Source organism: Spermophilus citellus (assembly GCF_964194105.1).
Source record: "Spermophilus citellus genome assembly, chromosome: 11".
Lineage (NCBI taxonomy): Eukaryota > Metazoa > Chordata > Mammalia > Rodentia > Sciuridae > Spermophilus > Spermophilus citellus.
In genome coordinates this window covers 84,596,544-85,173,259 of record NC_138192.1, presented here as the reverse complement: position 1 = coordinate 85,173,259, position 576,716 = coordinate 84,596,544, and the positions used below count along the sequence as shown (strand labels likewise).

General features: G+C 35.1%; 3 protein-coding genes across 8 annotated transcripts; 1 reads left to right on the top strand and 2 right to left on the bottom strand.

The window, feature by feature from the left end:
* The first annotated feature begins 109,279 nt into the window (after positions 1–109,279).
* Positions 109,280–396,564, top strand: PDE1A (phosphodiesterase 1A). Of its 3 annotated transcripts, XM_081262264.1 has the most exons (15): positions 109,280–109,737; positions 255,481–255,594; positions 281,508–281,690; positions 287,023–287,089; positions 290,433–290,549; positions 291,447–291,587; positions 299,978–300,078; positions 308,535–308,660; positions 311,810–311,911; positions 312,017–312,137; positions 323,233–323,314; positions 325,328–325,448; positions 325,864–326,048; positions 354,290–354,406; positions 356,295–358,931. In XM_081262264.1, the coding sequence occupies exons 1-14, from the start codon at positions 109,685–109,687 to the stop codon at positions 354,361–354,363; spliced, it is 1,587 nt and encodes a 528-aa protein (XP_081118390.1). In that variant the 5' UTR covers positions 109,280–109,684; the 3' UTR covers positions 354,364–354,406; positions 356,295–358,931. The 3 variants fall into 3 exon arrangements, with proteins under 3 accessions (XP_081118390.1, XP_081118389.1, XP_081118391.1); XM_081262263.1 differs by lacking the exons at positions 354,290–354,406; positions 356,295–358,931 and adding an exon at positions 396,249–396,564; XM_081262265.1 differs by lacking the exon at positions 354,290–354,406 and having other exon boundaries at positions 356,295–358,934.
* Positions 378,560–502,554, bottom strand: PPP1R1C (protein phosphatase 1 regulatory inhibitor subunit 1C; the record flags this gene model as incomplete). Of its 2 annotated transcripts, none has more annotated exons than XM_081262267.1 (5): positions 378,560–378,926; positions 434,746–434,806; positions 437,654–437,694; positions 500,676–500,736; positions 502,419–502,554. In XM_081262267.1, the coding sequence occupies 5 exons, from the start codon at positions 502,497–502,499 to the stop codon at positions 378,838–378,840; spliced, it is 333 nt and encodes a 110-aa protein (XP_081118393.1). In that variant the 3' UTR covers positions 378,560–378,837. The 2 variants fall into 2 exon arrangements, with proteins under 2 accessions (XP_081118393.1, XP_081118392.1); XM_081262266.1 differs by having other exon boundaries at positions 500,676–500,757; positions 502,419–502,499.
* A 34,983-nt stretch (positions 502,555–537,537) lies between these two features.
* ITPRID2 (ITPR interacting domain containing 2) lies at positions 537,538–575,163 on the bottom strand. Of its 3 annotated transcripts, none has more exons than XM_081262462.1 (18): positions 574,518–575,163; positions 574,119–574,164; positions 570,786–570,835; positions 569,847–569,903; positions 567,712–567,751; positions 567,528–567,626; positions 566,123–566,331; positions 564,594–565,270; positions 557,867–557,939; positions 554,270–554,358; positions 551,706–552,866; positions 549,781–549,858; positions 549,574–549,701; positions 549,016–549,166; positions 547,643–547,708; positions 546,530–546,994; positions 539,476–539,593; positions 537,538–538,691 (listed from the first exon to the last, which is right to left on the bottom strand). In XM_081262462.1, the coding sequence occupies exons 1-17, from the start codon at positions 574,726–574,728 to the stop codon at positions 539,489–539,491; spliced, it is 3,705 nt and encodes a 1,234-aa protein (XP_081118588.1). In that variant the 5' UTR covers positions 574,729–575,163; the 3' UTR covers positions 537,538–538,691; positions 539,476–539,488. The 3 variants fall into 3 exon arrangements, with proteins under 3 accessions (XP_081118588.1, XP_081118589.1, XP_081118590.1); XM_081262463.1 differs by having other exon boundaries at positions 567,528–567,623; XM_081262464.1 differs by lacking the exons at positions 567,528–567,626; positions 567,712–567,751; positions 569,847–569,903; ... (1 more) ...; positions 574,119–574,164; positions 574,518–575,163 and adding an exon at positions 566,772–566,930.
* Positions 575,164–576,716: the final 1,553 nt, after the last annotated feature.

Below are 576,716 nucleotides of genomic sequence, written 5' to 3'. Positions count from 1 at the left end.
GCCATTTTGAATGTATGGCCTACCTATACTGTCTCTTTCCTCATCTGCAGAGAAGATCCCACAGAGAATTCTCATGCTGTCTGTGGGATATTGCAGCCACAAGATGGGTTCTTGAATCACCTCCTGATGGCTTTCTACCAAGCCCATTCATTGATCTTTCACCTGACACAGAAATAGACCCCTATTGTGTTAAGCTGTGGATGTTATTGGGTTGTCTGCTATAGTAGTTGACATATCCTGAATAATACAATGATACCTTCCAAGCACTAAAAACCGTGACTGCAGCATGGTGCTTGTTCCTTTTTTTCCCCTTCAACATAACAGAATTAAAGATCAGAAAATCACCAGTATCTTCTTCCCCAGTGCTTTAGAGCTAGTAATAGATTAGGCTAACAGAGGATCTGGCTTGGCTGGAATTGTCCTGGACTGTGGTAATCTATGCCAAGAAAGAAGGATTTGGAGCACATTTTCCCTGGAGAAAGAAGTCTTCCTCTAGGTATCCGAACAGATAGGAGAGTTTGGGAAGTACTGTGTGAATTACCAGATTAAGTTTTCAAATTAATTATTTCATGGTATTTAACACCTTTGTTTAGAATTTAAAGCATTTCCCCCCCATACTTAGTACACAAATTTAAAACTTGTGGTGAATCTCAAATTCACTTTCATTATGCTAAGAGTTCTGTAGTAGGTTCAACAGAGTTAAAATCCAGATTCTAATACTGATCTTATGATTATCTTAGGTATCTAGAATTAGGAATTTATTGCTGCTTTTCTAGGAATCTCTCAGATAAAATGTTCCTTTTCTTTCTTCAAAGATAGGTAAAAGAAAATGATAATTTTGAATGAATGAATGCACAAATAAAGTTTTTCTAAGGAAAAGATAAGATGTGGAGATAATAAATAAATTAAGAATAATCAGATTTGCACCTGATTTTATGTGTGTATCAACTTACTTCAACCAAATGTTACTATTGTACAGATGGAATTATATAATACAGATAGCATGAACTATTTTTTTTAACTGTGTATTGAAAAAACACATACAGATATGTCAAAAAACACTATATCATTGGAAGAATACTAATGACTCGGGGGAAGGAAAGAAAATAATATGTGCTAACAATAATATTGTTGTTTGTCTCCTCTATCTTATATATCTATTTACATTGGAATAGAGGTCCTAAGCTTTGCTTTTGCTTATAGTGAACTATTTGGAACAATAACATCTACACTGAAAAAGTGTGTTTGCTTTTTCTATATAAGTACACAATTTGATCACATTTGGAGACATTTTCCAGATATCTGCAGATTGTATTTTTATTTTCTAATTCATCTTTTTCTGCTATATGCTATAGCTTCTAAGAAGAATACAGTACCATGTTGTTGATTATATTGCCACTAATTCCTGATTCATGTGTAATTTGTAACTTTAAATCTCCTGTGCTCTTTTAAACTCTTTTGTGCTTTTCTACATCTTTAATAATACTTGTAGCTTGAAAGAGGCAAAATCTAAATTAATAGACATGTAGTGCTGGTTTATAATTCAAAATAGCAGACTATTTATGAAAAGATCCAACAGAAATTGATTGTATTTGGTGTTTGTTATAATGTTTTCAAGATATTCTTGAAAAGTTTATTCAAATATATTTCAAACATTTTTTGAAATATCTTCTCTATAAGAATAATTTTTATAGGAATCTGAAATATTGATAATTTAAGGATTCAAAACATAATACAAAGTATATTTGAGAACCTCAGGTAGTTTATAAATATTAATTTCTCTTAGGATGCTCATATGCTAGGATACCATTACCTTCACAATATATTATACACTGTTAAAATCTTAAATACATCTGTGCTTTCTGTTAGTCTTATAGATACTGATTATAGGAAATACTTATTCAGTTATCCACTCGGAACATTCTTTCGAAAGAGGTCTGCAAACATTTAGAGAACACACACTGGTCACTTTTTCCATTGTGGAATTGCTGTTTGACCTTAGAGTGACCTGTCTCAGAGAATGCATAACCACAAGTAGAATCTGGCTCCAGTGGGGAAATTACCCTAGTGCTGAATGAATAGGGAAGCACTAAGAGCCTAACCTACCCAAGGAAGCTCAGGCACTTCCAGGCAGAAACTCACCCACCAAGGAAGATGGGCATCCACAATTTGGGAAGGTTCTCCAGTACCCTTATTTTTAAAAACAACAGCAACAAAACCAATAAAACAGTCTCTAAAAATCTGAGGGAAGCAGCATCTGCCTCCTTGGTGTGTGTGTTTTTGAATAAATTCCCAAGTGTCCTTTGACCTCAGCACAATTTATTGAGAGCAGTTGGCAGGCACAGATTTGGGCTCACATCCCCTAATCTGCCTTCCAAATTCCTTCTTGCATTTTTCTTGTTCGGATTCTGTACATTTTGACTTGGCATTTCAGCATTTGTCACTGATCCTATTTTAAAAATCAAACTTGCTGTTGTTTTGGCTCAGGTACTTTAAAAACAGAAATTGAAAAGCAAGGAGCTCTTCAGCACATCTTGAGAACGAGGGCATAATCAACCATTTCCTGTCAATAAGAGTCGAATCTGGAACACAGGCTTCCTCAGGCTCTGGTTTGGTCTCCTCTCCATTCTTTCTCTGTTGGTGTCTGAGCAAATACTATATCCACTGATTTAAAATGAGAACAAAAGCAAATTCCCTTTCTAAATTTCAGTCCCTTGGGATAAATACAAGGTCATGACAGAAGACATTTATTTATTTATTTATTTTTTAAAAAGACTACTTATTTATTGTTATGGTTTAGATGTGAGTTGTCCCCCAGAAGCTCCTGGGTGAGACAATGAAAGACAATGCAAGACATTTAGAGAAAAAATGATTGAGTTATGAGAGCCTTAACCTAATCAATGTATTAATGCACTGATAGGGATTAATTTGGTGGTAACTCTAGGCAGGTAGAGTGTGGCTGGAGGAGGTGGGTCCCTGGTGGGGGCATGTCTTTGGGTTATACATTTTTTGTCTTATTTGCATACTTTTATTTATTTTTTTACAATTTATATATGACAGTAGAATATATTAAAATTCTTATTACATATATAGAGCACAATTTCTCATATCTCTGTTGTATACAAAGTATATTCACACCAATTCATGTCTTTATACCTGTACTTTGGATAATAATGATCATCACATTCCACCATCATTAATAACCCCATGCCCTTTCCCTTTCCCTCCAACACCTCTACCCTATCTAGAGTTTGTCTATTCCTCCCATGCTCCCTCTCCCTATCCTACTATAAATAAGCCTCCTTATATCAAAGAAAACATTTGGCAATTTTGTTTGGTATTCGCTAACTTCACTTAGCATTATCTTCTCTAACTCCATCCATTTACCTGCAAATGCCATGATTTTATTCTCTTTTATTGCTGAGTAATATTCCATTGTGTATATATGCCACATTTTTTTTATCCATTTATTTATTGAAGGGCATCTAGGTTGGTTCCACAGTTTAGCTATTGTGAATTGAGTGTTACAAACATTGGTATAACTGTGTCCCTATAGTGTACTGTTTTTAAGTCTTTTTGATATAGACTGAGGTGAGGGCTGACTTGGTCAAATGGTTCCATTCCTAGTTTTCCAAGAATTATCCATATTGCTTTCCATATTGGCTGTACCAATTTTCAGTCCCACCAGCAGTGAATGAGTGTACCGTTTTCCCCATATCCTCACCAACATTTATTGTTGTTTGTCTTCATAATAGTTGCCATTCAGACTGGAGTGAGATGAAATCTTAGAGTGGTTTTAATTTGCATTTCTTTGATTTCTAGTGATGATGAACATTTTTTCAGGTATTTGTTGATTGATTGTACATCATCTTCTAAGAAGTGTCTATTCAGGTCCCTGGCCCATTTATTGATTGGGTTATTTGTTTTTTTTTTTTTTTTTTTTTGGTATTTAGCTTTTTGAGTTCTTTATATACCCTAGAGATAGTGCTATATCTGATGTGTGAGAGGTAAAGATTTGCTCCCAAGATGCAGGCTCCTATTCACCTCATAGATTGTTTCTTTTGCTGAGAAGAAACTTTTTAGTTTGATTCCCATTTATTGATTCTTGATTGTAATTCTCGTACCACAGAAGTCTTATTAAGGAAGTTGGGGCCTAATCCCACATGATAGAGATTAGGGCCTATTTTTTCTTCTATTAGACATAGGGTCTCTGGTTGTATTCCTAGGTCCTTGATCCATTTTAAATTGAGTTGTGTGCATGGTGAGAGATAGGGGTTTAATTTCATTTTGTTGCATATGGATTTCCAGTTTTCCCAGCACCATTTGTTGAAGAGGCTATCTTTTCTCCAATGCATGTTTTTGGCACCTTTGACTAATATAAGATAATTTTAGTTTTGTGAGTTAGTCTCTGTGTCCTCTATTCTGTACCATTGGTCTACCAGTCTGTTTTGGTGCCAATACCATGCTGTTTTTACTACTATTGCTCTGTAGTATAGTTTGAGGTCTGGTATAGTGATGCCACCTGCTTCCATCTTCCTGCTAAGGATTGCTTTAGCTATTCTGAATATCTTATTTTTCTAGATGAATTTCATGACTATTTTTTTCTATTTCTATGAGGAATGTCATTGGAATTTTGATTGGAACTGCATTAAATCTGTATAGTGCTTTTGAAAGTATGGTCATTTTGATAATATTAAATCTGCCTATCCAAGAGCAAGGTAGATCTTTCTATCTTCTAAGGTCTTCTTTGATTTCTTTCTTTAGGGTTCTGTAGTTTTCATTGTATATATCTTTCACCTTTTTCATTAAGTTGATTCCCAAGTATCTTTTGTTTTGTTTGAGGTTATTGTAAACGGGGTAGTTTTCCTCATTTCCTTCTCAGAGGATTTGTAACTGATATACAGAAATGCCTTTGATTTATGAGTGTTAATTTTATATCCTGTTACTTTTCTGAATTAATTTACTAGTTCTAGAAGTGTTCTGGTGGAACTTTTAGGGTCTTCTAGGTATAGAGCAATTAGACTGAGGAAAGAAATTAAAGGGATATACACAGAAGACATTTATTTAAAGCTTGTGATAGGAATTAAATTGTATAGAAACCTGGTCCTAGGAAAAGTTATAATGTTTCATGTCAGGAAAACAGTTCCCATTTCTGCACCTTTATCTCAGAACCCACTTCTCTTACTCTCAGAGACCACTACAATAAACAGCACTGTTTAATTTCCTTCCTCAAAACCTATTTGCTCTATCAACTAAGCTTTCAGAGAATTGGGAAGCAATTAGTTGCTCAACAAATTCATGTGAAAATGTTGAAGAATAATAATTGAGAAATGTGCTAGCCTCTAATTCATTTTTTAAAATTTGTTCTAACTAGTTATAAATGAGAGTAGAACTCATTTTTACACATCATATATACATGGAGTATAACTTCTCATTCTTCTAGTTGTACATGGTATAGCATTACACCGGTCCTGTAATTATGTTTGCACATAGGGTAATAATGTCTGACTCATTCTACTTTCTTTCTACCTCCACACTTCTTCAGTATAGCCTCTAACTTAAAAAGGTACATTTGATTCTCTTTTTCTAGTCACAAAAATTTCTAGTCCACAGATCATTTCTAAGATTTTTTTTTCCAGAGTGGGCCTTCTAGTGGCTGCCAAATCACAAAATTACATTGTATGGGAAATGACTTTGTCTGCCTATATACAAATGAATTTAGACTTATTTCTTTTTCTCGATTTTTGCTTATGGACACCTCCTATGTAATATGAAAAGTATATCAAACGTCTGTTTAGAGGGTGTGTTTTAATTAACATATACTGGGTCCTGTTGGTTAACTGGACCAGATTAATAATAGCAACTTATAGGAAATAAAATTTGATTTTATTTGTGTAGTACTGAGGGTTAAGCCAAGAGGTATTTTACCACTGAACTACACCATAGCCCTTTTTATTTTTTATTTTGAGACAGGGACTTGCTAAATTGCTGAGGATCTTGCTAAATTGCTTAGGATCTTGCTAAATTGCTGAGGCTGGCTTTGAACTTGTGATCCTCCTGTCTCAGTCTCCCTAATCCTTGGGATTACAGGAATGTGTCACCATCTTGCCTGGAGTCTTTTTATTGAGAAAACATCCTATTCTCATCATCAAAGACAGGGAGGCATAAAATGGAAGTTTAAATCATATCAACCTCAGCTTCTTATTTTTATTTTGTCATCTATTTTGGAGGAAAGAGGATTCATTTTAGGAGATGATAGTTTTACTGGATAGATGTGGACAGCAAGAAACACATTGGGAAGGGCAGGCTGAACATTTAGGAAAGGAGTCCTATGATGAGATGGAAATCCAGCACTCAAAATATACAAATGCCTCTTTCTGTATTTGCGGTGAAATTATTAACCAGGGCTGTCTCTAAAAGCTTTTTGTTAAATCCTGTTTTTAAATCTACTTACTCATAATAATCTCTAATTTACTTTTTGTATTTTAAATCATAACAAAAAAAAACTTTATGATCATTTTGGAACCAGTATTTCATTAAAAGAGATACATTTTAAATAAGATTAATGAATAGATTATTGGATTGTTTGGTAGTTCAAGTTTTTCTTTTCTTTTATCATTGCATTATAATTACATGTAATAGAGGGATTTGTTTTTACATATTTTTAAATGTACATAGCATAATTTGGTCAATTTAATTCGCCTTTAACTCCACTCTCCCTTTCCTCCTCTTTCTCACTGGTCCCCTTCCTCTACTTTATGGGTTTTCATTTTATTTTCATGAGGATCTCCCCACTTTTTTCCCCTTTTTTCTCTCTAGCTTCCACATATGAGATAAAAACATTATTCTTGGCTTTCTGAGTCTGGTTTATTTTGCTTAACATAAAGTTCTCAAGTTTCAGCCATTTTTCTGCAAATAATTTAGTTATTCATGGCTAAACTCCATTGTGTATATATGCCACATTTTCTTTGTTTATTAATCTGTTGCTTATAGAACCAAATATAATTTGGCAATTGTGAATTGTGTTGCTATAAACATGAGTAGGCATGTATCAGTATAATATGCTGACTTCAATTCTTCTGGATAAATGCCAAGTGGCACAGCTGGGTCGTATGGTAATTTCAAGCCTAGACCTTTCAGGAACCTCCATACTGATTTCATAGTGTTTGCACTAATTTAAAATCCAACCAACAATGTAAATGTATTCCCTTTCCTCCACATCCTCATCAGAATTTATTATTATTTGTTATCTTGATGGCTGCTATACTAATTGGAGTGAGATGAAGTCTCAGTGTAGTTTTGATTTGCACATCTCTGTTGGCTAAGGATGTTGAACATTTTTTTAATTTATTGGTCATTTTTTTTCTTTTTGAGAACTGCCTGTTTAGTTCATTTGCCTGTGTATTGATTGGGTTGTTTTGTAGTGATAAGTTTTTTGATTTCTTTATATAATATTCTGGATATTAATCCTCTCAGAATAGTAGATGGCAAAGAGTTTCTCCCAATCTCTCATTTCCTTTGCTGTGCAGAAGCTTTTAAATTTGATGCCATCCTGTTTATTAATTCTTAGTATTATCTCCTGAGCTTGTGCAGAAGCTTTTAAACTTGATGCCATCCTGTTTATTAATTCTTAGTATTATCTCCTGAGCTTCAGGAGTCCTATTGAAGAAATTGTTGCTTGTGCCTATATGTTGGAGTGATGACCCTTTGTTTTCTTCTAGCAATTGCAAAGTTTCTGGTCTAATTTCTACATTGTTAATCCAGTTTGAGTTGACTTTTATGCAGGAGTATAGATAGGGATCTAGACTCATTCTTCTATGTATTAATGTCAGTTTTCCCAGCTTTTGTTAGAAAGACTATCTTCTCCAATGTATGTTTGATCCTATCAAGGATCAAAGACTGTGTTTCTGTAGATTTGTCTCTGTGTCTTCTCAATTATTATAAAAATAATAAGTATTGCTCAAATAGTAAAACCGATAAAATGAAAGATGCCCATTTTATTATTATTCCTTTTGATCTTCACCACACCTTTTACTGTATTTCCATTTATTTATTTTTTTCATCACAGAAAAAGGAGAAAAAATTAAGAGAGAGAAGAACCAAAGAAAGGAGATGAGGTCAAGGGGAAGACAAGGGAATCATCAGAGAAACAAATGGGGAGAGAATCAAGAAGACACAGGCAGAAGAGCAAGGATAGTATCTGCAATTTGGGGCTCAAATGTTGAAACAATACCATCTGTGCTGCATTTAAAAAGACATTTTCCTTATTTAAGTTGGAGGAAGTAGAAAGGTTTTGGAGGCTGAGTGGAAAAGACTATATCAAACAAATCCTACCACACTGCATCACTTTCTCTTAGACTGGTCTTGATTTCTTGCCACCAGATCAGGTGCCACAGATGTTTAGTCATCTGAGCTGGTGGTATGTCACCATTCCCATGCTTTTATAATATTTTATTTAAATTTTTTTTCCTTATGGCTTAAAGTCATCAGACTCAAGGGTCTAAGTTAGGACAGCAAGAGGGAGCATACATAGAAATCTTTCTCCAGAAGAGAAAATGCTTAAAATTTGACCAAAAACAGAGGAGAGAAACCAGACAGCTCTATTGTGCTTTAGTTATTTTTGTTTACTACTACCTGTCAGGGCTTGTGCTGCAGCAGCTCTGAGCAAGACAAGCCATTCTACTTTAATTTCATGATTGTCTGTTCATCACCCAGCCCTGGTCTCCAATTATGGTTAGGTAATTGTTTTGCCACCTCTTATCCCTATTTGTAACTTGAAACAGGTCACTGATTTTAATAAGGTTAGAGTTCTTTTAATTTTATGCCTCTCATTATTGAGAGATATTTATTGAAGAACACAGAGACCATGGTTTCAGTAATTTGTACCAAAAACACCCAATATGATGACAGATTCAGGATATGGTGGGAGACTGGCAGGTGGGGAAGGAGAGACAGAGAGGAATAGTTGGCAGGACCTGTGTGTATCATCTTCTCAGTTTAGAAGCCCATATGGTGCTTCATAATGCTCTGCTCAATTGCCATATAGTTTTAGTCTACATCCCATTAAAAATAAACTCTATTAAGAAGAGTGTTTCAGTTAAATTATGAATCTCATAACTCACAACAATTTTGCAGGAGGAGTATTTCAAGTTTTATATAGACCGACCTTGAAAGACAAATTGGAACATCTATTTTTTAATGAAAAGTATCTCTAAAAGAACCGTTTCCACTATTTGGTTTGCCAAGGACATAATGATTATATGTCTTTGATTAAAATAACTTTAAAATGCCTTTTAATATTGTAAACAAAATAAGATTAACCAAAATATAACAAATAAACACCCCCAACACTCTATTGCTCATAATTGAGGTATACTCTCTTCCTTTTGCAGCTTGATGTACAAAGGTCTAAATCCTAATTTCAAATGTTAGGAATAAAGTACACAGAATAAAACAGTTCCTGACTGTAAGAATTTATTATTATGGATTTTCTGAAGAGATATACCTACCATAATAAGTGGTAGTAGCCTACAACAATGGTCAGCGATCTATTAAGGTTTAATCTTAGAATTAGCACAGTATTGTGCTATATTGTTAACTATGCATACCAATCAGTAAGTTCTATTTAATTTTCACGGAAATTTTGGGAAAACAAAATAGATATAATTAAAAGGAACTGGACTTTATTTTCTATAATCTTATTGATATGTTTGTATTTGAGCTATTTGCACTATCAACAGTTATATATTGTTCAGCTTTTATGATTTGAATGGTCCCCAACATTCACACTGGCTATATAACAGGGCCACCCTCTCCTTTGATGGCTCTCCTTCCCACCACCTACTGTTTCCTGGATTTGTAATTTAAGGGAAATAGAGCAGCTGCCTTGAGCAGACTCACTCAGAGCATAATCATAAAAACACAAATTCCTACAAAAGCCAAAAGAAAAAAAGAGATACAAAAACAACATGCACCAAGGAGAACTCTCACAAATGTACCACCTCTTATTTCCTTTATCACTTCCCTGTGGGTTCTGGCTATTGGACCTGGAGACATGCTTATTTTCATTAACATGACCCCCCCCACACACTAAAGATAAATATATGACTTTGGCAGAGAAGTCAAAACAAATGTGAAAATTGAGAATCATCCAAGTTATTATCTTGACAATTGGCTTTTATACACCAGTTGGACATCTTCAAGAACCAAAGATTTATCATCCCATTGACGTAAACCCATAGTGTAGAAATTCTAAAGATATGCCATGAAACCTTGCAAGAGATTTCCATTCCCAAAATAGGTATTGTTATTTTATTGCCTGATACAATAGTACAATATGCTACAAATAATGAAATGAAATTCCCAAGAATCTTTTTTTTTTTTTTTGAGAGAGAGAGAGCGAGAGCGCGAGCGTGAGAGCGAGCGAACACGAGCGCATTTTAAATATTTATTTTTCAGTTTTCGGCGGACACAATGTCTTTATTTTTTTGTTTGTATGTGGTGCTGAGGATCGAACCCAGCGCCACACGCATGCCAGGAGAGTGCGCTACCACTTGAGCCACATCCCCAGCCCCCCAAGAATCTTAAATATAAAAAAGTATAATTCAAGATCTTTAAGTCTTGTAATGTATCAGATGTTTACATGTAATACAATTTATTTATCAACTTAAAGAGCAGTTTAATTTATGCAGAATGTTATGTATCTTCATGCATTTCCAGTAATTTGTTTTACCCAAATTTATTTGGAAAAATCTAATTGGCAGCAGTTCAAAAAATTTTGGCATTTTCTGTAATGCTAAAAAGTAATTTGGGGCCAGTAATTTGGCACATGTCTATAATCCCAGCAGCTTGGGAGGCAGAGGCAGGAGGATTGAGAGTTCAAAGCCAGCCTCAGCAAGTTAAGAAGGTGCTAAGCAACTCAGTGAGATCCTGTCTGTAATAAAATACAAAATAGGGCTGGGGATGTGGATCAGTGTTGAGTGCCCCTGAGTTCAATTTGTATCCCCCCCAAAATTAAAAAAAACAAGTAATTTGGCCTTAAAGCACATAAACAGATATATCTGTCAAATAAGTAAGCAAATGAATCTATTTTTTTTTGTTAAATTTAGCATAGTTTTAAAAATATTGCAGAGTATATAATATATTTTGGAATATTTAAAGTTGGATTTTTTTTACCTTAAATTATTTACTCTCCTGAAAATATGTATGTTTAGCTGTTATAAAATGATAAACTAATTTGAAAGTGCAATACCTGATTTAAAAATAATCTAATAAAAATATATTTTAACAATATAATTATAATATATTAAAAATATAATTACATAAAATGATTAAACTAAGTTAGTGAAGGGTATTTTCAGCAAACATTTCTAAATTTCAGACACAAAACTTCTAAATTGTTCTTAATTTTGGTGCTTTGGATTTGGAATTGGTAGGCTTATTAGTTGGAAAGGGAGTTAGTTATCCAGTTATAGCCTAGAGTTAGTCATTTCATGCTTAAGTTATATAAAACTTCATTTATTATAATTAATCTGAGATTATTAAACTTAATTAATATTTTCCTTTCTAACATGTGCAGGTAATTAAGTCAGGACCATATTTGTCTGTAAGCATTCATGACTAAATAACACAACACATTCATATTTTCTTCTATGTTCAAACCATTATCAGTTAAATTAGTTTAAGTATGAACAATTATAGACCTAATGGCAAGACTGGAATTGTTTTAAAAATAATTTACATTTATAACAATTTTTCACAAACATTATTAAAGGTTGAGCCTCACAAGCACACTCTAAGGTTGGCATGCAACTTTTCTCATTACTTCAGCATCTTACCGATAGCTTCTGTTTGCTGAATATTTCCTTCAACCAAGAACCATGGCAACCTCTCTGAATCATAATGGCCAGTCAGTGTAGTAAATTCTGTGATCAGTATTAAATTTAAGCAGTTTCTCCAAAGTTATTGAGATAGTCAGTGGTGAGACTGGGAATAGAACCAATCTAATCATCACCTTTTTGCATTTTTTATTTATGGGTGAAAAAACTGAAGCACAGATCCCTAGCAAGAAGTGGAGCCCAAATCTGAACTCAGTTACTCTGAATCCAAATCCAGCACTGATTCTATATAACTACCATAGTGTGCCAAATAATTTTAAAGTCTTTCTGGCTCTAATTTTTCCATGTAAATCATGTGAGGTTAGCGATGACTTTCAGGAGGTCTAGACTAGAAGTTATTAAATATATTTTGAACTATATATATACTCTTAGACGTAAGTACATTTTATTAGCAGTAGTTTCCAATATTATAGTCAAGTAATCTCCTTCCTTCTCTTCTCTTTCCCTCTTTCCCTTCTTGCATTCCATCCCTCCTTCCTTCCTTACTCCTTCCTTCCTCTCTCCTTCTCTTTCTCCCTCACTCCCTCCTTTCCTTTCCCTGTCTCTCTTTTTTCCTTCCTCCCTCCCTCCCTCCCTCCCTCCCTTCCTTCCTTCCTTCCTTCCTTCCTTCCTTCCTTCCTTCCTTCCTTCCTTCCTTCCTTCTTCTCTCACTCAGTGATAACTGCTGCAGTTATATTTGATGTTTTAGCTAATAGCCAAGGGGAAAGCAGTTGGATTTTCTTGTATGGAATAAAAATGAGCATACAGTGAGGTAATGAGTACTTGGTATTTCATGGAAATTGGGGTGAGAGGGAGGTCCTGTGGAAATACATTAACACCTTTAGAGTATTGCACATGTATTGTCATGTATTGTCAATTTAAATTTATAAGAACAAAGTAAATAAGTATATAATATTTATGTACATTGTATTTATTAAAACTCCTTAGATGGATGAAACTTCTTATACCAATCTTTGACGAGCTGTGTATATGTGAAAAAAACCCTAAAACTTATGAGTCAAGAACACATAAAATTATTTCTAAATATGAAAAGTATGGCTTTACTTAAATTGAAAAGATTCATTTTTATTTTAAAAATATAGAGTTTGATTAGCAGACACTATTTATTTTAAGAAGAATACATTGTGGCCAATTTAATAATTTGGCAAGATTGTGAAGTGGGAGAGATTAGTACCTTGAAAAATGATCTCCCTTCCCTGTCTCCCTGTCTCCCTCTTTATGTGCCACATCTCTCATGACCTCTTTGACTCACTGGCTTCTTTCAAAAATTAATTTGATGTCAATAATTTATGCCTTTGTGAAACTTTAGGTAAATTTCTTATTTTTCTAAGAGTTATTTGCATTTTAATATTTTTCAGTGATTCTCTAATAAACAACTTTCTCCTCAACAGAATTTTAGGCATTATCAAGCAAGAGGGGACATATTTGAAGAAAGGGAAATGAAATCTTGAGCATAGCTGAGTGACCTTTTACTCCACATTTGCATAACATGAACCATGAGACCAACAAATCATTTGTAGGTGTTTTTGCAAAAAGTGTTTATGGGAAAGGGAGGGAGAAGGAGAATAGCAAGGATGGTGGAAAGAGATGGTCATCATTATACAAAATACATGTATAAAGATGTGAATTTGATGTCAACATACCTTATATACAAACAGAGATATGATAGATTGTGTTATAAAGGTGTATTAAGAATCGTAATGCAAAAAAAGAGAGCTCATGTATAATGGCCTAATTTGGCGTGAACATACTTTATATGCAGAGTTACGAAAAATTGTGCTGTGAATGGATAATTATGAATGTAATGAATTCCACTATTGTCATGTATGTAATAAATAAATTAATTAAATTAAATCCTAAAAAAAAGAATACTTTTACTGTCACTGAATGACCATTGTTAAGAAACTGTAGTTGGGATATTCATGCTAAACTATATGATAGTTTGGCATGGTGTAGTCTACTGTAGTCTACCATGTGTTCAATGGTAACACAACTTTTTTTTTTTCCTGGCCAAATGAATACTATTAGAATGAACCATGATGTATGTAACAAAAGAAATTATAGATTTTCTAACAAACAAAGGTCAAATATTCTCACAGGTAACTTGTAAGTTAGGATGGGAATGTTATTTGCTTTTATTTTGTTGCTTTGAAAATGAGAAGAGTTAGATTCAAAAATGTTTCTTTTTGGGTTGAAATTCTCAGAACTTTGGTATGTGACCCCTGTACTGCCTGTGAAAGCTCACTGTTAAATCTGGGGACTCAAAATAAAACAAATGAAAGCCTGCTATTTGGCCTGGAAGCTTGGTTGGAATACAAAGAAAATCTTGAAATTTCCAAGTATTTGTGATGGCACCAGAGCCTCTTTTGCTTCTGTGTGATTTATATTTTATAGAATTTAAGTTTGATTCAGATAACTTAGGGATTCACTCTAAATAAGTCTCACAAAAATAGTATGTTTTATCTATATTTGGTGATCTTGCAAATGAGATCCTTTAAAGATTGTTAGGATGCTCTAGCCATTGTTAATGCTGTAGATTGATTTTGACATAATTCACGGTGGGGAATTGAGTTCCTGAAGGGTAGAGACATGAATGTTGGGTGTAGCCATAACTCATTACTATTATAGGCTCAACTCTTAGCTTGTATGGTAATGTTTGATTATGTCAAATAAGTACTTTTGCCACTTACCACCTAGTGTTCCAAAATATGATATTGTTTATATTTGATTCAACTAGTTTTAACAAGTGCTGTTAATAGAGGAGCACTAGTCTTAAAATACTTAAAGAGAATAATTAGGTTTAAAATGTTTGTTCATGTTATTGAAGCTGGTCTCTTCTCTAGGGTCTATTAAGATAAATTTGATAACTTTTGATATAAAAGCACAACACCTGGAAAAAGCCAAGTAACTGAAGACTTTTTAAAATATTTTTTGAAGTAGATTAAAAACATAGGGCCCAGGCTTCCTCTTTCACTTCGCTCCCGGCAGAGAAGCTGAATGTGTAATCAGCAGTGGATTGTAAGTACCTGAGGCAAAGAAAGCTCAGTGCGCCCACCTTTTTTTTTTTTTTAATATTTTCTATACAGGGAGAGTTAGTGGATTGGGATTGTTGGCTGGGCTGTGGTTTTGGGGCCGAAAATCCACTCCGCAGGAGCCGCCATTTGCTTTCTGCTTGCTGTCTTGATTGCTCTGTCTACATTGTACAGCAGCCGCATCTAGAGGCTGAAACTGGGCTACGTGCCGAGCCCTGTCCTCCGAAGGCTGGACCACGGCCTCGAGCACCTCGGTCGCCTGTTTGCTGCTGCACCTTTGGGCAGAGCCTGCTCTGGGAGCCGGGCACCGGGCTGAGGAGTGGCGGAGGCCGCGGCAGCGCTGCTAAGGTCGTGGCCCAGTGGTGGAGACGACGGTAGCAGGGTTTCATTTCTAGAAATCTGGACTGGAAACAGAAGCAGCAGTTTGTATAATTCCAAGATCTTGCTTATGCCAGGAAGCTGTAAGGGTAACATGAATATCATTGAGGAGGTTTAACATGACGGCAGGCACGGAGAGATCAAGTCTCTGACCTCTTGAACTGCACGGGCACAGGGAGCTGTAAATTATCTAAAGGCTGTTTGCTCAGGATCACTAGGCAATGCTGAGCTAATGTGGATCTGGGACGTACAGTCTGGGCCCCTCAGAAGACACACACTGAGCACAGATCAGCTGCATTCAAGCTCCGGTTCGCCTGCTTCTCATGACTCAGCACTAATGATCCTGCTGAAATAACTGGTCAGCCCTTCTGAACTTAGAGGTAAAAGCCAACTGAGCCTTCATAGGCAGTGGCCACAGGACTGAAACGGGGATTGGGAGAGACAGTCAGGACCCACCCATTGCATTGGTCACCCGGCATAGGGAACGAAGGGTCACCATTTGCATGGGATACCACCTTGGCAGAGAACTGACGTCACGGGCGGAGGAGATAACTGCATTGAAACCAGCGAGACAGGTGTGTAATCCCTTAGTCATCTCCACACAGCGGGGGTAAACTTAAGGGCCCCTCCCAGCTCTCCTGTGAGCGCGATAGCCAGACCGAGGGAATCAGGAGTGGTGCGGGACTCACGGCGCGAAACTCCCGGCTACCGCTCCCACCAGTGCTGACAGCTGAGGTCTCTTGCACCAGCTACTGGGGGCGTGGCTACCGGAGGGCAAGCAAATTCGCTGGGGGTTCTCAGCCCCAAGCTCTACAAACTTAGGGTCTGAGGGAGGCAAACAGGGAGAAGGATCCCAGGCGTTCATGAAAACAGGGCTCCCAGGAGCAGCAGACCCCGCGTGTAGCCAGTATTGTGGTGAGCGTCACAGGTGAGCACGGCCTAGCTTGAGGAACCACAAGAGAAAAAGCAAGGAGAAAAGCAAGGAAGAAAAGGACTACAAACAATGAAGGACAGCCTAAATATTCAGGAGGACCTAGAGTCAGCAGAAAAATGGTCACATAAAGAACTCAAGGAATACCTTAGACAGATGGAATGGAACCTTAAAGAGGATACGAGACAGCAAATCCAAACAGTGAAAGAACACATTGAAAATGAATTACATAAACAGATAAAAGAAGAAGTTAAGCATCTTTATCAGGAGATAGAGATTGTTAAAAAAAATCAAACAATAATTATAGAAATGAAAGAAATGATAAACCAAAATAAAAACTCAATTGAGAGTATCACTAACAGAGTGAAGCAAGTAGAAGCCAGAACGTCAGATAATGAAGACAAAATATATCATCTTGAAAAGAGCCTAGCCAACTCAGAAAGGCTGGTTAAAAATCATGAGAAAAACATCCAAGAGATATGGGATAACATAAAAAAGCCAAATCTACGAGTCATCGGGAGAGAGGAAGGTACAGAGATTCAAACCAGGGGAATGAGTAACCTGCTGAATGAAATAATTATAGAAAACTTTCCAGAAATAAAAAAGGAAACGGATATACAAATTGAAGATGCATATAGGACACTGAGCACACAAAATCACAGTAGACCAACGCCAAGACACATTATTATGAAGATATCCAATATACAGAACAAAGAGAAAATATTAAAAGCTACAAGAGAAAGGAGGCAGATCACATTCAGGGGTAAACCAATAAGGTTAACAAGAGATTTTTCATCACAGACGCTGAAAGTGAGAAGATCCTGGAACAACGTATTTCAAACACTGAAAGACAATGGATGCCAACCAAGAATTCTGTATCCAGCAAAATTAAGCTTCAGGTACGACAATGAAATAAAAATCTTTCATGATAAACAAAAGCTAAAAGAATTTGCAGCCAGAAAACCAGCATTGCAAAGCATCTAGAGCAAAACACTACACGAGGAAGAAATGAAAAACAATAATCAAAACCATCAGTGGGAAGTGCCTCTATAAAGTCGGAGGGTGGGGGGAAGCTAACCTTGGAGAAACAAACTAAAAGAAGATAAATAATCAAACATGGCTGGAAGTACAAACCATTCATCAATAGTAACTCTAAACGTTAATGGCTTAAACTCTCCAATAAAGCGACATAGGCTGGTAACATGGATTAAAAAAACAAATCCAACAATATGCTGCCTTCAGGAGACACATCTGGTTGGAAAAGACATACACAGGCTGAAGGTGAAAGGTTGGGAAAAAATATACCACACACACGGTCCTCGTAAGCAAGCAGGGGTGGCCATCCTCATATCGAATAAAATCGACTTCAAGACTAAATTAATCAAAAGGGAAAAGGAAGGACATTATATACTGTTAAAAGGAACCATTCACCAACAAGACATAACAATTATCAATATTTATGCACCAAATAATGGTGCTGCGATGTTCATAAAACAAATTCTCCTCAAGTTCAAGAATCAAATAGACCACAACATAATAATTATGGGTGACTTCAACACACCCCTCTCACCATTGGACAGATCTTCCAAACAAAAGTTGAATAAAGAAACTATAGAACTCAATATCACAATCAACAACCTTGACTTAACTGACATATATAGAATATATCAACCAACATCAAGTGGCTATACTTTTTTCTCAGCAGCACATGGATCCTTCTCAAAAATAGACCATATATTATGCCACAGGGCAACCTTCAGTAAATATACAGGGGTGGAGATAATACCATGCATTTTATCTGATCATAATGGAATGAAACTGGAAATCAATGATAAAAGAAGGAAGGAAAAATCCTACATCACATGGAAAATGAACAATATGTTACTGAATGATCAGTGGGTTACAGAAGACATAAAGGAGGAAATCAAAAAATTCTTAGAGATAAATGAAAATACAGACACAACATATCGGAATCTATGGGACACAATGAAAGCAGTTTTAAGAGGGAAATTCATCGCCTGGAGGTCATTCCTCAAAAAAAGAAAAAACCAACAAATAAATGAGCTCACACTTCATCTCAAAGCCCTAGAAAAGGAAGAGCAAACCAACAGCAAATGTAGCAGAAGGCAAGAAATAATTAAAATCAGAGCAGAAATCAACGAAATTGAAACAAAAGAAACTATTGAAAAAATTAACAAAACTAAAAGTTGGTTCTTTGAAAAAATAAATAAGATCAACAGACCCCTAGCCATACTAACGAAGAGAAGAAGAGAGAGAACTCAAATTACTAACATACGGGATGAAAAAGGCAATATTACAACAGACGCTACAGAAATACAGAAGACAATTAGAAATTATTTTGAAAACCTATATTCCAATAAAATAGAAGATAGTGAAGACATCGATATATTTCTTAAGTCATATGATTTGCCCAGACTGAGTCAGGAGGATACACACAATTTGAACAGACCAATATCAATGGATGAAATTGAAGATGCCATCAAAAGACTACCAACCAAGAAAAGCCCAGGACCGGATGGGTATACAGCGGAGTTTTACAAAACAATAAGAAAACAAATAACCCTATCAACAAATGGGGCAAGGACCTGAAGAGACACTTCTCAGAGGAGGACATACAATCAATCAACAAGTACATGAAAAAATGGTCACCATCTCTAGCAGTCAGAGAAATGCAAATCAAAACCACCCTAAGATACCATCTCACTCCAGTAAGTTTGGCAGCCATTATGAAGTCAAACAACAACAAGTGCTGGTGAGTATGTGGGGAAAAGGGTACTCTTGTACATTGCTGGTGGGACTGCAAACTGGTGTGGCCAATTTGGAAAGCAGTATGGAGATTCCTGGGAAAGCTGGGAATGGAACCACCATTTGACCCAGCTATTGCCCTTCTCGGACTATTCCCTGAAGATCTTAAAGGAGCGTACTACAGGGATACTGCCACATCGATGTTCATAGCAGCACAATTCACAATTGCTAGGCTGTGGAACCAACCCAGATGCCCTTAAATAGATGAATGGATAAAAAAAATGTGGCATTTATACACCATGGAATATATGCAGCACTAAAAAATGACAAAATCATGGAATTTGCAGGGAAATGGATGGCACTAGAGCAGATTATGCTTAGTGAAGCTAGCCAATCCCTAAAAAACAAATACCAAATGTCTTCCTTGATATAATGAGAACAACTAAGAACAGAGCAGGGAGGAAGAGCAGGAAGAAAAGATCAACATTAAACAGATACATTAGGTGGCAGGGAAAGGGAGAGAAAAGGGAAATTGCAAGGTAATGCAGGGAGACCCTCATTGTTATACAAAATTACACATAAGAGGTTGTGAGGGGAACGGGAAAATAAACAAGGAGAGAAATGAATTACAGTAGATGGGGTAGAGAGAGGAGATGGGAAGGGAGGGGAGGGGGGATAGTAGAGGATAGGAAAGGTAGCAGAATACAACAGTTACTAATAGGGCATTATGTAAAAATGTGGATGTGTAACTGATGTGATTCTGTAGTCTGTATATGGGGTAAAATTGGGAGTTCATAACCAACTTGAATCTAATGTATGAAATATGATATGTGAAGAGTTTTGTAATGTTTTGAACAACCAATAAAAAAACAAAAAAAAAAAACATAGGGTCCAATTTTAAAAAAATGTAAAAATATCAGAGTAAAATAAAATTTCACATTATCAGAATTAATAGTGCATGCTGATATCTTTTCATGTATTATACCTTACTCCTTACAATGATTATGGAAGATAAGGTTGTTAATGCAGTTAATTAAAAAATATTGGTGGAACACTATTATCCAAACGCTGTTCTAGGTGCTGTGACTATATCAGCAAGCAAGACAAATATAGTTCCTATTTTCTTGGAGCTCACACTTGAGAAGTAGTAACACATCACCATACCAATGCACCAGCTATGTAAACACAGGGCAACATGATTGGAAGGGCTACTTGATGTGGTCTGGTGTTTCAGTTTGAATGGACAGACCAAGGATTCTAGTAACAGCGTATATTTGAAGATAGAGGAGACAGGTGTTGTGAGAGAAAACAGTAGTTGCCATGGATGTTAAAACAATAGGGCGGGGGGAATGACCAGTGTGGCTGGAGTAAAATCATTGAGAAGAATAGCAGGGGAAGACGTTATCCAGAAAGATGCTTTTGATGTATAAACTATTTCTTGGCTATTATGAATAATTCTGCCATAAAAATGTGTGTGTCTTTATGTAGACATATGTTTTTACTTCTCTTGGTTAGATAACTATGAAGTTTTCTGTTTGCAAAATTGGTCTACTCAGGAAAATATTCCAACTATTAAAAACATCTGGAGCATTACATTAATTTCTTATTTTTGTTTACCTTTTTATAACCATGGCTTTTTTGTTCAGATTAAAAAACAATTCTAATTAAATTAGTTATCAATACAAATATAAGCATATTACCTGTATATTCATATCCCATTTAAGAAGTGAATGAAATACTTTCAAAACAGCTGAAGTACCTAATGTGCCTCCCCTCAATAGCTTCCTCTTCCTTTCCAGAGGTTATCCTTATATAGAGTTTGGTGTTGTCATTCCTTAAACTTTTACTAAGTACATATTCATTTCTTATTTTGTAAATAAGAAATGAATATGTACTTATATAATGAATAATAAATAAACATTACTATAGTATCTAAATACTTAGCAGGGTTTCATTTTTGCTCAATGTTATTTTCTTGAGATTTATTCATGTGTATAGTTTTCATTTTTAACGGTAGGTCATATATGTCATTGTCATATAATATCCTCTTTTATGACTATGTCCACATTTATTCATTTTTCAGGTAATGGGAAGTTAAAAAGGGTTTTGTTTCTCCCTTGTGGGAAAAAACACCACTATACGTATTCTGTATTAAGTTTCATTTCTATATGCAGGAAAATATTTTGGAGTATGTGTATGTGTTTTTAGATTTTGGTAAATTGCTTACTAATGCTCACAACAAGAAGAAATAAAGTTCCTTTTGCTCCACCTTTTTACCAGTTCTGTAACTTCCAGTTTTTTTTCCCCTCAAAATAATTGGGTATGCAAGACTTCTGAAGAAGAACTAGTAGCCAGTACTAATTCTCTTCAAATTCTCATATAAAATAGAAAGGTGAGGGACCTTTCCAAATTCATTCTACAAAGTTGGTATTACCTTACTACCAAAACCTAATAAGTATACAACAAAAAGAGAAAACCATAGGCCAGTGTCCTTGATGAACACAGAGACAAAAATCCTTTATTAAATACTTTCTAACCCCACTCAACATATCATTAAAACACTCAGGCACCATTGGGAAAATGGAAAGCATTTTCTCTAAATTAGGGAACAAATCAAGGACATCAACTCCTATCACTCTTATTTTGTATAGTACTGGAAACTTCAATTAGAGCAATGAGACAAGAGAAATAAAAGGGACACAAATAAGAAAGAAGTAAAAATTATCCTATTTTCAGGTAATATGATCCTATCCTTTGAAGACCCTAAAAATTCTAACAGAAGACTTTGAGATCTGATAAACCAATTCAATAAAATAGCAGGATTCAAAATCATTATATGGAAAAGCTACTGATATTCTATATATCAACAATGAGCTCAATTGAAAATGAAATCATGGAAGCAATCCCATTTATAAGAACCTCAAACAAACAAACAAAACTTAGGGTAAACCTAACCAAGGAAGCAAACAAACACCCCCCGACCCTCTGCAAAGAATATTACAAGCATGGAAGAAGACCCTAGAAGAAGGAAATATATTTCATGCTCATAGATTGATCAAAATAATATTGTCAAAATGGCCATATTACTGAAAGCAATCTACAATTCAACTCAATCCCACCAAAATACCAATGACATTCTTCACAGGACTAGAAAAAAATTCATATGGAAGCAGAAAAAATCCCAAAGCATAGCAATAATAGTAAAAAGAACAATACTGGAAGCATCACAATACCTTATTTCAAAATATACTACAGAGTCATTGTAATAAAAAAACAGCATGATATTGGCATGTGTATGTATATATATATATATATATATATATATATATATATATATATATATGCATGCCAGTGCAACAGTGCAAAGAATAGAGGACCCTGGTATACCACTTGGTATACACCTGAAGAAATAAAAATCAGGATATGATAGAGATACCTTACACATGTCTATTATGGAATTATTCAAAATAGCCAAATCATGGAATTAGCTTAGACATCCATCAATGGATGAATGAATAAAGAAATTGTTGTATATATACACAAAGGAGTATCATTCAGCCATAAAGAACAAAATCATGTCACTTGCAGAGAAATGGGTGAAACTGACCAGACTCAAAAAGACACATATAACATTTTTTTTTTCTTGTGCGGAATTTAGGGGGAATAAAAAGATGACATGAAATTAGAAGGAGGACCATTAACAAAGGGAAGGAGAACAGGGAGATGAAGGATAACAGAATGTAATAGGGAGGTGGATGAAATTGAAGTATAATGTATGCATATATGAAAATGTCACAAGAAACACATTGTATTGTACAGTTAATGTGCTAATAGTTATAATTTTTAAAAAAGAGAAGAAAAAAGTTATTTAGTATGGAAGGATATGTTTAGGTATCTGTAGTCACTTAAAAATTTCCCTGAATACTAGTAATCATGAACACCTTCTATTATGCATATTTTTCATTTTTACTTTTGCCTTAGTGACTTTGTTTTTCATATTTTATCTATGTTTTTGCTAAATTGCTTGTGTTTATGTTACAGATTTCTAGGAGTTATTTTAAATATGAAACCTTTATAGGTTATGTAATATGCATTGCAAATAATTCTCTGAATCCTATATTGGTGATGTTAACAACTCCCTGGAGTAAATGATAGACTTGTTTTACTATCTAGTGTAATAAAGATAACATTTCCCTCTGGAGCAAAGATCTGGCATGCTTGCAGCTCATTATACAGATCATGGTTTCCTAAGTTCAAGATTTCTCTCCTAAAGCACATAGCCCATTGTGTGTTTGTTATTGACTGTCTTGTGGGAATTGGGACTCAAAGACACTGTACAAAAATGTTGATACTTGACTGCTGCTTTGTTGCAAGTAATAAGTACAGTTCTTTACCTCCCAAAGGTGCCTTCTACTAGTATTCAGGAAAATGCAGCAGGCTAATGGGATAGTTTATAAAAATAGAACAATCTCAGAACCTTCACAGGTCTTGATTACTTATTATAATATCTATTAAGGAGACATTAATTTTATTGATTTTTTAAATCAATTATTTATTTCAGTGATTATCTTTAAAAGGATGTGTATTTTGTTGTTACCAGGTACAATATAATATTAGTGTCAAAGTTCAGTTCTATTCATAGTGTTGTTCAGATCTTTTATATCCTTACTAGTTTTCTCTATACTTGTTCTATAAATTATAAAATGAATACCACCAAATATCTGATTGAACTGTGAATTTGCTACTTTAGCTTGTAGTTGTATTAAAGCTCTATTTTATATACATGAAATATTTATGATTTTTATATCCTCTTACTGAATCAAAATTTCTCATAATTAGGACATACTCTTTTTCCTTTGAATATTTTTTTTGCTTTATAATCTTACATTTTCTCATATTACTATCATGATTTCATTTAATTAGTGTTATTGTGATATATTTTCCCCAATCCTTTGACTTTAAATCCACTTGTGTCTTTATATTGTATGTGCATTTCTTATAGGTAACCATGTAGTTGAGTCATGTTTGCTCATCTAAGTTGTCAATCTCTGTCCTTTAATTGATGTGTTTAGATCATTAACATTTAATATAACTACTAATATGTTATGGCATAAGACTATCATGTTAAATTGTGCTTTATATGTTTTCTCTCAGTATTTTGTTTCTTTGTTTTCTTTTATCTACCTTCCCATGGGTTATTGGAGCATTTTTTGAGAATTCCATTTTTAGTGTATATTCTTGAATAGTTTTTTAAGTAGTTGCTTTAGATATCATATCATCTATACATAACTTATCACGATCTGCTGATTTGTCATCATTTTTGCAGTTTGAGTGAAACACAGTAATCTTAGCCTTATTTATATCCCTTTACTCTCTCCTATTTACAATAGTCTTATATATTTCTTTATAGACACCTAGAACCATATTGGATGATATTATAATTTCTGCTTCATTTTCAAACTCAAGAGGATAAGAAAAGCCATGATATCTATTCATATTTTTGCTTACTGTGCTTTTTCTGAGATTTCAATTTTCCATTATTGCTTACTTTCTGTTTGGAGAATTTCTTCTAGCATTCTTTTAAATTAGATATTCTGGTGATAAATTCTTGTATTTTTTCTTCTTTATCTTAATTCACCTTTACTCTTGTTGTGGTGGTGGTAGTACTAGATAGAACTTAGGGCTTCCAGCTTGCTCTACCACTGAGACACACCAGCTTCACTCTTGAAGGGTATTTTCACTGAATATGGTTTCCTGGATTGACAGCCTGTCACTTCCCCCTGTCCTCTACCATTTCTGAAGAGAAATCCATTGTTGTTCTTGTTGTTTCTCTACTGTAGGTAAAATTTTGTTTCTCTTTCATTGTTTTTAAGATTGTCTTAAGCTTTCAGAATAGTGGCTACCATAGGTCATCTTTGTTGGCATTTCTTTGTTTACTCTGAGATTCACTCACCTTCCTGAATATTTAGATAAATGTCTCTTGCCACATTTGGGAAGATTTCATTCAGTATTTCTTTGAGCTCTCTCTCTCTTTCTGCTTTCTATCTGGATTCCCATTTCCTGCACTCCTGGTCTGGAAACTCTCTCAAAAATAGTAGGAGTAATTATACAGTTCACCTTAATTTGTTTCTCATTATTTTTTAAAATTTTTTAGATGTTGATGGACCTTTATTTGATTCATTTATTTATATGTAGTGCTGAGAATTGAACCCAGTGCCTCACACATGCTAGGAAAGCGCTCTACTACAACCCCAACCCATGTTTCCCATATTTTAAGGATAATGTCCTTTGTTGTCTGATATCAAATGGTTTAAAAACAATTAGTTCTGTCTGCTTTTCGGTTATTTCAGGTGATCACTGTTATTGTACAGGGGCAGTAGTCTAGATTTATTCTTACTAAGAGTTTATAATGTGCTTTGCTTCTTGAAACTGAATTTTCTTCTTTTCCAGCAATTCTGGAATATTTTTAATTATTGACAAAGATTAATTTCTCTGGAACTTTTTTCAACTGTTTAAATAATATGCTTTTATCAATAACATAATATTTCTAGTCTGTTAAGATTCTTGATGGATTTACTTCACTTTTTCTTGGGCCATCTTTTTGATACCTTGTGATTTCTTGTTCTAATTTGAAATGATTTCTTCTTAGTTCTTCATTGAAATTTTGTTTTTAATTTCTTCTGCTAGGCCATATTTCTGATTTTAATCACTAATTGCTTTTTCTATTATTAAGATATAATAACTCATGAAATTATTTTAAGGGTATGTGAGTTGATATGCTTTCTAAATATGATGCTTTTGAATATGTCATCATTGATCTTTTTCATTGATTGATGGTTTATAGGGAATGGAATTATAGGCTTAATATTCTTTATTTCACCATTCGTTACATAATGCCATGTAAAGCCTGTAAGAGTAAGGCCAGTGTAGCCTCACTATGAGACCAATGAAGTTAGTATCACAAACACTTAGAACAAACTCACTTACACATAAGGATGCAGTTCCTAAACAAACAACAGCAACAACAATAGCATTGCATAAAAATGATTAAGGTTTATAACAGATTATCTGGGAAATGGTTCATTATCAAAAAATCTATTGAATAAATAATTACATTAAAATGTAAAGGAGAAAAATCATGAAATAATATCACTAATAATTAAAACACAATTATAAAGCAACATGTGCCAGATACTGTTTAATATTCATTATATATATTCACTTATTTACTACAACAACCTGTGAGGAAGATGAGGTTATTATGCTGATTTTATACATAAAGAAACAGACATAGAATAGTAACTTGCTTAATTATTAATAGCAAATTGCTCACCCAATTCTTTCAGTGAAAGAACTGGGATTCAAACTCAGGTAGTGTGGATCCATACTGTATGCTGTTCTTTATATATCTCAGCATTGGTAGATATTAACATAATTCTACAGATTTTTGTCACCATTTCCAATTAATCATTAGGTAAACAAGAATGAAGGAACCAATTGTAACTGAATACAGAGTTAAAGCAAAGGGATGGAAAACAGAAGAGATAAGAGACATAATTAATTTTTACTATTTATTTAGGACGATTTTTCTAAACTTTTCTTTCCTACTCCAGAATGCTTTATTTTGAGATATATATTTTGATTTCTGACAATCCATTCTTGTTTTGTTTATCTTTTTTATGTCAGATTCTTTTGGGGGGATTTAACTTTGTGAATGCAACATCTCACATTTTTTTAAAAAAAAAGTTTTACATGAGTTCTATTATATTTTTTTCAATGTGATTTATTTTATATTTGTTATTATCACATTTTGTAGACATTAATTATAAACTAGAAAAGAAAAAATGCTTTGAATTCTCTACATTTACTGAAGTAACTTTTTGATATCCTGAGGCTGAAGATTGTCTTGGTAAAGGATTTAAATAATAAGCAGTTCTGTTTAGTATTTATCAGATTTTTGTTTTATGAAACATTTAATGAAATAATCAAGGCTTTTTTTTAATAGAAAATGACTCAATTATTATACCCACAGGTCTTGAATATCAATATACAGTAGAAGTGACAGTAAAGAAAGTAAAAACAAAGGGTAAATGCGTTGTAATGGTGGGGTTAGATTCGCCGAACATACTTGAGCAGAGTGGGCCTCATTCTTTACCTTATAATATTACTGGTAGGCCGGCCTGTGAAAAGGCTTGAAATTTCATGTCATATTTAGAAAATCATTTTGTGGGCTGAAAAGGATTATGATTTCAAGGACTTTGGTATCTTAGCTATATGATAATATAGGAGACTTGCTTTTTATGCAGATTTTTGGCTAATGATTTGTCATAGAGAGTAGAATTCAGATGTTTGTTAACTGTCTCAATAAAGAAAAATCAGGTAAGAGCTTATTAAATGAATGAAGCTAGGATTATAAATGAAGGCACAGTGAAGGTAAAATTGGTAGTTTCAGAGCAAAGATGAAGTTATTTCTGACAATTCTGTTAAATGCTCACAGAAGTGAGGTTTTGCCTGTATAAAGCTGTCTGCTAGCTAATTACATTAAATTCAGATTGCGTTCTGGAAGCATCTTGTCTGAGAAGAGAAAACTGAAGGTCCCTTGCTTTACTCTCCTCTAATTTTTAAATGAGAAGGCATTTTCTATAATATTTTCAAAGGTATTTTTATATACATATTATGATTCTGACTACTAGATGCCATCAATGTAATTTGAATGGACAAAAAATTTTATATTGGAAAACTCTTGATAATAAAGTAATATTGCCTACTTTAAGGGACTGGTTTTATATCTGGAGAATGTCTTTGTTTCTCAGTTTCCTCAACTGTTAAATGTGAATATTACTTACCTTAGGCCATTTTTGTAAGAATTAAAAAGGTAATGCATGTTACCTTTTTAATTCTTACAAAATTACTCAGAACAGTATGTGTCATAGAAATACCCAATAAATAATGAATATAATTACCTCTCTATGATCTTTGAACGCCTGTACCACAAATCTCAAGTTTACAAGCAAGTTTTCTTGCAGGGAGGAATAAAACTCTATCCATTCTCCTACAAACAAGAGGTAGGAGATTTATGTACATTTTTTCTCAGCAGCCTACAGATAGCAATAGCTATTGTGAAGCTCATACTCAAGGTCTGCGCTTGTTTCAAAGAAAGCTCGCCATGTGTTGGGAGCTTGGCAGACAACTCAGTTCTGATTCCTTTTATGTCCACTTGCTCTCATTTGTCTTCTAAAATTCACAAGCAGTACAGCATCAATTTCTCTCCTATCCTCTGCTTATACACACACACATGCAGGCACTCATACACATGCACATAAACACACCACTCCCTTTTCCTTTAACACACACTCACACACACCCATACACATATCACTGCCTTTTCCTTTAACACACACACACACACACACCCACCCACACACCCACACACACACATTCACACTCATTTCGTTTTATTTATTTTCTAATCCCCAAAGGATTCACAGAGCAGGCTGTGTGCAGCAGCCGTGTTTTCCCCTGGTTAAATTGGCAGTTACCTACTGTGTGGAGTTGCTAGGAGAAGGTGAATAGCGTGATTACAGCATCAGTTGATGTACATATTCTCTCAATAACAACCTGTGGAGCTCTGTGATCTGCTTTTGTATGGCTCTGTGTGCTATTTTTTCTTTGTTGTCCTTAATATTTGTTGTTGCATTTATTGTTTGAGCATGATATATTTCTGTCGGTTCTAGATCAATTAAAAGACAAAAACCTTGGCATTTAAGCAGGCACTTTTTTCTCAGGGTGGTGCTGCTGGTACTGGTTCCTACCATCTGTTTTCTTATTACATCGTGCCCTCCTTCAGCTGGTAGAGAGGAATTCAGCTTCTTCTGGAGTGGGAAAGTCATTCACGTTTCTTTCGTGCATAATAGAGCTCGTAAACTGTAGGAATTCTGATGTGCTTCAGTGCACAGAACAGGAACAGATGAGCTGCTTGTGGGGAGAGCTTGAGCACTAGTCGGTCAGTAGTACAGTAGCAGCTCACATGTGCGGATTGTTCCTGTGAGGTCAGAGCATCTGTTTATTCTGCTGTCTGCTTGAGGGGGGTGATGTGGTGAGCTGTGGATATGCCTGTCAAAGTCAATAGCAAATCTGGCAGAGGCTTCCCTCGGCTTTGTACCTCCGCACTTTCGTGATACATGAGAGATGCTACTGTATAACTGCTTGAGATTTGTAGTGGACTGAGGAATGCTTGTTCTAGCTGCTGAAACTGACTGTAACTGTATTGTCCTAGGAGCATCATCATGGGATCTACTGCTACAGAGATTGAAGAACTGGAAAACACCACTTATAAGTATCTCATAGGAGAACAGACTGAAAAAATGTGGCAACGCCTGAAAGGAATGTGAGTAAGCTCTTCGCTTGTTTCTGTATTATTTCCCCCACAACAGATTTGACCATTAATATGACTAATTGTGGGTGCTATCTGCCTTTGTGAATGTAATAGTGTTTCCTTTGGAAAGATTTTCTCTTGAATTCTAAACTCGGTGCATCTCACCTAACAACTTGTTGAGAGCGGGATAGACTTTTGCACCTGCACTAAATTTTGTGTAAAGTAAGGTAACTCCCAGATAAGTCCTTTCACTGTTCTACGTGGCTTCTTTTATGCTTTTTGCATGTGCTGTTTAAATATGTGGCTTAGGTTTGCAAACTAGTGACTAGGAAAGCTGCTTGCCAGGCACTTGCTAAAATAAAATTTCCTTCAGGTAAGTAGATAGAGAAATAAGACTGGTAATTAGGTTTTGAAAAAACAAGGTCAGGATTAATATGATAAAAATAATTTTACCCGTTGTGCTCATCCTTTATGCCTTAAATAATAATATTTCTATGAGAAAAAAAATGTTTATATGGTCAAAATGTTAGCAGTATACCAAACTTATTAGAGTATTGGCTGTAAATTAACCTCTTTGCTTCTTCTGACAGTAAAGAATAGCCAACAGTATATAAAAGCCCTTAATAAAATGGATTAAGAGTTTTACATTTATGTTAAATATGAAATGTAATGACCTGAGTCAAACTTTAATTGTAGTGCTATCATCTTGGTATTTACATCTTTAAGTTTTTTCAGTTGTGTATGCTAACTCCTGTTTAGTATTTTTGTACAGCATTATGTTTGTATGCTTTTTAAAAATAATGTCACAATTCAAAAATCAGATCTAATACTTGGATAAAAATGTGAAATATGAATATTTAAAGTCCACTGAAACAGCATAATATCTTTGCATATCCCAAAGGAAAATAGAGTATTTTCTATATTAACAGCTAAAGGAATACACACCATGTGAAGATGTCTGTCTTTAAAGATTTGTGTCTTTAATGCTATGTTTACATACTATTTTACAAAATGCATAAATTTGTTGTCACTATTTTCATATATACTTTTTGAAAAACAAAAATTATATCAAACTTTAGAAGAAAACAACCTTTCCACTTTTCTCCATTTGAATATTGTTTCTAAATTTAAATAATGCTCTCTATATTTTCTTGCTACTTCAAGTAATACATGGCATTACAATGCATGAGTATAAGAGCACACTAATAATGCAAACAACAAAGAATAACTTTTAAAAAAGGAAGCCATCTTCACAGCATTTGAATGAACTAATCTGTTTGTAAGAACTACTGAAGATATAGATGATACAGTTTTTCAGTGTGGTGATTCTCTAGAGAAACAAGAAATCCCGTTGAAGCAAATAACAGCTCACAAAATTAATTAGCATAGATGCAAATTAAACATTACCAGTCATCAGATGATTTGTGTTCTAACCTAATGAGTGGATGAACATCTGCACTGAAAAAGCTCTATCTCAGATTAGAACATGTTTTAGATTTTTTTTTTTTTCATTAGCAGGGCAGGATATTTTGTTTGTATTTGTTCTGCTTTTCTGTAGTTACCTGAAGGTATGAAGCTGTATGGTGGTAAATTTATGTATAGTCTATAAGAAATTTAAAAAGTGATTTTGTTTTGACCTAACACTTTAGAGCAAAGTTATCTTTCACTTATCAATTGATCTCAAAGATGAACCTGTCATTTTGTTTCAGAAGAGGCTGACAGAGTCATTCAACAGCAGACCTTCTGGAATTGATAGTGGAGTACATCAACATATGCATAGGCTAATTTAATTTTGGGCTGTGTCTAGATAGAGCTAGTAAATGACCATTAACTTTCTTTTCTCTAGTCTTTATTATTGAACTAAGTGAAATGACTGCTTTTATATTAAAGAAGGAAGAAATGTGCATTCTGGTACTATTTAACTTGTACTTTGACTTAAGACATTTTAAGTATTTCAGGTTAGGTATGTCAAAACAAGAAGCTCTAATCTAAAATCAGCATTACTAATGACTACCAAATTGTTTAATTATGGTCTTTTGTGTAATCTGCATTCAAAGCAGTGATGTGAGGGACTCCCCATTCCATTGCTGAAATGCCTTGCCTATTTAAAATGCAATATTGACTTAAACATAATTTTAGCTCATATAAATTGCTAGTCCTAAAATTCTACTTTTAAATATCAACAGTTAAAATCATATTACTCTTGAAAGCTATCAACAATTGTGCAATCATTTTTCTTATTTTTTTCTAAAATAGACCCAATGATGGACTTTACACATTTGTTTGGAAAATTAAAGTTTTAGTCTTCTACATCTTTGTTACATCTTTTACTACATCTATCTTTATAAATACATTCACTTATTTCAGCAAGATATTCTGTTTTTAACTGAGCTTACAATATGTGCATTTTGAGACTAAATAAAAATAGAAATGGAAATAAGATGTTTTTTTTTTTCAATTATACCTGAAGTATGGAAAACATGACTACTACAGGAAACTCTTTAGAGAAAATCTTTAACAAGGATTGTAATGTAACATTTTAGACTTTCTTTTGAGTCCATGAAAATAATTTAAAATTTTTGTGACATGTGGGAAACATTGTTAAACTAAATTAAATATCAATTCTTCTTCATCATTTAGTTGATTAAATTCCTTCTAAATCTCCTCATACAATATTTGAGCCATTATATAAAATGATGTTCCATTTCTTTGGGGAACAAAGGTGAAAGTTTCCTACTCTCATTCTGATAAAGACTTCTATGCTTTATTCTATTAATTTTCTTTTTATAGGTACAACTTTTTTTTCTTTTGCTATCTTCAATCCATCTGCTACCACTAATTTGTCACTCAGTATGACAGTTTGGATTCTACACTATGACTCATCATCCATGATGGGGGAAATATTAGCAAATAACTATGACATCAGGTCCTTCACAAAGTATACTTTGAAAAATCATATACTTGACCATAAGTTATCCATGGTATAGGGACTGAAAAATGCTCCCTACATCTCATGCTATCTCAACATTGGATGAAATTTCTTATTCAGAGTTTCTTGGGACTCTGCAATCTTTTTCATATGCTAAAGAAAGTAAACTATTGCTTGTCTTTGCAAAGATTGTTAATTTACTAATTCCCATGTGGAAAGTCAGCTTGAAAATTTTATTCAATTTTTATGGTGGTGAGGGTTGAACTGAGGGCTTTGTGTTCTCTAAACCAGCATTCTACCACTGCGCTACCTCCCCTTCCCCTATTTGATGATTTTATATTCTTTTATTCATGTGTAGTGTTTTTTTTTTTTAATTTTATGAATGATGCCTTTTTGTGTCATGGTATTGTTTTTTTCTTCTTTTAACATACAAAAGCTTAATAATTGTAGATTTAAAATTTGATCATATTTAATAACACTAGTACTGCTTTTTTTCCCAGTCAGTATCACTGTTCTAGGAATTTAATTTGAGACAGAATTTACAGAAAACTTGATCAAGTAGAAATTTCAGTGAAAATTACATGAAGTTGTAGGAACAACTAAATCAAAGACATTCAATAGAAGATAGGAAACTTTGAGCTGCTCAAAAGCATAATCTCTATACAAAAATGTAACATTTACTACTTCATAGTACTTGTTGTCAGTTCCTTCAGGTTTTTTTTTAAGAACTAGAACCAGTGGAATTTAAGTTAGGAATCAACTTACTATCTGATTTTTAATTTTACATGTGTAGATGCATACCACCTTGTCTCTCCTCTCCTGAAGAATGCCCAGATATTAACATCTGGAATTGTGAATTCCGCAGTTGAACAGCATTAAGTGGCCTTTCTTTTTCCTTATTCTCTCTTTGATTGGTGGTAAACACAATCATTAATAAAGAAGGGTAAAATGTAGCGAAGCAGAAAGTAAAGGAGAAAGAAAGAACAGTATAATAGCTTTTCAATTCCAATATTGTTAAAGAGCACAGTATGCTGTAAAATTCTTAGATGTAGTTACCTAGACCCTCATTACCAAGAATATGTAAGCACAAACACTTATTTAGAATAAAAATTGGCAAACATGTAAATGACACAGGTAAAAGCACGGTATTCCCGAACAAACTAGAATCAAATTTTAGGGTAAAGCAGCATTATAGATAATAAATAAACTTTATACTTTTAAATCTTCTGCTTAAAATTCTTAAAATTCTTAACTTCAAACTTTGGAGTCTCCTCATCTCCTCTCATGCCTTGCTTTTGTGGCCCCCTTCCCAACCAGTCTCCAGGTTTACCCACAGAAATGTTCTACGCCATCTTTGCTCATTTTATTTACATTTCTTTTCCTTAGTCAAGGTTATGCCTGCTCCCATGAGGCTTTTGTGTTGTGTGTTGTTGTGACTTTAAGGTGTTTCTGCATTTAGTGGGCAGTAAGTAGGGTTAAGGCAGGTCAAATGCCCTGGTAAAGGCTCAGGGCATGCCTTTATCAAGAAGAGCTGTCCTACTTAAATGTCAACAAGGGACCCTATTAAGAAATGCTCAAAATTTCTGCTTGAATTTCAGATGTAGAGAAAATCCTCCCTGATTCCTCATTTCCTTTTTTTTGGTTCATAAAATAACCCAAACTTCCCTTTCTTAATAAAATCTACCTTTCCAACTGGTCCACAGATTCTGAGTGCAAGAACCAACTTCCCCTCACTGTGTTTGGTCTTAGATCTTCACCACTGAGCACAGTACTTTGCACAGAGCTGATAATGTCACAAATATTTTAAGTCAATCAATCAATCAATACTGCAAATCATTAAAATCCTGAATCTTATATTGATGCTAACTAGAAACTTAGAAAGTCAACCAGGCTGCCAAATTGGGGCCTAAAGCTGCAACTGGAGAATTGGAGATAGATTCACAGCTAGAATAGGGATGAAGAAGATGGAAGAGAGTAATCTTTGCTTATCATCTACCAGTTGTCAGCACTATGAAGATATAAAATATTTGTATTCTTATTTAAACCTGTCAATTATCTTAAGACTAAGTATCCTAATTAAGTTACCCAGGTAGCAACTGATGAAACTTGGACTTAAATATAGATCTGTCTAGCTCTAAAGCTCTTACTCATCTTGCTTTCAAAACAAAAAAGAGGGCTAGGGTTGTGGCTCTGTGGCAGAGCACTTGCCCTGCACATGTGAGGCACTGTGTTTGATCCTTAGCACCATGTAAAAATTTTAAAAATGAAATAAAAATATTCTGTTCATGTTTAGCTAAAAACATTTTTAAAAATAACAACAAAAAGAGATGACATTTGCAGAATGATTACCCAGAAAGATCACCAGGAAAGGATTTAGAATGGTACTTCTAAAATGTAGTTCATGGGCCCTGTAGAATAGGTAGACTAGTTGACACCTCAGGGATGCCTATGTCCTAATGTCCAGGAAAAGAAGGATTATGGTAGGAGATGGGATTACAGTTGCTAATAAACTGACTTTATTTAATTAATTAATTAATTTATTTATTTTTAATTTTTTTATTGGTTGTTCAAAACATTACATAGTTCTTGATATATCATATTTCACACTTTGATTCAAGTGGGTTATGAACTCCCATTTTTACCGCATATTAAACTGACTTTAAAACAGGGAATTATTCTGGATTTCATATCAACCCAATGTAATTACAAAGGTTCTTAAAGTGGAAGAGGCAGAAGAGTGGTGCATGGTGAAAAGGATTTGACTTATCTTTGCTAACACTGAAGATGTGGAAAGTAGACTACAAGCCAAGGGACGCTGGTAGCCTCTAGAAGTAACAAAAGGCAAGAAAGGAGAGTCTCCTTCCAAAGTGTCCAGAAAGAATGCAGTCCTGCTGATCCTTGATTTTAGCTAAGCAAAACTTGCATCGGATTTCTGATCTACAGAATTGAAGATAATTTGTGGTTTTCTTCAAGTCACTAAGTTTGTGGTAAATGCTTTATAGCAGCAATAAGAAACTAAAACATACCTCTTCTGCCAGAGGATAGAAAGACCATTCCTGTCCTCCTGTATCACATACAAACACACACAGACACGCACACACACTCAGACATACACACCAATCCTCCAGGTAGAGAATACCCGAGATCACTCTATGACCCATATGATCACTCTGTGGTCTTTACCAGCATACCTCCATCTAACCTGGCTTGAATACCCAAACTGTCAGTTTCCTTACCGAGCTCTGACATTGAGGTTATATTGTGGATTTACTTCAAATGTTAGAGAAGAATGCTTATACTATCTTTCTTGGAAATTGTTGATAAATATCAATCTTAATCTCATTTCTTACATAGTTGAATATGTGACTCATCTGATGGAATAAGAAAGCTAATCAGTTTAAAAATCTATCCTTTACTCATAAATTAATTTGATTTGAAGAAAATCACCTCAACAAAACTTATTTTGGAGTGTGTGTGTGTATATGTATGTAGGTATATATATATATATATATATATATATATATATATATATATATATATATATAAATATATTTACTATAAATCTAAAACTTTAGATAACATTATATGATGGTTTATATAATGAAGAGGGTTGAGGTGGAATACCCTAGAGATTAAAAATTGAACTAAATTAAAATTGAATTAAAAAATTTTAGCTGGGCATGGTGACGCACACCTGTAATCTCAGTTATTTGGTAGGCAGAGGCAGAAATACAGTAAGTTTGAGGCCAGCCTAACGAAACTTAGTAAGACCGCATCTCAAAATAAAACAAGATAAAGGGAAATTAAACTTTGAAATCAATCAGATATTTTCTAATGCCACCTGTATTTTTAGCCAATGACCATGAAGAAATTATTAATTTTTCTAAACTACACTTTCCTTATCTGTAAAAATCCAATTATTTCATTCATTGTTATTTTACACATTAATAAATATTCACTGATTCTGTACTGTCAGGTACCATGTTAGACACAGGAGCTTATTTGTTTTTTTTCTTTTCCTTCTTTTTAATGATATTGAGGATTGAATCCAGGGCCTAGCACATACTAGGTAAGTGCTCTATCACTGAGCTATATCAGTGGCTCTTTTTATTTTATTTTGAGATAGGATTTTGCCAAGTTTCCTGGCTGATCTTGAACTTGAGAGCCTCTCGCATCAGCCTCTTTTGGGCAGATGAAACCTTCATTGGAAGATAATGGTTTAGTGTGCAGCTAAATAAGCTGGGACTCCTCGGAATTCAACTTACTACACAAACTGTAGACTCTTCAGCAGGGGGCCAAATCTTCCTCTTAAATCTACATCAGAGCCTAGAGCAGATGAGACTATACTTTCTACAAGCACAGAATCCCTTCCCTGCCCCTAGAGAAGAAAAACTTGTATCATCAGGCCCAATTCTTTCTCCACAACTCACCAGTCAAATGAGTTGCATGTACTCCAATGAAAGAATGTGAAAACAACCGAGACAGGCCCAGAAGTCTTCTCCAGTGGAAGGTTCTCCCACTAGAAAGCAGTAGAATCTGGGATTCCATACATTGTCCAGATCAAAATAATAAAAATAAATAAAATAAAGTGTGTCAGAAATACACTGTAGTACCCGGCAGACAATAAGCCTGCAAGCTATGGTAATTATTAATATTCCCATAACTTTACCCATTCTTGGAGATATTCCAACCACACTACTTACTAGCTATATGACCTCCTAGTTGCTTGATTTTTTTCAATGCCTCACTTATGTTACCTGTAAATGGAAATAATGACATTCTCTTTTTCACAGATATTTAGGGGATTAAACAAATTAATGTTTGTAAATTGGTTAACAGGGTGTTTAGAATCCAGTAAATTCTAGCTGTTATTATTATTATTAATACTACATGCAGCAGCAGAATCCTGTATTTTTCTCAGATGCTTTTCTTATTACAGTCAGTGGGCAGCTGCTAGATGAGGAAAGGAGGCTTTCTTAGGAAAGTAGCCTCACAAGGGCTCCCAGGTCTCACTTCACCAAAACTGTTAAAATTGAGGAATTATTTTCTCTGGGGCAGGGTCTAAGGCTAGTGGAGGAGAATGGGCTGGCTTTGAGAGTTTCCCTGGTAGAACTGCCTTGATGGCCTCTTTACTTCAACTTCCTGTGGCAGTCTTGGTATGGAGTTTGTGCATGACTTAAGACTAGACTGATTTCCCGAGTGACTCTGGCTTAAAAATCATTTCTTAAGTCTGTTGTTACCCAAATCTGAGTCTGATTTACAATGGAGTTGTCTTCTAGGTAATCGCTATCCTGTGTCATATCCATCCTTCAGCCTATTTTACAAAATGACATATTACCATTATGTTTTTAGATTTTGAGCTTTATTTTATTTCAATTCGCTAACCAAATTTAAGTATTTGAGCAAGCGTCATTGCCATACAGTGAAGGATTGTGCTACAGGCTTTTTGGATAGGAAAGAAGCTGTTCATTAATATCATTAAACGGATGGTAGTGCTACAGACTCTTGAGAACCACCTATTCCACATATCTGATCTGGGCATGAATAAGTACAGTTAAAGAATAAAAATGATATAAAAATGGCATAACAATGATAATGGGTCATCAGAGGCAAAGTAATAAAACATTCTATTTTGGTTTCTCCTTTCTTTTTTTAAATTTTTATTTTATTTGTTGATAGACCTTTACTTAGTTTATTTATATGCAGTGCTGAAAAACTAACCCAGGGCCTCACACATGCCAGGAAAGAGCACTACCACTGAGCCCCTGCGTCAACCCTTAAGCTATACTTTCCTGAAGATACTTAAAGATACATTTTATTTTATATTTTATAAAATAGTAAAAATATAAATTTTTACTAAATAGGATCCCCCAAATGCTCAAGGATGCATATAATTTTTGTTAGTTGAAATTTTGATATTAATAGTTTCTCAAACAAGTTTATAATGGATCATGAAAAAATTAGCAAAATCTCTAAGCACCCAATTCTTTAGAAGAAGAAAACAGAGGTCAACCTTAACTAAACTCTGCATCAGCACAGTGATCAAGGAGTTCTTTTGAAATAGGTCCTTGATAATTTAGAAGAAAATAAAAATAAACTCATTAGAAAAGCAACAGTGTGCTGATTTTGGTCCACTGAAAATTGGACTTTATAAGAGTTGGTTCAAAACCGTATTTGGAGTAAGATTTTAAAAAAACTATACAACTAAGGTATCAATTTGTGATTTGTCTAGATAATTTAAAAAAATCATCTGATGATTGAATCATGGTAATAATTATACCTCACACTTTATTTTGTGCCTACACTTTCTAGAAGATTTTTCTTTTGGTTCATGTCTCAGAACAATTATCCCCAGTTTTCTGATAAGAAAACGGAACCTCCAAGACACTAAATGACTTGGCCAATGTTTTACTGTTAGTAGAGAAAAGTCCAGATTCTTAGACTCCTACTTAGTTGTTCCACTTAACCTTGAGTTAGATAATTCTCCTTAACACTCAAGATTCACTATAAAACCTGACATTTCAGGAGGTAAAGACTATTCTCTTGTTTTGATTTTTCCACAGCCCTGCCATCTGTTTGCCTAGCTCTGCATACTCAAAGCTGAATACCAGAGGGAGTTATCACTCGGCATATGCTTTAGATGTTAGACACTCGCCAGTTGTGTTTTGCTCCTTTTCTAGGACATGTACTACCTCTTCAATTTGTTTACCTGAACAAAGATCCTAGCTAGTGTTGGAAAGAGAGTTTGAATTTTCCTGAAACATTTTGCCCTTCTCAAAGCCTGGACCTTTGCAAAATCTTTACTATTTATTTGTCCTTTGGTACCCCAAATCATAGAGGCAGAAAACCCTGCCCAGTAGTAAAGTCTAAGTGTCTATCCCTGAAAATTTTTCTTTGCCTATACAAATACAACCAGGAATTCTAGTGATTAAAATTAGGCATTTTATACTTGCTTATGCTACCATTTATGCTCTTACTATAAAAGATTTTAAGCATATAGGAAAGTTGTTCACTGAAGAAAAGTGAGCAGTGTTTACTCCTTCAGTTTTATTTCAGAAAAATCAACTTAGTGGACTTAATTCTATCATAATATTCCTGAAGAGAATATTGACCACATATGGAAAATGGCTAGTATATGGTTCAGGGCATGCCTTTCTAACTTTAGAACTTACAAAATTTCCAGTACCTCCTACTAGTTCCAGTATGAACAAGTGTCTGTATGTGTGGTCCTCTTTATACTTTATTCTTCAGCAGATCTCTTCTTTAATTTCTCTAGTTTTTCACAGATCAACCAGATAATCTATTACCATACTTATGAGTGAAGTCAGATTAGACCACCCAATTCCCTCTAAATTGTGAGGAAATAATAGATGTTTATTGTTTTATGAGCCGCTAAGTTGTGGTGTAGATTATTATATAACAAAGTTAACTGATATATACCCATAATCTGCTCTTAGCCTCTAAATTTTTTTTGTATAATTCTTCTTTAGTTTTAACAGTTTCCTCTACCTCTCACTCCTTCTTTTTTATCATTTAAATTTTTTCTTTGATCTAATCAAATATGAATAAATATTTTAGAGATTATAAAAATAAAAATGGAGGTCCTTCTTTTTAGAAAGTCAGTCCAATTAAATTTTTCTTCATATTATTTTCATTAGTTAAAAATATCAATGACATGTCTTTACTTATAGTATTTCTTCCCAAACCTGTTTTTTCAGTGGCTTGTACATTGAAGTTGTATTGCTCATAGATTTTGATAAACAAAAATAATTTCCCATAATATTGACGTGAAGTATAGAGTAAGGCAGGGAAGCTGCATAGTTGCATATAGGAAGATGGTTCATATCCTGTTACCCTAGCAACAGGCACTAGAAAGACCAGGGCTCTTCACACATCCTGTTGCCCTGACAACAGGTCACACAGGGCATGGGAAGGCCCAGTTCCCAGTCTTCTAAGCCTCTTCTCTGCAATCACAAAGAAAAAGGACAAAGTGGTGGTGTGCATCTTATTCCTCCCCACCTACATATTTCTTCCATTGTTCAAACCACTCCAATACAAGATTATCTTTCTAGATGTAGGAGAGGGTAAAAAACCAGTAACCTCAGGTTTTGTATTCAGGAACTCAAAAGCATTTACTGAGTTTCAATTGACCTAAAGAAGTAAATAGCAGGAAGAAAAGAGAGAGGGGATTTATAAAATTGTGGAAATCTGAGAAGTAGGACAGCAACAACTTCACAGCTCAGAGCTGATTTAGGGTATGTATCACTTTACCATATTGGTTAAGCTTGGTTAATTTTTAGAGAGTTAATTGGAAGGAGTCACATCTGTGAGACTGCAGCTTATTTGGTCAGCTGTATTCTGTGAGCAGTCAATGCATAGCCAACCATCAGTAAATGATGTTATGCTATAAAATATTTTTTAACAACTTAATCCAGGATTTTTTTTACAAATATTTTTCCATTTTTCAGTCATATCTAGCATTATTTTCCTTTATCATTCATTGTTTCTTATCATGTAGAGTTGATAAGAAAGCGATCTGATTACAATTTTTCCTTGCCTCTCTTTGTTCCTTATGCAATTGGTTTGATTGTATAAAAGAATTAGAACTTTTTATTTTTGGTTTTAAATATTGCTTTGTCTTTCTAATTTGTGATTTACATAAAATAGCTGTCTGTTCAAAACTGAACAAATACCATTAATTTTGCTGTTACTAAATTTCCCAATTTTCCTGTGAATTAAAATAAAATATGAGTTTATACCTCTGGTTTTAAAGTAGAGTAATAATTGTACATTCTCTACTAAACCAGAAGTCTTTTTGGTGAAGACAAAAGTGTTGAGGAAGTCTTCTTTAAAAAAAAAACAGGAAAAAGGGATTTGTGGTAAAAAGACTTTAATTAAATATGAAAGAAGTATAGACTGGTGAAGGGGAAGTGTCTGGGAGAATACAATCACACTAAAACTGAATTTCCAAAAGACCAAGTAGAAAAGTTGGGATTTAGTCAGAGTATATCATTGAAATAATATAAATACTTCTGATTATCTGAAACTAGACTAGGTGACCCTTGTAGGTTCTCTAACTGACTTTTATGTTTTATTGTTATCAGTTCATTTAATTTTTCTGCCTCTGGATAATCCTTTGTCCGTCTTTGGAGGTAACGAGAGGGAAGAAGTGGATTTCTTCTGCTCGTTGTATATTCAGTGCCTAAAACAGTATGTGGCTTAAAAATGGTTCAGTATTACAAAGGACAATAATATGGTAATGCCACCATTTTCCAATTGAGTGGTGTGGCTGATAAATGTTACAATTGTTCAGCATCAACATTAGTTCAGGCTGGATGTCAAGCAAGTTTTATGGAGAATCTTTCAGTTGCTTCTGGAAAAATAAAGAGAATAAAGGATGGGAAAAACCTTTCAGTAGAGATCATTGGGAATATTATTGTATCACAGACCAAACAGCAATAATATAAAGGAAAACAAAACCACTTTCAATGGAACTTAAATAGTCTTAGAAGGATTGTTGTAAGAGATAAAAATAATGTAATCAAGGTGCCCACATTTTGTGTCTGGCACAGAATAAGCATCTACACACAGCAGCTGTTATTGTGAACTACTTTTGTGATACAACTATGTACAAAACAATGTGTTTGCTTTTTCCTCATTCCTTTGCCAAATATAAGATTGAGGTAAAGCTGCCCCTACCTAACTCTATAGTTGGCAGAAATGCAAAGGACATTCATACATTGACTAAGTGACAAAAATTCTTATTCCAGATTCTAACTTCCTGAGTTCTCTATCATTCATATCCCAGGCAAACTCAGATTTCTCTTTTGTGATGTATCTGAATAATTGGGATTATGTTAGGAATATCTTTCTGTGATTAGTGATTAAAAAAATCTGACCTCATGTGGCCTTGAAGCCTGGGGAATTCTTGGTGAGTGCAGATCGCTGTGTTTTCTACCAAAGTCAATTGCCTGCTGAAGTTTCTAAACTGTGATGAGTCAGACAGCAGGAGATGACTTGGAGACCATCAGGCTAAATACTTCAGTATCAGTTTTCCAGCTGTAGTTCCCTGTCAACTACTGAGCAGAAGAGTGATTCTCTCCTTGCAAGTTTCTTATCAAAGAGAAACTTATAAAGCAAGGTAATCTGAAAATTTCCAAAGTAATTGAGCACTTTTAACAGTTCTTACATTTCATTTTTACCAGACATATAGTATATTCAGGGTATATGACAAAGCTTGAACTAAAGTTGCCATCTTCACACTGACATTTAAAATATTTTTGTTCTCTGACTTCATCCTGTCATACAAACATATTTCAATTACAGATAAATATTTTCAAAGAGTATATAAAACAATGCTTCCCTTTAAAAGATTACCCAAATCTAAACCAAACTGGAATCATGGATGAAGAAGATCATATGTCATGTGTGCTTAATGATTCAGAATGTTTCAAAATGAAAGTTACAGCCAAAATAATAATAAGATTCAGTTTAAGGATGTAATTTCCCTCTATTTTATGCAAGGAAATGCATTTTAAAATTCATTACTGTAAATTGTTTGCTGAATAAAACATGATAAAATAGTGCTAAAATTATGTCTTGATTACTTTTCTTTTTGTATTTCTTTACTGATTTATTTTATTTTTTTATGGTACTGGGTATTGAACCCAGGGCAAGACAGGCAACAGATGTCTTAGGAATTTAAGAAATGGCTATTTTAGAAGAGTAGTCAGGGAAGAGCTTTCTGTGACAGCAACTTGTGAAGAAGGACCTTAGAGAAGTGAGAAGGGAGCTATACAAGGACTGACACATTGGTGTCAATGCAGAAGGAAGCAAGGACAGAAACCCTGAGCCAGGCTGCATTTGATATGTTTGAGGAAAAACAATAAGGCCAATGGGGCTGGAGCCCAGGCAAGAGAGAGTGGCCTTTATAAGTAAAAGACAGGTAGTCAGATGGAAGGGGAAGAAGTGAATATATGTTTTAAAATAATGAATATGCACATGTGTTTAAAGTTCATAGCATTAGATGAGAGTTCCAGGGAGTTAAAAGTGGTATGAGAATCAAGGGCTAAGCTCTAAGACACTCCAACACTTACAGGAAAGCAAACTGAGGAATGGCCAGTTTGACATTGCATTCTGAAAGTAAAAATGGAGAATCTTTCAAGAAATGAAAATGTCAAATATTGAATGTTGCTGAGAGGTCAGGTAACATGGACAGAGCATTGTCTGTTGATTTTTACATTGTGGCCGTCTTTAGCAATCTTGAGGAGAGACTCTCAATGAAATGGTGGAAACAAAAAAACCCACCCAAGACTGGTAGAAGAGGATTGAATATGAAATAGGAAGAATGTACAGCTGACCTTTGAAAGCATTTTTCTTTAAAGACAATGACACAACTTGGGTGATAACTAGGGGAGAATGGGAGGTAAAGGAGTTTGTTAACTGTGGAAAATAGTAGTAGAGATTTCTGTGGGGAATTCTGATTGCTGGGATTCTGCAGGAAGTGAAAACTCAATGGGGAGGAGAGAGTCAGAAGGAAAGAGAGAGACAGAAAGGATAGAGGGAAGGCAGAATGTGAGCATTTGCTAACAGGTATGTGAGGAGTTGGTGATAAGGCCCTCTGATTACTTTTATATTCTCAGTGAAAAGAAATTGGCTATTTGTAGACCTTGAACAGAAGGGAAGGGGAGTGGCATTTGAGGTGCAAACAGTCCCCTGAGAGATGAGTGTGACCAAGGAAAAGTGGTGAAATGGCAGGCAGTGCAACTGTCATGTATTTAGGGTGGCCTCAGTCTCCCTGTGTGCCTCCTCTTGCTGCATTCAGTTTTGTTGCTTCCATGCAGCATCAGAGCAGATGCAGATGGGTTTATTGAGTCCTATTTTGCTAGAAAACACCAGGGCGATGAAGGAGGAGAGGGGAAAATAAGGTTTGAGGATCTCTTCCAAGGCATTAAGCCTGGATTGAATGTGAGACCCAAGTTGGGTATAGAGAGGAATGAGAACTTGGGGGGATGATGGACAGTAAAAGAATGGGTGAGGCCAATGGGTTGGAGGTAGAGAACGTGGGTGAACAGTTTTTGGAATGGGTCACTGGAATCACAGATCTTTTGTTCTTTTCAAAGACCCATGATTACATAATATACACATATTATGTGTAGACAACCTTACACAAGAAATACAACTTGTGAAAAGAATATATATAGGCAATTTCATTTTCCCCCCCTCTGTTGAAAACCTCTTGAGCTCCTTTGCATTTTGTTACTAGGTTTTCGCTTCAAAACAGAAGAGGCTGTTGGAAGCATGGCCATTCCTGCAAAGAAAACAAAGCTGGCAGATCTAATTTTAGGATGCTTTTCCTTGACAACAGTCTTTTAAACATTGCCTATGCAACAATAAAAATTGGCTTCAGAAATTAATGAGATCACATTTGGTCAAGAAAATTAAATTCTCTTTGACACTTGAACTTCTTGCAGTGTCTGTAAACACAAAAGGCTCTCACCTTTCTTCAATGACTAAAGTTTCACAGTTTGTGGCTTTGATGGTGGAGGATGGTAATTTTTAATTTATGGATAAGTAGCAACAGTGCACATAGGCAATGAAGGACCCTGTAAAATACCATTGGAACCAGAGATGTGAGGATTACTTCACTACCCAAGAATTTCTGTTTCTCTCTTTATAGTCATAGTAGCTCCAACTGACCTAAACCAGACTTTTAAAGTTTCTTCCTGAGAGACAAATTGCTTTGTAAACCTGCACACACTAAGCAAGCAATTACTATCCTATTCTCTGATGATTTTATTACCAAGAGGAAAGTTTACCTTGGGCTGAAGTTTTTTTTTTTAACAAATTATTTGCACACACACATACACACATACACACACAAACACTCACATGAAATATTGAACTATAACTATGTACCTTGGTGTAAATGCAACTGCCATTCAATAACTATACTTTTGTGTTGATGAACTTGAAGAAAGGTAAAAGTCATTGATTGTTTAAAATTTTTTTTTATCACAGTGTCATTATATGTGGAATTTAGTGGGCCATGGTACCAAAGAATTGTAAGACTTCAATGTAAAGGTCACTTATGGATAGATTTTTACATCTACTTTTGGTGTTTAGGAAACTGAATCTTCTATTTTATGAACTAGACTAATTTGGGGATAGCAATATGTCAACTAAGTTGGTATTTTAAAAATTAACCTTTTGGAATTTTTGCCGTTTTTCTTATTTGACATGGCAGGGTTGCTCTTAAAGTTTAGTTCCAGGTTGCTTACCTCCTATAGTAATTATTGTTATTTTTAATTGCAAAGAAATTTGTCTTTGTTTTTATTTAACAACTTAGGGTTTATGTGGGAACCAGGAAAGCTGGAAATAACCTTAATCTGAATTCTCTCTCTTTTTTTAATTGACACATTATCATTGCACATATTTATGGAGTACAGTGTGGTAATTCAATACATGTATATGGTATGTGATGATTAAATCAAGATAATAACATTTTCCTCACCTTAGACATTTTGTGTGTGTGTGTGTGTGTGTGTGTGTGTGTGTGTGTGTGTCAGGAAGTTTTAATTCACTCTCTTATAGTTCTTTATAAAAATACAATTAAGTAAACTATAGTCACCCTACTGTACGATAGAGCATTAGAACTTATTCCTCCTGATTAACTGTATTTTAGGAGTACCCATCATCTAACTCCGTATTCTTGCTTCCTTCTCCTCTCCTAGGCCTCTTGTGCCCACTCTCTACTTATAGGAAATACACTTGTTTAGCTTTTCATGTATGAGTGACAACATGTGGTATTTGTCTTTCTATGCCTGGCTTATTTTACTTAACAATGTTCTCTGGTTTTATCCATGTGGCAGCAAACGACAGAATTTTATTCTTTTTTTTTAATGTCCAAATAATACCCCATTGTATATATTCATTCATCTGTCCATGGACAACAATGTTGACTCCACATCTTGGCTATTGTGAACAGTGCTACAGTAAACATGTAAGTGCAGGCATCTCTTGGGTGTACCAGTGGCTTCCTGGGACTGAGGTGGTTGGGTATGGATACCCAACTGCTTCCTGTAGTCAAGTCACTGAAGGTGTCCAAAATAATTCTTGAAATTCTTGGATCCTTTATGGGAAGTCCCTTTTTGTAATACTGTTTATTTTATGGTTGACAAATTAATTTGTTTTCTCATTCCCTAAAGTTCCTCTCTCCTGCTTTTCTTCCTGTTGAGGATTGGACTGAATGTTATCTGGATCTGCATGACTCCTATTTACTCTGCTATTAAAGCTGAACTTGAATGTTCCAAACTGCCAGTCACACACTTTTTCTAGGTCTTTAAAGAAATATAAACAAATTTTACTTCTTTGATACCAATCCTTTACATTATGGAGCATCTCTGCTTTCAAATTTTAATTCTCATTCTTATTAAAAAATAAAATAATACTATAAAATTAAAAACAAAGAGTTTTCTTTCCCACCTTTTGGTGTTTCTCTGGTTCACTTACTGAGACATCAACTTTTATCTTTTGATTTTTCTTCCTAAATTTACACCCATATTTTAAAATGACAATTATATGTATGTGTCTCTTAGTTTATCTATTTTGAACATTTTTTTTTACTGAATTCAGATATCTGTGGAAGAAAATTTAGCATTTTAGACCAAGCTCTGGCCAACCCCCTCTTGTCTCAACTTCTCCTTATCATTTCAATACAGTTCTATTACCATTTTAGTGAATCAATATCTAATCCTTATAATATTATGACTTCACTTCTGAGCCAAGCTGTGATATGTGCATATGTTTCCTATAGAGTGCAGTTCCTTTTTTTTTTCTTGGAATTAATTTAATCGTTAGATTGTTGAATTAATTTAATCATTAGATTGTTAATCATTTAATCGTTAGGTTGTTGGCCTCAATGACTACAACCTATTACTCACTCGTTCCAAATTCTCCAAAAGAATTAAAAAATGCCCCTCAGTGTGTTTCCCACCCTTTCATACACATCATGTGCTCTTCCTATACCACTTCTTTTTTTCAAAATATCATTTTTTGAACTTTTTTCCTCCCAGTTCCTTCCAGGACTCTCCAAAGCCTGAGGCATGGCTGGGACAGCCCTTTGCTCTCCTGAGAAACCCCTTCAAGACACTCATGAGTCTTGTCTACTGTTTCCTGGACCCTGTTCTTTCTTGATTTACTCTCATTTAGTTAGAGTGTTTCTCCAATAGCTCCTAAGACAGGAACTTGGAAATTAAATTTTTACATGAAAAATATTTGTTTTACTTAGGTATCACTCACCTGACTTTAAAATAGTAAGTTAAAAGTAATTTTCTTTCAGAACTTTGTAGATAGTGATCCACTATCTTTTGCTTTCAGTATTGCTACCAAAATGTCAGATACCATTGATTCTCATCTCTTTATAGGATGTTCTTCCAACTCCCATGATCCAAGAATTTTCATCATTCCTTTTTTTTCTTTAATTTCATGATAATAGCCTTGGTGTGAAAACTTTTATACTGGGAAATTAGGTGGTTCTTTCAATCTGGAAATACATAGCTTTCTGGTTTGGGAAACTTCTATATGCTTTTAATTTGATAATTTTCTTTCTTCTGTTTTCTTTATTCCTTTTTTTTGGGGGGGGGGAGTTTTAATGTTGTGCTTCCAGGATTAAACTCTGAATCTTCTTGTATTTGTTCTCCTATTGTTAATTTTTGTGTAAAGTTTTTTTTTCTTTTCAAAAAACACACCCCCCCAAAAATACACCATACTTTTGTTATGCATAAAACAATTTTTATAGCCATGAAATTAATTTTGATTGTGTATCTTTTATATTAAAGGATTTCCCCTTGTAATCCCAGTGACTCAGGAGGCTGAGGCAGGAGGTTCATAAGATCAAGACCAGCCTGTACAGCATAATAAGACCTCATCAAAAAACAAACAAACAAAACCCCAAGGATTTCCTCAGAGGTCTGATAATTCCTGATTGCCTTGTCACATTTAAGAGAGATATTAGAGACAGTGAAAACGTGATTGATGTTCATTGTGAATTGACTGTATTTGATGAAGCCCTTAGTAGGGCTTGACCAATCAATTGGGTGGTCACCAATTGTATCCACAGGCCTTTCTTCAGAGCTATTTATTTCTCATGTAGGAAAATAATCGAATTTCCTTAAGGATGCTTCAGTCCTGATACATTCATTCTATAAATCAGTGAGGAAAGAAGTTGGGGTTCATACCATCCACTATATAGTCTTTACTTAATTTTAAAATATAAAATTTATATCTCTCTTACCTCTGTGGTTTAGTTTCACCAAAAAATAAACATCCAGTTTCCCATAATGATGTGGGAGCAGTAGTAGCTGGTCCTAGAGAGGGAGATAGTGCTTACCTCCTCTTTCTATGACTTTCAGCCAGACTCTCCTTCCAGTCCCACTCTGACTTGCTGCCTTCTATAACACCTGGTGCTTCTAATTCCTGCATCTTTTAGGGGGTTCTTTGGAGTGTGACTTTTGCTTCTAGTTGTTATCCTTAGCTAAGATTTCTACTCCTCCATCTACATTCCAAACTTCCAAAAATTGAATTGTTTCTTTTGAATCTTATTACCTTCTTTTCCTTGTAACCCACATGTTACAGCATATTAAAAATGGGATTCTTTCCATTTTGGCTTTGGCTGAGGCAAGGAAGTCCAAGACCAATGTAAAATGTGCCATAAAGCCAGTTCCTACATGCTGAACTGCCCATACAGGAAAACTAAGTGAGTGGAAAATGGATTCTCTGGCATTAAAGTCATCCCTCCTTTGGTCTCTATGAATGGAATATTGAAAGGGAGGATTTCAGAACCTATTTGGAGAGAGAAAAAAGAGAGAAAGAGAGACAGTTAGTTGTCCGTGTTTTGGTACCTTCAGCATCCTCAAAGAAAAGTGTAAAGATAAGAGACTATGAATGGAGGTTCCCTTTTTTTGTCAGCAAGGATAAAGAAGACATGAGACTTGACACCAAATCAGGGGCATGTGTTTTCTTGTAGACCAACCTGCACCAATTCAAAAAAGATTCTGCCTAAGATGACTGCCTATACCTGTAGGGCAACCCCACAGAGAGGACCACTGGATGAGGGAGGGAATCCTTAGCGGCCATTGCCTGCCTATGGACACTGTAGTCAAAGGACTGTAGAGGGAAGAGCTCCAAAAGTCCTGCAGGAAGGAAGGACCCCTACCAGAAAAGAAATGAAGGTCTATCAGGATTCAACCCAGGAAACCAATTCTCTTTTATAGAAAATGGTGTCATTTCCTTTAAAGAATTGGGGAGGAAAGAAATTCTAACCTGAAACAGATCTGAGCTTGGAAATGGGGAGGATAAGTCTGGAAAATACTCAGTTTGAAAGAATATGGAGTTCTGATCATTACACTGAATGCTGGTCATTTTGACTTCTGAGATGGGTCTTCTTCTTCTTTTTTTTTTTTTTTTTCGTACCAGGGATTAAACTCAGAGGCACTTAAACACTGAGCAACATCCTCAGCTCTCTTTATTTTGACATAGGGCCTCACTAAGTTGCTAAGGCTAACTGAATTTGTAATCCTCCTCCTGCCTCAGCCTCCTGAGCCACTGGGATCATAGGCATGAACCACCATGCCCAGCTAGGCCTGCTTTTATGATTGAAAAAGAAGGGAATATCTGTGGGAGTTGGATTTTATCTGCTGATAGAAACAATGAAATTCAGAGGTTAATGTGAAGGCACAATGGGGGAAAGAATAATAATAATAAAAAAACTCCTATGGCTCCATATTTTTTTTCTTAAACACTTACACATCTACTACACTTGCAATCTCTGGGTTAGGGGATGATGGTTAGGCAAAAGAGGTGAGGGCCAGGTGCACAAAGTATGATCAAAAGTAACAAAAGAGCCAAAGCTTTCTATATAAATAGTTTGTATTTTCTTTGGTCTTTAAAATTTTCCTTTTTAGATTCCAAATAACTTTGTAAGACCCTTACTGTACATTTTGGTGAATGAACAAAATTAATACTTCTAATGCCTTTAAATGTGTAGGTGATGAAGGGTCATGTCAGCTTAGGAGACAACCTAGTAAAAACCATTTGATTTTCTTTGAATGATAATACATGACTCTACTAATATTTTGTATCTTCCTTTAAAGCTTAATGCAACAGATTTTCTAAATGTACATTTTCCAAGGACTTAACCAAGTCACCAAATTAAGGAGCATTATTATTCTCTAAACTGCTAATGTGCCATAAACTGAAATTTGTTCAAATAACATTGTAAAATGTATTGCAAAAGTCAAACCAGAAAGTCCCTTCATGGATTAAAAATTCGTGTCAGTAAAGGGGGAATTTTTGTTAAGTACATCAAGAAATTTTTTAGTTAGTTGGTCACGTTTTTGTTGTGTTTAAATTTCTGTAATTATTTTGTTGACTGGAACTCTTGTAGGCTCCTGCTGCAATGTCCAGGAGGAGGTTATTGGAAAGTAGATGTTTTACGCAAGGAAGATGTTGGAAAAGCCTACTGGTTCTCTGTGCTTTGGGGTTCCCTCTGTTAGAGCTTGTGGGCATTGTTCTGTTTGATATCCATTCTAACTGGGAAATTTCATATTTCCATACATAATTCAGTGTGTGAGTAACAGACCATGCCAAAGATATTTTGGCATGTGACTATAACTTGTCACAGAATTTCTTGGAGAATCAGACTTTAAAACATACTTAACTGAATCAAAAAAAATTTGCATTGTTTTGAAAAATATCAATAAATAAAAGTTCATGGTTTGTAAAAGTACACGACAGAAGAATTGATTCTCCCCTAAATAAAATTCATTCCCAAGATATATATCGATCTTGATCCATGTCAATATTAATATCATATAGCCAAAAGTTCTCATTTAATAATAATTCTATTACCCTAAACATTTATATAAATGAAACAGTTTAACTCAGAACTTTAAAAGTTTGATAGAATCTTACTATTATTATAAACTTTATGTGAGGGTTAGATTTGGAAATCAAAAAGTTTAAACCAATCTTTGTCCATTTACTCATTCACAAATTCACTCATTGAATAAAATATACTAGATTCTACATGTAGAGCTTGATACTTGCTTTTTCTAGAGGAATAAAAAGGTAAATCATTGTAGATCTTGGGGGGAACTTTATAATTACATATTGTTGCAAATAATTATAAGATACGTATGATATAGTGGGGTGCAAGCAAAGCAGAGTAAAACTGAGGTTTTGTACAGTCAACCTTGGAAGTTTTCCTATTGGACAAAGGATCTATTACATGTGTAATGGGATTGGGAATGGACAGCCATATTGCTATTGATAAGACAAATCATTGCTAGGCAATGAGCAGACTGGACACAAAAACAATCATCATAAATGAGGCTGAGTACCAGGTCATGGTAATAATGGTAAAAATCAGAAAGCAGATCAGTTATTTCCAGAGAGGCATGGAGTTTAATGGGCTGAATACATGCTAGCTCTTAAGACATTAGGAATGCCATCTAACATTTGATTATCTGTGCAGAATGAGGTAAGTGGTAAGTTGTGTCTTCTGCAAGTGCACAGAAAAATGAACAACTTGTAGAAGTAGCATTCATCCTATTTCTTAAAGGATTTTTTTTAAGTAGCAGTAAGAAAATGATATTCTAGGAGAAACACTGAGAATATGTAAGGTGGTGGGGAAATGTAAGGTCATAGGTAAAAATAGCATTCTTTTTCATTAAACCAGAGTATTGACTATTCTAGTAGCCATGGGATATACAACATTAGAAAGGTATAAAAGGGAATGTTAATGACCAATATACATGCTGAAGTATAATGCCACATACCCTATGCATATTATTACATATGATAATAACAATCTTTGGTGTATGTGTGTGTGATGGTATACATTATTACCTTCATTTCAAAAATAAGGAAATTGAGGCTTACATAAATAAAAAATCATGACCATGATAAAGATTTGGGTCTACTTTTCGTTTTTTCTATTTAGGCGCAGAGTCTCTGGTCTAGTGCTTAAGTCTTTGATCCACTTTGAGTTGATTTTTGTGCAGGGTGAGATATACAGGTTTAGTTTAATTTTGCTACATATAGATTTCCAGTTTTCTCAGCACCATTTGTTGAATAGGCTATCTTTTCTCCAATGTATACTTTTGGCACTTTTGTCTAGTATGAGATAGCTGTATTTATGTTAGTTTTTCTCTATGTCTTCTATTCTGTTCCATTGGTCTATGTCTATTTTGGTGCCAATACCACGCTATTTTTGTTACTATTGCTTTGTAGTAAGGTGTGGTATTGTGATGCCTCCTGCTTCACTCTTCTTGTTAAGGATTGCTTTGGCTATTCTGGGTCTCTTATTTTTCCAAATGAATTCCATGATTGTTTTTTCTAGTAGCTCAACTCACAATAGCTAAACTATGGAACCAACCTAGATGCCCTTTAACAGATGAATGGATAAAGAAAATGTGGTGTATACACACAATGGAGTATTACTCAGCCTTAAAGAAGAATGAAATTATGGCATTTACAGGTAAATGGATGGAGTTGGAAAATATCATGCTAAGCTAAATAAGCCAAACCCAAAAAAACAGAGGCTGACTATTTTCTCTGATAAGAGGATGCTGAATCCATAATGGGGATGGGGGATAGGGAAGAATGAAGGAAATTTGGATTGGGCAGAGGAGAGTGAGGGAAAGGGAGCAGATGTGGGGGTGGGAAGGATGGAATGAGATGGACATTATTACCCTATATTCAGGTATGACTGTACTACCTGCTTGACTCTGCACCATGTACAGCCAGAGGAATGAGAAATTGTGCTCCATTTGTGTACAATGTGTCAAAATGCATTCTACTGTCATGTATAACTAACTAGAACACATTAAAAAATAAAATAAAATCTTGACTAAGGGAATGTAGAACAGATTTGTGTCACTACCTGGACTCTTAACCATCACACTAATTTGCCTCTTAAACATAGATGATCTTGAATGACATATCTAACTTCATTCTGTAAGAAAGTTCTGTGTTAAAAAAGTGTTGCACTAGTAATGTTTTAGTTAATTGAAATGGGATTAACTTCCCTGTTCACAATACATCCAAATCAAAGTTCATGGAATATGGGTTTTCCCATGTTCCTTTATATTCTTGTCCAGAAGTGATTGCAAATTTTGCATATGTTTAGGTAATCATGATTTTTTATTTTTATATAGCATTATACTGTTAAGATTTTCTTTGTTATCATACCCTTCTTAAAAATTTAAACATTCTGGGGGCTGGGGTTATACAGCACTTGCCTAGCATGTATGAGGCACTGGTTTTGATTCTCAGCACCACATATAAGTAAATGAATAAAATAAAGGTTCATCAATGTCTGAAAAATATTTTTTAATAAAGTAAAACATTCTGGCTCACAACTGGACATTCAGAAAATACAGGTTAAAAAAAAGCATACTAGGCATGGTGGTGCATACCTGTAATCCCAGCAGCTCAGGAGACTGAGGCAGGAAGATAACTAGTTCAAAGCCAGCCTCAGCAGCTTAGGGAGGCTGTAAGCAATTAATGAGATATTATTTCAGTAATATTTTTTGACATCTGACAAATTAATAAAACCTGGAATTACATTGCCATTTTCTTTCCTCGTTAGTGAGCTTGACTTTATTTTTGTAGGTTTACTTGTGAGTGATTCTTATTTAAGTATTGAGTTTATTGGTTATGGAATAATTTATTCAGTGCATGGTAAAACATTCATTTTATTTTATACTATCAGAAATTTTGTTTGTATTCTATTTTTATTGTTGTAAATAGTAGTATAAAATATCCATATCCTCCTTGCCCTCTTTTGATTATTTAAACATATTAGGATTATTTAATTAAAAGGTAGGAATATTTTAGCATTTTTGATAACTGTGCCAGTTGTTTTAGAAAACGAAGGACACAATACACACTGTCACCATTAGTCTATACAGCTACCAATTTTACTAGGATTTTTAAAAAAATGCATACATCTCAAAGTTTCATTTTTAGAAGAAATCTTCACATATTTTTGCCTGGCTGGTTTCCTGAGGCCCTGGGGTCTTCCTCTGCACATTTGCCCAGCCTGATGCAGGCATGTGCGCGACCCACACATTGGGCACCCCCAGCTTCCTTTAGTGTTCGACTCAGATGTCACCTCTCAGAAAGGCTTAAAATAGCCCCCCAAATATCACCCAATAGCTCTTTACGTTAGTTTTATTTGTAGCACTTCCCACCTTCTGACATCCTACTAATTTGCTTAATTGTCTGACTTCCATTAGATGCAAATGTCACGAAAGCAGGCATTTTATTTTTGTTCTGATCACATTCTGTGCAGGACCTGGATCATGCCTCAAGCCTTAGCTGATGTGTATTTTTATTGTACAGATGAATGAATAGCCCTTACACATTTGTGAAACAAATTAATAAGTTGTATATTATATAATTCCTGTGAAGGCTAGTTTCATTGCATGCTGTCAGGCATTACATGGTATTTTAAAATTTTGATGATGTAGAGGCAAAATACAGTTAAATGTTTGTATAGTCTACTTTTCATCTTCACATCTCATGTATTTATAATTTTCAAAAACTAATTTTGCTTGAATATACAGTAGATAGAAATGGAGTTTCATCATTTTTAGTAATTGTGTGATGTCAACCTATGTTTTAAATGAGTTAATCACCTAAGCAGAAACTAGCATAACAAAGCCCCCTTTTTTTGGAATAAAAAGTAGCAAATCACATTTGCCAAATAAGGTGGATGTCTGGACTTCTACTTGATTATTTTCTTTTCCATTTGTGTCTTAGATATCATTATCTCATTTATTTGTGACCAGCTCTTTGTTTTTCCCTGAGTCAGTGTAATCATCAGTGGTGATGAATTCAGAGTGGCCTTTGGTAAGTTCAAAGTATATACTATATACTTTATAATAATTCAATATATTGAATTATATATATTATAATTCAATATATTGAATTATATTCCAATACTGTAGTCTTCATAACTGAACCAAACTGATTCTTTATATTTTAATATTGATAGATTGATAAAGATGAATTATACCTTCATTTGAACTTTCTGATTTAGTAAAGTGGATGAATGTAATGAAACTGTTTTTGCAAATTTTTCAGAAAAAATAGGGTTAATAATAACAATGAAGCTACATACATGTAAATCCAAAATAATGTGCATTCTATTGAACATACACTTTTTTGTTTAATATTTTAAGCCACTCTGTTAAAATGTACTTGTGATAAAAGAAACTACAAATAGTAGTGTATTCAAATCTTGGCACATGAAATGAATAATTATTTGCTTTATTCTGACATTAATTTAATGAACTCCTTTTGAACATATGCATGAGTCTTTCTGCTGCAGGCTGTCTTTCATTATGAATTTTCTTAGGAAGCTAGCTCCAAATAAAGCCTTTTGGTTTAAAACTGACAGTTTCAAACAGCTTTATTAAGGTATAATTTACATATCATAAAATCCATTCATCTAAAATATATAATTTGATGATTTTCAATAAATTTATAGGCTTATGTAATCTGTACCATGAACTAGTTCTAACAAATTTTTATCACCTCCAAAAGTTCCTTTGTGTCACTTGACAATCATGGCCCACTCCAGCCCGCTCCCCACGACGGTCCCAAACCCAGACAAATGTTGATCTGCTTCCTGTCTCTATATAGGTTTCCCTTTTTTGTTTTTAATTTCACGTAAGTGGAATCACACAACATGCAGTCTTTAATTTTTTTTGTAATGCATGCTGGAAGTTCATTTCTTTTTATTGCTGAAGAGTATTCAATTTTGTGGATATGCCACATTATGATTATTACATTTCCTAGTTGATGGACAGACTTTGGCTGTTATGAATATTGCTGCTATGAACATCCTTGTACAGGACTTTGGTGAACAAGTTCTCAATTCTTCTGAGTAGATTCCTAGGAGTGGAATTGTTAGATCCAAGCTTAAGTCTATATTAATCCTTTAGTAAACTTCTAAGCTTCCAAAATGGCTGTCATCTTTACATCCTCATTGGTAGTGCATGAAGGTCCTAGTTTCTCCTCTTTCTCACAAGCACCCAGCCTGCCAGCTTTCAGAACTGGAATCATTCTGGTTCATGTGTAATTGTATTACATTGTGGATTTAATTTTTATTCTCCTAGTTACTGATGTTGATTAGCAACTTGTTAATGTAATTTTATGTATTTTCAGTTATTTATATAGCTTCTGTGACAGCATGTCTCCTGAAATAGTTTGTCCATTTTAAAAATCAGTTAACTTCTGGGGCTGGGCTTGTGGCTCAGTGGTAGAGCACTCACCTAGCAGGTGTGAGGTATTGGGTTCAATCCTCAGCACCACATAAAAACAAATAAATAAAGATATTGTGTCCATTTACAACTAAAATATATATATATTTTAAATAAGTTAGCTTCTTATTTTGAGTTTGTTTGTGTGTGTATGCGTGTGTGTGTTACTGAAGAACAAATCCAGAGCTTCACATACACTAAGCAAATGCTCCATCACTGAGTTCCATTTCCAGCTCAGTTTAAGTTTTTAGAGTTCTTTGTATAAATTAGTTATAAATCCTTTATCTAATGCATGATTTTACAAATATTTTCTCCAAGTCTACTACTTGTGTTTTGTTTTAATGACATCTTTGATGAGCAAGTTTTTAATTTTAATGAAGTTCAATTTGACATTTTTTCTCTTATATATTTTGTCTAATAGCTCTTAGTGTTTTAATCTTTGACTAATTCAAGATCAGGAATATTTTCATCTACTTGCCACTGTACTTTCTTATGATTTTAGTTGTTACATGTAGGTTTACAATACAGTTGAGTTACCTTTGGTGTATCGGTTGAAGTAAGGATCTAAGTTCCTATTTTTGCATATGGGCATCCAATTACCCTGGTAACATATGTCCAAAAAACCATCCATTTTCCACTGGTACTTTTCTTAAAAATCAACTGATAAAAAATGTAAGGATTTATTTCTGGCCTTTTAATTCTGTTCTATTTATTTATACATCAATATACACCAGAACCAATTGTCTTGATTACTGTAGTTTCATAATAAGTTTGAAAATACATAATGTAAATACTCCAACTTTGTTCTTTAAAAAATTTGTTTAGGCTAATTTAGATTCTTTCTAATCTTATGGCAAATTTAGAATCAGATTTCCAAAAGCTTCAAAAAATCCTGGTGGGCTTTTTATAAGGATATCATTTCTATAGATTTCTATAGATTCTGTCCAAGGGTTTGCCATGTTAACATTATCTAGTCTTCAGTCATTTATTTTTTGATGCTAAGTATTTTGATGCTAAGTATTTTGTTCTTTTTGATGATATTTTGAAGGGAATTTGATTTTAGATTATCATTTTTGAATTGTTAGCTGTTATAATCCAGAAATATGGTTGAATTTTTTTTATATTGATCATGTATTCTGTAAACTCGCTAAATTTATTAGCTTCTCATAGATTTTTCTTCTACAGATTTTTTTTGGAATTGTCTACATAGCAGATCATATAGTCTGGGAATAAAAAGACATTTATTTCTTCCTGCCCAACTTGTATGCCTCTAGATGTTCTTATTTGCCTACTAACTGGGTGAATCCTTCAGTATGATGACGAACAGGAATCATGTGGGCAGACACCCTTGCCTTGGTTCTATCTTGGGTAGAGAGCACTCAGTGCTTCTCTTAGATGCCCTTTAAGTTGATTAATTTCCTTTCTATTCCTTTTTTGTTGAATTTTTAAAACGATGAATATGTATTAGATTTTGTCAAATTCTTTTTTCTGCATTTATTGGGATGATAAATGCTTTTGTCCTTTGTTGTATTAATGTGCTGTATTATGTTAATTTCTATATTATAAACCAATCTTTCATTCTGGACATAAATCCCCCGGAGATATATTATATATTTTGTTAAGATTTTGTGTTGTATTCGTTCATGAGGAATACTGTTTTGTAGTTTCCTTTTTGTTTGGATTTGACTTTATAGAATGATTTAGGAAGTATCCCCCCTCTATTTGATGAAAGAGTTTTTATGAAATTAGTATCATTGACTTTAAAAAAATTCAATTAGAATTCACTAGGGAAGACATCAGGGCCTGAATTTTCCTTTATGGGAAGATTTTTTAACTATTGTTATAGATCGCACTTGTTATAGATTTACTCAGATTTTCCATTTCTTCATGAGTCAGTTACTATACATTTTCTTTTACAGTACTGCTTTAGAAGTGTTGACTATATTGATATGTTGTATTATCATTTTAAAGTCCATAATATATTACAATTTTCATTGTAATTATATCTATTCATGGATTATTTAGAATGTGTTATTTATTTTATTTATTTTTTGTATAGTCCTCCAATTTCTTTGGTTGTTGATTTCAACTTAATATTGTTGTGACTGGAAACAATTCTAGAATGATTTCAATCATTTTAAATATATTGATACTTAATCTATGTCTTCTCATATTGTCTATCATAGATAATTTTAAGTTTGTACTTGAAGTATTGTTGGGTGGAATGTTCTCCAAATGTCAAGTCTAATTGATTAATCACCCTGTTTATATCTTCTATACCTTTGTCTATTTTCTTTCTAGTTTTTCTTTAAATATTGCAAGTGTGGTATTGAAATTTACAAGTATAGTTGCTAGATTGCCTATTTATCCTTTGATTCAGTCAGTTTTTGCTTCGAGTTTTTTTACCCACTGTTGTTAGATATACATTTTAAATATATCTTCCTGACCTGTTGACTATTTTATCATTATGAATGAGTCTTTTTTATTTAGTTGCATTTCTTGTCACATAGTTTCTTTTGCATGATACCAATATAGTCACTTCAGCTCCTTTGGGTTTGCATGGCATATAGTTTCCTGCCTTTTTACTTTTAATTTATTTGTATCTTTGTGTATAAAGTGTGTCTTTTATAGACAGCAGATGATTGAATCTGATGTTTCCACACCCCCCCCCAACCCTGCTGAAAAATCTCTGCATTTGACTGCAGCATTTAGATCAATTATATTTAATAGAATTGTCAGTGTCTTTGGATTTATATGTGTCATTTTACTATGTATGTTCTCTATGTTACATGCCTTCTGCATTCCAAGATTTATTTCAAATCAAGTTAGCCACCCTCATCAATGAAGAGGCTGATTTTCTTTTCTTATTTCTTTCTTTCTTTCTTCTCCCCCCTTCACCCCCCCCCCCAAGTGTTGAGGATTGAATCCAGGATCTCACACATTCTAGGCAACTGCTTTACCACTGAGCTAAACCCCTAACCCCAAAGCTGCTGATTTTCAAGATCAGTTCTACTGTTATGGTTTGGATGTGAGGTGTCTCTTCAAAGCCCACGTGTGAGACAATGCAAGAAGGTTCTGAGGAGAAACAATTGAGTTATATTGAGTTATTAATCAGTGGACTAATTCCTGATGAGATTAACTGAGTGGTAATTGGAGGCAGGTGGGGTGTGACTGGAGAAAGTGATTCATTGGGGGCGAGGCTATGAGGTGTAAGTTTTATATCTGGAGATTAGAGTCTCTTTCTCTGTTTCTTGATCACCATGTGAGCTGCTTTCCTCAATCACACTCTTCCAATATGAGGCCCTGCCTTACCTCGAGCCCCCAATAATGGAGCCTGCTGTCTATGGATTGAGACCTCTGAAACTGTGAGCCCCCAAATAAACTTTTTCCTCCTCTATAAATAATTGTTCTGGTTGGGTCTTTAAGTCACAGCAGTGAAAAAACTGACTAAAATACTCTACCGAGTTGTGGGAAGCCATTCTCGCAAGTGATTGGGCACCTCCCTGATTGGGTGTGAGGCGTTCTGGCCAAACTGTTTCGGAGCTAATCCCCACCCTCTCCAGGTGCGAGAGCCTGTCCGTGTGGGGGTGTGACTGACCACTGACCCTGAGACCAATTACTGACCCTGACCATGGAATGCTGCCCCCCTCGACCTTCATTGGATGAAAATTTCCCCTAAATTTCTTGTTCCCCAATAAAAGGCCACTCCCTGGCATGCTCTCTCTCTCTCTCTCTCTCTCTCTCTCTCTCTCTCTCTCTCTCTCTCTCCTGTTAGTCCTGACTAAGCCTTGCTACCCCACCGGGTGGTTCGAGGTGAGAGCCAGAGGGTAGAGCCGTCTGGGACCTGGTCATAAAAAAAGGTAATTGAGTCTGTGTGTTTATTTCGATCTCACTAGTTAACTTCTATGCTAAGAACCTCTTTAATGAAACCAGCGTGCTGGTTGTGTGGTGGACCCAGTAAAAAGTCTGTGTTAATGGTGGTGTTATGGTGTAGAAGCGAATAGTTTTAGTCCAGAATGCCTCAATCTCTCACTGTTAACCATTTTTCAGCAATATTTGATAAATATGTTTCTCAGTTTGTTGTTTACCTTTGATTGATTTCTACAGCTCTGGATGAATCTTTTTAAGAATTTTGTCCAGTTGTATAGCTGCTTTTTATGAAGAGTATTTGTGCTCTTTTTAGTCCTCCATAGCCCAAAATCTCTAATATTTTGGATTTGATATAACATTTTGTTAACATTTAGGCTTTCTTTTTTTCCGGCAAATGAAAAAATGGTAACTTCAAAAGCTGCATTCATCCTTTTTTCCCTTTATACTTTGATAAATTGTGTGCGCACACACACCTATATACGTGTACATGCATGCATGTTCCTATGGTCTAGTATTTCCAGTTCTGCTAACAGGTCCTTTTCCAGAAAGCCCCAAAGAGGTGGCTATCACTAACAGTTGGAGCTCACAGAACTTTGAGTATGTTCTTTACACCTGGGGTTTTTGCTTCAGCTGTGGGCCTTAATTACCATTTGTAGATTCTAGCACTTAACACTGTTCTGTCTTAGCTATTAGAAAAAAAATAAGTTACTAGACCATATGCATGTTGGTAATAGATTTTTGTCATTAGGAAGGAATATGATATTGGATTCCCTTTGGTGAAAAAATTACTTTTTTCATAAGCAATGTTGTTATTGTGTTAGCTGTCATGATTAAGTGGGGAACACTTCTCATTTGTTTCATGGTTACTGTTCTTCAACATGATGGTGCTGAATATTTAGTAGTAGAAATTCCTTGTAGTTGAGAGGAGAAAATAATTTATACTATGATCACTTGAGAAGTTTTGTTTTCTAAATGAAATAGACAAAGGAGAGTTTTCAATAGCTCACTGGTGACAGCAGGACAGAATTGGTATTTAGTCAGTTCTGTTCATTTCCCACAGAAATTTATATTGTCTTTCTTCCCTATGTACATAAAGGAGTCAAATGATTCTTGTGGTAGAATCTTTAAAAAAGACCCCTGGTCATAAATGTGAACAAGAAATTATGGTACGAGATGCATGACAGATATCTGTATACAATACAATAATTACTATTTCTATCACATATTATTTATATTTTATTAGATACTCAATGAATATTTTAAGTTAATGCATTACATAACTGAAAAACCATGTGTATTTATCTCTGCTTTCAATTCTTTTACATTTTTTAGTGTTTTTCCAATCTGTACAAATGTTTTTTAATCCTTTTGAGACCAGAGCTAAACTGGTCATATGTCTAAAACCTACCTGTGTCCACCCATCTCTTCCTTCCCTCCTTCCTTCTCTTCCTTCCTTCCTTCTTTTACCTTCTTATGAAGAAGAGGGTAAAATTATATCTGAGAGAATAATACTAATGATTCTGTCAACTAGGGTTTGAATGAGAACTTTTATATTTTGTAAGTTATATAACTTGTAATGTTGAAATTTATGTAAAAATTATTGATTGTCAGCATTGTAAGCCATCAACACATCTACCTTTTGAATGAGTTTTCAAGTGGAAGTAAATATAATGACAGATACTTTGTTTTATGTATCCTTAAAATTGCAAAAAGGCTAATTTTTCAAATAGAAGTAAAATTCACTTTTCATGCCTTGAATTTGCCTAAGAAAATTGTAGATTGTCCTATAAATTTGATCTGAAAGAAGTATCCATTACTTGAACTAATACTGACAACTTTTTGTGTTTGGGGTATCTAAGGTTTTCATCCTTTTTCTTTGTTTCTAACTAAATGACATCAGTAGGAGGGAATATATATGTGTGGTTTCAGTAACTTCAAGTTCAAGGAAACATCATCAATCATATCTATTGTATTTTGTAGCAAGATGGCATGTATCTTCCATTATAAAATAATGCAACAGACCAGAAGTGATTTCTCAGAAATTATGACATTATAATTCTAGTGTAGAGAAGGAAATGTTATAATAGTCAAGTAACCTAAGGCCAGTTCAGAAGGGCTAGTAACCTTTCAAAAGTGATAAGCTAAATTCACAACCCCTTTGTTTCTTGCATGATGAAAAATAGGATGTGTTTATAGTGTTAGCCTCCAAAAGGGTGTTGAGTCACTAGAAATTATACAGGAAACAGCCTACTTTCCAGACTAAGAAGAGTTTCTGCTAGCCAAGGGCTTACACAAAAATTTCCAGGCAGCATGACAAATGCACTGTAAATAAGTCCAGAAGAATCAGTCCAGATACTAATTTGACTTTTAGTCCTAACTTGGTTTGGACACAGACATTTTGTAAGTGTAAGTGATAAAGGGATATACGAGATATTGAGTGGTACCTCTGAAAAGAGTGTAGTGTACATGTGGCGTGCATATTTAATTGTCCATCCTCTGTGTCATACATTGTTACTTTATCACACCATGTCCCCACTGAGGCTGTACACAATCCTCCCCTCAGCACTCCAGGAATCTACTGCCAATCTGTCAGAATTAGAAAGCACTTGGTTTGGGGGTAACAGGAATAACCAGCTCAGTGCTTGACACATAGAAATGCTTAATAGATCTTTTTTCATAGATGAATAAAATAAGATAGTCCAGAATTCATAGTTTTTAAAAGTTTTGAGAATTATAACCAATATAGAGAGTTATTTATTTTCAAAATTCGAGTCAAAACAAAACAAACTCTTATTAAAACAAAGGAGATTTAATAGTGGCTCATTTTTATGGTTGAGTTCATGTTGGCTGAGCAGCTTCTTTTTGAGATGTTTCACAAAGCTCACTGGGGCTCTGTCTGCTCTCCGCCATGTTGAAGTGAAACCATCCTTAGTCATGGCAAGTATACAAGGCAGGCTTCTGCAGCAAAACCTTACCTTTCTTCCTCTGCACCTGGTACCTAAAGAATTAAGATCCTCCAGTCCCTCACCAAGGAGACATACATCATCTGAATGGTGCTTTTTAAGTAAGCTCATAGCTCCAGTCAAAAGTATGGGAGGACTTTGAATTTTCAAGTCTGAGTTTGTCCAGTTTACAGACTATGCATCTTAGGCTTCTTTGGCCTCAGTTCTCTAATCTATAAAATGGATATCACTCTGAGAGTGCTCTCTACTTCTAAGATTTATTTTGTGATATGAAATTAAATATTTGAAAATGCTTATACAATTTCGAGCAAATGTCAGTCAGCTTTCAGCCCTGCATACCATGCTTTTAAGAGCATAGCTGTTATCAAAGATGGAGGCAAGATGACATGGGCCTTGAAAGCACTGTCTTTGAAGCCAAGTACATTAGGATTGACATGTCCATTTCCCCATTTACTGTATGACTCAGAGCACATCTCTTGACCTTTCTGAGTCCACTTCCTTTATCTGTCTAGGGCACAATGGACTGTTATGAGGATTAACTTGTCAAGCATTTAAAGCAACTGACATGGTCACCAGCACCCAGAAAACAGTTTATATGCAGCTATTGTGATCAACAAATACTGGTTGACTTAGTGAAAGTCATAATCTGAGACATGCTAACCACTGTACATCTTCTATTCCCCTCCACATGAGGAAGGGTGTTAGAAAGCTACATAAATGAAGTATTTTTCATTATCCTATAGTCCAATTACTGCTACAAAGGCTCAACATTCTAAATATTGACTTTTTATTGATGTTCTTTTGAAGGGCTGGAAATACATAAATGTCTCAGAATTATAAATTATTATGCTGTTCATTTGTTTCTTTATTCCATTTAGCATGAAATTTAACTCTTAATGACAAACTCCTAACAAAACTTAAGCATTAGAAAAATATTTCCTTTAATCTGATTTACTGATGTATCTCCTTTTAGGAAATAAAAAAGAGTTGTATATCAAGCATAGCATTTTTCTCATTATTTTGGCTGGCAGGAAGTACAGAGAAATTTTTTTTCCACAAAAGCTTTAGCTATATTAAGAATTGAAACTTCCTTACATAGTTATTGCTTCCTGATCAAACCTATTATTGGTCTTGTTAATATATTCCAGTTCTGTATTTTCAGTTCTTTGTAAGTTGGCCCAAGTTCCTTCTTAAATAGATGGTTAAATGAAAATTAGAAAACTAAGAAAAAAAAAGCTATTCAATTCTGATAGGCTTTAATTCTATCTTTGCTGTCCTGAAATGTTCTGAATTAATTTTATTAAATCAGAGTTAAATTTGAGACTCAATTAAATAAAATGTTCTAGTCAGGCAAAGCTGTGTGCTGTATATTAATCAAAATTATGTATGCATTATGAAATCAGACTTTAAAATGGTAACATTAATTTTCAAAAACATAATTTATGCTGTTAACCAACTTATGTATATAGAACATACATAATTATAATTGTGATATTTCACCTTTAAAAGAAAATTGGGCACAATGTTAAAGGAGTCCTTTCAATGTTATTATTCTGTTTCTTTTTGAGCTCATGGGGGAAATTTAACTCTTACTGTGTTCTTTTTGGTGGAGGCAAAATAGGAAAATGTGTTCTACTGTATCCTTAATGCATCAAGATGTTTCCTACATTTTTACTGGTAATTATAATTGGAGGTAATAATAGGATTCATTGTTACATATTAATATATGCACACATTTTTTTAAAATTAGCACCCTACCTCCTCAAAATTTGTGCTGTTATCTTAAGGGAAAACCAAATTAACAGAAGTATCACTGAATATAGCGTTTTTGTAAGCAAGCAGTTAAGGATTTAAAGAAAGGTTCCACTTCCATTCAGAGTACTTTCTATTGAGTGGCCTGAGGAAACTGATAAAGCAGTCTTAGTGATTGAAATAAAATGGAGTTGTTCCTTCATTAAAAGCAAGGGAATTGAAAAAAAGATCTGATGTGTCTGAGAAGTATTTTGTGTTGCTTAATGATGGAACAAAGTGTATAGAGCCAGTGTTTTTTGTCTAAGACATGTATATTTCAGTCACACACACAAAAATGTAACTCCAGCTTTTCCAGAATATATTAGTAATACAAAATATCAAGGTAATAATGAAAATTGAAAAGCTTTAAGTTCTGGTCTTTTAGAGATACTTGGATTATGAATTCCTCTCAGTCTGCACATCTGTTTTCCTCAGCCAGATCCACTGCATAGGATACCATGCCTGATTCCAATGGGGAGCAATGGGGAGGCTCAGCTCTCTATTCACCTCTCTTCCCTATCCTCCCTCTGGAGTGCTGCTTATCATGACTGTCACCTGATGGCCTCATCTGTTGCTGCCATCTCTGATGGCAATGATCTTTCTTGTGACCACCTGGAGACCTACCTTGACATTGCTGATGTGGAAGTCATCCTGCTCTTGCAGCCTATAGTGAGGGACAACACTATCTTCTTGTTTGGCTCCTCAAAGGGTCTAAGGTTTTGGTTTTCCTTCCTGAGAAGGTACAGACAAGTCCTCAAGGCTGGAGGAGTTACCTACAGGGAACCACTAAGTCACATATGTACAAGTGCTGTACCAAGAGGCACCCCAGAACAATAGGCAGCAGCCCTGACTCCTCCCAGAGACTCCCCATTTCCAGAGAGAGAGAGAGAGAGAGAGAGAGAGAGAGAGATTGATTGATTGATTATGGAGCTATTGGTCCTCTCCCTTGCGACAGTCTTAATTTCTGTATGTCTGAGCCCTTTCACAATATCTTATATTTTTATGTTGTCTTCATGTAAGTAGGACATTATATATCACCTTGGGCAATTGAGAGTTCCTCAAAGAATGATAAATTCTGGAGAGGATGTGGGGATAAGGAACACTTTTACACTGTTGGGAGGACTAAATTAGTACAATCCCAGTGGGAATCAGTATGAAGGTTTCCTCAAAAGAGCCAGCATATGACCCAGTTATACCATTCCTTGGGGTTTATCCTAAAGAAATAAAGTCACTGTCCTACAGTGATACAGACACACCCATGTTTATAGCAACACAATTTACAATAGCCAAATTATGAGATCAATTTAGGTGTTCATCAACAGATGAATGGATGAAGAAAATATGGCATATATACAACAATGGAGTTTTATTCAACCATGAAGAAGAAATTGTGTCATCTGCAGGAAAATGGATGTAACTTGAGACCATTATGAAACCAAACTCAGAAAGTCAAGGATCATGTGTGTTTTTTTTTTCTTCCCTCATATGTGAAAGGTAGAGAGGAAAAAAAAGAGGAAGGAGGGGAAGGAAAGGGGAACTACTGGGGAATGACATTGGCCAAATTATGCTATAATATCATGTGCATGTACAAAGAGGTAACAATGAATCCCACCATTCTGTGTAGTTATGATACACCAAAAAATATGGTGTAAAAAAGAGAAAAGTAGGAAGCCCATGAGTGTGCCTGTAAATAAAATTGTCCTTATATTCTACATTTTCCTTTTTCTAACTGAGGAGAATTAACAACTCTATAGAACCTCTTACTATCACCAAGAGAACTAATCTAATAAAGCACTTACCATGTGTTCTCACTAATCTCATTTCATTCTTATCCCTAAAATTAGGAAAGCACAAATGAAGAAACCAAGGTTCAAAGAGGTGAAGTAGCTTGCTGAAGATCAAATGGCTAGTTAGGAATGAAGTCAAGGTGTAATTCCAGCAGATCAGATTTTGGTTGTCCCAAAGTCCATGCTCTGAGCTTTGCTAGGGCAGCCTTTGTCTTCCTCCAACAAATTTACTCCTCATCCTTTTAGGAACTGAATAGCCTGTCTTGCTGCTGGAATCATGCCTGAGTCATTCACATGGGTCCTTTCTTTTGATAACTGTCTACTTCAAGGATATTTTCCTCACTCAGAACGTTCTTAGCTGAAATGAAAGTAAAACTTCCATCATCATAAAACAACCTAAACCCAAGTACATATTTACTCACTATGTTTATTATCAGGTAATACAAAATAGGTGTATAATATAAACACATTAAACAGATGTTGCTATCAAATTTATTTTTTATGGTTGTATTTTACTATTGGGGAAGCTTAGGGGTCTGGATACTAAAGATAGGCTTTTATATTTAAAGAAGTCCTTCTCAGTTCCTAAGTGGATTTTAAAAGAAAGTTTCAGAGGAAGAATGTCTCATGAAACTCTCTTTGCCACCATTGCTGAGCCGTTGACTTTCTTGTTGACATTCACTGAAGAGTTGGAACACTGAATAGTGTGATAATTTCTTTCTTGTTAGAAAAAGTTTTCAACATTTTTTTTAAAGAAGCAAATGACAACCTAAAATGTTCTCTTCTTGGGGTGCAGTATAATAACGTAGTGAGTAGTGCTCAGCACCTTAATGTACATGGGGAATTGTGCTGACATATTTTGGAGAAGAAACACTTAGTACACATTTGCCTTATTTTCCATCTTACATTCTAAAGCTTCTCATTTTAGTAAGGATTTGAGACATCATATGATAATTCAGAATAAAGGGAGCTCTTTGTTTTGCTTTATTAAAATTGGGTTTCCTGTGATAATAGTCGGTGATGGGACCTTGCATGGAAATGTCTCCAGGAATTATGACATTTGTGAGAACAATTCTGTGAAAGGCACAGGGAAAGCTTGTTGTTTGCATTCTTTCCTCTGCCTGACATGCATTACCTTTGTGATATGTTAGCTCTTTTGTTAAATAAGTGTTCTCAAAATGCATTTCTTGTTTATCGTTTTTTAAAAATGTTCTAAAGCCATGTGACTAAGGATTGTAGCTGTTGGTTTTGGAGAGTACTTTTGCTCTGGATGTAAATGTATTGGTCAGTAGGGCAAGATGTGTCCCATGTTACCACTTAGAAAATTTAGTTCACTAAATTGTGAAGATTGTCATTTGCCTACCCTCTGTTTTTTAGATAAGTGTATATAATTTTAACCATTTGAAATGTTATTCCACCTACCTGCAGCACTCAAGTACGAAAATCACTTAGAACACAGACAAGGTAACTCATGAAAAACAAATTACCGTATCAAAATAGTCTTAGTATCTGTAAAAAATGTGAAGTCAAATGCCATCTCCCACTGGATTGAGACTAATGTGCCATGTGAACAATTGTTTATTCTGAGTGTTGTATCACACAATAGAGAGTCTCTTCATTCTGCAAATAGATCCATTTACATTATCTACTTGTGGTTCCCTGAGCAGTCATACTGTCTCCTGCCTCTCCCCTCGATTGCTTCACCAGGCCAACTTCTTCCCATCCCTAGGTCTCACTTGATGGAAATCCACTTCTAAAGCTTTCTTGGATTAGAAGACTAGGTTAGGAGCCCTTTCACCATGACTTACAGACAGCACCTGGTGTTGACCAATAGCACGGCATTTATCATGCTTTCTTTGAAACTTTTTATTCCTCTCTTCAACTAAACTCTAAATTCCTAAAGAGCAGGGATTATCTTCTTGTTTATGGTAAAATACACATTCTTGAAATAATGCCTGGTAGAGAGTAGTTCCTCAGTTAACACCTGGAGAATTGAATTAAACTGAACATCTGATAGTGCTAGAAAGCACTGGACCTTATACCATTCAATTTCATGTAAGCTGTACTTTCTTTGAAGGAGCACAATTAGATTAAGTACAGTCCCTTTTAGTTTTAGTTTCTTGAGGGTTTGTTGTTTTTTTAAGTCATGAAATAGGGACCCATTTTGTTAAATTCTTTCACTGAATCTATTGGAATAATTTTTTGTTCCTCTCTGTTTTCAAGTAATACGGTGAATTGCATTTAATAACTTTCAGATTTTTAACTCAGCCTTGCATTCCTGGCATAAATACCTCTTTGTTTATGACATATTATTTTTTTACATAATGCTCAATTTGATTTCTAGTATTTTTAAAGAATTTTTATGTTTATGCTCACAAGGAATACTGGTCTATAGTTCTCTTGTATTTTTGCTTTGGTTTGGAATTGGGGTAATTCTGGATTAATTAAATAAATTGGGAAGTTTTCTTCTTTTTTTCTGAAAGAGTTTGTGAATTATAGTCATCATTTTTTTTCTTAAATATTTGATAGAATTCACCATTGAAACCATTCCAAGGCTTTCTTTTGGGGAAGATTTTTAATTACAAAATAAAAAAAATTTATATGAGGTATTTAGGTTTTTTTTAAATGTCCTCATTGTGATTCTAGGAATTTTTGCATTTCATTTAAGTTGCCAAATTTGTTGGCATGAAGTTATTTATAACATACCCTTATTATAAATCTTTTATTATCCTGTTAACATCCATAGACTCTGTAGTGAGGTAGTTTTTTCTTTCCAAAAATGGCAATGTGCTTTCCTTCCTTCCTTTCATCTTCTTTCTTTCCTTTTCCTGTTTTGCTTTCTTTTCCTTTGTTTCTCCTTCCACAAATATGAGGTATGCATGCACTTTAATTTCTGGTTGCTGTGTTAGTCTGGTGGCCTCATAGTTTAAAGTAACTGTTAGAAGTCTTTTAACTTTTGCAATATGACCATTTTTCTCTAGGCTTCTATCCATTAGAACTGTGCCCAGGTCCTTTTGGTGTTTTGGTAATTGGAGTTCCCATGAGCCGAAATTCTGAACTAGTTGGGAGGAAAAATAGAACTTTGATTTACTTCACAACTCTAATCAAAAGTTCACCTCTGTGTTACAATCCCACTGTGTGGGCTTTTTGGATAGTTTGTTCAAGAGCACCTTTCTGAAAACCAAGTGAAGCATATGAATAACATCTCTTCTGAAACCTTCAATGAATTCTACTTATTTATAGAACACAGTATACAGCTGTCAGCTCAGTAGTCTAGGCCCTCTTCTCTCTTGATCTTTCTGCTTTCCAACTTTGTATTTCATTACACTTTTATCCTCCTCTATCCCTCCAGGTGAGATGGTTTGCTGACTGTTTTGTTGACATACCCGGTGGATTTCTGCTCCTGTATAGAAACCTGTAAGACTGTCCTACTCTTTAATTTTCCCAAGTTCCATTGGAGAAACAAACCCAGAGAGGTGGCACAAATTGATCAATACCAAACACTTTAAAGGACAATGGGAATCAGAACCCGCATCTAGAGTTTTTCTTCCCCAAACTGAAATACTTATTGACTTTGATCTGGTGTGAGGTGGGGAGACCTACAGTTTTGTGGGAAGATGAATCTTGAGAAGAAAAATGTGGTTTGAGAAAGATAAACCTGAGATCTTTGAACAGATTGGAGAAGGTGAAACTTATCACTGGCAAGATGCTTGAGGTATCCCCGAGGATACCGGTCAGGTCAGAGGATGTGGAACAGGCAGAAAGGTATGGACACTGTGAAGAAAACACGTGGCCACACATTCCAGGTATTGTGAAGATATGGAAGGTTAAAAAAAAAGTTTGGGCAATTCCTTAAAATTATTTTCATATCAAATTATGTTTGTTATTATAAATGTCTTTTTTTATGTAAACATTAATGACTGTTGTTTCGGGGTCTGTTTGACACACTAGAAACATAGGCATAAGCCATTGATTTCATGAATGAACATGATCTCACCACTGAAATGCATAAGCTAAAATTCTGTTAAGGCTTTTAGAACAAAATGGATTCTACATAGTTTTTTTTTTAAGGGGAAATATTAATCCTGACTTTTAGAATATTTAGAAATGTCTTCAAGCTTATCAGTGGATAACTCCATTCAGCAGGTCTGGAGTCTGAATATATGTATTTATGTCAAATGGATAAAAAATATTATTTAAACCTATATCAAACAGGGTTTAAAACTAATAGTAATTTAGATGATGCTATTATATACATTATACTTGTTAATGAATAGAATGAAGAAAATGTTTTCTCAACTAAAGATCTACTTTTCCTCCTTAAAAAAAAAATGCTTGTAATTCCTGTGATTTGTTAGGAATTATATAATTTATTTACTTCCTTATTTCTTACTAGAGATTGAACCCAGGGGCACCTTGCCAATGAGCTAACTCCCAGCCTTGTTTATCTTTTATGTTGAAACAGGGGCTCGCTAAGTTTCTCAGACTAGTCTTGAACTTGAGATCCTCCTGCCTCAGCTTCCTGAGTAGTTGGGATTACAGGCTTGTGTCATGGTGTCCAACAGGAATCATAAAATTTCTAATGGAAAGCATAAATAAAAGCATTTAAAAATTTTTGTTATACTGACTATATTAAAATTTTTTTATTTTTACCAAAATACACTTAGGGACTCAAATTCCAATTCATTTATATGTATTGGAAGAAACATTAGAGTTCTTAGGTGTAGACATTTAGAGTATTATTGGATAAAGGCAAAACTACTCACTATGATTTGGCTAGTAAACTTTAGTTTGGATTTGAAATATTTGACAGTTCAATATTGTCTTCTGTTAAATTATTGTTGCTAGAGTCCTTGTGAACCAAGGACATTATCCCTTTCTCTAGCCACCACCACTTGTTCTTTTTCATTGTCATAAAACTAAGTCAAATAAAGAAACTGAAATAATGTCAACGTAACCAAGTAAGACAGAGATATGTATGTGTTTCTAATATTCTTGTGCAGTAGTCTTTCTCTCTCTTGGATATTTCTTTTCTTCCCTTGACCTATGTGTTAGTCTATGGCCCCGTCTGAGGTGGACAGAGACAAAGGGGAAGGGCCCATACATGAAGAGTACTCCAATTATTCTGGCCTGCCTTCAGCAAGAATCCTGTTTGGTCTATTTAGTCAGTGTCCCTCCTTACCCTTGATGTTTCCTCTCAGTAATTTTATGTCCACTGATCCCAACACTGGCTCCTGGGCTATCAGCCTGGTTCTACATTGAGATATCTTTTCTCCCTATTGCAATAGTCATAAAAATATCTGATTTTTTTTAGCATTTTTGCTACCATCTAGCTCTTGCTTTTCTTTGACAAAAGGAAATAAACAAGCTATGGAATAGGAAATAAGAAGCTGGTAAGTAGTCTACTTTAGGGTTGGTCAGAAAAGAGCTTACTGAGAGACATTATATGAGTTGAGTATTGAAGAATAATGATTTGATCAATTCGCAAAACTGCATGCAAAGGTTTAGCTTTATAGCTTCCACAAAACAAATCAACCCCTTATAAGAGGGTAAGAAATGAAATAGCTTTCCCTACACATCCAGGATGCCATTTCAGTTCTGACACTTCCCCTACATGTTTGACAGGCTTGCAAGTGACATTAACAAACTAGAAAAATGATGAAGGGCTTGTTATTTCTGGAGGTAATAATAAGTTTGGTCTTTACATAATTCTCCTCTCTGGTATCATTTTTACGGCTCAAAGCCTGTTATAATTTGGATTTGAAGGATGATTCTGAATGCTATCTTTTTAAAATAACTAAACTTTCTTAATCTTTATCTTTAAAACAATGGACTACTTTTGCTTCATATCCTACTTAGTTTTTCTGAGCATTGGTGCGTCTGATGTGGTTTAGGAAATACAACATCCCCAATACAACATCTGAGCACTTCAGAAAGCTGCAGAAGTAGAAGGGACTCTCTGACCTTCTCCTACCCCGTTCCTCTGAAGTAGACCATAAAATCTAGGAAACAATTTTCTTGCTGTCCCCAAAAGAAGGTCTTAAAATTCTCATGTAAATGGTATCTACCCTTTATTTAAGGGAAGGAACATCCTTATGTCCAAAGACACAGGGGCTCAGAGAAGGATCTGAACCAACAAAACTTGCTGTTTCCCTCTGTTTATTACCATTGATACTTCTGCAAAACTGTCCCCACTTCATCCAACCAAAGCATTAAAATCATATGTGTTCCCCTGTTTCTTTGTGAAGGCTACATGTCAAGTAGACCAAATTTATATTCAATACATTTATATTCCTTTCTCCCGTTAATCTATCATTTATTACAAGTGCCTCAGTCACAAACCTAGTGATGAGTAAAGAAAGATTTCTTTTGAACTGGGCGAAAATTGTTTCTATAACTGACTATGACAGGAAAGAAGTTCTATCACTGGTAGAGCTAAAGTGGCTTCGCAATAACGAAAGGATTTGTCATAATCCATCTGCTTCCCAAACTCATTCCCTCCCCTCCCCATCCTCTCCCCCTCCTCCTTTCTCAACTCTCCTCTCCAGAATCTCTTAGGTTCTCTCTGCTCAAAGAAGTGACTCTACGTTTTCCAATAAATGGCAGTCTTCAGTCATAGGTAAAATTGTTCTTAAATTGTTCCCAATAGGTGCTTATCATCTTTTATTTGAAAAAAAAATAAACTTAAGCATTTTAAGTTCTATGACTGATCACATCTGTCACTAGAGCCTTTCTCTAGAATCCTATATAATACTAGTAGTTTTGTATTGTTTACTAACAAAGATTGTTTGCTTAGCCAAGCAAGTCTCCTGGATATTCTCCTAGATCCATTTGTGTACTTACTTGTAAATCTAGTTTTAGCCAAGAATCCTACTAAATCAATTTAGCAAGAACTCCCCATGCTCATTGCCTGATCAGATTCCTCACCCAGTCATCCCCTAGTGACGTCTGATCGCCCTGGCACATCTTCAGCCTTCAGCAAGAATCTTATTAGGTCCTTTTAGTCAGAACTCTCCTGCCCCTGATGTCCCCCACCCCTGACAATTTTCCATCAATGGACCCCCACCCTGCTCTTTGACTGTAAATCCCTCTTGCATTCTTTCACGGGGATTGAGTCCCATCTCTCTACTACAAGACCTAGTTATAGTAATCCCTTAACCTATCATGATGATCCTGAATAAAGTCTTCCTTCTCATGTTTTTATAAGTATCACTGAATAATTTTTTTTCATTAACACTTCTCAAAATTTCAGAAGGTTAGCTTTTCTGTAATTTTCCATGATACTAGTACTCTGAGAAAAAAAAAAAACCACCAGAAGTTCAGGGAATGCTGGATCCTTATTGTTAAGTTGTAGAGGTGGGCAGATAAGGTTGGGAAAGAGAGCTTTGGCGGAGGCAGCCTAGCTGTCACTGAGGCTCTGAATTCCTGTTCAGTTATCAGATACATCGAGAGGTTGGGCTGGCAAAGAAGCAATTCTTTCCATGTCCCTCCTGGCTTACTCTCCATGGTCTCCTAAAAGTGTTCTTTGGCAGCCCTGAGTGAATCTAGAATGTGATTCCAAACTTAAACTTTTCTATAGCTATGTGTGTCTGTGATTTTGAAAACTGGCCCTGAATTTTTTTTAATAAATGGTACATATTTTGTATATTACTCTTAACGCTTTAGGGACTTGGGCATTAATTATCTTCTGTAAGTTTGCTCATCAATATTAACAAAAACATGGAATTTTTCACCATGTGGAATGTTCTTGCTTTTATAAAGCAGTATACATGAGTGGGAAGAATGTGAATTGTTCCTGCTTGCTTTGCCAGAAGAAAATAAAAGTGTTTCTATAACTCTATTCTTACGATAACCAGTGTTACTTGAGGCTATCAGAATGCTGGCAGGTGACTTCTTGTTGAAGTACAATGCAGCATCAAAATTCTCTTCTTTCAGATAAAGCAATTAAATCAGAGCAGCTTTGCATCCAGTATGTAAAGGTTAAAGACCAAGTGTGTTCTTTGTGCTGTGAATGCTGTGACATTCATGGGCATGAGAGAGAGGTTAGCTTTGTCATAGGTATTTATTTTAAATAACTAATATTTTTAAATACACTGGGACCCTTGGATTTTTGATCATTTTGTTAATTCCATGTAGAAATTTATATTTAATAGGAAAATATGTTTAATAGGAAAAATATGATTAATATCTGATTTTATGAAACTCATAATTATAAGACACAATGTATAAAATGTAATCCCTTGAAATATTTACTGTAAACTTCCAGAAAATGAAAGAAAAATGTTTCAAAGTGTTGACATTTTTATTCTTAATTTTGAAAAAATCGGTGGAGGAAAGTGATCCAAAATTTTTGGGAGGGGAGGGATGTGCCCCCTCTCCATTCTAATAGGGCCCCTATGAGCTACCTGCTGCTTCTTCTTTCCCCCTCCTTCACATCCCTGCCCGCTGTCAAAGGTACAGATACTGCTAATCTGACTAGTCAGTGTCTATGAAGTTTGGTCAGGATCATTACTTGCTGACTTGCAGATCCATGCCCTGCTCTTTCCTTTCCCCTTCATCATGCCCAGGTTAACCACGTTACACCTACAGTGAGCACAGTGTCTGGCAGTCTCCCCATCCAAAATCAAGACAATGCTTAATCCAACATTCAATACTAAGGGGTAGAGCAGCCTTTTTGCTGAAAAGAAGCTTCAGGAGGATGATGCTCATTCACAGGGAAAGCACAGCTGGTAAGAGAAAAAAACATTGTGGTGACTTTGAAACTCTAAATCAAACCACAGCTACAGGAAGCACCCACATGGAATGTCCATGTAAGCATCCTGCACATTTCCTGTTTTTCTTTAAAGCAGGTTGAGCATGGTTTCTGTCACTTGCAGCACACATGACTGGAAGTGTTTTTACCAGAGAGAGTGAGGGATTTAGACCATACATTCCACCAGAGGCCATGAGATGACTAGTGAGGGGGTCTTGGTTACTGGCTCAACTGATAATGATGTCATACTTTCTTTACCATTTGGCTGCTATTTCCAGTGCTTATATACTTCAGGTATTTAATATATGGGAGAGAGATGGGAGAGTCAAAGTAAATAGAAGGACAGATTCAGCATTCTTGGTTATAAAACTGTAGAAAAAGATCAAAAGCCTGTTCCTCAACCTGAACAGTTTATACAAGGTCTAATTTATTTTTAAAGTTTTTTGATAGGCCAAACTTACTTTATAATATTTAAATACTCACTTTTCATATTATATCATATAATGAAATCGTAGGTGTCAGGATAAGAGTGATTGATTTTAACCTTTTTTTTTTTTGTATTCTTTTCAGGCTGTTATAATTCTATGCCATAAAATAACACTGCCTAAACAGTAGACCTCAGAACTCCAGGTCCAAAAATCACTTAATGCCAAATAAATGTGTGAAATGCAGCATATGAAGTCACCTTCTGATGACTCATAGGGTGCTTTAGTATATTAAAATCTTCAACACATAGTAAAGGAACTTGTCTATCTTTGCTGAGTTTGTCTGACCATAAACACTCTTCTGGCTGGGACCCACCTTTTCTTTTCCCTGTAATACCAACTAGAATAGAGCAGATGAGGTAAGAATGACACCACAAGGACAGTGACATTCTCTTCTCATCTGTCATATATTATTCAGCAGATGGCTCTTTTTTTCCCCACACGAGTGGACACTGGGACTCTATTTTTTTTTAGTTATTTCTCTTTGTACATACTTAATCCAAATTTCTACTCTTCAATAATTCTCTGTTTCTATGTTTTTAAAAAGTCATCTTTCTGAAATGGAGCAATGGAAACAAGGCAAGTGCAATATTAAATTTACATGTAGACTTCAAAATGCTATGGAAACCAGGGCCTTTGCTGTTAGAATAGGAGATAGAAAGGGGATAGGAGGTGGCACTGGGGAAGGAAGGATGAAGTCAACAGATGTGTGTACACTGCTCTCAAGAGGCCTCTGGGGTTGGAGTTAAGACACACCAGGGTGCAAAATACTCTCTTTCCCTTGAGGAACACAGCCTCATACAGTAGTCAATAGATAATTACTTATGGACTTTTTAGGAAAACCACTCTGGGGTTAGGTGAGAAGATGGACTGGAACAAGAGGCAAGATGTAAAAGGAGACAGGATCAGTGAATGTGGTCACCAGGTAGGTTGCAGGAGTGAGAAAGAAAGGAACAAAAGATGAGTTTGTGTTTGTCAGTGAATGGTGAAGACGCAGACTCCTTGGCCTTACAGAGTTCAGAGTTGAGTAATGTGATGAGACTTAGTATTTATTGAACTATCTGTGCCAAGTATCGTGCTAAGCACAGTGGGGAGGATTACTATTTTCTGCAAATTCAGAGTTTTGAGAAAAATACATGCTACTGTGGATATTTGATAGGGTTTAAATTTTTTTTTCTTTGTAGAATTTCCCATTGAGAGTTGGTAATTACAGTTGTACCTCTTGTTATAGAAGCTTAAGTTGGCCAGATAGTCCCTCTTCTTTCTCGCTTCCTGGGTTGCTTTATGCACTCAGGCTCAGCCAACTGGATGCTCCTGACCAGACTTGGGATATGAAATTAGCGGTACAAAGGCATTGAGCAGTTGGAGATCAGCTGTGGCTGGGGGAACAGCCATCCAGTGTCCTTCCAGTAAACTTCTTTTCTGAGTATGTTTGAAAGGACAAGTATAAACACAGGTACTAGGATGTACATGATAGAACACAAAACATAACTGAGCAGAATAGGAAAAGGAGAGTCCTTTAAAGCATGATCTCAGTACTGAAGGAGACTTCTCAACATGCATTTGGAAGCACTTTCTCAAGAAGGATGATAATAATATTCCTTCCTCTAAGAACGTAGCTTATATAGGCCCCATGATGCTGAAGATGTTAAGGATTTAGTCTTGAAGGACTTCTATTTTGGTGTTGTACTTCAAACTTTCAGCACCTACCTAATTTACATAGGACTATTTACCTATTGAAATTCAATTAATAGGAAATAACAGATATGTGTATTGTTCATTTTAGGGATGAATAAAAATGATATGAAATATATTAAACTTATAAAAGATTTTATAAATTCAAAGAGTAGATTGCAAATGTGTTTATTGTGTTAATGAGAAGCATTTTTGCTCTATTGTATTAAATTGGACAAGGAAAAAGAGAGAGTATGTTATTAAGTATAAAGAGTAATCTTTATAGATGAAAAGTTGGAACACTAATGAATGGAAGAGTGGATTGGCACAGTTATTTGTACAATTATGAATAATATTCAACATGATTCTAATTAGTGATAATTTATGATGGCTTAAATTGATTTTGTTTTTGCTATCTAGCCTTTTTAAAAAGTAGTTGCCTACATATGTTTCTGGTTTCCCCACATTTTGCTTTGTTAAGAAAAACTCCTCAAACAAGCATAATTTCTCCAGATCAGAGGAGGTCATACAATAAAATGAGGACAAGTCTGAGTTGGAAATTCTGGGACTCAGTACTGGATCAACTACTTTCTGTACTCATCACTGAGCTTAAGTTCTCTCATTTTAAGAGAAGACTTAATAAATCCTATTTATTTGCTTCAGAGTATTGCTGTGAATATTAAATTAGCAGCAGCTATACAATGCCACCCCATCACTCTCTGTTTTCCCTACACAGCCTACTTATTCAGTGCTTTTAGTAACTGATAAATTTATTTACTCCCCTCTTGAGCTGGAAAGGAGACTCCATGAACACAAGAACTTTATATACTTTGTTCAGTGCTTCACTCTAAATAAAGCACAGAGCATTCATTACCTGACACAGAATAAGCACTGGATAAAATTCAATTAATTGAAAAAGCCTTTTTAGGAAGCTTATCTCTGATTGGGGATTAGGTCCAAAATCTTAGATCTAAAGAAGCCTCATCATATTTGATTAATTACCATTGTCTGCCTTCCTTTGTACCACCATTATTCTACATTATCTCAAAACAAGATCAATGGTACCCTCTTGAAATTTTTATGCAAGCTGTAAAAGTCACTGTTTCCAATACATGCATCTTGGGTTGTGTACATCTGCCAATATTGATCTCTCATATGCCAATATTCCTTTATCCGTAGAGAGCAGTGTGGATATTTTGGCTTGGGCCTAATTTTTACTTCATCTTCATATATCATAAATAATTTCTATTACTTCTCTTAAGTAGCTTCTATTACATATTTATTATTCCATGTTTCCCTCCTTCACTAAAACAAACCTATTATTTTTATAACCATGTTAAAATTCCTCCCATCTCATAGCTGTGTATTTATCCAATTGTTTTATGCAAAGAAAAGTTCATCTCCCAACACCAAAAACAACGTGTACAACCAAAGTACCTCCTAGAGCTTCTTCTGTTTAGTACTGCTTGCCCGTGCATGCTTTCATTTAAGACTATTTACTTATATAAGAATGAAGGCTGTATTTTAAGTTTGCCCAGTTGTCACACTATTACCACTGTTAACACCCAGCCATTCGTGACCCCTAATCTACTTTGGCATTTTATTATCCATAGGAGCTAAATCGTTCTATCCATAGAACTATAAACTTTCAGAGTTGGAAATCACCTTGAAAAACCTTCTTTTTAAAATATTTATTTATTAGCTGTGTGTGGTGGTGCATGCCCATAATTCCAGTGGCTTGGGAGGCCAAGTCAGGAGGATCAAAAGTTCAAAGCCAACTGAGTGAGGCTATAAACAACCTAGTGAGTCTCTGTCTCAAGATAAAAAATAAGAAGAGGTGGGGATGTGGCTCAGTGGTTAACTGCACTTGGATTCAATCTCTGGTGTGTGTGTGTGTGTGTTTGTGTGTGTGTGTACAGTTTTTAAATGGTTAGGGGTGTAACTCAGTGGTGGTGTACTTATTTGGCATACTTGAGTCCCTGAGTTTGATCTCCTGTACCATAGAAAATAGTAAATATAATAATTATTATTTTAGACTGATAGATAAAAATATAAAATTGTACATAATAATGGCTATCATATAGTGTTTAAGTACATATATATAGTATACAACGTTAAAATCAGGCTAAACATATTTATTTCCTCAAACAATTATCCCTCTCTTATGGTAAAAACTTTCAAAATTATTTCTCCTAGCTCTTTGAAATGTATGGTACATAATTATTATCTGTGGTCTCCTCGACTGTGTCATAGCATGAGAACTTCTTGCTCCTGAATGTAACTTAGAACCTACTTACTGATCAACCTTTCTCCATACTCTGGTAACCACAATTCTTATTCTCAACTTCTTAAGGCCAACTTTGTTTTTGATTCTACATATAAGCGAGATCATATGGTACTTGTCTTTCTGTGCCTGGTTTATTCCACTTAATATAGTGATCTTCAGTTCTAGACACATTGCTGTAAATGACGGGATTTCATTCTTTTTTATGGCTGAATAGTATTTCACTGTGCATCTGTACCATATTTTCTTTGTATATTCATCAACTGATGAATACTTACATTGTCTCCATTTCCTGACTATTGCCAATAGTTCTATAATTAACATGTGAGTGCAGATGTGTCTTTGACATACTGATTTCAATTCTTTTGGATATAGAACCAGTAGTGTTGAATCATATGGTAGTGGTTGTTTTAACCTGTTGGCGAATCATACTATTTCCCATAATGGCTGTGCTAATTCACCTTCCTACCAAGAGCATTCAACTGTTCCGTTTTCTCCATATTCTTACCAGCACTTGTTATCTTTAGTCTTTTTGATAGTGGTTTTCTTATTAGGGTGACAAAATATCTCATTGTGGTTTTGATTTTCATTTCCCTGATGATCAGTGTTGCTGAACCCTTTTTATGTATCTGTTGGCCATTTCTGTCTTATTTTGACAAATGTCTATTTATATCTATTGCCATTTTTAAATTGGATTAATTTGGGGGTCGTATCGTTGTTTTCTCCTCCTCCTCCTCCTCCTCTTTCTTCTTTTTTGCTATTAAGTATTTGAAATTGTTTATCTATTCTGAATATCAGTTCCTATCAGATTTAGAACTTGGCAATATTTTCTCCCATTCTGCAAGTTGTCTCCTTTATTGTGTCAAGACTCTTACTTTAGTATAATCCTATTTTTTTTGTTTTTGTTTTTGTTTTTGGTGCTGGGGATTGAACCCAGGGCCTTCTGCATTCAAGGCAGAAATTTTATGCCATTTTGACCTTCTCAAGTCCATCACAAACTCCAATGACCCCATTTTTTTTATACTGTCTCAAAGTTCCCATGAACTTTCTGTATTCATCTTCATTCCTTTATATTTTTCTCTTCCAACTGTATATTTTCAAATAGCTGCCTTTGAGCCCACTGATTCTTTCTGCTGATTGATTTATACTGCTATTGATGCCTTCTATCATGCTTTTCATTTTGCTGAGTGTTCAAGAATTTCTGTTTTATTTTTTCAAATTGCTTCCTTCTCTTTAAGTTCTTCTATTAGTGTATATTGAAACATTTCTGTATGTTTTCTTCAAATTCATCGAACTTCTTTAAAATAGCTGTGTTAAAGTCTCTGATATTTCTCTCTGCTGATTACTATCTGGTCAGTTTCTGGCACCTTGCTTTGACTATTGTATGAACTCATGTTCTCCTGAAAGCTTGTGATATTTGTTGGCATCTGACCTCATCTGGGCATTGAAGGATGAAGTATTAATATCTGTCTTCAATGTGGCTTTGTTTGTGCCTCCCTTTATAGAAATTCTAAGGAAGCTACTTATATTTTTCTGAACCTGTAGTCACTTCCACTACATTAGCACTGGATGGGGCTCAGGTTCAGACTTGTCAGGAGTCTGCTATTGGAGAGGTATCACAGTTTCAGTATTGGAGGGCAATTGAAGACCAGGTTTTTATTCAAAACACTGGTGCTGTGTTCAGAGACAGAGACAACTAGGAGAGTACCTAGAAAGAAAGAGCAGCCTGTCCCCACAAGCCTGTCTCTGGGGCTGGTGCAGGCACAGAGACCTCTTTCTCAGTTACTAGTCTAGGGTCAGGCACTGCAAGACTATGACCTGTGACCACCAGTGCTGTTGAGCTGTGTCATACCCTGAGCCCACAGCTTGCCAAATCCAGCACAACATTAGGGTTGGATCAAAGTCCATATGGGTATGGACTCCCTATTGCTAAAGTGGAGTCATGTGTGGCCCCAAATGGCTAAAACCAACCCCAGGTGATGATAGGTGGAACAGAAGTCCAGTCCACTAGAGGCACATGATTCCCTCTGTCCCTGACATGTACCGGGGACATCTGTCTATATACAGGCCTGGGGATGACAGCCCAGTGTTAGGTTTCACCAGCCCAGCAATAAGTTCCAAGGCAAAATCTTATACAGTATACCTTGTCCTCCCCAGTGAATAAAGTCTTGCACAATGCTTGCTGCCCAAGTTTGGTGGATGGTAGTATTAATGAAGGCACTCTCTTGGCCGCCAACATTGATGTTAAGCTGAGACACCTGAGTCTCGTAGCCATAAGGACCTGCACAGTCTCAGGGGTGCACTGAGGCCTGGGCCACTGTTTGCAGTTATGCAGGCAAAAGTATGAATCCATCACACTAAGGTGCAGGTCTGGTTCCCCATCTATGAGCCCTGGCCTGATGGATGCCTGAGGATGGGCACTGGTGATAGAGATAGTCTCTTGGTCACCACGGTTAAGGCTTAGGCTAAACTGGGTGTTATCTGATTCTCAGAGGTACAGGGGCCTGCTCCATCTCAGAAGGAGGACAGGTGGGCCCCAGGCCCACTCCAAGGCTAGAAATGGTACAGGTGCCTTCGGTTTCTATCAAGAATGTAGTCTTACCATGGGCAGACCTACCATTGAGCTGCAAGCCAAAGCCCTGAGCTAGTTTTCATTCCCTTCTCCCCAGCTGGTAGTCCTGCTTCCCACTCTACTGCTTTAGATTACTGCTGGGATGGTCAGTTCCAACAGCTCAGTCTGTAGGCATTGGCCTGACAGTAGGTATCAAGAGGCTTTTCCCAGCACTGGAACTCACCCTGGTGGGACTAGTGCTGGGTTTCAAGTCTGAGACCTGGACTTAATTCTTTTTCCCTCCCCCAAGTAATTGGCCTCTTTCTGTATGCTGGACTTCTTGGAGTTGAGGGAGGGGTCAGCTAGGTGTCTCCTTCCTTCCTGCCTTCTTCATATACTAAAAGCAGGCACTGTGGTCTCTCACCTATTTTCCTTACCTCTACTGAATTTAGTTTTGTGCATAAATAGCTGTTCAACTTGGTGCACCTGTGAGGAGAGCTCGCTAGATGAACTTACTCAGTTGCCATCTTACTCTGCCTTACATTTTTTTTGTTTTTGTTTTTTTAATACTATGCCCAATTAACATGTGCAAACAGTTTTTCCTGAGATATTTAGTCTTTTTTATACAAATGTAATCAGATTTAAATTATCGGCATGTTTATGACTGAAGAAAACCTTATTTCATTTTCCACCTGCCTAAGAGTTTAATATAAACATATGCTAATTGAGAACATTGGTTTGCAACATTGTCTGCAGGTAGATTAATAGAGACTCCCGGTTAGTATTTAGAAATATTTTAGAGTGTGATTTTTTTCCAAATTATTCAACATGGCAGAAAATTAATATTTATATTGTCTTAATCAATGAATTTCTCTACCTGAGAAAGTGGAATCACCACTTGATCTTGAGCTCATCTACTCTGGAAGTATGTATCCATATCTTAACAGGACAGGGAATATCTACCCAGTAAGTCCAGAGTGACTGATTGTCAGTGGTTCTCAAAGGCATTAACAACGACTGTTAGGAAGTGTTTGAAAATACTAGGGGATAATTTTTTTCTTGCCCCAATGATTAAAGGATGTCATAGGCGTTTAGTGTGTGAGGTGCTAGCAGTTCTGCAATATGAAACTGCCACGACACGAGACCAAGTCAGGGTCACTCCAGGTGAATTGAGCTGGCACTGAATAATCACATAGACACAGAAAGTACCTTGTTTTGGGGTTCAGTGACAACTCTTCAGCCCCAGCTTCCACAAGGGAGGCAAGAGAGGCATACAAGAGAGAGAGAGAGCGAGCGAGAGAGAGAAAGAGAAAAAAAGAGAGTGAGAGAGAGAGAACATGCCTGAAACCCTATTTATTGGGGGGGAAGACACTCTAGAAAGTTCCACCCAAATGAGGCAAGGGATTAGGTTTCAGGAGGGTGTAGTCCAGTCCCATTGGGTGATTATCACTCCCAGAGCTGTAATTCCTTGCCCAGTGAAGGTGAGGTCTGCCTGCTTTTTGCTGTGAGTGGAAGCCAGTTCCACATATTCATTGCTCAAGGCTAAGGGTATGTGCTCAGCTCCTGTTCATGGCGGTCCCCCAACATAAAACATTGTCTCTTGTCCTACAAAAGTTTCAAGTTATTTTTTGTTTGTTTGTTTTAAAATACTTTTTTTTTGAGTTGTAGATGGGCACATTATTTACATGGTGCTGAGGATAGAACCCAGTGCCTCATGCCTGCGAGACAAGTGCTATATCACTGAGCCACAACCCCAGCCCAGTTTCAAATTTTTCACCAGGCATTTGTGTAAGAAAAAAAAAAACTGTTTATATATATCAGAACCTAGAAACACATTCAGTTTTGCATATAAACACACACAGGAATGCACACACTCATGTATGTTTTTTGGCATAGTTGTAGTATATACTAAATTTTCTGGGAATACTATTCCTGTACAGATGGGCAGAAAATTTAAGATTATATCTTTGTTTTGTTTAGAATTTCCAAGAGTGTGTGAGGGTTATGTGTCAGATTTGTATTAGTACAAAAACATACTGTAGATAATTAACTTACAAAGACAAAAGGGTCATTTTGTTGCACAGCTTTGGAGGTTCCTGTCTGTGACCAATTGGCCCTGTTGCTTTGAGCCTGTGATGAGGCAACACATCATTATGGAGGGACAAAGTGTTAGAGCAAATCCCTTAGATCATGACCAAAGGAGAAAAAAGGGAGGAGGAAGATGGGTCTCACAGCCTCTTCAAGTGCACACCCTCAATAACTTAAGGAGATCCCATAAGACCCTACCTCTCAAAGGTTTTGCCACCTCTTACTAGCACCACACTAAGGACGAAGCACATGTGCCTTTGGGGACATTCAACATCCAAACTATTGCAAGGGTTCTTCATGGTCTACCTCAAGGTGAGGAATTGCAGTGAGTCTCCTCTGGCCATTTGCTGTTTGAGACACCCAGATGTCCTCCACCATCTGGCTTCTGAGGTCTTTCTGCACAACTAGAAGGCACTCCTTGGCAGAATCTAAGAAAATCCCAAAGCAGCTCATTCTTTTCCAGGGCTGGCTTTAGTCTATGAGGAACCTCCATAAATCTTTCCCCACCAACAACCCAGGGAAGATAGGCTGACTTTAATGCAGCAATCCCTCCATCCAGGTGACACCTATCACTCCAGGAGAGACCTTTTAATCTTTCCAAATGGTCCCAATAAAGCCCTTTTTTTCTAGATTACAGCAGAAGGAAAATCAAAGCTATCCCTTTTACCCATTGTGCTGAGGTGGATGTGGAGGACTCAATGCTTACCAAATATTTCTTCTAGTTATTTGCATTCCATGTGGCCTCTGGGGTCCTGGTAAGCAGAAGTAGAAGAATGGTTTAAGGTCACACACTGACCTTTAAACTCTTCCTTGGCAGGTTCTTGACAGGCATGCAACTCATTTGCAAACATGAGACAAGTTGTCACCTCTTTTGCTTGAGGTTTCAGCAGAATTTGAGATGGAAAATATCTTATTGTAACATGCTGTTCTAGTAAAATATAATGACTGGTTCACTCAGCAGAAAGAAAAAGGTTTTATTGTTGACTGTAGAATCAAGTTGCCAGAAGTTAAATTGAAGAATCATAGTTAAACAAAACAAAACAAAACCCTTCAAGAACATATACAAAAGAGGCAGAGAGTTAAAATTTGTCAGAGCAGAAGAAGATGTCTGTCTTGTTCATTGCTCTTTATCCAGTCTTCAGCAAAATTTTAGCTCACACTTGGCACAAAATGTTGAATGAAAAGGGAAAAAGTGGGGGAGGGGAGGAAAGCAGAGATGCTTGAAGAAAAGCAGCAGAGAGCAGAAGTAGTAAGAAAGGCAAAGCAATAAAGGGGGTAGAAGAGAGTAAACGTTGAGTTGGCAGAGGGGCAGCAGAACTGCACAACACTGAGCACTTCAGGCGACCCTCTCTTTTGGTGTTCTTAGTGCCATTAAGAGTTTAAGCATTCAGAATGCAGGCTGGGCACTGTGCAAGTGCACACTAACATGTGACCTCAGATTGTGACTTGAGATAAAAGCAAAAATCTCACCAATTAATTATTTATTATATAAGGTCAGGAGTATGTAATACATTTCAGGAAAATTTTTATTAAAAAATGATTAAAATTGTTTAAAAATGTCTTAAAAAGTCAAATCTCAGTTACTTAAATAAAATTAAGTAAATTTCAGTCTTCTCTGATGTTGCCAGTTAATACCAGAAATAAATTTTGAAGACAGTGTGTGCCTGTACCTTTTCACATACACACACACACACGCACACACACACACACACACACACACAGATTATCTATTTCTATGTCTTTTCACATTTTCCTATTATATATAATAGGAAAATTTTATATATATATATACATTTATATATATATATATATATATGGATTTTCTATCTATATACATGCTAATATACATATTTATATTTATATTTCTATAAAGAGGAAACTATCTTTAGAGCACATAGTTCTATAGACTTGGACATTCAAAAGTAATTCAGAACCCAACCTTCATTAACTTTGGTAGAAATTACAGAATTTAGGCTGAAATTATTTGTAAATTAGATTTGTCATAGGAAAAGACTTACATAGAGTTATTTATATGTCTTTGACATCCTCTATTGTTTTCAGAAACTGGTACACAGATATCTAATTTTTCTTCTTCCTAGTTGTGATATATGAACTTTTGCAAATGTAAACAATTCTTTTTGTGATTCGTATGTTTTTATACATAGTGAAAACCCAGTAGTTCATACACTGAAATAATAATATAACATTTCCCCAATGAAGAAATTATAATTTCCATAGCATGGCTCCTTAGAAAATAGAAAAAGCAATAGCATTAAAAGGAATGAGCCTGATTTGATCTTTTTTTTTTTTAAGAGAGAGTGAGAGAGAGAAAGAGAGAGAGAGAGAGAGAGAGAGAGAGAGAGAATTTTTTTTTAATATTTATTTTTTAGTTCTCGGCGGACACAACATCTTTGTTGGTATGTGGTGCTGAGGATCGAACCCGGGCCGCACGCATGCCAGGCGAGCGCACTACCACTTGAGCCACATCCCCAGCCCCTGATTTGATCTTAACCAGTCTTGATTTAATCAAACTGCGGGGGATTTTCATTTCCCTGGTAATGTTGTTTACTTTATTAAAAAAAAAAAACATTTTGAGAACTAGCTTGATGTCATTGGAATATTGTTTCCTGCTGTGAGCCAATAAATTTGCTTTCATGGGCAAATGCTTACGTTTGGGTCCCTAGGCTGACAGAGGTAGGTACATGAAGTGAGGTAAAATCATAAATTTGCCAGATCCTAAATTCCACTCAGGCAAGATTTTTACAGCTTATTTCTTCAGTTGGAAACTTTCTGACCCAACTGGGCACTTTATGTTCTCATTTTTTTTTTTTCTGTTCTTTCCTCTGTCAATTCCCTCATTCGCCCAGGGTTAGTAAAGTTTTGTAAAGATGCTCAGTGTTGCACAATACTGCTGCCCCTCATAGTTTTTTTGAAAATATGACATGTGCTTGAGTATGCTTTTTTTGTGTTGGGGGGGAAGGCAGTTGGCAGAGGAGGCATTAAAGATGATGACAATGATAAGGATGCTGACAATTGAAAAGGCAATATTTATTGAGTTCTCACTCTGTACTAGGTACTGTGCTCAGAATGTTTATTTTAACTTCTTTAATCTTGACAACAACCCTATGAGGTAAGAACAATTTTATCTAACATGTTTTATGTTGTAGTCAGTTCTACAAGTTCTAATTTACATAGGTTATCTACATTGGTTTAATTTGGTGTAGTATAATAGCTGAGGTCTAAATATTCTTTTTAAAAGCCATATACACTGTAGAGTTTCAAAATGTACTCTGGTTTTGTTTAGTTGTTTGGGCAGCCTTAGAAGGAGTTATTAATTTTCAAGCCTGTCTCTCAAATAAGGAAATTGACAGAGACATTAAGGAAGAGACATTAATGACTCCTCTGCCAACTCCCTTCTCCACACCCCTCACAAGAAAGCATCCTTAAGCACATGTCATATTTTCAAAAAACTAGAACCCACAAAACTTTACTAACATGGGCGAATAAGGGAATAGACAGGAGAGGTCACATAACTAGTAAGTAGAAGAACCAATCTTCAAACCCAGGTCTTTTTCACATCTGATTTAAGGAAAATTTGCATTTTATGCAAATAATAGGAATATAGTCAATAATAAAAATAGAGTTGAAAATGCAAAGAATGCATGCTTAGAGAATGTGGGAAACAAAACTGAATGGGATAAAAATCAGAAAGACACACTTTCTCCTTTCAGCTAGAAATGTTGTTGATGGTGTTAGAAACTTAAAGACCCTCTGTTGCTAAAAGGGTAGGATAGAGGCAATGAGGTGAGCAAGTTCCTCTCCCCATTCTTCTCACTACTAATGAAAAAGAAAGGATTTTCCACTGAGGTGTTAATTGTTGTTTTCTTTTTGGTAAAGCTCAGTTGATTATCTTTTCAATTTCTTTTTTTTTTTTTTTTTGGTGAGATTTTTCTGGCTCAGCCTATATATACTTAGGGTATATTATATTGTGTTTCATTCATAGACTTATTACAAAGTTAAACAAATCTAGAATCCTGAGAAGAGCCAAAAGCATTTTTTGATATGTGTGTATTGTACTCCTGTAGAGGGTACAATCCTATAAACCTCCAAAAATTAATATTTTAAGCTTCCAAACTTATATTTGAAAATATAGAGAAGAATTAACTTTGGATTTATGGAATAGAAGGAAAAGACACTGCTTTAGTATGTCTTGTAGCCTCTGTTTCCCCAGAGGAAAATACAGGGTCTAAACCAAGTGATCTCTATGGTACCTTTCCATGGCAATATCATAATTAATATTTGTACCTGCCATTTAATAAAGGAATCAGAGTAGATGATGATCACTTTAGGACATATAAGCTTTAGATAAAAAATCATTTTAGTCATTAAATCACACCAAAATAATTCAACTTAGAACTCATCTGAAAAGGACTGTAAGTGAATACATTTGCTGGTAGATGAAAATTGGCTGACATGCACAGTCATTAGCAGTGGGTGATAGTTTTGTTGGATGTGATGTGGAAAGAACAGAGAGCTGCCCTGGAATTCCTTTGAAGTTTTTTTCTTTCAGTTCTAAATATCTGAGATTCTTTAAAATTTTCAAAGCAGAATGGTCTGTAATTTCTGCTGGTTCCCAAAATGTCACCTATGCTTTACAATTGGGGAGTATCAGGGTACCTTAAATCAGACTTTAGCCAGGGAACTCAGAAATTGAGAATAATTTGAAGGTAGCTCTAAAATTGCCTTTCTTTAAAAATCTGCTTTCAACATGAGAAACAAAAGGAATCTAAATAATAATACTAAAAAAATGATGTGAATTTATTTATTTGAAATGTGCTTTGACATGGTTTAAAATAAGGAAGGAAGGAAATAAAGTTATTAAGCACACTTAGTGTGCTGAGAATGAAAGTTAGGGTCTTGAGACATTAGGAAAACCAAAGATCAGCATAATTAGAAGAAGGTTCACCAAGCTCATTATGTGCATTCAATTGCTTATAAATGCAGCTTATGGTTGTATGTCATGACTAGGGGCTGGGAAAGAGTGGTGACACTCAGGGATGTGGAGCAAGATCATATAGTTACACTCGTGTTCTAGCTCTACAATGGCAAAGAGTTGTCCAGTGTTTATGCATATCAGCAAACATCCACATAACAGATTATTGATGGAACTCTGAAAAACATGGTTGAGCAGTTCTGACACAGTTCCAAGGTTGACATTTGATGATTTTTCATCTACCACTTACCATCTATAATATACAAAAGTCTAAAGGGAAACATGTCATGGACATAAAAAACTATAATATATAGTTGAAAGTAAGAATGTGAGTGCCATAAGAAAGTCTGAATAAGGTTTATGTTGGGTCAGAGGGAGTAAGTAGGACACATAAGATAAAATATGGTTAAAGAGATTGCCTTTGAGCAAAGTATTAGAGGGTAGACAGGAGTACCTCATAGGAAGGATTCCTTGGTCTCCAGGTCTGCATGACCATCATCCTTACTGGGAAGTGTAGGGACATATATTTGGTGGTGGTTTCCAAAATGTTTCTTCTATTTTTTTTTTATGTGTGGCACATGCTGCCATTAGCAAATAGAGCTCTTTATGAACTGAACTGGTGGTGGAGGTGGGCAGGTGGGAGAGATCAGAATTTGGTGGGAATGAGAATAAGTAGGGATCATATGTATGTTTGCAGTCTGGAAACTTTCCCAACTGTTTCTAATATGAACTTATATGGCCAGGCCATTCTCCTCACCCTCTCAAAAATTATTGCTCATAGATGACATGAGAAATTCGGACATCAAAATAAAGTATGACATTATCTAAGGATAATGCAGACCACTAAAATGTATGCGGGGAAATGTCTCATAATAAAATATAAAGTGTGTGTGTGTGTGTGTGTGTGTGTGGTGTGTGTGTAAGTAAATGAAAAAAGTCCTCCAAGTGAATGTATTCCTAATGGTCATCCTTCTGAAAATAACCAAATTTAAGTTTAAGTCTGAAATTTTATGTATAGATTAAGATGGTGGTGGGGGAAGCATTCTGGCCAGATAGACTATGTATCAAGTGTTTGTATACAGCATCTACATATAGTATCTTATTTTAAAATCATATCCCATGAGGTCATGATTACTTCTTCTTCTTTGTACACAAGGAAACTGTGAAGCTTAGTTATTTTACTTTCCAAAAATCATGCACCTTGTTAGAGGAGGAATTGGGATTCTAGACCAAAACAGGCGACTCCAGAGATCACACTTTGTATTCTGTATTAGAGAAAGCTGTTCAATCTTTTAGAAGCAGAGAAAATTAGTAGTTAATAATTTGAACTGAACATTTCACCTCTGTGATATAGTTCATAATTTGTTCAAACAACAAATTAGCTACTTTGTTTTTTCCCCTCCTTACTTTCCCATTAACAAACAAATTGTCAATCTGAATAATTATTATTTGCTTTGAAATAAGTGAATATTTGTAATCAGTTCTTAAATCTGACATTTCAGATGGAGAGTTCTTAACCTCCAAGTCTCTTATAATAACCACTCCTTACCTAAAAAAGAGATTGGACTTAATTTTAAAAAGATTTAATAGCAGTAAAAATTCTTTCTTTTCTTTAACCTGATTTTACTTATGATAAACAACATGACTTTGCATAATCAATGGGTAAGATAAATTTATGTTCTATGTAAACAGAAACTTATGAAAGTCTTGATTTCACTGGTATGCTGCTCTAACAGACCTGAGTGGTCTACCTCTCAGCACTTAGACACTTGTTAACTGCACTTGTCTGTCATCTACTAAGATACTTTATAGGGCTGGGGGGTAGAGCTCAGTGGTAGCGTGCTGAGATTTAGCATAACTGAAGCCCTGGGTATGATCCCCAGCCCCACAAAAGAAAAAAGAAAACACTATAGCATATTCTTGGGAAACCATTTCTAAATATTTTACTTGTTAGTTAATTTATTCTGGTTACATTTAAAATAATAAAACTGATGATGATGGTGTAAACACAATGCCATTACCACAATTTAAGTTTAAATGAATTAAAACATTTTCTTGTACTTTTTATCTGACATATAAGAATTTTAAATAGTGATAAATACTGAATATTTATGGCTCAGCATGTTGCCTCATTTCTATCATAACTAATTGACTAATGAGGTTCTGGTAAAATTCTCTTTTGATGCTAAAGGCCCTTGACCATATTGAAAAAAAATTAAAATGTCAAATCTTGATAGAGGGTTAAAGAAAATGCTTTGAGGAGGCATGTGCAGTTTTGTGCCAACACACTAATCTTTAAAACAGTCCAAGTATTTTTAAGCTTCAATAATGGAAAAAACAATATTGGGCAGGAATGAAACAGGAAATGTTTAAATTGTTATTGCCTTAGGTAGAAACTGATTCAAGTAATGGTATTAAAAGTAATACAATATTTCAACTCTTAACATTGCCTAAATGTTTGAATTATATTCTTGTACTATGAATATTCCTCTTTAGTATAGCTTTCACACTGAAACTAATATGATTTTTATTGGCATAAAATATTTTCCTTTAAACTCTCAGATCAGCTCTCTACAATAATATTTATCAGTTTCAACTCTCCTAAAGGGAATCACCAGCATTCATTGGAGCCTAGGAAAAATAATCCTGTTTAGAGGCAAAACAATGTCATTTGATTTTATGTTTGATGGGAAAATGGAATGTTTATTTTGAGGAGATAGCTCAAGGCATAAACTACTTCAAGAAATTTGTTTTAGGTTGTTTTTAAATCCATTCACTGACTTTAGACTATTTAGTCGACCTTGTAAGACCTTAATATTTACATTTTATAGGAAGTTTCTTTATATTTCCTCATCGTCTTCTGGAAGTATTTATATTTCTCTATCTTTGGTAAATGGTACTAAAAAGTTAAAATACTTTGCTTAACTATACTAGCCTTAAATGCTGAGAAAAACAGTCAATCACTCTTCAGCAGACAGAAACTCAATCACATTGAACATTCAACCATCACATTATGCATTTCCAAACATAATTATAGTATGGCCTAACATAGTCTAAAATTCCATTTTCCACAGCCAATAAAAACAGTTTTCTGGCCCAAATCCAAAATATGCCAAGTTTAACTTGTGTATCTCAGGACTGTTTTAGCATACTAAACCCCAAAGGGTTAGCTATCTTTTCCACTCCTTTTCCTTTTTCTAGTCAAAAAGGAGAATAAAAGTCCTAAATTAAGCACTGAAGGTATTTTCTTAGAAAAATAGTTATATAATTACATATACAAACATGTACATGTGGATAGACTGATAGAAGTTCCTTCTACTTAGATAACAGGATATAGAAACTAAAGCCTTGGTGATTTGAGGAGGCACATGTAGAGAAGATAAATGCTAATTGCTGTGAAACTGTCATTGCTTCTAACCTTTCTTAGTGGATAGAGCAGGAAATACAGGTATATACAGGTATAGATATATAAATATATATAAGATTTCTTCCTAGACTCAAAATTCATAGGTAACATCTTGCTAAAGTATGATATAGATATGCATTTATTAATTGCCAGCCTATTTTATTTAAAGCAGTGTTAAAGAAATGTACAGAATATAAAAATGAGTTATTCCCTTATCTCTGCATAAAAATAGAGAGAAATGTTACAGTAAATAGTGAACCAAAGAAATAAAAGAGCTATTGCTACTGTACTATCAATGCCTTGGAAGTAGAAGTAAAGATTCTCAGCAGCTACAAAGAAGGGACATCCATCTCAGATCTGATTCTCAAAGAAGACTTCTAGAAGCAAAAGACAGCCACAATGAGAGTACACAACAAGCCAAAAGTGGCTGAGAGGAGAACTTTAGGAAGCATGTTCTAAGCATAGAACTTGAAACCTGATAAATTTGTGGAGGGAGAATATAATGATTTAGGTAAACTTAAAGTAATTCAGTATGGCCAAAGGCTGAAACTTGTGGGGTAGATGGATGGGTGGGGAGATTTTGAGAGATATAGTTAGATTCACATCCCCATCTCTTTTATTTTTAATTTTGAGACAGTATTTTACTAAGTTGCTTAGGGTCTCACTGAATTGCTGAAGCTGGCTTTGAACTTGTGGTCCTTCTGCCTCAGCCTCCTGAGTGGCAGGGATTACAGGTGTGCACTCCAGGCCCTGGCTATTTTGACCATCTTGATGGTATCAGGAAATGACTGAGAGATTTTAAGAAAATGGGAATTCTACCTTTAAGAGGTTTTATTTGACTATCAAAGATAATGTGTACACACATAATTATTATCCAAGATAGAAGTTTCGCATGTCCCAGGAAAATTAGAGGAAGAATGATATGTAAGTGAAAGTTTGGAAGATCCACTTGAAGAGGTTTGGTAAACTTCAGTAAAGGTGGGACATTTTGGTTTGGCTTAAAAGGATCAGATATTACTCTTTTTAAAAATTTACTGATTTTTTGTTAATCACTGTGAACATAAGCAATATATAGAAGTCAGTATCTCAAAGTTTTTAAACCTGCTTCTGAAGTATGGTAGTATTATAAAGTGTTGATGTAACAAAATTTATTATAAGATACAACATTTCAAGATAATTCTGATAGCTAGACTGTGGAACCAACCTAGATGCCCTTCAATAGATGAATGGATAAAAAAAATGTGGCATCTATACACAATGGAATATTATGCAGCACTAAGAAATGACAAATCATAGAATTTGCAGGGAAATGGATGGCATTAGAGCAGATTATGCTAATCGAAGCTAGCCAAGTCCTAAAAAACAAATGCCAAATGTCTTCTTTGATATAAAGAGAGCAACTAAGAACAGAACAGGAAGGAAGAGCATGTGGAAAAGACTACAGTAAACAAAGACGAATGGGGGGAGAGAAACGGAGAGAGAAGGGAAAGCATATGGAAATGGTAGGAGACCTTCAAGGATACATAAAATTATAAGAGGCTATGAGGGGCAAGGGGGAGGGAAAAAAAGGGAGAGAATTGAACAACAGCAGGGGAGATAGAGAGGGAAGATGGGAGGGGAGGGGAGGGGAGGGGGGATAGTAGGGGATAGGAAAGGTAGCAGAATACAACAGACACTAATATGGCATTATGTAAAAATGTGAATATGTAACAGATGTGATTCTGCAATCTATATTTGGGTTGAAAATGGGAGTTCAAAACACAATTTGAGTCTAATGTATGAAAGATGATATATCATGAGCTATGTAATGCTTTAAATAATCAATAAAAAATTAAAAAAAAAGATAATTCTGAATCATACATTTCCTTTGATTTATTTTTGAACTCTAAGAATTCAATATAATTTAAAATCCTTTTAAATCCATAATATCCTTATAGATATTTCATTCTTAGGGTCAAATCTAAAATAATATATTGCATTTAGTTGTCACATTTCTTTAGTCTTTAAATCTGGAACAGTTCTTCAACCTTCCTTGTGTTTTTTGACCTTGACATTTTCAGAATACAGGATAATTATTGGTAGACTCTTCTTCACCTTGGTTTTTTTCTGGTATTTCTAGGCATAAAATCTAAAAATTTTTTCCTACTGAATTGAGTAGTTTATTTTTATGTTTTGTCAAGAGGCACATAATATTGGTTGTCCTAATAGTGATGTAATAACAGTAATGTTCCACTTTTTAAAAACTCTGAATTAATTAGAAGTTCAAAGAAAGATACCTCGAGATTACAAATATCCTGTTTCTTCCCCATCAGATTTTCACCCCTGGTTTTAATATTTATGATTTTCTAACTCCATCATTCCTTTGGTATTTACTAGTTCATGTTTTCCTGTAAGGAAGTGCTTTCTTCCCACTGTAGTCATTCATTTATTTATATCAGTAATGACTCATGGATTCTTATTTTATTCAGAAGGCAATACATCACTCACCATCCATCTGTATGCCTGTTTATCTATCTATCTATGTATGTATCTATCTATCCATCCTACAGTTCATACTGTTACCCACAAATATATCTGTCCAATGCCATAAGGTATATTCTATTCTTCCTCCTTCCCATATAAGAACTTTCCTAACCCTGATCCCCTTTATCTTTTATACTTCTTTGCTCAAGAAATTTTATATAAAAATGATTATGTATAAATTTATGTATTTATAAATTTATGCATTCTTGAATCCATGGAAAATTTTCTGAGAAAAGGAAGAAAACTAAGGGAAAATTTGTATTAAAGCTATAGTAATTAAACCTCGGCAGTAATAGCACAGAAAATCAAAAGAGAGAGCCAAATAAACATGAAACTTAATGTAGGATGAAAGTAACATTTTAAACAGGGGAAGAAATTAAGGGTATTTTAAACTATTGGCATGATAGATAAACGATTTAGAAAAATGAAATTGTATCATAATATTAAAGTATGCCTTAAATTTTAGGTGTGGTAATTCATTTTTCAAGATAGAAATATTTTTAATTGGAATATACATATTTTTAAATGATATAGAAAATGTGTATTTATTTTTCATGAATAAGGTCACAAACAAATTTGCTATAATTGAGTGGAAATATATAACACCTGTGTATAGTTAGGAAATATAGACAACTATGTCATATAATATAAAGGGCACCTATGACTAAATAGTGTTCCATCAATCTGCCATAATTACTCAGCAGAAGGTTCTTGATAATAATGTCTGTGAATGGAACAGCAGGTATTTATTATCTGCAAATACATTGGCAGAATTGATTTCCTTATCAGGTCAGTTGCCTCACACCACCACTTTTAGCTAATGAAACACAGGGCAGTTAAGTTTTTATAGAAATCAGGATGGAAAGAAATTATGTCAAATATTGACTATACATGTTGCTGCAGTTTGGCACTTATTTCCTAGATATCAAAATGGGAACACTGGGATTCATTTTTGGAAAGGAATATGAAGGTTTGGGAGACAATCTCTTTATACTTGAGTTATATGCCCAGGGTCTGCACAGTGTCATTCTTTCCGTACATGGAATAACCACAAAAGAAGTTCATCCAAGTCAATGCCAAGCTGACAAAGACAAAATCAGTACAACTTTGTCATGCTCTTCTCTTGGATTCTCTCTCTGTTGAGTTCCTATACTCGTCCTCACAAAAGGAAACACTGCTCAAAAACTATAAATCAAAACATCAAAGTAGAAACAAAACAAAACTACCTTGAAGCTAAATGTTGTCATGTAAACAGTCATATTTCTTCTTTCTGTCACCTCAAATATTTGTACAGTTAGCCCATATCTTTCTTTTATTTCCTTTGGTGCAATTGACTGCAGTGTTTGTTTGGTAAACCTAGTAAAAATTTCTTCATGTTTTCTCTAAACAAGAACATTCATGTTTATAGTTTCATATGTAGGCAGCCTTCCCCCAACACCACATTTAATCTCCATAGCTGACTTTCCTTTTTCGTAACCACTCTCACCTAGCACCACTTCAACCGTCTACACTTGGACCTTCCTTTGGTACTTACTGCATATTTAATATGCTTCTCCAGTGAACTTTCCATCTTTTTTCTTCTTACTACCAATCTGGGTCGTTTTACATCATTCTCCAGATAAAAGCTAGAAACATCAGCATTATTTAGGAATCCTTTTCTTAGTACAACTAATTATTTACAAAGCCCTATGCTTTTGTCCCTTTTGATTTCTCCTGAATATGCAAATTAATGCCTTTGCCTTACTTCAAACCATAACTATCTCTTACCTAGATTACCCTAACACATTTTTTTTTTAATACTGATGTCCCTGCACCCACACTGGTAATCCTCAAATTATAGATCCTATATTTTTACAAGTGAGATCTTCCAAAACTGCAAAGCAGAAGGTGCCATTTCCCTGAGAGCAGCCCACCCGTGTCTCCTCATTTTCTATTGATATAGCCTTAGCTCCACAGTATGGCATATATACATTGGTCTGTAATTTTCCAGCTTCATCTACTGCCACTCTCCTCCACACTTATCCCCAACTCATACCAAGCAAGATACCTGCCTCTTCCTGAATAATGGTAATTGAAACTTCTGTGTTATTTTTTTTTTTACCTATTTTTGACAGAAATATCTTTCCACCACTTTGTGTTTCTAATAATCAGTCCTTCCCTGGTGAGTTTCTGATCACTGGCTGAAATTTGCTAAAATAGCATAATTTCCTCTATGAAACTTCTGTTCTTTCTAAGCTTTCTGTATAAATTATTTATTTTATGAATGCACTTACTGAATTATATTGAAATTCCTTTAAAAACAGATTATATAATTTTTAAACTTTATCCTTTTGAACACATGGCACATCATTGATCTCATTGGCAGAGGAGTTCACCATGTTACTTTCCAAGGTAGTAAATAAGACTAAAATTTATCTAAAAAAAATCACAGTTTACCTTTTAATATGCCTTAGATATGGCCCTGTTGGAGACCAAAATAGACTCCTCAGTAAGTCTCACACAGCCAGTTTTACTCTAATGTTGGGACAGTGTATTGTTTCTTTAGTTTTGGATGCAGAAGTTGATGCAAGATAAGTTTTATCTTTAAATACAAATAGTATTCAGTGAGATGAAATTCTTAAGGTTGGAGATCAGGAGAACAGAAGATTCATTTCTTCTACCTCAGAGGCAATTGAGGGTGAGCTGGCCTGAGAAAAAAAGCGAGAGGAATTCTGTTGTTGATGGGAGGGTGAATAACTGGATCTTGGAGGTCCCTTCAGATTCCAGGAATCAATTATTCCATTAATATCAACTCATTATCTCAAGGTCAAAAAGTAGATATCCAAGAGTTCTTATACTGAAACAATATATACTTTCAAAATAGCAGGAGTGTTCTGTATTTGCACAGCTGAGAATGTGTTTGGAATCCCCACAACCTTAAGAAAGATAGAATTGATCATTCTATTCTATTCAATTGAATCTAATCTGTTGACTTGAGCTTATCTTTGGAAAAAAGATCATTAATGAAACAGGAGTAAGAGAAGAAAGTGAGGATTAAATTACAAACTGATTGCAAGGAATTGAGAAAGGGAATCAAGGTAAAAACATGGGAGGCACTAGTTGGAAAAGTTCTGGGTTCAAACCTTCGCTTTGCCAGTCCTAGCTGTGCAATTTCAACTAACTCTAAAATAGAGATGCTAGATACTAATTTATAACCCAGACTGTCTTCAGAAAAATTCAGTATGATTGGGTTTGTGGAGCATTCAGCAGTGTTTGGTAGAGAGTTTATGTTCCATAAATGACAGTGATTCTTTTAGTAGAATGTAGGCTCTACATAATCTCAAGTAATTCTGAGCTCTATAAGTCTATGAATGGGGCCCATCTCATTTTAGTGAAGGTGAAATATCTTATGATGTGATTTTGAAAGAAGGTAGGGAATTTTAATCAATCAATTAATTTTCTAATGATTTGAGTTGTTTTGGACACACTTTTAAGAGAGAGAATTGTCTCACAAACACATGCTCTCGTACTGGAGAATCATTCCACAACCTCATTTTAAAGCTTATTCTGAACTTATTTTTTTCCTGGAATTTCTCAGTGCTGTTTTCACCAAAAGTTGTGTTTATCCACTTTTGTTTGGTGAAGATCAAACAGAGAGTAAATGATAAGATTTATACTATAAAGCCTTTAAATATTTAGTCTTCTGCTTTTCTTGGTCCACTGATTCATGTTTGTAAGAGGCTTATGTCATGAGAATAACCCAAATTAAACTAACATGTCTTTTTTTTTTTTTAAGAGAGAGTGCGAGTGAGGGAGAGAGAGAGAAAGAATTTTAATATTTATTTTTTGGTTATCGGCGGACACAACATCTTTGTATGTGGTGCTGAGGATCGAACCCGGTCCGCACACATGCCAGGCAAGCGCGCTACCGCTTGAGCCACATCCCAGCCCAAACTAACATGTCTTTGAAATCAAGACTGAATTGCCATTAGGGTTCAACCAAATTCAGATTATCCAAGAATCATATTCTTAAAAGGTATGGTTAGCTAAGATGCTTTTTTTCTTTAGGACTGCTATTAAAACTAAGAATATGCTCAAGGAGAGGCAGTGTAATATGTTAGCAAGAACAAAGCTGTTGGCAGCTGACAGAATTGGATTCAAGTCCTGTTGTGGTAACATACCAACTGCACAGCCTTTGGCAAATTATGGAATTTTCTCAACTCTGTAGTTTCCTAGTTTCCGTGAGTGTGAAATGAACATTTGTGAATCTACCTTTTAGGTGTATTCTGAGGAACTAACTGAAATAGCACATATATAGTGCCTGGCACACAGTAGACGACTGGTGAGCACACGTCAAACTCTCCTGCTTCCACACTTTCCGATGTGTTAGGTGGATAAAAGATCAGATAAGAGGAGATTGTTATTTTTCAGGAATACATAGAAAAATAAAGTTTCACAATGTTAAAAAAGATGCAGAATTTCTTAAACTTGATTTCTAGTATTCTTTTCTAGTATTGGGCCATGCATCAGATAAAGCAAGTAGCCAATGTGTCCAGTGTCAGGCTTGGGGAAAATGTGATTGATCAGTTTTAATCTTGCTTGGAATTTGAATTTAGACTTAATAAAATGAGGGGCTGGGATTGTGGTTCAGCAGTAGAGCGCTCGCCTAGCAGGTGGGAGACTCTGGGTTTGATCCTCAGCACCACATAAAATAAATAAGTAAAATAAAGATATTGTGTCCAGTTACAACCCCAAACTAAATATTAAAAAAGAATTTTAAAAAAGAATTAATAAAATGAATGTACAAATAAATTATGGCGACAGTTGGTCATAGAACAACTGATAGTAATGATAAATTGATATGAAAAATAAGATAATTTTAGAGGAGATTAGCAAGAATAAATCATTACAATAAAGCTGGAGTGTGGAGAATAGTCAATTGAAGCAAAGAGCAAAGCTAAGCTGGAATGAGTTTTCTTTTGTTTTGTTTTGTTTTGGTTTTTTTTTTTTTTTTTTTTTTGGTACTGGGGACTGAGCTCAGGGGCACTCGACCACTGAGCCACATCCCCAGCCCTATTTTATATTTTATTTAGTGGCAGGGTCTAACTCAGTTGCTTAGCACCTCACCATTGCTGAGGCTGGCTTTGAATTCACCATTCTCTGGTCTCAGCCTCCTGATCCACTGGGATTACAGGTGCGTGCCACCAAACCTGGTTCTGGAACGAATTTTTCGAGGCATGAATAGATATAAGGGTATAAAAATATATCATCTATACTTATGCTCCCTACTGATAACTCATTTTTGTTTTAGAAAGGCACAGGGATGGTGACCTACTTCTATACATCTGGGTTATTCACACAGATCCTATTATACAAACTACTGAAAGTTTGGCTAATTCAGTGACTGCTTCTATTCAAAGTCAGTGTGAGTCATTATTATCTCTATTGCTGTCTAATTCCTAAAGCCTGGAGAAGTCAATAGGTCAGCATTTAGGAATTTTCCATTTAGTGACATTGATTCAATTCATTTCTTGGTGGTAGTTCTGCACATTTGCTCATAGACCTTACTGGAAGCTCAAGAAAGATTAAAATAAAACACTACTAATTGAATTTAGGGTCAGTTTGAAAACAAAATTCAGAGGAAAGCTGTTAATGATGACTCAGTGCTGAAGCTACGTTGATGAACTAGCGATGGACTTAGGAGCTGAGCAGGAAACAAACAAACCTCAGTGTGCAGCTACTTTTGAACAACTTTCTGCTAACTGGAGAATCGCAGATAAGAATATATTCACCATAGTGGGAGAGTAAGCAAACCTCTGAATTGTATGCTTTTAAACTGTGGTATCACCTGGATTATTTCTCTGATGACAACCTTTCCTTTCAGGTGATGGTGGGTCCATTTTGAACTCTTTAGGGTAATGTGCCCTCCAGATCAGGGTGCTCAGGGCTTTTGAAACTCTGCCTGCCTGTCTTCTTGGTCTGCTTGCTGAATATCTTTAATTCTTTCAGGCCCCTGTGTACCTTCTCCTTCTGAATTTTTTCTGACTCAAAGGGAATTTTATATCAAGGAGGTTTCTTTTTGTAATGTTCCTTTAACTCCCAATATACCACAGTCATTTCCTTTTCCAGTAGATTTGTATATTGCTTGGTTCCACACTGAGTGGTGGGTGTTAGGCTATGAGAATCTGTTTTCCACTGTTGTTGTTGTTGTTGATGTGTTCACGGAATGTCACCCTACTCAAAGGAAGTTGTCTGCCTGCCAGCTCTACAGGCTGTCAGAACCTGTAGGAGTGCTAATTGGAGCCAATCAAATGTTAACTGACCTGCTTCCACATTCCACTGACAAAGGAATTTCTACTCTATGAAGTAGAAGGTTTACTTCTGCTGGATACAAATGGCTGGGAAGTTAGCCAATAGGGGAACAGCTTTTCCTTGTCACTAGAAGCTATAAATTGGACTTCCTGATTTATTTTAGAAAATAATAAAAAATGTATTTTGTTATTGAATATGTAGACAACAAACTTTAAAAAGTTGAAAGAATCTAGTTTAAAACTATGCACTGAGTAGACTCTGTACTTCCCCTCCCCATCCATTCAAAAAAGACAATGTTTTTGGTGAAATTGGGAACCATTATGAAAGTGATTCTCAGTTGTATCATCAATTTTAGTATTTCCATTTACTATGTGTATAATTTGTTACCTCCAAAATTCAGGGGTCACCAAGCTGCTGGAAAAAGATCCTCAGTAGGAGGGACTAAAGGCCCTCTAAATGTGGCTTTGTGCAGTATTGGGTTAGTTTGTTCTTTCTGCCTTCTGTCATGAGGGCACACAGCAAGAAGACCCTCAGTAGACCAGACACTGGCACCTTGATCTTGGACTTCCCAGCCTCCAGAACTGTGAAAAAATAAAATTCTCTTCTTTATAAATTACTGACTCTCAGGCCTTTTATGATAGCAGCATGAAGTAGATTAAGACACCATTGTATTTGTTCTCAGATATGTAAAGCTCCTGATCTGAAATAGTGTAATGACTAATATTTCAAGATGAAACACATAAAAGTATTTGAAGCATTGCCAGGGATCAGTAATAGTCTATTTTTAGGTTCTTACAGTCATAAATATGAGGAAAAATATATTTTAAGTACAACTCGAGTAGGTTTATTTTTATAGTGATCACGAAGAGTTAAATGTTCTAATCTTTTCCTCAGTACATTTTGTGGGATGAGTTTATTCATTGAAGTGAAGAATTTGTGAACAAATAATTACAAAGATTGTGATACACACAGATTATGAGGGAAACAAAGACATGCAATATCCTATGAACTTCTGATGGTGTTGTCAAATGAGATACCTGTTTGAAGAGGAAACACTGCCACTGAAATCCAAAGGAGTAGGACTAAGAGAGTTTCAAACAGGCAAGAGCATGTCCACAGGAGGCAGGAAATATATGGAGTGCTTGAGGGAAAAGAAGCCAATGCACTTGATAGGGAATGGGTCAAAAGATCAGAGTTTTGAGATGTAGTAGAGGGAGGTGAGGGCCAGATCAGGTAGCAGGTTGACATGACAGTATGGTCAGTATATTCACTGTGTGCCCACTAAAATGAACAAGTAAAAAAACTTCATAATATAATGGGGACATTGTTTTTCTTTTTTACATTTTGATTGCCATTACCTTTTTTTCTGTCATCAGAGGCCTCCATCTGCCTCATGCAGGGGTAGGGAGTGGAAATGATGTTAGCAAAGAAAGATAAGAAATTCAGCTTTGAGGGCTGGGGTTTTGGCTCTGTGGTAGAGTGCTCACCTAGCATGTGTGAGGCACTGGGTTTGATTCTCCATACCACATATAAATAAATTAATCAAATAAAGGTCCACTGACAAACCCCCCCGCCAAAAAAAAAGAAAAAAAGACAAAAAGAAATTCAGCTTTGAATACCTCACCATTTGGGTATTCACTAATGAGTTGTGTAACACAATAGTCCTGCAATCCAGGCTTTGTTCTCACTAAAGTTTACAGACTTGTACACTAGGTTTATTATATACAATGGACAATGGGTACTTAGGAGACAAATCCAGAGATTTTTCTGCCATAAAGCATAGGAAAGCTCATCTCTTCTGCCCTGGAAATGCACAGAAAAGAGAACTCAAAGAAAAAGTATTTTCTACAAGTGGTCATCTTACATCTTACCTGTAAGATGAAATCTTAACATAGGAACATATTCACTTGACAGTAAAAGCCTGAAGCAGAGAGGATGTTGCTGTGGCTTAGAGTTAGCTATGAATTATAATGTGGCCAATCCCAAACCTTCCTCAGTGCCTGTGTGGAATAGAGATCTAAGGAAACCCTTCCTGTCCTGTAGGGATCCCAGAGTTGAGATGGGACAATGTATCTGTCAAGATCTTGTAATGCTCACTGCAAGGGGTCAGAAGATCCTACACAGATGCCAAAGGGTTAATAGTTTCACTTGACATCCAGAGAGTGGATCTGGGTGAGATTTAGAGGAACTGGTAGCATTAGGGAAGACAGAGTGGCTCTGCCAGCAGGAAATGACTACTCTTCCCTGAATGAGTCAAATGAATAGAGCAGCCATGGATTTGGGCTGTAGACAGACAAGGAACACTGTGAAGACCAGGGAATGCAATGAGAGAAAGGACCTGCAGGTTTAGTCACAAGGCTACCTCATCTTCTTATAAACTCAGTTGTCTCCTTGGAAACAAACAAACAACAAACAACAACAACAACAACAACAAAACAGTGGATAAGAGGAAATACAAAAGACTGAACATTTTACCAGACATGACTGAATTTTTGAAAAATAATACTTATATAAGAAGATGACAACAAAATGGCATTATGATTACATTTTTTTATATGTTAACATATTTAAGAAATAACCACTAAGTGTCTCTTATATACCATGCACACAGAATAAAACAGACCCTAGCTGGGCATGGTGGCACATGCCTGTAATCCTAGCAGCTTGGGAAGCTAAGGCAAGAGTTCTAAGCAACTCAGGGAGACCATGTTTCTAAATAAAATACAAAATAATATTTCTGGGGATGTGGCTCAGTAGTTGAGTGCCACTGAGTTCAATCCCTGGTACTCCCCGCCAAAAAAAAAAAATAAATAAACAAACAGACCCTGGTCCCTGCCTCTGTGGAGCTTACCTTCTAGTGAAGGTAGTTCAAAGTTGAAGTCATAAAAAAGCAAAGAGTAAAATTAGAAAAAATAAAGATGCTGCAATTTATTTTCATATATGAATAATGTACTATATTTAAAATTCTACAGCAATGTGGATGAGAAGTATTCTGGTGGTTGGACATTAAATTTAAATAACTTGCATTTTGTCATAGAGTCAGTGAGGGAGTCTCAGAATTTCAGAGCAGGAAAGGACCTTGGAGTTCATCTGGCCCAACTTAGTTTGAGTAGTGAGGAAACTGACATCAGATAGGGAATTGCAGAGAAAATTGATGCTAGAGCTGGCATTTCAATATATGTTCTTTAATATGAGTCCAGGGTTCTTGATAATAGAATAGATCTTCTGTTGAGATCTTGGTAGAAAATATTCTGCAATTAACCTATTTCATTCACCTTGATATCAGAAGGCCCAGTTTCTAGAGATGGTTCTTATGAGCACTGAGAATGTAATGGGCAATTCTATGGTAGTTAAGTAGAGTAGGGGTTTGGGATAATAGACACTCCCTAGAGTGATTAGTTGATTCTCCTCTTTCTCCATGAAATTTGAAACATGGCCCAGAAAGAGCACAAGAAACTTCAGGAGCAGAGTGCCTGCTTACATGACAATATATGTAGTAGGAATATCTAGTTCATCGCTCTACCACGCACAGGTTAACTTCTTAATCAGTTGTGAAAGCTGTAGCAAGAAGTTCATTATAAAAAATGAATAAAATGCTGAAAGCTCTGAATGACTTACCTGGAAAGGATAAATCAAGTTTAAGTTCTCTCTGAAAGGTTGCCACTCTCACTTACTTGCTGCTATAACTTTTTGCCACTGGGGGAAGGCAGAGCTGAGTTGAGTATGCCAGGAATGATTCATGCACTGCCACTCACCTTATGGTTCAGTTGACCAAGTAATGTTTCCCTTTCCTGATACAATATTTATAGTCCAGGCAAATGAGAATTATGGTATTGCCTGAATTTAATGTACATGTATTTTAATTACATTGAGGTCTAGGTGCTTTTCTGGGGCAGTATCAAATGTACAGTATCACATGTACACTTATTTCATCCTTCATATGTGATATGTCAAAAAAAAATTTGGAATGACTGAAATGAAGTTCAATGTATATGATATTCTAATCATACTGAAGGCTAGCTTTAGCCGTGGTGCAAGATGAGAGGCAAAAGGGAAAGAAGCAGGTTTTTTTTCAAAAATGAAAATGATAATATTTATGTATATATTGATAAAACCTAAAATACCATCTAATCCTTTCTTTCTTGCATTGCCTTTACCCTATCCCACTTAATTTAAAATGCCTTTAAATGTGTAACTCGTGACATTGTGTTAAACTATGTTGAAAACAAGAAAAACACACACTTGGTCTCAGATTTGGCTAAACTTCTATGGTTAAAGAGACAACTTGCTGATATATTAATTTCCTGTCACTTGGGTGCATAATATCAACCCATCTTTCTGCCATTGCATGCTTTGTTACTTGAGTATTACAGAGCCAGAGAACAAGCAGTAATGATTAAGAGAAAGAAAAAACTCACCTGTTTACCATGATCATTGAGAGACACTTGTAGTATACTTTTGGTTTGAAAGTCATATGAATTGATCCATCTATTTTATCACACAAAATGTGGTAGTTAAGATGGGTATATTGGTTTCATCTGAGTGTTTAAATATTTGCTGAATTGCCTATTATGACTGTATTTAACAGTGCTGAGGGGATTTGGAATGTATGGGAGCGTGTTATATATGTTTGAGGTATATGTGTGTGTGTGTATGTGTGAGTGTGAATATGTGTGTGTGTGTGTGAGAGAGAGAGAGAGAGAGAGAGAGAGAGAGAGAGAGAGAGAGAGAGAGAGGGAGAGGGAGAGAGAGAGGGAGGAGAGAGAGGTGTTAAGAGAGTAGGACTGCATTTGTTTTACCATATCAGGAAAAATATAAACACCATTTCTGATGTCTGCCTCCAGAAAAACAAAACTTTTCATAATAAATTCCACTTAGTCCGCTTTATAACAGAGTTAGCCTGATTATTTATGCCATAAATTTTAGCATTTTGCACAGCACAGTTGTGTTAGTATAGGAAATTATTTTTGTAACTTAAGCAATAATAGTGAGATCTTTTTATCTTATTGAATATCATGTGAAAAACTGACTAAGTCAGCAAAGGAAACTTTCCTTCCCAATATCCAATTTAAGTACTCTTTGAGAAAAAGCTAATAAAAACATTTTTAAATAGATATTTTTTTCTTTGTGCTAAATGGATATTTGTAGGTATTTTTTAAAATTTTTTTTGGCATTGAGATTGGGGTTTAAATACGGCTTATTGCATATGTAACTTTAACTTATCTCTCTTAATCACTTAAGAGAAAATATATATATCCACCATAAGGAAGATCTTATGGATTTCCTATGATTAATTTATCAACTTTCAGGTTATTCAGTTGATAATCAAGTCTTTTAGCTTCATGTTAGCATACTTGGCTTGCTCTTCAAATTGCACCTTGGCTAGTTGTTTATAGGTATTTGTTTTGAGTTTCTTCTATCATATTTATGAAAAAAAAATCTTACATTTTTTAATTTAAAAGTAGACAAAATTAATTTTTAAAGTTTTTGAGATAATTCTCTTGCATTGTTCCTTAGGAGGAATTTTTATGTTAAAATAATAGTAAGATAGGTAAACCATGACCAACGAAATTAAATTCTATTCACAAATGCAAAAAAAACTTTCAAGAAAACTGCACAATGTTTTACTTGTGTACCTTCCTACATAACAAAGAAAGCCACAGCAGGTTTGAATGTAGGTGGTCTCCATAATTAACTGCTGCAAAGAACATATGTGATAATGGTGGAAACACTGATTTAGATGTCACTATATAAATAAATATCTATATGAATGCATGTAATATAAAATTAATTTATTTATAAGTCTACAGGTTATGTGTATAGATTTTGCAGTATCAGACATCAGAACTTCCATGTTAACTTATTTACAAGAAGCAAACTAATGATATTTGTAAATAAAATGATAGTACCATAACAGATAGAAAAGAATCATATAATTTAATTAATATGACAACTTCATTTTATGAACAAGTCAACAGGGCTCAGATAGGTCAAGAATTTTGCCAGTGATCCAGCATGTTCATGATAGAACTAGAACTAGAACCCATTCATTTTGTTATTAGTGTTCTCAGACTGACTACATTTCCTATTCTGAATTAGAACTTCTTGATAAAGACAATGATTTGTCATTCTCCTCTCCTTCCTTGTCTCTCCTCTGGGAAAAAAATCAAAAGGTATTCTTGCTCCTCCAGAAGTATTTGGATAGTGCAAAGGACTACAGGTCCTGTCCTTCTTTGTGACACTTGATTCTTGTTTTCATGGATCATTCAGCTAAAGGCATGTGTGTGGCTCATTTTCCTCCTTCATTAAATGTATATTTTTAAAATATTTTAACCGTGCTTTGAGATCATTGTTTTATCACATACCAAACCTCTGGCCTTGAACCTTATGACATTATTGATTGAGCAGGAACTTTGTTAGCCATCAGGAAAGTCTCCAAAACAGGATTTGTTGAAAAATGAGAATTCACATTATCTGGAACTAGAATAAGAGTTCCTGCAGTGCAAGACTAAGTTTTCTAAATAAAACAGTTTTTAATGTCATTTATTTTCAGCTGTTCACATACTATCTTTTATACCTTCTTGTCTTTCCTTTTATTTTTATAAATTCAAATTCCATCATATTATAAAACCTTGGACTCCCAGGCTGTTTGGGGGATTTGTGTGTGTGTGTGTGTGTGTGTGTGTGTGTGTGTGTGTATGCACGCATGTGTTTTCATTTCTTTTTCTGCAGTGCTTCCTCTTAGTTGGAAAGCCTCTTTTGGGTATAGACATCTAGGTACAATGTCACCAACAGAATTGAGCAATTTTTGTTTTTCTAACTTCTGTGCCTCTGGCAAGCCTCACATGGGCTTCTATCAGTGTAATGGCATCTTCAACTTGAGCCAAGTGCAGGTTATTAGGTTACAAGTGCCAAAAATCATGAGCCGTCTCCACACTTCATCCAGCATGAATAAAAGCAAGATTGTAAAATTATAATCTCTTGAAGCAGAGCCAGCCCTGCAACCCGAGCCCATCTTTCTTCATTAATTTGTATACAGTTCTTATTTTAACAGGACAAACGTTTTTTTTCAGAGGGTACTCACATGGGACTGCTGAACCAGCTGTACAACTTTTATTTTGAAGAAAAAAAGTTGAGCCTCAGAACAGGCTGTTTTAAAGACAGGGAGGGACTTATCCTTTCCGAGCTTGACCAGCATGTGGAAGGAGCGCTCTCATGGCTGCTGCAATAACTTAGGGAGCTCCTACCTGGGTGACACTTGGGGTAGGCAGTTTTCTGTTTGTTTTGTTCTGTTTCCGAGGGCCCGTGTGCTCCTCTGGCCCATATCAACGTGACTCTTGGTGGTTTTTGCACACCCTGCTCTGTGGGGGAGTGCCCCAACGTGCCTGTCTTATGTGGCCTCTATGGACACACTGCTCAGCTGGCAGAGAGCAGGGAAGTTTTCTCCCAGCACCCAAAAAGAGAAAGAGGAAACCACTTTTTCCTTCTGGCCTCCTTGCAGCACGATAGATCAGGATAAGCTTCCACATTCTCTCCCTGGATTTTCTGGAGTGGCTTCCAGGAAGAAGTTCAACTTTCACCTTTAAATGGATGACCACGTCACAATCAGGAAGAAACATCTCCAAAGACCCATCTTTAGGTGAGTAATGTTAGTCCCAGGTGGCTCAAGGGCTCTCAGGAACAATCCTTCCTCTCCTTCATCCTTAACTTGGGGATTTACACAGTAAGATACAGCAAAACAATGAAGAATGCCTGAAGTTAACTTTGTGCATGCTGAAGGAGTCCTTTTATTTTCTATTTTCTGAAACTCTGTACTCAAGCTCTTATCAACTCCTCAAAATATATTTTAAAAAAATCTTAACTATTCAAGCACATGAGTGACACTGCACTGGAAAAAAAACTTTTGAAACATTATGCAATCCCTCACTGTTTCTGAGGGCTGTGGCACAGCCCTCCGAATAGGAAATATTGTGCTTGGTTCTTTCAACTGATTACACTCAAGGGCAGTATTTTAGTGCTGCAAATGCTAGATCTTTCTGAAGTAATGGGTTGAGAGGTAAATTTGAACTTGAGAGCTACTGTTCTAGAGTTCCCATTTTATAGCTCATTCAGGAATATCAGACCAACAGTTCAGGAAATAATGGAGCAATAGGAAAAATTGTACACTGTGGGAAAAATCTGTGGCCAGGCAAAATGTGGGTAAAGATTAATTGAGCTAAGGTTTTATTTGGGAGGAAAGGACACTCTCTGTGGGAGAAGAAACTTCTCCATTGATTCTTTAACTCCTGATTCCTTAGCTTATGTACTTTTAGTAATTTTAAAGTAGCTAGAAAATGAACACAACAATTGCTTCCTCATAAAACAGACTTTTTTTAAAAAAAGAAAGAATTATATATCAATTTTAGGTTTTTCCAAAGGCAATATTCTAAACATGTAGAGATATTAAACATTATCAATAGAAAGTGTTAAAGTCAAGTTGCCACCGCTGGCTGTTGATCTAGAATTAAATACAGAATAATAAAGTATATGGATGGAATTCCTGGCATTCTGTGGTTGTTACATAATGAATAATAGTGGACTTTAAAGACTATAATTATGTTAAGTGTGACTATTTTTTGTGTATTAAAGATTTATACATTATTACTAATAAAAACAACATACTTTCATAATGCTTAAGACACAGGGCTAGTGCAAATTTGTTTTAAATACTTCTTTGACCCTAAATTATACTTAAGTTCATACATATGCTTTTTATGATTTTTTTTATTCAGTACTGAGGATTTAAACCAGGGCATCATGCTAACTTCATACAGTGTATTTAATATCACAATCTGTACCTACTTAAATATGTATTTGCAAATACTATGGAGCAACTGCAGTAAATAATAATAATAATAAATCCAGAATGGCTTCCCAAATGTGAATTCACCTGCCAAATTTCCTCAAAACTTCTCCTTATCCTAAGTAATTAATCTCTACTTTTTCCCAAGTGCACATGTGATTTCAAAAAGGCAGGATATTTGCACTGATGATTCCAAATTCAACTCCAATAAGATACCACTGAAACAGACCACCCATAGTAGTTTGGGAAGGCAAGGTACTGGAAAAAAAAAAAAAAAAAGGTCACCTAGCCATTATTGCTGATGTATTATCCCACTGGGGAGTGCTTGGGATTGAGGCAGGTGGTCTCCATGCCAAATCCGCACTCAGTCCTGATGAATTGTATACTTAGGTGCTACTTGCAGGTGTATTGCAATCTAACTACACTATATGTGGTGGTTGACTTTGATAGAAAGAACAGATCCTTTGTGAAAATTGATATTCTTTGCCCAGATAACTAGAATGAAATTTAGTGGATTAAAATGATGGCTTCTTGATACTGTTAATCTAAAAGATAAAAGGTAGCTACCAGAAAGGTTATATCAGAAAATTGTTTTAAAACAAAACTAATGAAAGAAGGTCAAGGATAGATGTGGGAATTGGGAATTTATTGATCAGCTGGCACCTTGACAATTGGCATTGCTTTGATTAGGGTTTGATGGGGATGAGGGAAAGAGAATTGGATTCAAATAATTAGGCACCATTCCTCAGAGAGAATTTTGGCTGATACTCAGTAAAATACAGCCTTGACATCCTGAGAGCTAGTTGTACTCTTTGGCAAGCTGGTAAGTGGATTAGGCTTGCCTTTGGCACATTTGCTTTCATCGAATGCCACATTTCATTTTCTTTGTTGGCTTTCTTGGACAGGTATCTTGTCCCCTTGGCTATCCTGAACTGCCTAGTGACTCACATTGAGACATCTTTCTCAGGCTTGACTTTTCTGGTCAGAGATCCATTTACCAGACCTTTCCTTCTTATTATGTCCTTGTCTGTGCTGTACTTCCTAAGGGACTTGCACATGGGTTATCATATCCACTTGATTAGCAAATGTTTCACTTGTGCTAGAGAAACCAGTTACAAAATTAAAAAAAATTTTCAAAAAACAAAACAAAACAAAAACAACAACCACAACTTGGTTGCTTATAGACAATTCATTTAAATGTCAATTATTGATACAGATCAGCTCAGGGATTTTTGTTTGGAAATATCTGAATTTTGACACCATTCCAAATTTCTCTATATAAGCTGCTTTCCCCCCCTGTAATTAAACACTTGCATTTAATTCAACTCATTTGGTATTCTTTGAGGGACTTTGAGCTCCCTAGACATATTATCTAGTACTTATGATGGTATAATCAGATGATGTGCCACAAAAGAGACAATAGTGTCCTGGGAAAGCAGATCTGAAGAATAATTAATTTGCATATCTAAATTACCTGAGAGAGAAGAGATCAAGAGGTTTACTTATTTCTTTAAAAAGTAATTAAAAATCAACCAACAGCATAATTTCCCTAAATTTCACAAAGTAGAACTCATCCCTCAAGTGGAAAAAGTAAGATGAGAGTTTTGGAGTAGATGGTGTTCATTTAAATTCCATGGCTGAATGAGATACCAAGAAGTCTGGGAGGAATATGACATTATTCAGATACAGTATATAAGAATGTCTAGGTCTCCTACAATAAAGATTCCCAGATCATCTCACATAGTTAGTTACCGATCTATTTTTAAAACATCTTCCTTGGACATTTTAGATTCATATTTTCATATCATGTCTGTAAGGCAAGGAGCAAAGGCATAGTTCCTTTAATCACTAATCAAGGAGCATCTATATCTATCATCTTGCTTTTGTATATCATGCAGAACTTTGGGATCAATGAGACTACTCAGCCCTGAGCATTTAAAATTGGTAACTCTTGAACACATTTTGTAGCTCTTTCTGCAAATGCTCTTATAGCTTAGGCTTGTCTAGATGAGTCTCCTTTTACTCAAGAGAAACACTTAAAGTTTTATCATTTCCTAGGAAGAAAACACATCACAAAAAGTATTTTCATATGTTTCAACCAATAACACTGAGTTCTGACCCTCAGCACTTACATAATCAAATTAAATAGATCCTTAAAATCCAAGGTGTAAACCAATACTTAGTATTAAATGTTTTTCACGGACACATGACTTCAGGCTTTTAAAAACTTCCTTTTCTATATTCCTAGAGAAGTTTATCTCTGGCAATTATAATAATTTATCTTTATGCAAACAAGTCATCAGTTTATGTTTTAATATTATATATAACACATTCAAGTGAAGAACCATAATGTAACTTCAGTAGAACTATAAATGACAACATTTCAATCTTACTGTATACTCATATTGTTTAGTAAGTTTTCAATATACACATGCTGTAAATCAACCTTAGATTGTGATATCAAGAAAAATCTATTTCTCCTCAAAAAAAATTGTACCTGTATAAAGACTTTTCATCTGAATTTTATTTCCATGAAGAGTTATTTGGGATTTTACTAGAATGATCTCCTCCAATTTGATTTGATATTGCATTTTTTTTTCAATTCTATTATGTGTACCTTTGCACTTGTTGTTTCAAATTCTTTCTAGAAGTAAAGAGTGGAAAAAAAAGAATTTGAAAAATAAATGGAAATGATTTTTACAGGCTAAACTTTATATAGTGTTCTTTGGAACCAACAACTTTTTGAACCTTTTTTAGTGTTCAAAGTTATCTTTGTGGTGATTTTTCATTAGAAGTAACACTAAAAAGTCACAAGTAATATCCAACTATGCAAATGGTTCTTCATCAGCCCTAGCATTGAGGACTGGTCTATTAATCTGGGATCTGAGACACTAAAGCGTTATGCTGCCAGAGCCCAAGACTAATGAAAATCACATTGGGATCTTAACATCATTTAGTACATGCCGTTTCTTTTCTTTATGTGTTTTCAAAAGTTTTATTTTTACAAGTATCTGTTAGTGGTGGAATTCTGAGAGTGTTTTTGGCAGACATATTCCTTTCACACTGAAATGTAGAAAGCAGTAGAATGGAATAAGAAAGACTAGAAAAAGACCTTAATTTTGTTTTGGGGCCTCCTGGGAGTGGTTAGTGGCCTGTTGTGGTATCTGAATTCTAATTTCAAGGTTCAAGATTTATTATTTATATAGGAATAGAATAAGCCATGTTATACATTTATCATAAATATCCATTATATATTTAAAATCATAAACGTTTCAGAGTGGAATCATTTTTGTCTATTCATTCACTAGCTCAATATAAAAGCTAAGCTGAAATTGCTAACATGAAAAGACAACACCATATTTCAGATTTTTATACATGAATAAGGAGGAACATCGGACTGACTGCCATAGTGCTTTGGGGATAATTTTTAAAAACCTGAACAAATAATATAAAACGTAAAATTCACTTCAAAATGTAAAGAAATCATGATACATTTTTGGATTTTTGTTTTGTATTTATGTTTTTATGATTCTCTTTGATTTAAGCCTCTCTCTAACACCTTTCTCTCATCAAAAGTACATGCTTTAGACAAAGAAAAAAATGGTACAAAGTCATCCAAGTGAAAAGAAAGTACATAGAAAAATAATTAATAATGTGCTGATGAAGTGGTATAATACATAAATATCCCCTCTTTTTATGCAATAAGTTTTCTCATAGGAAGCTCTGCCAATCAAATCTGAAATAAATGTAATTCTCTCTTTATAAAAATATTTTTACCAGTGTTTGGCTGTAAGATAAAATGGACTGGGAATTTGTTTAGTTAAAGAAAAGAGAGAGAGAAATAAGGAACATGAATTTACCTGTTAGGGTAACATGGTCATTGGAAATTCAGTTTTAGAGATTAAAAAATGTGAATGATGATTTTTATACAAGTGATGATTAATTGACAAAACAAAGCAATTATATTTGTTATTTTTCCTTGTTATTAGAGTGAAAAAATACACTTATAAAATGAACATAGGGTAATGAATATAAAGTTTATAACACTGTAGGGCATGATACTGATTAATAGAAGAACACATTTATTTTATAGCAGACATGTTTATTAAAAATTAATGTTTTTTGTTGAGCTCAGGGTGTTATAGTGCTGCGAGTTAAAGCTCCTTTAAGATTTATAGCACAAGAAGCAGACACAAATTGGTCTTTAAAATAAATTACAAAGACCAAAACAAAAACACAGTTGAATGTAAGGCAAGTAATGTTCAACATGAAAAAAATTATCAGACCTTACTATACCTATTTATTTTCTAGTTGCAAAAGTACCTTTAAGTGGTCATCATCAATTGATAAACTAATTTGTTATACATTTTAATGTAATGCAGTGAGTAATTTACTCACTCCAGTATTATTTCATCCGCAGTCAACACACATTTAAAATTTCTCCAATAAACTTACCATCATTAGCAGCAGCAGCAGCAGGTATTAATATTAATACTAAAAACTACCTTTCATTGAACCCTTATTGTATTTGTAGACAAGTCACATACATAGAATCTTCAGGGAAACTCCAGAAAGAGGTATGAAATTGACAATTCATGGTTTTGGGTGTAGGAGGAGCAGGGAGTAGTTTGAAGCATGGGAAACTATGCAAACCTCATTGTCTAAGTAGAGTAGGGATGCTGTGTTTATCTGGGGTGCTGGTGTGATTTAGAAATGACTTTTCATATAAAGATTTGGAATGTCTGAAATGAGGAAAATCAAAATATTCAGGTACAATGATTTAATAGTTTTATATCATCTGGAAATTTTTATATTTTGAGTAATCAGGTTTTTATACAAGGAAGGAAGGAAGGAAGGAAGGAAGGAAGGAAGGAAGGAAGGAAGGAAGGAAGGAAGGAAGGAAGGATCGATCAGTCATACTGTGGTACTTACTTGAAAGATGACTTTTAGGTCCAAAGGGAGAGAGTAGTTTTAAAGAAGTCTGAAGCATTTGTAAACTCAGACTCTTCATTTCTGTGACTGGACATACATAGTTTTGACAGTTTGTTCTCATGGGAAAGCTTCAGTTTATTTATGTATTTGATTACAGTCACTTGGACATGAACTCTAATTGAGGAAAATTCAACATTTCCTGAATCGGAGTTGCTGAAAGTGGATGGGCAAGTTAGTTCATTTGAAGGAAATGATGATAATACTTCATATTTGTTATCTGTGTGGCCTCCATGCCTGCTCTATCGAAGCCCTGCTTTTTGTTATGAAGAAGAAGCATTAATTCTGAGTCAAAGTGATGTTCACTTTTAGTGTTTTGATGACTCCAGACTTTGATGTTTTAGGATGTAATTTTTAGAAGAATTTACTAAACAGATATGCAATCATTAATTATATATTTATTAACCAACTGTTTTATAGACATTAAAAATTATGGGCTTTTACTATGGAAATCACTTCAGCTTTGAATATATCAATATTGACTTTTCAGGATCAAAAAGTTCAAAACTAATTGGTTAAAGATCAAAGGTAATGAAAAACAGTAGGGCTATGTCAGCAACACATGAAAGTGACAATCTCAGGATTCCTAATTGAGGAAGGAAAGGAAAATCCCACTAGGCCAAGTCACTCCTAAATTACATCATTTAATCATACTTTGGATGTGAGCAGGGATAGGGGGCCCACTTGTTTGTTAGAGAACTCCAATGAATATTATGTTGCAAATGCTTAGACCCAAAACAGTAGCTGTGTTAGAGCAATGTGAAACAACATTCAAAGAACAAAAGGGACCTGCTCATGTCTAGGCCCACATATTGTGCTTTTGCTGTCTAGTTTAGTGCCATCCAGTTGTTTCTGACTGTAAGATCCGGTGGCATTTTATCTATATCTTTTTATGGCACAGACCCCTTCATTTTATCATAATTTCTTGATAGTAGTAATTATACTCTCTCCAGACAACCTCTGACAATTCCTAAGGCTAAATCAACATTTAATTCATCTGTATTTCTCATAACTTTTAGGAGACATGTATTTCATAAGTAAGTACTAAGCCAAGTCTTTAAACTTAAATACCTAAAGGGCTCAGTTTGGTATTATAAATATGTGAAATAGGATTTGTGAAGAACAGTGGTGATCAGAATTAAAAAGTATTTACTTTATCTTTTTTTTTTAAAAAAAAAAAGAAAAACACTGAAAGACTAAACAAAATCCAGCTGCACACTGCTAGCTAGTGACCCTTGACATGAATGAATGATAGGATAAATAATTTATTTTGTTAGATCCACATAGTGGTCATCTCTCTGTTTCTAGGGTGAATGGCAGCTAGTAAAGATTTGCTGGGAATTCTGGCAGCTATGTCCAAAAGGATTATAGGGAGAATGTGTATTTGGTTCTTATTTTTAACATTTGTCCATAATGAAAAAGCAAATATTCTCCACCACATACATGTACTGATTACTTATATATAATTTTGTAGCATTAAAGGTAAAGATGATACATAGTTTTTGAATGAATAAATTGATGTGTATTAACCTTGACTTGATTTATTCTAGCATCATGAAAATTAGCTCATTTTACCTTCAAACAACTATGACTTGTTAGAGAATACTTCCTTAAATTGAAATTTGTCTTCCTACCAATACAACTTTTTTCTCCTTAGTAGAACTGGAACAAGGAGGATCCACAGTCTTTCAAAGGACAGCTTTTCAAACAATGAAGACAATTGTGTCAGCTTTGCTATTAATAAATATTCCCTAAATATCATGGCTTAAAAGTACCTTAGCAGGTGGGTGGGATGAGTGGTTCTGCTGGTCTGTGTAAAAGTCTTGGGTGATCTCAGTGGGGCTTTCTCATGCACCTGGGCCAGATGTGGGTTTGTTGTGGGCTGGGTGATAAGGGGGTTCCTTGGTTCCATGACAGCTTTCTTCCATTGTGTCTCTCGATGAGGCTATCCCATAGGCTAGCCTGGACAGGTCTCATTATAGTTGTGGGAAGTAGAAACACCTTTTTAAGATTCCAAGTCTGATTAAGTTGCTGCTGTCCCATTGGAAATGTGAAGTCAGAGGGCCCAACCCAAAGTGGGAGCAAAAAGACACTGTACAACATAATATCAGAAGATAGAGACACAGAGAAGCACATACGATTATGGCAGTTAATGCAGTAAATCTTCTCTGATGGTGTGTGTGCTTTTTCTGATTGTATTCTTTTCTTTAGTTCATCTATTGTTCATTCAGCCACTGAAGAGACAGCATATAAATTGAAACTTTCTTTCATGTTATAAACTGGTCAGGGTGACTAGTGAGGATAGGAAACAAATATTAACAGAGCAGAAGGTCCAGATGACTGTCACATGGGCTGTGGGTCAAATGTGGTTCAACTGACTTCAGGGTCACAGCATGCCTGAGATTCCTGGTTTAAAAAGTTTTAATAAGTTAAAAGTCTTACTTAATTGCCTAAAAAATGAGCTCTTACCCTGATAATGACTGCTCACATTTCCTGGTTCCTTTTGGATAATTGATTTTCACCAAGTGTCATGCTAGCACACTTGAAGAAATTCATTATTTTAATAGAAGCTGAATGTGATTTATTGCATAATTTTGGGCAATTCAATCCCATTTATAACTAATACTATGACACAGAAAGAAAGCTTTGTAAATAGTAATAATAAAATAAAGTCTCCTTGTACATTTGAATTTGAAATTTGATTCAAGTCACATCCATAATGTGTAATCTCTTGGGATTGAGGTTTATTATCTTTTAAAAAAATTATTTATGGGATAGATGTATGGTAATGTTTTCTGTTTTACTGAATCCTCCCAAAACCACTATAATAGGTAAATATTTTTGTAAAAAGCAACAAATTATATAGCCTCTCTTTTGAATCAGTGATTAACAAAATGAATCTGTTTGTTATTGACATTAGAATGGCAGCTTACAAAACACCAACAAAATCAAAATAAGCTTCTGCAGTTTTTGCCACAGAGATTCTGACTCACTAGGTCTGAGGTAGAAAGCTTTGGCGTATTTCTAGAAAATTTCCATTTTGTGCTGATCCAAACTGAGATTTGGTACCTACTTTCTTTAATGGTATAAATAATATATAATTAATCTTAGAAATGGAAGAACAGAGTAATCTGGAAAATCTTTTAATAACATCAGCATCATTGTTGGAAATTAAACTTTCTTTCCTTCCTTCCTTCTTTCTATTTTCCATTAAAAAACTCTGTTAGGTTCAGGGGATTTGTGAACATAAAGAGGGTTAAATTTTCTCCTTTAAAAAGTATCAAGCACCACTTTTAAATGATATAGGTCAATTAAGAACAGAAGCAAACTCCCATGAACTCCAAAGCAGTGATTCTCAACATTGGCTATGTCTTGTCATCACTGGGGGGTTTTTAAAATCCCAATGTTCAGGTGATATTTCTAACCTCTTATATTAAAATAGCTAGGTGAGATCCAGGAGTCAGTTTTTCTCAGACTCCCTCATCTTGTAGTACACAGACAAGTTTGACAGTTACAGCCTTAAAGAGAAGCACATAGAATATGCAGTGTAGAATACTTGAAGGTGACCTTCAAAGGGGAAATGGGATTTTGAGAGGGAAAAAGAAGGATAAGGACATCTGGAAGATGGTAGAACATGAATAAAGCTTGGGAATATGGAAGTGCCTGGAGTGTTTGGAAAAATTTTGGGAATAGAGAGACTCCTGACCAGCATAGAACCTTTCATCTCTGAGTGGAGAGATGTGTGACTGAAAGTTTTGTTAAAGAAAGACATTCAAGGGCTATGCTGTATGGATCTTGTAAATATGTGCTGTCACCCATGTGGTCTAATGTCAAAAATGATAAATCCAATGAGCTGAACTCCTGAGCTCAGCATTTATAAAATGCCCTTTTGTCATAGAACATCGTCCCCCTGAGATATCTGAACAAAAGCATCACATAAGTTTGGTTAATCTGCTTGTCCTGTTCATTCATCTCTTAGGGAATTACAAAGCATATTAGATGTTTTTCAGCAGAAGTTGAGTTTATCTACTTTAAAACATCTCAAAACTTTCCAATTATGCATAATCCTTATTAATATCCCTAGAAAGTAGTATTTCAAAGAAACACTAAGATTCCTTCCCTAAATTTTCCCCAAATATACCTCCTTAATTTTTCTGAAATTCATTTCCCTACAGCTCGTATTTTTTCTTCCTTTAATAATTTCTTATTTATATTATCTGAAGATAGTCTGCCCCCCCCCAAATTTTTCCACAGTTAACATATTTCATCTCCTCTCAGAGAAGTTAGCCAAACAAAGTTGCCTAGTTGAGAGAGTAATGTTTTATTACATAACTGTAATGGTGTGAGTTTAAAAAAAGGAAGAAGAAATATTTTGAAAAGATTGAGAAACAACGAACAATGTCACATTATTGAAACAGCTGAGGGTAAATTAAGAAATAACAGATGGAAGTTCTGTGTGGATTATCACACCCAGGTGTCATTGCACACAAGCTTGGCAGCGTATTACCTAGCTCTTGAGCCTTTCTCTACATTTCATCCTGAAGAGATTTTTTTTTCAAAGCTTTACCCTTAAATTTACAATTAGTGAAAAGTGTGCAATTCAAAATCTGCAAGTAATATGTTTTGAATAATGATAGTGTTGTTGTATAGAGCCTTAAGAACAAAGGATTGCCATTACAGATTTTATCTTTATAACAGACAATGTTAGGAAACTTTAATGCATATGCCAGACCAGCAGTATAAGTCTCTTTGGGGCCTGGTCCATTAGTTCTAGCCAAGGAAATGATTTAAATTTACCCAAATACAATTTTTTTTTCTATTTAGAATTGCTTAATACTTAATATTTTTCTTCTAGAGGTGGAGAAAGGGGAAAAACTGACCCAAAGTAAATTATCACTGTCATATGATTTACTGTGATGAGTACACAAACATTGATTTGTCACGTCACATATGATGCACATGCTAGGAATTTTAGGACATGAAGTACTGTCTCCAGAAAAAAATAAAGAAAGGAGGGAAAAGAAAGATCAAGTTCAGGCTTTTGCTTTGAAAGTGTTTCTAAACAGAAGAGATTTGTTGCTCTCAAAATATAAACAACATTTTCTTATGCAGCAGAAAGACCCTTGAGATAGTGAAGGATGTGGCGTCTAGGTTGTGCAAAACTAGAGCTAGATTTCATTATAATTTCATTAGTAGAAGTGATTAAAATAATAATCTGAGAGTAGCCATCCTATTAATCTATATTTTAGGCATTGCCTTTCATGAATTTTCCAATATCCAAAATGCTTAATATTCACTTTTTAAAATTTAGTGTAATTGTGGCCATTCTTGAAGGACATAAAATATTTTACTTCATTGGAATTTTTTTTTTCTGAACTATTATACTAAGAATTTATTTTCTGAGAAGAAAAATCCTAAGTCTGTTAGGCAAATCATATAATGCTCTTAGAAGTTCATTGTTTTCTTTTTAAAGAATCAAATATATAGAATATTTTATGTAGTAGATAGTTATAGAGACACAATTGGTTTAAAATTTCTCTTCTGTACTCATTAGTTCATGATGCTTGCTTTAATAATAACCTTCCAAAAATCAGTGCTAATTGAAAAAATGGAAATACATTCTGACCACATTCTGGGAGCTAAACAGTTATACTAAATTGATCTTTAAGTTAAATATTATATAAAAATTCTTACTGATTCATCTATATCAGCTTTTAGATAAATTGATTGTGGAAACTGAGCAGCTAAAGTTGAATAATTTTGATCAGTGCATATCACCTGGATAATTTGTTCTGCTTTATCTTTCTTCTATCTTGCAACACATTATTCCCCTCTATGCCAATTTAGCTCAGTGGGCAATTTAGCTTCCCTGCTCCATTCAATGGAAGCTATGTCAATGCAGAGCTGGTGAAGGGCCTTAACTTACATTTAATTACTTTTCTTCTCCTTTTCCTTCTCCTTCTATTTTTTTCTGATATAAATGTCTAGGTGACAATATGATGCTGCTCCTTTCCATTCCCTTCTGTTTTTTTTCCTTTATCCTTTCCTTTGCCATACATCAAAATATCTAGTGTTTCTTATGTGAGATTCATTTGTTATATACTCAAAAAACTAATGGTTATGCCAATTAGTTTGTTGTTCTACCTACATCTGTTAAATATTGGAGCACTTAAACAATGGGTCTAAATCTGAGCAGAGTAGCCTTAGAACTCCCAGGAGGAGTATTGCTTCTGGATTTTTCCCTTCAATAATAGGACTCTTAGGGAAGATCTGGAATTCCACATTGAAGACTCAGCGTACAACACTTAGGTGACGTTTCTGTAACTTCCTGAGTTACTCAGACATGTCCTTTCAAAATAATTTTCCCTTAGATTTTTGACTCCAAGTAACAGTTCAATCTCTTTTCTACTCATTAGTCTTTTAAATGTCGATTTTATTTCTTATTAACTTCTCTATTCCCTTACAGAAATGTCTCTGCTATAATCTCAGCTATCTTCTCTAAAGTGATCCCTAAATTAACATTTGAGGCTCAACTCTATCCTAAGTAACATTTTGCATTTCTTCCCATGTCTTAGACAGGACCAACTGATAACCTCCTGATATATGATACTATTCTATCCAAAGAGATTCATAACTAATACCTACTGTTCTGTAAGAATAAGTTCCAAATCATATGTGTGAATATTCCTGCAAACTTTGTCCCTTGAAATGCTAGTGCTCCCTGAGACTCAACAGTTCACACCCACAATGACACACTCAAACATAAACACACAAACCCATACATTCCCAGTAAAATGATGGGATTCCCCAGAACTGTATGTTTATGCTAAATGAAAATATCTGAGAGAAAGATATAATATTTAGTGTTCTCTTAATTATGAGGGAATTTCCTTTACACTAAATCTCTGCTAATATAGCAAATTCTTCAGTAAACTATTGTTTGAGAAATATTGCTTAGAGAAACAGCTTAACATGGCTGTTTTGAGCCTCTTTGTTGATGGCTATTGAAGAAAGCACAAAACATTTTCCTATACTTCTAATCCCCTTGTCATTCAGACTTGAAATCTCAGTTTTGATCCCTCGTCACTTCTTGTCTTCTGTAACAAAACAATTGTCCAGTTCTTTCAATTATATTCATATAAAATTTCTTGTTTCTCTGTTCTTCTCTTTGCCTCTTCACATCAAAGCCTTTTACCCTCTCATCTAAAATCTCACATTTTGCAAATTGTGCTTCTAATCCCCAGCCTCCTTTCCATGGATCCTTGGTTCTGGAATTAGCAAATAAGACACTAATGTTTTGCCATGGTTTTATCACTTCTGTAATTTGCACTCACCCTTCATTTCTACCAAGTAAAGCTGATTCTTCTGGCATTCCTAACCCTTTATATCTACTCTCCATCTTCCTTACCTCTTTTCTCCTTTCACAATTCCTGTGCTCAAGTCATTCTGGATGACTCGCTGTTCCCTAGGACCTGTTTGTGCTTCCCCTTGTCTACTTTGCTTTCTCTGCTTCCATGCTGCTCCTCAACTCCTGTCTGAACTATTTTCTATCTTTGTTGTACAAGTCTTAGTTCAAATGCTAATGTTCTGAAATTCTTCCAGCCAGATAAGCTTTTTTTTTTTCCTCCTTATTTTTGGACTTTAATAGCAATAGTACTTTATGTGTAGCTGTGTATTTCTGAGAATATTTGTCTAAAAAATTTGTGTTAATTGAATGTGTGCCCTATTTCCCCTTCTTACTATGAATGTATTGATGAATGATAACTTGTCATAATCACACAATAACAGAATAATCAAGTTATAAAGACCTTATTTCTCGTACAACTCTCTTATTTCACAGATAAGTGAAGAGCTCTAAAACATTGATTGCTTATCCAGTTCTCACAGCTTGTTAGTTCTAGATCAAGACTAGAACACAATCCTTTGGTCTTTCTAGCTTAATTTATTTGCATTTTTTGCTCTTCTATCCTGTAGAAGTAATAACCACTGAACATTCAGTATATGCCAGGATTTTACCTACATCACATCTAATTGAAAGAGCAATATGAGTGTGGGCAATAGTCTTCCCATATCACAGATGAAGAAACTGAAATGCAGGGAGGTTGAGTTACTTGGCTAGGTAGAGGAGTTTAGAATTAAAGCCAAGTCCACTTGCTTCCAGAATCAAAGACTATGAATAAAAAGAGCTATGCAGTTTACAGTGGGCATTTGGAACAGTCATCTTAGGATCCTGAAGATTTGCATAGCCATCCAAGAACCAAGTCTCAGGATTTAAAATGACTATATTTAGTTGTCGGGGAATTATACGTTATAACCACTGTGTAATATGACTTCTGGAATGGCTAATGCAAAAACTGGATATTTACCTAGCTCTGGTGAGATTGTAGAGCAAAATTTCTCAATCTCAACACCACTAACCTTTTCAAACAGATAATTCTTTATCATAGGGAATAACTTGTGAATTGTTAGACAGCTTCCTTGGTCTCTATTTCTAGAATTCCAGTAGCATCCCGTAGTTGTGTAGAAAAAAAAATGACTCCAGGCATTATCAAGTGTCCCTATATATTTACAAAATCATGCTTAATTAAGAACCACTGGTTTGGAGTAATTGAAACTCTAATGCATGTCTGGTGGAGCTAAAAATAAGCTCAACTTTGGAAAACTGGTTTGTATTGTTGGCCACAGTTAAATATATGTATGTCCAGAAATTCTACACCCAACAGAGAATACTATTACCATATAGTCCTCAGAGACCTGTATGTAAGCATAGTCTTAGAAAGTATTAGTCATAACAACTCAAAACATTAACAACAACAACAGCAGCAGCAGAAGGGATACAACTCAAGGAAGGATGAACAGAATACACATGCAGCTGATATCACAATGTATGCTAATATCACAAACATAATATTGAATGCAAGAAGCCAGACACATGACTTACATACTCTATGGTTCCATTTCTCTAAATTCTATAAAGAGCAATACTTACACAGGACAGTGGATAACCCTGGAACCATACTGGAAGTGACCCTGTGGTTTCTGGGTTTGAAAATATTCTGGTTTTGTTGTTTTGTTTTTGATCTGGATTCTGATGACCTAAGTATGTTTAATTTATGAAAACTCACCCAGCTGCCACTTATGGTTCATATACAATTTTCAGAATGAATATTGTACTTTAAAAGTTAGTAAAAAGTTAGAGGGAAAAATAATCTCCCTACAGCAACTTCAGTTTGAGGGAAGACACAAACATTTCAAACTGACCAACTGCAGATGAAGCTTCAGGGAACACCTGATGGTGGTGTTGTGTGCAGGGTGGGAGGGGTGTTGAGGGGGCTGTAAAGGTATGAAATCAATGTCATGGTTGTTTTCTGTGCCCTGTCACTGCAAACACATCAAAGGAATAATACATGTGGAAGACAGCTAGAAGTTGATGAGCATGTGTTGAATTTTTAAATCCTCTGTGTTTACTTACATATCCTGACAGTTTTATTATTCTACATTTTTAATAAAAGCGATTATACTATAATAATGAAGTAGAGCTTGAGAAATGGAAATGTTTTGCTTAGATTGACATAGGTCATGGGAGCTAGCTGAATTATTCTATTACACAGTCATCCATTTACTGTACTGAATTTTTATGTGTTCATTAAAGAGATACTCCCACATTCATATTTAGATTGCTTAGTTTTATTGGTATAGCTGGGAACAATTCATAAAATATACATGATTCTTTTAAAATAAATTATACCCTAGTAAGTATTTATTTATAGTTTCAAATTGTGAGTGCATTTTAAATTGTAAAATTAACTGAATTGCTCCTTATAGAACTTTTTCATAGATTCATTCTTACAGAGTAAAAATTTAGAAACAACTCCTTTAGATACATATTATGAAATAAACTGTTTTGAAATATCTATTCTGAGGCTGAAAGAAAGCAGGAAAACATGCCACTTTTTTTTCACCCTTCATCTACATTGAAAATTATTATTTTTACTATTGATTCTGATTTATCTATTTGATGATATGATTTAAATGTCTCTATTATAAAGGAAGAAACATAACATTTAATTTACATTGATATTTTTACCTGTTGACCATATGGAAAGTATAATTTTAATGTTTCTGACTACCACAGTTTAGTAAGATCAACAAGACCGAAGACAAGTCATTAACATGGACTTAGATTCTTACCCCTGGGGTACACCCAGTGATCCTTCCATCCAATCCATTGCTATGGGTGGGAGAGTAGGCAAAGGGTATCCACAGATCTATCTGACAATGAGAACATGACTATTTCACAGTCCATCATTTAATACTGTGTTTGAATTATTTATCATAGTTTACAGCTATGCATCTACTTCTTTATTTGTTTAGTATCTGTCTTTCCTCCATGATCTATCTTCTACATCCATGAAATGGTAATTGTTCATACACATTCTCTATTATGACTTGCACAGTGTCTCCTATGTAATAGGTGCTATATATGTCGTTATTGAATGAATGGATAACCTCAGTGAATTTTTTTAGAGGCTCAGGGCCTATTTAACTAGTTATCTAATTTGAACACAATAATTGAGGTTAATCATTGAATCCATCAGTCAATTCAAATAGAAATTTGCCAGTATGTTATTCACAAATCTAGGAGTGGAGCTGGAGTCAGATTTAGTAGACACTGTAAGACATTTGCTAATTTAAAAAGGGGGACAAAGATTAAATTTCAAAGACAAGAATAAAAGGAGAAGGGAAGTGTACCATAGAAAGTGTATTTAACTATGAAATGGGGCTTCATAAATCTCTGCCAAACTTATCTTTGAGACTTTTCCCATGTATTTTTATAACTATTGCTTCATGTGAAGAAAACATTTTTAAATTAAAATTAATAAAATATCTTGAACAACTCTCAGTGAAGACAAAGTGACAAATCTGCCTATACTGTCTTCTGAATGCAAAACTTGAAGATCAATTTTTGACAACTTTATTGAAAAATATGCAGAAATTAAGGCTCAAAAATAGAAATTGAAATATTTTAATTGTTATGACAGAACATAGTCCTGATATATGACCACTTTTCCTTTTTATAAATAAAATTCATTCACTTAGTTAAAAGACTAACCTATCAACTATATTTTCTATAACAGCACACTGGCATAAGTTAAACTAAAACTATTTTCTTTCTGCATTTTTTCTTTCTATTATTATTTTCTCATTTCCTGATTATTTCTGACAAATTTTCCATATATATCAGAGAATGTTAAAAAAAATGGTCTGCTCTTATGTTCAACATGCCAACCATGCAATGAACTGAAACTAAGGACTATTTTTAAAAATATTCCTGGATGACTGAAGGAAATAGCCTTCTTGGTGTCCAGAATTTTGAGCAAAGCCATTGATAATACATACTTGTTGAATGAAAGGACAAATGATGAATAATAAACAAATGCTTAAAATATGCCATGTTTGGTCTGCTAGAGTTACTGGAAATCTACATTTTTACTGTCAGCCTAAAAATCTAAAAATATTGACTGCTAATCAAAACTGTCCCCTCAGGTTTATGCTGAAGATGAAGCCTATGGAATAAATGCTATAAATTCAAAATATTTAAGGCTTGATCCCTGAGAAATACTCTGTAAAAGATTTTGGAATTTAGACCAGGTTTGAACTTTAATTTGTTCAACTTTAAAATAAAGAGAATACTAGTATACCATATAGGGCTGAAATGAGAACAAAATGAAATAAACATATAAAAAGAACACAATACCATGTTCAAAATATTCTAGGCACTTAAAAAAGAATAACTATCACACTAGGCATGGTGGCACTTGCCTGTAATCCCAGTGACTTAGGAGGCTGAGGCAGGAGGATCATGAGTTCAAAGTCAGCCTCAGCAATGGTGAGGTGCTAAGCAACTCAGTGAGACCGTCTCTAAATAAAATACAAAAATAGGGCTGGGGATGGGCTCATTGGTTGAGTACCCCTGAGTTCAATCCCCTGTACCAAAAAAAAAAATAGCTATCACTATAACATAGAAAGCTTGAACATTTTGGTAAAATTATTTTATGTAATAAATGGGTCCATAATTCTTCAACTTGAGAAAAAATATTTGAGTGCAATATTTTGTTGTTTAAAATCCGTAATACTTTTTATATTTTAAAACTTACTTTTTATTATTAATAATGAATTGTAAATGTAGATATTAATGGGATACAATGTGATGTTACATTATATAATATTGTAAAATTAAATCAAGCTTATTGCATATCTATCACCTCAAATGCTTTATGTGGAAAGTATATTTGAAACTTATTTTCAGAAATTTTGAAATGCATTATTATTAACTATAATTATATGCTGAACAATAGGTCTCAAGAAACTTATTCCTCCTGCCTAATTAAAATTTATATATTTTGATCAACATCTTTCCACCTCTTCTCCAGTATTTTACTCTTCAAAATTTTTTTAGGACACAAGATTTGATGTCATTTTGACAGAATAAATGAAAGCCAGATTAGTGAAAATTAGAAACAAATAAATACCATAGTGGCAGAAAAGAATTAAATTTTCTGTGAGAAGACATATTCAATAAGTTAAGTTTATGTCAGAACTACTTAGCAAAATCCTATCAAGAAGGTAGTTTCATGAAATGCAAGGTTTCACTGACACTGAGGTATTGTGCTACTAGGCAGCAATAAGCTTCCTTTCCAGCTCTGTTGTCTTGTTTTCCTCATATAAATGATAGTGGAAAAAGTAGAAGAGTAATATTTACTTGAATCTTTAGTTTCCTGTGTACTCATATTTTCCTGGGGAATTGCTTTTCCACGCAATCATACATGTGTGTCTTCTTAGTCACATTGATGCCGTTACTCAACATAGTTGTGTTGTGTGTGACTGCTGCTAAATTGTGCATGAATTTTATGATTCAGTCTGTTGTCATTTGGATATTGTTGACTCATAATAGACCTTTTTTTATTACCTACTTGTTTTAGCAAAAACAATGGTTCCTTCTCAGTTTTTCCTTATGAATCACTACAGAAATAACAAAACAAACTACCAATGTATTTCTATACTATAGCTAATAACATTCCTCATCTATTGTTATAATATCTAACAAGAATCCTGGGTGAGGGGAGGCAGCATTTTTATTACTCTTACCCATGTTGCAAATGGCTGGGTTGGAGATAGTACAGTATCACAGGTGCCACAGTAAATTACCTTTACATTGCTGTGAACAAAATACCTGACAAGAACACCTTAGAGATAGAAAAGTTTACTTTTGGTTCATGGTTTCAGAAGTTTGTTCAGTCTATGACTGACTGATTATAATGCCCTGGGACCAAGTGAGGTAGAACATCATGGTGGAAGAACATGAAAGGGGAAAGCTCTCAGCTCATGGGAGCCAAGAAGCAGAAGAGTAGGACTAGAAACCAGGGACAAAATTTAGTTCCCAAAGCATGCTCCCAATGATCTACTTCCTCCAGGCATGTCCCACCTTCCTACAATTGCCCTCCAGTAATCCATTCAAATTATTAATCCACAAACTGAATTAATCCTCTGTTAGGTTATAGCTCTCATAATCTAATCTTTTCACCTGTATATGTTCTGCATTACCACATGAGATTTTCAGGCGAGAGCTCATATTCAAACCGTAACAGTTATCAGTAAGGTTCTGACCTCTGCATTTGTAGTCTGGAACACATTCTGCTATTTGAGAAAACTTTCTGGCAAAAAAAAGCATTATATTGGCTAAAAAGCATTATACTGGCTAAAAAGCATTATGTTGAAAAATTAAAATATACAGTAGATAAAATTTGAGATTTTAAAGTGTTTTATTGTTATTGTGTTTTATTTTGAAACCAAGGCTAGATGATCATATTTACTTTTTGAATTTTCTATGAAACAAATAAAAAGAAGGAAGAGGTTTTATAGTTATTACAATAGTAATTATGTTTGTTTTCAAGTAAATCTGAAAGAACAATTTTGTGGTGTACAACTTTCATCACTGTGTTTCTAAAATTTGGGGGTTGAAGGAAAGGTTGCTCATCAGAAAAGCAGTAGTCAGTATTATTTGAGGCCAATCTAGATCTTGACAGCCTGTCTTCTGTTATTTCCACATATGAAAATGGTGGCACCATTTCATCTAAAGACTGGAACAATACAGGGGTGACTTCTTTTACCACTTGTATTCAACATAGTCCTAGAAACTCTAGCCAGAGCAATTAGAAGAAAGAAGTTAAAGGGATATGAATAGGAAAAGAACTCAAATTATTTCTATTTGCTGATGACATGATTCTATATTTAGAAGATCCAAAAAACTCTACCAGAAAACTTCCAGAACTATGAATGAATTCAGCAAAATAGCAGGATATAAAATTAATGCCTTTAAATCAATTATATTCCTAATATCAGTGATGAATTAACTGAAAGAGAAATTAGGAAAATTATCCCATTCACAGTAGACTCAAAAAAATTTGGAAATAAATATAACAAAAGAGGTGAAAAAACTCTACAATGAAAACCACAGAACACTAAAGAAAGAAATTGAAGAAGCCCTTGGAAGATGGAAAGGTCTCCATGCTCTTGGATAGGTAGGCAGAGTTAATATTGTCAAAATGGCCATCCTACCAAAGGTGCTGTACAGATTTAATGCAATTCCTATTATGGTTCCAATAATGTTCTTTATAGAAATAGAAAAAGCAGTCATAAAATTTATTTGGAAAAATAAGAGACCCAGAATAGCCAAAGCAATCCTCAGTGAGAAAAGTAAAGCAGGTGACATCACAATACTAGGCCTTAAGTTATAATACAGAGCTATAGTAACAAAAACAGTATGGTATTGGCACCAAAATAGGCATGAAGACTAATGGTGCAGAATAGAATACATAGACACAAACTCACATTAACACAGTTATCTCAAATTAGATCGTAAACATACTATACATTGGAGGCCATAAACATATGTTGGAGAAAAGATATCTGTCTTCAACAGTTGGTACTGGGAAAACTGAAAATCCATATGTAACAAAATGAAATTAGACCCATATCACCCTGCACAAAACTCAACTCTAAGTAGATCAAGGACCTAGGCATTAGACTAGAGACCCTATGCCTACTAGAAGAAAAAGTAGGCCCAAATCTCTATCATGTTGGTTTAGAATAAGAATTTCTCAACAAGACTCCTAAAGTACAAGAAATAACATCAAGAACCAATAAATGGGATGGACTCAAATAAAAAGCTTTTTCACAGAAAAGGAAGCACTCAAGATCATAAAGAGAGAGTCTACAGAATGGGAGGAAAATCTTTGCTGTCTGCGCCTCAGATAGAGCATTAATCTCCAGGATATATAAAGAACTCAAAAAGCGTACACACACACACACACACACACACACACACACACACACACACACACATCAATAAATGGGCAAAGGAACAGAACAGACTCTTCAAAGAAGAAATACAATTTGTCAACAAATATATGGAAAAATGTTCAACATCTCTAGCAATTAGAGAAATACAAATCAAAACCATACTGATTTCATCTCTCTCCAGATAGAATGGGTATTATCAAGAGTACAAGTAACAATAAATGTTGGTGATGATGTGGGAGAAAAGGTACACTCATATATTGCTGGTAGGACTGCAAATTGGTGCAACCACTTTGGAAAGCAGTATAGAAATTCCTCAAAAAACTAGGAATAGAACCACCATTTGACTTAGTTATCCCACTCCTCTGCATATACCCAAAGGATTTAAAATCAGCATGTCATACTGACACAGCCACATTAGTGTTCATACAGCTCGATTCACAATAGCTAAGCTATGTGGCCAACCTAGGTGCCCTTCAACAAATAAAAGGATAAAGAGAATGTGTTACATATACAAAATATAATATTACTCAGCCATAAAGAAGAATGAAATTATGGCATTTGCTGAAAAATTGATGGAACTATAGGCTATCATGCTAAGCAAAATAAGCCAATCCCAAAAAATTAAAGTCCAATGTTCTCTCTGATATGTGGATGCTGACTCTCAGTAGGCGATGGGGAGGGAGGAATGGAGGTTCATTGTATTGGACTGGGGTGCCAGAGTAGGGAGAAGGGAGGGGCAATGGGAAAGAGAAAGAAAATACAATCTATTGTCATATATAACTAAAAAGAACAAATAATTTTTAAAATAAAACATTCATTGAATTAAAAAACTGCAGTTTTTAAAAAAATGATTGTACCAATTAGTTTCCTCTTAATTGAATCCATCTATGTACACTAGCCTAAATTTCAAATAATTTAAACTTCCTTGATTTATGTGGTAAACAGAAATTCAGACTCCCCCATTTCTTGTCACTTATAGAACTTGGTTAATTTATATAAATAGAGCTCGAAACAGTGGCGTGATAGTAACTTAGCTCTACGAAAGAAAATTGAAAAGCCCCAATTTATTGCATTTACCAGTCTTTGTGTTGCATTTCCATCAGGGTTGATTTCAAGCTACAGTGTAGTGTCACCTGTCACTGGAATTGGAGTTGGGAAACAATAACAAGAAAGAACTGGTAGGAGCTGGCTTAGTTGTACCACTGGAAAGGTGACTAATGGTTAGCACCTATTATGGTGTAGATATTAGGCATCACCTAAAAAAACTCATGTGTAAAATATGCAAGAAAGTTTCGAGGTTAAATGATCTGATTATGAGAGTCTTAACATAATCAGTGCATTAATCCCATGATAGTACTTGCCAGGGTTGTAACTATAGGAAGGAAGGGTGTGGCAAGAAGTGAGTCCCAGGGGGTGTGCCTTGGAGTGTATATTTTTTCCTGGTTGAAAGAAGCTTGCTTTCTTCTTCCTGTTTCATGTCCTAAGCCACTGTCTTCCACACACTCTTGTACTCTGATGTTCTACCTTGCCTTAGGCACAGAGCAATGGAGCTGACCATCTGTGGACTGAGACTTCTGAAACCATGATCCCCCAAATAAACTTTTCCTCCTCTAAAGTTGTTCTTGTCATTTCTTTTGGTCACAGATGTGAAAACACTGATTAACAAACTACCCACACCCCTCAATCACAGGCCTGGAATCTGAAGCCAAAGCAAAAGCTAATACTCAATGGTTCTATTTATCCTCTAGCTATGGGTTAACTAATTTTGCAATTTACTAGAAACTACTTGATGGGAAATTCACCTTCCTAGAACACATGATGTTCAGGGAGAGGCTCTTTTGAGATCAGCCAAAATAGCTTTTTAAACATTATCCGGTTTCATTTTGTCTGCATTTTCTTACTTTCCATTCAAATTCAATCCTGTAATTTATAATAATTCTGTTAATTGATGTAGTTACATTTTTGGATTTGAATTGAATACAAGTCATTGATTTTTATCTCCTAAATTTAAATTCTCTAAATTAATTAGATTGACATTTTACATGTCAAGTTTTTGTCTGTGGAGAAACAAACATGAAATGAAAAATGCAAATAGTATTTTAATCATCCTATGTCTAAAAGTAAAACGAGAAGTTGAGTGACTGATTGGCATTTGAAACTGTCACATATAATTAGATTTATAATCTTAGATTTAGAAAATATAGTAGATATTTAAACATTTGCCCAAATACAATTCAAATCCTTAATTATATTAGTCTTAATTGAGTACTTTTTCATGGGGAAAGGGGACTCAAATAGAATCTAAACAAAGAATTGAAAAAGGCTGATTGAACAAAGCATTATTTTATAATGTATTTTAACATATGGTTGATTGCCAGCTTCAATTTATTATGTATATTGTGTTGATTTGCTGTAGCAAAAAAAAATTGTTGCCTGGGTCATTAGTATTAAGAATATTAAACCTAAAATGTTTAATTTTTCTAAAGATGTAGCAGAAGCTAGATTAAGATAAATTAGGTATCTTTAAGACCAAAATGGATGGACACCAAATGTCTCCAATTTCATGTTTCTAGCTACAAATCAATTGCACACAGAGCATAAATAAAATCATTTTTTAAGCTGAAAAAAATTTCTGTATTGACTACTCTTCATATATTAGGCTGTCTGGCTGGAACTGTACATGATTTCATATTTTGTAATACACACATGAATTGTGTTCTCAGACATAGATTTATATACTTCAGAAAGGCTTTAGTTCAATTTTATTTCTTAAATTAATTTAGTAAATGAATTACACAGACTCCTGACATTGGTTGAAAAAATGACTCTCTAGCAGCATTAATGTGCTATCTCCCAAAATTTGTCTGAAACATACCTGAACAGTGGTACAAGATGGCAGGACAGAAGTCGTCGCAAGTGAGCAGGCAGGTCTTTGCTAGGAAGTGATCCTAAAGGAATACTGTGAATTTACTGAGAGGAAAGGATCAAAGACTCTTGAGTGCAAGTGTGAAGGAAGACTTTGTAAGAAGTAGAAAAAAAAACTGTAGGAGGATGGGAGCTAAATATTGCAAGAAGAAAAATGTAGGTCTTTGCAGGTGGGAAGAACAGGCCGGGGGTATTCTTGGAGGACAGAGTAAGTACATCAGGGATGACAGTTGGCTGTTGTGACTGCAGTTAAAGGTTAGCTGAATTGGACCATATATAGTATGACTCAAATTGTCATGTACATGCATCTCACCTGGAGAGCTTGTTAAAATGCAGATCTTGAATTGGTAAGTATAGGGTGGGCCACATGATAAGCATTGCTCTTGTTCCTACTGTTCTGCCTGGACCATGTTTAACTAGCAAGGTATTAGTCTTTAACTCCTCACCTTGCATTTTAGCTTGGAAAAGTTACTTAGAATTTATGCATAGATGAGACATTAGAATTCATCGGTTCTTATTTATAATTACTGGACTATAGTGACTTTGAAGTAGTTCAAACTCTTTTTACAAGTTTCCTAAGCACCGTGTTTCCATGGTTTCAAGATGCTTAGGTCCTAGTTTCTGCTTGCTTGCCTCCTCATGCTGTCTCTGACATCTAAAGGATTTGACTTTGTCATCTCACTCCCCATTTCGTCCTCATCACTTTGTTGGATCACTCCTACAGAGCTAGTGTGACTCCTGTGGAATTCTTCTCCTTTTAGTGCTCAAATGCTGTCTTTGTGAAAACCCTCAAGGAGCGTCTACTTCTTGTCCATCATTTAGCACCTCACCTTGAACACCTCATCTGTGCCATAGTCTTGGTCTCCCCTATGTCCTTGGTCTAAAACTGTTGAATGACAGGCCAAAAATAGGGTGGGGTCTAGTTGTGGAGAAAGTCCATTTTAAGGGATTTTATTTTCACCCTATAAATAAAAGCATTGACTTTTTAAATATAGAATTTAATTAAGATTCTCAAAATACTAGTCATTTCCAGTAAAAAAAAAACACAAGGAAATTGATGCATTTTATTTTATATTCGAAATATTTTTATATGCAGGGGGCTTGAAAAATTTGCTATATTGTGTAGTGGGTTTTTTGTTTGTTTGTTTGTTTGCTTTTTAGATGTAGAAGGGTCTTCTGGTGATGTCTTTTGAAAGCCAAAGAATGACTTATCTCTCTTGGAACTTGGCCTATGGAAGCTAAAGAATTTTATATAGTTTATATCCTGATTGCCTCTCTGTTTCTCTCCTAGAACCTTAGGCAAAGGACACCTAGGAGAGGTTAAAGTAGAGCTGCCAGGTTGGGGCTTGGATAAATTTCTAGCCTATTCACGGCACGGAACCTCTTCTTGGCTTATTTCATACTTACCAAGGTCATTTTAAAAGCACTCCCTTCTTGTAGGATGTGACATTTAAAAAAAATTAGTCTATTAACATTTGATACCCGAAATTAAAATGGCCTTTTATTTTCTTCTGCGGAGAAATGCCTTGAAAAGTATTTAGTTTTCTTCACTTATAAGAACAAAACAAAACACCAATGGAATAATAACATCTAGGTTCTGAGAGAAGTCATTAATATTTTTCAATAAGACCTGAGGGTCAGAGATGCTCTCTCATTTTGACATTTTGACAAAGGTAGTATTCTCAACTTTGTGGGTTAGAGCAGGGCAACCAAGACAGTGCTGCCACACTATCCATTCCAGCAAGCATACTTCCTTTTGTCCTGCTCCTCTTTGCTCTCAAGTTCCTTATATTTCCCCCAACCTGTTCCTCTTTTCATTGAATTAAACCTGAAAGATAAAACTTCAATTTCTCTTCTTGCCTTAAGAGAGTGATTCTTTTGAATGAACATACTATTATTCTTGATCTTTTAGTTACTGAATTGCAAGACTCCCCTGAGGGTTGATCTTGAGAGCCCTCTGGAAGGATACTTAGGTTGAAGCATTTACAGGGACATTGCGTCCTTTGGGTAAAAATGTATGGAGATGGGATAGAGCAAACACATGTGTGCTGAAAGGTCTTTGCCATGTGCAAAGGCCCATCATTATAGAGATTTATCCATAAGGGGTTTGTCTTGAAATTGTAACACAGATGCAGCAAATGTTTCTCATTTCATAGACTAATAGGAAAATATGTTGTCACCATGTCAAAGAGAATTTGAACTTAAGTCAGTGCTTGAGAAAAAACTAAGGATAAATTTAATTTGGTTTGTTCATTATCCACTATGTGTTCTGATATCTGCTGTGAAGTGCATGTAATCTTAATATGTTCAATGATATGAACAAGGAATTTAAAAAAGAAAAAATTAAATGTTCAATAAACATGCAAAAATGTTAATCTTGGATAGTAGTCAGTGGGAGACAAAACAAAATTCAATTTTTTACTTATTAAACTAAGTAAAGCTAAAAAAGACTGATAACATTCATTGTGGGTTGATTAAACGTTATGGATTTTTGCTCTCTTTTAGAGAAATAATGTGATAATATGTATTTTTAATTTCAACAAATACTATCACACTAAAATTGTTCTAAAACAATCCTGTTTTAGAACTTCTTTATGCAGAATTAAAACACCAGGGCATAACACTGTATTTTGATTTCTGATTGTTTGTAACTGCCTAACTTTGAAATAAGTTTAATGTCTACCAATATAGGGAACTGGTTTAATAAATGCCATTGTAATCAAACTATGGAGCAGTAGGCATCCATTTCAGGGTGTGAAATGAATTTCTACAGTAATCTAAAAACAATCCCCAAATATGTTAGTATTGATAAAAGTGAACTGTAAAGTTCATTCTAGAATAGTTTAACTTAAAAAAGAATGGGACTCTCTGTACAAGTTTATTAAATTGGTAAAGCTTTTGTAAATTGATTATTAAGAAAACCGTAGAAGGATACATAACATACTATTAATGTTGATTAATGGATGCAATTGATAAGAGGAATTGGAATATAATAGCTTTTGATTTTATATTCAAATGTGTATTTTTAACTTTTGATGATAATCATGTATTAATTTTTTCATTAAAATGTATAAAATAGAGATCATATCAGTTGTTTCTAGAGATTAGGAGTTCAGAGAAGGATTTAGCTTAAATCAGCAGCACAAATTTTTTTTTTTTGGCTGATGGAGCCATATTCTATATCCTCAGTGTAATAATGAATGATGATACATAAGTCGATGCATATGTCAAATTCATAGAACTTTACACTAAGGAAAAGCATAACTTATCACATGTATGTTTAAATCAAAATATAAATACTAGTGAAGAAAAAACTGTGGAAAAGCACAGGACTGGATAGATTTACTGCTTACTTACTAGACCTTTAAGGAACTAATGCCAAAACTTCTCAGACTAGTTAATTAAATTAAAAGGAAGAGAATGATTTTGAACTTATTCTATGAAGCATTATCACCCTGATGCCAAAACTAGATAAGGTTACAAACAACAACAACAACAACAGAACATTATAGACTAATATCCTTGGTGAGCTTAGATGCAAAAATCCTCAATAAAATACTTGAAAACCCAATTCAACAGCAGATTAACAAGATATAACATGATCCAGTTGGTTTTATTCCAACAATGCAAGGTTGGTTCAACATATGCTAATCTATTGACGTAAAACACTGCATAAATGGAATCAAGGTAAAAATCACATGATCATCTCAACAGATACATGAAAAGCCTTTGACAAAAATTCAACATCCCTTCATGATATAAGAAACTAGTTATAGAAGGATCTTACCTCAACCTCACAAAGACTGTGTATAAAAAACCCCACAGCCTACATCATACTGAATAGGGAAAAACAAAGCATTTTCTCTAAAATCAGGGGTGAGACAATTGTGTTCACTATTACTACTATGTTTTCAATATAATACTTGAAATTTTAGCAAGAGTAATTAGGGAAGAAAAAGAAATACAAGAGATAAAAGTAGGAAAGGAAGAAATAAAATTATCTCTATTTGTAGATGATACTTAGAAGACCCTAAAGACTTTAAATCTGATAATCAAATTCAGCAAATTGCAGGATACAAAATCTACACAGAAAAATCAATAGCTTTCAATGCACTAATACCAAAACAATTGAGGAAAAAATCAGGGGGATAATTACATTTAAAATACCTTCAATAAAAAATAAAATACCTAGGGATAAACATAACCAAAGAGGTGAAAGACTTGTACGATAAAAATTATAAAGCACTGAAGAAAGAAATTGAAGAAGGCATTAGAAGATGGAAAGACCTCTCATGTTCACAAACTGACAGAATTAATATCTTAAAGTGGCGATATTACCAAAATCAATGTACAGGTTTAATGCAATTCCCATCAAAATGCCAATAAAATTTACAAAGAACTAGAAAAGAAATCCTAAAATTCAGATAGAACAACAACAGCAAAAAGACCCCAAATAGCCAAAACAATCCTGGGAAGGGGAAGCAATGATGGAATCATCAAAACACCTGATTTAAAAATATACTACAGAATCATAGTAACAAAAAAAATATGGTATTGACATGAAAACAGATGATCCATGGAATAAAATAGAGGTAAAAAATAGACAACTCTACACAGCTACAGCCATCTGATTCTTGACAAAGGTGCCAAAAACTTACATTCGAGAAAAGGCAGCCTCTTGAACTGCCTGGGAAAACTGGAAATCCATATGTAGAAGATTGAAGCTAGATTCCAATCTATCACCCTGTATAAACAACACAAAATGAATCAAAGGCTTAAATATAAGATCTGAAACTGGACCTGCTAGAATAAAACAGGGGAAACACTTCGAGACAAAGCCCCATGCAAGTCTTCCTAAATATGTCTCCAAAGTTAAGAAAGTAATCATAAAAAAATCAATAAATGGGATGATATCAAATTAAAAAGTTTGTATACTGCAAAGTATACACTTTATAGAGAGAAGAGACAACCTCCAGAGTGGGAGAAAATTTTTGCCATCTACTTTTCCAAAAAAACTTAACAAACAACTGAACTAGTAAATGGGAAAATGAACTGGACAAACTCTTCACACAAGAATTAAGAATAGCCAATACGTATCAGATAAAAATGTTCAGCAGCATTAGCCATCAGGAAAATGCAAATCAAAACTACATTGGGATACCATCTCACCCCAATCAGAATGGCTAGAATCAAAAATACAAGAAACAATAAATGCTGGTAAGGATGCAAGGGAAAAGGAACCCTCATACACTGTGAGTGGGAATGTGAATTAGTACAGTCATTGTGTATAAGCAAAAAAAATGAAAGTCAACATATGATAGATGTTATGGTTTGTATGTGAGGTGTTCCCCAAAAGCTCACATGGGAGACAATGCAAGATGGTTCAGAGGAGAAATGATTGAATTATAAGAGTCTTAACCCAATCAGTGAATTAATTCCCTGGTAGGGATTAACAGAGTGGTAACTGAATGGGTAGAGTATAGCTGGAGGTGCTGGGACTTGGGGCATGGCTAATATTTTCTATCTGGAGAGTAGAAACTCTCTCTCTCTGCTTGCTGATCACCATGTGAGCTGCTTCCCTCTGCCACACTCTTCTACTGTGATGTTCAGCCTCACCTTGAGCCCTGAGGAATGGAGCCAGCCTCCTATGGAGTAAGACCTCTGAAACCACAAGTCCTCAAATAAACTTTTCCTCCTCTACAGTTGTTCTGGTTGGGTCACAACAGTGAAAAAGCTGACTAAACAATAAAGATTCCTGCACACCCATGTTTATCACAGTACAATTCACAGCAGCCAAGTTGTGGAATCAGCCTAAGTGCCCATCAATGGATGAGTGGACAAAGAAACTATGGTGCATATATCATCACGAGATATTATTCAGCCATAAAGAAGAAAGAAATCATATTAATTGCAGAAAAATGAATGGTACCAGAGATCATGTTAAGCAAAATAACATTAAGAAGAACAAGTATTGTCTCTTTCTCCTTACATGTGGAATCTAAGGGAGAAAAAACATGGAAGTAACAGGGAGACAGAGAAGAAAGGTCTCATGATTGGGGAAGATGTGGGGAGGGTAACAAAGGGCAGTGCAGGGGAGGGCATGATCGGAATATGTCATTTCTATGTATGAATATGCTATAACCAAACTCGTTATTCTGTAAAATTAAAATGCACTATGAAAGGAACCGAATTTGCAACAAGTACTAAGGAATGAGTAGTATAAAACAGTCTTCTCAACTCTACTAATTATAGACTGAATTAAAAGACATTTTTTTCCAAGAGAAAACTCTGCCTAATTTTGAATACTTTAGGGATATTTTCCAATTTCAGCTAATTATTCATTGATAGTCTACAGAATAACTCAATCAGAGAGCAGGTTAAGTCAGTACGTATTATTATTCACCTTGGTTTATAGCAAAACTAAACTCTAGGAGAATTTAGTAATTTACTCACAATTAGACATCTAAGAGGGCTTTGCATTGAAATTCAAACTTTGGGTGAAAAAAAGCAAAATATATACAGGATACAAACCATTTGCATGAATTAACTATGATAAGGTGGTAACAACAACAATAACAACAAAACTGGTAAGATTTGAAATACCAATATGTTCCTGTAGAGTAAGGGTAATAAGGGTCCTAACTATAACTAGTTTCTTGTGCCTTACACCTATCCAGGAACTCAGTGGACAGAGTGATCCCAAATTATCATAATCATATCAGTGTATAGCTCAATCCAGGATGTTTTGGAAAAAGATAATGTTTTCATTAGGAATCTTAAATAAACTATGCAAAGTACTTGACCTTTTCACTTGTAAAGGAGCTTTTAATGCAATAATAGGGGATAAAGAGTCATGGCAAATGATTTAGCATGGCGACGTCATAGTAGAAAAAAGTATAATGAATTTGACGTCTGTTTAGTAGCACCATATCCACATCTTCTGAGAATGTTGCACTCTAGGTTTTCATGTCAGCATGAGACCAGAGTTACATCTTTAATTTTGACAGTATGCACTATAATTCATGCTTATAGCTATTTTTTAGTATGAATATTAAATGTTTGCTTTTTAAGTCATCATAATTCAAAACAACACATTTTAAATATAATTTATAAAAGAGGAGAATAGGAACAGTATAGGAATTTCCTCACCAACTTCATTCACCTTCAGCCACTAGTGCCGTCTTCTCCTTTTCATTCTCCTTCTCCTACTCCCCACCCCTCCTTTTTTCTTCTCTTTTTTTCTTTCTCTTCCTATTCCTTTCTTCCTCTTCCTCTTCTTATTCTTCCTCTCCTCTTCCTTTTCTGCTCCCCCTCCTCCTTCTTTCTCTTGTTCTTGTTCCTTGTTTTGGTGTCATATGCTGTCTTTCATTTCTGCTGCATCTGTCTAAACCATATCCATCCTTTCTGAACTTGGTTAGAATCCAATGTCTTTTAGGTAAATACCTCTGAAATAATGCTTTTAATTTGTTGGAATCTTATTGTACTTTGACTAATGTATGTTCTTAATTCTTAGATGCATTAATTTCATTTCTAATTTAATTGCCAGTATGTTAAATGCAGAGATTATATCATGTTCTATTCCCATTCTCCTAGATCCATCCATTTGGTCACAAAGCTGTTGTGCATTTTTTTCTCTTCAAGGCCCCATGCCAGCTGGTGAGGGAAACACAGCAATGACGTAAAACTGGTCCCTGATCTTAAAGAATTCACCATCCAATAAGAGAGAGAAATCTTGTCACATATTTGACTCTAATAGGAGACATGATGTGGTGGCAGTGATGAAAACAAGAAAATTACACCACACTGTTGTTGTAACAAGTCGAGGATGTTTCTTATAAGTGACCTTCAAAACATTCAATGAAACTGTTTTCTTATCCCAAAGACATTTCCTTACATCTGACATAAATACATGTACTTTAAAAAATTGTATAAAACATTTTCTTCAGGGAAGAGTTAATGGAAAAAAATAGCAATTGTTATTCTGATTTATACATTTGTTTTTCTCCTGAGGAGCAATGTCTCTGAAATCAGGTTGTGTTCAAATAAATGGTGTCTTAAATCACTTTGGGGAATAGGGCAACCATGATATGTTAGGTTCAACATATGGAATTGCCAATATTCAACTATTTTTGACCTATGGAACAGCAATCTCCTATGAGATGGTTGCCCCTTTGTAAATGTCATTTCTGTCTATCTTGTCAACACCTCAGTTGTGTTAGAGGAATTATTATTACTATACATGTTAAGCTCACTTCCCCTCAAAATGTCCTTTACAATGTGCTAGCTATACCATTGAAATGAAAGATAATAGTGCATGCAGAAGGGTGCAGACAGAGAATGAGAGCAGATATTAAGGATGGGTTAAATGAATTCAATTGTCTTATTTTGTTGAAGTAATAAGCAAGTACTTGAAGAGACCTCAAAAGAGAAATGCCCAGAAGTAGAGCTGAACTGTACCATTCCTGAGATGCATGTACACTCTTTTCACTCCTCAGCCAACACCACTAGATCTAAGAGCAGTTGCAGAATCACTTAAAACTGATAAAATAAACACCCAATTGATCAGATGCTATGTGACCATCAATATCATACAAGGACATTGGAAAAGCATTTCAATGCACTTTTTTTTGTCTCTTTCTTGGTGGTATAAAAGTAACACTGCATCTTCCAATGATATTGTCTTAGTTTCTATCCAATGAAGTGGTTTAGATGCTTGTTCTCTTCTTGAAAAAGCTTTAAAAGTCGTTCATCTAAATGATGCTATAAAGAAACACAGACTCTTTAGATCATTACAAACTTTTGGAGAACACTTGGTCAGCATCTTTTCTTTTCTATCTAGTTGAGGTTAATTATCATTTAATTTAATTTTCCTTTACATTTGCATTGTGTTCGATTTAAATTTTACCTTTGAAATTTTTTTCAGGTTTACAAAAATCCAAGTAACCTGTTATATACTAATTATTTTCTATGTGTATGTTATGATTTCTGTGGCCCAGAAAACGACAATCCATGTCCAGAGATAAGTAAATATTTGAGAACACAGAAACAGGGAACAATAGTCAACAAAGACAACAACAAAGTAACAGCACAGAAAAGAACTATTGAGGATTCAGAAAAAGATGAGATACTGAGGGCAGGAGAAGGTTGAAACAACTTCAGGAAGAACTTTATGTATGTTTTTAATTATGGGTGCCCACTAGATAGGAAGCAAGGAGGGAAAGTAAGCTCAGGCAGGGAGGAATAAGGCAGCAGGAAGACAGTGAGGGAAACTTCAAGCAATTTTCAGAGTATAAGGCAAGGCTGGAAGAGGATTTTGGAATCAAAATGAGGAAGTTCTTTTTTCTGGATTTTAGCATACTGGATTATGAGGAGTTATTAATCATTGCTTTGGGGAGGTTTAGTAAGTTAGCTATGAGAACTGAGTTATCCAATAACATCCTTCCATTTTAAATATTGTTTCATAAATATTTTGTACATCCTTTCATTGTAAATATTCTTTCATGAATATTTTCTGCAAAATATTAGTATTTTTCAGACTTTTAATCATTGACTTATAAAAAATGCATAAGTTCATAGTTTAGAAGATGTCTATTTAGGTCTGCTAGGAATGACTAAATAAGAGTGATAGAACATTTAGAGGTTGAATGAATAGTAATATGTTATTGGAATATTTTGCTGCCAAATAAAATAGTCCCCATGTTTAACTATTTTTGGGCTAAATAGTAAACCAAGAAGTATGTCTCTTGGTTTTAGATGCTATATTAGTTCTCTTTTTTTAACTAACAAATTACTGCAAAGTGATTTATAGTACCACTCATACATTTGCTCAAAATTCTGCAGGTCAGAAATCTGAGCACATGAAACTGTTTTATTTGTAGAGTTTCACAAAGGTGTTATCAAGATGTTGACCAGGCTAGATTCTTATCTGGTGGCTCTGAAAAAAAATTATTCTAAGCTCTGTTAAAGTCAGTAGAATTCAGTTTCTTGCATGACTGTGACACTGATATCCTGTTACCTTGCTGGTTATTGGCTAGGAACACGCTTCAGGTTCTTGGGTTGCTCATGGTCCTTGTACAGGATCCCCTTGTCTTCAAACTGCTCAGTGAATCTTCCTCTTGCTTTGAATCTCTCTGATTTTTTTTCTACCTTTCTCTTATGTTACTGTCCAAATCAAACTCTTCTGTTTTTAAAAGACTCATGATTAGATTTGGGCTAGTTATTCATGTTATCACCCCCTTTCAAAGTCAGTATTACTATAAAACCTAACATAATCACAACAGAGTGTGTTTCCTTATATCCAAAGGTCCTATTCATACTCAAAAGAGATGGGGTTACAAAAGGACAAAGGCCACTGAGGGTCATTCTAAGAACTCTGCCTATAAAAGTTGTGTAATTGATTATTATCAAAACTTCTTATGATGAAACTTATGTTATTTTCATCATCATGGTCACATTTACATGTATTCACAAGTATTCTGTGCATCTTAATCTTGCACCATATTTAGTTTAGTAAAAAATGATTCAGTAATAAATAATTATTAAGTAATTCTGATAGTTTTTCTTGAAAATTTCATATAATGGAGACTGGGGATATAGCTCAGTTGGTAGAGTGCTTGCCTTGCATGCACAAGACCCTGGGTTCAATCCCTAGCACCACTAAAATTTTTTTTTTAAAAAGTGAGTGCTTGTTATTTAAAAAAAAATTCATATAATGGTCACACTCCACTTTTTTACAGGAAAAAAACGTGACATAAAATCTGTGATGATTATGTGGTGAAATACAATGATTTTAATATTATACATAGTACATATAATACAAATCATGTTACAGAAATAGATGCCCAGAGACTAGTGGAAAACCATATTGTCCAGAAATAATGAATATTTGCCAGAAAGAGTAAAATAAAATTCTTAATTTTTATAAGTTAAAAATATATAAATGGTATTTCTTTGGGAGCATAACCTAATTAACACAGCTTTTACAAGCAACTCCTACTTCATGTACATGCATGTCCTTACCCCAGGCTCTTTAATAAGGCAGAGAGTGTCACCATCCCAGCAACCATATAAAGTGACCCTTCGATGACCTCTCTGGAAATCATTCTAATTACATTTTGGCCCGATCAGAATGTTGTAATAACAATTTCTCTGATGGAGAAAGTAGCCTCTCCTCCAAAATCCTAGATGAAAAACAACTTTTTGTGTCAAAAATCTGTTAGAACTCCTATAGGTTCTCTCTCATATATCAGAAAAAAAATATAACTATCACATCACAATAATATCAAGGTAATTATATAATTTGATTACTTACACTGTTGTCCTGGCTATCTCCAGATCCTAAGTGCTTGGAGCTCATTAGGGCTTCCTGATGAATATCCTTATTTGGACTTGACAATCACCATGACAACTGCCCCAGCCAGTGGCCTCCCGGTGTGGTCGAGAGGCCTTCTGCCAGTCATGTGGCACATGCCCTAGGATACTGGTGACCTGGAGTGCTCTGAGCACAATGACTGTTCATGGCCCCCTGATGTGTACTCAGAGTATGGGCATGGCTATAGTCAATGATTTTCAGTTCTGATTACCTATGAGGTAGATTTTATAAGCTCCCATTAATTTTTGAGCATGCCAAATAATTTTTGCAATTAATAAAGAAAGCATACATGGCTATTGAAAACAAAACTGAGAAGAAAAAAAAGGGTAAGTTTACTTGAAAAACAAATTTCAAATTCTTCCACAATAACCCTTTTAAAAGAGCCCATTTAAGATAATTTCTAAACATTTTTTATTTATTATAAAATTAGCACATAAAGCATTCTCAAAATGAACAAAATGCACTGGCATGCATGGGCAGAGGGTGGGGTCCTTTCCGCCTGGACAAGAAAAGAATAAGGCTGGGAAAGATTAAAGAGTTCAGTCTTCTAAAATGAATTTATGTTGGGGAGAAGTGTATGGAAGAGAACGGATAAAGGTAGAGAGGTATGATAGAGCAAAGAACTGTAACAAAGAGCATAAAGGATGATTGCAGAAGAAAACAAGGATAAGATTCTGGTGGTTCTTGACTGCCATAGTCGCAAGTATGTTTTAATGATGGTGGTGCAGAATATCCAGCTTTGTGAATTGCTGCAAAGTGAGGCACTCCTTCAAGTCCCTGGACCATCATGGATGAATAGGACAATAAAGAGATCTTCCTTACTGATTCCACTCCTTCCACTTTAGACCAAGAAAAATGATCCTGACAAATACCCATTTATGGAAAGAAAAGATATTTCATAAATGAATACACAACTGTCTTTGTTCTATGTAATATTGAACTAAGGACAATCCTTAGTTAATACTTTATGGTTCAATCCTTATTTTATATTGCACTACTATGCAGTTTGTTCTGCTTCAGCTTTATGAAATGATGCATTTTATTTCCTCCACTAGCAGGATTCTTTAGTCACACACAAGCCCTGCCTGTGAGTACTGCTTTATTCTTGTTTGTACCACTAAAGTTCAGCCAGATGGAACTCATCCAAGCCCTTATTTCTATCAGACATCTGAACAGCTGGGATTCTGCAGTTTCTGCGTCTGAAGCAAAAGATCTGCAGAGCTCATGTCAGCAAGGGCCACGAGATCTCATGATCTCTGTCAGTAGCTTTGTATTCACACAGTTTCACTTGGAAAAAAACAGCATCTGTAATTTGTGCTAGGATAGAAGAGAGGGTGAGAAGGAATTACAGTATTTGATGGCTTTTAACATTTGAGGACTTTTGAAACCACTTTACTAAATTCATTTTAGAAAATTGTAATTATGTCATTATTCCATCTTATGAAGTCATTTGGCATGAAGCACAGATTAAAGTAGTTCTAGGATGAAACTTTCTTTGGGAGGGAGTTAAGATTCATCATGTTTAACTTAGATTGCTAAGTAGAAGATAATTAAGACAAGTTGGTGCTGGTGTAGCATCTGAATTTTATAGCAAGGATTAAGTTTCAAAAGTTCTGAGTCATTTTTTACACTACTAATGAACAAATGAGAGTTGTTATTTTTAATTCTCAATGCAGGTATAAGTGGCATTTAAACAAAGCTATCTCTTTACTCTCATTTCTCAATGGCTTAAAATAATTTTCATGGAAACCAACTTTAAAAGTTTTGTCAAAATAAAATTCAACTTGTACATGTAGTCCTTGTTGGGCATGTTGAGAGTTTAAGCAAATGCTGTGTTCATTTTAAGACTGTCTAATTTTGGTACAGATAAAGTTATGTTAAAATCAGAATGACCTTTAAAAATCCCAAAATATGAAATAATAAAAGTATTTTTAGTAAAAATTGTAATAACAAAAATGTAGTAATGTTGTTCTGATTGAAGTTGAAGTCAGAAGGTTTAAATATTGACAGCCTTCAAATAATACAATGTAAGGTCTCTGAATCATGCATGATAGCATTTTTGTTTGGACAGTTCATTAGGTGAAAATTGAGACTCATTAAGGAGTTACATAATATTAAAATATAAAACAGTAATGACAGTGTTCCTCCAAGTTATTTTTATTGCAGCCAACAATTGGAAAATTATTGTTCTTGACACAATTATTAGAAAGAAGGGACTTTTGGAGACCATCCTGGTTCAATTTCAGTTCCTTTGTATTCATTGAGACACACTTTTTTTTACATGATAAAGCATAGATCATAAGTATTTAGTTCAATAAAAGTTTGACATTTGTTGATATAGCCTGTAGCCACAACTCCAATTAGAATATTGAGCATTTTATTCTTTCCAAAAGTTTCCACATAGCCCAGTTGACAATGACAGGTTGACCATCCAGAAGTAATTTTTCTAATCTCTGTGACCTAATCTTAGTTTTGCCTGCTTAAAAAATATAAATGCAATCACTCAGTATGTACACTTTTGTATATGGCTTGATTAGATCACTGTATTTTTCAGATTTATTCATGTTTATGTATCAGTACTTCATATTGTCAATTTATGGATAGTATTTCATTGTATGAATATACTAAAATTTGCTCATTTAATTTTCTAGTAGTGGATGTATTTTTCACATATTTCCATTCAGAAACTAGTGTGAATAAGAAGCTACTATGAATATTATTATAGGAAATTTTTTCTTTTTGTAGGTACATGCTTTCATTTCTCTTGGATAAGTACCAAAAAGTGAAATTTCTGGGTCATAAAGAGCATATGTAATTAATTTGATGAAAAACTATGAAACTAATTTTCAAAGTGTGAATTACATTTTTTCCCACTTTCATCGGTAAAGTAGAATTCTATTTGCTTCCTTTTGTGTGTCTGTGTGCTCCACACTAGAAAATGTGGCATTTTAAAAATGTCTTTCATTCATGTAAATTCAAAATGACAGTTCACTATTAAATTAGATTTAATTTGTATTCAACAGGTAAACATATTGACATTGAATGTCTTTTTATGTATTTATTGATGATTCACTTCTTTTGAGAAGTGTTGATCCCAGTGTTTTATTTTCTTTTTATTGGATCATTGTATGTTGATTACAGATTTGTGGAATTTCTCTATATATTCTATGTATTATTAGATTTATGACTGATCAGTATTTGCTTCTAGACTGTAACTTGCCTAATCATTTCCTTAATAGTATTTTTTTCATGGTCCCTTTTGAAGAATAGAAGTTTAATTCTGAATAAGTCAACTTCATCAATTTTTCATTTACAGTTAAATGAAAAAAATTTCTTTTGCGTAAGATAAGGTTACAGAGATATTTTTCCATGTTTTCTTCTATTAACTTTCTACTTTTGTCATCTATGGGTGTTATGGTTTGGATGTGAGGTGTCCCCCAAAAGCTCATGAGTGAGTTAATGCAAGAAAGTTCAGAGGAGAAATAATTGGGTTGTGAGAGTCTTAACCCAATCAGCTAATTAATCCCCTAACTGGGATTAATTGAGTAGTAACTGAAGTGTTAGGGCAAGGCTTAAGGAGGTGGGACATTGGGGGTATAATTTTAGAGTATATATATATTTGTATCTAGCAAGTGGAGTCTCTCTCTTTGCTTTCTGATCACTATGTGAGCTGCTTCCCTCCATTACACTCTCCCACCATGATGTTCAGCCTCATCTCAAGTCCCAAGAAATGGAGCTGGCCTTCTATGGACTAAGACCTCTGAAACCATGAGCCCTTAAATAAACTTTTCCTCCTCTATAATTGTTCTGGTCAGATCTTTTAGTCACAGCAGCAAAAAAGCTGACTAAAACAATGGGTAAATTGGGTAAATCTTTGATTCATCCTGAATTAACTTTTGTGTGTGATGTGAGGTAAAAGATAAAGTTGATCTTTTCCATATGGATATCCATGTGTTCATAATAATATTCATCTCTTAGGACGTACATATTAATTTTGAGAGCAGTCTATTTTGATTTGACATATGAATAAATGTACATAAAATTTTACACATCACTTATTAAATAATAATAAGTATATACTATAATGAATTGTTCACTAATCTTATACATGGATTATATAGATGTATCTACCTAAATTTAAAATATTTTGAAAACCAATACTCTAATATTCCTTTTCTACCATCACCAAATGCTCAGTCAATGCTTACTCATTTTTTATGATACTGGGGGTTTGAACTCAAGTGTGCTCCACCACTGAGCTACATCCCCAACCTCCATTTTTAAAAATTTATATTTTGAGAATTAGTGTTGCTAAGTTGCCAAGGTGCCCTCAAGCTTGCTATCCTCCTAATTCAACCTTCTGAGTCATTGGAATTACAATCATATGCCATTGCACCCAGCTTAATATTTGTTGATGAAATGATTAAGGTGAAGGTCCATTAACATTTACTGTTTTTTGTACTTTTCCATCTACACCTGTCTTTGAAGTCCCTTGACAAAAGTTGCAAGTCATTTGGTAATTCAGTGTAGTTATTAAGTGCAACTCTAATTTCTTCTCTATTAATTATATTGCCATATCTCTCCCTCAAATATGTCCTCTTAGATGTATTTTTAAACTATGTATCTTTCCTTTCTTTACTGCCTTCAAACAAGCTCAAATGTAAAGAAAAATTACCCAGTTTTCAAATTTGCTGCTTATTAAGTCCCATCATCTTTCTTCATTTGTTTAGTTTTCTTTCTCAAATGAGATGCTTTGATATCATTCTAGAAGATAGGTGAATTATCTTTTAGTATAAGACATTTGAGGTTTTACTTTAAGGAAAATCTGAGAAAGAGATTGTCTGTGTGGTCACCTTAAAACAAAATTTTACCAGTTTTAAATATGCCCTTTGAAGCTGGGTTTACAAGTTCACCATGACCAAAAGGTAAACTAGTGATTAAATTTACTAATTATACTGACTCCATCATTTTACAATGTACACATTTATTAAAATATCACATCATAAGCCATTAATTAGTATAATGATTATGTGTCATATAAAAATAAAACTTGAAAAATTGTTAAGGTTAAAAAACATAAGGAGTGTGGAAGAATAATTTACACTGCTGATTTCTTTGCCTTCTTTCCCCCTCCTTTCTGTACCAATTCCTTTCCACTTGGTTTTGCCTGTCATCATTTTGTTAAAAGTGGAAGTTCTTTTCTTGGCAGTACCATGTAGAGCTTATACTCAGTCTTAGATCCATCCCAAGAAAGGCAGATTGAGAGTAGTCAGCTTCCTTTCCATTTGTTATAATGCAATGTTTGATACCAAGCCTCCTTTTGTGTGCCTATATAAATTAGTGGGGCTCCTTTTCCCCCAAGTCTTTCTTAACAACTACAGGTGAGCACTGGCAATCCATGAGGTCACAAAGCTGTCAAACTTCAACAGTTTCTCCTGGTCACTACCTGGTCCCAGTCTACAGGGGCTGGCTCTGTCTTTGCTCCCTGTCTTTTAGTCATGTGGACCTGTGTGCTATTCACTCCCTCAATCCCTGCTTTTGCTATCTTGTTCTTTTCTCTGTCAAAGAAATGAAGCCTTGTCTTGTGGCTCAGTGTGGTGGTTGAGGTTTTTGCTCCTATGGGAAGGCTTTCTAGGTGGTGATCACTGGTGTGTCTTAGTCTTGAGCATTTAGCCGATTCTTGAATTTCCCTATGTTCTGCATTACCTGTCTGATTGGTTCTGTAGTATAAACAGCTTCCAGATGTGGACCCGAGACTCTGGCACCACACCCTCTTTCACACTATACCTTGTCACTCTGTAGAGCCAAAGCATGGGTGGAGAGTGTTTTATTGATCCCCAACCTTGCCTGGTCCTGAATTGCATAGTAATCCAAAAAGTTGTACATCTTTTGTACCCAAGGAACTCTATGATATTGGCACGTAATAGTGTTATCTGTTTAATTATTCATTGTCTTTATTTTCACATCCTGGTCTGGGACCTGTTCAAAGTTTTTGTTTAAAATGTCTTAAACAAAAAAAAAAAAAAAAAAGATGGTAATAGTGATACCCATTGCTGCTTAAATAGGGCCTTTAATAAAAGAAAATGATCACTATTATCTCATTCATCAAATGTTTATTGAATTTATGCTACATATTTCAATGTTAGTTAAGCCCTGAAGTGATTTTTCCATGTCTTTTACCAATACTTTTTTCCCTCCATAATACCAAACACAGTGCCTTTCCCATAACAATCTTGTAATAGATAAATTGTATAAACACAAGAGAGGTGTAAATAAAACACTCCGCTTTACTATATCCTCAAAAGAATGTATCTTCATTAGCCAGTCAAGATATGTACATCTGACAAAATTGATGAAGTTAACAGTAAGATAAATATTTGAAAATCAACTCACGTCATAGGCTACTTCTGCATTTACAACAAAAGTGATACTATCCATTGATTATACTAGGACAAGATATACTATTACGCACCAAGGCTATCTAAGTAAATTGCTATTGCTACTGTCACTTTTGAGAGAGGTCACTCTTTTCCTTATGAGCATCCATGACCTCCTGAATCCCTAGAATACAAAGCCTGAAGGGAAAATTGTGAATGTGTCTATTCCTGAGTTACCTGTTGAGACACTAGAGAGAGTCTGCTCATGCTTTTAAATTTTTTATTCTTTGTCTTCTTGGAGTTCTTTTTCTTTGTCAGCTCCTGCAGTTCTATTATTAACCTATTATGTCCCATCATCCTATATGGGATTGAAAACATTGGACTTAATGGGTTAATAAAGTTGTCTCACAATAAGTTTTCATCTCAGGAGACCTGATAGCCATTTTCTAAAAAATAATATTGCAAATAAAAGATTGCTTGGAGAAGTTTCTTCTAGCTTTCTTCTCTTAACAAAAGAGAACTCGGCAGGACCTTGATCTTAAATAGGAAATGATTCCTGTAGGTATCAAAAGAATAATTTAACATGGAAGAAATCTACATTTAAAAACATTTACAACACATACTTTATAACTGCTTTTTCCATAATCTTATTTTGGAACTGTTGTTCTAATGTTTCTCAATGACTTTGGAATTGAGTGACATCAAGTGCTGAGTCCACCCCAGCTGCTGCTTTGAATTGGCAAAGACTTTCTGTCTAGGTTGCCTCTGGGAAAACTTCTTTTCTTTGGTATTTTTCTGACTTGTTAATCATCCCATTGGAGTCATTGGAAGGTCCCATCTTTTTCTCTCTCTCCTGGTGAGCCTTACAAAGCCTCTATTTGAAGGTTTTTTGTTTTGTTTTCCTCTTGCCTGCTCCAGGTCTTTGTTGGAAGGTACCTGAAGTCTCCCAAGAGAATGTAATTTAAATGTCCCCAATGATAATCCATTTAACAAATTTGTAATAGCCCCTAATCCAGTAATGTCTCTATTGCAAGCAGCTGCTGACATGGTCCTGTCTTTGAGAGCTTCAATTTTGGAAGTCCCCTTTCTGCCCACAGTCTTCCTATCCTTCATGGTGCCCACGAGCTGACTGTAATCCCTTCCTTCCAGTTTAGCTCTCCTGAGGTTTTTTCTTCCTGGAACTTGCCAATGACCACTCTCTTGTTATATTCTTCCTGGAACTTGCCAATGACCACTCTCTTGTTATATTCTTCAGGCACTCTCTTGTTATATTCTTGTTATATGCTTGGTCTACCCTCAGCTCAATTATCTGCTTCCTGCTTGCCTGCTCCTGGCCTGAGTGATACTCAAAAAAGTTTACTTGACATTGCTGCCTGTCATCCTTAAATAACATTCCCAATCACAGATCTCTTGATTCTTCCCCAGTCTCTAACATTCTCACCAACTGCTCATAATCTTCGTAACTTTCGCTGAATATTTAAACAAGCCCTAACCAAGCTGGCCATTATCACACTTTCAAGAAGCTAGAATCTATCAAGCAAAGTCCCTATTAATTTCATCCTACCCCATATCAAAGTTTATGTAATCAACCAATAACCCTTTCCTCCTCCTTTCTTATCTTAAAGGAAAGCTAAAACTCCTTTCTTCATACTTAGCTTCATTTCAAATAATGAGTCTATTTCTAACTTTTCATTTGCCACCAAACTTTATTTTGATTCATTGTTTCTAATTCTTCATTTCCAGTTTATTGGTTATGCTACTGCAATTTAGCTTTAGTCTTTCCATATCAAAAGAACTGCTTCAAAGCCTTAAAAATATTTATTTCCTGATTCTCCTTTTTTTCATTTTCCTTGACCGCCGTGCAGGATATATCATTGCTGACAACTTCTCTGCAAATGTGCTGCATCTCTCATTCTAATAATATCCCAGGGACCTGAAATTCACTTTAGTTCATCTTGGTAAAGATACCGCTAGGATGGGGCTTCCTCCACATTTTAACAGATATTTTGTTGAACATGTTCTTACTATGATTACCTTTCAGCAGTTAAACCATTCTATTTTAAATGCACTAGATTCAATGTTATTTGACACCCTCCCAGTTTAAATAGATCATAATTAAATGTAACAATTACTAAAAGTGTGATAAGAAGTTATTGTATATAAACAGTGTATCAAAAGATTAGATTAATAGAGATGTATACTGTATTGATTTGTGAGAGGAGAAAATGGAGTCACTGAGGTAGGAACACATGCTAGGTGCTTTTTGAGGATGTACTGAGGGTAGAAACAGATACAATGAAGAGGTAGAGAGGAATACTAAATATCCTACCAAATAAGGCTTGCTGAGGTGTATCAAATGTAGGACACAAAGATGGGAGAAGAATGTCAATGATAATTGGTCTTGCTTCATGTGACATTCAAAAAGATTAGTGACTATTTTTAAATATCTTTATTTTTAATTGACAAACAATAATTGTTTATATGTCTGGAGCCAATCTGATGTTTTGATCTATGTATACATGAAAGAAAAATTCAGTTAAACTAATTTGTACACCTATTACCTCACCAACTTATCTTTCTTATGGTAAGAATGTATTCCTTCAGTTTGAGACATTTGTACCCTTTGAAGGGATGGAAGAAGATTCAGGAGAAACCAGAAGAGAGAATGAGAGAGAGAAGCTATCTTTTTTTTAAATGTATTTTTAGTTGTAGATGGACACAGTATCTTTATTTATTTATTTTTATGGGGTGCTGAGGTCAGAACCCAGGGCCTCACACATGTGAGGCTCACACTTTACTGCTGAGCTGCAACCCCTGTCTGCCATTTTATAGCAGAAAAAATACATTGTAAAATAATCAAGGGAAGTCATTAGATGATGATGAAAGTATCAGTTCATCAAGAAATTACAACAATTTTAAGTATATATGCACCCAACACCAGAGCACTTAAATATATAAGCAAATAATCTATCTGAAGAGAAAGATAGAACACAACACGTAGTAGCAGGAATGTCAGCCCCCACCCCCACCCTGCAATTACCCTCCCCCCCCACCCCCCCTGCCCTGGCTTCAAACATTGGAAAGATCATCTCGGCAGATAATTGGAGTTGAAATATACTTTGATGACAATTTAAGTAATTCATCGTTCAAGTCCGACTACCTATCATTAGGTCAGTTAAATAACCAAACTATTCAATTATTTTAGATGAACCAGCATATTATTTTCCCAAGAGACAAATACAGCTGCAATAATATAGAAGCAGCCACCTCTTAATGAGAGTCCATAATGGGCAAAAAGGGGATCTTCTTCACTTCACCTGTTAAGTCAGGCCCAACTTTGTAAGGCAGTTCTTATCATCCTCATTTTTCAGATGTGAAAAATGAATGTCAAAGGCTTAGATAATATTCCAATGGTTAGTCATCTGGAAAATGGAACAGGCTCCCAGCCTGAGTTGTCAAGTTTCAAACTTCTTGCTCTTCTCTTTCACCTTATAGTATAAGGCTCTAGATTCAACAGTATTTTGAAAAGCTGAGTTCCACCCTGTGATTCTGTGATTTAGTTAGGGGATAACAGATGAATCACGTAACCTCTCTCAGCCTCAATTTAGTGTTTTCTAAAAAAAAGAGGTAATGGGAAGGATAAGACGGAGAAAATCAGCTAATCTTGAAATGTTGGCATCCAGTAGGACAAATGACATGCTTTAACAAATAAATGGTACAGGGGAAAAAAAGGAATGGGGAGCAGGAGAGATATAATAGGTATAACAAAATACAATGTCTGGTCTTTTTGGTGGGGAGTGGGGTAATTCTGATTTAAATAACACCCTAAAAAATATGTGTGGGACAATATGTGTGGGATAAATCATAAAATTTGTACATGACCTAGGTATTTGATGATACCAAGGAATTACTGGTAATATTGTATTTACCAACTGTGATAATAGTATTTGAAAATGTTATGGGGGGAAAGTGTCATAGGTTAATGAAGCATATTGAAAGGTAAACTGGTGAAGTGATGTGAAGTGAGATTTGTTTTTAAATACTCCCTCTCATCTCTCTCCTATAGTGGAGAGAGATGAGAAAATGTTGGCACATTATTGATAATTGTTGAATCAGAGTAGTGGGTACATGGAAGTTCGTTATATTAACTTCCCTCCTTTTGTATATGTTTTAAATTTTTCATACTAAAGGTTAATAACAGTGCTGATAGTTTTATAGGTATTCAGTTATCTCCAGATTCAGCAGGTTGTATACATTGAATACATACACCATTTGTGTGTTAATCATACCCCCATAAAGTGGGGCAGCATAGAAAGAAAAGACAAAGGAAGACAAAGAGAAAAGACATTAAAAATGGTAAGTCAGATATTGCTAACCTCATGTTCATGAGGAACTAACAAAAAAAATCACATATTATGGCATTTGTGCCTTGCAAGGTACAATTTACTTTTTAGATTAAATTTTAAAATATTAAAGAATAACTGTATTTTTAAAAACTTGCCCCCACTAACCCATAAATCCTACTCATGCCGTCTACCACATGCAGTTTCATAGCTGAGTTGGCTTTGTCACGTCAATTTGTGAGGATATGTCTATCAAAATGTTAAGTACCCAGGATGTAGGGAAATTCTTTAGTTTCACTTCACTGGTTTCTAGAAAAAGACTTTAACATTACTAGAATTTAAAAGGTTATCAGTGGGTTTTTGTTTTTTCCTAATTTAGGTGTTAAATGCTTAACACTTATTTGAACTTGAAATACAGGAAAGGGATTGTAGAAATTGTGGTGAGCAGATTTGCTAATTTTATCATATACTCTTTACATTACAGTTTTGTGAACAAAACTAATTATTTTACTTCTGATTCTACTCTTAAGAGAAAAGTTACAAGGATTAAAACTAAGTCAATAAGTAATAGCTTTATGGAGTCTTAATATTTCTCCTTAGCTGGCATATATCCTTTTTAATCTTTGTGAGCTTTCTAAATCAAGGGAAGCAGTAATATAAGCTCGATTATTTTTTCTACCTTACAAAGTTATAAACCGTTAAATATTTTTGACCAAAAGAAGCAGACTACATTTTTGTCATAGTGACCAATGATAATTTAAAGAAAGATGGTCAATGAGTACTTGAAACTTGCTTTTATTGTTGGAAGTGCTTTGTCAGATTGATAACTATCTTGTCATAGTAACAAAGGCCATGATGATCTAACATGAGCTGTGACAATGATGCTTTATTTATTTCTGTATCACTCTGATTGCTCAAGGACCTGCTCTCTTCCTTTCACATTAACCACAGCTGCCAAGTCAACTAGTCAAAACATTTCACAATTGAACATTAATGGACTCAAGAACATTAGCAGGAGCAAATGCAAGCAGGCTACCATAGTAACCCAAGAAATCTGAGGAAATGATGTTCTATTCAAGGGGAAGACAATGTCCCAAAACAAAGCTTTGCATAAACAGGCTGGCTTCTCCTGTTTAAAATGTGTGAAGGTGAAATGAGCTTCTGGTTTCTCATTGTTCATATTCCTCACTATAATTAGAGTTAAGTTCTATCAATACTGAAGTCATTAAAATTTTGAAGCAATAGATTATTAAATTAATGGGGGTAAGGAATTAAGATTATTTTACATAGACATAGTCATTTTAGGATGTTTAAAATTATATGATAAAGTTCATAAAACACAACAGGCAAATTGTAGTTGATGGATCAGTAAGATTCTGGATTTGGCTATTCCAGAAATGTCATTCACCCACAAAGGTACATGGGAAATACATTCCTCATTATAATTTTGTTTTTTAAGTTATCCCTTAACTTGTATTAGACAATCAACAATCTGCCAAAAAAAACCCACAACCCATTTATTATTATTATAGTGGATTTCAATCTTTTCCTGTTTGAAGAAAGATCTTCAACACTTGAACTTTGGGAGTCACTTCTAAAGGGATTAAGAGAATCAAATAGTACTAAGCACATAAGGAATAATTAAATTTTCAAAAATGCTTTAGTAGAGGAACTTCTCATAGTCTTTCTATAAAATAATCACAACTTCTCACAATTCACGTCATCATCTTCCAACAGCGTATCACTAAATATAACTGTTTATTGCCAGATAGGAGTTCTCTTAGTACTGAGGAGGCAAATTCCTGCACACTGCAGTAACTTTTGCATCTTTCAACATTTGGCAGTACATCTAGGAAGGATACAATAAAGAACAGACATGAGAAGCACTGATTTATTGAATATCCACTGAGTACAGAGCCCTTTAGTAAGTTTTGTGCATCTTTTTCATAGTTTGATTTCATTTCCATGAAGGTCAATGGAAAATGAGGAAGACATTTCCAATTGAATTGCTAACAAATAGATACTTTATCATGTATTCAATTAAAATTATTCTGGAGTGGGTGAGCACATTTTTAACAATAAGAAGTAAAGGCAAGTCTAAACTCTACTAATAGTATTCTGATACAAGACACTGGTAGAAGAAAGGTGGAAGGATAATAAGAAGAATACAGACTGAAGAGAAAGGAGGAAAGATAAACTGGCAATTTGCAACCAAAAATTAACCTAGGGATGTGCATTGACACTAGTTTTATAATTTGTCCATTTTGTGATTAACAAGCTGACTTAGCTTAATTTGATTCTCCTTTCTTTGTAATACATACTTAACATATTTATACTAAGCTAAGTTACATGTTTAGAGTTCAAAGTAATGCCAGCACTGAGGAATGATCTTAGGAAATAAGTTAATTTCATGAAGACAGGAGAAAACAGCTACAGTATAAATGGTCGGTTATTTTAAATGTCAGTATGTAAAACAGCAATCATTTATATTCATTGTGATCCCTATGTAGGATGGCTGTTTCTGTTTATTTGTTTTCCATCATGTCAGTTAATACCTGCTGTCCCTCCACAATTGCTGAAATAGTGTCCTATTTCATTCTCAAATGTTATGGTTTGCATGTAAAGAATATAAAAACCTTAATCATAAACTGAAGCTGTGGGATACAGACTTTTGCTCAAAATTATGAAGAACTTTCCACAAGTTGGATTCATCTAGTAATGGAAGGTATGGCCATAAGAGCCAATGGAAATACCAGAAGTCCTCAAGCTGCTGAGGGAATGCTATTAGTCAGGGGGCTTTCAGGAGGCCCAATCCAGACAACAGCTAGAACAGCACATCTATGCATTCAAATTCTATGGAAGTGCCAATATTTGGCTGTTTCAGACTTATAGAAGTGTCAGTTTCATATGATTCAACTAATACAATATCGATCAACACTCTGGGAGTCTATAATGTTGTAAAAACATTTTATATCTGAAAAGTCAACTATGATTTTTTATACATAAAAATCTTAAAAGTTCTTTTTTTTTTTTTTTTTTTTTTTTTAAAGAGAGAGTGAGAGAGAGAATTTCTTAATATTTTATTTTTTAGTTCTCGGCGGACACAACATCTTTGTTTGTATGTGATGCTGAGGATTGAACCCGGGCCGCACGCATGCCAGACGAGCGCGCTACCGCTTGAGCCACATCCCCAGCCCTTAAAAGTTCTTAAATGAACTTAAAAGTTCTCCATTAAGAAGAATGAAAATTATTTGTTATGACTTTGGTTAAGATAGGAAAGCATATACAACAGAGGGGCAGCACTGAAAGCTGAGAGAAAGTTAGCTGTGTTTTCATGCCAAGCTATCCTAAAATGTCAGAGACTATGTACTAGCTTTCTGTAAGGAGTAAGACTCCTAAAAAAGAACTCAGAGAAAATATTTGAAAACAAAAACGAAAACAAAAATATCAAAGTGTTCTAATATAGTCTGGCAATGCTCAAAAAGCCATGTTAGATTAAACCATGATTGATAACATTTAAGATCAGTGAAAGGCATACATTATTTATTTGTAAGATTGTGTCCTAAGAATCTCAGGGGCCCTTGTCATGACACTAAGACAGCGATAGCTTCCAGGCATATTAACCAGTAGAAATTCTTGGAAATCTAGGACAAAAAGATTCACAGACCCCAAATAAAGTATTTAAATCACATGTTTTATTGAACCAAACAGAAACACAGGACCAAGAAGCAAAGGTGAAACAATGGGATAGGTTATGGTACAAGAGGGTAGAAGGACTGCATGTCCTGAATCCAGTATTGCACATGTCTGTTTATCCTTCCTCTCAGCCACATCAGACTTCTCTTGAAGGTGTGGGTGTTAGGGCTAAGGCTGTGTTGAAGAAGGGGACTCAGGGGAGAAGCTTCCTGGAACCAACATATCCTTGCACTATTAGAGATATTTCAAGACAGGACCTGGTGAATTACTGTAGTTTTTGTACCTCCTGCCCACTAGCCATACCTTTCTCTGCACATGTCAGCAGGTCACAAATGGATCCATGACACATATCATAAATTCATTATGTCTGACTTACTAGGTGGCACACTCTGCATCATGACTTGGTCTTTCCTAGTTTCTGTTTCCATCTGTAAGTGATGATCCATTCTTTTTAAAATCTTCATATCCCATAGGATGAATATCTGTATTTTGTAAGTAACTAATTTACTTTCTATCTATACTTATCACCTTATGAATTTTACTTGCAAGTCAATTGCTTGTGCTATCTAATCTTTTTTTTTCGGTATTGAGAATTGAACCCAGGGATGCTCTACCACTGAGCTCTTTTTATTTTTTATTTATTTTGAGACAGGGTCTCACTAAATTGCAGAGACTGGCCTCAAATTTGTAATCCTTCAGCCTCCTGAGTGCCTGGAATTACAGGTGGCTCAGTATCTCTTCTTAATATTTCTTCTGAGTTTTGTTCATTTCATTTCTTTTTCTTCCTTTCCATATGACAGCAGTGAATAGTCTTAAAGTAAATGGCAAATACATTGCACCTCCCACAGAAAGAAGGTCAGAGAGAAAACTAAAGGCAAAGACTGAGTGTCTTCCTTTCAGTTTCAACCTGCACAGCTATGACGACTAGTTTCACTGTTTTGTAGATTCTGTATGAGATCTTGTATGACAAAGATCTTCCAGTGGTGGTAATACAAGAATCTGAAAGCCAATGTTTCATGGGTTATTTACTTCATTATTTAACATTCAGGCTTGGCTAATAATTTCATAATTATAAACAACATTTAAAAATATATAAATGTAACACATAACACTTGATAATTGCTCTGGGTATTGTAGATAATACATCAATCTATTGTTTCAAACCATGTAACACAGGCACATGCCTCTGATGAAAATGCTAGTGGTAGAAATTTACTGGAAATCATATTTCCTTCTTACAGTGGATGATGGCAACATAAAAATATCTTCATAGGTCAGAAACCATGGTATAAGTAAACTGTTGCCCAATTTCATTCATTCATCAAACTAAATTCATGATCTAACTTTTTAACAAATATTACTTAAATGCTAGATACATTCCAAAAGCTAGTGACACAAAGTCTTAATGACACACAAGTCTTAGGGCTCATGCTCAGATAACTTAGTCTGGTAAGAAAGAGGAGCAAAGTTATCAGTTAAAATGCAGTGTTACTCCTTTAAAAGGGTGGGGTCTAGAGGTGAGAGGAAGAGTAGGTTAGGGAGGTCTCCTGAAGGAGATCTTCATAGGGAAGGTGAAGAATGAATAGGTTTGATGGAGATTAGGAAAGAATGGTAATGATACCTGCTTCCTCACATGTTGAAGGATAACATTAGAGAAGCACTCAGAGGTAAGCATATAAAGCATGGTTTATTTTAAAAGGGGGTAACAGACTTTTCCCACAAGGGAGAAGGGGGCCATAGCTGGTAGCCTGGTATCCCAAAAAGTGAGGGTGTTTTGCCTTTTTTAAATATGTCTTAGGTTTCCTTTGTTCTCCTGCTCTCTTCCCCTTATCTTTCTCCTTCTTGCATATATGAGTAGGCCCAGGACATGCCCAAGTGGGATGGTCAAAAGGTAAGAACAGATGGACGGGGGAAGGGCCAGGACTCATTAATTAACAACTTTTATAACTCCCTGTAGGGAGGGACAATTCCTGGGACAGGTTACCTTAGCAACAGGTTGGAGCAGGGGCAGGTTATCTTGATAAGGGTGGAGGAAGGGCTCTGAAGGCATTTCAATCTCTCAGGGGGCAGTCTCCAACTTCCCAGATTCAAATTGGCCTCCCTGATCTGACCTGATTTGATTTACCTATCTATGCTAACTGCCTGTGTAATTCTGGCTTCAGTAACAGTCCAGAACTGTTTGGTTAGGAGAGGAGAATAAGATCCCCAAGCTGTTTAGAGACCTATTGTAGTTTAGATCATCTGTTTCAACTTCTAAATAGTCCAGTATTTCTTGCTCTTTCTATTGCCACTGGCACAAATTACTGGTTAATACAATGCACATCTGCAAATTTTCTTTTGGTTTACCTTTTAATTCTAGAAGGCATGTATTGATATTTTATTCATTTCACTTGTTATGAAGATTGCTGCTAAGCTGAACCCCTGTTATAAAATTTCTGACTGAGGAAATTCACACATATTTGCAAAATGCAACCAGTATGTTTCATTCCTATCACTGAAATTAACAGCTCTGTTTCCTCTTCTTGATACAAATTATTAGCTAGTGTAAGATGTTGTTATTCATATTACACAGAATAGTTCTTTTCCAAAGTAATTTATCTGTGTTCACTTTTAAATGTAGTAGATACTCTATCTCTTCTTTTATATACAGAGTTCATGAGATGTGTGTGTGTGTGTGTGTGTGTGTGTGTGTGTGTATCATTAAAAAATTATACACGTTCATCTGAATTCTAGGCCTCTGCAGTCCTATCTCGGTAATGTCTAGTAAAGCTGCTCTTCACTTGAACTCTTTGCAAGCATTATTTCTACTGAGAATCTATTTTTCCCATATATCCATGTGGCTTACTCTTTCACCTCTTTGAAGTCTAAGTTCTAATCTTAACTTCTTAGGAAAGCTTTCACTAAACATTCTACTTAAAGTTGCTACCCTGAAACTATCCTTCTCTGTAATATCCTTTTCAGTGACACATGGAATTTTCCAGTGTATTATATGCTTCATCTATTGGTTTGTTTTATCTTCTCTCTCTCACTAGAACACAATGTTTTTGAGGTTGAGATTTCTGTCTTGTATACTTTTCTGTCTTATATAGGGAAAACATATATGCATGTATTCATGTAGTTTATTATCAACAACCACATTTTCTATAGAAAAATTTGAACATAAAAGAGAGATAAAAATATAAATTGATTTTAGGAATTTTTGAATTTTTCCTCTCATTTTTTATGATCCATTTATAATTTGAAAGAATATTATTTAATTATTGTGTTTTTGTGTGGTTTCTATAATATTTCTTGCTGTTGATTTCTAATTTCATTTTATTATGATGTGATAAGATGCAAGAAAGGATATTGATTTTTCTGTATTTGCTAACACTTGCATTGTGACCTAAAATCAGGTTTATTTTTGAAGAAGTTTTTATGAGCTGCTGAAAAGAAAGTGAATTCACCTACTTTTGGATGAAATATTCCATATTTGTCTCTTCCACAAATGGAGCTGGGAAAATTGTATATCCACATGAAGCAGAATGAAATTTAACCCTTACCTTTCACTTTTCACAAAACAAAACTCAAAGTAGATCAAGGACCTAGGCATTAGATCATAAACCCTGAACCTACTGGGAGAAAATGTAGGCCCAACATTCCATCAGGTCAGCTTAGGAACTGTGTTCTTTAACAAGAGCCTCGAGCTCAAGAAGTAAAATTAAAAAATCAATAAATGAGGTGGTACCAAACTAAAAAGTTTCTTCACAGCAAAGGAAAAAAATCAACAGTGCAAAAAGAGAGCCAACAAAGTGGGGGGAAATCTTTGCCACCTGCACTTCAGACAGAGTATTAATCTCAAGGATATAGAAAACCCCAAAAACTTAACACAAAAAAACCAACTAGTGCAATCAATAAATAGGGAACAATAAATGTTAGTAAGGATGTGGAAAAAAGATTAATTCACATATTGCTGGTAGGACTGCAAATTGGTGCAACAACTCTGGAAATCAGTATGGAGATTCCTCAAAAAAACTAGGAATGGAACCATCATTTAACCCATTTATCCTACTCCTTGCTAATATCCAAAGAATTTAAAATCAGCTTACTATAGTGTTGCAGCCACATCAATGTTTATAGCAGCTCAGTTCACAATAGCTATTGAATCAACCTAGGTGTCCTTCAATGAATGAATGGAAAAAGAATATGTGGTATATATACACAATAGAATATTACTCAGCTATAAAAAATAATGATTTTATGATTTCTACTGAAAGATAAATAGATCTGGAGACTATTATGCCAAGTGAAATAAGGCATTCTCAAAATGCAAAAGACCCAATGTTCTTATATGTGGATGCTAACACACCGCAAGTGGGTAGAGGAATAATAGAAGTTCAGTAGATTAGACAAAGGGAAATGAAGGGAAGGGAGTGGGGACAGTAATAGGAAAGAGAAATGAATCTGACTTAACTTTTCTATGTACGTATTTAAACACAGCACAGTCAATCAAGACATCATGTACAATCACAAGACTGGGATTCTAATTAGAATAAGAGGTATTCCATATAAGGATAATTATGTCAAAATATACCCTAATGTCATGTATAACTAAAGATAACAGATAAAAATAAGCATAGTACTGGCATTAAAACATACATAAAGACAAATGGAATAGAATAGAAAAATCCACATAGATCCAAACATCCAAACCTTGACAATAAGACCAAAAAAACATACAGTAAGCAAAGATAGAGTTTTTAACACATGGTGCTGAGAAAACTGGATATTCATAGGTAAAAGAATAAAATTAGGTCCCTATCTCTCACCCTGCACAGAAAGCAAGTGTACCAAAGACTTAGGAATTAGACCTGAAGTTTTGTTAGAAGAAATTATAAGGTCAACACTCCAACATATTGCTGCAGGCACCAACTATTTTTTAAAAAGACAAATAAAGTTCAAGAAATAACACCTAGAATCAATAATTGGGATGGCATCAAAGTTAAAAGTTTCTGCACAGAGAAGGAAGCAAGAGTGTTAAAGAAACCTTGCTGAATAGGAGAAAATCTTTGCTAGCTACTCTTCTGATAAGGGATGAATATCCAGAATATATAAAGAGCTCAAAAAACTAAACACAAAAAACCCAAAGAACCCAATCAAGAAATGATTAAAAGAGAGAAATGAATTTCTCAAAAGAAATATAAATGGCTAACAAATATATGAAAAAATATTCAATATCCTTAGCAATCAGGTAAATGCAAATCAAAACTATACTGGGATTTTATCTACCTTCAGACAGAATGGCAATCATCAAGAATACAAATAACAATAACTACTGGCAAGAATGTATGGGAAAAATTGCTTGGTGTTGTGGCACAGGCCTGTAATCCCAGAATCTCTGGAGGCTGAGGCAGGGAGGATTGCAGGTTCAAAGCCAGCCTCAGCAGTTTAGTGAGTCTATAAGCAGCCTTGTGAGACCCCGTCTCAAAGTACAAAGAATAAATAAATAAAAGAGGCTGGAGATGTTGCTCAGTGGTTAAGCACCATTGGATTCAGTCCCTGGTACCCAAAAAAGTGTGAAATGTGTGAGAAAAGTACATTTATACATTGGTGCAATTTGGTATATAACCACTTTGGAAAGCAGTATGGAGATTCCTCAAAAAACTAGGAATTGAACCACCATATGATCCAGATATCCCATTCCAGGGTGTTTATCCAGAAGAACTAAAATCAGCATTACTATTGTAATACATGCATACCAATATTTATAACAGTGCAATTCACAATAGCCAAGCTCTGGAACCAGCCTGGATGCCCGTCAACAGACTTACACACACACATATATTATACACATGTATATATATACACTAACCTATATATATATATAACACACACACACACAAAGTTCAATTCAGTCATAAGTAAGAATGAAATTATGTTATTTACTGATAAATGGATGGGACCAGAGAACATCATACTAAGTGAAATAAGCCAGACCCAGAAAGTCAAAGGAAGAATGTTTTCTCTCATGTTTGAAAACTAGAGAGAAAAAAGAAAAGGAATTTTTAAAAAAGGATTTCACAAAAACAGAAGGGAAACTACTGTAGAGGAAGGGGATCAAGAGAGAGGAAGCATGAGGAAGCAGAGGGAATGAAATCTACCACATGATGCTATGTTCATGAACAAATATGCCATGATGAATCCTGATTTTTTAATATACATGTACATTTATATAATATAAAATACACTAGTATATATATAATGCACTAATTAAGAATGATAGAATGAAGAGCTTATAGAGTCCCATGTCATTGCTTAATATTTTTTCACCTGTTTCTGTCTTGGTGCAAGATGTCCACTTTATATTTTCTTCTTTTCCCCTAAACTGTGGCATACACCACTATCATTTTCAATAATTCTTAATAACATTGCAAATGTTTACCCGAGTCAAGGATGGGGAGGGGGTTTCCTCCATTAACTGATAAGTCTCTAAACTGAGTCCTTTCTTTGGTTTTCTGGCGTGATTTGAAGAATGAATACATTATCTTCTCACTTATGTTTCTCACATTATTACAAGGGAAGTCCTAGACTAGCAAACAGAAGTGGACTCTAGTGCCAGTTCTGCATGGATCTACTCAAATCACATCACCAGCCTGACCATAGTTTTTGTTGTTGTTTTAATTAAATGAGAACAGAAATTAAACCAAGCCCTTTTCAACCAGTAACATTCTAGGATTTCTTCTGCTTGCAGTTGAAATTGTTCCTTTTGCTTGTGTGATGGCTTAGCAACTATTCTGCCCTCAACCAAAGAACTTTGCACCAGGGGCAGGAGGCTTCCTGGACCACAAGGGGTTGGTTCCTTCTTTCCTGTGTGTAGACTATTCTTGCCCTTTTTTAAACTAATATTTCCACGTGATGAAAAGGGTCATGTACTTCTTAAATATTTTCCTGCTAAAGTGGCTGTGTTCCCAGCTCAATTAATTTGTTTTTAAAGGAATCCAACTATCTTTTGAACAATTGAAATTTAATTTGAATTAAATAATTTACTAGCAATTTCTTTACAATACATACATATATCTGACAAAAATAATATATAGATATGAGCTCAACTGTGTGTGCGTGTGTGTGTGTGTATAAATTAAAGAAAACCTGACAGCTTGTATTTTTTTCTTATTCTCAAAATAGTTAGATTTATGTTACCTTTTCATGAGTTTGGTTAAAACCTGACAGAGAGATAACTTTATCTAAATGTAGCTCTTATTTTGGGGTCAAAAAATTTTTTGTATAAAGTATTATCAAAAGCACAAATTTGCAATTAAATATTTTATACTTGAATGATGATTTGGTGTTTAGAAATCATTTCCTTTATGTATTGATCCTTACAGTGACAATTAGTAAAAGAACATGTGTCCAAATCAGATTGAATTCAAATTTTTGTCCTATCAATAATTAGGGGAATCAGATCCTCAGCTTAGGGAGGTATGTAACGGTGATTGTAACAACTGACAAAGATAACACCTTTCCAAGTCATTGTAGAAGTAACTAAAATAATACCCATAATGTATCTAGGACAGTGTCAGACAAATAAGCTGCTATTATTATTATTTTTTTTCAGATAATCCTCCTTGGCCCTCAGTTTTTTAAAGTGATTTTTCAATTAACAAAACTCATAACTTGGGGACCTATGGTATTTTTACAAAGCCAAGGGTCTTTCTCTAAGAACCACAGTGATATTTTGAATATTACTTTTTCTGAGAACCACAGTAATATTCTGAATATTGTTTATCAAGAATCTATGCAGCAGATTAATTTAATTCAGTGCTGCATTGTGACTTTTTTTTTGAGTCATGAGCATGTTTGTTTTCATAGACTGGTCTGCTATAGGAAAACAATTAAAATGAATCCAGGTGAAATTCATCATAATATATGCATTACTATTTACTTTGTCTTCGTGGTTTCAACAAAATTAAAATTAAAACATTTTCATAGGTTTCTAAATGTGTTGTAGGCCATAGGCACCATGAGCATTGTGCCTAATGGTTAAATCAATCTTAAGTAAACAAACAAACAAACAAAAAACTGCTTCATAGGGTCACAGACTTCATAAAACTAAGGAATTGTTCCATCCCTATGTTTGGTCTTGCAATTCAGAGAGTTTTCTGGTGAGATCTTACAGCCACCCCCACAATGCCTCCCAAAGCGTACTATAGTTAGCTTCCAAACCAAGTTAGATAAAACTGGGACAACTGCCAAATCCTATTGCCTCACTCTGGGTGAGTGATGGATGGGATTATACAAATTTAAATATCCATGATTTTTTTTAAAGTGTATTTTAAAACACACAAAACCCAGCAATTCTTCCACATCAGATAATAAAATCTAAGATTAATCACAAACAAATGTGTACTAGGATATGTTGTAGTAATTTGTCTTAGTATCTATGTTAAATGTTCCCAAACAGTGTCAAAGTCAGTGTCTGGAATTGGTGTAATCAGAAAAGAAAAACAGTCCAGAGACACGCACTTGAAATGTATAGACGTCATGTTTGTAATCCTTGTGAGAAACAGAAGCACTCTATTGAAACTTCTGTAGCACTTCCCTTGTGGAATTTGGGCTCCATTTTGAGGGAAACATAGAATGCAGGAATTCAGGGCTTCAACTGCATGAAATCACAAAATCACTGGACCATCTTCAAGAAACAAAGCTAAATAAACATGCCATGGCTTGGCAATCTCAGGATCAGCCTGCCCTGTTCTGCTGGGTAATGTTTGGTGTGGTGTGAACAACCATCAGAGTCTCCTCAGACAGGAAGGTTTATGAATGCAGGGAATAGAAGCTCATGGGAAAATGCCTTCTGTAACCTTTTCCCTGTTACTTTTCTTGACTGCTGGGAGCTTTATTCTCAGCAGCATAAAGTGTGTCTGTGGTGTACAATCTCCTGCAGAGTTTAACTTCTCAATGACTATACTGACATGGACATAAAAAAAATAATAAAACTACTTCCTTAAGATGACATGGATAATCTTTTTTGATGCATGAAAAGGATGTTTCAAACTGAGAGAAAGGTTTTAGTACAGATAGAAACTTAGACATCTTAATCCTTAGACCCAGAAAACAATTTGAAACTGAAGTCATTTACATTAATCATTGATGTGTCAGCTGAAAGCTTGTAAATTTGTCATCTCTAAAAGCAGTTTTACATTATAAAGTCACTCAATAAAGCTCTTCAAGTATGGGACAGAGAGGTTTATTGCCATTATTTATTACAAGTTCCAACATGGTCATTTTGTGTTTGTTTTTTTTTTTTTTTTTTAAATCAATTTAAATGAGTAGTGAGTTCCAAAAGGGTATACTTAAATTTTTCTTCAACTGGATTCTGGTTATCAAACTAAGAAAACAAAACTGTTTATGTTCTGTTCAACTTAGATATATTAAACTTTTAAGAGTTTTCTTGGGAAGAAATTGTGCCGACCTTTTCCAAAGATCAACTCCTGTGTGTTCAAAAAAATTAATTAGTTAGTTCAAGAAACATGTTCAGATACATGTTGGGAAGTATAATAGGTACTAAAATCAGGAGAAAGTACGGAGGAAGGAAGAGAGAGGGAAGAAGGGAAAGAAGGGGAAAGGAAGAGAGAAATGAAAGAACAAGTTAGTATAGCCAATTGGTTAAGAACAAGAGTTCTGGAGTCAGATGGCCTGAGTTTGAATGTCATCTCTTAATAACAAGAAATAGAGCTGGGTGTGGTGGCACACACCTGTAATCCTAGGTACTCAGGAGGAGCCAAAGTTCAAGGATAAGCAGTACAACTTATCAAGACTCTTTCTAAGAAGAAGAAGGAGGAGGAGGAGGAGGAGGAGGAGGAGGAGGAGGAGGAGGAAGGGAGGAGGAGGAAGAGGAGGGAAAGAAATAAAGAGAGAGAAAGAAAGAAAGAAAACATTGTTGAGGTTATAATATAATTTTACTTTTCTTTCTCTCAGTTTCAGTTTTCTCATCTTCAGCATCATAGTAATGATAGTCTGATAGTCGAACTTCCCATGGTTATTATGAGCATCAGATGGGTTTATGCATGTAAACTGCTTAGAATTATGCCTGGCACTTAGTGAAGCCCTCAGTAAATCTAAGCTAGTATCTAAATATTATTGTTGCCAAGACAATCGTAGTGTAGTAGGAGAATAGCAAAATACCTATGCAAGTATAAAACAATGCAGTCAATACAATGATGTAAGCCTGAATAACGTTGAAGAGGAGGCACAGAGACAATACCAAAGAGGAAAAATAGAGTGGCTATTAGGAAAAGGAGACGGCAGGTAACATTGAACTTGCTGGCAGAGTAGCACAAAAGGAAGAGAGAGATGAATTCTGATCAGGTGGGTCAGACAAAATTCTAAGAAGAGGTTACCTGGGAGCATATAAAGATTTTTAAAGCATGTAGTCAAAAAGGCGTCAACAAAACATTGGTGACATGAAAACACAAGGCAAGTTTAAGAAACCGTAACTGGTTGGAAGATGCTTGAGAAAAAATGTCTGAGTTGAGAAAGATGAATCTCGAAGACAAAGTTAGAATAGGATTTTCTGTGGCTTCCCATGAATGCTGGCATATGTGCAGTAGGAGGCCACTAAAGGACTGGAATGAAAAGGTGACATCATTGGATTTGTCAGGAAAGATAACTCTGAGAGTTGAAGAGTGCAGTCTGATACACTTGAAAAAAGCCCAGGAGATTCAAGCAATTGTGAAGCAAAGGGAAGGTAGCTGAGAGATGGTCAAGAGGAAGTCAACAAATGCCCATGCTCTTGAGACAGGAAGTGACACACTGCTCATCACGAGGAAAAGGTGCCCACTACTCAAACCACCCCCACCCCATCTCCCTTCATCTAGAATTCTGGAGCCCAGGTATCAGAGGAGACATGTGCTGCCTTGGTACAACTTGCTTGGAAATCTAGCTCACATATTTCATGATGTACCGATAATAGCATATTTATTTGAGGCATGTGCCTTACTGTGAAGAAGCTATCTTTGAAATGTATATCTGAGACATTTAAATTAAAATCAAATTTGAAACCCAACATTACTCAGAATACAACAAATGGGCACAGTGGTGCATGCCTGTAATCCCAGCGGCTTGAGGGCTGAGACAGGAGGATCATAAGTTCAAAGCCAGCCATAGCAACTTAGCCAGGCCCTAAGCAACTTGGTGAGAACTTGTCTCAAAATAGAAAAATAATAACTAAAAAGGGGGGCTGAGATGTGGCTCGGTGGTTAGGAACCCCTGGGTTCAATCTCTGGTACCAATAAAACAGAACAAGATAAAACAAAACAAACAAACAAAAAACTGATTTCTTCCAGATTCCCAATGTGTATTGCTTGGATTTTGAGTAAAGTATCACTATGGGGCTCTGTGGAATATTGTAATCTGTGTGTTCTATTTAAGTATTATTTATCATCTCTTCAAATGCCAATTGTTTACAAAATATCATAGATCTACAGCAATATGTTAAAGGCTTCTTCAGCCTTTGTTGTTGTTGTTTAGAATTTTCTCCAATAGTCATTGGGTGTTTAATAGAAATTTAAATGTATTTTTCCATTTTGATATTACTTTGTGCCTTTCTTTTTTATATTTGAATTATTGTGAGTTTAGAAAACACTCAGAGGTATTTCACAGGAATATTTGAATTTCTCATAAGTATTTTCAACAGGGCATTATTAATGTTAATTATTCCTGCTGGGATTTGATATATATGAAGTAGTGATACTCTTATTTATATCCCAATGGTTCTTTATAGCCAAAGAAATACACACGTTTTGCAATTCTCAGAAAAACTGTAGGTAGCCTAACAATTCAGTGAAGCTTAGTCTTTCAATATTGTAGCTCAAATTTCTGTTCAAAAGAGGCCAGTGAATTTGTGCTGATCCACATATCGTTCTTTAAGCTTTTTCCTATAAACATTAAGATAATATAAAGCAATTTTGAATTGATTTCAGGGACTGAAAATATTGAAGTCGTGTGAGCATCTAGACCACTGGTTCTCCACTCTCTCCTTTTTGGTCTTCCTTTACTGGTTTTTATTCTTTTTTCCTCTCTCCCTGTCTCTTCCTGCCTCCTTCCCATTGAACCATCAATTTCTAAGAACCATTTATCATAAAATTATACCACAAGAAGTCAAAGAGATCTCATTTTAGTGTTAATAATTTATTACTATTATTAAAAATCCTTAATATATTAGATGCAAAATGGTATATAACATAGTATATATCCCTAAATCCATGTAATCTGTTTTTTTTCCCTATTATATCCTCAAAGTATTCCCTAGTTACTATTCAAGTTTTAGCTTTCATTTTTGTATGGTTCAATTGTTTCTTAATACCAACACTCAGCAGGGTAGTTTAAAAGCTTTTATAATGAAGCTGATCTTTAGCTCTCCATAAATTGGGTGATTCTTTTATTTTAGATATTATCCAAATAGAACTTTCCTATCCTGGAAGGGGATGAAGTTTTAGAAAATTGTTGGCAAACTAAAGTCAGTCAGTCACTTTCCAAGTCTCTATAACTCAGTGCAACTTGAAAATATTTCAAGTAACCATTGCAAGGGGGAAAGTCATTTGAAATCAAAAGACTCTGATTTGTTAAATGTGTTCTCAGTTACCATTGTTAACTTTGAATATTATATTGAAGGAACTACACTGAAATCATGTTACTATAGAAACGGCATTGCTGCCAAAACTCTACCTTAATTAAAAGCATTTTCAAAAAATTTCCATGAAATTATTTGTAGGGAAAAGATGCTTTAGAGAATTTTAATTTGATAGCAATGATTTTTGTTTTAGTGTATACTGTAAAATTCAGACGTGTGATGAGCCAGGTCAAGATCTATCTGTAATAACAGTGGTACAAAATGCAAGGAGATGAAACCCAGTGATTCATAAATAAAATTGAAATATCTCCTTCAATGTTACTTAATTTCACAATTTTATTTTCAAAGATTTATTTTGTAAAAACAATAACAATAAAAGTAAAAATTACTTTTTAAAACTGACAACCATTTTGGCCTAAAATTTCACAAATATTTATCATTTGAATACACACATATACACTCACACACACATATATATTTCCAGTTACTATCTTCCCTATACTGTAAGAAGGAAGATGATTTCAGAAATTAATTTGCTTTAACCATTGAGATATGTTTCTCTCTTAAAGCTCAGAATGTTTGTTTTAGTATAATACAGTAATTGATAAAACTACCACTAGTAAATTCCCTTATGCACATTTAATTTTGTATTTAGTTATATTTCTTATGTATATAAGAAGGATTTATTAATGTTAAACATTAATGTGAGTTAAAACAAAAATCCTCAACTCATCCCCCCTATTTTTCCCAATTTTATTTGAGTATTTATTTTATTAAACAAATTAGGAAATAAATAATCCATGAAGTGAAGTACATCAGCACTTAATGTGTGTTGGCTATGTTTGTTGTTATTAAGTATAGGTTAAAATTCTCTGAGGACCTTATTAACAACACATAATCCACCGTGATTTACTTTTGTAGGTTGGAAATGAGATCTAAGAATCTTTATTATTCAGAAATACACTTACCTTAAGTCACAATGACGAGTAATCTACAAACCTATGATTAGGAAACTCTGGTCTAAGATTTCAGTTTTTATTTAGAAATGGTTTTAGAAATATGTTAGATATTAATATTGAGTGTTTCCTAAAATACATTTCTTAAATTTTCTCTTCTATCCAGACATGATAGCACATGCTTATAATCCCAGAAACTCTACAAGCTGAGGCAGGAGGATCCCAAATTTGAGGTCAGCTTCAGCAACTTAGCAAGACCCTGTCTCAAAATAAAAAATAAAAAGGACTGGAAATATAGCTCAGTGGTAAAGAGCCCCTGATTTCAACCCTTAGTACCAAAATAATAGTAATGATAATAATAATAATAATTTTCTCCTTTAAATTTTTTTTTGTTTCAAAGCTATATTAACTTCCTTAATCTATCATAAATCTCAATACATTACTGATCCATAAATATGTGTTCTTTTCTCAAGGACCAGTTACCATAGATGTTTTTTACTTTGGATTTTCTCTTAACATGGAAATAGTAGCCTTAGTTCTCAATCTGTCATGACATCTACTTTTAAAAATGCATGAATATCTATAATAAACTTTTGATGACTGATTTGTATAATCCAGATGATTGCCACTAAATTCTGCCTTGAAATGCAACCTCTAGATAGAAAACATGATTTTTCTGTGAACACACTAGGCATCTTTTCCTTCTAAATTGAGGAGAAGTACATGCTTGATAGGACATACACTTGTTCTCGTTTTCAAATATTTTAAATGGATAGATTCTACAGTTGTGATATGTCTACTAGCAGTCACAGGATGACAATGTGTATAGTATAAAATAGTTGAGCATTTGTTTCTACTGGGAAATTGTAGTAGTTAGGACAGATTATGCTGCAGTGACAAATCACCCCCAAATCTTAGTAGACTAAAAAGATTTTTTTTCTTATTTACACTGTGTGCCAATTATCATTTAAGGATCAACAAGGAATTCTGCTCTGGGTCATCTTCACTCAGGGATACAAGTTGACTGAGGGCCCACTATCTGAGCTGTCACAGGTCACTACAGGAAGAAGGAATATTTGCAGCATGTCCTACTGGCTATTAAATTCAAACCCACATAAATGAGACACACCACTTTCATTCATATTTCATTGACCAAAGAAAGTTACATGATTATACATACGTTAAAGGGCAAGGAAATTCTCTGTGCCAGGAAAGAATAAAACTAGGAAATTGCTAAACTTTTCTCAAAACAACCAGAGAAGACATATGGTCTCTAAATACTTGGTAAGTTTTATTTTTTTCTCCTGTATATTTATTCTGTTTAGTTCAACTAATCTGAGACAATGTTAACTTTGTGTTTGTGGTAGCTCTTTCATAAAAATATGTTTTGATACTTTGATAATTAGACTAAAATCTTATGGTTGCAAAGTGATTTATTTGAAAAAGTTTGTGATGCATAGATCAACTAATGTAATCATAATCACTTAAGAATAGTTCTTAAAGTATAAGTTCTTACTATTCTTCTTGAAATTGTCACATAATTATATTCTTTAAAAACAAAAATCTTGGGGCAGGGGATGTGGCTCAAGCGGTAGCGCGCTCGCCTGGCATGCGTGCGACCCGGGTTCGATCCTCAGCACCACATACCAACAAAGATGTTGTGTCCGCCGAGAACTAAAAAATAAATATTAAAAATTCTCTCTCTCTCTCTCTCTCTCTCTCCTCTCTCACTCTCTCTAAAAAAATTTTAAAAAAATAAAAACAAAAATCTTATTTAAATCAGAGAATTTAGGTACTCAGAAATTCTAGTCCATCCATGCTGATTAACTGACATCTTAGTAGTGAACATCTGTATTCTATTCAATCTCCCAGAAATTAAAAACATGAATTTGTATCTGGTAAGTATGTAAGTGCAGTTTAGCTCCAATTATAATTAAATGAAAACAATTCATTATTCCCCTATTGTATGCACTCAGTAAGTGTCTTATTATGGGTTTTAAAACAAGAGGGGAACTTGGGAAATTATCTTAATAGTCCATTGGCCTTTTGTAGATAAGGCTATAAGAATATATTAAAATATATTGACCTAGCAAGTAAAGAAAAATCCCTAGCCAGTTAGCAAACTGTATTACTTATTTATAAGTCAGTTAGGAAAAGAAAAATTTAGAACCTATGTACTCTGATGAGCAATTAGTAAGTGAGCCTGCATTTGCATTCCATAACTGTATTTGATTTTCATAATAAGCATTTTACACCAAATAATTCTGGATTTAGCACATGTAATTACACTGCCACCACCAATAAATGCTGGTAATCTAAATAATTAATTAACTGAATAATTTTTAGAAACAGGTAAAATAGAAGCACAATTGAACTCACTGTGCCTGTCTGCTAGGACCATGAGCAAGTGTCTGATTTTTAGTTTTAAAAAGTAAAATATGCAGGTGACTTTTCCATATGTGGTTGTAATGGTAGTTGTCAAGATACATTTTTTCTTTTTCAGATGTTCATATTTAATGAGTACTACTTTAGCTATCTCACAGAAACTCTGAGGCCCATCCCAAATGAAATGTGCTGCACAAGGACTATCTTTTTATTTGTATCTCACATGTTTGAGATACACTAGGTTTAATCGCTGATATTTAAGAAATGATTTTTAAGTTCTTACTTTGGAAGCAGAATTGGCTAATGGTTTCCATGACTCAAGATGAAATGTATTCACTGCTTAACTGAATGTAGCAGCTGTGTTTTGTTTACAATATCTTGTCTAAAATAAATGCTTTCTGCCACATATCAAGTCAACTCCTGTAGGCAACTACTTTAGTCCAGCTGGCAGTTGGGCAGGACACCCACACAATTAAGAAGAAAATTCTTTTTTTTTTTTTAAACAAAAACTGAGTGTTATTTTTCCAGTAATTTGACTGTCTTTTTCATAATATTTGTAAAATTGTTTCTTTCTCTCTGAGTTTATTTCCTTTTTCTTTCATTTCTTCCTCTTTTCCTTGGAAATGAAATGTAAAATTAAACTATTTTGATATCCTACCTTTATTCTGTATCAGTATTTATGTTTCAGCACTTTCATCTCAGAATAGATTTAACCCTACTTACAGGACCATAAATTACTTCATTACTGTTTCTTGGACACTGGCAGAAGATATGAGACTCCTAGGTCAGAAACAAAAATCTTTCTTATACCCAGCACTGCACCCAGCATGAAAATCAACATATATATTGGTCCTTCTTACCCCCTATTGTCCCACAGGGGCAATACAGTACTTGGACTCAGGTGTACCCTGCCCATGCGATGGCTTTACATCACAGTTAAGCAGTACTAAGCTTAGGGAACCCACTTTTTCTTAGTAAATAACAGTCTGCTATTTATCGCAAAGGGGGATATTACCTCATCCTCAAGGTTGCTTGCAGTAAACACAACCTGAGAAATGGCTCGGGTAAAAAGGTCATTGTTCCACAGGCTTGGCACAGACAACAATATCCTCCAGAAACCCATGGAGAAAGACTTCACAATACCCTAATGTGTGGAAATTGTAAATTTTTGAGATGCATTGCCAACTATTAGGTGGGTGTATGTGCATATTATACTTGGCATATGACTAACTGAATATGTATATGATAACTTAAGTAGTAACCTGTTCATATTCTTTTTTATTTTTGGGGGTTGTAGATGGACACAATATCTTCATTTTATTTGTTTACTTATATGTTGTTCTGAGGATCGAACCCAGGGGCTCAGAGTACAAGGGAAGTGCTCTGCCACCGAGCCACAACCCCGGTTCCTTTATTTCATTTATATGTGGTACTGAAGATTGAATCCAGTGCCTACATGTGCTAGGCAAGTGCTCTACCACTGAGCCACAACCCCAGCCCTGTTCATATTCTTAATCCAGATTATTTCTTAAAATATTAGCATCAAGTGTATTATTAATATCAACTAATTATAGTTCAGATGAATTGCCTTAAAATAATTTTATATGGTTCAATGAAGTCTTATCTGTATGACCCAACAGAGGCTATAGTCTTGGCTGCAATTTTACATTCAGAAGTAGAACAAATTGCTATGATTGGTCACAAAATGCCAAGGTAAGGAAATAAGGCTGGGACTTAAAACATCTCAAATGAAATGATTCATTTGTGACATGCATGGGAAAGAGTTCCACATTTGTAATGAGGCATTACTTATTCTTTGATATCACCCTGTCGGAATATTTTCACCTCCTATTCAATATCTTTAGTATTTATACCCTAAACTAGTACTTATATCTTCCCCACTGCTAGTTTAATAGCCATGTCCTCAAAGATACCTACGGAGTGTGGCCATTCCAAGTCATTTTCTAAGAAATTGGATCTCATTAGTTTGAGACATTTGAATTTTTAAGAAAAAGCATATAGAAACAACCCTTATTGTGCTGTTAAAAGGTAGAGGCAGTAAACTCAGAGGCCAAAATCACCTGTAGTCCTCAAGCGCTGCTAGGAGATGTCAGAGTTTAATGAAATCATTTCCGGAGTTCCTAGGGGATGACATTTGCCTATTTTGTGTGCATTTTTCTCTTCGAATTCTCTCGAGAAGAATATGTCCTATTGCTCATTGTGCCTTCTGCTAACACTGCTGAGACAAGAAGTGGCCATGTTTCAACACGAGCCAACACTGAGTTTATCATAGCTCATAAAAATAAAAAGAAGCTATACCAATTGCAGAATTGTAGCAATCAGAGCCATTTCTTGGGATAAAGAAAATCATGGATCTGAATATTATGAAAAAGGAAGTGAAGACCGATAGGCAATCAAACTAGTGAGGACCATATTGGTAGTGGCGAGGCTAGTGGCAGGTGTTGTCCTTGTGGTTGGTACTGGGAGCCTCCACTCTGGTCACGGCTCTAGCCCCCTCTGTCCTTGCCCCACCTAACAGATTGAAGAGTCCATGGAGACAACTGGAAATGCCCTCTGAAACCTGTACACACCTCATAGTCTCTTCTCGACCATGAGAAAACCTGAGCCCAAGAATTCAATGCCCAAGTGAATTACAGTCTGTTTCTAGGTCCTGCATGAGCTTCCTCCCCAGGTCTGTCTCCGAAAGGGTAGACTGGTCCCATGATGGCAATTCTACCATTTACTTCCCCGTCTGTGTTCATCACATATACTTTACTTTAGCTGATATCCAGGTGATCTTAGAACTTCTCACGCAATGCAGGTTTCACTTAAATGTCTTAGAGCTCTGTAGCAATAGTTAATATCTGTGGGTCTAACTTCATCTACCTATAATCACCATATAGTCACTAAGTACCATGAGGAACCAGATTGCAAGTAGCCTCTTTCCTCAGCTCAGAACTCACCATACTTGCTTTTGGATATGGTCTTGTTGAATCTCTGACTTACGGAACATCAGTTCACAAACAGATGTTACATATTTTCTAAGGACATGCCTGACTTCCAAGAGGTCTGGAAGTTTCCTGCTATCTTATCTGAGCTTTCTGAACTTGATTCCTCTCTTGATTTTGCTATTTTTCAGCTCTCTCATTTTCAGTAAGGTTCCTGAACTGTTCTCTTTCTAGTCAAGCCAAGGTACTTCTCCCCCCCACACAGGTATCATTCAATTCTGTCTGCATACTGTCTTTTATAATACATTTCTCTTTCCTTTTCATCTTAAGGATGCTTTTGTTTTTCACTTTAGTATTTCAAATATGATTACAAATGTTGATGAAAGGTATCAAAATATATAGTGATCTACCGTAAGCATTTTTTTTTTTTTTTGCAGGGATCTCCTATTTTTAATGGCCCTATTCATATGTGCTTAGGGCTGATCTCATGGGTGTGCAACCTGTATAGTTACACAGAGCCCTGGGGTTAAAAGTCCTCACTGTTGATTTGAAACCATTCTGTGCTCTCTTGGTATATATCATTGGTATAAAATGTATCCTTGAATGCCTATAAGCAAAGCTCAGCAGGACAACGACACATGTACCAGGACATTAGTGCCTGGGGTCACCATTCCTCTGTTTTTAGGGGTCCAAATCCTACCCAGACTTCTCCTTTCCTCTCTCTGCCATGGCCAGTGACAAGTGTCACCTTCTTGGAGGTGGGAAAGACAAGCCCTTTTTTTCCATGGGGGAAAGGACAGGGGTGCCTGCGTTCACTGATTGCCTCCCACACTGACAGAGGGGTAAGGAGGACTGGGATCTGGCACAGGGATCTTGTGGTGAGATATAGTGGCAACTGTCCTGCTGATGGGCTGACAGCAACAGAGCCCATTTAGAAATACACTTAATGGTTGCCTGTTTGTCATAGGTTGAGGCTTGTGGAAGGGGAAGACTGTCTCCGCACCAGGGACTAGCTTGTTGCTCCAGGTGCTGGTGGGAGGAGGAACCCTGGAGCCATCAGACCTGAGCTTGCCCCAGAGCTAGCCATGGAGTAGGCCTCGGGCTGACCATCAGTTTTGCACTCAACGGGGCCACAGTGAGTGTTTCCTTAGCCAGCGCTGTGCCTCAGGCCACCTCTTCCTTCTAACTTCCATGGTTCTGGTTTCTGTTAGTTTGGCCAACTCAAGGCATCCTCTACAATAGGAATTATGCAATTTATCATTCCACATATGAGTAAAGTACTCTCGTGTATTTTCATTTATAATGGACATTGTACCACATAAGCATAAATTATAAAATTCGTATAACAACTGAAAATCTTTACTTTTTCTTTACTTAAAATATAATTCTATAGCAAATAAAAATCACCCTGACAGGTCAAGAGAAAGATCATGGAAGAAAAGGAAAAGCACACCTTAAAGTACCTCTTTCTTACTTTTTAGAAAGGGAGCCTGGCATTTTTATCTTGCACTGAACCTTACAAATTATGTGGCTGGCCCTAAATGGAGCCATTCTTTGGGAGAAACCACTTCTGTTCATTCTGAAACAAAAATAACTAGCAAACTAAAGCTGAACATAAATGTGCTCTATAACTCAACAGTTCCACTTCTATAGAGAAGTCTAACAAAAAGGTGTACATATTTTCATCTAAAAATGTGCTGGAACCATCATAGAAACACTAACTCTCAGTGTCCTAAGGAGAGAACTATTAAAATGCTGAATAAATGGTGGGGTCAGATCACATGTATAAGAAACAATAAATTAATCTCACAAAGATAATTCTGACTGAAATAAAGCAAACACAAAAGAATAAACATACAGAATAATTTTTTTATAAAAATTCAACATATAAGCAAAACTGATCTATGATGTTGTTTGCTATAGTGTTAGAAGTCAGGATAATGCTTCTTATTGTAGGAAGGAGCAGAGAGTAAAGAAGGCATAAATATAACTTTTGGAATCCTGATAATACTGTTATTTTTAAACTTCAGAGTGAGTGACAATAAAATGTTCATTGGTGAAAATCCATCAAGTCGTAATTGGAGATTTGTGTGTCTTCCACATTTATATTACATTCCAATTTAAAAGTTTAATATCATAAAAAATCTGTTATTTTTATTCACAGCTACTATAAATAAGACTGGCTTTTGTTAGTGTGAATTTCAGTGGATGAAATGATATAGGAAAATAAATTTATTTTCCTTTATGTTACCATTGTAGACTATGCAGACAAAGAAGAAAAAGAAACCCTTGTTTTTGATCAAAAATTTGTAAAAGTAGAAAGAGTAGCAGGAGGCAAAATATATGTACTAGTTCATTTTCTGTTGTTATAATGAAATATCTGAGACCGGATAACTTTACTAAGGGAAACAAAAACTTGATTTAGCTCACAGTTCTAGAGGTTGAAATTCTGTAATTGGGCAGCCCCTCTGGTTCAGTCTCTGGTGAGGGGGGATGACAGCATAGTTAGAGTATGTGTGAGAGCAGAGAGCAATTCAGTGGTCAGGCTTAGCTTTTATAACAACTCACTCCCATGAGAACTCACTTCTGTAGACCAGCATTCCCTTCCAAAGGCAGGGTCTCCAGTGACGGAAAGGACTCCCACTAGACCCTGCTTTTTAAAGGTTTCATCACCTTCAGCTTTATTACCCTATGGACCAAGTTGTAACAGATGAGCCCTTGGTGGGGGGCAATCACATTCAAGACATCTGTTACTATTATAAATGTTCCCCAGACAGTAGTTGATGGTCACTTGGATAAGGTGACCCTTTAAGAGATATTCTGTGGAATTGAGGTCAGGAATTTAAACCATCCTCAGGAAGGCTAAAGCAATAAGTTTTGGTAATTAAACTAGTGTAGAGTGTGCAAGAGAAATAGACTTCTATTTCATTAGTCCAATTATTATTTTCCATGTATCTTTTAATTGTCAACATTGAATCATGATCAATCAATCAAGATAGTTTTGAAATATTTTATGGGTTCTTTCTAGTTATGCATGAGAGTAGAATCCATTATGATATAATTATACAAGTATGGAATAAATCTTATTCTAATTAGGACTCCATTCTTCTGGGTGAACCTGATGGGATTTTCTTAGGTATTTTCATATATGTATATAGGAAAATTATGTTGGGTTCATTCCACTGTCTTTATTCTTTTTTGTTGTTGTTTATTTGCTTTGTTTGTTCTAATTACTTATAAATGACAGTTAGAATGCACTTTGACACCTCATATATAAATGGAGCATAGTTTCTCATTCTTCTGGTTGTACATGATGTAGAATCACACCTGTCATGTCGTCACATATGTATTAGGGTAATAATGTCTGATTCATTCTACGATACCCCCTCCCCTTCCTTTAACTCCCCTCTACCTAATCTAAAATAAGTATTTTTCCCTAGCTGTTCCCCCTTATTGTAAATTAGCATCTACATATTAGAGAAAACATTTAGCCTTTGTTCTTTGGAATTGGCTTATTTTGCTTAGCATGATATTCTCCAGTTCCATTCATTTACCATCAGATGTCATAATTTCATTCTTCTTTAAGGCTGAATAATATTCTATTGTGTATATATACTACATTTTCTTTATACATTCATCTGTTGAAGGGCATCTAGTTTGGTTTTATAGTTTAGCTATTATGAATTGAGCTGCTGTAAACATTGATGTGGCTGTATTACTGTAGTAGATGATTTTAAGTCCTTTGGTTACTATTTTCATTCTTAAACAGTTTTCTTCCTAGGAACAGTGAAAACTTTGTACAACCTTTGGTAAACTGGAGAGGGCTATCCAAATGCAATTTCTTACAAAATCCAATAATTATAAAATAGTTTCAATAACTGATATTTTCTACCTTCTCATTATCTGTTAAATAATTTCAAATCCATGAAGGATGATAAATAATAAAAAATGTCCAATGATAGAATACTTAATTTATTATTTTCTGTCCCTACTCTGTCAATAGCTTCTCATTTGGTTTCTCTGACAATAATTTCTTACACAAAATCAATTTCCTTTTAATCATAGTAGTAATTCTTTAAAACCAAATCTGAGCAACTCAGTGAGACCCTAAGCACCTCAGTGAGACCCTGTCTCAAAATTTAAAAATGGAAAGAACTAGGGATATGGCTCAGTGGTAAAGTACCCCTGGGTTTAATCTCTAGTACTGAAAAAAAAAAGAAAGAAAAGAAAAGAAAACTAAATCAGATAATATGAATTATCTAGCAATTGAACCCCCGCTCTGGCCTATAGAACAAGATCTGTTTTACTTACTTTGGTTTATAGTTCCCTTCACAATCTGATCCTAACCTGGACCCATGTGATCCTTTCACCTGTCTGCAGCAGTTTCTCTCCATCTTTCCTGAAGGCTAACCAGCATGGTGTCAGGTTTATGTCATGACCTCTCATGTGCCTATTTCTTTTTTCTTTTTTGCCTAGAATGCCTTTATTTCTCTGTCTTCCATCCCCAGTCAGGGTTAATAATGCCCCTTGGTCATCTTGTGAAATTTTGTTCAGACTTCTGTAATATCTCTTGCCTCAAAAGACTGTTGTATTTTTTACTGCATGTCACTAAACTGTGAGAAGCAAAGTAAATTTATCCCCATATCAGAAGGGATTAGGTCACTGCCTGGCTCATACAGTTGGTGCCCAACTCTGAAGCCAGATAGAATCTGATGAATTTTTACTGTACCTTGCTTTTAAAAAAATTAGTATGAGAAACAAAAATTATATTGTAGCTAACTCTAAATATTAGTTTGAGCATTTCCTCAGCATTTTGGATAGTGGAGGCAGTGCTGGGATGGAGAAATTATCTGTTTGAAAGCCCAAACTGGTTTTGTTCTATAATCAGGACATAATAAAATATTCCCCTACTGCTACCCTCGAGAGAATTTAAATACCTTTCCTTTTACATCTTTTGTATGTAAGTGTGTGTGTGTGTGTGTGTGTGTGTGTGTGTGTGTGGTGTAAATTTTCAGACAAGTACCACATCTTTAAGTCTGTGACTTTGGAAAAGAATGCAGTTTGACAAATCTTTATCTTCTTAATCAGAAGATTGATGGTTTACAGAAATTTCAAGTGCCTTTCAATGTCACAAACACTACTAAAAATTCCATCAACCTGGTCTCAGCCCAAGAACAACAAAAAACATGACAGAAAATCTAAACATAAATGCCTGTCACTGAAAGCTTTTCCATTCAATTTGTTTTTGCAGTTAAGTTACCAAGGACTCAATAGCCATATTATGTTTCTGACCTGTACTGCCTCAGTTGGAGGTCAGTGAGTGATTTTGGCAAAGAGAAATGGAAAGTGTCTCTTTTTCAGACAGATTCTTTGTTTATCCTATTTATTTATGATATTTTAAAAAATAAATTGTTTGCCCACAGAGGCTTTCCCTCTCCTCAGTGAACTCACTTTATAATCGTCAGAATGTTGAAATACCCCTCCTGGCATCCACAGCAAAGAGCTTTTTGACTAAACAAACTCAGCAGTCAAAGGTCTGGTCTGTACACTCACTTGGGTTATTTTCAATTCTCCCGAGACTGAAATCACCATAGCAATGACATTTTATTCTACCTAGATTCTTATTGGAGATGACTATTAATATAACATTTATCAGAACAGATTAGTTTATTTTGGTGCTACAATACACTTTTTACAAAATTCAAACTCTTCCACCTCCTTTGCACAGTCTTTTCTGTCTTAATTTCTTTCCTTCATCCACAGACTAAACTGTTTAGTTCAATCTGCTTTCAGTAGAGAAAAGTACAGAACAATTTGAGCTCAAAATTTAAAATAAGATTCAGTCAATCTTTCAGGCATATAGTAAGTGCAAGGTAAGATTTTTGAGATCCAGAGATACAACCAAGAGGCTAGCTAGACTCAGAGCATGGGCAAACTAAGAATTGCTTTCTGAACTAGAGAAGTGAAATGGAACAGACAGGTCAGGGTAGAACTTGAAGAGTCAGTTGGATAGCTGTATCTACACACCTTAGTAAGAGGTGCCAAATAGAACACAGAGCCAGGTGAAATTCCCTGAACCATGAAACACAGGAGACTTTTCTAAGGAATGTATGGCCCTCCTGTCAGAAGGTGTGAGTCAATTCACAAAGCAATTAACATATACCAGAAAAGTCAGAGACCACAGAATACTGAGGTGTTCATGTTCATTGCCACATTCACCTTTCCTATCTACTCTTCTCCTTTTGAGTCTGGTCACTTTCTGTTACCAGAAGAGTTTATGAATCTCCTTGAGTTCCTGAAGATTCCTAGCAACATACACAGAATGGAGAATTTTTTTTTTTTTTTTACCACTTTTTGCACTTTCCTTAGACTATACCAATTTCTTCAAGGCTATTTAACAGGAAGTGAGTCTTTAACATAACACCTACATTATTTCTCTTAAAGTTTGGAATTATAGCAAGTAGATGATCCCAAATAAATGTTGAACATACTCGTTGATTTTACATTTGTGTAGCACCAATGGGTTTGAGATCCATAATGTCCTCAAATCTGCAGGAATAGTAATCAGCTTAAATGTATCATTTCATTGCAATTTTGTTTCCATAAGAAGCATTTGCTACTTCCTTAAAAGATAACTAGGTCTCACCATTACTTGCTACCTTTTTCTTATACTTCACCTCAAATAGCATAACTATCTTTTAATTTGGGGGCTTTGCCCCTTCCTTCATGAAGCTATTTTTGATCCTCTGCTAAATCAATATTTTCTCTTTTGTGCTCTCACAGTGCTTTGTTTATATCTGTCCTATGGCTTTGCAGGGTAATTATTTATGTGCATCCTTGTCTTTTCCACCAGATGATAATTTCTTTGAAAAAGAAGACTATGCTCTATTCATTCTGTTGGATAGTACTTACTTCACATGATGCCTGTCTTAAATGAGGCATTTGATATATACTAGAGAAAGAACTTCACTACATGGATAAAAAAGCAATTTTCCAAGGGACAAATTCAATTAACAAAGATTTCAATCCATGATTGTACCACAGACAAAGAAAGGAATGTTATTAATGGAGATCATGAGTGGAGCACAATTTCAACAAAATGAAATGGATACCTAATTGCATTAATAGTGAAACTGAATATATGAGTTATGCTGAAACAGCACGGATTAGCTATTAGACTGCAGACTCCAAACATTTCTGGCTTCACAACTTTAAAATGGATTTGTAGTTGAAGTCAGGCAAATGGCTTTCTTTGCAGCAGTGTTTGTGTCTGCTCCTTTCCCTTAGGTTACCATTGGAGATATGATAGGTCCCAGTGTTACTAAGGGACCCCTAGAGGTACAAACAAATTAGTCTTTTAAAAATCCTAATCACAATTTACATCAAGCATTTGCTCACTAAATGGCTTTTATATTTAGGCTGGAGGGAAAAGCAAAACTCAGGTTCTTGATATCTTCTTTTCCTTCTCCATAAAGATGGAAACTCAGCCATTAGGCATCAGGCCTGCTATTATAAACCTTCATCTCAGATTTTGTTTCAAAATAATTCCTTTGAAAATAATACAGGGTTTTAATAGTCTGTTTCTTAACTAGCTGCCAAATAAAGAAAACAAGTAAATTTTTTCAGAGATCTTTGGTGAAATTCTTGAGATTTTTTTTTCTTTTGTGTGGGCTTTAGCTTCAGACAGAATGAGCTGAAGTCATAGCTCTGCCATTTATTCTTTGAAAAATCGTGAAGTTGTCATTTCAACTTTCTGAATTGGATTCCTCATTCTTGAAGCAGGAATCAACTGTAGTTTGTGCACAGATATGTCATAAGTAAATATGCATTCCTCTGTATGTACACAGATCATCTCTAGATGGTTATAGATCTTCCCTTCATGAAGAAGGTGCCTCCCAGGTGTCAGGGATGGGGCAGAGGTATGGTCATGGTGTACTGTTTTATACATGTAGAACATTGTATCATCACATTTATTACCTTCCCAAAGTAAATTGCTTGATTAATTGAAAATAGTCAAACATGAACTAGTGATAATATAATTCTGAATAGGTATTGCTGTCTGTATTATACTCTATAGTTAACCCTCTCTGATTTGGTCTCCATAGGCAAACATGCCCACCCTTTTATAGTAATTTTAGTTCAACTGTATTTTATCTTAGCTCATTCTCATGTTTTGTTAAAGGAAATTTGGGGTTGTGCTTTTACAATAGTTCGTGACCATAGAATAAATTAAAATTTAATGTCAATTTTTAAGTTTCAGGGTTTTTAAAAATTATTTGTATTTTTGTACTTCTTATTGATAGATCTAATATGTTTTAGAGAATTTACTAAGAATTAAAGTAGATAAACACTAATGATATTGATGATTTCAGAGAGTACAAACATTAATGACTCAGCTTGTCATTCTTTTAATAAAACATATAGATTAAAAGTATAATGATACACATTTCTTCCTATAAGTCTAGACTTTATTCTAGGCTCTTGGCTTACTTTATTTGAACAAGGCAGACAAATTTCCTTTTCTTTGAAAGAGGTTGCATTGTAGTTGAGAGACAATACACAATAAACACAATGAATATGCAAATTATTTAGTATGTTAGTGGTGAGATATCCTATGAAAATAAGAGAGAGAATGAGGATAAGGGAAATGAAAGTTTCAGGTGTTGGCATGGTTGGTGGCTTTCATTAAGGTAGTCACTGTGGCTACATCGAGAAAAAAACTTGAGCAAAGACTTGAAGTAGATGAGGGAATAACCACACAGGGAAGTGGTTCCAGGAAAGGGGAAAACCTTTGCAAATATCACCAGGGATCGGCAAGATATGTCCATGGTGACAGGTCCTTGACATGCATGACAGAAAAACATTTTAACACATGTCAGATATTAAGGCACAGAGATTTATTTATAAAAGCAAGGAGTATACTGTCAGGAGAGAATGTGGGCCATCTCAAGAATAGAAACATTTTTATGGTCTCAGAACTTCTTTCAAAGGAAACTTGGTGCTGGGTGGGCATGGGAAGGTATGTAGGGATGATATGTTTGGTGATCACAAGACAGTTTGTGATGGTCTGGAGTTCTTGGGATCCTGGGGTTGACTTCTTTTCCATTATCTGGTCAATAGAGAACATTGATAAGTACCCTATATATAATAGTCTTTGTATCACCTTTTGTTCAATCTATTTTAAAATTACATGTATTAGTGGTTAATCAATAGTGTACAAGGAAATTTTCAGAAGTGGGTGAGAATCCAGTAAACTTTAAGATTGTGAATGGAGACTTGCAATTTCCCACAAATTTGGTAATGACAGGTCTGGTAGGAGCATTAGCTTTGGAATTGAAGGAATGAAGAACATTAGCACAAGGCTCATCAAGTTGCATTTCCTGTTCTTCCCATTGTCTGCTTCCAACCCAGTCTTATCTCTTTTCTATCTTACCTCATAAAGACTCAACACAGAAGCATCCTGTGTATTCAAGTAACAGCCAGGGAGTGAGTCTGGCTGAGGTTAACATGAGAGAAAAGGAGGTGTGGTAGGAGAGAGGTAGCAATAACTGGGGTAAGTTCAGGCAGAGTGTCAAAAGCCATATGAAAAGCATCAGCTTTTACTTTGAGTTAATAGAGAAACATGGATGATTTTGTTATAGGAACAACAAGCTCTGGCTTTTTTAAAGGGATCCTTATGACCACTCTATTCAGAATAGGGGCAAGAGACGAAACAAGCATGCGCGCACGCACACACACACACACACACACACATACACACACACACATACACACACAAATCATTGTAGTACAGGCAAGAAATATTGTGTTCAGAGCAGTACCATTGTTGGTTTTGTATCTGGAATGTGAAAGAAAGACAAAGCAAGAGCTACTTCAGGGTGTGTGTGTTAGCATGTGTCACCATTAAATGAGATGAGGACAACTAACAGAGGATCACAAATGGAGGGGGAAGTACTGGAAGCTCATTTTTGGAATATTAAGTGTGAGATGCCTATTAGTTATCTAAGTGAGGATAGTGGTGGGAAAGTGAGATCCAGGGTAAAGATACAAATGTGGAAGTCATTTATAAATAAAACCTAAATAAATAACCAAATAAACTTCAATAAAGACTTTGAAAATAATCACCTCCTTTTAACCTAAAACTCAATCCAGGAAATACTGGCTGATCCTGAGAGCAGAGAATACAGACCTAGAAGAAGACCAAAGGGGAAAGCAATGGTCAATGAGTTGAGATGTGGAGGTGGTAGTTGTTTCTGAGGTCACTTTAGCATGAGATTCTGAAGATTCCAAGTTCTGTGCTTGAGACAAGCTGTTTTCTGCAGAGATTTCTGTCAGGGAGTGCAAATAAATGGCACTTTGAACCTGAATTCTGGATGAAATGCCTTCCTAAGATCTTTGAAATATTTTCAGGCTTGTGAGTGTGTGTGTGTGTGTGTGTGTGTGTGTGTGTGTGTGTGTGTATGTGTGTGAGGGAAGATGTGAGAAACAGCAAAGAAAGCTAACATGCACAAACACTATAAAGATGCAAGATGTTTTCTGCCTCTTGAAAGATTCGAATGAACCTTTAGTGCTAATATTATTTGTCCAGAAAACACAAACATACACACACATGAGTGGTAACATAATTTTAAATAGAGACCATGACCAAAAATTGGAGCATTTATGAAGCAAAGGCAGCAAGGAGCTAAATGCTCTGAATGATTTTATATAAAATGCTGTATATTTGAGGATATTTTTATCATTATCAATATAGACTGTTTCCTTTATGAAATAGACAATTAAAAGTTGCAGACTCTGCCATTAATTTGTTTCACCTAATTTTTTTTTAACCAAAGAATGATTTAAAAGTAAGGCCTGAAATAGTTGTGTTGTGGAATTATAAGGAAAAGTTTGATATCCATATCTTGGCCTTTAAGCCCACCAAATGAGCAAAACCAGGTGCCCAGCTGAATATCAGGATTCAGAACAACAGCAAGTGAATTGCAGTGAACAGCCTGATCAAAGCAATAGAGTAGGACTCAAGAGAACTGAGAAAGTAATGTATTTAGAGCTTGGTCTTCCAGATGCCCTAAGGATGGAGGAAATGACAAAAGGAGATATTGTGCTCCTCAATATGAGGCCAAAGATAGTAGAATCTTGTATACCTCTGACTGCATTTTCATTCATACACCCAGAGCAGTAAAGTTTGGAGCCAAATTTTGTTATACTTAATCTAAAAGAGCTAGGAAGATAAAAGCCAATATGCAATCATTGGTACAAACTGTAAAAGTCTGCATAACTAAATGTTTTGCCATTTAATCTCTGCTCCTTTTTTCTTTGTAGAATTATTGATATCTTATTACATTGTTTACAGCTTCTTCATACTCCTATTTTATAGCTCAATGCAAAACATAAGTAGTGTTTCCAATTAAATTTCAGTAATGACATCAAAAACATTGATAAAGAGACTACTAGGTCTTACATGTGGCAATAAAATTCAAGAGTGCTAAATATGGTCTTTGGAAATTCTTGCCAAAGATAATATATTTGATATTTTAATTGCTAAAAATAAGAAATTGTAAGTAGTAATATATTAATTCTGGCACTCTGATATCCAATTTAATCACAATGATTTTTATAAGTGTATTACAAAGACTTAGAGCTGTATAAAATGTCAACCTTGTCAATTAAGATGCAAAATTTTATTAAGAATAAGAATTTTTAAAGGTTGCAGCAATTTTAATGACATTTTTTTCTTAAAAGACACATGTTACACTAGTTTCTGTAAGAATAAACTTCATCTAGTTAGTTTTGCTGATTGTGGCATTCATATATATACTTTGAGATGGTTCATTATCATAGTGTTGCATATTTATTAAATTAAAATTACTGAATAACATGTGTTTACATAATAGATATGCAGATGTTTATTAAATTTAATTTATAAATCTCTCTGTATTTCCTGATTTTGTTTCTGATGTTACTGTCATATAAGGATATTTACTGTATTAAATTTTTCACTTAGAATACAAAGGCCATCTTTTAAAAAGCAATAATTTACTGTTTTTTAAATAGTTTCTTAAAATGAATACTTAGCTCTTTAATTGTTAACCTTTCTTTATCCCTATTAAATATACTTAAGTACACTATATACGCCAAATACACATTTTCCTGTTTTGTCTTATCTGCATCTAATATTTTCATACATTGTACCTCATCATTCAGTTGAAAATATCTCATATGTCCTCTTTGATTCATGAATTAATCACAAGACATTACCTAATTTCTAAGCATATGGGGAATTTTCTTTAATAGTTGCATTGTCTGTTTTCAAATGTTTGAAATGTTTTGAGATTTCCTTCATGATCCAGTATTTTGGCCATTTCATAACTGCTTCCCATGAACTTGGAAAGAATGTGTTCTGTACTTGTTAGTGTCAGATGAACTTGGGTACCATATCTATGTTAATTACGTCAAGTTTGTTCCTGGATTTGTTTAGGTCTTCAGTGAACTGAAGAATTCTCTGAGAGCAGAGAATACTGACCTAGAAGAAGACCAAAGGGAAAAGGCTTGGTCTTTCCTTTTCTTAATTACTAAGAGAGGTTTGTAAAAGTATTTCACTATGACTTTGGTTTTGTTGATTTCTCCTTATAGCCCTGTCATATTGTTTTATATATAATTAGGTTAAGCTATTAAGTACACACATTTTAAACAAAATTCTGAGCTGAATTTTCTATATTTATCAATGATTCTCCTGATCTCTATCATTTTTGGTTTAAAATGGATTTTATCTTATATTAATAAAGTGATTCAGTTTTCTTTCCTTTGTTTTATTTTTAATCATTCTATTTTCTTTCATTTTATATGTGTCTTTTTAAAGAGCATTTGATGTTTAGTCTACCTAGTCTGTGTATATTCAATGTAATTATTAATATATTTTGTTTAAAAAAGTAACCTACAATTTGCTTGCTTTTATGTTGTGTGTTATGTTTCTGTTTTTATTTTCTCTTCTTCTAAAGCGATGGAGTTTTTTTTTTCATTTAATTTTTTATACCTGCATTATTTTAAAATATATGTACTCATTTTGCAATGATTTTAGTGACTGGAAATTATAACATTTATATCTTTCCTAGAAATTATAACATGCATGCTTAACTTACCAAAATCAAATGGTCATATTTTTATCTTCTCAATAAATGCAAGACATTAAATTTATTGAACTCCATTTATTCTCTCTTTATTTTATAATTCTGTATATATTTTAAACCACAAGAGAAGTTATTATTACTGTTTTATACTATCAATTTCCACTTAGGTCTATCCATATATTTTCTACTGTGTGATCATCAATTCTCTAACTTACAGACATAGTCTTCTCATAAATTGTTCTTACTTCCATTCTCTTTTTTTCTTCTGGGACTCTAAACATCATATGTTAGATATTTACCCTGTTTTTCTCTGTGTCTCTTCTCTTTGTCTCTATTTCATTTCAGAAGGTCTTTTGACTTAACTTCCAATTTATTCATTTATCATTAGTAGCATCCAGTCTACATTTTTCAGTTCTTTCACATTTTACAGTTTCATTTCTTTCTTTTTCACATGAATTTCTATAGTATTTTAATTTTAATTTTTAAAATTATAATTAATATAATATATGTACATATGTATGGGGTAAAATATAGTTTGATAAAGTTTAAAATATGTAATGATCAAATTCATATAATTAACATTTCTGCTTCTTCAAATATTCATCATTTATTTGTAAGTCTCCTGTTTCTGGATGTTATTTTCAATTTGATATTATTTCCCTTTGTGCTTTGTCATATGTATTCGCTAATTTCAGTATCTGGAGTCTTCTGTGACTCTGTTCTGTGATTTATTGTGCTAGTTTTAATTCATGAGGGTTTTGTGTATTCACTGAACTTTGAATTTCAAAATTTATTTTTAGAAATAATTTGAGACTTAGGGTTACTCTTTCTTCCTCTAAAAGGGATTTTTCGATATTTATAAATCTCAAACAATTACCCCAACCCAAGATTATAATTTGGGATTTTGTAGGCCCCATTGACTCAAAGCTGGTACAATTCATTTAGTACTTCTAGAATGAAGCCTTTCAGAAACCCAGCATAAATCTGGTAGAAACAGTTATGGTGATCGACCAGATCCATGAACCTAGCAGACCCTAAATATAAGCTCTGTTTCATATCCATATGAAGTTCAACCTCTCAGCTACTTTTTTATATCAGCAAATACCTTTGGAGTAAAAACTATATTTTATAAAAATGAGTCCACCTCTCTGAATTCTCATCTTCTCCTGGATCTTGATCATTTATCTTTTACTATCTTGCTGCATTGTGCTAATTTTACGAAGGTTTTAGAATGTTTTTCCAACTTTTATGAAGTTTTCCAAAATTGTCTTCAGAAGCAGTATTAATCTGGACTACCTGGTCCTCATGCACAGAAAGTAGATGTGTTGCTATATTCACAGCTATGACTTCATTTGCTGCTATACTAAAGAGGAAATTTTAAGAACGTAAAGAAACTTCTTCTCTATTGTAATGCTAACATTTAATCTATTTATAGCAAAATGCTAGGTCATAGAGAGCATCCTATGTTTCCCTATCTGTTCTCCTCATGCCTCTACCATCCCGTATTATAATTTCTTCACCCTCCATCTTGCATTCATTAGACATAACTATTCACTCAGAAGTAAACCATGTGTCTTTAATGTGAATCACATTCTAATAAGTGCTGTGGAAAACAGACACTCAAATGTTTCAGTTTTTGTCCTTGAGTTTTAAAAACCTACTTGATAATTCAAAATATATTGTGTAATTTTATTTAAAGCTAAGAGTAATATCATATGCACCAATTGTTTAGTAGCTCCATAGTAGTTCAATACCACTTTGAGCACCAAAAGAAAGAACAGTGTTGCTGATTTGCTGATAATGAGTGAGTTGTATTGGATGCAAAGCTGAAAATTAAGAGTGAGAAGGATCATGATTTAAATAAATTGCTTATATCAGTCAGGGTGGGAAGTTAGCCAGGTAGGATAACAATTAACTCTAATTTATTGTGAATAGTTAGGAGTTAGTACCGCCTGTTTAATGTTCAATATCCACCAAAATGCCAAAACAAAATAACCTTGAGCTGTGATTGCACCTGAATTCACTGTGTCCTTGCAAGCAGTGACATTATAATTCAGAAAGACGTTTCAGTTGATAAACCAGTGAGTTTTATGGGCCTGTTTATATGTAAAATCAATCCCATAGTATAGTTATAAAAAATAAACATGATTTCATTTATTCTTCACATGTAATTAGAAAGTATACATGTACACAAACATATATTTATATGTACATACACTATAAAATAATTCCCTTTATCCTCTGCAGGAATTTTTTGTTTGTTTGTTTTATGGTTCCAACAATTAAACGCAGGGGCACTTAACCATTAAGCCACTTCCCCAGGGCTTTGTTTATGTTTTATTTCAAGACAGGGTCTTGCTAAATTGCTTAGGGCCTTACTAAGGTGCTGAGTCTGGCTTTGAACTTGGGATCCTCCTACTCCAGCCTCCCTAGCCATTGGAATTATAGGTATGTGCCATTGTACCTGGTGGCCTCCTGATTCTAAAGGACAAGAAAAGTGTTATTTTTCTGGAGCTCTCAATCCCTCCTTAATGCAACACAAAAAAATCTCTAGTTAGAGGTACAAAAACATATATTGATTTTATATTTTTTCAAAAGAAAAATTTTTCATAAGTACTTGTGAAATTATATAATTTAATTAATACAATATAATTATATCTCAATGGCTATTGTTTAAACACTTTATAGAAAACTCAGTTCAATGTAAGTTAACAGTGTTTAAGTGATAAACTTTACTTCTGCATCTTTGAAAATATTTCCTCATTTAGCTACTAAGTCTGGTCCAGGCATAATATAAAGACATGAAATATACTCAGACAAATTATAGAAGAAGACCATTTGATAGCCAGAAAGTAGACATTAAACACAGAGTTCCCAGCTGCAAGCAGGGGCAGATTTGGCTAATGTGATAGAAGACATCTAAAAATTACCAAACTTGCCAAAACAAAATAACCTTGAGCTGTGATTGCACCTGAATTCACTGTGTCCTTGTTTCTTCAAAGGATGTATCCTATATGAGCACAATAAAATACTACAATACAAATAGCTTTCTTTCTTTTAGTTGTTACTTCAATGATGTTACAAAGAAAAATTCACAAGCAAAGTTTATGCTGTTTTAGTGATGGTTGAGACAAAACTGCATTTCATACCTATATATTGAATTATCTGAACAGGCCAGATAATTAAAGTTTCTGGGGCCACTGAATCTTTAGAAAGAGGAGTTAGAAGGTAGATTGCAGAATTTTCAAATGAGTGCATCCTAGGAGTGAACAGTAATGATCAAAAATGGGGACATCTACAAAGATGTCATTAAAAGACACATTAAGAGTTACAAATATTGCTATTCTGCATAATTAGGAACTTAGAAAAACAATCTGTACACACAAGCATGACTTTATGAAATGACTTTATTAACAGGATGAACTGAATGAAGTATCAGAAAACTTGAGTTCTTGAGCCTCATTGGCTACTTCTTGGCTTTGCAATTTAGGTAGAACCTGAATCCCCTTGAAGTTTGGTTCTCAACTTAGTGAAATAGAGAAAATTATTCTTGCCCATGTTTCCCTCTATAGGTTTGAAAAACTGGAGGCTGAATGTGATGGTGTTTATAAAAGTGTTTTGGGAGTATAAAATACTACTGAAAGCATAAGTTTTATTATTAATGGGAATCAAGTGTCTCCATTCTCAACATGAATGCCAGAGGTGCAAGAGAAACATAAGATACAATCAATGACATAAAATATTTATACTCTGAAAGCTTCTAGGAGGAATTAGTGCTTTAAGTAAGAATCCAAAGAACCAGAAGAAAGCATAGAAACTAATTATATACCAAAACTCTATATTTTACAAATGAGTATTATGAGACCCATAAGATCCATTTGATTTCTCCTTGGTTCCACAAATAGCAACCCTGGCATAATCAGGCTTCATGATTCTAGATTGAAACTACCACCATTACCTAGGTTAGGAAGCAGAAAATACTCCATTTATAATTAATACACCTATTTCTTATGTGACATGTCTAAATATTCATGTTAAAGTTGTATTAACCAAAATTGGCTAATACATATGTATTAACCAAAATTCATAATAAAATTCTTGTTTAGAATTTGAAATATATGATGTAAAACTGAGTATGGGTCCATTATATAATGTTTATATTTCCAAAATTAATATTTTATATGACAGATGCTATGGAATAAGCCTGCTATTGTTGAAAACAGAGGTACCAAGCATACTTTGGAAGTCTGGTAACCTTTTGCATACCCTCTATCAACTTAACAGTATTTTAGGATATCAATAAGAAAAAAATAATCTCCCCCAAATCTCATTTTTCAACATCATTTTCCCTTGTGCTTTGTACAAAAATGCATGGAGCACATGAATATGCTTCTGCCCTTTCCTTAAGGGAACTTCATTGTCAGCATGTGCTATGCTTGCTTCAAGGAAACAAAATTTATATGCTATTCTAAAAGATTTCTAAAGTAGAAGTAAAAAAAAAAAACTCTACAATTAACCCATTTGACATGTCAAAATATTCATCATCATTAAATTATTTTCAACAACCAGATTTCATTTAATTTCCTTCTATTTTAATCCCAGGGCTCTAGAAAAGCTACCTATTGTATCTCACATTTTAGCTATTTTAATTATACGCAACATAATCATAAAATTTCAGGGAAAACTCTTCCTTACCCACATTTCCTCCTACTTGAAAATCTGAAGATGATAGATCTAGTTAAAGGCTATTTTTAATATTCTGTTTCTAATGTAAAATTTTTACTTTCTGCTGTTTTATAAGAGAGATTTTATGAAGTGATAAGGTGCCTTTGGACTAGTTGATGACCAAAAGTGGAAGGAAGAGAAGGACCAGTAAAGCCTTTAGAAGTTTTATTCTTTAGTATTCAGCAGCTCTCTGAAAGTTTGACAGCAAGTTAGTCTTCAATGGTGAGAGCAGGTATTTACCATGCAGGTATGGTTGCAGTAAGTTTTATTAGACAAGCTTTCTAAAGGATAGCATTTAAATTAAATGTAATTTATCTGAAAGCAAATATATATACATAAGACATATTTTTCAAATGGCCTTAAAATAGCCATTTGCTTATCTGGAACCCCCTCTTAAATTGTTCCTCAATAAAAGTTGCAATTTCCAGTATGATCTTGTGATCTATGACCAAACCACACAACAGGAGCTTGCTTTCTCGGGGTCACATTTTGATGATTTTTCCAGATTACATGTTATTAAAGAAAACATCTTTTTCAAATTAAATAAACTCAATTTTTATTGAATTTAGCTCCTTTAAAAAGTGATTTTCAAGGACTAGATTTTTCTTGCCATACTTTTTTTTTATTATTAAATGGAAATTGATGGGTAAGCATCTAGTTTATACTAAAAAGGTAGTATGAAATGAGGCAGGGTAAGATAAATGCATTTTTGAAAGATTTTATAATCTATTAAGCAAGTGAAAAACATTGTGTTTATTATGTCCCATTTAGTTCTACCAAAGAAGTCTCTTCACACACCTAGCAATACTTTCTTTTGTGCAATTGTATAAAGAAAACTCTATGCCTTTGAGGTTAGAACAAGATTATCCCTTCATAAACATCTAAGAAAAAAATAACATTTTTAGCACAAATCCATGAGAAAGACCTTCATTAAAAATTATGTTCATCAGAGAGGCACTAATAATCATGAAGTAAAAACAAGGTCAAGGGTTTTAAGCAGCTCATTAAATGCAGTCTAGTTATTAAAATATTGTTTACTGTCACTGGTATAGTTATACTAGAAAAAAAACAGATGACTTTATTGCCTGTCATCTCAGATCTTTCCCTCCTGGTTATAAAAACAAAAGCCAGAAAACTTTTTTTAGAAACTCATAGAAGAAAATGTGCTTATAGGGGTGGAATTGGTGGCAGAGAATGCTGTGACAGGTAAAGTGGTTTTGATAGCATTGGTGCTTACACAAGGTAACATTCCAAGTGCTAAGCCACCAAAAAAGGAACTCTCATATAAGTTTGAGCAAGTGAACTAACATTTATTAAAGGCATTTTACATATGCATTCCATGAATTCCTTGTCTGGTGGTACTATATCTATTTTACAAATGCTCGGGCCCAGAGATGGCCCAAGCAACCTCATATCAAAGAGTTAGTGGGTGGTGGAATCAAGGTTCAAGTGTGGGTGGTATTGGCTCCAGTATCTTCTTTTCTCCATTTAACCCCCTTCAAGGAAGAAAGGGAATGAACTCAATGGATCCAAAATGGCACACAAAGAAGCACAACTATCTCTTTACTTGCAGCCTTGCCCCTAAAATAATGATATTGTAGTACATGAGTATTGCTAAAGGACGTATTAAAATGGAGGCTGTAATAGGTATATAACCAAAGTCAGAGATGACATGCACCTGAAGGCTCTAGAGGACACGATGACAGGAAGCTTACTGAGGAAAAAATTGAAAGAAAGGCCATGGGTAGTATCTAATATTTTAACAGATATCACTTTATTTTCTATTAGGGAAAAAAATCCTGTATTTCTCTTTAGTGAACTGGAAAGGATCATCCAACCTTTTGTCCAAAAGGAAGCAATACATATTTAGTCCAGTTTGACAAAATTTTATTCTATAATAACTATTAGAATAGCTAATCCTTTTAGAGGAGTAAATGAAGCCATGTATGAGGAAAGGAAATCCCGCAGTTCTTTTGATGAGCTTCTGTCTGCTCCTAAGTGAGCTAAAAACTAAAAATATGAGACTAGTCCATTCTTGAATAAATGTGAAAGCAGTGGTTGAAAATCTAATTTCTGGACTCCAGTGGATATTTTATTATAGCTGAGGAGATAAAATGATTTGTTATTTATCCAAAGTTTTAGGTAATTAATTTTATTTTTAACTTTGGAAGTGACAGAATTATTCATTGTTCTGTCAAAGATTCCACACATATCCTCCCATTTTTAGATGGTAAGTTGAATGTAACTCAGTATTATGATGTGAACTAAATTTGTTTCACATACTGTTAAAATGAAATTAATTGTGAAACTCTAACCTGTAGAAGATTTTCTTTCCATTTAGTTTTCTACTGCTCTCTCACGCATTCATTGCATGTGAAAGTATAATCTTTTTGACTTTTCCTGCTAAAATCTCCTCCATGCATTCAAGGTCTTGCCCTAGACATCATAATATATACTTCAAAGATGTATTGTAATGGTATAAAGGTATATTAAAACTCAGGTAAGAGAAATAAAATCTAACATGTATTTACCATTTGCAGTGCATTAAGTATTTACCACTTCTTAAAGTTCTCTTCAAAGTATTTTAAATGTGTATTTCCTTTTAATTCTCACAGCCAACTTGTGACTAAGGCACAGAAAAGTTAAATCACTTACTCGGTGCCAATATTCACATCCTGAGCTATGATGCTTCTAATGAGCTCCTCCCTGTGCCAACTCAGTTAAGTTACTAAACTGTTCTATACCTATGTTTTCTCATCTATAAAGGAAGACAGTGAGGGTACACAATAAATAGATAAGCTTCAAAGAATTCACCTTCTTCCTGGTGGAGAATGAGCAGGTAAAATCCTGGCTGTGGAATTCAAGGGGCAAGGTGGAGCACAGAGTTGGGAAAACAGCCATTCTTGCAGCTCCCAGTGGAAGCCCTTAGAATGAATGAGGAAAGTGAGATTACCCCAAGGGCAGGGGGAGTGGGGAGTCTACTATGGTACTGAGGGATGAAAAGGAAAGTGTGGGAGAGAGTTTGAAAGAGCTGGAGCAGAACCAAGAGAGTGATGCTAGAGAAGCCATAAAGCTAGCCAGCAAGGCCAAGCACAACTTTTTATATTTTGAGGACTAAAACCACATCACTATGTTTGGCAATGAGGTCATCACTGACCTTTTGAGAGACCCTTTCTAGAACTGCAGCCATGCAAGTGGGATAGTAGTGGGTACAGGGGTGAGGAGGACAGGAGTGACCTGGCACAGAGTAAGGGCTGTAGTCAGGGTAAACAAAACTGTAAGAGGGCTCTCAACTAGGGACACTTAAATGAGTTTAACATTTAAGGGTCAAAAAACAAGGAGATTGAGAATGGGGAGAAAGAGAATAAGATAGAAGAGAAAGAAGTATGTCCCTAGCCCTTCTGAAAACATTTGCATTTTGATAAATTTGTCAGTGCTATTACCCAAAAAATAACTGATGACAATTTGAGATTCAATAAGAAACTAATGTTTTTTAAGCAGGCACTATATATCAGACTCGATTTTAAGTACCATGAAAACAAAGCAGAAAAAAAAAAAACAAACAGAAAAGAAAAAAGAAATAGAGAAAGAAAAGGAAATAGCAAAATCCCTCCTTTTATAGAAATTTCAGTGCAAGGTCTAGTAATTCTAAAAAAAAAAAAAAAGTTAAACAAGCAAATGAATAGAAAGACAAGATGCCCTGTGGGGATGAGTAGAATGAAGAAAAGTGACCTGGAGTAAGGGGGTGGGGGCCCTGAAGGAATAGAATTGCTAATACACTTAGGAAGCACTAAGTCCTGTTTGATAAGGAAGTTTTTTTTTTTTTATTGGTTGTTCAAAACATTACAAAGCTCATGACATATCATCTTTCATACATTTGATTCAAGTGAGTTATGAACTCCCATTTTTACCCCAAATACAAATTGCAGAATCACATCAGTTACACATTCACATTTGTACATAATGCCATATTAGTGACTGTTGTATTCTTTTTTTTAATTTTTTATTGGTTGTTCAAAACATTACATAGTTCTTGATATATCATATTTCACACTTTGATTCAAGTGGGTTATGAACTCCCATTTTTACCCCGTATACAGATTGCAGAGTCACATCAGTTACACTTCCACTGATTTACATATTGCCATACTAGTGTCTGTTGTATTCTGCTGCCTTTCCTATCCTCTACTATCCCCCCTCCCCTCCCCTCCCCTCCACTCTTCTCTCTCTACCCCCTCTACTGTAATGCATTTCTCCCCCTTGTATTATTTTTCCCTTTCCCCTCACTTCCTCTTGTATATAATTTTGTATAACCCTGAGGGTCTCCTTCCATTTCCAAGCAATTTCCCTTCTCTCTCCCTGTCCCTCCCACCTCTCATCCCTGTTTAATATTAGTCATCTTCTCATGCTCTTCTTCCCTACTCTGTTCTTAGTTACTCTCCTTATATCAAAGAGGACATTTGGCATTTGTTTTTTAGGGATTGTCTAGCTTCACTTAGCATAATCTGCTCTAATGCCATCCATTTCCCTCCAAATTCTATAATTTTGTCATTTTTTAATGCAGAGTAATACTCCATTGTGTATAAATGCCACATTTTTTTTATCCATTCGTCTATTGAAGGGCATCTAGGTTGCTTCCACAGTCTTGCTATTGTGAATTGTACTGCTATGAACATCGATGTAGCAGTGTCCCTGTAGCATGCTGTTTTTAGGTCTTTAGGGAATAGACCCAGAAGGGGAATAGCTGGGTCAAATGGTGGTTCCATTCCCAGCTTTCCAAGAAATCTCCATACTGCTTTCCAAATTGGTTGCACCAATTTGCAGTCCCACCAACAATGTACAAGTGTACCCTTTTCCCCACATCCTCGCCAGCACTTGTTGTTGTTTGACTTCTTAATGGCTGCCAATCTTACTGGAGTGAGATGATATCTTAGGGTGGTTTTGATTTGCATTTCTCTGACTGCTAGCGATGGTGAGCATTTTTTCATGTACTTGTTGATTGATTGTATGTCCTCCTCTGAGAAGTGTCTGTTTAGGTCCTTGGCCCATTTGTTGATTGGGTTATTTGTTATCTTATTGTCTAATTTTTTGAGTTCTTTGTATACTCTGGATATTAGGGCTCTATCTGAAGTGTGAGGAGTAAAAATTTGTTCCCATGTTGTTGGCTCCCTATTTACCTCTCTTATTGTTTCTTTTGCTGAGAAAAAACTTTTTAGTTTGAGCAAGTCCCATTTGTTGATTCTAGATATTAATTCTTGTGCTATGGGTGTCCTATTGAGGAATTTGGAGCCCGACCCCACAGTGTGTAGGTCGTAGCCAACTTTTTCTTCTATCAGATGCCTTGTCTCTGGTTTGATATCAAGCTCCTTGATCCATTTTGAGTTAACTTTTGTGCATGGCGAGAGAAAGGGATTCAGTTTCATTTTGTTGCATATGGATTTCCAGTTTTCCCAGCACCATTTGTTGAGGATGCTATCCTTCCTCCATTGCATGCTTTTAGCCCCTTTATCAAATATAAGAAAGTTGTAGTTTTGTGGGTTGGTTTCTGTGTCCTCTATTCTGTACCATTGGTCCACCCGCCTGTTTTGGTATCAGTACCATGCTGTTTTTGTTACTATTGCTCTGTAGTATCGTTTGAGGTCTGGTATCGCTATACCGCCTGATTCACACTTCCTGCTTAGCATTGTTTTTGCTATTCTGGGTCTTTTATTTTTCCATATGAATTTCATGATTGCTTTCTCTATTTCTACAAGAAATGCCATTGGGATTTTGATTGGCATTGCATTAAACCTATAGAGAACTTTAGGTAATATCGCCATTTTGATGATGTTAGTTCTGCCTATCCATGAATAGGGTATATTTTTCCATCTTCTAAGATCTTCTTCAATTTCTCTCTTTAGGGTTCTGTAGTTTTCATTGTATAAGTCTTTTACCTCTTTTGTTAGGTTGATTCCCAAGTAAAATTGTACACCATAATCAAGTAGGATTCATCCCTGGGATGCAAGGCTGGTTCAATATACGGAAATCAATAAATGTTATCCACCACATCAATTGACTTAAAAATAAGAACCATATGATCATCTCGATAGATGCGGAAAAAGCATTCAACAAAGTACAGCATCCCTTTTTGTTCAAAACTCTCGAAAAAATAGGGATAACAGGAACATACCTCAACATTGTAAAAGCAATCTACGCTAAGCCCCAGGCTAGCATCATTCTGAATGGAGAAAAATTGAAGGCATTCCCTCTAAATTCTGGAACAAGACAAGGATGCCCTCTCTCACCACTTCTGTTCAACATAGTTCTCGAAACACTGGCCAGAGCAATTAGACAAACGAAAGAAATTAAAGGCATAAAAATAGGAAAAGAAGAACTTAAATTATCACTATTTGCAGATGACATGATTCTATACCTAGCAGACCCAAAAGGGTCTACAAAGAAACTATTAGAGCTAATAAATGAATTCAGCAAAGTGGCAGGATATAAAATCAACACACATAAATCAAAGGCATTCCTGTATATCAGCGACAAAATTTCTGAAATGGAAATGAGGACAACCACTCCATTCACAATATCCTGACTGTTGTATTCTGCTGCCTTTCCTATCCCCGTACTAACCCCCCTCCCCTCTCCTCCCCTCCTGATAAGGAAGTTTTTCAACAGAAGGCTGAAGACATTGAGAGACTGGATAGAGGGCCAGAAAAACTTTCAGACAAAAGAACAGTAAATGCATTGATCTTCAAGAATCGAGATTTAGGCAGATTGAAACTATGGCTAAGAGGCCACTATGGTTGGAATGAGAGGGTGGGAAAAGGGAAAGTGACAGCCCTAGAAATGGGCTACATTTGAATTACTGTTTTAGTAAATATTGTTTTAGTTTTGCTATGTATAGTTTGTTTTGTTTAGTGGTAAAGTTTATGACCATTTTAGACCATTTTGAGAACTTGATGAAAGCTGTGGATTCATTCCCCAGGATAAAAGCCCATATTTACACAAAGAAAAGAAGTTGCTTACAATTTTAATAATTCTTGAGACTTCCGAAGTCTTTCCTAGATCCCAGGGTACCAGTTGGTGCTACGGATGATGAGCCACACCCAACTCAGTTATTCAGTGTTACTGTGATTCTGAAGGATTCAGTGATCCTTATGCACTTCTCTCTGCCTCTCTTTCTTTGTTCCACATTCTTCTTTATTGTTTATGGCAAAGTCCCAATGTGTTCTCTGCACATGTTTTCTCTATTTACTCTTCTCAAACCCACTGGAATCAGACTTTGCCCCCACATTTGCACTAAGCAGCTATTATCAGTCTTCTATAGCTTCATGCTGAGGTCATACCTCAGTCTGCATCTGGGAACATTTTGCAGCATTTAGGGGGTGACTACAACTCCTTTCTTGAAATAATTTCTTCACTTGGCTCTATCCTCCTCTCACTGGCCACTCCATTTCAATGAACTTTCTTGATTCTTCCTCATCTCTTTACTTTCAAAATTTGGAGTATTTAAAAAACAGACAAACAAACTTCTGCTCCAACCATACTGACCTCCAAATCTTGGATCAAAACCTAGCAACAATGTCCATGGCCCTGAGGAAGTCATTGAGCATTCTGAGCTGCAGGAGGGTTAGTACCTACCTCAGAGTTTGTTGTAATAACCTCTGTGAAAGCAACTGGCACATAATAAACATTTAAATATTTACTGAACCTGTTGCCCAAGACTGAACCACTGATTTTCTTTCTTTCTTTTTTTCTTTTCTCTGAATGACTAATCTCAACTGACTTTGTCTTATGTTGAAGGCTGTCAACCGTACACCAGGTAGAGGATGGATAGGGCAAAGTACTCCTCATTACCAAGTACCAAGAGATGTCACAAAGGAGTATGGATGTGGGGTGAGCATCTTGCTCCAACAGGCCTCCATAAATTAGTGATTCTGTTTTTTTTTTTTTAAATTTGGGGCAAAATATAAACTTAAAATGAGAAGCAATGACAATAACAAATTAGACTTCTAAAATAGAATATTCTTGGCCTTAGGTAGAAAGTATGAAATGGTTGGCATTGGATCAAAAGTCTAAATTTTTAAGATTACATGGGAGGTCTCTGATTTCCATCTGTTTTTAGTTTTCTCATATACAGGTAATTATGACAAGTAAGTTACTATATTTTGGAATCCCTTAAATTTCACCATGAAAATCATCTTATGCATTTCATTTTCATATTTAACATAATTAGAATTTTAAAATAAGCCTAAAGTTATATATATTGATTAACTTACATGTGTGATTTCAAAGCAGAAGCTTTAGTGGATTAATGTGATAGAGTCAAGATCCTGGTGGGGGAATTATGGTTGGAGAGATTCTACTCCCTGTTCCCTAACTTCTGAGTCATAGAACCTTTAATGTTATTTCTTAAATTCAATAAAACTGAAATGATATTTTTGTCCTATCTCCCTTACAATAATATATTGAGGATCAAATGAAATAAAGCATATAAAATTAATGAGTATTTTTTTCCCATCAGCAGCCTAGGAAATAGTAAAAGCTAATAGCACCACTGATGTTTATGGGTCTGTCTTCCGCTGTTCCACGGTGTCTTAAGAGCAATGTCTAACATAGCAGTTGTGCTCAGTCTCTGATTGATTCCCGGGCCGGGCCCACATTTGAAAATCTATGCTATAACTGAAAAGCCTGCTACCTGCTCCAGAAACCTGTGCAGTTATCACTGAACTGTTTGGTTGGTAGCTATGCCCAGGAGGGTGCTGCTGCATAAAGACAGTTGAACTGCTCTGCCAGGTTGGAGGGCTCCTGGGGGAAGCCCCTGGCAGTTGGCACAGCTTCACACTAATGGCAGAAGTTGGCACTGTAGAGGCCCACTCAGAGCTCCTGAGATGCTACACTTGCTTGTGGTCCACAGGGGATTCCTGCCCCTGTTCACTGGTGACAGTAGGACTCATCTTTCCAAAGACCCTGCGAGTAGTGTTCGTACTAGAGATGGGTTTTTCCAGTGCTCCTCTGACAGGTCCTTAAGTCTTTCAAAGAATTCTCTCATCCCTTCCCTGAGTGGAAAGAAATCTTTATATCTAGCTGCTAGACATTAAGGCAGGGGGTAGTGACGTTGTAGTCCACCTGTACAACTTTTATTTTGGCCTGGCTCTATCCTTAATAATATTAGTATTAGTAATTAGTATTAGTAATAATAGTATTTTATCTTCTCTCATAGAAAAAAAATGTTCATTATTTTACTTACTAAATTCTCTCCTAAAAGATGTCACTTTCCAACTTTTCTGAATGAATCTGTCTTTCTTACTGAGAGAAATAGCTAACCTCCTACTTGGGGAGGAAAAATGTGAATTTATTGGCTTTGTTTTTTGTTTCCATAAAATCTTTAGATACAGTAACCAGCACTGACAAAATGTGAGTATTTGAAATTAGGCACAAATAAGAGAGAAATCAAGTGCATCTGCCTGCCTTTTAATATACATTAAATCTCATATATCCTTGAAATGTGATCGTTTTCCTCTGCTTTAACTTGTTTATAAGTCTGAAGGCTTTTATATAGCCATTTGTTTTAGATTTATTTGTTAAAACTCACAAGGTTAAATAACATGTATTGTATTCTATAATAATCAGAAAAGATAACTTCCCATGAGTTTTAAAAAATATAGACTATATCACATAACTGCATATCACATCCCACTTGGGATATTGTGGGTTATTAAACTTTAGCAAGAACTGTTTTTGAAGAAGGTAAATATAATTTAAAAGTCTACTGAATTATATAGTTATGATATTATTTCCATAGAACAAAGTTTCTGATTTTATTTCTAAGACTATAGCCTAGTAAATTAATGATTTCTGAGAAGGCATTTAGTGTATCTCTTTTGTATTTCTGTTGTAAAATAAAGAAAATCTATTGTTTCGCTTGTGTACTAGTCTATTCCACAAACAATACACTGTACTTTGTAAAGTCTTCTGAGTTTCTGAAGTGAAAGGTCCATCAGGATAAAAAATTAGACCTGTTGGTGAATTATGTAATGTTGTATTTGGGTAACACATGTTCTTCCTGAGGAGAAATTAATTCAACTACTAATATTCAGGAACTGGAGAAGTCTGACATTGATTCCATGACTTTCTATGTGCCTAGCACCATACTAAGAAATTTGTATACAATTTTGAATTAAAAACTTGTAATTAAGATTCAGTTTTGTTTTCTTTAATTTAAAAAGAGAAGCCTTAGTTTTAATAAGAAAAGCTAATTTTCCCAAGTAAAAAAGCAGGAACTTAAAAGTACAATGTGACTTTGGAGCTTCATTCCAAAAATTAATGACAGCACTTTGGAGCTCCCATTCCAAAAATTAGTGACAGAAACCCAGACTTGTCTAAAGATAATTACCTTAAAATTACAAAGCCAGGGTAAAACATGATATTCTTCAATCCTTGAATGGTGAATCTGCAAGAGAACTTAAAATAATATCTAGCTTAGTCAAGGTTTATAATCGGTTCTTAGCTGTGAAACTCTCTTCAAATAAACTCTCTTACCTTGACGCTAGAAGAAATAAACTATATAAGTTTGGAGAAATCTATTGAAGATAGAAGGGACAATGGTAGGCTTATAGGATTTCCAGTTTCAGGTGCTTTCTGAGGGAAAATCAAAGAATCCTTCCAGAATCAATTCCTAGAGGAATAATTTGAAAATCCATTATTAAGTATAACATCTCATTTTATAAATTTTTAAAAAATAGATTTCCTATCAAGAGTTAAAATTTCTAAAAATCATTTTGCTTTTTATTGAAATAATAAAGTCTTCTTTCTTTATGGTTTCTTTCTCTCTTCTTACATCCATATAGTAGGGTATTGGCCACATTTTTCTTTTTGTTTCATTAATTATTAAAACTCATTTTTTCAGTGCTGGGAATTGAACCAAAGGCTTCACACATGCTGGGCAAATGCTCTACCAATGAGCTACATCCCCAGCCCTGAAACCCATTATTAATACAGTGCCTAGCATTTAGAAAGAACTAAGTATTGTGTATAAATTAATTAAAGCATAACATATAAGTTAGCTTTCTTAGAGAGATTATGTATATGTGTGCATGAAAGAGAGAGAAAAAATGCTTGGGAAAAATTATTTTTATAGCTACATGTTGATTTGTAACTAAAATCTTCAGGCATGCTCTAACATATTGCCTTGGGGAGAGTTTGTGAACCATTAAATGTGGGACACCATGTCCCTTCACAGAGAAATAAGCAAGAAGTGGAGAAGTATGCCAATTGGAACCAGAGGAAAGCTCAGAAATCCTGGCTGTGATTTCATGAACTGGAATTCAGTCAGAGGGCACTAGAAAATGTTCTTTCTGGGAAATGCCATTACTTCTGTTTTTAATGATTATCTTAGTTTTATATCTCATTCAAAATGCAAAACATCTACCTGCCATAAAATAAATGGTCATGCTCAAGACATTAGCAGTCATTTGGCCTAAACACAATTTTTTTTGCTTTTAATTAAAACTAGATTTATTTTCCTTAAGCACTTTATTAAAACCTCTTGCAAGAGATTAAATGTGGAAATATTAAGATAAATTGACAAATAACTTAATTAATGATTACAGATTGTATGCCTACTAGTGAAAGAGGGCAAAAAAATAGATTTGGAATAGTTAACATGTGGGATATTTTTGGAACAGGGTATGCCTTGAAGATTAGATCTCCTGGAGATAAGAGTTAAAGTCAGAAATAGCAAATTTGCTATTAAAAACTATGAAGATCTGCTGTCAAACAATATTTGACCTATAAAATGGGTCTTGAGTGAAATCACTGAGTATAGGCCATCCGAGAGCAACCAGCAGGTAAGTCTGCTGAGAAAAATGCAGACCACAGGCAGTTTATATGGTATTCTAAATAAGAAAGAAAATTGAAAGCAGAATACTGCTTAAGATCCTGTAGAGACTGAATCAATGCTCAGGATTTTATTGTTTAACATTAGAAAACAATCCCACTAGATGATAAACAATGTGCATCATTTTTATGTGCTTTTTCAGGCCAATTTTTAGAGGTGCACCTTTCTGTGCTCCCTGGTAAGTTACTGTGCTTGTCAGCAGGAGCTAAAGTCATTCTGTCAGCTTCTAAGGAACAGCTGTACAGATAAAGATGACTCAGCTAAGGGCTGGGGATGTGGCTCAAGCGGTAGCGCGCTCGCCTGGCGCTCGCCTGGCGTGCGTGCGGCCCGGGTTGGATCCTCAGCACCACATACAAACAAAGATGTTGTGTCTGCCGAGAACTAAGAAAAAATAAATAAATATTAAAATTCTCTCTCTCTCTCTCTCTCTCTCTCTCTCTCTCTCTCTCTCTCTCTCTCTGTCCCCCTCTCTCTCACTCTCTCTTAAAAAAAAAAAAAAAAGATGACTCAGCTAAGAGGAACAAAAAGGAGGTTCCAACATACTTCTCATCCTGCTGTCCCTTTGAGAATAAATTTGTTTGTGAAAATTATCCCTAAGGTTGTCATGGGAGTAAATGAAGTTTATACAATGGTATCACCTGTTTAGTGCATATTGTACTAATTATTTAAGCAAAGTAAGAATATAGGAATAAATAAAGATAAAATTATTGTTAAATATGTATAGATTCAAGATGTAAAATTAAGGGCTAGGCCATAGTGGACATTTTAATTTTGCTGCTTAACTTCATTCCAGAAAAAAAGAAGAAGAAAAAAAAAAGGATTTTGGCTTAATGCATTTTAGAATTTTTTTTAAAAAAAAATCTCCTTTGATCACTAGACCATTCACCATCAATGTCATAGTTAATAATGCTTATTTAATAATACCAATAAAGATCTGACAGAATATATTTAAAGCTTAGGTATTGTCAGTTTTTATTATAACTTCATATAATTCTGTTGCAATTTTGAGATTCAAGGAAACCGAAAAGAAACATTTTTGTCTTGATGTAATAAACATATCACATGATTTCACAAAACAAAAATTATCAAAGTAGGAAAATTAATATGTGATGGGAAAGAAACATTGCACTTTCAGGCCACAAAAGCATAAAGGGTAAAATAAGAGAGGGGGCAATGGAATGAAAAGAAAATATTCATTCTCAAAGGCAACTCTCAAAACATTAATATAAACATAGGAAGAATAACTAAGAAAATAATTAATGAGTAATTCATGCTGAGAATTCTAAGACATATTGAAATAATGTGGGCTGAGTAGAATCTTCTTAAAGGTGATTTTAAAAAAATAGGGGAATGTAGAAGATCCTGTATATTATAGAATAGAGTTGAGGCTGGCTCTGGAGAAACCAAGGACCACTAATGTCCTCCACAATTTTAGAAACCACAGAGCATCATTAAGTTGTACAAAGATTGTTTTCTCCCTGAGTCTCTCAGGTAGTGAGGCCTGGAGGCAGCCTGAGTCTGTGGGTGAATTTCTTTCATTCCACGGTTGTGACATGGACACTAAGGTGAAGTGCTGCAGGCAGAGTGTGAATCCAGCTGTTACCATTGCAGCCTTTCATTCCAAGGCAGGTTACTAACAGCATTTCCTGCCAGGGCTTTCTGTGAAAACTGCTTCTTGATTATACGGATTGATGGACATAACATCAGTCTTTTGAAACAGCAGACACAGAAAATGGCAAATGGCAGGGATCTTTTCTCCACATGAAACAGTATTAGGACAGACTTAGGCCAGAGAATAAAATGGTGGTTTTCAGTAGGGGACATGACGGGCCCCTTGGAGTATGAAGAGTTTAAATAACATCAGTGGGTATTGTAATTTTATATTTGGAAATAAAAACTATGATGTGATCTATAAGAAAACGTTACAAAGTTTGGAACTCTTGGCTAGGAAGAATACACAGATTATAGTGACCCATTCTGAAGGGATAGATCCGTTAGATCTGTTCGAACAGAGGAAGTATGATTCTAATATTTGTGAAAGGCAATAAAATGTACTAAAAATGTGAGAAACTTGTCTGATTTAAAAACAAAATGAGTGTGATAGCCCAAAAATATGGATCTCACTAGGTCTAATGGTGCATAGCTGTAATTGCAGCAGCTGGGGAGGCTGAGGCAGGAGGATCGTGAGTTCAAAGCCAGCGTCAGCAAAAGTGAGGTGCTGAGCAATTTAGGGAGACCCTGTCTCTAAATAAAATACAAAATAGGGCTGGTAATGAGGTTAATCATATTTTTACATTAAAATAGAACAAAATAAATATGACAGTATTTAAAGTGCCAGGCGTATATACTTGCCAAATAGTAACTCATTTTCTCCCTCTATTTCTGTCTCTCTCTCATTCTGCTCTTCTTATCTTTCTGTCTCCCCATCTATGTTTTTTTTCCTACCTTGAATCATATAAATATACTCAAAATCAATTTAAAACTAAAAGAAACCCACCCCCAGTGTTCTTAGGGCCCCATCTATTTCCCACACTGGCACTCTTAAAAGTAAGACTTCTCATTCACATTCCCTCCACTTCCCATGGCCCACTCAAACCTCCACCTTCTGCAACTGGCTTTGATTCCCATCTGTCCCACCACATTCTTCTCATCAAGGTCCCCAGTCCCCTTGATTGTCACATTTAATCAGTTTTCCAAGATGTTCTTGCTGGACCTAATCTTCAGGAGTGCCGGTGTTATATATTAATTCCAATGTGTCCTTGTTTGATGGTTTGTCCCTCAGCTTCCTTCTGCCCAATCCTTTTCAGATTCCCTCCTTACAGAGTTCATCTTCTCCTCTTTGCCTGTAATGTCAGTATTGTCAATTTAATGGTTCCCTCTTAATTCGCCATCCTTGTCTCTCTATAGAATCTCCTGGAGACATTTATTTACGTCAACAGTTTCAACTACTCTTCGTTAGTTTATGTGTGATTTGTGAACCTGCTTTGGAATCACTTATGAACAGTTAGCAGGAGTGCAGATTTCGGCTTGATTCCAGACCTCATCTATTCTATCTTCTGATGAATGCCAAGTCTCTGTCTCCATCTCAGTTCTCTTTCTTGAGTGACAGAACAAAGGGCCCTACTTTCTATTGGGCAATTTGCTTGGATGCTTTATAGGCACCACAATTTGGGGGTGCAGAGAATTGAACCTGCTATTTATTTCAGCTCAACTTGCCCCTCCCTTTCTCATGGCTGCTCTCTTCTAAGCCCAGGCACTTCCCTTTTTCCCTACCACAGTATCAGTCATTAAGTCCACGCTCACTGCTTTCTCATGTTCCTCACTTGAATAACAAAATAAGCCTCAAAGCCTCATTCCTTTTGGGTTTTCCTGCCACCATATTGTATGTTATGGTTTGGACATAAGGTTTCCTCTTAAAAGTTCCTGTTAATGCAGAAATATTCAGAGCTAAAATGATTAGATTATGAATGTTGTAACCTAGTCAGTCCATCCTAGTTTGAATAGACTTCATGTTAACTGTGGGCAGGGGTGGGCATGGCTAGAGAAGGTGGGTCACTTGAGGTATGCCCTGGAAGAATACATCTTGCTCATGGCCCCTTCTGCCCCCTCACCCATCACCCTGCTTACTGACACCACCATGAGCTAAGAAACTTTTCTATCACTGGGCATTTCCCCCAAGATTTGCTCCCTCACCTTAGGTCCAGAGCAAGAGCTAGCCATCTATAGACTGAGACCTCCAAAACGGAGCCCACATAAACTTTTCTTCTTTTCAGTTGTTTTTTGGGGGGGGGTTTTTATCATATCAATGCAAAACTGACTAAAACACTCCAATAGTTCAGGAGTAGCATTCCATGATTTAAACCAGTAGCTGGCTCCCTAGCAGTCCTCTGAATAAATTCCAAACTTCTCGATAGTGCATATGGCCTCTGCTTGCTTTCTACCATCATCAACTGCTACGTCTTCCACAGGGGGCATAAGAACTGTTTTTTTTTTTTTTTTTTTTGTAATGATTTGCAGTTTATTGAAGACTTCTTTCTCTTGCATGCCTCCAGGCCTTTGGACAAGCTCTGGATGCCTGCCTTTCCATTCCTCATTTGACTAACTCCTATATAACTTTAGTCCTTATTTTAAGAATAACTTCCAAAGACACCCTCAGGAAACTCACCACCTCATTTAGGAGGAAAGATCCATACTGTTTTTCTTTGTTTTTCCAAAGCAATCTGTGCTTTTCTTTGTTATCCCATATGGTGATTGTCAGAGCACCGGTCTGTGCGTGTACAGTCTGTGAGAATGAGAACCTTGAGAACCGTACCTTTTATTTTACAATCAGCCACAACAGGCACAGAACTTGGTGCCTAGTAAGCATTTAATATGTGTTTATTCAGGTAATGGCTTATGAATTAATAGTGTTTAAGGTGCATAAAGGTGGCATTGTGAGGGGAAAGAAAGAAACTTTTCACAAGGTCTTAGTTCAGTGAATGTGGTTTTATCAAACAATACTCTTACTGTACAAAAAAAACTTGTGAGAAATGTTCAAAGAACATCTGCTTTTTAAAAAATTTAGCATAAATATTTAAAACAACGCTGGAGCCACATATCGCTATGAGTGTCATAAGGTATAAATGCATGAGAGTACGAACATCTGGTTAGAATGGAAATATGTTGAATTGTGAGTATTAAGGTGCATTGCATAACTAAACTTGTCTAAATTCCAAACCAGAAATTTATTATTTGGAAGCAAGAAGAAACCAAAACATGAACCTTTCAAACCTAAACACAGGCTTGTCAAAGGAAGAACAATGAAAACATGTCCATCCTTAAAGTCTTGTAAAAGGATATAAGCAATTTTTCACTATTTTTAATGAGTGTTGAATTCTAGCAGCATTTTGTCAGATTTTTTAAACATAATTCTAAGCAGCATATGTCAAAAATGAGATAAATATCCCTGGTTTTGTCTTTGATTTTCAATAATTAATAGTATTCATTTAAGATCATTTTTAAATGTTTTACTATATTCTGAGTGTGTGGTCCATACAATACCCATTAGAAATAAAATTATAAAATAACAATAGGTTGTAATACAACTTAGAAAAATGATTAAAAAATTTAAATGGACTCTTTCCTCATTCTCTGAATATCTTTTCTTCAATTCTAAAATTGAAGACTTCACCAGTCTTTTTACAAATATTGTTAACTATTAATATAATAGGCTTAAAAATTGATTCTTAATGTGATGGACTTATTAGGATGGAAAGACCTTAAGTTTAGAAATCAAAGCACCTAGACTTATCTGAATGACGTACTAAACATGTGGTCTTAACCACACTCATCCCCTTTGAATCTCAGTCCTTCCTCTGTAAAATGGAAATAATATGTCCTGTTTGCTTATATAATATTCACTTAATGAAATGATAAAAATACATGAAACTTCTTTTTAATACTTTATAAATTCATCAGTATGAATAATGCACTATAATTTTATAATATATTATACTGTTTAAGTATTTAACCACATATTACCTCATTTTTATGTGATAGTTTTCTGTTATCCTATTGGGCATGTGGATGAATTAGGATAATTCAATGGCTGTTTATATTTGAGAACCTGTGAATAAAGTCCTGTACTCTTAGATGCACCTGCCTAGCATAGGTTCTCCACCTACACCCAGAGATGCACTAAGTTACTGCTGGAAAACACCCAGATTTCTTTGAGCTCAAAACTTTCAGATTCTTCATCTCTAAGTGCTTGAGCCAATTGTTACTGCTTTGAAGTTATTTGTGTGCACAGCTTTGCCAGGCTCCCCTTGCCAACATCCCCAGTGGGAATAATGATGTGTTTGCCAGGAAGTATTCTTTCGTGCTCCCAAGGCTGCCAACCCATGAAGTGTAAAATGTACACCAAACTTCCCAGATCTCTCCTGAAACCACATAGCAGTTCTTGAAACTTCTGTTGAAAACTCCTCTCCACTACCTTGCCATATTTAACACCTGAGCACTAAATCTTCCTGGTTGTGCCTTTGGGTCCCATAAAGTCCCTCATGAAAATAGATATCCCAGCTATGTGATCCTTCTCTCTAATACGATTAGAGACTAAAACTGGGCATGAGGACTCTAACCTGAGCCAGATGCAAGCTGCCCCACTTTTTATAAAATCTCCATTCCCCCACGTCCTGCTCCCAAGAAACCCATAGAGGCTCCCCCTTTTTAACCAAAACATGTTAGAAAATAAACTTTTGGTGTGGATTCTTGGAATGCATAATCAGACATTGCTTCTTTTCTCTTTTGCTATAGAATTTAACTAATATGCATTTTACTTTTAATTTATTGACTAATGTTTTTCTCTCAGTTTTCAAGAGGTAAATTCCAAGAAATAAGGTCTGTGTAGATCTTGCTACTATTGTAGCTCTAGTACTTGTCACAAAGTAGGGGATAAAAAAAAAATTCCTGAAGAATGAATACTGAAAAACATACTCATAGTAATAGTATTCTCAACATTATTAACAAAAATCTTTGACAGACCGCATGCATATAAAGGCCTTTTAATTTTGGCCTTTGTAAACTTTGGTGTTAATGTTTTAAAGGATACAATGCAATAGTGCCCATCAGTAAGAATCTCATACATGCAATGATATAAGAATTAAATATATATCTTAAATGACATAAGTGATAAAATTATATAAATGCATTTGACTTGGGGCTAGGGATATAGATCAGTTGGTAGAGTGCCTGCCTCACATGCACAAGACCCTGGGTTCAATTCCCAGCACCACACACACACACACACACACACACACACACACGCGTATGATTTAAATTATATGTATTAAATGCTCAGTGAAATAAGTCAGTCACAAAAGACTATAGATGATATGTTTCCATTTGCATGATATTTTATAAAAATAAAACTACAAGGACAGAAAACACATCATACAACAGAAGTAGGGAGGGAGCTGATGGAAAAGGACAATAATGCAACTTTAAGGGGTAATGGAAATGTTCTGTATTATTGTAGTGATGGTTTTGTGTCTTTGTCAAAACTTACTGATCTCTACATTTAAGAGTGAATATTTTTGCTATGTACATTATATAACAATAAACCTAACTTTTAAAGAATAGATTTGCACCCACTAAACAGGAAACAAACTGATAAATAATAGAGGAATCAAAGCTAAAGAGGTCACAGATGTTTTCTTGGAACAGGTTCACTTGAACTTGGTCAGAAAATAGAATTATTTTGTACCTCTGTGAAGAGAAGAGTGAAAGTAAAACTTAGGGAAATTTTAATGCTGTCCCGTAACCCCAAGTCTTAGTGACTTACTGTAGTAATGGTGTATTTCTTGCTCACATGGAAGTCTACTTCAATATTTAAGAGGTAATTTTTCCAGAGATAATAAGGATCCCAGGTCCCAGAGGCTGTGCTCCTCATGATCCTACACTGTCTCCTCTGTATCTGATCTAGAATAAAGAGGAAGAAAGAAAAGGAAGCAGTGCACTTGCAAGGAGATTTGGGAGGCCAGGTACAGAAATTGTGTGTATCATTTCCACCTGCACCTTGGCTGGAACATGGTCACATGCCCTCACTTACCTGTAAAACCACCTGAACACATAACTTAAAGCTAAGTTCTCAGTTTTAAAAAAAATGAGTTTGTGAGCACATAACAATGTCTCTGCCATAGGTGTGGAGGTGTAAAGTGATAGGTGCATCCATGGAGTAGTGAGCAATCTAGTTTGGCTATAGGAAGCTGATAAAATTTGCCAGAGAATGTAAAATAAAGTAAAGGCAGACATTGAATGCCAAGATTAAGGAGTTTATATTGTCTTTCTAGGGCAAAATTGGTCTTAACAAGGTCTGAGAGAGAGGATCACTTGCTACTCAAAGGTATTCTGAGGATAGAACAGGATAATTTATTAAAGCTGTCTTTCAAGGTTTATAAGATGAATATATGATGAATATATGATACCTTTTTAATAATTTGAAAATAATTTGAAATTTTTTTTAATAATTTAAATTTTTTTTCTATAATTGCAAAGCATTTTTTTTCCTTTTTGCTGACTTACCCTATAAAATTCATTTTTTTCATACCTCCTGAATGTTGCTGTCCCTCCGTACCTTCTAAAAAGGTGTCTTCCCCCTTGAAGGAGAAGATATGAATAAGTTATTAACTATAAAGAAAGGAAACAGCAGGATTTCTTAGAGAAATTCTCTGCAATTCTGTTTTGTTATAGCTAAGAATATGGAGTTACCATCTGTGCTAATAAAAAAAATAATAATGTGTACAAATAATATTGAAGTATAGAATGATAGACTATTATTTAAAAAAAATAAAATTAAGTCATGATTTGTTTCTCATTTCTGCAGATTTCATTTTTGCCTTATCCATATTTCCCTCTTATTAGTGTGTTGAATGTAGCCTGCCTCAGTTATTCAACTCTACCTCTTACCTTGGGGCTGTGTGTCACTCCCAAACCCAATTTTCTGTTCTTCATTACATTGGCATTCTTTCCCTCTGTTTTTAAATTACCTTCTCAGTGCCTTTGAATCCAATTTTAACTATTTTATTGAGTTCCAGGGCAACTTTTCCACCATTGTTGAGTTATTCACATCAATCACAAGCAGTTATTTCACTTCTCCATATCTTTATGTCAGAAACACTCTTAAAATTGTTGTTTTGATATACTCCTCCAATTGTATTTTTGTGCATATTTTTACCTATGCCTGTAAAATGACTTTTTCTTCATCAATTTACCCTCTTCTTCCTTCAAAGACCTGCTCATTTTTCCAGTGAGATTTTTGACTGAAATGACTTATTTGATATTCAAATTGAATAGACTTGTTCTTTCTCATCTTGGATATTTTCTGACTAGAGTCCATGCAACATAGATACAGTAAATGCTTTATAGTCTTAGAAGATAACTGATTTAATCACTGAGAAACCTGGCCCTCTAACTTTTTCCTAGTAGCTGGGGTATATACTTGTTTTAGAATTTTGTTGTTGTTGTTTGTTTGTTTGTTTGTTTTTTATCATTTTCCAGAGCCCATATTTAATTACTAGAAATGGAAATGTTTTAAAGTTTTGGTTAGGTAAAAGAGCAATAAATTATCTTTCATTGTGTTTACTCTTTATTTTGGAATTAGAGTACTAGTATGTTCAATGTTATTCTCTATTCTAGGGCAAACAAAGCTCAATATAAACATAGTGGACTGATTTTTCTATACTTAATTTTGTAACATTTGAAGTGAAATACATGATTATGTACAATAAGGGTAGTTAATAGAGGCCTCTCTCCTTTCAGAATTAACAGCAATTGTATCTCTTAAACACAGAAACTCACCTAACTTTTTAAATGAAAAGAGAACTTGAAGTTCTTGAAACTTTTATTAGGTTGATTGCAAACCCTCTGTTTTTGTCCTATGTGAACCACATTGTCACTAGTTTTTCTAAAAGCAAAGCTAATGACTACTTTATAAATTTACAAATAATTGTTTAGCTAGAAAATATGATAAATTATAAAAATTAGAAACAAAAATATAGGAAATACTATTTCAGTTTAAAAAGAAAAAACAAATATGGAAGCTTTCCTAGCATGTATGTATACATACTTTGTGGATAAGTTGTACCACTAATCTGAATTTTAATCAATGTTAGTAGAATTTTATGGATACACAGTACATTTTACAACTATGGGAAAAAACATACATTTTGCTTCCAATAAGTATAAGAAATTATTTATGTTGTTTCACACACCTTTAATACTTTATAATGTAAATGCTGCTGTGTTTGTAAAAAACAAAACCCACACATTGGATAAAAGTGCAAATTTTGGAGGGTTGGGACAATAATTCCAAATACCATGTTCTCCCACCTTCTCACCAGCAGTTAACCACATTTATATCATTATTATTATTTAAAATTTTTGAACAAATCTCACTTTTTATTATAATTTATTCATTTATTCTGTAGCCGTTTCTGTTAATTTCTAGATTTTTCTCTGTTTATTTTAACCCTTTAAAGAATCTGCCTATCTCAGAAAGGGGAGAAAAGATGATCCACATAGGGAGTGGGTTAATTTGCAGCTGCCTTTAATGAAGAGATACATGTTTAAAATTTCTCAATGACTTGAAATTACATTAAAATCTCCTTATTAGAGATTTCTATCAATGTATTTTATTTGGCACTTCAATATTTAGTATACTTTTAGCAATTTAAAAGCGATGATTTGCATAAACTACATCCATCTTTAATAAAGTAAAAGTAATTTCTCTTACATTGCTTACATAATTGACTTAATTTTAACAGTAGGCTTCAAAGAACAACCTTTTCATTCTTCTGAGTATTGTATATGTTACATGTGATATTTCCTCCTGAGTGCTCTAAGCTGGATGTAATTTTGTTCTCATTCAGTCTATAATTACTAAACTTGTACAGAATAGTATTGCCAACAAGGCCTGCCATGTGAAAAGAAGAATAAGTTCCCAACTGCAAATTATGTTTCAAATTGCATTTTCAATACAATTGTCAATGCCTTAATAACAAATGTTCAAAATAATTCAGTTCAGTTTTTTGAGGAATCTCTATACTGTTTTTCACAATCGCTATGCTAATTCCCATTCCCACCAACAGTACACATGTGTTTCCTTTTCTCCTTACCCTCATCAGTATTTGTTATCTTTTGTCCTTTCCATAGTAGCCATTCTAACGCATGTATAGTGTTATTGTTTTAATTTGAATTTCTCTAATGATTAGGATTTTTTAAACTTTTTTTCCCATTGATCTATTGTTATTTGTAGGTCTTTTCTTAAAAAAAAAAATGTTCATTCAGTCTATTTACCTACTTTTAAATTAGGTTATTTGTTTTCTTGCTTGCAGTGTTTTGATTTCCCTACGTATTTTGGATATTAACCATTTATCAGATGTATGGCTTGCAAATATTTTCTCTTTGCTCTCTAATATTCTTTGCTATATAGAACCTCTTTTAGTTTGATCAAGTCTCATTTATCTATTTTTATTTTTATTGTCTGAACTTTTAGAGTCATATTCAAAAAAATCATTGCCTGAGTCAATGTTGTATAGTTTTCCCCTATATCTTTAGAATGGATTAAGAGTTTCAGGTCTTGTGTTTAACTCTGAAATCCCTTTTGTATTGACTTTTCATGTGGTATAATGTAAGGGCCAAGTTTCATTCATGTGGATATACATTTGTCCCAGCACCATTTATTGAAAATACTGCCTTTTTCTACTATGTGTTCTTAGCACTTTTGTCAAAAATCAATTGACCATAAATGTATAGGTCATTTCTTAGCTCTTCATTCTTTTCCATTATCAATATATTTATTGCTATTGTAATATCATCCTGTTTATTTACTGTATCTTCACAATATATAGTTTGAAATCAGGTAGGATGACGCTTCCAGCTTTATTCTTTTTGCTTGGTTACCTCGATTACTTGGGGACTTTTGTGATTCTATGCCTCAGTCTGGCTGGGCACAGAATAACGAGTCACTCAAGCAGGAACAAAACTTTATTTTTGAAAAAGCCGCCAATACTCCGTACAGGCAGGCAAGCCAAAACCTGTCCACCCACGCGTGTCTATGGAACCGCCCCCCCCCACCTCCCCCGGAATTCCCTCCTACTATCCTTCCCCAACCAATGGGAACTCTCCAGGAGTCCCGTAACATGAGTCCCCGTAGCAGGCCAAGGTGAACAGCAGGAGTCCAATTTCCATATGAATGTAAATCTTAACATAATCATATCATCTCAATGGCTAGCTGGCATCACCTTACAACCGAAAGTGCCATGCATAATATTATTTGCTTGTGGCTCCTAGCAATTCTATATAATGAAATGGGTTTCTTTCTCTATTTCTTTAAAAAAATGGCATTGGAATTTTGGAAAACTGACTCAGGGAGTGTGGACTCTATGTATCCCGGGGTAAAGAGATTTGCGTGCTGGGTGTTGGAAATGGGGAAGATATGGACTAAAATGGTAAAGTCTGAATAGACAGAGGCAAGACATTGTTAGCATCTTTTGTAAGTAACTTGCCTAGCTTCACACAAGCTGTATGTGGGAGAATATACACAAGAGCACAGGTTTTCTGGCTCTTGTTGTAGTGGTACTATACTAGACTCTTACTTTCACATTTTTCCTTAAAGAATGTTAGTTTTTACTTAAAAGTGGTGTGCACAAAGTTTTTCATCACTGTGACCAAAATATCAGAAAAGAACAACTTAGTGGAGAAAATATTTATTTTGGCTTATATTTCAGAGAATTCAGTCCATGGTCAGCAGCTCCATTACTCTGTGTCCTAGAAAGACAAACATAATGCTGTAGGGTGTTGGGAAGAAAGCTGCTCAGCTTGTGGCAGCCAGTATGTGTGTGTGTGTGTGCGTGTGTGTGTGTGTGTGTGTGTGTGTATCCATGCATGCATCCATGCACACACGTGTGCACTATCTGCAAAGTAGATAAACCTTCCCAGGGCATATCTCCAGAGGCCTACTTTCTCCAACTATGTCCCACATCCCAGTAGTCCATCCAACTATCAATGGGTTAATTCATCCAATAGATTAATCCACTGATGATGTTCGAGCCCTCACGATGCAAAAATTGCCAAGAAGCCTCACCTCTGAACCATGATGAATTGGGGAAAATACTTTCAACACAAGAGCCTTTTGGAGGATATTCCAGATCCAAACCATAACAAGCATCATATTTTTAAAAAATGAATCCTAATCTAATTTAATGATTAAAACCTCTCTTTGTTGTTTGCCCAAAGATAAAGATATTTTTAAAATAGATTTTATCTTTTCTCTGTTGAACTCAGGAAATAGAGTTTAATAAGAAAAGACGATGGTCTCATGGATGGGAGGAAGGGAAAATAAGGAGAGTGAGTAGGATCGTTTTTTCCACTAATGCAAAAAATCAAAGGAAAGACAGTAGAAGCTTTGTGCAGTAACTAATAGATTTCATAACACTCAGACTGTAAAAAGTTACCTTGCAGTTAACCAATGCAGTAGGAAAATATAAATCATAACATACTGTATTAGGGTTCTCTGGATAAACATAACCAATAGAATATACATTTATAGATGAATATTTATTATGAGGAATTGGCTCAAATGATTAAGAAGTCTGAGAAGTCCCCAAATCTTCTGTCTGTACGATGGAGACTCACAAAAGCCAGAGGTGTGATTCTAGTCCTCAGAGCTGGTGGACTTGGTGTAAATTCCAGGCCAAGAGCCAGTGAAGACTGGTGTCGAACTCAAGCATAAGGCAGGAAACAAATTTCTGTTTCCTCTGCTTTTTTGTTCTACTCAGGCCCTTCATTAATCCATGAATCCACACATTGTGGCAGGCAATCTACTTTAATGAGTTCATGGATTCAAATGCTTTTCTCATCCAGAAACACCTTCACAGAAATACCCAGAAATAATGGTTAATATGGGTACCCATGTCAAGTTGACACACAAAAGTAACCATCACACACACCCATTGACTGTGAGGTTAGGCTTTAGATCTTCTAAAGACAGTTTTTCCTGCTGTTCCTTACTTGAAGATCAGTGTCCTCATCATCAATTGGTCTCATTTATCTTGGGCAAGAGGTCATGGACCATTCACTGCTATATCTGCAGGGAAAAGAGATCCACATCTACATCCATATATGATTCATCTACCTACATCTAGGGTTTCTCCAGAAAACAGAGAGAGAGAGAGAGAGAGAGAGAGAGAGAGAGAGAGAGAGAGAGAGAAGAGAGACTTAGACATCCAAATATTTGCAAAACTAAAATTTCTTTCTTTCTTCATTGAACCCTAATTGATAAGTGAGAACATATATGCCTCGATATTGCCCTCAATGCCCTATATGACCTTGCGGGGGTTTATGTTAGTGCTCTCCCAAAAACAGGACCATCCAATCATTTCCTAAAAACCTACCTCTGAACTCCACCTCTGAATATGAAATTATAAGAGGGTAATGTACTTATTAGATTGACTCACACCATCAGAGAGACTGAAAAGTTCTACAGAGGCTGGCTGCAGGATAGAAAAACAGGAGAGCCAGTAGATGATCTGTCCCAGAAACCAGAAGCCTCAGAAGCAGACATCAATGTTGCAGCATCAGAATGATGGCCAAAGGCATAATACTCCCCTACTGATCCACTGGTACAAGTTTGCATCTAAAAGTTGAAGAACCTTAAGTGTGAGGTCCAAAGACAACAGCAAGAACTGAAGATTTAATTTCCCTTTTCTCTGACTTTTTTCCAATACATAGCCCTCAGTCAGATGATGCCGCTCACATTCAGAGAGGGTCTTCCCTACTTATTTCACTGACATCCACATAAATTTCTCTAGAAACACCCTCACAAATGCAACCAGAAGTATGCTTCATTAACTCTCTAGGCATCTCTCAATCCAGTCAACCAAACACCCAAAATTAGCCCTTATAGAGATGTATCGAGACTAAATGGAAGACAATAGAACTCCATATCATGGAACTGGTGCAGAGTAGCCTAAAGGATCTAATCGTAAGCTTAAAAACAACATAAAAGCTCAAGTCAAGGCAATATACTTTTGCTTAATGGTTTATTTATTTATTTATTATTGGTATCATTTGGTTTCCAAAACAAACAAACAAACAAAAAATAAAACACAAAACAGACTGCAATTTACCTGCTGTTACCTGAAGGAAACTGGGATTGCTGTAGGTACTACCTTCTCTCTCATGGGCTAACAGTCTTCTTTGATTTGTCATGATTCTTATGACCATGATACTTCATGGCTCTTCTCTTAAAAGACCTGCTACTGTTAATTTCTTGCTTCTTGCTATTTCCCAGTTTGATGTGTTTAGGAGACAGAATCCATTGGTCTCAGGTGAACTTTTTGTGTCAGGTTATATCCTATAGTGCTTGATACTCTGTAAACCGCCTGCCCCTTGGATCAGTGCTTGCTTTTTGCCCAGTTAGTTGGTACTAAAGGAACAGTGTCATGTGATAATAAATATGACTTCCTAAAGAACATCCTATAGACAGGATTTTAGACTTTCCTGTGAAACAGAATTTTTGAGCAGCATTGTAAATATCCATCCAGCACACATATTCCTCAAGGGTATTTTCATACTTAATTGAGATAATACGTATGAAAGTACTTTTTGAATTATGAAATTTTATTCACATGACTTGTTAATGCTATTATGTTTAAAAGCATAACCACTTTATGAAAAAATTAGTGTTGCATTCTGATGAAAAGCTAAAATTAAACTAGAAACATTCTTTCTGTTAGCTGAAGTTATTTTGAAAAATTATTAATGGGCTTTGAAGAATAGCTCTCTAATTTTTGCTTATCTATCACATGTTTATTCATGTTGTACAATTCATACACTCATCATTTGTATACCACATTTATAGTATTATTCAGTAATACATATTCATTAGTGAGACTAGGCTCTGTATATACAATAAGAATGTACTTTAAGTATTGAATATTCTTGCTATTGTGGAATATATGTTTCAAAAAAGAAATCTTGTGATGCAGATAACCTAAGCAGAAATGAAGTTTAAAAATGTTTAAATGTTAGTATTATTAAAAATTTGGGGCTAGAAATGTAACTCAGTGATAAAGTGTTTGCCTAGCATATAGTAAGCCCTGGATTAAATCCTCAGAACCACAAAAAATAAATAATAAAATATAAGACAGGAAAAGTAGTAGAACAATTCTTTGTAAATATCACAAAGATTATTGGATCTATAGACACTAAGATCTCAGATGATTAAATTTTGACCATTTAAGCATGAAATATCAATCAACACAAATAACCAAAGAAAAATATCCCCCCAATATATACAATTTTATTTGATGGTAAGATTATTAAAGAAAGAGCTTCTAGTCTTTCAGAAGTTTAAAAGGATAACACTTGTGAAACTACTTATATACTTAAAGCACAGCCAATAATTTGACCATTTCAAAACCAAAAAAAAAAAAATCTTTTACCTTCACTGTGAATGCATTTGTTTCTAAATTAGTGATACATTGTGACAGATCATATGTACTACTCATCTTATTTTAAAAAAATCAAGAAATATGTCATTTCAGAAGCCATAAGGAGCAGTCATATTTCCCGAGCATCTGGTTCATCCAGCAGTGACTCCAAAAAATATTCAGGGGAAGAAGAACACAATAAATAAATTTGTACTTCAGATTGTTTTAAAAAATGTAATTGAAATTTTAAGAAAAATCTTTTGAATGTCAGAATTCAAATGCTATGAAGAGGCAAGTAATAGTTTTCTTGAAAACTCAGCAGTAGCTTTCTGCAGATCCCATCACTGTGTTTATAGGTCTCTGTCCTTCTGTGATTATACTATTGCAACTCACTTTCTGGTAACCATTTTCAACCCATTGCAATTTTTGCTCTGAATGGTTGTTGAATTATATTCCAAATTAAACAAATTCTATTATTACTCAGTGTTCCCAGAGGGAATTGGTATGTTTTGTTCTGTTTTTCTGCTGAAATCTTAAGACTGCTAACCACAGAGATAAATAGTTACAACCCGAGTCCTCAAAGAGCTCAAAAGGCCTGTACACATGTAGACACAGGATTGCAGCAAGTGTGATAAATACAAGAACAGAGATACACAGCACATTCAATACCTATAAGAGGAGGTGATTAACCATGCATCAGTAAGTCAGGAAGAAAGAACACAAAAGAGAAAATTCTTGAAGACTGATGTATTACTTAGATTCACTCTCCACCTCCAGCCACACCCTAACACTTCAGTTTTCACACAGATAATCCCTATCAGAGATTCATTCACTGATTGGGTTAAGACTATCACAACCCAATCATTTCTCTTCTAAACCTTCTTGTATTTCCTCACATGTGAGCTTTTAGGGACACCTCACATTTGAACTATAATATTCCATCCCTAGACCCCAAAAGCTCACAACCGTCTCACAATAAAAAAATACATTTTGCCCATTTCCAAGAGTCCCCATAATCTCAATAGTTCTGAGATTGCTCAAGGTTCAAGTCCAGAGTCTTCTCTGAGGCTCAAGGCAATATCACAATGTGAGCTCCTGTAAAATTAAAAGCAATTTACAAGTATCCCATATATATATAAAGGTACAGAGTAAACATTTCCATTCACAAAAATAGGGGAATAGAAAAAAAGGATGGGACCAAAGCAAGACCAAAATCTAGCTGGGCAAACAAGTTCTATAATTCTATGTTCGGCAACTGGCATGATGTCCTCTTCAAAGGGTTTGTGTAGCTCAACCCCTGTGGCCTAGTTGGTTGCAGCCCAAGTGGCCTTTCTGTTGGCTTGAATCTGCTCAATCCCTGCAGCTTTCCTACGATGATATCCCACTTTACTGGCATTTTTTAATCTCCAGATCTGCACTGCAGTTTCATCTTTCTTTTCAAATCCCCACAACTTCTCAGAGAGGACCCACAGGAACTCTGACCCTGTTACACTTTTCCTGGCCTCCAAGGCCTTCCCTTGAAATCTTGGTAGAAGCTTCCAAGACTCCTTAGCTACAGCATCCTGCATTTCTGCAGAACAGCACCACATGGTTGACACCAACCATGACACATGCTGCCTTCTCTAGCAGTAGCCAAACCTCCAGGGACCCAGCTACAGAAGCCTCTGAGTGTCTAGGTGTCTAAGCACATTTAAAAAATAAAAATAAAAAACGTCCTAGGCCCCCTTATGCAAGACGGGTGCCCCACTGGTCTCTTCTCAAGAGAATTTTTACTTTTACTCTCTTGAACCTGAGATGGGTATGGTTTTAGCAGCTCCTGAGATGCCCTCAAACAGTCTTTCTCAATGTCACTAAACAAAGTTTTTAGCATTTCTTTAGTGGTGGTAATGTCTTTAACAACTGCAACTTCCTTAGCCCCAGTTTTATTCCCACCTTTCAAGTCCAAGTTTTTCAAATCTTTCTGTCCTGCTTTCTGCTCCTGATGATCACAATACATTTGGCTAAAAGCTGCCAGCATTATCCATGCCATCTCCTGAATGCTATGCTGCCTAGACACTTCTTTCACCAGATTAAGAAGTTAGGCTGGGAATGTAGCGGAGTTGGTAGAGTGCTTGCCATGCATGCAAAAGGCTCTGGGTTCAATCCGCAGCCCCACATACACACAACAAAAAATGTACATTTCTTTTAAAATCAGCTTCACAGAAAGTCTCAGGACATGGGTAAACTACAGGCAACTTCTCAGCCAGAACATAACAGAAATGCCTCTAGTCCAAATTCCAATAGAGTCCTCCTCTGAACCCTCTTGAGCTCTTTCTTCATCCATGGTCCTATTGCCATTCTGATCTTAGCTGTTTCCAGAATCGGCCATTAAGTTCCACTCAAACAATTTAAAGCAGTTCCAGCTGGCACTGCTAAGCATCTCAAGAGTCCTCCCACCAAATCCAAAAAGCTCAAAAAGCTTCTGAATCACATGGTCAGGTTAGTCACAGCAACAACTCCACTTCACAGTACCAATTTCTGTATTAGCTCTTTTCCCTCACCTCCTCAAGCCATACTCTACCACTTCAGTTACCACTCAGTTAATCCCTATCACTATTAATTCACTAATTGGGTTAAGACTCTCATAACTCAATCATTTCTCTGAACCTTCTTGCATTGCCTCACCCATGAGCTTTTGGGGGATACCTCAATCCAAATCATAACAACTGACCAGTAGTTTTCTATAGTCCTCAAGTATAGGTATGCTTGGAGATTTTCTTGTATAATTTCAGAAAGCAATGGAAAGCCTGAAGAGTACCTGGGTTAAATATGTGATTTATTAAGATCACTTCAGTGGTAATGTAAACGTAGGATTACCTAGGCAGCACAAGAGAGTGGGAGGATTTGCAACAGAGAAAATAGTTGGTAGATGGAATTAATTGTCCAAGCAAGAGATGATCAGCATGAGGGCTAAAGTTGTGGCTGTAGGATAGAAGAGGAAATGTTAGACATGTAAGATGAGAATCAGTGGTACTTAATGACTGAGATAAGAAATAATGAACACACTTCTAGTTTGTAATGCTGAGTGGCTGGTGGTGCCATTACATACAATATAGTGTGAAAAGGAAAGAGCAGATTTAGGAGAAAGTTAGTGAGCGCTGTTTGGAGTGATAAAGGTTGAGGTCACTGGTTGATGTTCTGGAGAGGTTAGGTAAAAAGAGTTAAACACAGCTTGGAACCTCAGGGGTAGGGGCAGGAAACACAGATTCATGTCATCAGCATATAGATGGCAATATATTTGGGGGAAACACATAGGTTAAAATGAAAAGCAAGGATAGAACCTTAGGAAAGACTAACATTTCAGCAGCAGGATGAGAAAGAAAATAAGAAGAAGGGACCATGCTGGAGTGTCATAGAAGCCTTTGGGATATAGTTTCAAAGAGCAGAATGTGGAACATGGGGAGGCTCCTCAAGGCAGACAGAGGTGTTCTGGATTCTTTATATTCAGAACAGAGATTCATCTGTCATAGTTTGTTCATGTTTTAAGATTAACCAAAGTTACCACTAACCCTATCCTTGTTTCTTCCCTTTTATTCCTGGCTAGTTTTAGTAAACAACAGGCTTACATTTTGGAAAAATTAGTGAATATTTCAAAATTTTTCAGTCTTTCAACCAAAGGATTTTGAGATGATTCAACATTGTATTTTATTATTTTGAATGTTGAAAATGCTGAATACTCACTTTAAAAAAACTTGTCTATGAAATACACATATTAAGTTTGGGTATTAATAAATTTTATAATTCTTGACCTTTAGTGGATATAAAGATTAGAGAAAATACAAAATTTCTTCAGAGCTAATTTATTTATGGCCCTAATTACTAAACATATTGTTTTAGAGTAAAAGAATCTTTAATTTGTTATTTGATGGCACACATGAATTATTTAATTTTTATATTATAATAGTGTGTAATTTTTTTCTAGCAAAATTGGAAAAAAATAATCAGGATAACTAAATACAAATTCTAACAAATTTGTTTGGAAATATATATAAAACTGAACATAAGGTTTGTGTCAGTATGAGCCATGCCTTGTTCATAGCATGCATAAATGAGTCCAATTCAAGTCATATCATATTTCTAGATATTGTTCTTTGTTTCTATAAATAACTATTAAAGAGAATCACTAATTGTGTTTAGATTGATTTAACACATCAAAAGTTAATTTGTGGATTAAAGGTAAGGATTGAATCAAAATAGAAAATGAAAATTTTAGGACAAAGCACATACATTTGTTGTTATTAGACAAGAGCCAATGATAAAAACCTGGAATCCAGTAAAGAAGTTGAGCAAACTGCTATATTTGAAAAAGAATAACTATAGAAAATGCTTTCTTCTGTTAAATGTAAATTGACCCCTCATGAAACCTGCTTTTTTTTCAAACCAGAAGGGAAAGCTAAACAAAGAAGTGTTTGTGATTAAAGAGGAGGTACGATATTAAAACACAGGGAGTGATGTCTGTCCCTCGTTTAAATATTTATACACATGTTATTCCACTTGCTCTAGTTGTTATCACTGCTTCTCTTCCTCTGTGTCTTATGTGACACTGGCTCTATCTTCCAAGCAATTTGTGGACTCTGAGAAATACCTGCCCCAAATAACCTGCTTGAAATTATATTGCCCCAAACCCCACACATTAAAGGCTTGGAAGACATGTTTTTAAATAAACAAAACTTTTGCTAAGAGAAGGGAGAAAAAGAGGTCAGTCTGTAGCTTCCATTAAGAAAACTATTATGATTTATTTGTGAAATTTTCTAATGTCTAAGCAAACAGAGAGTACTGAGAATTAGAGTAATCAGATAGGTAAATATTGGCTTTGTAATGGGGTGGGAATACTTAGATTTGGATTATTTGGGGGTTTGGGGAGGGATTACTTGGATTCTAAAGATACACCGAATCCTAAGGAGTTTGGGACAACCAGGAGAAGTAAGGTGAGGAAGTGAACTATTGCAAATGAGTCCAAATCCAGGATCAGGAGGCTAGAGTTCTAGTCCTGACTGCCCCTCGTGGCAGGCATCTTTGAACTGATATGATTCATAGGCTGAAAGAAAGATCTTAAACCAAATTACTTTTAAAACAAAACTTCAAATCTGAAATTCTGAAAGCCATTGATTTTAGAACCACGAAAGCAGCATCTATCTATTGCACTTGAGTAGGAGTAGATGGAGGGGCAGACATAAAGTCAGAGAATGATGCAAGCACAGTGATCCATGGAAAGCAAATTAGCAGCTTCTTAAGCATCGTAGGTCTAGCAGTGGTACTAGATCAGTGCTGTTTTAAAGTTGAAGTTTCCTGCAAGCTACTTTTATTGTCTTTTCTATGTTTCCCACATGTTGAAACTAAGAATATGGGTAGTTTTCGGGACATGTATGGATTTGTTGGCCTTCAAGGTGATTCTGTTTAGATTTGTCAGAATCTACTATGATTGCTATATAACAAACATAGAAGCATATTTTCCTAAAATACTAGTATTCAATCTTAAGAGAATGATTGTTAATAGATAAAGCATATTGGTTACATTGTTTTTAAACCAACTTTCCAGGGCATAGTTATTAAATTGTGATTTGTGAATTGCATTTTCACTGTGTATGTGGTTACCCTTGATAGCGCTCTGATTTTGGAACTCAGCTTGACCTTTTTAGGCCCCTGCTTCCTAAGCTTCTCTGGTTCTTATAAAGCCTGCATGCAAAGTGACTAGCACAATGAAAGTTGTCAGCAACTACTAATGCTGATTTTATTACAACAAAAATGCTACTTGAAAGGAACAAAATAAAAGCTTTAGTTCCGCATTTGCAGATGAATCAAAGAAAAATTATATTTAAAATAAATAAATATTAAGAAATTATTTGTTTTAGATATCAAAAATTAAGCTTTCCTTCTAATATTGTGTTTTTTAAACTTTGTTCTTTTAAATACCATGTAACAAATTTATTTTATCTTTATAATAAAAATTTTCAATATAAACAAGAAGCATAATTTAATTCAAAAATTAAAAAAGATATTTTGTTCCTATCTGAAAAATTAAGTCTTTTCATTGTATGTAAATATAAAATTTCCTTGGCTGAGGGTAACCCAAGTTTCTGGTTAAGTAGAGGAAAAAATAGTATATTCTCTATCCCCAGACATTGCATTTAAATTTTCAGGCTTAGTAGAAATAGAAGAGCTTACAATTAAATTGGTCAGCTACATAGTTCTTTAGGCATAATATGGTCAATATTTTTAGTAAATCTGGCTTTCAGCCACAAATAGCTCTGGTAGTGTTAATGTAAAAGGCAAACATGTTTGTCTTTTTTAGCTCAGTAGAGTTGATGATGAAAGTGTGTTCAGCTTTGTGTATAGAAAAGTCAACAAATTTTATTAATGAACCATACCTCACTGAAGACCAGCCGTATGCCAAACAGTGCTAGTATTTTTAGTAATAAAGGCCTAAATGCAAGGTTCTCTCTCTTCTTGTGGAAGAATAAATAGGAGAATAGATAGATAGATAGATAGATAGATAGATAGATAGATAGAGATAGATAATAGAAATATATCAAATTTTCTTAAGTTTCACTAAACATTTTTTTCAATTTTTTATATCATTTTTATTTATATATGACAGCAGAATGCATTACAATTCTTATTACACATATAGAGCACAATTTTTCATATCTCTGGTTGTATACAAAGTATATTCACACCAATTCGTGTCTTTATACATGTACTTTGGATAATAATGTCCATTACATTCCACCATAATTTCTAACCCCATGCCCCCTGCCTTCCCTTCCCACCCCTCTGCTCTATCTAGAGTTCGTCTATTCCTCCCATTCTCCCCTTTCCTACCCTACCCAACTATTAATCAGTCTCCTTATATTAGAGAAAACATTTGGCATTTGGTTTTTTGGAATTGGCTAACTTCACTTAGCATTATCTTCTCTAACTCCATCCATTTATTTTTTTTATAGTTTAATGTTTATTTGTTAATTTTTTTTTAATTTTTTTATTGGTTGTTCAAAACATTACATAGTTCTTGATATATCATATTTCACACTTTGATTCAAAGTGGGTTATGAACTCCCATTTTTACCCCGTATACAGATTGCAGAGTCACATCAGTTACACTTCCACTGATTTACATATTGCCATACTAGTGTCTGTTGTATTCTGCTGCCTTTCCTATCCTCTACTATCCCCCCTCCCCTCCCCTCCCCTCCCCTCCGCTCTTCTCTCTCTACCCCCTCTACTGTAATTCATTTCTCCCCCTTGTATTATTTTTCCCTTTCCCCTCACTTCCTCTTGTATATAATTTTGTATAACCCTGAGGGTCTCCTTCCATTTCTAAGCAATTTCCCTTCTCTCTCCCTGTCCCTCCCACCTCTCATCCCTGTTTAATGTTAGTCATCTTCTCATGCTCTTCTTCCCTACTCTGTTCTTAGTTACTCTCCTTATATCAAAGAGGACATTTGGCATTTGTTTTTTAGGGATTGTCTAGCTTCACTTAGCATAATCTGCTCTAATGCCATCCATTTCCCTCCAAATTCTATAATTTTGTCATTTTTTAATGCAGAGTAATACTCCATTGTGTATAAATGCCACATTTTTTTATCCATTCGTCTATTGAAGGGCATCTAGGTTGCTTCCACAGTCTTGCTATTGTGAATTGTACTGCTATGAACATCGATGTAGCAGTGTCCCTGTAGCATGCTGTTTTTAGGTCTTTAGGGAATAGACCCAGAAGGGGAATAGCTGGGTCAAATGGTGGTTCCATTCCCAGCTTTCCAAGAAATCTCCATACTGCTTTCCAAATTGGTTGCACCAATTTGCAGTCCCACCAACAATGTACAAGTGTACCCTTTTCCCCACATCCTTGCCAGCACTTGTTGTTGTTTGACTTCTTAATGGCTGTCAATCTTACTGGAGTGAGATGATATCTTAGGGTGGTTTTGATTTGCATTTCTCTGACTGCTAGTGATGGTGAGCATTTTTTCATGTACTTGTTGATTGATTGTATGTCCTCCTCTGAGAAGTGTCTGTTTAGGTCCTTGGCCCATTTGTTGATTGGGTTATTTGTTATCTTATCGTCTAATTTTTTGAGTTCTTTGTATACTCTGGATATTAGGGCTCTATCTGAAGTGTGAGGAGTAAAAATTTGTTCCCATGATGTTGGCTCCCTATTTACCTCTCTTATTGTTTCTTTTGCTGAGAAAAAACTTTTTAGTTTGAGCAAGTCCCATTTGTTGATTCTAGATATTAATTCTTGTGCTATGGGTGTCCTATTGAGGAATTTGGAGCCCGACCCCACAGTGTGTAGGTCGTAGCCAACTTTTTCTTCTATCAGATGCCTTGTCTCTGGTTTGATATCAAGCTCCTTGATCCATTTTGAGTTAACTTTTGTGCATGGCGAGAGAAAGGGATTCAGTTTCATTTTGTTGCATATGGATTTCCAGTTTTCCCAGCACCATTTGTTGAAGATGCTATCATTCCTCCATTGCATGCTTTTAGCCCCTTTATCAAATATAAGAAAGTTGTAGTTTTGTGGGTTGGTTTCTGTGTCCTCTATTCTGTACCATTGGTCCACCTGCCTGTTTTGGTACCAATACCATGCTGTTTTTGTTACTATTGCTCTGTAGTATAGTTTGAAGTCTGGTATCGCTATACCACCTGATTCACACTTCCTGCTTAGCATTGTTTTTGCTATTCTGGGTCTTTTATTTTTCCATATGAATTTCATGATTGCTTTCTCTATTTCTACAAGAAATGCCATTGGGATTTTGATTGGCATTGCATTAAACCTATAGAGAATTTTTGGTAATATCGCCATTTTGATGATGTTAGTTCTGCCTATCCATGAACAGGGTATATTTTTCCATCTTCTAAGATCTTCTTCAATTTCTCTCTTTAGGGTTCTGTAGTTTTCATTGTATAAGTCTTTTACCTCTTTTGTTAGGTTGATTCCCAAGTATTTTATTGTTTTTGAGGATATTGTGAATGGAGTGGTTGTCCTCATTTCCATTTCAGAGGGTTTGTCGCTGATATACAGGAATGCCTTTGATTTATGCATGTTGATTTTATATCCTGCCACTTTGCTGAATTCATTTATTAGCTCTAATAGTTTCTTTGTAGACCCTTTTGGGTCTGCTAGGTATAGAATCATGTCTTAGATAGATGTGGTAGAAAAATCACTGCGTAACTATTTAAGACTGGGTTGTCAAAGAAAGATTTGCAGGAGAAGTTTTATTTAAACTAACGTCTCAGAGGGAGGAAGCTACCAGCCACATATATTGTGGAATAGTGTCCTAGGAAGACAGAAGAGCTGATAGAGAGGCCCTAGAGGAGGAATTTTTTCTAGATGGTCAAGGAATAGTAAGAAAGTCACTGTGAGTAGACCACAATGCATGATAAAGAAAACTGAATGAGACAAGTTCAGAAAGATAAAGCAGGGGTAAGATCATCAAGTCAAGGTGAGAGATTTGAGTTTTAGTTAATATTCTACTAGAAGACATTGGAGAATTTAAACAGGAGTGAAATGATGAAGTGTGTGATTAGAACACATTTGTACATGTACACATGCACACAAACCTCCGCCTCCTGCCAAGAATTAGATTATAGAAAAAGACTGAATGCATGGAGGCTAGTAAGGGAACTGAGGCAATATACAGCCAATTGCTCATAATACCTACTACTTCCAGTAGGATTGCTATTCACAACCCCCATGAAAATTCTAAGTGACCATTTGACTGATTTATCTTCAATGGAATATAAGTGGAAGTTATGAGCACCACTTTCAACTCCCAACCCTAAAGCCTTCCAACTATAACCTTCCACACTTGTTCCCACTCCATGGGCTTAATGTGAATAAACATGGTAGTCATGGAAGCTGTGTACCAAAAATAGCACTGTATGACAGAAGGAGTACAGGTCCTGAATCAGTCAATAACCAAAAACTCACACTTGGACTTCACAAGACTGAGAACTTAGTTAACCCATGTGTTAAGTTACTGAATTGGGGGTCTTATAGCAGCTGGCATTACTTCACCAACATAGGGAGTCATGAAGAAAACTAAGAAAATGAAGCTGTTAGTTCTAAGGACAGATGAATGGTGGTGGAAGGTGGGTGACATATTTTGGAGATAAAATTGAACATAAAAACATGATTGCAGTTGGTCACAGGGTGTAAGGAAGAAGTCAAAGAAGAGCCTTAATTTCCTCTTTTGTGAGCTGTGTGGAATGAGTTGTCATTTGCAATACTAGGTACCCTAGAAGGAGGAAATCTGATAACCTCACTTAGAGGTGTTGATTTTGAAATCTCTTAAGTGCCCTCCCAAAGCAGCTTTCTATAGCATACTTAAAATTAGAGATAAGGAAACTATCAATAGAAAGTGATAAATGGGTTTATACTACGTCATTGTACAAAGCACTTAGTATGAACTATTTAATTTTCTAATAGACCAAGTAGAGAAGATAACATTACTTCTCCAACATTACAAATGAAAACCCTCAGACAATGTAGGACACTTGCCAACATCAAAGTCTACTAATAGGTGGTGGTACTGAACCTGTAAGCTCCCAGTGCTTCACAACAGTGAATACTTGATGTTTTCTCATGATCTACAAGTTTGCTGTTTCTTTGCTGAACTCAGCTAAGATCAGCTGGGTATGTCTCTAAGCTGAAGTTTAGATCCAAAACTGCTCCAAATGTATCTTCATGGTCCTCATCCAGCTACTACTTGGGGGTATGTTTTTATCATTCTGGGTTATAGGAGCTCAAGAGGCCAAGTCAAACTATGTAAATACATCCTATGATGCTATTTATTTCAAGGTGCTAACTTTCCATTGGCCAACCCAACTCACACGGTCTTGGCTAACACTGAAGTAGGAAATGGTTTGGAATAGAGGATTATATTCCAGTAACCCTATTACACTACAAGGACATTTAACAGAGGGAAAGAAGGGGGATAAAACCACAGCAAAGATAAGATGATGCCAGAGAAAACAAGAAAGGAGAATATTTTGAAGAGTGTTCAGAAGTTGAATATGTTGTAGAGCTTTGAGAAACATGAGGACCAAGGAAGACACTTAGACGTCATGCTAGCACAGGCAAGCCTAGCTACAGGGGGTGGAGGGGCACACCCTGGGAAAAGTGAGATATAGATGTTTCCAGGGAAAATGCTGTGAATAGAAAGCAAAGAATTTCAAAATTGATAGTTAAGAGAGTAAGGATAGTTTGGTAACTAGTACAGTAGCTAATACTGCATGGCTACCAATCTAAGAAAACACTAGTTTTGTGACCTTGGACAAGTTTACTAAACCTTATGGAGTCATATTCCTCATCAAACAGCAAAGACGAAAATTACCATATAAGATCAATATAAGATTAAAGAAGTTACTATAGAGCATATGTAGAACAATTTCTCACACTCTGTGAATGTGTAGTGAATATTAGCTCTTATTATTTTATTTCCAGGATGGGAAAATATTCAATACATTTATATATTGATAACAAATGTTTTCTATAAAGAAAATATTAAGAATCTAGGAAAAAGGGAATTTCTCTATTTTAACAAAATCACCACCCACCTACACTTTCTTTTGACTTAGATAGATGGGAAAAATCTATTTCTTCTGCATCATTTTATCCAACATGTCCCCTTTAGGGAGCATCAATTTCTTATATATCTGTTCATTAATAACATTGTAATGAATTTCAGTTTATTTTCTTCCAAAATATATTTTATATGATTTGTAGCAAAGATAGTTAAAATATCGAATCAGCCAAGGCTTCTTAAAGTTTGTGCTTGCTCATTCGGCTTTATGTGCCAATTTTCGCTTTAATTATCAGCCATTTAATTAAACTCTTTGTGATGCATCAGTCCGTAAAATCCATGAATGTAGCTGTTTACTTATAACTCTAAACATTACTTTGTATTTAAGATTCTCTCTAGCTAAGAATTAAGCCAAGTCAATTTACCCAAAACTATTTTAATCATGGCTATTTCCTAAAATCTTTCATGTATGATTAAGGCCCTTATTTCTCCAACTAGAATTTAAATCACAAGGAGGCCTCAACCCTTCTTGCCAGCATTTTCCTTTGTTCTTCAGTATAAACCCTTTCCTTACCTCGCTGCCTCTTGTTCTCCCAAATTCATTCCTGAAATAGGCCAGGTTAGGGCTATCAGGACACTGGCTGCTTAAAACTTGACACTAAATTCACTTGAACCGAAGAAAAACAGGATATGTATGGTTTGGATGTGAAGCATCCCTCCAAAGCTCCTGTGTTAATGCAGAAATATTCAGAGGTGAAATGATTGTTAGAAGACCTGTAACCTAATCAGTTCATTCTAATTAGAATGAACTGACAGGGAGGTACCTGTAGACAGGTTAGCAAGGCTGGAGAAGGTTCATCTTCCCTGCAGCCATTTTCTCATTTTCTTTCTCCCTCTCCCTCTCCCACTCCCACTCCCTGCTTCATGATTACTGTGAATGGAGCAGTGCTCCTCAACAATGCTCTTCACCATAATATTCAGCCTCAACTTGGGCCCAGAGCAGTGGACTTTGTCTTCTATGGACTAGGACCTCTGAAACCATGAGTCTAAGTAAACTTTTCCTCCTCTAAGTTGTTCTTGTCAGATATTTTGATCACAGAAATGAAAAGCTGACACCGTACTTAATCATAGTAACTGTTACTGTGAGACATTCATCTCTTTGAAATTCTAATGCCCCCATCCTCCTAGTGGCTCTAGGTCTCAGGTGTCACTGAAGATTTGTACCACCCTTAGAACAAGATATTAAAATGGAGTTTGATAAAGTACAATCTTTTAAGAGCCATGGTGCTTTTCACAAATGTGGGTTTGTTGCTATGGCATCCTAGCTAACCACTAATTTAATCAAAAGCACTTTTCCTTGTCTGTGCTTTCACTTTATAATCTTTATATTTTTGTCAAAAAAATGTCAAGTTATAGCAATGGTTCTTTGTATCTTTTGATTTGGGATCAAGACCCAAGTTCCTAAGAATGATTTATTTTCTTCTAAATGAATATATCTTCTTTCCTTCCAGAAAAACTTTAGATTATGTCTTTCCCTGTTAAATTAATGATCATTCGTTATTTTTTTCTGAGTTTAGTTGAAAAGATTTAAAACATGTGCATGCATACACACACACACACACACACACACACACACACACATATACACACGCACTTTAAAAATAATAATAAAAGCCCAAGCATAGCCTCTAAGTGTTTTTCACTTTCAAATCTAAGAGTTTGTATTATATGGCATTTAATGGAGGCCACCACAGTTACAACACGTGTGCTATGTGTGTGTGTGTGTTTGTTGGGGTGTGTGTGAGAAACCCAAGTATCCTTCATATTACAACCATGTGCTCATATGGATAAAGTCGACTCCTCAAAGGGATAACAGTGAAAAAAGTCTGTTGCTATTCTTGGAAAGATTTGATGGTTGAAAAAAAATCCATTAGAGTTACTATAATCATACTATATAGGTGACCATTTACCAGGTAAGGGTAGAACTTACCTGGCTGTACATATGTGGACACTTGACATTTTTCAGTGTGTTATTTTTTTTTTATTTTGCTGTTAGATTTTCCAGTCTTTACAAATGATTTTGTCATTCCTAAGTTTAAAATTCAAGGATTTGGGAAAGAATTTTTTTTTCCTGTGGTGCTGAGGATTGAACCCAGTCTTTGCATATACTTTACCAGAGAGGTATATCCCCAACCTAGAAATATTTCTTCCCTATTACTTATTGACATTGATCAATATTTATAATGATCTTACTCTTATTTCCATCTTGATATAAAAGGAAAGAGCATGGAATTTTGTGATTCAAGTGTGTGGATGTAGACAGATTAGTGAAAACTATAAGCCTAAATGTCCACATTTCAAAATTGGTAATATTTCTTTGAGTTTTGTGACTATTAATTAACCTTTAATAGTTTGTTGAATGAGCTACACTTCCAATGATGTTTAGGACTAAAAGATTTCTTCTTCCACAAACATGCACATAGACTAAATGTTCATATATTGGATCAACTGTCTATAAACATCAAAAAGCTCAAATTAGACTTAAAGAATTACATGATGATCTCAAAAGATGCAAAAAAAAAAAAAGCATTTGCCAAAATATAGCTTCCTTTCGTGTTCAAAATAGTAGGAAAACTATTGATAATGGGAATGTATCTCAACACTGTAAAAGCTATCTATGTTAAGCCTAATGCCAACATCATTCTATATGGAAAAAAAAATGAAAGCATTCCCTCTAAAAACTGGAACAAAGGGATGCTCCTCTTTCAGCACTTCTATTCAACATAGTCCTGGATACTCTAGCCAGAGCAATAGACAGATGAAAGAAATTAAAGGGCTACACATAAGAAAAGAACTCAAATTGGCACTATTTGCTGATGACATGATTCTATACCTAGAAGACCCTAAAAGTTCCACCAGAAAACTTCTAGAACTAGTAAATGAATTCAGCAAAGTAGCAGGATATAAAATCAATACCCATAAATCAAATGCATTTTTGTACATCGATGATGAATCTTCTGAAAAAGAAATTAGGAAATCTACTCCATTTACAATAGCCAAAACCAAACAAACAAAGAAACAAAACAAAACAAAACAAACAAACAAAAAAACCTTCGGACTCAACCTAACAAAAGAGGCAAAAAAAAAAAAAAAAAAAAAACATAGGAAGAAAAACTACAGAATACTAGAGAAAGAAATTAAAGAAGACTTTACAAAATGGAAAGATTTCCCTTGCTCTTGGATAGGCAGAATTAATATTGTCAAAATGGCCATACTACCAAAAGATATAGATCTAATGCAATTAAAAAAAAATCTCAATGGCATTCCTCATAGAAATAGAAAAAGGAATCATGAAATTTATTTGGAAAAATAAGAGACCCAGAATAGCCAAAACAATCCTTAGCAAGAAGAGTGAAGCAGGAGGCATCACAATACCAGACCTTAAACTATACTACAGAGCTATTGTAACAAAATCAGCATAGCACTGGCACCAAAATAGACATGTAGACCAATTGTACAGAATAGAGGAGACTGAGACAAACCCACATAAATACAGTTATCTCATATTAGACAAAGATGCCAAAAATATACATTGGAGAAAGTATAACCTCTTCAACAAATGGTGCTAGGAAAACTGGGAATTCGTATGCAGCAAAATAAAATTAAACCTCTATCTTTTATTGTACACAAAATTCAACTCAAAGTGGATCAAGGACTTAAGAAATTAGGCCAGAGGTGTAGCACCTAATAGAAAAAAAAAGGCCCAAATCTTCATCATGTCACCTTAGGACCTGACATCCTTAACAAGATTGCTAAAACACAACAAGTAAAATCAATAATCAATAAACGGGACGGATTCAAACTAAAAAGCTTCTTCTCACTAAAAGAAACAATTAATGAAGAGAGAGCCTATAGAATGGGAGAAAAATTTTACCACATTCACATCAGATAGAGCACTAATCTCCAGGATATTTAAAGAACTCAAATAATTTAACACCAAAACAAACAAACAAACAAAACCCAAATAATTTAGTCAGTAAATGGGCTAAGGAGATGAGCAGACACTTCACAGAAGAATATATACAAGTGGTCAACAAATTTATGAAAAAAAATTTAACATTTCTAGCAATTAGAGAAATACAAATCAAAACCACTCTAAGATTTCATCTCACTCCAATCAGAATGGCAATTATCAAAAAATCAAGCAACAATAAGGGCTGGCGAGGGTGTGGGAAAAAGGTACACTGATTCATTGCTGGTGGGACTGCAAAATGTACAACCACTTTGGAAAACAGTATGGAGAAACCTTGGAATGGAAACACCATTTGACCCAGCTATCCCACTCCTAGATCTATACCCAAAGGACTTAAAAGCCACACAGCCACTTCAATGATTGTAGCAGTTCCATTCAAAATAGCTAAACTATGGAAACAGCCTAGATGCTGTTTAATAGATGAATGGAAGAAACTGTGATACATACACAGACACACACACACACACACACACACACACGCACATACACACACACACACACACACACACACACAATAGGATATTACTCAGGCTTAAAGAAGAATGAAATCATGGCGTTTACGGGTAAATGGACAGAGAGTATCATGCTAAGTGAAGTAAGCCAATCCCAGAAAAACCAAACACTGAATAGTTTCTCTGATGAATGGATGTTGATCCATAAGTGGGGAGAGCAAGGGAAGAATGGAGGAACTTTAAGATGATAAAAATTTTACTCTGATTGGATCATTACACATTGTATACATGTATTGAATTATCACACTATAACCCATAAATATGCACAATTTATGTGTCAACTTAAAAGAATTAAAAAAATCAATAATATTTTGGTTTCTTTTCTTTAGTATTTTAATCTTCTTTTTTGTCTAAAATTTCATATTAAGCTCAAAACTTATGGATGTAGTATTAAAAGCTGAATTTACCATTTGTTCATGGTATTAAAAAATATATTTTTCCCTTTCAATTTCCCAGTATTCAATTGTTAAATCAGACTGCATGTACACTGAGAGAGATAGTTATAAAAAATAATAACATTTTCACAACCTTATTTCTTTAGACAACTGATATTTGTCACACAACTGATTTCTTTAGTTCTCTCTGGCTCTAGAAACACATGGTGAGTATAATGGACAATGCATATGCATAGTTATTTTTCTCTTTCTTAGCAGCAGGATAAGCAGCATCTGCTCAACATCTGGTTCTTTCAGGGAGCAGCTGATTATTAGCATTCAAACTGAGTCTTCTAGTCCATGTGTTTAACTTCAGATAGGCTTCTTGAGATTACTTGGTTATTTTATTGGTATCATTTAAAGTTGCATGACCATTTGTTCCACAAGCTTGTTTTAAGTAGTTTTCTTTTTTAAAGCAATGCTCTTTTAAACACCACTAAGATAAAGCAGTGTGATTCTTTTACACGGGACATTTAAAAACAAATTACAGGAGAAAAATCAATATCTGTGTTATAGAACTTGAGAGAATTTCACACCTTTGAATAAACATGGTAAAGTAAATGATTGAAACAGAAAATTTAATGCTAAAATTAACAAATAAAAATGACTCAAGAATTTTAGAGTTCATGGACTCCCTTAGAATATATCTCCAAGTCTTTATAGTTATAGAGCCTTGGAGGTGAATGAAAATACTGAAGTCGAAAATGATAGAATTATATACAAATAAACTCAGAGTTTCTAGATCAAATGTAATTCTACCTACATAGACTTTCAGTTATGCTGTATAGTTCTTTATTTCTTATTTCTTCTATCATTCTCTCTACCACAGAAAAAACAAAGAGATTATCTTCTAATTGTGAAAAACACAATATTTTTAATACTAAATGGGTAATGTCCACTGTGCCAGCCTACTAAATTTCCTGCTTCATAATTGCTGTTTTGTTTAGTTACTTAGGTATGTTATTAAAAAGAAGTCTCACCTTTTTGGTACCCTGTTATCATCATTTTGTTCATTTAGTTGGGCAGCAAGAAATAAAAGCTTTTTTCTTTTGAAAAAAGCAGTGGATTATCTTATATTCCTATTTTTTTTCAACTTGAAACTCTCTATAATTACAGTAGAAGAACAAGAATTTATAAACCAAAAAAAAATCAAAGACAAAAAAGGTAATTCAATGGAGAATAGATTATTATAATAAAATTTAGAAATATGGTATGTAAAAGGAAGAATAGTGGTAACTCTAAGAGCAGAGGAACCAAGTGTAGGGTCATCCATAATAAAAGAAATGAAGCAAAGCTTTTAAAGTTTGAGAGAAAATGCTTCTCAATTTTTAAAAAATCTTTCAAAATTATTAATCAACTGGTAAGAAAAAAACCAAAGATTTTTAGCATTCAGAAACTTCAAGAATTATGTCACATGAACACTTTCTTAGAAACTACTGGAGAATTTGCTCTTTCCAGCAAGACAGGGAAGAATTCAGAAAGGAGGAAGTCAAAGGATCTAGAAACAGGGGATTCATAAAATTTGTTCAAGAGAGGCCTTGGGATGGCTACTGTGTAGCACGTCTGGAGAGCAATTCAATCAGAGTTGAGCCAGAAGATATAGAGTTCCAAGACAGAGCTCTCCAGAATGAAAGAGAAATTACTGATTGGTATTTGGTGGATGTAAATGGGATAGGGGGGTAGATTTCAATAGACACGGAAAAGAAAATGCCACAAAAAAGGAGGTAATTAATAACTTTGGCTAACAACCACCACTAACTTCAGAAATAGGATTGTAATCTTCATATACTATTCATCTATTTAATGAACATTCTATATGTAGCCATAAAAATGTAAAACTTGATTATTGGTAAATTCAGAGTATTACAGAACAGAATTGAGAATTGGAATATAATGGGACAGACATAAAAAACACCAAAATCCTTATCCACCAGAAGCTTTGGGGGGGTCAAAGAAAATGTAGAATCACCAGATCCCAGGAGCTTTGGGAGTTTCTGCAAAGAGACACCAGAGGGCCCATCCAGAGGCATCTGAAACCACAGAGGAAACAAAGCTTCCACATAGTGATTTCTGTGAGGAGTCCTTACTGTGTTCCTGGTTGTCTTATCATTCCATGATACAAGTCATCAATTTCAATAATTAAATTCTTAGTTTTACATATTCAGAGTTGTTTAGTTTTCCTAGTTAGTGTCTTGTTTATTTTTGTTTCCTAGTGTTGTTATACCAAGCTTATGACTCAGTAGTTTATATCTATGCAGTTGCCATTCTCAAAACTGCTTCCGTCAATGTAAAAAAAAAAGGTGAGGGGGGGGGACTTCTATAAAATGCAACCCAAGTATTTTGTCATTCAGTTTTAGTGGTTTCTTAAACATACATGTGTGTGATATGTGGTGGAGGGATCATCTAAATCAGAAGGTTAAAATACTTCTCTTAATATAAAAAACAGCCTTCCCAATAAATACTGTTCTCAGTCAATTCATTTGAACTCAGTTTGACTGCTTATTATGCCACAATTTGCATCCCCACAGCAGGACTGGGCATTCAAGACTCTCTTCTTTAATCAACTCAATTTTCCTCTCAATGAGTATCAAGAGTATCTGAAAAACTTCTCTGCTCTCTGATAGTATCTGTGGGGGAAATATTTCTCTTTATTACTTTTTTAAATGTTGTGTAATCTATCTTAATTGGAAAAATCCCATGTTGACTTTTCTTTCCATAGTTTTATTTTTTTTGTATGCGTAATTCTCTAAAAATCTATTTTTATATGATTTTCCATTTCTGCTAGTGTATTTTTGAAGCTCATTGGTACATGGTTCTGCATTAACTAAATGTCTCAAACCACTTGCTATGTTTGTCTCCCACTAAGATTTGGATGCTGAAATCCTAACTCCTTTTCCACTCCAGGGGATAGTATCTGGAGGTGGGGCCTTTGGGGTGTGAGTAGTTCTGAAATAAAAGGCCTGCTGAAGCTCATTTGTTCCTTCTGCCACAGGAGTTGACAGTGAGAAGATGAGGAAGTGGGCCCTTGCTGGTTCTGAATCTGCCAACACATTGATCAAGATTTTCCCAGTCTCTGAAACTTCAGAGCTGCGAGAAAGAAATTTCTTGTTTTTTTATAAGCTACCTATTAGATGGGATTTTGTTATAGCAGCTTGAATGGACAAAAGGCACCACTTTTAAACACCCCTTTTCATTTTGGTGGAACCGATGCTAAGATCTTCGTGCTCAGCCCTAACAGCAATAGACTGCAGTTTTTCAGCCCCTCATTATTTCAGGAGTTCCTATCTGCCTACCCAACCTCCTGCTCACTCACTTTCAGTCGTTCTAGATCATATTCATATTTGACTTTCCTAAAAGAACTCAAAATGCTATAATTTCCCCATTTTTTTTTAATTTTGCAAAAGAAAATGTGGTGATTTCAGCCATGGTAGTTCATGCCACTCTCATACTGTATAGGGTTTCCACCTATTTCCCTTTCTCTTTTTCACTTAAGATAGGTTTGCATTTTATGACTAACTCAAACTTCAAACATGTGCATGTTTTCAGTCATTTCAGTACATAAGCCTGGCATATACAATGAACAGGTTTGTATTTAATTATGTTAAATCTAATTTTCTTTTCTTGACTTCGTCGCCATGTGTCTAAAATACCCCGAGAACAGCTAGAGTTTAATGTTACCATTAACTCAAGATTGGAATGCTTTGAACCCTTTAGAAAATTTCTGTTCACTTCCAATTCAATATGTATTTTGAGGCCCTGTTATTTTTTAATCACTTAAATTTGTCATGGATAATGATTCCAAAACTACCCATTAAAGAACCTGACTTCTAAATTAAGTCACTTTTCTTGTGAGCAACATATGGGTATTTTAACTTAATAGAGAACTATGTCATTTGAAATACTTTTATTTTTATCAAAAATGCAGTCAGTTCTCTAGGAGTAAATACTCTTGATGGGTTTAGTTCTTTCAGTTCCTTCTTTGAAAGAGAGAACTCTATTTCTAAATAATATGCTTTTAGTAATATCTTGATTTATCAACTTCAGACTTTATTTACAAACACTCAAGAATGATAGTAGAACAAATAATTTGCCTATTAACTTCATCAACATTCTTACCTGAATCTTCTCAAGAGTTATATTACACCTATATTTTGTTGTTGTCATTAATGTTTATAATAGTACCACTTCATTAATATTAATCAATTGACAAATATTGTGCTTTGACTGTTTCCTATCTTGTACAACCATTTTTTTCTTCTGAAATTTCACAGTGGTGCTGAGGTTTGAACCCAGGGCCTCACACATGCTAGGTGAGTGCTCTATGGCTAAGCCACAACTCCAGCCCTTGTATTTTTAAAATATGTATATAAAACAAGTTTATGAATGTTCTAGTGATCGGTCCAAAGAAGAATCCCAAACATTCTATTAGTTCCATTGTTTATAGATTCCATTGTTTCCCTTGTAGGATCCAACCTACTTCCTTTCTTCTGTACTCCTGTGTCAATCTGGACTAACTAATTCCTAATGGGGACTATTTTTCTGGGACTTCCTTTTCCCATTTGTTTGTATTATATTTTCTCTTATGTCTCTGTTATATGTAAATGTATTTCCCTGTGGCTTCCTAAAAAATAAGAGTAAATGTTCCTCAACCTTGCTTGATAGTTTGAGAACAGAATGTGAGGCAGGCCCTGGGACTCTCTACATAATAATCAGGGCCCAGTGAACTCAATGTAAAATGAAAATATTCAGTGTCTTTTTATCAAAATTATTAAGTTCAAGATAGTGACAGCAAAGCACTAAATTAAGTGTGAGACCCTTATAAGTGCAAGACCCTGTGTAACTAACAAGGCACATGCTTATGAAGTAGGCCTTGACTGACTTTTCCCTTGTTAACATTCTCTATCTCTACTCCTTATTCCCTATATGTAGAACTCTAGTGAACTGGATATTAGATCCCCCAAATTAATTATCTACTTTTCTTATCTTTATTATCCTAGTATCCATTCTGCTATCTTATTGTTTACCTCCTGGCATGGTAACTAGACATTTTCTTCTACCACTTTGATTGATATTTTCGTGTAAATTATTAGGGTTAATTTTAAAGAGCTGTTTTATCACCATTTGTCCCCTTAACAACAACAAAAGTGGCCTATGTTCCTGCTTCATTGATGCAGCTCTTCTCTTTTCTCAGAGTTCTTTTGTTTCTCTCTTAATGTTTCTCTTTGGGCTCCATGTTGTTTCCATTCCATCCAAGTGTTTTTTTTTTAATGAATTTGTTTGTATTTGTATGTGACTTTCATGTTGGAGGTTACCATTAATGCCTGTTGACCACTGATAAGCCATTGAAGAGCAAAGCCAAGACACAGTGATGGACACCTATAATCACAGCTATTCAGGATGTTGAGGCAGGAATATGCTGAATTTGAAACCAGCCTGGGAAACTTAGCAAGACTATGGTTGATTGCCCCTGGGTTCAATTTCTAGTAGTACCAAAAAAAAAAAAAAAAAAACAACAAAACTATATCTACTTCCTATCTATCTATCTACCTATACACACACACACACACACACACACACACACACACACACAAACACAAACAAACATAGATATACATATATGTATATGTATGTACACACATATATTTGTGTATATATATGTGTGTGTGTGTGTGTGTGTGTGATATATGTACATGGAAAGTCAATATTTGAGAATGCCTTTATATTTTCATATATTCATATACACATATATATATATACATGTGCACAATATAAGTAAAAATATATATAATATATATCATATATATATATATATATATATATATATATATGTATATATATATATTTTTTAAGAGTGAGGCTTTGAAAAGTTCTTAGAATCTCTGGGTATGTGAGAGCTGCTTGTCCCCTGAGGGGTACACTGAAGGATGAGCAGGCAGTGCATAATTACTTTCTAGAAATTCACTTGCCTCAATCTCTCCAATCTTCAGCATTCTCACTCTTTGAATAGCTGGGAGAATGGAACCTGACTTACTGTCACTCAATATTGCTGACTTTCACAGAATCTGTTTTCAACTGGCTGTCACCCCTGCCTCACTTCTGGTTTCCTATGGGTTTGGTAAGGGTAATTTCTCCAGGGTAGGGAAAGAAATCCAAAATCTCTAAAAGATCTCTACCCAATCCTCCTGATTGGTGTCTGACTACTTTTTTTGCATTGTAAGATCACTGAACTCCCCACCTCCTGAGCTATTCTAGGTTCAGGAGGCATTAACTGTCTTGCTTCTCTCTATAATCACCCTTTGAAAGCACATGGATTTCTTCTTTTTTATACCTTCTAAGACATTTACCTCATCTCACTATATAGTTTTTCCAAAAATATGCTACAAACTTTTCTCTGTTGTCTTCTTCTTTCCTATTCTTTTTTTCCATACAGCTGTTTTACCTTTTCAATCTCTTTATGTCATTAATTTTCAGTGGTGAGCAATAATAAAGACGTTTGTAATCTGCCAAGTTTACATGCAAACCATAAATTTCAAACTGTAAAATCATACCACAAACTTTCTGGTTCAGTTCACATCAGCATCCCTTAACAAACAGCCCCTTCTAGAGTCAGGCTTCTCCAGTGTGAAAGTATGAATTTGGTCTCATGGATTTCCAGAATTTTCTATGTAGTAATGATAATGAAAACTTGGTCCTTTTTCTCAATGCTGATTCAATAATAAGAACAAAGTTTTGAGGAAAAGAAATTTTATTACTTTGCTAGCACAGGAGAAAGGCAATAGACTTATGCCCAGAGGCTGCCATTCTAACTACCAGGGGGAACAGAAGGCTGTAAACAGGAAGTACCAGGGCTGTTTTCAAAGTATCCTCACCAACGGATCTAATTAATGCTTAGCTAATATCCTTGGAAGTACTGTTGTTCCGGTTTCTAGATTCAGTGTTTCTTTATTGTGTGGACATTGAGCAGAGGTGCAGAAAACTCAGCCTACAACAGAAAGAATGTTGATTTTGCTTTCCACATAGATGAGGAGGGGAAGAGGGAAAAGAAGGGAAAAAATCGTATCAGTTTTAAAATAAGCTGCCATTGGTTGAGAAGCTAGTTTTATATTCAAAGCATGAAAGAGACTCCTGTTCCATGAAAGGGAACCTGTTACAGTAGGCGATCCATAGCATTTTGTGCAGCTTCCTATCTCCTTTGGCCATTGGCCAGATGCTGTTCACTACAGGAAACTCTGGGAAGCAGTTCCCTAGGGGCTAAATTGCTCCTTTCTATGAATACCAGAAAGAAAAAGAAACAAAAAATGGTGAATGTGAGTTGGGCAAGCCTTCAACAATTTTAAAGCCCTGCCTTTACTGTCTTTTTAACACATTCATAGATTTGCCTTTAAGATCTCCATAAGAGGAAATGGCATTATGGGATGGATGATAGAAGTTAGGCAAGAAAATGATAAAAGAGTCAAAACAGGTTCTTTGAGAAGCTATGAGACAACCGTCTTTGCATTACAAGAGTATCTGCAGTTGTACATGCAACTACAGAATTACATGACTCCTCTGAGCTAGTGACATAGGACTCCAGGAATGCATAATCAATAGACCTGTGTCATCAAGGCATGGCAGAGTTAGAAAATTCAGAGAGAAAGAGGGAGTAACAGAGACAGAAGGAGTGATATGGAGAGAAAGAAAAACAAAGATTTGAAAGGGAATTCTGTAGATTGCTGACAGATAAATAGCCTTTTGAGGAGGAAGAGGAAGAGGAGGAGGAGAAGGAGGAGGAACAGGAGGAGGAGGAGGAGGAACAGGAGGAGGAGGAAGAAGAACAGGAGGAGGAGGAACTGCCTCCAGGGAGAGCAGAAAAAATTGTGTATTTCACTCTTCTCCTTTCCCTTGTTTCCTCTGATTCTTCACATTTGTGAAATCCAACTGGACACCTGCTGTGAACCCTACAGGCCAGTCTCAGAGCAAGAAGAAGAATAGTAAAGCAAACCTGGGCAAATGAAAGATATTTAGCATAGAGTGTCTACCTGAGCTGAGTGCTAAATGAGTTTTGCAAGCTCTAAGAGAGTAACATAAGATGGTAAACTGTTCTTAAGTGGATCTACTACGTGTGCACTCTATTCCTAATCTGTCTTCTTTGCTTTAAATAACTAACTAGTAGGTAAAATTCACTAATTTTTCTTCATTAGAATAGGCATTTTTAAGTAAATGCATTATATTTTAATATATATTTATTTAAACATCTAACATTTTACAGAAAATCACTGAGTCTACAAAGACCATGGAATTTCAGAGGGGTAACTGTGACCAGGTACAAATGATTGGTTCCCTCTTAGAGTGAAGATGGTATTATGGGGTTGTTTTGTTTTGTTATTTTCCAAGGAGGAAGAAATGGGTCTTGAGAGCATTTCTAACTCTGAACATTTGTAAATCTGTACTTAAAAGGCATTTTTCAACATTCTGGAAATTATATAATGTTCATTTCTGTAAGAAAAAAAGTTAATACCTCTTGAAGAGATAATGATTTCTTGGAAAGAAGGAGTATAATTTTGGATTTCTTTTTGCTTAAAAAAAAACCTTTTCATCAAACACAGTTGGATATCTGTGTCTGTGGATTCCACATCCAAGGATTTAACTAACAGGATTGAAAATATTCATTAAAAAAACAAAATCACATCTGTACTGAACATGTGCAATCTTTTTTTCTTATCATTATTCCCTAAATAATACAGTATAACAACTTTTTACATACCATTTATTTTGTATTAGGTATATTAAGTAATCTAGAGATGGTTAAAGTATAGCAGTAAATGTGCATATTAAATAATACACAATTACATATAAATACTACATGTAAATACCACACAATTTTATGTAAAGGACTTTAGAATTCAGGGATTTTGGTATCTGCAGGGGTTCTAGCACCAATCCCCCATAGATACTAAGGGATGGTTATATTATCTGTCTCAAGATTGCTTCACTCCTTTAAGTGTAAACTATAGGCATGTGCAAACATGCTTCTATTTAAGGCTAATAATATTAGCCATATTATTTTTATTGTATATATTTAAGGTATTTTGGTATACATATACATAGTGAAATGATTATTGCAGTCAAACAAATTAATATATCCATCTTCTCACAGTTACATTTGATTGTGAAAGTGCCTAAAATTATGTTAGCAAATTTTCAGTATAAAACATTATTAACTACATTCCTCACATTCTACATTAAAACTTTGATCCCATTTTTTTTTCTCATTTTCTTCAATGATATAAATTGTGTTGGAATTGTAAATCTCATAAGATAAAGATATCATAGTGCTTTATAGTTATGTTTGCCAATATGGAGGAAGTGTCTGAAAAGTTTTAAATCTATAAACCCTGCTTCTTAGACTAAGATTAGGTTTTAATTTTTCTGAGCACTGACCTTCAGTGTACACAATTTCATTATTCAATGGATTCATCATTTCTTATTGTTTTAGACTCTGAGCTAGAAGGGCATACTGGAAATGACACAGTAGCGTTGCATTTTGACAGTTGCTATCTGTGTCATTTCATGCTCTCCTACTTTCAGTCATATTTTAATATTCATATCTACTACAGGTGTTCTTTTAACTTTATGTATTCTGATTCTTAGTGAAGGAAGGTTTGTTTTGTTGTTGTTGCTTTACATTACTGAGAGTCAAACCAGGACCTCATCCATGCTAGGCGAGTGTTTTACCAGTAAGCTATACTCCCAGCACTGATAGTAAAAGTTTCTAATAACAAATTCAATTTATCTATTTCTTCTTGAGATTTGATAGTTTGTGTCTTTTAAGGAATTTTTCATTTTGTCTGAGTTGTTAAATTTCTTCAACTAAGGCTATTCATTTTAATAGTAATTAACATCCTTGTTTACCAATTCTATTTGTCATATTTGGGTCAATTTCAACTAATTGATTTTTATCACCATTATGGGTCCATTTTACTATTTCTTTGCTTATCTAGTAATTTTTTATTTGATCAGAGACCAATGGGGGGAATCACAGATAAAAAAATGAAACTATAATGAAAGTTAAGAAAGTTTCAGTATGGAGTAATGAAGTATGGTTTAGTTTATAACTAGGGAGACACCACAATAAATGGTAATCTTCAAAGGACTTATGAGATGGATAACATCCTAGATATGCCTAGTAACTACAGCATTGTTCAGATAGTTAAAGATATGGGGGAACAGGATTTCAGTAAGAAAGAAGAGCTTATATATATGTGTGGATGTGTGTGTATATATACTTATGTATTCAATACTCACATGTATCCTTATGTATATATTCATATACATGCATATAAATGGGTGTGCATTCAGTAATAAATATTTGTTGCATGCAAGCAAAAGAGACAACAGGAGTTCTAATAACCCTGAAAATATATATTCCTTTTCAATATTTTTGAGTTGTCTGTATGAGTTGTGAGTTTGCTTTTAAACCACACTGAGAAGTCTCTGTGAGGGGCATGTTCATTGTGCAACAAGCACAGCCTCTTGTTCATTGTTGTGGTTGTTGATGGGCCATTCCCTTGGGAACAGCTGTTGGCTGTAGGACTTTTTTTAACATAAAGTTAAAAGAACACCTGTAGTAGATATGAATATTAAAATATGACTGAAAGTAGGAGAGCATGAAATGACACAGATAGCAACTGTCAAAATGCAACACTACTGTGTCATTTCCAGTATGCCCTTCTAGCTCAGAGCCTAAAACAATAAGAAATGATGAATCCATTGAATAATGAAATTGTGTACACTGAAGGTCAGTGCTCAGAAAAATTAAAACCTAATCTTAGTCTAAGAAGCAGGGTTTATAGATTTAAAACTTTTCAGACACTTCCTCCATGTTGGCAAACTTAACTATAAAGCACTATGATATCTGCACCTGCAGATAGTCTCTGAGAGAGGAGCACCTCTTAGTTTACATAAAGTTTCTTTCTGCCATTCTTGAGTTCTTTTGGATTTTTTTTATTCTTTTCATTTATCAGTTAGAATTGGGTTCAGTCACATAAAAAAATTCAAAATAGCAATGGCTATACCACAATCCTGTCTTTTCATATGAAACAAGTCCAGAGGTGGGTAGTATCACTCAGGTGATTAACAGCTTGATATCCTGGCCACTTCCATCTTTCATCTCAGCAATGTTCCTTGGGTACCTTCCTTTGTGATCCTGGATGGCAGTTAGATATTTGGATAGCTCCCCCTCATTCTAGACCTTAAGACATGGGCAAGGGATATGAGAGGACTCCTTTTAGCTGAGTACACCCTCTTCAAAATAATTGTTCAGAAAATTTTACACAAAAACCTCCATTCACATCTCACTGGCCAGAATTTAGTCACTTGGCCATACCTATCTCCAAGAGCTTGAACAGTGTTGTTTTTGTTTTTCTTCAAGTGGGAAAAAAACTGCTAATTCAAATTAAAATAGATTACAGCTACTCAGAAATAAAGCAGGTAATCATTTGAAGTTTCTGATTTTTCTATTTTTTTATTTAAATAATTTTAACTAATATATAAAAACATAAAAATATATATTTATGGTGTATCATGTGATATTTTGATGGACATACATTGTATAATATTAAAATTATAGCTATTTCCTCAAACATTCATCATATATTTACAGTGAAACACTCAAAATACTTTATTCTTATTTTTTAAAATATACAGTACATTATTATTATTTATTGTCAACCTTTATTATTTACTATAAGCAGCACACCAGAACTTCTTACTCCTACCTAACTGTAATTAACTACCCACTTATGGACAGTTCTTCTCTTCTTCTCATCCCCTCTACTCTAGGAACCATCACTCTACTCTCAACTGCTATGAGATCAAATTCCTGATATTCCCTTTAGGAGCAAGATCATGCAGTACTTGTCTTCCTGTGATGGCATAACACTGGCATAGCACTGGTATAAAGACAGATACATACACTAAGGGACCAGAACAGAGAGCCCAGAATTAAACTGATGCATCTACTGATGTTTGATTTTCAACAAAGGTGATAAAAACATACATTGGAGAAATGAGTCTTTCAATAAATATTGCTAGAAAATTGTATGTCCACATGCATAAGAATGGAACCAGACCTCTGTTTCTAACTGGTTATAAAAATAAACTTCAAATTTATTAAAGATATAGATGTAAGACCTTAAACTATGAAACTTCTAGAAGGAAACAGGTGAATCAGGACATTGGAAAAGAGCAAGGATTTTTTGGATAGATCCTAAAAGCACAGGAAACTAAGCAAAAATTGACAAATGCAATTCATAAAAATAAAAGGCTTCTGCACAGCACAGAAATAATCATCAGAGTGAAGAAACAACCTACAGAATTGGACAAAATATTTGTAAACTATGTGTCTGACAGTGGCTAATATGTGGAATAGATTAGGAACTCCCAAAACCCAGTAGTTTTAAAATGGGCAATATACCTAAATAAACAATTCTCAAAAGAAGACATACAGATAACCATACACACAAGTATATGAAAAAAAAATTGATCAACATCACTAACCATCAGGGAAATGAAAATTAAAACCTCACTCTATTAAGAATGGCTATTGTCAGCTGGGCATGGTGACATATTCCTGTAATCCCAGAAACTCAGGAAGCTGTGGTAGAAGGATAGCAAATTTGAAGACAGCCTGGATAGTTTAGCAAGACACTGCCTCTAAATAAATGTGTGTGTGTGTGTGTGTACATGTGTGTGTGTGTGTGTGTGTGTACACATGTGCACAAATAAATAAATAAAAGAATAAGTAAAAGGGCTTGGATGTAACTTAGTGATAGAGCACCAAAATGAATAAATAAATAAATAAATAAAGTACTGGTGAGAACAAGGAAAAGAGGAAAAGGGAACCTTTGCACACTGTTGGTAGGAATTTAAATTAATATAACTACCATGAAAATATTATGAAGTTTCCTCAAAGAATTAAAAATAGAATCACCATATGATCCCACACTCCCACTACTGGGTGTATATCCAAAGGAAATGAAATTAGCATGTGAAAGAGACATCTGTGTTCTATGTTTTTTGTAGCACTATTTACAATAACCAAGAAATGAGCATAACCTAAGCATCCATCAACTGATAAATGGAGAAAGAACATGTAGCACATAAACACAATCTAGTCAGCCATTAAAAGGATCGATATATTAAGTACTTACTGTTTTTAAAGCATATCATACAACCAAGTACAACCAAATGGTACTATTTCCTGGATAAGAAGTTTTAATCTGGCTGTGGCTTTTTCTCATGGAGAAATAAAGTGTCTTTTACAGGTGGAGGAATGTCAAATACCTGCTGAAATTACTAACTTGTCTTCATACCCTAGGCCTCAACATTGGAAATCATCCAAAGCATGTTGTCAGAAAATCTGTTATCTCTAAGCTAGTGCCTAAAAGTAGATATACTCTATTCTCTCTTTTGAAATACCTTAGAACAACAGTGGAATTAAGTTCCATTTGGCAGTTCAAGAAAGCAGATCAATTGGTTTCACATTGCTTATCAATGGCATATAGATAGTAAGGAATATAGGTTCCCTTTGTGCTTGGTGTAATGCAGTATTTTTGATTAACAATTTACTGCATAGAAGTTTTTTGCACAGTATTTTTGATTAACAATTTACTGCATAGAAGTTTCCAAAACATTATTCAAGTATTCTGTATTACCTCTCTATATTAAGTATCAATGGCTGCATAACAATATCTCAAAACTCAGTGGCTGAAAATAATAAACTTGATTATCTCACTGTCTGTCTCTGTAAATCAGGATTCTAGACATGAATTTGCTGAGTTCTATACTGTCAAACTCCTGTGAATTGGGCACATCATTGCATCTGCAAAAAATGAGAGAAAATGTGTTTGTTTTTTTTTTAGGTTTGCCTTAGGTTAAAAAAAAATCACAGTAAAACCACTGCATATACATATGTATTTTTTTGCTTGATTATATTTTCTGAACTTTTGCCTTTCATCTTGGTTTTCATTGCTGTATACAGTGAACAACAGTAACTGTGGCAGCCAGAAAAGCACTCTAAATAGTCCCTTAGGGCCAACTCCGAAGAAGTAGAGACTCCATACTCTAAAGTCTAGAGATAGGAATATACTTTCATGAGAGTGTTGAATAAGTCATCTTGAATTTTCAACTAGCTACCTAATATTACTTTATAAAAGCAAAAAAAAAACTAAAAATATTTCTATTGTATGACTTAGAAATAGGTGACTTAGAAAATAGAAAATATATAACTACTTTCCATAGTTATAGTACATGGCTCTAATTCTTTCTCTTTGGCTACTTTTTTGGAATAGACTAAGATGCCTAGTGAAGCAGCTGGAGAAAGGTGACGTGAACGTGGTGGACTTGAAGAAGAACATTGAATATGCAGCATCCGTGCTGGAAGCCGTTTATATCGATGAAACAAGGTGAGTCAGGTCCTCACCTCCTCTCTCTTTTGTCCTCATTCTTCTCTCCCTTCTTCATTTATCAGTCTTGACCCTGCTTCACTCAAACAGCAATTGAACATATCTTAATATAAAACCAAAATCAAAATCTTATTAAAAATGTAAAGGTTCCTTTTGATTTAGTTAATTAACTGGACTATGATTCTTTAAAAAAAAAAAAAAAACAACACATGTCCTTTGATCCAAATGCTTTAAGACAACAAAAATATCAAACAATAAATTTATAAAATGAAAGATAATTCATTCTCTTTTCATGCACCCCCACCTTCAATGTCTGTAGGTCTAGTCTTTAAACGTTAGAGACAGGTGTAGCCTTATATTGGTTTTCACTCAGGTATGAAATTTTCCTCTAATATCAGAGTTTCTTCTGAGAAATGGCTATGACATGCCCACATGCTCACGCTCAAATTTCCTGGAGGGCTTTGTGAAGCTCCATATATGTCACCACCCAAACCCAGCCTCATCGTTAGCAGACTGGTAAGGAGATTAGGAGAGGGAGATTCATTGGAAGAGGGTTGTTATCCCAGTGCTGTGGCTCTCAGCCAGGCCACTTACCCTCCAGGGGATGTTTGGCAGGCCCAAGAGACTTGCCCAGTGTCTCTTGGTGTTTACAGAGTGCTAAGACAGGGTCCTGACTCTCAGAAAAGATAAAGGTGACAGTCAACTGATGAGAGCCTCCCATGAATTTAGAGCTAAGAGGGAACCTGCAGCCGGAGAGAGATAATCTTCCAGAGTTTGACTCAGATAACTTTTCAAAGCCATGATGAAAATGGAATAGAGGTCTTTTGAAGTAATAATAAAGTAATAAAGAGTACCAACATCAAAGGATTCTAGGGTGTTTTTGGTAAAAGGATCAGGGTAGAAACTGAAAATTTCAGCCAAACTATCACAGAATATAAAATGTTTCAGGTGCCATGAACATGTTCAGGTGTTCAAGAGTACTGAGTTACCTCTGAAGGACCCACAAAAAGTCTCTAGGAGAGAAAATTAACCTACATTTGGGCATTTGTTACATAGAAGGCAGCAAAAGTACCAGTCTAGTAAGACCCTCTGCCCTGTTATTCTCTCTCTGTCCCACCACATTGTTGAACAACTAGAAGCAGTAGAGTAGGGGCAGGGAATGGAGAGTGAACACCCTCCAGGTCTCTTCCCTTCTGAAGGTATCCATGCTGAGCTTGGGAAGGTAAGAAATGTTAAACTAGAGGTGAGATTGAAGTTTTTATTTATCTTTGTGTACTGGACTTCACATAAACAATGGGTAATATTGTTTAATGGGTAATAAAGACCTGATTCAAAAATCAAAATAATACAAACGGTTTCATCAGTCTTGCCTCCACCTTAGTCCCCAGCTAATCTCTTATTATGTGATATATGACAAAATTTTATTTTGATATTTTCCCTCCTTCTTTCATGGAAGATAGCATAGAACATACATGATCTTTCATTTTGCTTTGTTTTTTTCCCCCACTAACTAAGGCAGCAGGGGGATCTTCCTGCATCATGTTTTGATCTTTTTTATACTCAACCATGAAGATTTTCACTAATAATGACAGAGATGGCCATAGAAAAGGCTGTGCTGCACAAGTGGTTCTGCTTTGGTCCCCAGAATGGAGTTCCTCTACCAGAGCATGGTTTAGAGTTACAAATTAAGGGGGGGGGTAATCAAAGGAACACTTTTAGATTATAAATTCTATCCAGAATTGTTTTCACTGTTGAATTTCACTGAATGAACACAAATATATATCTATATCTATATCTATCTATCTATCTATCTATCTATATATATATATATATATATGTTTATTCTAAGCAAACAGAGATTCAAAATGTGAATTTAAAATACCTGATATTGTTCCTTTAATTTCTTTGTTCCTTTATTTTCCTTTGTGGCCTTTATTGTTCACCAGTTGATTGGACTTAACAGGCTTGACATCTCTTTATTCTGTCCTTGGCTAGACATTTCATTTTATATTTATTTATAAAATTAAAGAATTTCTGGACTGAGGGTAAAAATCAGAGGTTGAGCACAAGGCCCTGTGTTCCAACCCCAGCACTGCAAAACAATAACTAGCCCCCCAGATCCCCCCCAAAAGACTTTTACCTTCAAGAATTTTATATATATTAATAAAATTATATACATATATAATAAAATTCATCTTATAATAGCAATGTTAACTATCTGGTTTTGCCTAAGAATCATGTCTTTCATTTGACAGATTATTACATGCTATGCTTATTCATTTTATGTTATATTTCCTTTCTCTGAAAATTACAACTCCATGAATATTTTGTTAATGTAATTTACCATGAACCCTAACTCATTTAAACATGAATTATGTTTAAAGTATAGTCCTTTCTCATTTGAAAATTTCTCTTTTGTAGGAAAAAAAAGGTTAAGCACAATATTTAACTGCTTCATGGTAGAAATTTAATTTGGAGGGGAAGATTGCTTCTTACCACAAAACATCCCGGTTCCTAATGCCAACCACATCATTCCCAAATTTCTACTTAAATGACAAGAAATGTTCCGCCCTTTCATTTTAATACTTCCATGACATCATTATTTTTAAACTGGATTAATAATAACAGCCCACATTTATGCCATCTTCAAAAGGCTCTTGTTTCATTACTTCATATAGTTTCACCCCAATCCTCAATATTATTTTCTACGTTTTACTAATGAGAAAACTAGAGATCATTTAAACATCACAACAGTTCTATGAGATAGAAATTCTACTATTACCATTTTGTATATGAGGAAATTAAATCACATAAAAGTTAAATAGCTTACTCAAGAGAATGAATTGAAGAGTGAGATTAGGACCAGGGCAATCCAACTCCAGAGCCTAGACTAAGCACAATTCTCATCCCCATCCCTTTTGCAACATTTAACCAAAAGTGAAAGACTGGAAGTTTGATGGACACTCATGTGCTCTCAAGATCTTGAGACTTGGTGGGTGCAGATAAAGTTGTATCTTATCTGTTCCCAATTGTGCCTTCAGTGATGACATACTGGTAGCTTGAAATTGGCTTTGGTGTAATATTAACACCATGGAAAATGTCAAATGCAACATGCAACGTCATTGGTTTTCCCTGGAGAGCCTGATAAACATTTACCATCATGCCACTGGCTAGACCTAAGATCCCCCCTTAAGAGTCTTCTAAGAGCCCAGATTTTATTGTCAAATATCAGTTTAGAAATTCTTAGAACACACATAGTTTGATTTCCTATACCTATAGTGAGACACATAGCATTAAACTGAGGATGTTTCTATTGAGATATACATAGAATTATTTAAGTGTCATTTGCCTTAGGAATATTACTAAAATTAGGATCGTTTAAAAGGAGTATGGCTTGAGAAGCATTTAGTTGATTTTATTTATATTTTTATATCCTATATGGCTTCTGAAACTTATTTAAAAATAATTCAGTGAATATTCCAGAAGTGTTGCTTGAAAGTTGACTGTATTGAAAAATAAAATATAAAAAAATAAAGGTCAGCATATAACAATACTGGGTAGAACATAAATTATTCGTTGGTTTAAAACATCCTTTTTTCTTTCTTTCTTTCTCTTCTTACTAAATACTAGTGACTACAGGTTTTCAGTTAGAAAACAAAACAAAAATTTCTCTTTAAAGATGATTTTGGTGAGAAAAATAAAAACAGTTTCTGACAAAAATTAAATTCTGACCTTTGCAGAGATTATAGCACAATTCCCTAGTGAATGTGAACATTTGTTGGTTTTTTAAAAAGACATTTTCATATGCAAATGCCAATATTTTATGAGTCTTCCTTTCAGATATGTCCCTAGAGGCTATTATTTTCAAAGTTGCACAGTTGTAATCCAGAAACATGTGGCCTAAAAAGAAAAAAAAAAAATCTATTCGTCCTTATTTGGATTGGGACACTGCCAAGCAAAGTAGCATCCTCGGCCTCCCAGGCAGCTGACTGGGAGATGTACTTCCAGAGATGGATACTGTGCTTACTGATATCTTACAAAAATAATTCATAACTTCATTTTGTTTAATGTGAACTAATCTGTTTTAGGATTACATGGTTAAGAGAGTACAGACTCTGGATTGAGAAAGAATAGGTTGTTCAACAATTGGATCCTCCCATCAATACTCTCTTTCTTGAAGGCAGTTAGGTTACTTAACATCTGTAATATCATACTTTATCATCTATAAAATAAGGACAGTGCCCACCTCCAGGGTTGGCATGAGGATGAATGTAGTACAGTGCCTGACAAAATAAAAGTTAGATCATAGCCATTATGTTTGTTGTACTAATAAAATGCAAATACACTTTGCATTTGGGGGATATATAACATCTTAAGGTATTAATTTATACCTCCTATTAAAGATATCAATTAATTTCCTGATAGTAGTTTTTTAAATTTGCTTATTTATTCTACTTTGTTATACACGACAGCAAAATGCATTTTAATTCATAGTACACATACACAGCACAATTTTTCATTTCTCTGGTTGTACACAAAGTAGAGCCACACCACTCGTGTCTTCATACATGTACTTAGGAGTAATGATGTCCATCTCATTCTACCATCTTTCCTACCCCCATACCCCCTCCTTTTCCCTCCCTCTCCTTTGTCCTATCCAAAGTTCCTCCATTCCTTCCATGCTCCTGCCTACCCCCACTATGGACCAGCATCCACATATCAGAGAAAACATGTGGCCTTTGTTTTGGGGGGATTGGCTTACTTAAATTAGTATTATATTATCCAACTCCATCCATTTACCTTCAAATGCCATGATTTTATTCTCTTTTATGCTGAATAATATTCCATTGTGTATAAATACCATAGTTTCTTTATCCATTCATTTATCGAAGGGCATCTAGGTTGGTTCCACAATTTAACTATTGTGAATTGTGCTGCTATAAACATTGATGTGGCTGTGTCACTGTAGTATGTTGTTTTTAAGTCCTCTGGGTATAAACCGAGGAGTAGGATAGCTTTTTGATCTTGAGAAAATGAATTCAGTTGGGCTCTAGTTGCCAGGGAGTGAAAGCAAAGCATAAAATGATGGAAAAGAACTTTAATGCAGAGATACACATTCTTATAAAACACCCTCAATCAACTAGTGTAACTTAGTAAATCTAAGGGTACTTAATCTGGGGATAGATTAACTCAAATGAGAATGAGTTGATGTTAATCACTACTGCAAAAAGTTAATTCTGATAGAAATTAACTGAGCTTCAGGGTATCTTGGAGGCTAAGAATCTTGGAATCATTGAGTTCAGGGACTTACCCAGGAACCTCCACTCATTCACCAAATATTTATTGAGTACCTGTGGCATAAGGGCCAATTATGCCAAAAAACAACAAGGGAGAGAGAGAGAGAGAGAGAGAGAGAGAGAGAGAGAGAGAGAGAGAGAGAGAGAGAAACAGACAGACAGAAGTACATTGACAAATTTTACATGAAAACACCCAGCAGAACAGAGGGAGAAACATGGAATAAGGATTTGGAGTCATGACTACACTTGCAGGTATTTATTAGTGTGAATGAATTTGCTCTCTGGCAAAGCTCTCCCTATCCATTCTTAAATATATGGCTTCTGACAAGAGGACTTTAGATGAAAAATGTCTGGAACATGCTAGATACATGGACACTGAAGCTCAGAAATATAATGCCAATGAGAGATATAAATTGGGAATTATAACCCAGGATTCTCACTTTTTTATTTTCAGGACCTTGTACATGTTAGGCAAGTGTTCTGCCACTGAGCTAAATTCCCAACCCCCTCAGATTTTTTTTTAATGTCTTTACTTTGTTACTAATCTTTCATGTTTGGAGCTCCTTTGCAATTCAGATATGTTGACATCATATCGTATCTCAAAATCCTAAAAATCTTGAGAATGTCTAGTGAAGGTTTACTTATTTCACCAATCTGTCCCATCACTTTCCTCTGCAGCCAGCTCTTGCTTCAGCTACTGAACTGTACCTGTGCAGGTCCCTTCTTTCCTTCCAAATTCCATCTATCTACAGACAGCTCCTAAAAATTAGCTGAAGCCTTTCCTCCAGTTTCCCAAATTGAAGCTAAAAGCAGTTGCAAGTTGTGTAACACCTACTGTAGAGGCTTTCAGAACCTACTACTCAAGCCCTTGCACATAGATTTTCTATCACCCATCCCTCAGCATTCACTAAAGTCCGATGCACCTCTCACCTCTCACAGAAACTAGTTTACTATTTCCTGTGGAAGTCCTTTCAACATGTTTTCCTATTCTAAATTCAGCTTCTCAATGTCCAAGTCCCATATAAAGAAAAGAAACAATCAAAATTAATGTCAAGTTGGATGTTCATCTCCCAGGATCAATAGTTGTGCTAATGGAATACACAATTTAAATTCATATTTAGAAAAACAATGACAATTTTCTAAAGGATACAGAATCTTCAGTGATCAACTGTGTTCACAGTATAGATGAGCTTGCATGTTACTGTTCAAGGATGTTTAGTTTTTGGAATCTTATTTTTTTCATATTATATATGCCAGAGCAAAACCTTTACTTTATCATAAAAAACAAGAGCAGTCTGCACAAAGGTAAAATATATCTCTGTAGAGTATGATGATTTTTTGACTTTTCAAATGTCATATTTTTTCTCTTAAAACCATTGAAATTTTAAAAAATTCTTTGAGTTCCTTATGGAAATGGGTTATAGTGTTACATTAGCAACTGAAGTCTAGGGTGAGATGCGGAGTAGGAGGGCATTCAAGGACAGGCAGAGGGTTCAGGAGGAGACAAGTACATAAGGACAGGCATGGAGCTATCAAAAGTGAGACTTAGAATGGATACAGAAACAGGTGGCATATCTAAAGAATGTAGAGTGGCAAGTTAGCAGAGAGCTGGGACACTAAAAAGGGTAAATCAAATGCCACAAAGAGAACCAGTGTATGTGTGAGGAAATTACTGATGCCTGTAAAGTGTAGTTTCAGTAAAGAGAAAAAGCTACATGCCATATTATGGTAGTTTAAGAAATAAGTGGGGAATGTCTTTGTGAAGTAATTAGTATTGATGAGTTTTTCAAGAATTTACTAGTAGACAAAAGAGCAGAAATAGAGCAATCTATTAATGGGGACAGATGCTCGAAGAAGCCTTTTCTTATTGTGCTTCATGTTGGTTGTAGAATGAAAAGCTGCAATCTGCAGCCTAGAAACAAAGTTAAAAAAAATCTAGAATAAAAAGGGGAAAAAAGTTTCATAGATTAGATAAAAGTATCCTTGGGAAGCTATTTAGGAAAATGAAAAATGGTCATAGGTAGGAAATACAGATGAAGATGGTGCTAACTAGTGCTCAGCCAAGGGTCTTTAAATAACAAACACAGGTAGCACCCAGAACAGGAAAGGTTATTTAGTGTTTCACTTCTCAGCATGTAAAAGTGCTACTGTAATTATGGCCTATGTATGAGCAATGGGTTGCAAAACTCAGAGATCCATGTGAAATGGAGAATGAACTCATTTTATGTAGTCACTACAACCTGCCCATCATGATGGCATTAACTCAGGCATGCTCCTTTGACATTTAGAGTCAGAGTATGAAAGAGAAAATGGAGAAGAACTGAATTAATGAACGGTCTTTTTGAATATTTCAATTTTAAATGATAGGAAACCGAACCAAGCCAGCTTCAACTGAATGATTAATTTAGTGGTTCTCACTGCTGCCTATAGACATTGGTTGATTCAGGGCACAGATGATGTCAACAGATCAACCTTTCTGTTTTGCTTGCTCTGGATGGTTGTCCTCTGATGCTTTGAATTATAGGAAGGTGGTGGCAATATTTCCAAGCTTCATATCCTCAACCTGTCAAATCCATCAGGAATAGAAAGGTTTTCTTTCCCACAGGATCCAACAAACATATTCTTAGGTTTCATTGCCTCTAGTTAGGTAATATGCTTATCCTTCAAACAATCATTGTGTCCTGGAGAATTGGATACACGAGTTCAGGAGTCAAGCATCCCATGAGACACGTATGAGGTCAGTTCTATTTAAATCACTTGCCTACACATTGAGAATGGAGGAGAGAGATTTCCTCAAAAACAACAACTATGTCCTCTTTACTGTGAAAATGCAAGCATTTATGTCAGTATAAACAAGGAGGCCTGGATCAGGGTTTGTGGGGCGTGTTGAGAAAAGCCCTTGACTGGCAGGTCAGCAGCTCCTGCCTGGCTTCATTCCTGATCCTAATTAGCCTCTAGGCAAAAGATTTTTTTCTTTTCTCTCTAGTCATTGCTTTTCTAACATGGAAGATGAAATCTCAGTCCCTTTCTGTTCTGCAGTCCTATAGTCTTTCCCGTGGTTGAAAGTCCCTTGCTCAGACTGAACTATCCTGGCCACCAGGAGGTTGGATAAGGGAAGCTGCTTAATATTTGCTTATTGGAGGGGCATTTAAAATATGGGCTCTTATATTTTTTAGATTGGTTTTTTCACTTGGAGAAGCCCCTGAGAAAATCAGTTTGAGAGAAATGTGCTAAGACATTGCTGGAACTCAGTGAATCCTTAAAAAAGCAAATTATAAATTTTACAAATTCTATGCTTGTGGTGTTAGTTGTGGGGAGGGACTGCTGTTTGGAGTGCTGTGTGTTTATAGGCTCTTCTCACCCTGTAGATGGAGTAGGAAACCAGGCTTAGGAAAAGTCATATTACTTTTGATTGGGTTTATACGTTCTGTCTATATGTGGTATGTTATTTCCTAAAAATTTCAGAAGTCTCATTAAGGACAAAAAAAATCCATGTATTAAATAAGATCTCACTATTGTGATATTTTTGAGTCAGTAAAATATAAATGAATGTTTTCTGGGTTTGAAAAATGTTATTTTAAATATTATTCTTTTCTATGGTGATATTAACAATGAAAATCGTTTGATAGTTATATTTAAGGCAACATATTATGCAATTTGCCAATATTACTGCATGTAATTCTCAAAAAAAGTCCATGAATGAGATACTCATATTTTTCCACTGTAAAGTTAATAAATGCAAGGCATAAAGAAAGTAAGTAACTTGCTTAGGATCATATGATTATTAAATGTCCAAGACAAGTTCAAATTCAAATGCAACATGCCCAACATTCATTTTTGTTTTCTTCATTGTCAACAAAACCTACTCTTTAAAAAAAATGAAAAAAAAATCTATCTTCTTTTGAGAGTCCAACCTCAGCACCAGACTCAGGATGGGTGAATACTAATTGATTTAAACCAGTTATTAGTCTTAAGTTTCCCAGCCAGTGAGTTTAGACATTCACATGTGATACAATTTTGGACAATTAGAATTGTCTCCAGGAAAGACTGATAGGGTCATTGCCAGAAGGTGTATTCTCCATAGAAAAGGCTGTTGTTTGTGAGAGTATGATGCTTGAAATTAATATAGCCATCTTGCTAAAAGCATAAAGCCAAACCTAATATTAAGCTTGATGATATAGAAAGATAAAGGAAACCCGAGTCCTTGAAAATGTTGTTGGACTGCTGATTTTAAAATTCTCTTACTGAAGTCAATCTACCTTTAGGTTTTTTAAAATAACAGAATTTCTCTGTTAAGCCACTTTGACTCAGGTTTGGTGTCATTTGTCATTGAGAGCATTCTTCTGGCCATGTAGGTCTGCCTTGTACCAAACCCTTCAAACCCATGTTCTTAATTTCTAATTGCTCCAGGGAGTCAGTTTATCCTAACAATAAATCAGGACACAAATGTTTGGTTTCTAAAATAGCCACTTAGAATTCATAATTTATTTTTTCATAAAACAAGGTAAGAAGTTGATTAGATTTCCAAAGTAGCCCACAAACCACATTGACCCCATGGCACAGCCAAATAACACCAATGGTACTTGAGCAAGTATCAAGTACTGGAAATCAGATACCTAAGGTTTGTTTCTCATTAGGTGAAAGAGAATTTCCTCATTCTCTTCTACATTCCATCAGCAAGCCTAGTTCCAAGATATGTGCTGCCTCTGTCAGCCCTCCATCTTTTCTCTCATCTCCCCATCAGTCTCATCTGAGTCAGCCCTATGTGTGAGGCTCTCTCCAGCCTCTGTCTAGACCACGAGTCAGTTTTTCACTGGCATCCTGCTATCCTACAGGTCCACCTAGGAGTGGGATAGGGCTCTCAGCTCCCTTCCTGGAAATTTATCTGGATGTGTTATTGCCCTCCTCATGGTTTTCTTGGTTTGGAGGTCAGACAGGATTCAGTGTCCCTTCCTCGATTTCTCCTGCTTCCCTTTCTGACTTCTTTTCATTAACCTAGGGAATCTCTGGATGATCACTAGGTTGGAAACTTTGCTTTGACTGATTCATAGTCTGACGTTTTCTTTGCCTGGGCCTTTCCTCTTTTAATTAGACCTAGATTTTGAAACTCAAAAGCAAGAGTAGGGCTCTTCTTATCCTTCAGGTAATGGTGTGTCGTATATAGTCATATATAACTTGAATTGGTGAATGAAATCCTGCTCAATATATAGACATAGGGGCCTAGGGTAACAGGAATATTTTAAAAAAATATTTTTTGATGTCATCTTTTCAGACATGAAGCAGAATCTGATGCAAAATGTTAACATATTTAACAGTTGCATCAAAAAAAAAAAAACAACAAACAAAAGTGGCATTATTCCTCATCTGGAATAAATACCTAGCTACTAGAATAATACCTAACTACTGCAAATATCTTAATATTTTAAAAATATGTAAAACTGGAGATTCTGCCTATTTTTATACTTTTATTCATTTATTCAATAAATATTTATGAAAGATTCTCCATATACACTGATACTTATTTTAGTATTCTCTTTAGCTACTGTTAACTCCTTGCCATTATCATCTCCACTAGTTTGGCCTCATGGGCCTAAAAAGAAAGATATTCCTTATCTTCCCTCGTGTTTCTGCCTTCGGAAGATATTCTACTGCTTTCTGGCATTCATTTTTCGCACCTGCACAGTTGAGAAATTGACTTTTGTATTTTGAAATCAAGTGTCATAAAGATAATTCCCATTTGTCAACATCAAAATAAAAGATTCTTCAATGAAGATGCCTTCACAGGGATTCTTCCACATGTCCCTTCCCATGTCTTTCACCAAAACTGTCCTCACTCACAGTAAAATAATGGACACATGCAAATAAGTAGTGCCCTATGTTCACATCATAGAAGAGAATTAAATCACATTTTCTGAGCAGAGAGATTTTATTAATTTTCAAGCTGTGAATGGAGAAAAAGGGCTGTTCTCAAATGTTAGTGTTCATCAGAATCACCTAGAAGGCTTGATAAAATAGTGTGCTGGGCTCCACTCCCAGAATTTCTGATTCAGTAGATCTTCATTAATGTCTTTGAATTTCCATTTCTAACAAGGTCCCAGGGACCACACTTGGAGAATACTCTTCTAGAAGATGTCACAATGAGGCTACAAAGGGGAGATACAGAGAGAACATTAGAACTTTGATGGTTACAAATTTAATGCGTTATCAAGAGTGTGGCTCAGTATTTCCCCAAGTAGTGTAAAAGATGATATTGGGCTGAAATGTCTTCCTTACCCTTCAGAAAATTCTATCATGAATAGGGATATTGACAAGGGCTACTATATTGGAGATTAGCTGTGCCTCACAGCAAGTTTTGGGGACAGGGGAGGCAGGTCCTATCCTTTGTTCTGCGGTACATTCACCTCTTACAGGACTGTGTGCAGTCTCCACAGTCTCTCTTATGCAATGGTGATCCACATTAAAAAAAAAAAAAAAAAAAAAAAAAAAAAAAAAACAGAGAAAACATTGATCAGATTTATCAAATTGACAGAAAAAGGAAAGAAACTTCTTTAAAAAATAAAGTTATTGAAATAAATTTGTGGATCCGCGCGGACCGCCCCGCGGCTACAGACGGCGGGGAGCCACCAAGAAGCAACCAGCAAGCAGGGAGATTGCTGCAGATTCTGTGGAATCCTGCCGCCTGAGCATTCACGGAGCCCCGGGCTGAGTTCGGGATTTCAGACGGGGAAGGAAACGGGACAGTCCTATCCCCCACAACGGAAACTCCACCAAGGAAACAAGCGGCCACCATCTTGGAGAGCTGAAGTAACCACCGCCACTCTCCGACAGATTGCAACAATAAAACAGGTGCGTGTTACTCAGCTCATCTCCCATACAGTGGGGAATTCGCATAAAATCTCTCCTAGGCTCTCCAGGTGAGGGATTATCAGAGCAAGCCTGCATAAAGATGTAGGGAAAACTAGAGACACCCGACCTTCAACTCCCCCTCGAAACGAAACCTGTATTGCCAGCGCAGGGGGAGGGGCAAGCGGAAAAAATCAAAACAATAGAGTGCAGGGGGGGGGGGTCTCAATAGCCACCCTCGGCAGGCCCAGAGTACAGTTTGAACTGCTGAGAGGCATCACTCAGGGGAAATCTGGTCTAGCAGGAGAAACCAGGACTAGCAGGAGAAACCAGGGGACTAGAGGCCAGGCCCTCGCGACTGGGCGGCTGGAGTCCACCCCCCCGCCGGCGACCGACCGCACGACTGACTGGACAGCTAGAGATTGCCCGCCCACCAGCAGCAGCCAGCCCATTGCCCCTGCGACTGGGTGGCTGGAGACCACATGCCCGCGGGTGACCTATTGTCCGCCGGCTGACCGCACGACTGGGCAGCTGGAGACCGCACGCCCACCGGCGACCAATCGCCCACCGGCTGCCAGAGCGACTGGGCGGCTGGAGACCGCCCGGCCGCTGGCGTCCGGGAGCTGAAACCAACCAGAGACAGTCCAGTCCCACCCCTCCATTCGGACACCCCAGTAAGGAGCCTGGGGCCCGCCATAGCAGAGAGGTGACGTCACTGGAGCTCCGCTGTCAGAATTCCTTCCCAGCAGAATCCACTTTAGCAAGCATAGTCTACCAACACAAAGGAGAGACAACAGAGATAGAAAAAACCAAAACAAATTTATAGAAGAGAGCAGAAACACAGCAATCAAATAGAGCTGGAAAGTAGCATGAACATCATGAAAAAACAAGGGAAAAAAGGAGTACAAACAATGCAGGAAAACTTAATTCTACAGGAGGACCTAGAAGCATCAGAAACAGGGATAGGGAAAGAACTCAAGGCATACCTAATTCAGATGGAAAGGAATATTAGAGAAGACATGAGACAGCAAATCCAAGCAATAAAAGTATATTTTGAAAATGAATTAAATAAACAAATTCAAATGGCAAAGAACGAGCTTTACCAGGAGATAGAGATCTTAAAAAAAAAATCAAACAGTAATCCTAGAAATGCAGGAAACTATAAACCAAATTAAGAACTCAAATGAGAATATTACAAATAGACTAGATCAAGTAGAAGTCAGAACATCAGATAATGAAGACAAAGTTTATCAACTTGAAAAGAATATAGTCAACAGAGAAAAGATGCTTAAATCCCACGAGCAATCTATTCAAGAAATATGGGATGTCATAAAAAAACCAAATTTGAGAGTCATCGGGATAGAAGAAGGCATAGAGAATCAAACCAAAGGAATGGACAACCTATTAAGTGAAATAATTCTAGAAAACTTCCCAGAATTGGTAAGGCCAATTTGGAAAGCAGTATGGAGATACCTGGGAAAGCTGGGAATGGATCCACCATTTGACCCAGCTATCGCCCTCCTCGGACTATTCCCTGAGGATCTTAAAAGAGCATACTATAGGGATACTGCCACATCAATGATCATAGCGGCACAATTCACAATAGCTAGACTGTGGAACCAACCTAGATGCCCTTCAATAGATGAATGGATAAAAAAAAAATGTGGCATCTATACACAATGGAGTACTACGCAGCAATAAAAAATGACAAAATCATAGAATTTGCAGGGAAATAGATGGCATTAGAGCAGATTATGCTAAGCGAAGCTAGCCAATCCTTAAAAAACAAATGCCAAATGTCTTCTTTGATATAAAGAGAGCAACTAAGAACAGAACAGGGAGGAAGAGCATGAGGAAAAGATTAACATTAAACAAAGATGAGTAGGGGGAGAGAAAGGGAGAGAGAAGGGAAAGCATATGGAAATGGTAGGAGACCTTCAATGTTACACAAAATTACATAGAAGAGGATGTGAGGGGAAAGGTGGGGGGGAACAAGGGAGAGAATTGAACAACAGCAGATGAGGTAGAGAGGGATGATGGGTGGGGAGGGGAGGGGGGATAGTAGGGGATAGGAAAGGTAGCAGAATACAACAGTCACTAATATGCCATTATGTAAAAATGTGAGTGCGTAACCGATGTGATTCTGCAATTTGTATTTGGGGTAAAAATGGGAGTTCATAACCCAATTGAGTCAAATGTATGAAAGATAAGATATCATGAGCTTTGTAATGTTTTGAACAACCAATAAAAAATATAAATAAATAAATATATAAATAAATAAATTTGTAAGTCTGCCATCTTAAACCGTTTTTGAAACAAGAAAGGGAATAAATGATAAATAAACATGCTTTGGAGTTGGCCTGGTAGAGTATATTTTAATGTGCTTCACACTCAGGAAGTACATTACTGATAACAGATATGGCATTTCAAATGTATTCTCTCTTTCATATATTAAATTTATTGTACTTCAAAGTACCCTGAAATTTTTGCCACCAGATATATTTCTCTGTGAGAATATGATTGAAATATCAGCTTTGGAAATAAATCTAAACTTCCCTCATCCAAAATTCCCTGTTGAACAAAACTCCACTATGATTTTTTTTATACATTTATTTTATTTGTTTATTTTTATGTGGTGCTGGGGATTGAACCCAGTGCCTCAAGCATGCTAGGCAAGAGGTCTACCACTGAGCCACAACCCCAGCCCCTCCACTATGATATTTAAAAATTAATTATTTACGACTCTGAATTTCCAGGCAGAGATGAGACAGAGAATAATAATTATTGGTATCATTATTGACTGAACATGAAGGTAGCCTGGATACTTTGTAGAGAAAACATGCATTTGAGGTGCAGAACACCTCAGTTACAGATACAGACTCCAAAATCACACAGACATCAGCTCAAAATCCAATATGGCTTCTCCTGTGAGCAAGTCATTTAAGTGGCTGAACCTCAAATATCTTATCAGTAAAATAGATTTAATGGTAATTAATATTTACATCTTCCTCATGGTGCTTATCAGATTAAATGAGTGAAAGTTTGCCTCCTTTCCAGCTTCATAGTACAAGCAATAAAGTTAGCTGGGGTCATTATCTGTATCTATCCTCAGATCATTCTGAAGCCTGGTTGAAGGGCTGGTATTATCGTAGGGTTTTTTTTTTTCTGTTTTTGGGTACAGAGTGGAGGATAGGGTGCAGACAGCTCAGAACACAGACACGTTAATAAAAGAAATAACAATGGATTCCCATACGAGGGAACCACTTTTGCAAAAAATCTTTCATACTGCAGACAGACAAACCTTTCAATTCCCCCAGCTATGTTGTAGAGGCTCCACAAGGAGCCTGCTTGCAGTATACAAGTTCAGTTTCAGCCTTAACCCTGGGCCAGTAGTGCTGCTTCCCTGAGCTGCACAACCCCACTCAGGATGCCCAACAATGACCCTGTTTTGGTGCATTCCTCCCAGAGGTAGATAGGGCTCCAAAACTAGCAACCTAAAACTGATGTCCTTCTCCCCTTACCAGTTAACAGGATCTTGAAATTTCCTGCCGTGTTCAAGGTGCTCCTCTACCATATTTTGTACACTGGGACCCTGGAATTCCCTATTTAAAGGTCTTTAAGCCAGGCTCCTAAGTCTACGCGAGCTTCCTTCTTAGGTCTTTGATTGAAGAGGTCCTGGGTACTACTGTTTGCATTTCAGCATCCCAAAGAGCGGTCAGAATGCAGCTACTTCGAAGACTAGGCAGATTGATGGAAAATGCACAAGGAGGCTGTGGTGGCCACCTGCTTCTGTGTGAGTGCTATAAAGTGAGGGCCTGAGAAGCAGACGGGTGCAGTAGGACAACCAAAACCAGCTGTCCTAACCCTATCATCCAAGGAGTTGAGAACTTCCAATTCAAACCCAATGTGTTAGCCTTTTATGAAACTTATTAAAAGGTAGGATAGGGTATGTAATAGCTTATTCACCTGATGACAACTTTAAAATATTAATTATGAAGTATTTGGAAGAAATATGCTCTACCCTGGGCCCATAAAATGGAACTGAATTAGCTTATTTAAATGTATCCTTTATATGAATAATATGAACGAAAAAGAAAATTTCGAAGCCAGTTTCTCCTAATCGTATCCAGCACTTGAAACTTAATAATAAGTAAAATCGTGGGCACTAATTGCCTGGAATTATTGTGTGGCTGCTTGGGTGTAACTATTTTCCAAGAGTCCACTGTGGACAGAAGTATTTTCACTGACACAGAATTGTAAGAGTCAAAATCCCATGACCTCTCCTTCCGTGGCCGCCTCCTCTTTTACTTCCCTTTCCCTGCAAGCTTTATAGTTCAAAATATAAGCCCTTTGGGAGATATGTCATCTGATTTCAAGAAAAATTTTGGAATATAAATAGCTCCTAAGGATCAGTTGATCACTGATCAGATGTGGAGCCAGTTTTCACAGTGCTTCAACACACAGCCTGCTCTAGGAACCCCTCAATTATGCTTTATTGACTCCATTGGGATTGAGAAAAATAGAGAAAGCATTTTTTTCAGAGATCAACAGTGATACATTTTATGTATATACTTTTTATCATGTCTTTCTATATCATGCACTATAAGAATTCCTAGGAAAATCTATCAATGATTCTGTTTTCATGTTTTCTTAAGCACAGTCTCCATTTCCTAGAGATAAAGAATTATGCTCACTCTGCCTTCTAACAATAGAAGGAAGAGCAATCAAACTATTGGATGTTTGAAAAGCAAAATTGATTATAACATTTTGAGGTCCCATTTTATCAACTTACTTACATAAATCCCAGAGATAAAATGAAGACAAAATAGTCTTAGATACTTCAGGGACACCATCTTATGTAAACATCCCAATATTTCAACTCATCTTAAACAATTGTACAGGAAAATTGCAGATGATAATTCTGTCTATAAAATGTCCACATTACATTCTAGTTCTCTTTCCTGCCCTGTGCAGCTTGATCAAAGGACACTTCAAAGGCCCGTGTGATGCTAAGAAATAGTAAGACAGAGTATAAGACAGGTGCCAGAGAAAGAGAGAACACAAAATAAGAGAAAGATGGAGGGGAGAAATGAGTGCCATTAAGTGTATCAATTTATTTTTTAAAACTTGTTTCAGTTTAGATGTTATCCATCTTTCAACCTTTCTTTTTTTTTAATCTCCAAACTGGAATAATGATCTTGAGTCTGCTACCACTTACTAATATGTTCATTAGGCATTTCTTAGCATACTGTATTTGATAAATGAGCATAAAAGTATTTGACAGAAATACTGGATTCCTTGACGAGCAGCACAAAAATAATGCAATTATTTTAAAATTCCTTAATGAAAAATATTGTAAAAAAAATTCTTTTCCACATAAAATGTATGGGAAGCAAATAAGCATTCAGTGGACTCTATGCTTCTAATCTTGAATTTTGATCTTCTCCTTGGCTAATGATGTGCAGCACATGAAGCCTGGGCAGCAGCAATAAGCTACAGCTCCCAGTCAGTCATATACTCACAAGAGTGAAAAACTGATACTCTGGCTAAGTTAGAATATTTGGTAGATCAAATGCATTTCCAACTTAGGATATTTTCAACTTACAATGAGTTGATGTTTACCCAACCATAAATCAATGAGCATCAACCTGCTGAGAGCCATTGCCAAATAGGAATGACACATGGCATGACACAGGTCATTTGCAGTGACATTGCATGTAAGGTGACCTTGCTCAAGGACCAGGGCGGATCCGGGTTTAGGGTGCTCCTTGGGTTTAGGGCGCTCCTTGGGTTTAGGGCAGTTCCAGGTTTAAGATGGACCCTGCTGGGAATAGGGTGTATCCTGCTGCTTCAGGCGCGCCCACTCCTTGAGTTCCCGTTGAGTTCTCGCGGGATTCAGAGAGTATTTTGGGATGTAGAGCCCAGTGGAAGCGTGGATTTCCCCAGAACGTGTGTGTAGAGTGCCGGTGTGAGTTTGGGAATAAAGAGTTGCTGTTTGAATCTACAAGGTGTGTGGTGGCTCGTGATTTTGTGCCCAGCCAGACTGCGGCATTTGGTGGCCAGTACGGGGAACGAACCCGCGACCTTGTCAACCTGTATGTATCTCCCTCTTCAATTTGTTTTTTTAAAAAAGATTATACAGTTACTATTCAAGGGGAAATTAACCTAGCAGCACTGAGAAAGATGACAACATAAATTTCTCCCTTTACTGCTTCTTGTAAATCAAATGACACAAGATTCCAGACTAAAATTTCTACCATTTCCATTCTCACGCCACTCCCCAAAGGGCAATCACCTATCATAGTTGAGGATAAATATTTCTAGATATTTTCTAGTTATTTGGTGGGAATATAACCATTGTGTGTTCTGTGCCTTGCACTATTTTGAATGTGGACAATATAACAGTGCACAAAAACAGACCAGCTCTCTGCTCCCAAGGTCTTTATAGTCTAGTCCACAGACTGTGATCACTAAATGAATAAACAAACCAGGACACATGTGGTGTGACATCAAGTAGTGAAGGTGCTGATAGCAGGACAAAGAGATGGAATTAAGGTGCTTACCATGGTGGGTTGATAGATGACCAGGGAAGCCCTCTCCACCCAAATCCAGTGAGGAAATGACTCACACCAGAATCTTGAGCAGAAAGAAAAAAGAGTGCAAAGACCCAGAAACAGAAGCAAACTTGGCAGCTTTGCCTACAGCAAGGAGGTCAGGGTTGATGGAAGAAAATGACCAACAGGGAACTTGTTACAAGATGAAATTGGAGACTTTACTTGAGATGACGTATGTAGGGCTTTAGAAGTAGACACTGACATGATCTATCTTAAACCTTTGATGTGGTAGCACACACCTGTAATTTCAGCAACTCGGGAAGCTGTGGCAAGAGAAGCTCAAGGTCAAATCCAGCCTTAACAATTTAGTAAGACTTCAAGCAACTTCAAGCAACTGTCTCAAAATAAAAATAAAAAGGGCTGGGTCTGTGGCTCAGTGGTTAGGTGCCCTTGGATTCAATCGCCAGTACCCAAAAAAGGAAAAAATAAAAATCCTTCTGACTGTGGAGGGAACATGAGACTGAACTATGGCAGAAGGAAGAGCTAGGAGGCCAGTTAGGAGACACTGCAGCAGGCCAGGCAAGAGATGCAGTTTGGTTTCACCACTGACTCTCGTTGCTGGTGGGGATGCCACATGGTACAGCCTCTTTGGAAGACAGATTTGGCAGAATTTTATAAAACTAAGCAAAGCTATTGTGTTCCTTTGTATTTATTCAAATGAAGTGAAAAATCTGCTGTGAATGTTTGTAGTTTTATTCACAGTTGCCAAAATTTGGAAGCAAGTAAGATGACCTTCAGTACTAGAAAACACTTTTTAAAATGTAATATATCCATATTACAAAAACTAGTTCTTGTGCAGCAATAAAAAGAAATGAATTATCAAGCCATAAAAAAACATGGAAAAACCTTGAATGCATATTATTAAGTTATAAACCAATTGACAAAGTTGTAGTTTTTAACCATATGATGATTCCAGGTATGAGATAAACTGAGAAAAGAAAAACTGTGTAGACAGTAAAAAGATCAGTGGTTTCCAGGGACATGGAAAAGGGGCTAGAAGGAGTAAGGAATACAGGGAACAGAGGGCATTTTTTAGGGCAGTGAAATTATCTTGTTTGATTTTATAATGGTAGATACTTCCTTATATATTTGTTGAAACCCACAGAATGTACAACACAGTGAGCCTTAATGGAAAGTACTGATTTTAATTGACAATCATATATCAATATTGGCTAATCAATTGAAACAAATGCACCACCAAAACACAATAGGCCCAAAATAGAGAAAATTGTGGAGGTGGGGGTGGACCTGAGATAGATGAGAACTCTGAATTTTCAATTCATTATTTTTTTGTGAACCCAAATCTGCTCTAAAAAAAAAATCTATGAATTTTTTTAATGAAGAAAGTGCCCAAGATTGTGGTTCTCAGAAAGAGCAGAGCACAACAGAGTTCTTTAGAGAATAACACTCATTCTGAAAGAAAAACAAAAACAAAAAAATAAATAAATAAGAAACTCCTTGTCCAGAATAAAAAGGTCACAGTTGGCTGGCTATAAAGACTTGCCCAATTTCACATACCAGAGTAGCAGAGATGGATGCATAAATGGTCAGAGATACTTAGAGGCCATTTTGCAACTGTGCTATAGAACAGAGAAGGATCTTTGAGGAGCACACTTGTGGCTACCCATTTTTTGCCAGCCAAAGAGAAAGAAAAAGACTTCTAGTACACCATGACCCACATCCTGACACACCCAGGTTTCCTTCTTGTCTGCTGTATGTGTTTTCCCAGTCCTTCCCTTCAGACTTTTGATTCAGTAAAAAATATTCAATAAAAAATATTGCTTACCCTAAGATAAGCAATAATAAATTTTAAAAATAAATTGAAAATGTACCAACAGAGAATCCATATAAAAATTCTATAAACTCAAAGTGAAAAAGAATGGGAAAACCATGAACAAAGAACCATGGCAGAAGAATAAAGGTATTTCCAAATGCTCACTGTAAATTTAAGAACAATGAAATGACCATTTCTGTACAAAAAAAAATAATAAAATTAATACCAAGAAATAAATAATGTAAGACAAGGAGGAAAAATAAAAAAAGGTGGGTATGCATAGCCCAGTAAGCAAGGGAAAAGGAAGACTCTTCAGCAGAGAAAGAAAGCCACTCTTAAAGCCACAAATTTAGGAAAGCAAAGTGCTTTACAAATGAAACACTTTAAATGTAAATGAGTATAAATTTTCAAAATAGTTCCTAATTGTCTTCTGTATTTCAATAGTGTCTGTCGTGATATTTTCTTTTTCATCATGAATTTTAGTAGTTTGAGTTTTCTTTCTCCTTCTTTTCCTTAGGGTGGCTAAGGGTTTGTCAATTTTATTCATTTTTTCATAAAACTAGCTTTTTGTTTTGTCGATTTTTTTGGATTGTTTCTTTTGTTTCAGTTTCATTGATTTCTGCCCTGATTTTAATTATTTTCTGTCTTCTACTACCTTCAGTGTTGATTTGTTCTTCTTTTTCTAGGGCTTTTTAGATGTAATGTCAGGTCGTTTATTGACTTTTTCTTCGTTTAATGAATGAGCTTAATGCAGTGAACTTTCCTCTTAGCACTGCTTCCTAGTGTCCCAGAGATTTTTGATAAGTTGTATCTGAGTCCTGATTTACCTCTAAGAATTTTTTTTTATCTTCTCCCTGGTGTCTTCTGTTATCTATGCATCATTCAACAGCTTATTATTTAGTCTCCAGGTGTTGGAGTAGCTTCTATTTTTTATTTTATTATTGATTTCTAATTTCCTTCCATTATGGACAGATATAATGTAGGGTAGTATCTCTATTTTTTTTGTATTTGCTAAGACTTGCTTTGTGACATAACATATGGTCTATTTTGAAGAAGGGTCCATGTGCTGCTGAGATGGAATATTCTATATATGTCTATTAAGTCTAAATAATTGATTGTTTTATTGAGTTCCATAATTTCTTTGTTTAGTTTTTGTTTGGAAGATCTATCCAGTAGGAAGAGAGGTAAAAAACAGGACAAGAGGAAAGACAACATTACTTTAAAAAACAAACAAAAAGGTATAGTGGGAAAATAATAGATATGGAAACTAGATGAAAGAGACCCCTGATAGATATAACCTATTTCCCTGAAGAAGAGAAACAAACAAATAGAACAGGAAAAAAATTGCAACAACAGTAATAAAATACCATTAGGACTTTGACTCATGTTGAAAAGGCATAATGAGTATAGGAAAAATGATGCCTAATATTCACTACCAATTAAGGCCTAGAAAGGTAATGAATTTAGAAAATGAAAGAGCACTTATGTATTGTGCTCAGTTAACTGTAACTCTTCCTGAGCTCAAAACATCATTCTTACAAGTCATTCTGTTTTCCCCACAGCATCCACAATGGCCTCTTAGAAACATAAATCACATCACAGCCTGTTTAAGGCAATACAGACGTTCCATTGCAAATCTGGCAAAAATTCTTCAAGGGCTTGACATTAGCTGATTTTATCTATGTTTGACCCCTGCCATGATCTCCCTTCTTCTGGCTTAATATACTCCAGTCACCTTTGGCCTCCTTTCTGTTCCTTAAGCAGCTCAGTACTGATTCTGACTGGGGCCTTTGCATTTTCTTCTCCTGGAATGTCCTTCTCTCAGACTATCTAACTTAGAATTCTTTCTCATTCCTCAGATCTTAACACCCTCCCTGACCATTTATCTGAAGTAGTGTTTCCTCTCATAATTATTTCACTCTGTTCTTTTTAATCTTTTTTTCTTTAAAATAAACATATGAAGGGGACCATTCTAAGTTTTCAATTTTTAATCAATGCATAGGTTGGCAATAATTTGTCAACCTAATCATTTAGATAATTTAGATAACGGTGTTTGAATTCATAATGACTAAAAAGGCATTGTAGTTTATTGCAAATAAGATTTTTATTGCATTTTAAAAATGGAAATAGGGCTGGATATGGTGGCTTCATGCCTATTATCCCACAGGCTCAGAGGGTTAAGGCAGGAGGATTGGAAGTTCAAAACCAGCCTCAGCAACTTAGCAAGGCCTAAGCAACTTAGCAAGACCCTGTCTCAAAATAAAAACTGTAAAAAATGTCTGAGGATATAAAACCTGGTACCAAAAAAAAAAAAAAAAAGAAAAAGAAAAAAAGTGGAAATAGGGTTGATATTCTCTCTTAAACAGATAGTAATGGAGATAAGCAATTGCTGTCTGATTTATAATTGACACTCATAGTTACTACACACTGTTCATGAGTGATGGAGAAAGAGAGATTGACTTGAGGAATTGGCTCATGTGATTATTGGGGCTTGAAATTTGCAAGATATCTCAGCAAACTGGAAATTTCAGCAGGAGTTAATGTTGCAGTATTGAATCCAAAGGCAGACTTGGAGGCAGAATTCCCTCCTATTCCAGGTACCTCTTCTATCTTAAGTCCTTCAACTATAGATGAAGTTCACCCACATTTCAAGGGTAATTAATCTGCTTTACTCAGTCCTGATTTAAATATCAATCACATCTTAAAAATATCTTCATAGCAACATCTAGATGAGAATTTGACCAAAGACTAGGTATCATAATCTATCCATGTTGACACATCAACTTAACCATCACAGAAGTGCCTATTAGTCTTCAATATTTGCTTTTTAGTTATACAATAGCATATTCTATGCTTCTCTCTTTGCACACTCACTACCTTTATTTCCATGCCCACTAGTTAATCCATACCACTTTCTTCTCCTGCAATCTCATATATACTCTTCTTCTCTAAATAAATAACCCAATGCGCTAGGACTGAGAGTTGCCAGACTTTTGAGTAACACACACTGTGAGGACTATTGTTCTCACACACTAATTTTCTCATGTTTGATGATCTGCCTTAGATAATTTATGAGTTTTAGGGCGTATATTTTTAAGGTCACTAACATCAAATTTGCTGTAGAGGAATTGGCAACAATTTCCTCATGTCTCTCATTCTACTCAGATCAGCTGACAAGAGAAGGCAGGAGCAGAATGCCTAGAGCATGGTGACATCACAGGGCTACACCACAATGGTTCCTATCCCATCTGCCCTGCTCTGAGCTTTATTTGGTCACCACATAAGAGACAATAGAAATGCAATGAATTTTAAAGTAATGAATATTTTAAGTCACACAGTAGAGTTTCTTCCTGAAATGGGCTGATGAATCTAGTTTCGAATGGGCAAAAAGGCAGAAAAAATAATTTACTTTGGATTACAATGTCGGCTTTTTAAGGGTAAATTAAAAACATTAAAACATAAGAACAGACAGAAAATTAAACATAATATAAAGTGAGTATTAATCAGTTTTAATACCAATTATATCTCTTTTATCTCCCCATGTGTACATGTAGTTTTGTAACTCCATCACTTAAGTTGTGCTTATTCTCTCATAAGGTATTTCATAAATGCATTCATGCTACTTAATACCACAAAAATAAATGTTGGCAGATGACTGTCTTTCATATGTGTATAGGGGACAGTGGCACATGGTCATTCAAAAGGACATAAAGATTTACTCTTTTGTATTATCTTCTGAACCTCTCTTTGGTCCATATTTGGCTGTGTTGGGTGGGCCTTGTCATTGTTGCCCTTTGTTTTGTCCCTGCCCTGTTGATATGGTGTGTGATGTGTCCTTGAGGCTTTGGCACATTCTGCCGTCTCTGGCTTCCTTCCCTCTATTAGCTCATAACCCTTAGCCCTCATTCTGTTGCAAAGAGATTCACCAAAGCAAATGGAACCCAAAGGTCAAAGCTAAAGTGTGCAAAAAAGAGCTCTAAGTTATTAAATTGGTACACTGACAAGAAAATAATCAGGTCAGATGACAGGCAGAGCTGGCCTGTGTTCTTCCTGGAGGCGAAGCTCTACTGCTCTGTAATGCCATTTTTGTGTTTTATGGGGAGTCCACATTCTTGCCAATTCAGATCTTTAGGAAGTTCTTGACTATTGAAGATGACAAGCCGAAATATAAGGATGATTCCTTAGTTCTTCCTTCCATGACAGTTCTCACTACCCAGGCCAGACAGCTTTATATAACTGGAGTTCATACGTGAGAGGGGTAGTGGTTTCAGCTACTGCTCACAGCCTCATGCACATAGTTCCCCATCAGATCTTTACTCAGTGTTGGCTCTTAACTGGAGATGCTTCTTCTACCTTGACTGGCTCAATCTCCTAAAATGAGCTTTGAAACTACAGTCAGTCCTCTGTTACTGTGAGTTCCACGTCTGAGGATTTTACCAACCATGCATCCAAAATACTCGGGGGAAAAAAAAATTGTGTCTGTACTGAACTTGTATAGTCTTTTTTTTTTTTTTTTTTTTTGCTTGTCATCACTCCCTAAGCAATACATGAAAATATAACTATTTAAATGGCATTTACATTGTATTTGGTATTGTAAGTAACAGAGATGATTCAAAGTATCTAGGAGGCTATACTTAGGTTATTTGAAAATACTTTGCCATTTTATATAAGGGACTTAAGGATAAGCAGATCAGGGTATATTGAGAGAGAAGTGGTATCCTCGAACCAGTTCTCCAAGAATACTGAGGGATAACCATAATCCATTGATTTTCTTTAGTTAACATTTTTTGAACTTTTAAAAAATCTGTGGTGTTGATATCAGAAATAACATTTTAGAATACCTGAGTTTAACATTTTCCTAAAAATTTGAAGAACTTACTGATGAGATGGCATCTATACCTGTGAATGAATTTTGGAAACATCAAAGCCTTATTTAAATAGCACATACTCTCTATACTATGTATATAAGATTGTTAATTATAAGACAACTTTTATGGTTTTGACCCCCCTCTTTTCTTTCCACCCAGTTGCTTCTTTTAATAGCAGACATCTGTTTATGAATTCTCTTCCCTATCTTTTCTTAGTTTTATTCATTATTGGAATGATATATTAACAGTCTAAGCCTCTTAATGGGTATCATTATACATCAATGTAAGGAGAGCTGCAATTGCTCACATGGATTAGTTCTTACCTTTAGAAGGTGATGAATTTGAGAAATTAAGAGCTTCCCCAATGTTAACCCACATTTTTTCTTTTTTTAAATAGTACATAATAAGTACTAATGATAATAATTTGCTATTACTAAGTCTCATTTCAATGCTTGTTTTCTTATTATTAGCTTTCCTTCATTTTTTTCTAACATTTACTGTGCATACATTTTTGCAGAAGGCTACTGGATACAGAAGATGAGCTCAGTGACATTCAGTCAGACTCAGTCCCATCGGAAGTTCGGGATTGGTTGGCTTCTACTTTTACAAGGAAAATGGGGATGATGAAAAAGAAACATGAGGAAAAACCAAGATTTCGAAGCATTGTGCATGCTGTTCAGGCTGGAATTTTTGTGGAAAGGTAAGCAAAACTATTGGTATCTCAAGAAAATAAAATCTAAAAGGCAGTGAATATGTTCACTGTATCAAAGTTATGAGAGACCTATATTGTATTCATTGAGGAAAACAGTAACCATGACTTGAATGAACAGGTTAGGAATTTTGTGATGAATTTGCCTGTAACTAAATATTTTTGCCTTGGATGTATTATTCTTATTTATACTAAATTGACATGAAGACTGAAAGCAAAGCCCTTTAAATGACCATTCTGAAATGATTTTTTGTGCTTAACTGTTAAAAACTAGTCTAACATATAGCACATTATACAATTGATTTTGTCTGAATAAAATGTAATAGCTCATTTTAAAAATTCTGTATTGGGTAACAACCTACTTACCTAAGTCAAGCAGGTCTTTTTCTGCCATAAAAAGAAAAGAACTTCCTCTTCCCATCTTTCCATCATGAGAAGAAAGTTCTCTCGTTTTCACTTTTGAGAAGTTTTTCAACACTCCTGTCACTGAAACAAGGTATTCAATGGCCCTTACACCATGGAGTCAAATCACCAAAGTTTTCATGTGAAACACAACATCATGTGACCCAGTTTTACATGCTTTTAACTTTTAAGAGCAAGATTTATTTTTCTAGGAAACAAGATGTTTCAGAAATAAAACTACAAATAGACCCAAAATAAAAATGTCCAACAAAATTGAAAAGTAGTTATCAAAAATCCCTTAGACTAACACATAAATAAATTATACATACAAAAAGATAATTTAATAGTTGAGAAACTAGTGAAGTTGAAGAACAAAGATTTTTTTGTCAATGTACTTTAAGGGAGAACAAAACATTTTTCTTTTGTTCCTTCTAGATCTCACCTCCAATAAACATTCTAAACTTTAACTTTTCTGTGTTAAAGGAACAATGGGAATGACATTTGAATTTTAAAAATGTAAATAAGGGTACATATAAGGAGAACACAGTGCAACTTAACCATGTATCATAACAACAGCTATGAAGCTTCTAATATCTCAGAATGTGAATATCACTCAAAATAGTATCCACTGAGTGATTATTCATTATTTTGCAAATTTTTTAACCATACATAATTAGCTCAGGTAAAGGATCCCTAAAAATATTCTGAATAGTTTGGTGATATAACAACACCCTCTTCGGTGCATAAACTTATTTTAGTTCTTCCAGGTTAGACCAGAAGTATGAGGAAAATAGGCAGGGATGAGGAAAAAGAATGTCTATAACCATATTCCTGTTTTTTTTCAAAACAACTTATGCATACATGTGAAGATTATTGATTTCCCAGAGCACCGAATTTAAAAAATCTAAATAGAATTTCAGGAAGTTAATAAGAGTGTCACAGATAAAAGAATATGTTTAATTTACTAAAGAAATATATTTTGTCTTCTTTGCTTAAGAAAAAATTGCAGAAGTTGGCAAACTGTAAATAAATGCCAACTGTGGATGAAAACCAACTGAATTTGCATTTCTATTCAAGACAAGATTAAGAAAAATTCAGTAAAATATATTGACATGCTAAATTTCCATTGTGTGTACTACTTAAAACAAATTTTATTTTATAGCATATAGAAATATCTAAATGTATATATAAGCTCACTAAATCAATAAGCAGCTTGGAAACTAATGAGGAGAGCATTTAGAAATGATATCTTTTAATCACTGCTGAATCCCCATTAGTAACATGTTTATCTTGAATTTTCAAAAATATTTCTCTTTAATCCTAAAAAAATTAGCCTCCTTCTTGAAGTTTTGTTGCTTTCTCCTCTAAGGCTTCCCTGCCAAGATTTAATACCTCAGCAAGTCCTGGTAATTAGTAAGCTAAATATGTCCTGATTTCACTACTCACTTCCTCATCTCTACTCCGGCATCTCCAATCCACGCCTCTATAACCTACCATCAGAAACAGGAAGTAGCTTTCTAACTGGGCTTCCCTCTTCCTCTCTTGGGCTCTCCAAACAACTCATCTCACAGTGATGTTATAAAATAAAAATTATCTCTGTCACTCTTAAGGTAGAAATCTTTGGATGATTTCCTATTTCACTTGGTAATCGGGCCTCACTTAACCAGATACCTCTTTCTTTCTAGCCTCATCTATTGCTGCCCTCATCCTTGTCCGAACATCTCTACCAGCTTTGATTTCAATTCCAAGCACATTCCTAAACTCTTTCCTTCCTTGGAACCATTGTCAATCCTGCTAAAAATGTTCCTCCCTGCTATCCTATGGGGCCCATTCTGTCTTTCCAGATTATTCTCTGATCCCTCTGAATTCTGGTCCTCCAGTACTACTCCAACCAGGAATTCACCTCATGGCACCTATTACTGTTTCTAATCATATATTGCTTCTTATTTTTTTGTCTTTCTTCATCACTTATATAAAACTCACAAAAGCAGCATGAATGTTTCCCTTATTTTCCACTAAATAGTCCACTGTTTAACACAGTGTTTGGCATAAGATAGGGTGGTTTTTTTTTTTAAGGTTTTGAATTATATTTTATAATTATAGTAAAAACTTCCAAAATCAATGCATCATATTTTCATTTGGACTTCACCACCTGCAGGATCCCAGGAAATTCATTATTCTTTTTCAGAAACTTGTGATCCCAGGAAATTCATTATCCTTTTTCAGAAACTTGTGATATATCACCTATCTACCAAAGCACAAGGAAACCAGATTAAGGTTCTTCCCACACTCATTCTGATTCCAGGAGAAATCATCTTAATTTCCATCTGATTTTCTTTTTCTCATTTTCTATCATAGAATTCTATTCCTGATTATAGAATTAGAAATGTATGATAAAGAGGAAGTTTGTCTCTTTAGAAGGACAATCTTTCTTTACATTCCATGTGGTAATAAAGTACATCGATAAGTCTTTTTTATAGTTCATGTGGTGATGAAGTATATTGATACTCATTTCTCAACCTCCTCCCAGTCTGAGAAACTCACTGGCACCAGAGTTCCCAATGAGCCAGGGAGCTCTGAGTAATGTAAAGGTTGGAACCAGACGGACTGGCAGCAGATTGATGAGAACAGCTATAGTAATAGTAATACAGGCTTTCTTGTGTGGAGTCTTTATTAGATTATGAAAGTCATTTATACCCTTTACCCCACACAAAAATCCTTTTGCAAATAAATGACATTAAATAGCATTCCAAAAGTCTTACCACCAGTCAGCAGCTAACTCCTGATTCAAAGCACATGTTCTCTTTGCGGGGATACTCCTTTCCCTGACATGATTTCACATCACTTAATGTCTTAAAATTTCTTATTCCTGATTGGTTTTTCTATTGAACTTTTCCCTGTTAACCACCTTTTCATTTCTCCAGCACCTGTTTTTTAGAAATACTGACTAGAAAAATAGATAGAAAAGACTGTTTCCCACAAAAACAAACAAACAAAACACCCACAACCAAGGATCCTTATTAGCAGTAATTATTTTCTAGATCTTTTGTGGTGTGGTTTGTACCTTCCTTGCTCTGGAGGATTAGAATAATTATAGCTATCTCAATGGAGTAATTAATATAAATATTTTTATTTTTAAACTGCTTTTAAATCTTCCAATAGATATAATGGGTAAGACTAATTATTATACCCACACCCAAAATAGTTTACAGCTTTTTAAAATAAACGTAAAATTGAAACACAAAAACAAAATAACGAGGTACCTCGTCTGAAATAAAGTGAGAAGATATTTTTATAAGAAAACAATCTAGGCTAAAGAGACAATTAAACAAAAATATTTTCATTCTGAGTTTCTAAGAAGTCAAGATTTAAAAGAAAAAGATGATAAATTACTTGGATTTTTTCATCTTTTAAAAAAGATGATTTATATATAGAAACTGAGTAACATGTCTTCCAGATTTTTAATATAAAGTTCATTGATTAAAAAGGTTAGTATCTTCCACAGTGGTTTTACAAAAATATGTATGATGTTTTCCTCAACAACTGTTTCTTAAATTCAGTGTATATGTCACTATATTTAATTGAATTATGGTGGTTGTTCAGGCATTTTTTGGGGAGTGGGGATTTGTAGAGAGCCATGTATCTTTCATGGTCCCAAATGAAAGTCAATTGCTATTTTGACACATTAGGGTATCTTCTTTTTTTGGTGCTGGTAATCGAACCCAGGACCTTGCACACATACATGCTAGGCAAATGCTCTGCCACTGAGCTATATACTTGCAGCTGTGGTTTATGTCATTTTGGTTGCTTATCAGAAAAGGAAAACTCAAACCAATTACTGGTTAATAAAAACATTCTTGTTTTTGATAATATTATGGAAATAGAAAGAATTGGGTTGTCTTTCTGAATCATCTTTCTTTAATGTTGGATTAAAAATTTGAACAAACTTAAGTAATTTTTGTCAATATAATCTCCTCCAGTGTATCCTTAAGAACAACAACAAAAAAATAATCCCTGTGTAAATTTTGATGATGAGACCGGGGCAAAGGACAGGTAGCTGATTATCAAAGAAAAGGAAATGGGTAGATAGCACTCCTCATCACCTGGTTGCTAACCATCTTGGGGGGAGAGAAAGGATCACATTTTCCAACATAAGTAACTGTTCCCTGGATGGCTCTCTTCCTGCCCTTTTGATCACCAGGTAGGCATAGGTGGGATGGGAGGAGGGAGCATGAGCAAAAAGGAAACCTAAAATCTATAAAAGGGGCAGGACACCCCCACTCCCTTGGGCACCAGCTCTGGACCCCTTTCTCTCCAGACAAGTTCCCACCCCCACTCATCTATCCTTTAGAAACAACTTGTTTTCTTGCCGCAGTGTTTCTTGGGTATTTAATCTTCAACACCAGGGGATCCGGGACCCAATCCTAATTTCAAGACTAGTTTCAATGATAGATATTTCCCCCCTTGCAATTTCTATATTGTAAGAAAATAAAAGCAAGAATATATAAAGGAAATATTTTCATGACATTCAGCTTCCATTCTAAAAATTTTGGAATATAAATGCACATAAAATAAGAACCTGTGCTGTTGTGAATGTGGCAGTATGTTAGAAAGCGTAGCTGCACATGCAAACAGTTCATCTTTTAATTACATGAAATTCAAGGGGAGCTATCTTTACATGAAAACTAAAATCACATGAACTTTTACAGGGTAGTTGTGAGTAGACAAAATGCTGTTGACTTCTATTATACTGTAGACAGATAAATGGTGCCTGTAGTTAACACTGTTGCCACAAAGGGAATATGCAACTAATGATAAAAGGTAAGCAAATTAGGAGTAATCATTTCCATTATATTTAAGGAAGAGATGAAAACTTGAAGCAAGTAAATTTTATACATACATTTATTTTTGTCTTTTTTAGGATGTACAGAAAATCCTATCATATGGTTGGTTTGGCATATCCAGCGGCTGTCATAGTAACATTAAAGGTGAAATAATTTCAATTATTTTCATTTATAAAATATTCATTTAAAAAAAGTCTTATTAAAATGGCTGAGAGAAAAAATGAGAGTAGGCCTTTGCTGCAGTCTGCATGTTGGAATGTAGAAATTATTTTAACCATTTACAAAAGGTAATGTGTTCCAGATCATGACTCCTTGTAGACTTACATGAGGAATGATTTGCATTAATGAACTGTATCAATGCACATATATGCATGTGTATGTGCATATGTGTGTGTGATTTTCTTTTCTTTATGTTTTATTTAATTGGATATTGAATTCCATTTTGAGATGGCACTAGTATTTGTCAGAATATACATATTTTTTGTTACATATATATATATATGGAAGCCTTAAATACATTACCAAAAAACCCCAAAAGATGTTTTAGTCAGCTGTGTTTAAAAGATACAGAAGAAAAGTATTTAAAATCTTGGGCCTGAGAAAATGCAAAGTATAAGAGAAAAATTGAGAAAACAAAAAAAAAAATTCTTTTTTCTTGTATCTGGCTTCTCCTGAGAATACCCTGTTCAGAGGTGTAATTGCGGTATTGTATGTGTTAGAAATAACTAGAGATGACACTCTGAAAGGAGAAGCTGGCGGCTCACTTGTCTGCGTTTCCTGTGTGTGGGCATGCGTGTGCACATTTGTCACAGATGTTATTTCTACAGAGACATTTTGTAGGATCCTCTGCTGAATTCTTTATTTCTTTCTGTCTCTTAATTTGGTTGGAGAAAGTAACTTTGTCTTCTAAAACTACTCCATGGTACTGTTAACCAAGAATTTATAGCATAATGGCAGCCAGTAAGACCTTGGACTGCTTCATTTCTCACCTATATACTCCTTTCCTATTTTAAATTTGTATTGCTTATATTTGTATTTTAATTTCCTTGTAAGCATCCTCTTTGTGTTTTCTTCTCTGCTGCATATTAGATTCAAATCTTATTAATTAAATAGGTATTCACTTTCCTTGGATGTTTTAAAATAGAATTATGTTCCTGAAACTATAATACAAATATATAACTAAAATGCCACAGAGTATACTAATTATTCCTATGTTCTGAAGAGATCTTGCTTTCCTGTTATTTTTTCTACCATGTTCAAAGAAATTCCTTATTTTTATTTTATTTCTTTTTAAAAATCTTTGCCTAAAAACCAACTGAAAGTATGTTGGCAGGAGAAGGTATCAGTTTTTCTGAAATGGGAATTTCGTAAAGACATATGCACTAAGAGGTTGAGGGAAGAACTCTCACCAAGTAAAGAATATTTTAGTTAAATAATTTATTATCGTAGAATCCTCCTTGTCTTGTTTGTTCTCAATGTGACAGTGCAGGAGGGAAGCATCTGCAATGGTTTACAAATGCAAATCATCATTGTTTATGAAACTCCTCAAGAAACAGAGCTAACTCTTTACGCAGCAGGAATCCCTGGTTGGAACTCTAATAGCTGCCTTGAAAGAGTCTGAGCTAACTCTTCCTTGTTAGCTTTGGAATTTGATAAAAGATTTCTTGGCCTCCTTTAAGCTTTACTGATGGTAAAAATCCTTCTAACAGAAACTTTAGAGATTTTTAATTTACAAAGAGATAAAGCAAGTGTTTGGGGATCAAACTAGAGCCAAATGGAAGATAAATAACAATGGCAGACAAGAAAACCAAAAGGTATTTCATGGGTGTTTGGTTCCAGGAGATTGAAAGTAACATTTGAGGCTGTTACTGTTATGTTTTCAAAGGAGACCTTTTTTAAAATAAGAAATACTTCTTATCAGATTTTCAGTTTAGTTTAAGCATGTTACAGCACCTACAGTTGGCTTCCTTAAGAATGTTAAAATGTTAAATCTATGAAATTCTAAAAGATGCCTACTCAAATGCAAAAATTAATGCATAGCTTAAAGGTTGCCCATTTTTTGTTCAGTACCAAATCTACTGCGTATGTGTATATAAACACTGTCCTTTGCTAATAGTTCCAGATCATCTTTTGAACTGAATTTTGTGCTTTAGTTTTTGTTTGTGTATTGGTTTTTAGAAAAATATGAGGTAGCTAAAGTGGTTGATTCTTCCCCCGCCCCCCACTGTCACTGTATTTTTCCCAGTGCACCTGCTTCCCTACAAGCTTGCCTGTTTCCCTACAAATTGCAAGAAATAACACCAATTACTATTCTCCTCCTCAATTAGAGGGCCCACTTCCTTTTCTTACCATCAGTCCCTGGAGAAAAGTATAACTGGGTCAGCTTAAGTCAGAAGGAGTATTAACAAGGTAGTGTACTGTCTACCTCCTGTGGTATTTGTATCCTGCAAGAGGAGAGAAGGCATCAAAGCTTCCAGCCTAATTACTGTTACAGGGTGGAGTCCTTCCATGAAACTGAGGCAGCGCAAATTACCCTCTTTAAGCCCCATTTCTTGTGATCAAGTCAGAAAGATTTCAGACATATTGCTCGGAGTTGGAAAAGAGGAAGGGGACATTCTCATGGGAGAGAGTAGGTCCTCTCCCAGATAAGAGTAACTGTGTGCCTATCCTGCACTCTAGTTTTATTGGGGATCCCAGAGAAGTTTCCAGAGAGTCATGCCGAGGTTCACCTCTTGAAATTTGACTGACCACAGGATGTCATCAGACCTTTAAGTCCCCACCATTATAAAAATTCTAGGTCACTTTGGCCCATGTTGACCAGATTCTAATTGGATTCTTAAGCACCAAATCTTCCAGATTTTATGGCTATGAGGAATTATCTTTATCTCCCTGAATTCTAGGATCTGGTCTGTGAAAAGGTCACAAAAGTAAGGGTAACTTAAATTCTTCTTATCAACATTATTTTATTATCTCAGGACTGCATTTCTTCTGTAGGTAACAGGTAGTTTGCTGAGGAATGTGACATATCTTGTCCTCTTAAGCCAGGCAGAGCTGTACATAAATTGCTTCTTGGAAAAGAAAGCATGTGGGGTGAGCACAGTGGACCCATTTTATAGAATTATTCCCTTAACCATTCACATCTGTCTGTCCTCTATCATTACTAACTATAATGCTGAAATTCCAAGCAAAGCAGCAGGTGGGTGGGAAGGGGAAAAATTGGGTCTATATTCCCTATATTCTTCAATTGACATCACCCATATCACTAGCAATTCTACTTCAGGACAGGACCCAATCTGGGAAGATGTTTTATGGCAGGCATTTTGGCCTCACATTTTGTGACCCTGTGAAATCATACTCTGGTAAAATGCAGTAAGACATGCTGAATTGAAATATGACCTGCTGCCTAATCTCTCAAATAATTTCCCATGCAAAACCACAAAACTATATGATACTGTCACCTAACATATTTACTCTTATTTTTTTATAGGATGTCGATAAATGGTCTTTTGATGTCTTTGCCCTAAATGAAGCAAGCGGAGAGCATAGCCTGAAGTTTATGATCTATGAACTGTTTACCAGATACGATCTTCTCAACCGCTTCAAGGTCAGAAGTGTGGAAGGAAAGTGAAATACCCTTAGAATCAGCTATTTGAATAATAATGAAAATGTAGCACACTGATTTATTAATTCACGTTAGAATGTTTCTAGTTAGCAGGTACAGATCTAAGGTTGAGTTCACCACATGATGAAACCATTCTCTGGCTCACCAACATATCTATATATCTATCTGGGGACCATGAGGCCAGGACTGCCTCTTTCCAATAAGATTTCTTGCTCCACTGATCACTCACAGAACACTCATATGTGGATTGGAAGTTACATCTTAAAGAACTAAGACAGATCTTCAGTGTTCCTAAAACATAGTAATCCTCTATTATTAGCTTTTCTTACACTGAAATGATGGGCCTTCTAATCCACTTCATTTGGAGCCATCTAAGCAACAGATTAGAGTTAGGACTTCTGAGCAGTCTGCTGCTGCCGTTAACTTTCCTGTAGAAGCATGGCATTGTTGGAGATAGAAAGTGCTGGGAAATTGTCTATTTTAATGCCTTTGTATTATAGATTGGAAAACTAGGCCTTACAGTTTATAATTGAAAATATTTTCCCTTTTAAAAACAAATTGTTTTCCTTGACTCAGGAAGATATAAAAATGCAAACATTATATAGTGTGGGTTAGACCATTTTTTCATCCATCTGCTTTAAGTACTTGGAGGTTACAATACTTCTCAGGATTGAAAACTAACATGTTAACTATGTGTGTGTGTGTGTGTGTGTGTGTGTGTGTGTGTGTGTGTGTGTGTGTTTTAATAATAATCCAGATTCAACTTAAAGAAATTACTGCCCACATCTGACTCACTGTGTTTATCCCAAACTCTGTGCTCAAGTTGATATAGTGCCACTCTTGAGGCCAAAATATAACCATATTTATCACTTTCGACAGATTCCTGTTTCTTGCCTAATTGCTTTTGCAGAAGCTTTAGAAGTTGGTTACAGCAAATACAAAAATCCTTATCACAATTTGGTACATGCAGCTGATGTCACTCAAACTGTGCATTACATAATGCTTCATACAGGTATCATGGTAAGAATGCTTTTATAATAACGTTGTTAGTTTGGAGACATTATATTCCACTACTGAGAATTTCTCTTGTTTCTTTAATGCCATAGAAGTTTTATTAAAAGTAATAATCTTTTAGAATTTTGAGGTTGAGTTATTTTTCAAAAAATATTTTAACTCAATGAAAACAAGACATCTAGAGGTAAATAAAAATAGAATGACTTTCCAAAATTTTAGAGAACATTTTTGTGAGAACATCTTCAGAGTAAAAGAGAACTTTTCCCACATTGTCTCATTTTCTCAGAAACTAACATTTGGAGTTTTTTTCTGTTACATTGCTAATCACAGTCAAATATTCAGAAGGATTTGGGGAAATTATTCATGTAAATTTTTCCAAATGCCCTTTCTTCTTTGCATTTTGATGAATCAATGGGATAAGTGAAGAAATGATTCAGCAATGCAAATCCTAGGATATCAATGAGTATAAGTCAGGAAGTCTGATACTGCTTAGAATTTCTGTAATGTCTTAGAGTTGAAGATGACTCCCAGAAAGTGAAAAGTGAGAAATAGGACTTCTGAAGGTGCCAAATTGAGATGAATTCAACAGGATGTGGGTCATGTGAGTATAATGGGGATTTAGAGATGCTGCTTTTGCTAAAAACACTGACTCTTCATTTGAGCCTGCTGATGCCCAGTGGGTCACTAAAAGCAGGATAAAACTTGGCATCTCTGCCTTTGTTATTACCTTAAATCTTGGTTCATATCCCTGCTGATTCTACACATAGGCATGTTAATTATTTAAGGAATACAATACAGGGTTTATTAGCCCTAAACTTACCTAATGTACCTTATGCCCCTTCAAGACTGAAGACATCAAAATAAGATAACTTGGATATTTTCAAGATTTTCAAGGACATTCAACTGCTTGGAGTGCTTCCTAGAAGTCTCTAGTCATTGCCCTAAATCTGCAGTCTCTTGGACTCCAGAAACAGCAAAACATCACAGATCACCCCACGATCAGATTGCCCCACTAAGTGGGATCAATTGCCCTATTATAGGAATTGAGGCTACCCCACTAAAATAGGAACAATTATCTCATGGAAACCAGATTGCCCCTTAAAAGAATAAAGCCTTCTCCAGAGCAACCACACAGAACTAATCTTGAGATAATGATCAATCAGACCATGGCCTGAACAAGATGATATACTCTGTCAGTTTTATAAAGCCTCAGCCATGCAAGCCCCCATTCCTTAGCTTTGTTCCCCTTTCCTATGAACTTCAAAGTTTCTGTCAGACCCTGGAACAGATATTTGATCATTGTATCTGTTCTTCCCATCGTGGCATGTTGATTAAAATGTTTTTCCTGTCCTTTACCTTTATCATCTGATTGGCATATTAGGATGAGTGACTGAGCTTAGTCTCATATTGGTATTACCAGAGCTGGGGCCTTTCCCCAAGGACTTTGTTAACATGAGGACACCAATCAATGCCTTCTTGATTTCTCATGAGCCAATACAGGCTAAAATGGTACCATAAAATTCCCACAAATAAATTATTTTACCAAATCCCATAATATGCATTACCTGTCTGTTTAGAAATCAGAAGTTAAACTATTTATATTATCAGCAACAGTAACTGGTATTTGGTTCTATGAGACTTGAGCTTTTGGGGGCCCAGAGAACCTCAATAACCTCATCACTCTGTATCATAGACTATATCCTAACTTGATCTCAAGCAAATTCTCTGGGGCTTTATCAGAGACTCCTAAAGAGCTTGAAAACTTATAACTTGTGCAGGATTCTCTAAGCTTTAGCATATGCAGAAAATTTACATCATTATGGCATTCCCCTGTCCCAAGAAACCAGCTATGATGTTTACTACACATAACAATCTATTTACTAGGATTCCTCCACAGTGTCTTATATGGTAATCAAAGAAATTGTTCCTCATTTTCTTTGCCTCTTAAATGGTGTAGATCCTTTAATGTCTTGGGCTGAGATCCCACTCCTGCCCCATGTTCCAATATATCTACTGCTAAAAACAAGCAAAAAAACACCAATAGCAGAAAAACCACTCCAAATCATAATGATTTAAAAAAATAATTTGTTATTGTCTCTTAAAGCTCTGTGGTTAAAAGATTTCCAACTAGGAGACTCTCACTGGGTGTCCTTCATGTGATTATGGCCAGCTAGCAACTGTGGCTAGAGACATCTGAAACCAACACTGGGCATGGTATCCAGGATGGCTCAGTTACAGGACGGGTAGTTTGTATGGCTATTGGCTGGGAGCTCAGCTGGGAATTAAAGGAATTTTTTGGAATTTTACCACAATTTCATTCAAATTTATATTCTGTGACAAATTTATCTTTTTAAAAGTAGTATATTTGAATTGCTTTATGTTTCTCTTTCTAGTGTGCATGCATGTGCATGCTAGAAATTCTTTTAAAACTTTTTGGCTTTGAAAAAGTTAACTGAAAAACGACTCATTAAATGTCACTCAAAAAATGTAAAATGAACTGATTGGATTTCCTCAGAACAAGATGGACTGAGAAAACAATGCCTACATCAGTAAATAAACTGTACGCTTAATTATAAAGTGAAATTAGAAAATGCATGCCATTTAGGGCTGGGAGGTAACTAGAATTTCATCATCTTAAAATATGTTTCTTCCCAAGAACATTTTGTTTTGTTTTGCTTGCCACAAGTGTGAAGGGAGCTAAATGAAAGTCTAATTTAACTTTAGAATCTCTGGTCTGAAAGTGACATTGGAAAGACAGGAGGAAGAGATGTCATATTAATTGATAAATAGAGAAATTTAAGTCCACAATGTGACTTCACCCTCAGATTTACAAGGAAGACTTGCTGCAGGACATAACAAGCCATTCCACCTTTTCTGGAAGGCTGAGAAATCCGGCCCAGTCCTGGCATCACACCAAGAGAGCTGCAGTCATTAGTATAGATCACATAGTCCCTTTCTGAGAAGGCCTCAGCTTATCAAACAGAAATGTAACTTCCCCTGCTTTAGCAGGATTAGCATAGAAACCTGTTCCTAATTTTATTCATCTTTTAGCAAAAAAGGATCAGTGGGCTTTTTACATGCCCATTAGTCTGCCCATTGCAGAAATAGTCTGCTGGTAGACCTTTAGTGTTTCCCAGGATCAGGAAAGTGCATTTAAACTACAAAGAATGATGAGAAATTTCACAATAGGTGGTGAAAGGGAAGGCAGAATGAATTCACAAATGTGTTGACTATTTTGTCAAAACCAGGTTTCACTGCCAGCTTGACAGTTTTGGGAAAGTTATTCTAGTAAGCTTTTCTCTAGATGAAAAGATGGTAGGTAGTCAGTGAATATTAATTTTCTTACATTTGAATGTGTTCGTTATTTGAAATGACAAAGCATTTCAGAAATATTCTTTTAACTAAAACTCTTCAGTCGTTTCTCACCACCTGAATTTGGTGAGGAGAAGACTGGGTCACTCTACTGTTTTAGTTGATGTCCTACTATTTCAGGACAGCCCTATCAGTGTAGCATATATGGAGCACTCCAGTAACAGCCTGACACTGTCAGTTGACTAATGCATATTGTCATCTGCAAGGTATTCCAAGGACTGAAGAATGGTGCCTGGAAAGGATTATGAGGAAGCCATTGTCTTCCTGGTTTGTTAAAAGCATAAGGACACCCTGGAGCCTAAGAGCTGACAGTACAGGGGAAGCTTGACATTAGTACAACCACTTTCCTCCTTTTCTCTCCTTTTGTCATATGAATAACTTGTAGCCCTGAGCCACAGTGACAGTGATGTGCAAAAACACAATCCATTTGCTAAAGAGCTAATGGTTTATGGAGTGCTGCCAAGCTACCTCTAGCTGTCTCTTTAAATATGAAATCATCCAAGGACCTTGGCCAGGGAACACTTGCATTTGAAGGCTCTTGGCACTTTGCTCTAATACTCAGAAGAAAGAGAGATGACTTGAAATCTATTTCTTTTAGAATGTGTATTCCATTGATTACGCCCCAAAGCAGTCTCCCATTCTTTGGAATGACTCAATTTTTCTCTGATCAGTCTACAGAAAATGTGGTGCTATGTCCCTACTGTGCAAAGTTTGTAGACATTCTCTCCTTCTACGTGGCTTCCCATATAACAGTTTGGTAGAGTGGAAAGGGTGTGGGCTTGGGAGGCAGCCAGACAGATTTGAAAGCATGCTCTGCCACTTCCTAACCAGCTAGCTCTCTACTTGGTTCTCTTATCACTAAAATGTAGTTTAAGATACTGATTACCATATAGGAAGAGTCACTACATCTTATTTGTAAAGCACTTAACCTAGAGTCAGAAACAAATAGCTATCAACACATACCCTTATATTATTATTTTAATATACTAGTTTGCTGGTAAATGACAATTAACTACCTTAGGCTAGTCAAAGGGATAGGAAAAAAGGTGTCTATCCCCATAACTTCAGGCCAAAAGAATTGCTATATTTTCTTTTAAGACATAGTAGAAACTAGGAAATCAATGTGATCCTCTGACCTGAAATTCTCCCCACCCTGTATAAACACAGGGATACTGTTCTATCACACACACATACAAAGTAATTCAGATAGGAAAATTATAAGTATTAAAGCCTAATTTGCTTTTGCCCATTAATTTATTGTTAAATTAGTTAAAAAATCTGCTTTTGAAACCTCAAAAGCATGTGTTCAGTATGCTGCCTCCTTCAGGAGTGCATGCTATTGTGATTGACAGAAGGAGCAGAAACACTGGAGTCAATGTTAGTTTGAACTTCTGTTCTTTCACTAAATGTCTACATGAGCTTTGGCTGCATGGATATTGATCCAGATCCAGTTCCTTAGGATTCAGTTTTGTGGAGTGCAATGTAAGGATAAAAATATTTACCTAGCAAATGGTAAATAGGAGGTTTACAAGAATTAAATTATAAAATCTTATGTATCTGTTAAGTTGGTTCCCACCTTTTCTGTCATCATTACTTACACATCTAGTGACAGTCAGTTCCTCCTTGTGATATAATTTGAGGATATAGGATTAGTCTATCTGAGCATTTCTCCAGCAAAATGCAACCTTGACACTGTAATAGGACAATGTCTCTCTCTATTACTCAAGGCTCATCATTTTGACCCCTTGTTTCTGTCCACTAGGAACCAAAAGAACCTGGGTTTTATACGGACCACTGTTCTAGATGGGAAGAGTGGTATGATTCACGCTTTCTAGACTGTGAATTATTTACAAAAATCTATGAATCTAACCATCTATTTTTTGAGTTACAATGTCATTGGACATCAGCATAAAATAAATGAACAGCTAAGGAGTTAATAATCAGTCCAAAATTCTACTTTTACTGAAACCTAAAAGATGTGATTCTCAATTAAGTGTGAAAGTTCAATGTTTATCTTCTTCCAAATTATTTTACACTATAAACTTAATTATCAAGGTCACAGTATATCAGTAAATAAATGGATTCAGGGAGGATGTTCTATTTTTGGAAGGCAGCAATTAATTAGAAAAAAACAGGAAATACATTTATAATCAATTTTGACAGCTAGAAAGATAATAATTTTAAATACTTATGAGATAATCTATAATTAAATTCCATCTCTGATTATCTAATTTCTTTACTTTTGCAACTTCACATTCAATATTATCTTAGTGAATAGTGGATGTTGCTTTCTTTTAAACCACAGTTTAATCTATAAATTCATAAATGTAACTAGTAAGACATACTTTAAGAAAATAGGTATTTTTTTTTCCAGGAAAAAATTTTCTTTAATAAAACAATAGGTTTTGGGGGTATAAAATCTGGTTTAATTCAATTTCTATTCATTTCATGGTGTTTAGTTCCACAGTCTCAATGGGAATATTGGAGGCTCAATCCCAGTTCAGCCTATAACACAGGCCATTAATAAGGTCACTTTCTTCCTCTTAATGACACAATTAAATGCATCTATAAACACAGAACAGTTAGTTATAAAAACTCCCTTTGGTTAAGAAAACCATTTCTGCTTCAGTCATCCAACTGTGAGGCATTTATACTTGAATTGCAATCAGTTAAGATATGTTAGCTGTTATTTTCTAGATTTAATGCCTTAAACAATTTACTTAAAGTAGCAAGTTTTGTAAAATGTCACCTATTCTGTATTTTACTACATGGCAAGGCTCATGATAGGCACACTGCATACATTAACTCTAAACTTCCCTCAAAAACCTCACAGAGAAATGATCACTAATCCCATTTTAATGGGAACTGTAGCTGAGAGGGTAAATAACTTATTTCCCTGAGGATCAACAGAAATTTGAAACCAGAATTTTCTGAATGCATAGTCTTTTTCTGCTACTCTTGACTACCTTCTTCTTATGCAAAACTAGTGACATTCTGTTTGACAAGCTGATATTGAGTTCCTGTTATGTACCAAATGCCATGAGAGGTCCTGTGAAGGAAAAAAAAAAAAAAAAAAGATTAGGAAGACCATGCCTTTGCCAACTCTGAAAACAGTTGTCACTTGGTTCATTTTTGACTCATGACCTTCAACATCTGCCTCTTGCCTTTTATACAAAATCCAAATCCATCAGTTCTAATCGAGGAGGCCATCCATTTTTTTCATAATTTCTATCCTCTTTTCCACCTCACTTTTTAATTGATTCTTAAGCACAATTGTACCATCGGTAATTGTACTTTAATACAGGGCTCTAAAGTATCATTCTACATTTGTGCTTTCCACGTAAAATCCCCCTTCCCCCAACCCTGCACTTAACTACCAACCTTTGTCCATCTTCTTCCCAAATCCTCCATTCCTGCCATCAAGTACCATCTCCTTGCAGCACTAATACAACTTTCTGTGACGGTGGAAATACTTTGTACCTATGGTGTTCTATTTGAAGGCAACCAACCGTCACATATGAGCAGTGAGCATGTGAAATGTGCCTACTACAACTAGGAGAATGAATTTAATTTTACTGTCTTTTATTTATTTTTAATTAAATTGTCACATGTGATTACCATGTTGGAAAGTAGAGTAAAAGTACTATGCAGAATGGGAGTGACAAATAAACTAATTGTTGCTAAATAAACTTTAATAGTACAGAAACTTTGTTTGGCTTTCCAGTCTGTAACAGAAAGATCAATCCTGGATTTTAAGTGAGAGCAATTTTCTTTCCTTTATTGCTATTAAGTTTTATTACACAGTCATGTATGTATTATGTATAGAAAATTTGGTAAATTCTTATAAACTCTTCTAAATCTTTAAATATAAAAATGAAGTTCAGTTTCTCTCATGAGCAAAGTAAATATCTTCAGCTTTTAGATGGACCTTTTTATTATAATGGAGTCTTTTAAAATAAACTTTAATTATGTATAAACTATATGGTAAAAATCACTAGTCTGATGGTGGTCTCTGAGGGCTCTTTTATAAACATACTAATTCTAATCATGAGGGCTTTATTCCTTTGACCTAAATTAGCTCTCAAAATCCCTACCGCCTACTAACATCTCACTGGGGGTTAGAATTTCAACATATGATTTTGGGATCAGTACACAAACATTTAGGGCATAATGTAGAGTTAAGAGAGAAATACAATATTTCTTTTATCCTGGTCTTTATACTTTCTTTCCTAACCAGATGTCCTTTAATCTTGTTAACTAGCTGCCTGATTCCCTGAATATCACTTGAACTTTGTTATCTGCTGTTTAGATCTTGCTGAAGCAAAGCTTGCTAGTTGTTGGCTTCATGTGTAAGTCTAGAAACATTGCTTCATGCTCCTCTAGTTTTGACTATATTCACACCTCCATTGTTCTTACGTGGCCATTCCAGTTTAATTAGTGGCCATAACCTTGGGTAGCAATATTTGAAATATGGTATCTCAGATGTCAGATGGTGTCTACTCAGGATCCTGTTTGTGCTTGTCAGCTCTATGAAGACTTTTGTTATAGAAGATGATGCTTGTACATGCACCTTTGTGGGCATTTTCTCTAGTGGTAAACAACGAAAAATCTGTTCCTCATATTTTTGTTTTATTTGTTTATTAGTTTGTTTTTAGTTAATGATTCCCAACTGGAATTAAAAAAAAAAATCACTAGTCTGTAATTGATTTCATAAATACCTAAACTGGTAAAGCTGTGAAATCAAAGTCCAGTCAGTCTTTTAAATCATAGAATACTATTTTTTTCCAGTTAGCAAAGACAATTATATTTTGAATTTTAAGGTTTGAACTTATAAGCCATGAAACAATCATTGATCTCATGAAGGGTTCATTATACACAGTAAATGGAGGAAAAATGGAAGAACAATTCATTTAAAAGAAATGTAATATAATTTTATATGATTCATGTACTGAAAATTGTTTTCACACAACGAAAATATGGCTTCTTCTTTATAAATATGATGAAACTTTTCTTTAACTTACTAGCACTGGCTCACTGAACTGGAAATTTTAGCGATGGTCTTTGCTGCTGCCATTCATGATTACGAGCATACAGGGACCACAAACAACTTTCATATTCAGACAAGGTAAGTTCGATAAAGTATTAACTTTTATAAGTTAAAATTTAAAATTCACTTTCTGCATATTATTGATTTTTAAAAGAATTTGTTAAAAATAAAGATTCTAAAAAGAATAGGTATAATGGAGTTTTACCAAAATTTCTTAAGCTATGGCCATTAAAATAAAACAAACTACTATTGTTCAAGAATCTCATGTATATTTTATGGCATATTTAACAACTTAAAATATGTAAGAAAATTTCTCTCTTCCCAAAACTTATACTGTAAACTGTTATACGTCTATTCACTGAGACAAATCTGTGACATATTGTTTAAGGTATTGGTTTGGTGTAATTATGTACTTGAAAGTAGTAATTTGCACTTCTGAAAACATTCAGAGAAAAAAGAAATTCCTTTTCCAGGCCAGTGTTGAGTCTAAATATAAAATAATTGAAAAAATTAAATTATTTAATAATAGTTACCATGGATGTTATTTGAATCAAAATACTAGAGATGAGTATAGATAGTCTGCTAGAGTTGCCATGACAAAATATGACAGACTGGATGGTTTAAACAATTTGGGTTTATTTCCTCACAGTTTTAGAGGCTGGGAGTCCAAGGACAAATGTCAACAGGTTTAGTTTCTTCTAAGTCCTATCTTTCAAAGGAAACAGAGGACTTGCAGACACCTACCTTCTTGCTGTGTCCTCATCTGATCTTTTTTTAATTAAAAGTATTCCTTGGTATCTCTTTCTTTTCTCATAAGGATATTAGTCATATTTTATTTTGTTAGCACCTTTATATTACCTACTCCTTTTAACTTGAATTACATCCTTGAAGGCTCAATCTCCAAATATAGTCCCATCCAGGTTTAGGACTTTAACATTCAAATGTAGAGGAAGACACAATTCAGTCTATAAGAAGAGATACCCTAAGCTCTTTTAAATTAGGCACCTTAGTGCCTACGAGTTAGAAAGTGGTCCAGGACCCATCAGGACCAATTCACTTTATATATGTGGTATTCTGATTCTTCCCAAATCTTCCACTAGTCAAAGATGCCTAACAAGGAAGTGTAAGCTAAGAAACTGATAAGTCTCTAGAGCCATCATAGAACTATGTTCTCATCAAGGGAAAACTAAATTTGGTTACTTTTTGTTTATTTGTTTCATTTTAATGACTTTATATCTTAGAGAAGTTATGGGTTTATATAAAAATTCAGCAGAAAGCAGAGTCCCCATATACTCCCCTACAGCTTCCCCCGTTATTAACATAGGGCATCAGTATGGTACATTTGTTACAATTGATGAACTGATATTGATACATTAGTATTACCTAAAGTCCATAGTTTGATTGGGGTTCTGATTTCCTTTTTATAGATTCTATGAGTTTTGAAAAATATGTAGCGCCATGTGGCTACCTTTGTAGTATCCTACTGGTTTCACTGCCCTAAAAGTCTCCTGTGCTTCAGTATTCATTCCTCCTTTGCTCACCTTTTGTCTCTGAAAGCCACTGATCTTTATAATGTTGTATTAGTTTTCTAGATAGTTTTCTGTACAGTATCTCTTTTTCCAATGTGTCATGTAGTTGAGGTTTCTTTCATTTAACAATATATGTTGAAAGTTCCTTCGTGTTGTCTAATGGCTTCATGACCCATTATTTTCATCATTGAATAATATTCCATTGTATGGATGTATCACAGTTTATCTATTCATCTATTGAAATAAATCTTGGTTATTTCCAAATTCTGAACCTCAGAATAAAGCTGCTTTAAGCATATATGTGCAAGTTTTTATGTGGTTGGTTCATTTGGGGTTTTAACAGAAATATTTTTAGCAACTGATTTTCTGGATATGAAGTGTTATTGTTTTGATGTGGAGAATATATATAGAAATAGCTCATTAAGATATTAGACATTTTAGAATTTAAAAGTACCTAAGGTGATTGAGATTCATGTTTTAGATCACCTAGTCTAAGCCTCACAATATAAGAAGAAAAGTCAAAGATTTCTAGTGGTACAGTATCCTATGCAAATGCACCCAGTCAGGGGACAACAGTGCCAGGATATGAAGCTGAGAAGAGTGACTCACTCTCAATCCAGTTACGGACACAATCTTCTCTCACAGCCAGAGAAAGATACATGGTAGATCTAATCTTTTATAGCCTGTAATGAGAGGTGTTTATATTTCATGGCCTATGGATGGAGACAGAGAAAGGACTGAAATTCAAACAGGGACGTATTGAGGAAGGCATTCTGTTGCACTCCTGGAATAGAGAAAATTCAAATTCCCCAGAATGACATAGAATGAAAGGAAAAGGAAAACTTTGGAATCTGGTTGTACAGTAGGAAAGTTACTGGTCTATGTATATTTGCAAAGTATAATGTTAATCATCAAAGAGAGAGAAGATTATACATATTGTTTTTGCTTATCCAAGTCTCTACATTCATGGAATCCTTAACAAGGAGAATTTCAAGTAAAGTAGATAGATCATTACTGAGCTCAGCTCTATACAGGACAATAGTTTTTAGGGTCTTGAGAAGGGATCAAGTGATTTTACCAATGAGTACTTCTTGTCTTCTATTTTGAAAAGTGAAGGCAATGGCTTTTCCTAGCCACAGTGCTAGGTCTCTCCAGGTAGCTGTAACTGGATGAAAAGTCCTGATTATCTCCTGCTTTGGACTGTGGAGGAAAAGAAAGGGGAGGAAAAGGAGAATGGAGGAAGATGAAGACAAGGAGGGGCAGGAGGAGGAAGGGAAGAAGAAGAATCAATCTTTTCCAATTTTATATTAAGAAACTGCATAAAATGGGGGGAGCCTTATATTTTACTTACTTTTTAAAATAAATTGTCTAACAGGGCCAATTTTTTAATAGATTATATATACTTGAAAATTTCATGAGTAAAAAATGTTGTAATGAACAAAATGCAGCAATATAATGTGCTTTTTCACTGTTGCTATTGCCTTCATACTTTGTCAAAGGATGTATAAGGTCATATGTTACTCTTAGCAAAAATTCTATTGTATTTTATATTATTCATTTTGCTTGGACTTAGAATGTTTTCCTAATATTGAAGTTCATTTACCATATAAGACAAGATAACTGAAAAGTAATTTAAAACATCAAGCCAGGTGAGATTTGAGTTCAATACAGATAGTATAATGCATGAAATCCTTGAAAGTGTAAATAAATGGAAATAATTTCCTCTTCATGAACAGAAAATGTGGAGCTACATGTTACCATGGATACTGAATGTTGCTTATAGTCTTGTTCTTTTCTTAGCAGCTAAAGACCATCTCAAATATTAAGACCATGTTGTATTCTCAGCATTCTTGTTGAATTTATGAGACAAAATCTTGCACACTTCTTACAATTAAATCTGGTTCAAAAACAGTATCTTTCCTTATTTCTGAATGGGAGAGACATGTGATGCTTTGAGCCATATTAAACCATAACCCTGACAAGGTTGCTATAGCTGCATTTGGGTCCATGAGACACAAATGAAATCATTGGAACATCACTTTTTCCTATGATCTCAGGAAATACTCATGGTATTTTACTGGAAATGCCCATGGTATTTTACTCAGTCAAGATCTACTTATTGACCTCTTCAACCAGGTTACATGTATGCTTTCCTAGTCGCTTGCTCTTTATTGTTATGATTATCAGTAAGGGATTTTTCAGCCTTAACTAAGATTACTAAAAGAAGTCTATGTTGAAGATATGTGCTATAAGCTCAATATATATGCGGCATCACCTTTATTATAGTGTTAGAAACAGAAAGAGAAATCATTCTATTGCCTGAGAGGACGCTTCTTTTATGTGGGATTAGTAATGAAGCTTTGTTTATATGGAAGACTGTTAGACACAGATCTTGAATAGATTGTTAGCAGCACATACTGAATTTATGTAGTTCTTTATTATTTAAAAAATAAATATTATTGTGTATATATAAGATATACAGCAATATTTATGTAATACATATGGATAGTGAAATAGTCACTATTATGAAGTAACTTAACATACATATCACCTTGCATAGCAACCCAACTTTTTGTTTTATTTTGCGGGTAATTTTAGATATTTTTTGATTTTGTCTTTTTAGGACAGTGGCAGGGGAAAGGTTAGACTATACCTAGGACTCCACCCACCAAAAAAGCCTGAAATGGTCTGTCTTGAGTAAGGCATTTTTCACTGGACAACAAGTGCTTCAAGCAGAAAGGAGAAGCATGCAAGGGACTGGGTGTTAGGGGAAATGGAAGCAAAGTTGCTATAGGGCTTAACTTGATTTTCTTCAAATATTTTTGCTGTCTACTTCCACTGTGTCAACTTAAATGAATGAGTTATCATTTTAAAATACTGAACATAGTCATTCTGTGTGCATTGCATACCTGTAGGTGATGTAGCAATCTAGGAGGGCAGAGGATAGAGAACCAAAGGCTATATTATATAGAACTGAGAATGCTTGGAATATTTTATGCTTTATGCTAGAACAACCAATTGATTAGTGTAACTTAAAGTAGTTATTTGATGATCAAGTTACATGGCAATATAGGCAGGCAAAAAAATTAAAAAACTTTCCTTGATGAATTCATCATTTTGAAAATAATATGTTTCTATTATGAATTGGTGGAGAAATATACACTTCAAGTGATTTTTCTTCTTAATTCAAAGTAAAAGAATCCATAATATTCAGATTTAATCACAACATAGTAAGGGAGAAAAAACTAGATTCACAAATAGACCAAATGATTTTCACACAGATCACCACTACCTACCCAAAGTACTTTTAGTTCAAAGAAATGAGGGTGATAATCATTCAGATACAAAGGACTTAACCACTCTCTGACTGAGAATGTGAGGTAATTTTTTTCTTGTGGCAGATTTAGATTATCTCATAGGTTATTGGATTATAAATTTAAAGGTTAAAGGTATAAATTTATTTAAACTATGGTAATTAAAAAGAAAATAAGAAACATGACCAAATGGGAATTAATCCAAGGTACTCAAGCCTGTCAACACTGAAAATTCAATTAATGTTTTCATTATATCAAGAACCAAAAAAGAAAAATCACATGATCACTTCAATAGATTCAGGAAAAGTATTTTCGACAAAATCCAACACTCATTTATGATTAAAACTCAGTAAACTAGGAATAGAGGGAAATTTCCTCAACTTGATAAAGAATATTTCCTAAAGTGGTTACCAAGGGATGAGTTGACCAGTTACATAGATGTTGTTAAAAGGATATAAAATTTAGTCAGAGAGGAGGAATATGCTCAAATGGTCTATTTTACATATTTACTTATTTATTAATTTATTTACTTAGTTATTGTGGTGCTAGAGATTGAACCCAGGGCCTGTGCATGCTAAGCAAGCGCTTTACCACGGAGCTACATCACCAGCCCCTCCAGAGATCTACTGTATAATGTATAACATTACAGTTATAGTTCATAACAATGTATTGTATTCTTGGAAATTTCTAAGAGAATAGATTTAGATTTTAAATATTTTCACCACAAAATTATATTTAAGGTAATGTAGAATGGTAATTAATTCAATCCACCCATTCCACAATGTATACTGACTTCAAAACATGATGTTCTAAATTATAAACATATACAATTTTTACTGGTCAACTTAAAATGTAAACAAATAAATTAGGAAAAAAGACCACCCGTGAAAAACCTACAGCTAACATCATACTTAATGATAAGAAACTTGAAACTATCCTACTAAGATCAGCATCAAGACAGACTGGATCCTTTTCATCACTGACTTTTAACATCATCCTGCAAGTCCTGACTAAATCAATAAGACAAGAAAAGGGGAAAAGGGTATACTGATTGGAAAGAAAGAAATAACTATCTCTGTTTGCTGATGATATGATTGGCTATGTAGAAAATCTGAAAGAACCACAATCACAAAATGACAACAACAAAAAACAACCCTGGAATTAAAAGTGATTATAGTGGGGTTTCAGGACACAATGTTAATAGATCATGATCCATTCTGAGTCAGTTGTTTACTTGTATGCCAGCAATGAACAAGTGGAATTTGAAATTGAAAAGCATAATAGCATCTGTATTAGCATCCGCAAATTGAAGTAGTAGTTTTAAATCTCTCAGAGTACATAGAAGTTCTACATAAAGAAAATTCTAAAACTCTGATGAAAAAAAAAATAAATGGAGAGATAATCAATGTTCATGGATGGAGAGACTTAAAGATATGCTTTCTTCCCAACTTGATCTATAGATTCAATGCAATCCCAATTAAAATCTCAGGAAGTTATTGTGTGGATATTTTCAAAGTGATACTGAAGTTTGTAAGGTAGAAGAAAAAGATTCCGAATATCCAACATAATAATAAAGGGGAACAAATCTGGAGGATTGGCACCACCTTATGTCAAGACTTTCTACAAAGCTGCAGTAATCAAGACAGTATGGTACTAGTGATAGAATAGACAAATAGACAAATGGATAGACAAATAGACAAATGGAATAGAATATAAAGCCCCAAAATGCACCCATGAAAATTTAATAAGGACAGTACAATGGAGCAGAGATAACTTTTCAATAAATGGTGTTAGGGAAACTAGACATTTGTGTGCAAATATATAGATTCAGATACAGATACATATGTAGACATAGACATAGACAAAGGCAGACATTGACTGTTATGGTCTAAATGTGTCCCGTAGAATTCATGTGTTGGAAACTTAATCCTCAGTGCAACCATCTGGGGATGTGAAGCCTAATGGGAAATATTAGGTCATAAGGTTTTTTATCTTTATGAAGATAAAAGACCTAAGGTTGCTGTCTGGGCTGTTTTGGTCTTCCACCATGTGATGCCTTCTACCATGTGATAATGCAGCAAGAACATATTCACCAGGTAACAACATCTTCATCTTGAACTTCTTGGCTATGAAAAATAAATTTATATTCTTTAATAATTACTCATTCTCAAGCATTCTCTTATTGTAACACAAAATGTACTAAGATACAGACTTGCTACCCTTTACAAAGGTTAACTTAGAAAGGATCATAGTCCTAAATGTAAACATAGAACAATAAAATTCCTGCAAGATAACGTAGCAGCAAATCTAGATGAACTTGGATTTAGTAATGACTTTAAATACAACACCAAAGGCACAATTCATGGGAGAACTAATAATGTTAGACTTCATTAAAAGTAAAAACTCATGGTCTGTCAGATACTGTTAAGAGAATAAAAAGACAAGCCAGAGGCTGGGAGAAAATATTTGCAAAAGATATATTTAATGAAGGACTATTATCCAAAATATACAAATATTTAAAACTCAACAATAAGAATATAAATAACTTGATTAAACATGAGCCAGAGATTTTATCAGACATCTTGGAAAAGATCAACAACAAATAAGCATTTAAAAGATGCTCCCCATCATATACCTTCAAGAAATGCAAATTGAAACAACAATGAGATACCACTATATACCTGTTAGACTGAGGCAAATCCAAAACACTGAAAACACCAAATGCTGGTGAAGTGGTGGAACCACAGGAACTTTTACTCATTGCTGGTGGGACACAAAATGGTGCAGCCATCTTGGAAGACAGTTTGACAGTTTCTTACAAAACTGAACCTACACTTGCCAAAGGATCCAGGAGTTAACACTCCTTGGAATTTATCTAAAAAGTTGAAAACTGAATTCCACACCAAACCCTGAACACAGATGTTTATAGAAATTTTATTCAAATTGCCAAATCTTGGATACAACCAAGTTTTCCCTCAGTAGGTGATTAGCTAAATAAATGTGGTATCTCAGGAAAATGAACATGATTTGAAGCTTAAAAGAGAAGAGCTTTCACCCTCTAAAAAGAAATGGAGGAAACATATACACATATTAGTAGTGAAAGGAAATAATCTAACCAGACAATGTACTATATGATTCAAACTTTATAACATTTTGGAAAAGGCAAACCTACAGAGACAATAAAGAAATGAGTGTTTTCCAGGGGTTGGGAGCAGAGAAGGATGATAGGTGGAATACAGATGGGTTTTAGGGCAATTGAACAACTCTATATGATACTAAAATGGTAGATATGAGTCATCATACCTTTCTTTAAACCAAAACAATTTAGGAAATTAGGAATGAATCACACACAAGATAAACTGTGATGATACTGATGATGTGGTGATGTGTCAGTGCAAGTTCCTCAATTGGGTGATATTGATATATGTGTGAAGGCAGAAAGTATGTGAGAAATCTTTGTAACTTCTGCAATTTTCCATGAACCTAAATCTGCTTTAAAAAATAAATATATAATTCATTTTTATATTTAATTTTAAAACAGTACAGTTTTAAAAAATGGAAACAATATTTCTATAATTTTATGTGTTCAATTATGTTTACTGGTGAGATGACTTGAAACTTGAGTATTTTTTATTAGACATCCATGAAGTATAAATAAATCCTTTCCTGGGCATTTTCTTTTTATCTTTAGGTCAGATGTTGCCATTTTATATAATGATCGGTCTGTCCTCGAGAATCACCATGTGAGTGCTGCTTATCGACTTATGCAAGAGGAGGAAATGAATATCTTGATAAACTTATCTAAAGATGACTGGAGGTGAGTTTCAAAGGAAACCTAAAGGGAATTTAATTTCAGAAAAAGGATAAATTATGTGGTTTAAAGTGAAAAAAAACTCTAAAAATCAATGCCTTCCTCATATTACAAACTCAGTTACTGTTGACTGGACGACTCTAAGAAGGATTTGTACCTGGAGGACTTTGTTCAGGAGTCAGGCTCTGTTTGATGTATCTGAAATATTTCCAGATCAATTATTTATCCATACACATATGTAAGACTACACATCACACAATAAATACTTTAAGATGCATAATTATGCATTTCAGTGGAGCTCTGCTCAATTTGTGCTAATAGCTGGTCTTACATAAATTAAACATGTTAGCATCATATTCATTCTTTCTATATATATGATATAGTGACACTAGATTCCACGCAGAGAAAAATAATAAATCCAACCCTACTACTCCACATAACCTTTCTATCTTTTTATCCTTTGGTTGTTATCTTCCCTTTGCTTGATTTTGGATTGTCAGATTTAGCCAATGAATTTTTAAAAGTTAAACAGAAATTTCAGATCAACATAAAATCTTTTTAATGTATGTTCCTCATTTTATATTATGTTTATATATTTTTAAAAGCCCATGTTTATCCATAATAAAGATCTTATTAAAAGATAATAAATGGATGGCAGAAGGCTCCCACTCAAATGTAAGTATCAAAGGATTTTGGTTTTTATTTTTGCTCTTATAACAAATTAAAGAAAAATGTAAAGAAAAAAAAAGGGTGTCATGCCTGCCATTAAGAATGGACTTTAAACAAAAGCAAATCAGAAAAGTTAAATTTAGGGTTTCAAATGAGCCCTAGTCTCCTAAAGCTACATTTTCAAATTTCCAAAGCTTTCTGTATATTCTAGGTCAATTCCAGAAACATGGGCTCCATTTGCAGTTGTAGAAAATTCCATAAGGTGGGAAAAGAGGAACAGTGTTTGGGCATCCCATTCGGGCTTTTCATTCTATTCTGTAAGAAACTAGCCTAAGAGGACTCCAGCCTAGGAAGGCCAGGATTTAACTGTACAAGAATTTTAAAGTGACTACAGCTGGGTTATGTGGAGAACAGCTGGGCAAAGAGAAGCAGGCAAACCAGTTTCCTAAGATCCGAGAGAGAGATTAATTACAGGTAGTGTGTTAGTTTTCCTCAGTGGTTTTCATTCTCAAAGGTAATATTGATAATAATTTTTATTCTTATTACCCCTTTGAGTTAATCTCCTTTCTCTCAAAGTTGACTCTTTTGTTCTTTCAGTGTGATTTTATTTTCTATATTTTGTTCTTTACCATCTTCAATAATTTATTCTGATAGTTTATTGTGATAATATCTGGTAAATTTCTTGTCAACAACTTCTCAGACTCTTGCTAATTAAATGTTTTACAAAATTATTGTTAACAAATAGTATGTGTATCATATGGACTATAGAATTTAATAGATTAAATACTTTCCAAAAAACCCCAAAGATTGATTTTTCTTCTATAACCTTGATAACATTTCCCTGAGAATTAAAATATGGATATCTTCTTAAAGACCTATAGATTTTTGCTCTAAATGTCTATTTATTTCTTAAGGTAATTTTAGTAAGGTACAATCACATTAATTTAAATTTTGGGCAAAAATTCATAAATTAAGAAATATTTCCCTGATGTATTCTTTTGCCTGGTTTATTGACATAATACTAGGCATTTACTGATCACTTATCTGCAAAGCACAATACATTATTAGGTTCTATACATTTCACAAAATTTTAGTCTTATTTTTCTTAGTGAATATAAATATTTTGTTCAGTTGCTATTCTAATATGATCTTGTCACAAAATCATATAAAAAAAATGTAACTGAGAATAGTTTTAGAATCTACCTTCAATAGCTTATTTTCCCTTCGTATTTCAGTATTCTAAGCAAGCTGTTCAATATTATAAATAATAGCAGAATATTTATTTCTACCTCTGAAAATCTGATTGAATGGAGTACGCATAATTTAAAACAAATCCAATATGTGGTTGCTTTTGAAAATACATCATCCAACAATAACATCTTTAGTTAAAATATCTCTGATGCAAGATCATAATTCAGATTTACTCCACACCTTGATTTAGCCTACTCTGCTGGCCACACCAAAGATTGCAAACAAAATATGGTTTTCTGTATAAGTGACTTTTTACCTAACTCTACAGAGCAAACAAAGAATTGTGGATTATGCAAGACTTTGCGGGAGTGGCTCATTCCCCACTTACTGTGAGAATGAGTTTTTCATGAACAGGCTTTGTGATATGGTCACTGTATTGGTCACCATCTTGGCTGAACATTTCAATAGTGCCGACTGCTCTACATAATGGAAAATCAGGTCCCAAAATCTTAAACAGAATTTTGACTTACTTTCACATCTTGACCTCTTTGGAGTTCTTCTGATGGGAAGTTGGCACAGTAGTCAGGCAGTGGTCCAGGTGCCAGCTTTGGAGTGAGAACCAGGTTGCATCCTTTATCAGCCATCTACTAAACAAATGGTTCAGGCTCTTCCAATGGAAAATATTGATACTCCCTCAAATGTATGAGGATTAAATGTCTTAATGTACCTACAAAGCAATTGCAACATGGACTGAATAAATATGGATAAATAATATTGCTTTTATTAATAGTACTAATTTTAAAAAGATGCAAAACAAGGAAGCAACAGAGAGTATCTTGAGAATCCATGCCCCTCTCTCCCCATCTCTTCCCTAACATATTGAACTATCAGTTTGGATTTAGAATGGTCTCAAGCCCCCCTGAGCTACATGTTTTACTTCTAAAGCATTCAAAAATTATATTTAAATTAGTGTCTCATTAAAATAGCCAGAGATTCTTTTGGATAGAAAAATAAGACTTTAGAAATTATAAGTTGTGAAGAAGCCCGTGAGGTGAGAAGGAGAGGCATATCACACTATTATTCATACATCATTCTGCCACTAACTTCTTAAATCCCTAAGAATCAATGGGCAAAAATAATGTCGAACCTTTGTGAGCACTTTTATATTTAAAGAGCAGCAACTTTTGTGCTCATATCCACTAGGCAAATATAAGAATAGTAATACTTATGGAAAGGTTCTATACAAGACCAATAAATGGCCAATTGAAACTATTATTCTTTTGATGCCTCTGCAGGGATCTTCGGAACTTAGTGATCGAAATGGTTTTATCCACCGACATGTCAGGTCACTTCCAGCAAATTAAAAATATAAGAAGCAGTTTGCAGCAGCCCGAAGGGTAGGTTATTTTCTTTTGTCACATTAAAGTACCATGAACTTGGACTCAGAAAAGATTAATTGGTTGGTTTGTTCTGATAATTTGAGCATGTCCTTTCTTTGACAGAATTGACAGAGCCAAAACCATGTCCCTGATTCTCCATGCAGCAGACATCAGTCACCCAGCCAAATCCTGGAAGCTGCATTACAAGTGGACCATGGCCCTAATGGAGGAATTTTTCCTGCAGGTGTCTCTTTCATACTCTTTGCAAATAATTTTGGAAATAGTGACTGTGCATTTTTTTCATACACCTTCTCTACAGAATCCAGAGCTTGTGACTAAGTATCATCAATTGGCATGACACATTCTTGTGGATATTCAAAGAATTTATTAATCTTTTAGATAAGTATGCTAAATAATCCTGTGTAGTATAATACATCTTTTAAAGAGCGTCAAGTCTTAGATCTCAGGTGCCAGGCTTGGGAAGGAAAGAAACAAACAGATTATAATTGGAATCTGCTGTTAAGAGAGAAGTGCCAGGACAGAGAGCAAACAGCTTTCTTAATGGAAGGGCAAAGGGAGGATATATGCCACTTCTTTATACATCTTGTTGGCTAGAATTTAGTCATATGTGCCTAGCTGCAGCAGAGGCAGAGAAATACAGTTTTTAGCTGTGTGAACACATGCCTAATTAAAACAACAAAAAATATTATTATGTGAGAAGGCTGGAGATAGAGGATGGCTGGTATTCTCTGCTACAAGTATTTACATTTTACATTTACATGTCTCTTTTCTGTCCATCATTCCTGTGTGCCCCCTTTAGCACATAAAATACAATGTGATGCTAACCACTCAAAGTCAACCTCAAATCCTACAAGTTAAAGGCTCAGTCTTCTACAAGACTGGTCTACTTCAGATGCTAGCCACAAGTGGGGCTGTAGGACACCAGCTCTTCTGACCAGCCAGTTCTAAGTTCAGTGTCTCTTGCAACCCATTTTATATTTGATAATTCGTTAGAATAGCTCATGGACTGAAGAAAAGAGCTAATCTTAAAATTACAGGATACAACTCAATAATAGTCAAATAAAGTAATGTTTAGGGAAAGGTCTGGGAGTGTCCCAGTCATGGAGCATACATGTAGTCGATAGATGGATTAAATTGTGCCATCCTCTTGTCTTATCAGTGTGTTCACTTATCAGGAAGCTCCACTGAGTTTCAGTAACCAGAATATTTATCAGGGTTTCATTATATAGCATGATTGATTAAATCATTGTCCATGTGCCCCTTCCCCCACCAGAAGGTCAGACTGACCCAAAGTTCCAACTCCTTAATCATTTGGTTGCTCTCTTTGGTGATCAGCCCCCATCCTGAAGCTAACGACAGGGTCCATCATGAGTTGTCTTCATGAACACAACAACCATAGGTTTTTGAAGCTCTGTTCCAGAAACCAGAAATGAAGACCAGTTGTTTCTTTATGATACCATAGCTCTGTTTAGAAAAGCTCTTTTATTTCTGTATTTTCAAATTATTTTATTCTCAGCATAGTTCTTTACTTAGAATGTTTATTCATCGATTGAATATTTATTCTGAAGATATAAACACCGAATATATTGCTATACTTGAATGAATGTTTTCTGTCTCCCATTGTTGATAGCTATGTTTTATTTGAAATAGCACTGAATAGTCCTAGATAAAATTACTGAGTGACCACACCAAATTCAAATATTTTTATATTAAAAACAACTTGAGAAAAATATTTTAATATTTTATGCATATAAAAAATAGAATAAATGTTAAAATATACCACATCCTAAAAGGCAATTGCCTGCTATGGTCAATTAAAAATTATAATTTTTGTACACTCAACCAATCAGTAATCAGAAAATGGTAAATCTAAAGAGACCTTAGAGAGCTTAAAACTATCTCTCTTATATTAGAGATGAAAAGATGAAAACATGAAGAGATAAAATGATTTTGGTCAGGTTGATAAGAAAATTTTAAATATTTAAAATTGAATGGTCATGAAAACGAAAAGGGAAAAGTTGTTGAATGAAACTAAAACAGTGAATAGAGGAAATTTTAAACCATTAAATGCTTTCCGTATTAGAAAAAAAGATACTTTGTGAAGCTAGAAAAACTTAAGAAAATTAAACCAAAATAAATTGATGGAAGGAGATAATAAATATAAAAGCAAAAATCAATAAAATAACCAAAGAAAAATAATAATAACAAGAATTATAAAGGTATGTGTTGATTTTTCTGAAATTAGTTGTAGGTTCAAAAAGAGAAAAAAATTTATAAAGGAAGAGGGAATATTACTATATATCTTACATATGTCAAAAAGATAAGAAATATTATGCACAATCTATGCCAATAAAATTGACAACATAGATAAAATTGTCAAATTCTTTGAAAGATATAAATTATTAAAACAGACATAAGAAAAATTATAATCTGAATATTCATTTATCTATTTTTAAAAATTGAATTTATAATGTAACTCTTCCCATGAATAAAACCTCAGGCTAAGATGACTTTAATTCTTAATTCTGATTTCCATTAGTAGTACTCAATTCAGGTAAAAGATGGTAAATTATCAAACACTTCAGGGAGAAATAAGGCCTGTCTTACACAATTTTTTTCATGACAGAGAAAAAAGGGAAAATTGGCAGCATAACCCCTAAGAAAACCTGAAAAAGTCTTCAAATAAAGAAAATTACACCACCAATCATGTCATGAAACTAGATAGAAAAGTCCTTAAAATATTAACAAATACAATTCAGCAACGTAGTAAGTGAGCACATATCATGACTTGAGTAAGTTGAATATTCAAAAATCAGTTAAAATGATTCACCATCTTAAAAGAAAAAAGGAAAAACAATTATATCATTCTTAAAGGCACAGGATGCCTTTGACAAAATTCAACAAACATTAATTATAAAAACTCTCAGCAAATAAGAAATAGGAAACCTTAATGTAACACTTCCTGGTGAGATATTGAACATTTTTATACTAAGATCAAGATATCTACTCCAAACACTTCTATTCAATATTGCATTTGAAGTTCTAGCTAGTGCGATAAGGTGCTAAAATAAAATAAATAGATTAGATTAAAAATAAGCAAAATTTGCAGAAACATGAGCATCTGCATGAAACACTTTAAGAAATTTACAAAAGCCCCTGGAATTAACAAATGAGTTTATCAGAATTGTAGGATCAGTTGTAGTAAATGAGAGTAGCAAGTTGAAAATGAAATTTAAAAAGCGATATTATGAGAGAATAAGATAATAAAATACTTGAGAATACATTTAATTAAATGCATGTAAAACCCCTATGAAGAAAACCACAAAATATTGTTGAGAGAAAAACTTTAAAGACCTATATAAATGGAGAGTGTTTCCACATTAATGGATTGAAAGTCTCAATATTGCTAAGATGTCAGTTCTTCCAGAATTGATTAATATATTTAGTATAATCCTTATTAAAAAAAATTGAAACAGGCTTCTTGGTAGAAACTGAAAAGTTGACCCTAAAATCTCGATGGAAATAACCAAAACAATTTTGAAAGAGACTAAGAAAGTTGGAGAACTCATGCTTCCTTATTACATAACTTAGTAAACAGCTACAGTGATCAAAACAGTGTATTATTGGCATAAGGATACAGAAATACGTCAATCAAATAGAAGAGTGATTCCAGAAGTAGAACCATATATATGTGATTTTCTACAAAGGCAGCAAAACAACTAGTGAGGAAAGGAAGTCTTTTCACAAATGGAAATGAAACAACAGTTATAAAAGTGTGGGATAGAAGGAAACTTGTCTTCTACCTACACTTTACACAAATAATAAATCAAGATGGACCATGTGTTAACACAGAACAGAACCCAGAACTATAAACTCTTGGAGAAAAATGCAGGAAAATATCTCTCTAATCTAGGGGGAAGGCCAATACTTTTTAGAAAAGCCACACAAAGTATTATCCAAAGAGAAAAATGGTCAAGCAGACCAAAGCAGAATTTAATATTTATGCTCTTCCAAAAATACCATTATGAAAAGATAGACCATAGAGAAAATATTTGAACTGTAAGCGTCTTTCCAGGAACTTGTGTTGAGTCTACATAAAAACTCTAACAAATCAATAATAAAAAGGAAAATCATGGCAATTTGAACAGACACTTCATACAAGAAAATATACTTGTGGATAAAATGTACAGACAAGTATGCTTATTGTCTTTACTTATTGGGGAATTGCAAATGAAAACCACAATGAGATATTACATCTACACCAGAACAACTGGAGTTTTATTTTATGTTATCAATAACGTGGTAAAAATGGAAGTGTCACATATCACTGGTGGGAGTATAAATCATTGCAGTCACCATGGAAAACTATTGATTTGTAACATCTACTAAAGTTAGACTTAACATTGCTTATGTCCCAGCATTTCCACCCCTTTTGTGTATAATCCAGATGAATTAGCATCCTTGTTCACTTTTATTACAGAGGAGTAATAAAAGCAGTGTTATTTATAAAAGCCCAATGCTAGAAACAATCCAAATGTCCATCAGAAATACAAATGAATTAAATAAATTATAGTATAGCCATACAATGGATTATCATGCAACAATAAAAAAGACTAATGATAACAAACAGTAATAAACCTTAATATCATTTATGTGAAGTTCAAAAATGGCAGTTAACCTATGGTTATAGAAATCAGAATAGTGGGTATCTACATGGGGTAGGATTCCCTGGGAGAGGTTAAGGGAACTTTCTGAGGGTAATGGAAATGCTCTGTATTTATACAATTATACAATTCAGATTTGCACATAGAGTTTTTCTCAATTTAAAAAAGTCTATCATAATAAAAGTTCCTCATCAATTACTTAATTTTTTAAAGTCCTAAAAAAAATCCAATAATACCATGACTGCATTATCCTTTGTTTTACTGATTGCCAAACAAAGAATACCTGACAGAGTAATCAGAGTAATGAATTCAATGAAATTGAGTTGAGATGTTTTTTAAGTTCACCACCCTGTTCTTGAATGTTACAGAAAGGTAACTAATAGCAATAATGAAGACTTCAGACAACAGTGATTATTGACATCTGAATTTAGGGGTAGAGAGAATTGCTCCATAGGGCTACTCAGCTCCTATGTCATTCTCTGTGCATAGTACCCTGTGACTCAGATGTCTATTAGAGATTAAGTCACACGCAACATAAAGGTTAAATCTTGGAATAGGTAGAGCATTGTGACACTTGGAATGCTATTTGTTATCTGCATTTTTCACATGGTGTTACTAGAGTAAGGAGGTGTCAATTTGGGGGGGGGGCTTGTTTTTTTAACAGGACATTGGTGGGCGATGACAGGCACTCATGAATCCCCAAAATGTTCAGAAATGGGCAGTCCTTGCCTGAATGACCTTAACACTTACGGTAAAACACCTATAACTCAACACTGAGTAACACATTCATGTTAATATGAACGATTATAACATCAAACCATCTCTACTAACATAGCCTTATCTCTTCCAAAATGAAAATCAACCAATTCATCATAACTGATTTAGGACTTGATCTTTAAAAAATGAAGTCTCCCCTCTCCCCCCGCCCCCCCCCCCCGCCATCTTCTTTTCTTCTTTATTGGGGATTCAACCCAGAGGCACTCTACCACTAAGTTACCCAAGCCTTTTTTATTTTTAATTTTGATACAAGATCTCACTAAATTGCCTAGGCTTGTCTTGAACTTGCCATCCTCTTGTCTCAGCCTTCCAAGAAGGTAGGATGACAAGCATGTGCTACTGCATCCAGCTGAATAGTGGAATCTTTTATTGAAATATCATTTCTCACTTTCTGCATTTTTGAAATTGAATGACTTTCAAATCCCCTTCAGAAATACATGCAGCAAAATAGGAAAATGTGGAGTTAAAGGTCAACATGAATTTGTAGTGTTAACAAATATGTTTTTCAAGCAAAACCAGTTTATCTCTAAGAGACTTACATTACCATATGATAATAACTCCAACAGGTAAAAAGTTTTCTTGCATTCAACCAAATAAATCTCATAGTGCCCTTACTTATTCTTAGCCATACTATGTACTTTAGCCCTTTGGAGTTGAGTATAGATATGGTTCCACTTCCTTGGCATTTGCATTTCTCTGAATGTATTTGACTTACACTATTAAGTTGAATTTGTGTTTCTATACTGATGGGCAGGACTGCAATGATTCTGGCATGCATTTTTTTTTTGCTCATTCTCACATAACCATCTGTGAAGCGACCACTTTGTCAAATCCACAGCATTGACAGACACCTTCTTGCTATGTGTCTAGTCAAGGTAACTAGGGTTTCTCATTTTGAACAGTGAAAAAAGCATTTTAATGATATTATTTTAAATGGTATTTCTTCATTCTTTCAAAATACACTAAGAATTTAAATACCATGTCTTCTGAGGCACTGGCTTTCCTAGAGTTTTGAGGCCCATCAAAGTACATCTGTTCAAAAATCATCACAATCCTTAGCTTCAGATTATAATATTTTGTATTTCTTGCTTTTTGCTTTGTTTTCATGGTGCTGAAAATTGAACCCAGAGCTTCAAGCATTCTAGGCCAGTACTGTACCACTGAATATATATGTATATATATATATATATATAGAGAGAGAGATAGATATAGATATAGATATAGATATATAGATATATATTGATATATATCCCTAGACCCTTGTTAAAGAAAATATTTTATATTTTTTGTGTGTATTAGTCAAACTAATAATGCAAAATAGAGAGATAATTGGAGAAAAGCTCAAGTGTAAGGTCTAGCTTTCCCTCTTTGCAGCAGTAATGTGGAGGAATCATCACCTTTTTACCCTTGTGTATCTCCTTACTTAAACCCATTCTGCCTCCAACTCAGGATGACTGTGAAAAGCACAGTGATAGAAGGCATCTAAGTGAGCATCATATACTAAAAACCACAACATGGATATGAAGAATTGGTAGTATTTGTTATTCTCTAACTCAGTTTTAAGTTTTACATTTTTCCAAGGTAAAGTTACTAGAAAACATCAATTATGAAGTATTTTTTTATTTGATAGTTACTTAAAGTTGAACTTTGAGGTATCCTTTGCCCAAATCCCTTAAAGCTCAGCTTTAGATAACTATCAAATAACAGAATTTTGATTTACAGCATAATCACAAGACTTAAAAAATAGCTAATAAGTATTTTCTTTCACTCTGCTGAATAAAGCATTAGACTTGGAATTCCTTCAGTAGATTTTGAACAAAATTAAACATGATCATGACGATCTACCCAGCTCATTTTTCTAAGTTGGGCTTCCGTAGACATGAAGAACTTTTAAAACCGTGTATTTCTGAAGGACAAGCCAGTGTAGACCAAGCTATTTACATCACCTCTATAAATCCCATCAATATTACCCCTATTCATGGTGCAACTTCTTCAGATTTTCCCTATAAAGTCAATGGAAATTAGCTAGAGGAAATCAGGATTGTTTTCAGAATTATAGACCTGAGAAACACTTATTTCTGATTCTTGATTAAGCAACTGGTAGTAAGGCAAAGAGGTCCTCATTGCCAAAGCATGTTCACAACAAGCCTGTGACATTCATAAATACAGAGCACCCCCTCTGAGTGTTCAACGGATCCACACAGTTGCCCCCACCCTCTGCTATAATGGTGCATTTGAACTAAGACCAACAAGAGGAAGGGAGGTGCCAAAGAATAACCCCCAGTGCAAGCAGATGGGTTTTGATCCTTTTTCTCTTTACACATCTAGATTGACATAATAAAAACACATTTAAAAAAATAGTCACTTCCATGAAATTTTGTTTGTATTTTATACTTAGTTCCACATAACTAAATGAAGTGTTCCATTCTTCAACTAGTTATTTTATGACACATGAGGGGAAATCTATATTAGTGCAAAAAAAATTATAAATAAATGCTTCCTTGTTAGACAAGGAGAAAAATGATGTGAAAATTATATTATTTGGAAGGAAAGGTCAAGACTGTGATTTACCCTAAATTACATACAGTTAAGCCCCTTAATTTTGTTCAATGTTTCTAGAATATGAAGTGTGTTATTTCAAAATAAATGGTATTTCCTAGTAATAAAAAAGTAATCAGTCCATTCTTGGCCAATGATCTGATTTTGTATAGAGACAACCTTCAGTATTGCATAAGTGTAAAGAACTGTAGCTATGAGCCAGGATAATAACTTAAAATGTAAAAATCAAATATGCTAGTTTCAAGAAGCATGAAAGTGCTATAAACATCAGTTATACAAGGAGTTATAATGTTCTATAAATATTTATAATACTCACAAAAATGCAGTTATTCCAAATCATAAATTTTACTGAAAGTGAGTATGTTTGTTGCTATAATCATTAAACATTTTAACAGTTTTGGTGGCTTTCTGAGAACTTAGAAGGATCCATTTTTAGAAGGAGTGAGGGAAGGTAATTAGATAAGCTCTTCAAAGGGGGCACCAGTTCATTACTTGAGTTTAGTGCTTCTGCAACCATGTGCACACCAGAAACATGTTAAGATATTAAAACGTGTATTTTTGGCTTTATGGAGGCATTACCCTTAAATGAAAACATAAACTCCAAGTAAAATATAAATTGTTGTTTGGTTTAATACCTATTTCTTTGACCCCCTGATTTTATCCCGATGAAAAGTATATATTCTTTATCAAGGGATGGAATAAAGAAAACTACAAAGTTGATCAAATATATACAAAGAATATAACTTTTCCTTTAAATATTTTTCACTTTACCCTTGGAAGTACCCACTTGTCCTATTGGGTTTCTAGTTCCTTCATAGTCTGGCTATAGGACCCCCTACTAACTTTGTATTCATGGCCTTTATTCATCCCAAAGAATAAATAACACTTTGAAATATTTATAAATAAATTGAATAATTAATGTACTTCAGCATTTAATGAGCTTTAGCAGTGGAAATTTGATATTCTAAATTAGCTGTAGGGTACTAGAAGAAAATAGGACACTAACTCTTCACTCCAGCTATCAGAATGTCCACCTGTATATATCTGTCAAATGCCTAAGTCACATATGTAAATGTTGTCACCCAATAATCTATAAAATTAGCTCATGAATTTGGGGACTACCAAAGAACCATGTAGTATTAAAATAAATCTATTAAATTTGTATTCTTAAAATACCAGATAGTAGCATTTTGACCAATAAAAAACAGTTAAATGAAACTTAACTGCATTTAATAGATAAAACCATATAATTAATCAATCAATAAAAGGCAATTAGATCTACATATGCCAAATAAATATCTTTAATACTAAGTTTCCTATGAAGTCTGTCAGTAGTCTTATTTACATTTAACAATATTATTATTATTTATATTTTAATATAAAGTATTAATGGTATTGTTATTCAACGATAAACTGTTTTCCTTATACCTTATTATTATCATGTTAAAAATAATTGCATATTAGTTTTCAAAATCTATACCTTATCCAGATTCTCTGGTTTCCTGTAGCAACACCAACAGATTCATTTTCATTTAGATTGGTGGACCAAGAGCTATCCTCTAATCATTCCAGGTCACCCCTCACACTGCTGACAAATTATTGTTTCAAAAGTTGAATTCTTTGTCATGTCAATTTCATGCTGGAAAAAAGGAGGGGAAAAGTCAATCCCTCTCCATTACATGCTAAATTCAGTACAATGGGTCCCCCCCTGTTTTAAAACAATCTAGGATATGCATTAGACATCATGGACATCTTTAATTGACATAGCTGCACATTGTTGCTATTATGAATTATGATTCTTTGCTAAATTTAATGACTATTCACTAAATGTTAGGCACTACCTTTGGGCTTCAAATAAAGTATCTTAGATAATCCTACTAGGCAGATCCTATGATCATTATATCTTAAAATGAGTAGAACAAGATGACAAAGTTAAGTCAGAGGTAAGAGTTTGTTCAGCACATGCTGGGACCTGTTTGTAGTGACAGAGCCCCTTGCACAGCAGTGATTCAGTGACCTCTCCTGACTCCAAGGGCAATGGCATTAATAATTCTCTTCTATGTATTCAGAAGATGGGTATAAATATTAATTCTAAATAAAATTGATGCCATAAATTGAGGGAGTTGCTGACAGAGATCACAGAACCCGTTATTTCATCTTCTCTAAGTCATGACGTAGTAAAATCTTCCCTTTTGTAGCTACTTTGCTGCGAATCGTATTTTGATTTTCCCAAATAATTCTGATTTCAAAATTCCTGCCAGTAATCAGAGTCATGGTGTAAAGGGAATGCACAGAAAACATTCTTAAAACCTTCAAAGCCATATACTGATATGGTATAAAGATCAGGCTTCACAAATGTTAGAGGAAATCACGGGCTGAAAGGAAACCATGGAGTCCTGAGCCAGGCATTACTTCCAAAGTTGTGGATTGATGCGAGACAGGTGCCAGCATTTTAGGAAGAATACAGACCTCAGAGTACTCCTTCAAATGGTGAGATATTTGAAATGAACAGGAACAGGGAAGCATCCTCTCTCGTTCATAAAACGATCCTCTTGAATACAAAGGAAAACAGCAATGTGTGATAGACCTTGTGAGAATAAATATTTGCACAGAGTAGCTAACTGGATTTTAGGAGTTGAAAACCCATGTTCTTAAACCCGAACATAAATGTTTAATTCTTTCACACACGTATGCAGTTAATCTAGTTTTGATAAAAGCAAATAGCAAAGAATCACTGAGATTTTGATTTTCTCGAAGAAGAATACATTAAAATTATGTCTGAAGAATGTAAGAATGGTGAAGGTATACCTCATTACTTCTTGTGGGAAATTTAATAAAGCTTAGTAAACACAAAGGTATTTCCAAATGTCCATACACATTTAAGTTGAAAAAAACTGTCCAATAACGAAACCTTGATTCTGAAGTTTTGCTGGTGTGTTTGACATTAAATAAAAAAGGATCAAAAAAGTCCATGAGTTGAATTGTTACTTAAATTCTAAATAATATGCTGAGATGATTAATTTATACCAACTTTTGAAAATTGCAAAAATCTCTTTACAATCAAGGGGTTGTAACACTAGGACAAAGTGTACGGGTGCTTAAAATGTTTCTGATTTTCCCCTGAAGAAGCTTCTCCCAAAGAAACCATCTAATAAAAATTTCAGGTACTTGATTTTATAGTTATATTTATATATAAATAGAAAAGTAGTGCTGGATTAAGAAATGAAAGACTCAGCTTTTCAGGAGTGCTACCTAGGCTGCTCATTATCTTAAGTTTGCCCCACCTAAGTCTTCACTCCTCTGCTTTTCTTTCCTCAGGGAGACAAAGAAGCGGAACTAGGGCTTCCATTTTCTCCACTTTGTGATCGAAATTCAACAATGGTGGCCCAATCCCAAATAGGTAATCTGAAGGATGGCAATTGGGCAAAGTGGATGTGTGTTTTCTATTTTCACATGTGTACACCATTCTGTTCAAAGTCCTCTAGGAAAAACTCACTCTATATTCATGACAAAGTTTGCCTTTAGGCTGATCTAGATGATGCTAAGTGATAAAAACTATTGAAATAATTTATAAAATGAATTCAATAAAGCAGAATTGGTAAACGTCATTGTTATTCTAGCTATAATCTTTTATACAAAATAAAGTGCTTTCTTCTTGGGAAGGGACTGTAATTTTCATTTGTTGTTGACTATTGTGTTCTATAATTTAATCTCTTAGGTATAAGGCAATTTGATGAAAATATTAGCATTCCTATTCTGTTAATGCTAAGTATCCATAGTATGCTTGATGTGCAATCTCATATTAGTTTTGGGGAAAAAGTTCCTGTGATATGACTAAATAAGCCAACTGCAAGAAACTTGCAAAATCATATTGCTTCCAACCTCATTCATTGTCATCTGTATTTTTGTTGGGAAATTCAACTCCAGTCCATTATTAAAACATGATTGCTATGCTGCATGGTTTGAATATTTGTAATAGTTCTTCCCTTAGCTAGCATATTTCTCACTGAATTACACAATCGATGAAAATGAAAATAGCCATCTTACCTCTGTATTTTGGCAGCTGTACCCCAAAGCAGCAGGGTGGTCAGAAAGCTGCTTACTCTGGCCTTCCTCCTTCCCAACCAAGTTCAACAGCTGTTTATCTAGAGATTATGAGGAAGGTGCTTATCCTCAATGTTGTGCAGTCTGAGGATTTCACCTAGCAAGCTGGGAAGGAGTGATGTTCTTGAGGCTCATTGCTGTCATATAAATTGCTACCATATTACCTCATTGGACAGTCTACCTGTACTGGTCATTTAAACCCATTCATGGAACTCAAAATCACACTCTGGGTAGGCAATTAACATTACTTTAATTTAAGATGTCAATTAAAATGTACATTTATAGGAATTTTTAAAATTATAAACATGCCTCAATATGTACTATAAATAATATAGTTACTTGAAATGTTAATTATTTTATCATATGTGGATATTTCCAGGGCATTGTCACTTAAAGACCCTCCTTCCCATTATTCCTTTATATTTAGGTAATAGTTCATTGCTCCCAAGTGGGTTTAAGGACACAAGCCCTTGATTTCAAGCACCAAATATTTCCTGGGATCTTAGGGATGTTGTCCCCTCCTCTACTTAAATACCGGGTAGTAAATGTTCCCAGAGGACAATGCCCCTTTCTCTGTGTGTCATTTTCTATCTTGATGAGTACTTTAAATGTGAAAGTCTTCATTCAATACTGACATCTAAAAAGCAGTCGGTTTAGTGCTGTCTCCCAGAGATGTTACTGTTCCTGGGCTGATTTGACAGCACACGCCTACATGCTGCGAACTAACACTTTACATCCAGGGAATAATAAACAGCAATTTGAAATGCGAACAAGTTGGCAGAAAGCTCTGACTGACATAGTAAGAAAAAATGTAAAAGGTGGTTGCCTTCCCATAGCCTGAGGGAAAAATGCCAATTATTTAATTCCTTTGGCGTTCAGATATTATTTCTTTCTGGTCAGTAATAAAATTCACAACAAAATGAAGACCTTTCCCAAAGAGTAATGACCCTTCTCATCGGGACAGAAAAACATATCCCCACTCATTTGATCTGCATCTATTGTTAGCAATAGCATATAAAGCTGAACATTAAATAGGAAAGCCAATATACTTAAGTTAGCGAGCCTAAATTGTAGCACTTATACTGCTTGGGAGATTATTTTGTAGAACAGTTAAGCTATTTTAAAGATTGTGCTACTGGATTAAAATAGTATCAAAGGGCAAGAAAACTGATATTATAGTTTATATTTGCTATCCCAGGAGTGTGCCAAAGAGAGGCTCTTCATTTTAATGATCTTAGAATTCTGGAAGTTGTAAAACTTTGATTTATCTTTTTTTAATTTTTTTTCTTTTTCTTTTTCTTTTTTTTAGGTTTCATTGATTTCATAGTAGAGCCAACATTTTCTCTTCTGACAGACTCAACAGAGAAAATTGTTATTCCTCTTATAGAGGAAGCCTCCAAAACTGAAACTTCTAACTGTGGGGCAGGCAGGTATGATGTTTTTCTTTTATATCATTTTTCATCTCTGTGGTTTTTAATAACCTTTTATTATTTAATGATTATCCTTATTTCTTAAAACCAGGCAGGGAGTTCTTGGAATAATTGTTAGGTAGTATTGCCACCTAGTGTCATGATGTTGTACTGCATCTTCCTTCAATACTGAGAACTGAGGTCCACAGTTCAAGAAAAATCCAAGTCCTCTAAGTACAGGAAGAGGAGTCCCTGGCTCTCTTAGTGGGAAAGGGAGGCAAACAGCTGCCACGTGCTCAGAGCTGGACCTGTCTGTCTGCTGTTCTGCTTCAACAGTCGGTTTCATAAACTTTTTCAGGCTTTGTTCTCTCATCCCATATCCTGACTGATCCTCTTCTCTTTTGTATCTTTTGGTTTCTTTGGTGATTACTGTTAGTTCAACCATTGTGGGGTTACATGTTGCTGAGGTGCTGAGACGATCAAATTCGAAAGGCTTGGTGAACGACGGGAGCTATTCTCCAGACTATTCCCTTACAGCAGTGGACCTGAAGAGCTTCAAGAACAACCTGGTGGACATCATTCAGCAGAACAAGGAGAGGTGGAAAGAGTTGGCTGCACAAGGTAGGGTTGTTCATCTCATCTCCGTGCCCCATCTCCATCTTAACTACTCCTTTAATAGTTTGGATTTTTCTTCCCTTCAGCTTTTTCTTTTATAAAATATGAAAGCTTTGGTATTTGGAATTTGGCTGCCATTTGATTATTCAAGAACAATTGGCTTCTTTGTTAAATGAAAAGGAATTCTGCCCTGGATATCCCATGTGGGCTGCGGATATGTGTCAGTGGTAGGCAACCTGGAAGTGGCACAACAAAATGGTGACAAAACATTGTGGCACAATCACCCCTATGCTTTTGTAGATGAGCTTTCTAACCTGTTTTAGCTCTGGGCTATTTGAATGTTAAGCAATGAATCTTCTCAAATTGTTGTGTTTCCCTCGATGAATTTCCAGTGTCATAGAATAGTTGTTTTTGTTAATGCTGTTCAGTTTTATATTTGTTTTCTATGGAGAGGAAAAAATTGACCTTTTTCACATTGCCAAAACAGAAAGTCCTTTCCCTCAACATTTTGAGGGAAATAAATAAGATTATTTATATCATCTGCTTTAGAAGTAGCTAGAGAATTAAGCCCTGTATGGGTTGACTATTATTATTATAGCTATTTTTTTTGTTGTACTTCTTTGATGTATTCTAGGAATCAGAGATATAATTTAAAAAAAAAGAGGCAAAAATTCCTACGCTCATGAAGGAATGAGAGGGAATCAGGAACGGGATTTAAATTTTAAACAAGTGGTCAGAAAAGCCTTCAAGCAGTGATAATTTAAATAAATACATGGAGAAGGTTAGAATGAGAGCCATGGGGAAGTCTAGGGTAGTGGGAAAGAAATTTTCTTACACAGGAAGTGGCCACCACATCATCTGGGAGGTAGAGCTTGCCTGACATACAAGGAAGCCAGTGAGGCAGGGAGAAACTGGGCAACTAGGAATGATGTAGGCAATGAGATAAAGGTGTAAAGTGGTGCCAGATCATTGGTTTGCATCCAAGAGAGATGGGAAAGCCAATTGCAGGGCTTTCAGAAGAAAAATTGAGAAATACGAACTGAGGTTTTAAAAGGAAAATATTCTTTTGTGTGGAAGGCAAAAAATGTAAACTAGGAGACCAGAAAGAAGGTGATTGATCATAATCCAGGAGAAAGATGGGAGCTTAAAGTAAATAGTAATGGTAGAGAGTGTGTCAGAATTCTGGATACATAAAGATGGTACCTGAAACTGTATGCATGCAAGAGTGATAAGCAAAAAGAGATTGGATTCTGGATATATTTTGAAATATTGGGTTCCCAGATTGGATGTAGAGTGAGTATGAAATAGTCAAGAATGGTGTCAGGCTTTTTGGTTTCCTTACACGTTGTATCTATGTAAATTTATATGATTATTTCACCACTTTCTCATGCTAGCAAAGGTGAAGATGCACATGATGTATTCCCCAGTAATTCCACTTCTGTATTTTTACTATATAGATAATTTTGCTCTTGTACATCAAAAGACATGTCCAAAATGTTTATAGCACAACCATTCATGAAGGCAAAACAAAGCAAAAAAAAAGGATTCATATATTGTACTTTGTATTATGTAATAGTATATAAATATTAAAATAAACTTCAGATATGAACATGAATAGGAATGAATGTCACAAACAGCATTGAGCAAAACACACGATCTGCTGAAATATTTTAAGATGCCATTTATAAAAAGTTAAAAAAAAAACTAAACACCAAGCAATAGGTTTTAGAACCAGATGAAGTGATACGTCCCTATAATTCCAGCAACTCAGGAACCTGAGGCAGGAGGTCTGCAGTTTTGAGGCCAGCCTAACAATAAAAAATAAAGAAGACTAAGGATGTTTTTAGTGCCCCTGGGTTCAATCCCTAGTACCAAAAGAAGAAAATATAGATGTTAGGGTACATATATGAAAAAAAAATGAGGAATTATAGGATAATTATAGAATAATTATTCAGAATTATTCTAGAAGGTAGGATGAGTTATTTAGAAATTAGTAATATTTTATTTCTTAGATTGGGTACTAGATAGATGTTCATATAATGATTACATATAAGATATATCCTTCATATGCACATAGAAACTCATTTGCATGAATAGACTCTTTCATAATAAAAATTTAAAAAAATGTGATCAGCTATAAAAATACAGCTTCTAAAATAGTCGATTTTAAAGTTGGTGAGTATCAATCAGATGTTATCATTTTAATTTCCTATTATCATTTTCAGTGTGTGTAAGATACACTGTTTATTATAACTTTATTACAATTATACCAAGATGAAAATGAACAGTTTGCATGATGCTTAGAGCTGCAGAGAATCAGTTAAACATCAAGGCTCTAAAGAAACTCACAGGTGCTTGGTCATCATCATGTTAGCCCTGGAACTATAGATCATAGATGTCTCAAAAACATACAGTGAAAGATTGCACATCCTTAGACTCCAAGGCATGAAGCTTCTGGGTCATCAGTAACACAAAAAAAATCATTTTAAAGAGTAATTTTCATTCAGTAAGCCTTCTATTAAGAGGCTGGACACATCTAAGTATGTTGTATTTGAAAAACAAGTGCTTTCCTTCATCTCCACGTGTTCATTTATGGTTAAATTTTATCATTTAGACCTTATGACGGGTTCAGCTCCTTAGCACGTTTTGTCTTTGCCAAGCCTCCACCCTCATCTCCAACAGGAGATTTTTAAGAGGGTTCATGGTGATTCTTCCAAAAGAGGGTGGGAGAAATAGTGGGAAGAGTTGCTCTTCCTTTCTTGTATCACATAGCCTTTCTAACCTCGACAAATGTGGTCATTGATATAACAGGGTCTGCCTGATCAAAGCTCACTCCTCGAGACAGCCCCCAGTGTCATAAATCTGTGACTGTCTCCAGCTGTGCTTAAGACCTATGAATCAGCTTTGTAAACAAGGCTTCTAAGGGAGTGATGGAAGAAAAGATCACGTGTGCCTGTACTGGAGACCAGTGAAATGATACGTGCCTCTTGTAAACAAGGAAAATCATATACCTAAACATTAAAGTGCCCTGATGCAGCTCATTTCCATCAGTGGCATTTGATCTTGTGGCAGGTGCAATGTCTGGGTCTGGAGCTGAGGTGGAGCCAATGAGGTTCCTATGGGGAACTGTTAGAGAAGCACTCCTCATTAAAGCAGTGCTTGAATGGCAAGTACTAATGGTAGTTCTCCTTTACCACAAAACAATGACTTTCATAAGCCACCTGGAAGTTTGTTCCATCTTAGACACACAGATTCCCAATTGAACCAGCTCCCCTGAAGCCACCTTGATCAGAACAAAGGCCGGGAATCAATCTCAGATCAGCATTCTGTCCCCCTGCCCAAGGAGAATGTGTATTTGAGAAAATAAGTTTTGCCCCAGAAGTCCCATACCCTTGAGGTCAATCCTGAATGAAATGTAATGCATTTCTTTCTGTACTGGGATTAGTAGGAGTAGGGGTGAAGAGATTCAGGACACATTTCCTATGACATGGGCTTTCTCGAGGTTCTGACATTCCCCTTTGAAGGTTTGCACTACATCTCCACCCAGGAGAAACAGTGTCATCTGAGATGTTATGAAGAGAGTGTTGCAAATAGTGGGAAGTAGGGAGCCTGGCATAGGTTGATAGCCACTAATGAAGTCATCACCAAAATAGTCACAGAGGCTCCCTATGTTCTAGTGCAAAACACATGCCTGTACATATTTTTGAGAGCAGAGTTCAGGGTCTGTTCATCTTGGGTCTCTGGCAATTCCTGCTCATGCCCAGGTAAGAGTTCAGTAACTATTGATTAGAGGAGAGTTGACTGTACTCTCTGGAAGTCTGATTTTAATGGTGAGTCCATCAAAATGAAATGATGTCACTCACAATGTTTGTACAGCTTTCATTGTTAGCTAAAAAATGGAAATTCCACTGATAAATGGCAAAAGAGAAAACTAAATACAGGGGACATTGTACAGAACTTCCTCTTCTCATTTGATATCTGCACTTGCTTGTGTTTTATGATACCAAAAACTTAGTAACTTGCTTTAATTTTACTTTTCAATATGAGTAATGACTGCAAGAGTTCACAGGAGTTTTGTGACCTCAGAAAACCATTAGGTAAGAGAAGTGACCAAGGAAATTTGGGGTGTAGATAGGTTAGAGGGTGGGAGGAAAAGAGTGGGAGATCAGATGCTGCACTGTTTAACAGGTGATGGGGGGTGGGTAGAGGTAGTGGGTAGAAATAGTTCTGAGGTAGTTGTCTCATTGATGTGCCCCTCATGTAGTTGGTGTTCAATGTAACCAAAGTTTGACAGGGTTACTTCACACTGCCCACAGAGAAGCCAGGTTCAAGACTTTGTTATATAACCTCAATAATTAACCAGTTCCAAGTACATTTGTTGGTTTCTTATCTTTTTTTTTCTTTTTTTTATTATTAGTTGTTCAAAACATTACAAAGCTCTTGACATATCATATTTCATACATTTGATTCAAGCAGATTATAAATATCTTTAGTTGTGCCCACACATCTCTGTTACTCTTCAAAACCTTTAGGCTTACATTCCTCTTGATTCTACATCTCTTTTTCTCTCCCACTTGGTGTATAATATCCCCTCAATTGCTCAGAGCAATTTAGTTCTGACCTCAGAAAATCCATTCAACAAAACAAAAACCTTATTCTTCACTTAAAATGCCATTATAGTTCTTCAAGCATGCCTTGAGATTGTCAGGGTTGATCATAGTTTTGTTATTATTTTCAACATCATTGGAATTCTCATAAAAGTTTAATTTACTCATTACCCTCAGGACATTTATCAAAAACCTCTATGACTATACCTATGACTTACCTCAGTACTCAGACAATCATCATAGAACTATCAATGAACTAGGTGTTTTCTTACTTTTTGACATTTTACTATTCATTTGATGTATTAAACATATAATCTTAAATAAACAAGTTTAAGATTATGCATATTGTTAGAAAAGCTAATAAATTTTCTCAATGAAACAAAAGATTCTAAAGAATACATTTTATCATTGCCTGAAAAATTAAAAAACAAGACTAGAAATCTTTCTCACTAAAAGAGAAGCATTTAAAAATTGATGGAAGAATATTAATATTTTCAAAAGATGAAATTTACATTATAGTTAGTATGCTATGTTAAGAGATTTTGATAGATTAATAATTAAACCTTAGGCATTATTACTTACACAGTGCTCCTCCTTATTCACAGGAAGTGTGTTTTAAGACTCTTAGTGGATCCCCGAAAGCACTCATAGAGTCCAATCCTATAAATACTATGCTTTTTCTTATAGATTCATACCTATGACAAATTTTAGTTAATGAATCAGGCACTGTAAGAGATTAACAACCATCATCAATAATAAAAAAGAACTATTATAATAATATACTGTCATAAAAGTCATGTGAATGTGATATCTCCCCTCTCAAAATATTTAGTATAATATACTCACCATTCTTCTTGTGATGTGAGGTAATACTTAAAGGAAACATTTTTTCTGATTCTCTTTGGTATATATGAATTGCCAGCATCACTATAGTCTTGCATTTGGGAAACATTATCAAGTAAAATAAAGGTTACTCAAACACAAACACTGAGATGCAGCAACAGGCCAATAACTGAGATGCTACTAAGTAACTAAAACACAGAGTGGCTACACCAGACAAAAGGATGATTCATGTTGCACAGGAGAAGAAGTGAGACATATTATATGAGATTTCATTCCTTTCTCAGGAAAGCACACAATTTAAAACTTAGGTTTATTTCTTTTACATTAAAATTGTTTGGATGACGGTTGACCTCTGGTAACTGAAACCTGGAAAAGTGAAGTCATGAATAAGGAAGAACTACTATATGTGGAATATCTTAAATTTTAATATTGTTTATTATGTATGGTAAGTGACTTTTGCATTTATGTAAATTCACGTTCTGCTAAGCATGTATTCATGTGCTCAACAATATATTGCTTCTATCACAGTCATTACACTGTTAATCAAACAGCACTGTGATTTAGGTATTATTAATTTAACAAGGAGAAACTGCAGTTTAAGGGAGCCAAGTAGGTCATATGCCACCACAGATTTGTATGTATATTACAAGTTATATACATATAACATAATACATATACATACTAATTTTATCATTCCTTTTCACAGTTTTCATGCAATACACAGGTAGGAATAATCACAGGAAAAGGAAACAGTTTCTTGTGAAACCTTACCCCAGAGACTAGCATGATTGCTTCAAGAAATCTTCTTCTGTCTAATCTTAGCACAGCGAATCCAACAAGCTTTCAATGTACTCAACAAGTCAGCTATGTCCCAGGGGCATTTTTATGTTAAAATATTAAAAATGTATTAATTTGGAAGTGAGATTTTATACCATTTATAGATTTATTCACTCATTCATTGATCATTTCTATAAAAATTTATTGTGGTCACTCTATAAGTAAAGAATCGTAATATGACAAAAATGAAACTCAGAAGTCTCAAGTTACTATCTAAATAATTGGTCTTCATAAAGTCTAGGCTCTGCATCCAGTTTGCTTAAGTTCAAAGTTACCTTCTAGATCATATCACAGAAGCAAATTGTGGAAGATGATTGGTAGAAGTTCATTTTCTAAGTTTTTCTATAGAGCAAGAGTACCATGCTATTTGCTAGAGGAGGATCTGTGATAGCAAGCAGTACTGAAGGGTGCTTCAAGTATTCTGTGTGTGTGTGTGTTCTGCACACCTGTATTTGCCTGAGCAATAAAAGTAGGAAGGGAGGTAGAGGGAGCGTATGTGTATCTCTTCCTGATTACTGGTTGACTCCATGATGATAAAATACGGCCCCCTCCAAGGTTTATAAGATAAGGGATGAAAAAGGTATGAAAAGATGAAAAGGGATCTGGGCTGGTAGAAGGTGAACTGTTGGGAGAGGTGCTTCCCCCTGAGTTTAGAAGAGCAACTTTAAGGTTTTATTGATAGTAGGAGCCTTTCAGGGTAGACTCTCATGGAAACAGTTTCTTATATCCTGACAGGCTCCTACTATCAATAAAGCCGTCTCCACACATGGTACACACTTTGTTCTTTCATTTAGTCAGAGAGAACCCTAACACATGGTCCTTATGGACTATGATAGATGATTTTTTAACTTTCTCTGAGAACCCTCATTATTATGATTAACAACTTCAGCTAATGCTGCTGATTTAATTTGATCATTCAGAACTTATGACAAAGACTATGTTCATATACAAAATATGTTCACAAATGAATAAATATAAATATTTTCTATAACTTTTATGTATTAGTATATTTCTCAGAGTATAATATTCTTTCCTTAAAACATATTTCTGTAACTATCCCAAACTAGAAATGGAGTCAATATAAAGTCTTGAAAATAGGAAAGAAATCTAATCTTCGATACATTCAGAAGTGTTCTAAAACCCAAATTCAGCCAAATTTGTCATTTTATAGTTTATCATAATGCTTATGTAACTACAAATTTATTATTTAAAATGCTTGTAATATTATTTATATTAAATTACAAAGAATGATATTGTCAGTCATGATTACAACTTGTAAGACAATAGCAATGTCTTAATGATTTTCTAGATGCTTTCTCAGGAGAATAAAGACTAGCATACCTGAAAATCATGTTGTAGTCTATATAAGCACATTCACTCATCTAGCTCTGTACTTCTGTAAGGAATGTGGTTGAAGTTAGATTATATAAGATCAATAGAAAAAAAGTCATTTTCTGGTGATAAAAAGGGTATATAATCTTATTTTTTTTATGTTTAAAAAGAAGTCAGATAGACTGCTATCTCCTTATAGAGTATAATTCTACATCCAGAAATCTGTATACTATTTGTAAGTAGACAATACTAATATCTTTCAAGATTTTCTTTTATTAGAATACTGAGCATCTCTATGCTAGTTGAGCTCCCTAGGAATCCAGGCAGCAATTCAAGTGAAGAGAAAAATTAATTGAATTACATATTTTTTTTAAAAAAAGAATCATGTCAAGATCACTACTGATGAGTGCGAGGATAACAAAAAATTTCAGTAGCAAAAGTTTCAAATTATATTTAAAATTAGAAAAATACATAATTTATATTTATAATTTTATCATAGTAACCCCTACAAACATAGCTGATTATAAAAGCTAATTAAAACATTTTTTTCACAACTTCCTGACAACATTTCTCTAGATTGTTAAGATGAGTACTTTTTTCTTTTTTCAGAAAAAAAATTCAATTCATGGAAGTGTAAGTTTTGCTATCCGTAAACACCTTTAAGTAAAATCTCGTGCATGATGGCAGCTCTGTTCTGACCAAAAGACTTGGCACTTTCAATACTCTTGCTGGAAATCTACCTGGCTGTGTGTGAGTAAGGGAACACATTTTTGCAGATTGCTCAGTTAACATCATGAACTACCAAAAACATCAGCTGCAAATTCCTCAATTGACCTGGCTCAACTGGTGTGGAACTGATTCATCTGATGTTTACATCAGCATCTTTATACTATTCAATATCAGTTTAAATAGTATTTTGTGGCATTTCTCTTTGCTGAGATGATATGGTGAGTGACAATACATTTTCCTTGAGCAGCCAATCAATAATTTGTTATTTCTGCAATAAAGCCACCCGCGTATTTTCACTCTGGCAGTCCCTTTTCTAAAATGTCTAAAACATAGTGTGAATTTCATAACATTCACTTATCTTTTTTATTAATTCTACTTTTTGTTCTTCTGAAAAATGCTTTAATGGTTCTCTACCGTTAAAAATGATTTATGGGGTTGGGGTAGTGGCTCACTGGTGGAGCACTTACCTAGCATGTGTGAGGCACTAGATTCAATCCTCAGCACCACATGAAAATAAATAAACAAAATGAAGGTATTGTGTCCATCTACAATTAAAAATATATATTTAAAAAATGATTCCTAAAACCTTTAAGGGACAGATATCTAATAAGTAATGCAGAGGCAGGGGTTGTGGATCAATGCTAGAGCACTCCTCTAGCATATGTAAGGCATTGGTTTTAAGCACCACATTAAAATAAATAAATAAATGTTTTTTTTAAAAAAAAAAAAACAAGTAATGTATATGTTATAGTGGGAGTGAATGGCAGGGATAAAGTGTTTTAATGTACTGTTTTCATTAGATTTGAAAATTTTTCCACTATATATATAATTCAGTTTAAGATTAGTCACATTATTTTCCTCCAGAAAAATCCTTTTAAATATTTTTAAGTGTTTTTTAATTCTTTTCCTTGGATTCCCTCAAAGCTGATTTAATGATTAATTATACTGGAGTAGGAGGAATGCTCCAAGAATTAATGAGCTAAGAAAGAATGGCTATGTCTAATATTGAAGAGTATATTTTCAAAAAGAATTACATTTATTCCCACTCTGTGACTCTGGAAAAAATTAGTTTTAATATATCATAAAATTTAATTCCAAAAAGACATATGCTCAGGAAAGACAAAAATCTAATAGGAATTAAATTACAACCAGGGAGGCAGCATAGTATTGAGTGAAGACATGGAATACTAGAACAATATTATCTTTTTAAATTCTGTATCATTGTTTATTAGTTATATAATTTTGAACAATTTATTTAATATGTTGTGTTTCAGTTGGCTCAGTTGTAAAGTGAGGAACATAAAAATAAGATATAAGAGTGTTATGAAGTTGAAATAGTCAATGTATGTCAAGTGTTTAGAACTTGGTACTTTCTACAGTAATTCTCCTAAGTTCACATTTGTCTTTAGACTATGTGGAGAGCTTAAAGAAGTGAACTACAAGAAAATATTCTTGCTCATAACAATTTTGATACGAAATTATGTTTAACTCATGACAAAATACATTTACAGGGACAATTCCATGAGTCAATTGAGGAAATTGCTTTATGGTCACTAGATCTTACTACAAGAGTGATTTCTATCACTTTCCTTTCTTAATCAATCAAGATTACCTTTTGAGGGTGTCTCCCCCAAAATCTCTAAACTCCAGCCAAGTGTCTGCATAAGGGAAGAAGAGATGGAATTGAGTTGTTGTGGATGGTTGATGCAGCTGCATACTTTGTAAAGCTGTAATTGAACTACATTATTCTAAACATATTCTGTGCCAAGGATTCTGCACTTAAGACACCAGCTGTTAATTGTGGTTCAGCACAAATACTAAGGGAAAGAAAATAATTCTAAAATAAGAGTGTTCTGTAGACCTCGAAAATTTAGCTAATCCAGCAGATTTGGTTTATGGCAATCCAGTTCTTCTCTGAAAAAAAATATTGCCATTTTAGTTGTAATCCTTTCAGGTATGCTTAGGTTTAGACTTTATATATACTACTAAAACTCTTCAGCTTTCTGAACTTTGCTATTTCTATAACTAAATATTGTTCATATCTGGCTAATGTAATGTTTCCTCATTAATTATAGGAATCTAGACAATTCTTAGAAATCATGCAAATAATTACCTTTAGCTGAAAGCTGGTATTTTTCTCATATATATTTAATTTCCATATTTTGTTTGTTCTTTAAAAGAAAGATTACAAAAACTGGAGGGGAAAGAAAAAGCAATGATGAAAGGTTTCAATGATCTAATGCTGCAACTTTATTACAAAGTCATCTTTGAAACAAGCTAGGCCCATCCTTTAACAAGACAGCAGCTAATAAGTGATTTTGGAAACCTTGCACTAATATTTATTCATATCCGGAAAACTTTGTGGAGGTAATGAGAGAAACACAATCTGAGGATCACTTAATGACACTAGCTTATCCCTCTGGTCATGGGGTTCATTCAGAAGGGCCCTGTGTTCCCACATCACCCTTCTATCTTAGGTTTGGTTGCTATAAAATATAATGAGTAAGTTCACCAATAAGGAAAGCCTATGGACAACAATGGGAAATAGAAGTCTCATAAAATAAATGCAGCACAACAACATTAAGATATAGCTATGTTGTTAGTTTGATACAGAGACAATAGAGTTCCCACAGCGTGTCCTCAACAACTTATGAGAGGTATCCCATTATACAAGTCTTCATAGATTACAAGTTCCACCACTCCCCATAATCCTGTCCAAAAGTTATAAAGTAAACTGTATCTGATTGCTGAAAGTGCTCTTATTTTAAAGCATAAATTTACAAGTATATTTCAACAGGAACAACTTACATATACATCCAAGATAAGCACTGTTATCAAAAACTATAAGATGCTTTACACATCCCTTCAGATAACCCCTCCTCATGCCAGCAAAGCCAGATAAGTACATGTTCATAGAAGAGCAATAAAAGGCACATAGGAATCTTGCAAAAACATATTCTTTCTCATCTGGGGTGAAAGAATGGTTAGATATGTGAGATTGATTCCTATCTTGGTTGCTTTACATGAGTGCTAACCCTCTAAACCCTCTAAAATTTGTTGACATAAAGTTGAGAACAATTGTTATAAAAATAAATACAACATTTTTGGCAATTGGTAACTCTAATTCACTGTAGAGCACAAATTTTTATGGAATATTAATAATATCATTAGGAATATGTACAGACTTATAGAATTTTGAATTATACTTAAGTCTAGCAGTTGCTAGATCTTTCTTCTATCAAAGATACTGGGTGAGAGTTACATATTCAGCTTTGTGAAGATTATAAATGGTTTTAGTTTCCACAAAAAAAGGAGGAGGAGAAAGAGAAGGCAAAGAAAAAGAAGAAGAAATAGGAACAAAATTATAAAAAGACAGACATGCTTTCCTCGCTTTCTTTTATCTTCCCTTGCAGAAAACACATGCAAAAAAATGCTCTCTTGCCTGAAAAATTTGTTGAATATTAAAAAAATGAGTCTACAAAGTATACAAAAAATTTGAGGTTTGCAGTATCTTTATTAGAAACCACTCATTGTTCTTGTTATGAGAAAGTTTTCAAGGATACTGTATGATTTGAGATCCCTAAGAATTACACTAGATGGTGGTGACAGTGTTTGCCTCACATCTTTAAATAAAAAAATCTAGGACAGAGACTTAGTCATGTATTTGTAGATTGTAATTTAATAACTTATTACTCCTGGAGTTACAAGTCTCTATTATTTCTCCTCCTTGGCATTAGCAGCCCTTTACTTTGAAATCCTCAAAGGCATATGAATGCGTGGACCTTGATATTGGGTCCTTCCAAGCTTATCTTCTACCACAGGCTTTGTAGCAGAGGGTAATGATAAAATGATTTGTTTCTTACAAAATGCTACCTCCACTTCTTACTATCAAACTATTTAATCATACAAAATAATTGAGTTTTAAATCCTAGTAGCTTTTCAGAGCACGAAGATGAAAAAATGTCATCTTCATGCCACATCTCCTGACTCAAAACGGTTGTGTTTTTTCATACAACTAGGAATGCTCTTGCTCTTATAGATCAATAGAAAGAAAACTTCCCTTTTGGGTCAGGGCATTAGCCCTGTGTGACCAAATTCTTTCGCTTAGGGTTACAGTACATGACTCTAGGGTTGAAAGCCAGCTCAGTCCTTCACATGGTATGTGACGTTGGACAAAATGATTATTTAGAAGAATAAATGATAGCATATTTATTGAAATGATAATGTATATTAAAACACTAAGCACAGTGTTTGAAACATATTAAACATTCTCTGAATATTTATTATTTCTACTGTTACTGCTACTATATCAAAAACTTAACTCACTCATTAATTTATTTTTATACTTTTTCTTACATCACACTTATGATTTAATAAGTAAAGATATACTAATAGATTTGTGTTAAAATACAAATCGATTTTAACAAGAATTTAAAATATGTAGGTGGTTTTAAAAAAAAAAAACTTTTAAAAGTTTTTATATCAAGGCCCAGAATTTAAAATTTGACCACATGTTCATTATATTCATCTTTGGGCCTCTTTTTTAAAATACAAGAGCTCAGGACTTTATGGAAAAAAATAGGCCAGAGATTGCAGATATGTGGTAAAATTTTCTAATGTGAGTACATAATTGGTTTTTCTTTCTGAGATTCTTTAAGTAGAACAATTTGAGAAATGATTCTGATAGTGACAGTGTTATGTTACAAACTCCTTTTTGAAAGTAAAATATTCAATTAATTTTATAACTTTTTATTAGTAGAAATAACAATAAACAGAAAAATTTAAGAATTGATTTTTAGATGATTCTGTAGTGTCATTTATGATAAAAGTGAATGATTCATATTTAATCCGCATATTTTAGTTTATTCTGCATGTATAAGAGAGTAAACTGATGGTTTATGTTGAAAATATTTTGTATTATTTTAGGATTGTCCATTATCAAAACAAGTTCAATTATATTCAGTCTTCATTCAGGCACAAAGTGGATTTATGCACAAACATACTTAAACATTTTTTACTGAAAGCAATTAAAGGTGTGTGTGTGTGTGTGTGTGTGTGTGTGTGTGTGTGTGTGTTTTTCTTGGAAATCCAACTTTATATAGCAAATCCAATTTACCAGAATATTCAGAATATTTAAAGCAAATCCAAAATGTTTCCATCATTAGACGAATTATTTTTTCCAAGTTTCAACTTTTTAAGCTGGTTTAGATGAATATACCTAAAATCAGTATTCTATATGTATTTTTTTCTACTTAGAAAAGATTTAAAAATAAATTTTTAGTATATCTATCAAAATCAATTTTTATCCCATCCTTTCACCCTGCTTGAAAAATTAGAGAAGTCCCATAGTATTAAATTGCTTCCACAAACCCAGTCTTACAATATCCATAACCAATTCCTGCCACTCTTCATAGGGCAAGAGAGGGGTTTCAATGATCTTCATCACACCAAGCTGTTCCTCCTGATCACTCTCTCCACTTCTCTGCCTTCAAAGATGATCAGCGTCTTACATGCTTACCATGTTACTGCAGCAGAGCTTCTTTTCTTTAAACAAAAAATAAATTTGTGATTCAAGGATAAATCTCCTCTAGGAATAATATTAAAACAATATTTCAGTAGGTGTTAGAGACTTCCTCTGGAAGAATGACCACTCTGAAGAAACTGTTGCTTCAACAACTAGTGGGGTTCATCTGCAAAATTTTCTTAAGAGAGCTACAATTTTTCTTTCCAAAGTCCTGCCTTTGTTCAGACTCTCCTTCCCCTTTCCCTCCTTACCCTTCTGATAAAGAAAATATTCCTATGTACCACCAAAACAAATGCATCCTGTGGATCCAGTTTTAAGCCAAACTCTTTCAAGGAGCCAGCTGAACTACTGCTAACATTGTTTAGATGCTTTTAGTTCCAGGGAAGTTAAACATTAAGATTTCTGGCTGTTTGACATATTATCTCCCCAACTTGAGTACAATTTTGCTGATTAACAGAAGAATATATGTAGAAATATTTCATTTTCCATAGATGACCTGTATTGAACTTAGAGTCTAACACATGTGCATTGGGTATATGGATTTATTCTAGTTTACTAATGTAGATTGATATGTATTCTTCAAAATTAGACATTTTTGTCTTGGTTTTGGGAACCACAGAATAATTTAGCCAGTTCTTCATTTGAATCTTATATAACACTTAATGACATAAGGTGTCACTTCGTGCAGCAAACAGGTCAAAGTTAACACATTTGGGAAGCAAGAGTTTTGTTTCAGCAGTTTGCTACTTTCTCCTTCTGCTTGGTGGTTGAAGTTTTCTTTTGCACATTACAAACCAAAAACAAAAACAAACAAACAAAACACAGAATTGTTACTTCTTCAATTGCACTTAAATTAATAGCAAATGAAGGGAAGAATATTTTTCCTAGTGTTAAAAGAGTTCCTATTCCTCATCTACAAGGCAAATTGTATCATGTGGATGCCAAAACACCAATGTAAATCCAAAGCTCTGATTTATCCTATGTTACATTTCTCCAGTGTCTTTGATAATCAACTCATTCTAGTTATACTCAACAGAAGCTATATAATGGACCCCAAATAAAATGGAAGGAACCTACTAATGTTCTAACTTGAGAAGATACTATTATACAAAGCAAAGGTAATATTTTTACCATGAAGAAATAAGAATGTAGTGTAACTCAGAACTTGTGTTTTCATCAAAGACTGCACAAACCAATTTCTGCCAAGTGTTTTTAAAGCACTATTTGCTGTTGTTGTTAAATATGGACAATTAATGGGAGTGTTTTTCTGAGGGATAATTTGGGGTCTGTCTCCCCAGCTCTCCTAGGCTATGATGGAGTAGTCAGCTCACATGTTCCTTATGTCTAAAACACAAATCAGACAATTTTTCTACTTATATTCAGGGACTGTTGGGTTAGACAAGTCAAAAATAGTGCAATATAAATCAATTATTGTTTTTTTATAGTAATGGAAGAAGTGATCTTTTGTTAATTATGGATTCTGTGTATTTTAAAAATGCAAAAATCATATCAATTTTACTTTTGGGGGTGACAAAAATCACTACTTAGGACAAAACTAATGTTTTAAAAGGTAGTAGATTTAAGGTCAATTTAGAAAATACTAGGTGAAAAGAGGACAGGTGACAGGTGGATATGCAGATATGGTGAAGATATGTGCTTAGTGTAGCTTGGCAAATGGAACAGGAAGTCAAAATTCTGAGTGACTTTGTCAGAGGCATCTAGACACGTATTATCTTTGAGATAATGGGCAGATGGCTCTACATGTCAGTTTCCACAGCTGTTAAATCCCACCTCACAGGTTTGCTTGAGGGAAGTAAGTAGTGAAGCCCTTAGCATAGTGCCTGCTATCTTGCAAGTGTTCACAAGGTATTGATTATTGTTGATATATTATCAATTGTATAATAATTTATTTTGATTATTTTTCAAATAGTTAGTCAATGATATCATGATTGCAGAACTGGAGTCTCCAATGTCTCTTGATAGTATGCCCTGATTTATTCCCTGCAAGTATTATTTATGCCACCTACAAATAACACCATGATTCTGAGATCACAAAAGTGAGCTAAGATTGCAATCTAAGAGCTTGATTAGCTAACGCTAGGGGATTTCTGTTGGTTTTGGTAGGTCTGTCTCTCCACCATCGTCTCACTACACCTGCTGAATTTAGGCTATTTATAAAGCAAAGCCATCATTTTATAAATTGTTTTTGTAAGTTCAAACTTTTTAAACTGGTTTAGATAAACAACTAAAAGTCTTTGAGATGAACCAAACCAATGGAGCGTTTTTACTTCACCACCTTTTTCCTGTCTGACAAACAAGCTTCTGTGCACTTGCTTTGAACAGTCCCCATGAATTCATTTCCAAGGAGTAACTTCCTATATATGTGAGCTTGTAAATCCCTTTGGTAAAATGAAATTCCATGGTTGTGTTACTGGTCTCGTTGAATTGAAGGCCAAGTGCTTTGACTTCAGGTTATCTATTTGTGGTCTACACTGAAAGAAATCACTTAATTGTTCTGAGTGTATTTCTTTCCTATAATCAAGTGAGACTAGAACAAAGTTTTAGCCCAGGTTTATGTAGATGGAGTTTATCATGTACTATCATGAAAAAAAAATGTTTTAGTATTATATGCCAAAATACATCCTACTATCATGTGTATCTAAAAAGAACAAATAAAAAAAATTTAAACAATTTTTTAAAATTAGTCTTTAACAGAAATTTAGTGCATCCATCATTTCTACACACCAGTACACATTAACATTTGTAGTACATAATAGGAATTTATGTCCTTTGTAGTCATAAGTAGGAATCATAGATATTTTCATAATATATTTAGTGGAGAGATTTTGAAATCGTTCTATTTCAAAATAGTATATATAATAGACCTGAAGTTAGACTTTGTTATTTAAAGAATCAACAAAGAAGCCCATTTATTACCAAAGTATATCACTAGGTTCACTAAAATATGTCAATAGTAATATTTTATTGTAAATAAAAACCTCTGTAGTCATATGTATATCATTTGTAAATACTATTTTTGAGCAGACCTAAAGAGGGAGCCATGATTCAAAAATGATTGAAACTTTGGACTATATACATGTTTCCCAAGGTTATTACATAGACGAGCTCTGGGCTATGAAGGTCATCTAAAATGGTCTTTAATAGACTGAAATAGGCAAATAATTTCTTCATTTTAAGAAGATTGATATTTCAAAAGGATGTGACTGATTTCTATGAAAGGCTAAGAATAACTTACAAGTCACATTACCCAAGTTATTATAAAGGCTTCTATGATTAAAAATTAATTTAAAGTAATGTAACATCTTTATATTAGAACATTATAGTTAAACACAGAAGTTGGATTCATTGTGATAAAATCATACATGCATGGAATTTGTTTTACGCCATTTCAGTCCCTGTTCTCCCTACTTTTCCTCCCGCCTCCCTCCCCTGTTCTCCTTCCTCTACTGATCTTTCTTTTGCTTGCTTACTTATTCATTTTGATTGGTGCTTTCTACATCTCATATACATAAAGATGAAACTTCCTGTGGTATATTTACATATGCACACGACATATGCACACGACATGATTTTGTTAAATTGTTTCCACATTTCCTCCCTTCCCATTTCTTCTCCCTCCCTCTTGATTTGCTTCTATTCCACTGATTTTTCTTTATGATATTCCCCACCCCACCTTCTTTCCCTTATTTTGCACTAGCTTCCACATTGACAGAAGACATTTAACCAATGATTTTCTTAGTCTGACTTATTTCACTTAGTATTATGTTCACCATTTACATCTCTTTGCCAGCAAATGCTGTAAGTTCGTTCTTCTTTATGGCTGAGTAAAACTCCATTGTGTATATATACCACATTTTCTTGACTATTCATCTACTGACAGGCATCTGGGTTATTCCATAATTTGGCTATTGTGAATTGGGCTTCTATAAACATTAAAGGGTCTGTATCACTAAAATGTGCTGATTTTAGTTCTTTTGGATAAATACCAAGGAGTGGGATAGCCAGATCATATGGTGGTTCCATTCCTAATTTTTTGAGGAATCTTCATCTTGCTTTCCAGAGTGGTTGCACTGATTTGCACTCCCACCAACTATGTATAGAGTGCACATTTTCCTCATATCTTCAGCAGAATTTGTTATTATTTGTATTCTTTTTTATCTTTTTTTATTTTTAAATTTTTTTGGTGCCAGAGATTGAACCCAGGAGTGCTTAACCACTGAGCAACATCCCTCACTTTTTATTTTTTAAATTTTGAGACAGGGTCTTTCTAAATTGGTTAGGACCTCACTAAATTCTTGAGATTGGCTTTGAACTTGCAATCCTCTTACCTCAGCCTCCTAAACCACTGAGATTATAGACAATCATCACCTTGCCTGGATATTATTTGTATTCTTGATAATTATCATTCTCATTGGAATGAGAATGATAATTCTCATTAGTTTTGATTTGCATTTCCCTTATTGCTAGAGATGTTGAAGTTGTATATATATATATATATGTGTGTGTGTGTGTGTGTGTGTGTGTGTGTGTGTGTATGTATTTATATATACATATATATGCATATTTGATCATTTGTGTTTCTTCTTTTGAGAATTTTTTTAGTTCTTTTGCCCATATATATATTTTTTCTTTGGGTGTTAACTTTTTTGAGTTCTTTATATATTCTGAATATTAGCCTTCTGTCAGAGGAGCCTGGGGAAAGATTTTCTACCATTCTGTAGCTTTCTTCACATTTGTACTCATTTCCTTTGCTGTGGCGTAGCTTTTTAATTTGATGGTATCCCACACATTGATTCTTGGTTTAATTTTTTTTCTTTAATTTTTAAATTTTTTGTTTGTTCTTTTTAGTTATGCATGACAGTAGAATATATTCTGACATATCATACATACATGGAATAACTTCCAATGCTTGTGGTTATACATGATGTGGAGTCAGACTAGTTGTGTATTCATATATGAACATAGGAAAGTTATGTCCAATTCATTCTACTGTCTTTCCCATGCCCAACCCCCATCCCTTCCCCACATTCCCTCCTGTGGCACCTGGTGAACTACCACTCCTCACTCCCCTTACCACACCCACTAAGAGTCAGCATTCATATTGTCAGAAAGAACATTTGGCCTTTGGTTTCTTGGGATTGGAGTTCCATCCATTTACCATCAAATGCCATAGTTTCATTCTTCTTTATGGCTGAGAAATATTCCATTGTGTATATGTACCACATTTTCTTTATCCATTCATCTATTTAAGGGCACCTAGGTTGGTCCCATAGCTTAGCTATTGTGAATTGAGCTGCTGTGACATTAATGTGGCCGTGTAAGTATGGTATGCTGATTTTAAGTTCTTTGGGTATATGTTGAGGAGTGGGATAGCTGAGTCAAATGGAGGTTCCATTCTAAATTTTCTGAGGAATCTCTGTAGTGTTTTCCAGAGTAGTTATACCAATTTGCAGACCCACTAACAATGTAAGAGTGTTCCTTTTCCCCCACATTCTCGCCATCATTTATTGTTGCTTGTGTTTTTGATAATTGCCATTTTTACTGGAGTGAGATGAAATCTTAGTTTTGATTCACATTTCTATAATTGTTAGAGATAGTGAACATTTTTTCCATATATTTGTTGACCATTCATATTTCTTCTTCTGTAAAGTGTTCAGTTATTTTGCCCATTTATTGATTGGGTTATTTGTTTATTTAGTGTTAAGTTTTTTTGAGTTCTGTATATATCCTGAGATTGATGTTCTATCTAAGGCGCAGGTGGCAGTTTTTTTAGTTCTGTGTATATCCTGAGATTGATGTTCTATCTGAGGCACAGGTGGCAAACATTTTCTCCCATTCTGTAGACTCTCTCTTTATGTTCTTGGTTGTTTTCTTTGCTGTGAAGAAACTTTTTAGTTTGATATAATACCATTTATTGATTTTTTAATTTTACTTCCTGCACTTTTGGAATCTTGTTGATCCATAAAACATAACTGGCTTCAAAAATGCTATAAATGAGAAAAAAATAAATATGAGTGTTATAAATGTCCATGTACCATTAAGGTCACAATTAAACAGAGGAAATGGCAGGGGGGAGGTGGGAAAAAAAACAAGAAGAGGAAATAAATTCTTGATGCAAAGTTAAAGAATTCTTTCTACTGGAGTTCAGAAGATTCTCAGCTTCTATTCTCAGAAATTTTAGGTGGGGTCATCTGGATTGTGATGTTCCCCCCCACCCCACCCCCCACTGGATTGCTGGAGTGAGAGAGGTAATCTGGTAGGCAGAGTTCCTGAAGACAGGGTATAGGTTTAAGTGGGCTCCAGGCTCTTTGCTGAATGCCAATTGGTCTGGAAATTTTAAATAGCACACCTCCAAGGCCAAGACATCTCTCCCAGCTGGTCCTCCATCCAAGCAGCCAGATTGGTGAAGCTAGGTGGGTTTCCATAACCAGTTGTCCCTTGTATAAAGCTCTCTCTGTGTTTAATTTTCTCCTAGTCACCTAAGCACACTCTTGTCATTGCAATGTGTGTTTTCTGGGTCTGTATTTCAGTCCAAACTCAGGTTTCTGGCTCCCTCAGCTGCCAGCCCCCAGCACCATGGCTGCAATATGGTTCCTTCCTCTGCCCTCCATAAGACATCTGGAGAGATGGCAGCTTCTTTCCTGGACAAGGATATTGTGCAGTGCCCCTTTCAGTTTAGTCAGGCAATGTTCTTGACCCCTGAATGTTCCACTCCCAGACAGGCCTCAGGTCTCCTAAAAGTGTGGGTCTCTTAAATTCCCTTATTCCTCTACTTTGCTAGAGGAGGGATCCTTCTGGCTGCTGCTTAGGGCCCATCCATGGCAACAGCTGTGCCACTGGGGATTTCTTATTATATCCAACCTCCTGAGTGCCTGATCTGCTTTAAATATCCAGTTTTAAATTCCAGCAAAGTCCTATCTTTTCTTTGTTCAGCCATCTTGCTGAGAAGCTGCCTGTCTGCTTTCTTGGCTTCACACCATGGAGCAGCCAGGGAAGAGACTTCCTCTATTCTACCATCTTGGGGAAAAAAAGAAAAAGAAAAACTGTTTTATTTCCTGAGCTTTAGGGATTTTGTAAGGAAGTCAGTGCCTACACCAATTTGATGGAGGGTTAACCCTATGCTTTTTTTCTAGGACTTGCAAGATTTCTACTCTAATTTCTAAGTTTGAGGTCCATATTTATTTGGCTTTTGTGCAGGGTGAGAGATGGTGACCTAGTTTCATTCTTCTACATATGGATATCCAGTTTTCTCAGCATCATTTGTTAAAAAGGCTATTTTCTCCAACATACATGTTTGGCACCATTGTTAATATCAGATGGCTATAATTTTGTGGGTTCATCCCTGTGTCTTATATTCTGTTCCATTGGTCTTCATGTCTATTTTGATGCCAATATCATGATATTTTTGTTGCTCTAGCACTGTAGTATAATTTCAGATCAGGTTTTGTGATGCCCCTTTATAATGTTGTGGCAAGTTCCTTCCACCCCTAGTTTCCCTACCACTTTTACCACAAAAAAGGTACTAAATTCCATCAAAGGTCTTTTCTGCATCTATTGAGATGATCATGATACATGTCCTTTTGGTGAATTACATTTATTGATTTGCATAGGCTGAACCAACCTTGTATCCTGGGATGAAACTCACTTGATCATAGTGTATTATCTTCTTGATGACTTTTTGAATGTAGTTTGTAAATATTTTTTTAAGGATGTTTACATCTATGTTCATCAAGGATATTGTTCTGTGGTTATATTTCCTTGATATGTCTTTGGTTTTGGTATCAGTGATGTACTGGCTTCATAGAATGTATTTGGGTATGTTCCCTCCATTTCAATTTCATGAAATAATTTGAGAAAAACTGGTATTAATTATTCTGTAAGGGTCTGTTAGTGTTTTATTTTTTGTTGGATTGTTCATATTACCAGGACATTGTAACCTTCTTTGTCTCTTCTGATTAATTTCTTGAAATCTGCTTTATCAGATATAAGAATAGCCATTCCTGCTATTTCTTGGATTCTATTTGCATGGCATATTTTTCCATCTTTTTACTTTCTGCCTGTGGGTATCTTTGCCTATGAGGTGTGTCTCTTGCAAATAGCATATAGTTGGATCTTGGTTTTTGGTCCACTCTGCTAATCTGTGTCTTCTAATTGGGGTGTTGAGATTTACATTCAGTGTTATTATGGACATGTTTTTGTAGTTCTCTGCCATTTGAGTTTGCTTATATTTAATTATGTATTAATTTTTATTTAGTTGGTTGATCTTTTAATGATCTTCAACTATTTGAGAGTTTGGAGATTTATTTTGGGGTACCTCTCTATGCCGTTTGAGTATTCTTTGTATTGCTGGTTTAGTAGTCATGAATACTTTTAGTTTATATTTGTTGTGAAAGGTTTTTGTATCCCCACTGATTTTCAATGAGAGCTTTGCTTGATATAGCACTCTTCATTGGCATTTTTTTTTTTTTAGAGCTTGGAATATCTCATTCTAGGCCCTCCTTGATTTTAAGGTCTGAGCTGAGAAATCAGAAGTGAGCCTTATTTATTTGCCACTAAATTTGTCCTCACAGATTTCTTTCATAGATTAAGTATTCTTTCCTTGTTTTGTCTGTTAGGCATTTTGATTATGATGCGTATTTGAGGGTTCTATTTTAATCTTGTCTATGTGGGGTCTTATATACCCCCTGTATGTGGATGTCTATCTTATTTCTGATATGGGGATTTTTTTCAGTTACCATCTCATTGAAGATGTTCTTAGTACCTTTAGTCTGTATCTCCATGTTTTCTTCTATCGCAGTGTCTCTCAGGTTTGTTCTCTTGGTGCTGTGCCAGAGTTCTTGTGTATTCTGATCTCCATCTTTCATTTTGTTTCTTTATTTCATGCTGAGTATTCAAGTTTATATACACTGTCTTCAAGGCCTGAAGATCTGTTGGTGATGCTTTCAAATAAATTTTTAATTTGATTCATTTTTTTCTTTCATTTCCAATTCTGATTGGTTTCTTTTCAATATCTCTATTTTCTTTATTACACTTTATAACATTTTCATCTCCTCTATTTGCTCTCTTAATTCATTCCTTAGATGATATTTTAGTTTGTTGAGTACTTTAACAATCAGCTTTTTGTGATCTTTTTTTTTTCCTGGAATTTCATCCATTTCCATATCTGTGAGATCATTTGTTGAGAATTGTAAATGTTATGGGGAGACCTATTTGCCTCTTTCCTCATGTTTTCAGAGATCTTGAACTTATACATCAATTGAGATGGATTCCCCTTCCCTTCTTATAGATGAGTTCTTTTATGAGTATTTTCCTTTTGTTGTTGTTGTTGTTCTTGGGCTTCCCTTATTTTGATGTATGAGAAGATATCCAGGGGTGAGTGCTAAGGTCCCTTTATGATTGTTTCTCCTTGGAGCCTAGTTGTTGGTTTGAGGTTTTTGTTCCCCAAAGTAATCTTGAAAGCTTATCTGGGGTTAGATTATGTGTTGTGTGAGATTTGCTGCTACTTAGCTGAGATGTGGTATTGCTTGGTAGCAGGCAGTACTTTCTCTACTATCTGAAAGTGAAGTGTCCCAATAACTTTCCAGCTCCTTTTTGGGGAAGGAGGATCCAGGAGTAGTGCTAGTTTTAGCAACAGAAGTAGACTTAAGATAAATATTTATTGTCTATTTTTACATCTATAACACTAATTGCCACCATTATAGGAATGGTGGGGTCATCAGTATTTAACATTAGTCCCAACAATTAAAAACAAAACTGTGAACTACATGTTTATTATGTTGTCTACTGTATTAATAATCACAACAACATGAATGGGGGGGAATTATATAAACTATTACTCTATTAAATAGTGGCATTATAATTTCTTAAGTGAAGAGCAAATAAGGTAGAAAGGCAAGAAAAAAAATTGAAATATTAAAAAAGTTGAACAGAGGAGAGTCAAGAGGTAGGTAGCAGATGTTGGCTGTGAGTAAGGGGTAATAAAAACTGAAATAAAAATAAATAAATTTTAAAAGAAAGAAAGGGGGTATTGGGGTTGTGGCTTAGTGGTAGAGCACTTGCCTTGCATATGTGGGGTACCAGGTTTGATCCTCAGCACCATATATAAATAAATAAAGTTATTGTGGCCATCTATAACTAAGAAAAATTAAAAAAAAAGGAAGAGGGAACAGGACAGTTTGGCTAATAGTGTGAGAAGAGAGTGAAGAGGAGCACTAAGAGGGACAAACACCAAGATACAAACATAACCAAATGTAAGATCAAAACAACCCAAACCTATGTATATTCATACCTTACCAAATTCAAATAAAGGTTAAAGAATAAACAGATGAATAAGAAACAAAGTAAAATTATATGAATATATACATATTTTTAATCTATGTAGTAAGTACACACATAAACACACACACAACCAAATTTTACAGAATGAAAAAAAGTAAAAAATAATAAAATACATTGAAATGATATTTGAAAAAAAAAGTTTTAGAAACAGGTAAAACTACATGGAGAGGATATGGAGGAAAAAATGTAAAAAGAGTTGAGAATTTTTTTAAAAATTTTAATGAGAAATTAAGTGCTTATTTACAATAAGAGGATCAAAACTATTTGCAGGGATGGATTTTCATTCTTTGTGTTTATTTTGGGCTCTGTAATCCTTGGGTCAAGGGCTGTGTGTTGTTAAATCCAGTGTCTTTGTGTTCCTCACCTGTCTTGGCTAGGAGAGGCTCTCACCTTCCAGTCTCCCAGTACAGGGTGGGGTAGACTAGAAAGGGCTGAAAAATTGTGTATTCTTATAGCAGGGGTGGTGCAGAGTTCTACACTGGAAGTTGCAGTAATTGGGGTTAGTTTTGGTTGACCTTTGGAATTCTGTTGGTGGGTATTTGAGATTTGATCCATGCCCTCTATTGCTGGAGAGAGGCTGTTCTCTACTGGACATGTGGATCTGGAAAGCTCTGATAAAATTCACTTTTAGGGGTAGGGACTAAACCTCTCCACAGGTTTCACTTTCACCACTATGAATATGAATTACCAGGTATTTGCCCTGGAGTGCAAAACCTCTGTGTGTCAGCTGAAGTCTTCTTCCCAATAGACATTTTGGGACATCAGTACCAAAGGGAGCTCTCTTTCCTTATCAATGGGAACTTGTGTGCTTCAGGCATAATTTTCTTTGTGCCTATTTTAGTCACTCTGGGGTCAAAATAGAAGACTTCTGAAAACATATCTCTCTTTAAATCTGAAAAATTTCAGATTTAAAAACTTCCTTCACAAGTTCCGATCTGTCTCTGTTTGCTAAGGTGCAGTGCTTATAGATGGTTCCTGTGCTGGCAACTGGCTTCATTCTGGCAGTTCCCTGATTCCTGCTGTTATTTGCCTGTGGACCAAGCAATTTTCGGTGGAATTTCACAGAATCACTGTCCATAGACTCTGGGTCCCCTTAAGATCAGTCTCCCCCTCTATTCCACAGGTTCCCCCAAGCCAATTTTTTATATATATATATATATATATATATATATATATATATATATATATATATATGCCATGCTCTCACTGCTTGTACTCTCCACTCCCTGCTCCCCTCAACAATCACCCGGTCATGGCCACTGCCTGCCCAGCTGGAACATATCTTACATTACTTCTTATATTATGTTCAAAGTTTCTGACTTTCTGTGTCTCTGTGGTTTCTTTTACAGTCCAGTAAGTTCCCTTAGTTATCAACCTCAATGAGTAGTGGTCTTCCAGCTTTGGAAGTCTGGTGCTGAGAAACTGCTGGGAAGTATGTCCTTCCTCTAATCCATCATCTTCCAATTGGACTTGGTTTTATGAAGAACACTAATTCAATATTTTCCAAAGTAATCTGATGTCATGAAATTGCTTGTCAATATTTTGTGTGTGTCTTTGAAAACAACTGGAATTTTTCAGTTTTAAAGAGAGATATGTTTTCAGTGCTGCAAAACTCTTATATTGAGTTGGTCATAATATTTAATTATTGATCTCTCTATTGTATGTGCAAAATTACTCTTGTCATGCTTGAATTCGGGACCCCCAAAAGACCACCAGAGACCAAGATCTAAGTAAACAGCAAAGAGGTGTTTATTGCTAGCTAGCTCGGTCCTCCGAGCACACACTACATGACCTCTGTGATTCTACATCATGGACAAGCAGAAGAATGAGAGGGTATAATCCATTTATGTATGATGTGTCAAAATACATTCTACTGTCATGTATAACTAATTAGAACAAATTTTTAAAAGGCAAAAAACAAAATAAACAAAAAAAAAGAAGAAATTCTTAGAGGAATTACCATTAAACCATGGATATAAATAGTCCCAAATAATTAGCCCTCTTGAGTCATTATATTTAATGTATCTGCTTTTCCTCTCTCATTAAAAAAGTTTTTTTTTTCAAATCAACCAGCAATTTCAAATACAGCAATTTAAAAAATAATAAAAAGACAACATTGGTAATAGAATTTGGTTCTTATCTAAGAGAACTGAAGAGTTCGATAGGTGACAGATGAGCACATGGAGAAGAGGCTGTGTAGGTTTCAGCCTTTCCTTAAGCAGTTCATGTGAATACATGCCTCCAGACAGTCTCATGTGAGCCGAATGAGCCCCATCGTGTTTGTGTGATGCAGCTTTAGCAGATAGAAACTGGAAGTGTACGGGCAAATTTCCAAGGGCAATGGACATTACAAGAAACCAGGAATTTCTGTGCTCTCAGGAAGCTGGGAGAAATTTCTAGCCATGGACCTTGGCAAGAAGTCTCTGAAGAAGAAATCATGAATGTTGTCAAAGGAAAAAGAAGTCAGCTCCAGGTACCTGCCAGTTCACACCTGCCAGATCTAAGAAATGATGCTGATCAAATGGAACTTGACTCTTCCTTTTGGCACAGGAGTCCAAAGTCATCAGCTGGAAAAGAAGATGCAAGATGTGAAAGAATCAAACTCTACCTGCTCCCAACATGCACAATTTCTGGGTTCTGCAATAAAACCCAGTTGGGAAAGAAGTATTGTCTTATTTGACTATTACAATGTATACATGTGACCAGACCTTCTAATGTCCAAGTTGGGACTTTGAAAACATAATGTGATCACAGGATGGTTTTTATTATCTAAGAATGATCAGAAAAATTATGAGACCACCTAATATTTTGATCCTGAAACAGAAGATAATTTCCTCTGCTGAGTATATTTGACATAAATCCACTAATAACTGATGTCTTTTACCACACATTGATCACTTGCTATACATTGGAAGTACATAAGAATAAGAGACTGGCATAGTCAATATAATCTGCAGAAACAAACTAATGAAATTCATGCTCTTAGAATCAGTCAGCTTCTATATAAACCTTGAGGAAAAAATAAATCATTAGTGTGGAAAACATCCCCAAACTTTTGGAAAAGTTATAGAGAATTTATCAGAAATAGAATTATAAAGCAAAATGTGCAGATAAAAGAGTACATACATTTGCTTTGTGATTTATTCCATCATATTACATTCTCTCTTCTTGTCTAACCTCAAGCAAACCCTGAGGCAGATGAGTCAACTTCTTACAATAAATGTTGGAAGAATTATTTCAAAATTAATTCTGCAAAGTTTAATTATTTAGACTACCTTCGTTCAAATTTTAGAAAAAGAATTCTATCATGCGTTAAAATTTCCTGAAATATCAAGATATTTTGAGTAATTGACTTAATATTTTAATTTCTTTTTTGTTTATTTTGTATTCTGCATAATCAGAATTTTTCATATATATATTTTCTTTTTTTTACATCTTCCTTTGTAACTCTATTTCTGATTAATGCTCCACAAATTTTCCAGAAGTTTTGAAATATTTTCTGTGCTAATGATTTTTTCCTCAAGTGTATATAGAAGCTGAATGAATCCAAGAATATAATTTCTATTAGTTTGTTTTTGGAGATTATTTTATATTAAATATGGCTTATCTCTTATTCTCATTTGTTTTAAATTCATAGCAACTAATCAGTATGTGGTAAAAAGACACTTGTAATTAGATGGTATATTTAAAAGAATTCATTTTGATTAAAAATATTGAGGAAAAACATATGTAGTTGATACACATGATTTAATAGATTTAAACATGTCTCCTCTGTTTCACTTCTGTATCCCCAGATTAGCTTCAAAAATTACATAATCACCAGAAGATGATTTGTTATGCTCTGTAGATACACAGGCTAAGAAGAAAACGTTTGATATCTTTGGAGGAATGTACTACCAAATCCATTGTAAAACTCGGTCTCAGCATTTTATAAATCTCTTCCATCTTCTGACCTTATTAAGTTTTTCCAAAGGCCAATTTTTGTTTTGTCTGTTTGTTTACTTAATTTTTTTTAGGTGAATCTGATCTTCGTAAGAACTCAGAAGACTTAATAAAGGCTGAAGAAAAACATGCTGATGCACATCCATAGGTCTGAAGCACCTGAAAGGCTTCTGTCACTTTAAATATGAGAGGTAACTTCACTTTTTAGTAGTAAACCTAATTTCTAAAATGAATAGGTTGTAGAATACCTTTAGAGACAAAGGTGTCTTGTATAAATGCTCCTCTTAGATTCATTTTTAAAACTCCTCGTTTCAGTCTTCAGTTTTTGAAAACTCCCCATTTCCAGTCTATCTTAACTTTTAAATTTTAAACTTCATAAATAAAAGATATATATAGAGAGAGACTCAACTTTTAGATTTTTGAAAATAATAAGCTATAGTCTATGGGAATATTAATTTCTAATTCATCTCAGAAATATAAATTTTTGTACTGATTTCTATTTTTATTTCAGGTAGGAAATATGAATGCTGATACCTGCTGATAAACACAAAGCAAAGACATGTTGTGAAATAAATATCATGTTCACTAAACTCAGAGGATGTATGCATTAGTGGTTTTCTTATAAAAAATTCATTTCCTAGGACCTGCCTTCAGTCTACCAAATTATTAACTCTGGGAGTGTGATGCCTTGGAAATCTGAATTTTTAATAAGTCCATCTGTTGATATTTCTGTCCACTAAAATGAGAATCCCTGTCTTGGGCCTTAGAAAAGAAAGGTTCATGCACAGTGGCCATGTCTGAATGTCTTGTAAATAATGGTAATAAACAAAACCCGGGTTCTATCATGAAGCTTGCTGTTGGGTGATGAAGGCAAGAGAAAAAGCCAAGGGCACCATACTAAGCCTCTGGGAGGTTATTATTAGTTCCTCATATATTTTGGATATAAAATAGTTAAAATGTGATTTGCTTTTCAGACAATTCCTTCCTTGTTCTTGAGTTACAAAGACATTAAGACTGTCACTGAGATGAACATCTTACATATATTATCTCAATTAGCCCTTTCAACAGTTCCACAGTTAGTGAATGTTATTTTATATATGCAGCTTGGAAAGAAATTAAGACACAAAGTGGCTCAGCAACTAAAACCAATCTCTATAATTAACAATTACAATATACTATCACATATTAGCTACAACATTCCTTTTTCATATCCTCCATCCAGATTATGCATTTATTACCTCTCAAGTCCATGGTCATTGCAGAAGAGTCCTTGGGTCCTGATATACATATATATGAGACAGAGTCTACTTCAGGAAAAACTAATGCAGTGGAGTACTACAGGTGTTTCAAACAACAGAGTTTTGTTGTCAAATGATTATCATTAGAAAACTGAGTGAAACAATATTAAACAAGATTCTTTCCTATAGGATATATCCAAGTCAGTGTACATTAATTATGTAGCTTCAAAAAAAAAAAAGGACTTTAGGATCAGCATTCCCTAAGCATTTTGGTATGTATGGAATATTTGTGAACAATTTTCCAGAAATTGTGTGTGAGGAATATACCCACACATTTGTACAGATAACCATTCATTGTATGAAAAAAAATTACAGAGAGAAGATAATAAAACCAGAAAGAATTCCAAAACAATTATCTATCATATGCTGATAAATCCCATATTTTTGACCAAATAAATAAAGTACAATGTAAAATTATTACATGGTAATTGATCATGACTGAATCACGATCTCTATTTTTTATTTACTTTTCATCAATGAATAAAAATTGTGCACATTTATCACATACAAGTTGTTGTTTTAAAATAATTCAAATGAATTAGTATATGTATAGCCTCATATTCTTATTTTTTGTGGCACAAAAACTTAAAATCTATTAGCAATTTTCAAGAATACATTACACTATTGTTATTCATATTGTTGTAACCATGGTATATAATATATCTCTTGAATTTACTTATCAGGTCTAACTGAAATTTTGTATCCTCTGATTAACATCTACCCAAATGCCTACCCAGCCCCTTCTCTTCTGATCTTAATTTTCATTTGATTTTTATTTCAGGATAATGAAATCAGCACTAAAACCATCCTAATCCTCAACTTTCCACAAAGCTACATTCTCTTCTTTCAACATATAATTAGATGAGGCCATTTTAATTCCTATAAAAGGAAAAAGAACATAAATTTCAAAGCTAGTAACTAGCCAAGTAAATACCCTCAAGTTGCTATCAAAGTTTTTGGCCTATGTTTCAGCTATTGTTTTTCCTCTGCATTTTGGCCTTCTTCAATCAAGCCAGAGAAATTTTAATTCAAGAATTGGACAGTTTTAAATGCTCATCACTTCTAGCCCAGACATAGTGACTGTGCAATATGCAAGAAGAAGACAAAGCATTAAAAAATGTTTCTTGCACTGTCTTATGCAGAATGCTATAACTACACATGTTTTCAAGATCTTAAGTTACAGAAAAGAAAAAAAGAAACAAAGCTATGGAAGAAAATTCTTTTGCAGTGTTGGGGAAACAGGCTCTTTAGATTGTCCTGCATATTTTAACTGCTTGGGAATCAAGTGAGAGTTGGAGTTTCCGGGGAAACTAGTGGAAGCCCTAAGGCAACAGTGGAACATCTAAGCTGAGCTTGATGGCCTGATGAGGAACACCTCACTGTAAATCTTTAGCAGGGAAATAGCAGTACAGCCTTCCCCTGAAACCAGTGGACCAGCCTGCATCCATCGCTGTGGTTTCCAAGTACCAATGCATCATCTACATGGGTATGGTCACATTGCAAGCCACATATTACCAACAGTTCCTGATAACAAGGAGCATCAGCCATTGTTTCCAACAGACACTCAAAGGGAGAATGGAGTTTGCCTGCTGTGGTGTTAATCCCATAAGGATTTAAAAAAAAATATTACAGGTCAAGGGATAAGAGATAAGAAGTGTGCGTGTTTGTGTGTGTGTGTGTGTGTGTTTAAAAATGTCTATGGAAATGGAAGTCCACACTTTTCTGTACAGATAATTATTTGATGTGACTTTTTAATTTTACTAAACAAAAACAAACTGCCACCCTTAGAAGTTCTGCTTCCTTGTCATGTTTTGCCTGAGCATGTGCAAAGCCTTTTGAGAACTACCTTTATTTGTTATTAGCTGACAAAAAAGGTCAAGCACAATTAGGTGATGTAACTTTTCACTGTATAAACATTTCAACGATTGTAAAGTCTAAGTGAATTTACTCTTGTGAAAGGTGGAGACTGGATGGAAAGAATCAAGAAGAGTCATCAATTAAATGGCACAAAGGAGGGTCCATCCATTCCATGAGTTGCCTCTTGCACCTGCTTCCTTCCTGGGTTCCACAATGCTAAGCAATACTTTAGAAATTGGTACAATCAGAAGCTTTTAAAACTAAGTAGTGAGATTTTATAACTCACAACTTAGATCTCTTTTAATGTGTAAGCCATACTCTATATGCATATTTAGTATGCATCATTGTAATTTAAGATATTTTTGTGTCTAAACTGTATAAAATGCTTTTAAATGTTCTGTGAATAGGTCTTTTAGTTTCATCTGAATCTTGTGCAGAGACACAGCTAAATAATGGAATTGTATCATAGGCATTACAATGCAATTGATATTTTAAATGTAAGTCGGTAAAGATTGATCTATAATAATGTGTTGGGGAAAATTTAGGGAAATGTAGATCATGGTGACTTTTTGTCCATTAAAAATGGACTTTTTATTTCTATTTATGGAGAAATTGTAACTACTGCTTTTAATGTCTTTTTTAAAAACAAGCTACTTACTTTCTGGAAAATATTCTGCATTTAAAATAGAATCTGGTTGTTTAGGAAGTGTAATTACTAATTATTCCTATTTGAGCCAGTTGTCTTTCAGTAAAGCTATAGAGTATCTTGAGGGAAGCGTAAATTGAAACCCTGCTTCTCCAATGGCATAGGAAATATAGCCACTCTGTTCCAATTAATATTTTTAAGATCTCTATATGTTGTTATTGTGAAAGAGAGGAATATAAAGGATTCATCAATGTCTCTGTATGGGCACTAGCTTCATTCCAGGTTATGTGGTCCGCCGAGCACTGTGACTGAGCTCGCAGAGGCAGTGGGGCAAGACTCTCCACTTCAGAAGTGTCCCAGTGCTCAATGAACTTTCTTTGCGGAATTTCCTCTCTATCTCCCACATTCCCTACTCCTCTCCCCTACTTTGCCATTTTATCTTCTGTGTTTCTTCCTTTCTTCTTTCTCTCTCTTTCTCTGTAAAACAGCTAATTTGGCACACTAATCAGCAGGAAGTCAGATTGGAGGTCACCTGTGCCCATCCTTCTTGCAGGCACCAGTGTTGAATTCATGCTGAAGAGACAGACTAATGGGTTAGGCTGCTGCACCTTGAATGTCCTGCTTTGCATTCTTATTCTCAGCTTCCCAACATATATATCTTGTAAGCCCATATGCCTTCTTATTTAACTAGGACTTTTTAATTTAATTTTCAACATGACAACCTAAAATTCTTGTGTTTTTAGTATGCTGTAATTCCCTGCATTCCTTATTATGTATGATTGCCAAATAAATCATGTTTGATGGAAAATGTCATGACATTTTGGTGCTTGGTGTATTTCAACTTGGTGGGGCATTGAAAAGCTGGAAAATCTGGGAAATCAGAGATAGACAAATAAAAAAATTGATGTATGAGTTTTTTTTTCAGACAGTGATTGCATTCCTATTAAATAAATATTTATTAAATGTTTAGTATTATACCATTTTTTGCAAACTCCTATCTAGAAACATGGTTCATATATGAATATGGAAACTTGAAATTTTCCTTCAGAAATTTCAAATCTTACAGAAGAGACGCTCTATTCAAAAATTGGTGTTAGTTTTGTCAGGAAGTGAATTTGCTCTCTAATGAAATATTTATTAAATACATTTTGGGAAGGGGGCGTATTCGGGACTGAACCAAGAGGTACTTAACCACTGAGCTACATCTCCAGCCCTTTTTATTTTGAGATAGAGTCTCACTAATTTGCTTAGGGCCTCCCTAAGTTGCTGAGGCTGGCTCAGCCTCAGGGAGCCATTGGGTTTATAGGCATGTGCCAGCACACCACGGGGCTTAAACACTTACTATTTGCAAACTCTTGTCTAGAAATATGGTGCATATACAAATATTAAAAGTTGAATTTTCCCCCTAAAATTTCAAGGCTTTTAGGGAAGATAGTCTATTCAGGCTGTAATTTATACATCATAACTAGAATGCCACATATAAAAATAACCAAATAACATATGTCTTTGGATATTAGAAGAGGTAAACTGTTCCTATCATGAGGGCTTCCAAAAGATTTAGACTAGGTGGTATACATGAGTCAACAAATAATAAGCAACAAAAAAATCATGTAATCATTTTCTATTTTCCATGTAAATACTTCTGAAATATTTTCTCTAATCTTCATAGTAATCCAACAAAGTGATATTGATACTCACAAAGGAAACCAAGTCCCAGAGAAAGACTCTTGTCTAAGGATACATAGTGGCAGAATCTACCCTGGATTTGATTCTAGGCGTCTCATGCATCAGAATCTTTTTTTCTTTCTACTACACCTTTGTGGGACAGGGCAGAAACACAGAGGCAAGGAAAGCTCTGTGAAAAAGAGCACTTGGGAATTTATGAAGAAGCAAAGGGTGTTGAGTCAAGGTGCAGGCCCGGTGAGTTTCAATTAAGTGAATACAGAGCAAATGGTGTGATGTGTGTCACCAGAGGCTGTCTCTCCATGATATTAGATGAAAACATAAAAACTTACCTAGTCATCAGATACAGGACACTTAATTGACTTTTTTATTTTAAATGTGATTTTGTGATAAATTTCCAGATAATGACAAAAAGCCCATTTTGATGTGGAAATACATCTTAGATATAAAATACTTATTTCCTAAATTAAGCCTTCCAGTTTTTTTTTTTATTGATTGTTCAAAACATTACAGAGCTCATGATATATCATCTTTCATACATTAGACCCAATTGGGTTTTGAACTCCCATTTTTACCCCAAATACAGATTGCAGAATCACATCTGTTACATGCTCACATTATTACATAATGGCATATTAGTGACTGTTGTATTCTGTTACCTTTCCTATCCCCTACTATCCCCCCTCCCCCCTCCCCTCCCATCTTCCCTCTCTACCTCCTCTGCTGTTGTTCAATTCTCTCCCCTTTTTCCCCCTCCCCCTTGCCCCTCATAACCTCTTATAATTTTGTGTATCATTGAAGGTCTCCTACAATTTCTATATGCTTTCCCTTCTCTCTCCCTTTCTCTCCCCCCATTCGTCTTTGTTTACTGTTAGTCTTTTCCTCATGCTCTTCCTTCCTGTTCTGTTCTTAGTTGCTCTCTTTATATCAAAGAAGACATTTGGCATTTGTTTTTTAGGGCTTGGCTAGCTTCACTTAGCATAATCTGCTCTAATGCCATCCATTTCCCTGCAAATTCTATGATATACAACATAGCTTGTTCATCATTTAATATAAACCTTAGACAAAGAAAATGTATGTTAGAGTAAAAAATTGAGCACCTACTAGTGTTTGGCATTAAATTATTATCATTTCTTTAAAGGAGATTCTAAATATTTAATATTAGAATCCTGGGGCAGAGTTGTGGCTCAGTGGTAAAGCACTTGCCTTCCATGCATGGGGCACTGAGTTCGATCCTTAGCACCACATAAATAAATAAAAGTATTGTGTCCATCTAAAAATTTTAAAAAATCCTGTGTATGGGTATATGTGTATATTTAAAATGCTATTTTGGGGGCTTTTTTCCCTTATTAACTTTAGAAATTTCTGGTGTTTGCTTAATATAGTGAAGGTTGGAGAACTTCCTTTTCATCTCAAACAGATACATGTTTATTTCAGATGAAGATTATAATTGTTTAGTTTTTCTAGTTCATTATAATGGCACTATGGCATGACATTGTTTTCTTAGATTTTTCTCTTTTACTCTCTGTAACTATTTCTTTAGGCATTACCATTCCCCTGTATGAAGGAGGAAGTACAGCAAAGAAAGCGGAACAATCTGTGTAAGTTCATACATGCAGTAAGTGGAAGAGCTCAGGTTTGAAGTCTAACCATTAGGCAACACTGCCCCTGTGCCGGAAAAGATCTGTCAGGTCTTCTCTGCACATTTTGTCCATCACCTCCCTTTTCTACTCTTTATTCCATTTTGCAGGCACTTCTAAAAACTTCCACTCTGAGAAGACAGAATTTCTAGTGACCGACAGTGGTGTGGCATGCACTTTGGTGATCAATTAAATCATATGTTACTGTACATGAGGTACCTCTGATTTTCTTAGGAGGAATATTTAATATGTCTCCATAAATGTGCCTTTTCAATAATTGTTGGTGCTCCAAAGATCCTTGATACTCAAACAACAGTCCACATTTGGAAACTCTTCAGAAATAAAAAAACCTCAGGCCTCATCCATACCTACAAACCAGAATTTGCATTTTAAGTCAATAACTGGGTGATTTTTATATACAATGCTGTTCTAAATGGTCATTAAATATTACACAGGTAATTCTAACCCCCTAATAAAGGTTGGGGGTGTATGTAGTTTAATGTTAGATTGCTTGCCTTGCATGAGTAAGGCCTTGGGGTGGGGGTCAATTGCCAGCACTCAAAAAAAAAAAAAAACCTAAAAAATAAATCCAACTGAGCATTTAAATACAAGATTGCTTTTCTTCTAACCAGAGGTGCTTACTAAGTGCTTTTGTCACCTCTGCAACCCCTTGAATCCATGAATACGCACCATGGAACCAGGCCACGTGCCCGGGCTCTTGTATCTTTCAATGCAGTGCATATATATGTATTAATGAAATGTGATTTCTTATATGAATAATTAGAGGAAGACCCATGAAGCCTCGCAGAAAAAAATATTGTGTCACCATCTGGTTTTCAAAGCAAAAAATCCTGGGGTGGGGGACTTGTAAAATGCCTCAAGACAATATGTCCTGTTTTATTGGTCTGTCAAGCAATATGATTGAATCATGCAGTGTGCAAGACCAACATTGTCATTCACAGGCAACAAGTACATTGCATGAGTATAAGCCTCAAAACACAGTTTGATTATTTCATTCTTATCCACAAGTTTTTTTTTTGTTTTCTTTTTTGTAAACCTTAAACTATTGAAGACTTTATGAATGTTTATAGCAGCACAATTTACAATAGCTAAACTGTGGAACCAACCTAGCTGCCCTTCAGTAGATGAATGGATAAAAAAAAATGTGGCATATATACACAATGGAATATTACTCAGCAATAAAAGAGAATAAAATCATGGCATTTGCAGGTAAATGGATGGCATTGGAAAAGATAATGCTAAATGAAGCTAGCCAATCCCCAAAAAACAAATGCTGAATGTTTTCTCTAATATAAGGAGGCTGATTCATAGTGGGGTAGGGAGTGAGAGCATGGGAGGAATAGACGAACTCTAGATAGGACAAAGGGGTGGGAGGAGAAGGGTGAGGGCAGGGGGTTGGAAATGATGGTGGAATGTGATGGACGTCATTATCCAAAGTACATGTATGAAGATACAAGTTGGTATAAATATAGTTTACATACAACCAGAGATATGAAAAAAAATGTGCTCTATATGTGTAATATGAATTGTAATGCATTCTGCTGTCATATATTAAGAAAAATTAATTTATAAAAAGCTTGGAGAAAAAAAAAGAAAAATAGGCTTGGAATGTACAGGGAAGACTAGGGAAGGTCATTAAGCAATAGAACTCATTGCCTTGCCTTGAGTGTTCAATTTGGAAATAGGAAGTGAAAATGTTAGGAAACACAAAATACAAAAACAGAAAAGAAAAGGAAACAAGGAGCTGAGATTGATGGAAGGAAAGGGAGCTGGGTGGATTTTCAGGTGCTAGAGCATAGAGTTGGCTAGGAGGCCTTATTCCACATTGTACTTCAGGGAGAGGCATGGTATAAGGCACAGATTAGTGTTAGCTGGTAAGGGCTTAGTGAGGCCTAAAGGGGTAAAAGGATGTATAAAGGAACCCTGTGTAAGACAACTCTGATTCTTTGGTTTACCAAAGCAACAATGGCTTTTGCATGACTGAGCAATTCTTCTGCATAGGGACCACCTTCCTTATCCCTACATTTGCTACAATTTTGAGTCTTTGAGTGTTGTGCTTATGTCCCATTATAAGCCAACCCAGACTGCAAATGCCTCTCACATAGGTGTGCTTTCTTTCATTTAGGATTTCCATGTTGAAAAGGATGAAGCAGGCATGGGGTTTGGAAGACCATCGCCTGACCTGAAAGACTTTTCAATTACTCTAGCTGAACGCAGAACTCATGGTGTTTAGTTTTCCTGTAGGTAAAGTCAGGCACACAAAGACTTACAAATGTGGCAGCATTGCCTCTTTAGGTGCTTCTTGCTTGCAAAACACAGAGTTCAACATGTATCAGTCTGTTTAGAAGTCAGGTGCTTGAAAGGAACCAAGTCTGAGAGGAGGCACAAAGCCAAGAGGTCATGGTATTGATCCATGGTATTAATTTTTAATTTTAAAATAATGAAGAGATACCAAAGATACATTCGATGAAACTTCTGATGGGTGAACGGAAACAGACACTAATTAATACTGTTTCTTGAAGTAAACACAGCTAAGAATATATATATATCAGAAAGAAAAATTTAATACCATGAAGATTCATAGCTTGTAAAAGTTTGTACAAAGAACCAGAATCTGTGGTTTTCAAGTCAAGCTTTATTCCTGGGGATAATGTTCTATAAATATTTTTAGAGAATACAGAAAGAAACTCCTTCACTTAAGAAAAAAATTAAACATTTTTATTATTGTTTTTGAAATGTTTGGATCTTGAAGGAAAGTTCATACTTGTTTCTTCAACTTTATCTGACAAACGATCTTATTCCTAAATTATGACCAATGTAAAAATAAAATGTTCATTTTATTATTTACTCATTCTGAAAGACAGTAAATCGCATTGGATTTCATTTTTAAAAATCTATTAAGAATAAAACTGTGCATGCTTATGAGCAAGTGAAAAATATATTTATTTTGAATAAGAATCTTCCTGTGCCTTAAACATGAATTAATTTTTCCCTAGTATGTTGACATATGCCCATGTGCTTGTGTGTGTGTGTATGTGTGTGACTGCATAAAACTTGATGGAAATTAGAGATTTTAAATTTCTAAACTCCTTATTTTCTAACTCCTATTCTACTAATTAAAGCCATAGTTTTCCTTCTGAAAGACAGAACCAAATGACAGCTATAGCACTTTCTTTTTTATCATCATTTTTATATTGGTCTCAGAATACAAACTAGTATGAATGTAATCCTTTGTTTTTAAACCAATTCCAATTCTTTGTTACAGAGAGTATCAAAATAGTATTCTTCACTTAGCCTTCCAGGTAGGCTAAGCATTCCAAGAACACAGATTCATGTTGTGTTACTTTCTTTTCCCATAGTGGAACACAGTATATCCTAACTCTTTTTTGGTTGGATTTGGTATATTGAAAATCAAATGAACATTTCTAAAAGCTTTCAGGATTTACATTTTAGGATTATTGTGAGATTTAAATATGTTGGTGCAGATAAGGAACTTGGAGCCTATTGACATATGTTTTATACTCAGAAAGTATTCTCCATGATTTATTCATACTTATTAGCATTGGCTCCTGGCTACGAGATATCAATGCATATGAGGATACAATAGCTAAAACCAAGTACATGCATAAGTCTGCTAAGTTTTCAGTTCCTTTCTTACATTAAAGCATAACAAACAGGGAAAAACGGAAAAGTAAAAGCAATGAGTTTAAGGCCTTCCATCCTGGAAGATACAGACTTGAGATTCTGGCTCCAGAATTTGTGCCGTCAATACCATTCTGCTCTCTCAAAACTAAATCAGAGCTAGGTCACTGCTCAACGGCAGAGTATGTGTTCAGCCCATGTGAGTGCCTGGGTATCATCCCCAGCACCAAAATGAAACAAAACCCTAAATAAAACCAAAACCTGAGACATTGCTGAACTGGACCTAGTCTATGGTTTCTTCCTTTGTTGAGAACCTTATTTTGGCCTAGCACTTGGGTCAACTTAAGTTAAATCATATCATTTTTACCAGGACCATGTACACATTTTTTTCTTGCCTTTTGAAGAGTGCTACCTTGTTTGTGTTTACCACCTTTGGTTAGCTATTGACTGCTCTGCTTCCAGCTCTTCCAGTTGTTTCTTCTCTGCACACTGTCCTGTGAAATCACTCTAAGGAATTCTTTGGACCTACTGTTCCTCTCCTTATTAAGAACAGTGCCTCTTGCCTACCTCAGAGGTCAGCAAGTTTTTCTGTAAAATGTCAGAGAGCAAATGCTTTAGGCCTTGAAGCCCACATGCCAATATCCTATCTCTCTTCCTCCACCTCCTTTTCAACATTTCCTCCTCCTCCTCCTCCTCCTCCTTTTTTTCTCTTTCTTTTTTTTTTTTTCTTTTTCCTCCACAAGCTTTTAGAAAGGCAGATTCATTTTTAGTGTGGTGGGGAAGGGCATACAAAGCCAGGACACATGGTAGATTTGACCCTTGGGCCTGCTTTATATAGAGTTGCTTCTTCAGGTCAAGAATCCTGGGCCCTGGGGTAAAAGCATGAGGCAGCTTATACCAGCAACAGACCTAGCTGCCCTGGGTGCTGCTGGCCACCCTGAACACTGGGAAAGGAGTGTCTCCACCACACCAACCACTCCTTCCCAGCACACAGGTGGATTTGAAAGGGCTGGCTACAGCATGGGAGCTCAGCCCTTAGCATGCATCACAATTACATCCCCTGGAGGGATGTTAAACCCCAGGTGGTTTGGCTCTGTTCCCAGGGGTTCTGATTCACTAGGCTGGGTGGGACTGAGTTAAAGCTGATGCTATTGGACTAGGGATCTCACTATGAGAACCACTGGACTATAAGTAAAGCTTAAACTCCTTAACATTACGTGCAAAACCCCTGTCTACCTCCAGTCTAGCTCTTTAGCCACAATCTTCATTACCATTCTGTATTTCTGTCAGGCATTTGCACGCAATGCCTCCCTTGCCTGGGTCTTCTATTTTTTTTTTTTTTTTTTTTTGCCACCATCTATCACTCTCCCTCCTTCCTGCAAGGGTCTACATATGCAGCTCTTCCACAAAGCCTTCTTCATTACCCAGTCAGACCCCTAATCCCTCTTTGTCATTCCTGCATGTAAGAAAACTAGTTTTCTGCATCATACACACAAGCTGCTAGATTTGAAGGAAAAGAAACAATGAGCCTTACACATTGTAGGTATTTGGTAAATATTTGTTGTATAAATGAATGTGAACAAATGAATGAAGGTAATTTATTCCTGTTTATCCTGAAGGTTTTATGATTGTTGATACTTTTCAGATAATATCACCAGTTCATTCAATCAAAACAAGACTCACTTTTGAAGCACTTTAGATCTACAGAATCCTAAAAAGCCACTTGTGTTTTTCTCAGACAAATGAGGAGTACATTAATCCATAATTAATTCTTAATAGCACACTAAAAGCAAACCTGAATTTTATGGGGGAAAAAAACATTACGGTCTCTCCATCTGTCTCTTATCTCTACCCTTGGGGAGCTGGGTCTGCTGTTGCAGATATATTCACTGCTGTGCATCCTATCAACTTTGCTAAAGGAAAAAGCTCACATTTCCTGGGTGATTTCCTGTACCCTCAATGATTATTAATGGGAACTGTCTGGAGCCACTCTGACAGGAGCTATGTACACACCTTTAAGTCCTGAGTAAAGAGGTACTGCAATGCAATTGGACCTTACCTCCGCTTGGATAAGAAAGGTGCAGCTCCAGGGGTGGGTGTCACCTGATAGGGTTGAATTACACCAACTTGTTTGTTGTAATCCTACCCTTCTGCCCTTTATTGTATAGAATGTTCCATGGATTAGCTCCCCCCATTAACAAAACCCAGGTGGCAGGCCTGCTCCTCCCTCTTTCTTGCCTGCCTTGCCCTGCTTGTGGGAGCTGTGGCTGAGGAGTGGTCACTGAACCCAAAGAAAAGGTACTTTCTGTGTCTGTGTCTTTATTTAGCCCCATTCATTGGAGTGACCCTGACTGAGTTAGTCTCATGTCCCTGCAGGGAACCATATGGGATTTGGAACAAGAAGGACTTTAATTCTTGGTGGTTGGTAGCTGTTGAAATTTTCTAACCTCTAATCATGAATCCATTAAAAGGTAAAATAATAATGAAGAATGTTTAAAGGGTCTAGACAGTTCCTGACACCTTGTTGCCCCTAACAAACACAAATTAATATTATATTTTTTTGCTGGGTGGGGTAAGGGATTGAACCCAGGAGGACTTAACCACTGAGCCACATCCCCAGCCCTTTTTGCTTATTATTTTGAGACAGGGTATTATCTTTTTGTATTTGTCCAGATGGCTGTTATTTATTGTTGAATTTTATATGAAAGAGCAGAAGCAGAAAACATCTTACCTAAGCACAGAATTGGACCCTCATTTCAATTCTGGACGTTATCATTTGCAAGCTCTGTAGTCTGGACAAGCCTTAATTTTCTCATCTATGGAATGGAGACAGTAAGTGCCTATCTTATAGGATTGTTGGGATAATTAAATAATATGTAGAAAAAAATAAATGATACAAGCTATAAAAACAAGAACCCAGCAGGAGTTCCAGCCCTTCATTTAAAATTAATTAATGTTTACGTTTTCAAGAATACAGTGCGGCTCTTTCTTTAGTAGCAATATTCTAGAAGTCCACTTGATGGGGAGCTTGCTCTATGCAAGGAATGGGCCAGACCTTCCATAGTGGAGATCTTATTGTCATTAACTTCAGCATTTATGCCCTTGCTTGAGAAGAAAAGCACAATTACCTATGTAAGTATACATACAGATGATAAAATGTTTGGGGATTGAGATATAGATTAATGTATATGTTTGATAAATAAGTAGATAAGACAAAATACATTTATCAGTTATTGGCTAATATGTCAAGTAGACAATCTAGAGAAAAATGTTAAGGCAAACATTCAAGAGAAAAATATCAGCATAAAGATAAAATAACAATAATTTTAGCCTTTCTGGATAGGTTATTAAATGCAGCCCACAACTGAACAATCAGCCACACTAACAGGAAACAAAAGCATTTTCTCAGAAAGGAAAGCTGCTTGCACACCCTCCAGTAAGATTCCCCCACGCCTGCAATTTCAGACTCTCCATTAGCTAGCAATAAAAGCATTCTTTGGAGGAAACCTAAAAAAGGAGAGGGCTTTTCTGAATGTGGAAATTGCCCTGTGAGAGGAATAGACACTTCCACTATGTGTGGTAACTCAGATGCAACCTAGAACCAATCTCCAAACCCACCAGAAAGAAAAGAGCTGCTAGAGATAGCCATGGTGCAAAGGATGCATTGGCATGGAGGCGACTTGGCAGCAGTGGGCCAGAATCCACTAAGAGCCAGTTGGTGGCAAGGGACAGCAAGGGACCTCAGCAGGCCTCACCTGCCCACACTCTGTTTCCCTTTACTTTCACCTGTTTAACAGAAGGGTGTATGGAAAAAACATTGGGGAGTATTTATGTGTTTAATGGCAAACAGGTTAATTTTTTTTTTACTTTAAAAGGTTTTTTTTTAAAATTTCAATGTAGTCAAACATTATACACACACACACACATATATATATGTATGTGTATACCCATGCATGCCAAATCACACACACATACACACACACACACACACACACACACACACACACACACATATATATATATATATATACTCTATCCACACATACAGACATACATGTATATTCCTCAATAGAAGAAATTATTAACTCCATATTACACATGAAAGAAAATAGGGCGATTGATTTTGGCAACTATATTTTCCCTGAACTACTACTTTAAATTAGTTTATACAGATGTGGTTTTGGTAGTTTAAAATGAAAATGTTTAATTTTTAATACTTTTTGCCAATACAGCAGACATTACTTTTAAATTTTAATTTGGATATTAACTAATTCCATAAACTCAGTTTATACCAAAAATGAAATTGTGTGGCTCAAGCTCAGTGTCATATACATATATTCATTTGGAAGCATAATTCCTATTTTACTCATAATCAAACTTCATGTCAAGTTTTAATTTTTAGATTGAATGTTCTCAAAAACAAAGGACTGAAAACACTTGAAATATGTAACAAAAAAGTGACAAATTCAAAATAAGAAATCTATGTCCCATTAGGGCAAAACAAGAAAGAAGAGAGCAACATATGGCAACATAATTAGTATGATTAGGGAAACACATCTACAGAATTTATCCTGCAGGGAAAATGTAATGGGAAACCCACTTAACTGGTACAATGCCTTGAAAAATGTTTCTTTAAATGATAAAGAAGAAAGAAAAGATATGCTCCCATAATGATTAAAGTGATGCTCAACCGTGTGTGTGTGAGCTACTCATTTAAAAAAAATTCTTATTATTCCGTATTTTTCATTCAAATTAAGCCATGTTGTAACTTTGCTACCTTTGAGAAAAAATGGTATTTTGAAACCCCCCAGAGAGGGGGAGCTTGGGTCCTTGACATATGTGATTGGAAAGAATTTCAGCATGTGTCAGATATTGATGCACAGAGATTTACATTGAAAAGCAAGAAATCCACATTCAAGGGAGAATGCAGGCTATGAGAGTGAGAACCTTTAGGATTCTCAGGCTCTTTTTTTTTTAATTATTATTTTTAAGGAAACTTGGTGAGGAATGGGCAAGGGAAAGGAGGTGAGAAGACATCAGTCTCTGATCATGAGATGGTTTTCCACGGTCTTGCAGTTCTCAGGATCCTTGGATTGAGGTCTTCTCCACTGTCTGATCAATAGACAATGTTGAAAAGTACCTTCTATTACAGGTTTTATATCTCCATTTGCTCAATCTATTCTAAAAATACATGCATTCATGGGTTAACCATGCATAGGGCCATTTTAACAAGTGGGTGAATTTCCAATAACTTTTAGATTATGAGTGAAGATTCATAGATTTCCTAGGAATTTCCGAGTGACAGGCCTGAAAGAGAGACCCCTGGCCAGGGAAGTGAGGGTCTGAGGAACTGCACAAAGTCTTTATTTAAAATAAAGTTCTAGTCTCCTTTTCCTCCCTTTGTTATCCTTTCTACCTATCTTTTCTATTTTTTTTTTTTTAAAGAGAGAGTGAGGAGAGAGAGAGAGAGAGAGAATTTTTAATAATTATTTTTTTTATTTTGGCGGACACAACATCTTTGTATGTGGTGCTGAGGATCGAACCCGGGCCGCACGCACGCCAGGCGAGCGCGCTACCGCTTGAGCCACATCCCCAGCCCCTCTATTTTTTTTTTATCCTACCTATGGAGCAGTGTATGGTTTGGATGTGAAATGTCCCCCAAAAGCTCCCGTGTGAGACAATGCAAAAAGGTTTAGAGGAGAAATCTTTGGGTTATGAGAGTCTTAACCCAATCAGTGAATTATTGTGGGATTAACTGAGTGGTAATAGAAGGCAAGTAGGATGTGGCTGTAGGAAGTGGGTTGTTGGGGGCATTCCTTTGGGGTATATATTTTGTATATGACAAGTGGAATCTTTCTCAGCTTTCTGACTATCATGTGAATTGCTTCCCTCCATCACACTCTTCCACCATAATGTTCTGCCTCACATTGAGTCCTGAGAAATGAAGCTGGCTATCTATGGACTGAGACCTCAGAAACCTGAGCCCCCAAATAAACGTTCTTCCTCTAAAATTGTTCTTATCAGGTCTTTTAGTCACAGCAGTGAAAAAGCTGACTAAAACAAGCTTTAAGTAGAACCTATCATTCCTTAAATCCTAGGACAATGCAGGAAAATGATACTAATTTTTTAAAAAAGCAATTCATAAAATTGTTCTCAATTTTATTTTGAATTCATGCCTTGTTCTTGTTATAAACTCATCAATTCTTTCCTTTATTTTAGCTACTAAAGGTTATTTAAAAATGAGATTTAAACATACAAAATATTTTAAAATGAGCCAAATACTTTAAAGAGAGTTTCAAATTTACTACTTTTATTTGTCTTGGATCATCTTGGTTTTAAAGTCAGTGTCAAAATTTAGATAGAACTCTAATTCTTCTTCCCACCTTAGTCTCACTAGCAAGATTATCTCTATATATGCTTTATGTCTGAAATGTAGGAGATTTTTTTTTCTAAGTCATTCTGTAAAACACTGTGGGGCACACAGAAGTCTGTGGCTACTAAGAAGGGTGATATATTTAATCCTAAAAACAATCACAACTTCACAAACAGGGCATGAGCTAGTGGAAAGATTTGTGGAATTATGGGTTCATGTAAGGACACTCATAGTCTTCGGATTTCAGTTTCTTTGTTTAGAAAATGAATCCTACCTGTCATACATAGTTAATGTGCTTATTAACTGAGAAACAGGTAAAACCACTTTATTGATTGTAAAAAAAAAAAATCACCAAATATTTTCTAGCAGAATAGCAACAACAACACTAGCCTTTTTAAAATAGTTTTTTATAACTTCAATGCTTAAATCAGTGCTTGGCAGGTAGACTACCAGAAAAGATCTGTGAAACTAAATTGAATCAAGACCAATGGAATTTGTAAAAGAAACAAAGGAATAAATAAACACAGTGGAATTTGAAAAAGAAACAAGGGAATTGTGTTTGAAAGCCTCCCCATTATAAGAGAAGGCTCAGATTCCAGAATAAGAAAAACTAAAAATGAATCACTTCCCCAAATTCAATGTCTCCCCGTTAAGTTGTTAGGAGAAATAGAAAGGGAGGAACTCTACAAATAGTGTTGTATAAATAATTAGAAAAATATAAAATAAGGGAACAGTTTCTGAAAAACATGCCAATATTTATGCATAAAATATCTAACGTGCTTCAGAAGGCAATCCAGTAAAAAGCCAATGGCACAATAGCACAGCATGCAGAGCTGGAGCTGGGGCTGATGGTGTTTGGTTTGCCTTAGTATTTTTCCAAGCTTAACTGGGAACACAGCACTGACAAGTCCACTTCTGGTTGTTATCAACTATTTTTTGCACCTGGAGGAAAAATAAAAGATAACTACCGCAGAACACAATGGAAATGTTCCAGAGAATTTAATTCTACATCACATAAATCTCTGTAAAGGGAAAAATCTGGTATGCTGTGCTAATAGCAAAACAGTTTGCATACTAGGGTAAATTGATGATTTGTAGGAGGAAATTTTTCCTGCAAGAACTTTTCAGTCTCGGAGGTGGGCAGGAAGCAAGCAAACAACAACAAAAAAAAAACCAATAATTACCATTTTAAGGTAATTTTCTAAGGGGGAGTTTTAAAAGAAAACAATTGGTTTCAATGCTTACTCTATTGCACACATATTCATACATATGTGTGCATTTATACCCTCTAACTCAACAATTTTTTCCATTGCCTGTCATAAAATGATGGATGTCCCTTTCTCCTCTGATTCCATCTTTCCCTAGTACTGTTGCTTTCTGTCTAGCCCCATCTCTTCTTTTCTCCATTGCTGCTTGCCTGCAGTTCCAGAAAGAGAGGTAAAGGTAAGAAATATGTGTCTTAGAGTCAAAAGGGCCCTCACATGAACATTTGGTCATCATTCTTTATTATACTAACCAGAAAATTAAGTTCCAGAGTTTCATATCACCTTGTTTTAATTTTTTCCAGGAATCTGTCATTGTCTGAAATGATGTCTTTTAATTATTAATTTATGTATGTATTAACTATCTTCAGAACACTAGAATATATACCTAGAGATTTAAGAAAACTACCTACCTAGATTATTAACCTGTATTCCCAGCACTCGATATCTAGAATGCCATAAATATTCACATACATTTACTGAATAATGAACTAGAATTTTTGTCTCTTGTTTATAAAATAGATTTTTGAAAACTATACAAAATAATTATATGAAAAATAGTAATACACTAATTAACAATAGGCTAATTAAGAAGTAATAGGCTAGGGATGGGCCTATAGCTCAGTGGCAGCCGAGCACTTGTCTTGCAAGTGTGAGGCACTAGGTTCAATCCTCAACACCACATAAAAAATAAAGATATTGTGTCCATCTACAACTAAAAAAATTTAAAAGAAGAAGAAGAAATAATAGGCTAAGTGGTACATGGTGGCACACAAGTATAATCCCAGTGACTAGGATCCTTCTGCCTCAGATCATAAGTTCAATGCCAGACACAACAACTTAGCAAGACCCTGTCTCAAAATAAAAAAATAAAAATGTCTGGGGATGTGACTCAGTGGTCAAACACCCCTGGGTTCAATCCATGGTACCAAAAGAAAAATTCCATTCATTTGCAAATTCATTACTGCTGGCTGTTCTACTGATATCCAAGCTAACTTTCATGGTGAAATGTGACAAAGTTGAGATATGGCAAAAATACTGGATTAAAACTATTTTCCAAGCTTCTTTGCATAAGGGTGTGGCCTTGTAATGGTTCTAGCCCATGACACATTAGTGAAGGGTTTGGACAAAATTTTGCTTCTTTGGTATAGATTATCTCTCTTTCTGTTCTGTTCTCTCCTCTTGGAACAGACTGATGGGATGCTCCATCTCTTGGGATGATGAGTTTACAACTCTGAGAGTGTTAAGGAAAATGAGAATTGCCAGTTGCACCACTGTTTCAGTCCTAGATATTTTATTGCATGGCAGAAACAAACCTTGGAGTCATTGTTTATTGATTTTTATATTATTTGCTGTGAATGCTTACCTGACACAATTTTGAACTTTCATGGTGTATATATCTATGGAAAATTTCTCTAGACCTCAATTTTTCCACCTTTAAAATATAGGACATATAGCAGGACTCAAGGATGTTTTCCAGTGTAGGAAACTCTAGTGATTCCAGATTGGTCTCATTTCTGAAAAACAAAGCAAGTTAATGTACTCTGTAAAACTTCTGTTTGTTTCAATAAACTTCAGGTGGCCTTTGTTAGCTGTCTGTCTTTATAAGTTAACACCTGAAAAGCCATTTGCTGAATATTCCCTACTATGCTGGTACTTTCAGAATTCTAATATGGCAATGCCATAGATTCCTGGGATTTGCTATGCTTGTTCCCTCAAACTAGCCTCATTGTCAACCAAAGTCAGAAAAGAGGTGGGTCAAGGGATATGAAGTAGCATTAGAACAGTAAGAAATAAAAATCAGGATGAGTTTAATATCATTTTTATCTACTAAATTCAGTTATTTTTTCTTGAAGTCTCCAAATTTCTGTTTGCTCCTCTGCCTACCTCTCTCTCATTCATGGTTTATAACCATCTAGATGGTTAAATATAATGGGAGAGGGGGCAGCTCCAGTGTCCACACAATAAAGATGAAAGCAAGATCTACAGTTAAATAGAGCATATACTCTTTTTTTTATTTTATTGTTGGTTGTTCAAAACATTACATAGTTCTTAATATACCATATTTCACAGATTGATTCAAGTGGGTTATGAACTCCCATTTTTACCCCGTATACAGATTGCTGTGTCACATCAGTTACAAAACCAAGTCAGACACTTTTGCCATCTGTAGATGATTTCATTAAATTTACACAAGTTTGCAAAGTAGGAACTTTACCCTCATTGCTCACTAAATTATGACAGTTGATTGCAAAGCTTATCACTTTAATTACTTAGAATGTCATTTAAAAAGAGGGGCTGGGGATGTGGCTCAAGCGGTAGCGCGCTCGCCTGGCATGCGTGCGGCCCGGGTTCGATCCTCAGCACCACATACCAACAAAGATGTTGTGTCCGCCGAGAACTAAAAAATAAATATTAAAAATTCTCTCTCTCTCTCTTCCCTCTCTCACTCTCTCTTTAAAAAATAAAAATAAAGCCCACCCCCTAGCATTTTCCTTTAGGATAAAGCTTTAGCTTTTTCTCTGATACATCGTTCTTCAGAATCTTATGATATTATGAAAGTAATTTAATTTCTTTAAAAGATTTCATATTTCAGCAACATATTTACTAATTAATGTGCCTGCTGAGGGTTTGAGGATTGTCCTTTTGGAGTTAATATATAAAGGCATTTTATCCCATATTCCCTTTATTCAGAGAAAGCAAATACTCAAAACTGCATATTGGCCTAAGCACTTCATGTAAGTAGACATGCTTCTTTTATTATGCATTCTGCTCTTAAACTGTTTGCTATTCATTGTTAATGAAAAACATATAAAGACTTTTTAAATTAATGCAATATGCATGGTTTATTTGTGAATTCATAAACCCACAATGCAATTAAATGAATTCTGTAATACTTAACAATTTAGTTGTTTGCTGTGATAACATACAAAACCAATGCTTCCATAAAGGTCATTTCATTGTATATTACATTTGTGATTTGGAGATACTTCCTCTACGATAGTAATTATATTTTTTAATGGTTTAAAATATATTCACACTTTAAACTTACCCCCATCCTAAACAATAATAGATACAAAATCATAGTTTTGACGTTGTTGGCTCTGTACTTTTATACATATATTAACAAAATGTATAATTACAAAAATAAAAATAATTTGCTCTTGTTTAACCTAAATCATCTTATTTTTCACAATGTAGAAATCAATAACATGTATTAAAATTAAAAGTGAATAGTAAAAATTTGCTTAAGAACAGAAATTTGTGTGAGATTTTTGTTTTTAATAAAGACCCTTATTTTGGACAACTCTCAGAAGAAAAACGGGTTACAACTTTATTGTCCAATAGAATAAACTTTGGCTGAAATTCCTGCCCTGCCCTGCCCTGCCCTGCCCTATCTTGTTCTTTGCCCCTTTCTCACGTTTAGGAGGATAAAAAAGAATAATCTGTAATATATGCATCTGACATAACCTCTCTTACATTCAGCATAACAATTGAAGAGAACCCAAAAGTAGGTGGCCAGGATGCTGAGAAAGTTTCGGAGAACATGATGAGATTTATGGAATAAATGAGACCATTTAGACAATGACATCAGAGCATTTCTCAATATCTGAAAAGTAGATATGTAGGAAAGGAGTTAACAGAATTCTGGTGTCTTCAGAGGTATGACGGTGGAGAAGGAAGAGATGAGGATGTAGGAGAAAGAGAGAGTTTAGCACAGAGAAGAATAACTAGAGCTCTTAGGTTGCAAAGAGTAAGTGCAGTGATCTCCATAATGCTGAGGAGGATCGGGCATTAGGCAGGATTGGACAGATGTTCTCCCAGGCCTTTCTAACTCTGATAATAACAATAGACGCCAATTATTAAATGCTCACTAAGCTGGGCTAGGCATCTTGTAATCTTCTCCCTTAAGTCTCCTAAGGACATGTAGGATAGGCATGACTGTACCTATTTTACAAATGAGGAAACTCAGTCAAAAATCTGATGAAGGATGAATTTTAATTCAAGTCAAAGTGACTCAAAGCCTACCTACTAACCATTTTATATTATAAATGCAGTCTTGGAAATACAAAACTTTCATTTTGTTTTCATCAGAAAATCCCTTCACCCATCAGCCAAACTGAAGCCACACGTTGTCTTCTTGAAAAACAAAAAGAGGTATTGTAAATTATAATTGTGTGGAAAGGAAACTAAAAACCCATTATGTGAGCTGTTTCCTTCCATTTCTGAGAAAATCAACATATTTCCCAAGGAAAACTTATGCTTTCAATTGTGATCCTTTTATGCTTTGAGAGTGGGGAACAGAATAGAAGAAACCAACATTTCCCAAGAAAAACTTATGCTCTTAATTTTTATTTCTTTATGTCCTGAGAATGGAGAACAGAATAGAAGGATCCAGAAGTCAAGCTGTTTATTTCTACAAATGGTGTTACAGAATCAGCAAAAGCTTTGGTTTCTTTTTATTTGCCTAAATTCTTTTGGGGAAAAAAAATTATTTATAAAAGTGTCTCTTCAAGGAAAGAAAGGGGTGTTTTTGTTTGGTTTTTGACTTCAGGGTGTCTCAAATACTTTCAAGGAGTGTCAGGATGTTTTCCAAATAATTCAAAATCACTTAAAGCAAATATAGACCTTAATCAGGTTTTAAGCAAAGACAAACTTGGGAAATCAGTCATAGCAGATGGGTTAGGAACCTCCAAAATGTTTTGGGAAAAACTGACTTAAAAAAAAGTGTGGGAGTGGGAGGGAGTGGAGAGAGAGAGAGAGAGAGAGAGAGAGAGAGAGAGAGAGGAAATAGAAGAGTGAGGGAAGAAGGGAAAGAGCAAGGGAGAGAGGGAGGAAAGAAAGAGTATTCACTCATAGTCATGCTATTACTTATCAGTGAGTTTGCATGTATTTTCAAGGAAAATGCCACTTTTGCTGTATTCTGTTATAGTTTCTCACAAGTCTCTTAATTATTATATTGCAAAGTTCCTATTCAAACTTAAAAACAAACATTTTACTTCTTGATATCAAGATTTCACATTTTTCTTCCTATCTTAATTTCCTCTTTCTTGATTTTTGAGATTTCTTTTCTTATCTTCCTTTCATGAAACATTTGAACTTTACTAATATCATCCCTAAAGGAACCAGACTGACATTCCTCTATTCCCACTAAATTGTACATTCCAATATTATGAATAATTGAAATTGTTCAAAAATCCAGAACTTTGAGTTACAAAAAGTTGTATTCATTAAGTACACATTTGTCTCATAAAACCTTACTTTATACAGATGCCAGTTCTACACAAGAGGGATTATCTTTTCTTTATTTTCCTAACTCCCAGCAGAGTACTTTCCTAGGGATAAGCTCATAAACAAACAATTGTTGAACTAATGAGTAAATGAGTGGATATATGGAAGAATTAATGGAATTTTATATTTTATGATACAGAAGATTTATAAAATGCTAATGATTTATTTAAATGCAATGGGAATTGGTGGTTGAAATTTCAAGTAATAGTCAAAAAGAGGATAAAGGAGACTTGACATATTTTATTATAGATTTAACATTTTTCTCTCTTATTACCCAGATGAAATGCTGGGAAATACATATCATACAGTTTAGAAAACAAAAAGAATTCTATGGTTCTTTAAGTAATGTGCTGTTGGAAAGGGAAATATTTAGTATCTGATATAGTATTTTGAATCAAGAAATCTGACATTTCTTAGTCTTTTTAAAGTAAACTGAGTTTTCTATTTACAGAAACATGATAAATGCAGATCTTAAAGATTCCATTAGACATTCTTCTTTAAGTTAATCCCCAAGACACTCATGTCTAAATGTATTTAATATTTATTTTTTACTCTTAAAGTGATGCTATTTACATTTCACTTTAGAATGCAAATCATGTCAGTAGGATATGAGGGATCAAGCTCTGGCAGTTTTAAAGTTAGAACAGTCACATGTTCACAAGTTCCTATGTAATTCAAAAGAAAAATCACTGTAAAATAAATGCTTATCATTTAATTGTGACATGGATCAACTTGTACTTGGTTCTAGAGTTCAGTTGTGGGGTCTTCTAGGTGGTGCATTTAATCATAAGATTTGCAGTGCAGAGCTGGAGGATGCTTCCGGAAGTCAAGCAGTGGGGTTCCATGGGATATCCAGAAAAGTTCCTAGTTTGGTTATTCCCAGGAAGCCTTCTTGCTGCAGACTGGTATTAATGGTCCCACTGCTCCCCTCTCTCATTTACGCCCTCTTCTTCTTCAGGGAAGGCTGATTCATTCTGGCCTTTCAGATGCTTAACCCCTGAAATTATAAAAATGGTGAAAAATGCAAGTGAAATTGATTTCTGGCAGATTCATGGCTTTGCTACAAGAGATGAAGAAAGTGAGTGGAAAGTTTTCATTGGGGCATATGTGTTTTTGTCCAAGAATCTCAACAATGTGCTTCTATATAAACCTTTTGATTCACTGAGCAATAAAAACACTCACAGCCAAATTTCCACTAGAGACAGACTATCTTTTATAATTAAATCTTTTCTGTTAGGGATTACATCACAGCCTATTAAAACCCTGTTAACTAAAAATCTGCTCACAGGCTCTTATTATAATTCTGATGTATCATTTAGTTCAAATATTGCTTTTGGCATCCCTGAACTCCATTACAAGGAGAACTAGTGAAACTCTTTAAGAACAAAAGGGTGTGTGTGTGCCATTTCTGTAACTTGTAAACAACAAAACAATCACAATATTGTTAGTTTTCTTTTGGAACCTGAACATTTCCATTTGATTATAGAACACCTGTATTCAAAACTCTTCAATAACTGAACATACAGAGTGGAAAAAAAAACATGGGCCTGCCATACAAGGCTCAGATGATCTGGCCTCTTCCTACATTTTGGGCCTCATTTTTCACCAGCTCTTCTTCCCACATTTATGATCATTTGTGCCCTAACAATGATAACCTACTCTTCCTCATTCCCGACCACTCAAGGCTCCCTCAGGCATCCCTGATTTGCTTATCCTGTTCTCACTGCCAAACATCTTCTTCCTCCTCATACACCTATTCATCTCTCACTCATCCTTCCAGTACCAGGGTGCCTCCTCTGAAGGCTACCCAGATTCCCCAGGCAGACTTGGTATCTCTTTTTCATATTCCCCCACTGATCCTAGATTCCTCCTGTTGCACCAGTTACCTTATAAAAACTCTGTCTGTTCAAATCTTTCTAATTAGAACAAACTCTTTGATGTCAAGGCACCTGGAGTTTCACTTAGGAGTCCCAGGCACGGTGCCTACCATACAGTAGGTGCTCGTTAATGTTTACTGCCTGAATGAGTGAATTAAGGAAGGAACAATTGGTATACACCTTTGTGAGGTCCACAATAATGATCTTTAGATAGGTTTCAAAATTAATTCAAACTTGTGAGTATAAATCAGTAGACCCGCTACACTCAATCTAAAAAATTACTCTTTCATTTTCCTTGTTTCCACACTCAATCTAAAAAATTGCTCTTTCATTTTCCTGGGTCTATTTCTGTTAACACATCACATTCTCTACACATATATTGATGTTTAATGTGGAAACTTCTGTACTTTTTTTTTATACTTTAGAAAATTGGTTTAGAAGATTTTTTTCTAAGTATTACTAAAATATACTCCAATTAGAGCTGATAAATGAAAGGAAGTTACTATTCATGCTTCCTATGAAACAACAGTTCAAGAAATGTGTGGATTTGCACGTACTGTAGACAGCAAGCCTCAGAGTACTATTTGGCAAAGAATGATGTACTTGGACTTCATGGATTATCTTGCAAAAATATTTGATCAGTTGTAATAATATTTAAATACTTTAATTTCATCCACAAGTACAGATCACTCAAAATTCCTCTTGACCCAAGACTGTGCAGATAAATTTGTTACTAAGAATTGAAAGTTATTTCATAGTACTATAAGATTCATGGAAAAGAGGTATAAAAACTAAGGAAAAGAAAAGGGAGCATCTGACCAGTCACTCTGGCTACTGGTTTTCCATGTACGAATCCCTACATCTCACAACAACTTAGGGAAGATATGATCGGTTCAAGGTCACAAGGGTAGTATGGTGCTAAGAGGAGCTCTGACATTGCAGTCCCTCCATGTTCACTGGATGAGTGGATGAATGAATGAGTCATGAGCTTCCAATATCAGGATATCTTCACTAATTTTTACTATTAGTTTTTGGGATGCTAACCCATCGTTCACTTGCAATCACTCAGAGTTATTATGGGTTTAGAGTATTAATACTGACCCTGATGCAGAGGATCTTAAGACTCCTTCTGAAATATTAATCACTCAGCCACCTGCCACTCTTTTTCCTGGGCTGAGGCTGACTGTGCTTCCCCACATTTGCAAAGGTTCTACAGACTCCAGAGCTCATCTCTTTTAACTGCAAGGTAACTACAGAGTAATAAAGTTGTATTTGAGACACATTCCTTTAAATGAGAGTTAATGGCCTAATGCCAGCATTGATTTGTCCAAAGGAGGAGAGCAAATGCAAAAAAAAAAAAAAAAAAAATCCACAAATAAAATGTTCAACTAATTTAACAAACATTAACCAACTAACCTACCACTGTTTACACTTGAGTATAGGTCTACTTGCTTATCCTGATCTACATCATTGATTTTTTAATTACAATGGTCACAAAGTCATATGAAAAAGTCATACAGTTTTTAGAGCAAAATGAATCACTTGGACATATTTTAGAAGTTTCCTTCCTTAGCCTTATTCAAATGTGAAATGAATTACTTCCAGGTGAAAGTTTTGATGAGACCCAAGCTGGTGACAAGTATCACAGAGATGTTATGCAGAACACCAGAAATTCTTTGTTTTCCAAAGTAGTTACCATAATGCCGTCTTTCAATTGGATAATAGAAAGTTGGTTAATTTGTGTTTTGAAATAGCCTTCAAACCAATGTTTTTCTTTTCCTATCATCAATATTTATTTGGTTATAAATGAAAGATGCTAAAAGGAAAATGTGAAGTCTGCTGAGGACTAATAATTTTTCTCCTCACCCTTCCCCCCCATCCCCAAACACATTTATTTTGCATTCAATTTTCTTTAAAATCCCCTTTGATGTTTGAGTAATTCTGGAGAGGGAGGAGAATAAATTGGTCTGGGGGTGTTGACAAAATTCTTGTAGAGTCCTCCTTTGCCAAATGCCAACAAGCATGAGGAGAACCCTTCAGTGCACAGGGGCTGTGGCTTGGCATATCGCCAAGATCCTCCCAGGGCAAGCGCAGACTCAGCCAGGACTGCACACAGGCAGGAGGCAAAAGGAATCCATTCTGAAAACACAATGGAAATTCTTTTCTCCATTCCAAATGAGCGCACAGGTAAACGGCCCAAATGTAAGACAGAAAATGTTGTATGAATATGCAAAGAAATGAGGAAAGTAAAAGTGAAGGAAAAGAAAGTAGACCAAGAAAGAAGAAAAGGAAAAGAAATAAATGCCCCCAAGTGGGACCTAATTCTTATTATGTTCTTCATAATAAGAAAATTTTGTAAATCAGGGGGTTAAATGTAGATTAGATGAAATCGTGAAGCAGCAGTGTGAAGAATTCTGAATAATCTGTAGACAGAAACAAATACTTAGCAACCCACAGGTCAATTTTTTTTAATCAATAAATCTGGAGCCCAAGATGACAGGTTTATTACATTTGTAGATGATAAAAAAAATGGGGAAAAAGAAGATGACATGAAGAATGACAAATCTAGAATTTCTAATGGCTTCCAAGAGCAGGACAATAGCCTAAGTGATGAAAATAGAGGCCAATAGGGATTTTTGTTTTTAGAAAGGTGCTTTGGGTTCTAAAAAAATAAATAGAATATGAGTGCAACCTTGATTGATCATAAGTAGGGGTTTTAGGTGACCAAGTTTCAACATGACCATATAGAAGCTTCCTGTTTCTAGGATCAGGCTTTAGGTGTCATTGGTGGCATTTCTAAAGCCAGAGTCAGCAGTTTGAGAAAGGGATTTGCTCTCTAGCCCTATGTCAGCCACACCTTTTCCCCAACATGCTGCCTTCTCATTCTGGGCTCTGCCTTTCAAGAGGACCATTGCGGAGAGTCAAAGGGATTAAAAGTAGTTTTATGAAATCACTCTTCTAAAGGAATTGTAGATGAAACTAGAATGTTTAGCAGAGAAAATGAAGAGTACACAAATGGTTTTTGAATTCCTAAACTATTGGGAAAAAAAAAAACATAAAATTAATTTAGGTAACACCTGAGAGGATTAGAAACTATATTGATGGATGCCATTTATGAAGTGGGAGATATAGCTCAATATAAAGACGATAGCTCCTAAATTCTGTTAGCTCAACAATAAACATGTGATTGAGCTCCTCTTCGTTGTCTGTGTTCAAGTCAGAGCTGAACTTCCATCTTTGGAAACTCACTGACCTGAGATGCTACTAATTTACAAAGGGAACATGTTGAAATTTTGAAATTGAAATTTGCTCTGCTATTCGTACTATAAGTTGCAGGGGAAAAAAGTAATTATAAGTTCAAATGACATGATAGCCCAAATCCACATTTTAAAACTAATTCATATTGGGAGTAATAGATATAAATGGCTTTTTTTTTAAACTACATACTTTAAACCTTAGAAATAATTTTAAAGTCCTCCAGGGAATCTGTGAATGGATTTTGGAGAGACTCTGAAGCTCTCAGAATTCTGCTTATTCTTGTGTTTGTGCATTATCAGGGAAAAAGGTTCATAGTTTTCTACAGAATCTGAGGGGTCTCTGATCTCCAAATATCCATGAATGTAAACAGTAGTTTAATCTCTTGTAGTGACGGAGGAATATTTCAGACAGTGAAGTGATTAGCTTAAATTCACACAGTAATTATTGGCTGAGCTGGAACACAAATGTTGGGCCCTAACTCCTACTGTGGACTCTTTACCCGTGTCACTAGGACTCAATCTTCCATTGTCGTTGATCTTTTCTAAAGTTACAACTTGGAGAAAATTATTTTGACTCAGGATCACCCGGCCCTTTTGACTATCAAAAAACTTTAGATACTGGCTCTAAATAGTAACTTTTCAGTCTTCTTGTTGTTATTGTTTTCAACAGAATTGGGAATCAGAAAAATGTAGAATTTTAACCCTGCCCAGGAACATTCCCATAATAGAATCGAATTACAAATAGTGTTGAGGTCATTAGAAAAGAGGCTGCCATTCTCTCTGCTGAGCCCAGACCTGGAACTGGGCTCTGAGAAACATAGGAAAAATAAAGTAGTCTGGTCTGTGGAGACAAGATGTAGTAATCATCAAGCAAGATGAGTAAATAAAATAAAGGCCCGTGTGTATGCTGAGCATGAGAGAGACATGACTACAAATCAGATAGGGACGAGGATGGTGTGCATGTAAATGAGGTTAATTCAATGAAGAAGTGCTATGGACCAGAAGAAAACATAATGCATTAGGAGAGTTGCAATAAGGGAAAGATCTCCAGCTTGCAGGATAGTAATTTGTGCAGCCATTTATTGAGCAATATGTTAGTTAGATTAAGGGAAACAACAAGCCTAATGTCTATGCAAATAGTATTTGCAAAATACATTGAACAGGCATTAGTTTTCTAAAAGCCTATAATGAACAAAGGGATGAATTCAGTGGCCATGGAAAGATGACTTTCTAATGATCCCTTATGTATTGACCCCCTAAGTTTTATTTAAAAAATCATTCTAGATGCACTCAGGGAACATAATTTAATCTATAATATGGTACAGAATGGCTCCTCAGTAAAGGCCCATATCTCTTAGATTGAAAATGTGTTTTACAATTCCCAAAATGCCTTCATAGGTACTCTATTTTTTTTTAATCTTCTTGTCACTCATTTATAATGAACAGCTGTATATTAGTACACCCAGGTGTTGCATAGATCAAGTGGCATATTGATTTCATCCCAAAGCGAGAAACCTATGTCCTAGACTCACCATAAATTTGGCCCTTTTGACTTTATTTGAGTATATTACGTGTTGACAGTACAGTTAATATCTACTTGAATATGGTGACCAGTCAACTTAATGTAATCTGCAAATCTGCATATGGTCACTCCTTTTAACTCCCAATTAATACAGGGAGGCTTTTTTTTTTCAGATTAAGTTTCCAGTATAATTCTCTCTTCATCATTTATGACAAAAGGGACAATATACTTAAGTGATATTCATAAGTGTTATATATTTTATACACATTTTACGCAGGGATTGAACCCAGGGGCACCTAACCACTGAGCTACATCCCCAGCTCCTTTTTAAAAAATATTTTTATTTTTGAAACAGAATCTCACTAAGTTGCTTAGGACCTCACTAACTTGCTGAGGCTGGCTTTGAACTTGATATCCTCCTGCCTCAGCCTCCCTACTCTCAGCCACTAAGATTACAGGCATATACCACTGCTCTGGGAAAATGTGTAATATTTATTTTTTGCCAAAGTCACTGCCCAAGAGTAAAGCCAAGATGAAAGTTACTGCTGCAAACTATTGTTAGAAGTGTATTGTTTAAAGAATAATCTAGTATCACTTATTAACATGTAAAGAGCCAACATCTTTATCATTAAGTCTGAGGCTGAGACCAGGAAAGGATATACTTGTATACACACACACACACACACACACAGAGAGAGAGAGAGAGAGAGAGAGAGAGAGAGAGAGAGAGAGAGAGAGAGTTTTATGAGGATTCTTCTGTTCAGCCTGTATGAAAACCACTTTGATAGACCAAATGCCTTTTTGCCCTCCACAGTCAAGTGCCCTTCTAATAGCCCCTTTTCTACTAAAGCTAATGCATTCCCCATGAATTTAGAAGTGAACTTAAATTTTTAAGCCTACATATAATGGAGCTAAACAGTGTTAGGCTATTTCACTTTATAAAAAGACAGAATGGCTCCCCTGCCTGCAAGATTTGACTGCAATTGACTGAACACAATAGCGTATCTAAAATTAAAGAAAAAAAAAAGATGCATCTATCAACAGTCAGTGGTTAGCCTTGAGAGCAGTATAAATAAAATAGCAAATGGAGAGTTACATTCACAGCCTTAGAAGTAAATACCTGTGTGTTTTAAGGGTCCCCAGGGAAGGACATCCAGTAATGACATTAGAGACTGTGCTGTCCTCAGGAAGTGTACTTCCCTATTGAAGCAGTGGTCACCACAGTTTCACGGGGAATGGTAATTCCCTGCTGAAGTCGAGGGTCACCACAGTCTGATTCCCTGATCACATAACCAATCACCTAGCTCTGGCTCCAAGCTTGCTGTGAAAATCCTCTGATAACAACAGAGCTTGTTCCTGAGGATAGAAGGCACTGATTAGGCTGAAACTATCTTCACCTGTCAGTCATATTTCTTATTTTGTATTAATAAATTTACATTCAACTTTTACAAGTTGGTTTTGGTACACTTTTACTGAATATGAGTACCCCAAATTCAATTAACTCTGGGACTCATCAAGAAAAGGAAGTTTGGGAGCCTTTCAAGTGGAGAGGCTGATTTTGTCCAGGAGTTGGCCAAACTAAGAGGCAACTTTCAGGGATCTCTGGGGATGAAGGAACAAGGACAATCTGACTTCAAGTCTCACCATAAATCTATAGTAATCGAGACAATGTGGTATTGGCAAAAGAATAGGCAACCAGAACAAATGAATAGAACAGAGTCCAAAGTTATCTCATAAATCTTGCCTCTTTTTGACAAAGGAGAAAAGGCAACAAAATGGAGCAAAGATAGTTTTTCCAAAAAAAAACCAAAATGATGCTAGAACAACTGGACATCCAAATAGCAGAGACTTAAATGCACATGACTAAGTTAAAGGAGCCAATATGAAAAAGTAGCATACTGCATGATTCCAACTATATGACATTTTGGAGAAGGCAAAACTACCCTAGTTCCAAGGGTTAGGGGGTTGGGAGAGATGAATAGAGAGCATAGAAGATTTTTACGGTGGTGAATTTATTCTATATGATATTACAGTGGTGGATGTATATCACATATATCTGTACAAACCCACAGCATTAAGAAAGACTCATAATTGAAACTACAAACTTTGAGTGATAATCATGTGTTAATGCAGGTTCAGTTGTAGTATGTATCACTGTGGTGCAGGACGTGAGTAGTAGAGAGGATTGGGCATGTTTAGGGACAGGAGTGTATGTGAATTCTCTGTAGTTTCTGCTTAATTTTTCTTTTCTTTTTTTTTAAGGAGAGAGAGAGAGAATTTTAATATATATATATATATATATATTTTTAGTTTTCGGCGGACACAACATCTTTGTTTGTATGTGGTGCTGAGGATCGAACCCGGGCCGCACACATGCCAGGTGAGCGCACTACCGCTTGAGCCACATCCCCAGCCCTCTGCTTAATTTTTCTGTGAGTCTGAAATTGCTCTAAAAATAAAGCATATTAATTTAAAAAATTACTCTTGCTGCAATATTCACAACTATTTGTAGTGAGGCAAAGGATTAAGTGAGGTAAGTTTAAAAGGTAAGATTAGGAGGCTATGATAGGGGAAATAGAAATATGTTTAATAGGGATAGCATTTTAGTGTTGCAAGATGAAAAGTTTTTGGAGATCATTTGCACCACAAAATGAACATAATTAATACTACTGCACTTCTGAACTGTACACTTGAAAATGGTTGATCTGACAAATTTCATGTTTGTCTCTTTTGCCACAATTTAAAAATTCCTATCAGTAAAAATAAAGAAGCTCTTGTACTATTTTGAGACATGATCAGGATTCAGATCAGGCTAACAGAGAGGGTGTTGAGAAATGTTCATATACTGCACAAATTTGGAAGACAGAACTAATAGTATTGGCTAAAATATTGGATATGGAATATGAGAAAAAAAGAATGGAGTCAAGTATAGTTCCAAAGATTTTGTCCAGGGTAACTGAAAGAGTGAAGTCAGCATTAACAGAGCTGGGAAAGACTGACAAAGAAGACTTTGGATAGAATATCTGGAGTTGAATTTGGAAATACTAAATTTGATAGTTCTAATAGCTACTCAAATGGACACATGTTTTTGGAATTCAGGAGGGCATTCTGGGCTCAGATATAAGTGTGGAACTCATCACTGCATACACTTTATTTAAAGCCATTGGACTTTTGGTGAAAAGAGAGGGTAAGTAAACAAGAGAAAACAAGAGATGAGCTTTGTAGTCCTCCAGCAATATGAGGTGAAGGATATCAGGTTGACTTGGAAAAAGAGACTGTCCAGGAATGTTTTATGAAGTGGGAAAAATACCCAACGTATGGGAACATGTAATGCAAGGGACTATAAGGATAATTAGAAATGGCATGAGCTTACTGTGCCAAAGCAGAGAAGTAAAAAAAAAAAAAAAAAAAAAAAAGTGACAACTGAGAATTGACCATTGAGTTTAGCAACAATCACATCCCTCATAACCCAGATGAGAGTGGTGTTGGTGACATAATCCGAGGTGTGTGGTAGGTCTATAAAGAAGGAGAAGAAATTAAGATAGTGAGTGTACCCAGTATTTTGGAGGAGAATTGCTGCAAGAGAAATCAAAGAAAATTTTTATTAGCTGGTAGGAAGAGTGGATTCAAATGAAAATTCTCTTCTTCATTGAAATAAAATTAGAATACAATAAACTACACATATTCAAAATACAGTTTTATCAGTTTTGACAGTTGTTAGTACCTGTGGGACCATTACCACAATAAAGATAAACATTTTCATTTGAAGAGTAATTTTTACCCTGGAACCAAAAAAAAAAAAAAAAAAAAAAAAAAAAAAAGAGTATGCTTGTGTGCTGATGGGGCTGATCCACTAGAAAGAGGGGAAATTATGTCATAGCAAACAGGAAGGAGAATTTCTAGAGAAATATTTCTTAATATGAGGATAGATACACTATACAACTGGAGGGGGTGCTTTTAGAGAGGAACACACTAAGTTCACTTGTAATGGGCAGAGGCAGGCTATAAAAGGGTACAGACGGTGTTGGGTGGAAAGGTCTCAAGGTTACAGTCTAGGAAAGTTCTCTTCTGATGGCTTCAGTTTTCTCCAAGTAGGAGGCAAGGTGATTAGGAAAGTGTGGGGACTGGAAGTCTACGTTGGAGGTTTCAGGGAGAGGTGACATGATTGAAGAGTCAATCTAAGAGACCCGAAGAGAGCAAGAATAGGAAATGGCAGTGTGCTTTCCAGGAAGCAGCAAGCACCCACCGGAGGCCTTGTAGTCAGGAATTTAAAATGAGAATGGTCATTGAGGCTGTGTTCCATTGCATCAAAGTGGGTGTGGAATAAGCCAACACTTTGTCTCATCACAGAAAACCTTGTCAATTTGTTTTTATTCCATCTTCAGAATAATTCATACTTGAAAACTGATCAACCTCCATTTGTTCCCATAAAATGAAAACACAGAACTCCAATTATAAGCCAAGGAACATCTGAGGCTTTCCAGGAGCTGGGAGAAAGACAGGGGGAAGATTCTTCTTCAGCACTCACAAAAACAAAACAAAACAAAACAAACAAACAAAAACTCCCACTCTGAAGAGACATTCATCTTAGACTTCTGACCTTGGAAACTGGGATAAACGTCTGTGGTTTCAGTCACCTGGTTGTGGTACATTGTTACAGCATCCATAGCAAGCTAATATTCCCACAAGTTAGAAAGGGTGTGGTAGATCTCCCTTCCTCCTCACCATCACTGTGACACACCTGCAGCTGGATTTAAAGTACAGGTAGTTTCTCCTGCCACCAATGAAACACCCAGCTTCTCAAAAGAATCTACCATCTGCTCTCCATCAGCTCTACCTCCGTTTTGGCAGTCATCTGACAATCTTGTAACCACCTCAAATGGTCTGGAGAGTATAGCACCTCCCTACCTTCCCCTGTCACCATTCCAGAAATCATTGTTGAAGACTTCTGTATCAACCAAGATCATCCACCACTCCCCACTTTCCTCTTTGCCCCGACTAAAGGCCATGTGGTCCCTCACGATAAAGACCCCTTACCTACACTCCTAACATCTCTGCCCTTTGCTCCTCTGTCTTACTCATATGGAAAGACCACAATTAGAATGAAACCTAATTCTCTGCAATTTTAATGCCTGAATCTAGACAGGAAAACACCAAAAAAAAAAAAAATTTACAACCGTGCTGACTAACTTCACATAAAATGTTTAATCATGATTTTTAAAAATTGATTTTAGTTGCACATGACAGGAGAATGTATTTTGACAGATTATACATACATAGAATATAATATCTTCCCATTTTCCCCTACACCAGCCTCTGACAATCACAATTCTACTCTCAACTTCTATGAGTTTGACTTTTTTAGATTTCACAGGTAAGTGAGATCATATAGTATTTGTCTTTTCAGGCCTGGCTTTCTTCATTTAGCAAATGTCCCCTAAGTTTACCCCCTTTTTTTTTTTTGCATATGGCAGGATTTTCTTCTTTTTATGGCTGAGTAATATTCCTGTGTGTATATGTATTTTACTTATCTCTTATTAGTGGACACTTGGCTATTTTAAAACACTGCAGCAAACACAGAGGTGCAGGTATCTCTTCAAGGCAGTGATTTCTCTTCCTTTAGTTATTACAGTCTTAGTCTATTGGTGCTCCTGCAACAAGACCTAAGACTAAGTAACTTATAAATAAAAGAAACTTATGTCTCTCAGTTCCGGAGGCAAGGTAGCCTGCACTCAGAGTCTGTTGAATGCCTTCTTGTGTGTTCTTACATGGCAGAAGAATGCAACAGCAAAATCTATGCTAGTTTCTCCCAGTCCTTTTATAGGGCACCAATCCATTCATAAGTAAAGGCTCTTTTCTTAAGCATTTAATCACTTCTGAAAGAACCTACTCAATCCCCACCACAACAAGGATTAAATTTTAACACTTAAATATTGGGGAACATTCATACCATAGCAAATATATTCCCAGAAGTGGGATTGCTAGGTCATATGATGCTTCTACTTTTATTTTTTTAGGAAACTTTATTCTGTTTTCCATAATGGCTATACCAATTTATGTACCTTCCAACAATGTACAAGATTTTCTTTCCTCCAGATTTGTGCCAACACTTGTTATTTCTTATTTATAAAAGCCATCATATCAGGTGTGAAGTAATATCCTATTATTGTTTTGATTTACATTTGTCTGATGATTAATGATATTGAGCATCTTTTCAAATATTGTTAGTCATTTATTTGTATGTCTTCTTTGAAAAATAAGTCCTTTAAATCAGGTTGTTTCTGTGCTTTTAATTTATATGTGTCCCTTATATATTTTGGATGCTAACCATTCATCAGGTGTAGAGTTACAAATGTTTCCTCCCATTCTAAAGGTTGCCAACTCATCTTGTTGGTTGCTCTCTTTGCTGTATGCATTTTTTTTAATCTGACATAGTCCCACTGGTTCGTGTGTACTTTTGTGGTTATACCCCCCAAAAATCATAACATGGGCCAATGTGAAGAAGAGTTTTCCCTGCTTTCTTTCAGAAAGTTTATGGTTTCAAGTCCTTAACCCATTTTTGAGGTAATTTCCTACATGGTACAAAATAAAGGTCCAATTTCACTCTTTTGTATGCTTTCTCATCATGATTTATTGAAGAGAGTATCCTTTCTCTATTGTGTGTTCTTGATTTCCTTGTCAATTGCTAGTTGACCACATAAGCATTAGTTTATTTCTAGGTTCTCTACCATGTTTCATTGGTCTATGTGTGTGTGTGTGTGTGTGTGTGTGTGTGTTTTCTGCCAGTAATATACTGTTTTGTTCACTGTAGCATTGTAATATATTTTGAAATCAGAATATATGATGACTCAAGCTTTATCACTGTGCTCAAGATTGCTTAAGCTATCTGAAAGTCTTTTGTGCATTCATACAAATTTTAGGATTTCTATTTCTGTAGATAATGTAAATGGAATTTTGATTAAAGATTGATTTAATCTGGGTGGGATGGAAATTTTAGCTATATTAATTCTTCCAATTCATGAATATAGGATATCTTTTCATTTATTTATCTTTCCTTTAACTTCTTTCATCAATGTTTTCCAGTTTTCAAAGTACAGATTTTATATGTCTTTGATTAAAAATCATTTCTAAATATTTTTATACTATTAAAAAATTGGATTTCTTAATTTCTTTAACAGATAGCATGTTGTTAGTGTATAGAAGCCCGAGTGATTTTTTTTTTTTTGGGGGGGGGATGTATCAGGGATTGAACTAAGGGGCACTTGACCACTGAGCCACATCCCCAGCCCTATTTTGTATTTTATTTAGAGACAGGGTCTCACTGAGTTGCTAATCACCTTGCTTTTGCTAAGGCTGCATTTCAACTTGCGATCTTCCTAGTTCTCCCTCCCAAGCTGCTGGGATTAAAGGCATGCACCACTGTGCCAAGCAAGCCCAAGTGACTTTTATATGTTGATTTTATATCTGGCAACTGTACTGGATTTGCTTATTAGTTGTAACTTTTTTTATTGGTGGAATCATTAGGATTTTCTACATACAAGATTATGTAATTTGCAGAGACAATTTAACTTCTTTCCAAGGTGAATGTATTTTATTACTTTTTCTTGACAAATTGCTCTAGCTAAGACTTCTGGTGCTATACTGAGTCGAAGTAATAACAATGAGCACCTTGATTCTGACTTATATTAGAGGAAAGGCTTTCAGCTTTTCACCATTGATTATGATGTTAGCTGTGGGCTTATCATACATGGCCTTTATTATGTTGAGATATATTTCTCCTATATTTAATTTGTTGAGAATTTTTTTCATGAAAGAATGTTGAATTTAGTCAGATTCTTTCTCTGCATTTATCAGGATGATTATATGAATTTTATCTTTCACTCTTCTAATGTGGTATATTACTTTCATTTATTTGCATAACGTTGAACCATCTTTGCATTGACAGGGTCTCACTTTATCATAATGTGTGATCCCTTTAATGTACTTATGAATTTGGTTTGCTACAGTATTTTATTGAGAAGTCTTTCTTCTATATTCATTAGGAACATTGGCTTATAGTTTTATTTTCTTGTATAATTTTATTATCTGGCTTTGATACGACATTAATGCTATTCTTTAAAAAAAAATAAGTTTTAAAATGTCTCCTCCTCCTTAAGTTTTTAGAAAAGCTTGAGAAAACTGGAAATCTTAAATTTGGGGTAGAATTTAGCAGGAAAGCCAACAAGTCTTGTGTTCTTCTTTGAAAGGATACTTATTTATTACTGACTTAATCTCTTTACTTGTTATTAATCTGGCAGATTTTCTATTTTTTCCATTCAGTCTTGGTACATTGTATGTTTCTAGGAAAATATCCAATTCTTTTAGATTATCTACTTTGTTGATATATCATTGCTCATAGTAGCCTAATTATTCTTAGGACTTCTGTGGAATTAGTGGTGATGTTTCCTCTTTCAGTTATGGGAGTCCTCTTTTTTTCTTGGTTAGTCTAGTTAAAGGCATGTCAATTTGCTTATCTTTTCAAAACAAATTCTTAACTCCGTTGATCTTGATTGTTGTCTATGTATTCTCTATTTCTGCTCCAATATTTATTTTTTTTCCTTCTACTAACTTTGGACTCAGTTTATTCTTATTTTTCTAGTTCCTTGAGCTGTAATGTTAGGCTGTCTATTTGAACTCTTTCTTTCTTATTAATGTAGGCTTATATTACTATAAACTTCCCTTGTAGAATTGCTTTTTTTTTCTTGGCTCATATGTGGTATTTGTCTCAAGATATTGTTTGCTTTTCACCCAGTTTCTTCTTTGATACATTGGATTTTCAGAAATGCAGCTTAGTTTCCACATATTTGTGAATTTCCCAAAATTCCTCTTGTTATTGATTTCGAGTTTCATACCACTGTGGCTGAGAAAGCCTCTTGATATTATTTTAATTTTAAATTTATTAGGAATTGCTTTGTGGCCCAACACACATTCTATCCTGAAGAAATTCTCTGTACACTTGAGAGTGCATTTACTGTCATTGGATGGGATGTTCTATATATGTTTTTTAGGTAAATTTTAACTACAATATTGTTCAACTTTACTTTCTCCTTATTGATTTCTGTCTGTATTATTTACGTATTATTTAACATGGAGTATGAAACTTCAGTATTACTATTGTTTACTGTTTGTTATGGTTAGATATGAGGTGTCCCCCCAAAAAGTATGTATGAGACAATGCAAGAAATTTCAGAGGTGAACTGATTGGATCAAGAGAAACTTAACCTAATCAGCACATTAATCCACTCACATGGATTAACTATAGGCAGATAGAGTATGGCTGGAGAAGGTACATTGGGGGCACGCCTTTGGGATTTATATTTTGTGATGGTGAGGACAGTGCGCATGCTCTCTCTTGCGCGCACGTGCTCTCTCTCTCTCTCTCTTTCTCTCTCTCCCTCCTTCCTTGTGTAATGCCTTTCCTTCACCCACTTTTTTTGCCATGATGTTCTGCTTCATGTTGGTTTCAGAGAATGGAGTTGGCCATCTATGGACTGAAACCTCTGAAACCATGAGCTCCCAAATAAACTTTTCCTCCTCTAACTCTTCTTGTCAGGTCTTTTGTTCACAGTAGTGAAAAAGATGATGAAAACAGTCTAGTTCTCCCTTCAGTTTGTTTAATATTCACTTTCTATATTTAAGAGTTCTAATGTTAGGGGCATACATACTTGTCAATTATTCTACCCTCTTAATGAATTGGCCCCTATCTTATATTAATCTTTTTTACTTGTGATTGATTTTTACTGAAATCAATAAAAGTCTGTGTTGTCTAATAGCATAGTCACTCTGCTATCCTTTTTGTTTGTTTTTGCATATAAATGAAATATCTTTTTCCATTCCTTTATGTTCAACCTATATTTGCTCTTATGGATAAAATGAGTTATTATAGGAAGTATATTGTTATATCCTGGTTTTTTTTGTTTGTTTGTTTGTTTGTTTTTATTCTGTTTTTGTTACTTTGTGTCTTTTGCTTGGAGAATTTAATCCATTTTCATTTAAATATTGATAGGTAAAAATTTACTATCCCCTATAGCCCAGAAAGTGACAATTTCCAATCATATATTATCTCTTCAAATTTTTTCACACCCAATGTATTCCTTGCCTTCTCCTCTTTGTTTCATCTTCCTCTTCCAATTTATGACTGAATTTTGAAGACTCCATATTAAAAATTATATCCCAAATCTAAAACTTTTTTTTCTCAGCTCTGGTACTCTCTGGCATTAGTGATGTAAACTGATACATCACTAATGTCCACCTGGAAGATGCCAATAGATTTCTAACTTGTCTCTCCAGTTTCTCTCCTTTCACTCATAATCAATTCCCCAAATGGAATTTTTTTAAAAAAGAAATTATAATACTCCACTAAGAAAAACCTTTTATGACCAGGCATGGTGATGCATGCCTGTAATACAGCAACTTAGGAGGCTGAGGCGGGAAGATCACAAGTTCCAGGTCAGCCTCAGCTATTTAGCGAGCCCCTAGGCAACTTAGTGAGATCATATCTCAAAATTAAAAGGGCTGGTGATGTAGCTCAGTGGTAAAGCACCCCTGGTTTAAATCCCTGGTGCCAAAAGAAAAGAAAAATAAAGCCCCCAAACCTTTGATATTGTTGCATAATCCTGAACATGAGATTCCAGCTCCTCTATCATAGGCTTAAAGATTCATCATGATTAGGTAAAGAATTATCTCCTTCCAGCACCCTCCTCACTTGCTCAGCCCCATAGATCTATCACACACAGCCCTTCTCCAGATTCAGAGTTTGTCCTCTGCTCTCTCCACTGGGTTCTTCTTCCTCTCATGAGTCCCTGTGGCTTGTTCCTTCACCTCATTCACACAGTCAGAATGGCATCCCCTGACCATGACATCCCAAACATGCCATGCTTCTTTCCCTTAATATCTGTTAATCTCTTTTTCCCCCTTCCCCTGGAGTAATTATCACTCCCTGATAGTATATTTATTTGTTTAGGGACTTGTAGTACATGTCTCCCACCACCAGAGCCAATATATTATTTTATTCAATGACTGATCAGAGGATCCTGCATCAATATTTGAATATCATAGAGACTCAATTCTATTTAATTGAGGAAATGACACTATTTAATTTTACTTTCATTAAAACTCCTGCTCTAGTATGAATAGTTTTCAACCTAGTGATTTTTTATTTTTTTTACAGATGAGAATTTCTGCCTAATTAATTTAGGTCTGTCTAAAAGTTAATTAATTCATCCATAATAAATATAGAAGGGTAGAGTGTTTTGATCTGGAGTTGGCTTGTTTACCCTCAGCTTCCTATACTACTATTTTAATTTACCAATCTAAACTGACTTTGATGTTACAATTCTACATAGTGGCAAGAAAGCTTTCAATAACTCTTTAAGAAGCCATTGAGAAAGGGTACATATAATGTTTGACTGATCACCCAACAGATAATTAATCCCATTGTGTATATGACATACACCCTTTAAGTGATGCAAATAGATTTTATTAACTGTTTTTGGTCATTTCTGTAATTCTTCTGTTGCCTGTAGTTTTCTACTACTGAAAACTGTGAATCTCGATGAATTAGTCTCAAAATCTGTTCAGTTCTCTCCATATCCTGAGGCTGTTTTCTTCTACTTTCTCTGCAGAAGGCCTTAGCTCAGTTAGTTTCTTGCTGACCACCAGGAAACTTCTGAATGACACCGTCCTGGCTTTCATCTGCTTGACCCATGGACATGTGGAGCACATTGTGAGGCTTGCAGCTGTTTGTCTGTGCCCTGGCTTTTGTGTAGGATTTACCATGTGCTCTTAAGCATGCTTGCTCACTGGTAATTCCACTCTCTGACCATCCCTTTGAATAATGGCAATGCACTGTATCACCACCCCAGGGCCTGCTGATCTACTTTCTTCTTTGATTTGCTGCCCTCCAGTTGGTCTGCTGTACTTGTCTCCAAGTGTACAATCACAGCCTCTCTTCTGTTTACATAGATCCTTAATGAGCTCTCCATGGATAAACTAATATCATTTCTTTATTTCTTATTATTTTTAAAAAAATTAAGAATATTTGATACAAAGGAGCAATTCATTGCTCAAATTTCCCAAGGAGTAGCAATTTTATATAGATTACATTAAGGAGGTAAAATATTACCATTTTTTACTACTATTATAATTTTCTGCTATTTTCACCTATTATATTCAATTGTAATAACTAGACAAAAAGTGTTTACTTATCTAGCTTAGTTTCTCAACACAAGTATCACTTACTTGGAAATTTTTTAAATAACAAAATCAGAACCATCCCCTCCCCTCAGACATTATAAATTAATTATTTTAAAATTATGACTTTTCAATTTCCAAATAATTCTCTTGAAAGGGAAAACTATCTTAATTTCATTGTATATTCATTGCATTAAACTTAGAAAAAAGTTACAGTCAATCATCTTTGTATTAGAGAACTTCTAAAGTATGATAAAAATAATATCATATGTTAAATATTTAAATATCCATGTTAAATTTAATTTAAACCCATAATTTGAGAGAAAGAATCCTCCTGAAGTATGCTTATGATTTATGATGACCTAGATGATTCTTAATCATTTCAATTTATTCCCCAAACTTACTATGCATCTAGATTATTTATAATTGTTTGCATTTTATTTTATTTCTTCCTCAAATAATAACAGGTACTCCGGGAAAAAATTGAATTGATAAGATAATCACATGGTTAGGGACAAAATGAAACTATTGAAGCTGAACAGCGTGTTATTTCTGATTTTGATATACTGACTACCACGAATCTCCCATTTACTAACACACACACACACACATACACACACACACACACACATACACAACAGAGCCTCTCACAGAAAATACCAGAATGGCCATTTGTCTAGGTACTGTTGTGCAAAAGTAGCTATGAATTAGACTTCTGATGTTATTCCAAAGTGATTTCACATACACAACAACAGATATGGTTATTAAGGATATATTAAATATGTCTCATAAAACCTCACACATATCTAATTGCTGGGCCATACTATGTAGATTGTACCATGAAAGTTCTTTTTTCAAAATAAATGTCATAATTATTAATAGTTCAACTATATCATATTTTGTTGTATTAATTTGTCAAATTATTCACAATTCCGTATGTTTTGTGATCCTGTTTTGGTTTTATTTTATTAATACAGGGAACCTCAAAACTAGATAGTGTCCAGAATCCCCATGTCCTATCTTGACCTCCAGAAAGTTTTCCAAAGAAAGGAAAGCTCCATGTATATCAACAGAAACAAAAGGAGCCCAGGCTGGGGTCCTGCCCTGTTCCCTCCTGTCTTCCCCACCCAGCCATTGGATAGAGAGATGCCTTCCTGTAAGTAGCAGTAGTGCCACAGGAAAGTACTTTTTCTCAGTCACCGAAGCATCACTTTTTTGTACTGAAAGAACTTTAGAAGGTAGTCCTGCATGTATAAAAAATCCAACTGCTTCCTGACACACGCACGCATACCACACATTGCAGATGTGAAAAGCAAAGCCTGTTTTCTAAAGAGATCCCCATTCAACTAGAACATGGGGTTTCTGGCTTTCATTCCACAGTCTGTGCATCATACCACACCAGGCACAGAAAGCAAATCCCAGCAGAGTCGTTTTTCCAACCACAGACTGGTTGCCTGATGCTGGTGCAAAGAAATCATCATTAAGAGGTAAACTGTGTTATGTGGTATGTGGAAGCTGAACTCTTTAGAAAGATACCCCAGTAGATATTTGGAAACATTGAAATGAACTGTTAGTGTAAAAATCTAGGCAAAATATGGATTCTGCTTCCATAAACTGGCCTAAAAACAAACACCATTGGTAATACTGCTTCTACGTATTCTCAGATGGAAACTCCTTACAAGTTATTTTGGAACACATTCCTTTTCTATAATTGCAGACTGCCTATCTGGAAATTTACCAATGGTACCACCAAAATATAATTTTAAATAAATAGAAATATGAAGATAAAATTCTAGATTTCTAACAAAGATTTATTTCTCAACAGACATTTCTCCAGCTGTTCCTTGTTTGTTCTTTTTAATGGATATCTGTTGTTCAGCCTGGTCAGCACCACCCTCCACCCGCCCCTTCTTATAAGAAATGTCTATCCTCCCCACTCTGCTTTCTCTAGGAACCACTATTCTCCCCACTACTAAGAAGGAAAGTAATCTGCATTGCCTGATTCTTATATTACCTTGCCTTCTGACCCTTGGGTTGATCATAACCTTCCCTCATGGTCTGGCTGATCCAAGTCATCAGGATGGTTTTGAATTGTAGGTGGCGTAAGATGTTAAACATGTTTGCTCTGGATGATTCTGTTTCCTAGTAAAGGAGACAGCTGGGCTGCACTGGGGAGGACAATGTTTACGGGCAAACATAGGACATGGGGGATGGGCAGACTTTGGTTTTCTATTTCCTAAGGCTAAGCTGCTTTCTTCCTCTCCTGGTAGTTTGTTTTGTTCTTAATACATGAAGTAACAAAGAAATCTTTCAACAAGTTTCCCTTTTGCCTAATTGTGTTTGATTTTTGACATGTGAAACCCAAAGAATTATGACTAGTCCATTCTCCTTGCCTTCAATCTTCGGAGATGGGAAGCAGGAAGTAAAACTGAAAGGCAGTTGGCCTATTCTTTATCTTCTGTACCTCCAACTTTGACTTAAACTTGTGATAAGCTGACAACCAAAGATGGGAAATGCTTCTTGTGTCTGGATGATCCTTCAAGTTACACCTAAAACTTAGATGTGTTACCAGAACTAAAGAACAGTAGAACACCCTTACCCTTGGGGTAATGTGTTCTAAGACCCTCACACCATGCCTGAACCCACGGATTGCATAATTGTGTGTGTGTGTGTGTGTGTGTGTATCTATCTATCTATCTATAATATTTTATCCTACAGTTATGTATCTATGAAGTGAGAGATTAACAATAACTGATACTAAAATAGATTATGAAAAGAAAACTCTGACAAGAGTTTTTTTAAATGTATGAATTGTTTGCTTTTGAAATTTTCCATTTAATATTATGAACCATGGTTGCCTCATCCAACTGAAACTCAGAACCACATATAATAGGAATTTCATGATAGAGAAAGCTTTAATATCTTTTTAAAAATGAGCAATTGTCTCCTTATGAGCAAGACCATTGTGAAACAATGAATATCATAGGCTTGCACGTCAGAGGTCAAAATCATCACAACTGATATTACGCTTTCCTGGTTACTGAGACAATGATTTTATTACTTCAAAGCTTTCAGCACTTACAACCAGCTATCATTGTGTCATTATAATTATCTCCATAGAATGTGGAGAAATCTATGTCATATGTTGACACACATGACATCATAAGACACTAAAAGTCATGGCCTAACGAACAAGAAAACAGCTGGGCACAGGGGCACAAGCCTGTAATCCCAGTGGCTTGGGAGGCTGAGGAAGGAGGATCATGAATTCAAAGCCAGCCTCAGCAACAGCAAGGAGCTAAGCAACTCAGTTAGACTCTGTCTGTAAATAAAATGAAAAATAGGGCTGGGGATGTAGATCAGTGGTTTAGTGCCCCTGAGTATTATTATTTATTTTTTTTGAAAAAAAAAAAAAAGCAGGAAGGAAAACATAGCAAAGAAAATTGTTTTTAACCCCTCCCCACCACCACCACTAAAATTTGTCCAAGGTTTCTCTTGTTCAAACTCAAGTACTTCAGTTTGGCTTTGAAAATACAAGGGACTGGGCACTATAATTCTTTAACCCTTAACACCATATTTGTTCTTGTTGTTCATCTATATTTTCCCACTCACCTATATTATCCTTGCATTATGATCACAGTCAAGTCTAGGTTAAAATTAGTTTAGTTTAAGCATGGTTTACCTCTAGTCTTTTCATAGGATAGCTACCCTGTATTTAAGTTTGGGGAGGTTATTTGGGGAATTTCATCTTTTCCCTTTTCACTGACATTTTATATTATCAATATTTATGAGCCAACTTAAAGTGGGGTCCCCTTCTACTACTGCTATTCATTTCTTAATCCTAGACCTATCATCCTGCTTATTAATAGTAACACCTTATATTATTATATCATTTTTTCAATTTTCCAAGGCAAAAAATATAAAATCATTGAATCCATAATATGACACTGCAGCCTAGAAAGGCAGCTGCTATTTATTCTCCTATTTCCCAACTGGAGATACTGCGGCTGTCAATGATTAAATGAGTTGTCAACATCAGAACTAGCACTAGAACCCTGACTTCTTGAGTTCTAGTCTAGTTCTTTTCCTAGGAAGCCTTCCAATTTCTCCTCCCCTTTGGACCAGGATCTCATTCTCCTCATCCAAAGTATTTTTAATTGGTGAGCTTCTCCATCCACTTGCAATACAACATGATGAACATTTTGACAATTTTTCCACTGAGGAATACAGATGGCTTTCCCAAACGTCAGAAGAAAAGTTCCAGTAAAGGCAATGTTAGTCCAGTCCCGTGTTAGGAGAGACCATGACAAGCAGAGATGAATCAAGACACTAGTACTTTGTACTGCCCACTAAAGGATAATATTTAGAGGGCCCTTGTTCTCTATTTTTAGGACTGTTGTTACTCAGGAATATGGCATTTGACCATACTAATTTAAAGTATTCAAAAGTACTTTTCCCTCAAATTATGGAAATGTCCCAGGAGTTCCAGCATCTCCTAAATGACTTCCTGCCCCAAACTTATTACAAAATTGCAAATACTCTTAGTCCTATTTTTTTCTAGAAAATATAATCACCAAAAGAATGTAGGGAGACAGATTACATCTGTTGAAGAAGTTGATTACTAGAATCATTTTTTTTCCAACAAAATTATTTTAGGGAGCTTACTGTGATATTCCAGTTATTATTAGACTTTTGTTTTTAAGTTAGTATTTCTTATGCAAATAACTGTAGATGAGTTGTATTGGGGCAAAAATAGCTTGTACCTTTTTATTATATACAAAACATTAAAAAGCCACATCCCATTATATTTGAAAAAAAATCCAAGGTTAATAAGCATTTTTCCCATTTTTATTACTCAAGAAATCTTCAAATTGAGAAGAGGTTGTATCCCAAAAACTTGTGTGATATTTGGTACTAAATCTACATTTCTGTTAGTACAGATGTCAAAATGTGGGGATTTTGTTCACTTTTCCTAGACTACTAATACACAAATGCTCTGGAAGGAAAGACCTACATTTCATGGTCTGATAGAGTGGAGGTTGGGGCTCTGGTGTCTTTCCTGTCAAGAGGCATCTCTGATTCGGGGAAAATGATAAGGTTATCATGCTTATGAAAGAAAAAAATGTTCTTTGCTTTAGGAAAAGAGGAAGGAAAGAATCAGCAGAATTTGAGCAATGTCTGAAGGAGGGAAAAGGAAAGAGAGAATATCATTTGATCACATGAAAGATAAAAAAGAAATGAAAGAATAGAGGTGTCTCATGGGGAGTTTAAGAAAGTTTGTCCTGGAGTATTTTCAGTTTATCTTGCAAAATTTTCAGTAAATTCTACATTGTGTATGCACATTTCTGTAAATAATTTATTCAGAAAGCAAGAAGAAAAAAAAAAAAGGAAGGAGCAAAATCTGAGCCCCATGATAGTTGTTCAGGGAAAATTACACTGCTTATTAACATATTAAGATCCAGAAATGAAGAACCAAGAGATCTATCTCAAGCCAAATCAAGACTGGCCTTGCTTCTGCGACCAAACATATTTAAAATTACAATGGGAGGTGTCAGAAACATTTTTCTGAAACCTCACTGGTTCCACAAAAATAATATAAGAGTCAACCAGGCCCTCCCCAAGACCTAGTACAAATTATCTTCTTATTTTTATGTAAATTCTCTTAGAACTGGTACATATGGGAGGGGGAAGTCTCCTTTTACTTTTTAGACCTATGAACATTTTCCAATGGCTATGCTTTCTATAATTTAGTTGAAAGCACATTAGAATGGAGAATATATGTCTGAGAATAACAGGTTCAGGAGTGAGTGAACACCCTAGGGGTGATTGGCTAATATTTTGCTAATTGGGACTAATATCTCAATGATAGTTAGCATTTGAAGGACTCTAATGGAAAACTTATTTCAGGAAAGAACTATCTGTAACTCTAGTCATTACCAGAAGGTTTATTAATTAAGTAAAACGTTCTAGAAATAATTATTTTGAGAAATGACTAGTGTTTAAGATGTCTATTAGCTAGATATACTAAATGAGCACCCTTACCTTTACATAAATAGGATTTAAAAATTTAGTATTGGCATTTCTTTTTCAGAATGGAACCCAGTCCTAGGATTCCAATCTATTTGGTGAGCAATCTTTGTTACTATGAAATTGTCGCCTTTTCCTTAAATAAGCTTTTTCATAGGAGCTGATTTTTAGAGAACTTGAAATGACAGGAATCCGAGACATATTGAAATTTCTGAATAATTGTATGATTTTCATAGAAGGAACGAACTTTTATGATTCACAATATCTGAACTGTGGAAACAACCTAGATGCCCTTCAGTAGACAAATGGATAAAAAAAAATGTGATATATTTATATATACATACATACACACAATGGAATATTACTCAGCAATAAAGAGAATAAAATCATGGCATTTGCAGGTAAATGGGTGGAGTTAGAGAAGATAATGCTAAGTCAAGTTAGTCAATCCCCCAAAAAGCAAATGCCAAATGTTTTCTCTGATATAAGGAGGCTGATTCATAGTGGAATAGGGAGGGGGAGCATGGGAGGATTAGAGGAACTCTAGATAGGGCAGAGGGGTGGGAGGGGAAGGAAGGAGGCAGGGGGTTAGAAATGATGGTGGAATGTGATGAACATCATTATCCAAAGTAATGGATACGAATTGGTGTGAATTTACTTTAATGCAACCAGAGATATGAAAAAGTGTGCTCTATATGTGTAATATGCATTGTAATACATTCTGCTGTCGTATATAAAAAATCAATAAAAAAGAAAAGGAGCTAACTTTCACAAATGTTTGCATGTGTAGCAAAATTAGGACAGGAATCAGGGTTTCCTTCATTCTTACTACTGGAAGATAACAAAGGAGCCAGATGTGTTAATCACCTGGAAGACAGGGGTACCAGCAAAGAGAACTGAAAATATAAAGGCTAGATGTAGCTTGACTTATTATTAAAGAAAAAGAAGAGGGCCATTGAAGGCAAGAAATAGGAGTTCATTGAAAGCCCAGTGTAGAAATGTTAAGGGAGGTCAATTTACCTAGAGGTAGGTCATAAGACCTTCATTCTAGACAGTTATTGTCCCATACCAGAGCCAAAAAGGACTGAACAAATAAGTCTTGCTCTGTTCCCTTCAGCTTCTTACTGTTAGATCACACCAACAACTAAATAGCTAAAGAAGCCAGGCATGTAATACACGTAATACAGTGCACGTAATACAGTGGATGAAGCAGCCATACTGTGAAAAGCACTAGCTTGAGCTCAGTCATTCATGGGAACTGACAGCAGACTTAAGGTATATGGGTACAATAGTGAATGGTGGGAACTCTGCAGGTGAACATCATGTGCTTTAACTTGTGTGCTTATGGACTGGGATGGTGGCAGGGGTACAGCCTCAACTTAAATCCAGATGATTATTGTCATGCAGAGATGTGAGTCAGGTGTTGCCACAAGTGTCACATCTTCTTACTTTCCAAGTCAAGAGTGAAATTTTGTGTTAAACCTAATGTTTGATGATGAGAACTAATTAAAAAAATACTATATGGGAGAAAGAAATCATGTCCCTTCCTAAGTAAGGTCATTCTATGAATGATCTCTGATCTACATACTGAATATTTAACTTTCAGTTATCATTTACTCTCTCCTTCTTGCAGCTTTGAATACTTTTATTTTACTGGTTTAAAAATAAATCAAGAATTTCAGCAGGCTAGGGATGTAGCTCAATAGGAGAACATTTTCCAAGTATTCATGAGGCCCTGGGTTCAATCCCCAATACTGCAGAAGCACCTTCTAAATCAATCACAGAATTTTGGTTTTCATTCTACAGTCTAACATCTTTTTATTCAACAAATATTTATTGAGTGCTACAATGTTCTAGGTGCTTGAGACTTTGGAACAAAAAGATAATGCTCTTGTCCCCTCTAAACTTCTTAATGTCCCTGAAGGACACATATATATAAGGGGTAAGTGGAAATCCTGGAAAATAAGAAGATCCTGAAGGAGATTCAGAGTGGAAAGGTAAGAGAGAGAAAGAAAAAAAAATGTAATAACTGCACAAGTTATGTGATATTCCAGAATATAATAAATGCAATAGAAAAAAAAATTGAGTAGGGTAAGAAGCAACTGGGAGTGCTGATAGTCATAAGGAGGATTTCCACACATGACCCCAACTCTAATCTCAGCAATCTGGCTTCCTTCTACCTAGAATGCCATTCTATTCTAGCCTGTCTACTTTCTCCTTTCTCTCTGGCTATAAAACATTCACAAGAGGTTCTATAGAAAAAAACAAGCAACTAAACAAAAACTTCCTTTGACTCCATGAATTCCTCTGGCTACTATGTTTATCCTTGAAAAGAGCTGTCTTTTTAGGTGATGACACTCTCTCATCTCCTCTCACTCATCCACCCGCTCCAGTGTGTGATCCCCACCGCTAATCCTCCTTACTGAACTTTTTATAGTTGGCCTTTGATTTTCTTAATCCAACCCGTGTTTCTTCGTTTTAGTTTTCTTTCCTCAAACCTCAGTCTTTGCCGCTGTTAAATATCCACTCTAGCTTGAAGCCACAAAGTCCCTTGGCTTCTGGTGGTTCCCAACTGTATTTGATTACCATTCTCATTCACCTTTGTGTTCTGTTTTTCTGCTTTACCTATTTAACCCTCAAATATAAGAATTTTGCTTAGTGCCTTGCCTTTGCTGAGGCTGGCTTTGAACTCGCGATTCTCCTGTCTCAGCCTCCTAAACTGCTGGGATTACAGGCATGCACCACCACACCCAGCTATTCTCTTCTAATCCTGATCCTGGTTAAGTGTTCTCAGTGTTTCTGGGGAAGGAAGTAGAATTTTGAAGAACTTCTGTTCCCTGGGGAAGCAGGATATCTAATTATATTTTCAAATGTTAAAGTTGTTATTTTTAAAACTGGTTTATATTTCCACTGTGAAGACTGTGCATGTCTGAATGCAGAATTTGTGTTTTTAAGATTTTAGTTTGAAACTTTAGATGTTTTGGGAAACTTGCTAGTTACCATCTGAAAGCATTTGACTTTCAAAACCTGGCATACTCTCTCATTTTGTTCTTAGGGAAATTAAGATTTTACTGTCATTGCTGGAAGATGGTAACTGGAATGTTTTATTTATTCGTCCTAGACTAACTTTTCAAATAAGATTCAGCTTAAGTATTAAGCATAGTATTTAAGGAAACAGAGCTTATCTAGTCTCCAGAGGTTTCAGATGTTCTGCTCAGAAGGTTACAGCAGAAAGAAATACTCATCTGGTTTTCATCTGTTATAAATAGAAAATGTCACCCAATTTACTACTTGTTTTAAGATTGGAAAACATTCTTTACCAATTAACTCCTCACAGCATACTCAACTATAGAGATATGTCTCTACCTCATGCATGCACACACGTATAATTTACAGTTCAAGAGAGTTGTGGAACAGTAATTTGACATAATATTAGGTGGCAAAATGAATTTTGGCTTTGGTTCCAAACTTCTAACTAATCAGAATTGGCATTCATTTTTATACAAAGTATTTTTATAGGATAGGTTTGTTAAGTCTCCATAGATAAGAATGTCCAAATTAAATATACAATATATAGACTGAGGAAAATTTCTTCATAAGAGACACTTTTATGTAGGAAATGTTTTGCCTTTGGTTAACCTTTTGGATGAAAACCAATTTAAATAATAATTCATAAATAAGTGAACATAAAAACAATACTATATGCATGTAAAATGGAATATATTGAAATAAACATAAACCGATTAAAAAGATTTGACTATTTATTGGAAGATAATGCTTGGTACAGTGTAAAACTAAGAAGTTTATTTATCTAGAGAATAAAACCATTATACTTAACTTTCAGAGACTGATATGTATTATTATTCATTCTATTAATAGCATCGTATATGAATAAGACAGAGCACTACTGGTCTAATTAAGAATTTAGTGATGATTAGCTGAACATGATGGTACACACATGTATTCCAGCAACTAAGTAGGCTGAGACAGGAGGATTGCAAGTTTGAGGTCAGCAACTCAGTGAGACTCTCTCTCCAAATTTAAATAAATGAATAAATAAGGGCTGAGGATGTAGCTTAGTGGTAAAGCACTGCTAGGTTCAATCCCTAGTGTCACAAAATAAATAAATTAAATTAAATTAAAAAATATATAGTGATGATTATTGTAAATTAAAAAAATTGTCCTGCTATTATCTACCATGTTGTTCTTTGAGTATTTCTGTAAGCTTAAGTAATACTTGATTAGTGCAGTGTAATTAAAATGAGACTTTAACTATAAAAATATCTTTATTTGCTTGCATTTGTAAAAATGAGACAAGGCTAATTATGAAACAAAATATACAGCCACAAATAATTTTGATTATTAAAGAAATGCTTGAAGCAATTACCTCAAAGTTAGCCAAATTTAAAAATTTCCTGGAAAAAGACTAGCTTCTCCTTTTTGGAAATACATCTAGCAAAGTATGATCTTGCTTGGAACAATTTGAAATACCAAGTGAATTGTGGTAGTTGAGACAGTTAAGACCACAACTAAGAATTAATTTCTTCCTCTTACCATCCTTTCCAAGCTACTGCTGCCCAGGGTGGTCTGTAACGATTTTGCTTTCTAGCTACCACAACTTCAAACCAGAATTTACTACTGATAGTACTTTCAGTGGCAGTATTTAGTTGTTCTTGGGTTGAGATAATCCAAACAGCTGGGATCTATTTCAGAAATGTCTGGCTCCAGCTGGACATGCCTTTTAAGAAATTCTTTTTCAGAGCTGGATATTTCACTGTAATCATAGAATTTAGTTTATAAAACCAAAACATAAATGGTGGTCCTTCACAGGGTCAGTTTGACCTGGTGGTCTAGATAAAAGAAAATCTATCTGCTTTTTCATTGTTCTTCTCCAAAATGAGATTGTTTTCTTCTATTAAGAAGGCCTAGAGATCTAGTTCCTATTGGGATTTTGTAGTGTAAGTGAATTTGAATAAGAAATATGTCTACCAAGGAATGATTGTGAATTATTTAGGCCGAGCATGTTTATAGCATGCTTGCTACTTGTAACCCTATTAGCAAATTTGTTTGTCTTTGTCTTGATTACATTAAACCAAAACACACATGTCTAAAGAATGCATTACTAAGAAACGGAGAAAAAGAGATAGTCAATGCAAAAGAAATCAAGTGATAAGAAAATGGCCAACTCCCAAGTCAGCTTTGAATAATTGCAGATCTCTGTGTATTTATGAAAGTCACAGAATCACATTCCTTGGCTAGAGCCTCACTTTGTGTCCCCAACACTTTGATTGCTATCTATGAACTTCAATGACCAAGCAGACAAATACACCATAGGAGGCCTCCCCAAGTTTCTGTGAGGCTGCTGTGGACAAGCATCAACACCTCTCCTCCAGAATTCATGAGTGTGCTTCCCAGTTTAGGTTTTGTTTAATGTCATGAGACCCAACAGTGAACTAGAAGATTTCCACAGCAAGGTTCCAAGAACATGTTCTAAATAACTGTTTTTAATAGCTAAAAACATGAGGGTCGACTTTCAACAGTAAAATCCTTAAGTAGGAAATTGGGAAATTTTTATAAAACTATCTTTACTCTTTACTAGCCATTCACAGAAAAGGTTCCAGTCAGTTGCCCAGGAGATCCACCTATAATGCTTTACATCAACCATACAATGCCTATCTGCAATTAGGCAATGTGCATGTAGGTTTTGATTTTACAAAATAAAATTTTAGTTGAAAAAATTCACAAAGTTAAAAGATAATTACTGAGAGCTACCAAAAATAGTCTATTACTGTGAAGGACACCAACAAGAGATTACTCTGCAACCTGAGTGTCGGGTCAGCATTTGAACCAGTCATTTTAGTAGCATCTCCTGTAACACTGGAGGATAACCATTACTCCATTCCCTAACCTATGGTTATACCCTGTAAGGGCACGGCAAATATTACTTTTGGGAGTTTATAAAGATTCATAAGGATAAATTTTTGAGCACCAAAGAGAAATATCTAATTTGTAAACTATGGACTTCTGACCAAAGGTTGTGCCAAGACTGATAAACCCACTCCTCACTCTTACTTATTCAGCACCCACTAAGTGCTAAACAGGATGTTAGAATCTGGAGATCCCAAAATGGCCAAAATAGAAATGCTTACTGCTTCATGGAGCTTAAAGTTAGAGTTCATTTTTCATTCAACGAATATTTTTGAGGACCCACTAGGTGTCCAGCATTCTTCTGGGTAACAAGATATGCAAGGAAACAAAAAAAGACAAAAATTCCTGACTATATGAAGTTGATTTTTATTAAGAAAATTCAGATAATAAACAAGTAACATGATCAATAAGTAAATGACAAAATATGCTAGAAAGAATAAAGCATCGTGGGAAAATATGGAGCAAACAAAGGAGACTTAGCATTTTAGTTGAAGTCAGGTTGGCCATGAAAGTTTCATCAAAAAGGGAATGCATTTGAGAAAAGCCTGCAAGAAATAGGAGGTTGGCGGAGCAAGAATACACTGGGAGAAGAAAGTACTAGTCAGAGGGAACAGAGAATAAAAGGCTCCAAGGCAAGAAAGACTGTGACTGGCTGTCTTAAAGAACAGCAAAGAAGCCACTGGGCTTCAAGCAGAAAGTGGGCTAGTGGGAGAATAGTGGATAAAGAGGACAGAGAGGTCATGGTAACAGCTCCAAGTCCTAGGCCTTATAGGCCTTACAGAAGTGCACACTGCAAATCTGTTGCAGCAATCCAATGAAAAATATTGACAGCTCAAATAGGAGCAGTAACATGTAAAATAGGGGTTTTGCGAAGTGGTTACATATCTTTTGAGGGGAGAGCCAATGGACTCCCTGATTGATGAGATATTAAAGTAAAAGAGTCTTTAGGAAAACTACAGTTTTTGGTCTGAGTAACCAGAATGATGGAGATGTCATTAACTGAGAGAAGATTTCAGGATAATATATATTTTTTTCTTTTATAGTGAAGGAGTTGGCAGAGGGCAGAAAAGGTCAGGGTTTCCAAGAACATGCTAAGTCTTAGATGTCTGTTAGATATCCAAATGAATATCTCTTGGAACCCCAAAGTAGCTTTATATGTGAATCTGGTATTTCAGAGAGATGAATTTGGAAATCATTTTTACATAAAGGTCTTTGGAAACACTAGACTGGATGAGATTACTAAGGGGATGGACATAGATTGAGATGGAGACCCAGACTAATCCCTGGGTCACAACAACCTTAAGAGTTCATGAGATAAGGGAAGAAAAAGAAAAGAGAAAGAGAGAAAGAAAGAAATTAAGAAGCAATAACCAGGCAAGTGTAGAGGAAAACCATACATGTATGGTGTCTAGAAGCCGAGGAAAGGACATCTTTCATGAAAGAGGAAGTGATAAGGGGAGTCCATCCTGTCAAATAAGATGACAACTGAAAATTCACCACAAAATTTAGCATAGGAAGGAAAAGATCAGAAAATCATTAACAATGTGATTAAAGATGCACAAGACCTTTCTAATAGAGCTTCTCAGTGATATGCAGTAGTTGATCACCTACTAGTGATAACATTTCTCTAATTCTACAAATATTAACTTGGGCAGCATTCACCATTTCTCTCTTTGGTTTGTATATAAATGCCAAAGGCCTAATATTTTTTTCAGAAAGTATAAATACAATAATATTTTAAGTTAATGCTACCTAGACTCACCTGGACAGAGGGAGAGGAAAAAACTTTATGCTTTTTAAAATCATTATAATCTTCCAATTTGCTTGAAGAAGATTATTATTCTTTACATGACAAAACTAGAAAGGAAGAAATAATTATTCCCTAAATATTACCTCATCCATCTATAACTAGATCAGTTACATACTATGTCTTATGTAGATACTTACTATATTAATTAATGAATTTATGTTTATATGATCTCATGGATAGATATGTATAAGTCAATATAGATATAAAGATATATAACCACTGATGCACTGTACATAGATCTATCTTAATTTAAGGCAGTTTCTCATAACTTATATGTTAGTATTTTCTTCCATTTTTTTTCTACAAAATTAATATTACACAACAGATAAGACAAATATAATTTTGAGCCCAGATTTTTTCACTTAATTTTTTTCTCTTTTCTTTCTTTTTTTTTTTTTTTTCTGCACCAGGGATTGAACCAAGGGACACTAACCACCTAACCACTAACCACTGAGATACATCCCAAGCCCTTTTTATATTTTATTTAGAGATAGGTTCTCACTGAGTTACTTAGGGCCTCGTTAAGTTGCTGAGGCTGGCTTTGAACCCGCAATCCTTCTATTTCAGCCTCCCAAGCTGCTGGGATTACAGGCATGCACCACCATACTTGGCTTTTTTACTTAATTTTCATGGTGTTCTTCTTCCCATCTCGAATTTACAAAAGATTGAAAAATGCAGACTCTGGTATCAAGAGGTTGCATGTTTTATGTTTCTTGCAAAAGTGATACCAATTTATTTTCTGATCATAATGTTTCAGTGTGTCTTTTTCCCCACACTCTCAAAAGTGTGAGTCTGATCTTTTAAAATAAAAATTCTAAATTGGTAGATTGCTTTATTTTATATTTTTCAATTAAAAATGGGACCTAGCTTTCTTTTTCTCGAAGCCACTAGTATTTTTCTGTAGTGTCTATTCATACCTCTTCTTCATCTTTCCTTAAAAGTACTGGCATCTTTCCTTTACTGGAGAACTCTTGATATAGTGATGATCACATTTTGTCTGCTAATTTTCCAGTCTGCCACTTATCTTTCAATAATGTTTTGACTTTCAGAAAAAGTTTTTTCATACTGGTTTCTGTAGCAGTTTCTCCTGTTTTTTGTCTTTGCAAATTCTTATTTAACTTTGCATTTGTCTTTAAATATATATTGAAAATATATTTATATTACCCAGGCCCAATACACCTTATCCACATTGTCTTCTAGGTTATTTTGTGGTGCCATTTAAACATTTTTTTCATCTATGATCTATCTAGAGTTTTTTCCTTTATGTATTTATCAATATACTTTCATTTGACCAAAAACCTAAAATATACTAGAGAGCAGAGTAGAACAAACATGTATGTTTTGTGATCAGCTTTCCTCTGTCCCTGTTCTGTTTTAGATGCTTCCCTTGTGGCATGTTGCAGAGGAGTATATTCGCTGGAAATCAACTACAAATATTTGAACTTCAACAAATATAACTGGGGTCGATTCTGTTCTACAGTCAGAGCAGACAATCGCCTTAGGCAGCAAAAACATTACATGGAGCAAATTCTTTAGGGATTGCTTTTAGTGTGAGAAGCTAGAGGCAAGAAAAGACAAGGAATTTCCCATTTTGTCTAAGGTGAATTAAACCAGAATCTAATTATCTTGTAGGAATACCATCTTTGGTACCTATATACATTTTATACTTCAAGGACATTTGAGGGGTAAAACTGCATAAAATATTAATGAATATTTCAGAAAAAAATTAATTACTACCCAAGTCGTACTATTAAAGAATAAATATTCAGAACCTTTTACTGTTTTGGATAGCAGTGTGTGTTTATGGGTACAGATATGGATGTGCATAACAACAACAACAACAAAAACTTGCAAATGCATGAGAAAAAATTGATTTTCCCTTTAATCATTCAACTGTGTTATTTAGAAGACTCACACCAAAGTTCTATAAGCAATTAAAAATATAAAAATCTAATCTTTTTATAATTTGCTTTTTTCTTAGACTTTCACAACATGATAAATAAATCAAATCTTTATATTCATAAAATATCTGAAATTTCTGTTTGACTTTCACACCCATCTAAAGTCTTTTCCAAAGCCCACTATGCTCTGGTCCTAAGGTAGGTTTTCCAGGACTCTTCAGGTGTAAGCATGTAACAGTGTTCACAGATAAGCGTATTCTGGCTGGGCTATGTTGACTCTGTCCCACCAGGTCCTGTCCTATAGGGGTCACCAAACTCCACTCAGGAAGGCAATTTTCCATCAGGTATACCTTGGCTCCATTATCAAAGGGAAGTCTTCCTATTGCCAAAGCCACGTTTGGCACAGTACAGCACAGGAAGAATGCCCTTCTCCCTTTATGTCACAGTTGATTACCCATGTCCCCAGCTAACATTGCTGAGGCCTGCAATGTCTGACTGTGCTTTTATTGAAACAACTCAATCTTGAAGCTCTTATATTTATATTGCTAGAAGAATCAGCATATACTCAGCACCTGTTGAATCCATGTTCTTCTGGGGTTCAGATGCGGAGCCAATAAAGACAGGAAGTAAAAAAGAGAGTTTGCAGGTGGACCCCGTGCTCAGATCCAGGCTCTCTTGATAGCTAAGGCTCTCTTACCAGGTTAAGCTGAATTTTAGCAAGTCTTGTCCCTTCATTTTTCAGGGTAACTTTCTGACTGTGGTTTTTATGGCAAATGCATAAAAATTTGTCATGGAGATGATGCCCCATAATTTTGTCAGCATAATCTGGAACCTATTTGAAAAGTAGGTGAGAACTTTATTATCCATCAGCATCCCATCCAATCACTGCAGAGGCAAATGATTTCCCATTTCACATGTGTGCATCCATCTGTTGATTTATGAGTGTGTCTCTATTTTTTGCACAGGTGAAGTGAGAAATCCTAAATAGAGTAAGATTCTAAAGAGTAAAATCTTTTTTATGCCCTTTTGGGAAGCAGAGTGGTAGGTAAAAAAAAAATATAGATAGCACTCTCAAATCTTAGTATGCTGTCATAGTGACACTTTTGTATGTATTTCTTTAAGCTACTGGGGATGGGAAGACATTTTTTAGAAGTGTGTGTGTGTGTGTGTGTGTGTGTGCGCGCGCGCGCATGCATGCATGGGCTTGGGCAGGTGTATATGTGTGTGGTCAGAACTTGTTGATATTTACTTTCCTGCTTGCTGCACAGAGGTTTTTTTCCCTTGACATTTGTGATTTAATATGTGGGTAAAATAAAATGGTACTAAGTAGAATAAGGAAATTTGTAGCTATAATGAAATGTACATGCATTACAGGATATGAGGTATAAGTCAAGAGTAGTCTGAGTGTGTTTTTAGCCACACACCTAAGATACAGTTAATGTCATTCCTGATAAAGGAAAGAGGTTTTTGTTATGGACAACACAACCGTTTTAAAATTACATATGGCATCCAGACATTAAAACTCACCTGTATTTTAGCCTTTCTAGTTGTATCTCAGTATTATTGTTTTCTTTTTAATTGCATTGAGTAATAACTTTCATCTGAGCCAGGGTTCTTCAGAATTTCAACTCTCAATAAGTGCTGAATATATGTTAATTGTTCTAGCCAAAGAAATATAAGGACTTCGAGAGTGTCTTTCACAATGTTTGCATGCCTTCTGCCTTCTGTCCAGATATGTCATGTAACCTCTGCACTATAATAGAGTGTACCCTCTTTTTGAAGAAGAATTAAACTAGATTGAGGGCACTCGTTGATAATCACCTAGAAACGGAGATATGAAGAAAAGCTTATGTATAATACTGACAACCACCACTCTGTTGAGCACCATGTGCTTATTCTCGCATTCCATTTCTCCTCATTTTTATAAATATGAACATTAGAGGGCAGTAAACTCAGGAAGACTTGCCTCTCACTTGCCCAACAGCTGATAGCTCAAATCAAATTCTACACACAAACCATACTGCTTGCTAAAATCCAACAAAATTTGGAAATGCATTTTAAAAGAAATGAACCATTAAATAAATCAACAGCCAAATAGGTGCAATAATTTTAGAGAATTTATGCCAATATGAGCCTAAAGTCATATGTAACAAATATTAATATTTACCATGTATTAGGGACATAGTATTATGGTAAAGAATTACACATATAGTTTCCCTCACTTGATTTTTATAAAAACCTCATGTGTAGGTTTGACTTCAATTTAAAGTGATAAGATATCATCTTTTCTCTTCAAAGTTTCTTTTTTTTTTTCTACAATAGTTTACATGCAGTGCCAACAAACAAGGCTACCTTGTTGTATATTATATTCTATTTTTTTCGGTGCATTTTAAAGGATCAAATGAACATAATAAGTGAACTTCTCAAGTACACTGTGTAGGATCAATCAAGTTATTGGTTAGATATGACAACAAAGAAAAAGGAGATGTGGATAATATTGAGGTTTTGAATCTGGGCAAACTGGAGTTGGCAAAAGATACTATGTACAAAAATTAGAGTGATTTATGTTGGGAATGAAAATTAAGCCAGTTTTAAATGGCTTGAGTTTGAGGCACAGCAGGCTATGGGGAGATAGTATTAAGCAGTCACAATTGGGCATCTATAACTGGAGTGAAACTGCCTGAACTATATACACAGAACTTCAGAAGTCACTTTAGCTAAAAAGTAAGTGATAGGCATTGTTCTAGTGCTTTATGTACAGCAACTCATTCAATCCTCAAAACAACCCTGTAAAGTATGTAGTAGATTGAACAGCATGGAGGACCCTATTCAATTTACTACATGAAAAATTTCATGTCCACATAAAACCTTAAATGTGATTTTATATCGCTGGATGTGGTGGACATAACTGTAATCCTAGCCACTCAGGAGACTGAGGTAGAGGGATTGCAAGTTTGTGGCCAGCCTGGGAAATTTAAAGATTACCTGTCCCAAAATATAAAATAAATAAAAAGGTCTGGGGATGTAGCTCAGTAGTAGAGTTCCCCCGGGTTCAACCACAGTACAAATACACACACACACACACACACACACACACACACACACGAGAGAGAGAGAGAGAGAGAGAGAGAGAGAGAGAGAGAGAGAGAGATCTTATTTGGAAATAGGGCCTTTGCAGATACAGTTAGAATGATGCCATACTCTTGGTATTCAGTATCCTGAATCAAGTGGTTGATGTTCTTATAAGAAGGAGAAAGGATACATACAGAATTGGAATGACAGGTCATGTGAAAAGAGAGAGATTGGAGCTATGCTCCAAGGAACACCTGGGGTTACCAGAAGCTGTAAGAGGCAAAGGTGGATTTTCCCCTAAGAAACTTCAGAAAGAAGTATGGCTCTATTGATACCTGGAGTTCAGACTTTGAATTTCACAAATTGGAGAAAATACATTTCTTTTAAGCCACTACATATGTAGCAATTTGTAAAGGGAGCCCTAGGAAACTGATACAAGGTATATACTTTAACTTCTATATTTAATAAGTGAAGAAAATGAAGCACATGGCAGGCTTTCCATGAACCTTCTCAAGGGCAGCAGGCCTCACAGAACACAAGTTAAAACCCAGATTTTCTGGCTTTGGATTCTCGCACTTAGCCACTACCTACACTGCCTCTATTATATTTTTATTACCCGAAAATAAGGAGTGACCCAACCTGTGTATAGGGAACTAGAGGCAGCACAGCATTGCCTGGAGGCAAACTGTTGCTCCAAATATATACAACATCAGGTTCAAACCTCTTTTCTCTATCTAGTTGTTTGATTATAAAACGCACTGTTTACTGTCTTGCCAAAACCTAATATAATAAAATAAACACATCTGCTATATAAGTAGCAATACAGAACTAACAAAGACATGAATTTATTTGTAATAATTTATGAGAACATCTACACTCATTATCTAAATCCTCTTCATCAGAACATACTGTTTACCTAGCTTCTTTTATAGCCTGGTTTAATGGTTTCTGAGACATACAATTCCATAAGGTCAACCATATTTCTGATCTCGTTTTCATATCAAAAATAAATAGGATTTGATTATAGATTGTGTAACTATAGTAAGGTCACATCATATTAACTTTTAAAAATAAAAGCAATGTCTTTTTGGATTGACCATGAGTTATATGGTCATGCTTTAAGGATGTTTGGAGGAAAAATTATCTCTCTTTGATACTCTGAATCATTTGGTTGAGGCAAAAACCCACATTTCTCAGGAATAGTATTAATGGCAGTTAATCTGTACCCGCATTGATGCTGGGCTTCACGCATACTTCTTTAACACTCACAGTGACACTCTGAGACTCTTATCTCCTAACTATAGATGTGAACATGAACAAAAAAAGGAAGATTAACTTGAAGAAGTTTACACAGAGCTAGCATTCAGGCCCATGTGTCCCCAATCCAGTCGTCTCTTCTTTTGCTGGTTTTGTACCAAATGAAGATGATTATCAATGCCATAAAGATGGAGTGCACAGAAATTTAACTAGTTTGGGAAAGATGTTCATTTCTTTACGTCTTTTCTTTGCCACACTTTTACATGGAGTAAACATAGTTTAATCCCCCCTAAAAGTAATCCTATGAAGGACTGGGTCTCTAAAAGTGCAGCTGATAGATTTATGAAGATTACTTTGGTTAGGGCTGTCAGGAAAAAAAAATTCTGCCTACTGTTTCTAGAGCCTGTTTTTTACTGCAAATAGCAAGATACAATATGCATAAACATGATTGAATAAAGACGGGTGGTCAGGTGGTTCCCAATTTAGGAACAATAGAAATGAGTAGTCTTTCTGTTGCTTATTTATGTAATTTAATCCCATCACTTAACAAAAATGACATATTTTTCTCCTCTGGGAATCTAGTTCACAGACATTATTTTCTATTTGTACTTTTGAAACTGTGAACCAGCAGAGGGAGCTATATGGTCACAAGCAGTCTGTTCTTTTTAAAATGATGTAATGAGGACTGAATGTGAAGCCCTTCTGATTTTGTTGCCAATGAAGAAAACACTGAGTCGACCCCCCTTGCCCATGTAGTGTTTATTTAAGGGATCATAACACTCCTAGGGGGATCTATTGGCCAATTACCAGGAGTAGAACAGAATATTATTTATCCAGCACACACTGGAGTGGCTCCATGGGATCTGTTCTAGTCTATTGAGTAATTATACAATTATGTGAAAAAATATATATTTATCTCAGAGATCAGAAGGGATTAAAATGCCTGTCTTGAAAACTAGGGATGCTGATATAAATGCAAAGAATTCTTTGGTTTGGCCTTACAAGTAAAACATGGGACCTGTGGTGATTCAACAATTAATTAATCTTAATAAGATGAACGTAAGCTTTGGCATTGACAAGAGGGCTCTGAGATATTTACTTTTGAATATTTTTCATAGCTAATTTCAATTGACATGTTAATTTATACTGATTCAAATTAAAATTAAGACTATCAGGTGTTTCTCCTTTTATCACAGTTGATCTGTCAGAAAATGTATCTTCATCAAAAAGAATCATTTAACATCATGACATTTCACGTTACTCAAAAACAAATAAGTTATCTGAGGTCATAAGAGGATTTTAGTTATCATTCATACAAATGAGTATTCATGTACTTTTTAAATCTGAAGGTAGTTTAGAATTTTTTCTAATATCTGCATTATGTCTAGGACATATCTGTTTGCTCAAGTAATTATATATGATTAATTAAATAATAATCAAATGATACTTTTCCTACCATCTCTAAGAACCCCCCGCCCCCCAAAAAATAACTTTACTATTATTTTCACAATGTTTAGGATAAGTAAGATAGCAGGAAGGCTAGAAATCTTTGACAAACTTATCTCTCTCCCATATTTCTTCAAGAATTTACAGGTGTGTCATTTAAAATCCAACTGAGTTACTTCATAGTCAAAATAATTGGAATGTTGAAGAAAATAGCATAAGCAAGATACTACAGGCATACACAATTATGAAAGTTCAGTAGAAAAATATTTTGAAAGAAAGTATTGCACAAGTGCTAATTAATTTATTATGTGTAGGGGAATTATGTCAAGGAGTAATGTAGGGTTTCAAGATTTGGTAGAGTGCTTATTGACCTCATTAACCATTGGGGCTTAAGCACACAGGGGAACAGTGTTGGAAACCACAGATCCACTCCTCCCTCCTGACCTGACTTTCACATACATCTTGCCTTTAAGAACATCAGAGTATTGAGGGGCACTTTTTGCTTGTGGTTTTAAGAAAAATGAACAGATGGAAGGAGAGGATATCTCTTCTTGCCTCATTCCAGAAGTTCAAAATCCTTGACTTACAGTAAACTTAAGAGATACTAAGTGCTTTTCTAAAAGATCCAGACTAATTTCCATAACAATAGAAAAAAAATTTCAAGTCAAACATCAATGGGTAAAAAGAGTAGAAGCAAATTTAAAACCTAAAAAGAAAATAATACTCATTGTAAATATATACCAAAAATAAATTACATTTTAAACTACTTTACAAAACTACTTTACTTTGGGTCTTTTGGGTCTTTTTAAACTACTTTACTTTGGGTCTTTCTTCTTTTTTGCTTTTTATGTTATATAAAAATCTGTTCCGAGACCTGTTTTTGCTCAATGTAAGCATTACCATCCAGTAGTAATTTTTAATATTGGAATATACTTATTTTTAACAGAACTACTATAAATTGAGGCACAACTTATCATCTGTTGATCATCAAATGAAGTCCAAAAGGAGATTCTCTTCAAAATTTGAAGCAAGTTGCTCAGACTTCAGTGTTACATAAGGTTAATAGTTAACAAGAATTTAAAATTAGATGAAGTATTACTCCAAGTATCACATTATGAAAGAATAATTATTACACTATCATTTATTTTTCAAAATAGTTCATAGGAGGAGTTTCTAGTCTAATTTTCTGCAACAATGAATAGACGCAGCACTGGAAATTTGGTTTAAGAGTTCACCACTCTTGGACTGGGGCTGTAGCTCAGTGGCAGAGCACTTGCCTAGCATGTGTGAGGCACTGGGTTTGATCCTCAGCACCACATAAAAATAAACAAAATAAAGGCATTCTGTCCATCTACAACTAAAAAAAAAAAATTCACCAATCTCAAAGAAAATAAATACACCTTCTGTTTCAAGGGACTCTTTGAACTTTTTAAACCAGGTGAATGACTTTGTATCTTGGAAGTAGGTCATCACATTTAGATTTCTAAGAAAGAGTTTAAAGGAAACTTTGGTTGCATGTAAGAGGTAAGATATTAAGGAGCTAAGTAGGCCAAGTGTGCTTCCACCCACACTCCCTATGTCCTTGAATACCTAGAACACCATTTAGGAGCCACTGAACTTCCTGTGGGAAAGTCACATCTTAACTAACCCAGTGGCCTCTATAGAAGGTAAAGAACAGCATCAAGGCTTTATAAACAGAATGAGAGGGTGTGGGCATTAAACGAATGGGTGATACGGAACACACACCACAGGGAGTGAAAGTCTCCTTTAAAAAGTAAGATTTAGAATCTTTCTTGTCACAGACAAGGTGGGACATGCCTGTGATCCCAGCGGTTCCAGAAGCTGAGGCAGGAGGATTGCAAGTTCAAAGCCAGCCTCAGCAATGGCAAGGCGCCAAGCAACTCAGTGAAATCCTCTCTAAATAAAATAGAAAGTAGGGCTGGGGATGTGGCTTAGTGGTCAAGTGCCCCTGAGTTCAATGCCTGGTACCCAGTCCTTGCCCCCCCCCCCAAAAAAAAAATCTTGTCTTTTAAAAGTCACATTAAAATAAATACAGTTCAAATTTTCCTCTTACTAACTCAGCCATCATTTTGATCACCTTTTGTCCTACTCAGCAACGTGGCTATGTGCATTTTGTAGTTTCTGTGGTTGTTCCCCCATTAGACCCTGGCTCTCACATCTCCTGCACCCATTTTACTTGTTATTTCCACTTCTCACTCTCTTTTTCCTTTTCCTCCAAAAGGTTCAGGAGAACCAAGAAGATTCTGAAAATTAAAAAAAAAAAAAAATAGTAACAGACTGAGCGCGGCCTCTGATTCAGAAGCAATTAGAGGACAGACACTCTGAGATTTCAATGCCTGTACACACTCTAGTTTGAACTGAATTTAAAGCTGATAGACCTCTTAGTTATTGCCTAAGGGAAGCATATGAGAACCCTGCTGTAAGAAAGCTGTCCAAAGTCAATAAAATCATTTAAGCTTCATTTTGATAATAAAATGTAACAAAGTTACTCAAGAGTGCTATGAATAAAATTCCTGTCAGAAGAATAAAAACACAGCTTTGTCATACCTACCAACAATAAAGTAAGCACATTATGTCTCCCCATATCATAAAGGATGCAATGTAGAATACAGATCATAAATTCAATGTTTGTCCTGTAGTTTTTATATTGTGGGCCTAGTAATTTCCTGCAACTCTAACCTTTGGACACTCTTATTTCTATTTGGCATTTTGCCTCTCTCTTAATGAAAGAATTGAAATTGTAAACCTTCCTCAAATTTTGACCTATGATGTTTAGAACTTGGTAGTTCATTTTTTTAAAATAACACATAGCCCAGAACATTGCAGAGTTCAAGTTTAATAAATATTTGCATCTTGATTGACAGAAAGGCTGATATCCTTTACTGTCCCATAGAAAACCTGCAAAAGAAAGAGCACAGCTAGTGCTGCCATCCCTGAAATTCGGGGTGTATTGTTGTAAGAACCTATTGAGAAAGGAATTGATGAAACTGTTCTTAAAATTATCTTTCAGATCAGACTCTATTTTGCAGTTCAAACAAGAATAAGGGGTTTTAAGAGGGAAAGGATTTAGACAAGTTTTATAGACTAGCACAAGTTTGTGAAGAATGTAATCTTTTCCTAAATTTGCCCAACTCAGAACCAATTTATCAATTTATCTTGACATTGTTGTTTCATTTGTTTAAAATAACACATAGCCCAGAACATTGCAGAGTTCAAGTTTAATCAATATTTGCATATTGATTGACAGTAAGGCTGATATCCTTTACTGTTGCTGATATCCTTTACTTGGATTTCCATTGATTTATTTGGAAGATAACATGATGAATATTTCAACTTCTCCTAAGTCATAGTTATTATTTAGAAAAAGAAAGCCAGGTTGGCATTAGCAGTCATCTATTTTTATATAAATAGCAGCATTGGAAACAGACAGATTAACTGAGGCAAATACAATCTAAGGTAGGCTAATTTTTTTTTAAATTAACTCTGTGTTGGGCTGGGGATGTGCTCAAGCGGTAGCGCGCTCGCCTGGCATGTGTGCTGTCCGGGTTCTATCCTTAGCACCACATACAAAACAAAGATGTTGTATCCGCCGATAACTAAAAAATAAATATTAAAAAAAAATTCTCTCTCTCTCTCCCTCTCACTCTCTCTTTAAGAAAAAAAAATTAACTCTGAATCAAATTCTTCATCCCTTTTCCCCACCACCTGATGGTCAAAGCACTCACAGGACTATGACATATCAAGTGAACTTTAAAGTTATCTAAAAGTGCTCTGTTGCCTTAGAAAAAAAGTACCAGCTTCTGAGCACAGGACCCAGAAGAACTCTGACAAGCCTGCAGTGTGTTTCCACCCTTCCCTCTCCACAGATTCTATCCCAGTTCACAATTCTCGGAAGGCTTTCACATTCCACACCACTGTACCTGCCAAACCCTCTGCCTGGGATTCACCTCACACTTCTCTTCTAAAATCCTACTCATCCCTCAGCTGACAGAGGAAATTAATTTATTCTGTAAAGTCTTTCTTTGCTATGAGGGAGAGAGCTAGATATTTCTTCCTCTGCATTCAAAAACTATTCTCAATATCTGTCTTGGGGAACTGATAATCATTTTTTATACAAGCTTTGTTTTTCACCTGACTACATTATTTCTGTAGACAGAGACTGCATTTAGTTCATCCTGAGCTTTAATTTAAAAAGCCTAAAAAAATGACCTGGCAGATAGTATGTAGTTTCTAGATGTTTAGATGAGTAAATGAGTGAGTGATAAAAATATAAAGTCAAGTCAAGTTATATTTATTTTTAAATCAGATTATTCACCCACTTATTCAGCATTTATGAAGACCCTTCCATAATATAAATGGAAGACAAGAATCCTCCTGACATTGGCCCTGTCTTGAAGGAATTCGCAGGCTTGCTAGAGGGGATTACAGATATCACACAGACAGGTGTGCATTAAGCATTTCAAGTCTTAAAGGAACACAGCAAAAAGGGATTCAGAATAGAGGTGGGAGCACAAAGAAAAGCCTTCTATGCAAATGAGGCTGCAAAACAAAAGCATGAAATGAGAAACCATGTATTATTTTCAAGGAAATAAATGCAACTTAACATTGCTACAGCATGAAAAAAAAAAAAAAATAAGCAGCAGTAGGTAAGGGTAGCCAGGGCCAGGTATGAAGCAGCCAAGATCAAAAATAGCCCTGCACATTATTTCCAGGGTCTTACTCTAAAGGAATATTTGAAGGAATGTAAAATGATTCAGATTGATATGGTCAGCCACTTGGGGAGGGAATGGCATTGGAGACAGACAAGATTAAAGGCAAGCTGGGTTTGAGTACAACATTGTTATAAAATACAGATGCATATGAGTTTAAATACAAACCAAGCATTTTGTAGAAATGTATAGAAAGATCTTGTAAAAACATACCATTACGTTATAAGGTTGGAGGACCTCTGAATTTTAATGAGGGCAAATGAAAAAAAAAAAACATTTTTATTCCAACAGAATCTCATAGGACACCCTGAGAAAAGGCTTGTGTTAACATTAGCCTAATAAATGGGAAGGACATTTAACATGGGAACCCTGCTCTCCTTTGAGTTTCACTTTCCTCTAAAAGATTCCACTTAATTCTACAAATATATTATACAAAAAATCATATTACATATGTTGAAGCGCTACTCGGGTATAAAGTGTTACTTTTAAAAATCTCTGAATAAAGTCAGCAGCCAATTTCCAAGAAGGCTGCAAGACTATTACTGATTCCCTGCATCTAAAGGGGCAACATAAATCTTGTCCCAGAAAGCATCAGGGGACACTGAATTAGGCATTAAATGAAGGAGGGCAAGCCCATAATAATAGCATCTTTCCATTCTGAGATATTGTTTTTTCTTACCAGAAACCCCATTAGCATTAATATGAGTGGTGTGTGTACATTTTAGCATGCTGAGGGCCCTTTTACACTGATGGATATGGCGCATATATATTTTTTTGCAGAGTAAGAGATAGATTGCCCTAATTTTAGCAAACATACTGGTGCAAACATGTATTTTACAGTATAATATCTCAAATAGGAATTAAATTGTAATTTGAGAACTTCTTGGAGGAAGGGCTGATTCTAGGACTGGGACAAGGAAGATACAAAAGAGCTTGGAGTATCTTGTAGTGCCAGAAAGTAAGGACATGCTAAAACCAACAAATGAGCAAACAAAAATCCTCACATTCCTGGAGTACATCAAAGGGACTCAGGAGTCAAGTGGAAAAGCTCCCAATGGTCAAAGCTGGTGATATTTGACCAACAAAATAAGGTAGTTTTGGCTTATAATCTGAAGTGTAAAATAAATATCCATGTATCCATAATGATAAAAAAACAAGTGATCAAATATGGAAATAAATGGGAAGGAGAGACATATCTCCTGGGCATAAAAATCCCCAAAATTTGTGCACATACATTTCCTTCCAAGAGGTGGGACAGAACTTACTAGGTTTTGGATTACATATACTGACTTCCTTCAAAGAGCACAGGATGGAAAGGGAGCAAAGAAAAGAAACCTTGTAGAAGAGAATCCAGAAAACATTGCCTCAGTCAGGCTATCAGTCATGTTGGCAGTATGGACCTTTACCTGGTGTGACTAGGATGTTATTTTGTCTCTGTGGTTTCTCTTCCAAAACACCCTTATCCCAGTCTAATTATGAGAAAGAACATCAGGCAACTCCCAATACAGGGAGAGTCTAGAAAACACATAACCAATACTTTCAAAAATTTCAAGGTCATCAAAACCAACAAAAGTCTGAGAAACTCAATCACAGTCAAGAGAAGCAGTAGTGTAAACATAACCCATTGATAGGCTCCTGGAATAGAAAAGGAATATCAAGTGAACCAATACCAACACACATACAATAAATACAAATATGTGCCTTAGTTAACAATAATTTGTCAATGACTTATTAATTATAACAAATATACCATATTAATATATAAACAATGAGGATAACCAGGTATGGAGTATATGGGAACACTCTGTACTGTTTTCCTAATTTCTCTAAATCTAGAAATGTTCTAAAATATAACTTTTATCTTTAAAATGTGTCATTCAAGCTGAATATTACTGTTTTATGTAGTCCTATTAAGAGGAAAGTCAAAGATGTGAACCAGAAATTTTCAAACAGAATCAAAGGCACAAGGATTTCTAAAAGTGTTAGAATGTGAGGTCCATATAGTACCATTAGTGGGACCTATCTATACTTTGCCTGCCAGCAAAGGTCTTTGTGATGGTCCATGCAGGATTTATTTATCTTTATTACAGCACCATCTTAAATGCTTTGCCAATTTGCATGAACAGAATAATAATAAATGGTGTGAGCCAGGTATTTCCCTTTTCAATGTTATTCTCCAGGTAGTTTTCTCTCTAACACATGTAAATATGACTGTCCTTTCTGTGATCTGAAAGTGGTCTTTCCCTCCTGTCCACTAGGCTGCCTGTGAGTCTCCTCACAGCCTGATAACTTTGTGTAAATCCCCACTGAAGGATTTATCAGGCATGCTCTACCACTTGTGGGGTGCTTTCTGGAGACCGATCTCCTAGAGGGCTGGGATTGCTGTTCACCTCTGCAGCCACACCACTTTAATGCATCTCTCAAAGCAGAGGCTCATTTTCAATTTGTGGCAGTGTATTCTTAGTGCTTACAAAATTCAATGTTGCCATTTGCACAATAAAGAAAAATCAAGACACTGGGTCATGATTCAGCTGCTCCAATCAAAAATAAATGTTCCTCTTTTCTCCTGACGCTAAAATAGGAAGCAATTTAAGAAGTTGAATGTTGTTTCTTCTGAGGGATGTAAATATAAGATTAACTTTATTACATAAGTTTACATAGACAAATGAAAAGAACTATACTGATAAACGATGGTCTCCTTTTCAAATGTTGAAGTGGCATCACATGAAATTAATTAAATTACTAGTTCCCAAATTTCAATCCAACTTATCTCAAGATTCTTTACTCGTTTTAACCTAAAAATCCATGATGACACTCCAAACATGAAGTCTACTCATCCTTGCTGCTTTTTTGCTTCATTCTCTCTCAAGGTTGTTCTCAGACAAAAAAAAAGACATCTCAGTGGCTCCAAGAAGGGGATGTTCTAGACTCTCTTTGCCCGACCCTACCCTCTACATTCAAAGATGTGAGGAAGGATTAACTTTGGATAAAATTAAAGAGAAGCACAGGAAGTTCATCTAGAAATAGGAGCATACTTGGGGTTTTTTAAGAAACAAGATTTGTATATATTTAGAAAGTTCCTTGTTATCTAGAAATCTGCTAAATGTTTCTTGAGTTGAATAAATAAGTCCCACCCAGCAGAACAAATAAACTGAGCCAGCACAAAAACAAAACAAAACAATAGCAGTGACAAAAAAGAAAAACAACATTTACAAAGGCAAATGTAATGAATACCTGTGGAACACCCATGGGGTGACTGAAACATTTTAAAAAGGAATCCAGGGTGGCCCTGGAGGTGGCCTGATGAGAAGCTAATTTTCCCTGAGCAGGGGATAATGAGAGCAGGATGGCATGGTTGGGGATCCCTTCTGAGGATTTTTTGAGGCAAAATTATAAGAAGTGTGAAATCAGAAAGAGTGAATTGGTTACAACTCAATTATTGCTGTCAACTTACCTGGGCTGCCTAATTATGGGCTGCATTTCTAGGATGTAGCTTTCTGCTCTTCCCTCTGGCAAGAAATATTTATTATAAATCTACACTAGTACCCCGAATCCACCATTTGCCAGCACTTTTGTAAGTTGTTTTTGAAACAGAAGTCTTACAAACATCGATTAACTGGGACTTAAGGGACATGGTGTCCAAGAGGAGGAGCAAGGTAAAATGAAGGTAAAGCTGGATTTTTGCTTAAAAGCAAGCAAAATGTCAAAGGCAATCTCACAAGTCTGCCTGAAGCTGAGCTAAATAAAAGAGAGATAAGTGTTGCAGGGCTGATGATCCCCATGCTTCTAGGACCAGGTACCTCTAAACCAGATTTTCCAGTTCCCATAGTGATGAGGCCCAAGATGCAGCAGAGATTTCATTCTCTTTCAAGTACTCTGACCTCTGTTCCAGCTCTCCCCTGAATCCCATGCCTCCACTCTGCAGATGTAAGCAGAAATAATAAAAGAGCCACATGCCTCCTTCTCTATCAGGATTCACATAATCCTTCAAAATAGTCCCGCATGTGTGTGCCTGTGAGCATGACCTTTACCTATTTTGTTTCAGTTTGTCTCATGAGTAATCCTGTGGGGCAGGTATCGTCTCCATTTTACCAATAAGAGAAGAAAGATGGGACTGGGAGTTTAGTTCAGTGGCAGAGTACTAGCATGTTGGAAGCCAGGGTTCAGTCCCTAGTACTAATAAAAAAGGAGGAGGAGGATGGAATGGTTTGTTCATTGATTTTCTGAAGGTCACAGCTAGTAAGTGGTACATGCTAGAGCTTGAAAGATGGCCACTTGTACCTCAGTCCACTTGTCCCTCAAAGCCCGTGTCCTTTCATATTGAGTCCCATGAAATTACCAGGGTCAGCAGCATGACCCGACTGGAAGACTACCCTTCAGTACCCTCATATGTCCCACCTTTGCTGATGTCACCCACCCTCTGAAAACTATGTCTGCCATCTAATTGGGCCAGTGTGATTCCCTCTCCGAGTTATTTCTTGATTGTATTTATTGCTTTATTATGGAAAGAAGTTGAATTAAGATAAAATTTTAGAAGCACAGCCCTCCTTGGAGGAAGAATCTCAAAACTCTGGAGTTAAAATGTCTCAAGCATTCATAGATCTATCTAACATACCGCAAGAATAATCTCTGGACATTGAAACAACTAAAATTTTCTTTTACAAGAAGTTGCAAAGAATGAGAGGAAGAATATTTTTTTTCAAAAATAAATCAAACATCTGACTTGCTACACATTAAAAATGGTAATATAATACAACAGGCCCTGCTATACCAAGCAGTTTTTCAGTCAGCTGTTTTGTTTAATGTTCAGATTTCCTTTTAAATCAATTGCATTTACTTTGCTCTCTTCAGCATTTGAATTCCAGTAAAACATACACACACACACACACACACACACACACACACACTGGGTGTAAATGAGTCAGCCATTTCCTGTCCCAAGATTCAAATCCACTTTGCTTTTCTGAAAACATGATTCAAGTGATCCAACAATAATTTAATTGACTGTTCTGTAAATTCTGGAACTGACCACCACATAAACAAACACCAGAGAAGTACGCATGAGCATTCGTCATCAACTGCCATTTTTCTGATCATCTTCAGCACTTTCTACTTATATACTTATAAAGCACTATGTTACACAGAGTAATGGAAAACAAAGTCTGTTTTCTATAAAAATCAACTTCTCTCCTGTTATGCATAATGTACATCTTAAATTTATAACTCATTTATATAGATGGAAAAACAAAGTGGACAACCCGAGGTATCTAAAATACAACAACCTGTCTAACAAAAGTGCCTTTGAGAACTTCTGGTTTGAAGGGACAGAGTCCTGGTAGGACAAGTCTCCTTGGTAACTAATTAAATGATGGCATTCAAGAAGATAAGTGTCAACTAGAGAGGAAAACAGGTGCTGAAAAGCTGTGTCCTAGTCCTGCTGTTTCATACATTTATTATTATCACCCATGGAAGATACACTATTGAGATAATTGAAAATAGAATGAATGATAGACTCAGTATACAAAATATTACATGCTGATGTCACAGCCTGAATCTAACAATAGAAAATCCCACTGGGATGACAGTACTGACTTGCCTTTGGTATGGGGGTGGGGTAGGGGGGAGACTAATAAATTTAAAGTGAGGAATAAATGGTAAATATGGAAAACAATACATGAAGAAAGCAAAGAAATTTGAATTTATAGTGAGCTCACTGGTTGTCAATAATGTGCATTACTGCCATAAAAAGAAAATAAGATTTTAATCTGCATTTATAGAATTAAGTTCTCTGGGATGAAGGGAATTTCAGGCATAATTGAAACCTCCATTCTGTTCTGGTCAGGCTACACTTTCAATATCAGGTTGATTCTGAAAGATGCACTTCTAGAAAGACAGGCAAAATGGAGTTTATTTGGACATTAAGAATAAATGAAATAGGACTGAGTGGCAGGCATAATTGACATCAATATATTTTAATCTGGATAAAAGAAAGTTAAGGGTGAGACAAGAGCCTGATAGATGTATTAAAATATTTATATCTTTGTCATTTAAAAATTTGCCACAAATAACAACATGATGTAGAACAAGAATCCATGAGTACACATTTCTAGGGACCTCAATAAAGAGATCTTTCTAACAGACTTTGGAGAAAGAAAGTAGATATCCTCAGGAAATTCTTTAGCCAATAATAGTGTTGAATGTAGGTTCTTAAATGATTTAAATACATACTTATGAGCACTGCGTATGTTCCATGTGTTTTGTTCAGCCCGGCAGGCATGGTAGTGGGTAAAATAGATATTGTCACTGCTGCAATATAGATGGCTTCTGGGCTAGTAGGAGATAAACATGAAACAAAGAATTGGACATTGTAATTACTTGCAATAAAAGAACTATGGAGAGAGCATAACTCTAGAGAGAATTCTGCCAATAGAGAATTTATTAAGTGCAGGGAGTTTAGTCTGGGAGGTTAGGAAAAGCTTTCAGGGACTCACCTTTAAAGACAGGACTTGAATGATGAGTGGAGTTGACCAGATGAAGAATGAGAAAAAGAAGGGGACAGTCATCCTAAGCCAAAGAAAGGATATTGACTAGACCTTTCTTGATTTAGGAAAGAGCTTGGTGGATTTGAAAGCTGACAAAATGCCAGTGTGGTTGGAATCTAGTGAGTGAATTGGGGAGAGGCTGATTGGACCAGAGACAGGAAGTTTTGTAAACCTTTCTCTGGAACAGAAATTTTATCCAAGGATAAATGGAAATCCATTAGAAGTTTTGAACCAAAGAAGTGACATCATCACTTCTATGTATTAAAAAAGTTCACTCTGGCCACAGTGTAGAAAACAGACAGGAGATGCAAGGAGGAAGACTGGACGGACAGTGACCAAGAGAGAAGTGTGACTTGGAATTTGGGGATGGCATTGAAGATGAGATTAGAGGGCAGACCCAAGAGATGTCAATGCCGTGCAATCCACAAGTCTTATGCTAAACTGTGACAGAGTCTGAGAGAGAGAGATAGGGCTGACAGAGACTTCCCAAACGGAGGCAGATGAAAGTTCCTCTTCCTGTGAATGGGAATACCAGAGGAGAAATTGATTTGATGTGGAAAATATCAAAAAATCAGTTCTGAACACCATGATCTTGATCCCATGATTTCTTTGATCTCCACAAATTCTTGTTACACTGCCCTGGTGATATACTGCCTGGGTAGCTAAATTTTCACTCCACCTAATCTTCCTTGTCTTTGATGTCTGAAGGCCAGAAGTTCCCTTCAATCAGGACTGATTGAAACAAGTGGGATCTAAGATGGCTGCCAGAGTGACCACTGGACAACCTCTAACTTCATTATAATACAAAACATGAAGATTTTTCCCCTTGATTACCCTATCTCTCACCTCATTTCTTTGTGCTATATATCTATATCTGTCTTTACATACATACACAAATAGTGATTATATCTGTATTCTCTGACCCTCAGGAAGCAGGAAGTTGATTTATAAGTTTATCTCTCACTTCTCCTATTCTTGACTGAGAATAAAAGTCTCCTTTGCTGCTCAGTTGGGGAATTGGTTCCATAATTCAGAGAAGGAAAAAGACCTAGCCATTGGGGTAAAAACTTGGTAAAAATATCTACCTATAACATAAGAAAACATGTCAATAAGTAATTAGATATCTGAATCTGGTCAATCTTTAGACCAGTGGAAGTAGAATCACCTGGAGCTTTTGATTATTTGACTCTATCCCAGGCCTAATACCTTAGAATATTCAACGAAAATGGCCAGTTTCAGCGAAACAGTGGGGAAAAAAATTCAGTCCTCACTGGATAATTACCCTAGTTAGCTTTGATCTCCTTTACAAGGCTGAGTACCTATAATATTATCATAGAAAGATGGCCAGACCAAGTATTAAGTCCTTTATTACATTCTAAGAGTAAATGTGCAGAATAATCTGAGACATGTCAGCAGAACAAAAGCCCTATCCACATCCTTCTACTTATCTTGCCATATTTGTGTTATAAAATGCTACCACCTGCTACAAATTAAATGACCCAGGAACCAGTTTCCTAGTCAAAGATAAGAAATAACCCAGTAGTTCCAGTAATTCATTGAAGTGACTTTTCCTAAGACTCTAGCTTAACTGATTTACAATTCTGAGTAGTAATTGTATTAGGCAGGTTTCCATCACTCTAACAAAATATTTGAGATGATTAACTTATATAGAGAAAAGATTTATTTTGGCTCACAGTTTTGGAGGTCCCAGTGCATGATTCGTTGGCCCTTTGCTTTGGGACCTGAGGTGAGAGTCCATGTTAAAGCAAAATTGCTCACCTCTGGCCTTCAGACATCAAAAGTTATCAAATGAGAGAGAGTAAGGGACCAGGGTCCAAATATCCCCTTCAAGGACACACCCTAAATGACCTAAAGAGCTCCCACTAGGCTCTGCCTCGCAAAGGTTCCATCACTTTCCAATCATGTCACTGATGGGGATCACACCTTTAGCACATGTATCTTTGGGGGAACTCATCCAAGCCACAGTACCCACTAAATTATTGAATCATATATTTTCTTTGACCAGGAAAGAGGAAAATGGAGAAAAATTAAAAATAGAAAAACAGAAGCAGAGTCACCAATGTGAGCATCAGTAAAGGAAGGTTCAAATGGTCCCCACTTTCTAGTAGATGATGGTATGACTCAATACCCCAGCTATTGATGGCTCAGCTCTTCAACATGTATCTGCAGAGTGCCTGCTACATGCCAGGCATTACGCAAGGTGGTACGAATTCTCAAAGCTATTATCATAACACCTTGCTCTATGTCCATCATGATGGACACTACTGAGAAAACAAGGCACATGTGTGGACAGTGATGATGGAAGGATCCACTCTGTGCTGGAGAGGCTGTCCAGGGAGCAAGGCCTCCCTGATGGCACTAATCCCAGCCACTTGTGAGCCTCTGTAAAAAGAGTATTACAGGCATTTCAATGAAAATGGAGAATGTAAATGATCTGGACAGAAGTGTTTGGCATGAGGGTGAACCCTGGTGAACAAGGGGAAGGCTAAAAGGAGATAATGTGAAAGAGGAGAGCCACATGAGGTCATTCCAGGGTTGGTAAGCCATGGTTGGGTTTACATTTTTTTTCTCAATGTGACAGGATGCTATGGAGGGTTTTAATAAGGGAATGCTGTGATCCGATAGATGAGTTAGAGGAAGTCAGTACTCTGAGTTCTATGTGGGCACAAGACTGTAGAGAAGCAAGTGCAGAATCAGTGGGACCAGTATAAAGGCAACTTAAGTCCTCCCAGAGAGACAGAAGAGTGACTTGCACAAGGTGGTACCAGTGGAGGAGATGGAAGTGGTCAGATGAGGAATGCATTTTGAAATTAGTTATCAAAAGTAGAGAATGTACTGGGCTAGAGAGAGGAGTTAAGAAATATGCGAGAGTTTTGATCTCAACAGCTAAAGATCATTTATTGAGATTGGAAAGACAGAAAAAGAACCAATGAGTTTGGTTTTGGACATATAAATTGGAGAAGCCTAATTACATTCAAGTGTAGAAATTCAGTAGGTTGTTGGAAATGGAAGCCTGGAGTTCAAGAGCTATGTTAGGTCTAGAGAAAAACATTTGGGAGTCATAAGCATATTAAACTTAAGATTGTGCCTGTTTAAGGAGCACAGAGGAAATTCTGATTTATTTCTTTCTATTTATACCTTCATATGAAACCTGCTCACTTCACAGGAGGTAACCTACACATGTTCCTGTTTTCAAAATAACCATAAGGACTATAGAAACTAAGAGGGAGAAATATAAATGAGCTTAGGAGATAGTTGTCTGTTTATAAGATTAATGTGAAAGGTGGGAGTAGCATCTTTCCTGATCTCTGTGCTAGTAACTCCCTACAGCTTATGAAGACAGAAGGAATGAGTCCACCTAGTTTGCTTTGCTTGTTTCTCTGGTTTGTTTTTGCTATCCAGTTACCAATGGGATACTTCATGAAGCTCTACCAGACTTGTTGTTAGAGCAAATTTTTTCAAAACTGTTAATCACATGTGTTGGTGCCTTGCTCTCCCAGTAACCTTTTTCTATTCTCAATAGTTGTATCTCACACTGTAATTTTAAGAATTCTACATTTCAGAGAAATTGTATTGCTGTATTCAGCATCTCATAATATTCTCTTTGTTCAGTCATCTTTCTTATGATCAAATCTTTTTACTGTGCTCACAAGGCACCATATGTTACCATTGCTTAATTTTTGTCTTGAAATATTAATTTCTAGCTCTTAGGGATTGACTGAATAAAGCACATGGATTTTGCTTTCTCTTTTGTCATAAGAATCACAAAAGATACTTACTGGTTATAAAATGACATAAATGACTGGTATCAACACCCTGATAGCCTATTGAAAAATTAGATGATTATCATTAAAGAACAATCTTAGGGCACTCGACAGTACAAGGTTATATGAAAACTGTGCAGTATAATTAACATCCCTAAATGTTAGGATCCAACATTCTTAGGATATTTGAGAGCTAATGGGCCCTTAGAGCTTTGAGTTTAAGATTTTCCTTTAGAAACTATTATTCTCTGAGGACATGGGAACAGGATTACTTTATTTAGCTTAAGCTAACCCAAAATAGAACAGAGGAAATAATTCAATGAGTGAACATATATCTTTCATTGTTTCCCATTCATGCCAAAACTGATGTGTCTTGAAAATACTAAATCACTTACAATGGGGAAAATATCTTTAAAATGATTATACTTATCTTCAGACAGGAATGTTTAGTACTCTCAATAATTACATTGGAATAAAAAAAATGTTGATGACTGTATTATTTACCAGTTACACACAAGTAAACATGGTGTTTAATAGCTATACAGGAAGGAAATTTACTGAAAGTATCTAATAATGTGTCCATTTATATCCCATCTCCCTGAAAAGTCCCCAAATCTACAGAGAATAGAGTGGAAAATTTCACTCCCAATTTAGACATCTCTCCAAACTCCAGGGGAAGCTGCTGGGCTGGCCTTGCATGCAGCTAAAACCAAGCTGGATGACTGTATGATGAAACACCCAGCCAGCAGTCCTAGCACCAGAGGGGACCATGAGCTACTGGGTACAGTGGACTCCGCCTCATGTCAGGAACACTTTGGTGTGAGAAATTAAAGACACCTTCCCTGAACTGATGGTAGTCAAAATACTAATGCACTTAGACATTATTTTAGCAGTTCCAATTTTGAGGAAAAATTCTGGAAAAATGCCCAAATTCGAAAAGGATTCTTCGTTATTATTTCAACAGCTGCTACAAGTACAGCAAACAGCTGTTTGGGTTTCTTAAAGCTGATTCCAACACAAGGCAATGAAACCATATTTTACTTCAAATCTCTCTCAAATTCAAGTTATTTGAATTCTCTTAAGATGAGGGTAGTGTGGGAGATGACAATTATCTGTCAACACTAGCAAAAATAATTAGAGATTATGGAAAAAAATCCCTTCAAAGAAAATAGGTGAGGAAAGGTAAAAGAAAAATTTTTGTCATTATTGTAAAAACTGAATTTCCAAACTAAGATTCTAGATTCCTAGTTAATGCTTCTTCAACCACCTATTTTACTCTTGGTGGAACCACATTTTTAAACAGCATCTTACTGAACATTGCATCACTGAGTTGTGGAGATGAGACAAGATCCAGCTTGTGATGGAATGGATGGTCCTGAGAACAGAAAACCTCAACACTCAGTACACCCCAAAACAGTACCTGAACAGTACCTTTCATGGTGGGTGGTGTGTATACACTCTGCTTCCTCTGCTTAGGTGATGTATTCTGTGACTGGAGAAAAGAGAAAAGAGTAAAAGCATAAGATGTAAATGATGGTGCCATCAGACCTGGGAGGGAACTAAACACTGTACCATGTTTTAAAGAGCTTTTTGACATCCATACCAAGAAACACAGCTCTAGTCAATGAGATTGATTATACATGTTCAGTGATTTCACAGGCTTATATGTGAAGCTGTAGGCTCTATTTTATAATAAAGTTATTCATCCTTTTCAATCATAAAGTTACTCTTTTAAGATTAATTTATTTTAAACACATATACCAACATGCTATTAAAAAGGAATCTCAGCCCAGCCTGTGCCACACACCTGTAATTCCAGCAGCTCTAAAAGATGATGTAGGAGAATCGCAAGTTCAAAGCCAGCCTCAGCAATTTAATGAGGCCCTAAGCAACTTAATGAGACCCTGTCTCAAAATTTTAAAAAATTTTAAAAAGCAGACGCTGGAGTAGTAGCTCAGTAGTAGAGCGCTTGCCTAAAATGTGAGGCAGTGGGTCTATTCTCAATACCACATGTATATAAATAAAAAATAAAGGTCCATCAACAACTAAAAAATCTTTAAAAAATAAAATAAAAAGGGCTGGGAATATGGCTCAGTGGTTGAGCATCCCTGGGTTCAAAACCTGTTGTCAAAAAACAAGAGAATCCAGGTAGCTAAATCCAACTGGATTATAGTATATATACATACATACATATGTGTATATTTCATTTATTAAAATAGTAACATTTATATAATATATATTTCAATATAATTATGAAAAGTGATTTTGACCCTGAAATATCTTCTTATTTTTATCATTTCTAAATGCAAATTCTTTCTTCAAAAGCATTTTTTAAGTTACTAATTCTTTCCACTTGAGAGAAAAACATGAATTTTGAGACAAATTATACTCCATGGGATAATAATATGTGTTCATAGAATTAATGAGTGGTTCAGGAGGCATAATGAGGATCCTTGGTAAGTAATAGCAATTCATTACTCTCTTGAGTTGACACGTTCATCCTAAGGTCTCTATTTGAAATTATAATGTTGAGGTATTATTCTTTTGTTTGTTTAAAAGGTAAGCCCTTCGCTAACAAAACTGCTGTATAAGACCATTATCTAAACTCACTGGATCATGATTAAGTTATTAAAAACAGGATTTGCATTTAGAATAATCATTTCAGGGTCAAAACCACCATTCCACAGTGATATAGAAATATATGTAAAATAAATATAATATTATTTATTCTAATAAAAATATATGTAGTCTATAACCCAATCAGATTTTGCTACTAAACTTTGCTACTCCTTTTTAATAGCATGTTGATTTATATTATAATGTGATAAAGGTAGGGGTCTTAATCAATGACTTTCAGTGTCTGAATTATTCAAAGCAGTTATTTTTTTGCTTTGAAAATCATAGTTATAAGACACTTTTGGGTGACTGCTTTTTCACTGCATATTAGAAAACATGATATACAGAGTTTAAAAAAATCATTAAAACTGTTTCATAAAGTTGACTTTATGAGGCAACTTTCTTTGTGCAAATAAAAATGTAATTGCCCTCAAACTAATCAAGATGATGATATTTACCTAATGCAAAAGAAATCTATTAAAAAGTAAAAAATTCACACAGTTGCAACTGCTCATCAAGTGAGCAAATAGTACAAGTAAATTTCTCCAGAATTGTTTTTTGGAACTAGTCTATTATACATGGGTGCAGGAAGGATGACTACATTAACATTAAATGTGTGGCTGATTGGCATTTCTGGGGCACTTCTATTATTTCAGTCACATCAGGTTGATTTTGTGAAGCAATCACCTCTGGAATTTCTTTTATATCTTCTTCAATACACATATTCAAAGATTGAGTAGAAGATCAATTCTGCAGAAGTGCCTTTTTGTTGTTTAATAACATAGCAGTAAAAACTTATGTAATAAAAAATAACGACTTTATATAAGTGCTTAGTTTTCACAGTTACTCCCTCATTAAAAACTTTTGAAAATCCTGTGAGATACTGTTTGGGATTTTGTCTTTTTACATTTTCCTCTTTGGGTCTTGCTGTATGCCTACTTGTAATCATGGGAATTGACTAAGTCCACAAATCATTCAGTTTGATATTTGCTCCACTTCTGGGCACAAGTTTCCTGCTTCCTTCCTATTTTGTATATTCTATACTATCAACTAGCCTCACTTCCTTTTTTCTATCTGAACTCCTACAGGTGTATGTGGAGGGACTAGAAGATTACAATATTCAAGCTAGCTGAATGTGCTTCTTGCTGAACCCCTAGGTTCTGTTCGCCCAGGTTGAGAAGACTTCATTCCCTCCAGACTCTGGCCCTGGGGCTGAATTTGCTCCACACTCCAGAAGAACATCTCCTTCCTCTAGGATTCTGACATTGCCTGGCCCTACCCCTTGTTGCTCATAAATAATCACTCAATTAATTAAATTATTGGCACTACATTCTATCACTAAAACCATCACTTTATTTTAGAAGTTTTTTAAAAAATATATTTTTTAGTTGTAGTTGGACACAATATCTTTATTTTATTTATTTTTATGTGGTACTAAGGCTTGAACCCAGGGCTTTGCACATGCTAGGCGAGTGCTCTACCGCTGAGCCACAACCCCAGCCCTATTTTTGAAGTTTTTGCAAGGCTTGTCATTCCATAGAAAATCAGAGAATTGAGGTAACTGAGAGGCAGAGATTTTAATGACCTCATTTTACTGTTCAGTCAGGAAAAGCAACCTAAATAGTTTTTACATCACAATTTACATTATATTTTATATCAAATCAAGTCAAGCTAATTTTTTTTTAAATTTTATCACGTTTTCACAAAATCTGGGAAAACTTACTTCTCCTTGTGTGTTGTTGGTCACCCTTTTGTCATCTATTTCTGAAAGAGAAGTAGTTATAACTTATTAGAAATGTAATATTCTTCCTTGTAGTATACAATTAACATTTTCATCAACATATCAAAATACTTTAATAATTGTCTATGCTTATACATTGCAATGTGGCTTAGAGCTGCAAAGGACAGCAGGACAGGGGTGGTTTTCTTCTGAGATAAACTTCTCCCAATGGTTTAAAAAAAGGCAACGAAAATGCATTTCTCATGTTGCCACCTTTCAGTAGTCCAGAAAGAGAACCAGGGAAATGACTGTCTGAAACAACCACTGGTATTACCAACCTCATAGTGTCAAGGCACAAGCAACCTCTTCTTGATATTGCTCCTGCTATCACTGTGTATTGAGTGTAGCCTCTATCAAGCTTCTTCAAGTTTTCCATCAACAAAAACAAACCTCCTTTCCCACTCAACCAATCACTATGACTGCGAGGAAGGCAGAACCTTCCCTTGGGAAGAACCAGTTACTTTCTCAAACATCTCCTATGACAGTGCCCAGGCAAATTCTACTCAGGTGGTATAAATGGTTGTGAGAAAAAGGCGTTAAAGGAAGAAGTGGTCCTATACACCTCTTCTGCAGGGAGAGAAGTTTCCGGGCCAGGCTTCTTTGCTTCCTTCTCACTTACTCTACATGAATTCTGCTTCTTGGCTTCTTGACCCAGTTACATTTTCCTGATCCTTACATTAGCCCGAAAGCTGATTGTATGAGAAGTCCATCAATGAATTTTACTTAAGAGACAATTAAACAAACATATATTCACAAGAAAATATATATTATGTAGGTGAAATTATTTCAAAACTACATGCACTGTATTTTTATTTTATAAAAGATAATAAATGTACATGAGGATAGGCATATGCATTCATAGATACCTATATGCTACCTATAGTTACCTCTGAGTGATAACACATTTCTTCTTTATCTATATTTGTACTATTTGTTTTTCTTTTTATAATGAGCATGCATTACCCAATACTAATAGACAGTATATATCTATGTACATATATGTGTATGGGTAGAGATATAGATACATCTATGTATGGGTTAGATAAGAGATAATTACAAAAAAAAAAAAAGCTCACAAATAAGACAATGTAAGAAAGTTTGGAGGTAGAATACTTTGTGAGAGCTTTTATCTAATCAGTGCATTAATCTATGGATATGAATTAGCTGGGCAGTAATTTTAGGTAGGTGGAGAGTGGCTACAAGAGGTAGGTCACTGAGAACATGACTTTGGGGTTTATATTTTGTTCCTCGTGAGTGGAGCTCTCTCTCAGCTCCTGGTGGTTATGTTGTGAGCTGCTTTTCTCCTCCAGTACCTTCTGCCATGATGTTCTGCCTCACCTCAGGCCCAGAGCAATGGAGTCAGCCATCTATGGACTGGGATTTCTGAAATCGTGAGCCCCAGATAAATGTCTCCTCCTCTACATTTTTCTTTTCAGGTCTTTTGATCCCAGGGATGAAAAGCTGACTAAAACAGCCTACATGTAGGTGTAAAAAAAAATTATATAAATCCAACCAGGTATAAAATTTGTATTTATGTGAGACCCCAAAATATCCAAACAGCTAGAATGGAAATACTATGTATTCTAATCTGATATCTTGGTTACTAGATTTTGAAGTTACAGAAATTTCTGATGAATTTTACCACCTTTATATAGGGAAGGGCAGACAGAAAGCTATCGATTTAGGACAAAAATCATAATTGTTTGATGGAAACACTGCAAATACCTGACTCATTATTAGATAGTTAGGCATATTGAATAGTTCTCTCAATGTGAGAACTTTTGTTACCACATTTAATTAAATATCAAATGTGATCCATTGTAACATTAGGACCAATTGGATTGTCAAATGCCATTGTGGTTTCTAGTATTTGGTCTTCAAAATTCAAAGGACCTCTGACTGAGTGTTTTAGTGATAAAATATGATCCAGTCATTCAGCTTTTCACTTTTTCTAGTTTCTAATTCGAGCACACATAGAATAGTGTCTTTCCAAAGAAATGAGAAAAACTTCATTGACTGCATAATTCAACAAAAAGGTTATTATTTTTATTTTGTTGACATACATCAACTAGTTATGTCATGAAAATAAGGACTGAGAAAACAATTCTGTATTCTTATCATGAAATTGAAGAGTAAAAACAAAATGACTTTCAAGTCAAAATGACTTAGAGAAAAATACAACGAAAGCCCCCAAAAGATCATAATTTTCTTGAGATCTATTGTTTGAAGTGTATTTCTCCTTCCTTTCCAGATTTCTATTAAATTGAATGGCCAGTCTTTTTGCCTCCTGAGCACCTCACATAAACACACAGGTACTACAAGCTCATAGGGTACACTTACTGGGATGACATGCAGACATAATCACAATGTTCTCTCTAATTTGTACTATGAACATTGTCACCCAAAACGAAGACCATAAGAGCACATGCAAGTTAGATTGGATAGAGAGAAGTGATGGGAGGAGAGGTGAGGGGAGGGGAGGATAGGAAGGGCAGCAGAATAGAATAGAAATTATGATTGCTGTATGTATATAGGTGACGGTATGACTAATGTGATTCTGCAATCTGTACAATCAGAAAAATGAGAAATTATACCCCAATTGATTCAAATGTATGAATTGCCAAGATCATTGTAATGTCATGTGTAGCTTATAAAAAAAAAAAAAAAGAGCACATGCAAGGTCTCACCAACTCTGCACTAGGACATCAAATGGTGTTTACAACGTCTCCAGGGCCTCAAATGATGACCCAATGGCTAGCTGAAAAAGTGTCCAGGAATATTGGATTCCATGTGAGATATAAGGATAGATCCCAGGGTTCAAATACGTTTAGCTTTTTCATGAAACAGAAAAATAATATTATTTTGGAGTAGGGTTGAACAAAATTAGTCTATTAACTGATGAGAGATGTATTAATTTATTACCCATAATTAAAAACTACAAATCTGAGTCTGTTGTACCTACTTCAGATTTGTCTTATTAATATTGTCCCCTCTTTCAAGAGGCATTTGATCTGAAAGAAGAAATTTCTTGCCTTGGGAGAAAAATGCCAGTCATCTAAGAATGAAGGAATATACCATTTTGAAGGAATATACCATCATTGAAGATGGAGATAGGGCTATAAATGGTTCTAAAATGTTTTGAATGATAATTAGTTAGAAATTCATGATGTATTTAAATTCATGAAAGGAACATAACAAATTCAGGATCTATATGAAAACACACATAAACTGCATACACCAATCATCTGATGGTCTAGATACATCAATGAGATCTGATCAGACTTTTGAAATCTAATTATAACAAAAAATTAAGTAACTACTATGTAGATGATGTTTAGGAGTAGGAAACAGGGAAGACAAAGACAAATTTTTAAAGTTTCTGAACTATAAAAGAGAGAGAACTGCAAACAAGAAAGTAGCAGAATGTAAAGAGATATAAAAATAAGGAACACCTAGAAAGCCAGGGTTGAGGTTGGCAGAAAAATTTGTATTTTGAACAAAGCACAGGAGAGCACATGTAATTTCTAACATGGTCTTCCACTCATGTGTCATGACCACACAAAATCACTTGATCTTCTTGAACTGCAGGGTGTTCCTTCCATGTGAAATGGGGGAGGATGTACAAGAACTCTTTCTCTGAGTTCCTTATTTTCTCATAAGCTTGTTTCAAGGAACAAAAATGTGGAACAAAAACAGGAACAATTTCCCACTCCTTAAGTTCAGACTGAATAGAGCAATGTCCTTCCAAAGAGTACAGTATGGAAAGGGGGAGAGGTGAACAAGGACCTTCATCATAGAAAGGAAACTTGGCAAGCATTAATCCCACCAGGGGACCAAGGTCAACATCACCAGCTATAAATCATAGTGATAGCACAAACCCTTGTTATGAAGTCATAAAGATGGCTCCTTACCTCAAAGGAATATTGTAAAATATACCTAACCCATATTACTCTAAACGGTCAAGAACAATAAAAACAAACCTAAGAAATTATCTTACTCCAGAGCAGCCTAAGGAGACACAATACACATGACAGTATAGTAGATGGAGTCCTAGATAGGTAACAGGTAAAGGACATTAGATAAGAACTAAGGGAATCTGAACCATGCACACACCTGTAACCCCAGCTACTCTGAGGCTGAGGCAGAAGGATTGAAAATTCAAGGTCAGCGTGGGGCCACTTAGTGAGTCCCTTGCTCAAAGTAAAAAAATTCAAAGGGCTAGTGATGTAACTCCTTGGTAAAGTGTCCCTGGGCTCAATACCCATTACTACACAAAATAAATAAACAAATCAATAAATAAGAACAAGTGGGAATATGAATAAATGATAGATTTCAATTAATAATGATATATCAATATTAAATCCTTAATCAAAACAATATAACACTTTCATGACTAAAGTAAGATGTTGATAATAGGAAAACTATGTAAGAGGATGATATATGGGACTCAGTATGCCCGTTACATTTTTCTATAGATCTTAAATTGTTCACATAATTAAATCTATTAATAAAAACTTAAGCAAGAAGAAAAATGCAAAATCCCTAAATGCAAATAAAAATTATCCCAAGAATATACTTTGTTTCTGTCATTGCTGTCAGAATTCTGTGTATCATTTTAGGAATGCCAGAGAGTTAAAAAGTAAGTAATGTAACTAAAAATAAGATCACATTTTAAAAATGTCATATTGGGCCAGTGAAAGAGATAAAGGAAAATATAGGATTAAGTTTATAAGGAAGATTTTAAAGTTCAGTGTGAAGTTGTTGAAAGCTGATTTAAGCAAAATGTGAATGGAAAAATGAGTTAAATTGCCACAGTCTGGCTGGGCACAAAATCACAAGCCACTCAAGCAGGAACAAACTTTATTTTTGAAACTGCCGCCAATGCCCATACGCGCCGGAATCCGGGAAGATTGCCGATCCACACACGGTTCTCCCGGAACCCCAGAGCAAGTTCCTCCCCCCGGAATTCCCTCCTACTGTACTTCCCCAACCAATGGGAACTCTCCAGGAGTCCCGTAGCAGGCCAAGGTGAACAGCAGGAGTCTAATATCCATATGAATGCAAATCTTAACATAATCATATCATCTCAATGGCTAGCTGGCATCACCTTTCAACCAAAAATGCCATGCATCATATTACTTGGCTGTGGCTCTTAGCATTAAATGACTTCCAAACAAGTCCAATGATAATGATATTTTATTTACTGATTAAAAGTGGAGAGAGGTGGAACAAACTGTGAAAGAAAATCCTACTGTCATCTATTTAATTACACATACCCATCACCTTACATTTTTTCCTCATATCCAGAATGCTGCTTTCCTCATACTCAGTACTGTTGTCCCCCACAGTTCTGTTCAGATGGTACCTCCTCTTGGAAATCTTTCTCAATTCCTGGCTCCCCCTTTTCTAACTGGAATTCATCCTGCCCCCAGTTTCCCACCCAACACCCACTGTACTCTCTATGCCAGGCCCATAGAACTCATCATTGCACACTCTGTACTGTGGTCATTAGTGTGTTATCTTCCCTTTCCTGTGAAGCCTCTGTGTTTGATTCTCTTCCATAGCTCTTACTATTATCACAGTTGGCACACTATTACAGCTTATCAAATAGATATATCTTAATACCCATTTTTCACAAACAAGACTATCTGTTTGTTATTTCAAAATCCAGTAGGAGGACAACTATTGGTTCACAGGATGTGGTAGATACTTCTAGTAAATTAATAGTTGATTTATGAATTTGTTAAAGCAGAAGCCATGACTTCTATTTTTAAAAATTGTCTCAGTAGATCCAAGGCAATACTACAGACACTCAAATTCTCATAAATATTGCCTTACTGACTGAAAAAGGAATTTTCAGAGGAAAAGCAAAGATATGTTACTTTGGTCTTCTGATTTCTAGAGATGGGGGTTGGTGGGGGAGAGTGGCTCTAGAACAAAATATATAAAAGAAATTAAAAATAAGTGGTCAAGTCAAATTTAATATATTCTTTTATAAAAGTCAGTCTCAGACAATTACTAAAATCCTGGAAATGAATGATTTATTCAGGATATTGACTGCAGGAGAGCACAGATCCATATATAGAATTCTTTGGTAAGGAGAGAGCCAATTTCTTAGAATAAACTCAAAAAATGCAGACTTCTGATGAATTTAGATAACGGAGGATCACTTGAGCCTTTATTTTTAGCAGTTATTTTGGAAATGTGAAGGAAAAAGTCAGTTTGGAGGAAATTGGAGAACTTCCAATAAAAATAGTGTTGTAAATTGATGCTGTGAAGATTCCTCTCTTCAAACGCAAGAGTAATGACAGGGTAAATATAAAAAGAAATGACTAAAATGATAACTCCACAGTCCAAAGTAATCAAACATCTCTAAGGACTATAAACACAAGAAGAGCAAAATGCAGTAGGCAGGTAAGGAATCACAGGCCCATGAGACTTTAGATCCAGAAGCAGGCAAAAGCAACCAAAAGTTCTATCCCCCCCCCCCCATTTGTAAGGAGACTGACTTCATGTGAAGGACGGGACAAAAACAAGGTCTCTGTCACTTGCATTGGGAAAAAGCACTAATCTGTGTACCCAGGGAGACAGGAGATAACCAAAGTGTTAGGGCAAACCATCATGCACTTCATGACTGCTTAAGTTGACTTCTACTATCATCATGGAACAGGACCTCATTCCATCAGAAAGAGGTGAAAGACCTCTGCAATGAAAACTAGAGAACTCTAAAGAAAGAAATTGAAGAAGACCTTAGAAGATGAAAAGATCTCCCATATTCTTGGAGAGGCAGAATTAATTTTTTCAAAATGTCCATACTACCCAAAACAGCTATACAGATTTAGTGCAAGTTCTATTAAGGTTCTGATGACGTTCTTCATAGAAATAGAAAAATCAGTCACAAAATTCATTTGGAAAAATAAGAGACCCACAATAGCCAAAACAATGCTTAGTGACAAAACTGAAGCAGGAGGCATCACAATCCAACCTTATATCATAGGACAGAGCCTATAGTAATAAAAATAGCATAATATTGGCACCAAAGAAGACATGAAGACCAATGGTACAGAATAAAAGACACAGAGACAATCCCACCAGCAATGTATGAGTGTATCTTTTCCTCCCATCCTTGCCAACATTTATTGTTTCTTGTAATCTTGATAATTGGCATTCTGACTGGAGTGAAATGAAATTTCTGTATAGTTTTAATTTGCATTTCTCTGTTAGTGATGGTTGAACATTTTTTATATATTTGATCATTCCTATTTCTTTTTCTATGAAGTGCCTGTTCAATTCCTTTGCCCATTTATTGATTGGGTTTTTTTGGTGTTAAATTTTTTGAGTTCTTCGTATGTCTTGGAGATTAATGGACAACAGTACTGAGTATGAGAAAAGCAGCATTCTGGATATGATGAACAAATGTAAGGTGGTGGGTATGTATAATTAAATAAATGACAGTAGGATTTTCTTTCACAGTTTGGTCTACCTCTCTCCAATTTTAATCGGTAAATAAAATATCATCATTCATTTGCCAGTATCCCCTCTCCCCCCCCAAAATGGGCAAAGGAACTGAACATATACTTCACAGCAGAACAGATACGATCAGTCAACAAATATAAGAAAAAATGTTCATCATCTTCAGTGGTTTCAGAAATGCAAATTAAAACTACACTGAGATTCCGTCTCACTCCAGTCATAATGGCAATTTGCAAGAATACAATTGATTCTTGCTTTTACTTCTTGCGCTTTCAGAGTCTTGTTGAGGAAGTCAGTTCTTAAGCCAACATGGTGGAGATTTGGGACTACTTTATCTTCTAGTAGACACAGGGTCTCTGATTTAATGCCTAATTCCTTAATTCACTTTGAAATGAGTTTTGTGCAGGGTTAAAGATAGGCATCTAATTTCATTTTTTTTTACATAAGAATTTTAGTTTTCCCAGCACCATTTGTTGAAGAGGTTATCTATTCTTCAATTTATGTTTTTGGTGCCTTTATCTAGTATGAGATGACTGTATTTCCATGAGTTTTTCTTTTAGATGTACTCCTGGATACAACCACTCTGGAAAGCAGTATGGAGATTCCTCAGAAAACTTGGAATGAAACCGAATTTGACCCAGTTATCCCACCCCTAGCTGGAGAAGCTAGAAATCTGGAAATGCTAAAAGGACTTAAAATCAGCATATTATAGTGACACAGCCACATCAATGCTTATAGCAGCTCAATTCACAAAACTCAAGCTATGGAACCAACCTAGGTGCCCTTCAATAGAAGAATGGATGAAGAAAACATGGTACATATACACAATGGAATATTACTCAATTATAAAGAAGAATGAAATTATGGCATTTGGCAGTAAATGGATGGAACTAGAGACTACCATAATGCTAAGTAAAATAAGCCAATGCCACAAAAACAAAATCTGAATGTTCTCTCAGGTATGCAGATGCTGACTCACAATAGGTAGGTGCAGGGGTAATGAGGAGTGGAGGTTCACTGGATTGGAGTGGGAGCAGAATTGGAAAGACAGTAGAATGAATTGGACATAACTTTCCTATGTTTATACTCCACATCATGTACAACCACAAAAAATAAGACATTATCCTCCATGTATATGTGATGTCAAAATACATTCTACTGTTATGTGTAACTAAAGAAAACAGATAATATTTCTTTTAAAAAGTCCTCATTCCAGGTTAAAAGGTGTAGTATCAAACAAAGACTCCAGGACATTAACAAGAAAGGGTAAGCATAAAAGTAAAAAAAAAAATCCACTCAAGATGAAAATTAAAATTAAATTAAAATTTCAAAGCACACACAAAAAATTTAGGAATATTGCCTAAAAAGCAACTGAAGTACCTATTTTCTCCAGATGAAATGAAAACTTCAGAGCAATTTGAAAGTTTCTTTAACATAAGTATATTTGGGACCCACAAATAACTATAGAAGTAAGTATATTGAAACAGAAAATGTACAAGTAAAAGGAGACTAAAGTAAAACAAGAGCAGATAGATACAAAAGAAAACAATTAGAAATACAAAATTCAGTCATGGAAATAAAAGGCTCAATAAAGTTGAAAAACTTTATGGTGGACTAAGCATAGCCAAAAATCTTGGGAAATAGATAAATATAGAGAAAGACTATAAAGGGCAAACAGAACAAGAGAGGGGAGTAGAGTCTTTGGGACCTGAGCAGTGAGTGTCCTGGGATGTTGGTTTATTTGTTTTGACTCCTCTATCCTGGACTGAATGCTGGAGAAGCTAGAAATCTGGAAATGCTAAAAGGAACAAACAGAAGTAGTTGAAGCTCAGAAGTAAGCCTATTCTCTCTAACCAAAGGACCAGAAAAGGGACAACACAGCAAGAAAAACCAATTTTAGACAATGACATCTACTTCAGATATAGAGCTGGGGTGCAAACATGGGGCCTCACTGCTAATGCTGTCAGCAAGGATAGAGTGGGAAACCTAAATTTCCATGTTCACACAGCTGTGAGGAGGCACCCCTTTCCCTTGATTCTACTTGGGAATTACCACAGACCAATTGGGAACTCCAGAAGTAATGAGGCCCACTGTCATGATACCAACAGATGCCAAGTGGATCCTGGGCTGACACCCTCACCCAGTGATAATGAGATAATGCCGCTTTCCCCACATCTATTTATTAGAAGAATCCAAATGGCACTTTCACAATCATCCAGTGGTAATGATGAACTTCATTAAGAACAAAGTCAGTTTCATGAGTTGCTTTGCCAAGCACTTCATAAATTAGTAATTTCTCATTTGAAATCTTGAGGCCAGAAGGAAGTTGCACAATATTTTCAAAACTGTAGAACTCTATGCCCAGTGAATTTTTACTTGAGGAATCATAGAGAAATGAAGATATCCTCAGGCAAAAGAAAATAGATTTGTCACTAGCAGACCTCCCCTAAAGAATGGCAAATGAAAGTTCTGTAGCCAAAGAGAAAAAAAAATATATTGAAAAATATTTCTACCTCTGCAACTTTCCATGCATCTTTAATTATTTTTAAACCAAAGGTCAAAACAAACAGAGGGAAAAAAACTAGATTGGGCATAATTTAATAGGAAAGTAACAAATTAAACATACTATGAGAAATTTACCCACATCCAAAAAGATGAAGATATAAGACATGTGAACCAAAAGTTGGGAAAAACAAAGCGTTGATGGAAAGTCCAAAAAAATATATAAAAGTGCAACATAATGAATATATAGAGAATGAGGGAGTAGAAGGAAAGTTAGAATATTTTCCAAAATTCGAAAGCTACATAGATCTTCTAATTAAAACGAGGTAACAAAGAAGTTAATAAAGACAAGTCCACATCTAGACCGTAAACTTTCAAGACATCTCCTTTAAAGAAAAATGCAAGGGTTGAGAGAGAGAGAGAGAGAGAGAGAGAGAGAGAGAGAGAATGATAGTTAATCACCATGGGAAAATATCTCACATTTTATTCTAAGTATGAAGTCAAATTTTTGAGAAAAATTCCAGAAGACAAAGACACTGAGCTTACCACAAGTGGTTTTCTAAATTTTATTCATCAAAGGACAAAATATGAACATTTGTAGCGATTTGAAAATATCGAGTTCTACTTTATTTCCTTGATGAGTACAATGAACTAATGTGTATACATTCCAGAATATTTAAAAATAAAAGTAAAGACCACTTGTACAAAGTGAAATGAAAGAATTTTTCTTACCTTTCATAAACATCCTAGTTGAACATATATTTCATCATAAGCTAGATTATACACCACAAAATGGAGTGAAAGATTGAGGAAACTCCAGATATTGTTTCCAAAGTTCTAATTTTTATCCTAATCTAAAAATGAAATTGTTAGTTTCTCTCTTTAGTATTTTTCTTGAGTGGCTTAGATTATTCACACACATAAAAGATTTTTGTTAAATACAAGTGATTTGTTTTATAACAAGGCTGTTTTTAATGATTTCAAAAATACCTTCTATTTCCTCCATATTCTGAATTTTGGAGGAGTTTTGAAAATGAGATACATATTACTATGTAAACGCTATTTAGAATTCAGACTTGGCCTTTTCCTAGTCCATTCATTTGAGAACTATTCTAATTAGCTAAAAGAAATTCAGTATATTATAGTCATCTGTTAACATATCATGGTTATTTTATTTTAGTGAACATAATAGAAGATGTTAATAAAAACTGTGTATTCTGTGATTTCAGTTGATTTCATCCAAGAAGATGAAACAGAAATACTAATCCTAAAATGCAGTGGATGGTTTATTTCCTTGAATTTACAAAAGGGCAGTTTGAAGTAGCAGAGGGACAGGCAGATACTATGATCTCATGCATGTCATCTTGGTGAGTGTCCACCAAGGTAGTGTGGCCAGCCATGACCAGATCGGTAGAACTCACTGAAAGAGGACAGAATTGAGCCATCACTGTGTGTGAGGACATGGCTTTTCCACTTGTCAAGGAGCTTGTTCCATTGGCACTATCTAAACTGAATTCAGCTGAGAGAGCTGAGTGAGTGTGTCTGCTCTCACAGGAAGAAAGAAATTGATATTTCCAGTATTCCTTTCTTTCCATGGCAGACACTGTAGATTTGTTTTCATTAATACTTCTCTTCTCTGACCATTTATTTTCATTTTATCCTTTAAAATTAACCATGGGAAAGAGATTTGATGAATTTCCCAAATTACCCAGAGCTATAAGTGGAAAGAAAAGCTAAAATTTTTATTTATATTGCGAACATTTTTATTAGCTGCAGTGTCATTTCATACTTTTTTAAGTCCTACCAAGTTTATCATTTAAAATCATCAATCTAAGTAAACACTGTGCTCAGTGAAAGAGGCCAGGTACAAAAGACCACATGTTGCATGATTCCCTTTGTACAAAATATGTTCACTGTTTTTTGTCATATCTGCAAAACCTTTGTGATATTTTTCACATGGCATTCTTATATACATTACTTTTAGAGATATAAAATTCTAGTATAGTTTTGTCCTAAAAATAATCACCAATCTACAATTGATGTTTCATAATTTTCTCAAAAATATAAGAAAGATATTTGGTATTCTTGATTGTACTATCACAATTTTTATAGATTTTATAAAATATTAAACATCAATCCCCACTGACTATAAAACATCTCATATATACCTTTATAATAAAAAAACATTGGTTTAAATGTCTTCGTGGGATGAGAATGCATTATTTTGCTATTAAAATTCATTCTTATAGGCTAGAAAAATTCATGGTTAAAAAAATATCATCGAAGCGTTTTCTTTTCTTTTTTTTTTATTGGATGTTCACAACATTACAAAGCTCTTGACAAATCATATTTCATACATTAGAATCAAGTGGGTTATGAACTCCCATTTTTACCCCAAATACAGATTGCAGAATCACATCGGTTACACATCACATTTTTACATACTGCCATATTAGTGACTGTTGTATTCTGCTACCTTTCCTATCCTCTACTATCCCCCCTCCCCTCCCCTCCCATCTTCTCTCTCTACCCCATCTACTGTAATTCATTTCCCTCCATGTTTGTTATCCCATTCCCCTCATAACCTCTTATATGTAATTTTGTATAACAAAGAGGGTCTCCCTCCATTTCCATGTGATTTCCCTTTTTTTCTCCCTTTCCCTCCTGCCTCATGTCTCTGTTTAATGTTAATCTTTTCTTCCTGCTCTTCCTCCCTGTTCTGTTCTTAGTTGCTCTCATTATATCAAAGAAGACATTTGGTATTTGTTTTTTAGGGATTGGCTAGCTTCACTAAGAATAATCTGCTCTAGTGCCATCCATTTCCCTGCAAATTCCGTGATTTTGTCATTTTTTAGTGCTGTGTAATACTCCATGGTGTATAAATGCCACATTTTTTTTATCCATTCATCTATTGAAGGGCATCTGGGTTGATTCCACAGTCTAGCAATTGCTGCTATGAACATCGATGTGGCAGTATCCCTGTAGTGTGCTCTTTTAAGGTTTTCAGGAAATAGTCCGAGAAGGGCAATAGCTGGGTCAAATGGTGGTTCCATTCCCAGCTTTCCCAGGAATCTCCATACTGCTTTCCAAATTGGCCGCACCGGTTTGCAGTCCCACCAGCAGTGTACAAGAGTACCCGTTTCCCCACATCCTCGCCAGCACTTGTTGTTGTTTGACTTCATCATGGCTGCCAATCTTACTGGGGTGAGGTGGTATCTTAGGGTGGTTTTGATTTGCATTTCCTTGACTGCTAGAGATGGTGAGCATTTTTTCATGTACTTGTTGATTGATTGTATGTCCTCTTCTGTGAAGTGTTTGTTCATGTCCTTGGCCCATTTGTTGATTGGGTTGTTTGTTTTCTTATTGTCTAATTTTTTGAGTTCCATCGAAGCGTTTTCTAAATCAGTGAAATTCATCTAGCACAACCATAAAAATTCCATAGGCTTTCACACCAAACTTTGAGTTGAAAAATGAGACCATGTAAGTTTACTAAGTGTGGTGATAATTTCTTGATTTTTTGTTTTGTTTTGTTTTTGTATGTGTGTGTTTATCAATGGAAATACTGCAGCGAATGTAGCAGCAATTTTTTTGTGTTTAAGAAAAGTCATGACTGAACCTTGTGAATATTATCATTTCCTCCTGGATAACTTTGCACAGAAAAAGCCTTTATTTAACTACAATCTTCAAGATGAATAATAAGTATTACCAGAGCCGGATTCTTTTCCTTTTTATGTCCCTTAATCTACTACTAACAAGTGAATAAACAATATGATTTTAGACTAAACACTAGTCAGCATTTAAATTTGTCTTCCTTCAGGAGGCACTATCAGTACATTTTACACAGAGAATACTAATGAGTGCAGAATAAAAGCCTTAATTATGCAGATATCCTTTCCCCATTCTCTCTCTCTCTCTCTCTCTCTCTCTCTCTCTCTCTCTCTCTCTCTCTTTAATGCTGTTGATCAAGCGCTAATAACAAATGCTACCCCTTTCCCCCTCAACTTCCACAGTGATATCCCAAGGGTTCAGGTGAGACCAGGTTATTTTTACATCCATCCTTTGTGTTTTGCTGGATTTTGTTTTGAAAAGCTTAGCTGCTTTGGTTTGGGTTCTGTTTGACAACAGTGTGTATTCCCTTCTTTATAAGAAGTGTCTTTGAAACTTTAGGAGAGAATGTTTTTGACTCCCTCTTTTTAAAGTCAGCCAAGAAAAAATATTTATCTGCTGTAATACAATCTGGTTGAAATTGTAGTCTAGTGTGTTCTCACTCATCAGGAAATTTAAGCAAACTACACAAAACTGATAAAGTTGGAAAGAAATCTTGTATTTAAAAAAAAATTTTTTTGAAGCTTCTCAGGGTGCAGGTGCTTTACCTGCCACTGTATTGATAAAGTTTAAGGATTGGTTTAAGGATGACAAGTGAACAGATATGATAAGATTAGCATTTAACTTAGCAAACATCTGGAAGAATCAAATAATTAAGCAGGACTGTCGGGTCATTGCATGACTTACTACAAAAGTGTGATCAGAGAACCAGGTGAGGGCAGCATCTGAGCCAACACAGAAGCAGACTACATGCATACATGCATACATGCATACATAAAGTCCAAATTTTAAAAGTCAGCAGATGGGATGGGGTTTGGAGGGATAATTCAGTCCTGAAGACCAGAATTGGTGCAGATCAATTTTCATGGAATCAATCACTAAGATTGAGGGACACAGATGCTCAGATCTCAGAAGAGAATAGTTGTTAAAGACTGATTCACAGAACCAGGAAAGCAAACAGGAAAAACAGAACAACAAATAAGAACTTGCCTTAGGATTAAATTTTGAGATTCTGTTTAGAATAACGTGGTCAGTGACATCATTTATCACAGCTAGAAAAGCAAACTTGTCAAAGGCATTAAGACTTGCAGAAGCAAAGAAAACTGCAGAGATCAGAGACATTCCAGAGTGAGAGGTTCACAATTCAAATTTGGCCCTCAGGCAGAGGCAATAACAGGAGAACAGAGAACCTAGAAGAGATTGTGGCAGTTGTTGATACTAGAGTGATAAAATTAAAGACCCGAGGAGTGTCAAATATACAATTTGTCCCTACCTTAAGATTTTTTGAGAAGTGAATAAATATTATAAAAATCTCTTAAAGTAATAAGTTCCAAAAAATGCAAAGATCCTCAGAACATTAATTGAAAGGTCTGGAACAGGTACAAAATTTAGGTAAAGTGAGTCATATTAAAACTGAAATCTGGACTCCTCTGACTTGATTAATGGATCATTTCCTTATATATCTGCTAAGCACTGGAAAGGATAAACCTTTAAACACTTTTAAAAAAATGTAAATATTTAGAGGCCTTTAAAAATTTCTTAAATACAAATGTTCAACTATCAACAAAAATTTTCAGGCACAAAAAGACAAGACTGATAACTAAAGAAAATGGAGGCAGACCCATAGGAAATTCAGATATTAACATTAGCAGTCAAAGGATATATTAATAATATACTATATTAGTAAAAATAGAAACATAGAACATAGACTAAAAGATACATAATTTAAACAAGGAAATAGAAACTATGAAGAAAAACAACTTCACGAACTTCAACAGACAAGATCTAAACTTAATGCAATGACTTGTTTTAAAGGCATAGCAGAAGATGTAATTCAGTTAGTGCATGAAAAACAAAGGTAAGTAGAATTATTCAACCTGAAGTACACAGAATGGAAAAAATAAAACTGAGAATAGAGTTTTATTTGAGACACAGTCACAAGGTATGAAATAAAGACAAATTAGAGTTCTAAACATAGAGGAAGGAAAGAATAGAAAAATAATAACTAAGAAATAAACCAAACAAGAAACCATCAGATGACTGATACAAGAAGCCTGATAAACCCCAAACAGGATGAGGGAGAAAAGGACAGGAGAAAAGAACATTTGCACAAAGGCTTATTATAGCAAAGGCCAAAGACAAAAGAGAAAATCTTAAAAGCAGTTAAAATAAAACAACAGTGACCCTTTCTACAATGGTACCAATAAGATCATCCAAACCAAAAGACAATGGGATAACATTTAAAGGCCTGAACCCAGAAGTCTATATTCAAATTAACTTTCCAATATAAAGGTGAAGGATCAAATCATCAAATCATGCTCCTTGTCTAGTTTCTCATTTGAAATATTATAGTCAATCTTTTCTCTTCATCAACATAAATCTTTACTTGACCCACAAGGGTGGCGTGTCATAACCAGCTAGGTAATGCTTTTCTTATGAACTAGGGGAAGGTCTACATCTGGCGAGTGAAATAGAGAAGTGGAAGCTAACCTTCCACGGTAGGTAGACAGTAAGGCATTTTATAATTACTCTATAACTCTAATTTCCCTTCAAGTCTGATTATGGCAATTTCTGAAATATTTCTGATAAGAAAATGTGACTGTAACTTCTTCCACACAGCACTGTTAAAAATGCTCAGGATATCTTTTAGTTTTATATTCCAACCCTCTATCTACCTTGTCAGCAAAACAGGATACTATCTTAAATCTTTTGTGTATTTCCACCAGCTTTTCTTTTTAATCTTTTCTAGCATGATTTATGGGGAAAACTTAATTCTGTTCTATAGAAAAGTAGGAACAGAGAAAAATAATTTATAGTCATCTTTTGGAGGTGCCCTAAAAGTTTAATCACGAGGACATTGGTGCTATCTTTGACAGTCTCAAAAGGAATTTACCATCAAATCTGGGAAAACTGCAGTGAAATAAAAGTATCCCATTTCAGTGGATTCTCTACATTCATATCAAACATACTTGAAGATAGAGCCTTTTTCCAGAAATCTTTGAATTATATCTATCGTCTGAGATCATCCACAGTTAAACAATACAAGGAAGAGACAATCTAAGATGAAAATTCCACAGAGGGTTTTAAATCTACTAATCTAAGAGTAATCACTGACCCAGGAGCCCTCAGAACTGAATTGGAATAAATCAAACACAAATGAAAGAAATTACTGTGCATAGCTCAGTCCTTTCTTTTGCATTTAGATTTGGCATTTCCTTGTGGTTTTAGCATTCTAGCATAGATTGTCTGTTTAACATGCCAGAGAAATTTATCATGTATATCTTAAAGGTGGTAGATGACTAGAATACCCAACTTTTTTTTTTACAGCAGGGCTAAATGTAATAGCGCTGTGCAAAACCTCCTAAAGCAGCTACAGTGAAGCCTCTCTTTCTAATGCACCACTCTCCCACTTTTCAACAGGAGGGTTGGACCTGAGCCATTCTGCTGAGAGCCTGCTGGGCTCTGCTGGAAGCCAATCTGGTTGGGACTTCAACTTAAGTCATCAGGCAGTGGTTTCAGCTGTGTTTTTCTCTGAGCTCTTAGATATAGTCAAAACTGAATCCCAAATTGAAACCATCAGAGCAACGAATTTTATATGCCCTGGGAAGGGGGACATGGGAAAAGAAGAAAACAGTAAAAATAACTTCACCCTGTTGTGCCAAGATTCACACAGCTGTATTTTCTTTCAATATTATTTATAGCTTTCCATTTTTAATTGATGAAAGTAGAAACATAATCATATCACTTAATATATTTTTATCTTTCAGAGCCCCCCCCCCACAATGGCTTATTTTAGGGGAAGACCCTGAAAGCTGGGTGGAAGGAAGGAATAATGAATGAAATGATAAAGAAAACCAAGATAGATATGTTGGTTTACTAAGGAAGCACCACCATGGAGTTATAGCCCTAGCCCTCCAAACTACTTTTCTGCTCATATTTCATAATTTCTGCTGCCACTTCCAAGCACAGTAAAAGAGCAGAAAAAGCAGATCCTTTGAAACCTCAAGTCTGCTTTTCATTAGCATTCTCAATTTTTATGAACTTAGTTTCTCTTATAAAATATATCTTACCCTACCACATAGCCATTTTAGTTGAAGGCCAAAAAGCTGTTGCATCATCTTACTGGTTTCAATTTTCAATCACTGGGAAATGTTTTCTGCCTACTTTGAGTTGGAATTTGCCACATTTTCTCCAGGAAAATAAGTTGATTTGTTTAGTAAATGGGTTTTCTCTTTGTGGGGATGACATCAGTTCAAACAGCCTGTATATTACAGTAATTCAGGTTTTTTTTTTTTTTTTTAATCTGTGTCCTTCTCAGAGAACTACCTAGAGAACTGATTATAAAACATAGTTTTTTTACATTAGTTTTATGGATAAATTTTAAAATATTTATCAGGCAATGTTGGAAAATGAAAAGTAATTATTTAATAAGCCCGTAACACCTTCACAATAGTGCATTTTATGTCATTTTGATCTATAGTTTCCTTTAAACAGGTGAGATTTTGATGATTTGGTTTTAGTCATTTTATAATATTAAAATTTTGTTTTTTTATTACCTTAAATATCACAAAATTCTTAGCAGAGTTCCCAATGAAGTTCTATGACTAGTTTCCTTGTAAGTAAAAGGAAGGAACACGGGGCTGGGATTGTGGCTGAGTCGCAGAGCGCTTGCCTTGCACATGTGAGGCACTGGGTTTTATCCTCAGCACCACATAAAAATAAAATAAAGGTATAAAAAAAAGGAAGGGAGATGATTGAGGTGAGCATGCAGAAATTATTCAAAGGTTAACAATTTGGATGGTAACAATAGGAAATCGCTTTAGAGATGAAGCTGAGAGGCACTAGATCTAGAAGAGCATTAGCTAATTACCAATATCTGGAATATTTAGTTCTCTTTCCCTTTATAGAAGTGCTACTTCTTTCTTCACACTGGTTGCTAATACTGTTGGTGACTTATTAAAGCTGCTTTTGTGACTTGCATCAGTCAGCCAGAACATAAGTAATAGGTTTTCATTTGTAGAGAAGATAAGGATATACAAAAGTTCACTCCAAAAATATTTTTATATATCCAAAATTAATTACATGTAGTGAAAACCCAACTTAGAATTATGATGTAGATGTTTATTATTTGAATTTCTATTTAATAACTTTTGATGACTAATATGGGGACCAAAGTTCATAGTTAAAAACTGTGAGGCAAAGATAATTTTAAAATTAGGTTTCACAGGATGATTATTAGGGGCAGAGTGGAGGAAATGGGAAGAGGTAGGTAAAGAGTACAAAGTTGCAGTTATGTGGAACGAATAAATCTGAAGAATGAATGTGCTACATGAGGAATAGAGTTAATAATATTGTACTGTATACTGGTCATCTGCCAAGGGACTAGATTTTTGCTATACTTATTGCTATGGTTTGGATGTGAGGCATACCCCAAAATCTCACATGGGAGACAAGGTTCAGAGGAGAAATGATTGGGTTGGGGGAGTCTTAACCCAGTCAGTAAATTAATCCCCACATTGGTAACTGAAGCGGTAGGGTGTGGCTGGAGGGGGTGGGGAATTGGGGCGTGGCTTTTGGGTATATACTTTGTACCTAGAAAGTGGAGACCTTTCTCTGCTCCCTGATAATCATGTAGCAGCTTCCCTCTGCCACACTCTTCAGCCATGATGTTCAGCCTCACGCAAGCCCTAAGGAATGGAGTTGGCCATCTATGGACTAAGACCTCTGAAACAGTGAACCCTCAAATAAGCTTTTCCTCCTTTACAGTTGTTCTGGCCATGTTCTTCAGTCAGAGCAGTGAAAAAGCTGACTAAAACACTACAAGGAAGGAAGGAAGGAAGGAAGGAAGGAAGGAAGGAAGGAAGGAAGGAAGGAAGGAAGGAAGGAGAAAGGTAGGTAGGTGAAAGAATGAAAAATGATGAAAGAGAAAAAAAAGAAAGCAAGAGGGAATGAAATTACATGAGATTACACTAATTAGCTTGACTGTAGTAATTGTTTTACTATGTTTATGTATATAAAGATAAGGATATCAAAACATCATACCACATACCCTCAATATATACAATAAAATGTAAAATGAGGTTCATTGTATTCTTATGAAGTCTTATAAATTTTGGAGCTTCTCTACCTTGATCAAACTGTCAAAGAATTGCTTAAATCATATTATTATTTCTTAATCGTGTTATTTGATATCTCCCATTCATAAACAATTTTTATCCAGATGTCTTTGCATTTTGGCCTATGTTAACAGGACCACTGTGAATTTCAAAAAAAAAGATTTTTTTTTTAACCTGAGTATTACAAGTAAACCATCGTAAAATCACATGAAACACAATGACACTATCCTTTTAACTAGAATTCTCTATAACAAGCCACAAATGCCCATTTTTTGGTTATAGATGGAAGATATATTCCTAAAAATTATATAAGGTCACTCTACACAATAAATACATTCAGGTACCCATAAACAAGGTGGTAATATTTAATAGATTTATCAACTGAAAGCATGTTATCATAGATGGCAGATGTTTCCATTACTAACCAGAAGAAAGATCATTGGACCTGTACTGTACGCTCAAAATTCTATGTTACTTTGCATGACCTTTTTTAGACTTGGACAAAACAGAAGGAGTTAGTTTTTGTCACCTGATTATCTGTAATAAATATTCATTTGACATATTAAGTAACATGCCTCAAAAAACTGATACTCTATTCATTGAATTTTTTAAAAAATATTTTTAGTAGATGGACACAATACCTTTATTTTATTGATTTAGTTTTTTTTTTTTTTTTTTTATGTGGTATTGGGGATTGAACCCAGTGCCTCAAGCATGCTAGGCAATCACTGTACCACTGAGCCATAATCCCAGCCCTATTCATTGACTTTTTAAGATTAAAAATTTAAATATCTGTACTATTGGGTTTAGATTCCAACTTTTGGTATTTTTATCTATCCTAAAAATCTTAACCATTAATCAGGTTCTCAATTTTCTTGTCTCCAATGTAATTTTCTTGAAGATTGCACTGTGTGTTCTAAAAAATAATGATTATGTATAGCAGTTACATGGAAGAACTATTAGAGGACAAAGTGCTGTAATAAGATATCAGTTCAATATGTGTGGCACTAAATTCAGATAGAAATCAGAGAGGATTTTGATATATATAAATATTACATTATATATAATGTGATATTACATGTAATGTGATATATAAAATATATTTATTATGATACATAATGTTGTGTGTGTATGTGTAGAGAGAGAGAGAAGGAAAATAGCCTTTTATCTGTATAAGTCTTAAAACTAAAACATGTTTCCTTATGAATGGTGAAACCTATAAATGCCATTTTTAAGTTAATACCTGTGATAGTCTAATTTTGTATGTAAGGTTGTTATCATGTATTGAAACTTTGCCCACTATTTTAACAATAGTTTATTGCACACCTACTACATGCTGGGCACTATAAACTAGAGTCCAATTCTCCTAGAAGTTTGAACTGTATATAAAGAGACAGATAGCTAAGAAAGCAAGCACCTACAGTATGACTGTTGGGGTGTAACAGAGGAAGCACAGAATGTGGAAGAAGCATCCATGTCAAGGGCATCTAAAATCCTTGGCAGGGAGGGACAGATTTCTTGGGGAAGAGAAATCTATGAAATTGCTGCGGAGGCAACTAGAAAAGATGGGTGCAGTGTGGTGGTTGATGGACAAGAAAGTTACATGGGATAATACAGGGAAGAAAAGAGATTTTAATCAGAAGAAATAGCTTGTGGGAATGTCTCTGGAATGTGAGAAATTTGACAATATTTTAGCAATTGGAATAAACTCAAATATTTGGACTATAGAATGCCAAGGGGGGTGAATTTAGAAAGAAAAAATTAAAGACTTTTTTAAAAACTGGGTAATTTAGGGCTTTGAAACTATATTCAGAAATGTGGGCTTTATTCTAAAGTGATGGGAAACCACTGAAGGGTTTTAAGCAGTAAGAAGCATGATCAGATTTCTCTCAGAAGGACCATCCTGGCAGTGATGAGGAGGATGGATTGGAAAAACCCATCCTAGACTTAGATGGGTCCATTAGGAAGGGATTGCATTTATATGACGGATGATGATGGTTTGAACCAAGTTAGAGGGATGTGTAAGAAGAAAGAAAGGAAAGGACCTGGACACTGCCTTGATATGGGCAGGGGTGGGGGAACCTGTGACCAAAGACATAGATCATATCTAGTGTTTGGTTCAGATTTTGAGTACTCATGGAATTGTTGATTTTGAGCTAATTATTAATTATCCAAGTGGGCAAAGTCCAGATATAGTCACTCCCAGGCATGAAAGTGCAGCTGCACATTAGGGGCTAGGAGAAGCAGCCTTGCTAGCAATCCTGGTCAGGAGCAACAAAAGCAATAGTCTGCAGAAGACAGCCCTGGGAGTAGACAGGGGGTAGTCCAGGGATAAGTGGGGAACTTAATGTGAACCTATGTGACTCAAGTCACTCTTCAGAGTAGGCATGAATTCATCCTGGGTCAATCACTCTATGTTTAAACAAGTGGCACATATGTAAACTGCTTACACATAGTTTGCTCTTTAGATAGATTATTTAGCTCATAATTTAGCTCATCTGGGAATCTATTCAAGAATAGTTACTATGTAGATCTTTCTCCATTTTCTATGTTCAATTACAACATGAATGGCACTGTAACAGATATTCTTTTGCTTATTTTCTTGTTTAATTTCTGAAAAGCAATATATTTGAGGAAGTTCAGTACATCATAGCCATATTTCAGATATTTGGAGTAAGTTTGGCAGAGGAGTTTAGAGGTATCATAAGACTCCTTGGAAATCAGTTCTTATAAAGTAAAATGTTAGCGGTTTAAGAAAATAATTTGGGAACAGATGGCTCAAATTTACTTCCACACACTTGAATCTGACTATAAAGTGGTTGACCAAATGCATTTTGCATTCATCTAAATATAACTCTACAAATACCGAAGGGAAAAATTGCTGAGTTGTACATTCTTTTGCTTCTCTAATATTTGGCCATTATCTTTTAACATTCTCTTCTCTCCTTCTCTGGTGGTTCATTGTTTGGAGTTAACAAACATACTTTTAAAATTGAGGAGAAAATTTTTAAATGAATATTCTTGTTTAAGTTTTAAAAGTATGTGTTGTACCCAGAACTTCCAAGACCCTACATCACATCCAGTCAGCCTACCCGGATTTCACTCAACTGCAGAAAGCAGTCCCAGGAAAGCTCTGATTCACCTGCAGCTGACTGAACCTGTCTATTCTCCCTCCCTCTCCTAAGCTAATAGCTTCAGCTTCCTCAGTACCTTTTTCATGTGACTTGGTTTCCATATCATGTATCCCGATAGTTTGAACATTTGATATTGTTCTCTCTTAGTAATTGGTGAGAACTGACCACAACATTCCAGATCAAAGCACAGGACATTATAATTGTGTTACTGTAGCAGAAGACTACTGCTCTTTTTCTCTGCAGCCAACCTCATTTTCATGCCACCTGCTCTTTCTAGGGCATTCTCTGGCTCTAGGAGAACCAACCACAGGTGGAGTTAATGCTCCTAAGGACAATTTTCAACTAGTGGAGGACTGACGCCAGTAGATGAGGCCTTCAGCCTCTTGTTCTTCAGGTGGGCAGATCTAGCAAGCCATTCTGTGTTTCTCTGATGTCTAGACATAATTAAACCATCATTCCACAGCCGTGGCCTTGATAAAAAATCCTTTCTTTCTTCACTGACTTACTCAATACTTGTTTTCTACAATTATATCCTAGATAAACTTCTATCCTTTCTCAGGCTGTGTATCCTAGAGAATCCAAACCAAGTCACTAATATGTCACATTTGATTTGTGACATGGAACAGCGTATGCTAAAATTTAATGGAACAAATATCAAAACATATTCACTCATGACTTTTCACTGACATTTCATCACATTTTCAGGAAAAGGAGTCATACCTTTTATTCTAGTTCAGCAAATCCTTTTCAGTGAATACAGGTACATAGTAAAATCATCACAGCTGAACATGAGTGAAATGTGGTGCTAAATACAGTGTATGCTGACAGGTAAGAGGAGGAAGGTCTCACGTATAGAAAATGGAAAAGTGTCACTAACTCCAACTATTAGAAGTTCACACAGTAATGAGAAAAATAGGATATAGTCACACATGCAATAACCACACATTATATCAAAGGGATACAGACAAATACATCATACAAGCACTAAGAAACTGCCCAAGACATAAGAAATCCAGCCAGTTGTTATCAGTCTGGAGGAGAGATCAAATACTAAGACAATTTATTGCCTGACAGGAAGAAAGGCAGCCATAAGAATATAAGAAAGACAATATGTTAGATGACCAGTGTGGTTTATTTATGATGACTTTTTTCTTCTCTTCTTTAAAACTTCATCTATTACATTTTCTCAGACTCATACAATTTATATACCCAATGGCTATGTTTGGGATGATTTTTAATAAAAGAAAAGCTTTGTAGAAAGTTCTATCTAACAATGATGGTTGACATTCGAATTTTAGAAATTTTAGAGAACATTAGATAACATGTAACTATTACTTTTTCTAAATCTTTACTGTGTCACTTTATCTCAATTTAAATACTGGATATGTGCTATAAATATTTCAAAATAGAACAAAAACTCCTCTAAGATTGGAAGAGTTAAAATAGACAACATGAGAAGTCTGACAGCGAGCTTGTCTGAGAAACATCTTTTGCAGATCACCTCAAGAACTCTTTCAATCAAAATGACAGTGAAATCATCTAAGATGCCAAGAAAGGAATTTGAGGCAGGCCAGTAACTAATTCTTATTTCTACTCCTAGTGTAAACACTGATTCTTCTTAATAGGAATAACACAGAGGATATTAATACTTGTTTAGTTAGAGAAGTAAGTTTTTCAATATTATAAACAAAGAATATATGAACTTGGAATTGTGTAGAAGAACTTTAAAAAAATTTACTCTGCATTACTGCTCAAAACAAGAATCTTTTTGTGTGTCTTAACAAACAGATCTTCAATATAAGTTTAAATAGTTGCAAAAAAGGGAAGTGACTTTGTAGACAATATATTGTCAAATCTTAACCACTGCAGCCAGGCACAATGGCACGTACGTATCTGTAATCCCAGCAAGTGAGGCTAAGGCTGGAGGATCATAGTTTGAGGCCAGACTCAGCACTTAGCAACACCCTAGCAACTTGGTGAGACTCTGTTTAAAAAAAATTTAAAAAATAAAAATTTAAAAAGGCCGGGGGAGGGACTGGGAATGTAGCTCAGTGGTAAAGTACCCCTGGGTTCAATCCCCAGTACCCCTCTGAAATGTAACCATTAGAAAATTATTTTCTGTTTAGTGATAAAATCTGCTTCTTGGAGCTTTTTCACACATCTTGTTAGGGCTGTCACTTGACAACCTTTCAAAGCTGATTCTTAGAACCAAGAACCACATTCCAGATGACAGTTCATTGTCATAACTATATCAGATGCCAAACACATTAGGCTCACACAACCTATTGCTTATCTAAATCCATGGATCTGATTCACCCAAATTCCTTTGCTCCCTTTTTTGTGCAATTCAACCATATATTTTTAAATATAACATCTTACATTTTTCCTCTGGTATATTTAATCTTGAAGTGTTTAAACAGCTTTTTGGGATAACTGATTCTGCCACTCAATGCCTTTACACATCTTTCCAGCTTCATGAAATTAACAGAATTTCACTTGGAGCTATTCATATAAAATATTTTAAAAATCTAGGGAAGAGGCAAATACCAAGACAGAAGAGCAAGCCACTAAGATCACTTAATACAGATCCATTTTTATCCACTGGTCCTTAGGAATGGCTAATTCAAAACTTATGAATTGAGATGGCATGGTGGCACCTGCCTGTAATACCAATACTTTGGGAAGCTAAGGCAGGAGAATGGAAAGGTCAAGTCTAGCCTGGACAACTTAGAGAGACCCTATCTCAAAATAAAAAAATTAAAAGGGCTAGGAGTTTTTAGCTCAATGATAGAACACTCCTGGGTTCAATCCCTTCTATGGAAAAGAAAAACAAAGACTCGTGAATTGCTTGAATGTGTTATAATTCAAGATTATTTTCTAATTCAAATATATAGATATCAGGTAATATTTGCCAAATACTTTACTGATATGCATATGGTTTTAGCAGTATCTTGATCAATTAATTAATACTCTAATAAAAGAATAGAAACAAAGTTGTGAGAAAATGATTAGTTTTTAATGAACCTACTCATGTCTTGGAATCAACATTTTAGATCACAGATATATGTAATAAATTTTGCTTCAAAACTGACCTTGATAATGATAAGGTCATTATAACAGAACCCTGTTATGGTTTGGTTGTGAGGTGTTCCCTAAAAGCTCATGTGTGAGACAATGCAAGAAGGTTTGCAGGATAAATGACTGGGTTGTGAGAGTCTTAACCCGATCAGTGAATTAATCCCCTTATAGGGATTAACGGAGTGGCAACTGAAGTGGTAGGGGGGAGCTGGAGGAGGTGGGAATTGTGGGCGTGGCTTTAGGGTGTAAATTTTGTATCTGGAGAGTGCAGTCTCTCTGCTCTTCGTCCTGATCACCAGGTGAGCTGCTTCAAGGCATGGAGCCAGCTTTCCATGAACTAAGACTTCTAAAACTGTGAGTCCTAAACAAACCTTTCCTCCTCTTCAGTTGATCTGGTTGAGTTCTTTTAGACACAGCAGTGAAAAAACTGACTAAAACAAACTCAGGGGCTCTTAACTACTGAACCACATCCCTAGTCCTTTTTAATATTTTATTAAGAAACAGGGTCTCACTAAGTTGCTTTAGGGCTTTGCTAAATTGCTGAGGCTGGTTTTGAACTCACAATCCTCCTGCCTCAGCCTCCTGAGCTGCTAAGATGACAGGCATGATCCACCATGTCAGGAGCAGTTGACAATTTCTAAACTCAATGTTTTCTTGGCCATAAACATCAGGATTACTTATATCCTTCTTGCAGCTCACTTTTTACTTGTATATTTAAATACTGACATCAAAAGCTTTTTGATCATAATTGCTGTTCTTTTATTCTTTTGTGACATATTTTTTCTGAGTCTGGAAACCTGAACCTACAGCAGGAAAAAGCTCTCTTATTTTATTACTGAACTGAGCTTCAAGTTTCTTAATAATGTCATAGTACATACTCACCTGGAGGAAAAAAAATCTTTAGAAAAAATAATGAAAGAAATTTATAAATTGAAGTCCCCTGTCTTTACGGGGGTTTTGTTTGTTTTTAAGCTAAGATTATAGCATCAAAAGCAACTGGGTATATTCTTCTTCTTGCTTCTAATAGATTTAAAATATGTGTATGTTTTGTGGTATTTTTTTTGGGGGGGGGTGGGTGCCAGAGGTTGAACTCAGAGGCACTCAACCACTGAGCCACATTCCCAGCACATATTTTGTATTTTATTAGAGACAGTGTCTCACTGAGTTGCTTAGCACCTCACTTTTTCTGAGGTTGACTTTGAACTCTCAATCCTCCTGCCTCAACCTCCTGAGCCACTGGGATTACAGGCATGCACTACCTTGCCTGGCTGTTTGATGGTATTTTATTTTCAAGCCTCAATTTGTTCTGGTATTTAACTTCTCTAATATAATTCTCACAAACCCCTAGCTCTTTGAAATTCTTGTGTTGATACTTCTTTCATCTTTGTGTTGTTTCTGAAAACTAAATGCTTTATTTCTATTAAAACATGCTGATATAAGAGAAGGACAAAATAAAAATGTGTAGTAAGTTCATGTACAAAATGTTTATGGACTTTAAGTATGCATATGGAAATGAGGAGATAATAATAGCAATAATCCACAACTACTACTTAATAGGTACTTGTTTTATATCAGGACTATTCTAAGAATTTTAACACAGATTATTCTATTTAATCTTTTAAACTATTGCCTAACACTATTGCCTAGTCACTGTTAGCCTCAATTTATTGGCATCAAAGAGGCAAATAAAACAGTGAATGGTAAAATCAGGAACTGAAACTCATCTGAGCAGATTAGCTTAGTACTCAGTAAGAAGAAACTGACTAGAGAGAGTTACAGATGATAAAAGAAGGAAGGAGTTCTAATACTACCAAAAAATTCCAAAGCCGATTTAAATTGAATTTGTAGCTCCCTCTTCTAACTCTGTTTCTTGAAAGGTCTTGTTTTGGAGTTTGTTTTTCCATGCACCTCTTAGTCACAATTCTTGTGTGTGATTAAGCAAACAATACACCAAAACAGTGCCTAAAAGAACAATAAAATAAGTGAATATGGCATGGTTCTCTATAGTCACATCATTCAGGATTAGTCAAAAACAAATTAAGGTTTTTCTCTGCTTTAGTTACCTATAATTGTCAGCAAAATGCCAAGAGGCAATATCTATGCAGAAAAAAATACATAAAAATATGAATAATCCCTAGAGGCAATTATTTTAGTCATTTATTTGACTAGTTAGAAGCTTACTCTTTGAAAACTAAGAACAAGTTTAATACTTATTAGGAGCTGATGAAATATTGTGGAAATGTATTTTACTTAGGCCTTTGAACTTAAAATCCAACTTTGTATAATAACAACCATGTCATCACTCATTGATCCATTCATGCCATAAACTTTGCAAATTGGCACCCTGCTCATTGCTGAGGATGGGAGGAAGCAGAATGCTGGAAAAATGAAGAGCAGGTGGACATCCAGGTTACTGAGCTGTTTACCAGATGTGGACATGGGCACATAGTCACTTCTCGTTACCTCATGTAATATGTATTGGCCAAAAACTAGGTATCAAGCATTGGGGTAGGTACTGAGAATACAAAGCAAAATCAGATACAGTCCTTTCTCTCAAGAAAAGCCAGAAACACCCTCCCTCTAAAATAAATAAATCACAAGATAGTGTAAGAATTAGTACATCATGGGCTGGGGCTAGGGCTAGGGCTCCACGGTAGAGCACTTGCCTGACATGTGCAGGGCACTGGGTTGGATCCTCATCACCACATTAAAAAAAAAAAAAATGAATAAATAAAATAAGGTATTGTGTCCAACTACAACTAAAAATATTTTTTTAAAAAAAGAATTAGTACTTTAAAGATGTCTGAGGACTACAGTTTAACCCAACTAACTTTCATTATATTCCTGATGTGTAACAACAACCGTGATGTTCACATTCCTTGATTTTGATGGCCTGGCATTTCATTTTCTTTTCCAACAGAAGCTTGATAACTTTTGAGAAATTATACTATTTTGGGGGGTATATGATTGGAAAGACTGCAATTTACCTTTTGATCACAAAATCTACTTCAAAGTCTACGATTTTCTTATATGTTTCCAATTTGAACCACTTGTTTAAATTGGCCAGATTTGATTTCTGTTGCTTACGATTCAGTTTTACAATGGAATTGTAATTGTAATAATTGAATCGTAATTACAATACATTAGTAATCAATCACACTAGCTCTGCTCTCAAAAGTTCATAATCTATCTATACGGAAACAATTTCAATATAATATGCTGAATGCTTTTCTCTACTCTCCATGCTCAGTGGCCACCTTCTGTGTCTTAAAAGCATCATTCTCTTCCCACCTCAGGGCTTTCACACATGTTCTACTTCAAAAAATTGATACAATATATGTCTCCCTCATTTTATAATTCAAATATCAACTTCATGAAGAAGCACTCTTTGACCTTCTAGACTTGGCTACCTTTGTCATGTTATAGGCCCTGATGACAACTTTTAATTCTATATAGCATTTATCATGGTTATCACATGCTAATCATTTATGTATGACTTATTAATGTCTCTCTTCTCTTCCTAAAGAGCATGCTTTAAGTGGAAGAGATTTTGCCTCTTTCCAAAGTAGTACATTTTCCTAGACCTAGTGGGCACTCAAAAATGTTTCTTTGAATGAATAAGTTAATGAAGTGTATTATGGTGTGTTCCTGGGGCCAAAGCACTCCCAAAGAAAGCACACATTAGCATCAGTTCTAAAAGCCTTCCTAATTCTAAATATGAATCTTGACAAAGGAGTTAGGGAAGAGCATTGCAAGAAAAGAGAATAGCATGTATAGCAGGACACATTATTAAAATAGAGTGCTGTGACCTGGTAGTTCAGAATGATTTTGAACAGATTTGAGAGTGAATTTGTCATGAGCCTTCAATATCATACAAATGTACATGGACCTTTGTCTGCACTTTTAGGTGGAATGTTTAAGAGGTTTAAGTAGAAACAAGTATATATTTTAGGAATCTGTTGAAAAGGAGGGTGAAGAACCAAGTTCACACAATGAGACAGATATGGTTATTATAAAATAACAGACATGAGAAGGCCTAACAATGGAGACGTGAGCTATATTTGAGAAATATTTAAGAGATAAAATTGGTAGTAATTGGGGATTGGTTTGGTTTTAAATAATACATGACTAGGAGAGGGTCTGAGGAAGTGAAAAGAGATGATAAATTCACTCTTGATAATGCTAAGTTTGATACACCTCTGAGATACCCCAAAAATGTCCAGGTAATTTTTAAGCACAGACATCTAAAAATCAGGCAATATATTCAATTCAAGACACCAATTTACAAGTCATTAGTATATGACTGGCAGTTTTAGACTGTGAGAGTATGTAAAATAAAGAAAGTAAGAACAGAATTCTAAGGCCTGGAAAGATCACTATTTATATGATTGGAAAATTAGGAACAGAGCAAGAGAATCTATCAAGGCAAGGAGAGTGTGACAAAAATTAAGGAAGGAAAGAATCACAAGAAGACTGTATAGCTAAAAGTGTTAAATATACCAGCAAGATCCAGGACTTAAAAATGACCACTGCATTTGGCAATTATTTGATGGATAATTGGTAACTTTTTAAAAAGCAGTTGGAGAGGAATGACACTGAAGACAAAGTCAGACTGCATCAAGCCAAGAAGAAATGGGAGTTGAGAAGTTCACCAATAATTCTCAAAAAGTTGTCTCTGAAGGACAGAAGATGAAATAATGCCTAGAAAATGCAGAGTAAGTTTTGGTTTTAAAATAAGAGACTTGAAAAATACATTGACAACTTAAGGAATGAGCATGAATATTTACTGAGCACCTATTATGTTGATTATTATTCATGCTGCCATGCCACTCTAGACCTCACCATAGGTAATATCATTACAAACATTCACAGGTGACAGAATTGAAGCACATACTTTATTTATGTAGCCCGACTAAAGCAGTTAATATGCAGTAGATCCAGAACCTAATCTCTGGCAGTCTAGCTTCTGACTACTGCCTTCCAGTAGAGTTGAGACACTGAACATAATGGTAATGAATTTGTTAAAAGTTAGGCATTTGGTGGAGCCCACTGGGGCCCACTGTGTGCCAGAAACTGTTCTAAGCCATTGTACCACATTAGGAAAACAAAACTGAAAAAAATATCTTTGTATAGTCACTGGTTGGTTCCTCTCTCCTCCCTCATAGCAATTGAGATATAAAATAACAGTAAACACAATAGAAAGGTTAATTTATTAGTGGCATGCTACATGGTAAAAAGTATTGGGGAAAAAAAGAACCAGCATAGCAGGGTAATAGGTTTGCAAATTTAAATAAGATAATGAGGAAAGATCTCATTGAGAGATTGACATTAGAGCAAGGGCTTGAAAGAAGTGAAGAAGTTGATCAGAGACTATCTAGAAAAAAAATGCAATAGTTGGTGTTCAACTCTGATTAAACCAATGTATTATTCTCCTCACCAGGTTGAACTAGCCCATCTGAAAGGGATGGCTGCTTTGAATTTTGGCTGAATGATGAACATTTCAGGAGTCCAGTTTTCACAGGCTTATGACCTATGCGTATATTGCATCACTGTAACCACAAATTTAAATGTGGTAAGTAAGAAAAATGTGCCTTCTATCAATGCAAAACAAAGAACTTTAAACTGACATCCAAAGGTCTTCCCTAACTTACAGGAAATTTTTAACTCTCACTGGCAACCTCCAGAGTTTAAGACTGGTCCTTCATGTGGAATGTGGAAAATCCAAGACATAGTTATATAGCCCAATTATTTTTTTAATCATACAAGTTTCCTAAGTCAATATCATTTTTTAAAAATGAAACTTCCTAGGAATATTTACTTAAATAATAGAATTACTCATGGTCATTTAATAAAGTGTGAAGTTTCTAAGACAAATGTCACTGGATCTTGGTCACAGGAGGATTAAACATGTGGTCAAAGAACTTTATCAGTGTTCACATTGCAATGAAATTAAAATATGATTATTTGATAAAAAATACGGAATGAGCCAATTATAATACCAATTATAACTAAGTGAGGCCAGGAAGCTTTTTGATTTCTCTATTAATATGTTGCTGAATTCTTAACAAAATTCTTAAAGAAGTAGTTAAAGCCATAAATATGAATCTTCTAGGCCATAACTGAGCTAGGTAAATATTCTATTTTATAGTTTTGCCTCTAAATATTTTTATCTGAATGTTAAACAACTTAATGAATGTAATAACTTTTCTCTTCACATAAAAATAATGCTCACTTGTTAGAATTCGAGCAAAAAGACAGTGACTATGAAGACAACCCAGATATATTTTCACCTAAATAAAATCAGCATAATCAGTTGAAACTGTGCCCAGATAGTTCTCTTTATGTAAGTATTTATAGAAGAATAGAATAGGATATTTATTACTATTATTAATATTATTGTTGTCATCATTACTACTAGGATCAAACCTAGGGCCTTGCTCATTCTTGGCAAGTGCTCTATCACCAAGTCACCTCCCCAACCCACATTATTTTTAATATTAATTTTAATTTAAAATTTAGCTTTAAAAATATTCTAATATTTCTACAACTTAATAGGAGAAAAAGGTACTAATGTAAAATTTTAGATGCTTGTGAAATTCAAACATATATTTCTGTATCAAAAGGTAACAGCTTTTTGAAAAATCACCCTAACTTTAAAATAAAAATTAATAGCATTGTTTTACTAATATTTTATAGTTATTATTGACTGGATTATAAAACCTCTTCTTCTCTAACCCATGATTTTTCCTCCTTTGGTTTTAATTCTCATATTCTGGGATTTGTAATTGACATTCTCTTACACAAATTAGTTGTCTGGTCTTAATTCTATGAATGGATAGGTGCCGATAAACAATCTTGGATCATAGTTTCTTCATCCAAAGTCTTTTTCTGTTTGTTTGTTTAATTTATCTGGATTTTATTATTTTTTAGAAAGCCTCAAATAAACACTTTTCTGAATTCCTGCACATTTGAGAATATCTATACTTTGATGTACAAAAATAATTTGGCTATTATAAATCTGTTGGGTTACACTTTCCATTAGACCCATGTAGATATTGCTTCTACTATCTACTTTAGTATCTACTGCAAGAAGGAAAAACTTGCTTTTTATGCTTATATATCTGAAGAATTATTTATTATTGAATTTTAATAATTTAAGACTCAAATGGTGCCTTAGTCACACTATGCAAGTTTTTATTGGATCATCAGATGTCCTTCCCATTTTCAGTCCTGTCTCCTACTATTTTAAAATTTGTATGATTTAAATTAAAATTTTGTTACTATAAATTAAGTTTTCATTTTATTTATTTTGTTGGGAATAGTGAGATCAATCATTTCTTACATCTTTATCTTCTTTTTTCCTGTTTGTCTTAACCCTTTATATTAGCCCTAATTATTTTAAGCTTTTGAACCATGTTTGTAATTCCACTTTCAGATTGCCTTTTATGTTTCAAGTTTGTTTTGTAATTTATTCATGGGTTCTACAGTGATATCATTTTGATTTATTGTCTCTCTTTTATTTTATCTTCTATTTTTATCATCTCAAATTGTACCTATGGGATCATGATATTCATTGTGTTTCTAAGTATTTTTTATTGTTTTATTCTAATTTGTTACATATGACACTAGAATGCATTATAATTTATATTACACATATAGAACACAATTTTTCAGATCTCTGGTTGTATATAAAGTACATTCACACAACTATTGTCTTCATACATGTACTTAGGGTAATGATGTCCATCTCATTCCACCATCTTTTTTTACCTCCATGCTACTTCCCTTCCCATCCCACTCCTTTGCTCTATCTAGAGTTCATCTAATCCTCCCATGTTCCCCCTCCCAACCCGAGTATGAATCATCCTCCTTATATCAGAGAAAACACTCAGCATTTGTTTTTTGGGGATTGGCTAACTTCACTCAGCATTATATTCTCCAACTCCATCCATTTACCTGCAGATGCCATGATGTTATTCTCTTTTATTGCTGAGTAATATTCCATTGTGTATATATGCCATATTTTCTTTATCCATTCATCTACTGAAAGTCATCTAGGTTGGTTCCACAGTTTAGAACTAATTTTTTGTTTTGTCAATTTTTTCAGTTGTTTCTTTTGTTTCAATTTCATTTATTTCAGCTCTGATTTTAATTGTTTCCTGTCTTCTACTGCTTTTGGTGTTGATTTGTTTTTCCTTTTCTAGGGCTTTGAGATGTAATTTATGTCATTTATTTGTTGACGTTTTCTTCTTTTAAGGAATAAACTCCATGCATTGAACTTTCCTCTTAGTACTAACTTCATAGTGTCCCAGAGATTTCAATATGTTGTGTCAGTGTTCTCATTTACCTCTAAGAATTATTTAATCCCTTCCTTGATGTCTTTTGCAACCCATTGTTCATTCAATAGCCTATGATTTAGTCTCCAGGTGTTAGAGTAGCTTTTATTTCTTGTTTTATTATTCATTTCTAATTTCATTTCATTATGATCTGATAGAATGCAGGGTAGTATCTCTACCTTTCTGTATTTGACAAGAGTTGCTTTGTGGTATAATATATGGCCTATTTTAGACAAGGATCCATGTGCTGCTAAGAAAAAAGTGCATTTTCTCATTGAAGGATAAAATATTCTAAATATGTCAGTTAAGTATAAGTTATTGATTGTAGTATTGAGTTCTGTAGTTTCTTTGTTCAGCTTTTGTTTGAAGGAACTATACAGTGGTGAAAAAGGTGTGTTAAAGTCACCTAGAATTATTGTGTTGGGTCAAATTGACTCTTGAACTTCAGAAGAGTTTATTTGATGAACATAGATGCTTCATTGTTGGGGGAATATGTATTTATAATTGTTATGTCTTGTTGGTGTATGTTCCCTGGAGCAGTATGAAATTATTCCTTTTATCCCTTTTGATTAACTTTAGTGTAAAGTCTATTTGATACAAGGAAGGAAACGGCTGGTTGCTTCTGCAGTCCATGTGAGTGGTATGATTTTTCCGAAACTTTCACCTTTAGTCTTTTGAGGTCTTTTTCTATGAGATGAGTCTCTTAGAGGCAGCATAGTGTTGGGTCTTTTCTTTTTTAATCCAATCAGCTACCCTATGTCTTTTGATTGGTGAGTTTAGGCCATTAACATTCAGGGTTATTATTGAGAGACATGATTAGTATTCCCAGCCATTTTTGTTATTTAACTTGACTTGCTTTCTTCTTTGGTTAGTTTTTCCTTTAGTGTAATACCTCCGTCTTCTGATTTTCATTGTTGTTTTTCATTTCCTCTTTATGGAATACTTTGCCAACGATGTTCTGTTATGCAGGTTTTTTAGCTGTAAATTTTTCTAACTTTTGTTTATCATGGAAGGTTTTTATTTCATCATCAAATCTAAAGCTTAAATTTTCTATATAAAAGACTCTTGGTTGGCATCCATTTTCTTTCAGAGCTTGATATATATTGGTCCAGGATCTTCTAGCTTTCAGAGTCTGGGTTGAAAAATCTGCATATAACCTAGTTGATTTCCCCATATATGTAATCTGATTCCTATCTCTCGTGGCTTTTAATATTCTCTCCTTTTTCTGTATGCTAAGCATTTTCATTATAATGTGCCTTGGTGTGAATCTGTTGTGATTTTGTACATTTGGCATCCTGTAAGCCTCTTGAATTTGGTTTTCCAATTAATTCTTCATGTTTGGAAAAATTTGTGATATTATTTCATTGGATAGGTTATTCATTCATTTGGTTTGAAAGTCTGTGCCTCCCTCTGTCCCAATAACTCTTAAATTTCATCTTTCTATGGTATCCCATATTTTTTGAATGTTCTGCTCATGGTTTCTTACCATTTTTACTGTGTAGTCTACATTCTTTTCAAGATTATATATTTTGTCTTCATTTTTTTTTATGTCCTGTCTTCCAAGTGGTCTTATCTGTTAGTGATGCTTTCAATTGAACTTTTAATTTGGTTTATTGTTGCTTTCATTTAAAGGATTTCTGTTTGGTTTTTCTTTAGAACCTCTATCTCCCTATTGCTTCCTGTATTTGTTTATGTAGCTCTTTGTCAAAATGATCTTTTGCTGTCTGTATTTGCTCCCTTATATTATCCTTTAATTCCAGAAAATTTTAATTATGTACATACTCCTTCTCTGTAATTTCATCTGCTTTGCTGGCCATGGATTCTAATAATGTGGTATCTTGATTTGTTTGGGGCACTTTCTTCCCTTGTCTTTTCATGTTGCTTGTGTGTCTTCCCTTCTAGCACTGTGGATCTGAGGTGTTACCGTTTTTACCCTATAGGCCTATAGTGCCCCTGTAGGGTTCCAATACCTCTCCTTTGAGGGGAAGAACAATGTTAACAGATCCCAATATAAACAACATACAACCCAAAAAACAAATAGTTGCTATTAAGATATTTATAGTTTGGTCACAATGTACAGAAATGGTGAATTCAATTATTATCTACAATATAATCAGTAGGTTTATATAAGGGTTTACACTTTCTAGTGGTGGACAAAGAACTGGGGGTGAGGTATAGGAAGATGTGCTGTGGAAGTAGGAGGTGAGGATATAGAGTTATTATATCCTAGGAAGTGTGAAAGAGAAATCTAAGGAAGAAGATTAGTAGCAGAAGAATAGAGAGGAAGTAATTTTGGGTAGATAAGTAAGTGAGAAGACATTGGAGTATATAGAACAAACACATATGTATATTAAGAAAAATAAAAAATGTTAAAATAGTAAAAATTGGATAAAAAATACAACACAACTATAATATACTATTCAGTCATCCCAGTCCTCAGTATTCTAATCCATGCAAAGTACTTGGTTTCACATATGTTGGGGATGTGAGGGCGAGAGATTAGAGAGGGAGAAGAAGAAAAAAATTCTCAAAGGAAGAAAGGAGGATTGTTTGGGTTCAAGATCAGTATCTTTACTGCTTCCATACTCATCCAATAGGTGGGGTTGCTGTTGTTAGTTGGTATCTCTGCCCTCAGAATGGTGAAGATAACCAGGGAGGGAGGGTTAGTCCTAGGTGGAGGACTCCTGGAAGTGGGGTATGGCACCTGCCAGTCCCTGAAGGGAGACTACACCTCAAGGATCCCTTTCTGGGCCTGCTTGTATGATGTGAGGGCCTGGTCTTATCTCCTTGTCTCGTCTGAAGACCTCCCAATTCCTGGTCTCTGTGTTTGTCTTTAAGAATATCACACTCATCCCTCTCTTACTACTTCCTAATAAGGAACCTTCCTCTCCAGGGCTCTTGTGTGTGGCACTTTGGGCACGCTGCACACCTGCCCCACTGAGAGCTGTTTTTTTGTTGTTGTTGTTGTTGTTGGGCAGTCACTGTGCCAGACTAGCTGCTGCTGGGGAGAGGGAGGAGTTAGAAACTGAGTACCTGGTCAGCAGGAGTTCCAAACTGGTAGTTGCCCTCACTAATGATGGTGATGAAGGTGACCCAAGATGGAGGCAGCATATGGCTGTGGCTATCTTCAGAGCCTCTGTGAAGTTCCCAGGTGCAGGCAGGCTATGGTATGTAGGGGGCTATATCTGTTGCTGCAGAGTCCCAAGATGGCAGCCACTGGGGGAGTCCCATCTAGGTAGATGGGGATCCACATGGGAGTGGCCCAGAGATCCTGCATGTGGGTAGCTGCCAGTGTCCTGCGTGGGAACGGAGTCTGGGATTTCTGCTTGAGTGGGTGGCCGAATGTTCTGCGTAGGTGCTGATGCTGATGGTCCCAATTGGGTACCTCTGGTAGTCCTGTGTGGGTGAGTAGTTGGGAGACCTACTCTGATGCTGAGGGATTCCCTCTGGCCCACCATCTTGGACCCCCCCCCCAAAGTATTTTTGTATCTTTAAGTATTGATGAGTAAATTTTCTTCCACACCTTGAATATGTTTGCACACTGACTTCTTCATCTATCTTTAGCAAATTCCTTTGTAGTTTTAATTTATTTCCTCTGTGATATGTTTACAAATGTGCCCATCTATTTCTTTTCATTTTGATATGAGAAACTATGTATCACTCTTTTTTATCCCATTCCCATTTTATATCTGACATATTTACTTTCTTGACAGTTATAATTGAGGACTAAGTATTTTTTATAGCACTTTGCATAATAAGATTATCTCTTAGGGAGGGGTGGAGGATTGCTCCACAGATCTTGTTCTGGTATTTCTTCAATGCAATATCAAATTCCCTGCATTAGAGTTTCAGTCTACCTATTAGCAATACATTTTATTCATAAGAAAGTACACTTATTAAATCTCTAATGGTTTTCAAGCTTCTATTAAAATCTTGAGATTCTAAGGTAGTTTTCAGTTTTAATTTCTCACCCAGTATTTGCACTGGTTTTCCCTTAGTAGAAGTCTTTTCACATTCAACATTTTACATACATTTCAAAGGATCATGTTGTACTGCTTGTGGGGCTAGGGATGGAGTAAGAATAAGTAGCCACTGTAAATTGGAACCAAATCACTTTTTTTTTCTTCTGCTTTTTAAAAGCAGCATGGAATTTTAGTCTTCTACTCCTTTTGGTGCTGCTAGTTTTTTATCTTTTTATTTTCTTGGTGGTTTTACTATTTTTAATTTTTTTTTTTTTACGAAGAACTAAGGAGGGAGACTCCTGAATCAATATCAGCTTTACTAAATTGTCTTTACCCAGACTTATGAGTTGATTTTATCTCTGATTTACCCCCAGAGCTTAGCACAGTGGTTAGCCTGTGCTCCATAAATCCTGAATTTAATTGAAAATGTAAATTAACTTGAGTGTAAAGGCCATCTCAGTTAAAAAAAAAAATCCTTAATTTATCTCCTAAAACATGTGGAGATTCCTTTAATACATTAAGTCTTAAGTTTTCAAACCTGTGAATCATACAAGAAAATGGATGGAAATGAACTGGTTGGAAAACAATCTGGTGTTTATATCTTATTATATTAGTTAATATTAATTGTTATAAATATTATTAACTATGAAAATATAATACAATTATATAATATAATTAAATTATATATGATATACCTTATTTAAATTTTAATACATGTTCCACCTCTGGGATGATGGGGAAAAATGGTTAAATTATTTGTTTAATCTAAATAATAGCATCAATTAGCTAAGAATGGATATTAATTCTGATCAACACTTCTTAAGAAAATATACAATTTCAGAAAAGATTCAAAGCAACATCTACCTTGAAGTTATTCATTGAAAACCACTTTTAGAAACTGTCTAGCCTTCTAATTCTGTGGCCCATATAATTCTTGCTGTTCCTGATTGCCTCACTTACAGGTAATTACTGAGCACTTATGTTGTGCAGGTGAGAAGCTCTGATATCTAAAGTGATCCTTCATTTGTTTACAATGATTGTTTCCTGTCTTGAGTGGGAAGGGGCAATTGTCTCCTTGAGATTACCAACTGTTCTTTAACTATTTTCCTTTTACCTTATTAGTTCCCTCCAGTCTGATATTTCTTATTTTCAGGAGTAGTTTAAAAGGGCAAATGGAAGTGACTAATATCTTCTTTTCCTCATTAAAGATTCTAAAATCTTTATAAAACACCAAATATTCATTCAATTTTTGGTGATAGTGGCCAGGTTAACAGGTTTCTTATACTTGGAAGAAACCTCATAAGGGTCCCTCCCCTCTGGTTCCCCAAACAATGGTGGACTCTTTCCTACCACATATGAAAGAAAAATCATCTGTATTCTCCTTGAGTTACAAAAGATACATTTACATTCCAACTCATCCTTTCTCATAGTGGAGACTTTGATTATGATAATGTAATACTTTATATTATGTAAAAATAGTGTCCTTATAACCTCAGCCCATATATCTGCATGATAATTATGCACTTGGATTATCCTAATGTGAATTATAAATACTTTAAAATTATTACAAAAGCTTCTGTTATCATTTTTTTAAGTTCACCTGTTTCCCTTCTCAGGTCCATCCTGGCTTCTATGATGTACTTTCCTCCAGACATTTGATTTTCACTAATTAGAAAATTATGAGTCTGTACTGATTTTATTAGAACAAAAATATGTACTCCACTGCCAGAAAATTGTCAAAATAAATCTATAATTCTATTGTGCTTATGATATAAAGGTACTCAAAAGGCTGAGTTTTAAAAGTTTATTTAAAAATATGCTGTGTGGAACTATGAGTTTTGGAGCAAAATTAAAGTTCATGTGAGAGAAATATTTCATAAAACTTGTACAAATTATGAAAATAATTTAAATTATAAATTTCCATTTATAAAACTTACTGCAAAATGTTTCAGAACTGTAGATTTTGTAATAGCTAGTTATTTTAAAATGGAATACAGTCAATAAGCTTTAACTGGTTCTCCACCATATGTAGAACAATCTCACCCTATAAACCTATTCATTGCACTATTCAAAGCACACCTTCATGAAATAACTCATGGATAATTATAAAGCAACATTTCCATGGCCCAGAATAGTAAGTAGAAAGAAAAGTAAATTTGCTTCCAAACACTTGACTTTAAGAAGCAGCTCTGGTATCCCCTAACAAAGGAAATCATTTAAGTTTCTAATAATAGATTTCTTGTCTTTAAAACAGAAGTTATAAGAACTCATGGTCTACCTACCTTATAGCACCAGAGGGAGAAGTAAAAGTGACATTGTATACAAAAGTACCTTCCATTCAAATGCAAATTAAAGTATTTTGTTATGTAAGAGAAGTGGAAGATTTAGAAACTTCAATTTAAAGACCTGCAATAATTATACACCCCTAGGCTATTCTCACTAAATTTAGTTAGTTCAACTGAAAAACAGGTTTAAAATACCTTAAGCTTAATGAAGCCAAAAACATAGTTCTTCATATTTAACATAGGAGATAATTATTATTTATATCTGTAAAGAATAAAAGAATGCAAAGTAGAGTGGAAAATTATGAGAGACATGGGATTTGTCACACCAACTCTGCAGCAGTGTAAGGACTGAACATTTGGATCCAGGGAAAGCACCACTTGTGGAGCGTAGGAGGGAGAAGAAGCCACTAGCCAACAATATTGAGAAGTCACCAGGCTGTGGGGGACAAGGAGAGCATGGAATCACAAAAATCAAAGGTGGAGAGAATATCAAGGAAGGAATCATCAGCATTTTCAAAAGGCCAGTAAGAGATCCAGACAGGCACAGAGAAGGCACAAATGTACTTACTTGGAAAAAGTGACTTTAGAGAGTGATTGGTGAAAACCAAGCTGAAGTGGCTTGAGTGACTGCTGAGAATCTGAAAACAAGGCCAGACCAACCTTTGAGGAGCTGAGTCATAAACCGCCAGAAAGAAAGGAAGGCTGTAGATGGTCAAAAAACAAGCTCTCTTAGAAAGAAATTGACTCTATTCATGCTAATGAATATTCAGGCAGAAGAAAGGAAGACTGTGGGGAGGGAGAGGATAAGGTACCAGAGAGGATAAGGACTAAGAGCTCTTATGGAAAGAAAGTAGGAAAGAATTCAAGAGGTGGGAGACACTACACACTGAGAAGTGCTCAGAGAGAGCAGCCTGGGGACTATTTGTTCTACCCAGGGTTTTTCTAAACATTGACTTGCCCTTCTCACCACCCCCCCCCCCAACAAGATCAATCCTCCTGTGGCTCTCAGAGAGAGAAAGAGAGAATGGACAGGTTGTATAGTCTTCCTTAAACCTTGTCCTTCAAATCCACAATTCAGGTGCATGTCTAATAACTTCCTTAAGATATTCTTCTTCTTTCTTCTAATTCTATGCAATGATAATGTAGGAATAAAAATGTATAGTCTATTTACCTCAGATCTTTCCTATCAGAAATCACACAGCAACATTTATGTTTTACACAATTTGCCAAATCAAAAATCAAAATAATGCTACTGTAAATGCACACAGGACATTTTAATCTTTTAAATCTTTCTTCAGAATGTCTAAAATCTCCTGGTCTAATATGAAAACTAATTATGTTTCCAATGAAGCTTCAATATTAAATACCAAACCAATACCTAACTTGTTTAAACCAGTTTCAAATACTCATATTTTCAAGGAACTGATTTCTTAAGCATCTAATTTCTTTAATAAATCTGATGTTCCTCAGTTGCTATTTGAGAGATGAATCTAAAGGCCACTGCCTAACTTGAAGAGAATATTACCAACTTAGTTATTAAGCTTGGCTTCAGTTCAGGTATTTCTAATTAATGTTTTGTTGATGTGATAAATGTCTGGATCTGATCCCTAGGAGTTATTTCAATCTTGTCTTATGAAACTGGAGCAATTTATAAAAATTCAGAAGTTAACCTCACTTTTATGTATAACTGTAGTGCACTAATAAAAGCATAAAACAATTCAGGGTAAAAGCACAAGGTTTGTAGTCAGATGGATCTGAACTCAAGTTCTGTATTGCCACTGATTTGTTGAGCCAATGAGGTTCATTACATACCTGCTCTGAATTCATTTTCCCATTGAAAATGGGTGAAAGGGCTATAATTAGAAAGTGGGTGAGACCCTTCACCATACTATTAGACTTGCCCGTAAGTATTTATTTTGGGACTCTTCTGATGTGTTAGAACCAATCAGAGTCATTTTTGACCAAACAGCATTTACCATGAGTCATCTGGAGGTTCAGCACTGAGGGTGACCAAAAACTCACAAAGTGGGAGCAGTTGTGCCTGATAGAGAAGTGAAAATAATAGGAAATGACAAAAATGTGATACTCCACCCAAGGGATCCCAAAAATATCTGATGAGAGAAAACACTTCATATGAGGCTAGAGAGCCCACATGAGCAGGTAACAGCTACCACAAAAGGAACTTCAGAAACTATTGTGAGATCACTTCTCCAACAAATGTCAGGCTTCATCTATGATGATATACAATTTTAGTTCTTAAAGGAATCACTCTTTATCATTTGGTTTGTATTTTAAATTGAGTTTTCTGTACAGCATTTTATCACAGCATATAGTCATAAATACAATAATATCTCAGCGATGTATGTGCTGCAAGGGCTTTATAAGGTTTAATGTGATATAAAGTGGATATAAAACTGTTACATGTATACATAGGACTAACTTCACTTTGTCACAAAATTATTTCCCTTTCCCTCGTCTAGGTTTCCCTTCTCACCTGTGTAGGCTCTGATTCAGGCCTTTCTCTCTCAACTTCCTCAGCTCAAGTAATCAACAATTCAAGCAGTCAAGCAATTCATTTTGCTCAATGCTTCACAAATTATTTTTTATGATCCATTGCTTTGCCACCTTTGTTTATATCCTTATTGCTCATCCCTACACTGTTCCATTGCTCTCCTGACTGACCTTTATGCTATTCCTCATTCTTCATGATTCATGCTGAGCCTTCACATCATGCTCTAGCTCATACAAGGCCGATAATTTCTACTTTGCAAGACAAACTCAGAGTTACCTATCCAGGCCTCTTCACACAGTGGTCCCCATCTACCTAAGTTCTCATTGATCTGTGTTAACCATCTGCTGCACTCTGACCTGAACTGTCTGAACTTTACATGTCCTATCTCCATGATTTTCCGAACTATACCTAGAATGAAATTCCAACTCTTCCATAAAACCAATTCAAAAAAAAAAAAGAAAGAAAGAAAAATGAATCTTCAACTTCTCACTCTGTGAACTCTGACAGCATTTATTGCTGGCACCTTTTTAAAACAATAAGTCACCTTCTATCTTATTGAAACTCCTTTATATTGCTTGTTCAGTCTAACTGTTCTGATTTCCTTGTTGTTTCCTTAAACAAGTTTGCCTGCTCTCTAATCCACTCCATGAGACCTGCTTTATCCCAACACACCTAGCACAGAAGCTGGTCTCAGTAATTACACTCTCAATATTTTTGTTTTGGTTTAGTTTAGATAGATCATCATAACCAAAAGCTATATATAACATGAAGTCATTTTTTTCACATTCCTGTCCACTATTTTTCTTTTAAATATTTAAGAAGATAAGATCACAAAGATAAAATGTGAGGGAAATCAATACAAATGGTTATTATTGATTATTCTGAATGGACATAAAGTGTCAATAAATGAACTTAACCTGAATTATAACCAGGTCCTTTTAACTGATATTGTTAGAATAATGACCATTCATCAATAAATAGCACACTGTTTTGCAATGCAAAACAAAAAAGTGTGATTTTTTTTCTCCCTTTGTTGATTCACCCTAGAAACCTCCTCCTCGAGACTAATGTTGTTTGCAGTATAATTGTTTCTATGAAAATAATAATCTGTAGCAAATGCCTATTAAATACATTGTAAGTATATGGATGTATTTTAAACAGCACAATTTATGCATTTTGATATATTTTGTTTATTGTAAACAGAACACAAACTCACAAAAACTTTCATGTTACAGATAATATTGATAAATAATTCCTTCTCTTACTAGTTCCCACTGCAGTTTAAAGTCCCCAAAAGAGTGGGGACTTGTTTTCTCACTACTGCTTATAATATGCTGTCAGCACTTGCTACCTATTAACTGACTGCATGAATGAGCAAATGAACATTGATCTTGATTCTATTCTATCTTCTTTAGATGATAACATTCTAATGTGCCAGGGCAGGGTTTTGCTCTCTGAAGTACAAATGCAAAAAGGAACAACATACAAAACTGCTATTTAGAACTTTATGACCACGTTGAATGCACTGAACTTTATTCTAGGAATGTCATGGTTGGAAAAAACCTTACCTGACTTCTTTCTAAAGGCACTCATTTTTGTTTATAAGTAAGCCTAAAACTGCATTAGCAAAAACTGAGCAAAGAGAAATCAGTATAAATTTTGTAGACAACTTAAAAAAATTTTTTAAACTGTATTTTTAAAATGTAGAATGAACTGAGGAACACTTTTGATGATACTGATTTTTACAATATGGAAAGGTGACTGGAAAATGGTTAAATAGTTCAGATATAAATTTATCCAAGATGTGTGTATATATATATATACATATAAACATACATACAAACATACACATATATGTATATACATACATATACATATGTATATGTTCTCAGAAATGGATATTTTTCTTAATTAATTTATTAATTTATTGTTAAATTTATACTAAATAAATTTATGAATAACTAAATTGCCCTAAAGGTGCTGTTGATTCACTTGGAATGTCTGCCTTTAGTGGAAACTTATAATAAAACCTGTTGGCCTCCCAAGAATTTGGCAAAGACTTCAAAGATGGCTCACCCTCTTTAAAGATGGGTAAACTATATGCTATCATGTATTTGTGATGACAAGGAAAGATTCCTTTTGGATCATGGATGAAAGTGAGATTAAAACTTTAGTTCTGTAATTGGAAATTTGGCTATGAATCACACAAACTTATTATTTTAGGGCCTAGCCTATAAAAATGACACAAAACTTAAACAGATGTCTAACTGCTTTCAAGAAGATAATAGAAGGATAAGAATAACTGACCATATAATCAAGAGCCCAAACTCTTCTTACAGTTAGTTATCAGAAGCAAAGACAAAATTAGATGTGTAGTCTGACTAAATTATGCCTATGGTTTATAGAAGCTGTAATATCACTACATTTCAGCTACAAATGACTAGGAATATATTTCTCTTTCAAACTTTCACATGACTGCATAAAAATGTGAATTAAATTGACTTTTATGTTGAAAATGAAAGGGCAAAGGAAACATTTCACTGAATAACTACCATGTGCCAATAACTGTATTATTATTTTATTTAATCCTCATTTGGTATTCACATAAGGTGAAAAGCCCTGTACTAGTTTCCAAATGAAGAAACTGTTTCAAGGAAATTACGCCACTTCTGCAGGATCCTTAGATGACTAAGTAGTAATCTGAGACATAAACCCATATCCATCTTCGTACCAGAACCCTTATACCATGTCTACTACCTTCAAAGTAAAGCTATTTCCGTTTTCTTTTACTGCAAACCATCATGAATTACAACCAGAGCAGGATTTAAGTAATGAATAAAACCATAAAATGCTAGATGGAGAGCATCCTCTGGAAGCATTGTCGATCAGTCTTGACCCATGTGCATTTACCAAGGGCAGTGATTTGGAGGGCCCCTCCCACATTGCATCAAGATCATGCACTCATATCTCACACTAAATGGAACTTTTTTTTATGACTACACTGTGTTCAAGTTGCAAATAATTAGCTGACATTATACTTCATAGATTTATGCAAAGATATTGATTTATTTTTACATATGCTAATCTAGTTATCATTTTCAGGCCCTATACTTTTTGATAGATCTAGATAAAACTATATAGTCCTCAGGCCTGGAGGAAAATGGCTTTACCAGGATCACTTGATTAGTGGAAGTCAGGACAAGATCCCTCATTGTCTAGTTCTCTTTCAAATCACCACCATATTTCTCAATATGACATATTTAAAAAAAAAAACACAGAACTCCAGATAAGACAATATATATAGGGCATATTTGGGAATGGACATTAAAGAGATCTCTATAAAGCTTCAGAATTAAACCAAATTTCAATTGAACATTAATTGGCATTTTAATGTAGAAAGAACCAAAGCTATGAAATTAGTAGTTTTAGTGTTGTTATTAATGTTTTCTAAAAGCAATAAGCCATAATATTCCATCAAAGAATGTCAGTTATCAATTCATACACAATCAGTTATAAAGCTTGTTAAAATATCTGTGTAGATAGAAGTATGTGAGTGGGTAACAGTAACTGTAAAATTATTAAAATTTAATCACAGGGTGGAAAAAACTAAGGATGTCTGTCATTTCATCAAAGTTCTTTATGTCATGGATTCAGAAAATGCAACTGAAAGCCATAAAATGATTAGCCCCTTTTATATAGCTAGATCTTGACAGATATTAATATTAAAAGTTCCTGACCAGTAAGCAGTTTGTTTTTGTTTTTGCTTTTTAAAATTATTCCCCCACTGCCTCTTCATAAAGTACAGGGAAAAAATTTATAGCTAAAATGCAAGAATATAAGTAATAACCTATCAAACAAAGAAATACCACTCCTACATCCTCATTTTGAAAATCAACACAATGGAAACTCAAGTATTCTTGACATTACAATGTCCATGGTTTTCTTTTTAATCATTGCTCAAGACATTAAGCTTCTTGCGTTTTGTAGCACCTAAGATATTTCCATAATGACTCATGTACAGGATGGGGTTTCCATTTCTTTGTGTCTCACTCCTGAGGGCTCATGGCTTCACACACATTTCAGCACATCTGCTTTACAAGAGGAAACTGCTTAAAACTCAAGGCCATTGTTAAACAAAGAACAGATAAGCCAGAAAAAGTGTCTAGAACTTTTAAAGAAAATGTTTCAAAAGTTAGTGCATGTAATTTTGCTTATAATTGTAACCATGTTCATCAGCACTTACCTTTCATTCCTGGGAACCAATGTGTGTCACCAGTAATTATAAGCAAACTGACTAAAATATCTGGCTTGCATTTTTTCAGTCCTGCTCCACTGATGTTCTGGGCCATTTGTGTCTATCTGATTAACCTTGAATCCACTTTTAAAGTATTTCATTTAATCCTTATCTTCTGACAAAGAAATTAAAAGGCAACGTTTTTTTAAAGAGTCTTTAGTGTTCTAGTGAAGATCAGTCTAAGTCTTTGATCTCTTTTAATCAAAGCATCACTTCCAGACTTCGTTGTCTTTTTTATTTAGTAAAATCATAGGCAATAATAATAGAAATTAGTTTCAAAATTATTTTTAGTGATTTTTTTAAGTAGCTGGTTTAAAATTTCAATCAATGATCTTTGGGACACTTCATTCCCTGATTCATAAAATCATCAAATATAATTAACAAATATAAAACTAGATTGGTAGAATTTCCAGTTGAGAAAAGGAAAGAGAACATTCTTTGTTTTAATAGTTTTCACAATATTAATATTTCACTTACTATTATTATCATTGGTTCTAATACTGTGATGCTATAATGTCAAACAATTCATTCATTATCTTCACCTCCAAAACCATATCATTAAATATATTTTATATGTGAGCAAACTGAAGCTCATAGAGGATTGGAGACTTCCCTAAAGTGGCAGAACTCAAACTAGTAAGTGGCATTCAAGGTTAGGTCTTTTAGGCTCCAAAGGTTACATCTTATTATACCACACCACACTGCTAGAAATATTTTTTTTCTGAGATTGAGATCAAGAACAAGAAAATGACAAAATGAAGTAGTTCATATCTGAAAATAATGGTGTAAATAATAGAGATGATACGAAACATGTATGCTTACATGGGCTATAATGAATGTCCTTATTACAGATTGAGATGACTTGCTGTTTCTGATTTACAAATCTTCAAAACTTCCAACAACCACACATAGGTAACTTGTTCAGCCACAGATACTCACTTTGCTTAAAATTAAAAATGAAAAAAATAAAATAAAACTCATCAAAGAAGAATAAAAGTTTGTTCCTTCTTGGGCTTTGAATGAGATCATACAATTTGGGATTAGCTATTTCTTAGCGGTAAGCAGGTAGTATTCTCCAGTATTCTGGAGGTAGAATAATTTATACCATTTGCCCTGAATTGTCTGGTAGCATGTTAGTAATTTGGCATATTCAGTAGATGTGAACAGTGAATCATAATTGATTGACTAATGATTTATACATTTAATTGTATTTCTTTTAATGATTAAAAGCAGTAATTATTTTTCAGGTAGTTATATATTGAGCCTACAATAGATATGTTAATAACATTATCAATGCAATAATTTCCACCACGTAAACATATCTTTTTGAAAATAAGTACACTGTGCTTACTCTAAAATGGCTCTACTAGAGAGGGTTTTAATACCAGTGGCTCCATTATTGAAGTATTACTTCTCAGAATGTTATGAATATTTTATGTGAAAGTAGAATGAAAGCTTTCTTACCCACCACATCTAGAGTAATGTGTTCCATTCTGAATTCACCACCATCTCCTACCCTCCCCACAAGACCTTCACCTTGTTAGGAAAAGCCTCCCCTTCTATAGCCTTATCACTTCCCCTTTGTTCATCCAATAAATCAAATTCACTAATTTTCCATGTACAAGGACTTTTTCCCTTCCTTCCATTCTTTATCTGCCACCACAGAGACATTTTAAGAAGAAAATCTGAAAATATGGGCTCTCCTGCTTAAAACAATTTTGTGGTTCCTAATCCCAACTCTTTAAAAAATGCTCACATTGCCCTCCAACATGGCACCTGCCAATCTCCACCCTGTCCTGGTGTCACACCGTACTACATCATACTGGACACCTTTCAGGTCCTAGAGTCTGTAATGCTCTGTGGAGTTTCTGGGCCATTGCCCTTACTTTGCCCTTGGTCTTGAATAGTCTTCCTTCTCAAGTTTTAGCATAAGTTTCCTTCCCCCATTAAGTCTTTGCTAACTGGATTAAAATGTTTCTAAAGAATCTTATACTTCGGTCACCAACTACAAACATTTCATTGTAAATCCTTGTGCTTAGCACACAACTTGACCCATAGTAGATGCATAATAACTCTCTGGTGAATGTGTGAAATTTGGGTGCTGTGCTAAAAATCTGAGTATCCCTAGGGAGAAGAATAGTGAGATATTTAAAAATATATAATTGAAAAGGCAAGTGTAACTGAACATTTTATGTAAGAGAGAACTGAGAGAAAATGAGTTTATCTGTCCCTGTAGGTAAGAAAATTTGTCAACTCCAGAAGGATTGCACGTTTTTAAGATCCTTTAGGACAGACCAAGATCAACAATTAAAAGATTCAGAAAGGGTGTTTTAACTAGATACAAGGATATCTTTCTAACAATTTTATTGTCCCATCAAAACATTTATGCTTCAAAAAGAGCTAAGATCCTCATCACTGGAAATGGTCATGTGGAATCTGATTAATCATAAGTTGAAATTCTTAGAGAAGGTAATCCTGCCTGCATAGAGTTGAGATCAAAATAGAAAATAAATTTTGGGTTTTACCAGTTTCACTGTGTTCTTTCTTTGCTTGTAAACAATCATCCTATAAAACAAAAATTAATGAAAACAGGATGATTTTACTAGAAGTCAGGGTAGCTACTGAACATTTGTTTTACAATAATTAATTATACTTGTGAAAAGTCCCAATGGTAGAGTTCAGTTGTTCAATTTCTCTCTCTCTTTTTCTCTCACCACACACACACACACACACACACACACACACACACACACACACACAGTTACAATTCAACAAAGTCATAGAGGTTCACCACTGAGCTTATTAGTTTGGAAATGCCACAGAAGTGATTTCTGTCTACCTGTGGTATAATATAGAAAGTTTGGGGATTTAAAGCTTTTCTTAACTGTACTTAGTAGTATTTTTCAGCTATGAACTTCTAGAAAATATATTTCTTGGTATGTCCATGTACAAAATAAGGAATGAAAAAATGTATCTGAGTATCTAAAAAAATGCAAGTAGTTAGTAAAATCATTGTGGTGAAGGCCTTCTATGTAGGAAAACAATGTGTATTCAAAGATTTAGGTTGGAAATGGTTAAAGAACAAGTAGCTAGTCTGGCCAGTGTTGTGGGAGCAGGCTGAGAACAAAGCAGATCTAGAGAATTTGGCTTCATCCAGGATTTCTTTGGGCTAAGAAATCTCAGTATCATAGGAGCAAAAAGTGAGCAAAGGCAATGATATACAGGAGAGTTGCTAGGAAAATATGAGGGAAGAACTTGTGAAGGATCTCAATTTGCATATGCCTTTCTGATGCAGTGTTTCAAATATGTAGCTGCTATATGCTGCAGTGAGCCTGGGTCTCTAATATGAGTTTTTCAGGGGTGACTAATGAACTCCCCCACCTATCCCTGCCCCCAAAGCCCCTGATGTTTGCTTAGAGATGGGAGAGAATACAGATTGATCTTGTCCCAACATAATTATTAATGTCAGGGTTTTTTTTTCTTTTTTTTTTTTTTAAGATTTAGCTTTTCTTTTTTCCCCTACTTTTATTTTGATTTTATTTTACCATTACTCTGAATAGTGTGATTTTACAAGTTAAGGAAGAGGAAGGTAAGAATTATGATATGTAGATACTCGGGGTCATCTTATACACACAGTTTTTAAATATATATTTTTCATTCTACCAAATGTTTGGTGGTTTTTAGTGAGATTGTTATATAATATTCGTCATTTGTATTTGGAGTTTTTAAAGCATGTAAATTAGTCTATCATGAAGTATATTAATAAACAATATCTTAAAATCAGTAATCTTTTGTCTTTTAGTTCTTTTAAATATCATTTTGATGTATTTGTTCTAGTTATATTTTTTCTTTTTCAAATATTCAATCAAGATTATTAATAAAATCCCCAAATCCCAGTATTCTACTTTAAGCACAGAGAATTTTGCTAATTCTTATATAATAATTATTACTAATCCCAATATAAATTTAGTAACATGAAGAAATATTGTTTTGTTTTTATTTTTTAATTGTTTTGTCTTATTTTGTTTCCATTTCAGTTCACATGTATTCCTTAGAGTTTACAATTTGGAGTGGGAAATCATTCTATCTCTTCACACTCTATGTCACAGTTTTGAATTTCTTTCATGCTAATAAAGTTATTTTTTCACATGAAGTTTGTTTCTAAAGCCTTTCATGTTGTAGACCTTTCACTTTAAAGATAATGAGGTGATTCCAAACTCTAGCTGCTTACACAGAAAAAAATTAATATTAAAAGGAAAAAAATTATCTCCATAGAAAGTGGTTTGCAATAAGTCTGGAAAAAGTGCCAAGAAGAATGTTATACTAAGTTAGAAATAAGGAAACTGGGCTGGTGTGTGCAATGAGATCATTGTTATGCAATATAACAGCAGCAGGCCCACAGTGACAGGCATGTTAATAATTATCTAGATATCAGGAGTACTTAGAACACAATCTTACCTAACATAGTCAGAAAATAATAAAGCAGCTGGAATGTTGTGAAATGAAGCCATTCATATACATACATATACTTACAAATAATTCACTGAGCTGGAGTAAGTTGTTTCTGTGGTTTCCTTGCATAAAAATTGAGTGCTTTCACCAGTTTTTACCAGATCACTCTAAAATGTTTTCTCTTATAATCATTAAGTTCTGCTTACATAAAAATCTTAACAACAAAACAACAAAATGAGTGCTTGGGTAAGCTGTGTAACTGTAAATGCTTTTGGTATGTAATGGACTGTCCAGTTTTCAGTATTGTTTACAAGGCTGTTAACTATTCCTATAGCTTATTGGCAAAAAGAAAGAAGAAAGAAAGAAAGAAAGAAAGAAAGAAAGAAAGAAAGAAAGAAAGAAAGAAAGAAAGAAAGAAAGAAAGAAAGAAAGAAAGAAAGAAAGAAAGGGAGGGAGGGAGGGAGGGGGGAGGAGAGAAGGAGAGAAGGAGAGAAGGAGAGAAGGAGAGAAGGAAAGAAAGAAGAAAGAAAGATAATTTAAGAATTACTGGGCAAAATATTTCCTTAAAAAATAAAATTTATTTTGCAATTCAAATGAAATAAAAAGAAAACCCTGCCCCTATTTACTTGGCTCATACATAATAAAGATAGAAGGAAAGTATATGACCTTTTAATGGGAGAGAGACTGTTACTATTGGATGGTATTGAACTCTTGAGTTCCTATATTCTTGTAAGAAAGCATCTAAGTGGTCACATATTTCAATTTTATATCATCAATATTTTATTGACACTTTAGAATATGATGTGAATAATTTAAGGACTGTAAAAGTATAGAATCAGTCATTAAATTTTATTTAGGCTTCAAATTGTCCTCCAAAACTCAAGATGTTCCAAAATCATCACAGTGAACTCTCCTCTATGCATCTCAGTCACTAATTACCTGTAGTCCTTAACTCACAGCTTGTCTCTACTGAAACAAAGCAGCAAGTCCTCCTCTACTAAAAGTCATCCTTGCTGAAATGATTCAAAGGACTCCATTGATCCTGTGCATTGTCCTTCAAAGGCCACTTTAAGTTATGTCCATAAATACTCAGTAAAGCAGTTCACAATCATCCAGTGGGTTACACATCAGTACTTATGTTTCTTGTGAAATGAAAGGGCAAGAATAAGCCTTGAGGAATGATTAGGTTAGTTTTAATGGTCTCTACTTTCCTTCCCCAGTGAGGGTCCTTCATACTCACTTGCCCCTTCCTGGACCTCATAGCCTTGTTCTTCAGTTCTGCCATTTAGAAAGGACTTAACCAAAGGCAGAAACAAACAGAAGGGCTGTATGACAAAATCTTTCTTCTTCCTACCCATATTAAAATTTACTAATTCTATGACCCATTCCTTCAGAGCATTACTAGGTGACAGAAAGATATTGGATAATCAGTTGGAATAAACATGTTAATGGATCCAGTGACTTCCATAAAACCTTTCAGCAGGAATGGTTCATAAAAGTTTTATGGAAGAAAGTGAATTTGATTTGAGTCTGTTAGGATAAGAAAGATGAAAGTTGGGAAAGGAAGATGACATTCCAACATGATCACAATAATTTCTGCTCTGGCCAACTAGAACACAGAGGTCTTAGCCTTCTAATTAATATTTTAAGTCAAGATAATTATTTTTCAATACATTAATATGTAGGTAGGCAAGCAGGGAAATGAATAAATAATTCTCCAACTCTAAGAAGAGAATAGTGAATAAGATTTTTTTTTCAGTTTGGTTATCTGATTTTTAAAAATTTTGCCTGTTTAATAAAACATACAGTATTAACAACTCTAAAAAGTCACCTTCACTAGAAAATTACAAAGAAAAGAAAAAAAGTATAGAATTACCACTTCGGAGTAAACTTACTTCAGAATAAAAAAGAAGCTTATCCTGGGAATACCAAACAGACTCACATATGGCCAAGCCACAACAAGGAACTAACTTATGGTTACCTTCATTAATAAAGTACAAGAACATGTATGATGTTGCATGTCTATAGAAAGAAGAATGTTATTAACATAACATTAATATGTTATATTCTTTCGAGAAAAGCATCTAAATAGTTCATTGACACTTTGGATAGACAATAATGATTCAGATGTTCTAACTTTCTAGCTTCTTTGACTTTGAGCAACTTACCTATCATTCCTACTCTTTAAAATGGAAGTTAATATATGTTAAATAGTTGTTGAGGAGATACATTGTGGGACAAACGAAAAACAACCCAAAGTCAGATATATTACTATAAGCCCCTTTAAATTTGCCTTGGAGCTTGTGTATATTTCCTTTTACTTGTAGATTAGAGGCATTTTTTATCTTTTGCATTGTACATGTACTTAAAAATATATTTTGCATATGTTCCTTTTTTCTATAACTGTCTTTATAAAAAGTAAAAGTAGTATTTTCCTGGATTCCAACAATGGCTATGACTATGGACACAGATGGAAAATATCTGCAGCCATCTCCAGGACCTAAGTTTAAAAGTCCCCTTTATTGGTTGAGTGAAGCAGGAACTCTGGGCTATTCACCAAATAAAATTACCTGTGGTAGAATTTGAGAGGAGCCATTTCATCTTAATCTTTTATACAGTTTTCCTTCATTGAAATGTCATGCCAAGTGGTTCTCTGGCATTATTTCTTGAAAATCTTTCAATAATTGGGGGCAAGTGGGAAATGTTTAGACTCCCTGGAGATTAAAGAGTGGGTAATCCTTACAGTGATTCAGGAAGCAAATACAGCCTAAGCCTGTCCCTACTTGATCTAAATGAAATCTTTTTGCTAAATTTTCTTCAACAGGAAGGTTCATATGGCAAATGGTCAAAGTTCTTGTGTTCTGCTTTGTAAGTTCTCAGTCAAAAATAAAAAGATAATAAAGTGGTAAAATGTAAGTCATAATTTAACCTAATTATTTTACCTTCCTTTTTAAAATTTATTTTGTTTTATTCAAGTCTCAGCTTTAGGGCAATTGTCAACAATTTAGGTAATCAAGATTCAATGGACTGACTCATATAAACGTCAGTCTGAAATGATTTATTTAAGAGAAGAAATGAGAATAATGTATAGATGATGATGAAATATATGAAATCTTCATGAGAAGATTCCATGTTCCTTATCATAACTAAAAGGTAGGACATATAAATTATAGGATATAAATTAGAGATGACAAATCAACGATGAAAAGTAAAGTGCTATAGTATATCACCCATGGTGTAATTTTGTCTGCTGAAAGTATCAGCAATGTTGCTTACACATATCTTCTCACTTGATTACAGCAATACAACCAGTGTTGGAGCTACCAAGACCTTTGCTTCATGGAGGAAGAAGCTGAGGCTTGCTTCAACAATCATGTCATGACTTAAATCCACGCTCACTGATTCTAAGTTTAAGTCTCCTTAAACAAAACCAACTCCCAGTGTTACAATCATGAAAAAATAGTTTGGAAGTTACTATGTGATCCGAGATCCTTTAAGACTGTTGTGGACCCAGAAGACACAATAAAAGTAAAAAGGGTCAAGTTTCACTTGTAGAGTACAGCCAGCAGAAAGAACATTGGTAATGCAGGAGGCAAGTTAGAAATAGAGGAGTCAGAGATGATTCCAAGGCTGTGTGGTTCTGTGATTAAAAGAGTGGGGAACCCCATTTACAGAAATGCTGAGATAAGAATTCAGAAGTTGTTTTCAAAGATGGATGATGCATTTTAATTAGACATTGGCTTTCAGGTGGTAGGAGAAAGGCAATAACTCTATTGATTGCAGAGCTTGGATAGATTTTGATTTTCTCAAAGCTCCACTAATTTACTATTTTGTGAAAATGACCATCAAACAGAAGCAATTAGAAAGAGTGTTAGGAACCTTCTCAGGTTTAAATTTGAATGTGCAGCTGAACAGCCCAGAGCAGCTGACAAGGATGTCACCTGTGTTGGTTAGTATACAGACTCAAAAATATACACATTTTTTCAATGGACTCAGATGAGCCTTCTTCCTACTTACTACATTTAACAAAATATATTGCTGCTGAAAAAAACATGCATTTTGGAGACTCACAAGCCCAGTTTACTGAGCTTATCAGATCCTAGGAGAATAAGTCACTTTCCTGGGGTAACTTGGCCAGTAAGTAGCCACTCTAGATTCACATTCAGGAATAAGAGATCCAATCCCCAAATGTCAACTCCTAACTACCACTTATCTGTTTCCCCAAGATCATAGTTTCCATTTATTAATGGAAACATTGATAAATGTTTGAAAGTCAAATACATGTCCTGTGTGCTGTACTTTATTTTTAATGGTAGTTTATCCTTAAAAAAAAATTCTATAGTAGACATTCTATACTGAAGTGAAATACATTTTGTATTTTTGATACATATGATTGCATATATATTTTTGTCATGTACTGTTGGTTTTGTTATCAAAATGCATTGTGTCAAATTGTAAAATATATCTCATGTAAGTTTCTCCATGACAAAGTGGATGGAGGCTTATCTATTTTGCCCCCTGAAAATAGTAAAACTATACTTTATTCAGAGTAGGTGCCAAAAAAGTTTGACAGAATAACTTTCAGGATTTTTAAAGTCCAGTTAATGTAATAATTCATGGGTATTTAGTATATACTCTATTCATAGTTTGGAATAATAATAAAAATATAGCTTTGATTCTAATCCTTAAAATATCAAAGCCAAAAGATTAAAAACAAAGTATCATAAGCACTTTATGGAATAGTGAGCATAATAATGCCCCTATGCCTTGACTGTAATTAATTTCACCATGGTTTTAGTTCAGATTTATATTATTACTATTTTTTCAAGGTTCATCCAGGCAAATTATTCTCTGTTATCTTGACCACATTTTCATAGAGGATTTAGGAATAAGGACTCAATAAATATGTACTGAACTGAATTGAGTGTCCCAATCAACTAGTATAAATCAATAAATAGCCTTAAGAGTAGAAGGTGGAAGGGGAGTATTGGAATAGCAGAGTTATACAATGGATCAGTTAATTAGGGAACACTTTTATGATTTAAGTGAGTCTTGCCCTCTCATCTAAATAAGAGAAAGATAGAGATTGATTTATGTAAATGAGTCAGTTTTTATTTTCTTAAGAGTTGGCATAGGAGAACTACTTCAAGGAATCAAAGGAAGAAAGCTCAGCCAGAATATAGCATAGACATGATGTATGAAGGTAAGTGAGAACAAATGGAGTGGAATCAGAAGTGAGGAGCCAGAGTGTTTGGCAGCTGTCTCTAAAGGATTTGTATTCTCAATATTCAACCTTTTTTCTTTTGACATATTATTAAAACTTAAATTTAATTTTTGATTAAACACAGATCTGCAATCATTCTTTCATAGCTTGGTAGACATTAATATTCTTATTTTAAAGAAAATTCTGACTCATATTCTACAAAAATTATATTTGCAAGCAAGACATACTCAGTTGAACCAATACCACCATATAAGATGCATAACGATTCCATAATTGCACTGAAGAATCAGAATGTATTGTACATAATTTTTCTTATCAACTATTCCAGTCTAATGGGACTCTGTCTGCCACTGCCTAACACAGTTAGGACTGGAATAGAGTAGGACTATCTTCTAGTAAGAAATGCAGCTTTTAGGAGGATCCGCTCTTCTTGGCTGGGGTATCATGACACAGGGGAACTGCAGGTTGTCAGTATCTACTTGGCAGCAGGCACAGTGAGAGCCTTTCTCTTCTACCTCAATATTCTGTTTTAAGAAAGGAAGAAATTGAGCCCAGAGAGGCTAAGTATACACCCAGCATCTCACCACCAATAACTGGCAAAGCTGGGATTTAGGGCCAGTCCCCTTCCAAAGCCAGGGCCTCTTTACGACTTACAAAATACCTTATAAGTATTATCTGCTACATCCCCCCTCTGTAGGAAAACAGAGACCCAAAAAGATGAAGTGAATTAACATTACAGTCACTCTGTCACATTTCACCAAGCCATTTCTAACTTTTAAACAAGCCATATAAAAGGTGAGTGGAACATGCTATTATTCAAAATGAATAAAAGTCATCATCCTGCCAAAATAAAGAGGAAATATTTCACAAGTTTATGATTTGCTCCTTCATTTTCCTTTTATTTAAGTTGAAGATTATACTTGAGCATACCTTGGCATTACTAAGAATTGAAGCTTACTTCATTCTTCACTCAATTATTCCAATTGATTAGGCAATTTGGCTGCACAAACTGAATAATTATGGGAAAATAAGTCAATCAATTGTTGGATGCATGAATCACCAAAAATCAGTTGCATCACTTGTGTTTAAATTATTCAACATGGCTTGGCATCTAATAACCCACAGAAATCAATGCTGAGGGAAAAATAATAGGTATTTCTGACAATTTCTTAGAAATTAACACCAGTTAGCTCAAATGATTTTCAAACATGAACCTTTGTATTGTTCTGTAATTAATAGTAATAAGGTAAAGTAAATCCTAAGCAACCAGCAAGGTCAGTGTCAGAAAGTATTACAACCACATTCCCAAATAACTTAAAATGAAACTTAACTGTGTATGCTATAGGCAAGTATCTTTTCCTTGAATGCACTGACTAGACTAGAGGTCCCTGGAGGTGTAACATAAATAGTCTGGATGTGACAAAGTCTTAACCATCTTTCAGAGGCCCTGGAAAATCTTCAGTGTGATCCCTGAATCTTCTATTCAAGGTGTCCAGTTGCCTTTTGACACACAATCATTCATTTTGTAAAACAGAGGTTTTCCCTCAGAAGAGATGACATTCATGTGAATGTCTTGACACTGAACATAAATCTCCATGTTCACTTTATTGACCCTAAGAGACATTTCATTGTTTATGGAAAAGGGCATCATGAGAAATTTCTGAATGCCTTCATATTTTGAACAACTCCGTGTGAGTCCAGCATTATTTTGTAGCTATCATATAAATAATATCTAAGGATTCTCAACCCAGAGCTTTCAAAATCTCATTAGTTAATTTACTGAGTCCTGAAATACGTGCCTCATTCAGAAAGTCATGTGCTACTTACAGAATGGACTGTGGCTTCTTTCCCAGTTTAAGGAGCTAACTAACCCAAGTGGTTGGAAATCCAAATTCTCTCTAATGACTAGATTTACTACCAAGTTTGAAAGGAGAGAATGTGATATTTAATTACTGTATCTCATATTAACTAATTTTTAGGTTCCTGAGGTATGTGAGAATATCCTTTTGTTTTTATTTCTAATTTCTAAGACTATTTGTAGCTAAAAGGATCAAGGGAAAGCTAATCTCCTCCCAAAATTGGCTGTGATAGGATGTTCAATAACTATCCCCCAAATCATTTTATGTTATATTTCTTTCTAGTCCCAATTTTAGATGTACTATAAGCTTTTAAATGACGCCAGAACTCCTGGGTACTTACCCAAACCTTCACTTAGCTCCAGTCCTCTTACGGTTCACTCATGTTTAATAGAAATCAGATCCATTAAGTATAATTGTAACCATACTGCCTCCACTTAACAGTAAGTGGAACAGAACGGATGCCACAAACTTTAATATTCAGAAGGCCTGGTCCAGCCTGGCATTTTACTGGAAGACTGTGTCCAGCTCTGGGCTCCAAAGGCAGAGGGCGGGGGTGGAATTTGGATATTGTTCATTAAGGCCTGTAGGGGATCTGGAGATGTTCAATAAAGAAAATAAAAGAAGGAATTCTTTCATGTATTTTAAAAGGCGAGAAAATAAATTTTTATTAAGGAAATAAATGAAGAGTTATTGTAAAGTGGGGAATTTGTACTGAAGTTTGGTAGAAGAAACTGTTTTCTAATATTTAGAATTGACAGACCTGAAACTGAAAACCAGAGGTAATTATAGATTCTTCTCTGAAATACATAAAATGGAGCAAGTCTCAGAGACTTGGTTTGGTTTATGTCTTTCATGAAGATGTGTGATTATACTATTTCCTGAAGTTCTTTTCCAGCTCTATATTTCTATACTTTGTGTTAGTCATCTTTTTTGTCACTGTGACAAAATTTCTGAGATAATCAACTTATAAGGAGGAAAGATTTCTTTTGGCCAAGATTTATTTATTTTGGTCAGTGGGCCCTCTGGCTATGGGACTGTGGTAAGGCTGACCATCATGGTGGGGGGCATGTGGTAGATCAAATCTGCTCACTTCATGGTAGCCAGAAGCAAAGAGAGAGAAGGAGAGACCGATGTCCCAATATCCCATCTGAGGGCATACCCCTAGTGACTCAACTTCCTTCCACTGGGACCACTGTTTGATGTTCCCACCACCTCCCCAAGTCTGACAACCAAGGTTTTAGCATACTGGACTTTTAAAATTTGCAATCCAAACAATAACATATTGGCAGCCAAATATACATCCACTCATAAGTCTGCTTCAAGACAAGTAAGGTTAAGTAAATCTATAAAATATGAGGTTATCAGATACAAAAAGCAGCATTGCCATTTATTGCTGCATATAGAAGATTCCATGTCTGCATTCCTCTAAATAAAAATATGGGAACCACATCACTAGCTACAGATTATCAGAGAGTGAAAGCAAACAGCATTCAGGCCAAGAAGAGACGATGATACTCTGAGGTAGAATTTCACAAAGGATTTCAGAAACAGAAGCTTGATTAGAAAAGGAACTGAAAATGTAGAAGGAAAAGCAGTTTCCTGCAAAGTTCATTCACACAGGTAGCCCCAAGGAAACATTTGAAAAAGGTGACATTTGTCTTTGGAGATTCCTTACACCCATATCTCAGGCTTCAAGTATTTTCTATTTTTATCTGATTGTACAGAAGTATTCCTAGGAGCAAGTTGTTGGCTTCTGCCGTTTCTACCACAAAGACACAATCTTTGCTATTAGACTTTCCCAGGTCGAATGCCTTCAATTCAAATATTTTAGTTCCTGTTGCCATTGTTTTGAGTTGAACTCATCCAGGTCAAAGGATGGTATATCCTTAACAAGTTGTGAACCTATTTCCATAGTGCTTCTGCTGCTGAGAATTCCAGGTCACTTGTTAGAAAGGAATGGGGGGTGGCAATTTTCTGCCCCTGGAATCCTACCTGCTGGTCACCTATCTCATTTGTGTGTTTAGAACAGCATAGATGGAGTATAAAACAAACAAACAAATCTTTATTTGTGTGTAAAAATATCTTTCCATTTAATTTCTTATGTACCAAATATGAACAGAATACATATATGAACCTAAAAGTAAAATTAAATCTTTCCTTCAAATGATTTAAACTCCTGGAAAGGTTAAAAAGATTAAAAAATTGTAAGCTATAACTTTTATTTAATAATATCATCACACAAATTAAAATGGCTTGTTAATTATATTTATATAATGAAAAATTAATTTAATTTGCTGTATTAATGGACAATAAAGAAAGATTTCCAGGATTTGAATTTTAAACACCACTAATTACAGTTTATTCTAAGAACCCCCAATTATTTCCTGAGCTCTTTGAGTGAATAGAGAACTGTAGCTCAGTGGTAGAGCTCTTGCCTAGCATGTGTGATGCACTGGGTTTGATTTTCAGCACCACAAATAAATAAATAAAGGTCCATTGACAACTAAAAAATTATTTAAAAAAAAAGACTTTGAACATGACAATAACCATGACTTTCCTAAATAAACAGTGTGGTGCCTGCAGAACTAGGGAGGTTCTTCTCTAGTTGTTTGAAGGATATCTAGAAATCAAGGTGGGCAGCAACTCTTTGAACAGGGAACAAATTCCAAGACATGTTAGAAATGATTGCCACTGAGGGTAAGGCAGCCATGACAAATAGCTATAAAACTGCTTGAGAAGATTTAGTCATTGTGTCTACATACTTGTATTTATTTGTAAACTATAAGTACATTTTCACCTCTTATTCAACCAAATAAAAGTACATTTACTAAGATAATATAGTTGAAGATGATTTTAAAACTTCATAGCTCTTCAAAGGTAAGGAATCAAGTTATAATAGTATTTTCAGCAGGAATAAATAGTTGATGTGTTTGCCGATGGCAGTGAATATTCTTGTATTTAGGCTCAATGATGAATATTTCATGAAAATTTTACTTTCTTTTCATGTATTTCTCTAATTAGAAAGAATCTGACAAAGTCAAGGACAATTTTAATCTGGTATTCTTAAAATGGCTCATTCACACTACAACCTATAATTAGATGTATTATATTTCCACTATTCAAACTCATTTGTTTTCCTCCCTCATTGTGTATACCTACAAAAAAATCCAACACCAACTTCCTCCTGGTTACAAATTAATGCCGTGACCTTTCTGGTCCTATTTATATTTCTAGAGGCAGCATTTAAATGCACGACTAAAATCACCCCACTCAATACGTAAATAATGTTCGTGCCTTGCCGATCATAGTCCTTTATCAGGAATAATAATGCAGCTTTACTTTTTACAGGAAATGGGAAATAAAACCTCAACAAATGGATGCAACCTTCAGAATGGCTCTCAAATGGGCAGAGCTGAAAATTGATCTGGTTATTTGTCAATTGCATTATCCAGAGATGACATCAGCAGCAAAACTATAGCCAGTGCTGGCTCATGGCCCACCCCATGACATAACTAAAAACCAACTCTGTAAAAATATAAGGATCTCTAGGGCTGTTATTTGAGCTTTGAAATCTAATTAAACAACTTCTCACTCCGCCTCATTAGTAAGCACTGAACCAGATTCTATACAAACACCAGAACACATGACATCCAAACTAAAGGTACATTTCACATCATCCCCAGTGGGTCATTCTAGAAAAAAAAGCTAGCTGTTAACTGAGATAGTCCCTCTAATAGTTATTTCTGATTTTATTTTTTATTAATCTATTAAATGATCCATATTATAGGTTAGCTTGTTAGAGCGCTACTAACTGAAATCCTGAATCACAACTTTTTGGCAATGACAGCTCTTTGATAGTCTTCAAACAACCCCATTCTGTCCCACCAATGTCAAAGATATCATGCTTCTTTACCTGGGGGGTTATGTTCATTGAGAATCACAAGTGATGCTGGTGTAGGTCTTCTTTTCCTTATCTGTGAACAACAAAGGCCCAGCTAATGTCAGTGAAAATCCCACATGGCCCCTGGTTGCCCTGTGGCTCACAAAAATACCCATCTTCATATTTCCCCAACATACAAAAACATACTTCCAGAGGGCACACAATATGTGCCCACTATTTTTTTTTAAATAATAGAAAGCCAGATTATTAAGGTGTCATATATTACTATCACCTTCTTTGAGTACAAAGCTACATTTCTACAGAAAAGAAATAGTTGTATATATTCCAATGATGTAACTGAAAGTTAATATACAGTGAAGGTATGAGAATGACTTGCTCATTTTATGGCAAGACCCTCATAATTTCAGTGATGCTTTCAAGATCCATTTCCTTTATCTTTAAATGCAGTAAGAGGAACTTGGCAACCTCGAATTTCTAGCAGTGTCATAGTTAAATTAATAGCATGTATTTTAAATTTAAATTACTATAGCTAAGTTTTTATTTTCTAGTATATTTTTAGAACAAATCAGCAAGTAAAGAATGAATATGGCTCTTGGAATAAGATATAATTCAGTTAAAACTAAGAGGTTTGGTTAGTTTTTTTGTTGTTGTTGTTCATTTGTTTGTTTGGGTTTTTTTTCCTTATTTGAAGAGTTAGAGGAGCATATTATGAATCAAATTTCTTGTTTTGGCTATCCTTTATTTCTTTAACATATACATTCATAGTTGACTTCCCCAAGAATGTGTAAGTAGAATAGAGGATAAAATGTACCAATGGCATCTTGTTTAAAACAGAAGGAATGCTCCATTCAGCAGAGATACATGTTCAAGGTCGTATTGATCTGGCCTGAGTCTACATAGATCTACCTTTGACTGTCAAAACAATTTAGGAGTAAGTCTGAGATTCAATAATTATTTTATGATTTTGTATCAAACGTTTGGGTACGGATTAAGGAACAATTTAGGTTTCAAGGAATTAATGAATTAGGTGCATGTCCCCCATGGATTCCTTTGCTTTTGTCTTCCCACAGTATACTATATTTGAAGTTTTATCACAAATAATCTTTTAAGTGGTGCCATTGCATAAAGAGTCTAAGTAAATCTGATTATGAAAGGAGATAGAGATGTCAGCCATAGTAGATAGAGAAAAGAAATCTAGGAAATGTTGAAGTGTTATTTGTAATATATGAATACAATCTTTTTAGAATTGTACATATGCCTACAAATCCTACTTATTATATATTACATATAATTACTGTTTGGGGTACTAAATGAAAATAATGCTTAACAATATCAAACCTATAATCTAAAATTATTCTGGCATTTAATGTTTTCATTTTTACATCAAATTTTTTTTCTAAAAAATGAAATAAAATGTTGCTAATTTTGAAAATGTCTTAAAATTTGCTCTAAATGTTAAAACTGTTATTTACATATGCAGACACAAATATTGATAGCTCTAAATCTGAATGGCTAATATAACCATTTTTCCCAATGGGTGCTAATTTTGTATGAAATGAAATGCTATATTTCAGCCAACAGTTTCCCAATTGTTTATTCAAGTGCATATAGAAACCAACTTATTTTTCATTCATTTATCCTAAAAGTCCCAAAGTTAACAAACTCAAGAGATTAAAAAAATAACTTTCACTAAATAAAAATGTATGTTCATATTATCTTACATCCAGGAATTTTCCCCCACCCAAGCCCACTTACCTGCTCTGCTGCCTCAGGTGCAATCTGACTCTGGAATAAAGGCACAGCGAACTGTATCTTCTTGGGGCTGTTGGGCTCCATGATAATAATGAGAATTATTCAGAGATGTAAAGAACTCAGAAAGACTAGCCCCAAGTGGTATCCACCATGTGTTTCCTCAGGCACACTCCACCAAGCCACACACAGTGCTTTGTAACAAATAGCTGTAATTCCAGACTGAGCAAGTGAAGATGCAGAGGTTTGAGGAACTTCCTTCTTCAGCATCCACAGTGATGCCTGGCTTGCCTGTTCCCCACCAATCCCTTGGATCCTCTCAGCACAATACAGAAAGGAACAATAAGCTAATTGTGTGCCTCTTCACTAATACACATGCCAAGCATTCACTCAGCAGCTAATTGAAAATGCAATGCTAGCCTTGAAGGACCTGCTGCCCTGGGATTTGAAAGAAAGACTCTATCCACTACATCACTAACCAGCTGCTTGAAAGTGCAATGTAAGCTCCCTCTGAGTATTGCAGGAATGGGCCATTCATTATTGATGAACATAAAGCAGGAAGTTTTTAAAGTTGGGGGCAGGGTTTGGGTACAGAATCATTTCATTTCTCCCATAGCAACTTACAAGTCAGACACCTCTGCTCTTTCACACTCTGCCACCATATAGATGAATGGCCGTGGAGGGGAAGCCACAACCAATAACACCAGCTATTTGTGTGCTTCAAGATCTCATTAGATCAGACTGATCATAGGTGCAGAACATCTGTGGTGTAGTGAGTTCAGCATTGCCCCAGGACTGAGCAGATCTTAGTTCAATTCCCATCTCCACTATTAACAAGCTCTGTGGCCTCAAGCAAATCACAGGCTATGTCTAGGCCCCCGTATCTTCAACAGAGAAATGAGGGAGTTGAATTCCATGACCTTTAAGCTCCCATTCTGTTCCAATATTCTATAATTGTAGTTCACAGTTTTCATTAGAGTGGAAAGTATTGAACAGCTAAATTTAGCAAACAGCTTGGAAGTCATTGCTCCTGCACTGACCTCTATTCTATTTCCTAGTGGAGTCAGTTACATTCTCCGACTTGGAAGAATACAGAAATGGCTGGGAAAACATTAGTGGAAGCCTAATGGTATCCAGCACTGTGACTTGATATCAATCATAGGGTTGTATGCGAATATAAGAACTGGAAAAAAAGCACAAAGGGATATTCTTCAGAAAGACATTGGATGGTTGTCTTGTGGCTAGTGGCCAGGGAAGAGGGGTACACTGGCCTGATCACCACATCAACTAATATCCAATTGGTGGTAATAGCATCACCAGATGGTAGATGGTCTTCATATGTGCAAGAATTTTGGAAAATGAAACTGTTTAAAGAGAAAAAAAAAAGAACTTTAGTTCTCTACTTCCTTTTTCAAAAGGTTTTATTTGACAAACACTAAAATTTTAAATATGCTTTTGGATTCATTGAATACATTTAGACATTGGCTATTATTCCAGGTATTTACAAATGAAGTTTTCTTTTTTCTTTATTTTTTTTAAAATTTTGATTCTATACCAGAAACCATGATGTAAGTACACAATGTTCTGATGAAAGAACATGGAAAGTAATATGCATTATTCAAGTAGTTTTCTATACTCACTAGGGGGAAAAGCAAATGAAGATATGGATGTGAAAGCACTTTTAGCTGGAGAACTGTGCTGACCAGCAAGAAATCTCGTGATGGGTTCATCTCTGTACAATCTTAGGGAAGCTTAGAAATTACAACATTCTATGTAATGGTTTACAAAAATACCTAGAAAGTAAATCTGAATTAATACCATTTAAGAAGTTGCTTCTCTGAAGATTATTTAAAATCTCTTTTGATTATCTAAAATGAAAACAAGATTTTTAGTGAGGTATTAATCCAAAACTTCACTTAGTACAGCAATTAAGAGAATGTTTTTGGAGTACAGCAATTAAGAGAACATCCTTGGCAGTATTGAGTTCAAATCCTGGATCTGCTACTAAGTCAACTTGAGCAATAAGAGAAGTTTCTTCTTATAAGGTTTAGGTGAGTGAATTTCTAAAAAGGGTTCATTACAAGGTCAACATATTACCACCACTCTATAAGAGATAGCTATTACTTTTATCTACTAAACATATATATATATATATATATACTGAATTTCTAAGAATCCATACAAATTTGGAATAATTTGATACCAATTAGAACAATAGTAGATAAAGTGAAATTCCATATATGCGTTATCTACACCAACAGTGATTCTCATTAATTGCCCTCTTTTGAATAGTCTGACCACAGGCAATGTCATAAAAGGGATTTTCTAGACCATTTAAGCTTCTTGTTCCTCATCAAGCCAACTCCTGTGTTGCTTTCAGGACTCGGCTGAGTACCATTGCTTTTAGAAAGCTTTTGCAGACCTACTTGAACACTTTAATGCAATTCTTCTATCATCCCAAAGCATCCAGCACATACTTCTACTTTATATAATAGATACCTGTCTTTTAATTAATATTTTGCAACTTTTTATTCACAGAGCAGCTATTTGTTGAATAGATACTATAATATACTTCTCACCAGTCCCTTTACCCTGGAAATAGAGGAGAAATTATGTTGAAAGTTGCTTGGAATCCTTCTAATGTAAAATTGTTATTCTAAGAATTACTTAAAATGCAACTTAAGTTTAAAATAATATAAAAGTATTTAATATGCAGTTTATATGGCACTGCAATATATAGCTTTTTACACACACACACACACACACACACACCAATGCATATAGTTATACTAAATATTAGATATACATTTTTCTCTCCCTATTAGAGATAAAAAGTAATACCTAACCCTTATGTGGTACTTGCCATATAATATGCAGATAATATTCAAGTGCTTTGCCTGTATTCATTCATAACAACCCCTTGAGGAAGATGCTATTGCCATCTCCATCCCTGATTTAAAATGAGGAAATTGTAAATTTAAGAGTTTAAGTAATTTGCTGAAGATCATTCAACTAGGATATGGCAGAGGAATTTCAAACCTAGGCACTTTTGCCTACAGCCTGGGCATTTTATCATGAAGCCACCATGAGGGCTATTCCAATATAAGGGCCTCTGGAGATGTCAGTGGAAGTCACCAGAATCTCTACAGCAGTTAGATGCTCTGATACATGAGCTCCATAGGTAAAGACCTTAAGATGACATGGCCATGTCAGAAGAATAAAAGAAAAGAGACTAGCATGATTACAGATTCCACTAATCATAAAGATCTTGCATTCCAAATTAGACTTCAATAACAAATGGAGAATCTACAGTTAATAGTATACCACTATGCTGACTTCTTTTGATTCTTCTTATTTTTTTAAGGAGGTTCTATCATTTTTAATCCAAGATTTAAAATTGTCTCCAGAATGAGCAATAACTATAATCTCTCTTCAAGGTAAATGATATTATGGGTAAAGAAGGCAAACTTTAGGAAAATAGTCCATGAGGCCTTCCTAATTTAACTCTAAAACACACACTTTACCCTTAAGTGACACTCGTTGACAGGCCACACTTCACCCACCACCAGCTATTCTGTGGCCTCCCCTACCTTCCTGGGAAGCCATCCTAACTTTCTTCCTTTTACCCAAATTCTACTCATCCTCTAATTCTACCTACATAGGAAGGTGCCTAAGATTCTCCAGAGAAGAGGAATCACTTGATTTCTTTCCTCTCCTGCAATTTAAATATATGTAGTTTATGTTATTCTATAATATGCCAGACACTGGGATATGAACACAAATAAGACAAGGTCCCAACCTTCAAAGAGCTTACAGTTGAGAGAAGATACATGTACACAAGTAAGAGTCATAGAACTAATGGTGCTAAGACAGAAAGTTTATATGAAACAGAAAGTGGGTCTGGGAAGGAGGGTAGTGGGTGACTCTAGGTCACAGATATGTTTTTATTTGAATACATGGTGTTTTGTGTTTTTTAAATTGAGACAACATGTTAAAACTCACAAAAAGAAAGACATCCAACTGTTCTTAAGAAGATAGTCTTGTGAAGCTAGTCTCTTGTATGGACAAGGTCATGATCATCCCTAGTGACATATACTTGCCCTCTGAAAACAGGGAAGTTATTTCTACCTCATGACTCATTCATTCCTCACCTCTGACACAATGTGTGCATGACACTCACATCCAACCAAGCTAGTGGAAGACACGGCGACATTGCATGCAAAAAAAAAAAAAAAGGACTTACTGTGAAAACTATGAATAGAACTAGAGATTTAAGGAGAACATCTTAGTTTAATTTGGGTTATAGAATGGTTGCTGTCATGCCTGTGCGGAGGTAGACTGGAAAGGATCAAGAGTCAAAGACAAGAACATCTAAGGATGTTATAATAATCCACTCAAGAGATGACAAAAAGCCTTCACTAACGTTTCAGTGGTGAAGATGAGAGGGAGATGGATAGAATGTTGCTATTTCATGAAATTGATGTTGATAAGGGAAAAGAAAGATGAAAGAATTATTAGAGTTAGCAGTTGGCATGAGGGTGTATTGCTCACCAAGAGAAAGAATATGAGGATTAAGATAGAGTAAAAAATATCAATTCCTCTAGGCTCAAAGTGAGCCATCTAGATAGAAATGTTCCTTATATTTTCTCATCCTTAAAACTACTGAAAACTAATTTTAAAATAAGAATAATAATTCAACTATTTCTTAGAAATGATATGAAGACTTGGACATATAATTCATAGAAAATGCTTAGCACACTGCCTGATTGCAACAGATGGTATTTTGCAAAAACAGTTGCAACAATATCTCCCATTCCACATATTCTTTACTAACAGCTTTACTGCTTCCCCACCAAGAGGTGGAACCAAATTCCCCTCCCCTTGAATCTTGGCTGCCTTCAGTTACTCACCATAACCAATAGAATACAGGGGATTGATGTTTCCTGACTACTGAAGCTGGGTCATAAAAGGCCAGACCAACTCTTCTTAGCACTCTTGCAGCACTTCCCTCTGATGCCTCCATCTGGGAATGCCTCCTCTCAGAAATCAGCTACTGGGTTGTAAAGAAGCCAAAGTCACAGAGAAGATGCATATAAATACTCCATGAACACCCTCAGCTGAGCCTAGACTTTGAGTCATTCTTGCCCAGTTTTCAGACACGTGAGCTAAGAAGCCTCTGGAGCATTCTCATTCCTAGCTATTCTAGTTATCCCCAGCTGTTTGATCACAGGAGATGGCCCAGACAACAAGGTGAAAAAAAATAAAATAAAATAAGCACCCCTGCTTTGCTCTATCCACCTCTTCTCCAGATGCAACCTTGAGAGATACTTTTCTCTAAAAAACCTGATGGCATGCAGTGAGAAGCCAAGTCACGTGCAGAGGCCACGTTTTGACTCTAGTCAACAGCACCAGTGGAGCCCAGACTTTGAGTCATCTCAGCAATCCCATGAGACATGTGGGTGAAGAAGGCTCCAATAATTCCAGCTCCCAGTCATGTGAGTCACCTCCAGCTGTCTGAAACCCTAGAGCAGAGATAAGTCATCCCCACTTTACGCCGAATTCTTGACCTACAGAAACTCTGATACTTTTTAAATTATTAGCACTATTACTGAGTTGGCAATTTTATACAGGGGTTTATAACTCAAAACAGAAAGATCTGCTTGAAGATATGCACATAAATGAGTTATTGTCAAATAAACAGTTGAAGACATGAGATTAGATAAATGTATTCAAGCACAATGTAAAGTATAAAAAGAAGGTAAAACAGGATTATGAGAAACCTAAATGTTAAGGTGGAAAAGGGCATAGAATAGAAACACAAAATCATCAGTCAGAAAGGTAAGAAGACCAGGAAAGAAAAGTGACATGGAAATCAAGGTTGAGGACAATTTCTTTAGGTTGGTTGTGATTAACACTATCAAAATCACAGAGAATGGAGTTATGAAAACCAAAAAGTATTGATTGAATTTTAGTAATTATTCTGAGTGAGAGAGTGGAAAATGGGTAAGTAAAGAAAAAAAGTTTAGACTAGTTTTTGAAAAAAACTTGGCAGAAAATATCCTCCAAACACAGAACTTCACAGTAAAGAACAAGAGCAAGAGTGAAGTGGAGATTTTAGGTTTATTTTATAGAACTGATAAAAATACATGAATGTAGTAAATAAATGAATAATGTTTTAACTTAAGAAGAATAAGGTGTAGGCAACTTATTTCAGATTTCATCCTTATTTTCTATGCTGGAATTATTAAGGATTCCTGAATAGTAGGCCTTCTGGTAGGCCCTAGATATATTTTTCTTATATATATATTTCTTATATATTTTTCTTAATATAAACAAAAAAACCAACTAAAAATATAATCCATTTGTAAGATTCTTTTATTTTCAAAATTTTATATAATGGAATAAAATGACATTATAATGGAATTTTGCTTAGTTTGAATTCAGAAAATCTTCTAAAATCTCATTTCTGATTATTGGTATGGTTTTCAAGTAATTTTTAAAAATTTTATAAGATGTATTATTAAGTACAAAAGGCAAGTTATTAAACAATATGCTAATGTAATCCCATTATATACATATATATGCACAAACACACACATATGCTCATGCATTAAACATATGCTGACAAACGTATATTTAGAGTTTTGTGTATATTATGTTTTGGATAAACATTTCATATCCTCTCTTAAGTCAAAGAAATTGAAAGAGTAATTTTTCAGAAAACACACTTTTATCTTTTAATTATGGACAACTTGCTTTGGATGAGATCATTATTTCCTAAACTATATTAAATTTATCCCCCTTAATACACACATATGCTCATCAATGTTAGAACACTGTTCTAACCTTCTCACATTCACCCAAAAGAGCAAAATTACAGATACACAGAAGATCTTTCATCATATTTTCTGGCATAAGCAATTCGATGCATTTGAATGACAATCATAATGGGAAAGCATCAGAAGAAGGAGAATCTTATTTTCTTGTAGTTTCCTTTAAAATCGCTATGATTTTCTTGGCTTAACCTTTTTGAATACTTTCCTAAGCTATATATAGTAAATGCAACATATTCTTACCTTTATTGATGACATAATTAAAATAGAGTGAGTGAACACAAAAGAGAGAAAAAGAGAAAGGAAATGAACTAGGTAGAAGATGAACTCCTTCAGCTTTAAGAAACTTCAAGTTTTCTACTCAGAGGTGATGTTCAAATTACAAAAGGTATTACACACCATAGGTTATATAAGCAAAGTGTGAGATATATACTATTAATATTTATCAATTGGGGAAGACCTAGATAACAAGTTCTCTCAAAGTCTGTTCATTCTTATTTTTGAAAACATCTTTCAAAAGATGTTACAATGAGCATTTATATTTTCAATTTACACATGAGCTTTATACATTTTTATAAATTTTGCAAATAATTGTGGTGGTGGAGGGGCAGGGTTGGTTACTGAGGATTTAACCCAGGAGTGCTCTACCACCAAGCTATATCCCCAGCCCTTTTTATTTTTATTTTGAGATATGCTCTCACTAAATTGCTTAGGCTTTGTCCTCAAATTTGTGATCCTTCTGCCTCAGCCTCCTGTGTAACTGCAATTATAAGCATATGACACGGTGACAAACTTCAAAAGAGAATCTTGAATAGACAAAACAGTCTGAAAAATTAAAATAGGTAAACTGTAACTCTGCAACTAATAATCTATCTCTAGTTCCAGTCTCCAAAGCATTTCATCTAATCTCCAGTAAGGGAGCAATCATCCTCTCTTGGTATCCCCAGGATTTTAAATTGATAATTTTTCAAAGCAGAGATCTTGTAAGTCTAAGTCAGTGCCTAATTGCCCCCATATAATTGACATCTGACACAGTCTTGATAGTCATCAAAAAAAAATTTTAAGTGACACATTCTTTTTTTAAATTTGTTTTAATTAGTTACACATGACAGTACAATGATCTTGACCTATCATACACTTGAATTAGATGGGATATAATTTCTCATTTTTCTGAGTGTACAGGTTGCAGAATTACATTGGTCATGCAGTCACGTATATACCCACAGCAATAATAGACTCTTAAACACTTTCATTTATTAATAGACATTTTATTAATAAACTCTTAAACACTTTCATTTATTTTGCAGGTATCAAACAAAGCATTTTGGCACTACCTTTATGGAGAGACTATTTTAAACGTTTGAAGAGGACAGGGAAAACCTTTTAAAGGGTACTTGAATGTAACTAGTAGAGCAGATGGATTTGAGCCAGCTACTGCTGTCAGCCTACCTGACCTTCTCTGGAGACCAGTGAGAATTCTGACTTAACAAGCCTCACACTAAGGGCTTTTTCCATCCCCAAAATGACCTTCTGCCAATGTTTTGGTTTATCTCCCAGCTTCCCCTTCATGCTTGAATATTTTCAAATAGTTTCTGAAAACCCCAAGGCAAAACTGGAAAATATAAATTCCCCAGAGAAAGTCCAAAAAAGGCCTATTCTGTATATAAGGTTGACATTGTATAAGGTTCAGAATTATCTTAATTCCAGAAGAATCCAATTTCAGAATACCATCTTTTTATGCAAATTGTATGACTATATTCTTTTCCAATTACAATTTCTGACAAGAGTAAAACCTGAGTTCCATAATAATATCAACAAGCATTATTTTATTGGATTTTATTATTTATTGAATTTTTTCTTTTACATGAAATATTTTAATGGCATCTCTGCTGAATTCATTTGTACCTGCAGATACACTCTGTAGAATCTAACTTGAATTATATGGAACATAGACAAATCTGAAGTAAGAGATACTTAGTTTAATTTATCTGTTATTTTAATTAATGTTCATAACCATTACTTGGATTCTGTGGGATTGACAAACAGCACAAACACGATTTAAACCAACTCTAGATATTGGTTCCAATTTTCTTTCCTCATTTAATATTTTTTAACATAAAACTACACATGAATATTTGAGCCTGGTAATAATAGAAATATTCCAAAGAGTCATAATTGACTGATTTGAGTTTCTTCTCAGAAACTTAACTTTCCTTGCCTTCAATAACATGCTCATACTTAGGAAAATATTTAAAGACTAGATTCAGGGAGGAAGAGATAGAAGTCAGATGTCTGCCTAAGCCACAAATTAGTTCATCCGTCTTCAGAAATAGATGCCAAAAGAAAGTAGACAACCTTTTCAAGTTCTTTTTCAAAAAAAAAAAAAACAGAATATAAATTTAAATTAAATATGCATATGAAAGTTTCATGCTAGGTAGACATCAGTGAGATACTCTATTCATACCGAGTCTGTTTTTACTATTTCAAGGAGTCTATATTTGATTAAAACATCTCTGTGGAGGATGATCAATTGTCTTATATACCCTCACTGCAGAGAAAGATATACTTTGCCAAAAAAATTCCTTTCCTTCTGATTTTATGCCTCAACACACCATTTATTTTTAGTCAATACTTGAACACTTCTCATTTTGCCTTTTTATTATCATTATAAAATCCTCTTCTGTCTTGCTCATTTTCTGTGTCTGCTATGTAAATGATATATACACATTTAATACTTTGTAAAGTATATGTTCTCTCAATTTTAACTTCCATTTAAATAAAATAAGTTCTCTTTAAAGTGATTGCAACTTTGGGCTTCATGCTGTTGCAATTTAGCAGTCTCTGGCTTTGAGCAGACTATGAAAAAGAGCTATTCTTGAATGTTTGCCTATGTTTCCATGTACAATGTATGTTTATTTATATCCACAAGTAATATTAAGTAATGGAACATTAAAAAGCAGAATAACTTACTGATTAGAATGAGTCACTTGCAGCAAAAGTAAATGTCTTAGTAAGAACATGAAACTTATATCAGATGTCCAAGGGCGTTACCCTGTTTCCTAATCACGCTAGTTGGGAGTGACTCTGGTTTAGTCAATAAGTTAAAGCTGCTTATTGATCATATTTATTTCACAGCAACCTGTTATTAGGATCACCAGTGTCATCCCTTAGCCTCTGCTTCATGAAAATTTGAAATATTACATACCTTTCCTGTATGACTCTCTAACCAACTAGTTTTTAAAAAACAGTAATTAACATATGACTCATTATACTGCTTGTGTAATAAATGCATAATGATTTCAGAAGCAAAGGGCTCATTCTTGAGAAAGAACATGAAACTTCTAACAGGTTATAATATGCTGAGCCTTATTTTCCAGTACAAATAATGAGTCATGGAGCAAAATCAATGATAGGAGTAGGTAATTAAGAAAGTGTGATAAGAAAATCAACTTAGATCATCACCTGGCACTTTACAGAGAATGGAAATTAAAATCCTTATTTTCTAGGCACATCTCAGACCCTGCACCTAGCTCTCTAACCACTGAACACTCTACCTAGAATAACCCAAGCCCTTCCACAATGCTGTACCATTTGACATGTGGTCACTTTTCTTGAAGCATGCTTCCACCCTGACTTTGCAACTCAGCAAACATTTCTTCATTTAGGACTGAATGAAGATGACTTCTCGTATTGTTACCAGTGGCATGGGATCTGAAAATGTCTCCAGGAGTTGAAAAGACCTCTACTCAAATCTTTCAGTTTCTTGACCAGGTAGCAGAAAAGAGTTTAAGAATGCTATGAGTAGTAGAGCAAAACATTTATTATAAAGGGAAAATACAGACTCCATGAGAGTACAGGCCAACTCAGAGACAGGGAGTGAGTTGCCTCATCTCACCCTGGAGTTTTAGCATTTATAGAGGGACAGCAGCTAGGGGAGTAAACTAGAGGTAAACACAGGGAGGGTTAGGCAATTTCACACCAGTTTTCCTTGAGTCTGTGCATTGCCCTTGCATGTTCTAATCCTGCTATTTCCTATATCAAATGTCTCATTAGTATCTTAAATTTCTACCCAGGGCTTTGTGTCTTATTATTATAATGAGGCAAGGGTCATTTCTCAGCCATTGAAGTCTTTAATAGGCACACTCCCTGGGTGGTTCATCCACATACTTCTTGGTTATCTTATAGTTTTGTTGCTTTCTCAACAGCCTGTCAGCCAATGGGGGCAAGGACCTGAGCACAAGGACACAGGACATGGGTGGGGCTGCTCACAGGTGATTGGTCCAAAGGTTTATGAACATTTCTCATTCGAGATTCAGTGTTCTCTCAATATCCCTAAATTCTTAACTCACTCTGAACTATGTTCCCAGAATTTTCCAGTGGTTCCTTCCCTATTCTCTTAAGCTTTACCAGGACTTCATTCAGACCTTGTCTTTCACCTTATTATTAATCATACTAATAATTAATAGAAGAACATATATTCATTAGCTACATCCACCCCCAAACAAACAAGGTGCTCAGGATTTCCCTGCTCATAGTCTTCACCCACATACCATGGTGAAATCACCTTTTATGTGTCGGCCATTGTTTCTATGTCACACTTCTTTGTCTTAGATTCATGCTGTGTCTACTGAAATCTATATTTTCAATAAGCTTTTTTTTTTAATCAGTGATCAAGTAATTCAGAGGTATTAAACTTTCTAAGTTTTTGTATATCTAACAATGGGCTTTTTTTTCTCCCACTCTCCCATATGGCCAGGTAAAGAACTCCATGTTTTTTTCTTAGAACACTGATTATTTCTCTACTGTCAACTATATCGAGTGTTACTGATCTCAGCTGGGAGACAATCTGCCATCAGCAGTCTAATTTTTTTCTCTTGAGAAACTTTTAGTATTTTATCTTTATCTTTGGTATTATGATGTTACATGAGGGTGTGTCTACATGTGGGTAGTGTTTCTTTGTTGATGCTACACAGAAACTCTGGATTTTTCCAATAAATTTGAATGACTCACTTTCATCCTAAATTTCTTCAGTACATTTGTGCTTTGGGGTTGCAATTTATATATGTATGATTGAGCATACATACCAAATAAGACTATTATTCTTAAATATATTGTATCAGATGGAATTATAATTCTTTTACTGTTAATGAATACAAGTTCTGAATATTGAAGACTTCCTTGGATATCTAGGGGAGGGTCAAGTTGGGAAAACTTGGAGAGTGTACAAATAACTTTAATTTAGGGTCCAGGGGCTCCCCAGCCCTGCTGTTGCTAAGTCACTTAGTATACTGCCTACTCTGAGAGTACCTGTGTGAGAACTCCTACTTTAGAGTGTCCCTCTCCAAAATTTGTCCTTCAGACAAAAAGGAAGCATTGGTCCTTCTCTTCCCATCCAGAGAAATAATGGGAATGGCTCAAGAAAGCTTGGGCTCTACTTCCTTTCTCCCCAGCCCCAGCTTTCATACAAGGGATTCTCCAGGGGAAAGGTCACTCACTTCATATATTAAACAATACCGTAGACTTCATCCTGGAACAAACCTTGCAGCTGCCAACCACTGCTAGGTACTGAGGGTATAGGGTATTTAAATAAAGACTCTACTTAATTGCCCCGTAACTGTTCAAGGGCCCCTCCAGCTTTCTGCTTTGTTCAATCTCAGCTTGATGTTTCTTTATAGTTTCTTTAAGAATTGTTGGTCTGACAGTGTAGCACCTTTTCCAACACTCTTCATATTGTAATTGTCTCTTTCCTGATTTCTCAGGAAAGATGTTTTTAGCTGCTCTTTACCTTCCAAGAATCCCTTCAAATTTCTAATCCACTGAGTTCATTTTTTTTAAATTTAGAATGTATTATGGATTCATTAGGTACTAAAATATTTCTATTATTTCATTGGTTTTGATAGAACTTCTGCAATTCCAGCAGCCATAGAAGAGCAGCCAGAGAATATTTTGTTCATAATTTTTGTGAATTTATGGCATTGTACATTAGAGTAATTGTTCTTGGTTTACTAGAGTCTCACCCGCTAGAAGTTATTCTTGGTAAATCCCCGCTGCCTGGCTCCATCCATAAGTGGAGAGAATTTGTACACAAAGATAAAAAAAAATCATAAAGGCTCTGATTTTTCTGTTAGTGGAAAACACCTACAGAAAAGCATTCAGAGCAAGTGATGAAAATGGATGATGGGATGCTTTTCTTGCGACATCCTGCTGTCCTTCGCTGAGCCTCAGTGGTCCCACTTGGGCAGGAGAGCACCATCTACAAGATTGCCGTGATTCTTTTCCTCTTAATTACCGAATGGTTCTACGAATTAGGTATTGGAAATCGATGGACTTTACCAGACCACTGATCTCATAGTGCCTCTCAATTTAAAGGAAATAAATAAAAAATAAGCTTATCAATTAAATAAATAAATAATAATACTTAGCACCCTTTTTATGTGTGGAAAGAGTAGTGTTCACCAATGTCAGCTGTGTATAGTTTGTGTTTGTCCTAAAATGAGCAGGGTCAGGTGTTAGAAAAATTGAGAACAACTTATTTTTATGTTCTTTTCTGTGATTTATGAGCAGCTCTCTTTTCCCTTCAGATAATTTTCCACTACCATTCTTTCAACCTCTGTTCTCCAGGACTTACTAGGTTGTTATTACTGCAAATCTCTGATAAGCATTAACTGACAAGAAAGGTGTTAGCTGATAAGGACTGAGGACAAATGCTTTCTATAGCTATATATAACTTTTTTTAGGCAATTTTTATATTTTATTTTTTAAGGCTTTTTTTTCTTTTGAGGGGGAAAATCAATATAGAAATCATGTAGTTGAGCAAATCTACCATCAAAATACTAATTATTTTTAAATCATTGGAGTCTTCTACAATAGCCCCTGATTCTAGAGCCTAACTGCTTAAATTAAAATTAACAATTAATTGGCTACCACCAAGTCCTAGAACACTTAAATGGATAAAGTCATACATAAAATGATATTCTATATAATGACATTGACATTGGAGGAAAGGCATACTGCTCAAAGTCTTCTCTCCAGTCAATGCACCTCCCTCCTACCATCAGTTTCTATTCTATAGAAAGTGACAACTATTCTCATAGTCTACCACTTCTTTACCTACAATGTTTTTTTCTCCCAGTTGACACTGAAATCATTCATTTTTTTATGTTTCACTTTCACAGAGATGTCAAAATATTTTCACATAGTTCCACCAGCTGCCTCGATCTTAAACTGGGGCTAGCAAGTTCTAGGCTAAAGATTAGCTAATTTTTTAATTTTTTAAAGGTATGTAATAAGTAAGTCATAGATTTTGTAGCAACTTCACTTTGAATACAGCAAATTCAGGCACAGCTCTTGATTCCTACAAGTCTATAAGAGAGATCTTGTTGGGGCTGGGGATGTGGCTCAAGCGGTAGTTCGCTCGCCTGGCATGCGTGCGGCCCCGGTTTGGTCCTCAGCACCACATACCAACAAAAGATGTTGTGTCCGCCGAGAACTAAAAAATAAATATTAAAAATTCTCTCTCTCTCTCCTCTCTCTCTCTCTCTCTCTCTCTCTCTCTCTCTCTCTCTCTCTCACTCTCTCTTTAAAAAAAAGAGAGATCTTGTTGACTCTGATTCAAATGACTTAAAAGTAAATAAATAAAAGGAAGCTTATCAGATAAATAGATAATAATATTTATCATGTTTTTATGTGTGGAGAGAGTAGTTATTCACCAATGTCAGCATTTCTCAAAATGAGTTTGCTAGATTCAAGTGAAATTTACAAAAATTTTAATTGAGTTTTCTATTATCATCAATTAAAAAAAATACATACTTGTAATGGCTAAAATTCACAGACTGAGACTACTAAGTACTATTGAGTACATAGAGGAATGGAAATTTCATACCACTGCTAGTGGGAATTAAAATGCTACAAGTCACTTGGGGAAACTATATTGTACTGTCTGCTAAAGATTAATGTGTAGTCTATGCAATCAAATCTAGTCTCCCAACATATCTAATACATTTAAAAGAAATTTAAAACAGCTTTAATCATGAGAGCTCCAAACTAGAAATCACTCAAATGCTTATCAGAAATAAAATTAACTGTGAAACAGCTTGAATAGAATACCCCAGTGGTATAAAAAGATACTATAACATTCCCAGTATGTTGAATAATAAAGTCAGACATAGAAAACAACAAATTATGTAATTCATTCATATAAGACTCAAACAGCAAGCAAAGCTAGTTAAAAACTGGCTAAGCTAGGTGAGTGGTGCAGCCCCTTCATTCCAGCTACTTGGAAGCTGAGTCAGGAGAACCACAATTTCATCACCAGCCTGGGAAATTTAGTGAGACCATTTCAATAGATAGATAGATAGATAGATAGATAGATAGATAGATAGATAGATAAAACATGAAAAGGGCTAGAGATGTAACTCAGGGGCAGAGAGCTTTCCTAGCATGAACCAGGCTGTGGGTTCAATCCCTAGCACCAGGAAAAATTTTTTTTTTTAAAAAGTTACCTTTACAAAGTGTCTGTTGACTGGGATAAACTATAAGAAAGATTTCTGGTGTACATGTATCATTCTATACCTTGATCTGGAGCTCCAGGAAGAACCCATGACCCATATTCTAACTACATACACAACCCTCACATACACAGCTCTCCCTGCCAAGCACAATTGCAGTGTATACTGATGGTGGTACATCACATGCCCTTGGATCCTCCTTATGATGCCTGTGTTCACCCTCCAGCTTCTGTATATTGTCCTAGCAGTTCACAGCTGTAATCTTCAGAGGAACGTCCCTGGCTTACTGCACCTACTTTGGCAATACTTTCACAGAGCTGGAGGTGCCAGGGACTTTACATCTCCCACAGGGCAGCATGTGGCCAATGACTTACTGGTGTGGAAGAGTAAAAGACCAGTTCCTTTTCCCCAGACTGGAAAACTCATGTAATTTCCTCTGCAAAGTTCCTTGTAAGATCAAGCTGGAGCTGAGAATTTGACCTAAAAAATTCCCCTTGTTTAGCTTATTTCCATTCCCTTCCTGCTTCATCTCAGGCGCTACTGGTTTTTCGATGGAGCACTTCCTTATCATATCTTTTGCTCACAGGTTGTAAAGTTAAAGTCAACCTCTGAGAAGCAGACCCAAAACAGCCATATTAGCAACCCAATTATTACTTGAATGTAGCTTTCTTTTCTCCACAACGTTCAGAATACTTACCTTGCTCTTAATTATTTGCATTTTGAAAAATGCAGTGGTAAGACTAGAAGGAATCAGTTGAGGAGACACCTGACTGGTGAGTGTGAGAACTAGGGATGTGTTCAGGAAAGATTCAAAGTAAGTCTTGCCTGTAAAGGGGAGATAGACGGGCATGAGAGACAGATTCTTCAAGGATACAGGGGGTAATTATCAGATTTTGATCACCTAGGTATAGAAGAGAAGCACAGACTCAAAACAGAGACAGTTTGAGAAGAAGATAATCTAACTTCAAGAATTCTATTTAGGATTAACCCTGAGATGATTACTATATATTAATTCTACGAATAAACAATGAAATGAGTGTGTGTTATGATTTAATACGTCAAAGGGACTTACAATATTTTTAAGTGATTGAGAATCAGGAAATTTCTACCTGTCCCAGATAAAACCCAGATGGGCTTCATGAAGTGAGAATGTGTTTGATAGGAGTTATCATAGTTATTCAGTGGATAAACCCATTCATACTACTCATTCCAATTCAAATGGCTGAAGAAAACTATCTTTTACCCAAAAATCTATTTTAAGATTTAACAATATGGGGCTGGGGATGTGGCTCAAGTGGTAGCGCGCTCACCTGGCATGCGTGGTGCCCAGGTTCGATCCTCAGCACCACATACAAACAATGGTGTTGTGTCCACCGATAACTAAAAAATAAATATTAAAATTCTCTCTCTCTCTCTCTCTCTCTCTCTCTCTCTCTCTCTCTCTCTCTCTCCTTTCTCACTCTCTCTTTAAAAAAAAAGATTTAACAATATGAACAGCTGGTAGTATGATCTTTAGAAATAATTACAGAGTAAGTCAATAAACATAAAATTAAATAAGATTCAAATGGAATTTTCAAAAATAATATATTTTAAATCTGTATCTCACAATTTCAATTTACTTATAGCATCTAAAATATTTTTAAATTTGCTTTTAAAACACATGCAAAAATGTTAAATATTACATGATTGCTTAATTGGAGTAAATGGTAATCAAAATTAGCAAAAGAAATTGTAACATAAAGTGAGATGAGTAAAACCAAAAAATATATAAAAAACAAGATTATACTGAAACACATTTTCCCCTGGTGTTTATCTGATACACTTGAATTGAAGATCAGTTTATTCTTTATTATTTTTTAATTTTCTTAATTATATTTTAAATTGACAGATAACAATTACATATGTGATATAATGTGACATTTTAATATATGTATATATTGTGGAAATGATTAAATCAAGATAATTAGCATATCCATCACTTCACCTACTAGCTTTACTTTTCTTGAGACAAGAACACTTAAAATCTACTTTTAGTAGCTTTAAGACTCACATTACTACTATCATTATATATTATTGTCCTCTTAATGATCAGGAAAAGGTTATGTATGAAAAGTTTCATGAATAAGATCTTCCCTCTAACTCAGATTTTCCTCAAAATTCCAGGTTTTTGGTGTTGCTTTAATGTGTTTTATTGACCAAGAAAGTAATTATTTCCATATTAATGATAGTGATTCTAAAGAAAAGACAAGCTTGTCATATTCTATTCCTCTAATTTACAGCAAAGTGTATTTTAAATTCCTATACAAACAAGATAATAATTTCACAATGAATTTATCTATCGATAATATTATTTACTTTTTACCCAAACATACAGACAGAAAGATTCTAGGTGACTATTCTAATGAACTTGCCCAAGTTAGCCATATCATCCTATTTTGAGCAATAATTACATGAAAGATCCTGTAGCAGATGCTGAGAAAATAAGATTTGTGATATAAAAACCCTGCTTCCATGGATTTTTATTTGAGTAAAGTTAATAAGCAGACAACCTAAAATGCAGAGGAGGTCAGTCTATAAAAATATCTTGTGCACCTGATGATTAACAAAAACAATGACATCAAATTTCCCTCAAATGAGGGCATAGTGCATAAACATCATTTGAACAAGGGCATAGAAGTATGTTATCATAAAGGCTTGTGTGAATTTACGTGGAGAGATTTACTTTGATCTCTTTGACTTACCATATGTTGCCTAGAAAACATTTTAAAATAGCAGCCTCACAGACCAAAATAGAACTGATTTGTTGGTAGTGGTGAGATTACACAATCAGATAATTTCCTGATGTCTGTTTTCTTGATTGACAAATGGTGAAAGGGAAAGGATAAGCCCATTTAAACGAACACACACACATGACCTTTACCTGGTGGAAAAGAAATGATATTTGTACAGGCCTGCCCGAAGTCATTGCTCAATGACCCCCTTCCAGATGATAAATGTCAACCATTTGAAGGTGTGATAAAGGGGAAAGAAATATGGAACAACCTGCAGAGAAAAGGCACAGCTGATGAAAACAAGGCTCTTACCAAGGGAGTTTTCAAGTATCAAGTTTCCACCACATTGGAAAGTATCAGCTGTGACTCCATGGGATGGTTTATATCCTATCTGGCATTACCTGTGAGTCACTTCTTTCATCTGAACATCATATTTTATAAACACAAAACGTCAATAACATGAGCATTATTTTCTTTGTTGTATAAATGGAATAATAAGTCATCAAAGTGCTTATGAGGTTGACAGAGGATACCTGGGCAGAGACGGATTTCATGTGAGTATCTCTTCCCAGTATTTCTTTCCTCAATTAGGATTTGAGATCTTCACATCTGCCACCCTAGCATGTTCAAACCCATGTCTTTAAGTCTTTTAAAATAATCTGTGAATTGGGCATAGAGGTGCACACCTGTAATACCAGCTACTCAGAAGGCTAAGGCAGGAGGACCAAAAAGTTCAAGGCCAATCTCAGAAAGATGCCTGTGCAACTTAGCAAGACCCTGTCTCAATATAAAAAATGAAAAGGGCTGGGGATATAGCTTAGTGGTAGAGTGCCCTGGGCTCCATCCTCAGAACTGCAAATAATAATGTTCATAATAATAATTTTTAAAATAATAATTTGTTGTGGACTCAGCCCTAGAGTTAACTATTATATATCTATAGACATAGATAAACAGATACCATAGAAAACTCTTTATTGCCACTTTGCTGGCAATAAATTGATGAATGGCAGAGAAGTTGGAGTCTTGCTTCTTACCCTGGGTGTCTGCTTATATTTACATGGCTGAGAGCATAATGAGGAAGTTTGCAGTCAATGGAAAGGTGGAGTGTGCAAATATTTTTTAACCCTTTTGTCAATTCAATGTTTCTGACACCTCTTAATTCTTGATTAGAGATCAGGTCTCCCAACTTTCTCTGTTCCTGACTCCCCAACGTCTCAATATGGGGTGCCTACCAATTCAATGCATTAAGTACTTAGGCCCAAAGAACATGCTAACTGTGGTTGGCATGATGCCCCACAGGTGTGTTTTCCATCAAAAATTTATGGCACAGTGCTGCTGGGACTTCACTGAGGAGGGGGAGGGCATGCCTGGGCAAGAGGACTGGGTCTGGGAACCTCAGTTCTAGATCAAACCTGAACTAGGTGGAGTGAGCAGCAGAACTGGCTGTAGGAGACAGAATCTGAAAGCAGGCAAATGGCACTCCTCCACAGAGATGTCTTTCCTTCATTATAGAAGCTCCATTTATCTGGCTCTAACATAAATGCCTATTGCTGTCCTGACAAAAAGCAGAAACAGCTGGTGTCTCCTACATCTAACCTACAGGAAGCCAGGTCTAGCCATCCCCTCTTCAGACAAACCACTCCTCACCACCCAATTACGAAACCTCCAAGCTGGTTTTGGCTATTTAACCTTTTGCTTACTCATTACCTATGAATCATTCTCTAAGCCACATAGCTTTGAAGATAACAATATAAATCAAATTAATTTGTTTGTGAATCATACCAAAAGAAATAGATTTCTGTAAATACTTTTTTGTAGGACTGTCAGACTTATATGTAAGTGAAAATTCTCTGGGATCCTGAAATACTTGGAAGAAATACTCAGTTGTGTGGCTAACTGACACTGAGCTTTGATATCAAATCTATCTGTGGATCTGCCAGCTGAACAAGAGGTACTACCAGTGTTATGATGCCCTGAATAGAAGAAATAGTGATTTTAAATGAATCTGCAGAGAAGTTTGAAGAGTAGCATGTTTTAAATTGCACATATAGATTTGATGTGTGACTACTTCTCATACTTGGCATCTCCATGTAGCACTTATGGGGAGAAAAGCAGCATGGATTCATTTATTTATTAATTCATGTATTGCCTATGATTAGTGATTCTCCTGAGCCACACTAAGAATGCCAAAGAGTTTCTCATCAGACTTTGGTGACATTACCAGGCACAGGTTCAATCTGCTTGAGGCAGGCTGGGAAGCCAAATTAGTCAAGTTGCAAGATGGTGGTAAAGAACTTTATTTTAATGAGCTAGATGAACAGAAAATGTCAGGGATTCCCATCCTGTGATATCATCTTGCCAGAAGGCTGATTGAGAGGCGGTTTACATAGGTGATGTGTGATAGCATACTGGTATAAGCCCCTCACAGATGGAGGTTTGTGGTCAGATGACACACTTCTGATCTTAATTGCCTGGTCAGGAGATGCTTTTCAATTCTATAAATCTGAAGAACAAAGATCATTATTTCCTCAGGCTATTCTTATCACTGATTAGTTTACTCCTGTGCAGTTCCTGACATATTACACAATGGACAGGCTAGAGCGGGTGGCAGCCTTGAGGCCCTCTTGCCGATCACCAAACTCATGGTAATGAAAGAAAAAACATTTTCCCAGATTATTATGGAAGACCAGGGTAAGGTGAGATTAAATAGAGAGTCCAACATGAGATCAGGTCCCAGTGCTTGGATTCAGTGAGAATGTAATACTCTTTCCATAGTTATATACAATTTCCTTTTCCAGGAACTACAGGTAGAGCACCAGCTAAGTGCCAGGCACTATCTTCGACTGTTAGTGGAAGGCCAAGGTCCATGGTGGGAGATGACCAAGGAACACATGACTCGCCCTCACCAAGCTGGGAAATGGCGATATTGAGGCCATTTGTTTTTCCCTCTGACCTTAAAGAGCATTTGGAATATTTGTTCTCTAAGCCCCGATGTTCTGATTTCGAACCATGTGAAGTTTGCTTCAAAGTCAGTGAAAGAGCTGGGGCAACATAAATAGACCTCAGGGTATAAACACCATGTTATCCAAAGGGAAAATAAAGATGACAGACTACATGTTTTAAAATAAACTCACTGTGGTTTTTAATTCTCAATTCTACCTTGAGTTTTATGAGTATTGATTCTCCTAAGAAAAGAAAGTCTACAACTACTACCTTCCTTAAGTATCTATCTTTCTATTCATTTTAAATAAGGCCATTAAAATTTTTCAGGACACACACACACGCACACAAACACACACACATTATAGACTCAGTTTAAATGTCCTCTTATCCTCAACAAAAGGATCTTTGTTATGTAACTAAAATTAAAAGTTTCATTTGGAGCTCAAAAATAAGAAAAACAATACCTTGATCTCCCTTAAAAAAAAAAAAAAAAGACGTCACAGTGTATTATTTCAAACATGGAAGCAAATGTCATTGAAAACACAAAGGGGTAGGACAGAGACATGACAGTTCTGATTTGCATAAGTTCACACAGTTTTTTATACTCATATGTAATATATACATGTATATATCATATTCATCTTATTTTATTTATCTTTCACTGTAGTACTATGGAGTAACTGTCCTAGTCAGAAGCTGAGATTCAGAATAGTATGTTCTTACAAAAGCAATAGATTTGAAACCAAATCTACCTAAGTTTTCAAAAGGTCTTGCAATTTTCCCCTAAAAGATTACCATAAAAGATTCTAGCACAGAAATACTACATTCCAAATTATTTATTTATTTGTTTGTTTGTTTATTTATTTATTTATTTATTTATTTATTTATTTATTTATTTATTTATTTTTAGTACTGCTGATTGAACTCAGGGGCACTTTACAACTGAGCTACATTCCCAATCCTTTTTATTTTTTGTTTTTAAACAAGGTCTCACTAAATCACCAAGGCTGGCTTCAAATTTGCAATCCTCTTCTCTCAGCCTCCTGAGTCGCTGGGATTACTACTCTGCTACTCACAGGTGTGTGCCACTATGCCAGCCCTACTTTTCAAATTACATGGAAAGGATATCTTCATTTTTCCTTTAGAGAATAAGAAGGAGGCAGTTGTAGAAGAGATGAAAATGAAAATGATGTTAAAGAACTACACATTCAATGCTCCAAAATGATTTCAGACTAATTGTATCCAAATTAGACTATCACAGCTCATGGACTCACCCTGTGTAGACTCAACCTCTTAATTCAGTCACTTCTCTACTAGAATTCCCTGTCTTTATTCTCAGCTTGATGAAAATCTATTCATCCTAAAATCCCATTGCATTAATATTTCCATAGAATGAAAACTCCTGTTCCCCCCAAACAGATAAAACTTGTACACTTCAAATTCTCAGATTTCTTTGTTGGTTCCAAAAGTATGGCAGCAGCACACAGGAAGGGCATGAATATTTGAATCAGACACATTTCATAGCCTTGTGCTCCTGATTATCGCTAATGGGACCTTGGTAAACTTGACCTCTGTGAGCCTCCGCTTCCTCAGTTACAGAGTGGAGAAAAGAGTTCCTACTGTAAAAATATCTACTTTTCAAAGTTGATAAAATGAGTATACAATACCTGGTGATAAAACATAATAACAAAACAATGTATTGTTTCTCACCATTAAACCTTTTGTGGGTCCATAAGTTTTATATTTATTCTTAGACAATTTAGACAATGTTTTGGCATTAAGCATTCTACTCTGATCTAATAATTGCAAAACTCGAGTCCACTCCAGTAAATAAACAAAATAACTCTTATCCAATATTAAGCTTTCCCCACTTCCAGCATGAACACCTGGGGTGGAGTGAGGGGACATGGCTAGTTTCTCAAGCAACTCCTAACTCTGCCTCCTGCTGCACTGTGCAAGCCACAGTTCTGTCTGCCCCAGGATAAATTATGGCTGATAAATTATGACATCAACGCTACTTGGACTGCAGAGGCACTCAGACTCTTCCTCAGTCAGACACTTTTGTTGGTCACTGAAGATCTGCAAGGTGGTTCTCCTGCCCTTGGCCATGCCCTCCTCTGGTTAGTTCCATTCTGAGCATCGAGAAACCCACTACTGCTCCGTGACTCATAGCCCACTTTTGGAAAAGGTTCCTTTTAAGATTGATGTCAGATCAGTTTACTCTTGCAGAAGTAGTAGGTGAAGGAGTCACATTTTGTTGCCAGAAGCCAATTTGAATGAAAATGCAGCCCACTCCAGAGTTCCTCTGGTGTTGTTTGTTTGTCTTACTGGGGATTGAACCCAGGGCTGCTCTGTCACTGAGTCACATCCCCATTTCCCTGAGACAGGGTGTTGCTAAATTGCTGAAGCTGGTTTCAAAATTGTGATCATCCTGTCTTAGCCTCCAGAGTAGCTGGGATTACACGTGTGCTTCAAGTGCTCAGCTCTCTTTATACCTTTGACTTTAGATTTCTTGGACTGAAGTCAAACACCACAGTGAATGTCCCTCAATTTCCAGGTCACAGATTTTAAAATATCCTCACAGTTCCCATGACACCCCACTCATTGACTTGAGCTGAGGATATAGCAAGGTAAGGAGGTGGAAAAGACCATTCAAAGCTCACACAAAGAAGCCTCTCTGGGCTGAAGATATAGTTCAGTGGTAGACTGCTTGCCTAGCATGCCAAAGAACCTGGGATCGATTCTCAGCACCATTAAAAAAAAAAAAAAATCATCTCTACTCTCCAAAGCTTTTCTTTTACCCTAGCTAAGGTATATGGTGCAGGGCAATCTAGCAGAACCATCTTCTTATCTTTCAGCATAAGATAAGGAGGATGGCAGGCAGGGAGTCTAGCACTTCACTTAGGGGCTTAGGTGTTGGATAAGGGTTGTAGGGGTAAAGAATATTTCCTTGAATCTATTGCATTATTCTTTATCTTTGGATTTCATTTTAAAAATCTATTATGGACCCAAGGAGCAGCTAAACTATGTCTGTGAAGATCATCAGGAACTAGCAAGCCTTTCTGTTGTTTCCTCTTTGGGGCCAAATGCTTTAATTCTGTTTCTGCTCACAACTTATTTTGTTCTCTATTCTCTCTCCAAACTAGCTTTCTTTGTGTTTCTATGCACATACAAATCAGACACTCCATAATTCTAATGTTATATGTTTGTTCCCACAAACCAGTAGAAGTGACTAGTTTGAATCCCAGTTGAAAATTCCCAGGAAAGGAAGATAACCTGGACCAGATAACTATTCCTGATCCAGTCAACTTTATCCAACAAACAGGCTGCAACAGACCATTATTCTTCCAAGCAGGTGAGCTCTCAAAGAAAGGAGGTGGTAGGCCAGACAGACACTGCAACTGCATCAGAAGCACATGTGTAGAAGCACTGGCATATGCTAGCACCTGGCACAAAGCTTGGTGAAAATAAATACTTAGTCTGTTTTTCTTCCCTTCTAAGACATTTATTCTTTTCTGAATAGGTAGATTTACTACACGAGACATTGTGGTCAGTTTTCCAATCTTTACTCCCTTTTCTTAGTCACCACTCCCAAATTTTTATTCAGTTATTATAACTTACCCTGGGCATCTCATACTAGTTGTGGGGCAAATGGCTGAAGCTCAAACTAATGAGCATAATCTCTCTGCCTGGGCACAGTTGCTTGTACGAGGGTGAGTGATCTTGGGAGAATGAGCTCAAAGAAGAGGGTTTCGGGAGGATGGGATTCCTTTCTAAGAACATAGTAGAAATGATCTCCTTTTCTCCACAGATGCATGTGGAGAAGCACATTGCCATGTCAGTCCTGTCACAACCATTTTTGACAACAAAATAGAAACAGACCTAAGAAAAAGCCAATTTTGCAAGAGGCATAGAGAGAATAAACGGAATCTGTTGAACAGCTGATTGGAACCACCACCCTTGCAGCCAAGTAGCATGTCAACTTCCAGTCATGCAAGCCAATAAATCCCCTCTGCCATTTGAGCCCATTTGAGTTGGATTCTAGAATACCTTCATGTGTATATTCACCCAAATTCTAACAAGTCATGACACACTGTCAGTAAGTATATTCGCAAAAGATTCTGATCATTCTTATGAGGAGTCTATAAATGGTCTCTTAAAACAAAACCTAGAATCCAAAAAAAAAAAAAAAGGCAATATAAAAACCTCTCAGGGGATGTACCAAATACATAGAAAACACAGGAAAAGAATATCAAGATATTTTAGTTGAATCACAGGAAGTCAGTTAGTTGATTTTGTAATTGAGAGGGGATACTTTAAGGAGAACCCATTAAATGCCATCTGGGTTGTCCCTGACTCTGCCCACAGTGAATATTGTTCTAGTCTCTCAAAAAGTTAAATATGAATAATCTGTAACAAAGGAGGATACTGATAGGATCTGAGGCGGGGGAGGGGGTGGAGACAATATAGAAGCCACATAAAATAATAATACTGCTGGGAAATAGGCTTTCTGCCACCTTTGTCAGAGGACCTATACACCAGGACCCAGGACTGAAAGAGATGGAGAATCTCAGCAGACCCATAACTGTACTCCAAGATAAGGTGTGGAGGATGGCAGACAGGCAACAATACTGAGCCCAGAGCAAAGGGCAGAGAGGCAATCATATATGAACCAAGGATTCCACACAAAAAACCAAGCCAAGGAGACACAGGACGTCAACATTTGACTCTAGTAGTCCTGTGAGATAGAGGAGAAGAGAGAAGAGCTTAGAACTGAATACACACGACTTTTTCTTAAAAACCACTGTTTCTGGTTACCTAGTTCTTGATTGTTTATCTGTACATGGTTAGGAAATCATATTTGCATCATGAAATAACATTTTTTGAACGTATTACTATGCTTTTCATTTGGCAATTCTTTGTATCCTTAAAAAACAATCTTGTTCAGCTAGACATAGTCATTCCTTCTGGGAAGATTAAGATTATTATAGTTTGAGCAAAAACAGAAAGTTTTTAGAGTTTGGTTTGGCTTCCAAAAATAGACTGTTAAAATCAGTTCCAGTGAGGACAGTCTATAATTCAGTCTTCAATTTCAAAAGTAAAACAAGAGATAAAGACAGAAAAGTTTTCTTTGTCTTGTTCTTCTGGTTTTTAAATCCCAGAATCTTTCCTTTAATATTAAGCAACAAAGCCTGGAAGACTGAGAAAATAGTTTTTTTACTAAAAAACTTTTAATATTACAGATAAAAGAGATGATATCAGAACAGGTTTATTTCTCTCTCTGTCTCTTTGTCTCTCTCTCTCTCTCTCTCTCTCTCTCTCTCTCTCTTTCTCTCTCTCTGTGTGTGTGTGTGTGTGTGTGTGTGTGTGTGTTGGGGGTGTGCTGGTGATTGAATCAAGGAACTCACACATGCTATAAAGGTGCTCTGCCACTGACTGAGCTACATCACCAGACCCAGAGCAGTCTCCTAGTTCAAAAAAGAGCAAAAAATAACAAAACTCTCCTTCAAGGTAGAATAAAGCAAAGAGAGTAAAGAGAGTTACATGTAAGTATCCAGAGAGGCCCTTACCCTGCCTCCAACCCAGGTAAGGAGAAGGGTGGGTTGGAGAGTAAATTGGATACAAAAAAAAAAAAAACCCAAACCCTCCAAGGTAGCACTAGTTTCTGGGCAACAGGAACTTTCCTTTACTCTGAATCCTGAATTCTAATTAGAGGAAGCCTCAAAGAGTACTATACAAATAAAATAAATTGGGGCTGGGGATGTGGCTCAGCGGTAGCGCGCTCGCCTGGCATGCGTGCGGCCCGGGTTCGATCCTCAGCACCACATACAAAGATGTTGTGTCCGCCGAGAACTAAAAAATAAATGTTAATAAATTCTCTCTCTCTCTCTCTCTCTCTCTCTCTCTCTTTAAAAAAAAATAAAAATAAATAAAATTCAAAAGAAAGCAGGAGGAGCCATACTTACAGCAGATAAAATAGATTTAAAATCAAAAGTATTTAAAAAAACACAAGGAAGGTCATTATATAATGATAATGGGTAGTTGCTCAAGAGGGAACAACATTCTAAACAATTCTAAATACACACGCACCCAAATATCAGTATACCTGCGTATATAAAGAAATATTAAGACATAAAGGGAGGGATAGACCCTAATACAATAATTATGGAGACTTAAACACCCTACTTTCAGATCTTGTCGACAGAAAATCAACAAGAAACAGCAGAGTTAAACTGTACCCTAGACCAAATGTACCTGATACCCATAGAACATTCCATCCAATGACTGAAAAAATACTTTCTTCTCAATATCACTTGAAATGTTCTCCAGATAGATCATGTGGTAGGCCACAAAACAAGTCTCAATGAATTCATAAAAATTGAAATCACATCAAGTATCTTTACTAACCACATTACATAAAACCAGAAATTAATAACAACAAAAACCTCAGAAACTATACGAATACATGAAAAATAGCCTACACAAACAACCAATGAATCAAGGAAGAAATCAAGAAGGAAATTTAAAAGTTTCTTGAAACAAAAGAAAATGGAGGCACAGCATACCCAAACTTATGGGATACAGAAAAGCCAGTACCAAGAGGGAAATTTACAGCAAATCAATGCAATTTAAAAAAAAAAAAAACAAAACAGATTTCAAGTAAATAATCTATCACTGCATTTCACAGACTTGAAAAACCAAGAAGAAAAAAAAGCAAAATTAGTAGAAGGAAAGAAATAATAAAGATCAGAGCAGAAATATAAAATAGATACTAAAAGTGTAAGACAGAAGATCAAAACAGAGCTAGTTATTCATCTTTTTAAACAAAATTGACAAAGCCTTAGCAAGATTAAGAAAAAGAGAAGATTCAAATAAGTGAAATCAGAGACGAAAAGGAAGGCATTATAAAGGAGATTAAATGCATAAAAGACATTTGATAAAATTCAACTCTGAAAATATTAGTGATAGAGGAAACATACCTCAACACACAAAACACCATATATAGTAAGCCAAGAGCTAACATTACACTGAATGGGGAAAAACTGAAAACTTTCTTTCTAAGATCTGGAGCAAGACAAGAATCTCCATTTTTCACTATAGAAGTCCTAGCCAGAGCAATCAGGTAAGAGAAGAAAGAAAGGGCCTCCAAATTAGGGGTGGGGTGGGGGGAGGAAATAAAATTGCCACTGTTTGCAGATAACATAATTTTATATAAAAGAAAACTCCAAAGACCCCAACAACAACAACAACAACAACAACAACAACAACAAGGCTCTTAGAAGTAATAAAATTCAGCAAAGTTGTAGGATACAAAATCTCTGGTGTTGGAGAATCAGTTCTGCATCACATTCCTGAGGCAAAAAGGTTGCAAAACTTGGCTCTTATCATCTAACTGGAGTAAGAAAAACACTAGGAAAATAATCATAAAATAATATGAACAAATTATCCTGTCACAATAAACTAGGAATAAAGATCTGACTGAAATACACTTATAAAACTAGACTAGTCAAAGGTCAGGCTACTAAAAAATGAGATTCCACCATCACTCAACATTAGGTTTTAAGTTAATGATTTGAATAAATTATTTGTCTCTTTGCATGTAAATAACTTCGAATCTGGCAAAAATGTAACTGGTTGTTCAAATGGTAGAAAACCACCTAAACCCACCTATATTCTTACATGGAGTTGCTAACTCCCAGCAATGAATTCCATATGTGTCCCTATGAGACTTGGGAAACACAAACAAGGAAAGCTCATTCACATTTTTCGTTTTCATAAACAAGAATGACAGAGGGAAAAAAATAACGTGCTGCTGATGTTTTTCCATTTCATCCTGTGACTATTTAACTCTGGAAATCATCACCAGGGCTATTGTCTTTTAGTTTACCATAATAAGATTGTTTTACAAGGAATGCAGATCAGCTGGTACTTAAGAAGTTACTTTATTTTCTTTTTGGTACTGAAGATTGAACTCAGAGATGCTTTACCACTGAGCTATATCCTAACCCTTTTGATTTTTTATTTTGAGGCACAGTCTCACTAGTAGTGAGTTACTTCTGTCTGACACTGTGAATGTTCATTGCTCAGGGAAAGACATACTTCACCCAGCTCTGGAGACAGTCCTGAATATGTACTGCAACACCAGATTCCAGTTCCCAAATGCCAAAAGCAAAGGGAAGTATTTCAGATATATTTAGAGTCCAATTCATCTATTCAAACTTAACATCACTGAAATGAACAATAGAAAACACAGAGAGTAATCCTCCATCAATATTCAAATAGGGTTCTGCCAATATTCACTGTTTCTACTAACCACATCTGGCAAAATATTTGCTTCCTACTTTATTTCCCATCATCCATGAACTGTTCTTCATACAGGTAGTTAATACTATCACCTCCTGTTCTGAGATTTATGGCTAAAGATATTTAAGTAATATTTCAATCATACCATATTTAGCAAAACAGTATCATCTTCATGATTATTGAGTATTTTAGCAAACAACAGGTACAACACTGTCCTCAACTTCGACAAAAAAAAAAAAGAATACATCTCTTCTGAAACATTAAGTGTAGTTCTGACCCATGTATTTTTTTTAAAAAAAATTTATTTATTTATTTTTTAGGTGTAGATGGACACAACACAATGCCTTTATTTTTTATGTGGTGCTGAGGATCAAACCCGGGTCCCACCCGTGCGAGGAGAGTGCTCTGAGCCACAATCCCAGCCCCTAGTGCATTTTTAAAGATACAGAATAAAGTTAGAAAATAGATGAAAGCAAAGGATAAAGTGTTGGGAGAATGTGGATCACAGGCGACTTGTAGGGAAGAATTACATTATGACAGAAGAAAAGTACAGTGGTTTTTAATCTGAAAGGCAAAGAGATGCCTACTTGAAGCTTCTAAAACCTACTGAAGTAATGGATTGAGAACAACTTGTTCTTCAAATCCTAAGAAGGTCATATAAGACCTTGAAAACTGAACACAAAAATTTAAGACACATTCAAGGAGAATGCTCCACCCAAATAAGGCAATAAATAATTTAATATAACACAAAAATAATGAGTTAAGATTGACCTGCTTAATCCTAATATTTGGGAATTCTAAAGCTTCTTCATTTCATTTCTTCTGCTTTCAGTTCACATTGATAAATTCTTCTAAAATCCTTGTAGATTTCTTATGTTTCAATTAATAATCAACCCCATTACACACAAATCAAATTCTCAAGCTCTTCAAGATAGCCCTTTTCTACCTACTTCTTTTAAGACTGCTATAAGAGAATACCCTGTGAGCGTTGAACACCCTATCATTTAACAGAAATGATGTGAATAGGTAGGACTGAAAGATACTTCTTTGTTTGAAATGATTCATAAGACATTCTTATTAGTCTTGAAAATCCTTCTGAGGTATTAACAGAGTATTTTATAGACTCATCCCACACTTAATCTGTTCCAAAGCCATTTTAAATTTAGTAATTGTTTTTAGAGAATCTGAGAATAAGAAATAATTCTGCCTGGAATTCATCTTTAGTAGATGATTGAGTTGAACAGGTGCAATTCTTCTTTGCCACATTACCATGATGTTTATGTTGGCAGACTTCATCATCACCTAACAAGGGAAAACTTTCCCTCAGCTTCCCATAGCATTTTCTTTTCTTTAAGGTTTCACTGAGACTCCTCAAAGTCTATCAGGCTTCCACTACACTCCACTTGAGACAGTTTTGACTTTCATTAATAGGGTCCAAAGCCATTCCAAGTTCTTCTGATAGCCCTGCCCTAAAGCCAAGGTCATGAGTAGGTTTGTGTTATGGCAGTATCCTTCCTCTAGGCACCAAATTTGTAACAGCTATCTCTAGCTACATATACTATCCCCAAAACTTGGTGCTTTATTGTTTATGAATCTGCAATTTGAGCATAACTTTAACAGGAACAAGGTGTCTCAAGTCCACAGGTCCTCACCTTGGGTGGCTTGACTGGCAGCTGGACAATCCACATTCAAGATAACCCGGTTTGGAAACTCTTCTATTCCTAAAAAGTTTGGAAATTCTTCTATTCCTAAAATGGACATATTCAATAGTGAAATAACCATCAAACCAGGGTGTCTTATGTATATTTTGAAGTTCTTTTTTTATTTTTATTTTTTAATTTTTAAAAGTGATAGATAAAACAAAGATTGTACATATTTACGGAGTACCTTGTAATGTTTAATTACATGTACACATTACACAATGTTAAATCAGTGAAGTTTCTCTCTCCAAACATTTACTATTTATGTTGAAAATATTAAAAATCCTTTCTTCCATCTTTTTGAAACGTGTACATTAACTATTGTCACCTTACTGTATAATAGCACACCAGAACTTCTAACTACTAACTTTAACTTGGACCATTGATAAACCTTTCGTTATACCTCCCTACCTGCTGTTCTCCCCAGCCTCTGCTGGCTACCATACTACTATCAATTTCTATGAGGTCAACTTTATTTATATTCTACATATGAAGGAGACAATGAGAACTTGTGTGAAGTTCTTCTGCTAGTCATCTTCAGAAATCAGCAGAATCAATTAGAAGCCCCTTAATTTTTAAGGGAATAATATGAAGTATCACACTAGCAACCCCCAAAATAGGTAGGTGTGGATGAAGCAATTGCTGTATATGGGAGATTCTTCTCCTGTTGTACCAGAATATTTTGGGGAGGCCTAAATGTTCCTTGTTTGAATAAGAAACCAGGAAGTTGGCAGCCGCCACCACTTCTCGAAAGTGCCTCTTCTTTTCCTTGCCTGTAAATGATGTCAAGGTCATGAAATACTAATATTCACACTTCCTGATTCTTAGACTCTAGAATTTATAAGTCATGGCTAAGCATGTGTTATTCCCTTAGCAATCTTCCCACCAGAACTGTGCATTCTTTCCTCTTTTCTCTAGCAAGATATTCCCTGTTCCGTAGTTACTGCCTTAAAATATCGCAGTCTGAATAATTTGCAATATCTAGCAATTGAATGTTTATTCAACTTTAGACTGTATGACTTTCAGAATTATATCAAGTTAAAAATTACTTGGTTATTACACATCAACTAGAATTCTAATATTTTTAAAGGCAGAACCTCTCAATATTAATTGTAATGTGCTCTGGATAGAATTATTTGTAATATTTCTAGGTTGATAATAAACCAATCATTTAACTTGGAGTTCATCATAAGTATAAAGTGACTACATTTGTTAGTTTTTCTCCACTTTTAATGCATATCCTACCAGATCAAAACATTTCAAGCAGCAATCTTTTCTATAGATTTTATTGCAAAAGAATATTTTTCTAAATATAACATTATGAAGTATTATATATAAAAAATGATATCCTATGCATATGTGCTTGTTCACACATGCACATGACACTGTTTCCTCCTTTATTTCCCTTGTTATTAACTGAAAAGCATAAAGTATTTTTAAGAAATGTATTTTCAGTCACCTTTGCTTAAATGCAGCTAATCCATTAATTACCAAGAAATGTAAATGAATTCTTAAACTGAGAATTATAAGCTATTTCATTCATTTCTCTTTTTCATTATGGGCATTACAAGCAGAATGGATCAAAGAAAGGCTTCTAGGGAATTGATATCTAATCTGAAAATGACAGGGTATGTCTTATAAAGTTGTGATGTTATTTGCATTCTGCTTTTAGCTTATTAAACAAAAATGGAAAAAATAATAATCACAAATTATACTAAAATAATCGCTATTGTGAACTGTGAAAGACTTGATGCATGCTAGTAAAATTAATGTTAGCAAGTGGTAAAAAGGTCATAAACATTAACTTTGTTATTCCTTTTACTTAACCGTTTTTCATTCAATCTTGGTTGACTAAATTGAATTGTGATATTTCAGAATAGACAAATAAAAATGTGGAATGCTCAATGTTTGTCATTAAGATGACTTTCTGATCCAAAAACTAGAAAGGGACCAGCTCTTGCCTACACTGTAACCCTACTAAGAGTCAGCCACGGTGGATTTGAATTAGTAAATTTAAATGAGGATGTTTGCAGAGGGCAAGACAGCTGACAGTACTAGAAGAGAACAGGGGATGGGAAACAGCAAATGTCCATCTCCAGACTTTTTACCCATGGTCAAGTCCAGAGAGATGGGGCTGAAAGCAGAAATGATCAAAATGGCACAAGGGATTCATGGGGGAAAGCTGGGCTCTGAACCATCTTGCTTTCCACTGAGGCAGTAAGTAGTAATAGAAGAAAGGAAGGGCTCTCTTTTCTTCACACGACATGTGTCATCATCACTTCAGCAGAGGATCTGGTGGAAGAGCAGGAAAGCAAGAGAACACTTATAATCACCTACAAGGACTGTTGTGAAGCCATGTGAATAACTTTTGGGGGGGCCTTCAGTATTCTTGGATGAGATTTAGAAGGGCATGCCTAAGCATGTGATGGAAAAAGAGAAGTCTCATCATCAGTGCAATCCTATTTGTCTTCAGATGCTGATGAGGATTGAATGAAGATATTGTCTTCGAATGCCTATAGCCTGCATATATTCATCAGTTATCATAAAATGTTCTGATCAAACAAATCAATCCATTCACAACTGAGATTTAACTGATGTCTGTTGAGCCTATCAAAGCAGTTTCTGCCCAGGGGCAGGGTTGTGATAGATGTTTGTGAATCTACTCATCAAATAATACTGGGTTTACAATACATCAAGAGATTTTCTACTTTGGGACTGTAGAAATAATAAAAGGAATTCTTTGAGATGTACCAAAACTGTGAATCATTTGTACTTGGATTTACTGAACAATCATCTCAAGAACACAAATAACAAATAGCAGTGCTTGACATGGGTGTAATTATTTTAAATCACTAATCCTTTCCCAAAAGGTATGATACAATATGTACTTCAAGTCTGAAAACCAGCCCATTGTCAATGGTGTTACCATTCACAGTGACTCCAAATTTCAAAATCGCTATGTAGAGACTTTCTTCTATGCCTTTTTTGTGCATGCTGTTAGGACAATATTCACAGGTTATGGAAAACTTACCTCTATAGAAACATTTCTTTCATCATGGGCGTAGTCACTCACACTCAATTTATGCATTATGTACAACCTTTGCTTTTTTTATTTTTTAAGTTGTCAATATACCTTTATTTATTTATTACGTGGTGCTGAGGACTGAATCCAGCGCCCCATATATGCTAGACAAGCACTCTACCACTGAGCCATAACCTCAGCCTTAATTTTTTTTTTTCACTGTTTAAATCCTACACTTTCTTTAAAACTTTACCCAACCCACAGCTCCTTGGTAGACTTCTCTGATCACCCCAGGCTATTCTCTCTCAAATTCCTTCTTAAAGTTTGATAATCCTAAATTTATCCATAAATTAATAGTTGCTTTGTTTTTTAGATCCTTTTTTATTCTTCATTCTACATAGCATGGTGGCTTGATGTAACAGCTTTCAAATGATTATTAAGTCTAGAAAGCTTTAAAACGAGAAGAGGGAAGATGAAACTTAATATGTTGAGGCTCCTTTTGTGTGTATACTATGAACATGATTTTGCCCACTAGTTCAGCCTACTATTACAACTGTTACATTTTATGGTGATCAAGTTCTTGGAATCTTGAACTGTTATAAAAGAATTAAAAGTGGTTAAAAAACTGGATAGTTAAAATCATTGAAGCCTGTATTATGATTACTAGGGGATGCTTGGTTTTTATGTTTACCACTGCAGTTAGGATCAACTGGTTAAACTGTTGAATAATCTTACCAAAGAACAAAAGAACACTCTCATATCTGTTCTTTAAAATTTAGTAGTACATTTTAAATAAAGTTTTATTTGGCTTTGGATGAGAATCATTATAACCATAGAACTAGATGAGCCCAGAGGCCTCGGTATATTCCTCTCCACGGTAGTCCAGACTCAGCTGCATCTGTGGAAAGCATCACAGAAGCCACTCCAGGAAGAGAACAGCAACCTACTGGAGTCTATGCTGCAATTCTGCTGGAATTTATTTGTTACTCATTGAATCTAATCCAAATTATTCATGTTGCAATACAAGAAATCATTAACATTTTAGTCAAAATAAATATTTTATTGTTTTAATATAGGTTTTTTAGAAATCAACCTTTGTGTGGTATTTCAAACATTATAAACCTTTTATATATTCTTTCAAAGAACACTGTTAACATCTCAACCACTTTCAATTAAAATTTCACACACAAAGAAATGTAAGAGGAGTTGAAAATTATAAATGCTGAAAGAATAATTCCAACGACATTTGGTTGTTACTTTTCACATTTATTTAAAACCAAATAGGAGACCATTTTCCTTTTTCTTTCATATAAACAAAGTTTTGACTGGTTAAAACCAAATTAAAATCATTTATATATGAGGAGAACAACTCTAAATTACTTCCATTTTGAAAAAACAAAAAACCAGCTTATTCATTTCTATCCATTCAAGTCAAAGGCCCCATTAGTTTGACAATACTCTACTATGTAGTCTAAAAGACAAAAGAAGAAACATCTCCTTATAAGAAGAAGTCTGGACAACACAAAAAGTACATAGTGTTTATTAACATAAGGCACATTTCCAAAAGAAAAATACTACGTAAGCTGTAATAAAATTACATTTGTTTGGGGTAAAGCAATGAGGCTTACGGTGTAAGAACATTGAGTAGTTGTAGGTAACCTCATATAATTCTAATCTACTGCTATTAGTAGCCTCCTCAAGAATAAGAGCAATTTTTACAACAGAACAGTTTGTCTTCTTGAAAGTGACACTAATTAACAGCAGTGGAGGGAAAATCATTGGTTGCTTCAAGCTCTCAAAAAATGAATCAGTTATTGCACAGTAAATACCTCATAGAGGTCAGTGTTGTAAGAAGCTAGTCTGAAGAAATATGTTATTTATAAATTGGTTATGTCTGGAAGTCTTCAAGTTTTATAATTAATTCTACATATGGAATCAATTGGAAAAATATCGACATACAAATAAATATTAGGCTTTCCCAAATTGCTACAGTTTTGAGAGATTAGAAAAGAAATGATCAGCAAAGTGCCTAGTTTCTATGTATGTTTTTTGAAAGATATGCATAGGGGAGATACACACTGTACACTGTATACAGTAGCCTCGCTCAGCAGACAGTATCTTCTGAAGTACAGATTACACCTCCACCAGTGTATATCATCGATAATTCCAATAGTCACAACTAACAGGATCCATGCCCACCTTAAAAGAGAAAGAGACATCAACATTAAATACTCTTCAAACACTATTGCTAAGGGAGTCTTTAAAAGGTAGATACAAATTTTATCCAAATATATATCATGATCATCCTGGGGTCACAGGATGCACATCTTTTGGAAAGTTAATTCTTTTATCTAGATTTTTAAAAAATCTAGATTCTATTAGTTTTTTATGACATGATTTAAAATATTTCTTTCATTTTCCACAGCTAAAATTACATATTACAGTTTTCAAATTTTATTTTGTTTCTCATCTAATTTTTCATATCTACAAAAAGTATTATCCTACTGAAGTGAAGCATATTATTCCTTTTTGCATTTACCAAGTATTATTATTAACAATACAAATTATGATTAGATATGAATTATTAGAAATGGATCCATCGGATATGTTCCTTTAAAAGATAAACAAATGGAAAGATACTAGGAATTTGTGATTAATTCTCAAAATCTTGTTCTAAAAACTGCATCTGAAACACCAATATAATGTCAGCAAAATAAGACTCAGATCTAAAGACCCAATTCCAGGATTTAATTAATTACAGTGAAATTTAAATTTTAAAACACAATATAGGTAATTCTGTGGAGATTAACATTTGACTTGCTTACACTTCAAATGGAGTTTATAAGATTCTCAAACTGTAATTATAAAAGTTGCAAAAATAAAATTTTAACTAGAGAAAGAAAATTATGTGCTAAGAAAACAAAAAAATTAAAAACTATGTTAACTTATATTTGGCTAAACAAAGAAATTTAGAAAAACTTACCTAAAAATTCCACTTAATTACTATCTTGCTTAGGATTAGATGATTTACTTGAAGATACTGCTGCCAAAAGTCCACTTACAATTTCCCTTCTGATTTCCCCAACAATTGACTCTTTAATCTATAATGGAAATGGGAAAAATTAGCATTTGACAATATAATCCAGTTTACCAGTTTTCAGAAAAATAAAAATAGCAATAAATTCTTGCTATTAGCTAAACCACAGGGAAAACTGCAACCTTAATGGGAACCTCCACATAACAGCAAAGAGGCAGTGGAAATTTCAAGCCACCTATCCTCGAACCCAGATCAGCCTCTGAGGCCTAATTACTCTATCAGCTAACTACATTATGAAATGTCACAATTCTTAAATTTAGAACATCAGAAAATGTTATTTCACTGACTAAATAATTTACTTCACAACACAAAGTAACTTGGAAGGACTAATGAAATGTTACATTTACTTTGATGCTTTCTATTAAGGTCTGCCTCTGTAAGGTAGTTACCACGATGCCCTAAGAAAATCCACTATTAGCAAAATGACACAGGCATATTTGCTTACTTATATCACTGAAAGCAAAATATGTAGATAGATAGCAAATACATTGCTCTAACCTTACATGCACATTTTAAATGGAAAGAGGAAATTATCATTTAGTAATGTATTTTAAAACACAAAGAACAACCTCAAAATAACCTTAAACTCTAATAAAATATTTTCTTTTTCTTTAGTGGTATTGTACGTGTGCTGTTAGTCTGTTACTTCAGGTAAGGGTATAAATCTCATTTTATTGTTGAAAAAGGCAAGCAGACCTGGGTCAATGGTAATTCCATGCTGATTTTCTTCTCCAGATGTCTAAGTACTGCATATGCCCATCCCCTTCCATTCTCTCTAATGATACAGCACTGTCTCCAAATAGCCCTCTGTGAAGGCTTTAAATGTGTATTTCCTGAAGTAAACTGATAATGCCTTCCCAAATTAGCACTTGAGACACTCTTAACTAGCTTTTAAAAATTCTACATTTCCACAGTTTCCTGTCAGCCTGATCTACTTCCTAAAACGTTCCTAAGTACGTCTTAAACATATTCCCACTGAAGTCTTTCCAAAAATGTTTCTGTATTAATCTGTCAGGCAAAATTGGTATACAATACATAGACCTAGGCATAGTTATTCATAGAAACAAAAATGTTCCTTTTGTACCAACCATCTGCACTGGCATGTACTTAAATAAATATAAGCTTTTCATTTTCTAAAATATTTCTAAATTTTAAATAGCACCAAAAGTTTTTCAAGTTCATAGCATTTCAGATTCGTTTTCTAAATGAATGTGTTTTAGATACAAACATGAAACCAGAATCGCTTAGCTACAGTATGTAAGCACGAATACAATATGTGTACACAGAGCAACTGCAAATCTACATTTATAAGACAGTGAGTATAAAGTTTTTCCAGTTCAGTTGCCAATGCAATATGGAAATTTTATTGTCTCCTTGTTCTTCATCATTCAAAAACCAAACTACTCAAAAAGTATTCTTTACCAAACAACATCTGCCAAGCATTTGGGGGGAATTCAGACAATAGTTTTGAAAAGCATAGAAGAATCTCTAAAAGCAAGGCTTGGTGTTATATGCTTGTAGTCCCAGCTACTTGAGAGCTGAGGCAGGAGGGTCACTTGAATAGCAAGGGCTACAGCTAGCTAGCTCTCCTATCAAGAACGTTATCTAGATGGATACAATACGAATATTAGCTCATAAAATGTTAAAGGATAAACAATTTCATTAACCCATTAACCACAAAAGAACAGAATAAATTTTGAAAATTTTTGAAACAAGTATGAGCTAGAAAAGGAAAAAAAGTTTAAAAATTCTCAGAGAATGACAGATCTTAAATAGCAAGTTTCAAAAAATTAAGAAAATTTCATAGAATCATGAAGATAAAAAACTTTGCATCAAGAGCATCTTGGATGAATTGGAGGTAGAACAGAAACTAAGTGACAAGCGAGTTCTTTCCAAAAGGAGAGGAAATATGAATGAAAGAATGAGATCAAGTTGAAAATATGGTTAGCTACTTCCCAGAGGGGATCAGGTCTAGCTTATCAATGTATTCATACATAAAAGTAATTGCTCAATAAACGTTTAAACAAACGAATGAATGAATGAGTGAGCAAAAGAGGGAGAAGAGATTAACATCAGCAACACATACTGACTCCAAGTGTGGAGTGTGGGGCAGCACATCTATTTAATATGCATCTACTCTGCACTACAGCCTCCTTATCAAGTGATCTCTAAGAAAGTTCCAACAGACACACATGGTGAGCTCTGCCTTACTAAAATACATGTTTAAAAACATGTCAGATGTACTGTAATAAAGATCCTAAAAGGCAGAAACCAAGCCTAGGAACTTCAATAAACACAGAACAACTTTCTAAACATGCAGCCATCTACCTTTACTCTTTCGAGTTCTGTTGAATTTGCTTCTGTGGCCACAGGTTTGTTCATCCTATCAAATCATCTTGTAATATACAAACTCATATATATTTTTAAAATAACTAAACATTTTCAGGCCACTGATAACATAAGTCATCAATAACTGGGGCAAATTCTAACACAGTGTACATTTTTCCTACTTTAATGTACACAATCTGGGCAGACAAGGAGTCCCTTTAATCTGATACAAGTTGAGTTACCAAATGAATGTATCAGATATTTGTCTGGAAGGGCTTTATTTCAGTGGTCTCCTTCCAAAGAAATTCTATTATATTAAAACAACAAAAGCATTCTTTTTAAAAACCTCACAGATGGTGCAATAATAGAAAAAAGCCCTGACAGATTACCATTGTTTTTATGCACCCATGAGTGCAATAAGAAAACTTCCCTGAAAGTGCCTGCCAACGCTTGATCCTCACCTGCAAGACTTAAAGATTAAACCTTGTCTTCCTGAATGGTATCTTTGTCAACAGGGTTAGGGGCTCAGAATTTACTGGAAAGACAGAATCTAATTTAGTTTTCTTGGTAGCAGATACAATGAGCTTTAAAAAAAAAAATAAAGGAATTCAGGACCAAGTGCATTTTAAGTAAAAAAGATCACCAATTGGAAATAAATGGAATGAAGACTAATCTGAATTAAATATTGTGTAAGCAAACTTTTAAGCAGAAAGCCACTGTAATGGAGCTAAAATAATATAAACAAATGATATTTTGAAAATTATCACCAGCATTGGATTAATTTATATGTTAATACATGCCCTTAAAGTACTTCAAATGCATCCGTCTTTTTAAGTACATCAGTATTCCTCTTATGCCCTGTTTGATCTATATATTTTGCTTGGTAAGTCCTTCCTTGCAGACAGCAAGAGTAAATGTTAAAGCCCAACTTCCTTCAAACTATGCCAAATTATGAACTCAGTAGTTTCTAATTAATGGACTTAACATTTCAAACATTTGCCTTGCGTGCCAGTTTGAATGTCTGCAAAGTATAAAATTTTTCATGTTTAATAGGAGATTCCTGTAAATGATTAAATAATTCTCCAGGATCAAGGCACCAAAATGGCAACAAAGGACTTTTTTCATGATATTCTATTGGCCAAAAATATCAATATTCCTGTCTAAAGTTAAATTACTTACAGTATATATTAGGTCACTACAACTTTAAAAACAAGGACTAAAGTGTACATGTTTAAAATTTGTGCCAAATGAGAAACATAATGTCAAGTTTTCAAGAAAATTTTCAAAGTTAAAGGGCACAAAAATACCACATTGCTTGCAAATCAAAACTACTCTAAGATTTCATCTCACTCCAGTCAGAATGGCAATTATCAAGAATACTAGCAACGACAAGTGTTGGTGATGATGTGGGAAAAGAGCACACTCACTGCTGGTGGACTGCAAATTGGTGCAACAGCTCTAGAAAGCAGTATGGAGATTCCTTAGAAAACTTGGAAAGGAAGCAGCATTTAACCCAGCTATCCCAGTCCCTTTTCTATACCCAAAGGACTTAAAATCATACTACAGTGACACAGCCACATCAGTGTATATAGCAGCTCAATTCACAATAAACAAACTGTGGAAGCAACCTAGATGCCCTTCAATAGATGAATGGATAAAGAAACAGTGGTATATATACACAATGGAATATTACTCAGCATTAAAAGAGAATAAAATCATGGCATTTTCAGGTCAATGGATGGAGTTAGATAATATAATGTTAAGTGAAGTAAGTCAATCCCCAAAAACCAAAGGCTGAATGTTTTCTCTGATATGTGGATGCTGATCCATAATGGAGTGGTGTCAGGGGGCAAGGGAAGAACGGATTGGGAAGCAGGGAAGGAGAGGAAGAGAGGGAGTACGTGGGTGGGAAGGATGATGAAATGAGATGGTAATAATTATCCTATGTACATGTATGACTGCACAAATGGTGTGGCTCTGCATCATGTACAACCAGAGAACTTAAAAGTTGTGTTCCATTTGTGTACAATGAGTTGAAATGCATTCTGCTGTTATGTGTAACTAATTGGAACAAATTAAAAAATCACATTTCTTTAAAAAAAGTTACTTAAAACCTAGTTCCTTGGTTAGCAAATATAGTATGAGAAAGTTTTACTAACCAAAGGCACATCTGACTGAATAGGTTGAACAGACAGTTTACTAAATGTTAACCAGCAACAATCAACTTTCAAAAATAATTACTTTTATAGGACAAATAAATTCACAGAATTAACACTTTCAAAAGTTTTTGGCTGGTAGCTTCATGTAATGAAAATAAATGAAGAACATGCTGTGCTCTGCTATGATACTTATTTTGAAAAAGTAAATTTGTTTCAACATGGTTGAAATATTAGGAAACAACTTGTGTATAATGCAAATTACATATTTACTTATGTGTACTTTCACCAACAACACTACATATACACAATTAACAGCATTCAGCTGAACCTAGAAACACAGCACAAAAATGCACATAATTTAAACACTGTCCAGAAATCTCAGTTGTCTGTGTATGAGCCATATCTATCCATACTGGGCATCAAAGCTTTCTGTCAGATTTCAGGTCCCTCTCCTTCCACCCCTTCACAACAACTCACAAACTGCAATCCTTCCAAAGCCCAATTCTACAAGCACACCTCAAGGTTTTCTCAAGGTTAAGTACGATATTTGTTGTAGCATTTTTGTATTTCTCAACCATTTAAAATGTATACAACTATGCTACTATTTTGATTCAGTTTCTATTTTTTGTCTTTTTAAATATCCCTGATGAAGTTTTGCATGTTATGCCTCTAAATCCTATTTCTTGCATAAGTCCTATGGTTTTTGATTGCATGCGTTTACACAGCAGAAATTTTCAGGATCGCATATATTATCTGTGTACATAGCAGAACTGATGGTATTTATATTTAAATAGTTTCTCAAGATACTATCATACAGCTGCAAATGATGGCACTTAAGATATATAAAATAATCTTTGGGCCGAAAGGATCAATGGCCCATTTGAGGAAACATTCTGGTCTTTTGCCACCATTCTTGATCTATAACCACTAGAAATATGTTCTTTGCTAAAAATTAATTTTAAAATATGCTAGATTCATATTGCTAATTATATTGATGATACAGTTTTTAAAAAGTGGGAGCCAGTGACTAATTTCTCTGACCTCATTTTGACCTTTCCCATTCCTAAATTCCTAGTTCTTCAATACCTTATAAAGATTGAGAATCTGTATGCTTGGGACCAGAAATATTTCAAATTTTGGAGTTTTGCTAATTTTCTGAAATGGTTGCACAGACTTTAAAAGTTGAGCATCTCTGATCTTAAAACTCATGATCCAAAATAGATTGAAACTTGAAACTTTTTGATGACCTTGCAAAATGCTTTTCTGTGCAATTTTTCCATCATCTCTTGAGTTAGTCTTGTTTACCAATTCCTACCAGAATTTTAAGTGTATGCTCTTCATAACTTAATTGTATTTTTCTTTTATCCCTCTTTACAGAGCAGATTCTCAGACACTCATCAAAAAAATTTTAATTGTTGTTGTTGTTGGGATCAAACCAAAGGTCTCACACAAGCTAAGTATGTGCTTAATCACTGAGTTACCTCCCCAGTCCCTAAAGTGATTTTTTAAAAAAATGTATAGGTATTCTTTTTCACTAACAGACATAATGAAAAAAAAAATATTTTCTTGAACGGGGTCTTAGTGCCTTGGCTGGAAAAAACTACATACAGGTAATATGGTTCTGCCTTATTACTCTTAAGAGTTCTTAAGACAAGAAAATAGAACAGAAGGCAAAATATTTTCAGCCTGTGTAATTTTATCCTGTGTAAGCTACTAGGTTTTACAACAAAAAGGACAGTGTGATTTAAGGAGAAAAGGGGGGTAGGATCCATCATAAAAGTACACCTATGGGGCTCACCCTTTTTAAATAAGATATATTATTCCTTCTTATTAACATTCAATGCTAAAAAGTTATTATGCAAATTTTCTCAACTAATCTGTCACCACTGACTACAACCTTTGTAATTTTTTGCAGGCCCTTTGGTAACCTAGAATTCTTGTTAATGCTTCAGATTCTCATGCTGTTATTATTCAAGGTAAATCTTCTTTTTGTATTGATTTCAATTTTTGAACAACTTCAAATTTCCACACTTCTTCACCCACCAAGTATATCAAATTCTTTATACTTCTTAAAACCACAACATCATTTTCTTACATCAGTTAAAATAATAAATGATAGCCTTTAATCCTGAAAAAGACCAAAATTGCAATCCTTAGTGCTCCAGATATGGAAGAGTCAAGAGGGACAGACTCTGTAATGTGTTTATGTGCTTCAAACTCTACAAACATGTTTTCACCACACTGAATATAGAGAACTGCAATTATTTCACATTGAAGTATGAAGTTTGCAGAAATGCTATTATGAACATATTTTAATAGATATGAATTAGATCATTGGGAAAGGTTAATTTAAAAGCTCTCTGAAAATTACTGAATACTATGAATAAAAAGAATATCTTATAAATAATGCATAACATTCATCTCCATATAAATGAAGCGCAGATTTTACCCACCTCCCGTATGACTTGCTGCAACTCGTTCTGCTCCACATTTCTATGCATTTCCTCTGAAGCTGGCATCGGGGGCAGTTTTTCAGGCCCTTCTATCACTTCAGACTTAGGTCTTACAACCCGTGAGCCTTCTTCAGCTGCTCCAACTTCTTCAAAACTCTCCAGCTCTGGAGGCGTCTGCACAGAGCCTGTTCTAGAAGGAGCAGTTGGTGTTAGAGCCACTGATGCTCGGAATACTTTCTTTCTTGCCACAAAATGGGCTTTGTGTTTTCCCCCCGAGTCACCCGAAGGCACTCCAGTTCTTCTGTTAGCATGAGAGGGACCAGAACACACAGAAGATGACTCTGATGTTGCATGGGAGAAAACTGATTCTGAGCTTTCTCCAGGAGGGATTTCATATCCCATTTCTCCAAGTCCAAGGCCCAATTCAGACTTCAAGTATGACTGTTCTCGCATCAGTTCAGTGACCTGGATCAGAAAAATTGTTATTTTTCTCTCTCAATATTAAGGTTGGTTATTGAAGTTCAATTCCTAACTTATGACTGTTGTCAAAAATCACGAACTTGTAAAGATATAATTATATTTCACCGATTTATGAACTAGTCAAACTGATTTACAAAGATCACAAGCTTAAATTCATGGCAAGCTCAAGCAATAAAATGGGCAACTAGAACATACAATGGGATGAAATTTTACTTGTAACCACACAGGTAAAGAAAAACAACATAGTTACTCATAATGCTTTGCATTCTAATAAAACAATTTGTCTAAAATATAATAAAAGTCAAATTTATTCAAAAAGCAGTCATCTTACAGATCTAAAGAACTGGTATCTAACTGGGAAAGCTTATTTCCCCTGGAGAATAAATATTTTTAATGGTGCATCATCTCCTTTAGGTCATACAGATAAGTCACTATTGCAATTAAGCTGGCTTTCTAGTGGATTAAGATGGCAATGGTCTTCAGAAGGAGAAAACTCACTTCCAATTAAATTTAACTAACTTATGAAATTCTATATTTAAAACAAACATACATTTCATCTGCCCTGGGAAACTGTGTGTTTATGAGACATAATGTCATTTCCCTTTCCCAATGACTTAAAAGGAGAGAACTTACTGGTTCCATTACATTCAGCGGAGAAGGACATGACAAGTTATCAGCACTTCTACTGCCACACATCCCCTGAAAAGATAACAATATAGACATGCATATGTATGTATAAACTTCTCAAATTGTGTTTTATAAAATATCAAAAAGTACCACTTTATGTCACAAAGGTCACCCTCAACTGTTATGGAGTCTTATGAAATGTTATTGTGATTGAAAATTGACATCACCAAGATGCACAGAAGTTGATTTTCTGCTCCTACCATCATACATTTCAAAGAATGATGGATCAAAATAATTAGAAAAAATACTCATTAATGATACATATTTCTGATTCTATGTTCTCTCTATATATGTATACACTCTTATTCTACTACTCAATGTATATGCATACATATGCGTATGTATGTACTTATTCTTTTTTTTTTTTTGACACAAGGTCTTGTTAGGTTGTCCAGATCCTTGAACTCATATTTCTCTTGCCTCAACTTCCCAAGTACCTGGGATTACAGGTAAGTGCCACCATGTTCCACTCATTCATTTATTTTTAACAAAAATCAAACACATTGTCAACGTAATAAAAAAGAATTCAAAACTTCGAAGAAACTTATTTTACAACTTCAAAGGTATTGGTAAAAATAAATTTGATGTTCAAGTTCAAATTTCATGGAAAGAAACATTAGAAATAATGAAAAGTGGCAAGGTGGCACAAAATAAAGACAAGTAGTGTTTCTTTTTATTATCTTGGTTGCACACACATTTTCTATCAAAACACCTCACTTGATCCCTTAAAAAACATAACTAAGGGTAAGGGACACTAGGTTTCTCTCAGTGGAAGGGTATGTGCTTAGAATGTGGAGGCCCTTGGTTCACTCTCCAACAGCACAAAAAAGAGAAAAAGAAAAAAATAATAATAAACATTAAAAATTTTAAAGAATGGAATAGAGTCCAAAATTAAGGAAAGACTTAACGCTAAACAATTATTTATTTAAATGCAAGAGAAGGGAGAAAAACTGAGTAAAATATATGTCAGTTCTTTGGAATTAATTATATGCAGTGATTCAAATTTAAATTAGTCATATTTTGATTCACCACAATTTTTTCTTCAACAAATCTAAACTTTTGCACTGCCCTTTATTTTTTGCTATTGTCAAAAATTACCATTAAGAATTTTAAATGTTATTTTTAAATAAACTAATAATATAAGAAAATTATTACAACTTATACATGAAACTGATGTGTAGAAAAGTTCCTTAAACATTCTGCATGATTCTAATGCCATTCAAGTAAACGGGTTAAAACGAAGGCATTTGTCCTAAATTTACATGGAACCTTATCAATAAAGCTAGTGAAAACTCCTGATAACCCCCTAGGCAGCGTACCACAAGTGCTGAGGAGCAGAAAGGAGAAGGCACCTGCACAGCCCGAAGCTGTTCATCCAGGCCCAGCAAGCGGTCCTCCAGCTGAAGCTCCAGGTCCTGAAGTTCCATTCGGACTGAATTTCTCAAACTCTGCAGTTGTTCAACTTCATACCTATCAGTATTGTGACAGGTATAAAGTTTGGAAAAGGTAGTTTGGAGGTTCCTATTTACAACCTTTTTAAAAAACTACTATAAGCTAACAGAAGGTACTCCATTCCAAGTTTTATAAATTCACATAACAACTATAAGAGGTGTAACCACTAGGACAATGGTTTTTGTTCCTCTATTTTCTCTCACAACTATCCTGCACACTGAGAAGCTGCTCACAACCAACCATCTTCCTTATACACTGAAGGTACAAAAGTTACCATTAATTATGTATGCCTAACTTTATCTATAGTGGTTCACAAAACAGTTACAGGGTATACAGCAGTAGAAATAAAGTCTCATTTAAAAAAAAATATAAGTTACAAATGCTCCTTTGAATGAAAAAATCTTTTTTAAAAAATGAACTTTTACCTTTCCTCCTCAGTCATGTGGTGATAAACCATGGTTTGCTGACGCAGCATTGCCAACTCTAAATCCATCATTTGTGTTCTAAACAAATTCAGGCTCCGCCTCATTGTTTGAAGCTCCTGAAAAGTATTCTAAAATGCAATACGACAAAATTACACTTCTAGATCATAAAAATTATTTTGTAACACAATGACTTAGGTGGGAACTTACTTCATAAAGAGGTAGAACAGATGATTTCTGAGTACTATATGGAGCAGCAGCAAAATCAGGTCCTCTCATCATAGGGTACTTCAAACAAACGAAAACAGGGTTAAAACCAATGCCAAAGTACCAACAAATTTTCTAAGGTAATAAGAAGGCAGAACTTAAGTCCTGTGTAATTTTTTTTTTGAGGCAAAACCAAACAAAATAAAACTCTTCATATTGTAAGCAAGAACAATAATAACAAAAAAAATCAGTCCCCAATGCTACCTAGTACTCTTAGCTACTCCAGGAATAAGTCAATATATTTGGAAGGCGAAAGAGGCAAAAGAGAAAATATAGCTCATATCTATTTTACAGGACTTCCTTCTTGCCTTGAGAAAGTAGAGAAGCAAAATTGAAAGTCGAAAAAGCAACTACAAATGTCATTATGGGATCACAGTAACTACTGACATGTCTGGAGGGAATAGCAAGTATCCATCAACTGTTAAACTTTTGAGCATCTGTTATATGAGACTATTTTAGGCAGTGGAGATAAAAGATACCCCATGCCCCAGCCTTCAAGTGTTCTTACACTATAAGAAAGAATAAAGAGAAGTTTAAATTTTTATTATAATCTTAGGATGGGTGTGCTACAATGGACACAAACAAAAATTCACAAATTCACATTAGGTTAAGTTTTGTTAACCATGGTTAACACCTGAGCTGAGCTTTAACAGTAAATGGGACTTGGTCATGCAAAGAAACCCAAGGGAAGAGCATTCAAGATTAAACAAACAAACAAACCACACACACACACACACACACACACACACACACATACAAACACAAACAAAAAACAAAACACAAAATGGCATGTGCAGATCCCTAAGAATGCACAACTACTGAGAGCCCTGCATGCAGGCCAATGTGGCAGGAGCACACACCTAAGCAAGGAGACTGGATAGAGTGTTTATCTAGTGGGGTGAGAGAGGGGTGGGGAGATTGATGCACTCCATCACTGAGGGGTCATCTAAGAGGAAGACCACACAGCTAGAGCAGACAAACTTGCACCTGGAAAGGTGTGCCACGGAGGTATATATAGGTGGACAGGTCCCTGGAAATCCCCAGCTTCACAATGATTACAACGAAAAGCTTAAACATCTCAATCATAGACAGAACCAGGTTTTGTAAAGAAGAAACACCCACATTCTGGTTAGAGTGCAAACCCAGGAGACAACTGTCATTGAGATAAAACCTATATTGCAAAGGTGTATCTTTTTACATCTTAAAATTACAACATTGATTTTACTTTTCAAGGGGCTTCCTGTCTAATACTATTTTCATGAAGATAAGAGATGCCATGCATTCTAAATTCACATTACCTGATTTTTGGGGGTTTTTTTGTTTATTCTCTTTTGGAGGAGTTCCAGTCTTTGAACCGAGTGGAAGTAGACTAATTCTGTGCCAGGAGAGCAGCATCAGGGATCAGTAGTGAAGGGAAAACTTAGAGAGCTATGAGCGGAACCAGCAGAAGACGGTGCCAACCGAACCAACATGAAGAAACTTAGAAAAGGAAGAGGTGGTCAAAACATCCAAATGGCAGAGAAAAGGAGAGAAAGGATTCTGACAGGGAAGACTTCTTAAATAACCGGGACAACTGAAAGTTTCTAGACCAAGAAAAAGACAACGGAAGAAAAGCTGAAAAAGGGAGGATATCTATAGAGCTAAATATCTCCTCTAGGAAAGGAAGGAGATTCTAAGCAGAGAAATTAACTTATTCAGGATTAGTTTCCACTTTTCCCATGAAACAGAAGGGAAGACTATAGGATGCAGTTGAAACGTGTGAAATTATACAGCTAAGGTACTTATATCTGATGGGTATTAGCTTCTCAGTGAATTAAGATATGCTCAGAGCAATAAAATATAAAATTCAGAAAACCTTTTTCTCCTACCTGTGAAAGATTCTGCAGTGAGTTTCTAATATCATGCAACACTCTTCGCAACTGCATTTCTATGGCAGAAGGAGGATTCACAGAGCATGCTCGGTAAGGGTAAGCAGCATGTCTGTGTGAGTAAGGACACCCAAAAGGGGAGGGGAAGGCACTGCAGGTGGCACCTGAGATGTTAGGAACACTGTGTGTGCTCAGAGTTCTCATGTGCTCACACAGGGGCCTTTCCTGCCACTCAGAGTGGACAGAGTGAAGGGAGCAGGTGGACTGAGATATCTGTGCAGGAGTCCTTCCATGATGGCATTCTTCCAAATGGGTCACCTCACTCTGGTTGGCTTCTTCTTTCTTCACAGATGATGGAGAGATGAAAATGGTGGATTTAACCAATGACTGATGGTCATGATCAGTCACCCCTTTTTCCACTTCCTGTTCCTCTTCAGGTGTATATTTATAGGTGAAGGAAGGTGGGCTGCATCTGGTTTCTTTCCCTGGAGACAAACGAACGTTGACAGAAGACACAACCCTCACTGGGCTCAATAAAGTTGTCGGTAAAGACTGAGACCTTCTTAGAGGATAGCCAGCTTTGGCAAGCAAGTACCTTTGTTTTAACAGATCTTTTGATTTTATCAGGCTACGCCCTACTCTTTGACCTGACAGAGTACACACCTTCATTCGAGCTCTTTGCAAAGCTGTATTAACTCTGTCCACAGAAGAAGGAGGCCCCATTGTACTTTCCGAGCTCAGATCAATGCATTTAGCTTCAATGGAAGCCAAGGATTTCAGAATATGATGTGTGGTGTACTGGGTAAATTCACATTCGCTGCTTTTATCCACATCACTTTCACCACTTGTTTCCCTCATCAGCTCTACTGTCTGTGCTGGAGACAAACCCTCTTCTATTTTGGTACTTTGAGTAACGTGATCCTCTGGACTACCGGTAGACTGCTTATTTCCTGTATTCTCAACAGTCCCACATTCAGCAACTGTTGCTGCCTTGGCTCTTCCTTCCTTCTGACAAGGGGTAAGAAATTCCTCCTCTGATTCATTGAAATAAGGTTGGTCTTGTGCTGTTGGTGTAACAAGGTCTTCACCAAATGATGTGACTGTTGTCTCACTGTCACAACTATCAGCACTACTCCCCATGGCTTGCAGGGACTCATGAACCTGTGAAAGGAAAACAGGTGGGAAGATGAAAAATAAAATTAAGAGGTATTACATACAAAATACCAAACAGAAACCATGCACCTATACTTCTATGGTCTTCCACCTTGGCTGTGCCCCTGGCCCTGCTCCAAAATATTTGTACTGCTGTTGATCAGCAACTGAAATCCCTTCCCCCCAACTCCCACTTTTTCACGATGATTATTTCAAATCTTCACTATTTTTCTTAAAGAATCTTTCCAACACCCTCCTTCTTTACTTCCAAAATAATACTGACTCACCAAAAAAACAATAGAAATTTCTTCACATTGTTCCCCAATACCACTGACAAGTTTTCCTGCCCATCATTCCTTCCTTTACTCCATTCTGAAAAGAAATCGTGCACCTTTGTTCAAGACTAATCCCTCCAACCTGTACTTCTAATCACATTCTCGCCAGGATCAGGGTATTCCTCCATTGTTTGATCCCAGACTTTTCTGGATCAAACTGTCCTCTTTGGCTACTCCTTTAGCTGAACAACTTCCCTAAGTCATTCGTTCCTGCACAAAAAGACAAAGTGACCTCTCCCTCAAACTGGCAAAAACAGTCCACATTCCCATTTTCTCTTCCTCACCAAGGATTTATTCTCCAGTCATGCTTTGGCCTCATTTACACCAAATGACCCACTCTCTCCAACATAAGTCTCCTAGTAGCTATGATCTTGCCTTCTCACTCTGGATGGCCCTAACTTCCTTTTTCAAAGTCTTCCCTCCATCTCCCAATTTTTTCTGTCTATTGATCATTCTTTCTGAGTCTCTATAGACATATCTCTTTTCTGTCTAACTTTTAGATCCTATGACTATAACTCTTTGGGAGTTATCCTTTTCTTGTTTCAATTTTAACACTGTTTAAAGATATTTTACATAAATCTTAAAGAAAGATCCTTTTCCTGGACTTTTTGTGACTTCACATACAGACTAAAAGCTCAGATAAAAATGTGCCTTTTTTTCTGGTTTATCTAATACAGCCTTGCATAAAAAGTCAGTATAATATCAGCAAGCCATGGATCCACACTTCATGTGAGCCATCAAGCAAAACAATTATTGTAAAATACTGAAACACCATGATGATGAAAAATAATGGACTAAGCAGATTAATGATCAAAATAATCTGTTTTCTGGTGCTTCAAAAGTTAAGAAGGAGAAGACTTTGTTTGTTTGCTTTTAATTCTGTCAGAGATGAAGCATTAGTGAAATCTGATATTTATAGTGAAGTGCTTAGATAACATCTATATCACAGAAGTTTTAGTCTTGTTATTATTTGAAAACAACAATTAGGACAGATTCAGTCTTGAATATACACCAACTGAAAAATCAGTTTAAAAAGAAGAGTCTAATCACAGTACCTATTACAATAGAGAATTTTACCTGAAGATGATTTAGGGAGAGACCGTCTGTGGAATCTTCAGCAAAACCACTGCTATCAGAATGCTGACTTGCAGTGCGTAGCAGATGATCTGTCAGCAAAAGTGAAGTAAAACCATTAATAAAAAAAGGCTTCAATGAAAGTGATTTGATTATAGATACGATTCCCAACAGATACAAGACACACAACACTGATTCCTTCTTGGAAAAGCATGCATTACTTATGCAAAAATTGTGGCTTCAAAGCACAGGAGATAACTGAAGTTCAAACAAAAACTGAATCAGATTTTCTACTAGAAACTCTCTCTATTCAGCTACTAATTAAGTTCTAATTGTAATGTATTTGGGTAAATCCAATTAATGTCTTATCCTTAGAGTAAAATTGGCTGAAATAAAAGATGGTTCTAAGATGGTTCTAACACATGCGTAAGTCCCCAAATAAACCATTTACAATATGCAAATATGTAGATATTTAGGAAGTAAAATTAGAAGTTTAAATATAGAACATTTTTAAAACATCTATATCTTCCTAATAAGAACAGTTAAAACCAATTAAATAAAACAATTTGAAATGCAAGCATACTTAAAGTATCTCCAATGTTTTAAATCATGCAAAGATTTTAAAGTCATGAAGCAATTCTTTCATAACAATTGCATGTAACTTAGTCAAATATATTCAACTAGTACATTACATTGCTAATTATATGAAGTCCTTCTATTTATTTATTTTTTTTTGCAGAAAAGTCTAATTCCTTGTAACCTAAAAAATGTTTTAAGTAAGTAAAAAGGTCAACTAAGTACAGCAAGCATGATCACATTCCATCCATCACATTTACTAAGGTGACACTTCATGAGACAACATGGTTCCACAGAACTTCAAAAGCAGGCTAAATAAAGTGTGTTTACCAAATCCACAACCATTTAAGACCTGAACCATATAGGGAAACAACTGAATAATGAGACTGTATAAAATCCAAAAGTTCCTTGATATCCCTCCCACTTTAGCTTCAGGTTTCATGGAATAGAATAATTTTTTCCCCATTAAAAATTTAGAATAATTCTATAATATTGTTTTGATAGTAATAAAGCTGCATAATGAAATGCAAGAAATTATTCCATATCCTTGATAAATCTAAGAAGACTGAAATAATTGTAAAAACTGAATTGTAATGGGCTGTTATCATCAGTACTAATTAGGCACTATATTAATTAGAAAATGACTGATACCTTGTGGCATAGCAGTTTATTCCCCTAATTATGTGTTTCCATGTCTTTTGTTTTTTAAACTAGATAGTGAGCCTCTGAAGGCAAGAATGTTACTGATTCTTCATATTCCAGTACCTAGAACAATCTATAATAAATGTGTGCTGAATGAATCAATGATAATATTTCATTAAAGCAACAAAAGAATTAAGAAGTCACATAAATGATTTAGAAGTGAAAGTGTCAAATCTTGTTAAAGCAAAGAGCATTGCCACAGGGCTCAGGGAAGCCAAAATAACCAGTGCTGACTCAGGTTCTCCCAGCTAAGATCTGTTTAATCTGTAGCAGAGTAAGGTCTGCACCCAGTTCCCCTCAAGGTTGTCGAGCCCTGTTATGAGGCTCACATGTCACCTCCTAATTATACTGGTTGGGCTCTAGAGGAGGTGTCTGTGGGTCGCGAAAAGAACAAGGAGGCTCCAGTGAAAGTTTCTGCTTTGTTTCACCACTGTAAGCAATAATTTCTCTTCTCTACAAATGGGATAATAATAGTTCTGCCACCTCACAGGACTACTTCAGGAGCTAAGTAGAATGTAAGTGAAACTGTTTCATACTATAAATCACCATCTAGGTTCCTTTAGGCATTTCTGTTTCACAAAAAAACAGAGTTCTCCACAGACAAAAATAGAATTAAGGATTAAACTTCTGTCCTGAAGATATATTACTAATTTAAACCAGGAAGTTAGAGAAAACATTAAAATGGGGGGGGGGGGGGGACCTGGACACTACATTTGTCCCATATCATAAAGAAACAAAACAGAAAACCTGTATATTCTCTGCTAAACTAAGGAAAATATTGTGTATCTTTTCTAAGAAGAAAATGTGGAACTTCTCTCAACACATCTACCAAATGTTAGCTTGTGACATAAGTCACTAAACCTTTCTAGTCCATTCACAGTGTATAAATGCCAGACTGGATTTAAGATTAGGATAGTTTTAACTTCAAAAGTCCTACTAGTAACCTGGTATGTACAATTTTATTAACTTGTGAAATGAATATATTATCAGTGATTCCAATTCTGTAATTATGATTAATCCAAGATACTTATATACCACGTTAACAAAACTTGATAATCTACCTTTCGAATGACTAAAATACCATTATTCCCATTGCTCATTCACAAAACCATTTTTAAATTGTAAAAGTCTGATTAAAACAGTAACATTTTTGCTTATGACACCAGAAATAAGAGACCCAGAATTGTTAAGAGGAAGAAGTACAGATCTTAGTAGAAATCATGTTCCATCTTTCCCACCACCTAGAGCTTGCTCTTGAAACAATTTTTTTTTTTAACCCTCCTTGTGACACATGGCAAGCTGCTTTTTCTAATGTGTCTCTTGTCTATCCATCTAAAGCACAGACTTCCTGAATGTGGTGAATTCCTCCTTGCAGTTCAAAAACACATATATACATTTATGAACTGAAAAAGGGATGAAATTTAAATAGGAAAGTTCTTTTTGTTTCTGGCTAGAACTATAGTAACCTATTGACAGTGGAGCTCTTTTCCTTAGTACCATACTGAAGTAAAAGAAAAATATCACATGCGAATTTCTCTTAAGAAGTAATTTCAGAGATTAGAAGGAAAAACATGTAATTTCCTATTCTTAGAACATAACTTTGTTTTTTTAAAAAACAAAGAGGGTGGTTCAGCATGTGTAAAGTTTTAAAAATAAATAGTCCTACCTTTAGTGGTCAATTAAACTTCTTCCTCTCTCTCTCCCTAAATTTCAAAAGCTTTGTAAATTTAAAACCAGACATCTTTTTCTAGTTGCAAGTTAAAAGTGAAAGGAATGGATTCAAAGGTTCTTTGGTCAATAATTAATTATTCACAAGAAGAACAGTGTTTATAACCTCTCACCTTTGATCCATAGTTTGAATTTAATTTAACTAGGTTTAATTATTGCTAAGAGATTGATCTTTTTTGCCAGAGGTATATCCCATGTACTATGGTTAGGAGCCATATTTGAATGGAAATTAGAGACAGATAATCCAAGCACATTTTTCAATTACAACAATGTAAAAAGTAGCCCTAGTCTGTTGCTTTCAGTTACTTTCCACTGAATTCTTGTGCAGAACTGAAAAAAATATTTAGAGCACACAGAAATGTGTAATGAGGTCATTACAGGATCAGCAAACTAATAGTAGTTCAGAGTATAAAAATCTTCAAGAAAATAACAAAAAAATATATAACCAAGTGATAGTGAAGCATGTCTACCTGTGTTTTGGATCTTTTTACCCTTATTGCTACTATACACAGAGAGAGGTAAAACACCTTTTCCAGATCAACTGACAACACTTTGGTAACATATGCAGGAACTACTGATTATCAGTTTACTTACCTCTTTTGGACTTGGTGAGACCCAGCTGATAAGTGGTCGGGACGTGAGGAGCTTCTCCCTCTGTACTCTGAACCTAAAAAGAATTTTAAGTAGTTCAAACTAAATGAACTTATAGCAAAAAGAATAATCTCTTGATAACCATTTATTAAATAAATCAACCTAAGGTACATTAATACATTATATACTTCAGAGACATCATTTTATCTCAAAATTTTTAGAAAGACCCACAACTTATTTTTTAATCTAGCACTCAACTATAAATGATTTTTTTCTAGAAGTTGCTATTAATATTAGATGAAAAATAGAGCATATGAGAAAGTTCTCTAAATATTAAACCTCAAAGTAGAATCAATTTCAGGAAGGATGCTAATATACTCACTGCAGCAGGCTCTGACTGACACACAGTTGAGGTAGTTTACAAGTCTTGGATCTTTAAAAATGGAATATCATGCTCCCATGATAAAATTTTCTAAAGTCCCACAAATTTCTGTTATCAAGTGTCACTCATGTGTAAGACTTCTCTGTTCTGATATGAATGTTCTTTTAATATCCTGGAAGTTGTATGTCCCTAAAAATTCTATTGAAAGGAAATATCAAATCTACAAAAGTTGTCTTCTGTTGTCTTTGTATAACTGTAAACTACATCACTTAGGAATTTTCAGATCCCTAGTTGCCTTCCACATCCCACTAATACTCTTATCTATTTTAACACAACTCTAAATCAAGAGGAAACATTTGAAAGAGGGGAAGGTATGCTAATATCCATGATGTTACCCTTTAATGATCAATATTTAAAGAGCAAATAACACCCCAGTAAGATGAGAAAACTAACCAAACATGGGGATTTCAACCTTGAACACTTTAACAGATTAGACAGCAAACATCAATCAGGTTTTAAAGAGAACTCTGCTAAGTTTTTTACTATAAAACTATTTAAAATATTCCATATGAAGAAAAGTGAAAAGGCCGACATGAAAACAAACCCAAAGATTAAAGAAATCATTACCAAATTTAAAATTGCTTTGATTTATAATATCTTTGTTCTACATGGTTTCACGAACTCAAGTCTGTGAATGTTTTTTTCTTTCATGTTTATTTTTTGTGAATTCAACTCTTATATCTTTATTTTATTTTTTTCCAGTATGTTGATGGAACCCAGGCCCCTGCATATAATAAGCAAATATTCTACCACTGAGCTATATCCCAGCTCATATTAATCTTTTTATCATGTGGTACTGGAGATAAAACCCAGGGCCTCTCATATGTTACCAGTCTAAATCTTTTAGAAACCAAAAGCATAGTGGTCATATAAAAACCATCATGTGTAAATAAATTATATAAAATAAGTTCTAACATTCTTTGCTATTATTTACAATTATAATACATTATTCAAAATAGTGGACAAAGGTTCAACAGGAAAACCATTGTTTTGTGTGCAAGGGAACAAAATGCATTTTTTTTCTTTTTATAGTCAACCAAAGACCTATTATTAGCTATTATTCAGGCAAGGCCTACTTCAAAGAGTTTTCTATAAAATAAGTATCAATCAGATCAAAAAGTATAAGAGACAGCCAAGTGACTATATTCTAAGAAACTTGACTTAGATATAGACTATGTAATTATAACCTCTCACTTTTAAATGTAGAATTATCACATATTCTATTTCCCTAGACTTATAAAATTAATCACAAAATAACATGACTTTAATGAATATGTTTCTTCAGTGTCCTATCCTTCAAAATGCTGCATTAGGCAAAGAATCTACTCTCCCTTCTTTCATTACAAAGTCCTTCATTAACTGTACAAAAGGGGCATTAAAAAGCAAGCTGAGAGGGTCATATTTTACTAATAAAACTACTAAAGCCAGGATTATTATTCTCACTTGGCAAAATCATAGTACACAGTTGTTGAGCCAAGAAAGACATGCTAGTGATAGTGGGGGAATTTCTTAGCTTATCATGTTTTATTGCTGGTTATAATTATGCAAAAGAAAGCAGTCAAACTTGAGATGGGTATTCTACAAAAAATTATGATACAAATATAGAACCAAGATGCATATGACAAACTTTTGCCTATTTGATGGCCGAAAATACTCAGTAGAACGCTGATCATTTGTTACAGCTGGCCTTTCATTTAACTGATAAGAATGACCAAATACGGGTGTTCATTATACTATTTCTCTAATTTAGGTTGTGAAATTTTTCATTTAAAAATGGAGAGAAAAAAATCCCTACTAAACCAAAATGCTAAAATTGCTTGGTTTCTGTATTTTGGAATTTACAGATGATGAAAACAGCTTTAGAATAACTCACACATTTGGGTTACTTCAAAGACCACAGCTTTCTGAATCAGTGTCCCAATATGATAGGCACTTACTTTGGTTTCTTAACAACTATTCTGTTTATCTTGACTAAGATGCATCTTCTAGGTACAATACTACTATATAATGTATCCTACAGGACAGCAATGTGGGATGTTCAAATTCAAACAGCCCTTCCTCTAGGGTTTAAAGAGATAGTTATAGAAGCTCTTTTCTTGTTTATAATTTTGAAAGAAAATAAAAATTAAACGCTTTAGAAAATATAACTATTTAGTTTTTAATCTCAAAAAGAGTAAAAAAAAAAAAAAAAAAAAAGCACTGTTTTTCCAAACAAATGGTAAGGGGCTATGCATCAGATGACTTGAGTTCTTGTTCAACATCTGACCCTATCAACCAATCAGACACACAGAAAATTGCATGGGGTAGTTAAAAGTAGCCAGTCTGTTGAAAAACTGAATTCAAGTCTCATTAATGCCATTTCTTTTATCTGTGGTAATTACCAGTTTTCTTTCTTGATTGTAAAATAAAGATGAAAATTCTCACATCACAGGTCCTTAGGTTGATCAAATGGGACTATAAGTGAAAGTACTCTGAAACACTAAATTAGTAAAGCTGTATGACAGGTAATTCCTTTCTTCCATTGTCCACTGGCAGGCACCCCTGCCCACCCCCTGCCCTTTCCCATCATGTACTGATACAGAAGGGAATATTACATCTCTTAGAAAGGTGGGAGAACTACTGCTGTAAAGCAATATCAAATGCTACAGGGCATGGGGGACAAACTCCTCATCTATAAAGGGAGAAAACTGGAAAATAAATTCACAGATATCTTTCTGTGTTCGTCTATGATTCTACAATTACTTGTGGATTTTTATCTTAAGTAAGGCTCTCAAATTTTACAACACATACGTGCATACACTCACATACAGAAAGAGCTTATTGTTACTGTGAGGTAAATACTTTTTTAAAGTTAACAAGATATTTTAGATAAAGACCAAGTAACAAAACTCAGTGGTTACTTGAGTTTTGAAGGACAGACATCTGTACAGATGTCATGTGTTAAGAGTTCATATTCTTATTTTTTAAAAAAAGTTAAGAAAGTCAAAGGAACAACTTAATTATTTTTCAAACACCTGATTGATTTGGAATAATTTTAACTTAGACCAATAAAGCAATTTTAAAAATCCTAAAATTTAGCAGCTAAAAATAATGAGGTATGTTATTTAAATAAGCAATCAATATGAGCATTAGAGTTACTAAAACTTCAGTAACTTAAAAAAAAAGATGGCATATACTCCCAATAATGGTTATATTTAAATAGAAGCTCATTTGCAGAGTAAGACACCCATATGATATACTGTTTACAGAAATTTACAGATGAAAGTTTGCCTTTTCTTATTATACACAGAAGTTTTTCTCTTATACCTAAAAATCGAACAACTGCTTATTAGGTAGGATCACTTTGATTTAACTGTGAATCAGTCATACTACTAATCTATGATTCTGGAGGACTGCCATGATGTATTCAAAATAAGCCATCAGGAAGAACACAAGAAATGTCCAATCAATTTAATAAAAATTAGAAAACTCTCCCAAGTATCACAAGGAAAAAGAAAAGCAAAAGTTAGAAAACTGGAAAGTAACAGTTAGAAAACTGCAACATTTTATAAAACAAGTTGACTTTTCACTGAAAATAGTCTCTGACCTTTTTTCCTTTTTCTTTTCTTTCTTCTTAAGATCTATCTATCTATCTAAATAGATAGATATGAATGAAACAGCTACTTTCATTCTCCTAGGTCTAGATCAGTGCTGTTATCTAATTAGCTCTCTTCACATTTAAGTATCTCCTCCCTCTGGTCCTGGTGACTATCAGGTCTTGTCAAGTCTTACCTCCTTTCTCCAGCTTTATGCACACAGCCACATCTGGAATACTTTCTTCTAGCGTCCCAAAGCAGCTGCTATTGGGATAATCTGAAATCTGAGTACTGGCTTACTGGGGGAAAGAGAGTGCTAACTTCTGTTTTCTTGCCTCTTGTACAGGAAGAAAGTTCACAACAGGAATCAAACTTCAACTAAAGAGTCTGAAGGAAAATTGTTACAAACTACGTTGAATGGGATCTAAATGTTTGCTTCAATAAGACTGTTCTCTTCATCTGTCAATATGAGTCAATCATGCTTAAGAGGAAATTAAAATAACACATTATTTCCCTTCTTTATCCATTGTTCTACAAGCTTTCTTTAAGGTTCCCAAAGGGATAAAAACACAATTCTAGGAGGTTTGTATCCATATTTTAAATATATCTGAAAAACAAGGAATCAGTGTCCTTAAATTTCTCCCTATTTACAATGTAGCTATGGTTGACCAAATTAAAAAAAAAAAATCTTTCATTTTCTTCAACTACCAATACATGTAATCTTGTACTTAAAAAAAAAAAAAAAAAAAAAATCCACATTACTTTTTTCATTAACTGTTTTAGCCAGCAGAGGGAGCAAAAAAAAAAAAAAAAAAAAGAAAAGAAAAGAAAAGTCTATCATTAAAAGTTGTCATCAAAGTGCATCTAGCACTTTATAAATGTTTAAAAGACATTTTGTGTATGCTATTTTAAAATTTTATAGTTTAGATTCGGTAATTCTAGAAACTAAAAAGAACTTATTTGGCTTATATGAAAATACCCATGTAAGAGTATTGTTCCATCTGAGTCATCATGTCAAACTTCCAACTATCTAAGATTTTATATAGAGTTTTATATTCTGTTATTGTATTAAAATGAGGAAACTATCTGTCACATCTAATTATCACAGAAGAGGGACCCTAATGGAAGACAAGAAGTTATACTTTAATTATGAATCCTAGGACAAGTTTAGACCAAAACAAAGTCAAAAAGGAATCGGTGAAATAAAAGGTTTCAATGCACTGATCATAATCATATTCCATACTCATTGTAATGAGAAATGAATTATGTTAGGAATTAAAGAAACAGAAAATATAAGAAGAAATAAATGGAAAATAGCTTATAAGAAAATGTAAAATACTCCAAAGGACTTCTCCTGTTCCCTTTAAATTTCACTTTTTAGCTGTAATAAAAGTATCAAAAAACATATTCAATGACCACAAAAATGATACATAATCACATCAGCAGTTGAAATTTTGAAATAAATGAAAAATCTTCACTAATGTGAGAGATACACATTTACCTAAGAGGATATGTATGGGAAGAATCAATTATCCTATTTTCCAATTCCCTAAAATAATGACATGTGATTCTAAAACTACTGCGAACAATCACTAAAATGAGTTTCATAATAAATTTTCAAAAAGAAAAATAGCACTTATTCCTTCAGTGCAACTTATAGCTGCAGCTCTTCACCAGCATACATATGCCTCAGTTCCCTCTTGTGTAACATAAGATCGCCACTGTACCTGCCAGACTGAGAAATACAGTTCTTTAAAGGCTAACCAAGTACAGTGCCTCCCACAAGGTGGGTAGCTGAACAATTACATTTTCCTGCCCCTGGCTATACAGCTCCAACTCATAAGTATCAGTTTCTACCATTCAAAAGGAGTTTTAGCCAAATAGTTTTTACCTTGTTCAACTGCAAATTTATGTTAACAAGCAGGAATATCACTGAGTAGAAATAAAAAAGTCACTGCATGTTGGTCTTTCTCACTTGCAGAAACCCTACTAAGTGGCTTTTCAAAGCCTAGAGGATCCTTATGCCCCCTTCAGGTGTACAAGACCTTCACCAACACTTAGCCTCCTTCACCCCTGTCCTTACTATTACTGAGATGCCTCAAGAAAAGATCGAACAAAGACAAGGCAAGCAGTGGCAGAGACAGAACTCAAAGCCCTGCTTGATTTCAAAGCCCCTGTTTTTAACTATTATGCAATACTGATTTGAATTTGAATAAGTTCTCTCAGAGCTTTCTTGGGCATCAACATCTTGCAAGAAAGTGAAAAGGGGGTTTCAGATCAGATATCCCCTAGTGAATGACAGAAAAGCTAGATACCTGATGAGCTAGCCCACTGCTTCAATGTCACATAGTTCTGTAACTCTTGGTTTGTGAAACATAAACCTACAAAGTCAACTTTAGTATAATTTTTTTTTTTTTAGCATGAATCTATTAGCTATTTCACACATATTTCACACATATTTTTTGGCTTTTCCCCCCCTAGATTAGTATTTAAAACTGGTCGCAGGGGCTTGGGCTATAGCTCAGTGGCACAGCACTTGTCTAGCATGTGTGAGACACTGGGTTTGATGCTTCACACCACATAAAAAATAAAATAAAATAAACAAATAAAATGAAGGAGTGCTGTCCATCTACAATTACAGAAAAAAAAAATTTAATTAAAAATAAAAAAAAATAAAACTGGTCTAAGTTTTTTTTTTTTTTTTTTAACCTACCTCTTCCATTTCAAAGGAGTCCTTCTGTTGTGTCATTATATTTCTTATGGATGGGAATGTCAATGGTGCACAAGGCTCTTTTTCAAGTGCAGATGTGGGGACATTTTTCAGCTCACTGCTGTTTTCCAACTCACTGTGGCGGGACATTTCTACAACAGACTCCTCAGGCAATTTACTCTCATGACTTTGAGTCTCTTTACTCTGTTCACTTTCAGTTTTTTGGTTAAAATATTTACTATTTGCTTCATCAGAAAGTCTGTCAGTATCAGCATTCTCCAAAACTACTGCAGAAACACCTGAAGCTTCTTCTTTAACAGTAGCCAACATAGAAGATGAGTCTTTCTTCTTTACAACTTTTTGAGATTTTTGATCATTTTTATTGCCACTTTCTTCGATCACTGAAACATTTGGAATCTTTCCTTTTTCAATTGCTGGGGAAGAACTGCTACCTTCTCCTTTCTCTGTTTTATCAACACATAAATTCAGTTTTGATAATGTTTTCATTAAACGATTTGCAGTGTTACTTCGAGTTAAAGGTGGAGGCGAGTCTGTCTCCTTGTTAGAGGTCACTGAGGACATACTTCCAATTCTCTGAAGGGGAGTCCCAGAGACTTGGGAATATAAAGAAGAAAACGCATTGGCCACAGTAGTAAGCACTTCAATTTGACGAAAGCGGCCTACAAAAAGAAAAAATAATTATTTATATTTTTTGTTTTTGAATACAAATTATTAAACATATAGTGTTGTTTAGAATTCTAGTAACTGAACTTACATAAAAAATATTATACAATCATATTTTTTCCTTCTCTAATATTTTAACCTTTTCTCATTACTGGGTAGGGAGAAAGAGGAAGATTTTCACTTTAAAACACTAGAATTTACATTTTTAAATACAAATCAGAAATAAGCACAAAGCATGATGGCAATACTGAATAAAATACAACTAGCTATTGATCTACAGTGTGATTCATTTTATGTCTTAGATGATTAAGATTCTTCCAAATGCTTTCCTAAAGTTAAAATGCAAACAAGTATACATTTTAGACCTAATGGGGGTGGATTTAGAGGTCTTAGAATTCTAAACCACCTAGAGAATCCTGTTTCTGAACCACTAATCAACAAAAAAAAATAAACAAACATGTAAAATGGTCAAATTGGTCATGCTACTTTAGATTTACAGAGAAACACCTGAAATTGACTGACTGACTTCATTTAATACTACAAGTCTACTACCCTACTTCTTTCCTTCTTGACATATGTAATGTGGAGATAGCACAAAGGTAAAGAAAGTATGGTAGCACTGAAGCGAGTCAAGAACTGGGGAAATGAGCAAGAATAGCTAATTTAACTTCTATCAACAGATTAATAAAAATCTAGATTAAGTAAAATAGCAAGTGTTAACAAACCCTATTAATTAACTCTCCAGTGCTATTCCTAAAAATTAGTAAGCCTTTTAAAAAAAAAAGACCACCTTGCTATATAGATGCTATGATTTTAACAAATAATATCCTAATGCTTAAAAACCTTACTTGTTAAAGCATAATTTGGGTTTTCTACTTCCATCCGTTGCATTTGAGCACTCAAAAATACTTTAATATCTATCCCTCTTGCAAATGATGAAGAATTAAAAAATCTGGAAGGAATTTTAGAAGCAATATCTGGTTCATCTCGTCCAAATCCAAGATTATAAAGAATTTCTTCAGGATCTTCCTCATAAAGTTCCAATAATTCTGAAACACTATAATAAAAAAAAGTATAAATTTATACTCCACATCACATTATATATGAATCTATATTCTTGCTTTCCTGTGATAAAATCATTTTATCAGCTTCTGCTCTTTAAACTATTATTTCTGCATTTTTACACACTGTGTACTAATGGGATGTACAGCCCTTAGAAAGAATCCATTCTCTCAGCTTGACAGTGTTGGGGGGAAAAAAAGAGCTAATCCCTAAGAACACAGAGACTCTCTAAGGATTCCTCACCTTATTTTTCCTGTCATCTTAAGAGACACCCAGTGAAGCAATTAAAATAACCAAAGGCAGATGAGGCAGAAAAAGGATTAAGACATAAGTAACAAAAATGGAAAAACACACAAGGAAGTTGGTAGAACTTTGGTACTGAGGAACATGCTGCAAAACCTGAGTGTTCCTAGGAGAGGCAATAAAGGTAACAACCTGATCTCAAAGACAGGGAGGAGGAGCTTCCTTTAAACTCTTCTCTCAACAGGTCCTCTCAGGAAGTAGGAGGAGTAAGGTAGGGGAAACAAGTTATGTACAAAGGTAACTTCTTGCCCTGATTCTTTGAGAATTAAATTTTTATTATCCTTCCCTCACACACCAGTGATAATCCAAGCTAAAGATCACTGAAAAAAAAAAAAATCAGAAAAATTACAGATAGAACTTGAATAGGAAGACAATTGAATCTATTTCAGAGAAATGCTCAGATTGCAATACAAAATTTTGTATGTTTAAACTGATTCCATAGGGCCATGCATGGGTTCATTTGAATATATATTTCAAAGGGTTTTGATTTAATATTTGGAAGAGAAATTCATTCTTAAATATCAAGCTTTAAATCAGAAAGGTTTATTCTGATTTTTACGTTAGAGTTAACTCAAAGTCCTTAACAAAATGGGGAATTTTGGTTCTCTACAATTAAAAGTTACTTCTCTGTGCAGTTTATTTTTCTGTTTGACAGGACTCAAAATATTTATTTACTAATGGATTCCAGGAACACTATAAGCATTATTGGTTGCTTTTTATTTAATCTCAGCTTGTTACAAAAGAATGCATTGCCAGTTATACCAGTCCAGGAAACACTTCTGGTTCCTTCTGATTTCATTCTATTAAGGTCAAATCTCAGATTGAAAAACTGACCAGCAGCTCACTATTATCCAGTGTTACCCCACCAATAACTTCAGAATGAGTTACCTTGAGACTGTCCCACTGCTTTTCCCAGACCCAGTAGAATTCATACTTCTCCCTTTCTGATGAAACTGAAGTCTTCTCTCTTTGGCCAAGATATTACTGCTAGAAACATAATATGATAATATAAAACTTTATTTTCACTAATGTTCTTCATTTTAAAACGGAACAAAACAAGATAGCTACATACCCGTTTTCAATTTGAGCATCACTTTCATGGAGGTGGTTGGCTACAGATAAAGAACAAATGTAGAGCACACTTATTAGAAGGACTGTAATGATGATAACACAATTATCAAGAAACAAATTATCTACAATATTATAGCCAAATGCCTAATATGTCAAAGTCTCTTCTTGGCTCATTAAATCTGCATCATTAAAAGTAATACATAGGGGCTGGGGATGTGGCTCAGCGGTAGCGCGCTCGCCTGGCATGCGTGCGGCCCGGGTTCGATCCTCAGCACCACATACAAACAAAGATGTTGTGTCCGCCGAGAACTAAAAAATAAAATATTAAAAATTCTCTCTCTCTCTCTCTCTCTCCTCTCTCACTCTCTCTTAAAAAAAAAAAAAAGTAATACATAGACAAGAACAGGATCAGCAGCTTTGATAGGTTGTTTTCATTTTTTGGCAACCATAAATCTTGATTGCTAAAAATAAAAAGAACTATGGATAACCAATTAAATTTCTTTAACAGGTTAGAAAAATGTACTGAAGAAGATATGCATATTATGTAGCGTATGTAGTGCTATTAAGTTTAAAATCTGTTAATGAAAAGTACCTTAAGAACAACACATTTTAGCATCATTTAATGTATCAATAGTATTCATCTATTTCTAATGTGTTTTTAAGTTACATAATTTTTCATACACACAACCTGAAAATTTCTACTCATTTCAGCACAAATATTCTTTTTAAAATTGCCTTTTAACTATGCTCTAGATTAACAAGGTCTAAACATATTAATGTTAATTTTTACAATAAATTTTACTTCATTAACCTTAATGGGCAAATATAAAGAATGAGATTAATTAGAAACTATTTCAGCACACTTAAAATTTTTTTTCATTTCTGATCCACAAGATCATGACAATTTGTTTCTTTGAACATATGTCAGAATGGCACCTGACACATAGCACTTAGTAAATGTTTATTCAAGGAATGAAAAATACCCTCAAAGTAATTTTCAGGAAAACAACATAATAAGTATATTCACTTTTGTGACTCCTTATTAGGTTTTGATTTTCACTAAAATCATTCAATCATTCAATATCTAGCAAGGCAGATATCAAAAGTGCTATTTACAGTAATGCCAAAATGCATTTTAGTAAGGGATTAAAAATATGTTCAAGTGCACCGAGTGAGAATCAGGAAGTTGAAGCTCTTAAGGAGTTTGTTCCTTTCATATTAACATATTAACAGAAATAATAAAAACATATTCACATATTCTAGACTTTTGGATGTTAAAAGGTTCTAAATTAGTAATCTTACAGATAGATTTAAAACAGAAGATCAAAGATATTATTCAGTGCACATATTCACTATTTATCAACATATTTTTTTAAACAGCTAACAAAATTCTTAAATTCTTTCAAAAAATGCACTAATAACAGGACTTTAGAGTTTAGTAACCTTGTCAAATGATAAAATAAAGCACAATCAATGAGCTATAAAATTCCAATTAAAATACTACTAAAATAATTTTTAAATTCTTAATTTTACATAGTGAAAAACTTTATTATAAGTCCACAGGAAAACACTAACTGTGAAAATGTAAAAGCAGTACAACACACTTTTAAAATACTCTATGTAGTCTGGAATAGACATGAGCACAATGATTTCTAATTAAATTCCATTAACTCTGCCATTTTCTTTGTCCTTTAATCTGCTAAAAATGAGGAAAAAGAGGAAGGAAAAAAAGGAGACATTTAAATGCAAGGAGAAAGACAAGCTGCAGCTGCATGACATAAGTCCATACTAAAAATAAGCTTCACTTTAGTTTTCTGTGTATAAATATTTAAGCTTCCTTCCTTCTTCAGGACCGTACTCTCAGTTATAGCGCCACGGTTTGTCACAAACAGTGCCTTTAAGCATTTAAGTCCAGGGAAGATACAGACATACTCATTGGTGTTCCTGCACCATCTCTATAGGTATCTCACAGACCATGACTAGATTATTAATGTATAAAAGAAAGGTACTGTGCAACATGTCTGAGCCATTTCCATACCTTTAAGTTTAGCACTAAGGATCATAAACTTAAAAGCACTCCACAAAAAAAAAAAAAAAAAACCTCCATGAAAATACAATTCTTCCAAACAAACATACCTTCAGCTCCCAATGACAAATCATCTTCAAAACTTCCTCCATTTCTCACAAGCACACCTAAAAGAAATGTGAAAATTCAGAAAATTCATCCTGGTGATCTACTCTTCCCCACACCCATGTTAAAAGAAAAAAAAAGAAAAAAACAACAACATTATTTTAGTTAACACAAACTGCTCAAGCAAAACATTTCATCAGACGTGAATGTACTCAGACATGAATGTACTCAGACGTCAATGTACTCAGACATCATGATGATCATATAATTTTAAGAAGCAAGCATAAGCTTTTACTTTATGCAACCCTGTTTGTGGCTAGGTAAAGCTCCCAGAAGCTAGATATACAACCTATTATACTTAAGCTTCTGAAGATGTTCAAGTAGATAACGTATCTTACCCAAGTGTTTCATGGAAAACCAGATCCTGGAGCAATCATACCTCTTAGCCCCTTTCACATTAAGCCAGGAGCTCAAGCTAGATTTTCCTGACACTGTAAATGTTTTTATATGCCTTGCCACTACCTGCACATTCTTGTTGTACTTTGAACTTGAGAATTCTGTCTTGCACGGGTGGTAAAATTTCAGGTGTGGCAATGTTAGTTAATGTAAGCAAAGAAATGTTGCACTAAAGTTGACATAGTTCACTCCTCACATTTCCCTTGTTTCCATATCAGATTTCTATATGTAGCCTTTATGTTGCCTAACCATGCCACCATCGTATATTGTGGAAATGTTTGGTAATTTGCTTAAACTTTCCTCTGTCTTTTGGTTAATAATAGTTTCTCCCTTTGAGCTTCTAGCTAAGAACAGCCTCTTTTATAAAGATCATTTTTATAATTGATATGTACACTTTCACTCAGATTACAAATGAAGGAGGACCCTCATAAAAAATAAAAATAATTTTTTTTTAAAAAAAAAGGCTTAAAAGAGCAACTTTGTCTTACCCTTCAGAGTCCCAGTGCTTTGCTCATCCAGTGAGGCTCCCAAAGGTGTACTAAAACCACAAAAACATAGAAGCCTGTCTTGTGAAAAGCGTCTGGAGAACTGTCACACACAGCCTTACTTAAAAAGTTACAGCTAAGCAAGCTTCTAAGCAGTTTAGCTCTTCTCCCAACACACAGGAATGTGAATGGATTACATAAGTAATATCCTACTAACTAAGCAAATACCTATAGTCAAGTCAGTTCACCAGGAATGACTTAATCACATCTGATCTGCCAGCAATTAAGAACAAGAATAGTAATTACAAATAATATGAAGTGGCATTTTCTTTGCAAAAAAAAAAAAAAAATGGGGGGGGAGTAAAAATGACAGTATAAATTTAGAAAATATCTGTTCCTCTCAATCCTTTCCACAGAAACAAAAAAAAAAAAAAAATAGAAGAAAACAAATCTTCAGTAGCAGGTAAATTAAACCTTAGTCAAATTTAAAATTTTAAGAATCTACTTAGAAACGAGGTTCAATAGTTTAGTTAAACCTCATCTGTCAATTTATCACTAGCATTTCTAAGCAACATGGGGTAACTCCTCTACACCCGCAACTACATTTTCTGATATAAATGGAGAATCCTGAAATTCACTTTTTCCTTTTAAACTAAAAATTCCATACTGTTTTCATTTAATTCTGAAAATTACTAAAAAATTTGGCTTGAGAATAAACATTAAGAATCAGCTAAAATTTTTTCACATTTTTCTTGTCCAAATATAATTTAGAAATTTCTTTATTCAAATACAAAAATACTTTTACTTTTTTTTTTCAAAACAAAGTTATAGAAAGAAACATTGTTTTACAAGTTCTGTTTTAGGATATAAACCTTTTCTCAGTAACAATTGACACCTGTTACAAATTCACATCAGACATGGGATCAATCATTAAAACATCTGTTTCAAAAAAATTTCACTGAAATGCCAATTAAAATTTAAAATCTTCTGCAAGCAAATATAAATGCAGTGGTAGTTTTTTGAAAAGTAGTGTTTTTGAAATGTAAAAGAATCACAACCAATTGTCATAAAGATTAATAAAACCTGTAAACTAAGTTTTTGCATGTATTTTAATAAAACTCTATGCCTTTAAAAAGCCTTTCTTTTTCCCTTTCTTTTAGCTCCTTTCTTAGGTCAAAATACTGTATTACTCTGGCCACAGATGTCTCCACTGATCTGAGAACTAACAAAAAATGGCAAATAAGCAGAATATAGCTGGTATTCTCCACTTTTATAGTTACTCTCTCCAAATTCTATCAAAATCTCCCTTTTTAGATAATAATTCAAGCATTTTGTTTCCATTTAGTTAAAAAAGAAATGGTTCTCAACAACTCCCTTTAAGGAAAGAAAAGCCAGTGTCTTTATTCAGGATATGGACAGCAATGAGAAAACAAAGAATATTTGAGAACTTATTGGGGGGGGGGTGATGCCCAATTCTGGGAAGGACTCTAAATAGCTATTAAAAAAAAATACAATTACACGTATCCTAGAGGTCAACTCTATGATAACATGGAAGCATTAAAAGACTATTTGTTCTAGCTTTCCCCAGTACAAATGAATGGGCTTTTTCACAGAATAGGTGCAACTGTAGGAACAAGAACAAAAACTATGTATGAAAGGAGTAGCAGGCTTATAGAATGTTCCTACAGAAATCAAGTTCAGCAACAAAACTTTTGGAATTTTCAGGGGTGACTATTCCCAGTGAATGTCAACATTTTGCTATTGCATTTATCCTGAAGGACACTTATTCAGTTGTTCACTACCTAGTTGAAAAGATCTCTTCCACAATCTCAATTCCTACACACCATAAAACAAATGTCATTTTTCTCTTGTTCTTAACTTTTAAAACTTATTTTGAATATGCACTTGAATTTAAACAATGAAACACTACAAACTTATTTTGAAGGCAAAACCTATATTAAGACACCAAGAGTAAGTCAATACTGTATTTAGGACTATATTTAAATCAAGACTGAGATTGCAGGTTTAAAAGACCTGAGAAAAAAATAACAAAACATCCTCTTCAGTCACTTTTGTACGAGAAAAGTTGAAAAAATTGGTTTTACAAAGTCTCTCCTAAAATGTCCAGAAGATGCTTAAAATTTCAACCTATTAAAATTTAACCTATTTTGGTGTTTAACAATTAAATGAACCAGTGGCACACTATTATGATTTCTTAATCCTGCTGAGTAGAGCCACTTCGGAAATGAGGGGGTTAAGTCAGAGCTAGATTGTTAATCTGGGGGTGACTTCACCTCTATGTATCTTGAAAGAGAATCTCCATATATTGTATACTATTTCAGCAGTGTCTACAACACCCCCAATAAAAATTAAGAAATTCTGTAGTGAAGAGATTCAATAAGGCTCCAATCAATTAATCAAAACAGTATATTAATAGACTAGTAGCCAATATTTGTCATTAGGGGACAAAAAATAAACTGGCATACAGAAGAACCAACTTTTCAAAACCAAAAACCAAATAACTTCCCATTCTAATGCTTAAAGAAAACATTAAGACAAACCTAAATTGAGAAAGCAAAAATATCCTCAAAAGCAAACACCAACAAAAGTTTAAAAGTTACATTCTTCATACAAGATTTTTAAACTAGCAAATAAATTGAAAACAAAAGTGAACTAAGCACATTTTACTATAGTCAGATTCACTTGCAATATGATTCATCCCCTCTGTATTTTATCAAACATTTTTGTAACCGTTGCCAAAGCATGCAATTAAACAGATTTATGCTGTCTGAATGCCTTCAAAGCTCTATTTCCTTTTGTAAATTCCAGTGCCATCTGACAAATCCTTGTCCAAGAAGTAAACTACAAGTACAAAGTTAACTAGTTTTAGTAGCTCCCCAAACAGAATTAAGGCACAGAAATAAAATTAAAGCCCATTTAGGGTAGTCTAACCCACGTTTGAAGGAAAATTATCCGATGTCAGATGATACATGCCAAAAGGAAAGCAAAATAAGATATTCTGTAAAATGTAAGAATCTTTTCAAATAAAAACTGGGCAAATGTAACAACATGGCATAATGATCTCTTTCAGGTTTCTGATCTCTAATGCTAACATCATGTACCAACAGCTGAGGTCCTAATAACTGTAAAAGTCAACGCAACATGGTCTTCAAATAACTTCCATTTCTAATCGCTTAAAGGAGGAAGCTATCCGTGGCTCACTTTCCGGTTCCTAGCTTACAACCACCACAGGACCCACGGGGACCCGGCCAGAGTCACTAAGCTCCAGCGTCCCGCGCCTGTTGATCTCCCTCTGGGACGCCAGCGAGGACTCACCGGCAGTCCTTGAGCCATATCGCGATCTTCTCGTTGGGCACGTTTCCTGCGGGGTAGAGCAAGGGGACAGCTTATTACCAAGCCAAGAGGGACTCCTATTGCTGGGTCACTCCGAACACTCCCCTGTAGAAAAATCTACTAGGGGCAAAATGCAGCCTGAGCAACAAGTCTTACTGCCCATCTGAAGGGAAATCAGCGGGCACCCAGATATCTAGGTGGACGCTGGACACGCCAGGTTACACGCGCGCATTTAAAGGTTGGAAGTGTCCCCTGTCCCCTTGGCCTATCGAGCACCGAGGGTCGCCCAGAACTCAGCGGGCGCCGGGGACTCACAAGACTTTCCCCGGCCCGCAGCCCCTGGTCTCCCGCGCCCGCCGCCGCCTGGCCCGGCGCACCAACCTCTCCCCGTGGGTGCAGGCAGCTTCGCGCCGGGGAGGTCCTCCTCGTCGTCCTCGTCCTCGTCCAGAGTCGTCGCTTCTGTGGACAGATCCTCCGTCTCCGACGCCTGCCAGGAGCTGCGGCACTTGGCCCAGGCCTTCCTCCTGCGACTTGCCACTTGCCACTCCAGTTCCTCCTCCGCCTCCGCCGACGCCGTCAGGGGCCGGTTCATGGCCGCACCGGGGGCTCCTCTGCCCTAGCCGGAGCCTGTGTGAGACACGGCGTCGGCGGGAGGGACCCCCGCCCCTGCTGTCAGCGCTCCGCCGGGCTGGGGGCCCGGGGGAGCGGGAGCAGGCGCCGGAGGAGGAGGGGACAGGGAGGGAGGGAGGGAAGGAAGGGGAGGGAGGGGGCGGAGGGCCAGCGCTTCACATGAAGCCGGCCGGGCGCGGCGCGGGAGCGCGAGTGGCCCGGCGAGCGCTGCAGGACCCGAGCGCCGCGGCCCCCGCCCCCGCCCGGCGTGCCCGGGGCGGCCGGTCTTCGCGCGTCTGCGCGCCCCTCCCTCGGCGGCGTCCCACGCCCCCTTCCGGCCGGGGGCGCGCGGGTGCGGCGGGGCGGGGCGCGGAGCGGAGCACACCCGCCCCCGTCGCCCCGCCGCTGCCCGCGGAATGGGTGAGATTTGTTTGTTTGTTAATAATCATTTCTTCTGTCAACTCCTCCCTCATCCCAAAATAGCGATAAAGTGGGAAGGCCCAGTCTCACAAAACGCCCCCGCGCGAAAACAAGGGTCGGCTTGGGCTCCCTGAAACGCATTCTTTGAGGAGTTGCGTGAAGTGTCTTATATTTAATGTCCAAAAGACTAGGGTAAGGAAGAAACAGAGGCGAGTGACTGGCATTTTCAATATGCCAAAACTGGAAAGGATCAAGTTTCGTAGAGTGTTGCTTTCATACCCAGGAAAGTTATTTATCTTGGTTATGTGAGGTGTGAAAATGAATTGAGAGAATAATTTGGAAATGTCATATTGAAGTTGCACATAGAGAGGTGCGTCAAATTGCTTAGAGTTTGATGCTACAAGAAACCAGTGATGTCAAGGTTTCTAAATACATGAGCTCTGCATTCCCTTTGTTAGTTTTTAAGTCTCATGAGCAAATGACTCAAAATGTATCCAAAGTCTAATAAAGTATAACACAACAGTGTTCCCTTAAACATAATCTACGCCTACTGTGTAAGACTTGCAATATTTTATTGTATTTGGCAATCTTCTGATGAATAAGTTGAACACTTTTTGATTCTAACATGATTGAAAAGAAATTTTGCATAAATATTTTAAGGGATAATTTTTTCACTTGAACTTAAAAAGAAGAGCATAGTAAAATTTCTAATGAAAACATTTCTATTATAAGGTAATTAAATGTATTGTCATTGATAGCTAATGGAAACTATAATATTTGGAGAATATAGACTATAGAATGCTCTTGAGGTGAAATAGTGCCAAGTTTTTATCCAAACATAAGGCATGGACTGCTGAAACTGAACTCTGACATTCTTTCCTATCTTGTTTCTAGGACATTGCTCCAATTTACAAGTTTCAGAAAATCCATATTTCTGAATAAAATCAACAACTTCTAATGGTTTACCAATATCCCCAAGTTCAGATTCAGACTCCAGGCTACCTTTCCGAAACCATCATAGCTTTATACTGGGCCTCATATATTTACGGCAAATGTAAGGGGTGTTAAAATAGTGGTGTGAGCATCTCAATAGCTTCAATTTTCATTATTAGAGATCTTTTCTTTGACTCTTCAAGACTTCTTAGCCTTCAGGAGTCCCGTAGTAGAATGCATCTGACCATTTAGGGACCCTATAAAATAGGGCAGACCTACCTGTGGGAAGGTGGGAAGGTGGGGGAGGTGCTTAAAGAAAAAGCATGGAAAGGGCTGGTCAAATGATACAAAATATGCAGACTTCACAGTTTTATTCAGGGTCCTTAAGGGACCCTACCCTGTCTGTCTGCTGCCCCCTCTTCAGTTTTATGGCATCTATGTGTTGGTGTGACTCTGACTTTTCCTCTTCATTCATTCCTGTACTTTCTATCAAATATCTGCTTGATTTTCAAAATCCAGCTGATTCAGAACTTTTTGACTCCATGGTTTCACCCCTCCTACTCACATCCCCTCCACAGTTCCCATATATAAAACAGAATTTCCATATCATCTATTTTC

Bases quoted from the DNA above. Each gene is read 5' to 3' on its own strand.
- ITPRID2 (XM_081262462.1), bottom strand. From the start codon at position 574,728: ATGAACCGGCCCCTGACGGCGTCGGCGGAGGCGGAGGAGGAACTGGAG. The intron at 554,359-557,866 runs GTAAGTAAACTG...TTTTGCTGACAG, and splicing joins TCTCACCAAGTCCAAAAGAG to ATCATCTGCTACGCACTGCA. The intron at 539,594-546,529 runs GTGGGTAAAATC...TTTCCATTATAG, and splicing joins TGCAGCAAGTCATACGGGAG to ATTAAAGAGTCAATTGTTGG.
- PDE1A (XM_081262263.1), top strand. From the start codon at position 109,685: ATGGATGACCACGTCACAATCAGGAAGAAACATCTCCAAAGACCCATC. The intron at 281,691-287,022 runs GTAAGCAAAACT...TGTCTTTTTTAG, and splicing joins GCTGGAATTTTTGTGGAAAG to GATGTACAGAAAATCCTATC. The intron at 326,049-396,248 runs GTAGGGTTGTTC...CTTTCTCTGCAG, and splicing joins GAAAGAGTTGGCTGCACAAG to AAGGCCTTAGCTCAGTTAGT.